Source organism: Macaca thibetana, chromosome 6, assembly GCF_024542745.1.
Source record: "Macaca thibetana thibetana isolate TM-01 chromosome 6, ASM2454274v1, whole genome shotgun sequence".
NCBI classification, from domain to species: Eukaryota; Metazoa; Chordata; class Mammalia; order Primates; family Cercopithecidae; genus Macaca; species Macaca thibetana.
The window spans coordinates 134781108-135244736 of NC_065583.1; the positions used below are offsets into that span (position 1 = coordinate 134781108).

Here is a 463629-nt window from a genome sequence, read left to right on the forward strand (position 1 = left end):
TTGTCTTGAGGGTTTTTTTTTTTTTTTTTTTTTTTTTTTTTTTTTTGGTGGGGGAAGAGAGAGTCGTTGGTCAGACTCTTCCTAAGTGTTTGTTTTTCAAAAGTTAGCCTTTCTTTTTTGTTTGAGATGGAGTCTTGCTCTGTTGCCCAGGCTGGAGTGCAATGGCTTGATCTCGGTTCACTGCAACCTCCGCCTCCTGGGTTCAAGTGATTCTCCTGTCTCAGCCTCCCGAGTAGCCAGGATTACAGGCATGAGCCGCCAGGCCCGGCTAATTTTGCATTTTTAGTAGAGATGGGGTTTCTCCGTGTTGATCAGGCTGATCGCTTGAACTCCTGATCTCAGGTGATCCACCCGCCTCAGCCTCCCAAAGTGCTGGGATTACAGGTATGAGCCACCGTGCCCAGTCAGGTTAGCCTTTCTAACACCATTTCTAACACCATTTCTAAATCATCTGGAAATCTCATTAAAATCCTAGGCTGATCTCTGACCTAAAAAAATCAATGGAGGAGAGGGAGTCTAGAACATATACATTTTAACAAGCTTCTTAAGTGATTTCTTCTACTCATTGGAGTTAGAGAGCTACTGTTTTATGTGAGAAATGCAGATAACTTGATGGAATATTAATTTTAAAAATTAAAGTTAATTATTTAATATATAAGGTGATGTTCACATTGGTATATTTAATCTCTGTTGATTTGGAATAATGTCTGCTACATACATTCTAGTCCACAAATTCTAAAGGGAAAGCATTTTACTTTTGTTAGCACATTTGAATTTCATATGCCGAACATTTCCTAGCACTTATTAGTGCTCATTTCTCTAAGCTGATGGCTACGATCAGGGCACAGCTTCTTACCTAAGCCACTAAATAATTATCTTTGCTAGAAGTGGAAATAGGGCTTATTTCCCCCCCTACTGGGCTTTAGCCTCTAATTGTCACTTATTTCTTGAAATTTAAGTCATTCTCTTTCCAAGAAAATACTCCACAGCTTTTCCTATTAGGTAATGTTTTGAAACCAGTGTTTCTCAAACTTCAGTGTGCGTCAGAGAAATCTATGCTTGTGGAATCTGCAGGTTTTCCGATTCAGTCAGCATGGGCTGGGATGGGTGACCTGCACTTTGAACATTTGCCCCAGTGGCTGACAAACTTAACAAGAAGGTTAAAGATACAGGGATGGAAATGTGTGACCCGCAGTGCAGGAGATTACTTCTTTGGCACACTTTACAGACCCCGACTATCTGCTTGATGGTTTTGAAAAGGCCTGGTCCAGTAAATAACGATTTGATCATCTGATGGGTGCTATCAATGCCTAAGTGAAAGGTTTGAAGTAATTTCCATTGGTGAGCTGAAGGCAAAAGTATTTTTCCTTCTTCGGTGGCTAGCCATCCTGAGGGGAGGAAACTATGTCCTCGTGAGGTTCCCTATTCTACTTCTTCTGAGTACTGGGGCTTGTGTTAGGGTCTTCTTTAGGGCCTAGAAAGCTGCTTCTGCTTCAGGTGTCCATCTTACTAAATGGGTATTGGCTTTCTGAGTTTCCTTAATTAGTGTATATAATGGTCTGGCTATTTCACCGTACCTGGGAATCCATATTGAGCAGAAACCTGTTATGCCAAGGAACCTTCTTAGTTGCTTTAGGGTTTGGGGATGTGGATAAGCCAGTAATAGGCTGGATACGTTCCTCACTGAGGGCCCTGGTGCCCTTGGATAATTTTAGCCCTAAGTATTTAATCTGCTGTGAGTAGAGCTGAGCCTTTGGTTTGGAAACCTTGTAGCCACAGGTAGAGAGGAAATTTAAGAGCACTTGGGGTGGCTTGATGGCACAAAGTTTCTGAACGGGTGGCTAAAAGTAAATCATCCACGTACCAAAGGACAAGAGTGTCCAGGTATGAGAATTGGCTCAAGTCTTGGGCTAATGCCTGGCCAAATAGATGGGGGCTATCCCTGAACCCTTGGGGTAAAATAGTCCAGGTGATTTGAGATGTTGGGTTTGAAGGATCTTCAAAGGCAAACAAGAATTGAGAGTCAGGATGTACAGGGATGCAGAAAAAGGCATCCTTAAGGTCCAGGACTGTAAACCACTCTGCTTCCTCTGGTATCTGGGAAAGCAGAGTATAAGGGCTAAGTACAGCTGGGTATAGAGGAACAACAGCCTCACTGATAATCCTGAGATCTTGCACTAACCTCCACTGTCCATTGGGTTTCTGTACTCCTAAAATTGCAGTATTGCAGGGGCTATGGCATGGTTTTTCTAGGCCTTGGGCTTTTAGGTCCTTAACAATCCTTTGGAGTCCTTGTTGGGCCTTGGGTCTGAGGGGGTACTGCCTTTGGTAGGCAAAGGAGGAGGAATCCTTTAGTTTAACTTGAACAGGATGGGCATTTTTTGCTCATCCGTATTGTCCTTCTGTTGCCCAGACTTCAGGATTAATTCCTTCCTCAAACAGGGGACAACAAACAGGTGTTCCTTCCCCTATGTTCAGGTGTCTAATGGCCCCTGCTTTTGCTAGAATGTCTCTCTCTAACAAGGGAATGGGACTTTCAGGCATAATTAGAAAAGCATGTGAAAAGAGTCAAGTTCCCCAGTCACAACTTAATGACTGGGAGAAGTATCTAGTGACTGGCTGTCCTAGCACCTCTCGGAGAGTGACAGATCTGCAGGACAGTTGTCCAGGACAGGAGAGTAGGACTCAGAAGGCTGTGCCAGTATCCAGGAGACAGTTAACCTCCTGGCCCTCCATGGTCAAGCATACCCGGGGCTCTGTGAGGGTGATGGCATGGGCTGGCGCTTGCCCTGGGTACCCTCAGTCCTGCTGCTGGATCATCTGGTCAGTGGCTTCTGACTCAGAGGACTTTGTCCCCTGGGGCAGTGGGCCTTCCAGTGATTCCCTTGACGCAAGGGGCATGGACGAGGGGGCGGCTTACTTCTACTTGGACAACCTTTTTTAAAGTGTCCTTGTAGACTGCATTGGAACCAAGCCCTATTAGGCATTCGATTTGCCCAGCCTTTTCCAGAGCCTCCAAAGTCCGCTTGTCTGAGGGCCATGACTAAAGCGGTGGCCTTTTCTTATCCCGTTTGTCCCATTCCGCCTGCTCCTCCTGATCTCTGTTATAAAAAACCGAGGTTGCCAAGTTCAATAGAGTTTCTGAGTTTGCTCTGGGCCTAAGGCACACTTTTGAAGTTTTTTCCTAATGTCTGCAGCTGACTGAGTGATAAACTTTTCCTTTAATATTAGTTGGCCTTGGCCGGGCACGGTGGCTCAAGCCTGTAATCCCAGCACTTTGGGAGGCCGAGTCGGGCGGATCACGAGGTCGGGAGATCAAGACCATCCTGGCTAACACGGTGAAACCCCGTCTCTACTAAAAAAAATAAAAAATAAAAGTAGCCGGGCGAGGTGGCTGGCGCCTGTAGTCCCAGCTACTCGGGAGGCTGAGGCAGGAGAATGGCCTGAACCCGGGAGGCGGAGCTTGCAGTGAGCTGAGATCCGGCCACTGCACTCCAGCCTGGGCAGAGCAAGACTCCGTCTCAAAAAAAAAAAAAAATATTAGTTGGCCTTCAGTAGAGTCAGGTGACAGAGAGGTATGCTTCCTCAATGCCTCCCTTAGTCTCTCCAGAAAGGCAGTAGGATTTTCTTCCTTTCCCTGTGTTATAGTGGACATCATTGAATAATTCATAGGCTTCTTCCTAGTTTTCCTTAGTCCTTCTAGCACGCAAGTTAGCAAATGTCTGCGGCACCAATCTCCATGTTCTGATTCTGTGTCCCATTGAGGGTCCACACTGGGAACTGCCTGCTGGCCTGTGGGGAATTGTTCTCTTTCCTCTGTAGTCATCCTGTCATTGACCTGACTGAGATACCACAGATTGCCAAACTCTCGGGCTGCAGTTATGGCGGCACTTCTCTCATTTGGGGTTAGTGTCTGATCTAGCAGTAACATTATATGTCTCCATGTCAGATCAAAGGATTGTCCTCACCCTTGTAAAACATCAGTATAGCCATCAGGGTTATCTGAGAATTTACCCAGGTCTATTGTAATTTGCTTTAAGTCAGAGAGAGAAAACGGTACATGCGCTCTGGCTGGGCCGAATTCTCCTCCTCCCACTGCTTGGAGGGGGCATAATAAGGGAATATTGGCATTCTTTGGTTCACTGTTTACCCCTTTGTCTATCTCCTTTTGGACTGTATGGGTTGAAGGGGGGTCTTTATTAGTTGGGGAAGGAGTCAGGAAGGTGCTGGGGTAGGGAGGTAGACTCTGAGGGCTTCCTGTAGGGCATAAATCACACTTTTTACATAATTGTTGAGTTGTCTCTTAATGAAAAGAAAGTTTGTACATATGGCAGTTCACTCCATTTGCCTCCTTTTCTACAAGTGTCTAGCTGTAAGATGGTGTTATAATTTATACTTCCCTCAGAAGGCTAGGTTTCTCCCCCTTGAAGAGGATATGGTGGCCTGGTGGTACTGCAGAAGAATATAAGTCATTTCTTTCTTAGCGTCTGAGGGTCAAATTGGTCCTAATTCTCCAGAATACATCTTAGGGGCGTTTTTGCCTTGGTGGGGAATGTTTCCCATCTGAAAAAAGAACATAGGGAAGCCAGCACGCCTAGTCATTTTCCTATGAGCGTTAGTCATGGAGCATCCTCTATGGTCCTAATGCTTATTCCTTTCCAGGGTGCATCACCACCCATGGACCTCTGCTTATCGGATGAGTTACGCTCACTGATGTATCAGTCCTGCGCCTGTTTTCCCGCCTTACTTGACCACAAAGAAAGGGGTCTGGGCTGCTGGATTCTAGTGGTCCTTTACCATCGTGCCCAATATTGCCTGTGTGCTCAGAGGTGAGTCCTAGGGCTGGACTGGGCTCCTGAGTATTTCATAACAACCCAGCTGCCCCATCAAGATGCATTCCTATAAACAACAATTCTTATGCAAATTCATTTCAGAGAGGGTGTAGCTAACCTTTTGAGTCAGGATTGAGATATTCTTTTGATTCTGTAAGTACTTTAAGGCGTGGCTGAGTGCAAACAGCTCTCACGTTTGAGGAGACCAATTATTAGGCAATTTTTCTAACTCTGCTTCCACAAGAGTCTCCGTATCAATTACTGAATACCCACTGGGTTTTTTCCTCAATCACCTGGGAGGAGCCATCTATCATTCTGTCCTGAAGGGAGTTCCTCCTAGGTCTGGTTGGACTTTTGTATGGTAATTAAGATTTAAATTCCCTGTTAGGAAATCTGCTGGGTTAAGGATTTTTGATAGGAAAGCTCCAGGTTGTCAGTGGCCTCAGTGTTCTCAGGCTACGCCCTTGTTTACACTGACAACAAGGTAGTATTGGAGTGTTATAGGGTCACAGAGAAGACCTTCAATAATTAATTACAGGTTTTAAATTTACCCTGGCTTTTAAAGGAATAGGGCACACTTTTTTTTACTATTTCTATCTTTTCCTTTCTTTTTCTCTTTGACTCCCTTTTTGTCTCTCTCTCCGTGTCTTTCTCTCAGCCATTACAAACTTGGGACCCTGGCAAGGGTGGTGGGGAATGGATCCTACATAACTGCCCACGTCGAGAGCTGTATACCTAAATCGGGAGGGACACCAGGGATAAGACTCCCTGGGTTTATAGCCTAGATGCCTAAGGACGCAGCCTAGAGCTTCCTTAGATCCCTTTGGAGATACAACTTGCCAGAGGAAATGAAAGTCTGTAGGTAGCAGGCAGGGATCGGAGGAAGTAGATTCAGAGGTAAGGAGAATTTGGGGGCTACACTTTCAAGAAAGTCATGGTAGGGACCCAGTAGGTATGGGTCAGAAGGACAGGTAGGGGCACACACATGGGCGACTGTTGAGTAGAGACTTCTGGCTGTGCCATGATCTCAACCGGCTAATGCTGGGAGTTCGGGACAACAGCTTTCTGCCTCTAGTCAGCCCTCAGCTTCTCCAAGAAAACTGAAAGTGGAAGCTGGTTCCAGGCAGACCAACATCCCCAGCCCAGAAGGGTTGGGGGTTGTTAGAAAGCCCTTTCCCAGATAGCCTCACACCTGGGTCTTAAGTTCGGTGGCCACGCTAATTGTTTTTAACTGGCTGACAGGTGCCTGGTATTTTCCTCCAATTTCTAAGGAAGGATAGGACAGAATAGCAAGCGAAAGTGGTCCAATATTACTCACCGCTTTGGAGGTTGGTTCGTGGTTGCCAAAATGTTACTGGGGGTCCTTGCTCCCAGAGCTCCCAAGATGGTGGCGGGCCACTTCCAAAATGGTGGCAGGCCACTTCCAAGATGGTGGCAAGCCTCATGTTCTCTGACCTGGGGTTCTCGGCCTCACGGATTCCAAGGAATGGAATCTTGGGCGATGCGGTGAGTGTTATAGCTCTATTAGAAGCCGTGGGTCACGGAAGAGAACCATGGAACCCAGTGACTAGTGTTCAGCTCAATTAGGAGGAACCCAGGCACTTAGCCATGCAGGAACAATGGCAAGCCTTTAGCCCGATCGGGAGTGGCAATGGGTGCCTCGCTGGATCAGGAGCACAGTGGACACCCTGCTGGATCCGGAGGGATGGAAGTCAGCAGAGGGTCTGCCATGGTGGTAAACAGCAGTGGTGGATGGCAAGCGAAAGCTCAGCTCCATCCCATAACAAAATACGGACCAGAAGAGTGCAGTTGCAAGATTTAATAGAGTGAAATAGAGTGAAAACAGAGCTCCCGCATAAGGGAAGGGGACCCAAAGGGGGTAGCTGTTGCTGGCTCAAATGCCTGGGTTTATATCCTGATCCTTGTCCCTCCCGCTGTGCTCTCAGGCAATAGATGATTGGCTATTTCTTTACCTCCTGTTTTTACCTAATTAGCATTTTAGTGAGCTCTCTGATTGGTCAGGTGTGGGCTAAGTTGCAAGCCCCGTGTTTAAAGGTGGAAGCAGTCACCTTCCTAGCTAGGCTTAGGGATTCTTAGTTGGCCTAGGAAATCCAGCTAGTCCTGTCTCTCACAAGGACCACGCTTCAAACTCCACTTGGGCAATCCTAGCTCCTCATGTTGTGGTTATTCTTCTGCCATAATCATGATGAAGATAATTCAATTGCCTAAGAAAGATGGTAACAAATTAGTATCAGACTCACGAAGAATGCAGATGCAGTGAGCTGTGGAGGAGGAGATGAAGTCCTTCCCACCGCCCAGTTGCTCACCATCATTTCTCATCTGTGGACTAGTCTTGCTGAGGGCAGTGAAATAGAACCAACTTTTACATAGGGCTTTAGAGTTTCGTACTTGTGATTATTCCCAACAACAACCCTGTGAGGATGGCATTATTATTATTATTACCCTATTTAAAGGATCTGAAGATCAAAGAGGTTGGCTTTCCCGAGATCACAGAGTGAAGAGGTTGCGCATTCCATCACATCATGGTCAGTCAGCCTCTCTCTTTGTGGAAGGATACCGAAGCCGGGGAGCCTTCACCCAATAGGCTGGGTAGCTCCCAGGATGTCCTGGGGCAGTTTCTGAGGGCAGAGACAGCCCCACCCCTAACACTTTTCAGTCTTCCCAAGAGGGCAGGCAAACCTCTCTGGGAGCTGTCCCGCCCGGGGCCTGCATTCTGTTGAAGATCCGTCTGAGGGCTGATAGAATCTCTGAGGTTCTGCACAGAGGGGACACTTACAGAGCTCCTCATAGGAACCTTGAAAATTAGCCAGTGTATTGGTCTATTTGCATTACTATAAAGCAATACTTGAGACTGGGAAATTTATGAAGAGAAGATATTTAATTGGCTCACGGTTCTGCAGGGTGTACAAGACGTCTGGGGCCAGCATCTGCTTCTGGTGAGGGCCTTAAGAGGTTTACAATCATGGTGAAAGGCAAGGAGGGAGCAGGGCATCACAAGGAGAAAGCAGGAGCAAGGGAGTACAGACATGGGGTGGTGGGGGTGAGCGGGGAGGTCCTAGACTTTTAACCAACCAGATCTCACATGAACTAACAGAGCAAGAACTCACTTATCACCAAGGGGACGGTGCCAAACCATTCATGAGGGATCCACCTCCATGATCCAATCACGTCCCACCAGGCCCCACCTCCAAAACACTGAGAATCCCATTTCAACATGAGATCTAGAGGGGAAAACCATCCAAACCATATCAGCCAGAGTGAACTCACTCCAAAGCTAAGGAGGATAATACTTCAGGGCTGTTCCTCCAGCAGCATCCCAGCAATATGTTCATGTGCTACTGCCTCATTTTATACTCGTGATTCTGTATATTTTTTTCCTGAAAGAGGTTTCCCCAAATTGTCTGACTTTGCCCGCAACTGACTCTCCCAAAGATGAAGTCGAAGTTTCCTTATCTACCTAAGATCCAGACCCACCAAAAGGAACAATTGTTTTTTTCTTTACCTCTTTGTAAGACAAAGAATATCATCACACCTGGTCAGACCCTTTTACAAGATAATGTACCAGTTCATCTCTGTTCCTGAATCAATTCATTCTCCCTAGTAATCCTTTATTGCTCCCCCCACCCCGCAGCAACATAGTTCCTCTTCTTTCCCCTCCCGTAACCTGTTTGGCCAGGATGGTCTCTAAGCTTCTGAACACTGCTGAGGGGTGAGTGATCACTCTGTGGTTCAACCTGTGTACATGTTAATAAAATTTGTGTCTTTTCTCCAGTTAAACAGACTGTTGTGAGTTGATTTTTCAGTAAACCTTAAGAGGGCAAATAGGAAGTTTCCCTTGGCCCCACAAAACCTTCCTCACAGAAACAGCAGTAACAGTATGAGGAAGGTATATATCCATTTTAAAGTGTGAAAACTGAGGCACAGAGGGCTTAAGCTTATATAGCAACAGAGCTAGAATTCCAAACAAGGTAGTCAGAGTTCAGCACCCAATTCTTAACTGGTAAGCTAGAGTCTTGCCTCACCTGTTCCCACTACTCCTCACCTCCTGCCCTATCCCCACCTACACAATCTCACCATTAGATAGTCAGGACCAGATCCCCATAACCTGAGGGCTAATGTCCAAAACTTCTAGACCAGAAGCAGCAAAAGTCTTTGATTGGACATTCTGCCAGTCCTTCGGAATGACAGCAGAACCATTTACTAACTAGGCTGAGGAAGAACTTGGTGTTACCCAAACAGGTGACAAGGGCGTCCATTGGAGCTCATGGCTTGGTGGAAGTCAGCACATCCCAGGCCTTCCAGATCCTTCTGGGGTTGAATCTTAGTCTGAAAGCTGCCAAGGGTCACCAGCATATCAGAGAGCAAACAAAAATGGACGAATGTTCTCTTGTCTTCAAGCTGTAACCAGTTAACCAGCGTGAATAGATGAGGCTCGTGCCTGGTTCTTAGGGAGCCTCTGAGCTCAGGTGCTGGCAACAGCTGGTCAGGGGAAGAGGGGGCAGGGAAGAGGAGAGGACGATGGGGCCTCTCCTCACCTGGGATGAAAATGTGGCATTGGATTGACACCTGATCCTCCCATAACCAGGCACTCACAGGCGCAAGAAGGCAACTTTGGGAATGGGTGCAAGAGGGCCTGCTGTTAGCATTGGAGGGGCCTCAGGGAATAATAGCCTTCCTCATCCTTTTTCCTCAGTGACAAGCCACAGGACCTGAAATCCCTCCAAGAAGCATTTTTCTTTTAGTTTAAATAAATATTTTCAGCCTCTAATTGTTAACCATGAGGTGCCATTTCAAGACCCTGCAAGTACCCCTTTCCTCTGGAGAAATGGGAACGCAGGAAGGCACCTGGTCCATAAACCACGGGGACACACTAAGAGCCCTCAGCCATGAGCTTGTTTGTGGTGGGCCTGACTTGTGCAGCAGCTGCTAGGGTTAGAGGTGCAGATGGTGGCTATGAAACAGCAAAACTGATGAGTGAGGGGAGGAAAAGAAGCCATTGCAAGGGTCCTTCTAGTGCTGGAACTTCAAGATAGGAGGCAATGAATTCTAGGTATCCTCTGGATGATTTAGTAAGACCATAAAAACCCATATATGAACATTTGGGTAAGGCTTTTTCTTCCGTCCTTTTTTCCCTCCTTTCCTTTCTTCCATCCTTCCTTTTTGTGGTAGGCACTATTAAAATAAGAACCTTCACCACATTAAATTTAATAGAGTTTAATTGAGTAAAAAATGACTTATGAATAGCTCAGCCTCCTGAGCCAGAATAGGTTCAGGGAGATTCCAATGCAGCCACAGGGTAGAAGATTTATAGACAGTAAAAGGAAAGTGGCATACAGAAAACAGAGGGACAGAAACATGGATCGATTACAGCTGGGTGTCTACCTTATTTGAACACGATTTGATCAGTTAGCCCCCTTAGATTGGCCAAAACTTTTTCCGATTGGCACAAGAGTAGGTTACAGTCTGTTTGCACTTCCATTTAGGTTATAGTTCATTATGTACAGAGAAACATTTAGGCTGAACTTAAAATGTGGAAGAAGACGACTTTAGGCTAAACAGCAGAATAGTTGCCCAGGCATGGTGGCTGATTTAACAGCAGAATGGTGGGCCAGGCGCGGTGGCTCACACTGGTAATTCTAGCACTTTGGGAGGCCCAGGAGTTTGAGATCAGCCTGGGCAACATGGTGAAACCCCATCTCTACCTGCAAACCGAAAAAAAAAAAAAAAGAAAAATTAGCTGAGCGTGGTGAGAATACTTAAGAGGCTGAGGTGGGGATTGCTTGAACCTGGGAGGCAGAGGTTGCAATGAGCCGAGATCTCACCACTGCACTCCAGCCTGGGTGACAGAGAGAGACAGTCACAAAAAACACACACAAAAACCAACAACAACAACAACAAACCCCAAAACACCAGCAGAATAGTGAGTCCCTAAAAATGTTCATATCCTAATTCCTGGAATTCATGCATACATTACTTTACATGGAAATAGGAACTTTGCAGATGTGATTAAGCTAAAAATCGTGAAATGGGGACATTACCTTGGATTACCTGTGGAAGAGGAAGGCACAAAAGGAGATCAGAGTGATGTGAGAAGGACTGGACCCATTATTGCTGGCTTTGAAAATGGAAGAAAGAGCTAAAAGCTAAGGAAAGCAGATCACCTCTAGAAGCCAGAAAAGGCAATAAAGTGGACCCTCTCTTAGAGCCTCCAGGAAGAAATCCGTCCTGACACCCTTCCCTCCCCTTCCACCCCTTCTCCTCCATCCCCACCCCTCCACTTCATGCCTCTTCTTCATCCCCTCCATCCCCTCCCCTCCTCTTCATCCCCTCTCCATCCCCTCCCCTTTATCCCCTCCCCTTCATTTCCTCCCCTCCTCTCCCCTTCACTCCCCTTCCCCTTCATCTCCTTCCTTTTCATCCCCTCCCCTTCACTCCCTCTCCCCTTCAGTCCCTCTCCCCTTCATTCCCTCTCCCCTTCAGTCCCCTTCCCCTTCATCCCCTCCCCTCCATCCCCTCCCCTCCATCACCTCCTCTCCATCCCCTCCTCTCCATCCCCTCCTCTCCATCCCCCTCTTCATTCCCCTTCCCCTTCATCCTCTCCCCTCCATCCCCTCCCCTCCATCACCTCCTCTCCATCCCCTCCTCTCCATCCCCTCCTCTCCATCCCCTCCTTTCCATCCCCCGCTTCATTCCCCTTCCCCTTCATCCTCTCCCCTCCATCCCCTCCCCTTTATTCTCCCTCCTCTTCATTACCCCTCCCCTTCATCCCCTCCTTTTCATCCCCTCCCCTGCATCCCCTCCCCTCCTCTTCATCCCCTTCCCTTCTCTTCCTTTCTTTCTAAATAACACAAGGTGAGATTGAGTAAAATAGGCATTTTACTCTCAAATATTTAGTTTAGGAAAAAAATAAGGTTTTTTCTACTATTCTTGAAAATTTTCCGTAGGTTTGAAGTTATTTCCAAAAAGTCTGTTATAATATTCACATGTTTCCTTAAAACTGCTTTTGGGATTTAATAAATTAATATATTTTTTCAAATGGAAGAATAATTAACATGCTGAGAATTCAGGCTTTTTGAACATATATATAGTTCAGTGAGGTTTTAGTTTGTTTGTTTGTTTTTGCCATTTTAATAGGTGTGTAAATAGGTGTGTAGTGATATCTTTTTTTTTTTTTTTGAGAAAGAATCTCACCCTGTTGCCCAGGTTGGAGTGCGGTGGCTTGGTGAGATCTTGGCTCACTGCAACCTCTGCCTCCCAGGTTCATGTGATTCTCATGCCTCAGCCTCCAGAGTAGCTGGGATTACAGGCACCTGCCACCACACCCAGGTAGTTTTTGTATTTTTAGTAGAGACAGGGTTTCACCATGTTGGCCAGGCTGGTCTCGAACTCCTGACCTCAGGTGATCTGCCCTCCTCGGCCTCCCAAAATGCTGGGATTACAGGCGTGAGCCACTGCCCCTGGCCTAGTTCAATGAGTTTTGAGGAACATATACAGTCATGTAACCACTACAAACAATGTAGGGAAACTTTACAAAAGCCTCTTACTTTTAAAACTGTTAAGGAATTAATTGGGTTTTTAGAAATGTTTTCTTTTATTTTACAGGTGTAAACATTAAAGCTGTTATTACATTTAGCTTTCAAATATACAGATATATAACATGTAATACTAAAATTTACTTAACTCATAAAAAAGGTTAAAAACCTTATAATAAATCAAGGAAACAAAAAGACGTAACACAAGATCTGTCCTCCGCAGAAGAAAATGCTCGCATTTCCTCTCCTTTCTCCATTAATGCTGCATTAGTGCAGTGTAGGCAGAGATGTGCTTCTGCCAGGAAAAGCCTCATTAGTCTCTCGAAGAATCACTGCCCACCTGTCTCATTGTCTCCCCAGCCGTTGCAGGCACAGTCCTTAAGGTGTTATGCTCCCTGGGGAATCTAAATCCACTTACATGCTCCCCTGTGGGCTGCGGCACTTAACTTCCCTTGTCCTCAAGTTTGGTTAATGGGCTGGGACACGTTGATTGACACTTTGCTCCAAGGCCAGCAGACATGAGGCACTGCAAACTCTGCTCTCACAGGGGCTTGGAGGGAAGGAGTTGGAAAAAATGAATCATGAAGCATGAGATTCACAGGTTCCTTAATTCATTCTCTAGTTTTCTCCCAATGTGACTGTAGTGACAGAAAAACTCAACTCATCTCACAACTCAGAGGTACAATGAAAAGGAGATTTTTCCTCTGTAACTGGAACTTTCTCTTGAGCCCTTTCCCTTAGGGGATACGAGGAGACAATTAACGACATCTCTAACACAACCGAAGTTTATTCCCTTTTAGTAGGGTTCAATTTCTGTTAGCCAAAAGTACAGCTTTTCTTTTGTTGTTTCTCTAAGAGTGTGTAGAATCCGGAAAGGATATAGCTTATTTGACCTTTTGTTTTGTGGGGAAGCTGGGGTCCCCAGTAGATCTCCTGGCTTCTGGATAATGTTTCTTTTCTGCTGGGTTGCTAGGTGCCTTGTTGGTCTCCAATGCCAACTTCTGGGTGGTTATTACTTAGGGTTGTGACTATTGCTTGGGCAATGCACCTGCAGGTGCTTTCTGGGCAATTCCATTTCATCTGGCTCTTGATGGCAACATCAACACCTTGGGGACACTCTGAAATATGTGTTTGGCTTCTGCTTTTTGGCTTTTGATTTTCTGCAGGGCCCCCTGTCTCAATAAAGAAAACTCCTTTTATCAGTTTGTCCGGGGTAGGCAGGCAGGTATTTCTAGTCCAGTGCAGTGTGCCTCAGTGGACCAGGATCATGGACACCGGACATGGGTAAGTTCTTCAACTCCTCTCTGCCTACGGTTCTTCATCTATCAAATGAAAGTAGTAATAGCAAGTATTCACTGAACACTTCTTATTTGGCTAGCACTTTTTAATGTGTTTCATATTACAATGTGCCAGGCAGAGCTCTGTAATAAGTCAGTGCTTCTCAAACTCTCTGGTAAGTGATTAACTTTTTTCTTGAATTTCCAGTTTGCCACAGATCAATATTTCTGCAAAGTACATTAAAAGTTACTTCCTATGAGCTTTTACAGTGACCAATGAACATTTTTTAAAAAAGCCTTAAAATTGAAATCACTGTATAAATTAGTGATTGGTTATAAATTACTACAAACACTTCAATAAATATTTAACAAATAAAAAAGTAAAAAAAACTTAATTCCTAGAAAACGACATAGAAAAAAAGAAAAACAACTACAAAACTTGTATATGTTGTACATTGAAAGTGGATGTAAAGTGTTTAATATAGAAAATTATTATACTAAAAACATCTGCATATTATTTAACAATCATAACTTCACAAAAAGTTATGAGTTAAATAATGATTCCCCATTTTAAGGGCCTTTATGTACACTTTGTTTTTTTGTTTTTGTGTTTTGTTTTGCGACAGAGTCTTGCTCTGTTGCCCTGGCTGCAGTACAGTTGCTCAATCTCAGCTCACTATAACCTCTACCTCCTAGGTTCAAGCGATTCTCTTGCCTCAGCCTCCTGAGTAGCTAGGACTACAGGCATGCACCACCATGCCCAGCTAATTATTTGTATTTTTAGTACAGACGGGGTTTCACCATGTTGGCCAGCCTGGTTTCGAACTCCTGACCTCAAGTAATCCTCGCACCTCGGCCTCTCAAAATGCTGAGATTACAGGTGTGAGCCACCATGCCCAGCCCTTTATATACACTTTGAATAAATGCTGTATATATCAACATTTAAAGCTTTTAATGCCCCCAATGAACTTTTTTTTTGATTTATAAATTTATCAATCCAATGAAGATTTGATTAGTTCATTTGTAAACATTCTATACTTTTATACCTATCTGGTTGCAGGCTAGTAGCAAGCAATTTTTGGATGGTATAGATTCAAAGAATATCCTTTGAATAGCACTATTTTACATGCTTTCCATGTATTAACTAATTTAACCCTCACAATAACTCTACGAGGACAGTATTATTATTATACTGTGAAGTAACTAATAAGTGTTAAAATTTTGCACACAGGTTTTGGGACGCCAAGGCCCCTGTTCATAGCATGTTGTAGAGGGAAAGAGGTAAGATCAGGTAGATTTCTTTCTTCTCCTTAGAGACCCAGGGTGGAATGAACAAATGAACAGGAAGCTGTGAAAACTAGTCTGGGGCAAAAGAGATGAAGTAGATTAGGGCATGGGATAGAATTGAGGTGGGCTGTAATGGTTTATGTCATTCAGGACTAATGGAAGGTACCAGCAAATTCAAAGAATCAGAAGGGAGGGTCCCAGCCCTAGCTCAGGGGTTGAGGGGAGACCTGAATTTACAACGGTCATTGTTGCTTAGAATTGATTATAGTCTTCAAACAGAACATAAGGAAAAGAATATGCAAAAGATTGCCATTTGTTCTGTGAAGACATTCTAACCAAATGGCTAGTATGGACAATTACTTGTAGCTAGCAGAACAAAGAAAGTAATTGATCAAATGCAGTTGAAAGAGATCCTTGACCCAGCTCTCCAGCCTCCTGCATATGTCATTTAGAAGGGCAACTTGACTCTTAATAAGTCTTTATTTCTAGAAAGTGTTTTCTTTTAAGTAATAGGTTTAATGGAAAGATAAAATATTTTCAAGACTATTTTATTCTTAGGACTTAAATAAAACCTTCAGGACTTTATTTATCCCCCTTATGATAAAGCAGACAAAGAGATAAATATACGATTTCCTGAATTGTCTCATCAAAAGCAGTCTGGGTTAAAAACAGGAGGTGTGGCTGGGCCCAGTGGCTCACTCCTGTAATTGCCAGCACTTTGGGAGGCCGAGGTGGGTGGATCACTTGAGGCCAAGAGTTTGAGACCAGCCTGGCCAACATGGCAACACTCTGTCTCTACTAAAAATGCCAAAAAAATTAGCTGGGCATGGTGGTGCATGCCTGTAATCCCAGCTACTCGGGTGGCTGAGACATGAGAATCGTTTGAACCTGGGAGATGGAGGTTGCAGTGAGCCAAGATCATGCCACTGCACTCCAGCCTGAGGACAGAACGAGACTGTCTAAAAACAAACAAACAAACAAAACAACAAAAATGAAAAAACAGGAGGTGTTATTCAAACTCTTCCTGCCAAAGGCAGAGAGGTAAAAGAAAACCAAGATGAGCGTGAGGGCTGTGTGTGTATGTGGGTGTGTGTGTGTGGGTGTGCTCTCTGATTTCCTTCCAGTAAAACTCTCCTAATCTAACTTGGCTCCATAGTGAGGCAGACATTACTGAGAGCAGTAAGTAATGTGACTATCTCAATTTACGGTAGACTCTCAACTTACTTATATGTACACTTTGAAGAGGGTGAGGTTTGGGAGTTGGATTACAGGTGCTCATTTAAAATACTGAACCTACAATTTCTCTACCTCTGTTCCCTGGAGAGGCATTTCTGCAGGACATAATATCAGGCCTGGTCTTGAAGTTCTATTAGAACTGTGCTCTGTCATCCAGGCTGGAGTGCAGTGGCACAATCATGGTGCATGGCAGCCTTGAACTCCTGGACTCAAGTCGTCCTCCTGCCTCAGCCTCCTGAGTAGCTGGGATAACAGGCATGAGAGCCACTGCACCCAGCAATACTTTATTTAATATTATTTTTCGTATTTATTTTGTACTCTGCAATTCTAATAAATGAATAACACTTTATTTTAAAATAGGCTTTGTGTTAGATTATTTTGCCTGACCATAGGCTAATATAAGTGTTTAGGGTAGGCTAGGGTAAGCTATGATGTTGAAAGGACTGTACATTAAATGCATTTTCGATTTAGGGTGGGTTTATTGGGACGCAGTCTCATCGTATGGTGAGAAGTGTCTGTATTTTCCCTATCAATTTCTATGCGCTCTGTGTGTGGGGGTGTATGTGTGTGTGTATGTCTTAGCCATTGGAGATTAAGTTGTAGACATTGTGAAGCTTCATGCTTAAATACTTCAACATGTATCATTCTAAAAGAAGGACCTTTGTGTATTTGACCATATGCCAGTTAAGAGTGAGGCAGTGGAAATGGTCTGCTCCTGGTGCAGGCAATAATTAGGTACATTTTCCATGAAGAATTTTAAAACCATAATAAAAACCAACCATACACCAGCAATTTGGAAAACGTTAGTGATAAAATACCTCTCCCTAAAAAAGATTTTGTTGTTGTTCAGGCTGTAAAAAATTGCTGCATACTCTTGAATGACATATAAGCTTTGTTGGGGCTCAGAAAGCAATACCTCAAAGACTGGCTCTCTGACTTGCTAAGAAGCCTTAGGAGCTGCCTTATAATCAAAGCCCCTCTAACCTTCCCTGGTCCCCCTCTCAAGTGCAGGTGGAGAGTCTCTCTGGAATTTCCTTATCTGACTCAGAAAGCCTCTTTCCCTCTTTCCAAATAACATGCAATTGTCTTAAGACCCCTCCCTAAAAATCTCATCAAATAACCAGGCAAGATCAACTACCCAGAGGAAAGAAGAGACTGGGAGTCCTCATTACTCCCAGACAGACTTTTCATCTATTCTTCTGAGTGAAGCTCCTAGAGATTGCCTGGGGTACCTTATCTGCATAATAAGACAATCTTTGTTTCTGTGCAGTTCCACCCTTCACATTCCCAAAGAGTCATTTACTAACCATTTTCTGAGCATTGTGCCTACTAAGTCCCCAGTTTTTCTCTTCACTGTGTCACACAGACTTCCTAACACACTGTCTAGGATAGAATGTCAAGTACACTCTTTCAGTTGGAAAGAAAATGTAAACAAGCTGTAAAGAAAACAAAACAGGCTGTACAGAAAACACATTGTAACTAATTAAATTGTTATAGTTTATAAGCCAGGCTTGTTTAGAAAATGTTATAATCCCAGTAAATTTCTTTGTGTTCTGCCTATATAAGCAAGATCATAACTTCAGAGCATTGACCCTGTTTCTCTGGAGTCCGTGTTTCCTGGATGGTAATTTCCAGCTTTTTACTCAAATAAACTCATTAAAACTGAATTCTGATCCTTTTGATTATTTCAGGTTGATGGAAATAAGAATGTTCTCTTACTCTGACTTCCTCAAGAATCTTTTAAGTTTTGAGAAAAATAAAAAAAAGTGATTTGGGCTCAGTGTGGTGGTTCATGCCTGTAATCCCAACACTGGGAAGCCAAGGCAGGTGAATTGCTTCAGCTCAGGAGTTTGAGACCAGCCTGGGCAACATGGAAAATCCCCATTTCTACCAAAAATACAAAAATTAGCTGGGTGTGGTTGCACATGTCTGTGGTATCATCTACTCAGGAGGCTGAGGTGGGAGGATTGCTTGAGCCCAGGAGGCAGAGTTTGCAGTGAGCCCAGATCAGGACATCGCACGTCAGCCTGGGCGACATAGCCAGACTCTGTATTAAAAAGAAAAAACAAAAAAAATCAAAAAAGATTCAAATTTTTTTTTTTTTTTTTGTATGCGGTAACTCTGGAAAACCTATCAAAGCTTTGTCCAACATTTCTTCCATTTTATCCGCCTACTTTTATTTTTAATAGATGGGGTCTCACTATATTGCTTAGGCTGGCCTCAAACTCTTGCACTCAAGATTCTCTCACCTCAGCCTCCTGAGTAGCTGGAATTACAGGTGCAAGCCACCATGCCTAGCTTCTATTTATCCATTAATTTCTCTCCACTCGGGAAGTGCAGGAGGGAAGACTGTAGATAAAAGCCTGTAATCTGGGTGAGTTTTAATCTTTACTTGGGTAAATTATTTACCCTCCTTATGCCTCAGGGCCTTCATTTGTAAACTGGGAAAAATAAAGATTCTTTTCCTGGGATCATTTATTGAATACTTAGTACATCCCAGGTCTGTTTTAAGCACTTTGTGTGTATGAAGTTTTAGAGCTCTCACAACAATCCTGAGGCCAGAACTGTTATTAATGCCCTTTTACTAGAGGAAAATACCATTAAATGACCTGCCCATGTTTGTCTTGTTAGCACTCCCTTACTCACTCTACTGTACTTACAAGTAGATATGGGGAAAGAATTAAATAAGATCGATGCAGGAATTTTCAGTGCTGCTTCGCCAGCCAGAGACCTCCACAGCCAGTGACACCCTTGCCTGGGCCTTGCTGGGCTCTGGGCTTGCTGCTGGAGGTACCCCGCCCACTCGACTCAGTGGGCTGCGCTTGGCTTGTTCTCCAGCCCTGATCCCTCACTCACCATGGGATCTGCTCTCAGCCTGCAGTTGGGCTGGACATGCCGGGACCTACTTCTACTTTGGGTGCCAGCGTCTGGATGAGGGGAACGTGGTGGTGCCCAAAACACTTGGAGATGTCAGCAACCCTGAAGCCCCAAAGTGGGTGTTACAGCATGCTACAATTTTGGCTTGGGGAGCCCCAAAGTCTAGGTCCCCAAAAGCGTTGTAGCTCTTCTTTCCTTCCTGCTGCTCACAGCACGGCGAATGGGGAACAGGGCAGTGTTTCAGCCTGTTTGTACTATAGCTCATTCAGTCCTGCTGCCCCACTCTGGCTGGCGGCTCTGGGGATGGCCTGGCCCTGCCACTGCTTCCCCTTGCGTGGGGCGGCTGCTGGACACCAGCAGAGGGTGGAGAGTTACAGTGTTACAGTAGCTCCTTCATCACTGCTGTTTGTCAGGTCCCAAGTTTTTGTCCTGCATCCAAGAAGAATGAGGTTATGCAGACAACCAGAGGGTGAGAAGGGTAGAGAAGAGTTTTATTGAGACATGGAACAGCTCTCAGTGGAGAGCCGACTCAAGGACCCCGGTAGTCCCCCACCCGAAGGCAGGTAGTTTCCCAGTGTGGCTCAGAATGGGAGAGTGCATGCTGATTGGGTTGTGAGTATGCAAAAAAGGATTAAAAAAAAAAAAAGGCACCACTCAAAGATAGGCATGGCAGTGCAAACAAAACAAAACAAAACAAAACAAAAAAACAGTTAGGGAAGGGTAGGTGTATGTAAAATAGGTGAAGGGTGGGGATCAATCAGAGGAAAGTGCCCCAAATGGGAAGACAGATTCTCAATCCAGTCCGTGGATTTATCTCTGACCCATAGCTTGGTTTTCAGACTTTAAACCGTCTTCAGCTTGAAGGTCAGGTTTCACCAGGGACCCACTCCCATCTGCCTAGGCATTTGACTGCCTTCTGCCACTACCAAGATCACCACTGAAAACTCTTAGATTGTCTGGGTGTGGTGGTCACACCTGTAATCCCAGCACTTTGGGAAGCCAAGGCGGGCAGATCACTGAGTCTAGGAGTTTGAGAGCAGCCTGGGTAACATGGTGAGGCCCCCATCTCTAAAAATAAAAGGTAATTAAAAATAAATAAATAAATAAAACTCTAAGGTAAGTGCTGACAATGTTGAATTTTACCTGGGGCCTGTGATCCTGGAAAACAGCCATGGTTAAAGATACCCCCCACTATCTGTGCTCCCAATATTGCTTTATTGCCAAGAACCATACTTTCCCATATGACTTAGATAGGATGCACAGTTGCCTCTCTTTTTCACCTTTGTAGGGCCAAGGGAAAACTGACCAAAGTCAGATTAAGAAAAAAGGCATACAAATTTATTAATGTGTACAGAGATGAGGGGGAGAGAATCACAGAGTGATTACCTGAACTCCCCAGTGGGGTACAGAAGCTTACATACCCTTATTTCAGAGGGGAGGGGGAACTGAGGAATATGGTAATTCTGGTAGAAGGAATAAATGATTATCAGGGAGATTGAATGGATGAGGGAACAGAGATTAACTTGTAAATGTTTCTCTTTGGGAATTCAATGAGCCTAAAAGAAGATACTATCTTGTGAAAGGGTGCATTCAGGGTGGTTACATTCATCAAGTCTTCAATCTTGCTTTCTCTCTCTCTTTCTTTTTTTTTTTTTTTCCTTTTTACTCTGCATCTTCATCATTTTTTTTTCCCCCAGTGGGTAATGAGGTAACAGGGAGAGAAAAGAAAAATAATTGTTCTCCTTAGCGGATCTGTGGGGTCTTTATGTACATAGGGGAAAAAGACTCGTCTAGATCTCTGTTGATATTTAAGGGCCTTTAATTTAAAATATTCATCATACCCAGGAGAAATATTTTCAGGTGAAATATTTGGTTTCCTTCACCTTTGACAAGGCCAGACAAAGATCCTCTAAATTCCTATTCTCTGCCTCGTAACTGACTAGCTGAACTGCTTGTGCCCATGGAATCTAAATCTGAACAAAGTGCTTGTTAATCAAACTTTGGTTAAAATTATCTCCTTCCCCTAAATCCCAGAATTTGATCCATCCTCAACCTGAGCTAGCATATAACTCCCTCTTAACAGCCCCTCCTGAAAATAGGCTGGCTCCAGGGTCAAGCAGTCTCTGACCTACTACTATCAGATTAGCCACCTCACTCTTTCATTTCTCTGTCCTACCCCAGATTCTTTCTAGCCAAGTCTCTGACTCTGTCACCCAGGCTTGAGTTCAGTGGTACAATCATACCTTACTGCACTTGATCTCCCAGGCTCAAGCAATCCTCCCCAACTCAGCCCCCGAGTTAGCTCAGTTAGCTGGGACTACAGCATGTACCACCACACCCAGGTAATTATTATTTTTTGTGTGTGTAGATAGGATCTCACTATATTGCTCAGGTTGGTCTTGAACTCCTCAAGCAATCCTCCCAGCTTGGCCTCCCAAAGTGCTGGGACTACAGGCATGAGCCACCATGCTTGGCCTACCATTTTGCCTAACTCTTGAATTTGCAGATCTTGTTGAAGACTTCTCCCTGTTGCAGTAGTCTCCCTCCTTCCATTGCAAAATTCCTTCTTTCCTCTCAGCTCTACTTCTTGAAATAATCTTTTAAAATAAAATTTCTCCTTATCTAAGTGCAGATTTGGTTTTTATTTGACAATGCCTGGTTAGTATCAGTAGATATCACTGTTAGTATTTCCTTAATCCTCTTCCTTCGTCCTGGCTAAAACTTATTCAGTATAGACAGGAAGCAATGGGAGAATTCATCTTGCTTTCTATGCAATCACCCAATGGGTTCTTCCTGCTCTCTGCATAGACAAAAATGATTCACTGAGACTGTGGTATTGAAGCAGAGAAAGAGCTTAATTAATTAATGCAGAGCTAGCCAAGCAGAAGTACTGGAATTATTACTCAAATTAGTCTCCCTGAGAACAAGAGATTTTATGGGTAATTTGGTGATCAAGGGTCTAGGGAATGGGTGCTGCTGATTGGTTGGAGATAAAATCGTAAGGGTGTGGAAAACAGTTCTTGTACAATGAGTCTGCCTCTAGGTAGGGGCCACAATTCTGATTGAGTCATAAGTCCTGGGTCTACGTAGAGTCAATCAGTTGACAGAATGCAAAAGTCTGAAAAACATCTCAAAAGACCAATCTTAAGTTCTACAATAGTGATATTATCTATAGGAGCAATTGGGGAATTCACAAATCTTGTGACCTCTGATCACATGACTGTTGAACAGTAAGGGATTATAGGAACTATGCTTATATTTTAGCAGAATTCAGGCCCCTTCCATTATCCTAATCTTGTGATCTTTCATTTGTTTAACAAAGGCAGCTTTGGTCCTTGAGCAAGGAGGGAGGTTAGTTTAAGGGAGGGACTATAATTATCCTTGCTTCAAAGTTAAACTATAAACTGAATTCTTCCTATGGTTAGTTTGGCCTATGCCCAGGAATGAGTGAGGACAGCTAGCCTGTGAAGCTGAAAGCAAGATAGAGTTGGCCATGCTAGACTTCTCTTACTGTCATAACCTTTACAAAGGTGGTTTCACTTGTACCTAATGAGTGTACATTAATTAGTTTTGGTCTCAAAAAGAAAGAGATGGCATAATTAGACCCTGAATGATTTGAGGGGGATTTATTTACAAGAAAGACTAGTTAAAAAGGTATGGCTGGTGCAAGAGAACCACAAATGATAGTAGCAACAGAGTTTCCACCATCTCTAGGTTTGAGGGGACAGAAGAAGAAAGATACTACCCCAGTATATGGAAGGATAGAGTCATGTTGAACAGGCCAGTTGGAGAGCAGCATTGACCTACAAACAATGAAATAACACATTCAACCTGGACCAGCGGAGCAACTATTGTGAAAGTTGACTAAATCCATCCTCATCAGATTAACAAGAATTCTGTACAGAGATATAGTTAAGATTAAGCATTAATTGGGCTGCACTTTGGCCCATTTCCTTGTAACCAAAAGTCACATAGCATTAGATGTTGACCATTTGCATGCCTGTTCTTCCTATAGATAGGATTTCTGATGTTAGAATCATAAGACTTTTGTGTAAGGATTATTTAAGATGTTTTTCAAATCCTGAATTCCAGCAAAATAGCTGACACCAACCAGAGAAATGAAATCCGGATGAGAATACAGTTTCTTCACCTCTCTGTCCTGTGACTCCATACTGCACTCTTCAACCAATCAGTGATCTCCATACTTTGTCCCACTCTAAAACCTTTAAAAACCTTAGCCCCAAGCCAGGCACGGTGGCTCACACCTGTAATCCCACTGTGGGAGGCTGAGGTGGGTGGATCATTTGGGATCAGGAGTTCAAGACAAGCCTGGCAAACGTGGTGAAACCCTGTCTCTACTAAAAATACAAAAAATTAGCTTGGCATGGTGGCACATGCCTGTAATTCCAGTTACTTGGGAGGCTGAGGCAGGAGAATCGCTTGAACCCAACAGACAGAGGTTGCAGTGAGCCAAGGTCGTGCCACTGCACTAGAGGCTGGGTGACAGAATGAGACTCCGTCTCAAAAACAAAAAACAAAAAACAAAAAAACCCTAGCCCCAAACTCCATAGGGAGAAGGATTTGAGATTTCCTCCTGTCTCCTCGTTGACCAGCCTTGTGATTGAATCTCTTTCTCTGATGCATCTCAGTGTCTGGCTATTGACCTGCCATGTGCATTGAAAAATGGACGTTTTATGGTTATATGATTATATGAATCGAGTCACTGTTGTAGTACCAAACTAAAACCGGGTGGAGAAGCTTGTGGGGAAAGCACTCAAGACACACAATATTACTCCAATAATGTAATTCTCTGCAAGTCCAGCTGCTGAAACTACCTATTGTAACCTGAAACCAGTTTTATCTATAGTTGCTGAGATAACATGTGCAACTTTAAGACTAATTTTGCACATTGGTGTTGCTCACAAATCAGTTTCCCAGCTCTCCAGAAACTTACTAGTGCCAATGAACTTTCTCAGTGGTCAATATGTAACATTTCTCCTTTTTATAAAACTTCTGACCTTCCCTGTTCTTCAGATATTCTGAAGAACACCTGGTCTGCATGTATGCTCTGAATTGCAATTCCTTCTTCCTGAAATAAATGTTGAATTTCAGAGATTTGTTTGCATATTTTTATTTTGACTTCAACACTACCCAGCCTTATTTTCCTCCCTCCCTTGAATCCTTTGTGGTGGCACTCTTTTGACTAAACCCAACAGAAAGTCAAATGTCACATACTAAACCCAACAGAAAGCCAACGGGGCACATAACTTCAGTTCCCGTTGGATTTCTGTTGGGTGTAGTCAAAAGAGTGCCACCACAAAGGATCCAAGGGAGGGAGGAACAGCAGTTCATGTAATTCACACAAGTCAGCCTCCGGAGGCAGAAAGTCAGGAGGGAGAGTGGAGGCCTGGAGGAACAAATGGAAAATACCTATCACATAGTGGTTCACAGGCTCGTGTCTTAGACTGTGTTCCCTGGAAACAGTCTCTGAGACTGGCAAAATATCTGTAGCTCAATCCAAGAGCTCCTTAATGGGAAATATCAAACTTCTTCATTTTAAAGTTAGGGACAAGACAAGAATATCCATGCTTACTGTAATTATTTGACATTTTTCTGGAGGTAGTAGCTAATACAACACAGAGAGAAATTATATAAAAGGCACAAAATAGGAAAGAAGGAGTTAATTTTTCATTAGAACTATAAAGATAAAATATGTTTTACCAGTCAGATTCACACAGATTAAAATGATTATCAAAGTGTTGGATCATACACTTTGTTGGTAATTGTGTAGAGAAACAGGAAATGGGACAGGAAATTACTACAGCCCTCTCCAGGGGACAATCTGGCAACAGCTATTAAAATTAGCCATTAAAATGAAATACATGCATACTCTCTCACTAGTGGAGGCAAAAACAAATATATGAAGATGTTAATGTTAGCTTGATTTATAATTGTAAAGGAAACAAACTAAACATTCACCAATGTGGAGTGATGAAATAAATAATAGTAAAATCATGGAATGAAATGTTATGCAACTTTAAAAATGAATGAAGCAAGTTTGTACTAATAAGAAATAATTGCCAAAATATATTGTTGAATAAAAGGAATCAAGATGCAGAAATATGTCTATGCTACGCTATTTTTGTTTGTTTAAAAAATCAACTTATATGCATGGAACATCTTAGGAAGATTACATGAGAAGTCTCGTAATGATGGCTACCTCTGGAGATCAGAACAGGGTACTTATTTGGGAGAATAGAATAAGAAAGAAAGTTTTATATTACATTGTTTTGTACCTTTTGAATTTTATGCCCATTTAAAAATCAGTATAAATAAATTGATAAAAGAGATGCATCCAAATCAAGCAAGTATTTAAGACAATGCAACTGACCAAAATTTTATAAGCAGCAACTACGAGAGCTACAAAATAATCAACTCCCATTCCCCAAAAAGGGAGATGGGGAGATTGACTAACGAAAGACGTGAATTAATAGCCATCTACAGGAGAATGTATTAGAGACTATGAAGATTTATCTGCCCCCAGTCAATAGCTATGGAGCAGAGGGTTGTTTTGTGTTTTGTGTTTAAAGACCAGTTAATGGGGCAAGGACAATGACTGTTAGAACATTCCCTGACATCTAATCCACTTTTGATTTTATAGACTAAATTCAGATGTGGGCCAGGCTTGTAAGGCCTTATCCCACAATGGGCTTGGGCTAGACCCAAGGATGCACCACTTTTGAGCAGGTTAACGGGTGTCTCTCAGTCTGTCCATACGGTCTTTCAGTTTCCAGAATTTGTAGAGAGTCTGGCTTGGGCTGGGATGTGCCTGGACACACTGGACTGTTTACCAGCAAAGGGACAATAACCTCTGTTGCTTTCTTGTTTTAAGCAGTAAGTGTAAGAATATCTTGTGTGGCTAAGGGACAAATGTGCCTTAACACTAAGCAATGTGAGCACAGGTGACAGTGGTCCAGAACTTGAAAATGTTGGGGATTACCAGTGTGAAATTGAGTTTGAGGGTAGTCCCTCCCACTGAAAAAAGGAAAAATGCCATTGCCCTGTGTTTTGGAAAAACTCTCCCAAATCATGTTTTTCCTCTGCTCCATCACAATCAACACAGAAGACTTCTGTGACCAAATGCGTAGGAGTTTTCCCCACACAGCAGGCAGCAGATACCAGTTGGTTGTCTTCTAATTCAATTTGGACCCGTCTACCTAGAGACAACATCAGATCCCACAGGTTGAGAGCTCCGTCCCACAAGACTGCCCCCTCTTTCCCACCAGTCACAAATCTGGGCCCCTGGAACTTCTGACCAACTATGTCAAGTTGGGGCTCCCATGATCCCCTCTTTGAGTTCGATTAATTTGCTGGAGCAGCACACAGAACTCAGGGAAACACTGAGGTTTACTGGTTTATTATAAAGGATACTACAGAAAATCCAAGTGAAGAGATGTGTAGGGTGAGGTGTAGGAGAAGGGCGCTGAGCTTCCCTGTCCTCCCTGGGTGCACCACTCTCCTTGTGTTCAGCCATTGGGAAGTTCCCCGGCCCAGTTCTCTTGGGTTTTATGGAAGCTTCTTGAGTCGGCATTTCTTCTCCCAGTTACAGGGTGGGACCCTCTCTGGGGCTGGTCTTGAGACCCACATTCAGAAAGGCTGGAGCAAGAGAAGGTCAGAGAGATTCTGTTTCCTGAGACCGAACATACCGAACATGATAACAAAAGACTGTGTACGAGGGTTGTGGGACTTATGAGCTGGGGACGAAAAACCAATATATATACACATGTGTATATGTATGTGTGTGTGTATATATATCTGTGTGTGTCTGTATACATAGGTATGTATTTATATGTATGCATGCGTCTATATCATACATATCATAACACTACACCCTGCTAACCAGGTAGAACCTGGTCACTCGTTGGACAATCCTTACTTTAACTTTTACAGGGCTTAGTAGAGACCCCTAAATCTTAAAGCCTTTCAATATCCTTTTTTTGATGCCCTTTCAAAATTCAAGGGAGCCAAGAAAATGTGGTGAGATCCAACATCAGTCTCTAGGGTTATAAAACGTAAATATATGTTTTATCTAACCTATTCTTTAACTTACGCTTCTTTAATGGGAGGCCACTTTTTGGTAACTGGAATCCAAACCTGTTTGCCAAAGTAAGTCACAAGTATGTCTTTATATGCTTATGATAGGGTTTTATTTATTTAATTTGTTTTATTTTTTTGAGATGGGGACCGCGAAATAGTGCCCAGGCTAGCCTTGAACTCCTGGGATCCAGCGATTCTCTCACCTCAGGTTCCCAAATAGCTGGGATTATAGGTGTGTGCCACCTCACCTGGCTATGATAAAGTTTAGTATGTATTAATGTCTCTATAAGCAAATGTTCCTACTATTTAGCTTCTGCCAGAAAGAATGGCTCAAATGTCAATTACTGCCCTCCCTAGGTATTTGTAGGTGAGAAAACATAATTTCTTTTCTTTCTCTTCTTAGGTTTTTAGTTGAAACGCTCTCCTGAAAACAAAATAAGGTTAGCAAGAGAAAAACAAGCACAAGTTTGTTAACCCGTGCTGTATTCAACATGGGGGAGAGGCCTCAGTTCAACAGTAGTTCTCTCTCAAGAAAGTGGCTTAGAGGCTTTGCTTAAATGGTATTTTAACAAAGAGCCATAAATCCCACATAGTGACAAAACAAAGGAGAGAGCATTCTAGCCTTTTTTTTTTTTTTTTTTTTTTGAGACAGAGTCTTGTTCTCTTGTCAAGCTGGAGTGCAGTGGTGCGATCTCGGCTCACTGCAACCTCTGCCTCCCGCATTCAAGTGATTCTTCTGCCTCAGCCTCCCAAGTAGCTGGGACTACAGGTGTACGCCACCTTGCCCAGCTAATTTTTGTAATTTTAGTAGAGATGGAGTTTCACCATGTTGGCTAGGATGGTATCGATCTCTCGACCTCATGATCCATCCACCTTGGCCTCCCAAAGTGCTGGGATTACAGGCGTGAGCCAGCATACCCAGCCTAGCCTTTTCTTTTTCTTTTTCTTTTTCTTTTTTTTTGTGTTTGTGTCAGAGAGAGGGCCTCATTATATTACCCAGGCGGTGGCAATCATGGCTCACTGACATTTCCATCACCCAGGCCCAAGCAATCCTTCCACCTCCGTCTCCCAAGTAACTAGGACTATGGGTGTGCACCACCACATCTGGTTACTTTTTAAATTTTTATAGACAGAGTCTTTCTGTGTTGCCCAGGTGGTTCTCCTACTCATGGCCTCAAGGGATCTCCCAGCCTCAGCCTCCTAAAGTGCTGGGATTACAGGTATGAGCCACTGTGCTTGGCTCAGTTCTAGTCTTTTAAAGGGTAGGGGCTGGGCGGCAGTGGCTCATGCCTGTAATCCCAGCACTTTAGGAGGCTGAACCGGCTGGACCACCTGAGCTCAGGAGTTTGAGACTGGCCTGGCCAACATAGTGAAACCCCATCTCTACTAAAAATACAAAAAATTAGCTGGGTGTGGTGGCACACACCTGTAGTCCTAGCTACTCAGGAGGCTGAGGCAGGAGAATTGCTTGAACCAGGTAGGCAGAGGTTGCAGTGAGCCGAGATTGTGCCGCTGCACTCCAGCCTGGGTGACAGAGTGAGACTCTGTCTCAAATAAATAAATAATAAATAAATAAATAAATAAAATAATAGTGGGGAAATGTGGGAAGATAGTAAAATCTGTTCCCAGATTCCTCTGGTACCTGCCGGTACCTGCTCTGGGCCGATGAGCCAGTGCTGTCTCCAGTCAGGAAGGGTTGATGTCCTGCCATTGGGCAAACAGAGGCTGGGGCAGAGCATTTCCCTAAGTTCATTCAGTGTGTTTAACTTAACAACCCTCAATATCTTGGGGGAAATAATTTGGCTTCCTTCACATTCACCAGAATTTAAATAGCTCCATGCAACAGATCATGGCGTGCAGGTGCCTGGCTGTGCAATAGGTAGCTAATTCATTCTGGCAGGTGCATCAGGAAATTACCCCGTTCAGAATCCACCACTCCGCAGGAACATTGCTGGACTTTTTCTACAGCTGAGTGACAAAATGGATGATAACTGCTCCAAAAATTTTCTAGTTGGAAAATAACCTTGAATTATCGATTATTTCACTACTTTCAACAGCTAAGCAGAGGAAAATGATGTTTAGTCCAGATTGTCTTAGGGAATATGTTATTCATTTACTTTGTGTTGAATTGTGAGATCTTTATATTACATTAATTACAATAAAGCTATATATTTATGTGACATTAACTTGGTCCTCTCCTACTCATTATTTAGTTTAATTTTTAGACAATGTGAGGATCAGATTTGCTGTAAAACCATTCAGGTTATTGATTAAAATGACCTACAGTGTGTCCTATATAAGGCACCACATGATGAGTTTATTTTAAACTCATTCTAAAAAATTGATTTCTTTACTTCCCATTCCAAGCGTTATGCAACACATTGTATCACTCTTTTCTAGGTTGGCACGGATAGAATTGACATCACTCTCATTTATGATATTAGCCTTTTGGGAAGTATATACTTCCTCCTCCTTTTTATAACTTTAGTATTCCATTTCTACCCCAATACAGGTATTATATATGTATCTCTTGTTGGTATTTATTATTTTGAGAGAATAAGTGTTGAAAATGAAACTACTGAGTCAAAGAGCATACACATTTTAAACATTCTTTGATATATAGGGCCCAATTGCTTTTCTGAAATATGGTATTAGCTGATAATTCTATTCTATTTGTGAATTCTTATTCTTTGGTATTTTGGCTATTCTAACACAATGTTCTCCTGTGTTAGAATTTTATAAACATTAGCTAATTTTGTCGATAAAACAGTGTATTGCTTTTAATTTGGATTTTTTTAATGTTTCTAGGCTAGTTTGAGGCCATAACTACTAGTTCCTATCCTTTTCTCATGTTAAGAAAAGCATATTTTTCTCATTACCTTATATAAGCTTTTTATATTATAAAATATTTATTTTTTGTTATGCAACAGAAATTACAGATAAAGCCCTAGCCCAAATTTCTAACCCTAGCCTGATTGCAGATTGCATTCTCAGATAACAATGCAATTTAGATAGAAAATCAAACAAACAAGCAACAAGCCGTATATTTGGAAGTTTGAAACACATTTTTAGGGGCCAGGCATGGTGGCTCACAGCAGTAATGCCAGCACTTTGGGAGGTCAACGTAAGGAGACCCCCTCTCTATAAAAATAAAATATTAGCTGCGCAAGTGCACACTTGTAGTCCCAGCTATTCTGGAGGCTGAAGCAGGAGGATCACTTGAGCCCTGGAGTTTGAGGTAACAGTGAGCTATGATTGCACCACTGCATTTCAGACTGGGCAACAGATATCCTGTCTCTAAACAACAACAACAACAAATTAACAAACCCAATTTTTTATTTTAAAAAAGTTTGATTTTTAATTGACAAATAATAATTGTGTGTATTTATGGTGTACAATCTGATGTACGTCATAAATATATACTCTCTGGAAGGAAGTATCCACAGTAGGTACCTAAGTAAGGCGAGACAGAGGTCGGGTCCAGGAAGGCCACTTCTGAGAGTGCAGAGCAGGCAGTCCGTGTAGAATGGAGGTTTTGTGAGTCAAGGCAGGAAGTCCACATCAGTGAGGTCAGATCCTGGCACCAGAAATCCAGGACGGTTGAAAGACAAAAAGCTGGGGCCCCAGGCTAACAGGGAACAAGAAACTGGAAACCAGTGCCAGAATGATCAAATCAAGGTAATTAGCACATCCATCACTTCAAGTATTTATCATTTCTTTGTCATGAGACCTTAAAATCCTCTTTTTCCTATTTGAAATACATAATACATTATTTACTAACCATTGCCCTTTCAGCTGCAGGCTTATTTTTATTCTTCACAGTCCCTTCTAAACCCCAGCAGTATTTCAGAATGCTATTCTGGATCCCACCCCAGATTATTTAAGTCAGGATCTTAAAGCATGGGACCCAGAAATCTGCACTTTCAAAAAGGCCTCAGATGATTCTGGTTTATTGGCAGGATTGAAAACCACTGGGTTACTCTAATTTCTGGAATCATTATTCTCTACCTACCTGTTTCCAATTTTCACTAATCGCTTTCTTATTAATTTCCTGTAAGCTGGATGCTGAGTCCTCTGCTTTTTTAAAACCAATAACTTTCTTTGGATCCAATTAAACATGATTCAGTCCTGAGAGTAGACGGTAGACCCAGAAGTTGACTCTTATTCCCCGGATATATTTTTTTGTGTTAATTTACAAGTTTCATATTTACTTGTTTCAAAGTTTCATGTTTTTAATGTATGCTACTTATTGCTCCATTACAAACTACCCCAAGACTTAGTGGTTGAAAACAACAAAACCCAGATCCTTGTTAGTGGGATGCTGCCACGTGGGCAGGACTGGGTAGGGCATGCTGATCTCTGTTCCACATGGTGTTGGCTGGGACGCCTTAACTGGGGCTAGACATGTCTGACTCACATAGCTGCTGCCTTAGTTGCCGCCTTTTCTCCAACAGCATACTGCATTTTTTTAATACAGTGGCTTATGGCCATGGAGAGCAAACTGGAAACTGCCAGGTTTCTTAAGCCCAGGCCGGGGATCAGCAGGGGGCCTCTTTTCCCACATTCTGTGGGTCAGAGCAACCATAGGCCAGCTCTGATTCAAAGAGAAAGGAAATAGACTCCACTGTCAATGGAGAGGCGTGACAGGTGTGAACAGGGATGGAAGCTTTAGTTGGGGAAATATCTCAGGTATGTGGAAGGTATGTAAGCTTGAATCATTAAGTGAATGGATGAATGAATAAAATAATAAAAAAAGGTATAAAATGTTTATTTTGCCTAAGATTTTATTTCTGATAGAAATAAGAAAAAATAGAAAATATTTAAAAAATATACAGACAGGAGACATAGACAATAACGATGTTTCAATCTTTTATATAAGGACATGTATGTGATGGTATTCAATTTTGCACCAGAAAAGAGGCTAAGGAAAGCAATGGACACGTCATATTAAGACAAGACTGTGTCAGGCCGGAATGTGCGAATCTAGGGCCAAGTCAGCCAGCCCAGGTGGAAGTAACCACAGCAGGTACCTAAATGAGGCAGGACAGGCCAGGAGCAGGTGCCGCCGCCAGTGAGAACCCGGGCCCTGAGCTGAGCGGGAGTTTGCTGGGGCTGAGTCTGGGGCGCGCAGGCCCCGACCTTCGCCCTCTGACCTCTCCCCTCGTAGGTGACCATGGGGAACATGTTGGTAGCCAGCTCGCTGCCTGCAGGGCAGCCGCCACCACCTCTGCCCGCCCTCGTGGGGCTGCGGCCACCTCCGTCCTAGCATCCGGGCTTCAGGTTGCAGCCGCTGGGAGGCGGCCTGGGCGCCAGGACCAGTGTGGGTGGAGGTTCGGAACGGACACCCGGGACTGCAACCGCCAGTGCCTCAGAGGGTGCCGAGGAAGGGGCCTGCGGCTGCCTGCCCAAGCCCTGCACATTGGAGGAGTGCCACCGGAAGTTCAAGGAGCTGTAGATGGAAGGTGTCAAGTTCACAGTGAACAAAGGGTTGAGTAAGCATTTTCAGGTGAACCACACAGTAACCCTCAGCACAATCAGGGAGTCCAACTACCACTTTGGTGTCATGTATATGGGAACAAAGCAGCTGAGTCCCACAGAGGCATTCCCTGTACTGGTGGGTGACATGGACAACAGTGGCGGCCTCAGTGCTCAGGTCATTCACCAGCTGGGCCCCAGCCTCAGGTCCAATATGGCCATCCAGACCTAGCAGTCGAAGTTTGTGAACTGGCAGGTGGATGGGGAGTACCAGGGCTCTGACTTCATAGTGGATGTCACCCTGGGGAACCCAGACGTCCTGATGGGTTCAGGAATCCTCATAACCCACTACCTACAGAGCATAACGCCTTGCCTGGCCCTGGGCAGAGAGCGGGTCTACCACCGACGGCCTGGGGAGGAGGGCATTGTCAAGTCTCTAACTGGGAAATACACATCGAACAACTGGTTGGCAACGGTAACGTTGGGTTGGACATAATACCACAAACCCAGTGACCAGCTATAGGTGGATGTGGAGTTTGAGGCCAGTACAAGGCTGCAGGACACCAATGTCTCCTTTGGGTAAAACCTGGACCTGCCGAAGATCAACCTCCTCTTGAAAGGGTCTGTGGAAAGCAACTGGATCCTGGGTGCCACGCTGGAGAAGCTCCCACCCCTGCCTCTGATACCGGCCCTCGGGGCCTTCCTGAATCACTGCAAGAACAAGTTATGGTGTGGCTTTGGCTTCACCATCGGCTAAGCCCTCCTGACCCTTCCATACCCTATCCTCCTTCAGATTCTACCTCCACCCTCTTCCTGCCACAGAGGGTAGACCTGGGCTCCCCTCCCCTCCTCTGGGGTCAGGTGGACAGCAGAAAGGAGGGACCCAACCACCCCAGCAGCTGAGAAGGGGATTCTGGAACCGACTGGCGCTTCTGGATTCTGAGTACCAGGGGCAGCATGTCCAGTGGGCCTGGGGTCGGTCCTGGAAGGGATTCCGGAATTGAGTGGCACACAGAATTCTGAGAACGAGGGGTAGAGGCAGCCGGACAACCTCAGGGAGGAATGTATTGGAGTCCCCATCCTCCAGAGGGCCTGGCCTTGCTTCAAGGGGGCAGTGAGAGGATTTCCCCATCCCTGGTCAGTCTGCCCTGCCGCTGTCCACTTTCCCATCTACCCCTCGGTATAAATCATGTTTATAAGTTCTGGAAGAACTGGGACATTTTACAGAAAAAAATATATGTATATGTATACGTGGAAAAAGAAAACCAAAAAAAAAAGAAAAAAAGAGGCAGGACAGAGGTCAGGTCAAGGAAGGCCAGCTAGTTCAGAGAGTGTGGAGCAGGGCTGGGAGTCAGCATGGAATGGAGGTTTTGTGGGTCAAGGCAGCGAGTCCACATCAGTGAGGTCAGACCCTGGCACCAGAATTCCAGGACAGTTGAAAGACAGAGCTGAAGGCCTAGGCCAACAGGAAACAAGAAACCGGACACCAGCACCAAGCATAGAGCTTGACCCTGGGCACATTGTCTTCGGAGCTCCTCTTCCACTCCCAGAATGGGGCAGGACTGATCATGCATGATGCTGGGACTCAGTTTATAAAAGGAGACATTGTGGCTAGAGTACAGGAATGAGAAGGTCAGAGGCAGACAATTCCTGTCAAGTTGGGCTCAGTGAAAACCAGTATCTTCTCTTTGATCAGTCACTCCAAAAAAATATCAGGATGTTCAGGCCATCTGTTTCAGTGTTTGATCATGCTCCCCCAAAGAGTCTTTTGTATGGATATGTAGTTTTTGCCTTACAAAGCCACAGAATACAAAGAATATGCTGATTTCTTCTTTTTCTTTTCTTTTTTTTTTTTTCATTTTTTGAGATGGAGTTTCTCTCTTGTCTCCAAGGCTGGAGTGCAATGGCACGATCTCAGTTCACTGCAACCTCTGCCTCCTGGGTTCAAGCGATTCTCCTGCCTCAGCCTCCTAAGTAGCTGGGATTGCAGGCACGTGCCATGACACCCAGCTAATTTTTGCCTTTTTAGTAAAGACGGGGTTTCACCATGTTGGCCAGGCTGGTCTTGAACTCCTGATCTCAAGTGATCCACCTGCCTTGGCCTCCCAAAATGCTAGGATTACAAGTGTGAGCCACTTTGCCTGGCCCTATGCTGAATTTTTCTAACTGCCTGACTCTATCGTCCGTACTGAAAACTATCAAACCTATTATGTAACAATAGGTTATTGTTTTATCTGTTATAATATTACAGATATTTTGTATTACCTGCCATGTATTACTTGCCAAATGTAACAGTTCAGTTTTGGAATGGAATCTAGGCAAAAGTATAAAGTGGGAAGAGTTTTAGTATGAGTTGGTGATAATAATTTTTTTGCCGGAGTTATTCAAAATGTGATGTGGTAGCCAGCCTCCACGAGGACTCCCTGCAATCCCCGCTCCCTGATATTCACACCCTTGTCTAGTCCCCTCCCACGTTGTATGAGGGCTGGTCTGTGTAACCAATAAAACACACACACATTGTCAGCATTCTGGTCCTTTTCTGGATTAGTGCTTCCCAAAGTGATGTTCTTCAAAATCAGATTGAGCAGAAATGACAATTGTTGTTATGACAAAGAAAACGAAAAAAAAATTGGAAAATAGTGTGCTAAGCAAAATGAAAAAAGTTTCCATATTTTTAGGACTTCCTAGAGCTTTTAATATGCTAAGTGCAGTGTGAAACTATAGGAAGAATATTGAGAATTCAGGGTATTCTAATCCTATGTGACCCTGGAAATCTTCTTTTTTGGGGGAAGGTTTGCAGCATTATGTTCACCAGTATTCACTTTGGTGAATGCTTCTCTAAAGTTTTCTTGGCTAGGCATGGTGTATACCTGGTTCATGCCTGTAATCTCAGCACTTTAGGAGGTTGAGGTGGGCGCATCACCTGAGGTCGGGAGTTCGAGACCAGCCTGGCCAACATGGTGAAACCCCATCTCTACTTAAATCACAAAAAATTAGCCATGTGTGGTGGAGCATGCCTGTAATCCCAGCTACTCTGGAGGCTGAGGCACGAAAATTGCTTGAATCCAGAAGGCGGAGGTTGCAGTAAGCTGAGATTGTGCCACTGCACTCCAGCCTGGGTGATAGAGTGAGACTCTGTCTCAAAAAAAAAAGTTTTCTTTGTTAATATTGTTTTGAAAATGTAGTATACTAAACAGAGCATGATACCTTTCATGTGACTGACCAGTAAAAAAGAAAAAAAATCTCGTTATAAGATGCAATTTCAACTTTATTAAAACAAAGTCTTCTTTCAACCCATTGATAGCTGAGACAATCCTTTCATTTTTTTCTTTCTTCTTAGTACCAGGAACCTCCTATAACAGCCAGCCTCTATTCTGATGTTGGGGGAAAAAGCACATATGGCATAAATAGGCTATAACATTTTTTAAGAACCAAATTATTTTAGAAAATACTTGAGAAAATATGTCTTTGTGGTTACATTTGACATGAATACTGAACCAAGATCCCTGAATGACAGACTACAACTCTCAGCTTTCTGAAGATTATTACTCCTTCACTTGTGTTATTTTAAAAATTCATTTATTGCCTTGGATTTGAATCTTAAAAGGTTAATCACAAAACATCAGCTTGATACATTTTTAAAATTAATGGCCCAAAATTGAATCTTAGAAGTTCAGAATTTTTTAGTATTTTTTTTTTTTGAAGGAAGAACAAAGACTTCCTTATTTCCAAATCTATCAAATTAGAGAAATTAGAGTAAACCTGTAATATACCTAGTGATAATGAGCTCATCTCACATAAAGCCAAGGACTCAATTCTTATCAAGGGAATGTTTCAGTACTTTGCATGTTTATATCTTGGTTCCTCCTTTCTCACCTGGAAAGTACGTTGAAATTACTTGTTGTATTAGTCCGTTTTCACACTGCTGATAAAGACATACACCCCAGAGACAGGGAAGGAGAAGAGGTTTAATGAACTTACAGTTCCATATGGCTGGGGAGGCATCACAATCAGGGCCAAAGGCAAGGAGGAGCAAGTCATGTCTTACATGGATGGTGGTGGGCAGAGACAGAGAGAGCTTGTGCAGGGAAACTCCCATTTTTAAAACCATCAGATCTCGTGAGACTTATTCACTATCATGAGAACAGCATGGGAAAAACCTGCCCCCATGATTCAATTACCTCCCACCAGATTTCTCCCAAGACATGTGGGAATTGTAGGAGTTACAATTCAAGATGAGATTTGAGTGGGGACACAGACAAACCATATCACTTGTCAACAATCTCACTTTTATTTGAAGCATAGAAAGGTGTCTTGTTATTTACATTAGGAGATATACCTAATGTGTTTACCTAATGTAAATAGCAAGACACTTTTCTATGCTTCAAATAAAAGTGAGATTTTGCAGTACACCAACATGGCACATGTATACATATGTAACAAACCTGTACTTTATGCACATGTACCCTAGAACTTAAAGTATAATAAAAAAAAAAAAAAGAAAAGTGTCTTGTTAAATATGAGAAATAAGAGAAAATGTGTAAAGTACCCAGTCATCTTTAGGAAAAAAGAACTGTCTCAGAGATTCATGGAAAGGACTATTTCAGGTACTCTGGGTCATAGGCTTCTAGGGCACAAGCTTCTGATGGCATTTCTTGTTTGTTTGGTTTTTTTTCAGACAGAGTCTCACAGTGTTGCCCAGGTTGGAGTGCACTGGTGCAATCACATCTCACACTGCAGCCTTGATATCCTGGGCTTAAGCAATCCTCCCACTTCAGCCTCCCAAGTAGCAGGGACCACAGGTGTGTGCTACCATGCTAGGCTAGTTATCTAACTTTTTGTACAGACTGGGTCTCACTATGTTGCCCAGGCTGGTCTTGAACTCCTGGGCTCAAGCAATCCTCCCTCCTTGGCCTCCCAAAGTATTGGGATTATAGGTATGAGCCATCAGGCCCAGGCTGACGGCATTTCTTAATTATTTTTGAGACCATACCACTGTACTGAGTCAAGATTTCTAGAACTCTAGTGGAGAAGCCAATGGGTTAATGATATTGCTAACCCAGGATTGAACAGAATAATAATTAATTATATATGACTGAATGGATTATAGTTCTTTGAATGAATTACACAGGACTCATAAAAATGATTTTGGATTTTGTTTGGAATCTTGTGGATGCTGTTCTATGTCTTGATTATAAGGAAACTCTTTCTCTCTTCCACATTCTTTGTAACGTGTAACAATTTAGTAGATTATACTTTTGCAAACAGAACTGGAACAATTATATTTTTCCTTGGCTTGATTCTTCCAGAATCTGCAAATTCTTATATTTTTATTTTCATGGCAACATAATTTTTCTGCATAGATTCGATGACTCTGACCCCTTTGTTAACAGGACATAATTAGAAACATTGGTTATATAAACCAAAGCTTTGACTGACTTGACTGACATGTCATATTTGAGAATGACGGTCATAGAAACATAGAATCAACTGTTAGGAGCTAAGGTTGATTTTATGTAGCTAATGCCTACAAAGCTCTCTTGGGAAAACCCACCCTGGTATCTGGCTTACAGAGTTTCCAGCCTTATAGGTGAGTAAGGAAGGTCACATCCTGGCAGGCCCGGAAACTTTACAATATTTTGGAAACCTTGAGAAGAGAGGAGTTCATCCAAATCTAAAGGTACTGAAGGTAAAGTCTGGTATTGAGTTATTGGCCTGGCTTCCTAGCCTTGACATGCTTTTAGAAGTCTAAACTCAGATTCCTTATGAAAAATTTCAGTAAAGCAAACTAAAAAAGGTCCATGGTATAAATTACCATTCTTGCTGTATTTATGTAAAAGATCAGGCCAAATCTAATGATATTGACCCTATTTTATAGTCAAGAAAAATTTTTCTTTGGGATTGTCTTTGACCATAAAAGGATAACTATTGAGAAAAATTTCGTTTTTCATAGAAAATTATAGCACACTATTGTGGTTTATCAGATTCTGATCATATCCATTGTCTTTGAGCTATATAGCATCTCTTTGTTAATTGTAGGTAACTAATGAATATGAAAAAAATCTCCAAAACATGTTAACATGTTACTTACCTAGAAATTGAACTGAATCCTGTCATCTTTCATTCATCGCCAACTCTTACCAAATTTTCAATTCTTCCATTTTTAAAAAAATCTAGCCACAACCCTCTACCTCCTGATGTGGCATCACTGAGAATTACATCCTAACTGCTCAGATTCTTATTGGAACTCTAGGTTGCTTTGTAGCTGGCCTTCCCCACACCCCACCCACAAGGATCTGAAGAAACATTGAGAGTTAAAGCCCAATAACTTGATATGTACTTCAAAAGTCTCATCACCACAGGAGTCCACGCATGCTCTGGATCTCTCCCTGGACCAGCCATTGTCTGGACCACTAAGGAAGTCTGGCAAAATACTCAGGTCATGCTCATGCATGCCCGTATTGATAGGTCACTCTGAGTATGAACAACATCACCAGAGTTTCGAAATCTTTGCTTGAAGGAACTCAACCAGCAGCCTCTGGTAACTACCATTCCACTCTATTTCTGTAAGTTTGAATGTTTTAGATTCCACATGCTGTGAAATCGTACCGTATCTGTGCCTGGCTTATTTCACTTAACATAATGTCCTTGATGTTTATCCATGTTGTCACAAATGACAGAATTTCTTGGGTTTTGTTTTTTGTTTATTTATTTATTTTTAAAGGCTGAATAGTACTGTATTCCATTGTATGTGTATATACCACATTTTAAAAATCTGTTCATTCATTGATGAATGCTTAGGTTGCTTCCACATCTCGGCTAGTGTGAATAATGTTGCAATAAATGTGGAAGTGCAGATATCTATTCCACATACTAATTTAGTTCCTTTGGGTATATACATAGTAGTGGGATTGCTGGATCATATAGTAATTCTATTTTTAGTTTTTTGAATAACCTCCACACTGTCTTCCAAAATGGCTGTAATAATTTATAATACCACCAACAGTGTATAAAGATTGCCTTTTCTCAAAAACCTCACCAACACTTGTTATCTTACATCTTTTCGACGATAGCCTATGTAACATGTGTAAGGTGATAGCTTATAGTGGCTTTAATTTGCACTTCTCTTATTGTTACAGATGTTGAGCATTTAAAATATGTATCTATTGGCCATCTGTATGTCTTCTTTTGATAAATGTCTATTCAAGTCATTTGCCCATTTTTAAATAAGGTTATTTGTTTTCTTGTTATTGGATAGTTTGATTTCCCTTGTGTATTTTGGATATTAGCCCCTTATGAATGATTTGCAAATATTTTCTCCTAGTCTGGGGCTTATCTCTTCACTCTGTTAATTGTTTCCTTTGTTGTACAGAAGCTTTTTAGTTTGACACAATCCCATTTGTCTATTTTTGCTTTTGTTGCCTGTGTTTTTGGGGTCATATCCATAAAATCACTGCCCAGGCCATGTCGTGGAGTTTTTTTTAATATGTTTTCTTCCAGTAATTTTATAGTTCTAGGTCTTATGTTTTACATCTTATTTCATTTTGAGTTGGTTCTTGTATGAGGCGTGAGATAAAGGTACACTTTTATCCTTTTATATGTGAATATCCAGTTTTCTCATTTATTGAAGGGACCGTCCTTCCCCCATTGTGTGTTCTTGGCATCTTTATCAAAAATCAGTTCACCATATGTTTATTTCATTGGTTAATGTGTCTTTTAAAAAATTTACTTTTATTTTTCTGGCTTATTTCTACAAGAAAGAAGCCCTAAGGGTTTAGGTTGGTCTGCGTGTTCCCTTCAGGACCGTTGCGCCTACACATCGTACCAGGGCTGACCACCTTAGGAAGGCTTCATGTTTAGACTTTGGCTGTTTACCTCAAATGCAATTAGGGGTATGTGTGTGTGTGTGTCTCCTATTTATATAAACATTTACATTTTGATAACTTTGATAATTCTTCATTTTTAAATATGCTGGAATCTTCTAAAAATAGAAATGGCCTAGAACTCTTCAAGACCTCTGCGAGACCCTGGGTCCATTTTGCTGACCAGGCCAAGCAATTGAGAGAATAGAGAACTGCTCTGTGACCCTTGGGCCATCTGTCTCTGCATCACCTGAAAATTCTGGGGCCTACACCAGACCTGCTAAATCCTCCTGAATCACTGGAATTGGGGCCAAAGAGCTTGCATTTAAAAAAAATTCTTCCATGTAACTTGTGTAAACTGAAGTTTTAGAACACAAGGCTGGGGAATTAGATGGGTCATTAGACATTGAATTTCTCAAAAAAAGAGTAGGACTGGCAATGGGAAGTGAGGATGAATATACAAATAGACAATGTCCAGACCATAGAACTTTGACCCACAACCTACAGCAACCTTCCCAGGAAGTCAACCTCTTTATCTACAATAGGCAACCCAAGAAGCCAGCCTGCTGTAAGTCAGTACTGCAGGAAGCCAGATTGCTGTTTTTATTTTATGAGACAGAGTCTCACTCTGTTGTCCAGGCTGGGGTGCAGTGGTGCAATCACTGTTCACTGCAACCTCCACTTCCCTGGCTTAAGTGATCCTCCCACCTCAGCCTTCTGAGTAGCTGGGGCCACAGGCACACGCCACCATGCCCAGTTAATTTATTTTTATTTTTGCTTTTTTGTAGAGATGGGGTTTTGCCATATTACCCAGACTGGACTCAAACTCCTGGACTCAAGTGATCCACTTGCCTCGGCCTCCCAAAGTCCTGGGATTACAGGTGTGAGCCACCATTTCCAGCCTAGATTGGTATATTTTAGTGACAATCCAAGAAGCTAAACAACTCTGGTAGCAATCAGCCCCAAATGACCAGGACTTGATTAATAACTGAAAGCTTCCCAAATTTTTGTCCCTATTTGTAAGTTAGGACCAAACAGAGAAAGTCAAATATGCACCCTTAATCAATGACATAGGATGACTGCTTCTCATTAGCCTCCTACAGCTTCCCAAGCCAACAGCTTCCCATCAGGGCACACCTGAAGCCTTCCCTTTTGTCCACTGTAAGGTTTCCCACTCCTCTATCTGTCCTTGAGTCTCTGCCAAAAGACACTGACTGGCTGACTCCCTTGCTATAGTAAGTTCAGAATAAATAGACTTTATTTTTCTCATTTGGTTGGTTTTTGTTTATTTCCAGAAGGAAGACTGAAGCAGGAGCCAAAGGCCTTGATAAATATGGAGGAGGGATGAAAGATGATAGAGACAAGGAGTGAAAGAGGGATATTAGGTGGATGGTGTGACTCTCAAGGATGCAGGTTCTCCTATGGGTGGCTGAGTGGCAGTGGATGTATCTTGGGCCCACCATCTTTGCCAGGCCCTTTCCTGTACTCTGTTTTAGCTCCCCAGCCACACTGAGAGGTTCTGAGGTAGGCCAAATATTGTTAACACCATCCTACTGATGTGCAAAGAGGTAACAGATATGCTGTCTCTTGGCACCTGGTCCTGAAATCCCTTCTGGGCATTCAATTCCCGATAATCCTTATATGGGAACAACAGAAGCAAAGTCCCAAATGGTCCTGCTGTTACTTCACCCTCCAGATGTATTCATCATGCTTGATAACTTAATAAGGAGTTACTGAGTTTGGCTTCCTAGAGTGAAATATGGGAACGTTTTGTAAAATCCCAATAGTTTATTAATGATTCAGAGTGATAATTAGATTCTTTGTCTGAGTGCAGAGAAAAGATAATTGTTACATTTGACCTTGATTTTTTTTTGAGATGGAGTCTTGCTGTGTTGCAAAGGCTGGAGTGCAGTGGCACGATCTCAGCTCACTGCAACCTCCGCCTCCTGGGTTCAAGCAATTCTCTTGCCTCAGCCTCCCGAGTGGCTGGGACTACAGGTGTGTGCAATCATGCCGGGCTAATTTTTATTTTTATTTTAGTAGAGACAAGATGGGTTTCGTAAGGTTGGCCAGGCTGGTCTCGAAATCCTGACCTCAAGTGATCCACCTACCTCAGCCTCCCAAGGTGCTGGGATTACAGGCATAAGCCACCATGCCCAGCCTGATAATTGGTGCATTTGAAATAGGCTTTGCCTATATAGCCCCTCTGCCTATGTCTTTTTCTTCTGGGTCCTTTGTGAATCACATTCCTTTCATTAGGCAGGAGTGGAGGCTGATGGGCTGGAAGTGGGTTGGAAGCACATCTCAGAGTTTGAGCTCAAGAAACATTGGTTCTAATTTGTTGATCCCATTCTGGCCAGTCAGTCATGACTTAACAGCTTGCCTTCCTGAGTAGCCCTCTGAAACCTGGGCTTCAGGGCTGGAGCATGCCAACAACTTTCCTAGTCATTCATCTATCCTATTGCCCAGGATAAGCCTGGACCCTACTTGGCCACAAGGTCCTTTTCCCACAAGCATCTTTGCTCATAATTGGAAATTCTCATGAACTACACTGGAGTGGGCAGTACTGCTTCTAGGGCTGGCAAGAGGAGCCCCTGCCCCAAGCCTGGCTTTCTAAGGGCCAGTATTCCAAAAGGCTTAAATGCAAATACTTTTGTCTTTGTGGCTTGGAAACAAAGTTTTTTGAGTTTTGTAACCGACTGAGTGAATAAGAATTATCAAAATACAATACACACATTGGGCTCGCCAGGCCAGAGAAGGGTATGGGCCTGACAGCCTATAAGTGCAGGCTGGGGATGCAAAAATCACAGTCTGGGCCCAAGGAAACCAGGGAAAGAGCTGAGCTTATAGTTCGCCACCCCATAGCACCCATGGTGAGTGTCTAGGGGCCTGGGTGGACCAGGTCTGCGGATAACTGGCTCTCTCCCCTTTCTCTGCCCATGTGATATTGTTGGAAGGTTTTTAGAATTGTTGCAGGTTATGAGGTGGAAAAGTGAGGCATGGGAGCAAGTAACCTACCTCTCCAGACTCCCTAGGGAGCTTGGCCAGGTCAGTCTCCATCAGGGATTTGGGTTTAGTCATCACCTTGGAGACCTGGGTGTGAGCCACCAAATTCTCAGGAGGCAGGGCTGGCCCAGTGCTAGCTAATTTAGCCTCTCCGTCACATGGCTGATCCTTGGGAGGATGGCTGTGAGATGTTGGATGAGAACAGAGGCCAGGCCTAGAATGTAGCTTGTTTCATGACTTTTAAACCTTTATACATTTGGTGTTTGTTCCTTCCATTGTACTCTTACCCCAGGCCTCAACTAAGGAGTAGGCCTGGAGCAAGCATCCCAGAATGGCAGGAGCACACCAACCACCTGCCTGACAGAGAAGCCATACACAACTTTGGGGAAGCATCCGGCACATGGCTTCCTCCACTCCCTGAGCTGCAAACAGGCTGGGATTAGCAGAGACAAGAGGAGGGTTCAGGTTAGTGCAAGCATAGGGAGGAAGTACCCTCCCCCCCAGTCCCTTCTGAGATGGCCCCATCTGTGCCCTCAGTCTCCTGCCATAGTGCATGGACAGGGAAGGACACTGTATCTGTGCACTTCAGCCTCTGATATTTACACCTCAACTCCTCTCCGTGACCTCAACACACAAACCCTACCACATTCTCCACCCCATCGTCTGCTCTCTTGTCCCTAAGCATGACCTGTGTGTTCTTACCTTTTCCTCTCTCCCCCACCCCAACTCTTTGTTTGCTACCCCCTCCTCCCTCAATACATCTTTTCTATGAATGGGCGAACAAATAAAGATGATTTCCACAAGTTATGAAATTCTTACTATATGCTGGGAGCTATGCTAGACATTGGAGTTCTCTGAACATCCCTACCACTCACTTGCTGAGTGAGACCAGGGAGAGTGGAGGTTGCAATGTCACAATAGGTGGTCAGATGGCTGCTCACACTGGGCCTCAAGAAGTGGCATTTTGGGGGGAATGTATCAACTATAGTTCAAGGTCTGACCTTTGTTTTGGCAGCTTTAGAAATAAAATTTTCTCTGATTTGGAAGAATTAACATACACTGACCAAGTTCACAAGAAACTGATATATAAACCAAAATATCAACTTATTCTATTTCTAGGGGTATGATTGAAACCAACTTTGCAAAGATTATGACAGTGAGAGAAGTCTAGCATGGCTTATTCCATCTTGCTTCTAGTCTCAGAGGCTGGCTGTTCTTGCTCATTCCTGGGCATAGGCCAAGCTAACCATGGGAAGAATTTAGTTTATAGTTTAACTTTGAAGCAAGGATGATAACAATCCCTCCTTAAAACTGATCCCTTCCTTGCTGCAACCGAAAACTGCCTTTGTAAAGCTAATGAAAGTCCAGGAGATTAGGATTATGGGAGGGGCCTGAATTCTGCTTATATGCAGGCATAGTTTCTATAATCCCCTACGCTCAGAACCTCTGGCCAGAGGTCACAAGATTTGTGACTTCCTCAATTGCTCCTATAGACAACATCACTATTGTAAAACCTAAGATTGGTCTTTCGAGATATTTTTTCCGATTTTTTTTTCATTCTGGCAACCAACTGACCCCACCCAGACCCTGGACCCATGACTCAGAATGAGGGGAGCAGAGATGATAAGTTGTAGGCCAGCTTCTCAGGATGTGAAAGAATGGAGGGCACCCAAAGCTGGGCTCACTGTCCCCAAATACTCTTTCACTGTGGGTTGACAATACTTCATTCCCTGAGTTCCAGCGCACTATTTTTCTTCCTCCTGTGAGTATTGATAGTCTGTGTTTATTAATATTTGGGGATAAGGGTGTAGTTTAAGGTTGCCTGGCATATAGGAAGGAGTTAGGGCAAAAGAGATCCCCACATACCTTAGATCTAGATCTATAAGGCATCAAATTAAGACAACTCAAGACAGGAAGGATTCAGAGTCAAAACCACACAACTCAATAGGATGGAGGCTACAGGTGTGCCCGAGATACTGAACTCCTTGGGGCTCAAGGTGGTCAGGCCTGGTCACATCTGGCTGCTAGTGGTTCACAGTAACTGCAGTGGGCTATGCAAATATGATCATCTTTCTGTGTTCGGTATGTAAAGAGCTTGGGAAGTGCAGTTTTTACCAACCTGTCTCTTCAATGACAAGGATAAGGCAAAGTGACATAAGCCCAAGAAAGCAGAATCCAATTCTGCAATGTGAGGCATTTAATGTGATTGAGAGACTCCCAAAGGGACTCAGAGGTCAGGCAGAGCATCTGCGAGAGTGAGAGGTCAGAACCCAGTGAGCGGCCTGAGAAATGGGCATGAGTGACCCGTAAGAAGAATGGATCCTGACCAAGTGTTCAAGGCTGCAGTGAACTATGATTGCATCACTGCACTTCAGCCTGGGCAACAGAGTGAGACCCTGCTCCCCACTCCCACCTCCCAAAAAAAGAAGAACGGAGCTTGATACTGACCCATCTGTACTCATCTCTGTGACACCACACTACCACCCTAGGCTGTGGCCTGACCAAGGCCAGACTGAAAGAGTGGGTAGATTCTGTTTTGCAGGAGAATCAGGTAGGCCCACTAGGTTCAAATGGGAAATGCCAGATTTGGTAGCAACGCAGCACATTCAGGGCCACTGTTCTCCATATTTCATCTTGTAGTTCCCATAATCCCCATGTGTCATGGGAGGGACTCAGTGGGAGGTAATTAAAACATGGGGGTGGGTTTTTCCCATGCTGTTATTGTAATAGTGAATAAGTCTCATGAAATCTGATGGTTTTATAAAGGGCAGTTCTCCTGCACAAGCTTTCTTGCCTGCTGCCTTGTAAGATGTGCCTTTGCTCCTCCTTCGCTTTCCACCATGACTGTGAGGCCTCCCCAGCCATGAAGAACTGTGAGTCCATTAAACCTCTTTTTGTTTATAAATTACTCAGTCTCAGGTATGTCTTTATTAGCAGCATGAGAACAGAATCATACACTTCCCTTGTACTCATATTCAGTGTACTTTCATTTCCCAACATCCACCCAGTTATCTTACTTCCCCAAAGCAAAACCTGAGACAAGGACTTGGATGCAAATAGTTTATTTAGGAGGTGATCTCAGGAAATAAAAGCAAGAGAGTAGGAAGGGTGAGATGGGAAGGAGAAAGGACAAACCTGGGGGTGTATTATAAAGCTTGCTGTTGTGGGCAATTGGGGCTTAACAATGCTGGGACCTCATACAAAGCATGCAGAATCCTCCCAGATTGGTGCATCTGAAGGATGAGAGGTCCAGTGGTCTTAACTCCTTCGCACTTCAGAGCTGTGCATATGTGAGGGTGCTCTGGAACAGAAGGCAGACAGATGCCTTTTTATTGCTGAGTAATATTCCACTTAATAAATATATCAGTTTGTTTATTCATTTGTCTGTTGATGGATGCCAGATATATTTCCAGTTTTTGATGATTCTGAATAAAGCTGTAATGAACATTCTTGTACAGGCTTTTTGGACAGGTACCATACTTCTTGCAGGCCAATAATAAAAGAACACATTATGACTGCTTCACCTCTAAACCCCATGGTTATATAACACCATATTCTGTGGAAATCACTCTAACCCAAGGGCTCTCAAACTTTAGTGTGCACATCACAGCCTTCTTGTGCTTCAAAACATCAGACAGCATTGTAGCCCTGCAGTTGAGGGCCATTTGAAATAGAAAAATCACCAAAACAAACATGCAAAAGACATGGCACTAAACAGGCCTTGAAAAGGAAGGCAAAAGGCTGGATGTGGTGGTTCATGCCTATAATCACAGCACTTTGGGAGGCCAAGGCAGGCAGATCACTTGAGGTCAAGAGTTCAAGGCCAGCCTGGCCAACACAGTGAAACCCCGTCTCTACTAAAAATACAAAAATTAGCTGGGCGTGGTCTTGTGCCTGTAACCCCAGTTACTCAGGAGGCTGAGGCAGGATAATTGCTTGAACCAGGGAGGTGGAGGTTGCAGTGAGCTGACATTGTGCCACAGCACACCAGCCTGGGCGACAGAGCGAGACTCTGTCACGAAAAAAAAAAAAAAGAAAAGAAAAAGCAAAAAAGGAATGCAAAGTATCTTATCATCGGAACCCAGCTATGAACATATGTATAAGGATGACTGGAATTTTTCACTACTCTGTGCATGTCCGCAGAAATGCTGCTACAAATACATTTTATCAAGTAGGTACATTTGCAAATATGGATCTGCAAATAATGAGGATCTATTGTATTTAGAACTTGAAATTTGATACTTCTTTCTTTTTTGAGACAGGATGTTGCTCTGTTGCCCAGGCTGAAGAGCAGTAGTTGCCTGATCATAGCTTACTATAGCCTCTAACAGGCTCAAGCAATCCTCCTGCCTCAGCCTCCCAAGTAGCTAGGACTACAGGGATGCAACACCACATCCAGCTAATTAAATATATATATATATTTATTGTAGAGACAAGGTCTTACTATGTTACCTATGATGGTTTCAAACTGGCTTCAAGGGATCCTCCCACCTTGGCCTCCCAAAGTGCTGGGATTATAGGCATGAGTCACTCTGTCTCCCAGCTAATTCATTTTTTTTTTTTTTTTTTTCCAGAGATGGGATCTCACCACGTTGCCAAGGCTGGTCCTGAACTCCTGGTCTGGAGTGATCCTCTCACCTCGGCCTTCAAGTGCTGGGATTATAGGCATGAGTCACTCTGTCCAGCCCATGTGATAGTTTTTAATCAATGTTTCCTCTACCTGATTTTTCCTTCATGCTAATCTTACCTCTTTCCCATAGGGGCATGAAACCTCCACTTCCAGAATGGATAGTACTGAGATATCCCTTTGGGGTCTTTATGATAACCCTTTTACATGCTTCTCCCAGGGTAGGAGAGGGTGCTGCCGTTGGTGAAAGTTTGATGGCCATGAGACTCCTAGTAACTGAGGTTAATAGGTTGAATGGTCCATTTCTCTCTGTTTCTTTCTACTCCATCCCCATCTCTCTTGAGCTTGAAGCCTGGAGCTCAGAGAACCACTGGAGGGAGGCCTGCAGATCTCCAGCTGCTTCCCATGCGGGCATGCAGATGTGAAGGGTAGGAAAACCTTTTTTCCATTTGCACCCAAGACATGCTCTCCAAGCCAGCTTCACCACCACTGAAGCTGATATTTTGATCTGGCTGATTATGTCTATTCTCAGTTTGATTAGAAATCTCAATTAGAGGAGGATGATTAATTCAAACTCCTAACATGCCAGTTTTCCAGTTTGCTTGCTTTTGATTTATTGCCATAGCTCTAGGATCGAAACATCTTTGTCCCTAGGGGCTGGTTTAAGACTCTTTTGAGCTGTGCTCATTATCATGTATCCCCTTCAACATCAAGATTCTTTAATCAAGCTGGTGTGCTTTGAACCCTGATGCATTTTTTAGTTCTTTTGAGGTTTTCTGACTTACCTCATCAGTCCTTTCGAGAAGTCTGAATTTTAGTGAAAGTTTGGTTTTACTCAACCAAGATCCCCTGCTACTCACTACAAGGTGATAATTGTTTTAGTGCAGGGTTTTTCAACTTTGGAACTGTTGACATTATGAGCCAGACAATTCTTTGTTGTTGAGGGAATGTCATCCCATAGAATGTTCAGCAACATTCTGGGCCTCTGTTTGCTAGATGCCAGTAGCACTCCCTCCCTCTCCCACTGCCCAATTGTGGAAAACAAAAATGTCTCCAGACATTGTCAAAGATCCTCTGGGGAACAAAAATCACCCCTGATTAAGAGCTACTTTTCCAGTGGAAAATATACCTAGTATAGTGGGAGCAGAGTATAGTGGAAAACAGACCCTGTCTTTCTGGCAGGGTCAGGGTAGGTGTCCCAGGGGAAGTAGCATTTGAGCTGGGCTTTGCAGTATTAGCAAGATCTCATAGTCACAGAATAATTTTTAAGGTATAATCAGGGAAGTATCCATGGCTCTCCGCGATGCCTTCTTGACCAAAACTACGTTTCCTGCTACTCCCATTCATGCCCTCAAACATCCTAGGGATCACCTGAAGAGGCCTGGCTCTTCACTACCTCTATGGTTTTGTTTATTCCTTGTGAATAGACTCGATCGCTATATGTACAAATTCTGCTTTTGCTAGTTGCATTTACTGAGCTGTGCACCCATCTTTGAATAAGGATTGAATTCCCAAAGCAAATTCCCCCTAGAGATGGGTCATTTTCTCTTACGCATTAAGCCTATGCTTTGGAGAGATGAAGGAGTAGGTTATGCTGTGAGCAGCATGAATATGTCGAATTCAGTGTTTTGGGGAATTTTAGGCATCACTTCAGATTATCATATGGCATTATCATATGACTGTGGCAGTTGTTGCACATTCATGAGAAGAGACCAGCTCACCTGGGATGTGACTCATCTGATGATGTATTGATCTAGGGGTAGGGTAGGAGAGAATCTGGAAAGAGTGTGGGAGGAAGAAATTGACAGCATCTTTCCCCAGGTTGCTAAAATCCGTGGTAACACTGGTGGGTGGTGGGAGTTTCACAGCAGGGGTAAAGGAATCACACAGAAACATCAATGAGTTTGGCCATTTATTGATGCCACACAAAGGGAGGCTATGATTACAATCTGGTTTTAAGTACTGAGATACCCACCAAGGTACCCCTTGAGGAGGCTGGGTAGAAGGGAAAACGGCAAAGCAGCACAGAGATGCAGGGAGGGCAACGGGGCTGGGCCGTGTATGTCATACAATTATTTTGGAGGACAATGACGGGTAGGATTGTGCTTTACCCACCATGTTTTTTTTAATAACATAACTTAGAATAATACTTGAATTAGCAGTACAGACAACAGGAGTAGCATCAAATATGTTAGCGAGGTTGTAACACCAGGCAGTTCATGTCATGTGGCCTCTCCTTCAAAAGTGAATCACTGCGGACTGAGCACCAGATACATTGTCCCAGAGATTCATCTTGAAGTCAGAAAGCAGAAGAGCTAAGACCTGCACTCACTGGAGTAGCAGTGTGCAGCTTTCAGAGTCTGAAAGATTTTAGTCAACTGAATGGGGTGTTATTATCGAAAACAGTATCATCCCTCACATTGTGTTTCAGATACTAGATGAAGGTTATCAGAAACATTCACTGACTATCTGAAAGCATCACAGTGGGATGTCAGCGGAGACGTGGCTGTCTCAGGAGACTGGACGGCGGTGTGCTCTTCTTTAAGAAAAGCCATCAAAAAACAAAGCATTCCTACAAAGGAGGCACTGAAACGATTTCCTGATTGAAGAAAGTAATCGCTATTAAGTCTCCTGGAATATTGTTCTCTCGTGGTGTGTTTAATTATACTTTTATGTTAAAGAATTATATTAACCCACAACTGTCCAGAGAAGAGCTAAATATACTACTGTGAAAGACAATGTAAACCAAACTGGGTTTTAGAACGTTAATGCAGTTAAGTACCAGGCCCTGCGATGGCCCTATTTCATAGAGATATGTATCCAGTGTCTCCTGATACACTTCTCAGTTGCTTGTTCCAGGTGAGAAGAAAGAAGGGCCTAGATAAAGTAAACCAATAACTCTGCTTCATGTTAGCACCCAAGTATCAAAGATGTGAAGACACCATTCAGGTTCCTGCCTTCAGAGTCTTCCTGTTGATCTGAGTCCTCTTTGCACAGCAAGCACTGGGACCTGTCAAAATACTGACGACTCATCACTGAGTGATCGCCAAGGCAACAGATGATACCATCAGGACAGAAAACAGCGAGCCCTGTCTTCATTCTGGAGTCAAGAATGATGGACATCACACAGCTGTCTTACAACATAGCTCCAGTACAGGAAGCAAATATCCATGGCAAAGAATTAGGAGCCAATTTTCTGCCTTTGAGAGACTGGAAAAAGACCTAGAATGGAGCACCTGGCCAAACTCTCTCCACATGTCTACCATCTTCTCCACCACGTGGGTTGTAAATAACTTGGTCCATTTTGTATACTGAGAAATTTGGCCTAGTTTAGTTTGTTGAGGTCAGTAGGAATCTGAGTTTGTTCCTGAGTTTTGTAAGCCTGGTCATATCCAGGTCTCTGATGACATGTATTTGACCCTATGCTAGTACAGTACCAGGTTAAATCAATCTAGCGTACTAAATGAATCCCCCTGAAAGCCTACACTACACTTCAGGGACAGTCTTTGCAAACTGCCTCATTAGTAAATATCAGATTCTTCTCCACTCATGTCACTAACAATTTGTCTCCTATCCTCGAAAACCATTATTCACCAGAGATTGCTATCGGCCAGCAATGTTTACGTTTAAAGGCAGAGAATACAATAACGTAATTATCATCTAGAAATAAATTCTCTGGCTTTAGGTAAACATTTCTACTTTCCTCCTGTTTCTGGTCTATCTTGAATTTCATCCCAATCCCACTGTTTTATTTTCCACAGGAATTCATGAGAGTAATACATGTTAATGGCTTGGAAAAAAATAAAAAGCACATACTATTAAATCTTAAATTCAAGGTACCCAAGCAATAAAATTGGCATTGGACAGCAACACCATTACATGTTTAACAGAATAGCTATATGGAGAGTTTCATATACACTTACCCATTTGTATGCCTATCTATGTTTACATTAGTTCTGCCACCATCTAGATATTAGCACCATTTTTAAATAGCACCATTCTGCTGAACGGATAGGTAAAGGGAGACAGAGGACACTGTGTTCCATGGGGAGTATTAAGTGTATCTGTGCGTGAGTCAGAAAATATGCTGCCCATCACATGAAGGCCACATCCTTGCCTTTCTCCCTGCCAAGAATTGGTTCCGAGATCTTCTTCCATTTGAGGCTTATGCCCCTCCACCCACCCACTTACCCTCTTTCTCTGGGTTCAGTTCATGTAAGTACCTTCCCTTAGAAATCACTTTGTCTAGAAATTTGCCCTGAATTTGAGACCAAGCCTACTTTGACTTCTGGTGGGAGGTAGGAACATCCAGAGCAAGGATTCTAACTTTTATTTCAGTTTCCTTGGACTCCGTGATTCACCTGTTCTCCCCAAGGTGAAAGACCTTTACGACTTTCATTTGTGAAATGGAAAAAATACTTGTCCAATAAGACATATTGGGTACACTGAGAAGTAGATCCTCTTTACCTTACTTTTTAGAATTTTTTTTTTCTCTAGATTAGAAGTTTGCACTATGTTCTTGTACTTAGTGCAATTTACCTGGCTCTTTGCAATATTTTAATATGGAACCTCCATTTTCCAACCTGAGGGGAGGTGAGGACAGGTGGCAGCCCTAGAGCTGGTCATAGTGGTCTTAGCTTATACACCCCCTGCAGCAAGACGATGGTGGCACCTGAGCTCAGGCTTCCTGTATGGACTGTACAGAAGAGAGGAAATCAGCCCGGAAGACTCATTTTCCTTCTGCGAAGGAGTGTGTATTTGCCAGGAAAGTGGGAAGAATAAAGGCCTACAGTTCCTTTTCTATAATAGTAAGAAATTGATTTCTGCTCATTTGCTTTTTAAGAGTTTTCATAGAATGCTCTTCAAGCCAGAAGTGTTTTCTCTGTAAGTGACCTAAATCCCTTAGGCTGTGTTTCTTATGCCTGTCTCCTCTTAGTCTAGTGTCTTGAGGTTGGCAGGAGACTCTAAGCAGCCCAGATGTGGAGCCCTACAGGGATGGAGGAAGAGACTGAGGGATGTAACAAGCACTTTCTCTTCCTGCCCTAGTGGAACATGGGGTGAAGAAAGCAGTCCTCTGCCTGCATCAATTAAAGGAATGTTCCTAAAGCTCCACTGTGACATTTCAAATAGCAGCTGCCCCAGGCAGGGAGGAAATAAAAAAAAAAAGAAACGTATTCATCAAGATAAATTAAGAAGATTATTTGTCCCCTGGGTAAGGGTGGCTCTGTTGCCTGATACTCTTGAGGTAGTCGGGGAGAAAACTAGTCTCTTTGTTTTTATCTTCAAGGGAGAACAAAAATACAACATTTCACAAATCTGTAACCTAGCACCTTTCCCAGGAGCCGATACCAGGAGCTGCCTGATTCTCCTAGCTATTTCACCTTCCTATCAGGGAGCAGCAAGTACGGCAGCCTAGGCCTCCTGTGAGGGACATTTTGTGGCTAGAGGAACACAATGGATTTTGTTTCACTATGACCCAAAGCTGAACCTGAAATATATGAAGCAAAACCTCAACGAAGCAGCTCCCAGAGCTAAAGCATGTCACGGTCAGCAGGCTGCTGCAGTCTGGTGGAAGGTGGCTTCCTTTTGGGCTTAGAGTGCTTTGGGTTTTTGGGGCAACCGTTGCCTTCTTTGCCTTTGGCTGTGGGTGATGTGTGTCTGGGGACACGAGAAGCAGCACTGAGCCCTCACGGTGGGCACAGAACATTTCTTCATGGCTTTCAGTGTCTGGCAGAAACTGGCTGACAGCTTGTCCTTGGTGCAAAGTAAATCTGTGGAAAGAGAAAAAGAATAAGAAAAAAAGGCCAAAGATTATCCTTTGTAGATACACAAGCACAACTTCTATTAATATAAGACTTTATATGTCTACCAAGAAAGGAGCCATAACAATTCATAATAGGTGGTATCTACTGAATGTTTATTATGTTTCAGACACTGTGCAAAGCGTTTATGCTAGACTGAACTATCAGTCACAATTCTTCACTCCCATGTAATTGTGTTATACAGAACATTCCCACCTTGCCATGGCTGCCTGGTGGGTGGAGAATCCTTCCCACCTACTTGCCTTTGGGTTCAGCTCTGTGACTTGCTTTAGACCATGGGATGCTGGTAGACACGATCTGTGTAGTGACTTGGAATGTGCAGGAGGACAAGCCTTCCCTGATGAGCTTCTGTTGTCACCATAAGAAGAACCTGGCTTGTGTAGCCACCGAGGGTGATAAGAGACACATGGGGCAGACCTAGACTCAACCTACAGTTAGTAGCCAAGGCCAACCAAAGCCCAGCTCAATCACCTGAACCTTGGCTGACCTATAGATGCTCAGCAAAAAATACATGACTGTGCATTATATGAAAAACACACACACACATGTTTCTAGCAGCATAATTCACAATTGCAAAGACATGGAACCAACCTAAGGGCCCATCAACCAATGAGTGGATACATGAAAATGTGGTATATATACCCCAGGGAATACTACTCAACCAAAAAAAAAAAAAAAAAAAAAAAAAAAAAAAAAAAGGAATGAAATAATGTCTTTTGCAGCAGCTTGGGTGAAGCTGGAGGCCATTATTCTAAGTGAAGTAACTTTAGGAATGAAAAACCAAATATATGTTCTCATTTATAAGTGGGAGCTAAGCTATGAGGACTCAAAGGCATAAGAATGATATAATGGCCCCAGGGGACCCAGGGAGGAAACTTGGGGGTGGTAAGGAATAAAAGACTACCTATTGGGTATAGTATACACTGCTTGGCTGATGGGTGCACTAAAATTTCAGAAATCACCACTAAGGAATGTGGGTTTTGGTTATCCCCCACAACTACTTTGGTACCCCCAAAACTATTGAAATTTAAAAAAAATACATGACTGTAGTTTTAAACCCCTGAGTGTCAGGGTGCTTTGCTATGCAATATTGCTATGGAAATAGTTGAACGCAGTGTTTTCCATGCTTCACTACATTTAATCTTTACAGTGCTACTAGCAGACAAGTATTTTTTCCATTTCACAAATGACTAAAGTAGGGCCTCAAGTAGTGAAGAACTTGTATAAGGCTGTCCAGCTGATAAATGGCAGGGCCAGATCTGAACACAGGTAGTCTTAACTCTAGAGCTCATGCTCTCATCAATCATACTATTCAGAGTGTCAAGCCAACAACCAGTCAGCAAAATAACTGATGCTTCCGGGATGGGCGCAGTGGTTCACGCCTGTAATCCCAGCACTTTGGGAGACCGAGGCAGGTGGATCACGAGGTCAAGAATTCGAGACTAGCCTGGCCAACATGGCGAAACCCTGTCTCTACCAAAAATACAAAAATTAGCTGGGCATGGTGGTGGGCTCCTGCAATCCCAGCTACTCGGGAGGCTGAGGCAGGAGAATCACTTGAAATCGGAAGGTGGAGGTTGCAGTGAGCTGAGATCGTGCCATTGCACCCAGCCTGGGCAAGAAGAGTGAAACTCCATCTCAAAAAAAAAAAAACAACAACAAACCAATGCTTCCAGAGTGAGTGAGGTATACAGACATATAAACTGTGATCTCTGCCCTGCAGAACTTTACCACGGAGATGAAGGCAGAAGACATGTACAAATAATTCCCAGAGTAAGTATACAATTAGTCACCTGAGTTCTAACCCTTGTTCTCCTCTAACTAGCTCTGGGTAAGTGTGTCCCTTAATTTTCTTGGCCTTGCTTTTCCCACACGAGTCAGGGAATGAGAATGGGTTGCTCAGGGACCACCCCACACACTCCTGGCAGGTGGTTCTCAGAGGGCACTGGCCCACAGCTTCTGGGTCTGTAAAGAATTCAATTAGATATTTTTTTTCTAGAAAGTGAAATTGTTTTAAGCTTGCCTTGAGTGCCTTTTGGAGCTCTCGTCTTTCTCCTTTACAGAGAAAAGATTTTCATAGTTCTGAAGAAAAGCACTTTCATAAACAGGCCGCTATCCTTTGTAAATGGAAGAGTCAGGAAAAGTAGAAATGGAAATAAGATCCTCTCCACCCCAAATGTGTGACAATATCTTTGCGTCTCTATGCTTTTTCCCCCTTCAGATCATAAAGGCAAAAAGTTCTTTTTATCTCCTCAGAACTCCTTATTCTCTTAACTGTGCCTTATTTTTGTGAACAAATGAAAGTCTTCTGTTAGCTTCTAGAGTCCCGTTTGGGGCTCAAGTTTTAAGTGCCCTTAGGAATCGGTAACATATAATGCTCCTAGAATCCAAAACCTGAGTCTTCATCTTTCCTTCTTCAGGGCTCTGCTTTTAGCCTCTTATAAAAACCTCATCTCTCTTAAAAGCCCACAGGAAATTGCCTGACACCCTTGGAAGTTTCAGAGAGAGTACATGTTTTTGTTTTTTGAGATGGCTCCCTCTGTTGCCCAGGCTGGAGTGCAGTGGTGCAATGTCGGCTCACTGCAACCTCTGCCTCCTGGGTTCAAGTGATTCTCCTGCCTCAATCTCCTGGGTAGCTGGGACTACAGGCATGTACCACCACATCCAGCTACTTTTTTTTTTTTTTTTTTTTTTTTTTGGTATATTTAGTAGAGACTGGGTTTCACCATTTTGGTCAGGCTGGTCTTGAACTCCTGACCTTGAATGATCTGCCCGCCTCGGCCTCCCGAGGCGCTAGGATTACAGGTGTGAGCCACTGCGCCTGGCCTTGTTTTTCTTTTTGTTTTAAATTTCTTCCTCAAAATTCAACTTCAGAGAGTACATGTTTTGACCAAGCATGTCTCTTGTGGAATATGCCTCGAGCTCTTCATCTCCCGTGTCCCAGCAGAGCAGAGGGTGTTGTTCATGGGAACTGGGCCGTGCATTGTGTGCGCTGCTGATCAGAATAAGGCAAGGCTTCCTTCCTGGGCTCTGGGAAGCCCCCTGGCAGGGTAGTCCAAGCATCACACAGTCGCTCCAGTTTCTTAGCCAGCCTCTCCTGAAGTCCCTGTGGATGGAGGCTGGAGAGAGCACAGGAGGGGCAGCTCTTTGCCCCACAGTCTTGTCGCTGTGAGTCTGTGAGTGCTCTGGGGCCGTTGCCCAGGAGGAGAAAGACAGGAAGGGTGGAGGCTCAGCTGACAGCCACCGTTCCACAAAGCTTCTTCTGGCAGCGCTGACCCACATGAGTCCCCTCTGTCTCCATGTCCAAACAGGCATTATTGTACTACACACTCGGGCACCGCGCCAAACCCTCTCTTGAACTGCTCTGTAAATGGAGTGTGCTAAGGGCTAAAGTGCGAGCTCTCAAAGGTATCTGCCATTATAAAAAGGACCTCTAGGAGGCCCCCAAAGTCTTTGCCCTGGTTGTGGGTTGAACTGTATCCTTTGAAATGTACCCCAGCGTTGAAGTCCTCACCCTTTGTATCTGTGAATGTGATCTGATTTGGAAATAAGATCTTGGTAGATAGAATTATGATGTCAGTTAAGATGAGGTCACTATGAACTAGGGTGGGCCCTTCAACCAACCTGAGTGGTGTCCTTATAAAAAGACGAGAAGAGACACAGAGACAGACACACAAACAGAGGAGGAAAAGCTGTGCTGAGACACAGACACAGAGAGGAAAGACAGCCATGTGGTAATGGAGGCAGAGACTGGAATTCAGTTTCTGTAAGCTGAGGAATGCCAGTGACGGCTGGCAACCGCCAGAAGCCAGGAGAATGACTGTGGCCCTACCAATACCTTGATTTTGGACTTCTAGCCTCCAGAACTGTGAGAGAATAGATTTCTGTTGTCTTTAGTCACCTAGTTCATTACAGTTTGTTATGGCAGCATGAATATTTGTACTTGTAGCCCAGGAAGCTAATACACCCCTTCCTCCATGAAAGTAGAAAAAACACAGACACAAACTATTAAGCATATACCACATACTAGGCAATGTTTGACATATACTATACCATTTGATTGTCACAGAAATCAATAGAGGTGGGTGCATCTATTCTTTTAATAACTGAGGGTTCCACAGAAGCTTAGCAATCGACCCAACATCACACAGCTGGCATATAGATGGTGCCACTGGAAACTGAATGTTGTCTCAATAGCTCCCAAGCTTTGTCTCTGAGAGAGTGAATCTTGTGTACTGGTGATGGGGCAGGAGAAGATCACATGAATAGGTCTTCTCTGCCCAGAACATCTTTTTTCCTCAACACAGGAGGCCCACTTGTCAGGTTAGGTCAACACCTAAATGACTGAAAGAGACTCAACCAAGCCTGGAATCCTCATATGCTCCTGGAAACCATGAGATCAAGAGCCTTGCTTTTCAATAGTCCTTGGAGTCTGGATACATGCTAGGTCCTGGGGCCCTCCTTTTTGAGAGTGGGGGACCAGAAGGAAGAGTGGAAGATGAGAGTGGCTTATATTGGCAGTCTGTGTTCCAGAGCTATGTTTAGCAACTCATTTAGATGATAACCATGAGCCCAACATGGTGACAGGGCTCAATTACATCAGTTCTCCCTATTGCTGTGAAACAATGAAAGCTTGTTGTGTTCATCAGTCAATTGGATTCCACTTCCAAAGTACATACAATGCTTATAATTATGGGCAACTTGGAGGGGAGATCCCAGTTTGCCTCTGCTGGTTCAACAGAAACCACATTTGGAAATTTAAAGGGACAGTTATACGCCTGTATCTTTGTTGTCATCTGTGTTATCAGGGGATAATATTTTGTTCACCAAAGAAGCCTGGAAAACAATTTCAATGTTGTTGACAAATACAGTTTCCATGACTTTGGGTTCCTTGAGGCTAAGAGCTGTCTTTTACTCATGTCTTTCTTCTCAGCTCTTAGCACTTCTCTGAGACATTTTGTGATCAATAATATTTTGTTGAATAAGTGAATGAATGAGATCCTATTCATCTGGCAGAATATTCTTCAGTAGAAAATTTACCAACACAAATGTTCATTTGTATCAACACATCAACACTGGATCTAAGTATTCTTTCTTTTTTTTCTTTTTTTTTGCCTTTTCTACCTAAAAGTAGCAGCAGCAGCAACAACAAAACAACCCCAGGAATGGTAGGCTTAAGGGTTTTGGTTTTGTTTTTTAATCAATATGAATGTAATGCTGAGAATAAAGGTTATACTTGGTAAATGAATTTTCTTGATTTTTTTTCCACATTGATACATGGAAAGGGTTTTGTAGGCACTAATGTGGAAATAGTAGTTCCAATTTAGATTTTAAGTCATTAAAACTTCAGATGGTTTCTAAAAGAAGTAAAATGACCTGGAGAAAACTAAATCTTATATGAATTCATACCTGATATTATAAAATATACTTAGGATTATGTTATGTTTATTATGAAAGCTGACTGACAAGAACCTGGGCATTGAATGAATATTTTCAAAGAATTTTAGAGAATTATAGGGGTCAGGGTGGGTGGCTGGCTTCTTAAATCAAGGAATTTCTTACAGCTCCTCTTTCATTTTCCTTCTATGTGAGTAGGCATGGCTCTGCCTTCAGAAGCTAGTAATTAACTTTTGTGGCCCTGATATTTGTCAGTGAATGGAATTCATTGTTAAGCACATCAATTGCCAGCCAACAATTGGTCGCCATTTATTTTGTGTGAGATTTCAAGATGAAAACTACAATCTATGCACTTAACCCTGTTTTGATTATTAAAGATTTTATTGTCCAGCCATAGGACAGTTGAAGACAACCTACATATAATTCAAAATAACAAGCCCTAACACTAGGCATGGTCAACCAAGAGTAAGTGGCTGCTTCAGTTATATAAAAAATAACACAACATAGAAGGGATTCTATAGCCTCAACTGTTTAAAGTATGGTACCATAGAAAGAGATGAAATGACTGGAAAAGAGTCTCAGATTGGGCCCTTGGTCTAGAACAAGGTGCTTCTCAAACTTTGATGTGCATGTGAATCACCAGGGATCTTGTTAAATGAAGATTCTAATTCAGTAGGTCTAGAGTGAGGCCCAAGAGCCTCAAATTCCCAGGAGATGCCAATTCAGCTTGTCCAGGGACCATATTTTGAGAAGCAAGAGTCTGGAAGACATGAATAACACCTCAGAAAATGAGCTCTAGGTGACTTCTGCTGGAATTTCAAGTAAGGCCAATGAAAGCCACCTTTAAGTGCAAGTCAGTAAGAAGCTACCTGTGATAATCATACCTAAAGCATTTCCTTGCTCAGTGCATTTTGATCAGGATTTCCTCCTGGCCTCCACACCTGTACAGCAAACGAATCACAGGACACCCCTACCTAGATGACTCACAGACTCCTTAACAAACACGTTCCAAACAGAACTCACTACCTTCTCTCTTTCCCAAAGCCCCTGTTAGGCTTCCTCTCTCAGTGCATGGTAGCTTCATCTACTCAGCTGCTCAAGCCAAAATTATGGGCATTAGCCTTTCTCTCCTTTCTCCTGGCACAAAGGGCTATCGAATTTTTCTTTTAATGAGCTACTGAATGTACTCACTTCTCTGTTTTTAATTTAATTTAGAAATTTTACATGTCAATGAAGCCCAGACAATCAGTGGAATGGACATTATAGATCATAGCTGAACCTACCCAGCCCGTAGGAGCTCCTTTGTCTCTCACACAGAGAGCCTCCTGCAAATTCACTTCTCCTGGGGTAGGCCCTGTCCAATGGCTGAAGAGCGTGGGAGTGTGAATGTACAGCTTGCTGGCTCAGAAGCAGACAACTCAGGGGTACAACCTATGCTCTGGAGCTGCCTGGAGGAGCAGTCTGAAGCTAGGACTCAGGTTCCTGAGAAGGCATCCTGGCTGTGTCTCCTCCCTTTTCCATGTGGCTTCCTCCACTCCCTTAATGATCTTCCCTGGAAATACTTAATGAACCCCTTGCACACACACTTTCACCCCAGAACCTGCTTCTGGGGAACCTGGCCTAACATAGTGGTACCAGATTTATAGAGAGGACCATTTCACACTTGACTGGGTTCCTGAGAAAGGCTGGGATATCTCTTAAGACATCTTTGAAAGCACAGAAGTAATTCTCATCCATGTTGGATGACATCAGTGTGAACAGGCTTAGAGAGACTATTTTATGACAGTCAATAAATAATAATAATTTAAAAAGAAAATAATTAAAAAAATAAAAAAGAAAAATGGATGAGATACTCTCTCAAGAAGTTAAGATTCAAACCTCACCAAATCAGATAGCTTGTTCCCAGGGTTACCGGCTGACCTCTTTAACATTAAGATTTTCTGTTGAGTAAAAGAAATGTAAAGCTATCTACAAGTTATATCATGCAGGATGACATTTGTGCAAAGATCTCTTTCTCCCCAAGCAAACCCATTCACCCACCGGCACTTTTCTTGCAGGCCTGCTGGTTGCATTTTTTGAATTCTGGAGGTCTGGGTTCGTGATCACACAGGCATTGGTCTTGGTCTTCAGTTTTATTGTTCTCTGAGGGCACACAATGGACAGTCCTCTTCTGAAAGCCACCTCCACAGGAAGTGGAACACTGAAAGAGAGGGTGAACAGAGAGTCGGAAGTCATCCCCACGACTCCCAAGGAAACACCAGTAGAACACCTCCAACCCCACTGTGGTCAAGAATGGAAATGTCTCAATAACCAGAAACCTTTTTGAAGGAGTCATAGAATAAAGGCACTAATAATTTGGAGATGTGAGTTTAGAAAGACTCTATACTATAGGCCGTGTGGATTGGATCTGACTGAGTTTACTATTAGGTTCTCTGCAGAACGTTCTCCTCTTTCACATATTTCAGAATGGTCTGATGCCTCTCATCACACGACTACAGCACTGGGCTCCAGGAACCTATGTTGGTGCCGTGGGACTCAGCCAGGCCACACAAGACTGGTCTAGGGAAGGTCCCTGCATCAAGCGGGGCCAATAAGTCACTTCCTTGGGAATTTGAATTGAGACGCAGCAAGAAATTCCATCTAAGGCTGAAATTTGAGAACTTGGGTGTTGTTGGTGGCCACATTTCCTGCCAAGTAAAATGAGTGAAAACCAAATGGAAGAAAAGGTGAATGGAATGAAGCATGTGCTTAGAGAGGAACAAGAAGGAGGGAGGCATTGCCCATGGGGTTCGCACCCTTGGTTCTAGCTGGAACTCCCAACCCAAACATTCATCTTTGCATCATGAGTATATGGAGTGAAACATATGGAGGGAGGCTGAACTGCAAGCAAAGCAGAATACAATTCCATATCTGGGTCGTGGTACCTTGGTCTGAACTAATTTTGATTTGGGGCTGGGGATTGGATGTGAGGGAAAGGGGTGGAGCTACTAGGAGAGATGAGCATTGGGTAAAAAGAGAAGTGGGAGGGAAAGACCCCAGTGGCATGGAGAGAATGTGGAATGGGGGTAGGGACAGGGCTGAGCATGGAAGCTGGGGAAGAAACAGAGCAATAGCAGACCCGGCTCTGTGACTAGCCGGACCAGGTCCTCTCAAGCCATTCTAACGATAAGGTTCCACTGCAATGTTATGATCACCCACCTGGCTGCAGGAGGGAGATTCGCTGGCCTGTAGAAGCAGTTTACATAAGATTCTTCAGGATGTAAAAAAATGTGCCTGAATTTACCACATATGCTCTTTTCTTAAATTATTATTTTTTGAGGTAAAATATATAAAACATAAAATATACCATTTAAACCATGTTTTTGAGACAAGGTCTGGCTCTATCACCCAGGCTGGAAGGCAGTGGCACAGTCTCGGCTCACTGCAACCTCCCTCTCCCTGGTTCAAGTGATTCTCCTATCTCAGACTCCCAAGTAACTGGGACTACAGGTGTGTGCCACCACACCTGGTTACTTTTTCCTCTGGCACACTCGCTAAGTCAACTGGAAGTTTAGTCATCTGTTTCCAGATTCCAATTTTTTTTTTTTTTTTTGGTGAGGGGGAGCTAAAGATAGATCAGGGTAATTTTACAGATTCCAAAATTGTATGGACCCATCTCTCTGCTCTTGTCTCCTGCCCCCATCTTTGTCCTTGTGGGCTTGTGCCAGTTGTAGTATTTTATCCCTTCTGCCTATTTAGTGGAGTTTTGGGAACAAAGGAAAATGTATATGTTCAATCCATAGCTTGTGTAGTTTCACCTAATAACAGATCATGAAGGTTATGAGTGATTCCAAAGGCTGGCCTGGTAGGTGTTAACCACTCTCTCATTATCCCCCCATTCTTTGCTATGCATAATTGGTGAATTCCTGACACACAGCATTTCTAAGGAACTTCAACCCATGTCCACTCCCAATAGACTCACCTGGAACTCCTTCAGGGAGTTGAAAGGGAGGTTTAAAAATGTTCTCTTACAATTTTTAATCTTCCATGAGATTGTTTCTCTAAATGGGCCCAAACTTACAGCATTTTTATGACTTCACATTACATCACATTTTCTCTTTTAGATGTCATGTTTGCTTTGATTAGAGGTATTTATTTTGCTATACAGAGTTCTGAGATATTTATGAAGAGCCTAGTCCTGAAATATATCTAGGCAGCTGGGGCAAGGCCTGCCAGGAGTAAGCATGGCCTTTGCTCAGGCCCATGTGGCTGGAGAAGGCCACTGCTGCCTTGATCCAATCTGCCATGATTCTAATGATGAATTTCGGCAAGTTCATGGCTAGACTAGGCACACAAATCTTGCTCATAGCAGTGAATATTAGTTTGGTAACTATTTATTGGGTGACAACAGATAAACATCCTAACAAAGGGGAAACTGTTAAGTATATATGATCAATCAACTTGATGGAATATTACTGTAAAGAAAGGATTAACATTGGTCCTGGTTCAGAGTACTTGGAGAGAAAAATGACCTTGAAGTATGGTTTTCTTGGACACTACAGAGTTAAGGTAAATGCAAAAGATGATGACTGTCGTGTCTACTAGGAAATTGCTGACTGTAGAACTGTTCCCTACTGGAGGCCTGTGAGTTGGCATGTGTGACCAAAATAGTTCAAAATATTGGCAGGAAACTGAGGCTGAGGCTTCTTTGTGTCAAGGTGACCTGTGTGCACCTTGGCTCTCATTTCTTGCTACCCATACACACCACGCTTGACAGACAAGGAAGCAAATGAAGTTGTACTCTTGGATAGTTGCTGAAATTGTATCCTTCGGTAGCAACCTCCTGCAGAGATGAGGCTGTTGTGCCTAATATAATTCCTGCTTGTATCCTTCTACACAGCTAAGTGAATTTGGTGTTAGAGTCAAGCCTATTGTGCCTCACATGTCTGACTGCCAATAGACCGCCAATTTGACACAGCATTAGAGTGGATCATGGCTGTGCTGGTGCAACTATGCAGCTATGAATAATGAGAATTACAAACTGTATAGCAACCTACAGATAGCTGGGGGCATTATGTTGGGCAAAATACTGCATTCCCGTGTGTGTAATAATTACAACCATCGAAACATACATGCATGGGAACAAGTCACTTTATAAAAATGTTAGTAGTTGTGATGTTAGTGTATCAGACCATCTTGGCTCCCCTGTCTCCCAGCTCGTGGTCCTAGGATCTGTCCCAGCTGAGGTGGCAACCAATTTTCTGAAAGCACAACCCAGTGGCCTTCACCTCATGCCATTTGTATTAGCCTGGTTTCACACTGCTATAAAGACATACCTGAGACTGGGTAATTTATAAAGAAAAGAGGTTTAATTGACTCAGAGTTCCACAGGGCTGGGGAGGCCTCAGGAAACTTACAATCATAGTGGAAGGGAAGAGGCACGTCTTACATGGCAGCAGGTGAGAGAGAGTGGTGAGTGAAGTGGGAAGAGCCCCTTATAAAACCATCAGATCTTGTGAGAAATCACTGACTATCACAAGAACAGCATAGGGGAACTGCCCCCATGATGCACTCACCTGCCTCTGGGTCTCTCCTTTAACACGTGAGAATTACAATCTGAGATGAGATTTGGGTGGGGACACAGAGCCAAACCATATCACCATGCCTCATGCCTCCCTGCTTCTGATTGGGCTTTCTTGTTGCCAATGAGAAATGAGACACAATGGGACTTGCTCAGTGCCCATATCTGGACAATTCAGAAGTATGGAGATATTAGCCCTCTAAAGGGAGACTCCACCAAAGGGAGACAGGAGTCAGTGGATAACTCTTCTCCTTTCCTACTCGTCCCTCCCTTCCTGGATAAACTGCCATAACACGCAGTAGTTCACACAGTTTTTAGAAGCCTTCCTGTGAGAATCAGCAATCAGTTGCTCCTGACACCAAGCGATGGTCAGTTAGGTAAGATAATCAGTCTAGTAACACACCAATTCGTTTTTGACTCCCCTTCCCTGCCTCCTTTCTCTTTTCTGTCACCCCTGCTTCCCTGGCATTGAATTTTCGAATAAAGTTAAATTTTTTCTCGAGACTTTATCTGATAGAAAATCCAGGATAAGACAAGTCAGAATGATGGCAGAATCTGTCCATGGGATAATTTTCTTTATTTTGTTTTTCTGAGATGGAGTCTTGCTCTGTCACCCAGGCTGGAGTGCAGTGGTGCAATCTCGGCTCACTGTGCCCTCCGCGTCTTAGGTTCAAGTGATCCTCCTGCCTCAGACTCCCAAGTAGCTGGGATTACAGGCATGTACCACCACATCCGGCTAATTTTTAAATTTTTAGTAGAGATGAGGTTTCACAATGTTGGCCAGGCTGGTCTCGAATCAAACTCCTGACCTCAGGTGATCCACCTGCCTCAGCCTCCCAAAGTGCTAGGAGTACAGGCATGAGTCACCATGCCCGGCCAGAATTTTATTTTCAGTATTGCTGATAGAGTGTTATTTATGCAATAAACAAACTTAGGGAGAATAATACCTCTTTCCTTCATTTACGGTTTATTTTGTTCCATCAAACAGGCTGGCCATCTGGCAAACTGATCTGTGGACTGACAAGAGGCCTGAAACTCACTAAGTCTGACTATGTCTAAAGCTTTAGGACAGATGCCAACTCCTCTTTGCTCTAGGAAAAGCCAGAGCATCCAAGGCGCTGGGTATAAAACAGCTGTTTCTTAGGCTGTATGTCTCTGGAATAGCTTTAATATTTGATCTTTTCTCTTTTGAAAGTATTTGATCTTTTCCCTTCTGAACTCAAGACCCACAGCAGCCATGGGTCAACTTTTAGCAGACTTAGAGGTATTCAGTGGCAGAAATATGAAAACCAGAGTATATAGAAACATACTATAAATCAATGAACACATTGAATATTTACAATGAATATAGATTATTTTTGTAATCAAAAGAAAATACATGTTATTTTATTTTTATTTTTTTGCTTAAGTATAGTGGCAAGAAACCATTTTTTTAAAAAGCTAAAGTAGATTGAGGTTCCAAGATGGTCGAACAGGAACACCTCCGGTCTGCAGTTCCCAGTGAGATCAACACAGAAGACAAGTGATTTCTGCATTTCCAACTGAGGTACCTGGTTCACCTCACTGGGACTCGTTGGACAGTGGGTGCAGCTGTCCTTGCACCACAGAGGGCGAGCCAAAGCAGGGCGGGGCATTGCCTCACCTGGGAAGTACAAGGGGTTCCCTATCCTAGCCAAGGGAAGCCATGACAGACTGTACCTGGAAAAATGGAATATTCCCACCCAAATACTGCACTTTTCGAAGGTCTCAGCAACTGGCAGACAAGTATAATCTCTCCCGTGCCTGGTTTGGCAGGTCCCACGCCCATGGAGCCTTGCTCACTGCTGGCGCAGCAGTCTGAGATTGAACGGCAAGGTGACGACCTGGCTGGGGGAGGGGTATCTGCCATTGCTGAGGCTTGAGTAGGTAAACAAAGTGGCTGGGAAGCTCGAACTGGGTAGAGCCCACCTCAGCTCAGCAAGGCCAACTGCCTCTGTAGACTCCACCTCTGTGGGCAGGGCATAGCTGAACAAAAGGCAGCAGACAACTTCTGCAGACTTAAACGTCCCTGTCTGACAGCTCTGAAGAGAGCAGTGGTTTTCCCAGCATGGCGTTTGAGCTCTGAGAACGGACAGACTGCCTCCTCAAGTGGGTCCCTGATCCCTGTATAGCCTAATTGGAAGACACCACCCAGTAGAGGCCGACAGACACCTCATATAGGCAGCTGACCCTCTGGGACGAAGCTTCCAGGGGAAGGATCAGGCAGCAACATTTGCTGTTCTGCAATATTTGCTGTTCTGCAGCCTCCGCTGGTGATACCCAGACAAACAAGGTCTGGAGTGGACCTCCAGCAAACTCCAACAGCCCTGCAGCTGAGGGACCTGACTGTTAGAAGGAAAACTAACAAACAGAAAGGAATAGCATCAACATCAACAAAAAAGACATCTACACCAAAACCCAATCTGTAGGTCACCAACATCAAAGACCAAAAGTAGATAAAACCACAAAGATGGGGAGAAACCAGAGCAGAAAAGCTGAAAAATTCTAAAAACCAGAGTGCCTCTTCTCCTCCAAAGGATGACAGCTCCTCACCAGCAACGGAACAGAGCTTGATGGAGAATGATTTTGACAAGTTGACAGAAGTAGGCTTCAGAAGGTCGGTAATAACAAACTTCTCTGAACTAAAGGAGCATGTTCTAACCCATCACAAGGAAGATAAAAACCTTGGAAAAAAGGTTATATGAATGGTTAACTAGAATAAACAGTGAAGAGAAGACCTTAAAAGACCTGATGGAGCTGAAAACTATGGCATGAGAACTTTGTGATGCATGCACAAGCTTCAGTAGCCGATTCAATCAAGTGGAAGAAACAGTATCAGTGTTTGAAGATCAAATTAATGAAATAAAGTGAGAAGACAAGTTTAGAAAAAACAGAGTAAAAAGGAACAAACAAAGCCTCCAAGAAATATGGGACTACGTGAAAAGACCAGATCTACGTTTGATTAGTGTACCTGAAAGTGATGGAGAGAATGGAACCAAGTTGGAAAACACTCCTCAAGATATTATTCAGGAGAACTTCCCTAACCTAGCAAGGCAGGCTAACATTCAAATTCAGGAAATACAGAGAACACCACAAAGGTACTCCTTGAGAAGAGCAACCCCAAGACACATAATTATCAGATTCACCAAGGCTGAAATGAAGGAAAAAATGTTAAGGGCAGACAGAGAGAAAGGCTGGGTTACCCACAAAGCGAAGCTCATCAGACTAATAGTGGATCTCTCGGCAGAAACCCTACAAGACAGAAGAGAGTGGGGGCCAATATTCAACATTCTTAAAGAAAAGAATTTTGAACCCAGAATTTCATATCCAGCCAAACTAAGCTTCATAAGTGAAGGAGAAATAAAATCCTTTACAGATAAGCAAATGCTGAGAGATTTTGTCACCACCAGGCCTGCCTTACAAGAGCTCCTGAAGGAAGCACTAAACATGGAAAGGAACAACTGGTACCAGCCACTGCAAAAACATGCCAAATTGTAAAGACCATCGATGCTATGAAGAAACTGCATCAATTAATGGGCAAAATAACCAGCTAACATCATAATGACAGGCTCAAATTCACATATAACAATACTAACCTTAAATGTAAATAGGCTAAATGCCCCAATTAAAAGACACAGACTGGCAAATTGGATAAAGAGTCAAGACCCATCAGTGTGCTGTATTCAGGAGACTCATCTCACATGCAGAAATACACATAGGCTCAAAGTGAAGGGATGGAGGAAGATCTACCAAGCAAATGGAAAGCAAAAAAAAGCAGGGTTTGCAATCCTAGTCTCTAATAAAACAGACTTTAAACCAACAAAGATCAAAAGAGACAAAGAAAGCCATGACATAATGGTAAAGGGATCAATTCAACAAGAAGAGCTAACTATCCTAAATATATATTCACCCAATACTGGAGCACCCAGATTCATAAAGCAAGTCTGTAAAGACCTACAAAGAGTCTTAGACTCCCACACAATAATAATGGGAGATTTAACTTCCCACTGTCAATATTAGACAGATCAACAAGACAGAAGGTTAACAAGGGTCTCCAGGACTTGTTCTCAGCTCTGCACCAAGCAGACCTATTTGACATCTACAGAACTCTCCACCCCAAATGAACAGAAGATACATTCTTCACAGCACCGCCTCACATTTATTCTAAAATTGACCACATAATTGGAAGGAAAGCACTCCTTAGCAAATGTAGAAGAACAGAAATCACAACAGACTGACTCTCAGACCACAGTGCAATCAAATTAGAACTCAGAATTAAGAAACTCACTCAAAACTGTACAACCACATGGAAACTGAACAACCTGCTCTTGAATGACTACTGGGTAAATAACAAAATGAAGGCAGAGATAAAGATGTTCTTTGAAACCAAAGAAAAGAAAGATACAACATACCAGAATCTCTGGGACACATTTAAAGCAGTGTGTAGAGGGAAATTTATAGCACTAAATGCCCACAAGAGAAAGCAGGAAAGATCTAAAATCGACATCCTAACATCACAATTAAAAGAACTAGAGAAGCAAGAGGAAACAAATTCAAAAGCTAGCAGCAGGCAAGAAAACAACTAAGGTCAGATCAGAACGGAAGGAGACAGAGACACAAAAAACCCTTCAAAAAATCAATGAATCCAGGAGCTGGTTTTTTGAAAAGATCAACAAAATTGATAGACTGCTAGCAAGACCAATAAAGAAGAAAAGAGAGAAGAATAAAATAGATGCAATAAAAAATGATACAGGGGATATCACCACCGATCCCACAGAAATACAAACTACCATCAGAGAATACTATAAATAACTCTATGCAAATAAACTAGAAAACCTAGAAGAAATGGATCAATTCCTGGACACATACACCCTACCAAGGCTAAACCAAGAAGAAGTTAAATCTCTCAATAGACCAATTACAGACTCTGAAATTGAGGCAATAATTAAGAGCATACCAACCAAAAAAAGTCCAGGACCAGACGGATTCACAGCCGAACTCTACCAGAGGTACAAAGAGGAGCTGGTACCATTTATTCTGAAACTATTCTAATCAATAGAAAAAGAGGGATTCCTCCCTAACTTATTTTATGAGGCCAGCATCATCCTGATACCAAAGCCTGGCACAGACACAACAAAAAAAGAAAATTTTAGACCAATATCCCTGATGAACATCGATGCAAAAATCCTCAGTAAAACACTGGCAAACCGAATCAAGGAGCACATCAAAAAGCTTATCCACCATGATCAAGTGGGCTTCATCCTTGGGATGCAAGACTGGTTCAACATATTCAAATCAATAAATGTAATCTATCACATAAACAGAACCAATGACAAAAACCACATGATTATCTCAATAGACGCAGAAAAGGCCTTCAACAAAATTCAACAGCTCTTCATGCTAAAAGCTCTCAATAAATTCAGTATTGATGGAATGTATCTGAAAATAATAAGAGCTATTTATGACAAACCCACAGCCAATATCATACTGAATGGGCAAAAACTGGAAGCATTCCCTTTGAAAACAGGCACAAGACAAGTATGCCCTCTCTCACCACTTCTATTCAACATAGTGTTGCAAATTCTGGCCAGGGCAATCAGGCAAGAGAAAGAAATCAAGGGTATTCAATTAGGAAAAGAGGAAGTCAAATTGTCCCTGTTTGCAGATGACGTGATTGTATAGTTAGAAAACCCTATTGTCTCAGCCCAAAATTTCCTTAAGCTGATAAGCAACTTCAGCAAAGTCTCAGGATACAAAATCAATGTGCAAAAATCACAAGCATTCCTGTACACCAATAACAGACAAACAGAGCCAAATCATGAGTGAACTCCCATTCACAATTGCTACAAAGAGAATAAAATACCTAGGAATCCAACTTATGAGGGATGTGAAGGACCTCTTCAAGGAGAACTACAAACCACTACTCAACGAAATAAAAGAGGACACAAACAAATGGAAGAACATTCCATGCTCATGGATAGGAAGAATCAATATCGTGAAAATGGCCATACTGCCCAAGGTAATTTATAGATTTAATGCCATCCCCATCAAGCTACTAATGACTTTCTTCACAGAATTGGAAAATACTACTTTAAAGTTCATATGGAACCAAAAAAGAGCCCGCATTGCCAAGACAATCATACGCAAAAAGAAGAAAGCTGGAGGCATCAGGCTACCTGACTTTAAATTATACTACAAGTCTACAGTAACCAAAACAGCATGGTACTGGTACCAAAATAGATATATAGACCAATAGAACAGAAAAGAGGCCTCAGATACAACACCACACATCTACAGTCATCTGATATTTGACAAACCCCACAAAAACAAGCAATGGGGAAAGGATTCCCTATGTAATAAATGGTGGTGGGAAAACTGGCTAGTCTTATGTAGAAAGCCGAAACTGGATCCCTTCCTTACACCTTATACAAAAATTAATTCAAGATGGATTAAAGACTTAAATGTTAGACCTAAAACCATAAAAACCCTAGAAGAAAACCTAGGCAATACCATTTAGGACATAGGCGTGGGCAAAGACTTCATGACTAAAACACCAAAAGCAATGGCAACAAAAGTCGAAATATACAAATGGGATCCAATTAAACTAAGGAGTTTCTGCACAGCAAAAGAAACTACCATCAGACTGAACAGGCAACCTCCAGAATAGGAGAAAATTTTGGCGATCTACGCATATGACAAAGGGCTAATATCTAGAATCTGCAAAAAACATAAACAAATTTACAAGAAAACAAATAAACAACTCCATCAAAAAGTGGGCAAAGGATATGAACAGACAGTTCTCAAGAGAAGATATTTATGTAAAACTGACACATGAAAAAATGCTCATCATCACTGGTCATCAGAGAAATGCAAATCAAAACCACAATGAGATACCATCTCATGCCAGTTAGAATGGCGATCATTAAAAAGTCAAGAAACAACAGATGCTGGAGAGGATGTGGAGAAATAGAAATGCTTTCACACTGTTGATGGGAGTGTAAATTAGTTCAACCATTGTGGAAGACAGCATGGTGATTCCTCAAGGTTCTAGAACTAGAAATACCATTTGACCCAGCAATCCCATTACTGGGTATATTCCTAAAGAATTATAAATCATGCTACTATAAGGACACATGCATATGTATGTTTATTGCAGCACTATTCACAATAGCAAAGACTTGGAACCAACCCAAATGTCCATCAATGATAGATTGGACTATGAAAATGTGACACATATACACCATGGAATACTATGTAGCCACATAAAAAGGATGAGTTCGTGTCCTTTGTGGGGACATGGATGCAGCTGGAAACTATCATTCTCAGCAAACTATTGCAAGGACAGAAAACCAAGCACTGCATGTTCTCACTCATAGGTGGGAATTGAACAATGAGAACACTTGGACACAGGGTGGGGAACATCACACACTGGGGCCTGTCAGGGGGTGGGGGGCTGGGGGAGGGATAGCATTAGGAGAAATACCTAACGTAAATGATGAGTTGATGGATGCAGCAAACCAACATGACACATGTAACCTATGTAACAAACCTGCATGTTGCGCACATGTACCCTAGAACTTAAAGTATTTAAAAAAAAAAAAAAAAAAGCTAAAGTAAAAAAAGTATGTATAAACGAGTCTTACCAGCTCCCAGTTCCCAGTGGCCCAGTGACAGCAAAGGTGCTCATTGCAAGACATGGTGGATGTGGGTCTTTTTGTCCAGTCACAGAGGCCTCCTGGACAGAACACTTCTCTCTCCTGAACTCCGCCTCCACAGGACCTGGAGCACTGATACACAGCAGTGACAAGATTAGGTAAAAGTCGGGTGGAGACACGTTTAATGATAAGTGAAGAACTTCGTATTGTCATTTTGTTGTGTACAGTGTTATTAGGAATATAGGTATCTGTATTGGAATTTATAGCATTCCTGCAAGTTCCTTACAATGACCACTCACTATTTTTCTTTTAAATGGGGAAACAAGAATTAGAGAGAGGCAGAAATATTGATGAAGCAAATCCTGAAGACATAAGGAGGAGAAAAGTCAGAAGATGCCAAATAGTCTAATGTTAAACAATATGTCAAAAGGAAGGAATTTTTTTAAAAAAACCTAAATGAGTGGTCATTCCAGAATGGACATTATTTTATCCACATTTTGTGTTCTGAAAGAAGTTTTTTAGTAACAAAAATGTAAAATTTAGGTTTTTTATAATGATTAGCTCCGACAGCCCAAAAGGGGGGCACATATTTGCAATACAATTTTGTTTGCCTCCTATTAAAATGAGATTTAGTCTTCCTTTTCCACTGCATAAAGTTTTAGAATTAAATTTGTCCATAGTAGGAGTAATAAAATGGATGGATTCACTCAGGACTTAGATGTATTGGCAGTAATACTCATAAAATAAATTCAAGATGACAAGTCAGATTTCCAAAGGGGTAGAATTCTGAAACATGTCAGGTTTTTGCTTACTAGAATAATTCTATAAGATACATTAAGTTTTTTTAGGAGGAAATAAAATAATTCGCCAAGAATATTTGAAAAGTTCTTTGAGTATTTTGAAAAGCACTTTGAAAAATCTTAGTTTTAGCATGGTTACAACAATAACAACAAGATAATTATGGCTGTCTTGCAAACATCATGTCCATCACATCAGGTAGTGTGTGTGTGGTAGTATCATAGAAAACAGGGAAATTATATGCAATTAATCTTTTCTGCTCAATAAAAGAACTAATGTAGCACCTTCACAATATTCCAGCTTTGAGAATCAACATCAACTTTTTCCCACTTATTCAATCTGTTTTTAACCCCATCTGAGGAGACAGGGAGAGGAATTCCACATCTGGGGTTCTTGTGCATACCTACCTATGTGCACATAGATTCAGCACCACCTGGCCAAGTTATTTCCAGGAAAAGGGGGTCAAAAAAGTGGTTCTCAAATGTTCCTCAGACCAGCAACTTCAGCATCTTCTGAGTGTTTGTTAGAAATGCAAAATTTCAGGCCCCACCTCAGATCCCCTGAATTGGCCATTCTGGGGGTAGGACCCATCCATCTGTGCATTGACAAGCCCTCCAGGTTGTCCTGAAGCATGATAAAGCTTGACTACCACTGGTGTAGAGATGGTCCCATAGCTAAAATGCATCTGCCCTGGAGGGTAGTCGGGGCGGGCCGATATGCTTGCCAGATGGGTTCATAACATTCCCAGGATGGCAATCAGCACCACAGGCAGGGAAAGTACCTAAAGATGCCCAATTCCTTAACAGCAGCTCCGGGTACTCAACTGACTTTTACATTTTCTATCTCTACTGCTGCTTAAGAGGGAACTCTACCACCTTTGTGGTTTGCTCAAAACAGGCAATTTAGAAAGAAGGGTGAGAGAAGGGCTTCAGGGAACAGGCTCCTGATGGGGATCCTGGAAGCTACTGAGGAAACATAAAGAATAGATCTTTTTCATAACCAGAAAGATTTGATTGCTCATCTTTGATCGCCTGCAAATGCCATTTCTCTGACAGGGCAACCTAAGTTCCTCTCTGAATTCCTGGATTCTGGAAGCTGCTGCCTGAACAGGTCCAGGCCAGGCTCAGTACCTATGGAGAGTTTGGAGGTCTGGGTTCAGGGCCTGGAAGTAGCAGGCACTTCATGTACTCCAGAAGTAGGCAGGGGAAGGAGGATGAAGAGGGGACAGTGGTGGCTGCTGCCCCAGAAAACTCTAGGTAGTGGCCCAGAGCCTCAGGAATCAGCGTGGATGCTTGGCCGGTGGGTGGTAAGTAAGTCGGGGCTCATTCCTCCACAGGCTTTGACACTAACTCTGTAGCCTCAGGTTGGGATTCTTTGCCTTCGCTTCACTGGCACATGGTAAGTGCCCCGCAAAGTAGTTATTGATTCATTCTTTCTCCTTAGTTCACTTTTTGTTCAATGCCCATTGGGCTAAGTTCCATAGCACAGCAGGATCAAAGATGGGCAATCAAAGATGAGCAATCAAATATTTCTCGTTGCAAATGCCTTATGTTTGAATTAAAACTCTATTTATTTTCTCATTGTGTGTCTCAGGTAGGTTTCTCAACCTAAGTCTCAATTTCTTCCCCTATAAAATAGGGTTGAAAATGCCTACCATCCAGGTCATGGAGAGAATTAAACCAAGTATCGTAGGCAAACTGCCTAGTTCCTGGACGCACTCAAAATATGGGGGCTTCCTTTTCTTTATTGTTATTTTTTGGTCTTCTTTCTATCATTTGTGGATGTAGTTGGGAGTATGTTTTAGCTGTTGAGATATTTAAACATTTGCCTGTTGAAAAATGAGATCATCACACTTCACCAAAGAACCTCACCAAAGTAACCTTGTTTCCATGTGTCAAAGTAAAACTAAGACCCAGCAGAGCCAGGGCCCTCATAAAGAGAGCACACACACACACACACTATTTGTACAATGATCTGAGAGATGGAAGAGATGAAACTCTAATATTATACTGTGTGGAAAAGATAGGGCTGTTTCTCCCAGCCCGACTGCAGAAGCCTCAGAGAGGCATGTTAGGCTCTGTCTGCAAATGGCTCTCATCAGACTCGTCCTTGTTCAAATAATCCCATTGTATTCATTTCCCCAGCAGGAACACCAATTCCCCGGTATATCCATTGGGAGACCAGATTGCAACATAACACTGAACTGTTGTGATTAAAACCATAACACATTGTCTTCTCCATGGAATTTTTTCACCTCCTGAAAGTGTTAGACCCATTCGGCTTCCCAGATACAGGGTGGGGTCACTGAACAGAGGCCAGTCATTGGCAGGACGCAGGTGTGGTCTTCCCTGATTTCTACATTTATGCAGTAACACTGAGATTCATGGCTTGCCAGGTTGTGTGAAGACATCGCTCCCTTTCTGGGCGCCATACCTGGCTCCAAGGCTCCACCTGCCACACCCCACAGGGCTCGGGGTTACAGCTCATGCTCAATGGGGGAGGAATGCCGGCCAGGAACTGGCAGTGAAATGGCCTCAGGTTCCGGTGGTCCCGGCTGTCCACGCACTGAATCTCGCGTATCTTGAAGCCCCCACTGCAGTTTCTGGAGCACTGTATGGAAAGCAAAAGCAAAGGCGATCTCTGAGTCATTGGCATCAGGCCTCCCTTCCTTCCCCTCAGCCGTGGAGGTGCCAGGCATCCAGTCATAAAGAGCGGTTAGGTCTAGTTCTGGTGAACCCTGCTTTCCCTCCTACACCACAGAGCAGGAGGCACCCCAGCAGCTCCTGATACCGGGAAACACATGCTTGGCCCAAACTCTGTTGAGGGCCAACAGAGGTGGGTGAGAATTCCAGTTCTGCCACTCACTAGTCACGAGTCCCTGGGCCTGTGACTGAAGTACGCTGAGCCTCAGGTGTCCCATCTCTAAACTGGGGTCATAACTGCTACCTCACAGCTGTGGGGAGATTATAGACCCTGGGGCTGGAGTGCCTGCTGGCACAGCATCTGCCCCAGTGGGTGGCCGTTCCCTCTGGAAGTCAGTATTTACTGGAGGGAGAGTGGCCTGCCTATCCCTTCCCAGGAGTAGGCATTGCTGCTAAGCCTTCGCCACCTTTCCTTCAGAATGCTGGTTTTCTCTATGATGCTGGATGCAGAATAGGATAGTATGTCTCTCTCATGAAGGGTCTTGAGTAGGGAAATAAACTGCATAACTACTCAGTGGTTTGACTCATGGGTGTGAGCAAAGGCTGTCCTTGCCCCCACCCTCACCATTCCTCCTGCAGCGCCATCACCTGCAGCCATCACTGAGAGTCTTCTCAGCACTTGCCCCCGATAGCCACTACACAGGCCCTACTCACTCCCCTCCTCTCTGACTCCACCCGCTGTCCAGCAGCCCAGGTTTCCCAGCAGGCTGCTGACTTCCCTTGGACGGTGATAAACACTGATGGGCCTGGGTCACCTACAACCAAGTTTACCCAGCCTGTTCCAGAGTGCTGCTTTGTTGACTCTCTGACCACTTGGATTTTGGCAGTTCCCCACTCCCCCACCTATAAAGATTTTATCTGATCATAACTTGAGTGTCTGGGACTTGCTCTCTGGTCTATTTAGAACTCTAGTGCTTGCTATAGCCCTTCTGCTTATCTTCCCTCTGCAGCCTGGTGTCTCATGGCCAGACCTGGCCTGATGGGTCTTGTCACTGCCCACACTGAGGTGGGGAACTGAGGTAGGTGGGATGGAGGCTAACATCTGTGCTCGTCAGCCCAGGTTCTTCCCCAGGTTCTCCTCGGGTTAATACAATGACCTTGGGGTTCCCATGTCCTGAATGTTCCTTCCTCTATTCTCTGCATTACCCACTACTGTTCTTTTTTTTAATGCCTCAGTTTCAATGGCACCTCTTCTGAGAGGTCCTCCTGGAATACCTGATCTAAAGGAGGTGATTTCTCTTGTAATTTGTCTCAGCTCCTCTTCTGTTTTAATCCCATAAAGCTAAACTGCAGAGCAACTTTTATTGATTTTGTCCATCCTTTCTACTATCCATCACTGCCATGAAAGCAGAGCCTGCCCTGCCCTGTTCTGCATCGCACCATGGGTCCCTAGCACAGGGACAGGCACAGTGTAGATGGCCATTATGAAGCTGTTGAATCAACATTGAATTATGAGAAAATGCCAGCTGGGAGGGCTCCCAATGGGCTAAAGAGATCTCGGTAATTACAGGATAAATAATGTGTTTCTTTATCCTCTGAATCCTTCCATCAATGATCTCATTGGCAGTCTTGGCCAAGGAAACAAGTCACCAAGAAAGGGCGTCCCTTGCTGTAAGGTATATTTTCATCTGGCTCTTCTCTCTGAAGGGTAAAAGACCACGCTGTCTTTCTGGCTATGGTGGAATAGCCATGATTCTAGGGCTGTGGTTGAGGAAAGAAAATTCCTCAAGACTTTTCAGTAGACATAGACCCCAAAACACTGCTCCCCCTTCTTCCTCTGATTGGCAGATTTCACCAATTCACCTGACTTCTAACATCGGTCTGTAGCTTGGAAACACATGGGCCCATGTGACAAGGGGGCAGATTGATGCTCTGATACTTCCATAAATCAAGTGTGTTTAGGTTATCAGAAATAAGCAATACTTGCTAACAGCTTCCCAGAAGTACAAATGGAAAACTTTATTTTCCTGCCACACAATAAACACACAAAGAAAAACAGTAACAGCAAACTTAAAATTCACCACAGAACAAATGAGAAAGCATGCTAATAGCTTCCACTCAAAGCAACTATTTGTCTGACAAAATAAATTTCCAGGAAATAGCACATAGTTAAAACAAGAGTACTTTTTATTAAGAAAAGGGGATTTAAAAGACATAAGCATAAAATGAGACTTTACTTTTTTATTTTCCATTTGTTGGTATAATCTGTTATTCCTAAACTTATTTTTCAAATTAGCATTACTCTTTTGTCAAGAGCATGTTCACATTCAGTGGGAAATAAAATTTATTAATATGCTGAAGTCAGTAATAAGGGAAGACACTCACTAAATCTATGATTATTCCATTCCATTTTCAAAAGAGCCTCTGATTCTGTTAGCAAGAGGGAAGTGACAACATATAAAGTCACTCCAGTCCTAATGCTCTTTTGCTTTTGTGTGCTGAATGACAATTGCGATACTCATTTTCTTATTGCCTGAGAGGAAGGCCGTTTGTATTCCTGTTTTCCTAATGTAAAGTCTGCGAACCAGACTGAGGACAAGAGGCAGGCTAATGAGAACAGAAAGACTGGCGAATGCCCTGTTGAAACCAAACAGGTCTGATAGAATCCAGTTACCACATCACTATATCAGTTTGTTTAACTCCTATGATTTGCAAAGCAAACTGAGTTAGAATGAAAAATACCCTTAGCTTACTGGGGCCACTGGCAGAGGTAAAATGAAATCAAAACCTTTTCTTTCTTGTGCTATTTTTGATTTATGAAGTCTTCCTAATACACTTCCCAGGTTGGACTCCTACAGAGTGTTCAGAGAAGTATAGCACAACTAGTAAACATAGGATTGGGGGACTAACAGACCAAATCCTTCTATGACCCTGGCATCAAGTGGCTATGTGACTACAGATTAATCACTGTACTTCTCTAGGTCTCCATTTCTCCATTGGTATTCAAAAGAGGATAAACTAGATGATTAAACTATCACAGCATTCTAGAGTGTCATAAATGTATGAGATCACTGAGTTTGTGCTCTGTTTTGATTTCAGAATACTTTCTTCCTCTCAAAGTTATACATCAAATACTAAATTGCGATATGGAAAGAATTCCTTTCTGACCTTTTCCTTATGCTAAACACATTCATAAGACCCTTAAAATAATTTGAAGATCAGATAGTTGTAGGTGTGCGGTCTTATTTCTGGGTTCTCTATTCTGATCCATTGGTCCATGTATCCGTTTTTTTACCAGTACCATGCTGTTTTGGTTACTGTAGCCCTGTAGTATATTTTGAAGTCTCTTAGCCTGATGCCTCCAGCTTTGTTCTTAAGCAATTACTATATAAGCAAAAATTGACAAATGGGATCTCTTAAACTAAAGAGCTTCTGTACAGCAAAAGAAATTATCAACAGAGTAAACACACAACCTACAGAATGGGAGAAAACTTTTGCAAACTATGCATCTGACAAAGCTCTAATATCCAACATCTCTAAGGCACTTAAATTTATACCCCAAAACAAAAAAACACAAAAAACAAGCAACCACATAAAAAAGTGGGCAAAGGACATGAACAGACACTTTTCAAAAAAAGATATACATGAGGTCAACAGTCATATGAAAAATAGCTCAACATCACTGATCATTAGAGAAATGCAAATCAAAACCACGATGAGATACCATTTCATACTTCTCAAAGTGGCTATTATTAAAAAGTAAAAAAATAACAGATGCTGACGAGGCTGTGGAGAAAAAGGAATGCTTATATACTGTTGGTAATAGAGTATATTAATTCAGCCATTGTGAAAGACGGTGTTGGTGATTCCTCAAGACCTAAAGACAGAAATACTATTTGAACCAGCAATTCCATTACTGGGAATATACATTATTCTGTTATAAAGACACATGTACACATATGTTCACTGTGGCACTATCCACAACAGCAAAGACATGGAATCAACCTAAATGCCCATCAATGATAAACTGGTTAAAGAAAATGTGGTAATATACACAATGGAATACTACAGAGCCATAAAAAAGAATGAGATCATGTCCTTTGCAGGGACATGGATAGAGCTAGAGGCCATTATCCTTAGCAAACTAACACAGGAACAGAAAACCAAATACCACGTGTTCTCACTTATAAGTGGGAGCTAAATGATAAGAACACATGGACACATGGAGGGGAACAACACACACTGGGGACTAAGGGAGGGTGGAATGTGGGAGGAGGGAGAGGATCAGGAAAAATAACTAATGGGCACTAGGCTTAATACCTGGGTGATGAAATAATCTGTACAAGAAATCCCCATGACACAAGTTTACCTATGTAGCAAACCTGCACTTGTACCCCAAACTTAAAATAAAAGTTAAAAAAATTTTATTCCAAAAATTCTAAGCAGAACAGCATCAAAATTCATGGGTCTGCCTGTCCCTCTCCCCATCCCACTTTCCCCTCATTGAGCACTTACTATGTTCCAAGCTCTGTACCTCTACCCTAAGTAGTTTGCAATCTAGCTGGGGCAGGGGAAGTCACATAAATGAATAGAAGAAATAAAGATTACAAGCCATAGTTATCTACAATCTAGTGAGGACACAAAGGAGGACACAGTCAACTTCACCTGAAGAAGTCAAGAAAAGCTTAAATAAATGAGTCAAAGCTTGAGCTGAATCTTAATGAGTAAATGCTCACGTGACTGGCAAAATAGTGTGGGGGACATTTGAAGTGGAGGCAATGGCACGCACAGAGGCTGTGAACCCACACGGCTTGACTAGGAACAGTAAGTTGGTCAGAATGCTAAGGGCATAGGGGTAGACAGAGAAGATGGGCAGAGGCCATCATGGAGAGCCTTGTGGTCTGGACATTGGTGGTCTTGGGGTCGTTTCTTATATGTTCCTAAAGGCTTCCATTTAATTGGCACTTCTCTAACCATTTCTTCTTGAGAATCTCTCAATCTGAAATGCTCAGGGATATCAAGACAGGTGATGGTTTAGACACAGAAAAAAATTGTATCAAGAGGAAAACTGTTGGGAACAAGCCCCCCAAAATCTGGCCATAAACTGGCCCCAAGACTGGCCATAAACAAAATCTCTGCAGCACTGCGACATGTTCATGATGGCCATGACGCCCATGCTGGAAGGTTGTGGGTTTACGGGAATGAGGGCAAGGAACACTTGGCCTGCCCAGGGCAGAAAACCGCTTAAAGGCTTCTTAAGCCACAAACAATACCATGAACGATCTGTGCCTTAAGGACATGCTCCTGCTGCAGTTAACTAGCCCAACCTATTCCTTTAATTCGGCCCATTCCTTTGTTTCTCATAAGGGATACTTTTAATTTATTTAATATGTATAGAAACAATGCTAATGACTAGCTTGCTGTTAATAAATATGTGGGTAAATTTCTGTTCGGGGTTCTCAGCTCTGAAGGCTGTGAGACCCCTGATTTCCCACTTCACACCTCTATATTTCTATGTGTGTGTCTTTAATTCCTCTAGCGTCACTGGATTGGGGTCTTCCCAACTGAGCTGGTCTCAGCAGAAAATAAATGCAGGGATACACAGTGTATGATCCACCTTTCTGCTACTCAATTTTTGCCTTCATAGGATAGAAGCTCTCCTGTAACATACAATCCTAGGTTCTGACTTTTGCACACTGGACTTTAGTAAATGTTTCTGGGAACATGCTGTGTATGAAAGTATGGTTTGTCTGTATTTAGCAAAACAAAGGCTATTCCCCCATTTTATTCATTTGTAAAAATTCAGGTCCATAAAATGCAGCACTGCCACAGACAATCTGTAAAATTCAATAAACTTGGAGACAAGAATTAGAATAAGACAGAAGGACTAGTTAGCAAATACATGAAATCCAAGGCCATAAGGAATGGCTGTCACTTCCTGTTACTTTCCAGCAAACAACTTAGATGATAAAGTTACCGCTAAAATAAAATGGCAACGTTGCCTCTGTGGGAAGACAGATTATTACAAATAAAAGGTAAAAATCTTTCTGATTCATTTCAGAAATAAATCAAGGTCTGCTAGACTCAACTATGAAAAGGGCAATGTTCATTCTAACAGAAGTAATAAAGGGGTTGTCAAATCAGCAGTTCCCAAAACTTCAGAAGAAGCAGACAAAATGTCAGTGAGGAAGTGTGTGGAGCTGCTGATGATGCATGGTTTTGCTGTCAACCCCAGCTGAGGATTTTTCAAGCTCATTTTTATCTCTTACTACATTTCTTCCATCAGAAGAATCACTTTTTCTCCCATATGAATTTTTTTTAAAAATGGGGTCTCACTCTGTTGCCCAGCCTGGAGTGCAGTGGCAGAATCTTGGCTCACTGCAACCTTTGCTTCTTGGGCTCAAGTGATCCACCCACCTCAGCCTTCTGAGTAGCTGGGACTACAGGCATGCGCTCTACCAAGCCAGGCTAATTTTTTGTATTTTCAGTGGAGATGGGGTTTTGCCATATTGCCCAGGCTGGTCTTGAACTGCTGAGGTCAAGTGATCACCTGCCTTGGCCTCCCAAAGTGCTGGGATTACAGGCATGAGCCACTGCGCCCAGCCTCTCCCATACAAATTTTAACATTCTGAAACTGGCATGTGTCCTACAACTGATGTACACATTAATTGTGTAGTGTTTCATTTTTTTCTGAAAAGCTGTAGTTAAAATGACATAATCCCCCAGGTGACAGTTTCTTAGAATTGAGACTATTTAATATTAGTTTTGTGATCAAGTATATATTGATGATTTAAATACTCCAAGCCCTAGTTTCTTTAGTGGGAATTATAAAGTCCTGTATTATGGTAAAAATAAAATTGTTTATCCAAAATTTCCATGCAATGTCAGGCACGTGGCAGCACTAGCACCCACGGTAGGTCAAATCCTCCAGAGTTCAGGAACATGTTGAGCACCCTCACTGTGTAGTACTAGGGAGTGAACACTTTCTCAGGTCACTTTCTCCATTGGCAGGGCTTACTTCACTAACCTGTCCACAGGCCTCCTGCCCCAAGTCCAGGAAGCAAGAGATTCGTAAATGTCCAATAGCCAGCCCTAACCTTTACCCAGAGCTCGACGTTTGTCCAGGGCCTTATTTGAATGGTCTTTTATCATGTACAGAGTTCATTGCATACAATTTCTCTTTTGATCCTTACAACAATTCTACAAAGTAAGTAGAGGCAATATCATCCACTTCATTTCAGGAGTGAGAAAACTAAAGCTCCTAAGCAGTTAGATGAATGGCCAGTGTCACGTGCTGATTAGTGACAGAGTAGGGTTATTATCCCAGATCCGTCTGATTCCAAGTCAAGCCCCTCTGCGATTCAATACTGCAGAACTGCATTTTTACAAGACTGCCTCTGGGACAAACCTGAGGATGACAACTTTGATTTTGTTTCAGACAGATTAATGCATGAAGAGGAAGCAAGCCACTGTGATAAACTACTTCCAGAAACTGGAAAGGTAGAGATCTGAATGTCTCGGTTCTCCGTCATGTTGTAAGGAACATGGCTGTGATTTGGTGAAGGATAGGCCGAGGTAGGCTGTTTACATCCTGTGTGACTCAGCAAGTTTAGAGTGCAGGTGTGTAACTCCACTTGTTATCACAGCCATGTAGCCCTAACATGGGAAGGCCATGCCATCACTTGGCTCTAAGCCACTGTTGTATGTAAAAGGTATAACTGCCCTGTTTGACACTGTGCGGTCACGCTGGCACCAAGAGAAAGAGAGAGAGCCAAAGCTGTCCATCTGCAAAGATGGACAGAGGGGAGCCAGGACACAGCTTGACTTGCTCATGCCCAGAGAAAAAGAAAGAGTTAAGCTGCTGACCCTGAAAGCAAGGGAGAGTCAGCCGTGCAGCTGCATGTGGGAGCCAGACTAAGCAGCCGAGACGGGGCGGGCAGTGTGAGAAAGCTGCTGATGAGAGTTGGTGCTGAATAAAATAATCTTTCACCAGCCTACGGCCCCCGAGTGTTCTTTCTGCTCATCCACCCACTCCCTTCGGACTGCAACATGACCTTTGGTATAGTCATAAACCTGACACATGTATATGAGAAAATGTTTACAGCAGTTCTATCAGGCTTCATCAAGAAGTATCGTATTAGAGAAATAAGCCAGTAAAACAACCGCAATCCAGACCGCAATCACAGTGGTAGAAGTTCCTGGTGAGTAACCTGGATGCCTCAGGTATGATACCTGTGGGTTCAGGTGAGGCTGCAGCATACCCTGTCATCCTACAAGAATTAAAGTGTTTCTGGATCTGGAGGAGAGATTGCTGGAATAATGCAGAAAATTCCAGGTAAAATTAGAATTTTTCTTTCTGAGAAAGTATCTGTGAAAAGGCAAATGATCAATTTGGCAGAATCTAAACTCTCTGGATATTTAAAGGCAAAACCAGGGATCCTCTTTCCTGCTCTAGATTTTGGAGGTCTGTCACAAAGAGAGCATAAAAGGCCTATCAGAATTAATGAAGCTGAGAGGGAAGGCCTTCAAATCTTTCCTAGCACATGATGTGGACTTCAGACATCCATATGAAAAAGGGGTCTCCAGCTACTTGAGGCTGAGGCAGGAGTATTGTTTAAGCACAGGAGGTTGAGACTGGAGTGAGATGTGACTGGGCCACTGCACTCCAGTTTGGGTGACAAAGTGAGACTTCACCTCAAAAAAAATATTAATCAGAAAAAGGGGTCACAATAATCAAGATTTGAGATAAAATTTAAGTTAATATCTCTAGGAAAGATAAGCCATGTATGCCAGGGGTCCCCAATCCCTAGTCTGTTATATCTCAGCCTGTTAGGAATCAGGCTGCACAGCAGGAGGTGAGCATCAGGTGAGCAAGCAAAGCTTTATCTGTATTTACAGCTGCTCCCCATCACTCACATTACTGCCTGAACTCGACCTCCTGTCAGATCAGCAGCAGTATTAGATTCTCATAGGAATGCAAACCCTATTGTGAAGTGTGCATGCAAGGGATCTAGGCTGCACACTCATTATGAAAATCTAATGCCTGATGATCTGTCACTGTCTCCCATCACCCCTAGATGGGACCGTCTAGTTGCAGGAAAACAAGCTCAGGGCTCCCACTGACTCTACATTATGGTGAGTTGTGTAATTATTTCATTATGTATTACAATGTAATAATAATAGAAATAAAGTACACAATAAATGTAACATGCTTGAACCATCCCAAAACCATTTCCCCAGTCCGTGGAAAAGAATTTTGTAGAGATCACAAAACTGGTCTCTAGTGCCAAAAAGGTTAGGGACTGCTGATGTATGCAATACCCATAATAGTAGTCAGAAAAAACAAAAATCAGGGCAACTGACAATCAGTGGTTAAATAGTGTCTTTGATATAAGGTTCATCTGTTATCTAATAAAAGAGACACTTTCTTTACTGGTAGGAATAGAGTAATTTTGAGGATTAGATTTTAGATATAGCAGTTACCTCATTCTAGCTGAATTTGATGATATGTTGGAAATAACTCCTACAAAACCACTCAGGGCACTACAGAGATTCACCAATATATCTGCAACCCTATAGGCCATGAGAGAGAGAGAGAGAGAGGCATGAGAGAGACCCTATAGGCCAGGCAATGAGTCAAGCCAGGCTTTCCTTAGGAGGCCGGACCCCAGAGATGAGCTTGCTGATCTCTCATCCAGGGTTTGCACTGGCTAGAGTCCCTCAGGCTGGAGCTGACCTTTTCAAAACGCAAGCTATTTCACACATCTGCCCTTTTCATGAGCCATGTAATTTCCAGCGAAATGACTATTCCCAGTGAGAGGAAAGTGGAACTTAAGACTTGGTCAACATTTGGCAAGCTCAGGTATATGAGATGTTTCCTAAGATTCCTCTGGATATGGAAGAGAAGTTGTAGCCAAACTTTCAGTCCTTGTTGGATTCTGAGTTTGTTATGAATTGGAAGAGAAATAAAAAAGACCAGTATTGATTCTTGAAAGAAAAATGATATAGAAGGAGAAAGAAGGTGGTAATTTTCTCAAGGAGTAGCCTCACAGCCCCTCTCTTCCAAAGACCAGAGCCTTGCTTTGGGAAAGGGTCCTAAAGACCAACCATCAGACAGGAGCATCCCATGTTCCTGTCTGATGCTAAGTCTGCCAGGAGAACCAGAGACAGAAATGCCCAGTGCAACACCTCTGGGTCCTGTTTGTCTGGGGACATGAGCTCTTCACTAGATGAAGAAACAAATGTCTAGAGGTGACATCATCTACCCTAAACCTCTTGGATAGCTCTTTCTTTTCCTTTCTCCTGTGTCTCAGCTATCAAGAGGAACCATCTTCCTGGAGAGAAGACAGGGGTGGACCAGGCTTCCTAGAGTTGAGCATGTATGGCCAACAGGTATATGCACAGCTCACACCTCTGTACTCCCTACCTGCCAACTGACCCTCAATCTCACCGCTGACCAGGGTCTTAGAGCCCTGAATTATCCCCCAAGGGCTGGCTAACCCCTAGTCCAGCCATGATAAGCAGATCAGGCCTAGTTAGTGTCTCAAAGCACCAAGGCTAACTAATCTGAAAACCAGATACATTCTTTTCACAAGGAACTATGCAGACAGCACAGCAAAATGAGTAATCACAGTAAGATTAGCAAAGATGGTGAAATTGCACTTCAAAAAGATCAGTATGGTTGGGTACGGTGGCTCATGCCTGCAATCTTAGCACTTTGGGAGGCCGAGGCAGGTGGATCGCTTGAGGTCAGGAGTTCGAGACCAGCCTGGCCAACATGGTGAAACCCCATCTCTACTAAAAATACAAAAATCAGCCTGGCGTGGTGGTGGATGCCTGTAATCCCAGCTATTGAGGAGGCTAAGGCATGAGAATCGCTTGAACCCGGGAGACGGAGGTTGCAGTGAGCCTAGATCACGCCATTGCATTTCAGCCTGGGTGACAGAGCGAGAATCTGTCTCAAAAAAATAAAAATAAAAATAAATAAGAAGATCAGTGCGGGGAGTACGCTTTTAAAGACCAATTATTCTTTATATCTCAGCTTTCTTTTCATTTTGGGTCTGGAAGATTAAACTGTATATTTGCTTTGTAAAGCACAGGTGATTCATGATTTAATTATATATGTGATAATATAGGATTATTCATTAAAATGCTAAATTGAAGTAATATAGAAATAGCATTGCATGCTGGAGAAGCAATTGATAATCCAAACTTAACTTTTCTGGTTTACCTTATAAGAGAAAGGACAGGTGGGTTACCACATGTGGGTTAATAAAAACTGTACTACTAAGACTTTTGTGTAACTTGAAGTAGGCCTATGGTAATGCCCATGATTTACTCATCCCTGATTTTATAAGACGCAAAAGGGAAACAGAAAGGTAGAAAAAAACTCGACTTTGGCAAGTGCTTCTATAAGATTCCCTCCCCAACCCATCCCCACCTTCTCTACCTCCAAGACTCTGCCAAGCCTGATAAGTTACCTTGCTCCAGTTTCCCACTTTCCAGCCAGCACAGGGACGGAGGTGGCATCGCTTTGCAGGGTCAGGTCTCTGGATGGCCGCGCAGTCGGAATCCATCTGGGTGCTGCACTCCACCCTTCTCCAGTAGGCCCCCAGACCACATGTGGTGGAGCACTGTGGCAGGGAAGGAGAGAGATGACAGAGGCTGAGTGTCACCTTCCCACACATGCCCCATCGCTAGGATCCTGGAGTCAGTTCTCAGTCCTGGCTGCTCACTAACACTGCCCATAGAGCTTTTTAAAAATTACCAACACTTGGGACACCCCACCCACAGAAATTAATCTGAATCTCTTGGGGTAGGACCCAGGGATGCTCAGTATTAAAAATAACTCCCCAGCTGATTTTAACAAACAACCACGGTTGAGAAACCCTGATTTGTATGTGGAAGAAAAATCCAATGCAAATGGAAATTTGCTTCCCTTTAAAACTTATCTTGGCAGGCCGGGTGCAGTGGCTCATGCCTCAGTCTTTGGGAGGCTGAGGCAGGAGGATCCTTTGAGCCCAGGAGTTTCAGATCACCTGGGCAACATAGGGAGAACCCATCTCTAAAGAAATTTAAAAATTAGCCAGGTGTGGTATTGTGTACTTGCATTCCTAGCTACTTAGGAGGCTGGGTGGTGAGGACTGCTTGAACCTGGGAATTTGAGGCTGCAGTGAGCTATGATTGCACCACTGCACTCCAGCCTGGGTGCCAGGGTGAGATCCTGTCTCAAAAGAAAAAAAAAAATTAATTATCCTGGCATGATTGCCCAGGGGGCTGCAGAGAAGCTGCCACATTTCCTACCAATGCTGTTCACAGTGGATGTCAGGTCTAGGTGTCTGCCCCTTGCCTTTCCTCTCTAACACTGAAGGATACTATCTCACCTATTTCCCTCCATGACAAACCTGCGTTGTAGACTGGTATCATTATGGTGTAGATGAAGAGACAGGCTTTCAGAACTGACCTGCCCAAAGGGTTTTCTGTCTCTAAAACTCAGAACAATATTTGTTACAGTAGTGCTCCTCAAACCTTAGGGACCATATGAATCACCTGGGGACCTTGCTAAATGCAGATTCTGATTCAGTAGATCTGGGAAGGGGAGGCGACTGTGCCTTTTAGCAAGCTCCCAGGTGCTGCCGATGCTGTTGGTCCTCAGATCACGCTTGGAGTTAGAAAGATGTTATAGCATGATGCTTTTCATCCCTCAATCCACTGGTGGTGAAGAATTCAGTCGCCTTTTGCCACACATACAGCTCAGCTCATTCCCCTCAAAGTGTTTCTGTTTGTTTATAATTCTTAAATATCTCAGGTTTAGCAGGGGGTCACTTTGAAAACGATGCAAATGTCCACCACGTAATTTGTTCCCTTTTATGTACCTGATTCTTTCCTGTAACTGATTTTTCTTGCATCCCCTCTCCGCTGCTCATCCTCATTAAAAGGGGCTGTTTCTGGACGAGCAAAACATTGTGCTGAACTAAAAAAAGACAGGGTGGAGGTTCCATCTATGACATGCTTAAGGTTTGATAGGCTGTAAATAAAGACCAGACTTATGTTTCTCTTGTTGTATCTTCACTCTCCATATATATATATATATATATATATTTTTTTTTTTTTTTTTTTTTTTTTTGAGATGTAGTCTCGCCCTGTCGCCCAGGCTGGAGTGTGGTGGCATGTTCTCGGCTCACTGCAACCTCTGCCTCCCAGGTTCAAGCAATTCTCCTGCCTCAGCCTCTCAAGTAGCTGGAATTACAGGTGAGTGCCACCACACCTAGGTAACTTTTGTATTTTTAGCAGAGGCAGGGTTTCACCAAATTGACCAGGCTGGTCTCAAATTCCTGACCTCAGGTGATCTGCCCTCCTTGGCCTCCCAAAGTGTTGGGATTACAGGCATGAGCCACCGCGCCCAGCCTTCACTCTCCATATAATTTTATGTTTCATTTTGTGCACATTCTTGTGTTATAACACATATATAACATAATAGAGTTCTTAGGTAGATAATCTGTAGATCACAGAAAGAGAAAAGTCAAAATTATTTTCTACTACATCATCATCTTTTCCAAGTGGGTCAGTTATAGAGGTAATACATTCTCCTTAAAATTCTTTAGGATTTGATTTCTTTTGTTAAGTTCCTGGCACTTTCTCCTTTGTATCATATTATGTATCTAGGTAATAGAGGTAACAGCTGAAGTGCTATAGATTGATTGCACTAATGGCCTGCGTCGTTCATACTTCCTTAAACCCATGCTCTTTGCAAGGGGACTTTGTAGCTTCTCTCATCCAGAGGTGGAATTTATTTCTCCGGCTCTTGAATCAGGGCTGTTCTTGTGACTTGCCTTGGCCAACAGAATGCAGTGGATGATGCTGTTCCAGTTCTCAAGAGTTGGTGCTTTCCATTCTTGCTCTTGGACCCCTGCCTCTGCTATGAAAGTAAACCTGGGCTGGCCTGCTGGAGGATGAGGGCTCATTACACCCAGTGACCCTGTGGTGACTGACTAACCAAGTCAAGGGTCAGTGTCCAGGTGTTCAGAATTGGAACTGATGCTCGGGGTCACATCAGCACCATATGAACACTGCTCTGAAATGCTGTGGAAAATTGTGCTGTCACTTCCATTCTATACGACCACAGTTTACAGTTAACTGACTGGCCCAAGGGATCTGACTGAATGATGAGGCAATTCAATGACAGGTGAGTCTCTATCAAAATAAGAGCCATACCCATGCACGCTGCATAGCACTGAAGTTCTCTGTTTTGTAAATATGGATCAGAGCAAACACTTACTGAGTACTTCCTATGTGCCCGACACTCTTCTGAGTACCTTACACAGAGTTATTCCTTTTATCTCCTAAGTCATATGAGTTGGGCATTATCATCATCCTCATTTCATAGACGAGGGAAATGAGGTAGAGTGAGGATGTACAGCTGGTAATTTACTGAGTCAGGACTAAACCCCAGAAAGTCTGGCTTCAAGGTTTATACCTACTTACAGTGTTAGCTCAGCTTTTATATCAATTACTTAATATTTGAAAACACAATTAAAGGAACGTGCTGTGTCCAGTGGGGCTGTGGACAGACTCCCACAGGCCAGAAGGCGGGAGGACATTGCAAGAGCGATTTCAGATCACACCGAAGGAACTTTACAAATCACTTCCTGTTTTAGGGATCAGGAGAAGCTTTGTGTAAGATCAGACTCAAAGCTTGATCCTGAACAGGTAGGATTTAAAAGGGCAGAGGAGAAGGGGAAGGAAATTCCAGGGAGAGGAACCAGCATGAACAGAGACCCCAGACTGGGAGAGGCAGGAGGTTTAAGGCAACTGAGCTGTTGAAGCTTAGCATGGATGAAGAAAAGTAGGAGGCAGTACGTTTTGAAAGCTTGATTATGTAAGCCTGGGAAGGCTGTTGGATATTGGGTTACAGCAGATTTTATCTGAACAAGTATGAAATGAGGAGATATCAAAGACTTAGAGCAGGAGTTTGGAATGATTAGAAAAGCTTTTTGGAGGATGAATTTGGCAGACTCATGTCTTGTGCAACGGTGTGTGGAAAAGATAGGAGAAGGCAGAGGCTGGAGATGTGTAGACCAGCAAGAAGGCAAGGGCAGGTGTTCTAAGCAGGAGTAGTAACTGAGGTCCTTCACTCTCATCTGTTGGGCACCACTGGCATCTGGGACTCAACAATTCTTCCTTATAAGGGACTTTGCTGAATGTCACGAGACTTTTATCATTCATGCCTCTCAGACATTGAATGCTAGTTGCAGCCTCTTCCCCACGTTGTTGTAACAAACAAAAGCATCTTCCCTCATCTGTAAATTCCTCCTACCATCAGATTAGAAACCACTGGGCCTTAGACTAACAACGGACATAAAGAGGAGAGGACAGGAATGATAAGGTGACACTGACTTGAAAAACGATTACAATTTCTTTTTCTGTAGGACAGAGGAAAATTGATATAAATGGTGATTCTACGGGCTCTAAGATGTGGTGAATGGGAGATAAGTGACTCATTATGGAGAGAGGCAACCCCAAAGAAATAGCTTCAGGAATAGGCAGAAATAAAAATCAAGGACAGTGAGGAACTCAAAACTCAGCGTTTTCATTCTGAACCATGACTCCTCTGACAGTTATTTATTATTATTATTATTATTATTATTATTATTATTTGAGACAGGGTGTCACTCTATCACCCAGCCTGGAGTGCAGTGGCTTGAATTTGGCTTACTGCAACCTCTGCCTCCCGGATTCAAGTGTTTCTCATGCCTCAGGCTCCTGAGTAGCTGGGACTACAGGCATGCGCCACCACGCCTGACTAATTTTTATATTTTTTGTAGAAACAGGGTTTCGCCATGCTGCCCAGGCTCGTCTCGAACTCCTGACCTCAAGTGATCCACCCACCTCAGCCTCCCAGAGTGCTGGGATTACAGGTGTGAGCCACTGCGCTGGCCTTCAGTTCTATTTATTAAACATTTTCTCTCACAACATGCACAAAGGGAGCAGGCACCAGGCCCTGTCACAAGGGGGGACTCCTGCCGAATGTGGAGCTCTATTCTAGTAATAGTCCTTACAGCTTTGAAAACTCTAGAATCTGAGCCAATATTCTTTTTCCAGCCAAACTGCCAGGAATTAATAGCTGTTAATGGTTCCACTGTTGTTGCCAGGTTTTTTTTTATTGTTTTGTTTTTTTTGTGAGCTATAATGTATTCAATAATAGTTTATTTCTGTCAAAGTCAGATACTGACGTTTGAGATAGAATTAATTCTTTGTATTTTGATTTACTATAATCAAAACGTGTTAATTAACCTTTGAGCTCAAACAGTAATCATAGTTGATGTGTACTTTATTTTGGCTTAGTTTGCGCGGATATAGTAATGTCTCATTAAATCAATTAACATTTATCAATTAATTAACATGTATTAAATATTCTCAAGACAAAATAATTAAAACACACTTAAATTCCATAATTCCACAACTGCTCTGGGTTTTGGTGATGAATGAAAAGATAAGAGGACGGGAAAAAAACTAATATCTGGGTCATCATACAACCATTTTGTTTTTAGAGACAATTTCAATTCATAGGAGCACCATCCAGCAAACAAAAATTCAAATTAAATATTTGATTCAAATTGAATAGCCAATGACAGTCAATTCAAATGGAATAGCCAAAAACCCAAATTGAATAGTGGTTCATGCCAATAATCTCAGCACTTTGGGAGGCTGAGGCAGAGTTTTGCTTGAGGCCAGGAGTTCCAGACTTGCCTGGTCAACATAACAAGACTCCCATCTCTGCAAAAAATAATAAAAAAATTATCTGGGTGCAGTGGTTGGCACCTGTTCCTATCTACTCGGAAGACTTAGGTGGGAAGATTGCTTGAGCCAAGGAGTTCAGGACTGCGATGAGCTATCATCAAACCACTGCACTCCAACCTGGGTGACAGAGTGAGATCCTGTCTCAAAAAAAAGTCAGTGAGTCAGTGACAGACTCCTTCTTTTCTCCTCTCTCTTCTTCCTTCCCCATATCCAATTATTTACAAACCCTGATTTTAAGTTCAAATATATATCAGATATATTTTCCCCTCTTCATCCTGAACATTCTTCTTATAGTTCTCATGCCTCATCTGGACTATTGCAATAACCTCCCAACAGGTCAAAATCCTCATTGCTTCGGAACAGGCTCCCTACAGTCAGCGGCAGAGAGTGCTAGGTATTTGCCATGATCCTTTTTCTTCTTCTGGGCACATAATTGGGTTGCATTTCCCAGCTTCCTTGAGTTCGGTTTCATCACGTGACCTAGTTCTAGACAATGGAATGTAGGCAGAAGTGATTTGTCGCACTTCAAGGCTTGGGGCATACAACCTCCTGCAGGAGTGCCTCTATGCTCTCTTCCCTTTCTGATTGACTGGGATGGTGACCCCAGGGCAAATTTGATGATGGGAAGATGGTAGAGCCATTGTCAGCCTGGGTTCCCCAATGACTGCACCATCCTCTACCATCAGCACTGCAGACTGGAATCACCTTGTATTGCCACATGACTGAGAAGTCAACATCTCTTCTGGTGAGCCATTACTCGTTGGGCTTTATTTGTTACAGAAGTCTAGCCTTCCTTTTTTTTTTTTTTTTTTTTTTTTTTTGAGACGGAGTCTCGCTCTGTCGCCCCGGCTGGAGTGCAGTGGCCGGATCTCAGCTCACTGCAAGCTCCGCCTCCGGGGTTTACGCCATTCTCCTGCCTCAGCCTCCCGAGTAGCTGGGACTACAGGCGCCCGCCATCTCGCCCGGCTAGTTTTTTGTATTTTTTAGTAGAGACGGGGTTTCACCGTGTTAGCCAGGATGGTCTCGATCTCCTGACCTCGTGATCCACCCGTCTCGGCCTCCCAAAGTGCTGGGATTACAGGCTTGAGCCACCGCGCCCGGCCGCCTAGCCCTCCTAATGTGTGTGAATGTAGGCAAGTGTGATTTCTAATTACATATGCATACGCACACATGTCATTTGTATTTGAATGGTTCTGATATCAATCCTACACGTATGCCTTTTATCGTCTACTCTTTCCTATTCTGTTTGACCTAGGCTGTTTTATTCTCATGGCCCACAGTGTCATTAATGGTAAGTGCTTTCAGACCTTATTGCCTTTAACTAAATATCAAAATACAAATTAATTAGTAGCCTCCACTTCTACAACTTGTTTTCTTTGTTTTTCAGTCCACAGAAGCCACACACTGTCTAAACCGTGTCGACTGAAGGAAGACAGTAGTCCTGCTTATCTGCCCTTTAGGGATACCATGATTTAGGAAGAAAATATATATCTTGAGAGTACTGTTTGACAGGTGTTGGCAGGTGCCTCTCCTCAGTGTTCCCTCCGCATTCTGCAGGGCATGCTGAAGCACAAGTAGCTGGACTGCCTTTGGGGGAATCCGAACGCTATCACTTCAAAAACACCTAAACAGATCCATTTTGTTTCAAAACATCTAGCCTGGACCCACTGTGGTAATAGAGGGACAATTTGCCCCTGTGAACTCAAGTAACCATGAGTGGCCTCCAAGTTATTTTAAAGAACCTCCTTGTGAACTATGTGATTTTCTCATTTGTCTACCCAAGGCCACCACATAACTGGCATTATTTTCATATGTAATATGACCAAAGAAGAAACAAATAAAATCAAAGACACAGAGGATGGTAATATTTTCTGATTTGCAGAGCCAGGGGTCATGGGTTCTGAAGCCCATCTGTCTGAGTTCAAATTCCCGTAGCTCACAGGTTTGTACAATTCTGGCTAGCCACTTAAATTCTCTCAGCTTCAGTTTCCTTGCCTCTGCAATAGGGAAAATACTACCAATCTCCTGGGACCGTGGTAAGGATTAAATGAGAGAATTTATGCTCATTAGCATAAAATCATGCTTATAAAGCCTGATGCATGCTTAGGAAAGAAACTGATTAGGAAAGAAACAGGACTGAAATGTCAGGAGTCATGAGACCCATTCATCTCCTTCCTTCAACAAATTGGCTTACTGTAAGCATGAAAATCTTCTCTATCTCTGAATCAGAATTCTTTACCTCTAAATGGAGATGATAAGATGACAGAAAATGTGATAACTAATTTTAGAAATCAAACATAAATCAAAGTGAAAACATAGCTCAAATGCAAACAATTATGTTATTTAATGCAAGAAATTTTGGGGATGGTTTGAATTTACCTATTTATTGCTTCTAGTCAATTCCATGACCAATGATGTTGATTAATTTATATAAAAGAATTTTGTATAGTTGTCAGTTGGTGCTAAAATCCACTAGAGAGACAGCAGATCAGAGCGGGAAGCGATAGAAGGTTCGTCATCCAATTGTGTCTTTGGAGAAATCAGTTAACTGTTACAAATCTCTTTTTCTATTTGTAAATTGGTATCAGTGAGACACTTACCTACTCATCAGGACCATCAAAAGGGAAAAATAAGAGACTACCTGTGAAAATGGTTTGTGAATTACATGTTTTATAAATTGTTATACTGAAAATTGCTATTTTTATATTAGCTGCTAATAGTTTACTTCCCTTTAGCTGGGGAGATGAGTCATGAAATGTCATAAAAATGCTGAATGATTTGAACATGTGATTACTTTGCTGCAAAGTCCTCTTTTGCATTGTTACATTATATTAACAAGTTTGTATACTGCATATTCAGATTTCAAATAGGTGAGAAATGATTTTGATGCTTCAAAGGATGTAATTAGTTCTAGAAATGGAAAGACAAATATCTAGCCAAATTTCTGGAGCATGAAAATAGGGGCTAGCATGATGTCATCATGCTTATTTTCTTCTTCCTCTATATTACAATTCTTTCAATAAGCCAAAATGAATTTTTTAAAAGCAAGCACTCAAACAAACCAAAAAGTAAAGGAAAAAAAATCACTGATATGGCGAGCTATACAATTATTTTAACAAGTTTTGTCTTAGGTTTCCATTCTATCTGTGATTACTTCACAATTTTAAACCATGTCTCAAAACTAGGTTTTTTATTGAAATGTGAACTCAGGCCTTTTCAGTCGTCCTTCATCATAGGATCATTGCAGTTTATAGCTGGAAGGAACATTAGAGATAATCTACACTTGCCTTATCATTCTGTAGGCAAAAAAAAAAAAAAAAAAAAAAAAAAAAAAGGCTCAGAAAGATAGATGAATTTGCCGTGATTACACAGCCGACTGCCCAGGCTTCCTGGCTTAGTTCAGGGTACGTTTCAGTATATCTCACTGCATTTGTTCTCCTTCCCTATATATAAATTTTTAGCTTCCCTTTGCAATGACATTTTAAGTCAACCACCAAACAGCTGGCACTTGAACATAGACCACCCAGGGGTCTTCACTGGTCAGTTTACGTTTCTCTGTCTTGTATCCCTGACCTCAAAACAGGTTTCTTAAAGATGGGGACTGCATAATGATTTCAAAGGGCTGCACAGACATTATTCTGTGTGATATACACAACATCCCTATGAAACGTACAAGGCAGGAACTCTCATTTGGTTGTGGCAGGTAGAACCAGATTAAAAGCTAGACAATATATCTATAAAACTTCACAAGTTATGTAATTTATATAATTTTATTTTTTCCATTTGGAGAGTTAGGGGGGTAAGGAGGGAGGTGAGGGCATGGTCTGACTGATTCCTTTTGTTTTCACAGTAATGCAAGTTCATTTTGAAATTTTCATATGAATTTAACACTCCTAGCTTTTTCCCATGTAACACCAGGCCTTGGGTAGGAAATGTCTTACCTCGCTCCAGTTTCCGACGATCCAGTGTGCAGAGCCGTGGTCGTTTGTGAGCTGCTTGTAATTGGAGGCATTCAGCAAAAAGCCCTCGGCAATCAGACTTGTTGCATCCTCCTCAGTCAGGACTGGTTCAGTACTTTCTGTTTGATTCATGTCGTTTGGAAGTTTCAGATGGCTATGGTTTGCTGTCTTTCCTGAGGGTTCTGGCTGGTGGTCTCTTCCCAGAGGGAGTAGAGTGTCAGCTGGCTTTTCAGTAACCATCCCCTCAACTCTGGGTGTGCCAGTTTTGGGAGTACTGGGCCTTTGGCTGGGGAGCAGTCCTTCTATCACTGTGCTGAAGGTTGGCCACGGGGACTCCCCACTGAGATCCGGTGTCAGTGGAGGTGCAAGTGGCATTTCTGTACTTTCCACTGGAGCGTCATTTCCAGGTACTCTGATCTTGGTCCATATTACAGGGTTGCTTTCATCTTTGCCCTCAGGCTGTTCCCTGTCTTCCCCTGAGCCACTGTGAATCTCCATTTCTGGACCTTTGGTCAAGGTATTGTAAAATGGAGTCACAGGCCAAGTCATAGGGTTGCGGGAAGATGACAAGTCAGAACCACTTGTTGTAGCTACAAGGCCTCCCTCCCAGGTAGGACCAGCATCTGAACTGGAAACATTTTCCTCACTTGGCTGAATGCTCACGGATCGGGAAGTGAGGATGGGCTGAGAAGTGCTTCCAGCGGGAATGAGATAGCGAGAGCTCAGCTCAGGTTGGGTTGAGCTATCTTGCCACTGTTTCCCACCCATGTCTCCTTCTTTGGAGGCTGTGGTAGGACGAGGGCTGCTGATTGCTACAGGGCTTGTGCTCATAGACTCAGGCCCTATGGGTGTGGTCAGCATTCTGGGCCTGGATGTAGGTAGAGGGACGGGCTTTACGGGGTCCTGCTCAGGTGTTGGTGGGTTTTTTCCATTGGAAATAGTGCCTTTGTTGGGTTTCAGACCTCTCCGGCTAGATGGGCATTGCTGGAGGCCACACAGAGCCCGGCTGTTGGGTTTCCTTGTCACATCGCAAGGTTCATCATGGTTCTTGGCACATGTGACACTGCGAATCCGCACTCCACCACCACAGGAAACAGAACACTAGAAGAGAGAAACAGCTGTTAGTCTGGTGAGAGAAGATGCTTTTGTTCTCATGGTCAGGTCTATAATAGACCAAAACAGGCCTGATGGAAACTGAACTACGCAGCTAAAATTGTCTGCTATCTCTACATTTGGTTTCTGTGCTCTTTCAGTTTTCCACGGAAATATGTATATCCTGGAGACCAGCTGGGACTCAGTCTCAATCATTTATTCTTCACAAACTGAAAATGTAAACCATGACGTAGTCAAACTACATTCCCTTTGGGCTGTGAACCATGGATGGTGGGATCCACAATGAGTGTAATGGTTTACACAAGTCACCGAACCTTTTAAAGAGCTAGTAAGTCACATTATCTCTTTTCTGGGATTGTGATCTTATTAAATTAATGTATAATGTGTGCATATTCTCTGGAATATGAAATTTGGTATAAGGAACATTTCCCTTTATATTTAGAAAGCAACCATCATAACTCACACATTTTCCCCAGGTACCTTAAGCTCCATTTTCACTTGCCTGTGGCAGGCAGAATCAGATTAAAATCTAGATAATCACCATACTCACACAGGTGCATAGATCCAAGACCTACTCTAAAATTTAAAGGTACATAGTTAATCAAAGGTAGGAAATAGCCCTTCCCAAGGAGTTAGGTGAATCCCTTAGCATGGCACTGAGGTACACATTGGGGAACTGGTAGGGGCCCCTCCCCAATGTTCCCTCCATATTCTGTATGCCACGCTGAAGCCCAAGCAGCTAGACTGCCTTTGGGGGAATCCTAATGGAACGGGCCTTCCTCAGGATACATGGTAAAGAATGTTCATCGCATCAATTTCAACACATGTGGATGGCAGATACAGAGTTGCTATAAAACACGAAATGTCTAAATATTTTGAAAAATCCATACTTTTACCAAACAGTTCCATTTTTAGCTTCTCTTTCCAATGGCATTTGAAGTCAACCACCAAACAGTTGGTACTTGAACACAGACCACCCAGGGGTCTTCTCTGGTCATTTTACATTTCTTTGTCATGTATCCCTGACCTCAAAGCAGGTTTCTTAAGGATGGGGACTGCATAATGATTTCAGAGGGCTGCACAGACATTATTCTGTGTGATATACACGACGTCCCTATGAGATGTACAAGGAAGGAACTGTTATTCTGCCTTCCACAAGTGAGGAACCTGAGACCCAGGAACTCACTTGAAAGGCAGCAAGTCAGTTGTAGAATAAGCATTAGCTTTATTTATTTATTTTTAATTTAATTTAATTTTATTTTTGAGATGGAGTCTCACTCTGTCACCCAGGCTGGAGTGCAGTGGCGCGATCTCAGCTCACTGCAAGCTCTGTCTTCCATGTTCACACCATTCTCCTGCCTCAGCCTCCCGAGTAGCTGGGACTACAGGCGCCTGCCACCACACCCGGCTAATTTTTTGTATTTTTAGTAGAGACGGGGTTTCACCGTGTTAGCCATGGTCTCAATCTCCTGAGCTCATGATCCTCCCGCCTCGGCCTCCCAAAGTGCTGGGATTACAGGCGTGAGTCATCGTGCGCAGCCAGCATTAGATTTATTTTTACCCCCATCCCCAAACCTAGCACAACACACTGTACAAGTAGCTGTCCATGGAGTTTACTCAGTGACTTTTGATTTGTGAAAAGCTACCCAAAGGCAGGAACTGTTTTTTATTCGTAATGGAATTCCAGGATAGTTCTGAGGACACAGTGATCACCTTGTACATATTAATTAAGTGACTCTTTTACCTGGAAAAAAAAATCAGGAATGGAAAAATTCTCACTCATGAGCTTCTGCATTTAGTTTAAGGTCCTTGCCTTCTCAAGTTCTATTTTCAATTTTCTCTAAGTAGGAACATAATATTGACATAGAAAACTTCTCCTTTATTTTGTTTCAATCAAACATAATCACTCACTGATGTATAACGGCTCTGTGAAATCAGCTCTTTTGAAAAGGAGGAGATGCTGTGAGCACAGGAGAATGTACAGCTGAAGGAGTGTCCAACTGTGGATTTGGACCCAACCAGTGAAGCTGTTGACTTAAGATGTCCACAAAATATTAAAACAAGTTGCTCCAAGGTGGAACTTCCAGGTTAGTTTTGAAATAATAATAAAAATAATTTGGGCAGAAATGATGCTTAATTTTTTGCACACTCATTTCCTACCAAAGTGGAGGCTACCAACTGCAAGTATCGGAGCCTGACAGGGAGGCAACAGTCTCTCCTGGCATGGTCCATGACTCACTTCTCCCTGGACCTGGAAAGGGAAGGCAGGAGGTATTTATCTTCCTGATGTGCTGCATTGTTTCTTCCCTTCTTCTGTAGGAGGATACTCTGTGCTCCATCTATTTTAGTCATGCGGAGTCCCTCTCCATTTGTTACATTCTAATCTGAACTTCTTGGATTTTCAAATCCCCACTTTGTAAAATTCATCAGTTTTGTATGTGTGAACACATTTCCATGCTGGCTGCCTCAGGCAGGCTCAGTCTTGAGAGCTGACTGATAACTGAGATCCCAGCTACTGCCAACTCTTCTCAGGCAGCAGGTGACCCTCTTTTGGCTTTCCTTTCCATGAAGTATTAGACTAGATAGTAACATAATAGGAAATGCTTCTATTTTTCTTTTCTTTCTCTTCTTTCTCTTTTTCTTTTTGTTTTGACTTGAAATGTTGCTGATATCTCTAAAAAAGTTAGCTTTACTTGTACACTTTTACAAAAATTTTTAAAATGCAAAATTATAGGGGCATATCCCCTCCACCTCCCCAGTGAACTATGAAGTAAAAAAAAAAAAAAAAAACAAAAAACTATAAAACCTCTGAGAAATAGCTTAAATTCCCTGATCTATCATATTAACTCCCTGCGCGATTCAGTGGCTAAGTCAGCTTCCTCACCTGGAAACAGAGACAGCAGCACCTACCTTTGCAGGCTATTGTGCGGATTACCTTCAACAATAGGCTTAACAGAGGTGGCATAATATATGAAGACAATTAGTGATTGAAAGCTATTATTATCACTGTTCTAATAATGATGCTGATAATAATAATAGTGATCACAACAAAAGGCTTGGGGTTCCCCAATTTCCACTGCCCTTGTGGGTGACACACAGAACTGTCTCATTAGGGAGGTGTGAAGTGAGCAGCTGTCTTGGCGAGGTGGGTGCAGGCACATGTCTACAAGATACTGTGGAGACCCACACACCCCCTAATGGTTTACTGCCGCATGTTTTTAGATTCAGATTTCCTAAAGCTAACAGATGGATATGTGGTTTTCAAATTTACAAATAACAAGAACTAAGTAATCTTACTGATGGTGTGAATTTGCTGAACCTAAAAGAGTAAGGCAGGAGTAAAGAATAGCTACTGTATTAGTTTGTTTTCATGCTGCTATAAAGAAATACCAAGATGGGGAAATTTATAAAGGAAAAAGGTTTAATTGACTCACAGTTCTGCATAGGTGGGGAGGCCTCAGGAAACTTACAATCATGGTGGAAGAGGAAGCAAACATGTCCTTCTTCACATGGTGACAGGAGAGAGAAGTGCAGAATGAAGAGGGGGAAAGCCTCTTATAAAACCATCAGATCTCAAGGGAACTCACTGTCACAAGAACAGAATGGGGGAACTGCTCCCATGATCCAATCATTCCCCATGAGGTCCCTCCCTCAACACATGGGGATTACAATTTGGATTACCAGTCAAAATGAGATTTGGGTGGGGACACAGAGACAGACCACTTCAGCTATCTAGCTGGTTGCTGAGTTAAAATACATTAGATTTTAATATTTTGAAACAGAAGATGGTTTTTGAAGAGGAGTTCCAAGTAGCAGCCTAACGGCTACATGTGGCCCACTGACATGTATCCTTTGGCTTGCTCAATCTTAAAACCCACCAATCTACCAACCAACCAACAAACAAAACACAAAAACCAAAATAGTAGCCAACATTTTAAAAATTAGAAATTTTATGTTAATAAAATTCCTGATTTTTAACTTCTCTTGGAAAAGCTGATGATCTCATCTATAGTTCTCATCCCCAAATAGCAACCCAAAACCTGATTAATGAAGACCTGGGATCTAGGAGTTTATACGTCCCTCAATGCACCAACCTTTCATCCACATCTACTTTTCTTAGCCAGCAGACGTTGAATCTTCCAAATAACCCACGATTGCCATTCCTTAGTCCTGGGACACAGTATGCCCAGCTGGACAGTATTAGCTGTCTACCAAGCTTATTGGGCCTGAATACAAACTTGCCTTTTCTCCTAGTCACTGCAGAACAGGCATTGCTGCTTTGTATTCAGCTCCACGCTTCTTCCAGTACATCTTCCAACTGTGTTAATCTGCTCAGGAACTGTCAAGCTCTACAGATGAGATAAATGCAGTACACGACACCACACTCCAAACCCATCTCAATTGGTAGTTTCAGAATTCTCCAAAACAACTTCAGCTATGATTATCGTACACCCTTACCTCGTAATTTTGAACCCTGGACTATGCAAGCAGCATGTCAATCTGTTACCCTGCTCTCTGGGAGTCATTTTGCCCTCACTTGTCACCATCCTGGATACAGGCTTCTTGTGGGGAAACCCACCGAGAAAGGGGTTTGCTGCCAAATTTATCAACTCCACCAACCTGTGGTCCACTGTTGGGGGTGAGGAGGCTCACAATTGGCACTGAGCTGTAGCGCTGAGAAAGAGTTTATTTGAAAACACAGTCAGAGTTTATCAGAGGGTTTGGGCTAAACGGCTGAGTAGAGAAACAGTGAATACTTTGGGCATTAAAACATTGAATGCACAATCTCAGAAATTTATACATGAATAATTAACTCTCATACAAACACCAGCTTTGAAAACAAGCTAAAACACATAGGTATCTGTTTTGGGTTGAATTGTGTCTCTCTCAAAAAAGATATGTCAAAATCCCAATGCCCCCAATCTCAGAATTTGATCTTATTTGGAGAAAGGATCTTTAAAAAGGTAATCAAGTTACAAGAAGGTCATTAGGTTGGGCCTAATGGTATCCATATCAAAAGGGGAATCTGGACACAGAGATCACAGGCAGGTAGAATGTCATGAAGATGAAGGCAGAGGTTGGAGTGATGCATTTACAAGCCAATGAGCACCAAAGATTGACATCAAACCACCAGAAGCTGGGAGAAAGGCATGGAACAAATCGCCCTCCCAGCTTTCAGAAGGAATTCACTTTGCCAACACCTTGACCTTGATTTTGTAGCTTCTGCAGATGTGAGACAATAAATTCCTGTTGTTTAATCTGCCCAGTTTGTGGTACTTCGTTAGGGCAGCCCTCGGGAACTGAGACAGTAGCCTAGATAATTAAAACAAATCAGACCTGATGAGGACAATCAACATAGCTCTCAGCTGGTTTTTTGTGAGTAGTTGTTGCAAACAGAGGTGCCCATATCTGTTCTCCAGACACCCTGGCCAAGCACAGGCTACTGATGCCTGGAAAGAACTGAGATGTTAACACTAATGACACTCCACACCAAAAGAGGGAGTGACGAGGTCAGAATATCAGGTGGCCAGCCCCACAGGAGTGCCTTGAACTGGGGAATCCAGAGGGTCAGCAACTCTCAAAAATGTCCTTATTCCTCCATGCTCTCTCTTCCCTCGGGTGGCAGGGACTTCACATGAGTCTAGCTTTGCTTCCCACTTAGCAATAGACATAGCATTGCCTTTTGAGCCACGCCTTCTGTCCCAAGAGCCAGAGAGAGCTCATCTGTGAACATCAGCATTTGGTCTATTTGGTTACTCTGCATTCCAACACCCCTGTGATGAGCTTTGTACTTTATCGATTCTCAGTACCTTGGTTAAGTGAATGTTTTGTTTGTGTGTTTTTGTCAGGCACAGGAAGGGTCCGTTAAAGATCTTCCTAGACTCTGGGTGTGTCTGCTTTTACAGCCTCCACCAATGTCCCATCAAATATATTCAAATGCATTTCTCGTCTCAAGTAAAATGTAACTTTTGCTATAAAAAAAATTTGAAATTATTTTTTTTCCATTTCACTTTTTAAAAATGTTTATGGGTACGTAGTAGGTATATATATTTATGGGGTACATGAGATGTTTTGATGCCGGCATGCAATGTGAAATAAGCACATCATAGAGAATGGGTATCCATCCCCTCAAGCTTTTATCCTTCCAGTTACAAACAATCTAATTATACCCTTTAAGTTATTTTAAAATGTGTAATTAAGTTATTATTAACTATAGTCATCTCCTTGTGCTATCAAATCATAGGTCTTATTCATTCTTTCTATTTTTTTTGTACCCCTTAATCATCCCCACCTTCCCTGCAAACTCTCACTACTGTTTCTAGCCTCTAGTAACCATCCTTTCACTCTCTATGTCCGTAAGTTCAATTGTTTTGATGTTTAGAGTCCTAAAATAAGTGAGAACATGCAATATTTCTCTTTCTGTGCCTGGCTTATTTCACTTCACATAATGATCTCCAGTTTATCCACATTGTTGCAAATGACTGAATCTCATTCATTACTGTGGCTGAATAGTACTCCATCATGTATATGTACCACCTTTTCTTTATCTGTTCATCTGTTGAGGGACACTTAGGTTGTTTCCAAATCTTAGCTATTGTGAACAGTACTGCAACAAACATAGGAGTGCAGATATCTCTTTGACAGACTGGTTTCCTTTCTTTTTGGTATATACTCAGCAGTGGGATTGCTGGATCACGTGGTAGCTTAACTTTTACCTTTTTGAGGAACCTCCAAACTGTTCTCCACAGTGGTTAAACTATTTACATTCCTACCAACAGTGTACGAGGGTTCCCCTTTCTCCATATCCTCACCAGCATTTGTTTTTGCTGTCTTTTGGATGTAAGCCATTTTAACTGGGGTAAAAATGGTATCTCATTATAGTTTTGATATGCATTTCTCTGATGATAATGATGTTGAGCACCTTTTCATATGCCTGTTTGCCACGAGTATGCCTTCTTTTGAGAAATGTCTATTCAAATCTTTTGCGAAAGGCTTTATTTTTTTCCTGCGCTTTTGAAGTTATTCAGTGAGGGTAACATTTAATTTTGGGGAGGCTCTGATTTCTCAGCAATCGTTATGCACAGTCTGAAATTCCAACAGAATGAGAAAAGCCAGCCTACAAATCATTTCCAAACGGAAAACATTTCTTATGAATACGAGAAACTGTCATATTGCTACATTTTGCAGATATCTGAGAAGCAGTATGGCAAAGTATACATTCAGAGTAGACACTGTGCTGCCTGCATTCAAATCCTGGCAACATGTGACTTTGGACAAATTTCTAAATGTTTCTATGCCTCAGTTTCTTCACTTGTATTAATAAAATGGGGCTCAATAAGTCATGGTGAAGATTAAATGTGCTAGTAACCATAAAAGTACTTAATAGATACATACATAATACATAGTAACAATGCATACAAAATGCTTGGTGTGTATTTGCTATTAATATATAATTAAATATTGATTTCTGATTTTGCAGGGTCCTTTTGTTTTTATAGAAGCAATGCATGAGGTTTTTTTTTTCAGGTCTCAAATAGTTGTATAGGCCCTTGAAAAATCTGTAGGCCAGAAGCACTGCACTTACAGTGTTTCATGCATAAAATGAATGAGCTCCTTGAGCTCAGGGAGGGGATAGGTGAAAACTTACGGGGCCACAGATCAGTTCCTTCAGCACCTTTGGGTACAACTGATTGAGCAAGGTTTGCAAAATCAGATTAGCATGGAAAATAGACTTTTGTCTTCTTGTCTGATAATAATTTAGTGAACACTTACTATTTACCAGGCACTATGCTAAGTGTTTGCATGAATTATCTTCTTCAATTCTTACAATAATCCTATGTTTCTCAATGACAACAGGCTAAGAGAGAATTAACACTGGCTCAAGGCCACACAATTAGAGATTGCCAAGGCTGGAAAATCTAGAAAAATTATCACCCATCATTACTATTAGTCTAATTACTAGGAGAAATAACATGTTGGTTTATAGTTGAGGAAACTGAGGTCCTATAAGGAAAAATCATTTTCCTAAGACTGTATAACATGCAATACAAGTTTATGCAATACAAGACCAGAACTAAGATGGTTCTCTGTGATCTCAGCCAGGACTCTTCCCACTTCCCTTTCTGCCAAGGATGTACTAATCAAACATTTATTAAGTACATGGTGGTTATCCATGCATCCATCCATCCATCCATCCATCCATCCATCCATCCATCCATCCAAGGAAAAAGATGGCACAGCTTTTTACAAAGAATCTGACTGAATCATTCTCTAGTTATATCCTTGGAGTCATTATTAAAAATCTCATGTAATTTTGGCAAGTTATTTTAAAGCTCTCATTGGGAGTACCAGGGGTGTCTCTTGAAGAAGAGGTACCCTTCCATCTATCAGATAGAAAGAATTATGGAACCCACTGGGCTGCCCTTGTTGCCCTGGTTGTCTGGATGCACTGGGTTAAACTGAAAGCTTCATCAAAATAACCCTATTATTCTCATGTTTAGCATGTTGCTCTCTGCTCCCAGGCATGGCTACAACTTCCAGTTCACCACTTCAATGTCCAGAGCCCTTTTACTGTAAACTGCCTGAAATGCCTTTGGAAAGGAAAACTATATAAACAAACACACACATCCTGGCTTCTGGAGTGTCCTGTTTGCCACACACACACATTTGAACCCAGGAAGCCATGCTCTAGGTACTGTGCCCTTCACTACTAGACTGGCTGCCTCTCACAAGGCATGCCCCTGAAATGGTGTATCTGAGAAGCAAGGGATCCACAATAACTTTGATACCTCGTCTCTATTTACAATAAATAGAGTTCCCTTCTTTACCCTCTAAGTCCACAAAGTAGGGTGGGCAAAACCAGGATAAGATTCTTGGTAAAACCTGAGATTGGAGGTGGGAGTCAGGTATCTAGAACATAAGCTTAGAGAAAAGGGGCTGGTCACAGGGGGCAGGAAAGCCTGCCTGGGGCAGCAGGGGAGAGAACTCCCCTTTGTGATTCCTGCTGGAACAGGGAGGAGTGTACCGACCTGGCACGGCTGGGCCCACTCTTCCCTTACTGCTTGAGTTGGTGGAGTGCTTTGATAGGGAAGGGAGCTCATGAATGTACTTTCTCTTTCTTCCCTCTTAGGTTAGCCCAGAGAAGGCCATTTTATAGCAGTCTAGAAGGCTGTCAGTTCTTGGGCCTTTTGGATCAGTAACCTTACAGTTTTAGACCATCCAGGGTGACCCAAATGACACAGTACAGACCAAATGATGGCTGGAGCACTATCCTGCTTCAAATAATGTTGGTCTCCAGACAAAATCTAGACAATAAGTACTGCCTGCCAAGAATCGCTATGTCATCTCTCCTTAAAAAAAGTATCTGTGCATAGTTAGAATGTCAAAGACATTTCATCATACTCCAGCAAAGTTCATTAGAAGGTTATTAGTAAGACAGCAGAGAGAAGAAAGGAAGACCCGTTTGATGAATATTTTGATACTGATTTAACCAAAAGCACTCCAATGACATCTTCTGAATGACGGCATTGGCCCAGCCTTTCTGCTCAGCTCTGTCAAGTGGAAGCTAGAAACTGTCCGTGTGTGGTCTGTTGACTGTGCAATGGCTGCATATGGAACCACACACTCGAGTGCTTCTTACATCATGCCAACTTTTTGGTCTCTTGTTCTCCAGTTAAGACAGGTTACTACGCTTCCCATAAACATGAACACAATAAGAACTCCTCAGCCAAATCTGTAATTGCAGTCCTCTGAAAAAGCATTAAGATGTTGGCAATTAGTAAATTCTACATGACAAGAATTATTAACAGTTTTGGATGCAGCCAACACATTTTTGGTAAACAGATTTAATAGGCCAGTCACAATACTCTATTCAGCCTTATTTTGACAACACTGTAATTTACAGAAACCTAGGTTGTGGTGGACTAATAAGGCAGGACAGCCAAATGCTGTGATTATACTCCCCCAGGAATAGCAAAAAGAATGTTTGGTTTATCACTGATGTGTGTACATACATTAGTGAGTGAATCAGTAATACACCCATATTTGTATGTAGGTATATTTCTTTACATGCATACCTTTGTCCTTCCTTTCCTTTCTTTCCTTTTTTCTTTTTCTTTTCTGGATCCTATCTCTCCCACTGGATGGAAGTTCTTACCATCTAGGGACCATATTTTCTGTTTCTTTTCTTTTCTTTTTTTTAATTTCACCTAGATGCTCAAGAGAACAGCCTGTACAGATTCAGAAGGTAAATACACCTAAACTGTGACATAAGCTAATAAAAGGGAGTCTTGGAAATAAGGTTTCATCAAAGCTGCTGTATTTAAATGAATGTTTTGCTTTCAAATAGGTATCTTCAGAGATGGTACCTTTGCTTACACACATTTTGGAATTCTTCTTTCAGAGCAGGTGCAAAGCAATCTGTCACATATTTATAATCAAATGTTTTTTAAACACAAAAATTTTGATCACATTATTCATTTATCCATCAGGCCCCATTCTAATCGACTTTCTGTGGCATTCTCCTGAATCAGATATTCTCCATTTTCTCCCGAGTCCTCATAGGAGTTCCTAAAATATCCTGAGCAATGGTGGCATTATTGTTATTATTATTTTGAGACAAAGTCTCACTTTCTCACCCAGGCTGGAGTACAGTGTCATGATATCAGCTCACTACAGTCTCAATTTCCCAGGCTCAAGTGGTCCTCCTGCCTCAGCCCCCCCAAGTATCTGGGACTACAGGCATGCCACCATGCCAGGCTAATTGTATTTTCAATAGAGATGGGGTTTCATCATGTTGCTTAGGCTGGTCTCAAACTCCTAAGCTCAAGTGATCCTCCTGCCTCGGCCTCTGAAAGTGCTGGGATTACAGGTGCCTGGCCAGTGGGAGCATTATTATGGAAGCATATGGCTATTCAAGGAAGCTCATAAGATAAAGTCAGCATCCATCTCTAAACACTGGCCTGTTAATTTTTAAAAAACATGTATTTTCTAGTTATTCCTTAGGTTATTCACTGAACTGCATATAGGGAAGCAGAGCTGAGGCCCTTGGAGGCTTTGGGGCCTTCCACTAATAACTGGGAACATGACAAGGCCTGACAAAACCAGATGCCAAAGTGACCCAAAGAAAATTAAAGCCTGGGAGAGCTTTTCATAACCTTCCAGCTTACTGATTTCCAATTATAGTCAGAAAATTAGATCAAATTAATTTGGGGAAAATGCAACATTCATCTGAACTTATGTGTCTTATAATAGATGTTATAAACCTTGGTCTGGTTTGGCCTTGACACATGGTGAACAGATGGATAATTTGAGGGGATTTTTCTTAGTGTCAAGTGACACTGTTTTGGTTTGGGTTAACTATAGTGATGTGCTGGTCAATGTTTTATAAATCACTTTTGGGGTGCATGGGAGGTCCCTGATCTGCTACCAATGGTTTAACAACAGGCCCGGCCAAGCTTCTGATTTATTAATTAGTCGTTGTGATCCTGTAGTGGGGGAGGGGGGCGGGGCGGAGTCTACCTCACCCCTGTCAGGTAGTAAGCTGACCATTGAGCAAGTGAGAGCAAGATCCCGTATGAATGGAAAATGAGCAGGCCAGGGATATTTTGCAATTTTACCTAGGGTCACTTTGGATTGGATAATGAGAAGGAAGGCAGAGGCTGATGAAGCTTGAATAATGCCAGTTTCCCCTCTGAGCCCTGAGCTCACCTCACTCCAGTTGCCCACTGTCCAGTCCGAGGGGCACAGGATGTCTCTGTTGCAGGAAAGGAAGGTCTTGGGCTTCAGCAGGTGCTGGCAGTCTGTGGGCGGGAGAGCCTGCTCGTCAGAGCCCATGGTCTGGATGCACAGCACGGTTCGCTTCTTCTCCCCGTGGGGCCCGCATGTCGCGGAGCATGCTTCCCACTCCCCTGCCCACCACCTGCAGGCAAACATGGACATGTGAGAGAAGATCGCCAACGTAAGCATACATTCCATTCAACCACTGAGAAAGCAGGGACAGAAATGCAGATCACAGGGCTGGGAGGGCCATGGAGACACTCCAACCCACTAGGGGGCGTGCTGCAGACAGGGCCACGGTGTCTTCAATCAAAACTCCAGAGCTCAGCAGAGTGCCTGGCATAAGCAGTTGCTAAATACGCATGTTTTTGAATGAGAAAAAAAATATATGCATGCCCTCTCTTTTCAGTAAGAAAACTGAGGTCCAGGGTTCTGCTGTGCAACTTGAAGCAAGTTTAAGTCTCACTTTCTCATCTATTCAATGGGTGTAAAAATATATGAGCGTTGCTGCGCATTAAATGAAAGACCAGTTCATGTAAAGTGTATAGTACAGAGCCTGACATATAACAAAACTCAAGCATTTGTTATGATTTGTTGTTATTTTGACCGTGCTATTGAGTAAAAGAGTCCAATTAGACTCTAGGTCTCCTGGCTCTTAATTGAATGGAAAGTAGGCACTTTAACATAAATTTTTAAATTATTTAGGAAGTGATCAATTAGGGACATTGCCTTTATTTTTCTCCCTATCTCCTGAAGTCTACTTGTTAATATTTTCACTGCTCCCTTTGATAAGAAATAAGTAGAAAAAGAATAAACTTAAATAAAATCATTTTTTACTCAAGAATCTAGGATGTGGGCCCACTGGTTACACAGAAGTAACTTTTGAAAATGGCAGGGAGCCATCTCTTGTCCCTCTTCTCCATTATTGTGCAAATCTTCCCCAGCACCGAAGATAGAACAGGTGTCTTCACTCAGTGTGGTTTGGGTCCATTGTTGTTCCTCTGCACAGCCCACTTTTCCATCCCTCCGTATAGTAACAAGTGGGACACTTTTATCTCTCATGGGAAAATAGTACACTGGGGGAAGTCCTTCATTCCTGACTTCAAGAAAGTCTCCTGACTTGAGACAGCATTGAATTTTGGTAATTTTAAAGATAAAACTTTTTACTTTTATTTACTAAATATTGAATTTATTTCTGTACAATTTCTTTTGATTGTGACACTTTTAGTCTCAAGTTAAAAATATCAGAAGAAAGCAATTCCTCAATTCAATCATATTCTTCATTTAATAAGTAATTGAGATTACTTATTTAATCTTTGGTGTTTAACCTTAGTGGGTAAAGAGCTAATAATATTGGAACAGTATGATGTGAAACCAATAAGTGCCCCACTGTATTAATCTAATTACTTTGTCCTACCTCAGGCTTTTCTAAAGGAGGTCAGGCCAAGAGAATCTATAAAATGCCATTCTGAAAAGGCCTTAATCTGAGTTGATTGAAAGTTTAATTTATCTAAGTACTTGCTATAGGGCTTTCAGCTGTATCACTACAAAGTGATAATGGACGTTCTTGTTTTCTCTTCTTGGAGTTTTCTCTACAGTCCCTTAGGGAACATATTGCCTGTGATTTTGCTGTGGTCTGAATGTGTTCCCTAAAACATATGTGTTAGACACTTAATCCTCAATATAACAGTGTTGGGAGGTGAGGTCTGATGGGAGGTGTCTAGGTCGTGAGGGCTTTACCATCATGAATGGATTAAGGCCACTTGAAAAAGGATTTGGGAGTGGTTTACTCCTTTCACTCTCTACACGAGGACACAAATATTTGTCCTCTGTTGCCCTTCCTCCTTCAGCCTTATAAGGATGCAGCAAGAAGGCCCTCGCCAGATCAAATGCTGGTACCATGATCTTGGCCATCCAATCTCCAGAACTGTGAGAAATGTTTCTTTTTAAAAGAAATTTATTTTTTATTTTTATTTTTATAGAGAAAGGGTCTTGCTTTGTTGCCCAGGCTAGTCTCGAACTCCTGCGCTCAAGTGATCCTTCTGCCTTGGCCTCTCAAAGCTCTGGGATTACAGAGTGAGTCACCGCACCTGGCCAAGAAATAAATTTGTTCTTTATCAATTACCCAGTCTGTGGTATTCTGGTACAGCAACACAAAACGGACTAAAACAGCTTAGTCTTACTCTCACAAGATTAAATTGAAAACCATCTTCTTTTTTTTTTTTTTGCTGTAAAGGTCTTCCAGGCCCGGGGCTCAGGAGCCATGGTCCAGCTGTTCTCTGCTGTCCATTCATTCTTTTGGGTGTTTGCCATAACCCCACCTCTTGTAGGAGATTTCTAATAGAATACTGTTTTTACATTTATGGAGATTTTATGTTTTATCTAAATGACTAAGAGTGTGTGTGTGTGTGTGTGTGTGTGTGTGTACATGTGTGTGCCTATGTTTGAGATCTTTGAAGAGCCTGTAGTTGTTCTGGAATTCTGTAAAAGTTTACTGTAGTTTGGATATGAGTCTTCTCTGAGATCAAGTAGAAGGGATGGGTTAGAGACCCTTTGAACCTTTCTTTTATTTTTAAAATAACCCCTCTTTTATCAGTAGCTTCTACTGATTCCCCTATCAGTATGTGCGTCAACAGCGCTGATCGCCAACAAACCAGGACACCTCACTCTTTCTAAATTTCATTACTCAGAAAAATGAAAGTCCAAAACTGAATTGGTTAAACCCTTGCTGAGAATAGTAATTTCCTTTAAGAAATCAACTTTTATAATTATAATCTTTCTTTGTACGAATCTTTTTCCTAATAGAATTTACATTCCAAAATCCAATTCAACTAAACATTTCACATTCTGACAAAACCATGACTACAGTGCAAGCACTCTTACCTCCTGGTCCTGTGTACACATTGTCTCCATATTCCCATTATATCCCATTCCTTCAGCCTCATTTTCCCTATCTTTCTTGTCCCCTACACACATCATGCTCAGTCCTTTTTCCCTCTTTCATGGGCTTTTCCCAGTCTCAATGATCTCATTGCTTTCATTTAGATCAGAAGGTCTCAATCAGCAGAGATTTCTGCAGCTTCCCTCCCCAGGGGACATGTGGGAATGTCCGAAGACATTTTTCATCATCACAAATCGGTGGTGACAGGGAATGGGGGGTGGGTTGCTATTGGAATCTAGTGGATACAGTCCAGGGATACTGCTACATCTCCTACATTGGCACGAGACAGCTACCCACAACAAAAAACTCTCCAGCTCAAAGCAGCAATAGTGTTGAGGTTGAGAAACCTCGATTTAAGTCATATGCCATTATTCTGTGGACTGAAACCTACATATAGCTGCCACAGTTTTAAAAAGTCACTGTCAGAGGTTTATTGAGTACTTCGGATATGCTAGGCACCGCCACAGCTGTGACCTAGCAGAGTTTTGCTTTTCTGAAAACCAAAGTTCAGAGAGAAGTCAGTAGGGAGAAGGGACTCAAATAACCTCTTTCTGGAATCAGATATATTAAATTTTCGAAGAATTTCTTTCTTGACAGTCTTCTCTCTCCTGGAACAAGCTCTATAAGGCTTTCATCCTGAAAGCCATTGGCTATGTAATACATTTTTTTATGTTTAATCAAAAGTTTTGATTAAATCTTAAAAAAATCTGTCTCAAATACTCCTTTGGGGAAGAACACAGAATGTTGAAATTGGCTGTAAAAACAAGATATTACTGAAGAAAAAATAAGATTTGTTCTTATTTACTGAAGAAATTTCTTATTTACTGAAGATTTACTGAAGAAATAAATAAGATTAAACCTTGCACAGGAAATTTTTTGGGAAAAGAAATGACAGGTCTCAGTGATGGGTATGAACTTTTCAGAGATCATGGAAATTAGGTGACAGGAGAAGATATTGCAGCTTGAAATTCATATACAAGGAAACTAGTGAACTAAGTTTGCAAAAACAAATAATATTAGTTTATTATTTATTCTTAAAAAGGCAAATCGCCAGGCACGTGGGCTCATGCCTGCAATCCCAGCACTTGCAGAGGCTAAGGCGGGTGGATCACTTGAGGTCAGGAGTTTGAGACCAGTGTGGCCAACATGGTGAAACCCAATCTCTACTAAAAATACAAAAATTAGCCAGATGTGGTGGCATGCGCCTGTAATCCCAGCTACTCAGAAGGCTGGGGCAGGAGAATCGCTTGGACCTGGAGGCATGACTTAGTTTTGGAGTCAGCCTTTTCTGCGCATTCATAACATTTTTATTGTGTTTTAATGTGAGAGAAATAGTTTAAATGTAGGGGATTCTGGTTCTAGCACTGAAACCTGCTTATCCTGAGATCCTAGGCAGCAGCATGGTGTAGCAGCACATACAGAGGCAGCAGAGCAGACAGATCTGGGTTCAAATCCTGACTCTAAAACTTGTAGCTAAGTGACCGAGGAAAATTTTTGTGAAGGCTTTAGAGTCTTCATTTGTATAATGAGCATAAACGTATCTACAAATTAGGGTTGCTTACAGGTTTAAATGATATGGTTATGTGGAAACAGCTTGAAAAACAGTGGGTTCTTAAAAAGTACTAGTTTTTAATACAGGAACAGAAAACCAAACACTTCATGTTCTCACTCATAAGTGAGAGTTGAACAATAACACATGGACACAGGGATGGGAACATCACACACTGGGGCCTGTAGGGGGTTGGGGGGCAAGGGGAGGGAGAGCATTAGGACAAATACCTAATGCATGTGGGGCTTAAAACCTAGATGCAGCAAACCACCATGGCACATGTACATCTATGGAACAAACCTGCACATTCTGCACATGTATCCCGGAACTTAAAGTAAAATGTAAAAAAAGAAGTGCTAGTTTTCTCTGCAGCCATTTCCCCTAGGGTATGGCATCAAATTTCTCTGAACCTTTATCTCCTCATATAGCACCTCAGAGTAATACCCATACCCTGTCTTATGACTATTTCATAAATATCTGTAGAAGCTAAAATGCAGTCGTAAATAAAAAGGACTTTTGTAAACTGGCCATTGATGTGGTTTGGCTGTGTCCCCACCCAAATCTCAGCTTGAATTGTAGCTCCCATAATTCCCACACGTTGTGGGAGGGACCCGGTGGGAGATAATTGAATCACAGGGGCACATTGCCCCATACTGTTCTCGTGCTACTGAATAAGTCTCACAAGATTTGTTGGCTTTATTAGGGCAAACCCCTTTCACTTGGCTCTCGTTCTGTCTTGTCTGTAGCCATGTAAGATATGCTTTTCGCCTTCTGCCATGATTATGAGGCCTCCCCAGCCACTTAGAACTGTGAGTCCTTGAAACCTCTTTTTCTTTGCAAATTATCCAGTCTCGGGTATGTCTTTATTAGGAGTGTGAGAAAGGACTAATACAACCATTATATCTGAATGTTTCATGGAATTCTACTTAGCTTATCATATCCTACTTGAGAGCACATTTTCAGAAATTGAACCTATAAGTATTATATTATGCTAATTAACATTCTCAGGAGTCAAAAATCTCACAATTCATGAATTCTGTGGAGTAGTAGGCGATGGACTAGCTCTAAGAAAGGCTCTCTCTCCTGGCTCATTCTTCCTTGAGAAAGTAACATAACTGCAATTTCATATAAAACCTAGTGCTAGCCTTATCTTCCCTGGTCATTTCTAGTTCTTCCTGGCAAAAAAGCCACAGGAAGGAGCTAGAGCAAGGCGAGGCGATGACACATTGCTTTCCTGCTTCAATAGTGGTGGGGTCCAGCTCCTACCTAGAAAAAGCCACAGAACAGAAGAGAAAATAAACCTCTCTCTGAGTTGAGAATACCCTGGCCTCTGGGTCCTGCCAGTTTGGACCGCTAAGAGACTGACATCAGTTTTTTCAAGACAAGAGTCTTGTCTTGACTCTTCTTTCTAACCTAGTTCTTGGATATTTGTCACATTCTAGCTCTTCTTTAGAATCCGCCCTGTCATCTGTTTGATTTATGATACCAATGAGTCTCCCCCTTGTTTAAATGCCTCATAGTGTGTCTGCGTAGAACTGGGATGAATGCTTGCTGGACTCTGCAACATAAATACATCCCTGTTTAAGGTCACCAGAGAATGAAGATACTTCCTGGAAATCAACCAATATTCCTTCCTTTCTCCCTCTTTCCTCTCCCTCTTTCCCTCCTTCTTTTCTTCTTCTCCTTCTTCCTCCTTTTTCTTTTTCCTTTCTTTTCTCTCTCTCTCTTTTTAAACATAAGCCTGGCATAATAACATCCCAACTACCTTCTAGGATCCCAATCTCTTGAACCAATGTGGTTAGCAATACCCTGAATATTGCTGAATATCTCTAAAACAGTGACTGTCAACTGAGGATGATTTTACCCTGTAGTAGATATCTGTCAATGTCTGCAGACATTTTTAGTTGTCATAGCCTGGATTGGGAGGGAGGGAGTTCTACCAGCATCTAAGGAAACACAGGCCAGTAATGCTGCTAAGCCTCCTGCAATTCACAAGGCAACCCCCCACACAAACAGTCAGCTATCCCCACATGTCAGTAATGTCGAGGCTGGGAAAACCTGCTCTCTGAGCCCCCTCTTCTGGGCAGCCTGAAGTACAAGTGGGCACTGTGATTAGAAGGTGCCAACCTTTCATCTGAAGGCTGGAGTTGCACTGGTAAAGCCCTTGGAAAAGACAACTCTATTAGCGAAACTACTTTTGTGTGATCCACTTAGCATTCTCTTCACCAATGCTTTGGCACCTAGTCTTGCCAAATAATTAAACACAGAACACATCACCTTGTGAAAATACTGCTCTTGGGAGAATATGTCCTCACAGCTTGCCACAGGCTCCAACAGCATAGCCACAGAAACTTCTAACAGCGTTCTTGTGTTTATCCAAATAACAAAGCCACACATTATTTCTTTATCAGCAAGCATTGGGTCACTCTTGAGTCAGACATCACTGTAGGCAGACACACAGAGCTCCAGCTGTTAGCGATGGTTACCTGGGTGGACAAGCCTTTTCATGGCACTTCTTCTGTCTCCCATTGGGCTGTGTTTCTGGGTCACAGAATGTAGCTTTCACCATCCCACGGCCCTTCTTTATGCAATGGGCAGTCTGGCGGCGGATACCTGGGGTCGGACAGAAAGATTCACATGTACTGAATCCTGAGCCCACATGCTCATGGTCAGGTGAGGTGCTTGACCATGTCAACGATCATGCTGACGGCTGATGGGAAAGTTGTTCAAAAGTTACTTGGTTTTTAAAGAAGGGATGAAGAATGGGGACCTCTTGTGATTCACCCTCATGCTGCAACTGGCAAGGGGAGGAGGAGAGCTTGCCTAGGAAAAACTGCAGGTCATAGAGGTAGGAGGTAAAGTCTGTTCCACAGATTACATTCCAGCCGTGGAGATGACACTAACACACACGCGCCAGATGGAAAACAAATGAGATTTAAATAATGAAAGTAGGCTGGGCGCAGTGGCTCACACCTGTAATCCCAGCACTTTGGGAGGCAGAGGCAGGTGGATCACTTGAGGTCAGGAGTTTGAGACTAGCCTGGCCAACATGGTGAAATCCTGTCTCAACTAAAAATACAAAAATTAGCCAAGCATGGTGGTGGGCTCCTGTCATCTCAGCTACTCGGTAGGCTGAGGCAGGACAATCGCTTGAACCCAGGAGGCGAAGGGTGCAGTGAGCTGAGATCGTGCCACTGCACTCCAGCCTGGGCGACAGAGCGAGACTCCATCTCCAAAATACTACTGCTACTAATAATGAAAGTAGATGTCATCAACAGGTGTTACGAGGCAATTGCTACATTATTAGCTTAATTAAAGGATAGAAGAGACAGGTATTTTTATATTAGTTGAGGTCGGTAAACTCTTAGAGAATGAAATACAATTTAAAATAATGTTGCAAAGTTTGAGATGTTATGTTTTTTAAAATACAGGGATTTGATAGCAAGGATTGATAATCCTGCTGCCTTTAGAGACCAGACAGTTAGTGCAAGTAAGGGACTCACACAGAGTCTATAGGCAAATGACGCCTTGTCCCAGGCACTGTTCTAAACTATGTGTATTTATATCATTAATATATTACCTGCTATCTATTATGATGTATAATAACTCAAACCTCTCAACAACCCAATGAGTTCAGCACCATCCTTATCATTATCTGACAGGTGAAGAAACTGAGGCACAGTGGAGTCACAAAGGTTGAGAAAGGGAAAGGACCACTGACTTTGATAACTAGGACATCATTAGCAAGGGAACGTAGAGGAATGGCCAGACTGTCATGGACTGAAGTGAAGGGGCAGTGAAGAAGTAACTCAGCATCTCCCTTGTACGGGCTAGTGCTTCAATGTAACCTGTGAAATATTGGGTGAGAATACTAAAGACTAAGACCCCTGAAAGGCAGAGCAATCTGTACAAAGGCTGGCACCCTGAGCTCTCAGGATGTCTAGACCTTGTGTGGGCTCATTGGTGTACAGAACTCCAGAACTGGAAAGGCCCTGAGCAATCCAGTGAGCTGATCACCTCCTCACTTTACCGCCGAGGACACTGAGGGGCTTTCCCACAGTCACACAGCTGGCAGGACTGACCTGGAACCTGCTGTCCTACCACCCACCACCTCGCTCTGCCTCAGCATGGACTCGCTTCAGCCAAATCCCCCTGATGCCAGATGGCATCTTGTCACTTAAAAAAGTGTCAGTAGGGGTTGCAAAACAGTAAGTAAATCCTTTAAAAAAGAACATTTTTTTTTGGAGAAAATTGTGTTTTCAAGAGAAAAGTAAACCTTCAACCACTCAGGCTTTCTCAACTAACAGATGTCAGTGGAATAGAGAGTTGGATCGTTGACATCAGAGAAGCTGACATGCATCTGCCATTGGAGAGTAGGGGAAAAAAAAGTTTAGCTGCTTAGAAGTTTCATTGAAGCTTGGGTGGTTTGGCAAATTCTTGATGTCAAAACATGAAAAAGACTGTCAGATGACTGTAATAGGTTGGAAACAGTCCCCAAAGGCTTGTGTCTGTGCATGAATAGCAAAGATAAGTGTGCTTAGTGTTCCTGTCTCCAGAATGGCACAAAACCTTACATAAAATCCCCTTCGGAAAGTTCATAACATTGCATGGGTCAATCCACTGCACCAGCTGGGAGATGAACGGATAGGCCAGGAAGATGTCATCAAGGGCAAAAGGAAAAGGGATAACTATGTGTCAGAGTTTCTCCACTGACATTAATGGTCCTGGTGACCATTACTCTTCTCTCGGCAACTGCATTCTTATATACGACAGCCCTTGTATGTGCCAGGTACCAAGCTAAGCCCAATCTTCCAATGAGGGCCCCAACCCAGTAGGTCGACTTCCCTGACGTTATAGGATAGCAATACCTGGCCAAGTGCTTCTTTCTCATCTGATGCTTGGGTGTTCATTTGGTAAAATTTAATTTATCGATTCATTTCTTATCTATTTCTAGTTAAATAATAAAAAAAAAGAAAGTAAATAGAATCCAAGGGTCCTGAGTTCTAGTCCCTACTTTCCCTTCTACACATCACTGGGTTTAGTCTGTGGGAAAATGAGAACAGTGATACTCACGCTGTTGGAGGGCAGGAAGCTCAGCTAGTTTATCCTGGAAGCATCTCTTACATTTAAAAGCAATGCTCCATAAAGGGAAGACAAAGTTTAATCATTGGAAACCTTGGATAATGAAAGGATCTGGTTAATATAATTTTATGGTTAACCTAGAAAATGGTTTGTTGCAACAATTGTCAGAATGTTTCAAAATGATACCAGTTCATATTGCCTTCGTGAGTGCGCACGTGGCAGCTCATATTTTCCAAAGGTGGCTGCAACAATATTCTCCTGTTCAGCGTGCTCTTCTACAACATGACCTTGTCATCCCTCACTGAGACACTGAGTCTAATTCTTCTGGCCTTGAACTAAATGCGGAAGTGATGCTGTGTGACTTCAGAGGCCAGATTAGAAAAGGCCAAGAAATTTCATCTGCTGCATCTGTGTCTCACTCTTAGGACACTCCAGCTACCACAGTGGGGAAACTCAGCACCCTTGGAATGACATGTAGGTCGACAGTCAGTCCCAGATGAACCTAGCCTTTGGATCAACCGGCTCAGCTGCCAGTCACATGAATAAAAGAGCATTCAGATGGTTCAAGCCCCCAGGCATTTGAGTCTTCCTAGCCAAGGTGCCAAACATAGTGGAACAGAGGCACAGCATACCCAGTGTGTCCTGTCTCAATTTCTGACCCACAGGATCTGTGGCATAATAAAGGGGTGGGTGTTTTACTACACTAATTTAAGGGTGGTTTGTTATATACCATGAGTAATGGAAAGAACACTCAATAAATGTGAGCTTTCTTCTTTCCTCCAGTCAGGACCCAGAGCTGCAATTGAGCTTGGCTTGCTATAGTCCAACCATGATGGATTGTATTGATTTTTCATGTTCTCTTCTCTTGTGCTACAGTTCTTCTGTTTTCCCTCCAGATCCACTGTGCCCACTTCTCTTCCCTGCTGTCAACCTCAAGAAGCTCATCCTGTGAATTGCTGTGGCTTCCCATGAGATTTGGGAAATGAAGGCACTATCTCTTTGTTTAACTGCTCCTTCCCCTTAGTTCTTTAGGCCTAGGGATGGTAGCCTGATTCCCCTGACCCTCCACTGTTAATGGGCAGGGGCAATAAATTACCTTTCCTAATTTCCCTAAACCCTACCCGTATCTTTGAAAGTAGGCAAGGTTGTCAGCTTGACTGTGCTAGCTGTTTCCTGCTGGGTCCCTAACTGGTGATATCTCCTTTGCAGTAAAAATCCCAAACTATTCCTCTTCAGTGACACACTCGTTAACTCTGAAAATCAATTACTGAAATAACAAAATCTTTCTTTGACATAGGATATTGTAATATCTCTTGTGGAGGGGGATCGAATCAGTCACCCATTTAAGAGCAGTTATCATTATTGACACTGCAAATGCAGGAAATACAACACGTTCAGCTAAGTCTATGTGACTTTGATCTTTCCCTGGAAATTAAAGAAAAATAATTGATATTGGCTTTTTATTTGGCTTGCTATTTTTCCCTTTCTCTTCTATACTAAATATAGTCCCAAAAGAAATTCCAGCTAATTAAGGATGCCAATCAATCAGTATGTTGCCACAGCACTAAGTTAACTGTTTATCTGGAAGCACTTACTTCAAAAGACACAAAGTAAAAATCAGTCGCATTCCAAAATATATGAGAACTAAATTCAAAATGTTATTTCCAGACCATTCTGAATGCCTTTCCCCATGTAGCAACCAGAACGTTGCCATGCAGCAGTAAATACTTACTAAATCTCATCGGATACTAGCAGTGAAAGGTCAACTAAGTGCCTTTGAAAGAACTGTCTTCCTATAGTTTAAACAGGAGTACTCATCTTGAATGAAAATTATGCCTCAATATAAGGAACAAGCAATGTTCCTTATGTCTAAAAGAAAATGACATAGCTAATCATTTTCTCAATTCAATATCGAGATTATAAAATCGATGGAATTTGTTATGGTTAATTTAATTTGATTCAAAAATTCAGTTTAGACAACTGAAAGACTTAGATAAAACAATTGAAGACATAGCTCATTGTAATGACTTATGGCAAAAATTATAGTATTTCCTATTATGTATAAACTTAAGATTAGATACTTAAGACAGTGAACATTTAATTACAGCATGTGAAAGTTTCAAGGCATTGTAGACGCAGTCTTTAAAATACTGGTAAGGTCCCCTTTTTAAAATAACCATTTAAGTGAGAATGATAACAATACAAGTTCAATTGCACATTAGCATATAAATTATAATCCTCCCCAAATTAGACATAACATTGATTTTAATAACAAAAAATGATAACAATCCTGTGACTCAATAGAGAGCTTGTCACTTACAGTTCTCCTAAACAAGTAGCAAACATTCACTTCACAGGAAGAAGAGAAGTGTAGGAATTGTATATCCATCTCTCTTGTCAATGAGTCCATTCTTAGCCAACTTTCTTTTTTTTTTTTTTAATTTATTTATTATTATTATACTTTAAGTTGTAGGGTACATGTGCATAACGTGCAGGTTTGTTACATATGTATACTTGTGCCATGTTGCTGTGCTTAGCCAACTTTCAATTTCGGTTCCCACTAAATATTTACCTTTTTTCTTTCTGGATCTCTTGGTTTCTTCACTTGTTTTCATGCTCTATGAATTCAAATCCATCCTTCATAATGAAGGCTTTGTCAAAGACAGCTTGCCTCTCATGACTATAGAAGCTCAAACACACTGAAGTGTGCGGGTGTGTGTGTGTGTGTGTATGTGTGTGTGATCAAAAACAATCACAACATCAACAGCACCATCAAAACTGGAACTGGTTTTGAATCCTGCTTTTAACGTTTACTTACTGAGTGATCATGGACAATCCTACTAACCTTCTCAAGCCTCAGTTTCCTTGTCCTCATCTTCATGATGGCAAAAGATTATAGTATAGGGTTGTAGTGAGGACAAAACGATGTATGTACGCATCCTCATATGCCCACTATGTACCCTAAGTCCTAGTACTATGCTGAATGCACACAGAGGCACCCTGAGAAAAGTTTTGGAACCTGAATCCAAAGCCTCTCTGTAACCCACTCATCCAATCATGAATATTAACTCCCTCTAAAATTCTGCTTCCTGCACCTCATAAGATCAGGGTTGGCTTCACATACTGAGACTAGGGAATAAAGCAAACTCAACTCAGCCAATTCACTAAAGCCCTAGTTTTCATACTCCTGTGATGTAAACTCCTTCCTACAAGCAACTAGACCCTTGTTACACAATTCATTTTTATTTGCTAGCTCAAAAGAACATTGACATTGACTTCAATAACTACAAATATTGAATGTATATTAGATAATAAGATTTTATTTTACTATCATCATTTGTTGAAACCCATACCTCTCACATCAGTAAAACTCCAAGCCACTACTTTTTCTCTCCCTGAAATGCCAATGAACTGTTACGTAAGTTCATAAGTTAACTGTCATGGTTATGGGTAACATAAGAATTTATATAAGAAATGCTTAAATAAGGTGCTTAAAGAATGTTTAACAGTCTTAGGCAGAAAAATTCTGCCCTATGAAGGAGATATTTTAAAAATTCACCACAACTGAGAAGTATTCCTGCCTGATTATGACTCCCCTTCTGTCTCCAAGTCAGGGACCTCATTCACTTAAAGAAAATCAAAGGCCTGCAATGTCTCACAGCTCCCGTGGGTTAACAAGAAAAGCAGGCAGTCAGCATTCCACAGAGCACACTGAGCAAGGCAAAGCTTCACAGAAACCAACTGAGAAATTCCAGGCAACCGCATTATTAGAGAACAAAACTAAGGGCTTGAAATAAGGGCAGGATGAATCTCTGCTGGCCGCACAGGGTAAAAATGGAACTAGGAAGACTAAATAACAGACCATTCGATTAGCCACTCTGATTAAGGATTCTCATTTCTTCATTAGTGAACTACAACAGAAAGGTTATCAGACCTCCACTGTATATTACTAGTAGTTTATTTTATATATTTATGCATTTAGTAAACTATATAATCCTCATTCCAGAGCATCCATGTCTCAATTCCAATAGTTTAATTCCATTAAAATCATCTGAATTCATCCTCCTATTATCTTATGAAGTCCTACATTATGACAGATCAATATCTGAACTCGGTTGATCCTACCTGACCATTATGGTGGACAAATCAGATGGATTAGCACCAAGATGAGTGCACTTTGAAAATGTTAAAGAAGTATCTGACTCTGAATTTCCAAAGAAGTGTATTCTGCTTTCTAAATATCAGTATATGGTCACAAATCAGGGCTATAGTGGAACAGGTGCTTCTATTTATGAATCTCGTGCTTTATCAAGGATACGTGGACAGTATCTCAAGCATGGTTATGCTGAGCTTTAGTAGGAATACTATTGGATAAATCCTGTAGGAACTAATTTCAGTAAACAGAAGTATCTGCTCCACACTAATTTATTTCCAATGAATGTGATCTAGTTTACAACTCAGTTTAGAACAGTCAAACAATCTCCAGCAACTTTGCAGGCATGATCTTTGCAGTTCTCAATATTTGCTTTTCCCTACCAGCACATGACCTTTTTTGAACAAAGGGACAATGACTAAACTCCAGAGAGAATTTACCCAGGAGATAAAGGAAAAGGAGAAGCCCAGGGTAGGGCAGGAGAAAGTGTTCCCTCTTTTGTATAGGCCACTGTTGTACCTACAGGCCGCAAAACGCAGAAACAAGATCACTGAGCACAGAAATGGCAAAGGTCACGTTCAGAAGTGAGGAGCTATTTTCCAGAAGTAGGGCCATTCCAGGACACAGGAAATTTTGGTTAGTCTCTATTATAACTGACAGAACTCTGCAGTACTAGGGCTGCAATGAGGGAAAAAGGTGGCTTTTGCATTTCTCTAAAAGTGATCCTGAACTTTGGCCAAATATTTTCTTATAAGGAGTCCTGAAGCTTCCTGTGGAGATGCATATCTGTGTCAAGCCATTTCTGCAGATGTTTCTTCACAGATAATCTATTGGCTGAACTTTCACTGGTGATTTTTTGATGGGTGACTCAGATAAATGACTTTCATTAAGCCTTCCGTAATGCATGGCAATTCTCTTCCAAGTTTCCTGAGGAGTAGTCAGTCCTAAATTCCCCTAAAGTCAGAGCGTCACTCCCCATGATAAGGCAGAAGTAAAAGCAAATGTGGTTGAGGGGAGAGAAGAACAGATACTGGCTTGGAGACAAGAATGTCACTGGTGTTCTCTGAGAGTGCCCTTTACCTCTGAGCAGTAAACTGTGGAAAACAGGCTGGCTCTCATACCAGTGAGCTCAGTTTAGACTATTGTCTTGCCAGTTTTTCACATAGATCTCTGATCAAGAAGAAAGGTAATAAAATATTTAAAAAATTCAAAATAAGAAAACAACATCTTAGTGAATTTATACTTAAATATTTCTTTGTTCCAAATGTGTAACAGTAATATATAACATGTAAACATGTAAACAAAATTAGATTATAAAATACAAAACATAAGGCACCACACTCAAAAGTAGTCAAACAGCCCTGCAAAATACTGAGCAGAACTTAAGTGAAGTGCTTAACTTAAACAGAGCTCTGTCAGGCTCCTGGCCTTGTTAGTGTCTTACTACCTTCCTAGGCCTGGAACTCATCAAGAGTGAATGCAGTTAATATAAGTATGAACTTATATCATATTAAGTAAACTCTATCCAAGGAATGCCAGTACAGCTCAGTAACAGAAAATCTATTCATGGAGTAACCAAATTAGCATATTAATAGATATAAAACATGATCATCTAAGTAGATACAGAAAAATATCAGATTGAACACTCATTTATAATGAAAGATGTCATAAACTAGGAATAGAAGAAAATTTATTTTCCCTGATAAAAATCTGAAGGAGCAGGAATGAAGTGGGCAGATCACCTGAGGTCAGGAGTATGAGCCAACATGGTGAAACCCCGTATCTACTAAAATTACAAAATTAACTGGGTGTTGTGGTGCATGCCTATAATCCCAGCTACTTGGCAGGCTGAGGCAGGAGAATCACTTGAACCTGGGAGGCGGAGTTTGCAGTGAGCAGAAATTATGCCACTGCACTCTAGCTTGGGCAAAAAGACCAAAACTCCATCTCAAAATAAGAAAAAAAAAAAGCAAAGGAAGAACAACCACCGCTGCACCCCCAACTACTTAGCACAATCACTCTTGCAGAGTTTTAGGCCTGGGAAGTTAGCAAGACAAGAATTCAATTTTTAATCAAGAGCTCAGCCGACCTACCTGCTGGCTCCATCACTTTATCCAGTATATTATCAATGTCACCATGAGACAGCAGTTCTAAACAATCATGACAAATCCTGGTCCTGAAATGAGGTCCTGCAGTGTGGTCAGGTAAAACTGCAAAAATGTTAGAAAGGGTGGGGTGCATACAGAGAGAAGATGGGAGAAAACAGGCAGGAGAGAGAAAAAAGAAAAAGGTACTAAAAGGAAATTACACTCTAATCAAGCCTGTAAATTATAATTCCAAAATACATTTAGAGAAATCTAATGCTAAGACAAGCTACAAAGTAATTAGAATAGGAATCCACTCTGGGTGAAATAAATTTGATAGGGCACTCTGATAAGCCTTAAAATAAGCATGTTACTGCCTCTGGGCATTTTAATTAGACATATATAAAAATAAACTCTTCTTCAGACCTGTTTCTTGTTATACGCTCTTTGTCGCAGTGAATGATACCACCATTTGGTTACTTACTCAACGGGGCACACAGGGTGTTACCTTTCAATCTTCCCTATGCTCAGATCACTCTCTACTAATAGGTAAATGGAATCAACCACTGAGCCCAGTCTAGCCTATTTCCTAAATAGCTCCACATTTGTACAATTTTTCCATCTATGTCACTTTAATTTCAGTTCTAGCCACTGTATTATTTCTCTTGACTGCTGCAAAAACTTTGGATCTCTTCTCCTTACCTCTTGTACTTTTCTCCAACACAGAAATAAAATGTTGAGGATGTTCAAATAAATTTTAAAAAGATATAATTTCTATTACTCGAGCATAATAAATTGCAAAAATGGAAGAAACAAGAATAAATATAAAAATGACAGCTAGAAAACTTGGGGAAAATATATAGTCATTGAAATAAAAAATGCTGTGTTGAGGGTAAATTCTAGACAGGACACAGTTGGAGAGTAAGTGAGTGATGTTGAATAAAGTTCTGAGGAACTCAGAATTCAGTTCGAAAGGAAAAAATATTTGGAACATATAAAAAGCATTTAAGATGTGTACAGGGTAGATTGAGAAGTTTCAGCCTTCATATAATAGGAGTCACAGAACAGAGAATAAAGAGGATAATCAATGAGTAATATTTAAATAGATAATTACTAAGAATTTTCTGGCACTTCTTTTTAACAATTACATTTTACATATATTAATTCATTTAATTCTCATACCAACCATACAAAATTTCTCACCTTTATAGATGAAGAAATTGAAGCACAAAGAAGTTACACAAGGTCATATAGTTGATAGCTGGTTAAGCTGGGATTTAAATCTGAACAGTCTGGTTCCAGAGGCCACAATCTTCTTTTTCTTTGAGACAGTCTCACTCAACATGTTGCCCAGCCTGGAGTGCAGAGGTGCAATCTTGACTCACTGCAACCTCTGCTTCCCTGGTTCAAGCGAATCTCCTGCCTCAGCCTCCCAAGTAGCTGGGACTACAGGCACGCGTCACCATGCCCGGCTAATTTTTGTATTTTTTGTAGAGATGGGGTTACATCATGTTGGCCAGGCTGGTCTCATCTCCTGACCTCAGGTGATCTGCCTGCCTTGTCCTCCCAAACTGCTGGGATTACAGGCGTGAGCCATGGCGCCCATCCCAGAGGCTATAATCTTAATGAACTACCATGATATACTAATAGGACTATTTATTACTTAAGAATGAGAAAGAGAGTCATGGGACCAGGGAAGATTTTATACAATTGCAGGAGACACTTGCCTGAATGCATCTCTATCTTAAAGGAAAATAGTAGTCAGTCAACAGGAAGAAAGAAAATATAAATGAATGAGAAAATGAGGAGTACCTATTGACCCATATGGTCAAGGAGAAGTGTGAAGAAACTATAAGGATGAGTTGCCTTCATGCACAGACCACTGCGTGCCCACTCTAGCCACTTGATCTGCAGACAACTTACCTTTGAATGCATTCCCGAGTCCTATGTGAGGACAGAAGCATGAAGAAAAATCTCCCCCACCTAACTAAAGTAGGACTGACTAGAACCAGTGGAGAAATTTCTTTGGGAGCAAGAACAGCAATGGACAAAAACCACTGTTATTCTTATTTTATATAAAGTTGCAGAGAAAAAAGAGGAAAAGTAACCCAACTCATTTATGAGCCTTCTATAACTTTGACACCCAACTGAACAAGGAGAGTGCTGGAAGGGAATATTAAAGATAGATCTCATTCATGAACGCAGATACAGAAGTCCTAAGTGAAATATTAGCAAACAGAACTCGACAGTGCATATAATACATGTATGAATTTATACCACATTAAGTAAGCTTTATCAAAGGAATGCCAGTACAGTTCAATAACAGAAAATCTATTCATGAAATAACCAATTCTTTTAGCATATTAACAGAGAAAAACTATATGATCATCTCAGTAGATGCAAAAAAAATTAAACAGATTCAACACTCGTTTATAATAAGGTAATAAGCCAGGAATAGAAGAAAATCTTTTTTGCTGATAAGGATCATCTGAAGCATTCTTATCAAAGTCAGGAGAAAGGCATACATGTCTCTTATTGTCTATTATGATCTATTCCATTCAGCACTCTGCTAGAGGTCCAATGCAATGCAATGCAATGACTTCAAAAAACAACGAGTAAAAAACATCTGGAAAGGAGATAAAAATTTTCGTATTACTGAAACAAAAATTCAAAAAGTTCTACAGACAAACTGAGAACTAATAATAGAGTTCAGAAAGGTTGCTGGATACAAAATTAAAACACAAAAATCAAGAGCATTCCTAAGTATCTCTAAGGAGAAAATAATTCTTAAAGAATCCCAAAGACCTAAATAGAGAGATCTATTGTATTCATACCTTGGCTAGTCAGGCTCTCTTTTGGTTCCATATGAACTTTAAAATAGTTTTTTCTAGTTCTGTGAAGAATCTAAATGGTAATTTAATAGGAATAGCATTGAATCTGTAAATTGCTTTGGGCAGTATGGCCATTTTAATGATATTGATGCTTCCTTTCCATGAGCATGGAATGTTTTTCCATTTTTTTTGTGTGTTATCTCTGATTTCTTTGAGCAGTGTTTTGTGGTTCTCCTTGAAGAGATCTTTCACCTCCCTAGTTAGCTGTATGTATTCAGACCCAGGAAAACTCAGTTTTAAAGGTATCAATCCTCACATAAGTAACATACAAATTGATTACAATTCCAATAAGGCTTTTCTTGGAGTTTTACAAATTGATCCTAAAATTTAATAAATAAGCAAAGGCCAGGAATAGACAAGAAGATTTTTAAAGAGAAAGAACTAGATAAGGAATTTTAATACTAACACATATATAAAGCTGCAAAAATTAGAGAACTAGATCATTGCAACAGAATAGGAGACGGGAAATAGACCCACACCTATAAGCAAATTGGATAAATGCCAGTGAAACAGCTTCCAGATGGCTGAACACATGGAAGTTCCGGGAGGGTGGAGCACCCAGAGGGTGCATGGAAACTCTGTGACCTTTCCACACGCCTTGCCCTGTACATCTCTTCATCTGTTTCCTTTGTAACATTCTTTATAAGAAACCAGTAAGTAGCACTGTGCCACACCTGGGAAGGAGGAAGGACACACAAAAAGAATCAAGCATGGAACCTGTCATCCAGGAGTTTACAGTCTGACAAAGGAGATAAGATGTGGACACAAATATTATAATTAAAATTACAAGTTGGCAAATAATCAGAGGCAGATGAAGATGTAGTTTGATCATTTTAACAATAGAATTCTGTTAAAAACCAGGCTAATGAGATTTTAATGACTACAATTCCTAAAAAGTTGGGTCTTTTTACAGCTATGCTTACAAAACTGGATGGAAAAAGGAAAACAAAAGAGAATCATCACTTATCACGCTTAGAGTTCTCACAGATAGGACACAGCGAGTTTGTTATTTGAGATGCAATTCCTTTGACTCTCTGACAGTGGCAAAGCACCACACAGCTGCCCCAGAGAAGCCACAATGAACTGCATCTTTTCACATGCAATTGCAGGAACAAGAGGAAAGAAAACCAGTTCCACCCAGAGGTACGGATAAAGAAAAGGACCCTCCCAAGGAGGCCACATGGTAAGTGACCATGGAGAGCATCACTCGGTCGGAAAGGCAGGCAAGTTATTAGCTTAGTCTTGGCCTTCCTATTTAACGCAGGACAGTGGTAATGTTTAACAAACCCTGGCTGTAGTGACAAGCCTGGGATCTGATGGAGGAAATCCAATTGAAAAGCAGCCAAGAGAAACAACAACCTAGAAACAGACGTTCCAGCTACTAGGATGCGTACACATTTAACCTGAATTACATGTAGGTGGGGTGGGATGAGAGCATTCATTCTAAGTGCTCTCTAGAGATTTCACCTCCTCCTCCATATAGATATTGTCAAGTGCAGTTATAGCCATCCATGTTAGTTTTGTCAAATTCTCAGCAATTTCTTTAAAATAAGATATTAAAATAATAACAGCTTTAAAAGTGCCAACAAGGAGGGGTTGTCATACTAAATAAATGTGGTTGGAATAATTGATTATTCCTAACGAAAATGGATTCCTACTTTATACCTCACACAAAAATAAATTTAGGTGGGTTAAACTCCCTATGTGAAATTCAAAATTCTAAAACTTTTAGAAGAAAATATAGGATCATATCTACATATAGGATAGAAAAGTATTTTTAGTTAAGACACCAAAAGCACAAACTTTAAAGGGAACACAGACAAATTCATTATATTAAAAATTTAACTTTTTTTTTTTTTTGAGACAGGTTCTTATTCTGTTGCCCAGGCTGGAGTGCAGTGGCAGGATCTCGGCTCACTGCAGCCTCAACCTCCTGGGCTCAAGTAATCCTTGTGCCTCAGCCCCCAGAGTAGCTGGGACTACAGCGACGTACCACCACCACACCTGGCTACATTTTGTAATTTTTGTAGAGACAGAGTTTCACCATGTTGTCCAGGCTGATCTCGAAATCCTGGGCACAAGTGATTTCCTGCTTCACAAAGTGTAATATTTCTGCTTAATATGAGTTCTACTCAATGTAAATAAGTCAATGCAAACAAAGTTTAAAAGACAAGGCAAAGACTAGAACAGAGACTTGCAACATTTTTGGTTCATATTGTCCTCCAGGTTTCAGTCATTTTTCATGTGGCCTCTATGCAAAATAAGACATTTAACAGTTACATTCATTAAATAATTCAGTCCTAACTTATTAAAGATTTATGGTCCAACAACTTAGTAGCCATCTGAAAAAATAATACATATAAACTGAGAAACAGGCAGGGCATGGTGGCTCACGCCTGTAATCCCAGCACTTTGGGAGGCTGAAGTGGGCGGATCACCTGAGGTAGGGAGTTCGAGACCTGCCTGACCAACATGGAGAAATCCTGTCTCTACTAAAAATACAAAATTAGCCAGGTGTGGTGGCGCATGCCTGTAATCCTGGCTACTTGGGAGGCTGAGGCAAGAGAGTATCACTTGAACCTGGGAGGTGGAGGTTGCGGTGAGCCAAGATCTAGCCATTGCACTCCAGCCTGGGCAACAAGAATGAAACTCTATCTCAAATAAACAAACAAACAAACAAACAAAAAACAAAAAAAGAAACAAAAAAAAAAGAAAAAGAAGAAGAAAAAAATACTATTTTTGTTTCATTTTAAACTAACTTACATTGATGAGATGTGTGAATCTATTGGATATTGTACAATTTTTCAAATCTTAGAATGAGACTAGATGCCATATTTCCGGTTTCACGTTGATTTTCAGGTGGTAATTCATTTTTTAATTAAAGCAACCACTGAAAAACCAGTTTCACAAACATAGAATGTCATTGAAAAGAATGTAGTATGACTTAACCTTGAACTACCTCGAGCTAATAGTAGACACATGATGTCCAAGAAATGTTAACTCTTACTGTGTTTCCCTTTAACATTTCATTGTTTCCCTGGAAAATTTAAAATATTCCATGGCACCCTATAAGTTCACAGATTTACCCCTATAATATGCACAGACTGTATGACCTAGGAATTTTACTTTTAGGTATACATATTAAAGAAGCCCAAATATTGAGGTAATAAGGGAATAATCATAAGGTATTCATTACAGAATTGCAGAAATATTTATAGCTGCAAAATAGTAGAATGTATAAACAAGTCATGATATATTCATGCAATAGAATAGTACACAACCCTTAAAATAAATGTATGAGAGATGGGCACAGTGGCTCATCCCTGTAATTCCAGCACTTTGGGAGGCCAAGGCAGGCGGATCACTTGAGGTCAGGAGTTTGAGACCAGCCTGGCCAACATGGTGAAACCCCGTCTCTACTAAAAACACAATAATTAGCTGGATGTGATGGTGCATGCCTGTAATCTCAGTTACTTGGGAGGCTGAGGCAAGAGATCGCTTGAACCCAGAGGTAGAAGTTTCAGTGAGCCAAGATCTTGCCATTCCACTCCAGCCTGGGCAACAGAACAAAAAGGTACTAGAGCTACTTTAATCAATGTGGATTTATCTCAAAAGCATAATGTTGAGGGAAAAAAAGACAAAGCATGGCATAGTGCATGTGATACTATTTGCAGAAAGCTTAAATGCCTGAGAAACAATCCTATATAATGTGTATGGCTACACATATGTATAGTAAAAGTATTTAACCATATACATAGAATAATAAACACTAGTTTCATGACCCTAGTGAACTTTGGGGAAAAAGTGAAGGAAGTGGAGGTGGAATGCGCTTCTTGATTGTAGTTGTGGGATTTTTTTTTTTTTTTTTGTCTATAATAGTAAAGATTGAAACAAACAACAAAATGGTAAGAGCAATAAAGCTGAGTACTTAGTACAAAGGAATTTGTTACTACATTCTCTATTTTGCTAGTATGCTTGAAATGTTTCTCAGTAAAACTAAAATAACACAATAATTTAAAAAATAAAATGATTGCTACCACCTATTTGTAACCCATTTAGTATGGAAATCAATTTGGCAATAAGTTAATATTATCTGGTAATTTGGTGTAAGTCAATTATCAGAATATTTATATTCTTTGAACCTAGAAATTTCACATAGAAATTAAAACTCAGGAGACCATTTTTTTACACAGGTCCCCAAATGCTCATCAGAAGAACAGCAATAAGGAATTGGTGAAGGAAATTTTGCTTTATCTTTTCAGCAAATTAAATGCATCTTTAAAATTGATAGCTATGAAGATTGTATAACACCTGAAAAAGTATCCTATTGTGATAAGCAAAAATACATGTGTGTCATGTACATAAATGCATCTGTATGCATACAACTTATACATCTATGATTAGAAAAAAATGCATTGAAAGGAAAGAAAAGTAGCAAAAGTGCATGTGTTAGGGTGGTGACAATTTTTCATGTTTCAGTAATGTGTTTAACTTACTTTTAAAGTTAAGCTTAAAGTTTTAGCTTAGATAAAATAAAAATCCACCACTGAATGATTCAGGCAACATTCCAATGTTATATTAGCAATGTGTGTCCTGTGTGAATAATAGCATTTCATCCTCTCTGTTTGGGAGTATTACAGTAGCTATGCTGTCTTTCTTCTTTGCCAGAGTTAAGATTCGCCCTCACTCAAACAAACAGTGAGGCTGAAGTTCAGGTGAGTATGTGAGCATTGTGATCTTTCCCATTAAGGCTTAGTAATCAGAGTGACATTTACCTAGGTAGGTGGAGGTGCTGCTGAAGGCTTAGGCTGTAACAAAACCAAATGTCTGATTTACATCTGGTAAGAGTGTCCAATTTTCTAGCTGACTTCAGATGTCTTTTTAAGATCACTGCACACGTCAGCCACTTATCTCTTGATTCCTGGTGTTCTGAAATATTGTCTGTGTGATGCAAAGGGTCCATTCTATCTTGAAATAGAAGAGGGCGGAGGATGTTCTCTTGCTTCTTTTGGGAGTCCCTGCCATCAGCACTGGCTGTTTCATTCCATGGTGTCCTGGGACAAATGACTTAGAGCTTAAACTTGTACTTCATAGACAGATGAGAACAAAGGGGATGACAAATCGACAAAGTATTTATATTTATAGTCACGATGACTTCATTTTTCCTCCCATTGCTCCTCAGGGGAAGATTTTTTTCACCTATTTATTTTCTACTTAAATTGCCTTTGCCTAACTCTATGCCCAGCCCCCAACCCTGGGCAGTGGTGGGCAGTACGTTTGGAAATGCTATAGGCAGCGGTAGGAATGGCAGGACTGACTCTCCTATCAACACCGCTCATGGCTGCTGCCACTGACTGCACCTTTGACCTTGATAGATTTCCAGAGGGTTAGTTAGCATTGTTAAAATATCACACAATTTAGAATGAATGTTTTATTCTCATGAATTCTAAAAGCTAACCTTGGCTTTCTGTGCTGAAATGGGGAAAGAAAGAAGCTGATAATATAAAAATTGTTTATAAGGTTGATGGTGCACAACTCTCAGGGGTGGGAAAGCCAGTGAGCAGGCGCTGCAGAGACCTGGCATGTGAGAGGGAAGCCTGTAGGGGAGTAGGCCATGGTCTTCTGGTCCATTCACTGCTTCACTTTTCTTCCCTTTTGCTACATTACCAATTCTGGCACATCACTCTATAGCTGCCCTAGTCTTGCAGGTTGCAGTTATACGCTAGAGGCAAGAAGTTTCAGAACAGACTTAGAAGTGACCCAAACGAGAAAGAGAGGCAGAGGCTTTTGCATATGGTGATATTACTAAAGCCCCCTAAATGAGTGATACAGCCCCATGTATTCAACAGGCCCTGACCCCTGCCTTCATAGGGTTTGGGAAAGTTCATCCAGCACTGCAGCAGAGAGATCCCATGCTCCTCAAATGTCCATGTACCCCTCCATAATTGCTAGCCTCCTTTTGCAGTTAGATGGTACCCATGTGACTACCGCCAACCAATGAGATGTGAGTGGAAGTGACTTGCAGCACTTCCAGGCCAAGGCTGTCAAAAGAGCCAGGGTGCCTCTCCCATCTTTCTTCCCTTACAGGGCAAGCTGGAAACCATGTGTTTTGTATGTCTTATGTAGGAAATGAAGCAGAGTCTTCTAACCTGCTTCAGGCATACAATGGGTTAAAAATCAACCTTCATTGTGTTGAATTACTAAGATTTCAATGTTTTTGTCTTGTGGCAGAACTTATCTCATCCTGACTAATACATGGTAGCAAGTGAACCTCTCCAGTGCTTGATTTTGTGAGAGTAAGCTGCTCCCCTGCTATACGTGTAAAAACGTATAAACAGGAGATGGAGAAAGAGCACTGGGTTAGGAATCAGAAGAGCTAGTTGTAGTTTGAATTTGGCCAAGATTTATGGTACATGTTTGAGGAGTTGTTCCACTTTTGTGGTCCTCAGGTTCTCAACCAGAGCAGTGGTTGTTAATGCTTTTTGTTCGACATGTAACGAAACCTTCAAACAAAGGTTTTATGGAAAACTTTTATCAAAGTTTTTATCAGCTCTATAAAAGGCCAGTATATAGAGCTGGTAAAAGAAAAACTGCCTCTCTTCAAACCATGACCCTGCAGGCTCACTGTCCACAGAGGCCCCTGGCCATCTCAGTGGAGCCCTGCAGATCCATGGGCAGACAGCACAAAGCAAATCACTGGTGTAATCACCTCTATGACCTGCTCTGAGGCTGGCATGGTTTCATAGTGACAGCGACTGTTTCTCACCTGTCCCGCAGGTCACACTGCACTCTGTCCAGCGGCCATACTGCCAGAAGTACATCTGCTGCTCAACATCATTGTCGAGGCCATCTTTCTGGATTGTGTACTCATACTTGATGCCAGGGTTAGTCACCTGGAATAGAAGCTAAAAGGCAAGAGAGGGGTCATGTCAAACTGTCATGACTTTATACTGTAAGCCAGTCATGTAAAAACACCACACAATGTCAGTCATCTAAAATTAGTAATGGGAGCATGCATTGGAACAAATGCCATTACATAGATCTATACCTATGTCTGTGTCTAAGTTCATAACTATATGTCCACCTCTACCTCTGTGGCTATATATTCTCCATCTAATTATTTCTTGGCTGGATTCCCATGGGAATTTCAGTTCACATAAAGGGGGAGATCAAATCATATGGGGAGTACTTTGTGGAAATGGCGAGGAGTGTCCTTTCCAACAACAGGCTGATAGGTTACTTTGTGTTCTTACGTACTTACCAGCTTTGTGAATATAGGTAAGTGCCATAGTTTGCCCATATACAAAGTGGGGATAATAAATAGTGTCTATTTGTAGGATTGTTCTAAGGGTTAAATGAGTAAACACATGTAAAGTGGTTAGAACAGTGCCTCAGTGAATGTCAACTTGTATGATGTTTGTTATTGTTGTCTTATGATGGCTTTCCCTACCTCTCAGGCTACTCAGTACCTTTAACAAATAGTAGTTCTGAGCTGACAATGGTCATGGGCTTTAGCTTAGCGATGCTGCTCTTGGGATCTTCCCCTTACTTCCGTCTCCTGCAGGCAGTCTACTCATCACATGTTTAAAATGGATTCACCTTAAACATAGAGGCAGTGGGTTGGTTGCTCCCTGGGACTGGGGAAGCAAAGTCTCCTGACACTCACGGATCACAGCTGCCATGCTTGACCTTCAGCTTCTGTGAGCGCTCTGATCTCTGGCTCGGAAAGGATGTCTCTCTAACTTTAGACTGTGGCTGGATCTAACTCCTTGGTCATCTGTCATCCTCAATCTGCTTTGCTGCTATTGGTATATCCATTCCACTCCTTGTCTGCAGTTCTGTGCCCAGTATGAAAGACAAATTTCTTGTACCTTTGAAGAGCACATATTGTATTCTAACTCCTCCTTCCAGCAAGAATTTCACAAAGCCAAATGCTTTGCTTCAGGACAACACAGAGTAACATGTCAGTTTATCCTCACTGCTGGAAAGCTACTTGGAAACCCGTGCCACAATGACAATAGACTTGAGGAACAATCACCCTCAAATAAGTCAGCCCAGAAGCTGAACTCAAACCTCCCAGTGGGTGGTTTTAGAGCACCTTGCATTTTGTTATGGGGGTTTCAGCAATATCTAGGCAATAAAGGATTAACAGCACAAACTAATATCTCATTCCCCTCCCTGCTCCTTGCTAAAAGAGGTTTTAAAGATTCTTACTTGATGTCACCTAGCAAATACCTAGGGGGAAAAATGAGAAGTATTCTATATTTTAACCAGTACACACGTCAGCAGTTTTCCTCCTTTCTGCATTACCTGGATCCACACAGACTCATTGGTGGGACCTGTGGCCATCAGCTTTTCCAGGTCTCCTTTCCTGTCATACTGAAAGACGGTCCCTGCCAGCTTATAGTTCCCGTTCCACTGGATAATAAACCCTCCATTCAGGTAATATTTTTCAGGGTCTTCACTCCTGATGGCCAGGAAGTTTCCAGCTCCCTCAATTTCCATTACTCTTATGTCCCTTGCTCCTTTCGGAATGAGCCCAATGTCAACATAACCTAAGGAGAGAAGACACAATCATGAAAGAGGCACGCCAGCTTCTCATCTGAATGCAAACTGTTTCTGACCCATTGTTCATCCTCTTTCCAGCCTCCCCATCATTTAGTGCCCTTGCTGGATAGCCACTGGGATTGGCAGAAGCACTAATTATGGGGGATTTTCGAGAACTTGGACAGGACCAGAATTCTCAGGAGTTTTGTGACTCAATATGTGCCTGGTTTTGTAAGGAGGGGTGAAATAAGTGCAGATTGGACTCTGAAGCTTTTGTGGTTGATCTAGCATTTATTTTTCTGTAATTTTATGTTGATAGTTCAAAACCCTAAAGCTCCTTGCTAGCTTCCTGCTAGTATTTCTACTTCCCCCTTTGTGGCTATTAAATTAGACTTCCTAAACATTGCGTTGGATACATACTTTACCTCACCCCCCCTTTGCCAGCAGGTTAAAGACAGACTCTTAGAAGTAATGTAATCCTAGCTTCCATTCATTAAGAAAATCCTAGAGGGAATCTCAGATTGTTTGTCACCGGGCTATCTTTAATACAGCCTATTATGAGGAACTCAACTCTGAGTACAGCCTTTTATACTGTTGGACAATTCTATTCATTAGAAAGTTTTCTTTCTCATTTTTTCTTTTATATATTGCTGAAATAGCAATTTATAATTTATCCTCATGTGTTCTAACTCAGCCTTCCGAAAAAGCGTCATATGTTGACATTTACTTAAAGACAACAATCAACTCTAGCCACAGTCTTATTCTTGTTTAATGGTCATTATGGTAAGAGGCATACTGGTGATAAAAGGAATGAACGCTTAGCGGTTGCCAGTGTTTGCCAGGTTCTATGCTAAACATTTTATGCATTCACCTTATTTATGCTTCTTGAGAACCAATAACTCATAAAATGGAAAGAACATGGACTTGGAGGTTGGCATGGTGAAAGGAGTTCTGGGGCAATGGGAGTTGAAAGACTTGGATTCTAGTCTCTGCATTTCTGCAAATCCGCTCTATGACTTTCATTGATTCATCTAACTTTTTGAATCTCATTGCACAGAAGGGGACTGAATGATGATGTCTGCGGTCCCTCTCAGCTCTAATAGTCAGTGATTTTCCTCTTTCGTAAGCTAACTATTCTTTGTTCTTTCAGCTTTTTAAAAAAAATATATAAAATACAGTTTTAAGACGCTGAAGATCTTGGTCATTTTTCCACTGGATATGCACTAGGTTATTTGGTCTGATGAGCAAGCCCTTCCTCTTTGTCACCTGAAAGTGCCTCAATTTCTTCATGTTCCTCTGGCATTAAAGAAGTATGGGATCCTGGGGGTCAAACCCTGGACTGTCCAGCAAGAATAATTTGCTCTGAAACTGGATACAGATCACAACCTCAGCCTCATTTTTCAAATTGACAGCTCTCATCCAGAGGAACCAAAATGTGGTTTGAGTAGTATTTAATTAAGTTCCATTTGGCTCTCAAAGACTTGTCTGGAACAGCTGATTAAAACCACTAATGTATAACCACCTTGGGGAAGATATTGATCACATGTAATCGAGGCTAATGTTTTTAAAAAATAAATGCCCTTCGAGTGTTGCTATCTGCAGTCATATTCTTACTTAGGATGTTGCATGCCTTTTCATAGCAGAGCTCATGCAGGTAAATCAACTGGTATGAAATACTGTGTCTACCATCTTGCTCCTTGCTTTTAAAAAATGAAAACCGAAATAGAAAAAAACAATAAACAACAGAGTTTGCTTTTTATTCTTCCACTTAAGAGAGAAAATCCAAAATTAGAAATATTTATTATGGGCAGATTGAAAGACGCATACTTAATTTACTGCTTCTGAATACCTTGTAGATAAAAGAAGGACCAGTAAGAATACCTCCAAAGTACAAGTGACCCATCAACAACATAGGGGTTAGGGCACCAAGTCCCTATGCAAGTAAAAAAATTTGTGTCTAAGTTTTCACTATCCCCAAACTTAACTACTTGACCAGAAGCTCTACCAATAGCATAAACAGTCCACTACTACATATTTTTTGTGTTATATGCATTATATATTGTATTCTTATGATAAAGTAAGCTAGAGAAAATAAAATGTTAAGAAATTCATAATGAAAATGTATTTGCTACTCATTAAGTGGAAGTGGATCATCATAAAGACCTTCATCCTTGTTGTCTTCATGTTGAGTAGGCTGAGGAGGAAAACGAAGAGGAGGGATTGATTTTTCTCTCAGGTAGAAAAGGTAGAGGAAGTGGAGATGGAGGAAGAGAGGCAGACACACTCAGTAAAACTTTGCAGAAATTCATTGTAATTTCTGTCTGACATTTTGCTTTTTCATTACTCTAAAAGTGTTCTATAAGGTACCAATCCTTCTTCTACCATTTGCTTTAGTTTCAGTGTCTGCATCATAGAAAAGTCTATGTCATAAAATAAATCAAAAGCAGTCTTGAGTAAACAGAACCCTTCTGCTAGACTGTCCAATGTCTGTCTGTTTTCTGGCACTGTTTCTTCTCCATCCTCTTTCTGGGACAGTCCTCTGGTCCTGGTTCGGAAGCACTCTCTTCATCAATTTGTCTTCTGTTAATTCCCCTGGTGTGGTGTCTAGCAACTCTTGAGTTTCTCCAAAATCCATATCTTGAAACCTTTCACCCCCACCTTTTTCACATATTCACAATCTCTTTCATGATTTCCTTGATTGTCTCTGTTATAAGTCCTGTGAAGTCATCCACAACATTGGGACACAGTTTTCTCCAGCAGAAATTTACTCTTGGGCTTCATGGCTTTCACGGCGTTTTCTCAGACAACAGCATCTTCAATGTTGCAATCCTTCCAGACTTTCATGACGTTTCTATCAGAGTTCTCTTCCACAATGTTAATACTCCTTTCCAGAGTATTGGGTGTAATGAGCCTAGAAGATCCTTATGACCCTCTGATCTAGAGGCTGAATTAGAGACACTGTGTTTCAGGGCAAGTAGGCCACTTTGATGCCTTTGGTGCTTAACTCATGGAGTTTTGGGTAGCCAAAACTACCCAAATATCAAAAGAACTTCAAAAGGCAATTCCTTACTGGCAAGGTACTTCCTGACTTCATGGACAAAGCATCAATGCATCAAATTCAGAAGAAGCATTCTCATTGTCCAGGCCTTCTCCTTGTACAACCAAAAGACTGGCAGCTTGTGTTTATCTTTTCCCTTCAAGGCTGTTAGGTTAGCTCCTTAATAAATCATAAACCTGACGGCATTTGCACAAAACAATAGAGGTGGCCTATTCCTTCCTGCCTTAAATCTGGTATTCGTTTATCTTCTTTACTAGTAAATGTCCTTTTTAGCATGTTTGCCCCACCATAGGGCCACTTTCATCCACATTAAAAATCTGTTTAGGCAGATTTTTTTCTCTTCAAGGACTTTCTTAATGGCAGCTGGAGACTCATCTGATGTCTCTTGCAGAAGCTGCTTCTTCTGTTATCTTGACATTTTTAAAACCTAACCTCTTTCAAAAATTATCAAATCATACTTTGCAGCTATTAAATTATCCAGCTTTACATCCCTCTCCTTCCTTTTGCTTTAAGTTGTCATATAATGACTTTGCTTTGTATTTATTTATTTATTTATTTATTGAGATGGAGTCTCACTCTGTCACCAGGTTGGAGTGCAGTGGTGAGATCTTGGCTCACTGCAACTTCCGCCTCCTGGGTTCAAGCGATTCTCCTGCCTCAGCCTCCCGAGTAGCTGGGACTACAGGTGCGTGCCACCACGCCCAGCTAATTTTTGTATTTTCAGTAGAGATGGGGTTTCACCATGTTGGCCAGGATTGTCTCAATCTCTTGACTTCATGATCTGTCCGCCTCGGCCTCCCAAAGTGTTGGGATTACAGGCATAAGCCACCACACCCAGACAATGACTTTGCTTTATGTTGAATCATATCAGAGTCTACAGGTGTGGTATGCCTTTCCTATAGCAGTCTTGCACTGATGTGAAAGTTGCATGAAAGATAAGAAGTTTCACAAAAAGTGCAAGGTTTTTGTACCTGCTGGCATAGCTGTAGTGATGGCTTTACAAATTTCCTTTTCTTTTTTTTATAATGGTCCTTACACTAGATTCATTTATCTTGAAGTAGCAGACAGCTATATCTGCAGACCTCAATCTATGGTACATATCAAGCAATTCAGCTTTCTCCTGTAATGTCATGACTTTTCTCTGCTTCTTGGGAACATTTCCAGCATCACTTAGTGGCACTTTGTATAAATCCCATGGTGTTATTCAAGGTTTATGGTATTGTGCTAAACACAATGAAAAATATTCAAGAATTGCAGGAGATCACTTTTTACTGTGATATGCAATTTACTGGACAGATGATCTCCTCACATGGAAATGATGAGCATCACACAGCATTTTAAGCAGATATTTGCAACACTTGAGCTCACCACAATAGCAACAGGAGGTGGCTATAAAATTATTATGGTAGTATAGTATTACTACAGTCACTTTTATGCAGTTATGATTTAATACTGCATCTTTGGTTTGATCACATTTCTCTCAATTGCAAATGGTGCCATGTATGGTCTATAAGTGTTTATGTTCATAAGTTTTAGTAGATTTTAACTTTTTCTAATAGATTTGTGTATATTTTATGGTAGTAAATGATAAAAGAGACTAATATCTACATATATCTTACACATTCATGATATACCTTTTTCTTAATTTTTCTGATATATCTAGGCTACACAGTTCATCTGTGAGTTTCCTCACACTGTCACAAATCTCCAAAACATTTTTCAATATAGTTATTGAAAAACATCCTTATACTAACTGGACTCATTCGGTTCGACGCCATGTTTTCAAGGGTCAGCTGTATTAAGAATGATGAGTATATTTGTTCAGCAAATCAATTTTCTTGCATCTTCCCCAGTGCAAGCATTAGCTACTTGTACCAGTATTAGGGGAAGAGGAGAAACATAATTCCGACCTCAAATAAGAAGTCTCTGGGTCCAAGGAGACCACCTGGAGAAACAATTCCATCACTATCCCAGTCTTGAGCATCTTGAGCTAAAAGAATACTCAGGATGCCTGTAATCCCAGTACTTTGGGAGGCTGATATGGTTGGATCATGAGGTCAGGAGTTTGAGACCAGCCTGGTCAACATGGTGAAACTCTATTTCTACTAAAAAAAATACAAAAATTAGCCAGGCGTGGTGTCATGCACCTGTAATCCCAGCTACCAGGGAGGCTGAGGCAGGAGAATGACGTGAACCCAGGAGGCAGAGATTGCAGTGAGCCTAGATCGTGCCACTGCACTCCAGCCTGGGCGACAGAGCAAGACTCAATCTCAAAACAAACAAACAAACAAACAAAACAAAAACAAAAACAAAAAACCAGGATGTTTGAGGATGGGGCAAAAGATAGGCCCTCATTTCTGAGATTGTGATAAGAGACATCATGCATTATTGACGCTAACACACATCTTATCCAACAGTTTTTGTGGTCCACAAAAACGGACTTTACTCACTGGCATATTTGGTCTCCAGTCTTTGACATTTCTAATAAAAATGTGCTCATAAAGAGGTTATACCATTAACCCTGGGCAGTTTATCTACAGTGGCCAACTTGTCTTTTTAAAGATTTATGCTGTCCATTGGAGACAATGCTCATTGCAGGCCAATGTCTCATGATGATTTATGCGTGGAGGCTCCCGGGAAAGGCTGGTCCGTGTCTGATCCCAGGCTTGAGAGCACTGACACGTAGGTGTCTGGTTCAGAAACAAACCAGTGTTTGACAGGCTCACAAACCACAGAGTGAGGAAGAAATATATAAAAAAAACAGTACCTGGTAGATGTTTTGAGAAGTTAAAACGCCTTGCCTTAGATTTAGACTCTTAGTCTCAGTTATCTCAAAAGAGGGTTGTGAGAGAATTGGAATCTTGTAACACACTGCAAGCAACCATAACCCTCTTGTTAGAAACTGGTGGAAAGGAATTGTAGAAAAGGGACATGGGAGAAAGAGAACTGAAAACACAAAGGCACAGGGAGATGTCAAATGCTCAGTGGTGGGCATGTGGCCAGAGGTATTGAGATCTTGCAGGCAGGCAGGGGTAGGGATGAGAGGGGAGCAGAAGACATTTATAATCCCTTTTTCTCATTCCCAAGAGACCAGGGTAGAGGAAAGAACCCAGAATTAGAGTCGGATTTCCTAAAGGATTAAAAGGTTAAGTGGCAGAGACCTGGGGACAACAACTCTGGTTTTCAATTGAGTTATCATAATATTAGAAGAATAGCACTTCAGAGGCCAAGATAGGAACTCATAAAGAAAATTAAATAAAACAAGTCAGCCGGTCGTGGTGGCTCACGCCTGTAATCCCAGCACTTTGGGAAGCCAAGGTGGGTGGATCACGAGGTCAAGAGATCAAGATCTTTCTGGCCAACATGGTGAAACCCCATCTCTACTGAAAATACAAAAATTATCTGGGTGCGGTGGCGCACGCCTGTAGTCCCAGCTACTCAGGAGGCTGAGGCAGGAGAATCACTTGAACCCGGCATGCAGAGGTTGCAGTGAGCTGCGATTGCAGCACTGCACTCCAGCCTGGCGACAGGGCGAGACTCTGTCTCAAAAAAACAAAAACAGAAACAAAAACAAACAAACAACAACAACAAAAAAAAAACAGGTTAAATGCAGACATACGATTTTAAGTGTAACTTTTTATAAGTAAGTAAAGTCACTATAAATAATGGAAAATATTTACAAAACACCTTTGTAAAGCTTGTAAAAACACTGGCTATCATAGAGTGCTTAATTATAGGCCTAAGACACACGGGTTATCATTCACATTCCAAATAAGTAATCCAGAGAATATTTTTCATCCATAATAAAGCTAACAATCAAAGCTTTACAATCTTCCAGTGGTAATTCTCATGGGCACAACAAGCATTAAGTCTCACAATTTAACCTTATTGTGAGATGTAATCCAATAGTCAAAGATGAAAAAGAGGGATGTAAATTAAATTTAGACTGTTGGCTGTTATGATTACTAGGGAACAATAGGTCATGTAATTAACTGAAGGACACACTTGATCCTCTCAGGATCCTACTCAATAACTTCATCCTGGGTAGGAAGAATGTTTAGAAGAGAGATGCTGTTTTTCTAGAATCCAGGAATTCAGGGCTTTACCATTTCTGATAGTGGCTATCACTTTCTGTGCTGAGCATCACCGCTGTGTAGCAGACGCTGCCCCCTCCCCTCAGGCCCTACTACAATAGTGCATGATGGATTCCCTGCTCCCAGCATCTCCACGTAATCCAGAGAATTAACAGTCTGATCTCCCTAGAGTAACCTCAACCCATGACTGGTGGAAAGTGGTGTATATTATCTCAATTCCTTCACCCCTCAGGTGGGGAAAACTCAGGGGAGCAAGATCTGCTGTGGCTCCCATATGATGGTTCACCCTTTCTTAGCTGCCTTCCTTGGGAACTGACTCTGCATTGGGGTCCGCCATTGAAGGTGGACTCTTCATGCCCTGAGGACTATCCATAGCCCAAAGCTGCACAGAGAAGAAACTCCACAAAAAGTGACTATGGGAAAAGAATAGTAAAGTATGGATCAGAAGGGGATGCTACGTGGAGGAGCTGTCTGGAAAGCCATAACGCACCAGTGGGTGGGACCCTCTCCCAGGGAGAAATTGGGAATAAAAGAGATTTGATACAACCTTGCCTTGCTTCTCTTTTGACTTTGAATTGAAGGTGCACCCCAATTCTTCTGCCTGTAAACCAATTGCTGGCTTCTGTCCTCACTACAGAATCTGTCCTTGTGTCTGCAGCCTTCCCAGCCAGCTTCTGATCGCTTCTCTCCCCTTGTTCTTGGTCTGTTCCAATGCCATTGGCTTTAATGCTGGATCCTCTTGTGATGCCCATTCCCAAAGAGGATCCTCTCCCAGGGATCACGCTCTTACACCTGTTCCTGTGCACAACCACAAGGCCATTTCAGATCTCTATCTCACTGTGATGTATCTTGTGTTTTGTCAGCAATCAACCTCTTTCCTAAAACTGCCAAGGAACCCTTACTCCTTTATGGTAAAGGCTACATTCCATTTTGAATGCTTTGAATGTCACAGACTGTTTAAAAAAAATAAAAACAAAAACTAGGAATCAATCAACCATTGATCTTGCCCCCCGACCTTTGGTCTCCTGCCACTTTATTTATTTGTTTATTACCAGATCCTTCCTTCTGCTTAAACATCTTTCTCACGGTCTGGCAGGAAGAGCCATCTCCCAGGCACACACCGCAGCGATCCTCTGTGGCATTGGAATCGATCTCATAGTCACAGCCAACCATCTGTGGGGAAGAGAGGTGGAGGATGAATACCCAGGCAGGGGATGCCACTCTTGCCTGGATCTGTGACTTCTCCTTTCCCCTTTGGTGCTTCATAAGACTGGACAGGAGGTACCAGGGTACAAGGACAAATGTTTGTTCCTGGTGGCAGCAAGAGGAATATCCAAGCATCCACCAATGGTAAAGGCACTACTTGCTCAGAGGTGAGGGAGGCACACATTGAGTGAGGTCTCTAATTTCCTGAGTCAGAGGCAGAACTGAACAAAATCTATGAAAATGTTCCAAAAGTCTAACTATAAAAACGTCTTGGAGTTGAAGCTAGTAGAGCAGCAAGTCTCTTTCAGATGTATTCTCATCCTGGAAAAAGAGAGCCACGAAGCTTGGGGTGTTCTGTGGAAGTGGATACCAAAGAATCATGACACTTAGATTGAAAGTCATGAACCATATCTGACCTTCACCTGGACGTTTCTGTGACTTGCTTTCTTCCATGATCACAAGGGAAAGCTATACCATATTCCTTTAGTCATAATTTTCTTTCTTGTTTGGGAACAATTGTGTCCAGATAGTTTCATTTCCTTTTTGATCTTTAAAGATCATTTTCTTTCTAACTTGAAAGCCACCTCAAATCTACTCAAAGGAAGAAGGGTTTGAATCTTTTTTAAGAGAGAGAGATGGAATCTTGCTATTTTGCTCAAGCCAGAGTGCAGTAGCTATTCACAGTCAACAGCCTTGAACTCCTGGCCTCCCACCTCAGCCTTCTGAGTAGCTAGGACTATAGGTACCACACCAGACTTATTTTGAGTCTTTAAATACACCCTCTACCATCTAAACAGAGAATGAATGCCCACTAACAGAAAATAGCTTCATTCTTTAGGTGAATTGTCTTTAATTTCCTTTAGGTCCAAAGACTGTGCTACTTCACCCAGTTGGGGGAAAAAAATAAAGTGCTAAGAGATTTAAAAAAATAATTATGCTAATAAAAATGGGAAAAAAAGCAATGTACGAAACAGGTGCCTTCAGTGACTATGAATAAAATGCCAACCCTTCACAAGCAATATGTTTGCATCAAGCTTGAGAACCCTCTAATAAGCTGACATTTACAACCATATTCCCAGTGGCCTTCATTCCTTCACTGATTTGGAATGATTGCTAGGGAGATTGACTCTGAGGAATATTAATTTTAAAGTATTTTCTTTAATCTCTATCAACAGGGAAATAGATATAAAAATGTGAAGAATAAAGGAAAGAAAGTCAGAAAAGCAAATATCTGAAGCTCAAGTCTTTCTTCTTGAATGGGTAGTTATATTTCTAAACTAATATTTGCCTGCATAACTGAGACAACAGGGTTGGGGGAAGGAGACACACCCATGTCCCCAACATTCTGTCCCACAGCATATTAAATGGGTTCTTGCAGAGACTCACCCAATTTAGTTTTCCTGTGAGCTGCATGCAGTACAGTAAAAATTCAATTAAGTATACAACAGAAGATCTAGGAAGACATGAACCAGTCTTCCTTGTTGCATATAAAACATAAGGGGCTGGGCCAGGTGCGGTGGCTCAAGGCTGTAATCCCAGCACTTTGGGAGGCCGAGACGGGCGGATCACGAGGTCAGGAGATCGAGACCATCCTGGCTAACACAATGAAACCCTGTCTCTACTAAAAAATACAAAAAGCTAGCTGGGCGAGGTGGCGGGCGCCTGTAGTCCCAGCTACTCGGGAGACTGAGGCAGGAGAGTGGCGTGAACTGGGGAGGCGGAGCTTGCAGTGAGCTGAGATCCGGCCACTGCACTCCAGCCCGGGCGACAGAGCGAGACTCCGTCTCAAAAAAAAAAAAAAAAAAAAACAAACCATAAGGGGCTCTCAGAGGAAAAGAAACAAACCTCAGTCTTCTTCATAACACGCTCTGGCAACACAGAAAGCCCACAACAGTATGGTCTTTCTGCCTTCAGCAGAATCAGAGGTGGCTCTGCTGCTGCTACCTAATGTGGGAAATGACTTCGGCATGGCCCTTTGCTGATGGGACTCTGAATGTGCCAGGCAGTCACCCCAACAGGTAGTGTGTTTGTGAAAAAAATCACTTTCGTTTCCCATCTTATCAGTTACAGTGGTGGCGCGAATAGTGATGGTGGTGGTGGTAATGATGTTGAAGGTGGTGAAAATAGTGATGATGTTGTAGTGGTGGTGGTGATGGATAATAATGGTGGGGGGCAGGATGGCGGTAGTGATGGTGGTGGTGGTGGTGGTGGTGGTGATAGTGATGGTGGTGCGGGGTAATGGTGGCAGTGGTGATAGTGGCGATGTGGTAGTAGTGGTGGTGATTTGATGGTGGTGGTGGTGATGGGGGTGATGGTAGTGGTGATGGTGGTGGGGGTGATGGTGATAGTGGTGATGTGGTAGTGGTGGTAGTGATTTGATGGTAATAATGGTGGTGGTGGTGATGTGGTAGTGGTGGTGGTCATTTGATGGTGGTGGTGGTGGTGATGAGGTAATGGTGGTGGTGATTTAATGGTAATGATGGTGGTGGTGGTGGTGGTGGTGATGTGGTAATGGTGGTGGTGATTTAATGGTAATGATGGTGGTGGTGGTGGTGGTGATGTGGTAATGGTGGTGGTGATTTAATGGTAATGATGGTGGTGGTGGTGGTGATGTGATGGTGGTAGTGATTTGATGATGGTGTTGGTGGTGATGTGGTAATGGTGGTGATTTGATGGTGGTAGTGGTAGTGGTGGTGATGTGACAGTGGAGGTAGTGATTTGATGGTAATAGTGGTGGTGGTGATGTGGTAGTGATGGTGATGATTTGATGGTGGTGGTGGTGATGTGGTAATGGTGGTGGTGATTTGATGGTGGCAGTGGTAGTGGTGGCGATGGTGATTTGATGGTGGTTATGTGGTAGTGGTAATGATGATTTGATGGTAGTGGTGGTGGTGATGCGGTAGGGTAGTGGTGATTTGATGATGGTGGTGGTGATTTGATGGTGGTAGTAGTAGTGGTGGTGATGTGGTATTGGTAATGATGATTTGATGATGGTGGTGGTGATTTGATAGTGGTAGTGGTAGTGGTAGTGGTGGTGATGGTGACTTGATGGTGGTGATAGTAGCGGCGGTGATGTAGTAGTGGTAATGATGATTTGATGATGGTGGTGGTGGTTATGTGGTAGTGGTAATGATGATTTGATGGTGCTGGTGGTGATGTGGTAGTGGTAACGATGATTTGATGATGGTGGTGGTGGTTATGTGGTAGTGGTAATGATGATTTGATGGTGCTGGTGGTGATGTGGTAGTGGTAACGATGATTTGATGGTAGTGGTGCTGGTTGAGATGATGGTGATGGTGGTGGTGATGGTGGCACATGATGTGGTAGTGGTGATGATTTGATGATGGTGATGGTGATGTGGTAATGGTGATGGTGGTTTGATTTGATGGTGGTGATCTGATGGTGGTGGTGGTGATGTGGTAATGGTGGTAGTGATGATGTGGTGGTGGTTATGGTGGGATGATGGTGGTAGTGATGGTGGTGATGATTGTGGTGGTGGTGGAGATAGTGTTAGTAGTGGGGATGTGGTAGTGGTAGTGGTAGTGGTAATTTGATGGTAGTGGTAGTGGTGGTGGTGATGACATGGTGGTGGTGATGGTTGGGTGATAGTGACTGATGGTGGCAGTGGTGGTGATGTGGTAGTGGTGTTGACTTGATGGTGGCAGTGATTTGATGATAGTAGTGGTGGTGATGTGGTAATGGTGCTGATTTGATGGTGGTGGTGATAGTAGTGGTGATGTGGTAGTGGTGGTGGTGATTTGATGATGGTGGTAGTGGTGGTGGGGATGATGTAGTGGTGGTGATGGTTGGGTGATAGTGGCTGGTGGTGGCAGTGGTGGTGATGTGGTAGTGGTGTTGATTTGATGGTGTTAGTGATTCGATGATAGTGGTGGTGGTGATTGGTAATGGTGCTGATTTGATGGTGGTGGTGATAGTAGTGGTGATGTGGTAGTGGTGGTGATTTGATGATGGTAGTTGTGGTGGTGGTGATGATGTGGTGGTGGTGATGGTTGGGTGATAGCGGCTGATGGTGGTGGTGGTGATGTAGTGGTGGTGGTGGTGATGTGATGATGGTGGTGATGTGGTAATGGTGCTGATTTGATGGTAGTGGTGATAGTAGTGGTGATGTGGTAGTAGTGGTGGTGGTGATTTGATGATGGTGGTTGTGGTGGTGATGTGGTGATTTGATGGTGGTGGTGATGATGGTTGTGGTGGTGGTGGTGATGTGGTAGTGGTGGTGGTGGTGGTGGTGGTGATGTGGTAATGGTGGCAGTGATGAAGTGGTGGTGATAGTGGGGTGATGGTGGTAGTGGTGGTGGTGATGGTGGACTGATGATGGTGGTGGTGGTGGTGGAGGTAGTGGTAGTGGTGGTTATGTGGTAGTGGTGGTGGTGGTGATGTGGTGATATGATGGTGGTGGTAGTGGTGGTGGTGGTGATGTAGTAGTGATGGCTGGGTGATAATGGTGGTGGCAATATGGTGGTGGTGATGGCAGCAGTGGTGGTGGTGGTGGTGGTGATAGTGGGGTGATGGTGATGATGGTGGTGGTGGTGTGGTAGTGGTGGTGGTATAGCGAGTAATTAACTATGAGAGGAGAGTTGAGAAGGACTCAAGAATGACTTACTGATTTCCGGCCTAGATATCAGTAAACATAGATGGTTTTAGTATCATTCAAAAAGAAGTACTATAGAAGAACAGGTTGGGGTAAGAATTAGGTATAATTTTAATTTAGAAATGTTAAGATTGAAGTAACTGTTGGGCTTTTAAGGGTCAGGAGATAGGACCTGGTATTCTGAATGTAGATCTGGCTCAGAGCAATTGATTTAGGGATGTTTAGTGTATCACTGAGATGGCCAAAATGGCCTTGGAGATGAAAGAAGGTTCAAATCAGTTTTTGAGAGAAATCAGTGAGGAAGCTAACTCAGAACAGTGGGAAGACTGTCAAATAAGGATAAAAGCTTAGGTGGATTGAAAACATTGACTTTGTAAGGACACACATGTATAATGTTGAATTTTTATTTTAGGGAGTGCATAGTAGGCTAACGGTAAGATCAAAAAAGGGGTGTGATGGGGTTGATCCAGAACCTTATCCAGAACTGGGGTAAGAGATTGGGGGAAGGCTAAGAGAAAGTTAGGGAGCAGCTGATGGATAGACCAGAACATCTGGTCTATTTTAGAAGGAAATTCAGCCAATGTTATGCTGACTGTGTGAAGAGGGAGGAGTCCAGGAGCTGAAGTCAAGCAACTGGTTACCAGGAGAAAGAGGGGAGAGAGCTGGAAGGTTAGCGAGCCGGCCTCAGATAGTGGGTATGAGAGTGAGAGCTCAGAGCTGGAAGTGGGTGGAGGTGAGTAGGGCATTTGCTCATTTTTAAAAGCTTATTCTGTCATCCTGGTAATTTAAAATGGAAGGTGTCCTGAAAAGTCAAAGTTTAAATCTGTATCTTTGATAAACAAGCTTACTAAAGAAAAACTAAGGGGAAGGGCACAGATAGTTACCTCCCAGAACAAATTCAGTTCTGATCAGGGCTTGATAATTTCCTTGACAATATAATCTGCAACTCTAACATACCAAAATATTGGCAAAGAGTGTAATTTCAAAATAGACATGAATATAAGCAACCAAATTTTCATATTCACAAAGAATGTAGATTAGACAAACACTGCATACATTGTTTTCCTGAAAGCGTATGTTTTTATGTCAATACATGCTCAATCCCCTTTGAAAAAACTAGTAAATGAATAAGGAGGGTAACAATAAAACTAGCAAATAAGGGGCCTGGAACTACCTACAACCTGGATCCTTGAAGATAAAGTATTTAGGCTATTAAGTATATTTGATTTGACACCATTTTTTTCAGCTTAAAAACTCAAATCAGTGTGGTATAGACAGAAAGCGGGCAAGTATAGCTTCTAAAAGGTCTTAACTGGCACCCAGAAAGAGGGAGGCAGGCTGATAAAATCTAGCTTATTCTATGGGGTTCATTTGATTGGCCTCAAGAAAGACATCCAACTTGTAATGGTTCTCAATCCTGGCTACTTATTAGAATCGCCTGGAGAGCTTTTAGAAATTACTGATGTCTGGGCTCTATTTCAAACCTGTTAATTCAGATCTCTGGGATGTGGGGTCTGGGCACTGATGTTTTAAAATCTCCCCAGGTGATTATTATACGCAGCTAGGGCTAAGGACTTTAGTCACTGAGGAGTAAATGTGATGCTGAAATTATCTTTTAGATCTAAATAACTTTGCATTTATAGAAATAGCATCTTTAGCCTGTGATGGAAAACAGGTGCCTTGAACAAAATAAATGAAAAAGGAACTGTATAGAGAAATATGAACCTTCTCAGAGTGCTGAATATTTAGGGGCAAGAGCTTGTCACAGGGAATAATTTTGTCCAGTGGAAAAAAATATTATAAATATTTTTAAAAAACAAATAAAATTTGTTGAGTTTACAGATCTATTTTCTAAGAGTTTATCTTACACCAGGGCCTCTGTTAAGAGCTCAACATATATTACCTGTGAAAGTTGTCAGAATCAAAATGGAGCAACTAATGTTAAGAAAAAACCCTGATAAATATGGCCAGGGAAGGCTAGGAAAAATTAGTTCTCACCCTTGTATGCCTGATGATGAAAAAGGCTCTGCAAAAACCAAAACCTTGCGCAAAGGCTCTTACAACCTTACACAAAAAATACTTTTGAAATGACATCTGCCCAGCAACTTCCTGAGCAACCTCGGATTGGTGTCACCCTTGTTATTGATCTCTGCAGGAAATTATAATTATTTAAAAACAATTTTGCAATTCTCTTCAACTTTTTTTCCTTTAAAAATTTTCATTTTCTTTTAAAAACCCCTCTCTTCCTTTACCTTCCTAAATATGCACATAGTTAACTGTGGCATACATATTCCCATTGCAATGCACTATTCCCAAATAAGCTTTATTTTGTTTTAGAGAGCCTCTCTCTGTCTGTTATTTAGGTTAACAGACCTTATTTAATCTTTTGACAACCCCAACTAGGCAGATACATAAAAAATTCCAGTTCTATGACAGAAAACTGAGTCTTAGAAAGATGTATAGGATCATACAACTAGTAAATGATGGTACTGAGTTCATATTCTAAAACCCCAGTGCTAAACCATTATGATTTACTAACTGATCAAAACATCTTCCTTTAACCGAATAAAAACACTTTCTCTCTAAACTGAGATTTATGCCTGGGGGTTGGATCACAAGTCCTGCTCCTCAGTTCCTTGCAAAATAAAATGCAAGCAACAAGAAGGAATTCTTTAATGGTTACACACTTAAAAGCACCAACACATCAGGTCTAAATAATTTATATCAACTTGATTAATGAAGTGAGTGTGGAAAAATTACATAGAAATCAGAAACCTGTTTTGTAACTACTGTCATGCCATCTCTCTGAGAAGCTCATGTTGATAGTCAATGGAGAGCTAAATGTGAAAATGCATTATGGAAAGTACCATAGAAGCTATTATTAATTTCAGTTTTTCTCAAATTTAATGCCACTGAAATAATCTGGGCTGGGCTTTCCTGACAATTCTTCTTTTTCATGCTCAATGTTTAAAATAATATCATAGTGCACATCAACCAATCAAGAAATGAAGATGATGGCAGAAGGAAAAAAACATTCAATCCAAAACTGTGACTTTGATCAACACTGAGAAGTCTTGTCTTTTCATTTCATGAACTATATATAAAAAACAGATGAGGTGTAAATGCCGTGAAAGCACAAACTTAGAACATCTGACTTCCCAAATTAGTAAAAGTCATGATTTTATAAAGTTGTAGATTAATGAAACATACCCAATACCTTACATATGCCATTAATACAGACATTTCTGCTGTTGCCGCCTTCAAAGCAAGGGGTACCATCAATGACAGCATCCAGCATTTTCTCAGAAAACTGGCCATCTATGGGTCGGCAGTAGAGCTCACAAGGATGTGCTGAAGGGAAAAAAGAAGGCAAATCCTTCAAAGTTAGCTTTTAGCTCAGCATCCTCCCCAGGATTCCTCTGTACTTATAACCCCCAAGTGTCATTTACTCTGACGATCCTATCTTTTTACCTGCTTGAGACACATCCTGAAATGTGCCTCAAGACACATTTCACACATCCAGGTGCTGAATCCAAGGATTATTTTTCCTTTTTGGAAACAAGTTTTATAATGAATTAAATTAAAAGATTGCTTTAAAACACTCTATTCTTTGCTGTAAACGATGACTCCTTTCTATTCAACATTGAATTGTGCTGATAAAATAAGGCACTGAGCATCTGGGGTTAGCTTAGAAAATAAGTTATTGCAACCAGCCATGAAGGACTCCAGGCAAGCAGGATGCCTGCTTGTTTCTTGCAGCAAAGTAAGTAGACCTCCAGGGGACAGGCATCCCCTCCCATAGGGCCAGCTCATTACTACCACAACCTCCATCACCACCAGCATAAACCTGCCCCAACAAATGTCCTCCTCCAGTCTAAGAGGTGCTTAGATTGACAACCATGTGGAAACATTTTTTTGTTGTTGTTCAAACTGAAGCCGACCTGCTTCTCATAGTGCTCCATCCCATCAGCTTGGGTCCTACACTGATTTCATTCTAAGGTTCAGTTTTCTACTCCATTGTGAATGAAGACAGGGTGATCTACAGCACAGGAATATTTACTTAATAAAATACATACCCACATGTATGTACACAGAATAACCAGAAAGACAGATCACATTTAAATCACAGATTGCCTTAAACATTTTAATAGTGAATACACGTATATGATAAGAAGAATTCAAATAATTTTCTTATGAATGTAATGAATGCTTTTCTTTAAGTGAAAAACACAACAATGTCTTCTTTGGCAGGGATTTTGGGGTCTCTTCTGGATGTGTTTATTATGGGCAGGGCTGTTAGTTGCTTCTTTGTGTGATCAGTGGAGGGCTCAATAGTACCAGCCATAAGGCTATTCGTCATGGGCCCACCTCACTGGGCTGGGCACCAAATGCCAAGACCAGGTGCACAGTGATAGCTGTGTCTGCTTGAGGGTGCAGTGATCCACGTGGCCAGGAAATGAAAGTGCAAAATTCACACACATGTAACCCTGAGCAAAAGCTCCAAATGCTGAAACACTGAACAAACTTGAGACTGAGGCCAAAAACATCTATTCAGAGCTTAAAAGAGATAAGTGAACTAGCTCAGAAGCAGAAAATTAGATATCACATGTTCTCACTTTTAAGTGAGAGCTAAACATCGGACATACATAGACATAAAGATGGAGATAGACTCTGGGGACTCCAAAAGCAAGGAGGGTGGAAGGAGGGTGAGGGTTTCAAAATTACATATTGTGTACAGTGTTCAATATTTGGGTGCTAGGTACACTAGAACCCCAACCCCTACCATTATGCATGTAATACCCAGGTAACAAACAAGCACATGTGCTCCCTGAATCCAAAAGCAAACAAACAAACAACAAAGCTTAAAAGAGAAAGATAGGGCACATGTATACATATGTAACAAACCTGCACGTTGTGCACATGTACCCTAGAACTTAAAGTATAATAATTTAAAAAAATTTAAAAAAAGAAAGATAAAAGCCAATATGTAAATAAAGAAAACCAATTGATTTCACATAAGGTGCAGTGGATAAGTTGTCTGACAAGATAAAGTCAAAATGAGTTGAAGAGATAATTGGATAAAGAGCCAGTGGAAAAGTGTCGAGACTCTGGGACAAAGCATGACTTGGGATTATTGTGCAGCTCCATTTCTGGCAGCATGGTTAGCTCTGTTACTGGGCAAACTGGAATAGAAGTACTAAAGGGAGCAACCTGGGAACAAGTCTATTCTCCTAACGATGAGAACATCAATCCAGGTGCTGAATCCAAGGATTACTTCATTAAGACTTTGGTTTAAACTTTAGAATTGGATTTGGGATTTTGTATTTGGAATACATAAAGCAAAAATATAAAACAGCCCTGAATAACTCTGGAGCTTTTCTAAGGAATCATCTGTTTCAAGGCTGCTGGGAAGAGTTGGGACCACAGCATGTTCATTGCCGCAATGGAATGTTTATTCAGAGAGAAATGGACAGATTCACTAAGTTGCATTTACATAATGGACTGCTATGCAGCCACTAAAAGGAATGAAGTAAACCAGTAAACCACGATGCCATGATCTACTCAGTGAATCAAGAGGCAGAATTGGCAAATTGTGGTTCTATCTGTGCGGAAATGAAAACCTGCTGTTAGCATGGTTATCTTGGAGGAATACATTCAATGCAGTGGGATAATAATAATTCATTTTTGTTTCATTCTATTATGTGCACTTGCATTTTTATAAGACACATCTATTCCTTTTAAAAATAATAAGTCTTGGCCCTCACACAGGAAAACTGGAAAAGTCTTCTTTCCCCAGTGATATTTATGACACATCTCCATAAAGAGAGGCCCTAATTTCAAAACTTCCCTCCACCCTGTTTCCACAACACAGGACTAGTACATGCTTTAAGGCTAGACAGGTTAACTGAAGTACACTGTCCACGAGAAACACACATGTGTGTTGACTATAAGTATAGTAGTTTATGGAGTCTTAGAAATTATCTAGGAAATAACATTTGTAATAACAACAATGACAGCACACAGATCCTCTGCTGTGACTCTCCCAGAGCTCCCACCACCATGACCTATAGGTGTGCTTGAGGCCAGGGAGAACGCTGTGTTTGAAAGCAATCATCCTAAATGGAAAGTTCAGTGCTACTGAAGACTTTTATAAGGCTGAGCCTGAGGTCCTCCTTCTCTGTCCCCTCCTTCTCTGGCCTTTGTCTTTCATGGTGCTCTGGAAGGGCTCTTGTTATATCATTAAGTTGTCCTGTGACACAGGGATCTACAGGAGGAGGCAAGGGTGTTAATGGATGGTCTTAATTCTTGGGAGTCATCACTGGTATCAGAGATTCTCTGTGCCAGACATCAACCTTGTTGAGTTCATCATCTCTATAGAGTTGAGTACTTTCCTTGTCTCACATTTATTCCCCTGCCCTGATGCAGCCTTTTGTAGGGTCATGTGATTTTTGCCCTCTAGCTTTCAAGAGCTTTCAAGTCCATTTATAATTCAGCTAAGTGAAAGCTCTAAAACTAATTTACTAGTGAACTCTCACCCTCACATTGTCTGATTAATCCTCTCAAAGGGAACTTAGGAAAAGAGATGAGCTTACCGAATCAAAGTTTGCATTTTCAATTTTGCAGAAACAGGGTGACTCAACATTTTTGGATAATGATCTTAATAAATGATAGAAATGAAAGCTCTAACTTGCTAAAAAGAATGAAAATATTTCTTAGGTAAGGAAAAGTTTTGATGCATTTCATGTTTTGTGAATAGACTGGAATGTGAGTTTCATCATTTTAAAGAATCCAGTTTCTAAAATCCATTCACAGGCAGGGCTTCATGGGCATAAGACCTGTGCTTTTACCCAGGACCTCACACTTGGTTGAATGCTGTTGTCTCTGTCTTGCAATTCTTAATCATTTTACCTTTGAACTTGTGCTGGGTAAGGGAAGGCCAAAATGGGAAGGCGGTGTGCACATGAAGGGAAGTGCTGTGCACCCCTGCCGCTCCTCAACAGAGCCCAAGAAATACTAAACCTCAAAGCAAAAGGCATAACTTAAAATGTTTTATTGATGCAAGAAGTTATGTTTAACTTAAAAAGGAAGCTTAAGGACTAAAATCAAATCGGCTTGGGGGAAAAAACAAAAATGAAAACTTGTGACTGTATCACAGCCCAAAATAAGTCAAGTAATTACCAAGTGTCTGAACTCTTTGGCTAGTCTAAAATGGCATTCTTGTACTTTCTAATATGGTAATCTTACTGTAATCCCCACAATACACGGAAATATGTATTAGTGAAATATAAGAAGGCATTAAAGTGAATATATTCTATAGTAACCATAGAAAGGTATAAAAACAAAAGCAGAAATAATTTTTTAAAATGAATTAAACCCTTGTCATTGATGTTTTATTTTAATTTTATTTTTTATTTTTAAAATTTTTCTGTAGAGGCAGGGTCTTACTTTGTCACCCAGGCTGGAGTGAGGTGGTGCAATCATAGGTCATTACAGCCTCAAACTTCTGTGCTGAAGTGATCCTCCCGCCTCACCCTCCTGACTAGTTAGGTTTACAGGCATGCACCACTATGCCTGGCTGTATTGATATATTAGATTAGGGTAAGTGCAGTACCCTAGAAATAGAAATAGAAAAAAGAGTTTTCTATTTACTGTGTAGTTTTAAGTTCTGTCTTTTGGTTAAGATGCTTAAGAAGTAAACTTAGAATCACAACTTAAATTATTTAAGCAATATAATAATTAGTCATCAATGTTTAAATGTTTAGAAAACACTGGTTTTCAAGGGCAAGATATATAGGTTTAATAAACTGAGCCTTAATCATAATAAAAAGGGTTGTTGGGTTTTCCACCAGAGCTCCTGGCTTATGAAATAATCGAAGGTTTTAAAGACATGAACATTGCCTTAGGGAAAATTCAAAATTCAGTGCATCGGTCCTAAGGAAATGAACTTAACCCAGTCCCTGTGTGTTTTTGTGCTTAATGACCAGGCTGCAGAGTCAGGCCTGGGCTAACTCTTGGTTCTATCTCATAGTCTGAGTTTGGGCAAGTTACATAGGTCCTCTGAACCTATTACCTCATCTGTAAAAATGGGTCAAAAATAGCTTTCCTTGAAGGGTTTTCTTGTGGAGATAAAATTAGGAAAAAATATATAAAGTGTTGTGGGAAGTATCACTGTTCACTGAGGGAGTAGAAAACTCTGCTGTATGTTTATTTTATCCTCTGGTGATTTCTAAAAGGATGCCTGGGAGGCTGTAAGGCACTCGATATCTGGCACAGAAAAAATGCTCCATACATCCTTGTTGACATGAATGAACTGCTGCCAGGGATGCCTGTCAACTAAGCAAAATAGCAACTCTGTAGACAGAGTATAATGGGGAAAGTCATCAGTGTGCTGTTCAAGGTAGTAGCTATTCAGGTTAGCAGATAAGTCATTATCTGCTAATGACCAAATAATAGCATAGGAATCTGTAAAGAAACTACTGGGATAGAGGATGAATGCTGATAGACTGAGTAGGAAGTAAGGTCGAGGGTGGCAAACTTTATCTGAGTTAGAGAAGCAAATCAATCACTCCAAAGTGAGTGGGATTGATGTCAACTTGTGTAACTCTCACTTCTTTAGTACCTATTGCTTTGCTAGTCAAAAAGTGGGCACATGATGAATGCTTGCAAACAAATGAAAAGCAAAGCTGAATCAAATATTTTTATTCCAAGTCCAGCTACTTGAGCCATAAGAGATAGGTACACACAAATTCAACTGTGTATCTGGGAGGGGGATCTCATACTAAGCACATGTGATGCCACTGGAGCAGCTATGCTATCTTAGCTTTGACAGGCTGCTCATTCAGAGTCTACAGGACCACTGACCCAAATAGTTTTAACAAATTGAGAATGTGCAGGATATACACATAGATAGCACGGACTGGATGTGCCTTTCATCACTTGGTAATTTTGGAGTACACCTGGGTATATGCATGAGTTTTCCTGTATTCAAATGCCTGACTCAAGAAACTAAATTGCACCAATAACCGAGTGGTTTTTCCCTCTAGAGCATAAATGACACCAAACAATTGGGGGCAAGGAGCAATCATTGCCCTTGACAACTGAGAGCCATCAGGGTATTTCGGATACCTGAGCTGAGCAAAGCACCGCAGAATCTTTCTTTCAAAAGCTATTGCATAAGTCTAACAGCCCAAATACACGATTCTCAAATCTGTGATTTTTCTTGTCTCCTATCACCCTGGATTTTTTGGAACTCAAAAATCATGAACAATTTGATTAGCTATTTTTCACTACCTTGCCTTAAATTTCTTTAATACAGGAAAATCTTTTCTGTTTCATTTCTTACTCAGATAACAACAACCAACACGAATATGTTTTTACATGTTGATCTCTGGCTAACAGTCATTGATTCTTCCTCATTTTAAGGAGAGAATGTGTCTGGAAGTTTTGCCAAGGCCGCTGTTCCATTCTCCAACTCCATTATGTCCCCATCCCTCTTGTGCAACATTCAGATGTTTGATTTTACTTTTTACCCTTCTCATACACCTGTACGTATAAAAATGTTGATTTCTGGCCCAGAGCTGGCTTTTGTTCTTTCCTTCCTATTTTCTTGCCTTTCTGCCTGTTATTCCACTCCCACTCGGAATGACTCTATTTTGAATGCCTTCCCTTTTCTTTCTTCTGGTGGAAAGACTGCTCATGAAAGCATGAGTAGTCTTCAGAATCATCAACTGCTTCACTGGAAGCCTTTTTGTTGCAATTACTTCAAACCCATAATGACCTTCTCTTTTGAATTTCTGACAAAATCACAGTCAGTTCCTCGTGTCCATCAACAAGCAATTAGTTACTGAATTCCTACATGCCCTATTAATGGCTCACTTGCACCTCTGCTGTTTTGAAGTGAGTCACCATGTTTTATAAACTTATTTTATCTCCCACAAAGCCCAGACAGAGTTGAATGTATTCAGCCTTCAACATTTACTGATCAACTTAACCAGGTCAGTGTTTCCATCTTCTAAATTACAAAATTCCTGGGGTACAATTTTCTTTGTTAAACTTGGTATGGATCACAGAAACCTTGACTGACAGACAAATGCTTTGAGAATGGCTGTTCCCTAGATCTGAGATACACCATTACAGCTCCTTACCTGGGTTAAAAATGGGAAACCAGTGGTAGAGTTCATTCTTGTAGGGAACAGTGTCAAATTCACTGCACTGCATCTGCCGAAATGTTGGTGCCTCTGAGCGACAGGGGTGGACGTTGCACAAGCGATAGCGTTTTCTTTCTCCAGTGCAATATTTTCCTCCAAACTTTGGCCTACAAATGAAACAGACAAGCTATTCTTTTAGTTTGCTTAAATGCCAACATTTTCCTTTAAAATTCCTGTGGTATCTGGTCTTGACAAACGATGTCTCTCTATGCCCTCAAAACTTACCTTTTAAATAAATGCTTCAAATTTTACACATTTTTTCCTTGCCTGCCAACATTTCAGTCCTAATGTATAGTAGCTTATTTTGAAATAGTTTATATATTACTTCCACCTATATATCCTCCAGCTGAAATCTATGCCAAAAAGGATACATTTTCCTTCCAAGTATGCTCCTTCTCTGATTCATATTTGATGAATTAAAAGTGGTCAGATTTCAGAATCATCCATCTGTGCCTTCCTTGGATCCCACAGTCAATCAGTTGCCTGGTCATCAGCTGTCTACTTACATTTGTTTCATACAATTCAACTTTACAATAATCAAACCAGTCCAATTCTTATCTTCATTCCTATCTCTACTTTTAAAATTCTTATCTCCATTTCTATCTCTACTTTTAAAATTAAACCCACAGTACAAGCAATTATCAGGTTAAATTTTCAGATGACCTTAATTATTTTAGCTTCTGTTTTAAAATCTCTAATGGCATCCAATGGTCACATCAGCCTCCTGAGCTTGGCATTCAAAGCCCTCACAATCCTGCCTTAACTCACCTTAACAATTTACTCCCCACACTCTGCTTCATGTTACACTGCTCCAGTGGTGCCACCTGCCTTATTTGCTATTTCTTTTCTGCGCCTTTGGATAGATTTTTTCCTCCCTTAAAGTCTCCACATATATACATACTGCTCATGCTTGAAGAACCAAATAAATGCTACCTCCCTCATGAATCCTTCCTGGATTTCCACCAGAAGTAATTTTTTTTCTCCTCTTCAGTGACACTGTGTGTGCCAGTTGCCTGCACGTCCTGAACCTATCATTCCCAAAGATAGTTCTTTGATGGCACAATCGAAGCTCTGTGTCCTCTGTGGTGCCTAATAGTACTTAGGGCGTAGAATGCTCTTAATAGATATTCAATGGGTGAATAAGTTAATCTTATTTTAGAAAAATCACTCTTCGATTTTTCTTTCCTTTGTGTTACACTTGAGGGCATAACAGCCTTACTGTCAGGATCAATGGATCACTCATAATGGGAGAGGGGTTTACAGCTCTCAGAGAGGTGAGGAAACTATCCTTTGAGAAGGTTCCTGGGCATGGCTTCTGGCCTCCATCTTGGGGCAGTATCTGAATTGGGGAGTGTGCCTCCTATTGTAGGAGTGCTAATAGTCTGGAGTTTTAATTTGGCATTATCTTTTTGTTAGGTGGATCTGAACAAGTTACCTTATTTCTCTGAGCCTCAGTTTTTTTTTTTTTTCATTTGTAAAATGAGCATAATAGTTTTTATCTCACAAGTTGTGAGTACTGCATGAGACAATGCACACACAGATTTAGTAGAGTAGCTAACACAGAATGAGAGCTCAATAACTGATAGCACTTTTTTGGTTATTGTGCATAATAATCAATCAGTATTTATATACTACCACATGCTCAACACTACGTTCAGGGAGAAGAGAGTGCAAACGAAGGTCAACCCATGTTCTATGCTTCCTAGAAGTTTACAATTTAGTTGAGGAGAAAAAAATAACCTATATAAGAAATGAGAGAAAATTTAAGACAGGAGTTATGTATCCCAGACTGAAAGTACAATGAAAGTTTTGCGAAGGGGGAAAGCCATGGAAATGAGGCTAGTTGGGAAGGATTTACGGAAGGGCTTGTCCTGGAGAATGGTCTTAAAGGATGGCTGGAAAGTGCTTCTCAGTGCAAAGGCAGAAGGCATGTCGAGTGAGCAGTCCAGATGAAATCATATCCCAGAGACACAGAAAGCCAGAACAACTCCATGAAGGATACAGGTGGTAGTGGCAGAGCCAAGATTTGAATCATCATCTTCCTTGGTGCAAAGCCTGAGCTCTTATCCACTGTGTTACACTGCCTGACCATGAAATCCTGAGAGACAGAGAACTCAGATCCTGGCAGTCTAGTCAAGTACTGGTTGCAGCTGTAATTCTTGTTGGTTCTGTAGTACTTTGTTCTCCTTGAATGCCCATGAGATTTTCTATACCTCCCCTGCCTCAATATGGCCTGAGTAAGCTTGTGTTCCTCGCTCATGAAAGAGCTTTGACCAAGGCAGCTCACATAGTAGGCTCCTCATTCGTTGACTCCCTGTAGGAGGTACCAAGAATTGTCCTTGCTATTTAAGGTTAGGCTGGTTTTCTGTTTGTGATGATGGAGTCACACTCTATGACCTGGTATCTCTCCAATTCATTTCCATCCAATCAATATCACTGACAGCCTCTTATGAGCCAAGCTCTGCTGGGTTCTCACTAGACAGTTGACCTACGGCAAAGATGCAGTCCCAAGATCAGCTGGCTCATGCAGTGGCCTGAATCTGTGACTTGAATCACAGATCCGAATCTATGATGTGGTGCCACTGGCAGTGTTAGCAATGAATTTAAGCAAACCGGCAATGAAGAACAGGCATGTCCACTCACCCAAAGAGACTCTATGACAAACTGTGGCCTTGGAGGTGAGAATTAGAACTACTTTCTCCTGACGCCAGGTTAGAGATTCATCCTTCACTTCCTCAACTAGGAGTTCCCTTCTCGGGTAGACACAGGTCACTGACCAGCCTCCCAAGAAGGTTAAACACTGGTGGTGTCTGAATATACAGCATTGACAATAAGTCTCAGAGCAAATTGCCTTTCTTTTCTGATCTCTCAAATGAAAATGGAAATCACATTTCTGGATCACATGGAAACAAACTGTTAAATGACAATTTTCTCTAAAAATAAAGTACTCTATGAGAAACTCTTGGTTTTGAATTTTGGAAGTCACAGAAATCCAATATTTAAATGAAAACAACTTTCATCAAAGGGTGAAATTTTGAAATAATTTTGTGAAGAATTCCAAATGCATGTTTATAAATGTGGTAAATGATAAAGTTATCATAATAACTACTGTTTATTGACACCTGATTTTGTAGTAGATACTGTGTTAAATTCCTTACACATACTAACTTATTAACCCTTAGAAAAAATATATAACATATATAGTGTATATATGTATATATGTAATGTATACATGCATATATATACATATATACATGTACTTATATATAAATACCATACATCTAGGTAATACAGTTATTAACAAAAAGGATAAATAATCTTTGGAACTGAGATACTGAGGGATAAAATCACTTTTATTGCTTGCCTTTTAAAAAATGTGACTCCTACTCTTCAAAGTAGATAAATGTAAATCTAGGTAAAAGAAACAATGTAATTTCCACTTAAAGGAGGTATCACATATACATTTTCAAGAAATTACTTGGGAGACAGTATATCAGAAAATAATGACATTAAGAATGTAATGTGTATTTGGAAAACAAGGAAGTTTAAATTTACCTCATATATAATATTATGATACAAATAGAATATATGAAAAATTAAGCAATTTGCTTAAACAATTGAAAGTCACTTGTAAAACGACATTTACAGAATCCTTAACAGGCTACTATGGAACTTTAGGGCTTATAAAAATCCTTATCTAAAAATATTAAAAATAATTGTCCTCAAAAATGTATCTATTTTACTAGTTGCTTAAGGAAATAAATATTCTCATAACATTGTATATTCATTATCATTGAAAACAAGCTATAATCTTATCAGCAAAATTGGGTTTCACTAATCTCTACTGATAAAATGGAGTTATTTAAAAAGATTTAATTGCATAATCTCCTAGAGGCTTTCACATCGATTGCACATTTAAAATAAATTTGCTTTATTTCCCCAAATGATAAAATCAGCTTACTTATCCAAGTTTTAATAAGAATCCAGTGCCAAGCCAAAAGGAAACAACACAAAACAGAACCACTTATTTTCCCACTCTCTGTGGATTTCTTGTTCCTTTTTGTCCCGGGGAACCCATTTAATTTCCCCGGAGGAGGCTTGGGGTCACTGAGGTCATGCCATTCAAGACTGCCCCCACCCCCAATCCCCAGCACATGTGGAGGGAAGGGAAATATATTTATCTGAACTCACTCAGGGTTGTTGCAGAGCCTCTCTGCACTCTGGACTCCAGCCCCACAGGTCCTGGAACAGTGGGACCAGGGTGACCAGCGGCCCCAGCCTCCAGGGATGCTCTCTGGTTTCTTCCCCACGGTGATGCACTTGCCTGCCATACACCACTGGAAAGGGAAGAGACAGAAGATGGCCGTGTCAGCAAGGTTACCATAGCAAGCTGAGCCAAGAGCCCTAGAAGTCTAAACCCAATTCCTGTAAGCAAGCCAGCTTTCTACAGTCAAACATCAGATGTCAAACAAGGAGGGACCCATATAAGTTTCTGCCAAGAGTCTTGGGTTTTAGAATCAGAGTTTCAGGAATGGAAGGAAACTTTACATTGCCTAATCACAGAGGTGCCACACAGTGTGGATGGCAGATTGCGCCGGAGATTGTAAATCAACATACTACTTCTTTCATTGAGAAAGTCTTGTTATGAAAAGCATGTCAGCTTAATATGCTTAGTAGCATAGTTGCTTAGTAACATAGTTGATTTACTTTCTGGTGCATGATCCTTATCTTGTTGCAAACCACAATAGTTCACAGACTGGCACAGTGAATAGCACTTCTTTATAGCTCTCTGGGTACTTAATGACTGCAACAGAGAACTCACCCTCTGCAAAAAGTCAATTTCACTGCCAAAACACACTAGTTGTTACGAAGTTCTTCATCATATCAAGAAAACAATTCTGCTTTCCTTTAACTCTACCCATTGTTTGCAGCTCTCCCCTTTCTTTTTTTTTTTTTTTTTCAGACGGAGTCTCGCTCTGCCGCCCAGGCTGGAGTGCAGTGGCCGGATCTCAGCTCACTGCAAGCTCCGCCTCCCGGGTTCCCGCCATTCTCCTGCCTCAGCCTCCCGAGTAGCTGGGACTACAGGCGCCCGCCACCTCGCCCGGCTAGTTTTTCTGTATTTTTTAGTAGAGACGGGGTTTCACCGTGTCAGCCAGGATGGTCTCGATCTCCTGACCTCGTGATCCGCCCGTCTCAGCCTCCCAAAGTGCTGGGATTACAGGCTTGAGCCACCGCGCCCGGCAGCTCTCCCCTTTCAAGCAACTAAGAAAACATCCACTCTCTTCCCTCTTCAAGGCAATCCTTCCACAACTATCGGTTTAGGAGAGTGAATATACAAAAATGAAAACAAAGAGAAATGCTATGTGGTTGTCATGAATAACCACATTTCCTGGAGGATTTGGACGTGTTTTATTGGCTGATATCCTTTTTGTCCCCTTGTTTTTTTTGGCCACTGTGCATTTTATCCGGGTTCAATAATCTCAGTGAGGGGTCCTGCCACACTCAAGCTGCATATAGATGCCCACTAAACACATAAGCTCTAGGTCCACAAGAAACCCAGTTGAGAGGATATCAAACCTCTCTGAGTTCTGTGGTGTCTGACTTGCCTGCTTAGTAAAGCAGCAGAACTTCAAGAAATGCAGTCATGTCAGATGATGAGAAAGAAGATGATAAGTGGCCTAAATTCTGCATTTTGGGGAAGAAGAAGCTGCTGGCTTACCCTTTTCAATCTTCAATATGTGAGAAAAAAAGTCAAAAGGAAGGCTGATAATAAGCTTAGGAAATGTTGACTATAAACTCCATAGAAGTTCATCAGGGAAAGATGAAACAGATGTTTTGCAAGTGAAGCATGAAACTGAACCTCAGCCCTCCCTCCTTAACTACCTGCTCCCAATGCAGGTTCACCAGGAGTGGTGGATGTAGAGTGCTCTCCTCTGGCTGGTCTGACTGTATGACCTCCATCTACTGCTCTTCCCTCAGAGAGAGCTGCCCTCTAGGGCCTTCTCCTCAGCTCCTCCGAAGAACTCTGCCCACCGCCCTCCCACCTCATTCCATGGCCTGACACATCACCTTCTTCTCACCACATTGAGTTCCATCTGCAGCAGCATCCAGCTTAGAACGACAAAAGCCCTTCACGGAGCACCACAGTGTCTGGCAGACGTTCTAGAAAACAAATTGCACTTTTTTTTTGTATTTTCAAAACTTGCCCCAAAGCATTTCTATCGCTATGGTAAAATATGCACACTCATCCACACACTCATAATAAATGCCACTGTTGCTAGTGACTAAGAGTGACAGAAAGTAATCATTAGAGTTTGCAGTTCAAGCTTAACTTGGACTTTGTCATCATTCATAAACAATGGTCTATAGATCATACTAGGTAATATGGAAATGAGGGATAAAACCTATTTTCTAAGGGTTGAGAGGGTCATTTCTATATGTTTGGCACAATATCTAGCACTCATTGCCCTTGGGAAGGGTAACTGGTGATCATCTATGAAAGGTAAATCTAAACCGTGACTGGAAGGCAACCTGATTACTAACAGTTGGGGGTTATAACTTGAGCCTGCTCAGTGAAGAAAACGGAAACTCTTCCATCTAGAAAGCCTCAGCTTGTTCACTTATTACCTAAAGTAGTCAGCTGGTTTCAGTTTCCAGGAAGACAGCTGCATATTCCTTCTTATTTCTGGACAAAAGAAGGTTGGCAGGATTCTCAGATGCCATCTGAAATGGCTTAGCTGCTTCCATCTATCTATTAGTATTTTTTTCTGTCTATTCATCTTCCATAGTTCTATCCACTTATTGTGTTCTACACTGCATGTGTTTTTTCATTATATGACTTCATATTTTAAGCCATTTTAGAAAATTATCAATCTTTCTCTCTCTAAACTTTGCCTCTCCTTTCTCTCCTTTTGGAACCCATAATTGTTGTTGATGGACCTTCTTATTCTGTGCTTTGTGTTTCAACCTCACTTTCATATTCCTCAGCTCTCAATCTTCTTGTATATGAAAACTGAACAAGCTTTCTCCTCCATCACACACCCCTAAGAAGCACCCAAATGGGATGGGAAGTAATTTTCTCAGTTCTAAATTCCAGTTGATTGATTTTCTTTTCAACTGTGTCAAGTCTGCTCTTTAATCCATCCTCTGAATTTTTAAGTCAATAACCACACTTTCCACTTTCAGAAGTTTTATTTATTCCTCATCATATCTGCCTTACATATATCTTATGGTATTTTTTTCTCATATACAATTCGTTCCTATATATTTATTTTATTATCCCTATATAAAAATTCAAATTTTGAAAGTTCTTAAGGGCTTATTGTCTCTTCTCACTTAGCTGAAGATAGACTACAGTAGATTTTGAATTAGAGGCTGAATTATGAACTCATCTGAAGGGTGGCTTTTTTTTTTTTTTTTTTTTTGAGATGGAGTCTCACTCTGTTGTCCAGGCTGGAGTGCAGTGGGGTGATCTCGGCTCACTGCAAGGCCCGCCTCCTGGGTTCACACCATTCTCCTGCCTCAGCCTCCTGAGTAGCTGGGACTACAGATGCCCGCCACCATGCCTGGCTAATTTTTTGTATTTGTAGTAGAGATGGGGTTTCACGGTGTTAGCCAGGATGCTCTTGATCTCCTGACCTCATGATCCGCCCACCTCGGCCTCCCAAAGTGCTGAGATTACAGGCATGAGCCACTGCACCCAGCCTAGGATGGCTTTATCTATTGGAGTTTCGTGCCACCTTGGTTGAGTGTTGGTTCCTCTGGGCCAGTTTCACCTTCATTTCCAGGCATCCATGGTATCTCCAGGCCAAATGTTTTATTTATTATTATGATGATTATTATTGCAGTGAAGGTACTCAAGCTATACAGCATACAAATTTAAACTCTAGATTAGCATTAGCATGGCCTGTAGTAAAGAATTTCCAAGTGAGAAAGTTATTCACCAATATTTCCACACCCGCCCCCCACATCCCCATTAGAAACCAGGCCGAGATGAAAGATGCTTCTCTCTCATCTCTCTTTCCTTTTGGTTGATTTCTTCTAGTTCATCCTTTCAGTGAAGCATAACTCTATGAGAATAGCAGTTCATGCAAAGGTCTCGGTTCTAATTCCTGGCCCTGTTCAAGGAGAATACATCATTGTCTCTTCCAACGTGGATGTGAAAACCCACATAACCCTTTTGTTATCTCCACTTCAGCCTCAATATCTATTCATGCTTATCACTCCTCCTTTTATTTTTTTTTCCTACTTTCTGTGGATTTCTTTTACTTTAAGTTCACTGAGCATTTAGAAAGGATGATGTGCTAGGTGAATGGTACACAGAAACTTTGTACTATTTTTTTTCAATTTATTTGGAGTTTAAACTATTTCAAAATAAAAAGTTATAACATGGATGATGCTACATTTTTGGTATTTTAGGGTGTTGTTAATATGGAAAATGACGAGGTTATCTTGGCTGCCATATAAAGGGATTTGAAGTCTTCATTCACTTATCTATTGAGTGCCTACTATGTGCTAGGCATTGCTGAGTGTCAAGGATAAAAATTTCCTCAGAGAGCTGACATGGTAGGAAAGGAGACAGTCCAGTAAACAAGAACCTAAAATATAGCCTAATAAAGCTTTGACATAGGAAATTCAGGATAGGATATAAAAGAATATTTAAGCTGAGACTCAAATGATGAGCAGAAGGGATGATTCCGAGGAATCAGAGTGTGCAGGGTTCTAGAGGTTGTGGAGAACCCAGCACTTTCAGAGAATGGAGGCTGTTCACGACAGATAAACACGGAGTGCAAAAGAGGAGCTGACCAGAGATAAGTAGGGTGTCCCGTTTCTAGTAAACAACAGGATACCCTGGAAAACCCTTACTTCTATAAATCTTCTAAAATTGTGCATAATATATTTTAAATGCTTTTTTAAGTGCATCCTTGAGTCACCAAGAAAGTAAGGAAACTCCCCAAAGGCTAAAAATGTAGCAGAAATGTTAATCTGGAGATGCAAACCTAATTACTTAGATCTTCGATTTGTTAGTCACTTAGATACTGGGGACAATGCCTAGGGCCTATGTAAGGTAGGAAGTTGCAGACCTTCATATAAGACTTTGAATAAAAGGGTGACCTGAAATCTAGGTACACAGAAAACTTATCTCTTTCGACTTTAACTCTGGAAGGAGTGGCCAGATATTAGTCCTGAGAGTCGGTATCCACACTCGCCACCACGCTGCTCACGAAGTCAACACAACATCAAATCAATAACCTTTTAAACTGACCCAGAGATAGAAGTGAAAATTTTCTCTGAAAGAATGTGCTAGCCATCTGAGCCCTAAGGGAAAACCTGACATAAAGTTTTATAACTAAAAGCTCACAATAAAAGCAAAAAATCACAAAAGGAAATAACACATAATATGTGAAGAAACCCCAAATAGGAGAAACAGATGCACATAGACTCTGAACACTGAAATGACTCAGTATAAATTGCAAAATAAATATGTCACATGTTATTAAAGAAATAAAAGATTACATCGAAAGTTTAAAATTAGGAACAAAATACCATGAAAGTGAGAGAAAATTCAGAAAAATAATCAAATAGACTTTTATAAATAAAAATATGATAAATGAGATTAAAAAGTCAATAGACAGGTTAAATATAATGTATAATTGGACAAATCTGAAGAGAGAACTAGTGAACTAGAGGATAAAGATAAATTATATAAAATTACAGAGATACAAAGAGATGAAAATATGAAGGAGAGGCTTCCCGGATAGGGAAGATTAGTGATAAAATTCAGTATACATATAATCAGTAGCAGATTAGAGAGTGAAGGGCTAAAACAACATTTTAAAACATAAGGCCAGAGAGCAAGAGGAGAGCAAATTCTGAAGCCTCTTCTTAAGCCATTTGAGGAAATTTGTACTTTATTGCAAGAAAATAGGAAGGCCATGAGATATTCTACTCACAGGGGAGTATTTATAAATCCATTTACAAATGGATTTCCACTTAGAAAGGTTACTTAGGCTGCATTTTGGAAAATGAATCAGAGTTAAGGGGAAGTGTTCAGACTCTACCAATCAGGAAACTGCTATAGTCATCTAGGAACAGGTGGATTTTAGAAATATTTAGGCTGGGCACAGTGGTTCATTCCTGTAATCCCAGCACTTTGGGAGGCCACGGCGGGTGGATCACCTGAGGTCAGGAGTTTGAGACCAGCCTGACCAACATGGAGAAACCCCGTCTCTACTGAAAATACAAAAATTAGCCGGGCCTGTTGGCGCGTCCCTGTAATCCCAGCTACTTGGGAGGCTGAGGCATGAGAATTGCTTGAACTGGGCAGGCGGAGGTTGCAGTGAACCAAGATCATGCCAGTGCACTCCAGCCTGGGCAACAGAGAAAGACTCTGTCTCAAAAAAAAAAAAAAAAAAAAAAAAAAAAGATTAGGAGGCAGAATTGGCATAACTTGGTAGCCAGTTAGAAGTGAGGGGTGAGGATTTTTGTATCAACTTTACCTTCTCTGTTAACTTTGCTTGTTCTGTCTAAGCACAGTTATTTACTTTCCCCTTTAAGTTTTTTCTGTGTTTTGGTTTGAATTTATCTAACTGTAGTAAAGTTTTTATGCCTGCCTCTTCTACCATGAGCTCCTTGAGGGCAGAGACTTTGTCTTATTAATTTTTGAGTGCTTATATTTTCTTCTTATTCAGTACATAACACAGAATCTGGCAGGGATTCAGCAAGACTTGCCTTGTCAATATGTATGTGTTAACACAGATACTTTTGCATTATAAGGGATGATTTCAGAGAACAGTTTCCAAATCACGAAGGACTGCCTCAAAAGGAGCTGGGACTTTATCCTGTGGTCAGCGGGGACCCTAACAGCAGAGTAGACCATGGTTAGATTGTGTTTTAAAAAAAATAACTTGAGCAACAATTTGAATAGGAGGGAGACTAGGTAGGAGATAATTACGATAGCAAGGAAAGATGATGGGAGACTGAATTGAGGCAGTGACAGTGGTAGTGAAGAAGACAGAACAGAGCTATAGATTCTTCGAGGGTACGGTGTCAAATCCTGATTATTATTTGGACATTGAAAATAAATGAGAACAATGAATTGGTGAATAAATCCTATTTCTACCTTGGGAGCTGCTGGTACACTTTAGCCAGATGTGAAATTCAAGAAAGGGAGCAATTTTAGGGATTAAGTTAGTTGCTATGGAGTCTGCAGGTGTGAATCACTGTGAATCCTGAAAATCACTGTGGAACAGCCTCAACCACCACCCATTTGCAACGGAATGTAGGCTTCGTAGAATACCAAGGTGGCGATGTCAAGGAATATGACTCCAGCTTAATTGTTTTGCCTTACAGACACCCCTTGACTTAAATATAAAGCTTCTATTTCTGTATCTAGATGCTCAAATTTCCAAATATTGCCCTGGCCCTTCCTTCAGCATGCTGGAGATCTGAAGCCCTGCATATACCCAAGAGGTACTAAGATAGCCAACACTTACTTCTACTTCCTGACAGAAGGTAGCATTGGGTCCATACTGTAGCTGGCATTGGTGGTGAACATCATAGATCACTCCGGGGGCAATGACCTTGGACTTCAAGCCCTTCTTTTTAGGTATGTCATCAAGGCAGAACCCCCAGCCTCGGCTGAAAACAAGTTGACAGAAATGAGAGGAGTTGTTTAGGATTCCCTTCACTTTCAGCCTTTCATTCAATCAGAAACTTCCCTCTGGTTTACTCTTTGTCTTAACTTTATTTTTTACAAGGCAGAGAACCCTCTAGGCCCAAGGAGGGAGTTACTAAAGAAAATGCAAATCATATCCCACAACATAAGCTTAGTTTATCTAGAAAATACAAGCCATGGTAAAATTAGAAAATCATTATCCTACTCTCGATGAGGTTTGAGTGACCACTCTGATCTCCGCTGAGTGTTCCTGCCAGTTCCCAAGGACTTAATTCATAATTGGCTCATAAAAAGTTATTCTAGGGCAACAGCAATCTGGGATGGGACAGGATGCTCACCTGCCTGTGGCCAGAGGGCAGAGCCCATCTAGACCTAAGAATCAGAATGCGGAAGTGAAATCCACCCCTTCTGATGCTACCCTGACACGGTGGCCTGTGGGATGGAACCCAGCCTTTTCCAGGCGTCAGCTTCTCTGTGTAAAACTCAACACAGCTTCTGATTTAAAGAGACCCAGGTGAGGGCATCACAAGACACTGTCACTTACTCCAAGAAGCGGGTGATGTACTCCTCGCTGCACTTGGACCATGTCAGTGGGGTGGGATCGTACTGGAGCTGGCGGGACATGATGTACGGGTGTCTGCCCACGGGTTCACAGTCATTTTCTTTCCCATCATGCTGGATGCCAAAGCTGGCAGGGAGGAACCAAGCATAAGAAGAGCCAGCAGGCAGGCATTAAAACAGGAAGAAAAACCATAGTTGCCCTAAGAGCATAATAACCCACAGAGAGCCACATTTGTACAGGAGGCAACTGTTTTCAAAGTGAGGCTTTGAAGTTGGAGGGGCATAGCTAATTTTCATATGAAAAAGTACAGGGAACATTGTAGGCATTCTTTACTTCAGATATGCATCCATGGGAGCCATGCAGCTAATTCAGAAACTTCTTCTTGGCAGACGGCTAAGAGCTCTGTCTGGCTTTCTTTTTATGAATCAGGAGTCAAGAAGGCAAATCCTGCCCCCAGCTATTTGCTTTCTCCTGCTGCAGTAACCACAGCGCACAGCACAAAAAAGCAAAACCTTCCTTCTCCCTTTTTGTCATAATTTAAGAGAGCATGAAAGGAGAAGCCTCTGGGAGACTTTGTCAAAGCCTACAAGCTTTGAGGGATCGATGTCTTTCTACTATTGCTACAGGAGTACAGGAGTCTTCCAATAGGGGACACGTTAGGGAGACCTCCTAATTCAGTGGTTAAGAGCAGCATTTTTAAGACAGATGATCTGTATTTGAACTCTAGCCTTGCCACTTAAATGACCTGTAAATTATTAAAACTTGCCTCATTTTTCCTCTCCTAGAAGATGGGGTGGTCATCCTAGTGCTACAATGAGATCTGAATAGAATAGTTTGAAAACCACTTAACAGGGTACCTGGCAGATAATAAGGGCTTCATAAGTGATAGAATTAAAAAAAAATTCTTGTTTTCTTTTTATCATGATCTAGCTTATTTTCCTTTTCCATATGAAAAAGTTTAGACTTTGAGATTTGTCAACAGTCATATAGCTTGTTAGTGGTAAAACTAGGTTTCAGACACAGATCTTTGTGCTCCTAACACAGTGCTGTTGTCCATGTGTCACTTGGTCTGTTCCCTGATGTTCCACTGCCAGGGCTGACCCAGTGAAGCAGCCTTTAAGGGCCTTGAAGAGCGTAACCATTCATCATGGCACGAGCGTGCCTAGGGAAGACAATTCAGAAGCCTTTGTTTATAAGCCATGTTCTCAAGATCACCCAAAGATGCTTTCTGAGATTTCCAGAACTCTCTCCCCTGGGGTGGACTTTGAGACACTAGACATTTAAACCTGGAGACATTGGCTCAAATTTCTTTTTTTTTTTTTTTTTTTTTTTTTTTGAGACGGAGTCTCGCTCTGTCACCCCGGCTGGAGTGCAGTGGCCGGATCTCAGCTCACTGCAAGCTCCGCCTCCCGGGTTCCCGCCATTCTCCTGCCTCAGCCTCCCGAGTAGCTGGGACTACAGGCGCCCGCCACCTCGCCCGGCTAGTTTTTTGTATTTTTTAGTAGAGACGGGGTTTCACCGTATTAGCCAGGATGACCTTTTACTCTTTGTAGTGAAATTCAACTCCTCTGACTGGGAAGCTCATATCCAACTTTAATGAAACCTTCTGATCAGTATTAGAAACTCTTGCTGAGAAGAGTCTTTGGGGGATTTGGAGATTTTCTTGTATTTTCATGCATTACGGTATTGTCAATGTACTTAACAAACTCTAATCACATTCCACATGAATATAAAACTCACAAAGGAGTCAGAACATTAATGTACAAAGCTCTTACCACTCACCCACAAAGAACACGATTCAATGAAAGCTTCCTTCTGAGCAGGCTTTCCCTAGCCTGTTACAAACCCAGCCCCACCCAGATCATGAAGTACTCTACACATTTGACTGTTCAGTAGTTAAAATCCTAAACTGCAAGCAAGATTCTAAAAACCTACATGAATAATGATCTTCTTAGCTGTGGATATGTCAATACACCAAGTCATATAATCTAGGGCCCTCACAAATGGATTTTTAAGTTTTCTCTCAAAATAAAAGTAAAATTATTCACTTGGGTGATAGCACAAGTTACCTTCTCTTTTGCATTATACACAATCAGTGATGAAACAAACAAGTGTGCAAAAAACAAAGGGATATCTTTGTTATTAAACTATGATGAGTATCTTCTTGGGATATTGATTTATTATATTTTTCTCCTTATGGTCTATCTCAGGCCATTTCATTGACCTCTCCAATGTTTCTCAGTTTGATCCACAGCTAATTAGAATTATACAACTAAAGAAAGAAATACCTGAGAGGCACCTTAACTTTTTTTTTTTTCTATTCTTTATTTTTATAGATTCAGGGGGTACATGTGCAGGATTTTACATAGACATATTGCATAATACTGAGGTTTGGGCTTCTAGTGTACCTATCATCCAAATGGTGAACGTTGTACCCAATAGGTTTTCAACTCATTCTCCTCCCACTCTCTCCAGCTTTTGGAGTCCCCAACATACCCATTGTTTAGCTCGCACTTGTAAGTGAGAATATGAAGTATTTGATTTTCTAAGTTATTTTGCTTAAGATAATGGTCTCCAACTCCATTTATGTTGCTGTACAAGAAATGATTTCATTCTTTTTTATGGCTGTATAGTATTCCATGGTGTAAACATACCACATTTTCATTATCCAGTCATCTGTTGGTTGATTCCTTGACTTTGCTGTTGTGAATAGTGCTGCAATAAACATATGAATGCAGGTATCTTTTTTACACAATAATTTCTCTTCCTTTGGGTACATAACCAGTAGAAGGATTGCTGGGTCAAATGATAGCTCTAGTTTTAGCTCTTGAGAAACCTCCATACTGTTTCCCATAGAGTTTGTGCTAATTTATATTTCCAACCACAATGGTGTATAAGCATTCTCTTTTCGCCACATCCTCGCTGATAGCTGTCATTTTCTGATTTCTTAATAACACTCATTCTGATTGGTGTGAGATAGTACCTCATTGTGGTTTTAATTTGCATTTCTCTGATAATTAGTGATGTTGAGGATTTTTTATATGTTTATTGGCCACTTTTGTGTCTTCTTTTGAAAAATGTCTGTTCTTATCCTACTCCTACTTTTTAATGGGTTATTTTTTTTTCTTGTTCAGTTGTTTGAATTCTCAATAGATTCTGGATATTAGTCCTTTGTCAGATGTATAGTTTACATCTATTTTCTCCACCCTGTAGGTTGTCTGTTTACTCCATTGATTATTTCTTTTGATGTGCAGAAGCTTTTTTGTTTAATTAAGTGCCATTTGGCTATTTTTTGTTTTGTTGCATTTGCTTTTGAGGTCTTAGTCATAAATTCTTTGCCTGGACAAAAACTCCAAAAGAGTTTCTCCTAGGTTTTCTTCTAGGATTTTTGTAGTTTCAGGACTTACATTTAAGTCTTCGATCAATCTTGAGTTAGTTTTTTATGTGGTGAGAGATAGGGGTCCAGTTTCATTCTTCTGAGTGTGGCTATCCAATGTTGCCAGCACCATTTATTAAATATGGTATCATTTCCCCATTGTATGTTTCTGTCAACTTTGTCAAAGATCAGTTCTCTCGTTGTATATGGGGTCCCCCACATATACAATGATGTTAGGGATAGTTTTGTTTCTTCCTTTCCCATATGTATGCTTTTTTATTTCCTTTCCTTGTCTTATTGCACTGGCTGAAACTGTTAGTACTATGTTGAACAAGAATTCGTGAGAATGGACATCCTTGTCTTGTTTTTGATCTTAGGGGAAACATATTCAGTGTTTCAGCATTAAGTATAATATTAGGTTTAATTTTTTTGTAGATGTTCTTTATCAAGTTGATGAAATTTCAATTTCTGAGTGTTTTTATGATGAATGGATATCAAATTTTGTCAAATGTCTTACCTACTAATATTAATATAATCATGTGGTTTCTCTTGTTTAGCCTGTTACAGTGGTAGATTATGCTGATTTTCAAATATTGAGCCAGTCTTGCATCCCTGAAATAAATCCCACTTGGTCATTGTGTCTAATTCTTTTTTTCTTATATTGCTGAATTCTACTTGCTAACATTTTGTTAACTTTTTTACATCTATATTCATAAAGGATATTGTTCTTTAGTTTTCTCTTTTGCATTGTCTTTGTCTGAAATTAGTGCAAGGGTAATACTAGCTTCATAAAATGAATTAGAAAGTGTTCCCTTCTCAACCACTTTATTTGGTTTATGATTCTGGGTTGTTGACAGGTCTTTTCTTTTAGCACTGAAAAATATGCACCACTTCTTTGGGTCGCCATTGTTTCTGATGAGAAATCCACTGTCACTCCAATAGTTTCCCTCATATAGATAAGGTATCATTTCTCTCTTGCTGTTTTCAAGATTTTCCTTTCTCTTTAGATTTCAGAAGTTTAATTATGATAGGCCTGGGCATGGATTTTCTTTGGGTTTAACCTTGTTGAGTTTCTCTCAGCTTCTTAAATATGTAGGTTTATGTCTCATCCAATTTGCAGAATTTTCAGCCATTTGTTCTTTGAGCACTTTTTCAATGCCATTGTCTTTTTCCTCTCTTTCCGAGGCTCCAATGACATGAACGTAAGATCTTTTGTTATATTCTCATGGGTCTCTGAAGCTGTGTTCAATTTTTTTTAGTCTCTTTCTCTTTGTTTATACAGATTACGTAATTTCTATTGTTCTCTTTTCTAGGTCATTAAATCTTTCCTCTGTCTCATCCATTCTACTGTTGAGCCCTAGTGTTCACCGAGCTTTTTATTTACATTATTGCATTTTTCAGTTCTACATGTTTGACTTTTCTTTATGTCTTTTATTTCTTAGCCGACACATTATTTTTTCATTTGTTTAAAGGTTGTTGGTAATTGCTCACTGAAGCTTTTTCACCATGGCCGCTTTGAAATATTTGTGAGCTAATTCTAAAATCTCTGTCATCTCTTGACATTCTTTTTTTTTTTTCATTCAGTTTGAGATATTCCTGGTTCTTGGTATAAAGAGTGATTTATATTGAAACGTGGAGGTTTTTATATTATGTTATGGATCTTATTTAAATCTTTAGTTTTAGCTTGCTTTTCTGACACTATTCTGGAGGGGAAGGGAGTGGGGCCACTGCTTCATTACTGCCAAGCCTCTGTAGATACCTGAGTTGTGAAAGGGATGGCGCCTTGTTACTATCTAGGGGTGGATGAAATTTCTGGCTCCCCATGTAATTTGTCCTGACACCACAGGGGTGGCGTTAGGGAAGCCCTCATTACTGGCCTATAGGGATCAAATTCTTAGTCCCTAATTGGTCTTTTTGACACTACCCAAGTAGTGGTGTTTGGTGCTTTGTTATAGCAAGTCTAGGCTTCCCACTCAGACTTTGCTAGCATAGAGCCACCATTTTACAGTTTTTTCTTTCCTTTGCTGTTCACCTGGAGTAGAAGAATTACTGTCTAAAATTTTCTGTCTTGTTAGACTGTCCCTTTCCTACTCCTTTGGATAGAGATAACAGACTTATGTGGGTGATTTTGTGTGTGTGTGTGTGTGTGTGTGTGTGTGTGTATTTCCAGGTTGTTGCCATCATCAGTTCCAAGTCTGGCATATACGAGAGAAAAGAAAAGCCAGGGAATTCACCACTATGTCACTCTTCAGGTTCTGTGGTTCTCAGTCTGTCTTCCTTCTCTCCATCTTTCAGTCTTCCTACATTTGTTTTTGATATAGTGTTCAGTGTTTTTCATCATACTAAGTAGAAGGCATATGGAAAAGTATGTATATTCTATCTTCCATGACTTAAAACTTTTTAAGGGGTGGTATTTAATGCCCCTGAGTAAGCTATTGTTAACAGATTCTACTGGTACCTGTTCATAGACTCATCACTAGCTGACTTCCAGCTGCTAGTATAAGCATCTCTTTACCTGAGATTTCTCCAGAGCCAAGTTAGACTGCTCTGCTGAAAGTATCAGGGAATTATTAATAACAACCTCTGGGAACAGCCTTTAACCAATGACTTAAGGGTGTTGGTATATAAAACAGCCCAGTTCTTCTCACCTTGGGTAGGGTAACTGAAACGTGTGTTGTATATCGTTCTCGGAGTTTGTCTGTGGGATTAAGGTTCAACTGCTCAGAGTGGAAGCTGCGATAATGAACTGCTTATTGTCTACCTTCTCTGTTCTGTTTTACACCCTACTTCCCTACTGCAATTTCCTTTACCTTCCAAATAAATTAATTGCTCTCAAATCCTTGTCTCAGGGTTGAAACTTTTTTTTTTTAAGTTTTATTTATTTATTTTTATTTTATTTTATTTTACTTTAAGTTCTGGGATACATGTGCAGAATGTGCAGGTTTGTTACATAGGTATACATGTGTCATGGTGGCATGCTGCACCCATCAACCCATCATCTCGGTTTTAAGCCCCGCATGCATTAGGTATGCCTCGAATGCTATCCCTCCCCTTTCCCCTGAACCCCGACAGGCCCCAGTGTGTGATGTTCCCCTCCCTGTGTTCATGTGTTCTCACTGTTCAACTCCCACTTAAGAGTAGGAACATGAGGTATTTGGTTTTCTGTTCCTGTGTTAGTTTGTGGAGAATAATGGCTTTCTGAATGAACTCAAAGACTGTTCTCTAGTTCTGCCTTCAGTGTTCTTTAATTCTTTTACTTAGAAACTTGATATTTAGTTATAGAGTTCTTTTAGGAGCTAGATCCTCACTTTTTTCATTCATAATTTGAAATAGAACAACAATACCAACAAAAGTATAGGATAAAGAAACCTTATAGTAGTTTTATTTCCACAATGCATCAGATAGTTCTGAACGAGTTTTCAGTTTAACCTTACTACAATATCAAAGTGATTCAGGTAGTGACTCAGTTCTAGTCTGTTAAATAATCCACCACTCCCAATAACTACTAAACATCTACCACTATTTGTTTTTAAGTGTTCAGGGAAATTGTGCCCAAGTAACGTTACCATGAGGTTCTTAACTTTATTAGAGAAAATTTGAAATCTGAAAGGAGGATCACACTTGCCACTGGTTTTGTTTACTTAGGTGGCCTTCCTTACAAAGGTGATGTGTCCATGCCCAGGAAGTTAAGTCAATGATTGCCTCAAAAATTAGGCAACATTGCTTTTGAAGGACATGCTTAACATATTCCTTGTTACAAGATCAGGTTGAACTTGAGGATAGAAAGAACCCATCCTTGGAACACAAAAAGTGAGGATTAGAGAATGTCTTTTATCAAGCAAAGTCTTTTCCACTTTTCTTTGGCTTGAGTATACCATTGTTGGGATGGCTTGAATGATAACTTCTCAGTTTGAGCCAGTTACAGTCACCTAGCATTGTCTGGTCAGCAGGTGCTGTTCACAACAATGTCTTGACTGAAGGCCACAGAAGCCATGTCCTTCTACATATCAGAACTGGGGACTCCTGTCTGTTTGTGCATAACAATAACTTAACATTTTTGCCAGGTTTTATTATCGACATGCCAACAACTATGGCCTAGCCTTATCAAGATGGCCAGCCCCCCTGCATCCCTATTATTTAATGAAAGCAAGACATTAGCTTCTCTATCTCTGGATTTTTGACAACTAAGGATACTGGAATATATCACATTTATCACCAAGGCTTTTTTGGTGAGAATCCAATAAATTGCCTTAAATATTGCCTAGTTCAACCTACTCATTTTATAGATGAGGAAATAGGTATAGAGTGGTGAAGGGAATTATCTAAGGTCATAATATTGGTCAACAGAAAAGTCAGAACAACAATTCCTTTCTCCAATTCTCAAGGCAATGCTCTGGCTTTATAATACAGGTAAAATTGTTTTAGAAGTGTTATATTAGAAAAATGGTGAGCAAGCCGAAATTAGAGAGGCCAGGCCTGGAATAATTCAGTATCCAGTGTTTTTTCCAATCCTGCCTCTTTTCTAGTTGTGCACTGAGAATATTCCCCAGCATTTTTCCTTCTTCAAAGGGAGGAGATCCAAGCTGGTGGATACATGACAGGCGGGGGATATAGTTCAGTGGTTCATGCACCTCCCCACCCAGTTTCATGTTAGTGTGAGGCTCTCTTATTTGTAGTTACCAAATATAATGGCAAATAAAGTTACAAATAAGCTAAGATCTTTCCTCCATGGAAACCTGTGATATCTGGTGGAATTCAGAATCTCATTATATCTTCACTCAAGCATTCTGCAACCTGCCTTCAAGGAATTCACCTAATCAAATTCACATATTTTTGTGAACAACTTGGACATCCAGTTAACTGGTGTTCACGTTATAGTCTTTCTAAGTTTACAGCAGTTTTCAATTTTTTATTTATTCCATGTCCTCCTTTAATAAACATAAGGAAAATGGGACTAACAGTACTATCTATTTCAAAAGGTTGTTGAGCAGATTCAGCGATGCAATAAAAAGTACAATGGCACAAAGTAAGGGTGCAAAAATGTTAGGTTTTGTGGCTTTTTGGTGATATTAACATTATCATTTCGTAAGAACTAACCAAGGGTTATTCCTCAATTAAACAACTGAGTTCAAGCTTATCTCTGTCCTTCCTCCATTCAAATCCAGAGAATTGGAGTGGCCTATTTGGTTCTGTGATATGTGTGGGTGTACGTGGTGTGGGCAGTGGGACATTGGAGCCTATGACGTGTGCTACTATCCCCACTTTACAGATGAAAGCAGAGGTTGAGGAGGGTGAGTTGCAAGCCACATTGTAATCTGAGTCTCCTGACCCCCAATTTGAGGTGCGTTCCATTCTCTCTGCTGATATTGACACATGAATATGGTGAGCAGTCCTCCTTATCATTGGTCCTTTACCTGTGTCCTAGCTCATGGGCAATTGTGAAAGCCAGGGGCAGTCCCGAATCTTCATTGATGTTACAACTGCGGTGAGGCTGACACATTCCTGAAAGGTGAGACAGGCCCAGGGTCTCACAGGGGCGATTGAAACCAGCACAGATGTCCTTTCTGAAAGCAGAGAATAGAGAAGCTCAGGCGACCAAAGGAACATCTGGAAAAACCTCCTGGAAAAAAATCTGGGTATAAACTCATTCAATATGGTCTATAAAGTATGCTTGGCATTTTTAAAACAGTCTACACGAATGTAGGCAGCAATTTTGAATTCACTAAGATGATTCTGATTTTGCCTTTTGATTATTGAATTTCAGCAACACAGAATGTGGGAAAATGTAGCAAATGTGTTATTTTGAGCTTATTTTGTTCTGGATCTCAGGACGTCAAATTACATGATTTGGCCAACAAAAGATTTTATTGAAAACTGAAGTTAATTTGAACTTTTAACTATGGAAGAAACAATCAGCAGTGACTGGAGTTTTTCAAATATGAAAATCCTTTTTAGTCTTTCTGAGGTCTGTGCTCGAAACTCATCTAAGAAGTTCTTTTTCCCATTCCTGAAAAAGACAGTTGGTCCCATCAACCTATCCAGAGATCTAATCATTGTCTATCCAGCCCCATTCCACTAACAATATTGCATATACGAGAGAATGCATGCCTGTGTGTGCATGTACACCTAAAATCTCAGAAAATACTAATGATGGCTTTTAAATAGAAAAAACATGCTCCCATAAACTGGTAGAGATTATTTCAATCACAGACAAGAGTTTTGAAAGAGTCATTAATTAGTCATTAGGTTTTCTTTAGCACAAAAGGAGCTCTTTGCCAAGAGTGACTAGCAGAAATGACCACAACGTTCTGAGCTCTAGTTAACTGAACACCAGCAGCTAACGGGGTTTGCGTGGGCACTATTTCTAGCAACAAATGGTCTCCTACTTTTTTCATCTACTGGGCCATGGAAAAGATCCAGACTTTGAGAACCCATGTGAATCTTATAGGACAGGAGAGAGCAGGCCCAGTCTCAGCACATGCACCACAAACTCAAATCCGCACTCTCACTAGCAGCAGCAGTTACTAGGGGTTCAGTACTGGAGAGCGAGATTATACAGCCCAATCATTTACATAACTTCCAGGTCTGTAAGAGAACCAATCAAACACTTTTCTACCTCTGCTGCAGAATGTACTTGTTGTTATTTCATTCAAAAAGCCCAGGTCTGCGTGAAGCTGCTGGAAACAGATGAGTGGTGCTCATTGCTGATCCCCTGACTTTCTCATTTTGATATGGCAGGAGGTCAGGCGCATTAAATACTGATTATGGAGTGCCTCTGAAGTGTCCAGCACTAAAGAAAAAAGCAGCTAACAAAAGAATTATAGGAGCATGGTTCTTACAGGCAAGCAGCTTAAGCTCTACTTCCACCATGCACTGGGCCATTATGTAACAGAAAATATGCCTTGGCTTGCAGCAGGCACTAGTTGCACATGTGGAACCCACATTGGGTGTGTTCCATGCCAAATCCTCCTTCTCCTGAATGCTGTTCTGTAGAGAACTCTGTTAATGTGGATCTCAGGATAGTCTCTCAGAGGCAAAGCTCAGTCTCATACCTCCCTTCCTTCGTGATCCTACCTATTTTTTCAGCAAGTGGTTTTCAATGAGGGTGGGTGATTTTGCTGTTCATCCCCTTCTAGGGGACATTTGGCAATGTCTGGAGACAGTTTCAGCTGTCAGAGCTTGGAGGAGAGTGCTACTGACATCTCATGGGTAGAGGCCAGATATGCTGCTAAATATCTTACAACGTACTAGACAGACCCAACAACAAAGAATCATCAGCCCCAAATGTCAATAGTGCTGAGGGTGGGAAATACTGCTATAGAACTTGAAATGCTCTCCACTGTCTAGGAGCTGTTGAGGTTCAACACACTTTTATGCAAAAAGACCCCTGTCCTAAGGAAGGAAAGTGACTATAAGAAAAAAGGAGAGCAGATCCTTTGTATTCATATTGGGTAATAGGTAAGGGTATGGCTGTTGGGATCAAACTACCTGGACTTAAGTCCCAATTGTACCCGTTAACAGCAAAGAGATTTTGGGCAAGAGATATAACCAAGGCTCAGTTTCCCTATATGTAAAATATGAATGACTAATAGTAGCCAACTACCGGTATTCTTGTGGGAAGTAAATGGAACAATGGCTGTTCTAATAGACATAGCACAGTGCCTGGCCCATAACAAACATTGCACACATGTAAGCTATCATTAACTCACCCATTTCTTCAGGTGAGAATGACAGGAGCATCTCATTCTGCTCTCAGGGGAAGGAATGACTTTCTGAGACACAACTTAGTGGCCAATGCCATTCCCTGACTTCGGGGTTCTTCCCTATAGAAGTTTCTGTCTGACTGAAGCCTTCACCTGGCCTCTTGACCAGGTCCTCAGTGTCCCCAGGCTGTCTGCTAGCTCCCCAGAGCCCCTGTGCTTACATTCCATACCACGTTATTTCTCAGAGGAGCTACTGATCAACCCAAGGTCTCTTAGAACCTAATGAACCTACTGTCACAGGCTTATGTCAAAAACTTCCCGTGGGATACATTTGCATTTAACCAGCGTTTTAATACTTTCACTCAAAAGAGTGATTCTGATGACTGGAGTTTTGGATCGCGGCAAGGTAGACATTTGGATAGGGTGGGGGCTGATTATCCTTCCTTGTAGGGATTCTATGCATTGAGATGATCTTATCACAGGGACAGATCACAGGGCCAAAATGTTTACGGGCAGCCTATCCTCCACAGGCACAGTGCACATCAAGGGCCTTTCAGTGCTTGAGGTTCTCTGTGGTAGAAGGGCAGGGCCAAGAGGCCTCCTTTACTATACATCCCTGGATTTCTGGACAAATAGGCATAGGGAGCCCAAGAAGATTTTACTTTACCCCATTCTAATATAAGCCCTTCTTTCATCTAGATTAAAATAAGTGCCTAGTATATATAGGTGCTCAATAAATATTTATTGAATCAATGAGCAAAGATAGGCTTCAAAGAGTAAGAGTTGATCAAGAAAGTTCACTGGATTTTTATAGCTATGAGTCCTGGAAGGTTTGATGATGATTCTTATTAGCACTATAGGCTCTATTTGTGATTACAACAAAATGATATTTTCATGGGAGTAGAAGGGAGAAAGGTGTAATCAAACCAGTCTGCCTACTCAGTGGGGACCTGCTCCCCATATCCTGTCCTCAACATCAAACAGTTAAAAAGTGGACTGTTTTCTGTAAAGATATTTCATGTTTCTACATTGTAGAAAAATAAAATAGCAAAGGATTGGAAATCCCACTGGCTAAAAGTAACAAGAGTCTTTAATGAGGCTCTGCAAACAAGCTTCCTGATTGTTTATAGAGCTACATGAAGAAACCAGTTTTAAAAAGGAAATCATCAGTGGGATAGGAAAGAGGTCTGCATTTTGCCAGCAGATGCAGTTTATTCACAAGGAGAGCTTTGTCGTATTAGCAAGTTTGTTAAGCTGTTTCTTCTACTGATAGGAAGTCAGGAGTTGACTAGATCAAAAACACTGTCTTTACGACAGCAGCAAAGAATAGTGAGAATGTCATGGGTTTGAATACCTGGTAAGCCTTTCACCTGCCAGCCCTCCCTGCTTTACTGCCCCTGGGTTCCATATAGTCTCTGGTGTACCTGGTGAGAAGGACAGCCACATCGTGATGAACAGGATTGAGGTCACTCTTGGGATTGATACTCTTCTGCCACTTGCAGAAGCTAGACAGTGTCTTCTCCGCATGATGAACTATTTTAAGTCCTTGCTAGAGAAAGAAGAGGAAGAGATTAGCATGAGTGAGCTCACTGTGTTCAGGGACCATTGCATTAGGCATTCGTCTCCAGAGGCGTCCAAGTTGGATGAATTCACGGTGGGTGCATCAGACATTTGGCAGTCATGTGTCAGAGGCCAACTGACTGCTCTTTACTAATCTTCTGCCTTGAACACTCCCACTCTAATGACCTCCACTAGAAGAACCTGAAGGAGAAAACTCCAAGACAGAAATTATCACTGGGACAAGCAACCCTTGAAGAAGATTTTAAAATATATTAGCAATAACCAAAAACTATTTGAAGGTCTGTTTCTGTGTCTCTCTGCATCCTAAGCCAATGCAATATCAAAGAGGCATTTTTATTTCTAATGCAAAATAAACAGATTTTCAACAAAAGTTTTTTCTTCTCATGAGACATCCTGCAAGGTTAGGATTGCACTGGATGTTTTCTGACCCTTGAATTTTATCTTGGTTTGACACTCATGGGTGAAGGACAGTGGATGACATAATCTCTCCTGGCTGCTGACCACTTAGGAGAATTGGTCATCTGACAACAAGTAGGATGCTGTAGCAGATGCCCCTAGCCTGCAGATCTAAGAGCTTCTGAGGCCCATGCCAGGCCTGTGGCATCTGCCTTGCTGGTAGCTACTACTGGGGCCAGGAGGGAAGGGATTATTCCAAATTATCTGAATGAACACTTGTTGAATGGGGAGAAGAAAGAGATAATCAGCTCTTTAGGGGCTCTGGTTTAATTTGAATTTCTAAAGGAGAAATTACTTTCACTTGCCTCATTTCTTCAGGGCCTCCACATAGAGCCATCCCTGGTACAGGCTGGATTCCACTAGGAGGATGATTAACCTCCACTGGCTCACTCTCATCTGAGCCTTGCTCTGGGCTCGGTCCAAGAACTTCAGGACAGTCTCTGCATCAAATTATGAGCTTGCTTCTCTACCATTCTGTAGTTTGCTGAGGCCCACACCCAAATCATAAATGGCCTGAGGGGCTTCAGTTATGTGTCAGAGGCATTTTCAGGTCTCTTCATCATAAGTAACTATTATAGACCAGTTTCCTTTTGTGAAAACACCAAAAAGTGGCTTATTATGTGTTAAAAGTCACTGAGCTGCTCAGCATAAAGAATTTAGATGGAAGAAATCGACTTCATTATTTTAATAATCTTCATTGTTACATCATCCAGTAGCATGATATATGGTAGAGGAATTCTGGGGGACGAGCTGGGAATGAGGGAGTCAGCCTCCAATTCAACCAGCCAAGCTGCTGCTAGATTAACAGTCCTCCCCAGATGGGAGCAAATGTGCCCACCGATCATAAAAAACTGGCCAGGTGGCATGAATCAGGAATAAAGGGAAGGGAAAAGAGAAAAGGAAAGAAAAAAAGGAGGGAGGAAGGAAAGGGAGGAGAGAAAGAAAGGAAACATTTCTTGATCATTTACTATGTGCCAGATACTTTTACATATGCTGTCTCTTTTAATTGCATCTACTCAGTATTATCTGTAAAGAAGGCATTGTCATTTTTATTTTATAACAAGGGAAATTAAACCTCAGAGAAGTGAAGAACTAGATTAAGGTCACTTAGCTCAGATATTGAGACAAAGAATATAAGAAAGGTTCCTAGATAAAACTTGGAGTTGCAGCTGGTCACCAACCTCACTGGGAGGGTGCCTCAGTTCCAGCTCCTTCAGACAGGAAGGCATATTATCACATAAAGCATCAACTATGATCAGATATTTTTCTGATCTGTTTTTAACCCTACATTTCTTTGTTATGTTTTGGGAGAGGTCTCTTAGAGAACACTCATTAACTTAACATTACCATTTACAGTTACCAATAGTATTACCACTTACAATTGTTACAAAAAGTGAAATACTTAGGTATAAATTAACAAAACATATACAGGATCTGTATCCTGAAAATTATAAAATGCTGCTTAAAGAAGTCAAAGGCCTAAGTCAAGAGAGAAACATACTGTGTTAATAGATTTGAAGATTCAACATAATGAAGACACCATCTATGCTCCCAAGCTATGAATGTATAGCTTTATTGCAATTCCAATCAAAATCTCAGCAAGTCTGTTGTAGACACACACACAAGCTCATTCTAAAATTCATATCAAGTTTATTTAAAAGGTTCCAGGCTTCAGATTAGCTAAAGAAATTCTGAAAAAAAAAAAAAAAAGTGGAATGAATCACTTTACCTCATATTAAGGCTTACTACATAGCTGTAATAGCCAAGACAGTGTGATACTGGTGCAGGGATAGTCACATCGATCAATGAGACAGACAGGGGACCCCAAAAGTGACCCACCTAGACATGCCTAACTGATTTTTGACAAAGGCAAAAAAGCAATTCACTGAAGGAAAGATAGCCTCTTCAATAAATTATGCTGGATAGCAAGAAAACAAATAATCCAATTGAAAAATGGGCAAAGGACCCAAATAGGTATTTCTCAAAAGAAGACATACAAATGGTCAACAGATTATATACATATATATATATAAATTCAACATCACTTATCATCAAGGAAATGCAAATTAAAACTACAATATGATATAGTCTCATACCTGTTAAAATGGCTATTATCAAAAAGATGAAAGATAAGATTTGGAGAGGTTGTGGAGGAAAGGGAACTATTGTACACTGTTGGTGGAAATGTAAATTAGTAGCCATTATGGAAAACAGCTTGGAGGTTTCCCAAAAAATTAAAAATAGAACCACCATATGATCCCACAGTCCCATGGGGTATATATCCTAAGGATATACAATCAGTATGTCAAAGAAAAAATCAGATAACAAAGAGATATCTGCTATGTTCACTGCAGTATTACTCACAATAGCAAGATACAGAATCAACCTAAGTGCACATGGACTGACGAATGGATAAAGAAACTATAAGATATACATATCATATATATTCCATTATATGTATATAATGGAATACTATTCCGCCTTAAAAGAGCAGGAAATACTGCCATTTGTGACAACATGGATGAACTTTGAAGACATAAGTGAAACAAACCAGGCACAGGAAGATAAATACCACATGATCTCACTTATGTGGGATCTAAAAAAATTAAACTCAGAAGCAGAGATCAGGGGCTGGGGGAAGAGCTGGGAGAGGTTTGTCAAAGGATTCAAAATTTCCATTTAGATAGGAGGAATAAGTTCAAGAGATCTATTGTACAACTTAGTGACTGTCGTTAATAACAATGTACTGTACTGTACACTTGAAAATTGCTAAGAGAGTAGATTTTTAAGTAGTCTCATCACAAAAAAGCAAGTATACATGGTAATATATGCGTTAATTAGCCTGATTTAGCCATTCCACAATGTACACATATTTCAAAACATGTTGTACACCAAAAATAAATACAATTTTTGTCAATTAAAAAATAAATTTAAAATGTACAAGAGAGAAAGAGAGAAATCAAGAAGAGGGGCCTAAACAGAAGCCAAAGCCATGGGCAACAGCCAAGAAATACACCAAATGTGAAAGAAAGACATCAGGTGGAAACCATGGATGTTGTGCCAAACCTCTATTAACCTCAATAGGGAAGACACCAGGTTCAAGAGGTGGAGGAAGAGACCCAAGGCCAGCAAATGAGATGCCATGTCTTATTAGGGGCTTACGTGACGGGGAGAGAGTCCAGTGGCGGGCTGGACAAAGTATCTGCCCTCCCACCATCTATCCCTCTGCCTCCCATAAAGATTTATGGGTATCACATCTCTCAGCGGGGAGATGAAGCAGGAACATAAGGCCTAGAGGCAGGGAAAACATAAGGCCCATTCACACTTCGGCTATCACAGGAAATATCCTCTCCCTGGGCATATCCCATAAATGACTTTGTAACTTTACGTCATCCTCTCCATTTACAAAGGGTGTACACCAAGTAACAAATGGAATCCTCTATGGGGTATTTAAACTGCCCAACATTCTGTAACGGGGCCTTTGGGTCTCTAAGCTCAGTCCTGCTCCCACATTGTGGAGTTGTACTTTCATTTTCAATACAACCCTTCATTCCTTCCTTGCTTTGTTTGTGTGTTTTGTCCAATTTTTTGTTTAAGACACCAAGAACCTGGACACCCTCTACCCTTAACATACACAGTCCAGTCGCGCAGGGCTGGCCAGAAAAACTATAACCACCTGCCGACATCATGTAGTCTATATAGTATTTTTTTTTTTTTTTTTTTTGAGACGGAGTCTCGCTCTGTCGCCCAGGCTGGAGTGCAGTGGCGCGATGTCGGCTCACTGCAAGCTCCGCCCCACCGGGTTCACGCCATTCTCCTGCCTCAGCCTCCCGTGTAGCTGGGACTACAGGTGCCCACCACCACAACTGGCTAATTTTTTTTTTTGTGTGTGTGTGTGTGTGTGTGTGTGTGTGTGTGTGTTTAGTAGAGACGGGGTTTCACCATGTTAGCCAGGATGGTCTGGATCTCCTGACCTTGTGATCCGCCCGTCTCGGCCTCCCAAAGTGCTGGGATTACAGGCGTGAGCCACCGTGCCCGGCCTATATAGTATTTTCACTTAATAACCTCCTGCTAATAACCTCCACCTGGCAACCTTCATTTGCTCCAAAGCTCAGGGCCTCAATCCCCTGTACAGCCTGTGTTCCACAGGATGGGGGAGAGGCTCCGGTGTTTATCATAGATAAGGAACAAATCTCTGGGGTGACTCCTCTGGATTCCCTAGCTTGTAACACACATTCACATGTATCTTCCATACAGGGTCTTTTTTATTTTTTTATTTTTATTTTTTTTTAATTTTTTTAATTGAGGCGGAGTCTTATTCTGTTACCAGGCTGGAGTGCAGTGGCGTGATCTCAGATCACTGCAACCTCCACCTCTCAGGTTCAAGGGATTCTCCTGCCTCAGCCTCCTGAGTAGCTGAGACTACAGGTGCATGCCACCATGCCCAGCTAATTTTTGTATATTTAGTAGACTCAGGGTTTCACCACGTTGGCCAGGATGGTCTTGATCTCTTGACCATGTGATCTGCCTGCCTTGGCCTCCCAAAGTGGTGGGAATACAGGCGTGAGCCACTGCGCCTGGCCACCATACAGGGTCTTTTTAAGGGTATGCTTAAATTATTGCTATTAGGTGTGTTTATAATAGATTAATCAGTTTTTTATATATGTGAGTCCCAATGAGGTTCTACATAATAATAAATCCACATTTCATGCTTAGCACGTTATGGCTTATCAATTACTTCCATACTTTATCTTATTTGATTTTGTGAACAACTGTGTGAAGTATTAATAGTTAGGAGAGTGATGATTAACCCTGTCTACTGATAAGAAGAAAGTTTACTTTAGTAATTAGAATTGATCACTAATGGTTTGCAAGTGGTAAAACCACAAATAGCACATAAAGCTTAAGAGTCATCACTTACTGAAACCCCATCTTTACTAAAAATACCCAAATTAGCTGGGTATGGTGGCATGCACCTGTAATCCCAGCTACTTGGGAGGCTGAGGCAGGATAACTGCTTGAACCCAAGAGGTGGAGGTTGCAGTGAGCCAAGATCATATCACTGCACTCCAGCCTGGGCAACAGAGTGAGACTCTGTCTCAAAAAAAAAAAAAAAAAAAAAAAAAAAAAAGATTTCTCACTTACCAAGACTCACACTTGAAAGAGTAAATATACAACTTCATTAATAAGAATAATTCTGTTTGGTTGCAATTGGTTACACCACTGGTTGTATCTGTAGCATTTTCGGCATATTTGCATTTTCCATAGCTCCTCCATTATTTTATATGCACCTCAAAGACTATATTTTCTCTATAACTCTCTACTTTGCTATGGTGGATGGGAGGATATTGAAGCCCTGCTGATGATTAAATGACCTGAAAACTTACCAAACTCTGTTTAGAGCTCCAATAATGCCTAGCATGGTTCTAAAACACCTTATGAATGACAGCACTCATTAAATCAAAGACTTCTAAAGATAGCTAGATAATTAAATATCTATGTATCTTCTATCTTCTAAAAATAATTAGATAACTAAGGATCTCCTCAGTTCTCAGCCACATTCTCCTGACAGCTGTCATTTAAACTGGAGTGGAACTTGGTACCAGTTAAAAAGTCATTCTCTATTACTTAGGCTGCCAGAGGCAAGACAGGGAAGCTCAAAGGCAACAGTTTTGGAAATCATTAAGATTCCCGAGCTCCTTTGAAAGACTTTTCTCGATGAACTTCACCGTACTACTGCACCTGCTTCCAATATCTTTCATCCTAGCATTTGTTTGAATGTGTGCAAGATGCTAGGAAGCAAACCTGACAAATGCTCACCCCAGGCAACAAGAAATAAATGACACAGATACTCCTTGAGTTACAACTGAGTTACGTCCTGATAAACCTGTCATCAATTGAAAATATCGTAAGTCAAAAACGCAATGAATACGCCTAACCTACCGAATATTGTAACTTAGCATAGCCTACATTAAATGTGCTCAGAACACTTATATTAGCCTACAATTGGAAAAAAATCATCTCATACAAAGCCTATTTTACAATAAAGTGTTGAATATCTCATGTAATTTACTGAATACTGTACTAAAAGTGAAAAGATTATATGGGCACTTGAACTATGATTTCTACTGAATGTATATAATTTTCTCAAGTCAAAAAATCATAAATGGAACCACTGTAAGGGGACACCCGTATTTGTGTTCTGATATTTACTGGTCCTGGCATCTGTTTTCGCCTAGGGATCTGTTCCTTGATGACTGATCTACTGATTTACATTACAGTTAAAACTGCCTTGGAGGATTTTTTTTTTTTCTTTTTTTTTTATGAGGCAGGGTCTCACTCTGTCACCCAGGCTGGAGTGCAGTAGCACAATCCTCTAGGGTTTAAGCGATTCTTGTGCCTCAGCTTCCTGAGTAGCTGGGACTATCGGCCTGCACCACCACACCCGGCTACTTTTTCTATTTTTTGATAGAGATGGGGTTTCACCATGTTGGCCAGGCTGATGTCAAACTCCTGATCTCAAGTGATCCGCCTGCCTTGGCCTCCCAAAGGGCTGGGATTACAGGCATGAGCCCCCACACCCAGCCTCTGGAGGATTCCAATCAGATACTTAGATGATTTGTTCCTCCCTCTTACCCTGCAAGTCAGTCACCATTTATCAGACCTGTAACTTTCCCACTGGTGATACAAATTTAGGGCAAATATCTTGATTCAATAGCAACTCAAGTTCTCAATTTCTTTGTTTTTTGGGGAGAAACTGCAGACAGCAAGCAGAGTCAACCCAAAATAAAAGGTGTTCAAACTAAAACAATAATGAAACATGCATTTTAATAAAGATATGTAAGGTAAACAAAAATGGGGCTTTGCATTCATTTGAAAATAGAAAAACAATGGTCTGAATGTAATCAATACAATTAGTTGGTGGACACAAACTTTCGAACAATTGTTAGAAATTTTATTCGAAACTTTAGAATAAAATTGAACATGTGTATGTTCAGCAAATCGTAATTCTTTACAGTCCTCCCTGGATTATTCTGGTTATTTCTAAAGCTCTTTTCCATAAAAAAAGAATACTCTTTCTCTAGTCTTTCTCCTGTTTTCTACCACAGTCTTTTGTTTGTTGCAGTGATATCATCCAAGTCCCTGAAACTTTTGACAACGTTTCATGTTGCCCATGAGGATGTTGCCCATGGGGATGGGGAAGCTCTTACCCAAGCCATACTCAATCTGTGAAACGTTCCACAGTGAATCCTGTACCAACAGGTAAAGTCCAGGCATCATGTAGGACATGTTATTAGTTCTACTGTGTGTGTTTATTGTGTGAATAGTATGACCTGGGAATAATTCCATTTGCTTTTGGAATACATCACTATATTTGCACTCTATAATGTAGTAGATCTGTTAAACTTTTACTTAAATTAATATTACGCTTATTCTGCACTTCTTGAATATAAGCGTTGAAGGCCAGAAGGTATAGTATTAAAAGAAAGGCAAAAGTCTTAGATTAAGAAATTCGTAGTGAAAAATTCAAATCCAGATTATAAAGCATTATTTGCACTTGGGAAAAATAAATATATAGTGCTGGAGCAACTAGACATCCACAGGCCAAAAACAAATAAAAAGAGAGAGAGAGAGAGAGAGAAGAATTTCAATCGAAACCTCACAGCTGGTACAAAAATATTGGTAAGATCATAGACTTAAATATAAAATGTGAAACTGTGAAACTTCTAGGAAAAAAAAAAACAGGAAATCTTAGGAACCTAGGGATAGGCAAAGAATTTATAGACTTGACACTAATAACACAATTAATAAAAGGAAAAACTGATAAATTGGATCACATCAAAATTAAACACTTTTGCTTTGAAAGAAACCTTATGAAGAGGATAAAAAGATGGGCTACAGTGTGGGAGAAAATACTTGTAAACCATATATTTGACAACGGAGTTATATTTAAAATATGTAAAGAGCTCTCAAAACTCAACAATAAAAAAAATAAGAAAATAGGCAAATGTTGTAAAGAGACACATTGCCAAAGAGGTTATACAAGTAGCAAATAAGCACATAAAAAGATATTCAACATTACTAGCTATCAGAGAATTGCAAGTTAAAACCACAGTGATATATTACTCATATTTACCAGAATGGGTAAAATAAAAAATCATGACAACACCCAAATGCTGGTGAGGATGTGGTAAAACTGAATCATTCATGGCTGGTGAGAGTGGAAAATGGTACAGTAGTTATGGAAAAACAGTTTGGTAGTTTCTTAAAAATACTACATAGGTGGCCGGGCACAGTGTCTTACGCCTATAATCCCAGCACTCTGGGAGGCTGAGGTCACTTGAGGACAGGAGTTTGAGACCAGCCTGGCCAACATGGTGAAACCCCTTCCCTACTAAAAGTACAAAAATTAGCCCGGTATGGTGGCGGTATCTGTAATCCCAGCTACTCAGGAGGCTGAGGCAGGAGAATTGCTTGCACCCAGGAGGCGGAGATTGCAGTGAGCCCAGATCGCGCCACTGTACTCCAGCCTGGTGACAAGAGTGAGACCCCCATCTCAAACAAAAAACAAACAAACAAAACCCTACATAGGCAATGACCATATAACTTAGCAATTGCATTCCTGTGCCTTTATTCCAGAGAAGTGAAGAGTTATGTTCACACAAAAACCTGTAGTTGAACGTCTATAGTAGTTTTATTCATAATAGTTAAAACCTGGAAACAACCCAAATGTCCCTCAGTGGGTGAATGGTTAAACAAATAGGCACATATCATAGAATACCGCTCAGCAAAAAGGGGACAAACTCTTGATACACACAATTTGAATGGATCTTAAGTGAATTATGCTGAATGAAAAAAATACAGTCTCAAAAGTCACATCTGGAATTATTCCATTTATATGACATTCTTGAAATGATAAAAATCATACAGATATATTATTACAGAGCAGATTAGTGCTTTTCAGGGATCAGGTAGGTAGGTGGAAGGGAAGTAAAAAAGGTATGAAAGGGTAGCACTAGGGATGCTTGTGAGGGAACTGTTCTAATGTTAATTGTGGTGATGGTCACACAAACTTATACGTGTGACAAAAATCGCATAGAACTAAATGTATACACACATGGTCATGCGCATGCACACGCCACTGTGTGCATCTGAAGGTAGGTGGCATTGTTGAAATATCACGCTCTAGGTTGTCTTATTGTACTAAGACTACACAAGATGTTACGATTAGGAGAAAATGAATGAAGGGTAAAAGGAATTTCTCTGTACTATTTCTTACAACTGCATGTGAATGTACAATGAACTCAAAACAAACAGAAAAATACAAAAACACCTTAAAAATAACTGGTCTGAACCAAGGCTGCAGGGTTGCAATAGGAGATCTTATAACACTTTCTGGTATGATCCTATGCAGATTATTCACTGATGATATGTGAGAACTTGTACCTTTGAATCGAAGGGAACCTGCAGTCTTTCAGATGAGTTACAGTGTGTAGGAAGAGCCCATGCACTCACACAACCATGCACCCACATACTCACATACCCATACACACCCACATACTCACAAACACACACATATCCACATACATACACACACACCCACATACATACACACACATCCACATACTCACATACCCACACACCCACATACTCACATACACACACACCCACATGCTCATATACACACACACCCACATACATACACACACCCACATACCCACGCACCCACATACTCACACACACACACACTCACATACACACACTCACACACACTCCCACATACATACACACATACATCCACATACATACACACATACACACAGATCCACATACTCACATACACACACCCACACATATACACACACCCACATACTCACATACACACCCCCCCACATACATACACACAGATCCACATACATACACACACATACATACACATGCATCCACACACATACACACACACATCCACACTATGCCACATGCACACACTCACACATGGATACACCCACACTAAAGTTAATTAAGATCCCTAATTAAATAGCCATGAATATAAAAGCTTATTAGAGTTGAAGCAGCTACACAGGCAGAAATAGAGCTCTTGTTCTCCGTTAGCGCACAGAGACCTTGGCAAGGGCACGCTGTTGAAAGGGGGATTTTATCAGATCTGAAAAGCTCTATCTTTCAATATTGTCCTTTTATACATTGGCTTGAATCACCGTTTTGAAAATCTTACATTCCAATCTCTGTGTGTCTGTTTGGAAAAAGTGAATGTTGACAAAGGTCCAGTCTCCCACATTCCTGAACCAAATTCAGCGTCAGCAAGGACCCACCTTCATCATTGTGGAGAAAGCAGAGTCATCTTCCAGATGTTGCATTCCAAATGCTGCCTCCAGTGTTTTCATCATAATGAAGAGCCCATTTCCCTGAAGGGCTCCAGGAATTATGCATTTAATAGTCTCATTTAAAGAGTGAGGGACAGTACCTTAGCCAAGTCACAAAGCAGGCATTGGCAGAGCAGGGCTTGGAACACACGTTTGCAGCTGTGAGTTTAGGACTAGTGGTTTCCAAACTATTGAGGACTTCTCTAAACTCTGCTTTGAATAATTGGAAAGACTTAGCAATTAACCAATGAATGATTATGGCTTATTTCTACTCCTCAACCTCACGATCCTACCCTCACTGAGGAGACAAACAGAAAAGCAGATAACCTCTTCTTTCGAGATCCTTACCTCTGTACTTTTCTTACTCTCTGTCCACTTCCTGGGCTCCTCTGTGAGCCCTTCTTCTTCTGCCTTTCCTTTGGTTCATTGCTTAGTTCACTCTCAATCAGTCATAGTTTTGGAAATCACTCCAAAATATGATTGTTGGCTCCCACATCTGTATATCATTCCAAACCTCTCCCAGAGTTCAAATTTATGAACCTAAATCTCCTGATGGTCACCTCCACAGGTACTTCCAACTCAGCATCCCCGAAATCCTTTCCTCCCACTTCAACCTGCGATTCCTTCTGTGCCTTCTGTGGTTGCAGGAACCACCATCAGCCCAGTTGCCCAATCTAGAAATGCCAGTGTCTTGTAAGCTCCCTCTCCTCCCATATCCTGCATCCCAATCTGTCATCATGTGCTGCTAATTTTACCTCCTCTATATCTTTGCTACTTACTGTCCTTAGCCCAAACCTTCATTTTATGCTTGGTTTACAATATCCTGGCCCTTTTCAAATTCATCCTCCTCACTGTTGCCAGGTGGATCAAAACAAAAGTCTGTCCATATCATGACCCATGGCTCAAGATCCTTCGAAGTCTAGCCTCCAGGAAGCTCTCCCTTCATTTGCAACCTCACAGTTTATGCTCCAGCAACAACTGCTTGTATTAGCACTCCCTCAGATCCCCGTCACATACTCCCACACACCTTCCTTTCTTCAATATGTTCCCTCTTCCTAGATTGCCTTTTTCTCTTACCCCCTTTAACCCATTCAACCTCTACTCATTCTTTAAGATTTAATTTGGGCATTTCCAGGAAGCTTTCCCTGCCCCCTAGTCTGGTTTAGGTTCCTGCCAATATACCTTCTTCATACTTGGTTCACAGCACTTCCTGTGCTAGGTCGTAACAATCAAATTGTATGCCTGTTTTCCTCTTAGTTCCTCCAGAACAATAATTGAGGTTTATTCTTCTCCTTGTCTCAAGCGTTGAATATATCCTGGTTTACAGCAGGTATACTGACTGACAAAACTGAGGATGCACACCACCCATGAAGGAAAGGAGAAAAGGGAGAGAATATATCCTTTAGGCCAGGAAAAGTAAAGACTAGGTGAATGGGAGGTTTTGTGATAAACTACCAAAGAGGCATGTTCTCCTATGGGTCAGGGAAGGGGCAGTAAAGAGGCCAGAAGTTTGAGAGTTCAGTAGAAAATCTGCAATAATAATTCCAGTGCCTGTAATAGGAACTGCTAGTAGAAGATTCTACATGGGTGTCTCATGTTTCTGCACATCATCTGAGCAAAGACATAGGTTTTGTTCTGGAGTATCCTTTGAAGGATGTTGTAAAGGAAACAGCCTTAGAAGATAACATTTTTCCAGGGAAAAGGAAAGATTTACTTTATGTCCATAATAACAAAGGTGATGGCTTCCTCTGGGGCGAAAGTTGAATAAGTTTGCTTACAATCTATTTTAAGGGATTGGGGCTTTCTTATTTTGGGGGTCTTAAGCTGGGATAAAACCCACTGTATGCATAGCATACACTTGGGCTGCCTGCAACACCCCAGTGCAACTTATGGGACAAGAGGGACAGGTGCAAACCGAAGCTCATGTCCCATTATGCTGTGAGCAATAAAGTCCTTGGTCTGTGACTCAGAATTTTCATGTCTTCTGCCAGCATTGCATTCATAAAAGCATGGCAGACTAACTTGTTAGCTTGCAAGCAGGGTAAAATCTTAGATTGCTATGGCTTGAATGTCCCCTCGAAAAATCATGTTGAAATTTGATTGCCAGTGTAAAGACATGGGGAGGTAGGACCTTTAAGAGGTGATTAAGAGCCCTTGTAAATGGATTAATGGTTATCATGGGATTGAGTTTGTTATTGAAGGGATGAAAAGGATGAGTTCAATCCTATTTTCTCTCTCTATCTTGGATGCTTGCTTGCCATGTAATGCCTTCCACCATGGAATGACACTCACCAGATGCTGGTGCCATGCTCTTGGACTTCCCAGTCTCCAGAACTATGGGCCAACTAAACTTCTGTTCTTTATAAATGGCCTAGTCTGTGCTATTTTGTTATACAGAATGGAGCAGCAGGTGATGGACTAAAACACAGACCCTGCCTAGTTCTTGACAGGAATAAGGAGGATAACAGAGAAAAGGTGATCAAGCAGTAGTGAGAACCACGTTAAGGTTGGACCACCTAAATATATGGACAGGTCTGCATGGTTGTTGAGATTTCTAGCAGCAGGGCTGTTGGGGAAAGAGTAAAAGAGAGGGAAAGAAGCTGAATAGTAAAATAAAATGTCAACATAGGATATTCTTCTTACATTCCAGTTTTGCTATAAGAGTAATTCTGAAATAACCTGAGAGATAGTCATTGATGAGGGGAAAAAATGCTAGGGCTTTAAGTCTACTCTCAAAACATTTCTTGCTTTCTTCCCATTCCTATTTAAAATTCCTCGTGCAGACAAAGCAAGTGCACAATTAATTGGGTTGATGATTACTTACAGCTTGATACTTTGCCCCTGTGTAGAACTTCCATCTGTAATATGTGACATTTAACACAAATTCAGGGACAGTGTCTTTTCTATTAAATGTCACAGAAAGCTGTAATTGAGCACATTTTTTTCAACCTCTTCAGCATCTTAATCTCTAAGTCTCAGAAGGGGTTAAGTCCAAGAAACACTCATTTAATTTACAGAATGCTCTCTATCGCAGGAGCCTTGAGAATAGTAATTAGTTATGGATTAAAATGAGGCAGCCCTAAGCACACAAAAAATGCAACAGGACTTCAGAGAGACTATGATGGCTCACAATAAATGTGAGGGAACTTGTGCTAAACATTTTCCATAAAGCATCCTGGAAACTATTTGAGCATGTCAAAACAAACCCCCATTCACACTATTTTTTCCTCATTTCCTTTGCAAACAAAAATAGATTCCTCTTTTTGTTTATTTTTTTTCCACTTCATCTTCTCAAGCTAATCCAATTCACTTTCCACTTCCCTTTTTCTATACATTTGTGTATGTGAATTAACGGGACAGGAAGCTGACCTAGGGGAAATCATAAAAAACTCATAAAATAGCTCCACATGGGAAATAATTTTGCACGAACATGCTTCTGTTATAAATTGTTCTCTCTCTTTGTAAGCTCTCTCTATAATGAAAAAATCTTGTATTGATTTCTCTTGGAATTTTTGATAGCAGTTTTTGACTCAATGCACAATCTGACTATGCTCTGCTAGTCAGACTTATGCTACTGAAAGAAAGAGGATGAGCACAGAAGAGACAAGCTGTAAAAGGTTTAGTCTGAAACTTCTCATGTGTCTAAGGGACAACTTATCTGATTACCAGAGGAAATGATACTTTTTTAAGGTTCAAGACCAGCTTGGGCAACATAGTGAGACCCCATCTTTTAAAAAAAATAGCTAGGCATGGTGGCCAGTGACTGTATTCCTAGCTACTTGGGAGGCTGAGGTGGCAAGATGGCTTGAGGCCAGTAATTCAAAGATACAGGGAACTATGTGCCACTGTACTCCAGCCTGCTTAACAGAGTAAGACTCTGTTCTGTCTTACACACACACACACACACACACACACACACACACAAAGAATAAGTCTAAAAATTCTTTGCCAGTATTTTTGATATTTACCCTGAAAGAACAATACAGACCCACACATCAGCTGTGGGGAGGGGTAAACCACCAGCCTGAATTTTTAAAATCAAGAGGCTTTTAACTCTAGAGTTTCCAAAAAAAAAAGTAGACTCAACACTAAACCACTTTCAGTACACCAAGAAGAATTTCTTTGTGAAAGTGGTTATCTCCTTCTTGCTGCTGTCAGCCCTACTGCTGTACCTTCAAGCCAGCCCAACACCATTAGACTCCTCTGCTGGATGGCATAGTCACCTAGGATGGGATTCATTTGGCTTCATCCAACTCCCTCTTATTCCAGTTTTGTCTCTATCTTGTTCTTAAAAGAAGTCTCCAACATTTTATGATCCTGATTTTGTCCTTTAGGTCTTTTATTTTCCTGCAAGGATTTTGAAGTCCTTGTGAAATGAGCATAGTATTAATAAGCTTACAGGGTTTTTGTGGGAGTTAATGACGATGATGATGATAAAAAGAATAAGACTGACATTAACAAGTAACACTTACTGAGCAGTTTCTACAAGCCAGATACTATGCTAAGTATTACATGAATAAAGTCTTTTGATTCTCATGACAATGCTATGAAATACATATAATTATCACTATTTTACAAAATGAGGAAATGGAGACACGGACAAGTTAAGTAACCTACCAAAATTATATGGCTAGCAAGCAGTGGAACTAATGATAAATCTGGTACTCTCCGTGGTGTCAAGCTGCTCACAAGAATTGGAGGGAAGAGTCTAATCCCATCCCTAACCCCCGGGCAAGAGGGAAGCGGGGAGGGAGCATCAAACAAATTGGTTTAAAATGGAAAGGGCTTAGAGGTCAAGTTTGTGTCCAAGTCCTAGGAGAAAATTAAAAGGATAGAATTTGGGCCATAAAATGAAAATCAGAGCTCAATTAAGGGATAGACAGGGACATGACAGGAGTGAGAGCAAACTGGCTCCTATCTGAACCCACTGTCTGTTTTCTTGGCCCATAGTTTCTTAATATGTTTGACACGTCTTTTCAGAACATGGTTTTGTGTACCCCAGTTACCTCAGTTTCCACTACTTTGAAATATGACTATCTAGCCTATGAGAAAGCCTCCAAATTGTTCCAAAGTGAGTTTTACACCCAGTACTCCAATTTATTCTCAAAATGTGATGAAATCCCGTAGTGGTCTTTAGATGGCAGTAACTGACAAACAAGCTGCATCTTTTGTGTATACCCTAACCTCAAAGTCTCTTGAAACTCACCGCAGAAAAATAAAGCCCCAAATTGTGTTACCCATGAGACGTATTTAGAATAAGAAAGATAAGAGTGATAGAAAGTCACTGATAAAAGGAATCTATCTCAGAGACTCAATCTCGGGATTCCCTACCTCACACACTTTCCACAGAGCCTGAGTGATCTCTCTAATTCCATTTGTTGGTTTGGAATAATCTAGAGTCTCCCACAGGATTAGATCCAAAGTCCTTATGTGGCCACAAGGCCCATGGCAACTTGGTTGCCATTGGCCCTGGTTCACTGACAGATTGCTGGCCTCATTTGCACACTTTCTCCTATGTAATATTTGAACAAATATTTATTGAGGGTCTATTATATACCAGTGAGCAACATTAAATTCAACTTCTGCTCTTAAGTCTTACATACTAATTGAGGAAACTGTATCAATCAAATAGATCTAAGATTACAACTGTGAAACATGCTGTGGAGGAGAAACGTACTTTTATGGGAGTCAATAACAGAATCTTACTAGGAAAGGGGGTCAGGAAAGGCTTCTCCATGGAAGTGACACTGGAGCTGTGATTTGAGAGATTAGGCTGTTAACTAAGTGAAGACAAGAAGACAGTCCAGGCAACAACAAGACCAGAGGGAGGCCTTGAAAAACCCTGATGAATAAGACTATTGCTAACTCTCAAGAGCAAAGGCAGGAATAGCAAGAGATGAGAAAGGAAATCAGAAAACCACTGGACTAAACTAAGCCAGGTGTGGGGGTTGCAGAAAGGGTGGCAGGAGAGTGGGTAGATCAGAATACTATTTTCAGATTATCCTGACTACATTGAGGAAACAAGAGGAAAAGAAATTCAACTGATTTTGAGTAGACCAGAAAGTATATACCACTATAGTCCAGAAAAGAGAACACTGTAGCTTTAATTGAAGTGATATAAATGGAGATGGTCAGATAAACGGTCAGTACCTGATAACAGACTTGACATGGGAGGGAGAGAAGGAGGTATCATCAGTGCATCCAGATTTCTGGCTTCTGCAACTGAAAGGATGATAATGTCATGTGCAGACATGAGCAACACGGGACAAACTCAAGTGTGAGTGGAGATGGGCAGGTTTTGATTGGCTGCTTTCTCTCCTGCCTCTAGCACAATCACTTTGTTTCCCTTGTATCACAACAAAACTTCTCAACCTCCCATTGTGTGGTCCAATATCAGTGATATGTCCACTGCCTCTCATATGCATAGTGCTGGCTTAAGAATAAAGCCACTGTCCATGCAGGTCCCTCCACCTGGAATTTCCTTCCTGTGTTAGTCCATTTTCACATTGCTATAAAAGAACTGCCCAAGACTGGGTAATTTATAAGGGAAAGAGGTTTAATTGGCTCACAGTTCAGCATGGCTCGGGAGGCCTCAGGAAACTTACAATCATGGTGGAAGGTGAAGGGGAAGCAAGGCATCTTCACAAGGTGGAAGGAGGGAGAAGTGCCGAGCAGAGGGTGAAGAGCCGCTTATTAAACCATCGGATCTCATGAGAACTCACTCACTGTCACAAGAACAGCAAGGGGGAAACCACTCACATAATTCAATTAGCCTTACCATATCACTTCCTCACTAGTGAATTCCTTTTCATTTTCTAAAATCTCATCTTAGACATCCAAGTACCCTTTCCTATTGTAGTACTTTTATACTCATGCCAATCTCAACTTGAATTTTCTATTTTTGCGCTTTTGTGCAGTAGACTCAAAGTTCCTCAGAATCAGGAAATGGGACTTGTGTTCATATTTGCATCCCTGGTGCTAGCACAGGATTTGACATATGCCTGATGATCCACAACTCTCTTCTCATTATGGATTAAGAAAAATGGGCATGGAGCAATGATGTAACTTCCTTAGAGTTGTTGAACTCAGGTCAACTTGCTCAAAGGAGTCACAGCACTGAACCTCACACTCTGCTTCCTGTGCCTGCCATGGTGACATTAGTTAAGGGCTGGAATCATTGCTGTCTGTTGTTGGGCTGCTTATTAGTCACACATGTGAAGAATGGCTTGAGCCGTTTCCTAGGAATTAGGAAAATGAGAATTGTGGACTGCAATTCTGCTGTTAACTTGTGAACCCCGTACCAATTAGAGACTCCATAAAAGCTTGAATGAGGATAATATTTGGCAACTGGGAGGTAGAGAGTCATGGCTTCCTGAAGCAAGCCATGTGTGTCTCTTTACACTTGCAAAACCAGGTTGGTAGAGAAGAGGAGAAACAATGTGATTGTGATGCAGTCAGGGGGCAGTGGCCAATCAAGCTCCTTCAAACAACTTCACTGGCATCAACATGCCATGGAGATGCCTTGGTGACATTATTTCTCGGGAATGAAGAGATGTGGAGTTTAAAGGGGCCTGATCCGTGGAAGCCACATTATGAAATCCTACCAGTGGTGCTGCTGGGACTACAGAGTCAAGATTTTTCCTTCTGTTTTATATGACAGCAATTCAAACCCAAGGATTTTTCCTTCTTACGTCCAGAAGTAGCTTTCTCTTTGTTTTTCTTTTTTTGGTCTGAAAATGCTAAATGTTTCTTCACATTTGTATCTAGGAATGCCTATGTGCTCAACCAGTATGAAAAAGAAATTTTTTTCTCCAAGGTATCAAAGCATGCTTTTCAAAAGTCAAAAACACAATTCTCATATAAATATATAATGAGCACATGTTCAAGATGTATTTAACTCATTAGTGAGGAGACAGGCAAGATAATTTGGTTCCTTAATGAGGGGATAGGCAAGATGGCAAAGCTGGTTCAAAGGCAGATGCAAAAAACTGATGCAGCTATAGCCAGTCGGGGAGAACTGCTGAATGAGATTGCTAAGTTAGATACAAAATTAGATACCAATTTTTATTGGTCTGGTTCCACCAACCAATAAAACCATCTTCAGAATTATCTTCTCTGCTGGACACAAATCATTTTTGCCTCTACTAGGCAAAAACCATTTGCACCCTAACATTTACTACATGTCAACATCTAACTTTACCACATCTGTGCCCCAATCAATGGTAAACAACCAGTTACATTTTCATAGAGGTGTCTTTAAACATTGAAAGGATATATAGTTTTCATCTTGCCTGTTTTCCAAGTTTTGGATACATTTTCTTAATAAAAGACGACAGGAAGGGAAATGACATACCCATTGGTATTCCAAGATACCCAAAGTATGTTTCAGGTGACAAAGGGAGATGGGGTTATAGGGGAAAGAAGAAAAAATGGATCCCCACTCCACAGATTGTTTTAAAAATAAACTTCTAACACACATGATCATGGAGACTTTTCCTGTCAAGAAAACAATAAGCCTTCCCTTGGCATTTTGACTGCAGGTCTCTTGCTGATGGGGAGATGAATGATGCTGTTCTTTACATATTCCAGCTGCTGGTTAAGCTCTATAGATTGCAAGGGCATTTCGTCAGTTGGCTGGTCCTACCATTCATTACATTTCACTTCATTCATTCATTTGTATCCCAGGCACTGTTTTAGGTGTTGGGGATCTAACAGAAAAAAGACACATGGCTTCTGTCCTCATGGAATTCACATTCTGGTAGAGGTGTGATAGGCAAAAAAAGAGTAAACGAATACAGAGAATCATGATGAATTGTGAGACTGCCATTATCCTGTGATGAAAAGCAGTAAGAGGGGTCTACTTTGAATAAATTGGTCACTGAGACCTCTCTGAAGAGGCAGCATTTACGGAGCATTTACAGAGCATGAGGCTTGAGGCATGAGAAGGTGCCAGTCATGTGTAGAACCAGGAGAGGGATGTTTCAGGCATTGGGAACCACAAGTGCATAGACAGTGAGTATGAGAGTAGGAAACAAGGAGAGAGTAACATAAGCAAAGACCAGAAAGGCAGATGGAGGCAAGATCATGAAAGTCTCCACAGGTCATAGCAAGAAATTTTGAATTTGTTCTATTAAAAAAACAGAAAGCCATTAAAGGGTTTTGCGCAGTGCAGGACCTCAGTTTGTATTTAAAATGATCAATTATGGCTGCATTTAAAATGAACATCCATGGAGAATGAATTCTGATGGCAAGGCTGAAAATAGGAAGCAACCATTTGGGAGTTCACTGCAGTAGCCTATGCAAGATATGATAAGGCCAAACCAATGTGATGACTGCGGAGATGATGAGCAGTAGGTGGTTTTGAGATGTATTTTGGAAGTAAGACCACAGTGGGCCTTGCTATTGGATGTGAAAGATATGATAAAAGGAATCAAGAATATCTCCTGGGCTTACGTAACCAATGCATAATAGTACTGTTGGGTAAGGTGGTCATTTGGGGAATGGAGGTGGCAGAATTGAAATGATTTAGGCAGGGAGTAATCAAGGTTCCTTTCTGGATTTATTAAGTTTTCAAGACTGAATGGACTTTGACACATTCGGGTGGAGATTTCAAGTAAGTAATTGGATACGAGCCTGAAGCTCAATGAAGACATCTTGGTTGGAGGTATCAATTGAGAGTCTCAGGACATAGAAGACATATACATCTCTTACATTTATATAAGACTTACATTTATATAAATGTAAGTCTCTAAGAACAGATGAAATCCCCAAAGGTAAATGTGCAGATAGACAAGTAGTCCCAAATCTGAGAGACTTGTGTTAAATATGCAAGAAGTAAATTAATAGTATCAAAGGTTCAACATTTCCATGTTTTTCTTACCTTTTACTGAAACCATCCAACCATGTCGTGATTTAGTCTATTTCTTTTGCAGAACATCTTTGGTGACTGCAGTGAGTCTATGTTTATGTTATTAGATGCAATGACTGTCAAGAGACTCCAACTATGAATATTTTGGAAATGTTATCCATATCTATATCCATATCCCTCTCAGTATCACTGAATTCCCAAGAGAATAACACAGAAATAATATTTTCCTTCTCAATGGACTTCCAAACACTTTCTGATACCCTCTTTCTTGTCTACCAAGAACTCCCCTGAAAAAAGGAGGTAGGAAGTGTGAGGATATATAGCAGAATAGTGAAGGGAAAATGTTACCTCTTCTTCTTCAAGTAGAATGAGCCGAACCACAACGATGTGAATTGCATTGCCAATGCTTGGGTTATGGAACAACCCGGTGACCTAGGGTCAGAAATAGAAAACCATTAGCTCCACATGAAGAGATAATAAACAAACACCAGAGGAGACAATAGCATTGTAATGCACATAAAATAAAGGTTTTCTTATAGGTCAGAAACGTTGGGTGGTGTGCTAAGAAGAGTGAAATGTGCCCATGGCTCATTCCACATTACAATATTTAAAGACAATCTTTCAGGGTGATTGCTTGGCTGTGTGTCTGAGGGATTAACATTTTTCTTTTCTTAACCCAGCCCACAGTATTCTCCTCTTTTATTATCAGTTACTCAGGCAAATACCTTTTCCCATCTCAATAGGACTAACATCCTCTTGAAGGCAGACAACATCAATAATGCAAATAGAAAGCTTTAAATTAGGAGTCATTAACTTTATTCCAATTATATTACTAACTACTTTGAGGAAATTATGTTCTAGTTCTTTGCCTCAGTTTACCCCTTTGGTTTACTAACATAAACCGATGAGACAAAGCTGCACGAAAAGGATTGAGTCACTTGGTAAATACCTACTAGAAATATGTAACTAATAAATGATAAAATGTTCCCAGGATATACAATTTTAAGGGAAAGACTAATTTATCCTGAATTTTCATCCATATTCATCCTTAGGCAGGTACTAGTTTCACATATATATTTACAAAAATAAGTTAAAAGGACCAAAGAAAGGCCTTTCTTATTTATGTAAGCATTTTTTTTTTTTTTAAGATGGAGTCTCACTCTTTTGCCCAGGCTGGAATGCAGTGGTGTGATCTCGGCTCACTGCAACCTCGGCCTCCCGGGTTCAAGCAATTCTCCTGCCTCAGTCTCCTGAGTAGCTGGGATTACAGGCGCCCGCCACCATGCCAAGCTAATTTTTGTATTTTTAGTAGAGATGGGGTTTCACCACGTTGGTCAGGCTGGTCTCGAACCCCTGACCTCGTGATCCACCCACCTTGGCCTCCCAAAGTGCTAGGATTACAGGCACGAGCCACCGTGCCCGGCCCTATGTAAGCATTTCTAATGACATCTCTTCACCAGCTGCCCCAGCCCCCATGTAGTATGGCATACCATGTTCATGATGGTGAGGATGTAGGACTCCACATTCTCACTCCCATGGTATTCAATCATCTTTGTGTCGGCCACCACCAGTGTCTCCACCCATCTCTCCTTGCTGATGGAACGCCGAGAGCGGCTTCTGCTTGGCAAGTTGTGCCTCTCCCACTTCTCCCGCCATAGCTCTTGCTTCTGGGAGATGTTAACGCTATCTAAACAGTAAACAGAGGACAATGGTCTAACACTGTATATGTCTCATATATTATCTACTTATGTTTGTAAAGATGCAAGGCCATAAGTTTAATCTACTTTCATAATATAAATGCAATGTCTTTACATACATGACTGAAATAGACCAATTTAAACGAATATGACCAAGAGAAATTTGAATCTTACAGAGAGGTTCAAAAAGTACTTTATAAAAATGTTTATTACCTACTACATTAAATGATGTCTTCCACTATTGAAAAGACATAACCAACAATGGGAACTTTCTCTTTCTTCTCCTCCTCTAAATTATTCAGTGCCTACTGTGTGCAAGGCAATATACCAGGCTTTTAAATGCCACATTGTTTATCCTCATGAATAACTAAGGTACATATTCTTCTCTCCATTTTGCAAATGTGGAAACTGATGCTCAAAGTGGCTGATTAAATAACTTTCCCAAAGCTGCGCAGCCCATCAGTCAGTAAAAGACTCAGTATTTTCTATGCCCTAAAATCATGCATTTTTAAAAATATACACCACACTGTTTCCTACAGAGTAAACACGTATAAAACTGTAGTATATATAAGCTGAAAACCTGCAGAAGGTTCCAGGCATTCCACTTGAAGATGGCACAAAAAGAGGTGGAAAAGATCCAAAGAAGGACAGCAAAATTATCAAGGTGACTGACAGATTTTAGTATGAAAATGATTTGATATATGAGGGTCATGGTTTGGAAGATGAAATCTTGGAGAGGCTATAGAATGATAAAGAAAGTCAGACAGTAGCTTCTCGGAATCATTCTTAAAATCCCAGAATACTGTAAGTAGGGAGCACGTTCCAACTTGAAAGAGGTCTGTTCAAAACCAAAATGAATAAAAGGCTACCTCACACATCAGGAAGCAAGTACTTAACCCAAGTGGAAGTCAAGTGTAAAAAGTTCCAGTGGGCTCAGAATGGCTTAGGGTGCCGAGGAAAGACAGGTTGACCGGAAGAGAGTAAAGAAAGAAGCCTGGGCTGATACAGGGGCAGCGCCTGGGTCTTTGAAGATTCCTATCAGGATCACAGCCACAAACACTTCCTGCCTCTCTCTCATCTGCACCCTGGGCCCCTGGCAGGGGCAGAACATCAAAGCAGAGTGGCAAACCTCATGTTCCCTTCCTAATCTTTGGTAATGGCCATCCAGTCTGAACTTGAATACTTCAGCAGGAGGAGGGGACACTCAACAACTCACAGGGCATCTTGTTCTATTGGGAAATTCTCGACTGCATTGAGCTGAAACTTGCCTCTCTGTCATTCCTCCTTGTTAGTTCTGGTCCTGTTCTCTGAAACATCTACAACTACACCCCCTCCTGGGGCCCGGCCTCAGAACCTGAGTTGGGACAACTAACACCATATCCTGCCCTCTCCCCTGGTGCTCTCTAGGCTGTGGGAGTTGCTTACATTGATTTGTGTGTAACCTTTCCTGGTTCCTCAGTTTCACTGCCCATATGAAGTTAGAACACGTTTGGTGATATTGACAAAATAAATGAAACATCATCATAGGTCTAAATAAATTCAAACTTAGCGTTGTGAGTTTCACTTCAAAATAATAATGCTGTACTTTGATATAACACTTCTGAGAAATAATCCGGGATTACGTAAACTTTGGAGGGAAGTCCTGTGAAGATTTAAAAACGGGGAGATGGTTAACCCCTCATCTGAATGGAACCATTTTCTAGTTTCCTTCTCCACTCACTTTGCATGGGGAAGCATGAATTCCGTAAGAAATATCAAGATTTTATCACTGGTTTCTAACTTTCTGAAACCCCCTCCCTCATTCTCCCATCAGCCTTTTGTCTCTTTTTTGAATCTCACGTGAATGTTTTCAAACCATTATCTGCTTTCAGATGTCTCTGGATAAGCCAAGCAGCCGGCCCCCTTTGAGCCCACATGGGCTGGTGTTTTCTGAAAGGGCTGTTACAGGTTGGGTTGAGTACAGGAATTGGGACAATGTGGATTCGGTCCCATCTTTCTCTCAGGCCCCTCCTATCTTGCTGGGTGGGGACAGGTCTACTGTAACCAGGAGGCTACTCCGTGCCGCCCTGAGCTTGTGTGTGAGGGTGACTGGCAGACAGTTTTCTCACCCAGTGCCCTCACAAAGCCCTTGGGGCCTTAGCCCTTCTTCTCCCTTGGCCCCTGCAGGCTCAGCCTCCCTCCCCTGGGTGCCGGTCCCCTCACAGAGGCTTCAGCTCACCTCAGCAGGCAAAGACTGTGCGGTGCACAGCCCCTCATTAAAGCAGAACCCGGTGCTCCTGGCTGCACCTCTGTCCTCACCCTCAGAGATCTACTGTTAGGTGCTAGCAGGAAGCTGTCATAGGTGAGAAATACGTAGAAAAAAGAAGTAGTTTCTCTGCTTCCCTTAGTCCTGTCTTTCTTTACTTACTTCTTCTTTACTCTCCCCTTTTTCTACCTTTTATCCCTCAGTGTTGACAAAGAGAGTTGCTAGGCACTCAATGTTTGCATCCTGCCCAGACGCAGATGTTGAAGCCCTAATCCCCAAGGTAATGGTATTTGGAGGTGGGGCCTTTAGATGGCAGTTAGGCTGAGATGAACTTGTGACAGTGGAGCCCCCATCATGGGATTAGTGTCCTTATAAGAAAAGGACGAGACATCAGAGCCCTCTCTTTCTCTCAGAGAGAGGAGAGAGATGAGGACACAGCAGGAAGATATATACATCTCTCTCTCTCTCTATATATATATATATAGGCACTGAAAATATATATACATATATTTATTTACTTTCTCTTTCTCTATATAGGCACTGTGTGTGTGTGTGTATGTATATATATGAGAGAGAGAGAGAGAGAGGTAGATCTTGGACTTGACCTTGGACTTCCAGTCTCTAGAGTTGTGAGAAATAAATTTCTGCTGTTTAGGACACCCAGTCTACCCAGTCTATAGCATTTTGTTATAGCAGCCTGAGCTAACTAAGACACGAGTTTTTTTTTTTTTTTAAGACATCTTTAAAGTCCAAGTTACTTTCATTTTTCCAGCAAATAGGTAGTTACTCAGTAGTAAACAGTCATATAGGAGGAAATGTGGAAATGAGAGACGGGGTCTGCTAAAGGCATGTTATCTATTTAAAATTTTTCAACAAAACCTACATTAAGCACTTATTAAAGTTCAGGTCCTATACTAAGCACATAGCACCATACCTCATTTAACCGTGCTGACAAATCTATGAGATAAGCCCTCTTATGATCACCATCTTATAGATGAAGAACTTGAGGATCAAAAAGATTAGGTAATTTTCCTAAAGTCACATAGTAAATGACAGATTCAGTCATCTGTGTGATTTCACTATAGCAACGACAAACATTTATACAATAGGTTTTCTGGGCAAGGCCCGAATTACTCTCCTGAGTAGAGACAAAGAAGTAGGTGATGTGATCCTTGACTTTACGCAACAACCAATCTACTTGTGGGTGATGAGACATGAACACAAGAAAAATTGTCATCATTGGGGTTCAAGTAATTCCCAAAGAGAAATATCAGTTATATTATAGATAGTGCCGGAAGCTTTGCGGAAGTGGTAGGATCTGAACCGGGTCTTAACAGGACTGAGCTGGGGGAGAGGACTGTATATATGTAGACTGACTCTGCAGAGTTCTAGTGAAATCTCAGATTTGATGGAAGAATTGTTTCTACTAAGCAATTTCAGAAAGTACGAGAAACCAGCCCTACACATTTATCTCCAAAGCTGATGACAAAGACAGCTAGTTCTTTGGGTCAGGTGAGGGGTTGATGATTCTGGGAAGCTCGCCTCACTGTTCCCCATCATACACACCACTGCGTTTAGAGACCCCTCTTCTCAGCCGGCATAGCTTCTGGCCACACTTCAATCCGAGTACTTTTTATATTGCCATAATTTCCTGTTATTTAAGGGGCTCTCTAATTAGGTTTTAAGCAACTAAAGGGCTAGAAAAACATCTTCTTTGGCCTTTGCCCCAATCCTAATACCATAACAGGCAAAAGTGGCACCCAGTAAATACCAAATGCACAAGCGAAGAACTGAAGATGAATCAGAACCAATGTATGAACCACACACGAAGAACTGCCAGGTTTGTCAATTTTTTCCATTTGATGACTTTTTTCATTTAAGGAATTATCCCCACTGAGACCATGACGTGCTTGTTTCAAGCAGAGAAATCCAGTCAAATGGGCAGCTTAAGTAAGGAAAATTTCCAGTGCTGAGAGAGGACAGAGAACTGACTTTCCCACATGGAAGCTAACAGAGTACAGATGTCTGTCTGGCATTGGCTGAAGTGTTCAGTATACCTGAGCACTAACAGAACAGAAGTCCTAGAAGATCCCTGGAAAATGCAATTTACTGAGTACTTTTTCCTTCCCCAAGCACTGCAGGCAGCTCTTCACAAAGCTCTCTCTCTTTAGGGATTTTGCAGGTAGCAGAGCCTTCACCTACTGCTGATCTCTGAGTCCGTGTCCACTGCAGCCAGGCAAGGATCATGCCTTGATGAAGCCACACGGAGGAACCTGGAGTAGTGTTAGGGAGCAAAGAAAGTGAACACAGATGGCGGAAGACTCCGGAAATTACAAAGTTTCCAGTACATTCAGGAGTGCTTTTTAACGTGCCAGTAGTTTCTAGTTTGAGCAAGGAGGCTGCCTATTCTACTTAGAAAATTGCTCAAGGCTCTGCCTCCAGCCCAACCCTTCCCTCATCTGGATTCTCTTCTACAGCCTTATATCAGATTTCCAACAGAGAAGGATTTCTGCCCAGTCAATGCAGGTTGACCACTAACTGGAAATTGGCCACTAATTACTACTGCCTTGTTTGAGGTCCAGCTTCTCCCAAGATGACCTTCTCAAGTTGATCTTCTCCAGCCCACACTGCAGCTTCCAGACAAGTGAGACCTAGTACCCTAACTGTCCCACCTTTCTGTCACCACCTCTGCAAGGTTTCTGAAACATGACACCTGGGCAGCAACACAGCAACACAGCCACTAACAGCCACCTGGGATCCAGTGCCTATCAAGAGCCCAACTGGTGCTAAACACTCTTGGATTTGATCATTTATCTTAATTCTCACAATAAAAACATGTAGTAAATATTATTGCCATTTTAAAATGAGAAAGCTGAGACCCAGAGAGATTACAGAGTTTATTCAAAGTCTCATAGCCAGTAAGCAGCAGGACCAGCATTTTAGCTGGGTTAGTGTGAATCTTATTTAACTTAGCAGCATGGAGATGGCGATGGGATTTCCGGGATCACCTGCCTAAAAATTTGAGCGTGAGGAATGGAAAGGATCAACTAAAAAAAAAATCATCTATAGAAGAAGTTGGACCCCAAACCAGCTGAGTTCTAGTCCTCCAGGTCCCCACCAGTCTTCAACAATGCATGAAGGACATTTGTCTAGGAGTGCAGTAGGAGGTAGGTGACCTTTTGATACTAGATTTCTGGAGACAATGTCCTGTTCTTTATATAACTCAGACAAGTTCTACTCAGGGAAGATGTTGTGGACCCAGTGTTGAGGGCTGGAGAGATGGTATCAGGAAAAAAGAAGGAAAGCATCTTAAGACTAATAGGTCCTATCCAGGCCCACTATTGATAGCTGCTCACTCCCCATGCCTACTGGCCTGGCCCAAACCACCTGTGACCTTGGACAAATATTACTATCTCTTCCCCTGTCTAATGAAGAAACTGAATTGAATTCCTATTTTTGTGAGTCATGGAACCTTTCCTTCATACAAAGATTATGCAAAAAGTAAAGAAAAGAATGAACCCCAAAGTTGCTGGGGTCATGGGGTGTGGTGGGTGGCCCCAAAGGGGATTCCATATGGCACATCTTTAAACCACCAGGTGACACCATCTCTGGGGTTCTTCTAGTTCTAGTGTTCTCTGAGTTGGGCAAACACACCTTTCCACTGCCAAGGCATAATTGTGAGCTATCTGCTGCATGCTAGCATTTACTTAGGGCTACCACACACTTGCACCCAGACCCTCTTCTTGGCAGGTCATTGTGGCCTTCCCCAGCAGAGTCGAACACCAGTGCAGGTGTGTGCATCCATTAGCAACAACGGCTGAGCAGCCCGAGGGGCCCAACTCCCCAGGCCAGCTTTGGGAAGATTTGAAGGGTCTCCGTAGGAAGTTCATTTTTACTCCACAAAAAGTTTACCTCGCTAACTGTGAACAAAGAATTTTTTTTACACTTAAGTAATAGACTATCCATTTCTCAAAACTGGCCACTGTTGAAGTATAAATAGCTGCCTTTAAAGAAAGAAAGCAAGCAACCTGAGTCTAAGTATTAGAAACGGCTAGATCCCCAAAACAAGTACATCGCAGCTTAAGGGTATGGATAAAAAGTATAAGCACCTGAAAAAAAAAAAAAAAGAAAGAAAGAAAGAGATGTATTCCCAAAGGCTGGATGGTCCTGCCTGACACTGCACTCACTTCATTCAGAATACGTCAAAAAGATGGAAATGGCAGATCATTTGGGACACATGACTCTTCCCAAAATACCAACATAATTACATCAAATGTAAGTAAAAAGGATGTTTGAAGATCTTTCCAGAGAGTCAATAATCTGAACGAGTCGAGAATTTATAATGAATTTATATTAAATCCATTGTTATTTATATGTTTATATTAGATATAATAATAGATTTATACTAAATCCATTACATTAATATTAAATCCATTATTATTTTGTTAATTATCTATTTAACATTTGTAATGCAAAGTAATTCCACTGATTTGAGGTCTGACCCCACACACTTTTCCGTTCCACACTCTCTCATAGAAATGTGCTGATGCATTTCTCACAATGAAGACCAGATGTGGAGGAGGCTTCTGGGGGCAGAAGTAAAATAAACAAAAAATGAAGTAATCAACCAAGTGGATAATGAGTCCCAGCATGCTTAGACATCGATAGAACTCTGCTGACACACCTCCCTTAGCTTCATGACTGAGGACTGGGGAATAACTCAGGGACTTTCACGCTTCACCCAAGCCTCCCAAAACATTTCTTACAGTTTCTATGTCCATGTCCTCAATGGTGAGCTGGCCATTGCTGTAAGGGTTCAAAAAGAGTTTACTCCTGCACAGTTACATTTCATGTAGGGTATAAAGTTTCTACCAGCCTGTAAAAGAAAGACTACTTATATTGTGACTCTCCTGCTGGGAAATTTAGTACGTGTTTACAAAGCTCTCTAGACAATGAGTCTCACTTTGTTTTTAGAGGTCCCATTAATACCTAGTGTTCTGAGGAATATCGCTGAAAAAAATACAACTTTTAGGGGATACTAGCTCAGGAAGGAAGTGAGATTCAATGAATACTAAAGTCTTTTCATATTATAAGCCTGTCATTCTATGATGATCTATGTGGAAATGAAGGGGAGCAAAGTCTTATCCAGGAACCATAGAGTGGGAACACAATGCTTTCTTCTTAGGGTTCTCCCTGGTCTTAAGGACAGTTTCCATCTTGCCGGACCAGAAATACTGTTAGTTAAATAGAGCCACTAGGGAAGCAGGTGAGACATGGAAGAGAGGTCTCTTGGGAAACGGAGTTATCTTCCATCTGTGGAAAGATAGGTGATGGACAAGCAGGGAGTCATGCTAGCATTTACTTAGGGCTGGTCCTGAGCTTCAGCAGGACCTTCCAAAGACAAGACCATGCTGGAACTCCACGTATACCTCCTTACACATCCTGGCAGCACTTTTAGAGTTTCTCACTAAGACCTACAAGTATAGTATGTGCTCAATAAATACAGTGCAAACTGCTTGAGAGGCTTTTCTTAACGTTCACACCAACCTAAGGCTAACTATTGACCTAAGAATAAAAGATGAATTAGTGCTGTCTAAATAGATCTGGACTATCCTAAGGTGAGCCCCCTCTCAGTGTCCCTACCCCACTGGCCCAGACCCTTCTCTGTTGTTTGTATCAAGTCCTTAAAACTTACTAGGTCAAACAGTGAACATGCCTGAGGCAATTTGTGCCTTCCTTTATGATGACTGTGTTAGACTGCCAGTTGTCCTCAATATTTGTTCTTCCTCTCTTCCTCTTTTTTTTCTGGGTGCATGGCTTCCTAGAATATAGACTAAATTTCCCTGCCCCCCTTGCAGTTAAATTCTGACCAATAAGACACAAGGGGAAGGGCTACATGTAACTTTCAGAATTTAAAGGGAAGGCAGAGCCCCTTCTCTTCCTTTGCCTCCTTCCTGGCCTGAATGTGGATGGTTTCAACAAAATGGATGCCAGATATTGAAGAAGATGGAATAATATAGAAGACAGACAATAAAAGGATCCTGGGTTCCTGATTGTGGAGATAAAACCTGGGATGTTTTATTTCCAAATTCCATTTATATGTGAGAAAAATAAAAGTATTTTTCAACTTGAATAGAAGAGGGCTGTCTTATCTGTTTTGTTCACTCCTTTTACCCCCAGCACTTAGAATAATTCCTTCTACTCAGTAACAATATTTTAAATAAATCAGTCTTATGTGGGATTTTCTGCCAGCCAAAACCCATATTATTCTAAGTAAGTGACATGATGACTTAACTCTCCCCTTCATGTTTGGAGGCACTATCTCTTCTCAGAGTCTGTAATCCTAGGAGTGAACTGCTTTCATCTCCAAGTGACAGCATTCGATCTGTCCCCTCAGATCAGCAAGTTGATTATGTATAAATAAACAGTGAGTTCTCTTTTACTACCTTCAGTCTGTTAACATAGGAATAAGACTGATTTCCCACAATGGCTTCCAAAAATAGTATTTTCAGAGAAGTCACATATTTACTCTTGTTCTGGAGAAAATAGTCCCATGAGTCCTATGTGTATCTTCTTAAGAGAACTGAAGGTACCAAGGTTTAGTTGAGAGGGAAAGTGGACACTATTTATGCTTGGAAACCTCATATGTACTTTTAAATGAAACAAGAAAATTCTGGGTGATTCCCACTGGACTGCTTATTTAGTAACACTCTCTCCACTGTCATCAAAGGGTCAGCAAGTCTGTTAGTCGGAAGCCTGCAATTCAAATATCTCTGTTACTGCTACACCCAGCTCACACATAACTGCTTGATATTTCATTTCACCAACTTGACTGCAGGGCATAAATAGATTTAAGTTCTTCCCATACTCCCAGATTGACAAATATTAACTTGGTGAGTCAACAATAATCAAGCTCAAAGTCAAGAGTGAAAATTCTGTATAATTAGAGAATATATCATAGAGACCTTGAGAAACCATCTGCTCTGTCTTTCAACAGACAGCAACAAAGTAATTCCATACTGATGAGACTTCAATTTTAAAGAACATGAAAGAGATCATATTTACATATGGCTATATTTACATATATACAGGTTTATTGCATACCTGCGTACACATGAGCATATTTACAGTTCATTCTAATTATCTAATTTCATAAAAATACAATGTCCTACATGCCAACTTATTATAAAAATAGTATTTATATTCATTCAGCTTTTAAAATGTTCTGTTTGAACTAAAACCAAAACACACAAGATCAACTCCATAGATACAGAGAAGGCTTTTGATAAAATGCAACATCCCTTCATGTTAAAAATCCTCAACAGACTAGGCATTGAAGGAACATACCATACAATATAAAGAGCCACCTATGATATATCCACAGCTAACATCATATCAAATGACCAAAAGCTAGAAGCATTCCCCTTAAGAACCAGAACAAGATAAGGATGCTCACTCCCACCAATCCTATTTAACATAGTACTGGGAGTCTTAGCCAAAGCAATCAGTCAAGAAAAAGAAATAAAAGGTATCCAAATAAGAAGAGAGGAAGTCAAACTCTATCTCTGTTTGCAGATGATATGATTCTATAGCTAGAAAACCCCACTGTCTCCTAGATCTGATCAATGACTTCAGCAAAATCTCAGGATACAAAATCAATGTACAAAATTCAGCATTTCTATATACCAACAACATCCAAGCTGAGAGTCAAATTAAGAATGCAATTCCATTCACAATATCCACAAAAAGGATACAACACCTAGGAATACAGCTGACCAGGGAGGTGAAAGATCTCTATCACAAGAATTATAAAATACTGCTCAAAGAAATCAAAGATGACACAAACAAATGAAAAAGCATTCCATGCTCATGGATAGGAAGAATCAATATTCTTAAAATGGTCATACTGCCCAAAGCAATTTAAAAATTCAAATTTCGTCTCCAATTCTTTTATTAATGTCTGACCTCATAACATACAAACTAAGGGCTATTCTCCCAACTATCTAAATTGCTCCTCTAGCAAGAGCAATCACACAGTAACCTATATAATTACTGAGAAAGATAAACCTATGCAATTTGAGTTTTCACTGATTTCTTGGTTGTTTAAAAGGCAGAAAAGTAGACCTAGGGAAACATGCAAAATCAAGGAGAGAAAAATTACCCTTTTGGTAATAAGGCTTCCTACCCTTTTGGTAATAAGCCAGCCATTCTTCTATGATGGTACCTGACAGGTAAAAAGGTTAGAAAATCAGAGCCAGCATTTCTATTAAGGAACTACTGACATATAAAGTATAAAGGGAAAGACTGAACACAGAGAGCCACATGAACACACTTTCTGGCGAAAGAAAGAACACTTTGGTCTAGGGAAGTCCAGACCAATATGGTGGCTGCCAGTTACATGCAGCCATGGAAGCTTGAAATGTGCTGTATAAAAAATGAGATGTGCTGGCTAGATTTCAAAGACTCGATATGATAAAAAAGAATGTGAACTATCACACTAATAAGGTATATTTATTACATGTTGAAATAATAATATTCTGGATTATCTTGAGCTAGGAAAAGTATTAACATTTATTTCACTTGTTTTTTCCTTTTCTTCATTTGGCTAGTAGAATGTTGAAAATTACTTATGTGACTTGCATTGTGACTCACATATTTGTATTGTAGAGCACTGGTTTAGAGCTCAAGACACTTGGATATCCATCTAGGGTCTCCTAGTTATTTAGTATTTTATCTAAAGTCAGACTCACATAATTGCTGTAAGAAAGGAGTCAAGCACCTTACTTGCCACATAGTAAAGTCACGGTATTATTATTCTGTTTTCTTCAGTCCTGTCTGCACTAAAGAGATGAAGTCCATAATAGATCAAAACTCTAATTCCTCTTGTTTTCAGTTCAAGTTTATTTAATTCTGATTAGGGACAGCCTTGTCTTTAACCAGCCTGGCTGTTTTATCCTCACCCTCACCTTGTGAAATGGCTGCCTAGTTCCTCACCCACTAGAACAAAGTGACAAGAAAGCAGAATTCAATTAAGAAATTTTTATCAATTATTTTTTCATTCTCTTTTTTAAAGAGAGAGGGGAAGAAATAGAAAGAGAGAGAGATCAGTAAATTGTGACATAGAGATTTAAAGAGTAACTTCCTGTCCATAAACAAATAAATAAAATGTCATATATACAATACAATGGAATATTGTTCAGCCTTATAAACAAAGGAAATTTGGACACATACTACAAAATGGATGAATCTTGAGGATGTTATACTAAGTGAAACCAAACAGTTGCAAAAGGACAAATACTGTATGATTCCATTTACATGAGGTACCTTGTGTAGTACAGTTCACAGGGGCAGAAAGTAGAGCTCTGGTTTCCAGAGGATGGGAGTGGGGGAGGAAAAGAGAAATGGGAAAAATTGTTTAATTTGTACACAGTTTGGGTTTGGGGAGATGGAAAAACTGGAGAGGGATGGATGGTGATGATAGTTGTCTAATAATAGAATATACTTAAAGCCACTGAACTGTACATTTAAAAATGGTTCAAAAGGTAAATTTTCCGTTATGTATATGTCACCAAAAACTTTTAAAACAACTTTCTAAAAAAGTAACTTCCATGGTAGATGGTGGATGTCGAATTGAATAGATTCATCCAATTTCCTGCACTTTAATCGCTGCATTGACAAGTCCCATAGTGTCCCTAAAGAAACTCAATCCTTAATCACTGATTCACAATCACTAACGTGATTATTAAGGTGTTAATGTTTCAGTACTTGTAATTGGAGTTATCGAAATCAGGGTTTTCCGACTGTCAATTAACAAATTATAATTAGCCAGAAATTCCATTGTCCAAAACCTTTCAGTTGTCCAAAGCATTCCAGTTAAATGAGGTTTGACAATAACACAAGTTGAAGATTCTTTTCCAGGACCCTAACTGGATCCTTGATGGCAGCGTGATTGGTTGTTCCCTCATCTAATTTGAGATGGAGGTCAGGGATAGTGTCACAGCTGGCAAGGGCAGCAAGAGTCTCCTGACATCATGCAGCTGGCTTTCCACGAAAACCAAAGGAAGGGAAGTCAGTCTGCACTGGGAGGCTGCTTTCAAGACTAGAAAAACTATGTAAAGGCTCAAGTTTGAGTTGACTTTTTCAATAGAGATATTTACTAAAGCTTCATAACCTCTGTGATGTTATCAATACTGACAAACCAGTCTTGGCTTCACCTATGGGCCTCCGCCCACTTCTGCCCCCTTGAAGCTATTAGAGTCTCCTAGGCAGTTCTTTTTGGCTTAATATGGTCAATGTGAAATGCTGTTCTTCACAGTTCAGCTTGCTTTTTTGGACTATACATTTTAAGCATCTAAATTTTGTTGTCTAATTCTTTCACTCCATTAATTCCTTGTTAGCCCAAGAAAAAAAGCTTTTTATTACATATCTCCCTCTCTAACTTCTCTCTAACATGTGGTTTAAAGCCTCCAGTCTTTAAAAATAGGAGTTCTGGAATGTCCTCTTCTCAAAAATGTGATAATGAATTCAATATACTTAAACTGTGATATTTAATTAGGCATAAAGTGTGTATGTATTCAGAAACTGCCGGGCTCTCTGGGGAAAGGTAAGGTACAAATAATGGCCTTTTAATCTCAAGATATTCTCTTGTTTATTGGAGAAGACAAAAGTCATACGTAAGAAACAGAATCACACAAATGATAAATGATTAAATGTCACTAAGAGCGAAGAGAGGCATTTAAAGGGAAAAAGAGATCAAGGTAAACTGAATTCAATGAGCACCTGTTTGTTTCCTGTTGCCATGCCAGGCTCAGAAATTACAGAGATGAGTAAAAGCAACTTTACTGACATTAAGGGACTCACTATCTAGAGAAGCAGATTGTGGGATATGATGAGGTTTCTCTTCAAATAACCCGATCAATCTTTTATTCTTTAATTCATAGTACCCCCTCCTTTTTCCTTTTTTCTCCTTTTTTTCCTTTTCGCCTTTGTTAGATGCCCAGGCCATGCCACAATACCAGGCTTTATCAGTACCGGCTAACATTCCTTTCCTTATATGGAAAGAGGACTTTCTAGCTTATCACAGACGCCCCTTCCCCTTTCCTCTCCGCTTTCTTTTATGTGCCCACCTTATCTAAAAAAACACAAATGTTTAGCCAACTGGGATTAGATTGTACAGCCTGACCCCGGCCAATGGGGAAAGGGTAAGGGACAGGACTTGCTTCAGGAATAAAGGCTCTCGTGCCCCTTTGTTCGGGTGTGCTCTCATGGCGACTGGGTAAGGAGGCACCCCTCTGCGCAGAAGTAAAATTGCTTTGCTAAGAATCCTTTGTTTGAGTGTTGAATTTCCTTAGGATTTTGAGCGTTATTCCTAACAAGATGGAATAGCTTTACTTCTCAGGGTGGTAAGCAGGTCTTTTGGGATGTGCAGAATGCAACTAGATGGAGGAGAAGGGAGAGCCAACTGAGTAAGCAGGATGAACAAATGTGTGGAGAGAAGAATGAACGTCTAGCTTTTTGAGAATTCAGAATAGCCTGGATAATTCCAAACTGCCCAATTCTAAGTTATTTCTATTTGCCAAGTGACCAGGGGATATCAGCTCTCCTTTATAATGATGTCACATTTTGCTTATTAAAGTCATCTTATCTTTCTTATTTATTTATTTATTTTTTAAATTATACTTTAAGCCCTAGGGTACATGTGCACAACATACAAGTTTGTCACATATGTACACATGTGCCATGTTGGTGTGCTGCACCTATTAACTCATCATTTACATTAGGTATATCTCCTAATGCTATCCCTCTCCCCTACTGCCACCCCACGACAGGCCCCAGTGTGTGATGTTCCCCTTCCTGTGTCCAAGTGTTCTCATTGCTCAATTCCCATCTATGAGTGAGAACATGCAGTGTTTGGTTTTCTGTCCTTGTGATAGTTTGCTGAGAATGACGGTTTCCAGCTGCATCCATGTCCCTACAAAGGACATGAATGCATCCTTTTTTTATGGCTGCATAGTATTCCATGGTGAATATGTGTCACATTTTCTTAAACCAGTCTATCATTGATGGACATTTGGGCTGGTTCCAAGTCTTTGCTATGGTGAATAGTGCCACAATAAACATACATGTGCATGTGTCTTTATAGCAGCATGATTTATAATCTTTTGGGTATATACCCAGTAATGGGATGGCTGGGTCAAATGGTATTTCTAGTTCTAGATCCTTGAGGAATCACCACACTGTCTTCCACAATGGTTGAACTAGTTTACAGTCCCACCAACAGTGTAAAAGTGTTCCTATTTCTCCACATCCTCTCCAGCACTTGTTGTTTCCTGACTTTTTAATTATTGCCATTCTAACTGGTATGAAATGGTATCTCACTGTGGTTTTGATTTGCATTTCTCTGATGGCCAGTGATGATGAGCATTTTTTCATGTGTCTGTTGGCTGCATAAATGTCTTCTTTTGAGAAGTGTCTGTTCATATCCTTTGCCACTTTTTGATGGGGTTGTTTTTTTCTTGTAAATTTGTTTGAGTCCTACAAAAATCATCTTATCTTTCTGAATCTACACAAGCTGGGATGATGAGAGGAATCCAGCAAGCCTGCAAAACGTCTGCAAATACAGGCTGGGCAGGAATCCTAACTTTGCTGCAAAGTTTCCATACAGTGGACCATTCTCATGTCCCTAATTGAGCAGTAACTCACTCATCATAGTTCCCAGAAAACAAATATAAAAATTGAAGAATGCCAACGAGATAAGCTGAAAAAACATAAAGGCGGAATGAGTGACATCTCTATATTCTTCTCAATAGTAATATATTACATTCAGATATTGCTTTACAGCTCACAGCGCCAATGCCTTTAACATAGTAGTTGCTTCTTCTAACAACCTAGGGGTAAGAGAGCAGATATTACTAGCTCCATTTTTCCCCAATAGGTCCATTACATTTTTAAAAGCTTAAATTAAGCCCAGGCACAGTGGCTCATGTCTTTAATCCCAGCACTTTGGGAGACCCAGGTGGGCAGATCACCTGAGGTCAGGAGTTTGAAACCAGCCTGGCCAACATGGTGAAACTCCGTCTCTACTAAAAATAAAAAATTAGCCAGGTATGGTGGTACATACTGCTAAATGTCTTTTGGAAATAAACTCACTTGCTTGTTTTAAGTAAGTTAAAAATATGTGGCTGGGGGTGGTGGCTCATGCCTATAATCCCAGCACTTTGGGAGGCCAAGGTGGGTGGATCACCTGAGGTCAGGAGTTCAAGACAAGCCTGGCCAACATGGTGAAACCCCGTCTCTACCATAACTACAAAAATTACCCTAGTGTGGTGGTAGGCACCAGTAATCCCAGCTACTTGGGAGGCTGAGGCAGGAGAATCACCTGAATCCGGGAGGCGGAGGTTGCAGTAAACTGAGATCACACCATTGTATTCCAGCCTGGGCAACAAAAGTGAAACTCCATCTCAAACAATAAAAAAATAAATAAATAAAAATAAAAAGCTTAAGTTAGGAGGCATAGACATATAGATTAATGGAACAGAACAGAGAACTCAGAAATTGACTCCCACAAAGATGCGTAACAGATTATTGACGAATGTGCAAAGCAATTCAAAGGAGAAAGGATGATCTTCTCAACTAAGATGTTATAGTAATTGGGAATTGACAGGCAAAAAACTTAAAAAAAAACCCTTGAACTAATATTTACTTCTTATATAAAAATTAACTCAAAATGGATTATGAACTTAACCATAAAATATAAAATTATAAAAAATTTTAGAATAAAATATAGGAGAAAATATTTGGGATGAAGGACTAGGCCACGAATTCTAAGACAGTCTATAAAAGAAAAAAATAATAAATTTGACCTCATCAAATTTACAGTTATTTTCTCTGCCCATGTGAAATCTGGAGTTTCATTTTGGATTGATAAAAAGCTCTAAAATTGATTTTGGTAGTGGTCGCACCACTCTGTGCACACGCTAAAAACCACCAGATTGTTGTACACATTAAAATAGTGAATTGTATGCAAATTATATCTCAAGAAAGCTTCTACTAAAAAGAAAAAGCCCATTTGAGGAGAATGAAAAGACAAGCTACCTACCGGGAGAAAATATTTTCAAACTATATATTTAACAAAGGACTAGTATCAATAATATAAAAAGACTTTCCAAACTTAAGAATAACAATACAAAAACAAGGAAAATACACAAAGAGAACTGAAGAGGATATCCAGATGTCAAAAAAGCACATGAAAAGTTAGTCAACATCATTAGTTATCAGGGGAATGCAAATTAAAGCCACAATGAGATATTGCTACGTATCTATCAGAATGGCTAAAATAAAAAAATAGTGACAACACCAAATGCTGTTGAGGATGTGGAGAAACTGGATCACTCATATACTACTGGTGGAAATATAAAATAGTCTAGGCACTCTGTTTTAACAAACAGCTTGGCAGTATCTTATAAAACTACACATTCAATTACCATTCAACTCAATAATTTTACTCTTGGGCATTTATCCCAGAGAAATGGAGACTTATGTCCACATAAAAATCTGTAGCAGCTTTATGCATAATAGCTAAAACCTAGAAACAACCCAAATCTGCCTCAACCAGTGAAGGATACATTCATACCGTGGAAGATTACTTGATCATATAAAGCAGAACAAACTCTTAATGGACACAGCAACTTGGATGACTCTCCAGGAAATTATTATGAGTGAAATGAGTCAATCCCAAAGGGCTACACATTTTATGATTCCATTTATATAACATTTTTAAGTGACAAAATTTTAGAAATTTTAGGACAGATTAGTGGTTGCCAAGGGTTAGGATGGAGGGATGAGGGCATGATAGGGAGGTGGGTATGGTTTTAAAAGATCAACATCAGGGATTCTTGTGGGGCTGGAGCTGTTCAGTATATTGACTGTCAGTGGATGCACAAAAATATACTTGCAATAAAACTAATTACACACACACACACACAAGTACAAGTAAAATTTGGGAAATCTGAATAAGACCAGGGGATTGTATCATTGTCAACATCCTGGTTGTGATATTGTACTACTGTTTTAAAAGATGTTATCATTCAGTGAGACTGGGTGAGGGGTACATGAGATCTCTTTGTATTATATCTTACGGCTATATGTGAATCTACAATTATCTCGATAAAAATCTTATTTAAAAGGTATATGTCTAGGCTCATACAATAATATCTTAAACAAAACCTACATGTAACTCCTCAAATTTCTAGTGCAGAGCCAGTGGTGAACTACAACTCTGGCCCAGACAGCCCTTCTGAGCTCCAGATCTGTATTTCCCTCTTGAGTGGACTTAGCACCAAGGATAGCAACTTCTGAGGAATGGAGATGAGGGAGGGAAAGAGAAAGTGTCCATGACAAAAACAGCATATGCAATATAATCCCAAGAAGGGGAAATTATAGATATGAGCATAAGTAAATGAAAACAAGATAAAGTTAATCAAATACAATCAGCCTATGAAAGGGCCTACCGGGGCTGTCATCTACTAAGGGATTTTTTTCCAGGTTCTACTCCCCAGCATCTGAGCACCCTTAGAACCTATGTCCACTTGTGGTTTCCCTGGTGCTGCAGAGCTACTGCTGTCTTCCAAAATCTGTTCTTTCCTCCTTCCTGGCTGCCTGGATATTCTTTTCGTTAAGTATGAGCCAATGAATTCCATCTGCACTAATTATAGACTGACCAGGCCAGTGTTCACTTCTTTCTCTTGAGCTTTCCCTGCAGCTCAAAGGGGACTGCCATTGACAACCACCCCACCCACCCCAGCATAGTTCCTGGGAGCAGATCTGAATCAATAAGAAGTTACTCAAATCCTAACATCTAGAATTACTGAGAAGTTCTCTTCAGATCTTAAATGGTCAAAATATAAAATAAAATTAAACAAAACAAGCAAGCTCATCCGGGCCACGGCAAAGGTGTCTTGAGACTGCCATATAAAGTCAGAAGAAACCTAACAGCCTTGGCCTTCTAAATAACTACTCTCAGAGTTGGCAATCCAGGCAGGGTGGACCCTCGTCTCCCAAGTGTTTTGCAAACTGGAGGCTTAACTTGTGGGATTCAGCTTGAAGATACAAAGCCCATATAACCTTCAGCACAAGATCTTTCCCATTGCCTACCTTTAGCCGTTTGAAATGAAGATGGAAAATTCCCCATGGTCACAAATCCTAAAACATCTTCATCATTTTCCTTTTTCAAGTTTCCTCTTAATGTGAACTTAAAGGAGAATGACAACTTCTGACAGTAATCCTTAAGGGACTCTGGTGGTGCACGCACTGGATCAACTGGATTTTCTGTTTCACAGATGGCTAAAAACTAGTCTCCCATAACCCGTCCCATAGAAGAAGAGTGTCACTAACACAGCACTAAATGACTGTGTTCACAGAACCTTAACGGGCGCAAAGCTCAATTTAATACACAACTAGAAAATCATTCCTCCCATTAGACACTTTTACAAAAGAGGGGAAATTGACTAAATGATAAGGTAATTGATGTTAATTTATATAAAGCAACTTCCAGCACTGGTTCTAGAATCAGCCTAGCATCTCTACCAGGGTATTATTTCTTCTGCTGCAGCAATACCTGGTATTGTTGGTGTTCGTGAGTCTTTGAAGACTTACACAGGTCTTCCCAATCATCAAAGGAATAATTGTGCCCATCTGAATTCTCTTACTGAATACTTTCCATCATCTCCTGTGTTTTTAAACAATGGGAATGTGTGGTGGTAGAGACAGGAGTGTGAGTCAAACAGAAGGTGTAACTTCCCTGATCTTTCATTAGCTAATATTTTTAGATAAATAAGAGTCTACTGTATGATAAGCTTCAAATGAACTGGCTCACTCAGTACAAAAGTGCCCATGAATGGCAAATGGCACTACATCTATTTTTTCAACTCAGTCACCACAAACTCTACTTAGATGAGAGTTGGCTTCTTTATGAATCAACTGTACATTTTTTTTTTCATTGACAAAACCTGACCTTTTATTAAACATTTATTTCGAAAGCAGGCCCAGGACAGTTCATACAACTGTGAGCTTGATGGATTCTACCTCTTGACTAGAAATTTCTCTTGAGGGATAAGTAATGCTATTTCAGATGTAGGACCCTCATGCCTTGGCATTAGGCAACCAGAAAGCATCCTAACGAGTGGCTGGAAACAAGACTGTCTGTAGATGGTACCTCAGTGCCATTCTACAGGCACAGCCATGGGTCTCACTGGATTCCTACAACCTGTTCATCCACAGGTGGGGAGCACCTTGATGATACCCCATTCCTCAAACTTGAATACCTTGAATCTTACCATTGAGAATCTATTTTGATATGCATCACGTGACTAGCAAGTCTCTCATTTCACCAATAAAACCATTTCTGACATTCTCTGTGCTAATTTTCTTTCTTTTTTTTTTTTCTTTTCTTTTTTGAGATAGAGTTTCACTCTTTTTTTTTTTTTTTTTTTTTTTTGAGACGGAGTCTCGCTCTGTCACCTGGGCTGGAGTGCAGTGGCCGGATCTCAGCTCACTGCAAGCTCCGCCTCCCGGGTTCACGCCATTCTCCTGCCTCAGCCTCCCGAGTAGCTGGGACTACAGGCGCCCGCCACCTCGCCCGGCTAGCTTTTTGTATTTTTTAGTAGAGACGGGGTTTCACCGTGTTAGCCAGGATGGTCTCGATCTCCTGACCTTGTGATCCGCCCGTCTCAGCCTCCCAAAGTGCTGGGATTACAGGCTTGAGCCACCGCGCCCGGCTCTCTGTGCTAATTTTCAAAGCCTCTGGTGATGATTAAGATCTGAAGAGTTATGGTCTTTCTAATATAATACCAGCTGACCACCCCTGGAGGATGAATTTTCTTTTCTTTTCAACTGTTTTATTCAAATAGGCTTGACACATGAAAAGCTGTACATATTTAATGTGTACAACTTTATGTGTTTAAAGATAAGTATATGCCCATGATACCATCAAACCATCATCACTGTAAGTGTCATAAACTCATCCATAACATCAAAAAGTTTCATTCCACCCCCATTTGTGGTAAAAGCACATAATATAGGATTTGCTTTTTTAGAAAATGTTTAAGTATATAATACAGTATTGTTATTCATAGGCCCTATGTTGTACAGATCTCCAGATCTTACTTATTTTGCATAATTGAAACTTTGCACTCTTTGACTAACACCTCCCCATTTCTTCCTCCTCTCATCCTCTGGTAACCACTGTACTACTCTCTGCTTCTACAAATTATTTCAGATTCCACACATAAACAAGATCATATGGCATTTATCTTCCTGTGTCTGGCTTATTTTACTTGACCTAATGTCCTTCAGGGCCAACCATAAGGTCACAAATGGCAGTGCTATCCTTTCCTCATTTTTAAGGGTGAAGGGTGTTAAATAAAATTTATAGGAGGCATTGGTTTAGGTTGAGCTTCTGCACTAGGCCCAAGAAACCAAACCAAAATGGAGTCACTTATGCTAAGTTCCATGCCATTGAGACAAAACTAAGTTGTTACCTGATCTTCCGTGAAATCAAGAAAGAGAGCAATAAAAGCCTAATCCCCAGACAGGCCAGTTTTACCTAGTATAATAAGAAGGCTCTTCTGCTTTAACCTTTACAAGGAAATTAACTTTCAAATGACCAATTAAGTTTTTTGTTCCCTGTGTTTTGCATTCTTCAGCACTTTTCTGCTTATAAAGTCAAACTTCTTTGCACAGCTTATGGGAACACCCATTCTATTCTATAGAATGAGTTGTTGTTTGATCCTAAAATCACAAATAAAAACCAACTAATATCTTTAAACCAAATCTGTTGTAATTGTGTCCTTTGACAACAGTATTCCATTGTATGTATATACCACATTTTCTTTATCCATTCATCTATTGATGGAAATTCAGATCACTTCCATATCTTGGTTATTGTGAATAACACTATAATGAACATGGGAAAGCAGATATCTCTTGAAGATCCAGGTTTCAATTCCTTTGAATCTACACCCAGAAGTAGGATTGCTGGAATAAATGGTAATTCTATTTTCATTTTTTAAGGAACATTTGTATTGATTTACGTAGTGTCTGCACCAATTTACATTTCCACCAAGAGTGTAAAAGGATCTCCTTTTATTCACATCTTCACTAACATTCATTTTCCTTTGTGTTTTTGATAATAGCCCTCCTAATAGGTGTAAAATAATGTCTTACTGTGGTTTTGCTTTGCATCTCTCTTATGATTAGGAATGTTGAGCACTTTTTCATATACCTGTTGGCCATTTATATGTCTTCTTTGAAGAAATTCCTATTTAGGTCCTCTGCCTATTTTTTAAATGGCTTCTATGTGCTATTGAGTTGTAGGGATATATTTTGGATTTTAACCGCTTATCAGATATGTGGTCTGCAAATATTTTCTCTCATTCCATCAAATGTCTTTCATTTTGTTAATTGTGTCTTTTGCTGTGCAAAAGATTTTTAGTTTGATATAGTCCCACTTGTCTATTTTTGGTTTTGTTACCTATACTTTTGGTTTTATAAGCAAGAAATCATTTCCCAGTCCAATGTTTAGAAATGTTTTTATCCTGCATTTTATTCTAAGAGTTTTATTGTTTCAATCTTGAGGGTTTTTTGTATATAGTGTGAGATAAGGGTTCAATTTTATTCTTTTGCATGTGGGTATTGCTTTTTATCCCTTCCTGTCTACCAGCCTTCCTCTGAGACTCCAAAGTCCATTGTATGATTCATATGCTTTTACATCCTCATAGCTTAACTCCCACTTATAAGTAGAACATATGGTGTTTGGTTTCCATTTCTGAGTTACTTCACTTAGAATAGTGGTCTCCAACTCCATCTAGGTTGCTGCAAATGCCATTATTTTTTTTCTTTTTATGGCCAAGCAGTATTCCATGGTGTGGGTGTGTGTGTGTATATGTATATACATACACATACATATATACATATATATACACACATACATACATATACATACACACACACACACCACATTTTCTTTATACATTCCTTGATTGATGGGCACTTGGGCTGGTTCCATACCTTTGCCTTTGCACAATTTTTATTTTTTATTTTTTTATTTTTTGAGGCGGAGTCTCGCTCTGTCGCCCAGGCCGGAGTGCAGTGGCCGGATCTCGGCTCACTGCAAGCTCCGCCTCCCGGATTTACGCCATTCTCCTGCCTCAGCCTCCTGAGTAGCTGGGACTACAGGCCCCCGCCACCTCGCCCGGCTAGCTTTTTGTATTTTTTAGTAGAGACGGGGTTTCACTGTGTTAGCCAGGATGGTCTTGATCTCCTGACCTCGTGATCCGCCCATCTCGGCCTCCCAAAGTGCTGGGATTACAGGCTTGAGCCACCGCGCCCGGCCTGCCTTTGCACAATTTTTAATTGGATGTTTTTTGCTGTTGAGTTGTTTGAGTACTTTGTATATTCTGGATGTTAGTGCTTTATCGGGTGAATAGTTTGCCCATATTATCTCCTATACAACAAGTTGCAAAGACATAAAAATCAGTCATTTTCTTACATGCTAAAAACGAACTAGCTGGGCTGGGCATGGTGGCTCAAGCCTGTAATCCCAGCACTTTGGGAGGCTGAGGTGAGTAGATCATGTGAGGTCAGGAGTTTGAGACCAGCCTGGCCAACATATGAAACTCTGTCTCTACTAAAAATACAAAAATTAGCTGGGCGTGGTGGCGGGCACCTCTAATCCCAGCTATTTGGGAGGCTGAGGCAGCAGAATTGCTTGAACCTGGGAGGCGGAGATTGCCGTGAGCCAAGATCACACCATTGCACTCCAGCCTGGGCAACAGAGTAAGACTCCATCTCAAAAAAAAAAAAATAATAATAATAATAATAAACTAGCTGAAAAAGAATTCAGGAAGGCAATCCTCCTTAAATGGCTACAAAAAATACAACATATCTGGAAATAAATTTAACCAATGTGAAAAATCTCTACAAGAAACTACAGAACACTTATGAAAGAAATTGAAGAGGACACAAACTGATCTTCCATGCTTATGAATTGAAATAATTAATATTGTTAAAATAATATGATTAACCAAAGCAATCTACAGATTCAGTGTAACTCCTATCAAAATACCAATGATATTTTTCACAAAAATAGAAAGACAATCTTCAAATTTTTATGGCAACATATAGAGTCTTTTTGCATGCTGTTGTCTGCCTGGAATACTGTTCCCTTCCCCTTTCATCTCATGAACTCTCATGAGATGTTTGGTCCAGAGCTGAGTTCAAGTCCTGAATATCCCTGTTAATTTTCTGTCTCATTGATCTAATATTGACAGTGGGGTGTTAAAGTCTCCCACTATTATTGTGTGGGAGTCTAAGTCTCTTTGTAGGTCTCTAAGAACTTATTTTATGACACTGGGTGCTCCTGTATGGGGTGCATATATATTTAGGATAGTTAGCCTTTCTTGTTGCATTGATCCCTTTACCATTACATAATGACCTTCTTCTTCTTTTTTGATCTTTGTTGGTTTAAAATCTGTATCATCAGAGACTAGGATTGCAACCCCTGCTTTTTTTTTTCTTTTTTTCTTTTTTTTTTTTTGGCTTCCTATTTAGTTGGCAAATATTCCTCCATCTCTTTATTTTGAGCCTATGTGTGTCTTTGCACATGAGATGGGTCTCTTGAATACAGCACACCGATGGGTCTTGACTCGTTATCCAATTTGCCAGTCTTCGTCTTTTAATTGGGGCATTTAGCCCATTTACATTTAAGGTTAATATTGTTATATGTGAATTTGATCCTGTCATTATGATGCCAGTTGGTTTATTTCAATAGATGCAGAAAACACCTTCAATAAAAGTCAACACCACTTAATGCTAAAAACTCTCAATAAACTAGGTATTGATGGAACATACCTCAAAATAATAAGAGCTATTTATGACAGACCCACAGCCAATATCATACTGAATGGGCAAAAGCCGGAAGCATTCCCTTTGAAAACTGGCACCAGACAAGTGTGCCCTTTCTCACAACTCCTATTCAACATAGTATTGGAAGTTCTGGCCAGCGCAATCAAGCAAGAGAAAGAAATAGGGCATATTCAAATAGGAAGACAGTAAGTCGAATTGTCTCTGCTTGTGGATGACTTGATTGTATATTTAGAAAACCCCATCATCTCAGCCCAAAAACACCTTAAGCTGATAAACAACTTCAGCAAGGTCTCAGGATACAAAATCAAGGTGCAAAAATTACAAGCATTCCTACACACCAATAATAGACAAACAGAGAACCAAATCATGAGGAAACTCCCATTCACAATTGCTACAAAGAAAATAAAATAAAATACCTAGGAATCCAACTTACAAGGGATTACAAGGACCTCTTCAAGGAGAACTACAAACCACTGCTCAGGAAACAAGAGAAGACACAAACAAATGAAAAAACATTCTATGCTCATGGATAGGAAGAATCAGTATTGTGAAAATGGCCCTACTGCCCAAAGTAATTTATAGATTTAATGCTATTCCCATCAAGCTACCACTGACTTTCTTCATAGAATTAGGAAAAACTACTTTAAATTTCATATGGAGCCAAAAAAGAACCCAGATAGCCAAGACAATCCTAAGCAAAAAGAACAAAGCTGGAGGCATCATGCTACTTGACTTCAAACTATATTACAAGGCTACAGTTACTGAAACAGCATGGCACTGGTACCAAAATAGATATATAGACCAATGGAACAGAACAGAGGTCTCAGAAATAACACCACACATCTACAATCATCTGATCTTTGACAAATCTGACAAAAATAAGTAATAGGGAAAGGATTCCCTATTTAATAAATGATGTTGGGAAAACTGGCTAGCCATATGCAGGAAACTGAAACTGGACCCCTTCCTTATACTTTATACAAAAATTAACGCAAGATGGATTAAAGACTTAAACATAAGACCTAAAACCATAAAAACCCGAGAAGAAAACCTTGGCAATACCATTCAGAACATAGGCATGGACAAAGTCTTCATGACTAAAACATCAAAAGCAATTGCAACAAAAGCCAAAATTGACAAATGGGATTTAATTAAGAGCTTCTACACAGCAAAAGAAACTATCATCAGAGTGAGCAGGTAACCTACAGAATGGGAGAAAATTTTTGCAATCTATCCATCTGACAAAGGGCTAATATCCAGAATCTACAAGGAACTTAAACAAATTTACAAAGAGAAAACAACCCCATCAAAAAGTGGGCAAAAGATATGAACAAACACTTCTCAAAAGAAGACATTTATGCAGTCAACATGATAAAAAGCTTATTATCACTGGTCATTAGAGAAATGCAAATCAAAACTAAAATGAGATACCATCTCATGCCAGTTAGAATGGCAATCATTAAAAAGTCAGAAAACAACAGATGCTGGAGAGAATGTGGAGAAACAGGAATGCTTTTACACTGTTGGTGGGAGAGTAAATTAGTTCAGCCACTGTGGAAGACAGTAGGGAGATTCCTCAAGGATCTAGAACCAGAAATACCATTTGACCCAGCAATCTCATTACTGGGCATATACCCAAAGGATTATAAATCATTCTGCTATAAAGACACATGCAACTGTATGTTTACTGTAGCACTATTCACAATAGCAAAGACTTGGAACCAACCCAAATGCCCATCAATGATAGACTGGAGAAAGAAAATGTAGCACATATACACCATGGAATATTATGCAGCCACAAAAAAGGATGCGTTCATGTCTTTTGCAGGGACATGGATGAAGCTAGAAACCATCATTCTCAGCAAACTAACACAGGAACAGAAAACCAAACACCACATGTTCTCACTTATAAGTGGGAGTTGAACAGTGAGAACATATGGGCACAGGAAGGGGAACATCACACACTGGGGCTTGTCAGGGGGTGGGGGGCAAGAGGAGGGATAGCATTAGGAGAAATATCTAATGTAGATGACAGGTTGATGTATGCAGCAAACCACCATAGCACATGTATACCTATGTAACAAACCTGCACATTCTGCACATGTATCCGAGACCTTAAAGTATTAAAAAACAAACAAACAAAAACAAAAAAAAACAAATGAAAAACAAAACAAAAACAAACAAAAAACAATACTATGGTTCACCATATTAAAAAGAAATTGAGCAAAGAACATGAAGACACTTCTCAAAAGAAGACATTTATGCAGCCAACAAACATGGAAAAAAGCTCAACATCACTGATCATTAGAGAAATGCACATCGAAACCACAATGAGATACTATCTCAGGCCAGTCATAATGGTGATTATTACAAAGTCAAGAAACAACAGATGCAGGTGAGGCTGTGGAGAAATAGGAATGCTTTTACACTGTTGGTGGGAATGTAACTTAGTTCAACCATTATGGAAGACAGTGTGGTGATTCCTCAAAGACCTAGAACCAGAAATACCATTTGACCCAGCAATCTCATTACTGGGTATACACTCAAAGGAATATAAATCATTCTATTATAAAGATACATGCACATATATGTTCACTGCAGCACTATTTACAATAGCAAAGATATGAAATCAACCCAAATGCCCATCAATGATAGACTGGATAAAGAAAATGTGGTACATGTACACCATGAAATACTATATAGCCATAAAAAGGAATGAGATAATGTCCCTTGCAGGGACATGGATGGAGCTAGAAGCCATTATCTTCAGCAAACTAAAGCAGGAACAGAAAACCAAACACTGCATGTTCTCACTTACAAGTGGGAGTTGAACAATGGGAATACATGGACACAGGGAGGGGAACAACACACATGGGGGGCTGTTGGGGGGATGTGGGGGTTGGGAGACCATCAAGATAAGTAGCTAATGCATGCTGGGCTTAATACCTAGGTGATGGGTTGATAGGTGCAGCAAACCACCATGGCACATGTTTACCTATGTAATAAACCTGCACATGTATTCCAGAAGTTAAAATAAAATAAAATAGAAAAAAACTGAAGTCAAAATCCAATCTACCATGAAAACAACATATAAAAATAAAACAAATATTGTCTGAAAAAATGTAGTAGAGTAAGCAATCCATGTAAACCAAGTGTACCAGATTCTAATTCCAGCTACTCATTAATAAAATCACTTCAACTCTTTGAAGCCAATTCCTTATCTTCAAAATAGGTTTAAAATTGTGTCTTTGTCCCTTCCCAGTACTGTTATCATAACCCAAAGATATGCTCGGTATGACCATTCCATAAAAAGTGTTGTGTATATGGGAGGAATTAGTAACTTATATTATTTCAGAACTATTTTTAGAGTTTTAAATTTGGAAAATAAAAATTCCTGAAGGCTCAAGCAGCTTGTTAGTGTTTTCCAAGGCACTAATCAGATAAAATTTCTGCTTCTACCCTTCAACCATTGCCATATAAGAGAGTCTGAGAATCTGCATGTAAAAATGATCCTGAATCCAGTTTCCGCCACTGGAGCATGTTGTCAAGGCGGCCAAGATTGTAGGCTGGAAGTCATCACAACACATTTTAGAGGTTCACCATATCTCCCTTTTCTGATCCGAAATCGTCGAGTCTTCTTGCCACTCTCTCCCTTTGAAACAAATATTTATTATGCATCTGCTATGACCTAGTCATTGTACTAGAAATTGAGAAGGTATCAGTGAGCAATAATGACATGGCTCCTGGCCTCATGGAGATTGGAATTTGATGGTAAAGACCTACAACAAACAAGTAAGACAGTCACACTTCTCAAAAGTTAGAGGTTGTGCTATGCACTATGGAAGACACAAACAGACTGCTTAAACAACTGCATAGGGAAGAATGCATTTTAGATAGCATGATCAGGAAGCATCACTTTGAGGGTGTGCCATTTAAGCTGAGACCTCGATGACAAAAAGCCTATGTGCAGACATACAGAAATAATATTTCAAACATAGAAAAGAGCAAGCGTGGAACTTCTATAGCAGGAAAAATCTTAATGAGTACTAAAAATTTTCAGAAAGAGGATTGGTTGAGACACAGTAAATGTGGGGCAAGTGGTCTAAGAGACTCCCCGGCACGGATAGGCAGGGCCAGATGATATACCGTCCTGAGGGATGGCAAAAATAAGAATGGAAATTATGTGGTCATTTCTTCCTCTTCTCTCTTGCAGTGGAAATTCCAACAACAACTTTCAGCACCACCATTTTCAAATACCATGTCCCACCCCTGGACCAGCTTTATCACCAGCTCGGGACCTAAACAATGTCTTTTACACAGAAATCACAACCCAGAGAGTGACTGACTAACCCCACTCAACTTACTCCCAGAACCCTGAATCTCCTCTCCTCTTCCAGCCACATCCCCACCTCCCCATCCAAATTAACGTGGTGCTTTCCAAGGCTCTGTTACTGATTTCTCTCAGGGGTGTCAACCTTTGGTGACCCAGCCCAGTTGCTAGATATCATACAATTTTTACAGCTGACTGGCTGTTTTTACTTCCTTTTCAATTATTATTTTGAAACACTTAAGAAATATTTTGGAATCACAAGTGGCTCAGGAAATTCTAAATTAAAGGCCTTGCAGGGCTGCAGCTGGCCCAGTCAGGTCTCACACCCCAGGGGATACACAGCACAAACAGATTTTGGTGTCCTTCCAAACTCACTGCATGATGCTCCAGGCACCACTCCCTACTGTTACTCTCTTAAAGGACAGAACTGTGCAAACAAACACACAAGCAACATCCTCCCAAAGAAGAAATATGTACAATCAATGTTAATAAATGAGCATGATCATCGCTTCCCTCATTGCTCTTCTAATATTCTCTCTGAAAATGTCTGGAGTTAGAACTGTCAAATTTATTGTCTTTCAAACTCAGAGATACAATTACTACTTAAACACAGGGAATATAATGGATCCTGGAGAGAAGGAGGGACCCTAAGGATATGTGCAGAAAGCAGATCACTAATCACTTAATATTAGTTGTATTTGGAATCTTCAAATATCTGCTCAGCCTCTTACACTTGAGCTTGTAATTTGAAGAATAGTATTTCCATATCTTCTGAGGATGCAGTAGGTTACCACTGAAGGCAGGATAGAATGATGTCTGGGCACAGTTTCAAAGTCAAATTAGTACTGCCTCTTAGTAACTCCTAAGTAACTTTGTATAACTTACTTGGCTTTGCTCTGCCTCAGCTTCCTCATCTGTCAAATGGAGACATATTGGAATGTATCTAATGAAATTCTGATGAGGATTAAATAAGTTGATGCATAAACCATGTATAACAGTAGCAGGCACTGTAAATACTTACTAAATGTTAAATATTACTATTAATAATTGATCTAACAAATAAAAACTGGCAGGAAAACACAAAAAACCTCATTGTTAATTAACAGCCAAGGCAGCATCAGGACTTTGAATGATGGCAGCAGGTCTCAATATATCCCCCAAAAGCACATACTACTCCCAAGAGGTAAAATGCTTTCAGTGCTCTTTGGAGGCAGGTTTCAAATATAGACAAATAATGAAGCTTGGGCAGGGAGAAGAACTGAATAGATAGGAAGAGCAGCAAGTTGTGAGAAGGAAGTCATCAAACCCTCATCTTTGCAGTAGATTTGTCTCTTGCAGGGGTGGATGTGTTTGCAACACTAAGCCACAGAGATTCAGCTGAAGGTGCTGAGTGAAGTAGTTACTATAGGTTTTAGGAATGACAGAGGTGGGGAAAAGAGTTGATGAGGTTTGACAAGTAAAGGATAGAGACAAGGCTAAGTGCAAGTTCACTGATGTAGTTGAGAAGCTGTGATGATCTACATAACAAACTGGCAGAGATGAACTAGTTTGGCCTCTCCATCCAAACCTCACACTTCTTCAGCCTCTTAAGTCCTTCTTGTACAAAGAGGTGAAGCTGGTTGAGATGAGTTAGTACAATGCTGTCCTCCTGAACACTGGAACTTTAGTTTCCTTGATTCAACATCTGGCTTTGGGGCTGCAAAGTTGCCTGTAAAAAAATCAGTGGAGTCATGGCCTAGATCCAATAGCAATTATTTAGTGGCAGAATATGGGATTTGGCTAGAGTCTGTGTACATTGGCCACATTTTAAAATAAATTTAGGACTTTTTAGGGATTTGTATCTTGATTTTAAACATATACTGGACAAATAAACCAAACTCCACACTGGAGATATAACTGTGGAAGGCCAGTAATCTGAGGCCTTAAGCCTCTGAATGGAGGTTTCTGAAAAGAAGATGTTTCCCAATCATTTCTTAGAGTTTGGTTCATAATGTGAAATGCAACAAAAGGAACAATCAGTGTTATTAAAAGGGCCAATCAGGGAGCTATACTTACACTCCTCAGCACACATTGTTTTATCAAGATTTTTTGTATGTAGATATGCCCAGTCAGCAATAGCAGGAGTGTTATTAGCTCACTGCTGAGGAAATCAAGTTCTAGGGAGCAAAAACAGAACCAAGTAAACAGAAACCACCAACATACAAAGTAATGTCCTCATCAGTTCTCAAAAGTTTTAACAAGGGCTTTTAAAAGTACATATTTAAAAACTAGAACAGGCCGGGCGCGGTGGCTCAAGCCTGAAATCCCAGCACTTTGGGAGGCCGAGACGGGCGGATCACGAGGTCAGGAGATCGAGACCATCCTGGCTAACACAGTGAAACCCCGTCTCTACTAAAAATACAAAAACTTAGCCGGGCGAGGTGGCAGGCGCCTGTAGTCCCAGCTACTCGGGAGGCTGAGGCAGGAGAATGGCGTGAACCCGGGAGGCGGAGCTTGCAGTGAGCTGAGATCCGGCCACTGCACTCCAGCCTGGGTGACAGAGCGAGACTCCGTCTCAAAAAAAAAAAAATAAATAAAAACTAGAACAACTTTTCATTGCTGGTTTTAAAGCATTTTTAATCCTCAAAACCACAAGATATCACAAACAGAAATTTGGAAATGGACCCAGTATGGGCGTTTGATTTATATATAGCCTGCTTTATTTCACAAAACAACTAATGTGGGTTCCAAATATAGACAGGATGGCCAGATGACTTAAATCAGGAGACAACAAGAAAAAAAGAGAAAATTGATGAGGAGAAGATAAAATAAACTCAAAATAATGAAACTAATGAAAAAAATGGGTCACCATATTCTGTTGATTCACTTGTTTGGTTAGTCCACAAAGTTGGCTCTAGTTCTTGCCACTACTGAGAAAAAGGCAAATGTGATTAATTCTCAAGTCAGGCTGATTATATGACAAGAATCTACTGTCAATAGAAATAAATCTATTTTGGGGACATGAAAAAACCCAGTAAGAACTAGTTATTCTGGTCATGATCATTCAGAGTAAGAGTCTTAAAGATCTCATTTCTGACACCAACCTTCTTTTACAGATGAGAGCACAGTAGTCTGGGTTGGACCCCTGCCCTCCAGGAAGAACCTGAAATCTTCATGTGGGCTTGTGATACTACTTGCTTTTATTTGAAAGTCTGGACAATTCAACTCAATTAGAGTCTTTCAGGAGTTGGTGTTTCTTTTAGAGAGTTTTACAAATTGGGGAACCATAGATAGGAGATAAAGTAACAGCCAACAGCTGCCTATATGTTACAGGTGAAGAAGGCGGAAAGCCCCTTTAAACAAATTTAGGATGAGTCAATGGGATATCATCTCACCCCAGTTAGGATGGCCATGGTCAAAAAGACAGAAAAAAAAATGCTGGCAAGGATGCGGAAGAAAAGGAACCCTCATACACTGTTGGTGGTAATGTAAATCAGCAAGCCACTATGGAAAACAGTATAAGATTTCTCAAAAAATGAAAAATAGAACTACCATATGATCCAGCAACCCCACTACTGTCTTTTTATCCAAAGGACAGGAAATCAGTATGTCAAAGGGATGCCTGCACCCCATGTCTATTTCAGCACTATTCATAAAAGCCAAGATTTGGAATCAACCTAAGTGTCCATCAACAGATGAATAGATAAAGAAAATGTGGGATATATACACACTGGAATACTATTCATCCATAAAAAATGAATGAAATACTGTCACTTACAGCAACATGGATGGAACTGGAGGTCATTATGTTAAGTGAAATAATCCAGGCACAGAAAGACAAAAATTACATGTTCTCACTCACATGGAAGCTAAAAAAGTTGATCTCACGGAGGTAAAGAGTAGAATGATAGTTATCAGAGGTTGAAAGGGGTAGAGCAAAGGCAGGGTATGAAGAGAAGCTGGTTAATGGGTACAGACATACAGTTACATAGAAGGATTAAGTTCTAGGGTATGATAGCATAGTAGGGTGACTACAGTTTAAAACAATTTGTTGTATACTTCAAAATAACTAAATGAAAAGTTTTGAAATGTTCCCAAAATAAAGAAATGATAAATCTTTGAGGTATTTGATATCCTGAATACCCTGATTTGATCACTGTACATTGTATGCATATGTCAAAATATCACATGTACCTCATAAATATGTACAATTATTATGTAACAATAAATAAATTTAGAATGAGTGATGATCCATTTTCAGGGCGTGCTGACTTGAAGAGGCTCTCTTTTTTTTTTTTTTTTTTTTTTTTTTTTTAATTCCAGGCAGGAATGTCATAATTGAGTTAAATTTCATTTCATCCCATAGGACAAACCCACAATTATGGAACAAGGGTTGAGCTTCATATGTGGAACTAATGTTTACAAAATCATACTTGGAAATCAGTATGTGTCTATTTTGTGACTTATAGGCAGTAGGGAGGAAGTTTGAAGACTTCCTAACAGTCTTCAGACTTTAGCAAGTTTGGGGGTACCCTAAGGAGAGAATTCATATGCAGTTGTGGGCATTGTTGGTGAATCCTGGATGGAAATATGTTTTTCTTAATTTTGTTTCTCTAGCATTAGAAAAAATAAGCATATATGAGTGATTAAAACAAAGAATTTAAAAAAAACTTTGGCTAGGGGAATCTCTAGAATGATAAAGGTTATTGAGATGCAATCCTGGATTCTTTACAAACTCTTCAGACCAAGCTAATTATTTGGCTTTTGTAGTTGCTCAGCTTCCTGTGGCTGTAGATTTACTGCATTCTACAACAGGAGGGTAGCATGTGTTCTATATGCTTCTCCTCTGTAAATGAATCCCAGAGAGAACACAAACTCAATGAAACCAGCCTTTTTTGTGATAAAGAATAATTGTAGGAGACTTTATAATCACACAAGGAACTATTTTTAAAAATTAACCAAAACATGGGAGAAAGGCAAAAAGATGACTGTGACACCTTTGTTGTCAGGCCAGGGAGTTGTCTAGCCAACCCCACCCAAGTTTCTTCTGACTCTCTCTAGGCTGGGGACTATAACTTTGTTTGACTCACAATTTACTGTTAATAAGGGCCCAGGCATTTTACAGCTCTGTAAAGATAGATGTTAACTTTTAGAAACATGATAAACTACAAATAATTTTTGTCCAGTAGATAAGATGTGATGATCTGAATTTTTGTGTCCTCACAAAACTCATTTGTTGAAACTGAATCCCCAGCGCAGAGGTATTGAAAGGTGACTAGATCAGGAATGTGGGGCCCTCATAAACGGGATTAGTGCCCTTATAAAAGAGGCCTGAGAGAGCTTATTTGTGCCTTCTACCATGTGGAGACACAGAGAAACGGTACCATCTTTTAAGCAGAGACCCAGCCCTCACCAGACATTGAATCTACCTTCACCATTATCTTGGACTTCCTGGTTTCCTGAACTGTTAGAAATAAATTTCTGTTATTTATAAATTAGCCAGTCTAAGATTGTTTTCTCATAGCAGCCCAAATGGACTAAAGACACAAAATAACTCCAAAGCTTATGGTTTTATTGTCTTGTAGAAAATCAACCAATTGTGTATCTATCTAACTCAGCAATCTTACTACAGTTTCTTTTTTATTGCAGTGCTTATTTTGGTTTTTCCCTCACTCAAATACACATTAGTTTCTCCTGTCCTCCTATTGAATCAGCCTTGTCATCCTGCTGGTTCTCTCATTATTGAGGTAATTAAAACCTGACACATATTCAGTATGATTTTTATCAGAATTGTGTTTTCTATTTATTGAAAATTAAATGTCAACATGACCAAAGGAACATAGTTCAGTCACCAAAAAAATACATTTTGAAAAAACTTGAGTAGTTTTCTTGCAATGATGGATCACTGGATAAAGATCATTTTCTTAAACTCACAAGATTCTTCCAAAATCCCCTGAAAAGCCTCTTTCCCCAGCCCAGGCCCAAAGGCTTCAGATTCTCCTCTGCTTTCACTTTTCTCCTAATTCTACAGTATAAAATAAAGTATGAGAGAACATGTCTAATAGGACTAAATCCTACTCAGAGGACAGCGGGAGGGGCATTGAACTTTCCAAAGCAGAAACCTTATTTCATTGGTTTGGGAAGGGGAAAAAGTAGGAACATGCATACAATAATAATTTTGATCCTACCCTATAGAGTTATGACTCTATCAGTTTGGAAGCTGGAAAATTGGTGTGAGTAGAGATTGACTGAGAAAGAAATTGCTTTTTTTTTTTTTTAAGCTCTTTTTGTGCTTGTCACAGGAGAGAGGTATGGGGCAGGGCAGGGAAGACTGTCTCATGTCCTGGCATCATGACGGATTTGCATGACTTATCTTTCCTCACTGACGTCTTCCCAGATGGGCCATAAGGAGGAAGAAAGAGGCCCTATTTTATGCTATTCACTGTGTCCATCAGATATGTGAAAGACTGAGGCTCATGTGGTTAATATTTTGAAATAGGTAAGACAAATTCTGCACCCATTGCTTGCCACTTTCTTTCAGCACCATATTGCCTATTTGCCAGGCAGAAAATCTCAGTCCTCACAAGTAAACCACCCCTCTCTGCATCCAAATTTCATCTGGTCTTCTAAGGGGAACTCAGAGTTGACTTTCCAGCCTCTTTTTCAATGGAATAGTTAAGTGAAAAGTATTCCAGAAGCAATAAACAAATAATGATGGCCCAGTGCCAGATCCTATCAGAAGTGCTTTGCATATATGAATTCATTTAATCCACATAATAACCCTGTAAGATAAGTACTACTATTACCCTCATTTTACAGATGAGGGAAGTGAGTTTCTGGATACCACACAGATAGTAAGTGGCAGAGCAGGGATTGAAGCAGCCAATTTGGCTCTTCACCATGGCACTATATGTCTCTTTTAAATACTCTCCTTCCCCACCAAACACCCTGCACCAAGTAAAAGGCCTTGATCACTGTGAATAATTTAGTGACTCTAATCTTGATATCTTTATTATTTCTACATGTATTCCTCAACTTACACAATTGTGTATTCCAGAAGTTATTATGAAATTAAAATTATGATAAGCCCAAACCCATAAATGATGAACAATAACTGATGAATATATTTTTCTATTTATTTTTGTCTACACTGGATTGAAATAAAACAAGTCAATGTGAATAATTTGCAATAGTAAGAAAAGAAAATGACATTGGAAGTGAAAGTCATTTTGCCATAGCTGTGACCCACGCTACTCCCTAGTTCCCCATACTTATCTCCACAACAAACTTCTGTGTATTCTGTGTGTTCCCATTTGTGAGGCAAAAGTTTTATACAATCCTCACATTTTAAATTGTGCTCCTTATGTAGCAGGTTGAATTTGCCTAGGCTGAATACTGTGCTATCTGAGTTTCAGCTGTAATAATGTTGGCAAATCATATTTAAAAGTATAATACAGTCTAACATGGACCACAGAATCACAGATTGTGATAACTAGGGCACTAAAGATCATCTATCTCCATATGTATGATTATATTAGATTTTGTATGAGGACATATTAAGCAAATGTCCTTTGTCCAGATAACATGGCTTCTGAGAAAGAATTTAGAAAATTGCTGTAAAGCAGGGGCCCCAACCTCCAGGCCATGAACCAGAATGGTCCATGGTGTGTTAAGAACCAGGCCACACAGCAGGAGGTGAAGTGGCAGGTGAGCAAACATTACCATCTCAGCTCTGCCTCCTATCAGATAAGCAGCAGCATTAGATTCTCATAGGAATGCGAACCCTATTCTGAACAGTATATGTGAGGGATCCAGGTTGTGTGCTCCTTATGAGAATCTAATGCCTGATGATCTGAGGTGGAACAGTTTCAACCCAAAACTATCCCATCCCTTCCCAGTCCGTGGAAAAATTGTCTTCCATGAAATCAGTCCTTGATGCCCAAAAGGTTGGGAACTGCTGCTGTAAAGAATAGATGGTACTTAATGCTAGAGCTAGAAGAATGCCCACATGCGATGACTGCTTTTCTGGTAAATGAGGCCACTTTCTGGAGGCCATCTCTATACTTGATTCACTATACTTGGTCACTATACTTGATGCAGGCTCCTTTACATGTCATAAAGTGATGAGGAAAGAGTCATTTAGTACAGTACAGCAGTAAACTTTCTAATGAAGGGCCCCTGAAAATATCACACGCACTTGCCTAGGTACTTGATTTATGATTGGCTTGAACACCGGAGATCAAGTCAGTCAGCAAAATGCTTATTCTACACTGTGTTGTATTAATGGAAGCATCAGGAGTGGCAAAAGTAAGAAAGTCTCTGTTCAGCTTTCTGTGCCTCTGTGTCTATTACAAGCCAGGCAACACGACGAGAATTTCACATGCCTTGCGGCATTTAATCTTCCTCACAGCCGTGTGAGATGGGTGTGATTGTGCTCATTTTGTCACTGAGGAAATTGAAGTTCTGACAGCTTAACGATCTACTTAGGATTTAATTCTTAGGTAGGAAGGTAGATGGGTTGTGTGAATGGAAGAGGAATAGATAAAGATATTTGCTGCAAAATATGCAAGATATATGCCACAGAGAAGAAAAAGATAGATGCTAAGAAAATACAGAGTGCAGTCATGAAGGAAGTGCTCTGCAGGGAAACCAAGAGGACGTTGTTTCTCACAAGAGGTTTTAGAAGAAGGAATAAGAGCAGGCACCCTCATACACTCTGGGTTGGGTGAAAAGTGATACAACTGTTTTTGGACCTCAATTTGTCAATATCTGTAAAATGTTCACACTTAATTACCCTTTGACCTAGCAATTCCATTTCTTTCTTTCTTTCTTTCTTTCTTTCTTTTTTTTTTTGAGACGGAGTCTCGCTCTGTCGCCCAGGCTGGAGTGCAGTGGCCAGATCTCAGCTCACTGCAAGCTCCGCCTCCCAGGTTCACGCCATTCTCCTGCCTCAGCCTCCCGAGTAGCTGGGACTACAAGCGCCTGCCACCTCGCCAGGCTAAGTTTTTGTATTTTTTTAGTAGAGACGGGGTTTCACCGTGTTAGCTAGGATGGTCTCAATCTCCTGACCTCGTGATCTGCCCGTCTCGGCCTCCCAAAGTGCTGGGATTTCAGGCTTGAGCCACTGTGCCCGGCCAATTCCATTTCTTAAATTTAGTTAAGAAATACTTCATGTCTAAAACACCAAAAGCAATGGCAGCAAAAGCCAAAATTGACAAATGGGATCTAATTAAACTAAAGAGCTTCTGCATAGCAAAAGAAACTACCATCAGAGTGAACAGGCAACCTACAGAATGGGAGAAAATTTTTGCAATCTACTCATCTGACAAAGGGCTAATATCCAGAACCTACAAAGAACTCAAACAAATTTACAAGAAAAAAGCAAACAACCCCATCAAAAAGTGGGCAAAGGATATGAACAGACATTTCTCAAAAGAAGACATTCATACAGCCAACAGACACATGAAAAAATGCTCATCATCACTGGCCATCAGAGAAATGCAAATCAAAACCACAATGAGATACCATCTCACACCAGTTAGAATGGCGATCATTAAAAAGTCAGGAAACAACAGGTGCTGGAGAGGATGTGGAGAAATAGGAACACTTTTACACTGTTGGTGGGATTGTAAACTAGTTCAACCATTATGGAAAATAGTATGGCGATTCCTCAAGGATCTAGAACTAGATGTACCATATGACCCAGCCATCCCATTACTGGGTATATACCCAAAGGATTATAAATCATGCTGCTATAAAGACACTTGCACACGTATGTTTATTGCGGCACTATTCGCAATAGCAAAGACTTGGAATCAACCCAAATGTCCATCAGTGATAGACTGGATTAAGAAAATGTGGCACATATACACCATGGAATACTATGCAGCCATAAAAAAGGATGAGTTTGTGTCCTTTGTAGGGACATGGATGCAGCTGGAAACCATCATTCTTAGCAAACTATCACAAGAACAGAAAACCAAACACTGCATGTTCTCACTCATAGGTGGGAACTGAACAATGAGATCACTTGGACTCGGGAAGGGGAACATCACACACCGGGGCCTATCATGGGGAGGGGGGAGGGGGGAGGGATTGCATTGGGAGTTATACCTGATGTAAATGACGAGTTGATGGGTGCTGACGAGTTGATGGTTGCAGCACACCAACATGGCACAAGTATACATATGTAACAAACCTGCACGTTATGCACATGTACCCTAGAACTCAAAGTATAATAATAATAAAAAAAAAAAGAAAAAAAAAAAAAGAAATACTTGCACACATGATTAATCAGATCTTCTGACCAGAGAGCAACAAGATGGTTGAGTGGCTCAGCTGTCTAATGATTGTCTACTGAGTAAAGTTATTTCACAGCATCATCACTATATAAGAATCTTAAGGGGGTTCATCCTGCCAAGTGCATTTAAACTCCCTAAGCCTAATGTTTTACCCATAGGACAACTCAACTCCTAGACACTGACTTTTGTCATTTTTACTTGCTGGAACTTAAGTCTATTTATGAGCTTTATGGGAACACGGAAAGCAGCAACCTTATTAGTTCTCTTAAAAGTGAAGTTACTATAACAGATGGATGCTATATACTTTTTAAAGGCCTTTCTGCCCATAGTCTAATCCAAAGAAAAAATTGTTTTAAAAATTATTGAAAAATGGAAACCAAAGGGAAATACTTGGTGGGGGTTGCTAGGGGAGGGATTCAAAGCACTCATGTGTATCTACTTTAAATACCTAAATATTATTTGTTGGCCTAATTGTATGGTGACCTTATGCATCTGTATCCACAATCTCAAACCCAATATCTTCATTACAGACATTTGCCAAACATTCCACAAAAAAATCATCCTCATAAAAACATCCAAATAGACATCCATGATCGAAGCTATCCAGAGACTCAAAATTGCGACCAATTCTCATTCCATTGGACAATGGGGTTAAGAGAAGTTTATTGGTAAGAATTAAAGGAATTTTTGGCATCCATGTATTATGTTTTTTGAATAAAATTTTAATAGTTTCCATTCACTCCTCACACACACACAGACACACATACACACATGATTGCCAATTTCAAAAAGTGGTGTTATTTTCCAATTCTATTAAGTATTCTTTTTCTGGATTCAAGAATAAGCATTCCAAGTTCATTTCAAGTTCAACCATAAATAGGTCATGGAAATTCAATTATTTGATGGTAACCATCAACAATAAACGCTGAGTAGAAAAACCAGAACCAAGAATTTCACCTGTGTTTATATCAATAAAGATTTGCTGGCTCAAGGAAGAAAGATGAGATAAATCTTGCCAGACGGAGAGCAGCTGAGGTGAGCAGCAACAGTATCGGTTCTGCTTTGAAAATAATGTTGTCACCTATTTAAGTGGGATTACATATCCCCTGTTATATGTGCTTATGCCATGTGCAATTTGTCATGCTGGTCCTAGGATCAAGGGAGGCAAAATTGAATGGAGACCAACTGAAACTCTTATATACTGCTGTTGGGAGGGTAAACTGGTACAACCATTTTGCAAAACTGACAGTTTCAACTAAAGCTTAACATATGCATACTATATGACGCTGCAATTCCACTCTTACAGATGTGTGTGTGTGTGTGTGTATGTGTGATGTGTGTGTATTCTCAAAAGCATGTACACATTTTTACCAAAAGACATGTACTAGAACATTGATAGCAACACTAGTCTTACAGCCCAAATGAAAAATACCCAATGCCCAACAATAGAATGGATACGCAACCACATCTAATAGTATGGATGCAGTTGCCAATGTAATGCGAGAGAAAAAAACAGACACGAGAGAGTGTGTATTATTTCACCCATATGAACCACCAAAAAGGCCAAACTAATCTATTCTGTTAGAAGTCAAGGTAGTGGTTAGCTCTGGGGAGAGGGATGACTAGAATGAAGAGGCCCCAGAGGGTCTTCTGGGAGCTGGTCATGTTCTGCTTCTCGGTGTCGGTGTCAGTTACATGGATGTGTTCTGTTTGTGAAAGTTTACAAGCTGTGCACTTATGATATAATAACTTTATCAGTTGAATAATGAAAAGTACATGAGTAAACCCCCTCCGAATCCAGTCAAACAATTGGAATAGGTGGTTGGATCAGGAGACAGAACCAATCATGAGAGGGATTATTGGTTTTTCCCCTCTCTATAGCTCCAACATGGCTGGAGAAACGGTCTCCACGGTCTCTCAGTGTGGGAGGGTCCTTTTTCCTCGATCTGAATTACCACTGCAGAATTATAAAAGTTGATATTTTAAAGGCTGCAAGCCTGCTAGTGCATACAAAATGGCCAGAAGATATTGCTGAGCTGGCATAGCAAATGCTTGCCCCGAGCCTTTCCTGCCAATGCCAGAGTAAATATTTTAATCCTGCATCCTGAGTTGGAGTTGGATTTATCTCAGCTTTCCTGGGTCTATTCCACAGCCTCTCCCTTCACCACCTGCTTCTTCCTTTATTTGTTTTCAAGGTTAAGTTTTTGCTGAGAGCGACACTCGGCAGCTCAGCCCGCCATCTCACATGGATTGGACTGGCCTTCTTTCAATAGTCCTCAGAGCCTCTGAAGGGCTAATACCAAATGCCATGGTCTTTGTTCACAGTGATCGGAGCCTGAGAGTTCTTTATATAAATAAGCAGCAGGATCAGTATGTGAGGACGTTTCCTTTCATTCTGATGGCAATTTGACAAGGCTTCTTCCTTATCCTGGCTTCAGTCAACTTTCCTTTATAACTTGACATAAAAGCACTCCTCTGGCCACAAGGTTTCTCTTGGTAAGAATATCAAACTGCAATGTGACTAACAATATGATCTGTCCAAATCAGATCATACATTTTTATATTTGGACCTAAAGAAATGCTATTATAACCAAAAGAGTAATATAGTCCACCAGTAATTGTTTGTTATCAGAATAAAGCAACACAGTGATATAGATCTTTCCAATGGACCAATAGTCAAACTTTTACTACTATTCACCCTGTATTGTGTTGTGTATTTAATATCAATAATGATGATGGTAAACAGTTATATTAGTGTTAGTACTGTTCTAAGTGTTTTTACATTATTCCTTTTAATGCTCAGAATCACCCTATAAGGTAGACATTATTATACGCCGATTTTACAGAAGAATGTTAGGCACAGAGACATTAGGTGATCTGTCTAAAATCTCAGAGTTGATTAGAGGTGAGGCTGAAATGTGAACCCAAGCAGCCCTAATGACTGTCCTAAGAAGAATGATCTTCTTAATATTTTCTTAGGCCAAATAACAAAATGAGTTTGTTTCCTTTAAGCACAGTTTGGCTATGCAGAAAAGAAGACCATCTTTAGCTGAAAGGGTAAAAAGACTACACAGGGAACATCTACTCTACCAACAAGCCAGGCAGTGACCACTGTAGTCTAACTAAATTGGAGCAGCAAACTGGCTTACAATGAGGCATGAGAGGGCTTTGAGCAGAGAGAAAGTGCCTGATATACAGCTGTAGAAACAAGGAGGGAAGGAGAACAGACCATGGAAGCCCAGGAAAAGCAGGGAGAGTGGGTATGAGGATGGGGAAGGTGACAGAGGCAGCTCAGGATCAGAGGTCAAGGCAGGACAGTGCTGTGGCCCTGATGGATGTCTTCGAAAGCTCAGCCTCTCCTGTCATGCATACCTGGACCCTCTAAATGCCTTGCTCTCCTCCTATGCCCTCAGCCTGGGCAGATACCTCCCCTCGCCATTTTACTGTCATTTGTTACTCTAACCTCAGGTCTCGTGTAAAGGTTTTGGGAAGGGAACTTCATTTTTCCTTATATTCACTGTCTATAAAATACTCTCTTATTCTCCCCTTTGTAGAAAAGGAAGAGAAATAATCCCATCTTTTTGTTAACATTTTAATCCTATTTATCTTTCTAAGACCTCAGTCATCCTTTCGAACCCAAACACCTCGATTTCTTCTTGTCCTTCTCTTCTTGCCCCTCTGTCTCCAATGTGCATAGATCTCTCCCATCTCATAATAACCGAGCTTGGCCTCATGGTTCCCCATATTGTTCTTTCTCTAACATGGTAGGGGAGAAACACAAGCACTAATCTTAAATCAAAAGAGCTGGGTACAAGCATTGGCCACATCAGTTACAACCTGGGTGGGATTGGCTAAGTCATTTATCCTCTCTGCTCTCGCATTTCCTCCTCCAGAAACTGAACAATAAAAGCAGTACAGCAGGGAGTGGTGTGTGAAACCCCAGCCCTGGGCAAGCAGAGGTACTTGGTACTCCCCAAGTGTTTCATGTACTCCCTTCCATTTCTTAGCACCCCCTGTTGTCAGATTGGGGCCAATGGCCTGTGCATGGATGTGCCATGTGTTTTTCAAGCTGAGGCAGTTCACAGCTGGTGTCTTCTTCCCTCCCACTCTATCGCCATAGTACTTTGGAGAACACATGTTTCAGATGGTAAGGATGAAAGATGTAGGAAGCTGCCTGGCCCCTTCAGATGCAATGCAAGGAAGACAGACATATTTACTGGGCAAAGCTCCTGAGATTTTCATGGTGGTTGTGGCTCTGTCTAGCATCATTGTCCTGAATATCCCAGAACAAGCACAAGCTAGATCCTGAGTGAGCCTGTACCAAACTCCCTGGTTCTCTCCTATGCTATTGACCAACAGGGTGATCCTAGGCACATCTCATCACCTCTCTGGATTTCAGTATTCTCTCTTCTATTATAAATAGAGATTTTTAAGCAGTTCTGGATTTTGAGCCCTTTTAAAAACATAAAGCCCTTACTTTAAGTAAAATCTGATGTAGACGCCCAACACAGAAAACAGAAAAGTGTGGAGAAAGCGGTTGATTGGGAGGTCAGGGAGGGGCAGAGACCCCACACAGTCAGCCCCGCTCCCACCACTTTCATCCCTGAAAATGAAAACCAACATAACTCCCTTTATTTATTTATGCTAAATAATACTGGAAACAGACATACTTTTCTGTCCATATCTTAAACAATTCTGAGACCAAGCGAGAATATATTAACCATGTGTTCTGAACATACTGTTACTGAAGAACAAGACTGAGGACCTTGGAAACAGCTTGGTCATCAAGGCTAACAGTTTCTTATCAAAATCCACTTACTTCAAGGCTCTCACCTCGTTGAGCCAACCAATCCAAAGCTATTTCCAAAAACTCTTTCCAATCCCAGCCATTTCCTCCCTTATCCCCTATAAGACCTGTCTTGAAATGACCCAGCTCAGGTCCGGAAACCCTATACCTTCCCCCTGACTTCCCCATTACATGATACTACTAAGGCTCTCTTGCTACCAAGTTCTCCCTCACTGCAGCAGGCTCATCAGCTTAGCTCTGCTTGATGAACAGGTGTTTCCGGTAGCCTTTGGAATTGATAATTGGCATCCCTGAAACAGCTCGTGACATGATTCTGTAGAAACATTGATTTCTTTCAAAACCACTGAGCTGGGTGATCTCTAAAGCCCCACCAGCTTTAGCATTCTACTTGAATTCCAATCACGATCTCCTTCCAGTTCATCCTCTGGGTTTCCTGGCTCCCTAGACAGTCTCTCTTTCTCTGTTAGGTTAAGGTCAAATATTAAGGGAATACATCGGTGCAAGAGCCAGCTGTTCCTCCCCTGCCTGATCGTCTCATTCAGCCCCAAAAGAGTGAGATTCTGCATTACCCAGAACTTTCCCCACTTATGATACTAAACTCTGTTGCCATCCCAGAGCATAGAAACTCTCTGAAGTCTTTAAAGTTCTGTGTGATAAGCTTGCCAAACTAGGGAAGGGAGGAAAGAGGGGCTGAGAGAAACCATGAGGAAGCACCCAAAGTAGATCACAATGGTCAAACAACAGAACCGGGACTTGGGCACAACCGAAAGCCTGCAAGGAAACAGGCACACAGCTGCAGCTGGGAATGGCCTTGCCAGACACATCGGCGAGGAAGCCCTCACGTTGTGAAGTTCGCAACCGTAGCCACACCTCAGCTTGAAGACTTCGTGAGAAGAGTTATCAAAGTAGGCTCCCAGGCAGCATCAGAATCCTCCGGGAATATGTTATAAATACAAATTCTTGGGTTCCACTCAAGGCCGATTAAACCAGGACTCAAGTGGGGACAACACTCAAAAGTCTACAACTTAATGAATTCCCCAGGGGATTCTGATGTACACTCTCGTGTGAGAACCAGAGTTATCTTAGAACATACATCCCTCACTCTTCTACTGTATAATCAAGGAAACAAAATAGAGGCCCAGAGAGGCTGAGTCATTTGCTCCAGACCACAGAGCTCATTAGTGCCAAGGCCAGGTCAAGAATCCAGGTCTCCCATGTCCTGTTCTGGGTCACATTCCACTATGTGGCTTAAGCAATGGCCAACAAAGATCTGGGTGTCCAGGATCACCAGAGATTACTCTTGCTTGTAAGGCTCTACAAGCAAGAGCCTTAAATGCAGCAATCTGGTAGGAAGGGAAAGTGTTCAGGGGACTAGTCATGCCACTTCCTTGCCTTGGTGAGTACACTGATGTCACTTACATTGTAGGTACAGTTGAGGAGGCCTGGGGCAGAGGGCTGCAGATATGAGCTCCTAAAAAAGCTCTGTGGCTGACCCTCAAGTCTCCAGCCAGTCAACTCATCACCAAAACTCATCAATTTGTCTTTATTATTGTTAAAAGAAAAAGCTTTAGACAAATTAAACTTAGCAGAGTTTAACTGAGGGGGAGAAAAAAAAAGATTTGCAAATGGGTCAGCACTCACCCAGAACAGATTCAGAGAGACTCTGGACCTGTTCACAGACCTGTCACATGGTCAGATGACATTTATGGACAGAAAAAGAAAAGCAAGTACAGAAACTGCTGGATTGGTTACAGCTGGCATTTGCCTCATGGGAGCACGGTTTGAACAGTTGGCCATCTGTGATTGGTTGAAGTGTGGCCGCTGTGATAGGCCGAGATTCAGCTATTGTTACTGAAGCTTACTCCTAAGTTAGGTTTTGAGTTGTGAACATATTAGATTGCAGTTCAGACTTAAGAATTCAAATATGCAAGTGCAGAGGCTTTCTTAGGTCAAATTCAGCTTGATGTAACAGTACTATCAGAATCCTCCTTAAATGTGTGTGGGCCCCGCAGTTTATAAAGTGCACTCACTCTGAAGCCATGTGAATCCATCCTTTTGGATGGCCAGGTCCAGGAAACTGCCTGTGCAGATGAGGCATCTCCTGGGCTTGGATCTATGCCGGCTGCAGTTTGTCTCCTTCCAGCTCCAGAAGAAACTCCTGGGTGAATCAAATCTCTAGTCAAGTCAGCTCACCGCCTCCAGCAGGCTCTCACAAAGCTTGCTCTCTCTCTCATTTCACCTCTCCTGGAGGGGCGAGGCATTGCCACCTGCCCTATGCTGCTGGACACTGCACAGACAGGATCACCAAGCACAAAAGCAAGGCAGGCTTGGCCCAAGCACGATGAATTGTGGCTGCCACTGGACCTCTGAATCCGGGTCAAGGTCAGGCCTCACCACCAAGATCTGGCCTGGGTGAGAGATGCGTGTATCTCCTTGCATGTCTGAGTGAATTCTCGGTTATTCAAGAGAAGGTCCGTTGGGCTCTTGCCTCTTTGTTTCCTCTCCTCTGTGGAGGCATTTCATCGCTTGGCAGCTGCCTCTCCACAGGAGGAAGTTAACATGGCTGTTTTCTGTGAGCAACTCTGCTTTGAAGTTAGAGCAAACCCAAAGCAAACGAAGCATTAGCTTTACAGACTGTCCTGAGGCCTCCCTTTCATAGGCATTTTCTGTTTTCCAGACTTTCCAAGGGCTTCAATTGTTGTCAACACATGAGTGTTAACTCCGTTTAATTCAAAGGTGCTCTTGGCTCTCTTTCCAAGCTTATTCCCTTTATTGTCACTCTGGCTTTCATTTAATTCCTCAAACAAGCCAAGTTGTTTATGCTTGAGGTCTGTATACATCCTGTTCCCTGGAAGACAGGGATTTTGAATGATTTTCCTAGATTTTGAATGATTAGCTCTGGTTCATTTGTCCATTTTCAGCCTAAAATTCCTAGGGACCATCCTATTGTCTCCTTTGCCCTCTGGTACTTCATCCCACTAATTCCGTTCCTGGTATTTATTGGTTTGCATGTGTTTATGTTTACTTATTTGTAATTATTTGTTTCTTTACCAGTGTTCCCATGAGGCAGTAAGCTCCCCGAGAGCATGGTACCTGTCATATTCACACTCTACCCTCAGCATCTTCAATGCAAGCCCTCGATAGATACACGCAGATTGAGCAAAAGCATCAAGATTGCAACTCCTCTTATTTTCTAAGGAAAGGAACAAATATATTAAACAAAAATTGGCTCAACACCCTGGGGTGTCCCTGAAATGCACAGGCGACAGTTAAATGACTCTTGAACATCCTCATCTCCCTTCCAGGGCAGCAACGAGAGCATCCTCCTCCCCCAGAAGGAGGCCCAGTTTTCTTCTGTGCTGCTGGATTCTCTGAGGCAGAAGGACATTATCCCACTCGGGATGTTCACTGAAATGAGACATTTCAGCTGAAAATGCACAGGCTATGAGAGAAGTGGAAAGGGGGAGGAGAAGAACAGTGTCAGAGCATTGGACAGGAAAGGGACGCTCTGAGCAAAACCTGGAGTAGTTGGCTTCCTTCCGGGACACTGTTGGCTGTGGGATGAGACCTTGGTGGCAGGTGTGACTCCCCTCCTGTCCGAGTCAGCCTCTCAACTCTGCCCCTTGCCTCCTTCAGACTCGCAAAGCCCTGTTTCTGGTGGCCCTCACCATCCTCTCAGTGTGGCCTCTAGTCATGGGCTGTCACTGGGATCAGCCTGGCCCTGGTCCTCTCTGCCAAGGCCATTTGCCCTTTAAGCCTTACCTCTTCTCAGGGAGGGAAAGACAGTGCTCCTTCAGACCTCAGGCTCAGGTGACCACCAGCCTCTTCCACAAAACCCCTTAGCACCCCAGCCTGAAGGCCAGCTACCCCTGTGGAGAGCTCTGACTGTGTGCAGGAAAGGGGAAGGCCATCAGAACAGTCATGGAGAGAAAAGATTTCTAGAATCAAACGACTAACCAGTAATGTCAGCTATGACTGAACTCATCATTTCACCTCTCAGTTGCATTAATCTCATTTATAAAGTACATTTCATTACAAAGTAGCATGTATCATATGTATATATGCTTATATAAATGCACATACATATATGTGTATATGTACATGATGTGTATACATGTTTGCACATATGTGTAGGAAAACTGATGAGCATCAAATATGAAATATTAACAATATTAGCTTGGTACCATGATGAGAGTATACTGATATTTTATATTCTTTATACTGGTATGAACCTTCCAAATGTTATATTATACAAACTATTAAAAAGGTAAACTGGGACACAATTACATTTTAGAGTTTACTTGAGCAAATAGTGATTCATGAATCAGGCAGCCCCAAACCAGAAGTGCTTCAGGGATTCCACTGGAGAAACATAAGGGATAAGCTTTTACAGAGTGAATGTGGAAGTCATGCAAAGAAAACATTTGATTGGTTACAGGTATAAAGTGGCCATATTTGATCTATCTCACTGGAAAGTTCCTAGTTGCGTAATTACAAGTTAGCTGGCTGCTTCTTATTGGTTGAACTTAAATTGTTTCGCTCTAATACAAGCATTCACAAGAAATAGCCCAAATTAAGTCTCCTTCCCATTTCCAATGTAAGCAAAGTTAAGGTTTGTACTGTTTAAAACAAAAACAAATACAATTATAGATCTTTATTCATCACTTTAAGATAATGAATCAACATTCTATAGGAAAAAATAAAAATAGGCATTTAAACTATATTTTAACCATGTAAAGGAACAAATACAAGAGGAGAAGACACAGGGAAGGAAACAGAAAAAGGACAGCTTTTGTGGCCCCTCCTGCCTCCAGTCTTCCCCTAACCCATCCTCTTCCAAAAAGGGATCAATCTGACCATACACACATACACACAGAAACACACACACAAAGACACAGACACACACACACACACACACACCCGCTAATGGACTCTGATCTCATAATAGCACCAGCACATTATACGATAGTGATACTTAACACAATGCCACACGTATGCTGTTTTTGCAACTATTGGCATAAACTGTGTCTAATCCCATGTCACATGGAAAGATTCAGATTTCATATTTGATCTGCAACCTGTACAAGGAGGGTCTCCTTTCTACCCGTGGGTGGATAGTAAAGGACTTCATCAAGAGCCTCAGGGTGGAAGAAAGAAGCCTTCTAACGTATAACTTTTGCCTTGGAGCTCCAGAGTGGACATCAGCATAGTCCCCAAAAGGATTTTTAGCAATGCTTAATTGTTTGCTCCTTTCTGCCTTTCCTGCTGTCCTAAGATTTGACCTCTCATATTGGTAGACACGACTGGCCCTTCCTGTGGAGCTGGAGTGCACATTCCAGCCTCTGCTGGCTGTCTTGCCTCATTATCATGCATACCTTTTCAAGGCATCTGATCAAAACCATTCCTGAGCACATCTGAATGAAGCTTAGGATTGCCATGATGAGGCAACAGGAGAGGCTTCTGTGCTGTGTATATGGCTGTGGTCTTCAACACTCACATTACTGTAGAGAAAAGAAAGGTAAGGTCGGGTACGGTGGCTCACGCCTGTAATCCCAGCTACTCGGGAGGCTGAGACATGGGAATCTCTTAAACCTGGGAGGCTGAAGTTGCAGTGAGCCGAGATCACACCACTGCACTTCAGCCCAGGGCAGAGAGTGAGACCTTGTCTCAAAAAAACAAAAAAAAAAAAAAAAAAAAAAAAAAAAAGGAAGAAAGATAAGCAGAGAAGAAACTGGAATTTATTAATTCATAATAGCAGTGATTAGAAATAAATTATTTATTATATGCATGACATTGAGCTAAATCCTCTACAAACATCCTTTATTTAATTCTCCCAATAACACACTGAGACTGTTTTTAATATCCCTATTTACAGATGGAGAAAGTAAGGCAAGTCAGAGATCTCCCAAATAGTTAAGTGTGGCTGGGATTTGTATCTGGGTCTGTCCGACTCCTGAGCTAGTACCCGTTATTCTCAACCCTTCTGCTGTCTCTGCCAAGGTAGAGATTTCTTCATTGCTGAAGAACTTCAGAACAATAATTGGGTTATTCTAAATGAGCAAAGTTAAAGGACCATGCAAAGTGTTGCCTGTCTTTTGTGGTCCAGCTGGGAATTTGTGAAAACATATCAACGGAGTTAATATTACACCAGTGTGGAAACAGTAGATAAAGTTGGGGGTTCCAATGAAGCAATCCTAATTAAGTGAAGGAGGACTCTTTCTGTCTTTTGACACTAGCTTCCTATAGGTCAATGGAGGGAAGCTGCCTTTGGAAGACCACTGACTCTTAATCATTACTATATTTGGAAAATGTTGGGTGGTTTAGTAAGTAATATTTGGAAAGCCACATGCTCTGTATCAGTGATTCATAAGCCACACACAAATTGATTTCCAACCCTTTTGCTCTGAAGCCTGAAATTGGGTGTTATCAATCTCAGCCACTGCCAGTGTCTCTTCCTTAATTTAGAGAGAAACTTTGGGACACTCTGCCACTTGCCAACCCATAGGGGCTGCCTGACCTGCCCGTCTCCAGCATCCCAAATGTTCACTCGGGTGATGCCTCTGATTTTTCAGAACCCTTCAGAGTACCATCCCACCAGGGCTCACGTCGACCTCTGAAGTCAGAGGTCTGGAAATTATTTTCTTACTAAACTCTTCTCCTAATTATGTAAGTTATGTCTTGTTAAAGCAAATTAAAATGGAGGCCACAAAAACTCCCTGAGCAGACAAAGCCAGTTAGGTCTTGAAAATAACCAGAGGCTGGGATGTGCACTCCAGCTCCACAGGAAGGGCCAGTCATGTCTACCAATATGAGAGGTCAAATCTTAGGACAGCAGGAAAGGCAGAAAGGAGCAAACAATTAAGCATTGCTAAAAATCCTTTTGGGGACTATGCTGATAGGATCTAGAATTAAGGCCAGTGTGAAAAGGCAGCACTCAGGAACACGATGCTCTGGCTGAGGCAGAAGCTGTCCACTAGAGAGATGCCAAAGGTCTGCTGATGGCTCATGACCGTGCCTAAGAAATGTTAACATTGCATCTTACTAGACTGCATGTGTTATTATGGACAAGACTATAAATTATTCCATATAGATAGAAGATTTATAGGGTGCTTAGGATTTTTAAACTGGACATCCTTATTGTCAATATCAGAGAAATTTCTTCTTTTGTAGAGATGGCAAAAAGGTGTAATCTCATGTTCTACCTCTGACCAGCTGGTGGTAGCGAGACCTGGAACTGCCTTGAGAAATATTCTAGGGCTGCACCCAGGCCAAGCAGAATAGGGTGCTGGCATAGATTAGTGATGTCTACCCAGCACCAGGGCTGCATCCAAGCTGAGCAGAATAGGGTGCCAGCATAGATTAGTGATGTCTGTCCAGCACCAGGAGCCAGAAGAGGCAATACATGTACCACATATTCACCATCTCCCTTCTCATTCAAAATCCAATTGTAAACCAAAGAGAAGTGCTAAAAAAGAAATGTAGGTGAATATTTATCTGACACTAGAATGGAAAAGGACTTTGTAAGCATAAGAGGAATGGAGGAAATCGGAAAGAAAACATCTAAATGAAAATCTTAAATAGGAAGAGATAAAAAAAAAATTAAAGATGAAAACAAAGTATTTTTCCACAAATATGACAAAGATGTTACATACTTAATCTCTTAAGTACCTTTATGAAAAATTAAGAAATTGCTAATAATCCTATTAAAAGTGATCAAAGAACATGGAGAGATGGTTCTTAAAGAGGAATTATCAGTGGTTCAAAATCTTACAACTGTGGATATTCATATTCACAGAAATAATTAGGGCACTCCTGAGATAGCATATTTTGTACAACAAATTAGAGAAGATTTAAAAAATACATTGTCCAATGCTGGCAAAAGTAGAGTAAATGGATACTTTTTATATGTTGCTTTGGAAATATAAATTAGTGTTACTTTTTGGGGGAATTCTTAGAAATATTTTCAGTAATTCATTTATAGGACTCTAAGATATTTTAAAATGTGGGCCAAATTGGTGGTACAAGAATAATAATCACACAGAGTTTTATAATCACAAAATTTGTGGAAAAAAACCTAAAAGTCCAATACCAGGGGAATGTATAAATAAATTTTGATTTTATTCAACAGTAGGGTTTTAAGTGATCCTTAAAAATGTTTTGAAATAGTCTTTTATAACTTGGGAAAATATTCACAATATAAACCGTGCAGAATGAATTTACACATCCCAATTGTGGATTTTATTATATATTATATTTGTATCCAATATAACACTAAATTATATTATTTCATATCATAGAAAATGTTACATAAAATAACATATTCACAAATAGTGGCTATTTTTGTCTGTGTGATTATGAGTGATTTTTATTTTCCTCATTATATTATTCTGCATTTTCTCAGTTAAAAAATATATTGTTATTATATTTGGTTATTATAATAACCAAGTTACATAATAATACACGGCTACTATTTTTTTAATTTAAAGAAATTTAAATCCAAATTAAAACTGTTACATAAAACTTTCTTCAAGAAAACCAGTTGTAGGAAAAAAGTCCTAGGGCGTGCTGGTCCAGAACACAGAATCTTTAGTGACACAAACCTTTGTTACTTCTAACAGTGTGAGCCTGAGCAAGTCAGTTGATCTATGCCTCAGTTTTCTCATCTGTGAAATTGGGACAATAACAGCCTCTAATCACAAGATAGCAAAGAATCTTAAGTAAGAGACATTGTTAAATTGCTAGTATCTTGCCTGGAATAAGTGGTCTTCAAATACTGATAACTAGCTAGTCTGAAGGGAGCTGGAAACCAGCTTTGAATGGATTGGTCTTGGCCAGTAAAAGTGGCTGCAGCCCCTTGGGTCCTTATACTCCAAAGAAACATGGCCATGCTTGGTGCAAATCCAGGTGGCTTTGCAGTTGGCTGAAGCACCCTTGTGATCTGGAGTTTCCTGAGAAGGATCGTAAGTGTCATTTTGTAAACCATCATTCCATGTGGCCATGGAGACTCATCAGCGAGACACGGGGGCTGCCAGCTCTGATAACAGAGATCAGTACTTAACATGCATGCGTCGTCTCCAATTCACACAGACACAGCCAAGCAAGTACTATGTGCATTTTACAGATGAAGACCATAAGGCTCAGAGAACTTCAGAAACACTCAAGGTCACAGAGTTGTTCAGTGCAAGAATTCACACCCACACCCATCTGATGTCAAAGCCTACACTTCCCCACTACACACACACACACACACACACACACACACACACACACACACAGAGAGAGAGTAAGCTCTTAGCCTCAGGATGTCTCTGGAAAAGCACTGAGCACACAAGGAGGGATGCAGCCCCCAAGTAGTGGCCAAGCCATCAGTAGGTAAAGAGACAACAATACCTCCTTTCCTCCATTCTAAAACCAGGAACGTGTTCCTTGCCTCTCCTGTTCCCAGCTAGAGACCAAACCCCACTCTGCCTCTCAAGAGACGTGGTCATACCCCGTCACTTCTGGTTCTTTGGAACAAAAGCTGTCCAGGTCAGAGGTGAGGACACAGCTCTGCAAAGCCTGCCTTCAGGAATAACAGCCTAGAAGGAAAAAACATGAAGTACCTGAGGAAGAGCAGTAACATTAGCAGAAACCATTGCTGTCCAAAAGAATTTGTGGCTTCTCTTGATGTTAACCAGTTGGAGACATAGTTATCACAGGTTTTTAAGTAACTATTGTGAATTTAAAAAATTATAACAAGGAAGGCAGCTAACATGTTTTCCACATTTAAGTTACTGTGCTAAACATAATGTAGCTTCTAAAATTCCTTACAAAGACTCAGTCCCCTGAGAATGACTTTTACTACCCTGATTTACCCAAATGATTCGTGGATAAAGTATGAGTACTTATGCTCCAGGTTAGCAAGGAAGTGAGAAGCTGCAGCAAAGGATGAAAACCCCAAGGGCCTGAGAGGAAGGGGCTATAGCCAAAACGGCAGGTGGGGGAGCAGGCTGAGTGTTCCATTGGAAGAAACATCAGCTGGGGTGTCTGCTCAGGGCTTGGGAAACGTGCCAGAGCCTGGATGAAGGAGGATCTTACGGGCCACCCTGACAGGGTCTGTAACTCTTTGGCACTCAAATTTCTAGACCAGCACTTCTGATTCCCACCTGGGCATACCTTGCTGCAACAGAGCTTGCATGTACCTTAATGATTCTTGCTAGAAGTTCAGGTGTCTGGTAAGGTCTTCCTTTTTTTTTTTTTTTTTTTTTTTTTTTTGAGACTGAGTCTTGCTCTGTCACCCAGGCTAGAGTGCAGTAGTGTGATCTCGGCTCACTGCAAGTTCCGCCTCTTGGGTTCACGCCATTCTCTTGCCTCAGCCTCCCGAGTAGCTGGGACTACAGGCTCCCTCCACAACGCCCGGCTAATTTTTTTTTTTTTTTTTTTTTTGTATTTTTAGTACAGATGGGGTTTCACTATGTTAGCCAGGGTGGTCTCGAACTCCTGACCTCGTGATCCACCTGCCTCGGCCTCCCAAAGTGCTGGGATTACAGGCGTGAGCCATCGCACCCAGTCTTTTGATATTTAACTAACCTGAGGCCTAATAAAATGCTCTTTTTAACACTAACACATTTGAGATAACAATAACTTACATTGGGCATTTACCTTAATATGTTTTAAATGTTTCAGCTGTTAAATTCTCCCAACCCTTACTGATGAAGAAAACCCAGCACAGAGAGGTTAATTTTCCCAGGTCTTCTTTTTTGAAGGAATAAAGAAATGGCTCTCAAAAGTTAAAATGCAGATACTGTGCCCCACCCTAGGGTTTTCAATTCAATAAAGTTAGGGTGGGTCCTGTAGATTTGCATTTCTTATAAGTTCCAGGGTGATGCTGATGCTGCTGGTCCAGGGACCACACTTTGAGAACCGATGGTCTAGACCAGGGATCAGCAAGTTTTTGTTATCATTAAAGGGCCAGATAGTAAATGTTTTTGCTATCTTGTATGATTTGCAGGATGAAAAGTAAAATCGAGGATATTATATGAGTACTTATACAACCATCTAAAATGTAATCACTTAAAAATGTAAAATCCATTCCAGCTATCAGGCCGTAAATAATGGGTGGCACGCTGAATTTGGTTTATGGGCTGTAGATAACTGGCCCCTCATCTAGACTCTAGACCAACTTCTGGTCTTGATCCCAACTGCCCCCTGACACCACAACTGTTTTCTTGTTTTTCCTGAGGTCCCAGCTACCTAATGGCCTAATCAGGGAAGTACACCTTAGCTTCAAGCTGCTGGAAAGGTCAATGAATGTCCAGCACGGACCATGAAATACTCGGGACAGTGGTAGAACTGCCACTAAGGAAAGGAAACCTCTTCTGTCGCTGGCTCCAAACCTCTGGTGCCCAGGAGCATCCTGGTCACTATGAAACTGAAATGTTCCATGTTGATTGATGATGTTGGAAGCTGATCATGTGTTTGATTTTTTCCGGGGCCAGATAACATTAAAAGTGTTAAACACTAAACAACATTTAGTGTTGTTTTCTTTGAGAATAAAGGATTCTTAGAGCTTTTAAAATGGTAATGATGATAATAAAGGCATCCAAACTACTGTAGTTTCTTTTTTTTTTTTTTTGGCTGGGTTTTTTTTGTTTGTTTTTTTTGACGCAGAGTCTCACTCTTGTCACCCAGGCTGGGGTGCAACAGTGCAATCTCGGCTCACAGCAACCTCCACCTCCTGAGTTCAAGTGATTCTCCTGCCTCAGCCTCCCAAGTAACTGGGAACACATGTGTGTACCACCATGCCTGGCTAATTTTTGTATTTTAGTAGAGACAGGGTTTCACCATGTTGGCCAGGCTGGTCTCGAACTCCTGACCTCAGTTGATCCACCCACCTCGGCCTCCCAAAATGCTGGGATTACAGGCATGAGCCACCACGCCCAGCCTGTAGTTTGTTTTTAAAACATAAAATTGTTGGCATATTTTCCATAACCCAAAAGTAGAAGTTCTGATACTAAGGTTATTTTATATTTATCAGGAGTGGTCCTTCAGAGGGTTTTGCATTCTGCAGAATTTTTGTGTTCATGGGCTTCCAATTCTGAAGGCATCCCGTTTCATTCTTGGTATTTACAAACAGGAAAAGAAAGCACAAGCCTCACGCAGAAAGTAACCTCAACATTTCCCCAGGATGTTTACGGAATGCACAGTGTGGAGAAGACATTCCAATAATGATGCCTGACCACTGTCGGGTTTTTCAATAACAAGTCTGTGTTGTCCTTTCACTCACACACATTATGAAACTCATCAGGAATTCCCTGTCTTATTCCAGTTATAGGGAACATGATTCAGAACCGGTCTCCGTACTGCGATCTGCTGGGGAACAGCAGGGTTAGCCTTACTGCTTTCCCGAAGATTCCTAGAGAGTTCTGCAAAACGGATAAATCTGGCCTTCAATGGCTTCCAGCAAGTTCTAAACAGACTGTCAGCATCTTCCCCACGAGTTCAGTCTGCATAAAGGTTTTCATGTCTTTTCACTGTAAAAGCATCCTACATCATGGTCCCTGGAATGGAAATAAAAAGTAGATGCCAGAACCAGCTGCCCACATGTGCTCTTCTGCTTACTGAGAAAACCTGAGATCAAGGGAATAACAGAAAAGAAGGTGAAGGTATCCAACATCCCGTGCAAGTACCTGCATTCTGTTTGCTCTGGTAAGAATCCAGTGGCCCTTGTTCTTGGTACTCTGCCATCTTTGACAAAAGGGCACCGATGTTGGGAAGCAGTGTGCTGTGGTCGACAGGCCCCTGTAAGATTGGGAGAACTCCTTCTTCCAGGATCATCTCGACAGGCGGCGACTCTATCAAATGTTAGCCATTCCCTTCCCTAATTAAGGTTCCTAGTCCTTTATCTGAAATGCTTGTCAGGCCAGATGTGTTTTGGAATTTGGAATTTTTGCAATTATAAAAGAAATTTGGAAAGTGAAATAGTGGTTGCCAGGGGCTGGGGAAAGGGGGAAATGGGGAGTTGTTTGATAGGTACAGAGTTTCAGGTTAACAAGTAAAAAGAATTCTGGAGATTGGTTGCACAACAATGTGAATATACAATCAGTATTGAACGGCACCCTTAAAAGTGGTCAAGATAGTAAATTTTGTGTTATATGTATTTTACCACAACTTTTTAAAAAAGTCATTTAATTCCTATATTCTATGCTTCAAATACCTGGGTATTTTCAGGGTAGTGCCCTGAAATCAAACACGTGGATATTTTTTGCAGCAAAATGTGCAACTAGTGTCACTAGCTGAGATTTACAAAATATCATAAATTGCCTCGTATTAATTCAAGTCAGTTTTGCCACCAAGGGAGTTTGCTGAACATTCACTGAAAGACTTTTGGTTTTCAGGGGGCTCTGGAATTTGGAATTGCAGTTTTCAGGAACTGTGAGCCTGCAGCTGTCACTCACCCACCCTACCTTTGTGCAACATTTTCATTACCCACAGTTTACAGAGGAGAAAATAGAAAGAAGAAGTAATAGCAGTAGGAAAGTAGTCACTTGCCCAAGGACAGCCAGCTCGTCGGAATCCAAACTTCCTGGTACCACTGTTAAGCCCTCACCTTAACCGCAGGCTACCGTGAGCACAGACAGGCTCACCCAACTACAGAATCTTAAAGAGGTCTCTTGAAGTTTTAAGAGAGATGCCAGAGGATTCATCCCAATATGGGCGCTAGTAGAAAGTGTGTGGGATGGGGCTACCTGGGGGCTTTGATAATGGCCTCCCCATCTTAGAAGGCCATAACGCTGCCCTCTCACCAGTCCCTGATAAGTGCCATTCTCCGAACCAGGAGCAGGAGTGGATAAACTACTTCTCTGTAGCTGTTGGCACTGCCCTTTGACTTTTTTTTTTTTTTTTTTTTTTTTTGGTTACTCAGGCATAAAGTACAGAATCTCACCAATCAGGTGAACTTTTCCAATGCTAATAGCTGCTTTAGGCTGGAACTGTTCTCAAGAGATGAAGGTATGTAAATTAAGTGTCTTTGATGCCTCCTGTATATTCCAGGGGAAATGAGACCAAAAGAGTTCTAAAGTCCCACAAAGAGCTAATTAGAAAAGGCTTTCAGCTTTCACCTCTCATGTCACGGGTCACCTGCCCTGTCCTTTGGTTAGGAATGGTTCCCAGTTGCAGATATTGTATCAAAAATTGATCTTTCCACCAGACCTGCATTTGTAATGCCTGTCTTCTGCACATCAACATCAGTGCCATGGGAAACCTACTAAGTTGGTCAGTTTCCGCATCATGGCACTGCCCTGGCTCAGGAAGGATGGAGCCAGTCCTCAAGCCATCAGCACTGCTGATCCTATTGGAAAGGAGCTGAAGAGCCAAGGCCAGTGTTCTGGAGGAGCTGGCACAAAGGCTGGTTCCCCGTGCAATGTCTTTGAGAGGATGGAGTGGGGAGAAGATGTTTCATGAGCCTTCTGCCCTTTCTGGTGTCAATTTAGCAGCAGTAATTCTCTAAGACATGTGGCCAGTGTGCTGGTCAGCTGCTGGTGGGGCTGACATTGGCTCTATTCTTAGCACAACTTCTCCAGCAAGGGAAAGCCTTTTGTTCGGAGGTGTTAGGACTCCCTTGCTAGTTGGGTTAAACAAAGAGCGCCTCTGTTGACTGAGAGAATACCTCAGGCTTTCAACATGCTGCCTTTAAAGAGAACAGATAGAACTTCCATAAATCCCTGAGTCATCACAGTTGAGCAAGCCATCTTTACCTCCTGGAGCTGACAGTGTGTGGCATGACGAATGTTTAAACACACACGTACACCCCACACATCAACACACACTCTTTCACACACACATAAACACACACACATATAGGCAAACACATATACCTTCTCCATACACACACACACACACACACACACACACTACACACACATCCCCACTGGGCTGAGTTTAGCTGAAACGCTAGGTCCTGAACTTAGAATAACAGCCCTGTTGTATTTGACACTACTCAAATGCATGTGGAGTCTTTTTAACCAAATACCACATTTCAGAAGAAATCGTGTATATGTGCATGTGCATGCATGTGTGCGTACGTGTGTGGTCTTACACATCTGATGCCAGGATAAGGAGCCATGCCCTGGATAAGTAGGCACTCAAATCTGTCATATTCTCACCTCTCTCCCTGACAGATATTAGGGATCTTGCATCCAGACTCAGTTTCTAGGACTGCCACTTCCTCCCTTCAATGTTCTGATGTGTGATGATGAGCTAGACACATCCACTCACCCATAACCCTGAAGTTCTGCCGCCTCTTTTGGTCCTGGCTGTCCCTTCTGGGTCAGAGGCAGAGTGCCAGGAGCAGTGGGCCTGTGCTTCTAAGTTTATGGCTATTAGGGATGGGGCAAGGGTGGAAAGAAGGCAGAAGGCCTGGTAGGAGAAAGCACCTGAGAGACAGATGTCGGGGTTACCAGAAAGATGGGTCAAGATCTTCCCTTTTAGATGTGAGATGCCAGTGTGTACAAGCCCACTTGATGGGCTTTAAACCACATTAGTGTGAATAAAGAATGCCGAGATTGCTTTGTTTCTAGATATTGCAGAATCGAACCAGAAAGACACATAACTTACGAAAGTTAAGAGAATTCCAACCCCTTCATGTAACTGATGAGGAAAAATAAGGGTGGGATTTATGTAACTTGCCCAAGTCAGAGAATGACAGAGGTGGTACCAGAACATAATTCTCCCAGTTTCCAGTTCATTTATCTCTCAACTCTAACGTGAAGAAGAGAGAAATATGTAAAACTCATTTGACTGTAAATAAGCAAGACTAAAAAGAATAATAAATAATCATTGCTTTTCATCTATGGCAAATCATACAGCAATCTCAGGTATATCATTAATGTGTGTCAGATTCACCTCCATTTTTTGCAAGTAAAGCAACCCTAATCCCGGGCACAGCTACATAACTTGTAGAACACAGTGCAAAATAAAAATGTAGGGCTCTGGCCTGGGGTAGGGAGGTCAGTCTTCCCCTCGCCGAGGGGCCCACCACTCCAGTCCACCACAGATGGGCGGCTCCCAAAGGATTGAAAGCTCTGCACAGGGATGTGTGTGGTACCTGGATGATGGGGCTGTGGGGGTGAGAGGTCCCCTGAGTCATCTGCCAAATGCCATCTTGGGATGGGGAGGATGACTGCCATGTCCCACTCTAAGACACTGTGGGGCACACACCCAATCCTGACCCTCCCCATGTTTGCACTCAGGCTCCTTCCAGAGGCATAGAGGGATAATGAAGCATAGGCCTCCCTGCTTCCATGTGACCTGGTCACTGCCCAAGACAGGGGGTCCCAGTGGTAGTGGGTTTGGAGCAGAAAGGGAGAGGCCAGGTGGGGCTAGGGAACCAAGGGGCCAGGGAGAAAGTGACAGAGAACCCAACTCCAGAAGGCAGGAGGTGGGCCGACAGTGAAGCCATGTCCCAGGCTGCAGCCCATGCTCCACTATCTCCTCAGACTTCACCTACAAAGCGGACATTCAAATATTAAAAACACTAAAAATTTCAAGACGCTACCTCAAAGCACTACACCCCAAGCATGGAACTCTTTCTAGTGTAAGGCCTTGTGTGGCCTCTAACCACAGTCCCATGCAGCCAGCCCTGACAAAACCTCACTGATGTCTGTGTGTGTAGTTTCCTGCTGCACACACAGCGTAGCTAAGCGCTCCTGGGTTGGCAGAAGTAAAGGAGCTCTGTGCCGGCAGTATGGCCAGTGGATGCTGTGTTCATCTGCTAGGGCTGCCATGACAGAGTGCCGCAGACTGGCGGCCTAAACCACAGGAACAGATTTTCCCACAGTTCTGAAGGCTGGAAGGCCTAGATGAGGTATCTGAAGGTTGGGTTTCTCCTGAGGCCTCTCTCCTCGGCTTGCAGATGAGGCTTTCTCTGTGTGTCCTCATGGGGTCTTTCCTCTGGACATGCTTGTGTCCAAATTTCTTCCTCTTATGAGGGAACAGTCAAAGCCCACTATAATGACCTTATTTTAATTTAATTAAGTCTTTAAGACCCTATCTCCAAACACAGTCGCATTCTGAGGTCCTGGGGGTTAAGATTTCAACATATGAATTTTGGGGAAGACACCATTTAGCTCCTAACAGACACCACTTCTCAAGTGCTGGATACCAGTAGAAGCAATCTTGGAAAATGGCTCCCTAAGAATCCAAACCTACTTTTTTTTTGGAGACAGAGTCTCACTCTGTCACCAGGCTGGAGTGCAGTGGCACCATTTCGGCTCACAGTAACCTCCGCCTCCCAGGTTCAAGTGTTTCTCCTGCCTCAACCTCCCAAGTAGCTGGTATTACAGGCATGTGCCACCACACCCAGCTAATTTTTGTATTTTTAGTAGAGACGGGGTGTTTCACCATGTTGGCCAGGATGGTCTCAATCTCTTGACCTCATGATCTGCCCGCCTCAGCCTCCCAAAGTGCTGGGATTACACCAAAACCACTTTTGTGGCTTATTTTGAGGAAACATTTCTAACCCTCCTAATTACATTAATTCCTCTGCTAGATACTCTTATAGCATTTGTCACCATGTTCATGCATATGATTTTGTGATTTTTTGTTTAAGTTATTTTTCCACTAGACTGTAAGTCTCTGAGGGCAGGGCCTAATCTGACAGGTTCAGAGCTGTGTCCCTTAGTACCTGACAAATTAAAATTTCTTGAAAAAAAGGAGGTCAATCAATGACACACAAAGCAATGTAATTAAAGGTATTGAACTTTCTCATTTTTGGCTTACTGGCCCAAAAAGTGCCCTAGGGGATTCATTAATCTGCCTTTGAAGGGAAGGATTAGAGCATAAAGTACATTGATAATTTCCTCAAACATCCGATGTCAAATCTAACAAGTAAACTTCCTTCCCCATTAAAGGATATCACCACATTTAAAAAAAAAATGTGGTGATGTATGAGACTTCCAGCCGCTGCACAGAAATGGGACACTGTGGGGGTGGGAATGCTTGTTTTCCCAAACATTGGCATTAATCAAGCTGTGGGACACATTCATAGTTAACATTAATTGCTGCCAAAGAACACATTTGCCTTGCCTCAGTGGTTCCCAGTGCTTTTGGAATGCTGAGACCCTTGCCCCAGGTAAGACTGATATCTACGCACACCCGCAGTGCCACACTGCAAACACACATCATTTGCTCATGCAATTAATTAACAGACATTTGTTAAATAATTAGTATGCATCAGATACTAGGCTTGATACTTACAATACAAAGATATGTCTACTGGTGGAAATAAGATCCAAGTTCAATAGGATAATCACTAATGAAGCTGTAATTCACTCATGTATTTACTCATTCATTCATTCATTCATTCATTCATTCATTCAGCATTTACCAGATGCTCACGACTATGGCCAGCTCTATCTTAGGCAACTGAAGGATACTGCAGAGAACAAAAGCGAGAAAGTATTTGCCTGGATGGAGCATATTTCTGGTTCATGGAAGACAGATAATAAACCAATAAACAAATAAGCAGCTAAAATAACGTCGGGTGATGACAAGTGCTGTGAAAGAATAAAGTAGGATAAAGGGCTTGCAAAGTGATGGAGGGAAGCCATCTCAAACAGTGGTCAGGGAAGGCTTCTCTGGGTATTTTGAGCTGATTAGCATGAAAGGGTGAGCCATAAAGAAATTTGGGAGAGGAGTGTTCCAGGCAGAGAGAACAGCCAGATCTTGCAGTGAGCCCACTTCAGGGAACACTGAGGAGGCAGAAAAGGAAAAGGAGAGCGGTGAGAGACGAGGTAGATGATAACAAGGGGCCACATCAGAATGCAGATTGAGCTCAAGAAACGGTGGGGGCTAGCAGGCCTTGGAGGCAGTCTAGGGTTGGGGAAGGCGGCACTATTTGAAATGAGACTGGAAGAATGCCAGAAATCTACTTAGTGGACTGGACAGAAATCTACTTGTCCTCCCACTGCTTACAGGAAACTAAAAACTATGCATGCTCTAGGCTCAGGGAGAAGCACCCAGTTTGCTAAGATTGCTCTGGCCAACTGGCCGGGTCTCAGGGCCTCATCTTCGGTATCATCCTCCAAGGCTCCTGCCTCTTTTGTATCTGCCTAGAGAACACACCTGCTCCTCTCTACCCAAGAGCTCTCGTAGGTCTCCATCTCTACATTCCTGCCTGCTTCAATATTTTGTTCACCCTTGTATCCTAAGTACCTGGTGTCTGGCACAGTGTGAGTGTGGGAGCTCATTAAGTAAATGAAATAACTTTCTTTCTTTTCCTATCTGCGTCTACCCATCCATCTATTCATCCATCCAACCATCCATCCATCCATCCACCCACCCTTCTTTCCTTCTATCCATACATAAATATATACACAATCTGCTTTTCTCCAAAATAAAGATTTTAAGGAGTCCTTTTATTTTTAACTACACCCTCAGGCCACAAGTCACAACCTTTGCCACATCTTTGTCTCTGGTGCACATTCCTCTTTAGGAGTGAGGTAAGTTGCAGCTACTGCTGGTTTGCAGGCCATTCAGAGCACACACTAAATTCCTCCAGGAAAGGGTGGCTATCCTCAGGGTTTAAACTGGCTCCATATAGGTAAAATAGAAGTATCTAATAAGCTATAAAATGCATCACAGACAGTAAGTTCAATACTTTAGTTGCACATATTTAAGTTCCTGCTGTATCCAGGAACTCTGACAGATCTTGGGAACACCCCTGGGCATAAGCAGACATGACTCCTGTCCCCACTGAGCTTCTTGTCTAGGGAAAGACTCAGGCAGATACTCATATGATAGAGCCTGTGGTAGGGTATGAAATAGGTAGTGTTCTAACGGAAGCCATGTGCGGGTCCTACAGAATAAGTAGAAGTCACTCAGACCGGCATTTGCAGAGAATACGTTTCAGGGAGAAGAAATCTAGGGGCAAGGGGTAGCGGTGATGAAAAGCAAAGCTTCTTTAAATAATACAAATGAGGTCAGGATGGCACCAGGCTATATTTGGAGTGACAAGAGAATGCGCTCCCAAAAGGTACTAAAAGAGCTGGGTCTTTATCCTGAGGGTAATGGGTTCACTGACAGGCTTTAGTCATGGGAAAAATATGATCTGATTTGTGTTTTAGAAATATTTCTCTGACTTCTAATGGGAGACATCAAGGGCAGGTATACTAGTCAGGAGGCTGCTGCAATCATCCAAGTGAGAGGCGACAAATGCTGGGGCACAGTAATGACACTGGGGAAAGGCAGACAATTTAGAAAACTATTTAGGGAGGCAGAAATGACAGGACTTGGTAATAATGTGAGTTGGTTGAGGACATGGATAAAGAAGGCCAACCTCACCAGGGGTTTACTTGCCACACAGAGCTTTGAAGCTAGAAATTTGGTAATTTGTTTTGGGTTTTGTTTCATTTTTTTTAAAAAATGAAAGACAGGGTTTCACTGCCACCCAGGCTGGAGTGCAGCAGCATGATTATAGCTCACTGCAGCCTCAATCTCCTGGCTCAAGCAATCCTTCTGCCTCAGCCTTCTGGGCAGCTGGGACTACAGGTGTGCACCACCACTTCTGGCCAATTAAAAAAAATTTTTTTCTTTGGTAAAGATGATGTCTTGCTATGTAGCCCAGGCTAGTCTTGAACTCCTGTGGTCAGTCAATCCTCCCACATAGGCCTCCCGTAGCAGTGGCGTTGCAGGCATGAGCTGCTGTACCCGGCTCCTTGTTGGTTTTCGTTAGAGTGAATCTCACTTTTTCATCAGAACTTCTGATGACTCTACGGCTGAGGGGTAGAAAGCTCAGAGGCCCTCTCAGGCCTTTGCAGGATGAAGCCAGAAGGTGGGTCAGAACAGAACAAGCCTCCTCCTGCCTCCACCCAAGGCAGATGGCAGCACAGGAATGATGAAGGGCAAAGCTCGAAGCTACTTATTCATTGCCCTACAGAGTTGTGGGAAATGCCAGAGAGCTTAGATAATGAACACATCAAGTAACATTTCTTTAGCATTAGGACATTCTGTCCTACAAAAGAACCATCTGTCAGGTGAAACTGATCCTTTGCTCATATTGATCCAAAGGCCCCTCCCACCCCAGAATGCCTCCCACGGCGCTCTTGGCAGTTCTGAGTTCAGTTCCGCACTTCAGTGCAGCCTCCGCCACTGTGACAGCACCGGCTCAGCACGGAGTATCCTGGAGAAGATAAGACAAGCAGATGTTGTGTTTCCAGGGAGCCGTTTCCTTTTCGGGGCATGGAAACCCAGGCACCTGAAGGGATGAAGGAACATACGAAAAGAATATCCAGTGCTGAGGAAATGCAAAGAAGATTATCTGCATGAAGGCTGGTTAATGAAAAAAGGCTTAAAAAAAAAAAAAAAAAACAGATTATCTCAGAGCTACACAGAAACTCTGCTGAGGCCTCTGGCATTCTGAGTAACTAAAGTAACTAAAGTCTAAACTCGAATTTTATCAAGCAAACAAAACTAATAAGGTTATTATTTTATCTCCCTATACATTCATGCATTAAGCATTTCCCCAAATTTTCACCAACAGTCTTTTCATCCCTCTCATTAGTAAAAACTTGAAGTGCTTTATCAATCCTTCCACCAGTCCTTATAGCAGATAATAATAATATATATACACATGCCACCCCTCCAAAAATAGAAGAAACAATAAAAAACAAACGTAGAGCAACAATTAAAATGTTCACTACCTCATAGCAAAGCAAAGCACAAACTACTGTGGAACCACCTCTATTCACAAGGCAATCAAGCAATCAAGAAATTCAAGACAAGACTCAGGCAGGTTGTGTCAAGAAATGTTTGCGTTAGCCAAGGAAAACAAATAGTACCATCCATTGAGTAAATGTCAAACTCAGTGTGGAGTATGGTGGTCACTTAGAATCTTCAACTCACTAGATTTCCATGAAATCGGAACAAAATTATAAACATCCCCCAAGTTTATAACTTTGTTCTGATTTATCAGATTGGTGCTCTCACAAGCTAATAAATTCCAAGGAGCTAGTGTTAATGGTATTGTACCATTGACATTTATTTATATTTGAGCATGTAATTTTCAAAAGCAACTCACAATTTCCGAATGTCTTAGATAAGAAGTTCACTTGAGGCTTTGATTTCTTGCAATAGACCAGATATTCTTAAACATGCTCCAGTACTAAGCCCCTAACAATAGTAAAACATGAAAGAAAGAAGAAATCCTCAGAGGCCAAAAGTAGAAAAAAAAATTAAGCAAAACAATTCAGACGAAAAAGTAAAAGATGCAGCATGATGATCTTTACGTGTCAACGTGGTTAGGCTGCAGTCCCCGTTATTCAATCAAACACTAATCTGGGTGTTGCTAGGAAGGCATTTTGTAGATGTGATTAAAGCCTATAATCAGTTGGCTGTTAGCAAGGAAAATGACTCCTCATAATGTAGCAGGCCTGATTTAATCAGTCAAAAAGCAGAACTGGGTCTAGAGCAGAGCCGAGATTTTCCAGAAGAAGAAATGTTGTCTTTTTTGGGCACAGCGGTTTCAGCCTGTGCCCGAGAGTTCTAGCCTGACCTTTTGGCTGGCCTGCCCATGAATTTGGGACTTGCCGAGTCAGCCCCCACTATTGCATGAGCCAATTTCTTACAATGAATTTCTTAATATATTTTCCTACTGGTTGTTCTTATCTGATTGAACCCTGACTGGTACATGGCACTGGTAGCTCATCTGGGATATCTGTTGCTCCCTATTTTTGCTCTGGGGAAAAAAGACATTAGAACTCATAGGGTGAAAAGTCAGTCTAGGGACTAAGTGAAAAAGGAAACCAGAAAACAAGCAAACAAAGTAAGTAAACTAAGCAAACAAAGTGGGCCTTGACTCTAGGTCCAGGGGAGACAACTATTAATTAAGAATCTATAGCCACAAGCCTTAGATTTAGGGCCCATAGATTAGGGCCCAAATTCACAAGAGGATATGTGTGATTTTAACATTAAACATATTGAGATACCACTTCATATTCACCAGACTAACTACATGTAAAAGTGAGAATGCCAAGTACTAGACAGAATATGGGAAAATGGAAACTCTTGTTCACTGCTCTTGAACAATTTTGCATTATCTGTTAAAGTCATAGACATATTTATCTTATTGGTTACTAATTTCATTCCACTACTGGGTGGAATGAACCCAGTACTGGAATATCTATGAACCTGTGTACTAGGAAATATGGACAAGAAGGTTCTTTTCAACATAATGTATAATAGCCCAAGCCTGCAAGCAGTTCAGATCTACTCAAAGGAGACTGGATCGAGTGTGAAAGAACCATGAGATGGAAATTCTACAGAAGAGAAGATGAATGAATTATAGCTACATGTCCTAGCAACCCAATATTGTGTAGCAAAAAGTACAAAACTGTCCTTAAGATTCCAAATCTCTTGTTGGTCTTACTATATATTATAAAGATAAAGCCAGGACTAGATCTCTACTTACTCATGTCCTATACCCAAGCTGTCAGTGCTTCAGACAAAGAGCTATATTCTATTTACAATTCTACCCAAACACCCTAGGAAAAACCTGGTGCAAAGAAGATACCTCATGGATATTTGTTGAATGAATGAATATATTTTGAACACAAGCATGTATGCCAGGAGCCAGACCCTGTTTTTCTAGCCTAGAGTCCTAATGCATGAAATCCCAGACTCCAACCTTACCTGCCAGGACCCTTTTCTGCCATAGATGACCCAGTATCTGTTCTCATCTGATTGATCTGACCAGTGTTCATTCTTCTTCCCCAGATTTCTGGAACAAAAGTTCCCACAGAGACTTCCATCTAACACCACTCAAATCCCAGTGTGATCATGTTCTCACCAAAAAGCCTTAGAGAAAGGAGCTTGTCTCCACTGATAAAACGAGGTTTTGAAATTTCCCCTGGATTTAATTCAGGCAAGCTATATTTTCCCACTGTTTACCGTAGATTCTAGAAAGTCAATCTTAGAGGAAACAAGAATTTCAGCAGGGCTTACCAAACATAAGGCTTAGAAAAGCAAACAAAGCTAGCATAACAACTTAAGAAAATGTAGCTAAAATTGAGCAAATCAAAAACAAAATAGCATCACATTAAAGGCCTGAAAAATAGAAATTAAGTCACATTGATAAGGGACATATTGTGACACTTGGGCACCTTTGTATGTGGGAAATAAAAATGAGTGAAAGGACAGATTTTAGGAGAAATGAATTGATGTTTTTTCTCTCTTGAAGCACTGGGGTACTTTTAAATTACATCTTTCTTCAATATCTAGAGTGTTCCTCTTTGAACATTACAAAAGAAAAATGCTTTATATATGGTAAAGGTGATCTTTTCTTCGTATAATCACAGTGATTCAGTCTGGCAACATCAACTGACCTGCATGAAACGTACTTTAATGTTGGTTAATGATACCACTACTGTCAGTTAATTCTGTCCTCTCTGCAGGGCAATATAGTATAAGAACACTGCAATGACCTGGTTTAGCAAGGCCAAGAACATTTCATTATACCAAGATTTAAACATTTTAAACGTCATGTGTGGTTTAAGAATAGTCACAAGCACATTAGCAATTCTTGAATCTCTACCTACTGTTTAAACAGTAGCTATACATTACACGTATTGTCTGAGGAAGAGAAATGATCACACACAGTTGATACTTCCTCAATATTTGGAAAAGGCATGTTTCTTTTTTCTTTCCATGAGTGACATATATATTAGACACTAATACACTCTAGCTTCATCTTCTTGGCTATGAAATATCCTTTGTCAGTTCCTTTTTGATGACTTACTGAATTCCTACTTTGCACTGAACCCTCTGTTACACACTGACTGGGGAGGGAATACCTATTCTAATAGGGCTTGTGAGAATTATTGATGAAACAAGGTTTATATTCAAGGAAGACTTAAAAAGTAAACCGGAGACCGTATAAAGCTTCAGGTAGAATAGAACTGTGACTCGTGAGCTTGGCTATATTCTGGCACCAATTACTCTGATGCTTTTGACAATTCTCTCCCTTCTCTGAGACACAACTATCTCTTTGGTGAAAGAAGGAAGGAAGCTACATAAGGCACCCTCAAAGGTTCTTCTAGTAGAGCTCTTCAATTCTGACACTCTGGGGTACTAAGCAGATGTAAGAGAGTGTCTTTTTTGTGAATTTCTATACCAGATACTCTCTCATACTTGCTTAGTACCTCAAGATACAAAGGTGGAGAAATTACAACTGGTGGAAATTCTATCTGGTGGAGAAATCCCATCTGGTGGAGAAATTAGCAAGGCAAAGATTGTATGGCATTAATCAGAGAAGGTTCTTTAGAAGTGGAAAGTCTTGAGACTGGCCTAGAAGCACAACATGAAATGGGATGACAAACGTTGTAATTGTGGAGTTGCCCATGCCTTAATAGGGGGCCTTGATATTTGTAAACCCCACTCTTTTCCAATCCATCCCTTCTGTTTTCATGACTAAATATTTGCTATTCTCAATTCATTTGTAATTAACTCTGCCTCAATAGGGGAGTTGTGAGAGAGCGGTGTTCAAGGTGGGTAGATGAGGAATAGCCTCACTCATTTCACAGAGCAAGGATGCCTACAGGAGCGAGTGTCCAGCCAAGTTCACTCACTATGCTAGTAACTTTCTCCACCGTATTGACATTCTAGGGATTTAAAAGGTACCAGATCACAAAGTGTTCCCCATCACCCAGAGTGTAATAGAACTGGGCAATTATCCAGGTGATGGATCAACGACAAACAAGAGGACGCTAGATATTCACATTGAGACTAACTTATCTGTATTGATACCTTCATCACTCAAATCAGCCACATGATCTATTTCATCCCTTTTCTTGATACTTGTTAGAGGATTTAGCCAGTAAGTTATCTAATTTAAAACAAAGCTGCAGTAGCTTACTCAAGTTAACAATTTAAAGCAGTTGTCTGTTTTTGTGTACAGAAAACATTTTAGACTCAAAAGTTTCTTATTGCTTACATGCTCGGCTAAGATGATAGAAGAAACTCCCAAGGAAGTTGCTATCTGGCATAGGGTCTGGGTGAAGTCTGTAGGGAAGTCGCTTGTCCCCTTGTCCTTTCATTCTCCTATTTGCAAAGCTCCAGTTCTGAGTCCCTCCTGCCCTTTTCAGAATCTACCTTTCCTCACTCCCTCATCATCTGTTTTCCCTTTGAGGTCTACAGTTTCCAAATCCTCAAGACACATAAATAATGTTAGGGATTCCTTTTGTTAACGGGCCCTCTGGCATTGTTTTCTTCTCTGAAGAAAGGAGATATTATATAATATTTAAGAAACTGTCCCGATTCCCAATCGTGATAAACGAATGCATAGTTTATTATCTCCTACACACTAAGAAGAATGTGGGAGTTGCAAGGAAGTGACTTGCATCAGTTTACTTCTGAAAACTACCTGAAATTATTTGGGACAAGGCCAAGAGGACCAATTCAGATCATTCTTGGGGCTTAAGGACAGGGAACGCAGCTCAGCAAACTGCAGACATGACACTGTGTAGCCGAAAGAGGCTTTACTGAATTCATCATCTGACAATGTGTTGATGATTTTTTCAGTTTTTCTTCACACATTATTATCAGCATCATCAAACATTTAAATCTGCCTTCCATATGCAGATGTGACAAGCTGTCTGGTAATATTCTATACTAATGTATTATAACACTGCTAATACTGAAAATCATTACATCTTTATTTTAACTATTTTCCTCTACACTATTCAGAAGAGTTTTTTTTTTTAATTCATTATAAATGTCTTATAAGTATCATCAATTAATGTGGCAAAGATGCTTTCATTTCCTTCTCATTAAGAATATGCAGAGACTCAAGTATTGACAATTGAAAGGGTTTATACAACCAACAAGAATGTACACTTTCTGGCAACAGAATACGGAAGAGATTTGAATGTCATGAAGATATTTAAAAAAAAGAATACAGAGGAGATAAGAGACTTGAATAAGAATAGGTCGTGTTTTAATAAAACAACCAAAAGAACAAAACAGATTCCTCAATCCAGGAGGACATGTGAGTCACAATACCGTTTAATCCACAGGTTGGCTCCTTGGTTTCTGGAACTTTCTGCCTCCTGTAAACGATGTGCGGGTGGTACCCTCCCTCAACCAATAGGTGCTTCTTCACGGGTTCAATGAAAAAGTCTCCATGTGGTAGTTGGAAAAATCCAGTCTGTAAATACATTCAACAAGAAAGTTTATTTTAACCAATTCTATACACATACAAAAAGCAAAGTGAAAAATTCTACAGCTTATGAGTATCTCTGAAACTCCTAAGACCAGTGCTTTCAGAGTCTGCTGTTTGATCTCATAGAAGAGTTACATGCAAATAATTTAGTAAAATACCTTTATAGTCATCATTACTAAATATTTGGGAGTCACAGATCCCTTTGTGACCTTATTGAAAAAAGTACACATGTACACATGAATCCGAAATGCAGCCTACAATTCTTTAGGTTCACAGATTCCTCTAAAACCCATTGCTGGGTATCTATGGATCCCAAATGAAGATCCAGTGTTTCCCAGTTGTTCTATTATGGAGTTGGGACCTATGTCCCACACTCCATTGACAACTTTTAGAACATTTGCCTGCATGGGTGTAGCCCAGCCACATATTCACACAACTGAGTGTTTAATGGCACTCTTCACTCAAGAAAACGAAGAAACATAATACAAAGTCCTTGATCTGAGACTGAGTTTCAGGGGCCTACGGCAGAAAGCCCTCTGTCAGTTTCTAGGGAAAGGGGGACGTTCTCATTTCACAGATATGAAAATCAGTGACATGCTACAGAACACTGGCCAAAGAGTAACTCCTTTTAGAGGTCAGGTCTAGATGTGCTCTAACCTACAACTCTCTTGTCCTTTCAGGAAAATGTTTAGTGCTCATTTGAGGTGCTTAGAAAACTGCTTTGTCAATGATCTCCTAAGAATTCGGGTTTAACTCTCAGGATCTCAACGCTAAGTCTATGTAACAAAGGAACTGACCTAGACGGACTGCTTGGGGCATCACATTAAAGTGATCAGGAGCTCAGACTAGGGAATTAAACTGGGTTCAAACTAAATAACTCCTCCATGCAATAGGGAGCAAGTGACTGGCTGAGTTTTTAATTTCTCAGCTGAAAAATAGGATAAATCAAGGGTTGCTATGAAGAGTAAATGAGTTAATATAGGCAAAGGTCTTAGAAGAGGGCCTGGCTCATAGTCTCACCTACCATTAGGCTCTTTCTGGATCTCTGATTCTATGTCAGTTTATTGCAATAGGGTCTCCAGAGTCAATATAGCAGTTCAGTAAATGTTAAGGTTGCAAAACTGAACTTGGAAACATGGGGGCTTAAGGAAACTGCACAAGGCTTTCAAGGTTCAAGCTCCTTTCACTATTCCTCAGTAACTCAAGGCTTCCTGCTCTGCAGATGAGTCTGAAGACAAGCTGAGGAGCCCCCACAGTCAGGAGGCAAGAGGGGCACCAACAAAGAGGAACGCTGGTCTCCACCGGACAGCTCTAGACTTGGGAGTCTTTCCAAAATGTGTGCTTCACTGTAGACAGTAATGTAACCAGATCTTAACACAAACCTCACAATCGGCTTCCTATTTTGATTGCTGACCTTGGAATTTATTTAATAATAAGCACCATAGAAAAAAATAGAGCACTTTACTGGGAGTAATAAGAACAGCTGTGTGACCTCAAATGGGTCATGCAAACTTTTTGAGGCACAAAGCCCTCTTCTGTAAAAGGGGGCAACACCTACTACCTCATAGGGCTGTTAGGGGAATCAAACGAGGTGAAGCTTGTAAAAGTGCCATGCAAACTGCTTTATAAATGCAGAGGGGTAATACTTTAACTACCAGCTCCAATAGCAGTTACATCTGACACAATTTGCTTTTATGCTGACATTGCTGAGAAAACAAGACATTTTTTTCAGTATCTGTCTCTGAGGAAAATCTCTGGAACAGGAAGGAAGAATAAACAAGACGCAAAGACAGTTGTGAAATAACTGCCATAAAATAGCGGGAAACAGACTCTGTGCAGTACTGAGCTTTGGTTCCATTTCTCTTCTGAGTCAGAGACCAGGCACAAGAGGAGAATGTGAACCTGTTGTCAGAAAGCTCATTTATTCCATGGAAACAAAGCAGAAGTCCAGGAGTCCTCAAGGATGATTGGACCTCGCGGCCCTTAGTGCACCTGCTATCAGCCCAATACTGATGTCCTTGAAGGAGAAAAACTACAAAAGATACCACCAAGATGAAGGAGTTATTGGTGTTTCTTCAGTCTCAAATTTTGGACCCGACTGGCACAGAAGAAACAGATGGGACTCCACTTGAGGACATAATAACCATTTTACACGCAACATGAATGAGAATGCCTGAGAACCAAACCAGCATCTTCCTAAAGGCTTACTCCATTTGCATTCCTCCACTAGGTGGTCTTGCCAGGGTGCACGTGGAAATCACCTATTCAACCTCAATGTTTCTCAGAAGCTACCTGGAAACCTGTGAGAGCTGCTGACTCATCCGCTAGAAGAGAAGCCGGAGATCTGCTGACATGCAAGTAGGCTGCTGGTCCCATGATCCTGTGTGTTTGTTATGGAGAAGGGAACAGGTAGGAGAGGGGATGAAGCAGCTGTGGGGAGAGAGAGGTGGGGAATTCCTCAGCTAAACTCTGTACCTCTTCTCTCTCCCAACATATAAACGCAGAGCTTTGTACATCTAGTACCCAGGTGAGCCCAGTTTATTGGTCTCCTCTCATCTAACTGGAGCTAGCGTCATGCTAGAAGAAAATCACCCATGGTTTGCTTTCCAAAGAAAGGGCTGGCTCCTACTTTCCCTGAAGCAAATTGCCCAAGAGAACCACCTTCTTCGGTTACCAGGTCTGTACCTGAACCAAAGAAAATAGTTTCCATTTCGGTCTTCTTTGCAACCTGCTCACTTCTCTTACATCTTTAAAGGAGAATGGAAATGGAATTGAGGAAAAAGTATCCAATTTAGTGTGGACTTACACTGGGCATTCAGAAGAACCTGGGCAGGATGAATCATAGGCTAAAGCTCCAAGATAAACATGCCCCTTCACCCCCCATGTCATCTGCTCTTCTCCCACCTGGTATCCAGGAGTCTCTGCATACTGCTAACTCTCTTCTGGAAATAAACTCACCTACCTGTTTTAATTAAGTTAAAAATATCTGGCTGGGCACGGTGGCTCATGCCTGTAATCCCAGCGCTTTGGGAGGCCAATGTAGGTGGATCACCCAAGGTCAGGAGTTTGAGTCCAGCCTGGCCAACATGGTGAAACAGCATGGTGAAACCCTATCTCTACTAAAACTACAAAAATTAGCCAGGTGTGGTGGCACACACCTGTAATCCCAGCTATCTGGGAGGCTGAGGCAGGAGAATTGCTTGAGCCTGGGAGGTGGAGGTTGCAGTGAGCCGAGATTGCGCCATTGTACTCCAGCCTGGGAGACAAGAGCGAACGAAACTCCGTCTCAAAAAATAAAATAAATAAATAAATAAATAAATAAATAAATAAATAAAATAAAATAAAAATCTGTGAATGCTTCCCAAGTCCACTAAAAACTGTTTAAAATAAACTTTATTTTGAAGCATTATAAACATATGGAGAGATGTACAAAATCCTAATTGTAAATCCCCATAAATCTTTTATAAAAGGAACACCTAGATGCAGAGATAGAACATTACCAGCAGCTCAGAGACTCCCTGTTCCTTCTCCAGATCAATGACATCCCCCATGGGTAACAATGATCCTGATTTCCAATGTCAGTTTTGAGCCTATTTTGAATTGTTTGGAGGAAAAATTATGTGATATACACACAAACACAAAAAGGCTACTGGTTCATTTCAAGAGTTAGGGGCTGACCAATAAAAAATATTTTGTTACAGGGGGTGAATTTCCCCTGGCCTATTAAATCAGACTTTTCATATTGCGTTAGGAGAAATACAGCAAGCCCAGATGGTAGGGATAAGACCAAAGGCTGAGATGCATTGGTGTGAGCCAGCTGGTATTTGACCTCCACTGCTCTTTAATGAGGAAGGATAGGGAAGGATTGTCTCACTCTTCAGAATAGTCCCAGAGTGAGAAGAGTTGCCCGTAATCTTTCCTCCTTCCCTTCAACTTGCATCAACATATTAGTCATCTTGATGTATGTGATATTTACTTCAATTAGTGACAGTGATCTGGGGTTTAGTGGGAAGCTGGCAGCATCTTATATGGAATTTGTGAATAGAATGTTCTAGAGTCACAGAGACTAGAGACCTTGAAGAGTCACCTACCCCATGCTATTGTGCCTTCTGGAGTACCACAGGTAAAGCCCGAAGGGTAAGAGCCAATGATAGTGTAAAAGACACATGAAGGCACCCCCTGGACTTGTGTGATGGAACTGTGCTTCTGAAACCCATCACCCTGCCTTGAAAATTCCTTTTACTCATTTGAAAATCACAGATGTTACCAGATGAATTTGTTTATTCCTGTAGCGATAAAGACAACACAACACATTCTGAAATCAAGAACAGAAAAAATAATTGGGGATAAAGAGGTACCCAAGGTACCCAATTATAGTATATGAAGCACTGGAAAAGACATCACCTGTTCCCCATCATATAGACAAGAAAAAGGATAAAATAGCACCCCAAATATTTCTCTTACAAAGTATCAATCTATATCTATCATAGGATCAGCCCTGCGCTGAGAGGGCTAAGAAAGGTACTGACCCTGCCCTCAAGGTTTATATACAATCCAGCCAGGAAGACAAGGCTGATATACATTAACAAGTAGGGAAGGGAACAGCAAAGCCCGGGGTAATTTTATGCTGAAAAGGACTTAGTGTTCACACAATTCAAGAGGCAAACCCATGGCCTCTGGTGGCACTGAGCCTAGAGCCCAGACCTGAAGTCCTGTGTCACAGAGCCCTTCCCCACAGAACACAGCCCTCACGGGAGCGGTTCTTCCATGGGTGCTATGGATTCTAGCACTGTGTTTCAGAGGCCAGTGAGAGTGGCTGCTTTTAGACAGTGAAGCCAAGATTGAACTTCTACAGACTCCGGAACACTTGGCACAGTCCTAAAGCCATGAGAGGCTCTCTGAATTACTATTTCTTGTTGCTGGTTTGCAAGAGACAGTTTTTTTCTCATGTAATACACAGCCAAAATCATAAGCCAGCAGAAAGGATAAGTCAAGAGATTACAGAAGCCTCAGAATAAAGAGAGGTGGGAGTAGGATCACTGGGAAGACTTCCCCCAGCACACCCTACCCTCTGCTGTGATGCCTAAGTGGCCTCCATGAAGCCAGTGAAGACAGTGACCAACGATGTCATCAATTCATGAAGATTTTGCATATGAGTCTGGGCAGCCCTAGTAACTCATGTGGTTTCAGGAAATATGGACTGAAGCCAGGAAGACATTGGTGTATCTGCCTGATAGTTACCACGTGCCAAGCAGGTATTAGGGATAAAGCAACACAACAGAGCTGGTCCCTCTGCCCTAAAACAGCTCTGTCCAACAGAACTTCCTGTGGTGATGAAGACGTTCTCTATCTGCAATGTCCAATTTGGAAGCCACGAACCCCATGTGACTGTTGAGCACTTGAGATATAGCCAATGCAATAGAGAAGCTGAATTTTTAATTTTATTTAAATTTAATTAGCTTAAATTTAAGCAGCCACAGGCAGTTAGTGGCTCCAATATTGGACAGCTTATTTGTAAAGATTGGCCAAGTAAGGAAAGAGAGAGATTCATAATCATAAGCATATTCATCTATAGTGATGAGAGCTGTCATCAGGGCCGGCCAGTTTAAGCACTTGCCTTAAAAGAAAATGAACCGCAAAAATGTGACCTACTTCACTATAATGGTTTGGTTTCATGAGCAAATACATCAGGGGCCAGACTGGGAACAGCCGTGTACTGCACACAGACTTGAGAGAATCAATAGAAACACCTGGATATAAAAAAATGCAACATTCACAAAAATTCAAATGAATCATTGGGAATAAATGTAACATGATAAGGGCTATGGGAGGGGGCTGCCACTGTCCCGAGGACAGAATGGAATGGCAACAGATGTTCTAGTAGGAACCTGGGACTGGGGCTGTGATCATGCAGAAGTGGAAGCTGGGTTCCACTTCTAGAGGGAGTTGTACCCTGAGAGCCCTGAAACATCAACATGCCTCTCAGTTGCTTTTTGAAGGAGCCTAATACAACCCTAACATACACAAGACCACATCCACTGGCTGGCAGCTCAGAATCCAAGTGGTGGGCAAAAATATCCCTTTGTTGGAAAATGGACAAAATGGATTCCAAAAGAACAAAGGATCAAAAACGTATGATAGGGTTTAACAGAAAGAGTATGAGGTGTGTGATCTTGGACCCACTGCATAACACATTGAGCCCCAGCTGTCTCATCTGTAAGATGGGGCAAAATCTATTTTAACTTGCAGCGTTATGACTATCAGAGACACTATATGTAAAATGCCTAGCAGAGGTCTTGGCATATGGTAGGTGCTCAATAAATGCAGTTTCTCATTTCATCATAGCATCATCTACGGCAAACACAGTATAAAGTGGTGCTTTGAAAACAGGTACTCCAGAGTCCATTTGCTTGACTCATCTCTTAGCTGCAAGTAACTGAAGCCTAGGCCTCAGTTTCCTCATCTGATAAATAGGAATACTGATAGTAACTTATTAACTCATTAAAGGATTTCATGTGTATTAAACGAGTCAGTGTAAAGTGCTTGGACGAGTATCCATACATAGTAAGTACCCGATAAGTGTACTGCGCTATTAGCTCTTATGCTAATATGCTACCATGATATTAACTACTGTGATAGTCTAAGGGATGCCTGGGCCACAAGTTAAGGGTTTCTGTAGAAATGGACAAAGACATTTTTTAAAAAGCTATCCCCTGCCACACTGGAGAAACTCAAATAGGCAGAAAGGTGCTGCCTACACAGTCAGATGGGAGGACTGCCAGGCTGATCCAGAGCCATCGCTAGGCTGCAAGAAGGGGCCACACTCTGACATTCAGCCTCTGGGCATAATGAACAAAAGCAAGACTCCTTCAGCAGAAGTAGGAAGTGAAGTTGATGGCAGGCAGGCAATGGAGTAACAACTGTTCTCAGAAAAACAATGGCAGTGGGCTTGCCTGAGGGCTGAAGAGAGAGGATGTGGATTTGTGCAAGGGGGTAAAGGGTTCCCACAAAAGTAAAACTAAAATTTCCAGATGTCAGTGTCACCAAAATTCTGAGCAGAAGGAGGAAGGTGTGAACCGATGGACAGGGTAGGCAGGATCTGATGGCAGAAGGGTAGAGAAAAGGAAGCAAGATGGAAAAGATTGTTAGTAGTTGTCATGGGAATTTGTCAGACTCTGAGTTGACAGAGCCAGGAGGTTGGACATACTCCAACATGCCCAACTCATAGTCCAGATTCAGATACTGGTGGGATAAGAAGGCACTATACATGTTAACTCCAACTCTCTCTCTTCTCACAACTACAAAGCTTGTGGGTCTCACCAACAAGCAGGGAGGGGAGGAGAATTGTTCTCCTCTAGGAAGAGGCCTGCCCTTAGTTAACACAAAACAGATCAGATGATACCCCACTAACTTAGGTAGAACCAGTGATGATGGAATCTGGAAAAATCTGAGCAGGGACAGAATTAATCAATTTCTCTTTCTTCGTCTTTGATAGAGTCTTAGAGCTGGAAACCATGGCCGAGGCTTCTAATCAAGCCTCCAGCACATCCCAGGTACCTTCTCAGCCTGAGAAATTGGTTCTTAGGGCATCTCACAGGCAGAATCAAGCAAATTCCCAAATGGAGATTTCTTCAAAAGAATTAGAGCTGAAACCTTCAAAAGACTTCCTTTCCAAGTCTCTAAATCAACCATGGATGCCAAGTCCTGGCCTGCTGTATTTCCTGCTGGAAGCAGATTCTATAGCATGGTTTGTTTTTCTCTAGTAAAAGATGCCAGACTTTGGAGACAGGCTAAGTTCAGTACTCAATTCCAGCATTAACAAGCAGTGTAGCTTTGCACAAGTAATTTTGTTCCTCTGAGCCTCAGTTTTCTCATCTGTAAAATGACCATGACAAAATGGTTTTTGCTGACAAGAACTAAATAAGGTAATTCATGAAAAGGACCCCAAACAGTGCCAGCCTTCAGTCAATCTGCTGTCTCTGTGGATGTCCTCATGTTGATGGACAGCATCTCGACTCTTCCATGACTAAATCAGTCATTTCCTTATCCTGAAGTATGGTTAAAACAGTTGTTTATTTCTGGAAATACTCAGTTTGTGGTTTTAGAAGAAAACCCTCTGCTCACATAAGACTAGAAAAGTTGCCTTTTAGTTAATTATCTTTGTTTCTCACTTAATAGCACTTGGAACTGAGTACATTTATTTCATTTTAATTCCCAACAGCTGCTCCCACAAATTCACAAACGATTGTTCCTACAGAAAGAAGAGTAAGTCATTGATAGACAGCCATTCAGTCCAATAAAGTGGATCTTTAGAAATAAAAAATGCAACCACCAAAGAGAATAAGGCATTAATTAGGTGACCCGCTAGTCCAGGGGTTCCCTAGTTTTAATGTGCAAAAGAATCATATGAAGAGCTTGTTAAAAATGCATATGCCCAGGAGCCCTGCACAGAGATTCAGTAAATCCAGTGTGAGGCCCAGGAATCTGCACTGTAGCAAGCATCCTGAGGTTTCTGCTATAGATAATCCATGTACCACCCTTTTGAAGGCACTGCATTCTTCCATCATGTGGTGCTTAATTGTTTTCACCTCCCACCTCCCACCTCCAACTGGCATAGCATTAAGGATATAGAGAAGTACTAGTAATGGCCCCAGTTAACACTTAGTTAACCTTCCTCATCAAAAGAAGTTCCAACTGTGACAATTGTTGATTGCAGTTTGTGAAGACAATTCCCCTGAATTCAAGGTTCACAATGTCTATAAGATTTTGGCAGACTAGGACGATAAAAAGATGCCAAAAAAAAAAAAAAAAAGATTTGAAAAACATTCCAGTAGGCAGGTACCCTGGCTGAATAAATGTTTTGCATTTGAAATGTAAAATAAATGCGAATTTATTTCATGTCAAGAAGAAAATGGGCATTCTGAAAGAAGCTGGACTGATACACACGCTGAAGAACTTGACAGGGCTTCTTGAAAATTAGGAAAGGAATTTTCATGACATCTCAAACCATGAATTTCTGGACAGCCAATGAAATCAAGGAGCAGCAACTAAGAGACACTGTAGCATCCAAAAAGCTCATCAGAACTTCTCTCTAACACTGTTCTCAGGGACATGGGTAGGAGCCCCATAAATGACATCACTGAAAACATGGTTCTTTGAAGCCCTGAGCAATGCCAGAGTCTTCTGGTCATTTCTTACTACTTATCTTGCACCCAATAATCTTCTATCAGAAAAGTTTTCTGCTTCTCATCATTTCTGTCTTTGCTTTGTGTGTGTGTGTGTGTGTGTGTGTGTGCGTGTGTGCTTCTAAGCAGCAATCCACAAACCCAAATTTGCCATGTCTCACCAGAAAATAGTGTCCGACTAAAAGGAAGAGGAAAACTTGCTAGCACATGGGGAGCCCAGGAAACATGTTATTAGGGAGAACAATGGGAGAGAACCGGCTTCCAGGAGTGAAAGCACTTTCCCCGGGGAAGGCAAAAAGCCATTATGGTAGATTTAGCCTTGACACAGCACTACTTTCTCATAATACCCCAGTAGCTCACCATTTTCAAACCAGAAACCATTCTTCAATGGAAGGACACAAAGCCCTTCCGAGGCTGAGGAGAACATGTCCCTGGGCCGCCTTCTCCCACCCTGATGGGCAAGGATCCCTGATGAGGGAGTGCTCCCACCTTGGAAGGAGGAGCAGCCAGGCCAGGCTGTTGCCGTGGCCATGTAGTGACCATCCTCCTTACTGTGAAGGCCTCACACACAGCATTCCAGGTATGTTTCACAATGATCTGGGGTAGAGGGGAATATCATCTCTGATGGCTTAGTGATGGACATAGGCTAACCAGGAGGAATTTGGTAGTGTTGGTCTCACCAAGAGTCACAGCAGAGAAAGGGTAGCAAAATGAAGAGGAGATTGAATGAGATGTTAGAGACATAAATGAGGACATTAATAAATATTTATATCTGCATCATGTCTCTAAAACAAAAAGGCAAAGAAAGATTTGACTTACCACAGGGTCTTTCTTTACAGAATGTGCCCACACCCACTGTCTCCATTTTCTATGGCCCACTAATATCATAATTATAGCAGAATAAATTCATTTTAGTTATATGTAATCCCCCACTACCCTGCAAGGAGAATAGGTCTGAGTAACTGTAGTATTTTTTGGCTGGGGGCAAGAAAAATCTTCCCACTTAGTCTAATAGGCTTTCACATCCTTGAAGACAACATTAAAGGGGTGGTGGAGAGGAGCTGAGAAAGTCTGAAATAATCATGTTTAAGAAAGAACGGGGCCAGGCACAGTGGCTCACACCTATAATCCCAGCACTTTGGGAGGGAGAGGCAGGTGGATCACCTGAGGTCAGGAGTTTGAGACCAACTGGACCAATATGATGAAACCCCATTTCTACTAAAAATGCAAGATTAGTCAGGTGTGGTGGCATGTGCCTGTAGTCCCAGCTACTCAGGAGGCTGAGACAGGAAAGTCGCTTGAACCCAAGAAACGGAGGTTGCAATGTGCCAAGATCGTGCCACTGCACTCCAGCCTGGATGACAGAGTGAGTGAGACTCCGTCTCAAAATAATAAATAAATAAATAAATAAATAAATAAAAGAAGAAAAAAGTTAGGAGGCCTGGAAATAACCCACATACAAAGAAAGGGGTGAGCTGGAGATGACGAGGCTAGAAGGGAAAAGATCCATGGAGGGAGATGCAGCAGCTGGCAGCCAAAGTGAAAGGTTCACAGGAATCTTTCCTATCATAGAGCATGATAGGAAATGTACAACATAATCTCCTTTACAAATGTACAACAAAATGTACAAATGACATCTTCAGTTAACTATTCGTTGTTCTCTAGTACTTCAGAGTGACTAGCAGTGCTGTGTCCTCCTTCCAGGATGGCACAGGGAGAAAAGACAGGACGGGAGCTGAAGCAATACACACTAGGAACCTCTTTTTCTCTTTAAGTATGAGGTAAGATCATCTGCTTAAGGCAAGTAGACGGGCATTTGGGAAGCTGCTCTGACGGATGGGAGAAGGAACTGAGCTTTTATGCAGCCAGGTTAAAGGCTTAGCTGAGATTGTGAAAAGCAAGTCAAGGGAAATGACAAAGAAGGCAAATGCAGAGGAAGTGGTGGTCAGAAAGGGGACTGTTTAAGTTTGAGCATTCAGAATTTGTAAAGCAAGCCTGGTGTGGTAGGCTGAATATAGTCCCCCAAAGCTGTACACGTCCTAATCCCTGGAACCTGCCAATATCTTACTTTACTCAGCAAAAGGGAGTTTGCGGATGTTAAAAGTGAGACAGGGCAACTGTCCTGCACCATCAGGGTTGATCTATGTAATCAGAAGGGCCCTTATAAGAGGAAGGCAAGAGGATCCGCACAAGTAGGAGATGAAGTGACAGGGGCAAGAGGTTGGAGTGATGTGATGAAGGAGCCAGGAGCCAAAGTGACTCTAGAAAATGAAAAAGGCAAGAAAACAGATTTTCCCCTGGACCCTCCAAAAGGAAGGCAGCCCTGGCAACACTTGATTTTTGACTTCTGGCTCCCAGGATTAGAAGAGAATAAGTGTGTGTTGTTTTATGTCACTTTGTGGTGATTTGTGAAAGCAGCCCTAGGAAACTAATACACCCTAGGGAGTGGTCATGGAAATGGATCAACAAAGTAGACCCATTCAGGGAAGTCCAGGAGGCCAAAGGACCATGACATTAGGGCATTGGCTGTGACCCACAGTATAAAATCCATTTCATATCACAACCAGTTCACGTGCAAACAAATGTTGCAGGAAACAATGCTTCCACCTTTTCCTATGTGGGAGAGATTCTGATATATTCCATTCTGTGTCACTCTATTTCATTTCTTTTAAATTCTGGTTCCAGATTCAAAACTATTGATATGGAATGGAGAGCTTGGGCTTTAGAGCTAATGTGGATCTGAGTTCTTATACTGATTCTGTGTGACCTTGGTCAAATGGGTTGATGGCTGAGTCTCAGACTTTTCATAGGAGAAACAGGGAATGCATACTTGATACAGCTGTTAAGAACAAAGGAAATATTATGAGGAAGCACCTACAGGGCTATAGTGCCTGGCACATAGCATTCATTAAGAAACAATACTGGCTTCTTCTATAAAACCAGATAATCTTAGCACTGTAAGACACTGCAAGGGCTCTGTTTTCAGCTGATACTGGAGCTGCCTCCTCAAATATGCTCGTCTACACATACAAATGCATTTCCAGCAAGGAGCGACTATTTCTCAAGTCATCTAAGATTGTTAAACTACTTTAATTAGAAATCTCTTCCCTTTATGGCATGATGAAAAATCTGTTTCCTTATAATTTCTGTTCATCATCTTAGTTCTGCCTTCTGGAACTATACCTGAATATGTCTAATATCTTTTATACACAATATATCTTTAAATAGATTGGATGACATTTATCATGTGCCACTAAGATTTCTCTTTTCACGTTAAATGCTTCCATTCCTTTTGACCATTTGACATTTCCCACTGTGCTAATTCTTCAGCAGTCTGGTCATTCTCCCTGAAACATACTGTAGCTTGTTAATATTCCTCTTGAAATAACACCAGACTGAATATTGAGAGTCCAGCACTCCAATGCCATCAGCTTTGGAAAAATAAAATAGTGGAAAAAGAATAATTTTTTTCCTTCACAAGAATTAAACTCTTCAGGGAAGAGATTGGTAAGGCAAAACTTCAGTCTAATAAGGACTTACTTCTTCTGGTAGGACTTAATCAAAAGATCTACTTTCTCCATGGTAGATGGGGTGGGGTCCAGGAAATGAGCTTTAAAATGGGAAAAATATATAGTGACAACATTGAAGATAGAATGGCTAAGTGCCTCCTAAAGTTTGATGATTTTTTTTCTGAAACAAGGCCCTAAATTGACGAGGCAACTTCATTAGAGTTCAACTCCCACCCCTACCTGCACCTCCGATTCTTACCATTCTCTCAGCATCCAAGTTGCCTACAAACAGTTTAAAGCAGTGCTATTCTGCATGTGAACATAACACACCAAAACCAACCCACTGCAAACAGTCCCAGTCTCTCTGCAAGCTAGGCAGGGAGGCCTGGGTGTTAAATTACAGGGGAAAGGTTGATTTAAAGAATAATGTGAATGATCTTTTTTCTTTTCCCAGTGTTTTATTTTGCAAAATTTTAGCATTTAAAAATAGACGCACATATGTCCGCCCTTAGATTCAACAAGTATTTTGCCAACTTTGATTTCTAACATATATTCTCAACCGTTTGAAGGTAACTTGCAGACATCATGGCAAGTTAGCCCTAAATACTTCATCAGGCAAGTCTTAAGGAGCAGACATTTTCCTGTATAACCATAGTTCTGTTACTTCCCCTGAGAGAATTAGTAAATATGCCACCATTAAAATAACCTTATTTTCATTCCATGTTCGAATTTCTCAAATTGTCCCCAAAACATCTTAGTTTTGCATTGGTTCTGCCTTTGTTTGTAATCCAAAATCTAATCAAGTTTAACATATTGCATCTGGATACAATTTTTTAAAATAATTTCATACTTACTTCAAGCACATTAAAAAGCAGAATATTTCTTAAAAGTAAAATGTACCCTCCATTTTTCAGTAACCTTAACCCTGATCAAGGCAATGTTGTTGGAGATGAACTTGCTGGAAGCAAATGACAGCCTGTCTGACACTTAAGTCATGACCCCCAGATCGCTAATGAAGAGCATTCTTAAGCAGAGCACAAAAGTATAACCAATAAACTCTGACCACAGAAAAAAACATAAACATAATGGTTCTTGCCTCTTTTATGCTTTTTCTATAATTTCTATATTTTTTATAAACAAAACAGTTATTTAAAAAATATTTGCCAGTGGTTATCTCTATGTGACACACTTAATTTCATAAGATTAAAGTACAGATGATGTGATTAGTGCGGTTTCATGTAATTTACAATTTCCTACTTTATAGATTTGAAAGACATGTTTGTTCTTCATTTCTTCCCTTTATTTTCCTTTCTCTTGTCCATCTTTTCGATGATTAAATTTCAGATGATGTGATTAAATGCTCACTGTCTTTCAGATGATGTGATTAACTGCTCACTGTCTTGAGTATCTTTGATTTAAATTTAGATATAACAGGAAACACCACTTTTTTTTTAGCCATAGGTTATTACAATCCGGTAAATCTTCAGTTGTCATCTATACTTCCTAAGTCTGTAAGTCCTAAGTCTACATCTGAAGATATCTAAAACATCTTCCTGTACAGAAGAATTCCAAGTAGTTTAATATTTCCCCCAGGAGGTGGAACTTAATTGTCCCCTGTGTTTAGTGACTTGGTTTCAAAGAGTAGAGTATTAAAAGAGAAGGAAAAAAGTTACTTTACAATGAAGAAACATGGCAGGCACTACTTCAACCACGTGATCAAGGTTAGCATCAAGTCTTACTGATACATGTGTCCTTGATATGACATGATGAGAGTGGCATTTTATTTCTGCTGTGTTCTTCTCCAAAACCCATAACCCCAGTCTAACCATGAGAAAAACACTAGACGAATCAAATTTAGGAATATTCTACAAAAAATCTGACCAATACATCAGGCTAAGGAGAGATGACAATTAATTGTAATGTGGTGGCCTGGATATTCCTAGAACAGAAAAAATGACATTAGGGGAAAACTAGTGAACCCTAAATAAAGTGTATAATTGAGTTACTAGTAACATACCAATGTTGGTTCCTTAGTTTTGACAAATATAATTTGATATCATAAGATGTTAACAGTAGGGGAAACTGGATATCAGGTACACAAAGGCTCTCTCCATACTATCTTTTCAGCTTTTCTGTAATTTTAAAAACAGTCTAAAATTTTTTAAGTGTAGTTTAAAAAAAAGGTACAAAGAACTCATTCTTTTTTTATTAGTATTAAAATTGACAGAAGGTTGATCCCAGTCAAAGTTGGAAATGAAAATTTAAAATTATCCCCTAGTAAAACTGTGCAATTACTCTATCAATCTGGCAATGTCATCATATCGTGGTCAAACAGACACTGTGGGAAAGTGAGGACTGCATCTGCCTTTCAGAACAGTATGCATTGAGAGCCTCAGAAATACATACTTTTGATCTCAACACTCCATCTGTAAAATTCTCTCTGAAAGAACTGATCCAAAATAAGGAAGTCAGCTTGTGCACGAAGATACATATCCACCACTGCATTATTGATAATGATGAATGCTAGGAAACAAACTAATGACCAATAATAATTGCCTGGCAAACAAATTGCACATCTACACAATGGGATGTCATGCAGCAAATAAAAAATGTGTTACATTTTTAACGACATGGAAAAATGTTCATTACATAAACTTAAATGAAAGAAAATTGTGTGTTCAACATGATTCCAACTTTGTAGAAATATATAGGAAATACAGGAAAGAAATACATATGTTTTAATATTAATCATAGTCGTTCCTGAATGGTTGGATAATGGTCCTTTTCTCTTTTATACTTTCAGTAAAAATTCTGAACTTGTCACATTAGATATATATTTCTTTTATACTAAAAATAAAGTTATTTTTGAAGCATTTGCTAGTGCGTTTCTTTGCATAATTAGATTACAATTAATTTTTATTTTCCTCTTTGTGCCTTTCTGTATTTATCCAATCTTTATATTAGCTGTGTTATTTTTTGTAGCCAGATAGAATGTATTACAATATTTTATTATACTTTTCTAAATGCAATGATTTGAATGGTAACATGTTTTAACAAAAAAGAATTTTTTTTTAGGACACTAAGTGATATATACAAATAGCTTGGATGTTTTAGGGATATTTGTTCATGTGGGAAGCATGATTTTAATTGAAGTTTTAAAAAGTACATTCTGTTCCTAACAGTCAGTCATCAGTTTGTGCAATTATGTTGCTAATTAGAGGTCCCCAGGTAAAGTGGCTAAAGGCAGGGAAGAGGAGGGAGAGAAGATGATAGGGAGGAAGAGAGAAGGAAACTATACCAGAAAAAGAAAAGACTGGGAAAAAAATAACAGGAGAAACGGGAAAGGTGAGACAGGAAAAGATGGCACAAGAGCAAGGAAAATAAAGGGAAGAAATGAAGAACAAACATGTCTTTCAAATCTATAAAGTAGGAAATTGGAAATTACATGAAATAAACTCACTAATACGCAACAGCACAGGGTGAGAGATGATCATAATCAGTAGATAAACCAACAGAGTTAGAACTGGCACCTATTTTTTCTAAAAAGTTTTAAAGCTGTTAAAAAAATGCCCTGGGGAGGCAACCATTCATGCCGAGGCTAGTTGATAAAGAACAGCCAACAGGAGTGCTGTGCCGGACAAGAGGTCATCCAGGAGGTCTTCACACTATGGAAGTGGGCTGTGCAGTTCACTGATGTTGCTCCGGGCCTCTGGTTCCAACCGTACTGCCTCTATTCAGTCAGTCACATGTTTACTTCATTCACGGCAAAAGAGGAACACCAGAAGAGGAAATAATTTTTGAAACGCATATCTCTAAAGCCAAGGGGGTGATTTTTAATGTCTCTGCTAGCTACAGAGAAATAATAACATCATTAAGCTTTTAGAGGCATAGGGGTTATCAAAATCACTGTTTCGAAAGCCCTTTTAATTCATAAGGAAAATTCTTATTATTTTATAGATGTTTGATTTGCCAGGATATTAGTTTTCAATCATATTTAGATGATGCAACAGAATTGCATTTTGCATGTTTTTAAATTTTAGGTATATGGAAATATGTAGTGATTGTACAGAACATGGCTGTTTTATAGGACTTATAGCTTCATTTTATTATTCCAAATAACTTACAAGGTTTTTAATGTCCATGTCTTTTATAGTATTTGTGGGTTTTAGCTATAATTTATTTGGCTCAAATATTCTTTATGGAAAAATAGATTCCCACTTATTACCACGTTCAGGAACATGTAGTGGCATGATAGGAAACTACTCAAATTGTTACATACCAAAATGCATATTGTTAAATAAAAGAAAATAAGAGAAGGTATGTTTGGTAGGCAAAATAATAGCCCCCTCAAAGAGGTCCATGCCCTAATTCCCAGAACCTGTGAATATGTTAGATTACATGGTAAAGGAGAATTAAGGTTGCAGACGAAATTGAAGTTGCTAATCAGCTGACTTTCAGATAAGGAAACTAGCCAGGATTATCAAGGTAGGCCTGACTTAATTGAAAAGATAACTAGAAGATAGAGGCACAACAGAAAGAATCAGAGAGATGGCAGTATGAGTAAGACTTGGGCCAATGTTGCTGGCTTGGAAGATGGAGAAATGGGGCAAGTGACCTTTAGAAGCTGGAAAAGCTGGGAAAGTGACTCCCAAGAGGGTCTCCTTGGAAACTCCCAAGAGTCTGCACAAGAAAAACAGCCCTACTAACACTGATTTTGACTCACTGAGACCCATTTCAAGCAACTGATTTCCAGAACTGTAAGATAATAAGTTTGCGTTGTTTGAAACCCCACAGCTAAAGCAGCATGGTTACATACATCGAGTGCAAAAGGAGGGACCGTGCCAACCAGAATTGGGTGCCAGCTCTTAATAGAAATGACCTAATCTAGACAAAAGCTAGTGTCCAGCTCTGGGAGGAATAAAAAGGACTAACCTTGCTTCCTGGAAATTTTAGCCACTTAATCCAAACTAAAGCCTCTGCAAGACTTAAAATGAGTCCATTTTATTCACTTACATCAATTACAGGCAGTGATGTGAGTCCATCTCAGTCCCAAGAGTTGCCAAAATCAGCCCAAGAACTACTTGGAAGAAAATGCCAAGTTTGGCAAGGTTGAAATACAGTTATTTTTTCTACTGGGAAGAAAAGTCAGAACCAGAAAGTCTTAAGATATTTTGTTGATTTGGGACACTTGGGTCAAATGCAAGGCATGACCAAAAGGAATTTGGTCAAGCAATCAGGAGATGCAGAATTGTACCCTGATGTGAGACCTTACACAAGTCACCAAATTTTGGAGGTCTCAGGTTTTGCAGTTGAAAAATGGAAATTATAACACCTGTCCTGCCTTCCTCCCATGGGTATTGTGAAAGGCAAATAAAACTATATGCATGACTCTACAAGTAAAGTATGTATATATCCTTCTATCATTTTCAGCTTCATAATCACAATAAACTGTTTCATTGCAAATCACAATGATGGTGTACGAATGATTTTCTTTTGAAAAATCTCTTGTCTGGGGATGGTGAGTAGTGGCTTTTTAATAATATAATGGTCCCACTAACAAAGTCTCACCATCCATGGACAGCATGAGCTCCTGGTTTTAAACATGTCTTCATTCCACAGGTTCCAAAGAGTCCTTCCCAGAACAGTCTGATCTCAAGGGCTTTGAAGAGGAAATGGCCTTATGTGCTGGATCCTGCTTGCTTCCAATTTTGAATTGAGTACAGAAAAACTTGAAATCTGTAGGGAGTAAGAGACCCCATTTGGATAAAATTTCAACCTTTCTGGGGTCTACTGGGAAAGAATGGGGAAAACTCCATTTTTTCTATTTATTAATTTGTAATTGGCACACAGTTTGGGGATCCGGGAAGAATATTTAAGAATAAGCTGTGATTCAGCTCCTCCAAGGACAGAGCAGGAGCTTTAAGTAAGTCTGTCTTTCATCAGCTATACACCCACAGCTTTATCTGGAGGTTTTGTGGCAATATAGGAATGTTTTTAAAAATGTTTTTCAAATTCATCTGAAATATAAATTCAGAAAAATTCAGGGGTCTAAGCAGAGAGTTAGTGTTGCTTTAGGCCCAGGAGAGGATGATTGAAATGTTATTTCAAGGTCCCTATCCTCAAATTCTGCCCTCATCCCTCACCCTCAGGTACATGTACACTTTTGACGTCACCTTCTAGAAGGTCCTTCCCTGATCACACAATCAAAAATGTTCAGAGCTCCCAACCAGCACTCCTTGTCCTCCTTGCTTTCCTCCTCCTCCTCTTCCTCCTCTTCTTTTTCTTCTTCTTCTTCCTCTTCTCCTTCTCCTTCTTCTCCTCCTCCTCCTTCTTTTTTTCGTTTTAAATCTTTTTGTAGAGATTCTGATCTTGAACTTCTGACCTCAAACAGTCCTCCTTTCTCAGCCTCCTAAAGTGTTGGGATTCGAGATGTGAGCCAGTGTTCCTGGTCCTCATTACTTTTTTAAAATTTTTCTTTAAAGGACTTAATATTATAGATAGGCATATATTTACAGGTTAGTAAATGTCATTAATGTCACTCTCTGTATGAGAATTTCCGTTCCCTGATGGGTAGGGCTTTCATCTATTTTGTTCAACACTATATCTATTAAATATATTGCACAGAATGCTACCCAACACATGATAGACACTCAACAAATGTTTGTTTAGTGATGACTGCTGAATAAATGATGCTGAATATCCATAACTAGATCTTTGTTCCTTTAGTTTAAAGTAAAAAAAGGAATCTGTCTCCTGAAAAATAATTACAGTGGCTTTGGAAGGAGTATCATAGTAAGGTTTTTAACCTGTATGAATGAGTGGGTACCAGTTATTGCCTGGGAGCAGATCTCAAAAAGTCAAAGAAAAATGAGGTCGCAGCCTTGATGATCAAGAGAGATGTTCATCAACACATTAATGGTTCCACTCTGAATGAGGTTTTCCTTCTTTTTTATATTCTTGGATATTCTAAATTTCCTATAATTATTAATTTCTTTTATTAAAAAGAAATATCCATCAGCAAAAATAGAATTTGTTTAACAGACAGTTTTAGTTTTGCAATATGAAAAGAGCTCTGTGGATGGATGGGTATGGTAGCACAACAATGTGAATACACTCATGTCACTGAATTATATACATAGAAATGGTTAACATTGTACATTCTATATATTTATTGTAAACAATATTAAATATTCACTATCCTTAAAATGCTAACACTGTGTAGTAAAGTTATGCTGCATACTTGATGTCCTTGTGGACTCCTCATCTTTCTTTTCTTTCTTTTCTTTCTTTCTTTCTTTCTTGACAAGGTCTTGCTGTCACCCAGGCTGGAGTACAGTGGCACAATCTCAGCTCACTGCAGCCTCAAACAATCCCCTGGGATTAAGCCTCAAGCAGTTACTTCTGGGCTCAAGCAATTCTCCCACCTCAGCCTACCAAACAGCTGGGGCTACTAGTATCTGCCACCATGCCTAGCTAACTTTTTTACTTTTTGTAGATATGGGGCCTCACTATGTGACCAGGCTGTTCTTGAACTTTTGGCCTCAGGTGGTATTCTCTATGCGGCCTCCCAAGGTGCTAGGATTACAGGCATGAGTCACCATGCCCTGCCATGTGGGCCTTTTCAATAAGTATATTCTGTGAAGTTTTGATTCTAGACTCTCAACAGCAGTTTCCTTGCACAAGAGCTACCATAAGTAATTCATCCAGACCAGAGACAGCAAGAATAGGACACTGTCATCTGCCTCACCTATCTGGTCCCATCCTGTGCTCACAGCAGACACTGCCATTCATCCTTGGTGCTCTCACCTCACACCTTCAACCATCTCACAGTCCTGAACAAGCAGTCCAGGCATCTTCTACCAGTGGGTCCAACTTAGCAATGTGAGATGAAACTAATTTACCGTGTGATTAAGACGCAGCACTCCCAAGCTGCTGTATTACTTACTTGGAAAACATCCAGGAGGTCAGGAGATCGAGCAAAAATAATGCCAGGATTAAGAAAAGAGAAGAAGACAGTTTCCCCATGTGCCTGTATGCATACATAATAAAGCATATGCCAGAATGAAAACTGAGATACTTCTTTTCCACGTTTCTTGAAAAAGAGCAATTTGGCTATGCTTCATATACCCTTAGCATAGTCAGAGTTTCTGGGTTAAAGACAGATCTGCACCACTCTTAAAAACTGAGCTAATCCTGGATGAGTTTTCACTGGATTTAATTTATTTTAAGCACCTCTATTTGAAGTTCATTGAGATAAGCACACCACATGTGATGTGAATAAGGCTTGGACCCTGCCTTCTAGACACAGGAATGAATAACTCTAATATGAAGTGGGCAGTGAGAAGGAACAGATCCCACACTGTGGATGCACAAAAGAAAAAGAAATCAATTCCATTTGGGAAGGCTTCAGAAAGAAGTTGTTTGTGATCTGGGCCTTGGATAATGAGTATTACTTTAGAGTTTGGAAAGGTAATCTTTTAGACAGCTGCAAAAACTTTGCAAATAACCTGCATATGGAAGGTGCAAGGCAAAAATAACCAGGATTCTTGAACACATGAGCTGTTCTTGATGGAATCTTTTGTTTTTATTCTTCCTTCTTCTAAGAAGTGCATCTGCTGCTTATCTTTTTTTGTTAAATGACTTGTTTCTTTCTGAATTCAGGCTCAGACAGTAAGTCTCTGGACACTCCTCAGTATCAGTCTACTCGACACTTAGGCCATGTTCTTGATATTTTGATTAGAGCTTCATATAACAGATAGTAGGCAGAGAAGTTTTCATAGCCTTAAGAACCACATTCCCTTCCATTTTCATTCTTCTCACATAGGGTATTCACAATGAGAACTGGCTGCTGATGACTGCACTACGTTCTTTATAAAATGAAACCCTGCTGCCAGTCTGTGGCCTGACATGTGCTCTAAGCATGGGCATGTGTCATCTACGGAGCCTCCTTCATGGCTGGTCACAGCTCCAACATTATGGCAGTCAGGATGATAAACAAGGGTCTGTTTTTCTCTGTGAATTCTTAGTTATTGGACTCAAAATTACCCTGACTCCCAGAAGTAGCATGAACCTAAGTATGTGAATAAACTGAGAAGAAGAATGATCATATAGATCAGCTTTCTTGCCTAATCCCAAGTAGTGTTGATAATGTTGAATGTCTTCTCTCCAGGAGCCTAGCCCAGCACCACCACATACCCTGAGCTACTGGAATAGTTGCTTTTTGAGGTTGATTATGATTGATTTGTTTTGCATACATACATATGACTTTCAATTCTTCATGTTGAAGGTAAAAAAAAAAAAAAACTGAGTTGGCCCTTCATTGAAAGAAATATGGCCAAGAAGCCACTGAATGTCAGAGGCTGCCCAAAGAAAGCAGCTGGCTGAGTTTGCTCGGAATCTACTGTTAGGTTGGTGCAAAAGCATGTACACACACTGCCATCCGCCTCACCTACAAAAGGTGGCACCTCCACTATTGGGAGTGTGGCTTTTCAGGAGGTTACTTCCATTTAAAGTAATGGAGAGGTTACTTCCACTTAAAGTAATGGCAAAAACCACAATTACTTTTGTACCAACCAGTATATTCGACTTTTGTTCCACTTGACCCTAACCTGGTCTGAGATAACCACTTTCATCCATCGAAACAAGAAGCATTTATTAGGTGAGGTGCTTCCTGTGTGCCAGCTTCTCTATCAGAACCCTAAGAATACAGCCCGTAAACAAACCAGGCATTCCTGCCCTCATGGGGTTTACAGTCTGGTGGTAAACACGGACAATTAGAATTCCTGACAAAGAAAATTTAAGAGGGGAACCTGGGGGTCCCAGGAAAGGATCTCTAGAGGAATTGAAATCTAAGCTAATCTGGCACCAAATGTTTTGGGTTTGCTTATATACACGTGAACTATACTAGTTTTTTCTAAGCATGATTGTACATGGTGTCATGGGAAAAAAAATCCAAAACTTTGAAATAATGCAAAAGGATGAAAGCATGCCCTTTTGGCTTCATACAGAACATTGTGTAACAGGCCCACCCACTGAAAGGCTAATTCTCTGGAGGACTGTACTCTTATTCCAATTACCCTTGACCTTTGATGACAGTCCAGAGTTTGTGAAGTTAGAATTAACTTGTAGAAGATTGAAAAATTGAAAATTATTTTTGTCCAGTAGAAGTGCAAATGACTATTATCCAATGGAAAAGATAACCCTGAAAGTTAATATTTATTGCTTTGTACAACATTAACCCATTTTGTATCTGTCTTGGCATTCTTATCCCAGTAGCCTGTCTTTCATTAGCTGTTACTCATATCCTGCTTTGCCCGGCTTTATTCTCCTGCTGGAGAGTAGAATAATTAACTCTTTAATGAGTTAATTAAACTTTCCCAAGTTTCCACTATGTTTATATGAGAATCACATTTTTCACTTTTTGAAAATGGTATTGTGATGGTGAAAATCATCTAGGTAGAGGGAAGGGATGAATGTGGTAAAAATACAGATTCTTAGTCTCCAGTTCAAACCTACTGAATCAGCATCTCTGGGTGTTAAGGCCTATGCACCCTGATGTTTTTAAAGCTCCCCAGGTCATTCTGATGCAGAAAGTCAATGTGACAGTGTCTGGGAACCACTGGAAGAGAAACACCAAGAATGTCCAACTATGCGGAGAAGACCTGCTTGGCACAAGCAGACATCCCATCAACAGAGACATGCACCCCTTATCTTAGGGCTTTGAGCCCTATAAAAATACAATTCTCTTTTGAAGAGTAATAATTAAAGCTATTATGTCACTTATACTTTGGGTTGTGGAAGGACAGGGCAACAAACGGAAGAATATAAGAGAATAGGATTTCTGAGGTGGGTAAAGGACCATGGAAAAGGCGGGGAAAGCTCAAAACAGAGGAAAGGAAGTTCTTGAACTTCACTATTTTGCTCATAGCCCTTACAGACAGAGCATGACTACTTTTAGGAATAAATCATGCTTAATTTACATACTATCAGAGTCCAAAAATATTCAAAGTTTCTTCCAATCAAAGATGTCTGGAGAATGATATGAACAAGGTGGTGGAACAGGACTTTTCAGTATGCATTTCCTCAGAGAAACATCACTTTGGAAAACTAGCCACTAAAGAAAATACTTTTATAAGAACTAAAGAATCCATGCGAGAAATTATAACACCTGGGTGGAGTGCAGAAACATGAAAAGATGCATTGAAGAGGGTAGGAGGACAGCTCCACACGATCCACATCAGCCTTCCCTAAGCCTGCAGCCTGGCGCAGAGAGAGACCCTCCATGTAGGGTGCTGGGGTCTTGAATGTTTGTGTCTCCCCAGATTCATCTATTGGAGCCTAATCACCAATTTGCTGGAATAAGGAGGTGCACCCTTTGGCGAGGTGATTAGGTTATGAGGACAGAGCCCTCGTGAATAGGATTAGGCCAAAGAGAGCTCACTATCCCTTCTGCCATATGAGGACACCTTTGACTTTAAGTCAAAAACTGTCACAAGAGAGGAAGAAGGTAATTATACAACAATAAAGGAGTTAATTCATGAAGAAGACATAACAATTGTAAATAAATATGCCCCTAACATCAGAGTATCCCAGTATATGAAACAAATATTAACAGAACTGAAGGAAGAAATAGACAACAATACAATAACAGTAGGAGATTTTAATGCTCTTCCTTTAATATGGATAAATCATTGAGACAGAAAATAAATAAGGAAATGTTGAAACTGAACAACATTGTAGACAAAATGGACCTAATTGATACATACAGAACATTCCATCTAACAGCAGCAAAATATACATTCTTTCAAGTGCAAATGAGACATTCTCCAGGATAGATCATATGTTAGTACACACAGCAAGTCTTAACAAATTTAAGATGACTGAAATTACAGCAGTTATCTTTTCTGACCACAATGCTATGAAACTGGAAATTAACAACAGAAGGAAAATTAGAAAATTCACCAATATGTGGAATCTAAACAATGCATTCCTGAATTCCTGAACCCATGAATCAAGATGAAATTAAAAGGAAAATTGAAAAATACCTCAAGACAAATGAAAATAGAAACAGCATACCAAAACTTATGGAATGCAGCAAAAGCAATTCTAAGAAAGAAGTTTATAGCAATAAATGCCTCCATTAAGGAAAAGAAAAATCTCAAACAACCAACTTAGGTGTATACCTTAAGATATCAGAAAAAAAGGAACAAATTAAGTTCAAAGTTAACAGAAGGCAAGAAATAATAAATTTCAGAGCAGGGATAAATGAAATAGAAACTAGAAAAATAATAGAAGATAAACAAAATTGGCAAACCTTTGGCTAGACTAAGAAAAAAAGAGAAGACTTAAATAATAAAATCAGAAATGAAAGAGGAGCCATTTCAGTTGATACCACATAAAACAAAGGGTCATAACAGACTACTATAAACAATTACACTCCAACAAATTAGAAAACCTAAAAGAAATGGATAAATTCCTAGAAACCTACAACCTGCCAAGTCTGAAACATGAAGAAACAGAAAATCTGAACAGACCAATAGTGAATAAGGGATTGAATCAGAAATCAAAAACCTCCCAACAAAGAAAAACCTAGGACCTCTTGGCTTCAGTGCTGAATTCTTCCAAACATTTAAAGAGAAATTAACACCAATCCTTCCCAAACTCTTCCAAAAAATTGAAGAGGTGGAACAACTTCCAAACTCACTGTATGTAGCCAGTATTACCCCGATACCAAAGCCAGACAAGGACACTATTAGAAAAGAAAATGACAGGCCAATATCCTTGATGAACCAAGATGCAAAAAATCCTTAAAATATTAGCAAGCCAAATTCATTGGCACATTAAAAAAAATCATACAACATAATCAAGTAGAATTTATCCCTGGGATGCAAGAATAATTCTACATACAAAAATTTTTTAAAATATGATACATCACATTAACAAAATGAAGGACAAAACTCATATGATCAGCTCAATAAATGCAGAAAGAGCATCTGAAAATATTCAACATCCTTTCATGTCAAAAACTCTCAATAAATTGGGTATAGAAAGAATGTATCTCAACATAATAAAGGTCATATATGACAGGCCCTCAGCTAACAGACTCAATGGTAAAAAGCTGAAAGCTTTTAAGATCAGGAACAAGACAAAGATACCTAGTGTCACCATTTCTATTAAATAATGGTGCTGGAAGTCATGGAGCAGTTAGGCAAGAAAAAGAAATATGAGGCATCCAAATTGTAAAGGAAGCAGTAAAATTTTCTGTTGCAGATGACATGGTCTTATATATAGAAAACCCTAAAGACTCCACCAAAAAAAAAAAAAAGAGTTACAACTATTAAATTAATTCCATAAAGTTGCAAATAAAAAATTAACAGTCAAAAATTAGCAAGATTTTATATAGTAACAAAGAGCTATCCCAAAAAGAAGTTAAAAAATCACATTTATAATAGGAGAAACAAAAATAAAATAATTAGAAATAAATGTAATCAAAGAGGTAAAAAAATATATGTACATTGAAAACTGTAAATCACTGGTAAAAGAAATTGAAAAAGACATAAATAAATGGAAAGATATCTCATGTTCATCAGTCAGAATAAATGATATACAAAAAATGTTGGTACTACCCAAAGCAATCTACAGATTCAATGTAATCCCTGTGAAAATTCCAATGCCATTTTTCACATAAATGGAAAAAATTCTGAAATTCATATAGAACCTCAAAAGACCCCTAATAGTCAAAGCTACTTTGAACAAAAAGATGAAGCTGGAAACTAAACATTACCTGATCTCAAAATATACTACAAAGCTATAATAATCAAAACAGCAGAGTACTGGCATTAAAAAAAGACACAAAGACTAATGAAACAAATAGAGAGCTCAGAAGTAAACCCACACATTTATGGTCCATTGATCTTCAATAAAGATGCCAAGAACACATGCAATAGGGTAAAGGCAGTCTCTTCAATAAATGGTGTTGGGAAGACTGGATATGCACATTCAGATGAATAAAATTGAACCCTTATCTCACACCATATACAAAAATTAACTCAAAATGGATTAAAGACTTGAAACCTGAAAATAAAACTACTAGAAGAAAACTTAGGGAGAAAACTTTCTGACATTGTTCTTGGCAAGAATTTTTTCTTTTTTTTTTAAATATGAACTCAAAAGCACAAGCAATAAAGGTGAAAAAAGAGAAATTGGATTGCATCAAACCGAAAAGCTTCTGCACAGCAAAGAAAAAAAAAATCAACAGAGTAAAGAGATAATGTAGGAAATGGGAGAAAATATTTGCAAAGCAGATATCTGATAAGGGGTAAATATCCAAAATACATAAGAAAGTTAAACTCAATAACAAGAAAATGAATAACTCAATTAAAAATGGGCAAAGAACCTAAATACATATTACTCAAAAAAACATACAAGCAGCCAAGAGCTATAACACCACTAACCATCAGGAAAATGCAAATCAAAACCACAATGAGATACCATCTCATACCTGTTAGAATGGCTATAATCAAAAAGACAAAAGATAACAGATTTGAGAAGGTAGGGTGTAGAGAAAATTAAACCCTTGTACACTGTTAGTGGGGATGTAAATTAGTACAGCCATTATAGAAAACATTATGAAGGTTCCTTAACAAATTAAAAATAGAACTACCATATAATCCAGCAATCTCACTTCTGGGTATATATCCAAAGGAACTGAAATTAGTATGAGACAAAGTCTTGCTTTGTTGCCCAGGCTGGAGTGCAGTGGTGCAATCTTGGCTCACTGCAACCTCCACCTCCCAGGTTCAAGTGATTCTCCTGCCTCAGCCTCCCGAGTAGCTGGGATTACAGGTGCCCACCACCACGCCCAGCTAATTTTTATATTTTTAGTACAGATGGGGTTTCACCATGTTGGTCAGGCTGGTCTCAAACTCCTGACCTCAAGTGATCCACCCGCCTTGGCCTCCCAAAGTGCTGGGATTACAGACATGAGTCACCACGTTTGGCCTGAAATTACTATCTTGAAGAGACGTCTGAACTCCTATGTTCACTGCAGCATTATTCCCAGTAGCCATGATAGGGAATCAACCTAAGTGCCCATCAACAGATAAATGGATAAAGAAAATGTAGTGTATATGTACAGTGGAATATTATTTGGCCTTTAAAAGGAAGGAAATCCTGTCATTTGCAACAACATGGATGAACCTGAAGGACATTAAACTAAGTGAAATAAGCCTGGCACAGAAAGATAAATACGACATGATCTCACTTATATGTGGAATCTAAAACAGTTGAACTTATAGGAGAGAGCAGGATGGTTGTCACCAAAGACTGGAGGATGGGGGCCATGAAGAGATGTTGGTCAAAGGGTATGAAGTTTCAGTTAAACAAGATAGGTAAGTTCTGGAAAGTTAATGTGACTATAGTTAATAATAACTATAATAACTATAACAGTGACTACAGTTAATAATATTATATTGTACATTTGAAATTTGCTACGAGGGTAGATCTTACATGTTTTTACCACAAAAACTGACAACTGTGAGATGATGGATATGTGAATTAGCTTAAATATGGTAATCATCTCACAATGGATACAAAAACATGTTGCATACTGTAAATACATACAATATTTATTTGTCAAAAAACCTCAATAAAGCTGTAGGAGGGGAAACCAACCAAGAAGTCTGTTAAGATAAGGATAGAAAATTAATCCATAAAGAGGACTAAAAATTTACCTTAACAATTAAGCGTTATTTCTATTCAGAATAAAGTTTGCCTTGAGATTTCTGTCAGTCAAGGTTAAAAAGGAGATCAGGTGAGTTATATAATTCTTATTCTCTGAAAAAAACAAATGCACTAAATTTTCAGTCATGAAAGACTTTTTTTGACACTAAAATTCTGATCTCATCATACAAGGTATGAGATACTTTACAGATAAGGGATTCAATGATATTTTTATAAACAAAAGTGTGCATGATCTTCATATGGCTGTTTTCTTTCTGCCACCTCTCAATAAAAACCAGTGGTGCCTCCTTAAGGTGAGGCGGTTACAGAGATTGGAAGCATTGAATGGAAATAAGCTAAGGTGGTTCAGGTAGATTGACGCGAAAAGAAACAGAGTTGGGCATTCCCTGTGTAAAAGAGCTTTTACAAAAGAGTCAACTTTTGTTTATGCCGCCAAGTAGTGATTCTTGTCCCTTATCAGGCTAGTATTATATTCAAATTGTTTTCTAATCGTATTGCTTCAAGAGAAGAGCAGCCAAGTTCATCCTACTGGGTCAAGCACCCCTTGCTTCCTAGCCGACTCCTTTCCTTTTATAGCTCTCTCCTAAGAAGAGTCTAATAAATGTGAGATTGGTCTTTCCCCTTCTCACTACTGGCAACATTTCAGAAGCTCCTGATGGTCATGCAGCAGGAGTGGTCTCATCAGGGAATCTCAGCGGTGGGATGGCATAAGTTTCCAGGCAAAAACTGACAAATACATTCTCTTTTCTTTTTCTTTCTTTACTTTCATGAAGAATACTATCATAATAGATATGCAAAATGGGTTGAAACAATGTATTAGGAATAATAAGTGTTTTCTGGGATTAAGCGAATAGCACAGCTATTATAGCTGAGTTCTTGGTGGACATTTATTCTTTTAGACTTCATGCTGTAAGGTAAGAAAATAGACAGCTTCAATTCATACATACATAGATATAGATAGATATAGATACAGATATACACACACATGCAAATGTCTGTGCATGTGTATAATACAGATATGTGTGTGTTTATATCTATACATATCTCAATGGGTCTTAAAATTATTGAACTAAGAGAAATACCAAGAAGTCATCTAACTTAGTCCTTCTCACACATTAAAGTACATGAAAATCATGTAGGGATCTTACTAAATGCCTGTTCTGATTCAGAATATGTGGATGGGGGTTGGAAGTCTGCATTTCTCACAAGCTCCGTGAGGATGGCCATGTGACCAGACCAGGGACCACGCTGAGTGACATAACTCACACTGACCAGGCCAATCTGTCAGTGCAAACAAAGAAGCAAACAAAACAGCTGCAGCAGCTGCATATCAGAGAATAGAATCTGCTGAGACACTGGGAGTCACCGACTATAATTGAAATGTCAGCCAGTAAGTTTATCCTGCCTGCCCTTGCATTCTTTCTTATCAACCTGTAAACTCTTATTTATCCATTAAAGCTCAGCTGAATTATGGCTTCCTGTATCTATACCATAACCTCATCTTGAATTGTCTCTGCTTGAGTACACAGCAATAAATAAAGATCTGAAATGATAAATATAACATTTTTCTACTTTCTTCTCTTATTTTTTTAAAAAGCCATAAGTATATGGAAAGCAACAATGCCAACAGTGTATTAATGGATTTAGAATTTATATAGATATAATATATAGAAAATAATAGCACACAGGTGAGGGAGTAAATGGACTGACACTGAAGCAAAGTTATTATATATTACTGAACCACCAAAAAGAAAATAATTTAAAAATATGGTTAAAAGTCAACAGAAGAAATTACATGGCACATTAAAAAATATTTGGTTAGCACAAAGCAAGGCAGTAAAAGAGAAACAGAAGAAGAAAAAGACCTGAGACATGAAGAAATAAATAGATGTAAATCCAACCAACATCAATAATGACATTAAATGTGAATAGAATAAACATTCAATTCAAAAAACAGAGATTGTCATATAAAATAAAAAAGTAAGACCCAACCAAAATCTGTCTATAAGAAACACACATTAGATTCACAGACATGGAATGGTCGAAAGCAAAAGAACTGAATAAATGATAAATCATGTGAACAATAATCATAAAAGAGCTAGGTTGGCTACTTTAATAACAAAAAATATTCTAAGGCAAGAAATATTAGAGAAAAAATGAGACATTTCATAAAAATAAAGAGATCAATATATCGAGAAGATATAGTAATTATAAATGTATATGTACTTAACAGAACCATAAAATACATAAAGCAAAAATCTGGCAAAATTGAGGGTAAAAATTATTCAAAATTATAGTTTCATATCTCAATATCTCTCTTTTAGTACTCCATGGAAAAACTTGACAGAAAATCAAGAAAGAGTTAAAAGACTTCAACAATGCTATCAACTTGACGTTACTGACACTTATAGAACATTTCACCTCATAAAAGCAGAATACACATTATCTTAAGTGCATGCCAACTATTCTCCAGGGTAGACCATATGCTAGGCTATAAAATAATTCTCAAGAAATGTGAAAGAGTTAAAATCACGCCAAGTAAGTTCTCTGAAAACCAGAATATTAAATTAGAAATCACCAACAGGAATAAATTTGAGAAATTAAACAATAAACTTCTAAATAACCAATGAGTTAAGAAAGAAACCAAAAGAGCAACTATAAAAAATACTGAATTAAACAAAGGTGGAAACAAAGCATATGAATTTATGGGTTACAATGAAAATGGTATTTAAAGGGAAGGTTTCTAGCATTAAATATTTAAATTAGAAAAGAAGAAAGCTGGGGGGACCTGGTTCCAAGATGGCAGACTAGGAACAGCTCCAGTCTACAGCTCCCAGCATGAGCAATGCAGAAGACGGGTGATTTCTGCATTTCCAACTGAGGTACCGGGTTCATCTCACCAGGATTTGTTGGAAACTGGGTGCAGCCCACAGAGTGTGAGCCAAAGCAGGGCAGGGCATCACTTCACCCAGGAAGCACAATGGTTCATGAAATTCCATTATATAGCCAAGGGAAGCTGTGACAAACAGTACCTGGAAAATTGGGACACTCCCACCCTAATACTGTGCTTTTCTAAGGGTCTTAGCAAACAGCACACCAGGACATTGTATCCTGTGCCTGGCTCAGAGGGTCCCACGCCCACAGAGCCTTGCTCATTGCTAGCACAGCAGTCCAAGATCGAACTGCAAGGTGGCAGTGAGGCTGGGGGAGGGGCATCTGCCATTTCTGATGCTTGAGTAGGTAAACAAAGCGGTCTGGAAGGTCAAACTGGGTGGAGCCCACCGCAGCTCAATGAGGCGTGCCTGCCTCTGTAGACTCCACCTCTGGGGGCAGGGTATAGCTGAACAAAAGGCAGCAGAAACTTCTGCAGACTTAAACGTCCCTGTCTGACAGCTTTGAAGAGAGCAGTGGTTCTCCCAGCATGGAGTCTGAGATCTCAGAAGGGAATGACTGCCTCAAGTGGGTCCCGGACCCCCGAGTACCCTAACTGGGAGACATCTCCCAGTAGGGGCCGACTGACACCTCATACAGCTGGGTGCCCCTCTGAGATGCAACCTCCAGAGGAAAGAGCAGGCTACAACATTTGCTGTTCTGCAATATCTGCTGTTCTGCAGACTCCGCTGGTGATACACAGGAAAGAAGGGTCTGGAGAGGACCTCCAGCAAACTCCAACAGACCTGCAGCTAAGGGTCCTGACTGTTAGAAGGAAAACTAACAAACAGAAAGGAATAGCATCAACATCAACAAAAAGGACATGCAAACCAAAACCCCACCTGTAGGTCACCATCATCAAAGACCAAAGGTAGATAAAGCTACAAAGATGGGCAGAAACCAGAGTAGAAAAGCTGAAAATTCTAAAAATGAGAGCACCTCTTCTCCTCCAAAGGAACACAGCTCCTCGTCAGCAACAGAACAAAGCTGGATGGAGAATTACTTTGACAAGTTGACAGACTTAGGCTTCAAAAGATTGGTAATAAAAACTTTTCCGAGCTAAAGGAGAATATTCTAACCCATTACAAAGAAGCTAAAAACCTTGAAAAAAGATTAGATGAACAGCTAACTAGAATACACAGCATAGAGATGACCTTAAATGACGTGATGGAGCTGAAAACCATGACACGAGAACTATGTGACGCATGCACAAGCTTCAGTAGCCGATTCGATCAAGTGGAAGAAAGGGTATCAGTGATTGAAGATCAAATGAATGAAATGAAGCAGGAAGATAAGCTTAGAGAAAAAAGAGAAAAAAGACACAAACAAAGCCTCCAAGAAATATGGGACTATGTGAAAAGACCAAATCTAGGTCTGATTGGTGTACCTGAAAGTGAAGGGGAGAATGGAACCATATTGGAAAACACTCTTCAGGATATTATCCAGAAGAACTTCCCCCAACCTAGAAAGGCAGGCCAACTTTCAAATTCAGGAAATACGGAAAACACCACAAAGACACTCCTTGAGAAGAGCAACCCCAAGACACATAATTGTCAGATTCACCAAGGCTGAAATGAAGGAAAAAATGTTAAGGACAGACAGAGAGAAAGGTTGGGTTACTCACAAAGGGAAGCTCATTAGACTAACAGCGGATCTCTCAGCAGAAACCCTACAAGACAGAGAGAGTGGGGGCCAATATTTAACAATCTTAAAGAAAAGAATTTTCAACCCAGAATTTCATATTCAGCCAAACTAAGCTTTATAAGTGAAGGAGAAATAAAATCCTTTACAGACAAGCAAATGCTGAGAGATTTTGTCACCACCAGGCCTGCCTTACAAGAGCTCCTGAAGGAAGCACTAAACATGGAAAGGAACAACCAGCACCAGACACTGCAAAAACATGCCAAATTGTAAAGACCATCAATGGTAGGAAGAAACTGCATCAACGAATGAGCAAACTAACCAGCTAACATCATAATGACAGGACCAAATTCACACATAACAATATTAACCTTAAATGTAAATGAGCTAAATGCGTCAATTAAAAGACACAGACTGGCAAATTGGATAAAGAGTCAAGACCCATCAGTGTGCTGTATTCAGGAGACCCATCTCATGTGCAGAAACACACATAGGCTCAAAACGAAGGGATGGAGGAAGATCTACCAAGCAAATAGAAAGCAAAAAAAAAGCAGAGGTTGAAATCCTAGTCTCTGATAAAACAGACTTCAAACCAACAAAGATCAAAATAGACAAAGAAGGCCATTACATAATGGTAAAGGGATCGATTCAACAAGAAGAGCTAACTATCCTAAATATATATGCACCCAACACAGGAGCACCCAGATTCATAAAGCAAGTCCTTAGAGACCTACAAAGAGATTTAGACTCCCGCACAGTAATAATGGGGGACTTTAACACCCCACTGTCAACACCAGACAGATCAATGAGGCAGAAAGTTAACAAGGATATCCAGGAATGGAACTCAACTCTGCACCAAGCAGACCTAATAGACATCTACAGAACTCTCCACCCCAAATCAACAGAATATACATTCTTCTCAGCACCACCTCACACTTATTCCAAAATTGGCCACATAGTTGGAAGTAAAGCACTCCTCAGCAAATGTAAAAGAACAGAAATTATAACAAACTGTCTCTCAGACCACAGTGCAATCAATTTAGAACTCAAGATTAAGAAACTCACTCAAACCATACAACTACATGAAAACTCAACAACGTGCTCCTGAGTGACTACTGGGTAAATAAAGAAATTAAGGCAGAAATAAAGATGTTCTTTGAAACCAATGAGAACAAAGACAGAACATACCAGAATCTCTGGGATATATTTAAAGCAGTGTGTAGAGGGAAATTTATAGCACTAAATGCCCATAAGAGAAAGCAGGAAGGATCTAAAATCGACACCCTGAAATCACCCTAAAAGAACTAGAGAAGCAAGAGCAAACAAATTTAAAAGCTAGCAGAAGGCAACATATAACTAAGATCAGAGCAGAACTCAAGGAGATAGAGATACAAAAAACCCTTTGAAAAATCCATGAATCCAGGAGCTGGTTTTTTGAAAAGATCAACAAAATTGATAGACTGCTAGCAAGACTAATAAAGAAGAAAAGAAAGAAGAATCAAACAAACACAATAAAAAATGATAAAGGGGATATCACAATTGATCCCAAAGAAATACAAACTACCATCAGAGAACACTATAAACACCTCTACACAAATAAACCAGATAATCTAGAAGAAATGGATAAATTCCTGGCCACATACACTCTCCCAAGACTAAACCAGGAAGAAGTTGAATCCCTGAATAGACCGGTAACAGGTTCTGAAATTGAGGAAATAAATAATAGCTTACCAACCAAAAAAAGTCCAGGACCAGATGATTCACAGCCAAATTCTATGTGACACATGTACACCATAGAATACTATGCAGCCATAAAAACGGATGAGTTCATGTCCTTTGTAGGGACATGGATGAAGCTGGAAACCATCATTCTCAGCAAACTATTGCAAGGACAGAAAACCAAACACCGCAGAGGTACAAAAAGGAGCTGGTACCATTCCTTCTGAAACTATTCCAATCAATAGAAAAAGAGGGAATCCTCCCTAACTCACTTTATGAGGCCAGCATCATCCTGATACCAAAGCCTGACAGAGACACAACAAAAAAAGAGAATTTTAGACCAATATTCCTGATGAACATCGATGCAAAAATCCTCAATAAAATACTGGCAAACCGAATCCAGCAGCACACCAAAAAGCTTATCCACCATGATCAAGTTGGCTTCATCCCTGGGATGTAAGGCTGGTACAACATAGGCAAATCAATAAACATAATCCATCATATAAACAGAACCAAAGACAAAAACCACATGATTATCTCAACAGATAAACTTTGAGAAACTTCAACAGCCCTTCATGCTAAAAACTCTCAGTAAACTAGGTATTGATGGGATGTATCTCAAAATAGTAAGAGCTATTTATGACAAACCCACAGCCAATATCATACTGAATGGGCAAAAACTGGAAGCATTCCCTTTGTAAACTGGCACAAGACAGGGATGCCCTATCTCACCACTCCTATTCAACATAGTGTTGGAAGTTCTGGCTAGCGCAATCAGGCAAGAGAAAGAAATCAAGGGTATTCAGGTAGGAAAAGAAGAAGTCAAATTGTCCTTGTTTGCAGATTACATGATTGTATATTTAGAAAATACCACTGTCTCAGCCCAAAATTTCCTTAAGCTGATAAGCAACTTCAGCAAAGTCTCAGGATACAAAATTAATGTACAAAAATCACAAGCATTCTCATACACCAGTAACAGACAAACAGAGAGCCAAATCAGGAATGAACTTCCATTCACAATTGCTTCAAAGAGAATAAAATACCTAGGAATCCAACTTACAAGGGATGTAAAGGACCTCTTCAAGGAGAACTACAAACCACTGCTCAATGAAATAAAAGAGGACACAAACAAATGGAAGAACATTCCATGCTCATGGATAGGAAGAATCAGTATCGTGAAAATGGCCATAGTGCCCAAGGTAATTTATAGATTCAATGCCATCCCCATCAAGCTACCAATGACTTTCTTCACAGAATTGGAAAAAACTAAAGTTCAAATGGAACCAAAAAACAGCCTGCATTGCCAAGACAATCCTAAGTCCAAAGAACAAAGCTGGAGGCATCATGCTACCTGACTTCAAACTATACTATAAGCCTACAGTAACCAAAACAGCATGGTACTGGTAACAAAACAGAGATATAGACCAATGGAACAGAACAGAGACCTCAGAAATAATACCACACATCTACAACCACCTGATCTTTGACAAGCCTGACAAAAACAAGAAATGGGGAAAGGATTCCCTATTTAATAAATGGTGCTGGGAAAACTGGCTAGCCACATATAGAAAGCTGAAACTGGATCCCTTCCTTACACCTTATACAAAAATTAATTCAAGATGGATTACAGACTTAAATGTTAGACCTAAAACCATAAAAACCCTAGAAGAAAACCTAGGCAATACCATTCAGGACATAGGCATGGGCAAGGACTTCATGACTAAAACACCTAAAGCAATGGCAACAAAAGCCAAAACAGACAAATGGGATCTAATTAAACTAAAGAGCTTCTGCACAGCAAAAGAAACTACCATCAGAGTGAACCAGCAACCTAGAGAATGGGAGAAAATTTTTGCAATCTACCCATCTGACAAAATGTTAATATCGAGAATCTACAAAGAACTTAAACAAATTTACAAGAAAAAATCAAACAACTGCATCAAAAAGTAGGCAAAGGATATGAACAGACACTTCTCAAAAGAAGACATTTATGCAGCCAACAGACACATGAAAAAATGCTCATCATCACTGGCCATCAGAGAAATGCAAATCAAAACCACAATGAGATACCAACTCACATCAGTTAGAATGGCGATCATTAAAAAGTCAGGAAACAACAGGTGCTGGAGAGGATGTGGAAAAATAGGAATGCTTTTACATTGTTGGTGGGAGTGTAAACCAGCTTAACCGTTGTGGAAGACAGTGTGGCAATTCCTCAAGGATCTAGAACTAGAAATACCATTTGACCCAGCCATCCCATTACTGGATATATACCCAAAGGATTATAAATCATGCTGCTATAAAGACACATGCACACATATGTTTATTGCAGTGCTATTCACAATAGCAAAGACTTGGAACCAACCCAAATGTCCATCAATGATAGACTGGATTAAGAAAATGTGGCACATATACACCATGGAATACTATGCAGCCATAAAAAAGGATGAGTTCATGCCCTTTGTAGGGACATGGATGAAGCTGGAAACCATCATTCTGAGCAAACTATTGCAAAGACAGAAAATCAAACACTGCATGTTCTCACTCATAGGTGGGAATTGAACAATGAGAACACCTGGACATAGGGTGGGGAACATCACACATCAGGGCCTGTCATGAGGTAGGGGGAGAGGAGAGGAGTAGTATTAGGAGAAATACCTAATGCAAATGACGAGTTAATGGGTGCAGCACACCAACATGGCACATGTATACATATGTAACAAACCTGCACACTGTGCACATGTACCCTAAAATTTAAAGTATAATAAAAAAGAAAAGAGGAAAACTATAAATGCATTTATATAAAAATATTAAAAAGGGACCAAATAAACTCTAAAGTAAGGAAAAAATAAAGATCAAATTAAAAATTAATAAAATACAAAAAAGAAAATCAATAGAAAAAAAGTCAACAAAAAACCAAAGGCGGGTTTTTTGACAAAATCAGCAAAATCAATTAGCTAGAATAACTGAGCTACAAGAAAAATAAAATCCGATTACTAAAAACAAGAATAAAAGAGAAAACATCACTATCTGCCTGGCAGAAATTAAAAGAATTACAAGGGGATATTAGCTATAATAATGTGCCAACAAATCAGACAAATTATATGAAATAGAAAACTCCTAGCAAGACACAAATTACTAAAATGACTCAAGAAGACAAACTATAACAGGCTAAAAAACCAAATCAGCAATTTAAAAATCTTACCATGAAGAAAAACCCAGGTTTAATAGCTTCACTGATAAATTCTATCAAATATTTAAGGAAAAAATAACATCAGTCCTACACAAACTCTTCCAGGAAACAAATTTTCAGATAAAACTTTCCAACATTTTCTGGAGGCAGTATTTCCCAGACATCAAAGCTAACAAAGACATTAAGAAGACACCACAAGAAAACCTTCAGACCAATTTTTATATGAATAAGGATATAAAAATTTTCAACAAAATAATAAAAACCAAATTTAGCAATATATGAAAAACAATATATATGATGATCAAGTGCGATTTACCCATGAATGCAAAGTTCATTTAAAATTTTAAAACTCCAAATTAATAAAATAAAGAACAAAAACCATATGACCCTCTCGATAGATGTAGAAAAGTCCTTGACAAAAATCAACTACCTATATATAATGAAAACTCTCAGGCAACTAGAAATATGAGGCAGAATTTTCAACCTTATAAAATATATGTTTAAAAAATGTCTACAGCTAACCTCATAGTTAATGATAAAAGACAGAATGCTTTCCCCTAGGATTAAGAACGAGGCAAATAAGTCCCCTCTCACCACTTGCATTCAACATTGTATTGATGGTTAGCCAATGTGGTAAGACAAGGAGAAGAAATTAAAGGCATGCAAATTGGAAACAAAGTAAAACTATTCTTTTATAGACAATACATTCTTTATTTAGAAAATCCTAAATAAGCTTCAAAAAACTTACTAGATGTAACAAGCAAATTTAGCAAGGTTACAGGATACCAGATCAGTATTAAAAAATTGATTGTATTCTATACCAGAAATAAACAACCCAAAAATGAAACTAAGAAAGTAGTTTCATTTCCAAGATAACCAGAAAGAACAAAATAATTACAAATTAATTTTTAAGTCAATGTGCAATATCTATACCCTGAAATGTACAAAACATTCCCAAGATCAACTAAAGAATTTCTTAATAGTTACAGAGCCATACCACATTCAAGGATTAAAGACTCAAGTTTGGGAAATTCTCAAATTGATCTATATATTCTACATACCAAAATTCCAAGTGGCTATTTTGGTAGAAATTAACAAGCTGATTCTAACATTTATATTGAAATGAAAGACTTAGGATATTCAAAATAAATGTTATTTGAAGAACAAAGTTGCAGGACTTTCACTACCTAATTTCAAAACTTATTGTAAAGTTGCAGTAATTAAAAGTGTGGTATTAGCATAAGAAAAGACATGCAGATCAATGGAAGAAAATAGTGAGCAGTTAACCCTTGCTCATAGGTTAATTTTCAACAAAGTTGGCCCAGGCAATTTAATGATGGAAGGGAGAGGAAAAGTGAGAAAGGATATGACACTTTTCACTGGATACCCACATGAAAAATAAAGATGATGGACACCCATCTCATACCACTCCCAAAAACGCACTCAAAATCGATCATAGACACAAATGTAAGGTCTGAAACTATTAGAACTATGAGGAGAAACTATACGACAAAATCACCATACCTTGGATAAGGCCAAAATTTCTTAGATATGATACCAAAAGCACAACTTGGAAAAAAAAAAATTGAACTTCAACAAAAGCACAAACTTTGCTCTTCAAAAGATGTCTTAATTGAAATGAAAAGATACAATGCAGACAGGGAAAAATATTTGCAAACCATATATCTGATAAAAGACTTGTATTCAGAGTGTGTGTACGTATGTGTTTGTGTGTGTGTATGCTCAAACTCAAGACAAACCAATTACAAAATGGGCAAAAGATTTGAATAGGCACTTCAACAAAGAAATACTGAAAAGATATGCAACATCATTAATTATTAGGGAAATGCAAATTAAAATCATAATTATATACCACTACAAACCCATTTAAATAGCTATAATCTAAAAGATTAGCAATGCCAAATGTTGGCTAACATATGGAAAAACTGAAACCCTTGTACATTGCTGTTGAAAATGTAAAATGGTACAATTATTTTGGAAAACAGCTGGGCAGCTTCTCAAAAGACTAACATAAACACTTCATATAAGCAAGCAATGCCAATCCTAAGTATTTACTTAAGAGAAATGAAGCATATATCCACACAAAGATCTGTGTGCAAATATTCATAGCAGCATTGTTTATAATAGCCCCACGCTAGAAACAATCCAAATGTCCCTCAGCTCATGAATGGATAACAAAATGTGATACATCAATACAATGGAATACTATTCATCAATGAAAAGGAACAAACTGTTGATAAATGCAACATAAATGAACCTCAAAATATTATGCAAAGTGAAAGAAACCAGATACAAAAGACTACATCTTGTATGATTCCGCTATATGACATTTCTTTAAAATGCATCTAATGAAGGACAAACAAGATAACAATATTTGCGTGGGGCTGGGATAGGAATGCAAAGTGATTGCTAATAGGCATGAGTGAACTTTTGGGGGTCATGGAAATATTTTAAAAGTGTATTGTGATGATTCTACAACTACCTAAATTTACTAAAAATCATTGAACTGTGTACTTAGAGTGAATGAATTTTACGGTGTGCAAATGATACCTCAATAAAGCTGTTAAAAACATTTTCTAAGAAAATAAAAATAATTTCCTTTCTTTGGGGTTAATGGTTTTCCAACAAGGGTAAAGGGCAGAGATGGGGAGGGAAAGGGAAGAGGACAGAAGGCAGCATATTAAAATCATCTAAGAAGATTTTTTTTTTTTTAACACACACAGACTTCCTCCTCCCTAGAATAAATATTGAAAGTTGAAGAATACAATTTATTATCAGGAGGCTGTACATACTTTGAAAATGTTTCCCAGATGATTCTGATATGCATTGCCTCCCAAGCATATTACCCCTGAGAATCTCGCTTGATAGATTGGGTCCTAGTAGTCTGTTTTCAATAAGCAAAGCAGTGATTCTTGTGACCAGATAAGTTTAAGAAGCACAGCCCATGTGTGCAACAGTAGGAACTTTCAGCGCTGTGGCAGTGCAACGTGGGATAAATATTACTCTAGGAAAAACTATTTTCTGACCGTTTATTCACATCTCACAGTCCCCTGTCAGTGCCAGACACCAGGGATAGCAAGTACATTCCCAATTCTTATAAATTAAACCAACAACTAAGATTCCCAACTCCCCTGTCTTTGGTGTGGATTCTGGTCCATCAAAAGGGATCCCCCTCTTATATCAATAGCAAAGAGCTACTCATTTTATTACAGTTAGGACCAAATCATACTCATTCTACAGATGAGTCATGAAATAATCTGCTAAGTGGATGCCCAGATGTAGTCCTGTGGCTGAAAAGTGCTTTAGTTCTTTCCAATTCAGTGATTATAAGACTATACCTACCACCCTTTAAAAAGTAATGTCTTTTTCTTTGAAACACATTGTCATTCTTTACTCAGTGGGAGTTTTTCATTCTTGGAAGAAGGTAGGAAACACGAAATAAAAGCATTTGTAGTCACCTCCTATTGATTTATTTTACTGATTGTCAGGTTTACCCCTGAAAAAGATCAGATTGCTGATGTAAAGGCTAAAGCTTCCTACGGTTGTTAGAAGAACGACAGCTTCGTAGATGGGAGAACATGGAGCTTCATGAAAATTAAGGCAACTATCCATTGCAGGGTCATTGTCCACTTTTCGAATGTCAACAGTATTCCTAAACCTGCCTAGCAAATTGCTTGAAATTCCTCATATTTTCCAGCATTTGTGGACAAAACCCTCAGCATTTCTATAAAGACATGTTCATCACGAGAACGTGTTTCTTGAGAGAAGAAGGCGACTACAGGCACTTTAGTTGCCACATATATGAGGTTGGTTTGGCAGTGACACTAGTGATTGAAGCCACGCTCCTGGTGGGAGCCACGTGCCGGCACAGGGGCTGCAGGAATTGAGTGCTTGAAGTCTACGGGCTACCTGTCCACAGCGGTCCATTCTTAAAAAGGCCTACCCCGGTTTCCACATCAGCTTCCCACATACCCACTGCCCCCACCTCTTTGATGTTCCATCCTTGGGGGCCTCTGAGGTATGACTGGTTACAGAACAGTCTCCCATACAGAAAAGAGTGCTATTTCTTCAATACTTTACAGAGGCAAAGTAAAGCAGGATAGGAAACGGAGCTGTTTTTTCGTGACTCTTCCACACAAACATTTACTGAGCACCTACCATGTGTGAGGCAATGTTCTGGGTGCCAGATAATTGAAGACAAACATACCACAGACCCTGCCACCAGGAAGGACACAGCCTTGCTCAAATGGCAGGGAAATGGCAACACTGAGCCACCTACCATAATGACCGTCTAAGGATGCCAGTGAGTTCCAGCACAGATGGGCTCCCTTGCCCTGCCTGGGTCACCAGTGAATGTGAAGCATGCCCAGCCCCTCGAGCTACAGTCTTGCTCTGGAATATGGATGTCTGTGCACAGATGGCTCCTTCTGAACAGCCAGTAGGGGTTCCTGTCACTTTTCAAACCTTGGAATAATGTATCTCTTCTAACTGAAACAAGCAACTTCAACTAAAGGAGGTACATTAGTACATTAACCATCTTTTCTTTTCCTCTTTTTTTTTTTTTGCCTGTCCAATAAATATGCATAAGTTCAAGGTGAGAAATTTAATTAAATTTCATAATAACTCACTGGAATCATAAGCAAAGGTACCAAGAGGGAATGAAAGAGGGGAGGGATGGGAAGGGAAAGAAGGTAAGGGGAGGAGATGGGAAGAGAGAGAAAAGAAGGGGAAAGAGAAAAAGTAGGACTGCTAAAATATGCCAGGTTCAGGTGCACCAAAAAAGCAAATGTTGTCTTTCTCTTCTTGATAGTTCCACGGAATCTCATTTTCTCAGGAATTCAAGTGAGTTGGCGAGGAAAGGAATAGGGCATGATGAGGAGAAACACAGGGAGCAGGTGCACCAGGAAGCTATTTTGAATTTCTGTGGTCATGAAAGGATCCTTGGATTATAGCCTTGAGAAAGAGAGGGGCTATTCAAAAGGAGGAAGTGGTTTTCACCATAAGCAAACCTATTATCAAAAACCCTACCTACCACCTGTAGACCACTTGGCAGTTACTAAAGCGCATGCGTACACAGTCACCTTTGTTCTCCCCATAACTGTAAAAGAGGCCGGGCAGGTATCCCATCCTCTTTTGTTCAGATGCAGAAACTGAGTTTCCTCCACATCGTCTGGCTGCTCCCACAGCAGTTTTTCCACAGTGCTCAGCAGAGGTTCTTCCCTTCCCAGGGGTCTAAGAAACTCCCTCTTTAACAGTGAAATCCCAGCTGGCCAAAAATGTGAGTCAGGGTATAGAAATCTGAACCACATCCACACACTCAAGATCACCCGAATTCTGTACATCAAAGCATGATTTTCCTCTCTGAGTCATGATTAGGATCTATGAGAACACGGGAGGTTTCATAGGCTGTGGACGTTGTGTGAATTCCCTAGGGGACAGAAAGGTCTCACACACTCAGCAAGGGGACAGCCTGACGGCTGCTGTGTCCCAGGCCCAGGGCCTCAAAGCCCCAGAGAACCAGCTGCTGTCCCACCGTGGGTGTCTATGAAATAGGGACACAGATACAGCTGCCAATGCAACTCCAGCAGCAGACGCTGCCCACACATGGCCTCCTCCAGGGCTGAGCCATCACCAAGGAGAGGTTGGAGATGGAACAGCAGCCATTGCCCATGCCTCATTGCTTAATACACAGCCTGCTTTCGGGGCCTCTAGACCGCTCTCGGGGGCTCTTCTTTATTCTGTCAGAGAAAAGCCAAGGGAGGTTTCTGTAGCTTCCCTCATTGGTCTCCCCAGAGGAAAGCAGAAGCTAATAACCCTGTCCAACGAGGAGGAAAATGGCTAGAGGCTGTGGAGAGTACATCAACAGCAGTCCCAGGAGGTTTAAAAATAAACGATGAATGTGTTAGCAGCATCGGTGCTTTGATAGAAACACAGACAGGGTTCTTGACAGCCATTGGCACTTCAGAGCTGTGGCTTGCTTTTCTTTAATTTTGAAAGTACTTACTGTCCCTGACAAATGAACCAACACAGGGGAAAGTCCATTTCCCCATAGTGCTCTCAAGTCTGTTCCTGGCATGGAAGCACCATGTGGTCTGCAGCCTCTTCTTTCTAAATGGACAGCCCAGGCCTGCCTCTCATGGATTTACTTTGCCTGAGAATACAGCAGTGTTGATTGCCAAAGTATTTTAAAGCAAATCCACTATCTCATGTCATTTCACCCCAAGACTACACTATGAATCCTTAAAATTACGGACCTTTACAAACATAACCATAATATTATTATCACACCTAATAAGGTTATAGAACAATTCCTGGGTGTTATCTAATAGATTATCAAATTTTGTAGTGTTCTTAAAAAAAAAAAAACACTCTTTACAGTTCATCCATTTGAATCAGGTGCGGCCAGAGTCTGCACATAGTATTTGGTTGTTTTTTCTCTTTAAGTCTGTTTTCTTTTAGAGCAGTTCCATCTCCCTCTTTTTCCTGCTATTGGCTAATTGCAGAAACCAGTTGCTTGTCCTTTAGAATGTCCCACATCTGGCCAGGTGTGGTGGCTCACACCTGTAATCCCAGCACTTTGGGAGGCCAAGGAGGGTGGATCCCGAGGTCAGGAGATCGAGACCATCCTGGCTAACACAGTGAAACCCCGTGTCCTACAAAAAAATGAGTCGGGCACGGTGGCAGGTGCCTGTAGTCCCGGCTACTCAGCAGGCTGAGGCAGGAGAATGGCGTGAACCCGGCAGGCAGAGCTTGCAGTGAGCTGAGATCACACCACTGCACTCCAGCCTGGGTGACAGAGCGAGACTCCATCTCAAAAAAACAAAAAAAAACAAAAAAAAACAAAAATTAGCTGGGCATGGTGGCATGCGCCTATAGTCCCAGCTATTTGGAAAGCTGAGGCAGGGGCATTGCTTGAACCCAGGAGGCAGAGGTTGCAGTGAGCCAAGATCATGCCACTGCACTCCAGCCTGGCAACAGAGCAAGACTCCGTCTCAAAACAGAAAAAAAAGAAAAAAGAATGTCCCACATCTGGATTTATCTGTTGCTTTCTCCTTTAACCTTTTTCTCCTGTAAGCTGGTCAACAGAGCTAAAGGCTTTATTAAAGTGTGTGTGTGTGTATGTGTGTACGCACACACACATGTGTGCACATAGAGATTCAGGTATACACACACAAACACACATATACCTGACTCTAATCAAACTTGCATGTTGATATATATATGGCTAAGGTGCAGACATCAGCTACATGTATATGTGTATATGTAAGAATACTGAATAGGTGGTGCTGTGTTCTTCCTGTTGCATCCCACAGGAGAAACCCCTAATGTCTGCTTCTTGCACATTTAATGATGTTAACATTGATCAGAGGCTTGCGTGGTGATTGCCAGTCCCTCCACTGTAGAGCACGGGGTCACACTGTCATGATGAAAGCAATCTAGCCAGATCTGAAACCACTCCAGGAGATGGAGGACAAGGCCTCTGCGCTAAGCTCCACTCCTGATTTCTTACCCCACCCAGGTCACAGCTACTCACATGCACAGCGGCATGGCTGGCCTGTACCTCTTGACTCCCAGCAAGAATTAGCTTTCCGGTAGTTATTGGGTTGGATGTTCAGGCTTAAAATATAAAACTCTCCAATGAAAACATCCTGGGCAATATGAGGTACTGGGAATTTTGAGATTCTCAACCTGACCCTGATATTAATATGCTCTGTAATATTAGACAAGTCACCTACACTTTTCTGAATCTCCAACTGTAAAACAAGGGAGTTGGTCTCAATCTCTCCCAGTTCTAAATTCCTGAAAGATTTATTTTATTAATCCCTTATACATATATCTTTGTTGTGCCTAGAGGCCTTAAAAATTTTTTTAAACAAAACACACGGACTACTAAATAAAAAAAGAACTAGGAAAAGTGTTTATCCAAGCCAATCAGATTTTTATCGCCTGGGAATTAGAAATTTGCACTTCTAGGCAGTGACCTATATAATAGGCAGCTAAGTCACTTTAACAGAAATTCTCTAGAGAAAATGTCCATGAATGCTTGTTTCTTTAGTCCCTGAAATTTCTGAGTCTTAGTTGTTAAGTCTGTCTGTGGTTCCTTGAGATACCCCAGATATCCTTCCAAACCACCCAATCAATTCCTCTCTCTCTCTCTTTTTTTTTTTTTTTCCTTTTCTTTTTTTGGCCTTAGGATAGCGAGGTTGGTATCTGTCATTTGATACCAAAGGAACCTTTGCTAATACCCATCCTCCAAGCCCAGCTCAGATCCCTACACTCCTTGAAGACTGTTAGGCAGCACTGACCACAGCGATGTTTCTTTGCCCATAGGTCCTGGTGCTAATTATTCTTAGCTTAAAATGTGCATTCACACATTTTTTTTTTTTTTTGAGACGGAGTCTCACTTTTTCATCCAGGCTGGAGTGCAGTGGCACGATCTTGGCTCACTGCAACCTCTGCCTCCCAGGCTCAAGCGATTCTCCTGCCCCAGGCTCCCGAGTAGCTGGGATTACAGGCGCCCACCACCACACCCAGCTAATTTGTTTGTTTAGTAGAGACGGGGCTTCACCACATTAGCCAGGCTGGTCTCGAACTCCTGACTTCAAGTGATCTGCCTGCCTCAGCATCCCAAAGTACCGGGATTACAGGCGTGAACCACTGTGCCCAGCCTGCTTTTACACCTTTAAGTCCAGTAGATTGGTAGCAAAGGGACCCTGTACTACAGAGTCAATTGCTTGATACCATGAATGTGCATGTCATGTAACTGGCTCCCCTACTTCATCCAGGGCCCATCTGAGAAAATTAGATAGGACTAAAATTCTTACTGTCTGAAAAGTACTGGTTTTCCTTGACCTTGTGATAATATCCCTACAGTTTTACATAACTGACATCCAATTATTGAATTTGGTGGGTTTATTATACTCTTTATCCCTCAAAGAGCCTGGCACAAGTGTCAGGCACAGGTGATGTTCAACAGATATGTGTTGATTCAGCACCTGCCACTGCAGCTATCTGACCCTGTGTGGAGCAGTGATTGGCAGAACAGACTGACACTTGGTTATCAGGCTGTTTCCATAGGGATACACCAAAACCAAGAAAATAGCACCCTTGAAAAGCCAGCCATAGCCTCTTCTCTATACTTGCAGTCCTGCACATGAGGGACAACTTGGTGAGCAGAGTGTGAGTCGAACTCCAACTCCACTCAAACTTTGGCTGGTGTTTTTGTTCAGTGCACAACCTGGACAACTGAACACGGTTCACTTGTGGTTCCCCTGGACTGGCACAGAAGTCAATCTCCCAAAGTAGCCTTCTGAAAGGAGCCTGTGTCCTCTGTTGTCTCTCCCGTAGCACTCCCTATACATCAAGCACAATAGCAGGCACTGAGTTCTGGGAACCAGGCTTAGTGTCCGTGAATTTGCCTTCATTTGGGATGTGTGCCACAGCAGACCACTGGGGCTTCACCTGCCTCAGGACTTTGGCCTCTTGGCCACCTCGGTTCTTCCTCAATTACAGCTATCCAGTTTATCTCCAGTGTGTCTCAAATAAAGCACTAATCTTATTTTATTCCTTGCTAAAAATTTCTGTTCACAAATACAAACAAGAAACATGAGCTCTCTTTGGGACTAAGGACAGATAAGCTTTGTGTGTAACGAGGCTGAACACTTAAAATCATGGGTGAAGGTCAGCCCCTCCCAACAAAATGAGAATCGGTTCAAAATGTTAAAGCAAAATATCAAATGTTCGCACAGGATAAACTTTGTTTTTCTCATTACTTAAGAATAATATTCTGAATCGTTTAAAATCCTGAATTTTATTAAGCATCCAGGTACAGATGCTTTAGAGAGTTAAGTTTCTTAAAATCTGGATGGACTACAAATATTGCCATAAATGGAAAGTTATCTAATCACATTTTTTAAATTGAATTTAAGATTTTTTGAAATGAGAGACTGTATTGGATTATTTTACCCAAACTTTTTTTTTCTTATTTTTTAATGCATTTCCACATGAAGCTCGATATCCACATATTCAATTTAATATCCACAGCAACTCAGGGAAGTAGGAGAAAGCCGGCAGTCACAGGCCTCACTCAGCTCCCATGCAAACTGAAGGGCCAATCTCACTCCCACCGTGCCCCCACCAACAACCCCGAGTCTGTTCCCAGGCGAAGGGCGAGATGGGCTTGAAAATTTGCCCGAGGCTATCTTCCTCCCAGCTGTGAGAGAAAAGGGCTTTAGTTGTTCCCTCAGTCTGTGAAGTCTGCATGCCCGATTTGCACTTTCCTGCAAGTTCTGGTCAGGAGGCTTCTCGCCGCCTTCAAGTTGTTACAAAGTTTAGCTAGAGAATTCCTCCTGCCTGTGGAGTTTTACCCCTGCTCCTCTGGCCACCCTCCCGATGAATCCCTGTGGTGCGGGGCAGGAATGGGCTGTTTGGGGACCCAGCGAGCTCCCAGTGCCTTCCTGCGGCTTCCTCTACCTCTGTATTTCGCTTGGCTTTCTAACTGGACTCAGTTCCAGGTAAAGTCGGAAACTTCTCCGCATACAGACCTTCGGCTTCTCCAGTGGGAGTGTGTGTTTGGGAGAGGAGGGTCCCCCTTTCCCACTTCCACAGTTGGGGGACTCACAGTATTTGGGGTCCTGCAGGAGCAGTCCGCTTTCTTCAGAGGGTCTGTGGGGCCTCTTGGGATTGCTGGTTTGTTCTTGCAGTCGATCTGGAGCTAAAATTCCGGTCCTCATTATTGCAAGAGTGGAGAGTGGAGGTTGCGCGCGCAAGCAAGCAAGATGGTGCCGACCTGGTGAGCGGAAAGCCAGCTGCATGCCTGGGGAGATCCTGGTTTTCTGCACCCAGTCTGCTGCAGGAGCTCCTTCGCATCCTGCTCCACTGACTTCTCTCTGTATAGCTCTGCCACTCAAGTAAATCAAATATGCACTGTCTGCTGGCAGTGGGGACGGAGGCGCAGGTGGGCAGTGCCTGCATTCTAGTTACGGCCCTTCCTACTCTCCATTGTCCTTGGAAACCGGCACTGTGGATGGTACATCAGTAGCAGAACCAGCACAGCTGCCTGTTAAAATGTGAATGTATCTCAGCAGCCCCTGATACGGCGGGCATCTGAGTATACACACCTGAGTATCTTTCTCCATCTTCAAGGGGCCAGCGGGGGAGATCGCTGACTCCAGAACTTGGAAAGAGCACCAAAGCGGGATGATCTCCAGCACTATGAATCACATCCTGAGCTGTCATCTGTGAAAAATAACTCCATTGGCAGCTGGAAATACTCCTCAAAGGACAGCTCCCTCGTGATGTTCTTTTTCTCCCAGGGACACCATTATTTACATCTTTTAAAAATTAATTTTAAAAGACCAAGTTTTTTTAAAAAAGACACGTGAAAAGTTCGTTCATTTCAAGCAACTGGTCACAAGAACAGACTCATGTGTACAGCAAAGTCTGGATTTTATTTGGAAACTCTAAATGCATAGCAGAGGAAAGCTGGAAAGAATTTCTCTATAGTTCTGGCTGTAAAAGCATCATAGGACCCATGGGCTGAAAGATTCCAGTAAATCTAACCTGCAAGGATCTGCCCTGGCACCCAGTGTGCTTACAAATGGCACTGCCCTCCCAGTAAAGAGACGGGAATCATTAGGCTGGCGAATTCAGTGATTGGAAATGTCTCAATATATTATAATACACCAACCCAGATAGAAATCCCTGTAGGAACAACACCACCAAGAAGTGTTGCTCTCACCAAATGCCCCATGATGTAGTGCACTAAAAAACATGAGAGACACGGAAAAGGTGGCAGGAATATTAAAAAGTACCAAACTCCAGAATCCCTAAATCAAATGAAAAAAAATTGAAAACAGGAAAAATAAATCTATTCATGTAGCACTGAAACTAGGAAACAGTCTCATTTCATACCAACAACCTTAAGAAATGTCATTCAGAAACACAGTTTGGAATAAAATCCAAAGGGACTCCAGCAACTATGTTCCTCAGAGGAGTGGTGGTGAATAAACAGAGTCCTCAAACTCCTGGCTATACTCCCACCGTGGAGGAATGGGGGAGCTGGGATGTGGGAGCCCCTCTTCCTCTCTGTCAGTAAGAACCACCTCAGTCCAAATGTGGAGGGTTCTATACTCCCCATTGGTAGAAGTAAAGGCTGAAGAGAATGGAGGAATAAAGTGTCTGAGGCCAATTACTTCACACACATTTAAATGCTGGCCTAAGCTAAGAACAAAATCCAGGGAAAAAAATACTTAGAAATTCCATTTGGAGAGCCCCACTCAGAAGAGTCCATTCTCTCTTCCATTGTGATAAACAGAATCTTTCTAGGCACATGAAGAAATGCTAGAATTTGCAACTTTTATTTTCTGCTGTGGGTACAAGAGAAAAAAACTCAGGTAAGTGCCCAAAGATGTGTGTGCAACAATGTTGCCCATGGCATTGTTTGTAACATCTAAGTCTCATCTACAGGAACACCAATAGGACAATAGATGATGGCACATACATACAGTGGATATGCTGCAGAATGTGCCATGCAGGACTGCCATGGCCATCTTCTTCACTCTGGCACCCCGCATAGAACCTGGCATACTCTACCCACCAACAGTCACAGAGTTCATCACCAGTAGCTGCTGGGTGATACATCAGTAAAGGAGAGGGACACACAACTGTACAAACTTTAAAACAAATGCAACTTACATACTGACATGGAAGGATGTCAAGGTATACCGTTGCATGAAAAATACCAAATTATAGAACACAGTATGACACCGTTTTTATTGTTAGTGATTTTCTACACATTTATTTCTTCATACATTTCATTTTAAAATTATGTATATTAATATAGGTATGTAGCATTTATATACACCCACAGTGCCTAAAAAAGTGCTGCTCACTGACATCCAGAACTTCTCTTCTTATAGGTAGATGGAGAGCTGAATTCCCTGGCCCCTTGTGGTTGGATGGGGCCTCATGTCTAGTTTTGGCCAATGAGTTGTGAGAGTAAATGACACGTGTCACTTCCAGGCCAGACCATTTACATACCAGCATGGGCCTCAAGGTTTCTTCCCTTTCCTAAGTTTATCTCGAAAGTATGTATGTGCTGAGATCAAGTCTCTGGCAACCTGGATCCTGGAGGGTCTATGAAGAACAGGAAAAGAAATGGTGCAAGGAGCAACTTCAAAAGCCTCCCCCAAAGCCAAACTTCGCCCTCATCATCATTTGATTAAAAAACATGAAATTATGTACTTTCAAATCAGAGCTGTGGACTCCCTAAGTCCAGCCTTTGGGAATGGAAGACTGGATGAAGAACTCGGTGATTGTTGATAGACAGAGACTCCTTCAAGGAAGCTTGACTTCTCTTCAACTACTGATCAAAGAATGTTCAAATTGAAAGGCAAAAAACTAACAGAAGGCAGGACTGAGAGGACTCTGAGAAACCTTCTTCTATAAAGGCATCTCTAAATCCAGGCATGAAAAAATAATATCCTGATAACAAGAATGTGAACAAGCAACTCTTTACATCACATCAACACATCTAGATCCCTAGCCTCCCACGGCCCCATGCCAGTTGCTAGCAAGAATAATTTAGACTTCACTTTTATACGCTAAGAGTGGTCAAGGGTCTGTAATCTTCCTGGCCAAGCCTGTTGAAGAGGACTCCTGCCCTGTAAAACGGGAGGAAATGCCACTGACATTGGAGTCTATTTAAATGCTATCTCCCGGAGTTACAAGAAATAGAGGAAGTTAGTAAACACTGGGATTAAAGAAGTTGTGAACAGAGTGTGTAACTGCTAGCACTTTGATAACTCTTTTCTCTAAAATAAAACTCTCATACAACCAATCTGAAACACAGGAGAAAGATTCCAGGATCCAGAGGGACACAGCAAGATTGACCCTGAGATGACCATAGCTGAGCGCAGAAGCCAAAGTAAGCTGGCTTATAATGTCAGAACTTAGTGATGAAGGCTCCCCACAGAGAAATTCAGTACCTTCCCAACCACTTAAGACTATGTTTGCATTCCTTATAAAATATGATAATAATACCTTACTTACTTGGGTTGTTGTAAGGATTAATGGAATTTCATTTGTAATTATTTCTAGCACAATAAATACTTATGTATTTTCTTCTTCTTAAAAAATGTTACTATGAATATTTCTCAAGCTATTATGGAACCTGAATGAATATTAAATAGGGAGCATAGCCCAACTCCACAAATATGCTACACAAACATATACTAGCTACACAAATATATATATATTATTTAAATTGCAATTTTCTAATGTCTGTAGCAAAGTACTAACATAAAAAGTGAACATAAAGGCTTATAGCAAATGTAGACTTGGAGAGGTTATTTCATCCATCCTACTGCCCCTTGGTAGTTAAGACATCTAAAAATCTCTTTCCTCAGGATCCTTAGTGATGAATTCAAAGAACTGACTATCCTGCTCGTCCCTAAATATGAAGAAAATTTCTGAATAAAACTACATCGTAAGTTATATTTTGAATATAACTTAAGTATATTCAAAGAGTATCTACTAGATGCCTACTTATACTCTCATGATTTTTTTTTTTAAATTTCCAAAGGTGGTATATTAGTCTTTTAGGACTGCCATAACAAAATACCACAAACTGGGTGGCTTAAACAACAGAAATTTATTTTTCACATTTCTGGATTCTGGAAGTACAAGATCAAGGTGTCAGCAGGCTTGATTACCCCCAAAAGCCCTCTCCTTGGCTAGCAGACAAGCCTTGTCTCTGTGTCCTCATGTGGTCTTTTCTCGTGTCCCTAATGTCTCTCCTTCCTTCCTTCCTTCCTTTTTCTTTCCTTCCTTCCTTCCTTTTTCCTTCTTCCTTCCTTCCTTCCTTCCTTCCTTTCCTTCCTTCCTTCCTTCCTCCTTCCTTCCTTCCTTCCTTCCTTCCTTCCTTCCTTCTCTTTCTCTCTGTCTCTCTCTCTCTCTCTCTCTTTCTTACTTTCTTTCTTTCTTTCTTTCTTTGATGGAGTCTCACTGTGTCCCCCAGGCTGCAGTGCAATGGCACGATCTCAGCTCACTGCAATCTCTGCCTCCCAGGTTCAAGTGATTGTCCCACTTCAGCCTCCCAAGTAGCTGGGACTACAGGCACCCACCATTATGCCCAGCTAATTTTTGTATTTTTGTAGAGACAGGGTTTCACCATGTTGGCCAGGGTGATCTTGAACTCCTGACTTCAGGTGATCTGCCTGCTTCAACCTCCCAAAGTGCTGGGATTACAGGTGTGAGCCACCACGCTTAGTTGCTTCTTATAAGAACTGTTGTTCTATTGGATTAGGATCTCACTGTTATGATCTCTTTAATTTTAATTACCTCTTTAAAGAGGTATATTTATATATTTGGAGGCTCTATCTCCAAATATAGTCACATTGGGGGTTAGGATTTCAACCTATGAATTCTGGGGGACAGTTCAGTTTGTAACACATAGCATCACCTTAGAAGGGCCCTGTGGCATCTGCACAATCCCCTGCTCTCTTCCTGTGTGAGCCTCAGTGGGAGACATGAAGAAAGACAAGACACAGCTTTGTCTACCTGGAGCTCACCATCTGTTTGTGGAGGAGACACTTTCCCCATGAACACGGGGCTCACAGGGCAAATATACAAGCCGTGGCTCAAGGCAGCACATGAGGGATCACGCAGCCAGTGCCATGCACTTAAAGATGAGAAGGACCAGTGTGGGCATGTGTGCTCCAGAAGCAGCACTGGACCCCATGGGAAGTCAATGGCCTGTTCATTAACCATGTCCCTCAATGTTGCTATATTGATTGATTTTCTAATTAAGCGCAAACACAAAACGTCTACCACTTTAGCAAATAAAATCCCACCTTGTTTCTATTCTCCCACAGGGCCTACATATACATACCACCAGGCCTCACTGAGACTCATTCTACCTCACCCTTTCCCAAGGGCTGCTCATACTTCTAGTCCCACCACACTCTCCCTCCTGTGTGTGCAGGAGTTGCTGGGCAGAGTCTTCCCCACTTCAGGCTCTGCAACTGCCTGGAGTGCAAGTTCTTTCCATCCATTCATCAGGCAATCTTCATCCCCAAACCATTTATTGACATGCTAACTGAACCCCTTATGTGGCTTTGAATCTCATCATCTATAAAATGGGAATTATACCCATTGGCTGGGTTGTCAAGGGAACTAAGTAGAAAACTATGTTGTAAACCCTGTAGTCCAATGCTGACACATTGTACTGTACATCCTTAATTAATGTATTTCCCATCTCTTTCTTTCTTTGCTGGTCAAAACAGTTGAGTGAACATCTGAAAGCGGGATGGCAGAAGCAGGGCCAATAGCACTGAATCCAATCAGAGGCACAGGAAGGGGCCTCAGAGTGCCACATCAGGCTCACAGAGAGTGGCCCTCTTACATGAGACATACACCGTCTTCTCCTCAATCCAGATAAGGGCAACTGAGACAAGGTTATTAAATGAAGGAGCAAAGGAGACCAGAAGGTCAGAGTATTTTCTGGGTTAGTGGAGAAGGGTGACCAACATTCTTGGAAATGTTCATAGGTCTGGGACTGTGGCCTCCTCTAAGGGCTCAGGTAACACAGGTTGTGCTAATCAGGCACTTAAGCCAAAGGGAATGCCAATATATACTGACTTTGATGACTTCAGCAAAATACAAAGGCAGTTCTAATTTTCACTCATTCAGTAGACTTATTCACCACTAAAATCTGGTGAATAGCTCAGTCTATCTATAAATACCAAAATAATTGTGGAGATGTTAAGTTCAAGGCACCATACCAGTGTTGCAGGATGGGAGAAGGGAAAAGGTTGGAGTTGTAAGGGCATATAACACATGTCCCTGCCCAAAGACCTTAGTCTAGTGAAGCAGATGAAACAAAGAACATGACAAATAAAAATCAGGACTGGAAGACTTGAGCTGAGGGGAACACTCAGAAAGTGAGTCACTGCGGATGTGTGGGCTTTCCAAAGAGCTCAATCTATGCAAACTTGGTCACGATCCACAAGATTTTCTCACAGAACTGAGTTTTGACCATTTCCCATAGCCTTTTACTATTTGTTTCTACCACAGTTCTCACAATTTGAAGGTTTTTCCTAGAAATAAACAATCTGAGTGGTTTTGCATTAATCAATTTTGGAGTTGTCAGATTTCTTAATCAATTCGAAAGTATTTTTTTGAGCTCTAGTTTATACAAGCTTCACCAGACTAAGGATTGTAGAGGATACAATTAATTGGTAGCCTCAGTCTTCTCCTACAAGAAGTTTACATTCAATGGTGTACTGGAGCCCCCATGTACTTGCTTGTAAGGACCATTTGCTAAATATCCAGAAATTTTGTGAGCTGGTATTAAACAGAGATGTGGTTGCTTGAATAATGGTATATATGTCCTAATCCCTGGATCCTGTGCATGTTAACTTATATAACAACAACAAAAAAAAAAAAAAAAAAAAAAAAAGGATTTTGCCGTTGTAATTAAGTTAAGCATCTTGAGGTGGAAAGATTATCTAGGTGGGTCCTAAATGTAATCACATGTATGCTTATGAGAGGAATGCAGAAGATTTGACACACACAGAAGAGGAGAAGCTGCTGGAACCATGGAGTCAGAAATTAAAGTGATGTAGCCACAAGCCAAGCAATGCCATGAACCACTAGAAGCTGGAAGAGGCAAGGAGCATAACCCCCCAGAGTCTCCAGAGGGCATGTAGTCTTGCTAACATCTTGATTTCAGTCCATGAAACTGATTTTGGACTTCAGACTTCAAGAACTAAGAGAATATATTTTTGTTGTTTTAAGGCATCAAGTTGGTGGTAATTTGTTACACAGCTGTAGGGAACTGATACAGGTGGGTAGCCTGAAATCAGCCATGGTGGGAGTATCTACACCACAGAAATTGGCAAATGCTACAAATCAGGGCTTTTAGTTTTAGAGACCTGGTTTGCTCACATCATAACTGAGTAAATCAGCCTTAAACAACTAGCAAATGTCACTTCATGGCATGACATGACAGGATGTGCTGTGGTATGACATGATATAATGTGATGTGACATGATACACTAGGAAACACACTCAACTTATAACCAGGTTCCTCGTTCTGAATCTTCCCCAAACAGGTTCTGTCTGTTATTAGGCAGGTCTCTTTTCTTCTCATTGTGGTTTGGTCTCCTTCCAGAAAAAACAAGAGCCTCAAAACAAACTCATTCATTCTAGAAACATTTACTAAGCACTTACAATGTAGCAGAAATGGTGCTGAAGGTACAAAGGTGAGCGAGTCCCAATGCCAGTCACTGAAGAATGAATACTCATTGTGACATCAGACGGCCAACCAACAAGAAAATGCTGGTGTGAGGTTGAAGATTAACGGTAACTACTGGGGTGTTTCCCATCTTTGTGATTTCCACTCTTTGTGATCCCAGTGCCAAATCATTGACATATTAAAGTTGAGCTTTCAGTGGAAGATTGCTATTGTCTGAAAGTTTGTGTCCCTCCAAAATGTATGTTAAAAACCTAATCACCAGTGTAATGCTATTAGGAGGTAAAGTTTTGAGAAGGTGATCAGGCCATGAGAATGGAGCCCTCATGAATGAGATCAGAGCCTTATAAGAAAGGCCCCAAAGAACTGCCTCCTCTTTTGACCATGTACGGTTACAGTGAGAAGGCACTATTGATGAATTGGGAAGTGGGCCTTCACCACCAGTCACTGAATCTGCCAGCATCTTGATCTTGGACTTCCCAGCCTTCAGTACTGTGAGAAATTAATTTCTGTTATTGATAAGACACTCACATATAGTAGTTTGTTATAGCAGCCCAAAAGGACTAAGAGAAGTTCTCCCACACTAATCAAACAGCTTTCTTTGAAAGGGGCTGCATTGGAAAGATGTTTCTCTGTTGAACTCAAGCTCAAACAACTAAGCAAAGCTAAGCTGGGCCAAGTACAACATTGGATCCTAATCATAGGCAGGTAGCATTTGTCAAACAAGATGACACCACCCACGATGTCACAGAAGTGGAGTTGGTGCTCATCATCAAAGATGCCACTGCTCCACGGGATGCACCACCCACTGGTGCTGTGGTAACAGCAACATGCAAACCACTGCTAGGATGGCCACCTCATCCCTGTTCTCTGCATCTTCCCCATGACTCCTGTTAAATGCCCTCACTGAGTGCTCTGCTTAAAGTTTTAAGATTGCAGGCAACTTCCTCTTCCCAGGTGGCATCTAAAGTTAACATCCAGGGATAGCCAACAGAAAACCACCTAGCCTTCCCTTTTTAAGACACCACATCTCAGGGGCCCTACTCTGATTCCCAAGTAAATTCTTGGATGTCCTTTCAAGCTACAGATGTTAGCAATAGCAGTCCTCTATAGGAGACGTAATACAGTTGCTATTATTAGGCAATTTGCACAGGGTAACAAGTTTACTGTTCCAGATGTGGGAACTATTTGGGGCAAAATTCTGTTTATTCCTTCATGTAATAAATGCTTATTGAGGAGCTCTACATGCCAGACAATTAACTAGGTACTGGAGATCCAAACACAAGTGAAAACCAACCCCTGCCCTCAGAAGGAGACTTACCCATAATCAGCAAGTGTCACTGGTATTATAAGGTAAGGATATCCAGGGAACAGCGAGACACAAAGGAGGCAGTAGACAGTCTCTCTAGAGGGCCAGGAAAAGACTCATACATGATAAGGTACATGGATCCAGGGAAGATGAAGGCAGTGTGGGATTGCTTTTGAAGTTCTCCAAATTCCCCCATAAAAGCAGACAGACAAACTAAGAAGACTAAACAACAACAAAAAAAAACCACAGACAAAACTATTACAAACCCCAAAAGAAGTGTGGTGGGAACAAACATCTGACAGAACCAGACACATTACTGGTGACTGGACATAAGCCCTGTTAATGAGAAGCTTACATTTAGAGAGTCAGTTAAGCACATGCTATACGCAACCTAAAGTGGTAAATGCTACCTTGGTCATTCGAGTTCACTGTTACATGCCTTGAAGTGTGGGGTGCACTGGCCTGAACCATTCTGGTTGGGTTTGATTCCTTAGGATGCTACCAGCAAATAACATTGAGAAATACCCAGCCACTTTCATGTTCTCCAATGGCAGCCCAAAGTGCAATGATCTCTATGATTCATGGGAGGTCAGATGAAGAGTGAGAAAATTGTATTAGTCTGTTCTCGCACTGCTAATAAAAGCATATGCAAGACTGGGTAATTTATAGAGGAAAGGGGTTTAATTCTCCCAGTTCCACATGGCTGGGGAGGCCTCACAATCATGGCAAAAGGAAAAGGGGAAGTAAGATGCATCTTACACGGCAGCAGGCAAGAGGGTGTGTGCAGGGGAACTGCCCTTTTATAAAAGCATCAAATCTCATGAGACTTATTTATTATCACAAGAACAGCATGGGAAAAACCTGCTCCCATGATTCAATTACCACCTACTGGATCCCTCCCACAACACGTGGGGATTATTACAATTCAAGGTGAGCTTCGGGTGCAGACACAGAGCCAAAGCATATCAACAAGGTAGGGGAAGAAGACAAGAGCCTAGCTGTGCTGCCTATTGGCTGGACATCCTTTATCAAATGTCTTTAACTTCCCTAGGCCTTAATTCTCTCATTAAAACTGGAGAAAGATATAACACACACCTCACGGGCTATTATAAGAACCAAATGGGATAATGCATGTGGGTGAGTAGAAGTCTTTGCAAACTAAGAACTGCTCCAAAATACATTATCTTCATTCATAGGCCACAGTAGATTAGGTTATTCATATATATTCCCTTCCTGTTCCCCCAGCTCCATGTGCAGAGTAGAGTTCCCTGCCCCTTGACTTTGGGCTCATCCATGTGACTTCTTTTGTTGGAAGGGATGTTAGCAAACCCACTGCAAACAAGCTATGAATGCACTGTGGTGCTCACCTTCTGCAACCCCATCACTGCCATGGGAAGAGCCTCCTGCCAACCTGGCCTTAGAAGGAACACATAGGGAGCAGACCTGAGCCCAACCCTGCATGAGGGGTCAAGCCCAGCTCTCTCACAGCTGGAAGGAGAGCCAGCCAGTCAACTCCTGACTCACATGCAGGTGTGTGAGCAAGAATAAATGATGGCTGTTTTAAGCCACTGAGTTTTAGGGTGGCATTCCCCAACACGTGCTGAAAGGTACATAGCCCATCACTTCCCTCCTCAGCCTAAGAGGTCCTGGGAAATTGACAGCATTGTAGAAACCATTTTGATAAAATATTTGCAAGCAATTCACAAATGAAAAGAATGATATAGCCAAAAGGAAGAACTAGCCTAAGGCAGTGAGGTGGGTGAACGGTGGCATCAGAATCATTCAGATATTTCAAATTACATATACCTGACCTGCTCACCATCCCCATTCCGTTCATTCCTGTAGATATTTACCAACCTAAGAGTAAGGAGGTGAAGAGATAGAACATTGTACTCCACTAAATCATAGTAAGAAAACCCTGCACTACAGAATAAAAAAATACGTGAAAGCCAATAGGGATCAGCACAGCAAAGATGAAGTTCCCATTCATTCCCACTTTGCACCCCCACCACACAAACAATGCCTGACTAGTGCCAATGTACTCATGAAAGCAGGCGTCATGAAGTCTGTAGTATACTGGAAAATATTCCAGTCTACTCAGTGTGATATTATGTAAGCATCAGTTAATTTTAATTTAAATTCTAAGATTGGTCAAGCTAACAATACGCTTTATACACAGCCCTGGGGTGGTCAGCTAGCATTACAACAAAAAGAGCCACCCTCCAGGAGGGGTTCCCCAAATACTTCTACTACCTGGGTCAACATCAACAATCCACAGCTTGCTAATTATTACATAACAAATTTAAAAAATTATTGGTGAAATTAGGGTCTTGTTAATTAGCATATTAGCATAATGAATACTAGACATTTAGTCTCACTAAAGAAATTAAAGATGTTGGAGATGCATAAACTGCCATGGTAGTTGAGCAATATTCTCCATTTCGTGAGCAAGGTATGAGACCCCAGCAAGGCTCAAGGTCTGTATAGGGCACTTGAGGCTTAATTCTCAATCAGATCCATATCCAACAATTGATCACATTAGGAGGATCACTGACTGCACAGCCTTGTAATGTGGCTATGGCTGTGCTGAATCTGCAGACCATCCTAACGGAGTGAGGTCTCCTATGGGGAGAGAATGGAGGCTTTCATCAAGCTCACAGAATAGACCTGTGCACTATTTTTGTTTCTACCTTGATAATGAATATTTGTCTAATAAATGTATGTGTGACAGGAGAAAAGAGGTTATGATACGTATGCTGTGAAGGAAAAAAGGGCTGGGTGCAGTGGCTTATGCCTGTAATCCCAGCACTTTGGGAGGCTGAGGTGGGAGGATAGCTTGAGCCCAGGAGTTCGAGGTTACAGTGAGCTGTGATTGTGCCATTGCACTCCAGGCCGGGTAACAGAGAAAAATTTTGTCTCTGAAAAGAAAAGGGGAAAAAAAGCTGCCTCTCATTTGGAAAAAAAAAAAAAAAAAAAAAAAAAAAAGACTTATAAAGAACATAAATTGCAGAACACTTAAAAGTAAAAAAGTAAAATTAAACTTTATTATGTTTAGAGTCTGCTGCTAAGTGGTAAATAAGTGTAAATATCTAAAATTAGATACTTTTTTACAATTTCAAATAAGATGAATAATTATTTAAAAATTCATGATTTATTCTTCCATCTACTAGCTACAAATCTGTTGTGAATTTCAGCTTACTCATTAGTTATAGAAGTGATATGTACCTTGAAGGAATGTTGTAAGTATTTAATGAAATGAAATTAATTTAACGGGGCTTTTCAATACCAGTCTGTGGAATGGAACGGTGTTGGGCAGTTATAGCAGAAAGAAGTAACTTCTATCATCCTTAGATGGAAAAGCAGAAACATCAGAACCTAATTTTAAACGATTCAATGAAATCCAAGTCAAGGAGTCTCAGCTTTGGTCCAGTGATGGAGCTGATGCCAACAATCCCTTTCTCCATGATTCCTGCCGACAGTACATTACAGGCTCTGTCTGAGCTTCTTGATGTGCAAAAACATGTTACCGAGGCCAAAACCTAGAAACTTTCATCTAGATTCTAGATCTTCTAAATGTGTTGGTTACTCTAGAATTTAGTGGGGGGGGGGGGGGGGGGAAGGTTACATTTCTTTTAAGAAAATGAATACTGTCATGTTTCAGATTTCCAACGCATCCTATTTATCCTGTTCACTTTGTCTTTGAAGTTTTCTCCTGATGATGGCTGTCATCCATCCGGTTGCCATCATCCCCATGCAGCCACCACACAGTAACTGCTGATGCCAGATGGCTCCTGCCCACACTCTAACTCCTGCAATCCACTTACCATTTGACTGCCTCTATGATAGGTTAAAAATGCATATCTACTCGTGTCATTCCCCTGTTAAACCCATTAATGGTTTTCCATGCTCTTAGAATAAATTCTGAATTCCCACATAAAGCGTACAAGGCCCCTTCTCCTCTGGCCTCTCTGTGTGTCTCTAATCATTCTTCTCCTTTCTCTGTCTGTTTCAGCAATATTAGACTTTTATCTCCTCCAGGGTTCCACATTCCCTTCAGCCTTTGGACTTCTGTACTCACTGCTTTTCATTTCTCTCTGCCTGATATAGTCATTTTACAGATAAGAAAACTAAAGTTCAGAGAAAGGAAGTGACTCAGCCACAGACATTTCATCTGTTTCTTCATTAAGGAAACATCCAGATTTCTAAATACAGGAGAGGAAGACAGTAGCATGGCTCCAGAATCAGAGAGACTCAGCTTCAACTTTTAGCTTCATCATTTACTAGCTGTGAAATCTTAGTCAAATGACCCAACTCTTCTGTAATCTTTGTTTTCCTCATCTATAAAATAATGGTGGAGCCTATATCATTGGGTACCAGTGAGGATAAACTGAGATGATAGATGTAAAGTTCCTATTTCAGAGCCTGGCACACAATAAGCTTTAAATAAAAATCTAGTAGTGTTGATTTAATTATTGTTTTCATAATCATTGGTTGGCTTGATTCTTGACTTTTCAGATTTAAATTTAATGCAGTCATAAAAATGAAGGCATAATTAATTCACCCAGAAATATGGGACCACTTCAAGAAGAGAGAGTAAATTACTTGCATCAGATAAAAGATCATTACATACATACCTGGGCAAGTGCAAATGAAACTTGTGTGGAATTCAAAGAGAGCCAAAATGAATAATGGTTATTCAAAGTTAGTGGGCAAAAAGAAGCAGATGTAGAAGGCAGAGAGCAGTTAGTTGATGAGGAGTTGGAGCTGGGATGCAGCTAGTACGTGTGGGCCTCTCAGGAAGTTTCACTACAGAAGAGGAAAGAGCTTTTTGTTGTTTCTCTCAAGTGATTAGAGCATGTTGGAATGTGTGCAGGATGGAGTTAGCAGTAGAGGACACAGTGAAAATGAAGGACAGAAAGGTGGTAAGTGATTCTTCAAAGTTCTCAAGGAAGGAGAAACAACAGGATCAAAGGCTCAAGGGAAGGGTAAGCATGAGCCGTGTACAGAAAGAAGGACTTCGGTGTAGTCAGAAGGAATTAGAGAAGTATGTGTCTTTACATACACTAGTGCAGTTTTCTGCAATGGCTGTGGGGAGCAGGACCTGGGAAAAGCTATTTCCAGTTGCAGAGATGCCTTTGGTATATGGAGTCTCTGTCAACAGTGGTTCTCAAAGTTGGCTCAGCCTTGGACTCCCTGGGAAGCTTTGAAAAACTCTGATCTCCGTTATGCCCCACGCCAATTAAATCAGTATCTCTGTGGTGGGACACAGGCATCATTAATTAAAGCAAAACAAAACAACAGCAGGAGATTCTAATGTGCAGTCAAGTCTGAGAACCAGTTATCTAGCGGTATTACATGAATGAATTATATATAGTTAGAATAAAATTGTGTATGGTTAGAACCAAAAATAACTTCAGCAAACGTTTGGTTTTGTCTCTTTAAAATCAACACTACACCAGCAAATGTATAAAGGAAATAGAATAGAAAATATGAGACTGCATTGCATATAAAAGGGGAAAGCATAATTTTGATAAGCATGTCTATTTACACACATTCATATGAAAGAACTGGGTACAGATATAAAATGTTTTTCTTATTAGGTCAGGGTCAAAAAAGCTTGAAAACCACTGATCTAGATAAACTCCTTTCACGGATGAAGAAACTGAGGCCCAAGGAGATTAAAAGCCTTCCTTAAAGTTACACAAACAAAAAGCCAATTCTGGACTAGAATGTAGTTTCCCTGACTACTTTCAGGGTGCCCCTTGACCCTCTGTTTCCTGTGTGTTTTGGTTTCCTCTTCTCAGCACTATGATAAACTTTCCGAAGGCAAGGATTATGTCTTCAATTCTTTAGGGTTACCCACATTTACCCATTTCTTTGCTTTCCACATCCCACTTCTCTCCTATGGATTCCATTTTTTTTTCTTATTGAAGTAATTTTTCCGCAAAGCTCTCTTTTGTTCTTTGCTTGAAATTGTTTTGTTTTGGTCTCACTTTGAATGATAGTTCACCTCATCAGGGATTCTCAAGCTGTAATGAGCATTTAAAACACCAGGGAGCCTGTTAAACTGCAGACCATGATGCAGTAGGCCTGGGGTAGATTCTGCATTTCTTACTCACTTCTAGGTGATTCTGGTGCTGCTGGTCCTTGGACCACAGTTTGAGTAGCAAGAGTTTAGCAGATTCACAATTCTATCTTGACAGTTACATTCCACTCTTCCCACCCTGCCCCCAAATGCTTTGAAGATATTTTCTTGTCTTGTGGCTTCTGTGATTGCTAATGAGAAATTTTATAACAGTCTAATATTTGTTTTTAAGAAACTTCTCAATCCCTTTGATTACTTTCAAAATTTTTATCTATCTTTGGTGTGTCCTAATTGTGTTGTGATGCACCTAGATTTATGTTTATTTATCCAACTTGGGATGACTTCTTCAATCTGGGCATTGAACCTCTCGTCATTTCTGAAAATTATCAGTCATTACTCCCTGCAATATGGCCTTATGGATCTTGCATTCCAGCAGGAAGAGACACACAATAAGCAAAAGACATAAATAAGTAAAGTGATCACTTAAGAGGTAAGGGGTGCTAGGGCCAAAAGAAAAGGATGCTGTGGGTGGGGATGGAGGTGCAATTTCAAATATGATGGTCAGGGTTGGGCTCACTGAGAACGTGGCATTTTAGTAAAGACGTGGAACATGCTGGAGAGAGAGTGTTCCAGGCAGATGGGAGGCAGTACCAATCCTTTAGTAGAGACTGGGGGTGGGGGTGAAAGAGGAGAGAGGGAGAATCATATAGGAGTACCAAAGTCCTAATTGTGTTGTGAGTACCTAAAGTTTATTTATCCAAGATAAAAGGTATTTTAATCCTTAAGAAGTTTAACTGGGGGGAAAAAAAAACAGATTAGAAGCACTGAAGATATGATCCACTGGAAAATATTGAATGACAGAGTCCTCAGAGTGCTCAGGGGAGAGGCAGGAGTGGAAGCACAAAAGTGGTCCTGCAATGCAAATACTCCTCCCTGAAAACCCCCGGCCCAAACATAATGCATTTTACTGTCTAGAGAATGCTACTGCGTAAACAGAACACTCATCTGGTAGCAGAAAAAAAATGCTTGAAAATAGGCCTGTAAAAATAAAAATCCACTCATGAATTTAACGCCCTTTCAATAGGATTTTTGTGACAGGTTCCTCTTGGATTGTATCCCTCTAAAAATCTCATGTTTACATAACCAAAAGTGGGGCAAGTTTTAATCAGGCATAACAACTACTTTTCATTTTCTCTTCCATTTGCAGGATGATCAGAAGTAAATATTCCAATTGCAGTAAATCCACGCAAAAAGCTTTTTTGGCTTACTACACCCCACGCCCCCACATATGCGATTTATCTTTTTTTTTTTACACTATTGGTCCTATTCAATATGTGTCTTTTATTGTAAGCAATTTCAAACCTGACTGGAAGGGAAGTTGTGGAAAAGAGTACAAAAAAAGTGAAGTAATCTCTAGAAATCTAGACTTGATTCTTACATGAATCCTTGGGATAGTTGAGAGCCCTAAGAGTTCTGTGGGTATCAGCAAAACAAGGGATAAGACAGCATCATCCAGCAATTTTGCCCTGAAATTGAGAGGAAAGGTTTTTCTTCTGCCCCACTTCTAGTCTCAGGACTCAGAATAAAGCCAAGACTGTCTTTACTTGACTCAACAATGGCCCCTGGAGACAGTGGGCTAGTTATCCCTTAGCCAGGCTCTGTCACGTACATGTCCATACACTCCTCAGCTATCTTGCTTCATATCTAAATTAAGTCCCGGTCACTCCCTGTGCTCCTTGTCCCACCTCTTTGCTGGGTTCTCTCCAATGTATCATCTGCCTTTTAGTTATAGTCGTTTGATGTGGGGGATGATGTGTCATGGCAGGAAAAGCACTGGCCTTGGAGCCAACTCCTTGAAGACCAAACTACAAGTCTTGGCCCTGCTCATGACCTTGGACTCTAAGCCCTAGTTTCCTCATCTGATAAGCAACAACTACAAAAACGTGGGGGCTAACAGTACATACTATGCCAACTCAGAGAGTAAAATCAAACTCAATAACGATACATAAGAGCACTTTGTCAGCAGGATGATCAAAACTAGAGCTTCCCAAACTTCAAATTACTTCAAAATTCCCCAGGGAGTTTGTATAAAGGGGAAAAACTGATAATAAACATATTAAATAAGGAAAATATAGATAGTTTGTTAGAAGGTAGTCAGTGCAAAGGTGAAATTCAAAGCATGGCAGGGCAATGCAGGGGAAGGGTGACTTCAGTTAGGGTGGTCACAGCAAGTCTCATTGAGAAGGTGACATCTGAAGCCTTATTGAGAAGGTGATGTCTGAAAAGACTTAAAAGGGGTGATCATTATGCCGATATCTGGGAGAAGAGTGGTCAGGAAGAGGAACTAGAACAAGAAGGGCAAAGGTCCTTTGGGGAAAGGGTGCTTACTGTGTTCAAGGAACAAGAGGACCAGAATGGCTGGAGGAGAAAAGATTCAAGGAGACTAGAGAGAAAATGGGCCCATATCCTCCAGGGCCCCATAAGTTGCAGTAAGGGCTTTTGACTTTTACTCTGAGTGAGATGGACACCACTGGAGGAGGCCATAAAATGCCTTGTGTTTTGAGCAGACATCTGGCTGTGGCACCAAGAACAGCCTGTAGGGGAATAAAGCAGAAGCTGAGAGTTAGAAGATGACAGCATTAACCCAGGTGAGACAAAAAGGTGTCCTGAACCAGGACAGTTCTGGCGGAGGAAGAGAGAGTGGCTAGAATCTAGACCCGTGCTGAAGGCAGAGCCAGCCAGATCTACAGATGAACTTGGGAGGTGAGAGGAAGAGAGGGTGAAGTCAGGGATGATACAAAGGATAGGGAAACCACCAACTCAAAGATTTGTCAGTAGCCAGGTGTGGTGTCTCAAGCCTATAATCCCAGCACTTTGGGAGGCCAAGGCGGGTGGATTGTTTGAGCCCAGTAGTTTGAGACCAGGCTGGGCAACAAAGAAATATCTCATTTCTATAAATTAAAAAAAAAAAAAAAATAGCCAGTCTTGGTGATATGTGCTTTTGCTCCCAGCTACTTGGGAGGGTGAGATGGGAAAATCACTTGAGCCCAGGTGGTCAAGGCTGGAGTGAGCCACGGTGCAACTGCACTCCAGCCTGGCGACAGAGCAAGACTCCGTCTCAAAAATAAAGATCTGTGAGTAGTGATTGTGAGTAGGACAGATGTTGATAGGAGAATTAGAAGTTCAGTTTTAGGCAAGTTGGTTTCTTAAGCTTAAATGAATATATGGAAAAACGAACACATTTTAAGTGGGCGGCTCAATGAATCTGTACGCAGAGAACATACCAAGTTACTCATCCCAAGATCAAAAAGAGAACTTCCTCTCCCACAGAGAAGCTTACCTCAAACACATCTTGGTCATCACCCATCCCAAATATAACTGTTATTCTGACATTCATAAACATAGATTAGTTTTGCCTAGTTTTCAACTTCATGTAAATAAATGGAATTACACAATATCAACTCTTGTGTTTGACTTTTTTCATTCAGTATTAACTTTGTGAGAATCATTCACATTGTTAAATATAACAATGGTTCATATATTTTCTGTTGTTGTGCATTATTCTATTGTTTGAATACATCACAACTTATTTATCCATTCAATTGTTGATGGATATTAGGCTTGTTTTCAATTTGGGGCTATTACTGATACTGCTGCCATGAGCACTCTTGTACATACTTTTGTCACACATATATGTGCATCTGTCCTGGGTATATATCCATATATACATATGTCTGATGCATCTTTTCATTTAGAACCTAGCCAAGATGCCATAAGGAAGCCCAGGCAGCCATGAAGAAAGACTCATGTGAAGGAGAATCGAAAGTCAAACACAAAAGAGTTTATTTTGTCTAATTCTATTTACATGAAGTTCAAAAACAGAAAAAATCAATTCATGTTGAATTCCCAAGTGATAGCCAGTATCAACTTGCAGTCATATGGGTGACTTGCTGGATCATGCAAAACAGGTTCCCAGCATTGTACACCAACTTGAAGTCCTACCAGCAACATTTAAAGAGTCTATATTGCTTTGCATCCTCCCCAGTAGTTGTGCTGCCAGGTTGGTTTGTCTGCTTTTTTCATTTTAGCCATCTTGATTGGTATGTGATGTTATGTTGTAATTTCCTGATAACAGCTTGTATTTCTCTGATAACACATGGCGAGCACATTTTTATACCTGTTGGTAATTTGAATATCCTTTCTTTGCAAAGTACTTGTTCAAGTTGTCTGTGAATCTTTTAATTAATTGCTGTGGTCGATTAAAGGTGGCTACAAGTTCTTTGCAGCAATTCCCATACACTCTGAGTGGTGGAATAGATTTCTCTACCCCCTTGAATCTGGGCTGAGTCATTGACTACTTTGATCAGTAGAATACAGTGGAAATGATGCACTGCCAGTTCTAAGCCTAGGAGGGCTGACAGCTGCTGTGTCCTCTTACTTGGAACCTAGCTACCATGCTACAAGGAAACTCAATAAATAATATGGGAATGCCCATATGGAAAATAATTAAAGTCTCAGTCTAACAGCTCCAGCTGGATTCCCAAGTGACAGCCAGCACCAATTTGTGGGCAATGTGAATGGTCAGTCTTGGAAGTGGATTCTCTAATCCCCATCAAGCCACCTCATCTGATACCATGCGGAGCAGAGACATGCTGTCCCCTCTGAGCTCCGCCCAAATTGCAAAACTAACAAATTGCTCAAATTACAAAAATAACATGGTTACTTTTTTAAAAACCACTAAGTTTTGGGGTGGTTTGCTATTGGGTATATATCCATATATACATATGGATAAGTATGGTAATAGGTAAGTAAAAATAGCTTTCTGTCTTTTCTTACTGATTTTCAGGAAATTGTTGCATATACCGAATATGAATCCTTTGTTGCAAGTATGTTCTTCAAATACTTTCTCCCAATCTGTGGCTTGCTATTTTCCTCCCTTAATAATGTCTTTAATTATAATGAAATCCAATGTATCAATCTTTTCCTTTATCTTAGTGTTTTAATGAAGGAACTGCTCCTTGTTCCAATGTTATAAATATTTTCCCCTGTATTATATTCTAGAAATTGAATGATTTTCTTCTTTATACTAAAACCTGAAATTAATCTGGAACTGATTTTGCTTATGATATGAGATATGGGTTGAGATTCACTTTTTTTTCCATATAGATATCTAATTCACCATCGCAATTATTGAAAAGGCCATCCTTTTCCTGCATTGTAATATTACTCTGCTCCTAAATTAAGTGATTGCATGTGAGATCTGTTTCTGGACTTACTGTTCTGTTCCATTTGGATAAGTTAAATTTAAATTTCCTGTTAGCTCAATTAAGTGGAGTGGTCAATTAAGCAGTTAGATACATGGCTTTGAAATCCAAAGCCGATATTTAGGATGAAGATATAAATTTGGGAATCATATGTTTATAGGTTTTCTGAAAAAGCCAATCTCAATGAAACTGGATGAAATCACCCAGGGAATATAAGTGTAGATGAGTAGAGGGGAAAACCAGGCATTGAATCCTAGGATCCTTCAACATTAAGAGGCTGGGAAAAAGAAAGAACTAGAAAAATGGAGAGGCAAGTGTACAATATGCACACTAGAAAAAGTTCTTCATGGAAGCCAGGCATGGTGGCTCATGTCTGTAATCCCAGCACTTTGGGAGGCTGAGGCAGGTGAATCACCTGAGGTCAGGAGTTCAAAACCAGCCCGGCCAACATGGTGAAACCCTGTCTCTACTAAAAATACAAAAAAAAAAAAAAAAAGAAAAAAAAATAGCCGAGTGTGGTGGTGGGCGCCTGTAATCCCAGCTACTCGGGAGGCTGAGGCAGGAGAATTGCTTGAACCCGGGAGGCAGAGGTTGCAGTGAGCTGAGATAGCACCACTGCACTCCCGCCTGGGTGACAGAGTGAGACTCTATCTCAAAAAAAAAAAAAAAAAAAGTTATTCACGGAAGACAAAATGATAAACTGCGTCAGTGATTATGACAAGTCAAGTAAACTCAGGACTGATAATTGCTGTCGACTTTATCAATGTGGGGACTATTGTGACCTGGACCAGAGGAACTGACAAGACACTCTTGAAAAGAGGAGTGATGGAGACAAATTCTCGATTTGTAGAGTTTAGGAAAGAATAGGAAAAGGAGTAATGAGAGACAACGAGTTTTGTTGCAAATACTGTCAGTAGTTCTGTTACAGATGTGGAGCAGAGATTGCCAGCTCAGGTGCTGGGCTTGCCAAGAGAGAGCTGCTGTTGTTATTGTTGTTAAATATGGAAGAAATAACAGCAAGATGGTGCAATGAAGAGGAAATTAACAATTAGGAGAAATAATTTGCTATTACACCTCTGCACTGATTACTTTTGCAGGCTAGCATCTCTTCCCTTGCACCCTCTGGGTCTTGGAGACTGGCGCACGGGTCAGGGAAGTTGTTACAAACTGAATGTTTCCGTTCCCATTAAAGTCATAGATTAAAGCCCCACTGTGATAGTATTTGGAGGCAAGCCTTTGGGAGGTAATTATTAATAGGTTTAGATGAGGCGCTGAGAATAGAGCCCCTATACTGAATTAGTGCCATTATAAGATGAAGACACACCAGAGTTTCCTCCCTCTGCTGTGTGAAGATGCAGCAAGAAGTCAGCCAGTGCCTGCAAGCCAGAAAGAGGGCCCTTGCCCTGAACCTGACCATCCTGGCACCCTGATCTCAGACTTCCAGCCTCCAGAACTTTGAGAAAGGAATATCTGTTTTTTAAGTCACCTACTCCACAGTGTTCTATTATAGAAGCCTCAACTAAAAAAGATTTTAGAGAATTATGGGGAACAAACTTAGCTAGGACATCAAAGTTAAAGATGTTGCACAATGAGCAGGGCAGATATCCTGGGGTCCTGGCAAATGATGGAGAGAGGAGGGGATGGTCCTGAAAGCAGGAAAGGCAAGTTTTACCCAGATCACAAAGGTATCCAGGACCAGTCCTAATTCCATCTCCTCTAACTATCCAGGAAGGATTCCTCTAAAGTTCTGATGATATGAATGGAGACCTTCTTTCTTCTCCTTCCTTTCACAGCTGCTGTGGACCAGCATCCATCAGTTCCCATACCAAGAAAATGTCCAGATGGATGTCCTGTGCTCTCTCATGGGTATTCCCGGTCTCCGTCTGCAAATTCATTGCCAATTTGCCATCCTTCAAACAAAGAGTAGTGTGATTCTATGGAAAGATGATGAGCACCCAGGTCTGGTCCTGCCATAGTGACTAGGAGCAAGTCAGTGGGCCTCCCTCGGTTTCAGTATCCTTAGGTGAAAAATGGGCACTGCCTCTCAGATCTTTTCCTGTCTTCTGATTCTATTTTCCTCACCTTCAGGATTTTTTTTGTATTATAAATGAATAGTTTATAATTGTGTAAATTTATGGGTATAAAATAATGTTATGATTTATGAATACAATGTGGAATAATTAAATCAAGCGAGTTAACACATCCATCATCTCAAATACAGTACTTAACATTTTTGTGATAATATTTGAAATATACTGTCTTAGAAATTTTGAAATGTACAATACTCTATTATTAACTATATTTACCATGCTATGCAATATAATTCAAAACAAGAAAAAATATATATTCCTCCTGTCTGAGATTTTGTACCTTTTGACCATCATCTTTCCTTTACCTTCCCTTCACCCCCTAGCCTCTGTATCCCCAGTCTTCCCTTCACCCCCATTCTACTCTCTGAGGATTATAACCTTTATTTGTTTCCATTGACATTTATCTAACATATCTAATCAAGAATTACTATTTAACACTTACGCACTTAGTGCTGTGCTAAGTGTTGAGGTTACAATAAACAAAATATAGGCTAGTGGGAGGAGGCCAATGAGAATGAAAGGAATCACAAACCAATGGAAATGACAGGTGAGGAAAGCACAGGGTTGTTTTGTAGTACATCAACTGAGGATGAGAAGCTGAAGAACAATTTTGTTCTAAGAGTGAGTAGGATTGTTCTGAATCAGATTTCAACTTTGTTGCCTATTTTTTCATCTTTGCCTCAGATACCTACAACTCTAGCTCTTTATATACTGGGTCTCTGTTGATACTGAAACTTTTCCAAACAAGTTTCCAAGCAACATAAACTATTGTTTCCCTCAGTAAACGTGTAGTTTACGGTGCTTCCTCTCCAGGGTGCAGGGGTCAAAAATGAGAAACAAACAGCTTCTCAGTCTATGAGCTGATCACTCAAGCTGTATCCTTAAAAAATATTAATCAGACTTCTACAGAAAACAGCTGCTTGGAGGACAAAAGGAAGGTTCAATTCTGCTGTTTTGGAAAGACAAGTCACACAGCAAGGTCAAAGCATGTGGTACAACGTTGAATAAACAAGTAAGAAACCCCAATCTTGAAACCTACAGGTAGTAAGTAGTCTATGTTTTACAAGAGGCATTAACTTGAACTTTGGTGGAAACTGCCTTGCACTAGAATTAGAAGAATCAGGTTTGGCTATCAATTTATTCATACCTACAATTTATCATTTAGTCAGTCAAGAAATATAATTTATGATACCACAGAATGGAATTCTCCTCACCCTCTTCATTCTTCCCTCTCTAAACCCTGAATACTCAAGGGTCTTAAGTTCCTGCCTTTTCCATTAAACATCCTAATAGGAGTTCTTTAGATTGTTGTTATGGAAAATGCCAAACATTACAAAAACAGAATGGTATAATGAACCTCCAAGTACTCCTCACCCACTTTCAGCAATGATCAATTCTTGGACAATCTCATTTAATGTATACCCACCCACATCCCCCAAACCACATCCGGGATTATTTTGTGGCAAATTCCAGACAGCAGATAATGTCACCAGAAAATATTTGAGTATATATCTCCAAAACCACAGATTCTTTTTTTAAAAAAATACAACTACAATGCTATTTTCATGCCTAAAGAAATTAGCCACAATTCTTTACTTGTATCAAATAGTCATTCAGTATTCAGATATCCCTGATCATCTCATTATTTTTTAAAATGTGACTTTTCCCCCACTTTTCTCTTTTCTATTTAACATTATATCATGTAAATCTTTCCACAGTAGAATATAGAGATACTTAAAAGATCCTTATCATACAAATAGGGCAGTGAGGTTTTCTCATGTGAAAAGAGAGCAAGGTATGCATTTACTTGTCTTTTTAAAAATAAACGTTATTGTGTATATTTGAGGTTTACAACATAGGATATATGTAGCTAGTAAAATAAATCTATAGTGAAGCAGTTTAACATATCTATCATTTCACAGTTACTTTGTTGTGACAAAAGCAGGTAAAATCTACTTATTTTCTACAACAAAAATCCCTAATATTATATAATTTTATTAATTTTAGTCCTGTTATTTTAGATCTCTAAACTATTTCATATATATGTGCATATATGATAGATATACACATATAAGATATATGCATAAGTATATATATTTTTTTTAAAAATGTGACTTTTTCTCCACCTTTCTCTTTTCTATTTAACATTATATCATGTAAATCTTTCCACAGTAGAATATAGAGATACTTAAAAGATCCTTATCATATAAATAGGGCAGTGAGGTTTTATATATATATATAAAATGTATATTCACATATATACATGTATATACATATACATGTGTGTATATACATGTGTATATATGTGTATATGATATATACATGTGTATATATGTGTATCTATATGATATATACATGTGTATATATGTGTATCTATATGATTTATGTATATATGTGTATATATAAGATATATAATATAGGTGTGTGTATATATACATATATACATGTATATATAAGATATATATACACACATATAAGATATATATGTATATATGATATATATGTGTATATATATCTTATATATCTGCTGCTTTGCATCCTTTGACCTACAGCTCCATATTTCCTCTCCCCCATCCCCATGATGACCACTGTTTCATTCTCTGGGTATATAAGCTCTTTCTTTAAAATACTCCACACATAAGTGACATCATGCAATTATTTTTCTTTCTGTGTCTGGCTTAACTTAGTATAATGTCCTCTAGGTCCAGCTATGCCATGGCAAATGGCAGGATCTCCTTTTTTAAGACTGAATTGTATTCCATATACACACATTTCCTTTATCCATTTTTCCGTTGATGGATACTTAAGTTTTTTCCTTATCGGCTATTGTAAGTAATGCTGTAATTCACATGCGTGTAGAGCTCTGTAAGAGGTGGTGATTTCCTCTCTTTGGGATACACTCAGAGGAGGGATTGCTGGGTCACATAGTAGTTCTATTTTTAATTTCTTTAGGAATCTCCATATTGTTTTCCATAACGGCTGTACCAATCTACATTTCCACCAATAATGTATTAGGGTACCCTTTGCCCCACACTCTCACCAACTGGTTATCTCTTTTCTTTTTGGTAACAGCCAAACTTAACAGTGTGAGGTGATATCTCATAGTGATTTTAATTTGCATTTCCTTGATGATTAGTGATGTTCAGTACTTTTTCATATAACTGCTAGTTATTTGTATGTCTTCTATTAAGAAATATCTATTCAGGTCCTTTTCTTATTTTTTAATCAAATTATTTTGTTTTCTGCTATTGAGTTGTAAGAATTTTAAAACAAATTTTAGATATTAACCTCTTATCAGTTATGTAGTTTACAAAAAATTTTTTCCCAGTACATAGGTTGCCTTTTCATTTTGTTGATTGTTTCCTTTGCTGTGTAAAGCTTTGTAGTTTGATGTGGTCCTATTAATTTATTTTTGCTTTTGTAGCCTGAGCTTTTGGTGTGATATCCAAAAAAAAATCATTGCCAAGGCCAATGTTCAGGAGTTTTTTCCTTATGTTATCTTCCATGAGTTTTACAGTTTTAAGTTTTACATTTAGATCTTTTATCCATTTGGATATTTTGTATGATGTAAGACCAAATTTCATTATTTTGCCAGTGGAAATCTAGTTTTCTCAGCATCATTTATTTAAGAGACTATCCTTTTTCATTGTGTCCTCTTGATGCCCTTGTTAAAAATTAGTTGGTTAGGATTTATTTCTAGGCACTCTGATTTGTTCCATTAGTCTATGTTTCTGTTTTTATGCCAGTATCGTACTGTTTTAATTACTGTAGCTTTGTACTATAATTTTAAATTTGGACATGTGATGCCTCAACTTTGTTTATCTTTCTCAGTATTGCTTTAGCTATTTGCAGGGTTTGTTTGTTTGTTTGTTTGTTTGTTTGCAAGGTTCTATACAAATTCTAGGATTCTTTTTCTAGTTCTGTGAAGATCATTGAAATTTTGATAGAATTGTGTTAAGTCTGTATATTACTTTGGGAAGCACGGACATTATAAATGATCCACTCAGAAGAATCTGAGATACCCCAGCACTTCCTGTAGTAATGACGAAGGAGCCATCTCATCCAGAGGCCATCAGTGATGGACTTCCTACCCTTAACCTAGATGAGAAAGACAGAGGGGCAGTAAAAGGAAAGAGGCAGGAGACCAGGGAAAGAAGCAGCTCACAGTACCCATAGGGAGCTAAAAGTTGGCCATCTCAGAAGGGAAAAGGAATATTTGCCATCCTCTTGCTGCCATTTTGTATTTGTGATTATCTGGTAACAATTGGTTTCTTTTCTGCTGCTGGAGGACACATGCAAGCCCTTCTAGGTATTGTTGGGCATGGTGGGTGGCTGACATTTATTTAGGCATCTCTGGAACTGGCTAACTGTGGACTTGGAAAAATCACTTTATATTTTTAGGTCTCAAATATGCCACCTGTAAATGGAGACTGGGTTATATAATCTCAAATGTTCCTTCAAATTCTAGCACTGTTTAGATGTTTTGATGTTTTCAATCAAAAATTGAAATCACAGAATTATTTGGGAGCAATCAAAGTAAAATATTAGAATTTTGCTCTTTGCAGGGGGAATTTCATCTTTGAAATGAAGAGCAGTAGATTTAAACTAAACATAAAGCAAACTGCCAACAATAATCAAGTTGTTATCATGTTGGAATATGTTAAAAGCATCACCTGCATTATCTTGCTTCTAAGTATGCTTTTGTGTTGCCTATCCTGGACATGTTAGAAGAACTATATAGAGATCTTTTGACATGTTTATTAGACCATGAGTGGTATTTGCAAAAGATCTAAAGACAACTGCTAAATAGTTCATCGGTAGAGGAGATAATAAACTCCTCTACCAGTAGCCAGTAGAACTGAAGCCAGTTTTGATGGAGAGAAGAAATGTCTGTTTGATTATGGAGTTGGGTTTTTTAATTACTAAACTATACATTGCTATAGCTTAATATATAAGGAAAATTTGGAAAATATAGATCAGGAGAATAATCTCATGCAATCCTATTCACAATAGCAAAGACATAGACTCAACCTAAACGCCCATCAATGATAGACTGAATAAGAAAATGTGGTGCATATACACCATGGAATACTATGCAGCCATGAAAAAGAACAAGGTCATGTCCTTTGTAAGGACATGGATGGAGCTGGAGGCTGTTATCCTTAGCAAAGTAATGCATGAACAGAAAACCGAATACAGCATGTTCTCACCTGTGAGTGGGAGCTAAATGATGAAAACACATGGACACATAGAGGAAGACAACACACACTGGGGCCTTTCAGAGGGTGAAGTGTGGGAGAAGGGAGAGGATCAGGAAAAATAACTAATGGGTACTAGGCTTAATACCTGGGTCATGACATAATTTGTACAACAAACCTGCATGACACAAGTTTACCTAGTAACACACCTGCACTTGTACCCCAGAAGCTAAAATAAAACTTAAAATAATTATAATAATCATCATCATCTCACATGATCATAACACCAGTAATGACCATTGATGACATTCTTATAGTTTTACTACATTTATATCTATAATCATTAAAATTTAAAATTTTGAATCATATCATGTATTGCTCTTCATATTTAGCAATCTTATGAATTTCTTTCTTTACTTTCAAATAATCTTCCCAGATACTGGGAGTGACTACATAATTTTCCACTGCATGAAGATACGCCAATTGTTGGGCATTTCTCTATTGTTTGGCATTTAGTTTGTTTCCAATTTATGTATTTCATTATTATAGTCAATGCTGTGTTAATCATCCCAGTCACTGATATATAGTGGATATACTGGAAATAAAATCCTAGAAATGAAATTATAATATTTTAGGTCATACAAATTTTTGTTATTTTGATCTGCATTAAGAAATTGCCCTCTGAACACTCATGTCACGATTTTTTCCAACCAGCAGTACGTGATTGAGGCATCTCTCCACTCTCTCAGTACTCATTGTCAACTTAAACATAATAGAAATACATAAGGCAACACATTTTACTTAAAATATTAAATTTAAAAAAATCATTCCCGTTGCTTAGCGACTCCAAGTCACATTTTTATCAAATACACAAAGCCTACTTCCCTTCTCTAGCTGTGAACTTGCTACACAGATGTTAATTACCCAGCTTCACCCTTTCAATCCTCTTAATGAAGGGTTTTCAGTATAATAATGTTTCTCTGCCAACCAAGTCACTGATTACTACATTCCAGCTCTTCATTTAGAACTGCTGAATTTTAGATTTGCTGAAACTGTCTACCTTCTGTCTAGACTAAAATAGTAAAACGTACTCTTCCAAATGTGTTTAATCAAGATTTAGGCATCTTCAAGTCACATTCTGTTTTGTTTTTACAAGTGTCCTCTATAATATTATTTATGAAAAATAACTACTGTATTTTTCCCTCACTCCTGGTCTCCTCTCTATCCTTGGAATCTACAACTTATTACCATGGAATATTCCATGTTCCACAATTGAGAGCTCCTATTTCTGTCTTCCATGCTGGGGAAATGCCTTAAATCCTGATTTCTTTCATTTTAATGCCTTGGAAATGAAAAGCCACATGATGCTCCATTTGGTCTCTAACCCTGCATAGAAAATTCACTTACGAAAGCTCTCTAAGTGGCCAACATCGCCCTGGGGACGTATAATTGCCCACTTGGACACAGAGCATGCAAGCACAGCCCTGGGAGGAAGATTTAAGTTCTGGCTTTAGTTCTGGCTTTGAGTTCTGGCTTTAGTTCTGCAAATGAGGAAATTGGTTTATATTTTCTATAAGGCCTCTTTAATTCTTTAATCTTCACAGTGTTCTCAAAAAGTTCCTTAATTACCAATAAAAAGTGAACTTACAGACATCAAGTGTTTTTCAACTTATCAGCTGCAAATGGCTAGAGGGTTGCAGCAAAATTTAAAAGAATCCTTTAATCTTTGTGCACATATATATTTTCTTGGTACACAAATCTAAAGATACTATGATTATTACTATTATCATTCAGGAGATCTCCAAAATTAATTGGTATTTAAAAGGAGTACTCTTCTTATTAAAAAATTTAAATAAATAAAATAAAATCATGGCACTAAAGAAAAAAAAATGTCACTGCACAGCTCAAGAAAAATACAGGCCAGGAATGATGGCTCACGCCTCTAATCCTATAGCACTTTGCGGAGCCAAGTTGGGAGGATTGCTTGAGGTCACTAGTTCGAGATCAGCCTGGCAACTTGGCAAGATTCCAAGTCTACAAATAAAAGAATTAAAGAATTAAAAAATCAGCCAGACGTGATGGTGCACACCATAGTCCTAGCGACTTGGAAGGCTGCAGTGGGAGGATCCTTTGAGCCAGGAGTTTGAGACTGAAGTGAGCTATGATCACACCACTTCACTCCAACCTGGGTGACAGAGGAAGACCCCATTTCTAAAAAAAAAAAAAAAAAAAAAAAAAAAAAAAAAAAAAAGAAAAAGAAAAATACAAAGCCCTCCTTGAGACTGCCCATAATATTGACTACATTATCTATTCTTGCACTTAATTATATTCAACTGAGAGCTTTTCTCCCTAGGTAGCAAGCTCAACTGCCTTCAGGGCCAAACTGGTAACATGAATGAGTGAAGCACGCTGGCTGTTATTCTTCCAAAATTGGCATATGCTTTATACTTAGAAGCAGCAACGATCTTCACTTTCACAACGAATTATGCCTTCTCCCATCTTTGTGATACATTTAACATCCTATCTTTTGTTATTCTCTCTTTTTTACATAGTTATCCACAAGAGAAACAATATCCTTCAACCATTAGCAAACAAGGTACAAATATAATGATCAATGGTGACTGCTCCATGTTGGTCTTAGTGTCAGAAAAAAAGAGAGGCAGTGATGGGAGCTACAGTGAGTAGACAGGGCTCACCCTGTAGGGAGGGGAGACTCAGGCCCCAGTGACTCTGGCCCAGCTGGCATAAAAGCCTATTGCTATAACATTTTCTGTCTTTTTCCTTTTTCTTTCTTTCTTTTTTTCTTTTTTAAAGAAAAAGGAACTTCACATGTTTAGGCGGAAACTCCTGATATTTACCTGTCAGTTTTGGCTTATTTTCAATATTATGTGAATCAGTTTCAGAATGACCCTTGAGATTCCTTCAATGAGAAAAAATAATCTGATTGAGACAAGGGTCTCATTTTAGAATCAAAAACTGAGGGTGAATTGGGGCAGAGGAGGGACAGCATGAAGAAAAATAATTGATGAATATGTTGGTTAACTGGACTGTGGTGATCATTACACAATGCATATATGTATCAAATCATGTTACACACCTTGAATATATACAATTTTTACTTGTCAGTTATATACCTCAATAAAGCTGGGTGAAAAAGAAAAAAGTTTTAAATTGTTAAAGAGTCCCAAGCATATCATGGTCATGAGCCAATTCACTCACTGAGGAGAATCCTTTTCTTCTCAATAATAATAGATCATAACAAGCACTAAGATATGCTAAGAACTAAATCCCAGATACTGGGCTAGGGCTTTATATGGTTAATTTTACTTCACCTCAAGGTCATACAGCTTGAGCCTGCCCCAGGACTCGAACCCTAGACCTCTATGCTACCTTCCTGTGAAGCCACCTGCCAGAAGAAGGGAACAGAAAGGGGTGACTTACGGGTTTGTAGCAGCCCCAATGAAGAACTGTGGGCCTCAAATGCCCTTGAAGGTAGGTTCCCTTCTCTATTAAAAGACCATTTGCTCAGTTCATTTTTAGAGGAGGACATTGCCCCCAAGTTTACATTTCTGTAGCCTTCAATGGAGTGAGTTAGTCAATACAAAAATAAAAAACAAATGAGCAATCATAACATACTCATGGCTAAAGAACAGATTCCTCCACTCTAAGTCACTGTCTTCATCCAGACCAGGAGGGTAAAGCAAGAAAGAGAGGGCTGTGCTGGTTGCCTGAGAAGAGGAGCCCGTCAGCTGTGCTAATGAGTGGCTGTCTAGGGGCGGGCCATCAGTTCAGGAGCACAAGTGAGGAAGAAAGGCTCATGACAGTGTTTGCAGCTGAGACTGCCTCGGTGTTCACCTTCCCATTTCCTCTTTCTGGGCACACAAGACAACTTCCCAGCATCCCTTGTTCTGTAAAGTTACACAATTAAGGCTGGGATGATACTTCCCAATCTGGCCCCTAAAATCTCCTAGAAGACTCTCAGCTCATACCTTGATAGCTTTTCAGCAGAATGGGAAGTGAGGGACTCCAACATTGCAAAAGCTACATGATGAAGGAGTTTTGATTCCTGAGCTACCACTGGAACAACAGTTACTTCTTGGAGGGGAGCCATCCACTAGAGATGCTGACCCAGACTGTGCTATCATGTGAATGAGAAACAAAATTTGATATTAGCCACTAAAATTTGGCAGCTCTATGTTAAAAGTAGCTAGCAAGCACATCCTAATAGATTTCCCAAGAAAACTACAGTGGTTTCATCTATGCTCATGCAAAGATCCAGTTTGCAAAATCATTTCTGCTCTGCAAAGAGCTTACTATTAAGAAGGTCCCAGAGGTGGCTCCACAAAGCATGCTGAAAATCCCTTATATGTATGAAGAGTCAAGTCATCTACTGAAATTCCAGACAAATCTTCCTGATTATGTGCAAGAACACAGAGTACTTGCAAGTTTCCAGGATTCTCGTGATATCAGTGACTGTGCTGTGAGCTCCAACTTTTTAGACAGGAAAACTGGGCTGGATATAACATTTTATTAGATGAGAGATTTAGCCAGTGGTCAAACCTGGATGACTGTAAGTAAGAGCTGCATGAATGTTGCAGAAACTCTGGCAAAGAGGAAAATTTGTACGTTCAGGATTTGTGTTGTAGATGCTACACAAACCCAAAAGGAACTAAAGGGCAAAAAGCACATGAGGCTCTTAACTAATTACCCAAAACTATTTCATCACGGTAGTGCTTTACAATTTTTATGTCATCAGAATTGTTTTTGTTTTTGCGAAGAAAGATCAGGTAATTTCCAGTGATTAATTCTAAAATAAATGTATGGTTTTTATTTAGCAAATCGATAGTGGAAAAAGCAATAATCAACTATACATACGAAAACTCTCTGGAAGTGGGAGAGAAAGTAAGACCAAATGGCAAGCAATTCTTTCCAAATTAGTTTTCTAGCTCAACTCCTCTGTGGAGATCTTGCTAGCAGTATTTTTGTCATGTGGTTCCTCAATTATGTAACCAGAAGGGAGTGTCTCCAAACTAGAATCAAGCTTGATCTAGACTCTATGGCTGCACAAGTTCACCTCTGCAAATTGGATTTAGAAAACTCCACACTGGAACAGATCTCTACCTTGCCATAGTTAAACAGGCTGTACACATCATTTGATTTCATTATGTGAACTGCATTTAGGAGGTGTTAAAAAAAGAAGTCCTTTTAAAAACAAGGAAGATGAAACTACATCACCTCTATATTCCTAGATGATTTGTTGGTGAGAAGAGTTAGGGACATTTCTAAGGGAAGTCAAGAAATTGTTTTCTCTACTTCTCTTTGAAAATGTTATATTCAATTTATGCATCTTGATGAGGTCTACAATAGTGTGCTTAGCAAAGAACTTTTCTTCCTGAGCCACGGAACTTAAACGTTTAAAAATGATAGTCTGCTCAGTGAGGGCAAAAGATTCACAGCCCACCTAACTCACCCATTACAAAAAATGTTAATTAAAAAAATAATAATATTAATACTAGTAAATTTGGAAAAGAGTATATGCAAAGGTTTAAGTATTGGTAATTCAATTTGCATATACATATGTGTGTATACATATATGTATGAATGTATATATGCATGAATTCATGTATGTGCATGAATATACATATGCTTTTAAGTATATTTGTTTGGAAACATAGAAATATTCTTGATGAAAATGTGTACCACTACCCATTATTGGCTAATTATTTAACAAATAACTGAAATTAATAATGAAGCTAAACTAATAGCAATTTATAATTAAAAACGAGTACCAAATAAATAATAAACAGTAAAACAAGTATCAAATAAAAATAAACAGCTAAGTTCCACCTTGATGATAAACTTCTGTCCCCAACTGCAGAACTGCAGCCATCCATATGTTTAGATGGTAGTGGGACCTCAGCTAGAATTGCCAGGCATTATGGGGAGACTGGGCTTCTTAGTAAAATACCAAATTAGAGTCTATAATAAGCTCTAGTCATGTGCTGACTTTATGAATACTAAAATTTAATGACCCTTAATAAGTCATGTAATTGTCTGCTATTAAATAGCTCTCAGTTCATCCACAAAAATTAATGTCTATGGAATTACGTGTCTCATTCACCGCATAAAGACCTAGTCCCTTTCTCAGCCCATTAAGATGCTGCTCAAGGCGAACAGGTGGGCCTGGGGCAGCACTTTCAGAACTGACCTTGCTGAGACCACAGCCTTGACCACCATCAACCAAGATCAAGTCTTTTAGGAAGTTAAGAATGGAGGAGCGTCAGTCTTATTTACATTGAAGAAACAGATTAGAAGTTACAGCAGGAACATTATACTTGTAGCTCAGGAAGACTGTGTTTTCTTTTCATCCACAATATTAAAATATAAGATCCCAAATATTTTTCCACTGCATATTTTTCTTTAGCAGTAATTAGAAAAACATACAGCTCAAGGAATAATAGCTGAGTTCAGGAGTTATACTGAAAAAGCCCATCTTCGCTTTTCTAGACTTTAGTTTCTTCATCTGTAAAATGGCTATAATAATAATAGTTTCTACCTACAGGGCTCTTATAAAGATTAAATGGTGGAATCCAAGGTGAGTAAACTATGGTCCATGGGCCAAACCTGGCCCATCTGTAAACAAAGTTTTATGAGAACACAGTCATGGCCATTTGTTTATGCATTGTCTATGCTGCTTCACCCTGTAACAGGAGAGTTGGGTAATTGTGAGAGAGACCACATGGCCCATAAAGCCTGAAATATTTACTATCTGGCTTTTTATAAAATATCTCTCCCACCTCCAATACAATCCACATATATCATTTTGTACAAGTCCTAGTATGTAAACACTTAGCTATTGTTTTCTATTTAGAGTTTTGTATTTTGTGACTTGCAAAAATAAACTTGTGAACTGTAAGGTGATAGAAAGCGGAACAATTGACAATGAAAACTAGATTCTGGCATCAGAATATTTGATTTCAAGGAAAAATTACCCAGACATATAAAATCATTAAGAACAGAGCTACTCTGACTAGAGCCATGGTAGGGGACCTGGAAAAATACTATATCAAACATACATAATTATGTAGGTGCTCCTTAAAACCTAAAGAAATTAATTGAAAACATAAAATCTAAAGCCTAAATGCCAGAGGGCTTTTTCTTTGTTTCTCATGTGACTTTATACTCTCACCTATAAGCCACAAGAGCAAATAATGGCAATAGTGTAAGGTAACTAATTACTAATATCATACCTTTATACACCTACTACGTACCCACAAACAATTTTTTAAATAATAATGATACCATTCCTTGAATAAAGGAAGTAAACAGATGGATTCTCAAGTAACTCTGTTTTCATGAAGCTTTCCCCTTACCTGATATTTTATACTCCATGTATTTCCAAAAGGAATATTTTGCAGAAAAGAGATATAGCACTTGTTTGACACCTCTTGAGAATCGACTCGGAAGGAAACCTTGACATCTCAGGCAAGATCTTTCTTCTTTACAGTAAGATGACTGCATTTGTGATCCCAAGCCAAGGACAGTGCTAGCAGGAGACGATGCAGGAAAAGGCTGGGCATACACAGGGGCAGGAAAACAGCCCCAGGCTAGGAGGACCTGGAAAATGTAACTGAAAAACTATTCTTCAAAGCCAGTTGTCAACAACGTCAACCCCATCCAGGGAGAATACATGGTTACACTTGGCAGGCTGTGGGGAACAGATGAGGCAGTGTGACAAAGTCAAGTCACCCACAAGAACGTGGCATTTTTGTGGTATTTGAAACACTTCAGCCGGATAAGCCTAAATTGGCTTCCTTTATAGCAAAACTACCTGCCACTCATGGTATTCATGCCAATATCAGGTTTCTCATGGTGCATACTATGACATATTTACTCCCAGACCAACTCAGGATTTAAAAGGAAGATGAGATCTTTATAGGCTAGGAATTCTCTAGTGGACACACTAATGAACAAATAAATGTGAAACCATCTCCTAGAGATCAAGGATACCAGGAAAATAAATAAATAAATAAAACTGATCCCTAGGTCAGTCTGACATACCGACTTCCAAGATGGCTCCCAAGATTCCAAGCTCCTGGAGTAGGCACGTCTCCCAGTCATTCAAAGGAACACTAATCTACATGCTGTGTGAAGGGACTGCGCTGAAGTAAGGTTCCAAAACAGTTGACCTTAAAATATGGAGATTATCAGGGTCACCGTGGCCTAATCACTTGAGCTCTTTGAAAGCAGAGTTTTCTCCAGCTGGTCACAGGGATGCAAGTCGGTGATGGGAAACAGGAGAGGATCTGATGTGTCACTGCTGGGTTGAAGATGAAGGAGGGTCACATAGCAAGAAATGTAGTTAGTCTCTAGAAGTCAATGGTGTCCCTGGTTTATCACTCAAAGAAACAGGGGCTTTCTTTGAAAGCTGCAAAGAACTGAGCTTAGAAACAGACTTCTCCCTACAGTCTCTAGAGAATTGAGCCCGTTAATACCTTCATTTCAGTCTGTGCTACCCTAAGCCAAGAACCCAGTCATGCTGTGCCAGATTTCTGGCCTACAGAACAGTGAGCTAATAAATAGGTATTGTTCCAAAGTTTCTAAGTTTGTGGTAGCTTATTATGCAGCAATAGAAACCTATTACCTCGACAAATTTCCTTTTATCCCCACTCCCCTGTCTTACTCCATTGTACCCATAGGCAAACCACTCTGTTGTGCTTTGACATGTATCCTTGCATTTGGATATGTCCTTGGAGAAAAAAATAATAGATAGATAGACGGATGGATAGATAGAATGTTTTTGTTTGCTAATGTAGTTTATTTTATATCAATAGTATTGTGTCATAAATACTATGCTATTTATTGTCTTATAAAAAAACCTCAAATATATCTTGTTAACATCTATCCATTTGCTGTGGGTATATCTAGTAAGTTCCTTCTAACTGCTACAAAATATTCCGTAGTGTGTATTTGCTGTGTTTTTCTTTATACATTTTACTAAGTTGACCTTCAGTTCCTTTACCAAAATCAGCACTGTGATCATTTCCTCATAATCCTATCTAAGAATTCCTCCAGGGTATACACCTAAGAATAGGATGGTTGGGTCACAGGATATATGACCACTTAATTTGAAATGCACTCTCAGACTTCTCTCTCAAATAGTCACACCAGGCTACTCCCCTGGCAGTGCAAGGGGTCCTGTTTTCTGTATCTGCCAAGATTGGACATTACCAACTTCTGAGACTTTGTCAATCTCCCACGTATAAAGTAACATCAAGTACTTTCAATTTGTGTTTTTCTGAATCATTGCGTTTTGTATCACTTCATATATTTATTAAGTACTTCAGTTTCCCCTTTTGTGAAATGCCTTCTCATGTGCTTTTGTCAATGTTTCTACTAGATCTCCCATCTTTATCTTATTTATTTCCAGAATGTCCTCTACCTTTTAGACACCTAACTCTTCAGGTATCTCTTGCTGTTACATCTTTCTATGAACTCATAAATGCTTAATTTTATATAATCATATTTCTCAATGTTTTGCTATATAATCTGTGTTTTATTGGCATCTTCATTAAGAAATATGTTCCTACCACTAAGTCACTAAAATATTATCCTACATTTTCTTCTGTTGACTTCATACTTTTACCTTTCACGTTTCAGTCTTTAATCCACCTAGGGCCCATATTTGTATGAGACCCTCTAGTTTTATTTTTCTCCATATTACAAGGCAGTTTTCCTAACACCATCTACTCAACAATCCACCCTGGGCAGAGGTAAGATGAGAAATACGGATGTGGTTGGGAAACCAACATAATCCCACTGTCCTGTGGCAGAGGGTATGATGCAGTGACTCAAGATCTTGTTGGGGGAGAAGAGGTAAAGGGAGGGATCTGTCTCAGTAGATACTGCCTTGAACATCCTCTTTGGCCCCTGTGTTGCAGTTACTAATTCTTTATTTATCTTTTCCTATTGGAAACTAGAATCCCTTTCCACTTGGGATGGGGGGTGGGAGGGAAAGGGTCAGGCTGCTGTTTGCCTTCTCAGCCCTGGTGACACTAACAACGGGCATACACCACACTGCTCTGAATGAGTTCCAGTCCAGCACATGGCCATCTTAAAACCTCTTTCATCACATAATTGATACAGTTCAATGAGATAAACAGATGGCACCTTTCGTCAGGCTACTTGCATGCCAATGATGGGAAAACAACCCATTCAGACGCTCATATTCATGAGCTGTGCTCCTCCCCAAGCTGGCATCCCTGAATGTAACATGAGGGAAGACACTCAGGCTGCTGCAGGGCTTGGCCTTAGAGATGGGGCATCCTGGACCTGCCTTACTAGCAAAGCTTCATCCAGATATGACCTTTCACTGCATACTCTATTTTTTCCCTGTTCGCTTTGGTTTCATTCTTAATAGTGCTTTGAGTGCTGTTTTATTACTGCATACTTTAAACTCACTACTCTTCTTTCCATCCTTCTTCTCTTCTCACCAGCCAGGACCTTCCCTCCCCATCTTTCCAAAGCAGCACAGGGCTGCTTTGACTTCAACTTCAAATTCAGCCTGGAAGTTAAGAAATGATTTCCCAGGAACTGCATAGAAGGAGGATCCGACCATTGGCCTCTGTGCTGCCCATTGCCTTCTTCAACCCCCTTGGGTCTTAATAATTAATTCCTCCTGAGGCATATTGTTGCATGGGCCTCTCTGTTCCCTTGAACTCATTCCCTGGAAACAATTCCTCTACACATCTGAGAGCAGATTTCACTTAACTAAGCAGCTGTGGTCGGAAAGTACAAATTCTCCTTTAAAAATGGCCCTTTCCAGTCCCACTCTAAAGTTGGCCAGCTTTCCTCAGTTCCCAAAGAATTCACCCTCTTTGTACTGAGAAATCCATCTGGTCCCAGTCCTTTTCCATATGAGGCAACCAGCCTCAGTGACATTCAGAGAGTCCTTTCCATAACTCTCTTGGTCTAGCCCATACCTACCTCTAACTCGATAAAATGTTAGAACCCTGAGCCCTAACACAGGAAGACAGGGAGGCCAGTCAGCCCAAACTGGAAGACAGGTCAGGGATATCAGATATAAATCAAATTTAGGATCTTAAATTGGAAATGAGGCAGACATTTCTAGCTATGCTGTGGGCATGAGGCTGTGATGGATTAAAGAAGAAACGATGGGACAACTTTGGAGAAATGAAGGATCCATGAAGTAGGAAGACCTCAGTTAAATGGTCCAAAAAGGGCCCTGGAGAGCCATTGTACAGCCCAGATCCCTTCGGAAGATAGAGGGAAGAGGTGATATGAGGAGATAAATGGCAAAAAGGAGTTAAGACAATTGGAATATAAACTTGAGCAATGTCACAATTTTATGTAAGGCCAGCTCAATTACATGATTAGAAGTATATTCACAAGAGAAAATAGTCAGAAAATGGTCAGCCTACCAAGAAAGCAGCCAATTGACATAAAACATAGAAATGTCTGGGGACAAGAGGTCCTAACAACTTTAAAGCCACTTGCTAAAGAATTATGTCTTAGCTGGGCATAGTGGCTCATGACTGTAATCCCAGCACTTTGGGAGTGCAAGGCTGGAGAATCACTTGAGCTCAGGAGTTCAAGAGCAGCCTGGGCAACTTATTGAGACATTGTCTCTACTAAAAATTGGAAAAAAAAAATAGCCAAGAGTTGTGGTGCACACCTGTAGTCTCAGCTACTTGGGAGGCTAAGATGGGAGTGCTGTTTGAGCCCAGGAGGTCAAGGCTGCAGTGAACCATGATTACACCACTGCTCTCCAGCCTAGGCAACAGAGCAAGACTCTCTCTCTATATATAGCTTCCATTTATATTGCTTCCACTTATATTAGTATATGTATATAGTGATATAGACAGTGTCTTACTGTATATGTACATAAATAAATATATATATTAATTTTAAAAAGAATTCTTTCCTGTTTTCAGTTTCTGCAAAAGAAGCCCATACTAAAACAGTTGCATGATTTGGTGCTTCTGGTTCCTGATTTAATTCCGTTTTCAAAATGATCTCCTTCATGGCTATGCTACAAACAGACTCTTAATTTATGGAGAACACACACAGAAACACACACACATAGCTCCATATGATACACCAGAAGAATGGTTAAAACAATTGCAATAATAATAGGCGAAAACAATAGAGAATATTTACTATGTAGGACATATTTACTATGACATTCTTTTAAGCATGTTATATATATTAACTCATTGAAGCCACATCCTATGAACTGCTACCATTTGCTACAATTTATATCCCTTATTAAAGATGAGGTGAGGGGTATAGAGATTGAATATCTTGTCCAAGATGATACAATGAAAAGATGACAGACCTAGAATTCCAATCCATGCACTCTGCTTCCAGAATCCATCACTAAAACCACTCTACTATACTGCCTCTTAAAGGATGGTGAGTTATCTGCCTAGCAAAAATAAATAGTGATCTTAAGTGTTGCTATCCTGTGAAAGTTTAGGCACAAATTAGCTGAAATAGTAGTCTAGCTTCTAAAGGCAAAGATTTTGCTTGACTTACTGCATTTCAAGAACTAATAGCAGGTGCATTGTTGGTTCCAGTTGAAGAGTCCTGCTTCCATCTTCCAGTTGGTCCTCCTTCTGGATGATTCATCACTCCCCAAACCACATGATTGTAACAAGCTTAATCCACATTTACTGTGCTGCTTAATTACCAATAGAATAATAGCTGAAATTAAGCTGACTCCTTCATTACCTTCTTTTTATTCTGGCTGCTTTTTATGATTATTATCCCTCCTGCCTTCGCAGGGAACCAAATATATTGCCATGGTAAATGACCAGCTCTCCAAGATGAGAACTCCAGGTGGCAGAGACAGTCGTGAAAGCCCTGCTCTATGGCCAAGGCCACTGCAGAAGCTAGAAATGGGGAGGTCCTCTCAAGGACCCCTGACACCCAGAAAGCATTCTGCCAGGAATGACCAAACAGTTACCATTAGGAGACACGATTCACAGGGTCCCTGCAAGGTAAATGGTACCAAGCACAGTCCCTTCTCTTCTGAAGAACGCCGTGATTTCTGCAGCTTTCAGGTTCACACTTCAAGTGATCACCAAGACTGTCTTTAATGAACTATTGCTGAAACTATCCGATAGATTCACATGAACAGGTGGGAACAGTATCTGCAGTTTGATTTCCAAAGAAAAACCTGGGACTGTGTAGGGGGATGTATAGGTTGGTGACTGGAATAATTAGATAGGAAAGGGGTCTTTTATTCATTTCCAAGTTGTGCCCCTGACTCCTTGTGTGAGATTCATCGAAGTCCACAAGCTTACTATGCTTCAGTTTCCTCATTTGCACTACAAGAACAGATCTACCTATTTGCTTTGCAAGGAGGACAACCCAATAAATAACTGAACATTTTGTGAGGAGAACAAAAACCCTTTGGATACGGGCACAGTACATCTATTTAAAGTCACTATGTGAAAACTGAAAATAATCATTGTAGTTGGAATATTCTTAAGCACAAAATAGAATCCCCTCTTCTTGTACTCAGATTTAAATCGAGTTCCATTCAACAAATGTGCAAGCAAATGTGTTAGACATTAAAGACTCAGCAACACACATCATGTGTACAATTTCTACCATCTGGCAATGCGCATGCTCAGGGAGAGTGTTCCCACCAGGCACTGGTGGGGTGGTGGGGTTTTCACTTGATATGGCTTGGTTTGGGGACAATAACGCAACTTCAGTTTATTTGAAAGGATAGTTACAAAGAGCTGGATTTCCCCTTCTTTAATTGTAACCCATATTTTGCTTCCATTTATATCAGTATAAATATAAGGTCCATTCCCTCTGACTCTCACATATGCACTAAAGACAGCCGTGGGAGACAGAAACCAGACTGAACAATTGGCCTGAAATCAATTGGCCTGAAATCAAAAAGTGAAGGGGAAAAAAGCAACTTGCTTATTTCTCTATCTTTAAATTTCACTTTTTAAATTCAGTCAATATCATCTCTCTTATTCACATAGATTCTAGGGAGGCTTTTGTTTCTCTCTAGTCATTGATCTTCCAGAAGTACAATAGCTATAAATAAGTCACCATGAAATAAAAGCAGAACTTGTGAGTCACTGCTGCCATTGTTTCCTAAGAACACATGGGAATTACTGTGAGATGATGAACATGAATAAATATGGTGATGATGTGAAGGCAGAGGGAAGAAATAAAATTTCTGTTCAAAGAAACAATGTTCCAGCAAGTTCCAAGTACACCTCAAACTGTGTAACAGTGTTTGCTTTTTTAGTTTACTTGTACCCATTGGCCTCATCAGATTTAAGCTCAAAGGACCAAGCTCTGACAAGCATTTCTGTATCTGTGACTGGGAAGTCACACAGCAAGGACACAGGAGGTCATAATCATTGCAACATGAATTCTCACAGCTGCCTCTTCAAGGGAGCTCAGGGACTTTGTCATTTGTATCAGCTCTTTTTTCTTTTCAGAGACAAAGAGTGATTCATTTTCACCTTTCAAGGACCAGTCCTAAGTTTTTACATCTCTTCAAAAACCTCCCTAGAACACGTTAGCTAAAATATCTCAAATTGTATAATTAACATATAGAAGGTGCATTTGACTGTATCTGTTAGGAAACTAAGTGCGTTACAATGGAGAGTAGATTCAACCAAGGAAGAAAAAAAGTTTTATCTACAATGCTCTCCACCTGCAAACTCTCTCTCAAAAAACATCCAAGCCTTTGTGAATGGTTAAACAGATGGTGGCACAGCCATTCAATGAAATCTTCTGTAGCTGGAAAAATTAATTCACAAAAAAATCATGACTTTGGAAATGATTACAATAAAATATTAAATAAAAAACAGAATTCAAAGCTAAATATATAAAATGATGTAAAGTATTAACCACATGCATAGGAAAAAAATGGGGCCATATTAGTTTGCTAGCACTGCCATAGCAAGGTACCACAAAGTGGCTTAATCAACAAAAATTTGTTTTCTCACAATTTCGGAGGCTGGAAATCCAACACCAAAGTGTAGGCAAGGTTAGTTCCTTCAGAGGGCTTGTGAGAGAAGAATCTGTTCCAGCCCAGCTTGGTGGCTTTAGATGGCCGTCTTGTCCCTCTGTCTCAAATCATCATCCCTCTCTATGCTTCTATGTCCAAATTTTCTCTTGTTTTAAGGACAACAGTCATATTGGAGTAAGGTCTGATTTTAAGTTAGTTACCCCTTTAAAGACCCTATCTTCATATCTGGTTCTATTCTGAGGTACTGGAGGTTAAGACTTCAACATGAATTTTTGGGGGGGACCACAATACAGTCCATAACAGGGGACCAATATACAAGATGGTTTTAGTGGTGGGATGAGGGGCAATTTTCATTTATGTCTTTGGTAGTTTCATGAGTGTTTCAAATATTCTACATTTCTACAATAATTCTAATTATTTTCATATTTAGAGAAAACAATGAAATTTATCTTTGAAACATGTTTTTAGCATTCTTGAGGGTTTCCATCAGAGCCACATTCTTAGCAAGGAGTTAACCGCCAGGCACGTGTTAGGGAAAAACCCACTCCTCACTCAGGAACCCATGACCCTCTGTGAACTCTTGGCTTGCATTCCGAAAGGCCAGGGGCCCTGCCCTTCTCTATGAACCCCCACTGGAGGAGTCAGAAGGACAAAGCCATCCTCCAACGTCAGGTCAATCCCCCTTAACCACCATCCCATACACATACCTTTCACCCAAGTTCCCTGGGCAGGTATGAATTTAGGACAGATGTCCCCAGTTTCCTGGAGGATCAGGGCACTGTGTTCTATGTCTACACATATGCTGCTGTTGGCGAAAAATTATTCTTTCAAATGCCTGCTTAAAATACATATTTAGGTCACGAGTAAAAGGTCTGAGGCCTTGCTGATAGTGCTTTTTGGACTGATTTTGATCCACCTAATATCCTTGAGAATGGTGAAGCCCCATTGGCCCTTGCAGGGAGAGGCAGCAGGAAAGAAGTAGGAAACTCACCCGACCCTGTGGCAACACCTGCCAAGTAATACCAACAGAATATAAACAACCGCACTTTCCATAACCCAGGAATGTGGCTAACCATTTTTCAAATACTATCTCTTTAATCCTCAGGACAACCCATGAAACTGAATCTATTTTTAAGAAATAAGGAAACAGAGAAGTTACTTGTCCAAGATGCACAGCTAATAAGTGGTCCAGCCAGGATTGGTACCCAGAACCCCAGTTCATAAGCTCCCAGGACCGTAAGTCCACAAAGGCTGGAGGGCCATGTCTGTTTTACTGTATCCCCAGTGAGGTCCATAGTGAGGATTTGTTGAATAATGAAAGAACAAGACCAAATGAGCTTTTTACTGAGAGCCCATAGCACCAGGTAAAGACCTGTTAAGCATTATCCCTAATCCTTGCACTAACTTTGTAAAATTAAGAGTATTCTCTTACTCCATTCAGGCTGCTATAGGAAAATGCTATCAACTTGGTAGCTTATAAAAAGCAGAAATTTGTTTTTCACAGTTCTGGAGGCTGTGAAGTCCGATATCAAAGTGCCTGTAGATTCAGTATCTGGGGAGGGCCTGTCTCCTAGTTCACAGGTGGTGCATTCTTGCTCACGCGGAGGAAGAACTAAATTAGATCGCTGCGGCCTCTTTTATAAAGGCACTAATCCCATCAGGAGAGCTCCCCTTCATGACCTAATCACCTCCCAATGGTCCTACCTCCTAATACCATTACCTTGGGTGTAAGGATTTTAACGTATCAATTTTGGAGAGACACAAACATACAGACCATAGCAATTATTGTCCCCATATTAGAGTTGAGATAACTGAAGTTTAAAGAAATGAAATATATGCAAGGTTCTCAGGACTGGAAAATACAGAGCAGTATAAGATTTTCTGCCCTCATAGAATTCATGATCAAACTGAGGATAATATCCATCTGTCTCTCTCTCTGTCTGTCTATCCGGGCAGTTTATGCTAAGACCCAAGTGAGGGAAATAGGCAACATGTGCTCCAGAAGTTCAGCACATGTATGGATGTCACTGGGTTTGTTTTTGTTTTCGTGAACCCCACATCCTCAGCACGTTAAGTTATCACAAAGTATTCCCTCAAGTGAGAAAGCCCAGTGTGTGAGCACAAAATCTGAAAATCACACGGCCATGCCCACTGCGGTTGGCTGGGTGGAGGGAGAAGCGAGGATGCAGGGGGTTCACCAGCCACAAAAGACTTCCTCAGCCTGAAGGAGGGGGCTGGGCCAATCTGGACTGACTTGAAAGGCCCCAGGCAGTCCTTGACCCTAGACAACGTCCCTGGCATAAACTCTAACATTCTCTGGCTCATCACATTGGACCAGCCTTCTCCAAACACCCTCCTTTGACGTGCAAATACCCAGGTAGACAGGGGTGGCACATTACATTTCTGGGAGAGGGTAAAGATCAGCTGCAAAACCTGGAAGGCTGGGAATGAATTCATTCAACAAATGTTTATTTATTTAACTAAATATTAAGGACATAACAGAAGAACAAGGGTGGACAGGACAAGAACTCTGCTCTGGGGGCACTTCCATTACAGCAGGGGAGGCAGACAAGGGGGCTGAGGCAACAAAAAAAGCACAAAGTCCATTCTGCAGAAAGTGCTGGGGAGGAAGGAAATAGGAAAAATGAAACAAAAAGAAAGTGAGGTGGAGAATGACCCAGAGAGCCCAGCAGCTCTCAGAGGAGGTGGCAGGGAAATTGAGAACTGAGGGAGAAGAACCTGGGTGGAGGTAACAAATGTCCAGGCCACAGATAGCAGCAGGTACACAGATCGGGGCTAGGAAAGAGCACGGAGCATCTAGGCCAAGGTGGCCAGAGCCTAGAGAGCTGGTGGCAGAATGGGAAGGTCAGAGGCTGCAGAGAGAGGTTATCTGGCCTCCAGGAGAGTCTGGCTTTAAAAAAATTTTTTTTTTCTTTAGAGGCAGGGTCTCACTATGGTGCCCAGGCTGGTCCCGAACTCCTAGGCTTAAGCAATCTTCCTGCCTGGGCCTTCCAAATTGCTGGGATTACAGGCTTGGAACACCATGCCCAGCTCTGACTTTTAACCAGAGAACAATGGGAAAACCCTGGGGGACTTAGCACTCCAGAGAAGCCCCCCACTGTATGCTTTAACATGGCCCATGTATACACATGTAACAAATTTAAAGTATAATAAAAATTTAAAAAAAAAAAAAAGTCCCTCTGGCTGTGCTGTGTAGACAAACTCTTAGGGAAGAATGAGACCAGGTTGGAGATGGGGGCTGGGCTCGAGTAGGGGAGTGGACAGACAGGACTTGAAATGTATTACTTTTGTCATTACTTTTAATGGCAAAAACTGCAATTACTTATGCACCAACATAATACTTTTGAGACAGAATTGACCAGGTAATGGAAGGACTGAGTGGCAATGGTGGAAAGTGGAGATGGGTCAGTTAGTAGGCCAGCCTCAGTTGAGTTGCTGCTTTTAATTACCTCTTCCAAAGATGTACTGGAGGAAGTCCTCGTAAGCACTTTGCTTGCCACACCCACACAAATAAACACATTCCTTTGACAATGTACCACTTGGTTCCACCAAGAAATTCTTGAAAATTCTTCATTTCTTGAAGGAATTTGACCGCACAGGGCAGGGCATGTCTTTGTTTGCAGCTGAATGGATTTCTGGGCTTAAGAGCACTTCCCACTCCCTTTCTAGCATCTGCGTGGTTCTTTTGGTTGGTCCTTTTTGAAATGTATAATGATTTTGTAAAAGAAAGCTTAAGAGGATATGTGGAATATGACAGTAACAAAACCAAGGAGACGGGTCAATGACAGTGAATATCTGGATCCAATCACTGAGTTACTTAGTAAACACTTCTTACACCAGAACGCTGGGGAGAATTAGTTTTGAAAGAAGCCTCATTTGTAACTTTTAACCAGAAAACAGATTTCCTGTTGAGCAAAGCCTGCCTTTCTGAAAACATACTGTCAAGAAATTAGAAGTAGATAATAGAGGGTACAATATAGAAATTATAATTTACTAAGCCCAGTAAAGCATCACAATTAAATCTGTATTTGTGGTTCCACTTAACAGCTCTCATATTTTTTTTTTTTTTTTTGTGAGAACTGTCATGAAGAATAGGACTGTGTTTTAATTACTCCCCACAACATCCCCACAGAAAGGATTACAGAGGAACTCCCCTGTGCCTCACGTGGACTCACACAGGTCCGTGGTGTCTAGCTTCCAGGCTGAGCAATGACTATGTACATTTAAAGACTATGAAGCAATGGTTAACACTTAAGAGCTGAAAAGACTAAAGACATTCAATAATAAGAACCACATCAGCTACATAGTTTGTTAGATTTCTAATGGCAGATTCAATGGTGTCAAAGGACTAAAAAAGGAAAATGAAAACATTGGAAATAATAGTGTTAGACAAAGAGAGGAATAAATGCAGACAAAAAGAATCGTAGGCCACAAAGGTATTCAAGAAGCAGAACTAGGCCAGGCATGGTGGCTCATGCCTGTAATCCCAGCACTTTGGGAGGCTGAGTCAGGCAGATCACTTGAGGTCAGGAGTTCGAGACCAGCCTGGCCAACATGGTTTAACCCCATCTCTACTAAAAATACAAAAACTAGCTGGGTGTGGTGGTACATGCCTGTAGTCCCAGCTATGTGGAGGCTGAGGCAGGAGAATCGCTTGAAACCGAAAAGCAGAGGTTGCAGTGAGCTGCGATCGTGCCACTGCACTCCAACCTGGGTTACAAAGCAAGACTCTGTCACAGAAAAAAAAAAAAGCAGCAGCAGCAGCAGAAGTAACAGGGAAGTGGAGAAAGGGAGAAGGAAGGAAAAGAGGAAAGATGGAGCAGAGAAGAGGACCTGGGGAGGGGTGAAGGAACTGAAGTGAGTAGGAAGAAAAAAGTGAAGAGGAAGAGCTTACCACAGAATAAGGAAGGTCATTTCCAAACAGAAAATGTACCTGTAGGGCAGATAATGGACTAAAACTCTTAGAAACAATAACATGGTGTTATAGTCACTACCCCTTCTGCTGGATAAAAAACGACTGGATTCAAACTCCCAATTCTGACATTAACCTGAGTTGCTATGTCAACCGTATGTCCAACCTCCTTTGATTGCAGTTCCCTCCTCTAAAATGTGAAGATCCTAAAACAGGTCTTTTCAAACTTGATCTTTCTGTGATTTAAAAATGAGGCAGAACAGCGTTGAGATGCAGATCACAGGAGCTAAGGGTAGTCTCCTTTAATCTCCACTCCATACGTGCCTTTTAGAAAGGCACTTAACATGTTTGTGCCTCAGTATCCTTGTCTACAAATAGGAGTTGATAAGAATATCTATGTCATAAGATTCTAGTAAGGACTGGCAATATAAGCTGTGTGTGCTATTATAAGCAGAGATCTTTTGTCCCACATTCCAAGTGTCTTTTATAGGCTAATCAATATGAGGGACTGTAGGTTTAACCATGTTTTAGACCTGAATTTTGGTGTATGCTATTGTCAGTCATTTTATTGCCACACTAATTGGTGTGTGTCCTTTCCACATCTATGCGTTACTGAGTCACACTGAGGCATGTGCTTTTCCTTCTTTATAGGATCCCAGGTCAACTTTCCTTCCTAGTTGAATATGTGGTGGCTCCAACTCTGGAAGGGAAGCAGAGAATGAGGTCCGCGCTCCATGCTGAGGGGAGCTGACTGAAGACTGAGGGTCCTTTCTTGGTTTCCACCAACATCAAGCTTCTTGCCTCCTAGGTTTGACTGTCCACTTTAAAACTCCTTCCACAACACAGTGTTCTCTCCACCCTTATCCCCGCCACCATGCCATGCTCATTCAAAAACGTTGTATCGCGTTCTTCACTGAAACTCAAGCAATACAAACATTAGCTCTGCTTCTCTGCATTTGTCTGTGCTATCATTTTTGTTCACTATAAACAAATACAGTATTTTGCTTGGTAACTTCGTGAAATGGGAAGGAGAAAGTTCTTCTGTGTTTTAGTAGGGTTGAATCAAGTGACTAGCTAGGGAGAAAAAGACACTACAAAAAGAAGATGGTTTGGGCATTAAATAACTCAAATTTATTCCTCTAAATGTATTTTGATGAAAAGATAAATTTTTCTAAGCAAACTCACTAATTTCCCATTCACTGACTTTCCTTGGCAAAGCCTAAGGGATCCCCATTTGCAGAAAGACACCAGCCCTCCATGAAGGAGGAAGTGCCTCAGAGGCAAGTTTACTCACACGCATTTTCTCCAAAGCTTTACAAAAGCAGGGTGATCTCGGGCCAGGATTGAAATATCAGCACAGCCTACTTTATTCTTTTATATCTTCGTCTTCCTTTTTGTAAGATCTTAGGTAAAGATATACAATGCTTGAGCTCTAGGGTCTCACTGTATGCATTCAAATTCTCTCCTTACTGTTTGGGTGAGGGAGAAAGGACAAGACGGAAGAAGGTAACGAAGGTAAACAAGATGGGTTCCGGGTTCTTCATCAGCAACTTTCCTGTGCCCGGGAAAAACACCGATTGTCTGCGCCTGCACATTGTGACGTCAAAACAAAGAAATCGAAACTTACCCAGCCACGCCTATGAAGACGCCCTTACCCCCCGCCCCTGTCCTGCCCACCTCAAGCCCCATCCATAAAAGGCCCCTCCCGGAAGACATCGGCGCGAACTTCCTGGGCCCCTCCTCATATGCGGACCTAGGAACCTCCCCCGAGAACGCCAGAGCGACTTCCTCGGCCTCCACCCCCGGAGACCGGTGAACCTCGCCTTTTCCTCCTTCACATTGGCTAGCTAATAAAGTTTTTTTACCTTGCCTACTTGCCTCATCTCTGGCACCTGCTCCGGTGGTCGCATAAAACAAATCACTTACTACTTCTGTTTAGAAAGGGTTTCCTAACTCTTATCTCCTTGCCTCAGTTTCTCCATCCCACCCTTTAATTAACCATGGCATGTTGGTGAAGACCTCAGGATGAAGAATCTGGCAGCCTGGTTAACTCACAGCTTGGCCACAGATGTGCCACCTTGAGCAACTCACAGTTCCCTGTGGCCTGTTTCCTCTTCTCCACAGTGGAGATGATAATAGTATCACCTCATAGATTGGTTGTGAAGGTTATGTGAAATGAAGAAGTAAGCACCTCTGACAGTGCCTGGCACACACAGTCAGGTGTTGAAACTGGTTATAGCCATGGGAAGCTGTACTAACAGTATTCGGCTCTATGCCCAAGGCCCCAGGAATGCAGCAGTCTTACTGCAGCCCTAGCCTTCTGGCATGTGAGACCCTGGATCCCCAGGGCCACCCAGCAGGGATAGGAGGAATCCTCGGCCTGCAGGTGCAGTCCTTGTTTAGTCACTGATCCAGCCATGAATCAGCCTCTGACACCCTTGATTTAGTGCAGTGCTAATCCAAAGGCAGCCTCAGATGCAGTACTAAGCCAAATCAGCCTCAGTTTAGTGCAGTGCTAAACCAAATCAGCCTCAGATGCTTTAGGTTTAGTGCAGTGCTCAAATCAACTGAGACTAAGTCTTTCAGTTCTGCTGAACTGAGCTGCTCCCACCCTTAGCTCTGCCATATCCCCCCAGTCTGTGTGGCACACATGACCAACTGAGCTGCTCCCACCCTTTGCTCTGTCATATCCCCCCAGTCTGTGTGGCACACATGACCACACAGTCTGCTGGCTGGATTCTCTCCCTGAACCCCAGACTGTTCAGTCAGGCTTCGACAGCCACAGCCCTTACCAGTACTGCTAGGGTTTGGTGGCTCCAGGCCCTGCTGCAGCTCCCTCCACCCTCTGCCCCACAACCTCACAGTTCTCTGCCGCTACTCCCTCCTTCCTTTTCATCCTTGTTGTAGCATAAAAGGCCTGTACTTCCATCTAAGGCAAAGTCTTCTCACTGTGCTCTCAGCTTTGGACCTCTTACTTCCTCTGGGACTTCATTTCACACCATCCTGTCTCTGGTAAACCTCTGGTTCCCCTGTGGCTTTGCTTGTCTCTCTTTCAACTTCCAAAAGAAAAAGTCAACTCACACTTTTTGTTCTCCTCATGCACTGACCTGCATTTTTCCTTCTTTCAAATAGGGTGGCCTACATTTGGAGCATAACCCATTTTTGCCTAATGTTCTATTATTGGAATGCTAAACTTGTAGGAGTTATTTATATCCTACTGCTCAAGGTCATCACCAAGGTCTGATTTTTCACACACAAAAAAATTGCAACCTCTGGCATAAATGGGTTAATTTCCTACTATTCAGTCTTGCTTGTAAGTGCATTATGGTTTCTGCTCTGTCCACATCAGTGAGACTGCTATGCTAGGATTCCTGACAATGCAACGCAAGAAGGAGCATTTGTGCTGAGTCCTAGATGCTACCAAGTGGTCCACGGTAGGGGAGGGTATTCTGAGAGAGAAGTAATTTTACGTACAGACTCATGCTTCTCTCCTCATCAAAATCTTTCAGCCAGGACCGCATGGGTCAATAGGTTCTACATCTCACTCTTACACAACCATGATTTTCCACCCCCTGACACGTCTTCATTTTCCCCTTACATTATCCCCTTTTTGACTTCATGATCTCCCTGAACACCTGGGACACGCAGGTAAATGCCATTAACACCACTCATGCAATCGGGTGAAGCCTCAGTTTTGTCTCCTGAACCATCTCTTAGCAATGCCTTCTCAATCTCCAGAACAAAAGGATTATGGCTTTACTTTGTTAGGACATCTAGGTAGACAGGCCCAACGAGTCATTGGAAATGTTCACCTGTAACTCATAAGAGAAGGAAAATAATTGGTAATCCTATGCAAAAAAGTGAAATGTGCTTTCTTCATGCCTTTTCTCCCCTCACTCTTTCATCTTTGTCGTGGTCCTCATTCTTCCTTTCTAACTTTTACATAAACTTAAAAGGTGCTTTACTTAGGGATCTATTACAAGTTATTCTGCTGAATCATGGTAAAATAGAATTTGCTTTGGGGATGGCTCCAGTATAAGTAAATCCTCAAGGTTGCAGCTTTCCACAAACAGAGAGTTCACAGAAGTCTAAGTCCCCATAGCATAAAAGCTTTTAGAGCAAAAGTAATTTAAAACAGGAGTTGTGCACACTGCAATTTTAAAACAGAGCTTTTCATGCTGAAATTAGCACAAAGCTTACTTAATATCCAGAGTGCTGCATAAAGAACTATTGAGGAAACACGAGGGGCAGCTGGAAAAACAGAGGAAAGTGGGAGGCAGGCACGGTGCCAGGCGCTGGGGCAGCCTCTCTATCTAAGCCCTCTAACAGTGCAGGGACCCTGTAGGAGACCCATAAAATGATAGAAGACTCCAGGACACCAGGACGGTGGGCATCATACCAAGAGCCAGGATAACAGTGGGGTGCAAACACACATTCAGGAAGCTAAGGCTAGAACAACTACAAAAGACGCAGCCAGACTTGGTGAGCTCCAAGAAACACTAAGGTAGAGCTGGGAATTTGTAGCTAAGCCAGCATAGGGTCCACTTCATGGATTTGTTGTGAAGGTTACAGGAAGTGAAAAAGTAAGCAATGCTGAGAGTGGCTGGCACTCACAGTCTAAATTCCCATAGCATGAGTTGGAAGGGCCCTTGGTGATCACCCAGACAAACATGGTGCCCTTCTCTCCCCTGCCTTTCCCTTCCTGAACGGTTCAGTTCTGAAGCCCTTAAGCAGGGCAGATAAAAGTAAGCATCTGTATGGGGCTGGAATGAGAGGAGAGCTGAGGTGGACTACAGCAGAAGACCATAGGCTGAGGAGAGTGAAGACATCGGCATAGGCATGATACACAGTGCAGAGTAACAGAGGCCAGGACTGAGCAAGGTGAGAAAAATATCCATGTTAATGAGAAAGAGGTACAATGCTGGGTTTCTGAGCCTGAGCAAGCTAAGGTGGACAGCTCCAGAGGGAGGCAGTCTGGCTGGAGAATCAATGCCCCGTGGTTTGGCGTGGAGGTCAGAGCCCAAGCAGGGTGAGGAGGGCATCCATATCAGGCAAGGGGGTAGTAAGTAGCCAGCACAGAATGTGGGAGCTGAATTTTGGTGAGAAGAGAGCAAGGAGTAGTAGCAATAATGGAGATGGGATATTAATCATAAACAGGGAGACTGATCAAACACTAAGGAGAATGGGAATCAGTCACACCATTGTCAGAGAAGATATTTTCACAAATATAAAAAGGAAGAAAACCAGAATGAATACTATGATGTTGGCCTGGAAGTGAAGGTACAGTAGTTACCTCTTATCCACAAAGGAAATGTTCCAAGACCTCCAGTGGATGCCTGAGGCCATGGATAATACCAAATCCTGTATGTGCTAAGGTTTTGGATCTGATAACCAACAAGTGATTAACAGGCAAATGGCCTAGGCAGTGTGGATACTGGACAAAGATAGGAGCAGGATGGTGCAAGATCTCATACTACACAGAATGGCACACAATTTAAAACTTATGAATTATGTATTTCTGAAATTTTTACTTAAAATTTTCAGACCATAGTCGGCCATTGAAAACAGAAAGTGAAGCCATAGATAAGGGAGGACTACAACATTAGTGTACACCCGTAATTTTCCATACATGTATATCAGTATATAGACACACTCATAACTATAGCTGCAAATGGGTGTCATGGCTTACATGCACACATGCACGTATACACACATATTCTCTACCTCTGTCCATGGAGAGGGGCTGGAACAACAGCACCCAATAGCAATGAGCACATTTTGTGCCCAGATCTTTGCTTGGAAATATCACTCCTCAGAGGAGGGAGAAAAAGTTTCCCTGAAGTAATAATTATAGGGCTGGGAAAGTACAAAATGACCCTAGAACATCTTGTCGTCCCAGAAAGCAAGAGCATACTCAAAGAACGATGGGACAAGGCAAAAGACACAGAAACCAGAGTGAAGGGGCTCCCACTGGCCAAACTGAGATAATTGAGTATCATAATAAATACTGCTGTTCTGTATTAAAAATAACATACATAACAATAACATATATTAAATAATGATGTTACCTCAGTATAGACATAAGCACAAGACTGTACCAATATAAATAAATGAATAAATAAACTGCAAGTCTGGTGAGGAACAGAGTGCTCACATAGTTTCAAAGTATTTTCCCTCAAATACTTATTAACTAGAAAGAGAAAAAAGACTAACTTTACAGTAGAGAAGCCTAGTAGACATCACCTTAATCAAGTAACCAAAATGAGTAGCAGAAATGAGACAAATCAAAAGTATGTGGCACTTGATAGGACGCAATGAGAAAATACAGGGTCACCTCTGGCTATTTCTGCCAAAGGTGCCGTCTCTCCACTCATGGTGGAAGCGAAGTGGGGCTGGTATCACACGGTGAGAGAGGAAGCAGGAGAGAGAACGAAAGCAAAAGAGGGAGCAGGGGAGGTGCCAGGCTCTTGTCAACAACCAGGTCTCGCAGTGGGAACTCACTCCCACAAAATGGCAGCTCCCCATACATTAAGGATCCACTCCAGTGACCCAAACACCTCCCACTAGGGCCCACCTCCAACACTGGGGATCAAACTTCAGCATGAAATTTTGAGGGGACAAATATTCAAACTATATCATGTGCATAATCTGAATCAAATCATGAGCCAACATCAGGCAAACCCAAATCGAGGGACATTCTACAAAATAACTGGTCTATAATCTTCAAAAGTGTCAAGGTCATAAGAGCTAAAGATAGGCTGAGGAATTATTCTAGACTGAAGAAACTGGAGACTTAATAACTAAATGCAACATATGAATCTGGATCACTTTTGCTACAAATAACATTATTAAAACAGCAAAATTTGAACGGAGTCTGAGAGTTAGATGGTAGTAGGATTGGATGAACGAATAATAATGTTCTGATTTTGATGGTGGCCTGTTGTTTTGCAGATTGTCCTTGCTTGCATGAAATACACGCTCAGTTATTCAGAGAAGATGGGGGATTGGGTAGGCAACTTACTCCCAAATGGTTTTATAAACAAAAATTAAGTTATTGGTCTTTATTTGCAAACTTTTCAGTAAGTGTGAAATTGTCTCAAAACAAAACAAAAACCATTTTAAGACCACGTATAAGACAGTACTACTTGTTTCTTTCAGTGAAAATTTTGAAATAATTTTAAATATTATTTAAGTACATTAAACACCCTTCCATCCCATACATGCAATCACAGACTAAAGTTAAGCAGGAAAAAAAAATCCAGATACAAAACAATACATACTCTATGATTACACTTAAATAAAATTTAAAAATAGGTAAATCCAATCTTTGGCGTTAGAAAGTCAAAAAGTGTTCATACTTGAGGAGGGATGGTGCTGGGAAGAATTTATAACACCATTACGTAATCACTGCCATTTTACATTTTATATATATTGAATTATTCAATATGAGCTCTTATGTCTGGCTTCCTTTGCTTAACATTATGTTAGTGAGATTCATCCATGTTTTCGCATGTAGATGTAACTCACTCATTTTCAGTGCCGTAGAGTATTCCATTGTGTGAATATATGAAAATGTATGTGTCATCTTAGTGATGATGCTTGATTTTTCCAGCTGTGGTCATTATTAATAAACCTGCTATCAACATTGCTTTACATGTATTTTGATGCACATATATGCAGAATTCTGCATCATAGGGTATGTTCAAACGTAGCTGATAATGCCAAACCCTTTCCCAAGTTGTTGACCCAATTTGAATTCCCATAAGCAGTGCATAAAAGTTTCCAATTCATTTTTATTCTCAATGTCATGTACTATTTCCATTACTTACTAGATATTCCATATGTTTGATAAACTGAATTCCTCTGTCTCTAAAATAAACAGCCACCTAAACATCACGCTTTCACAGTGATGCACTCCTTCCCTCTGTTCTCCATCCTCAAAATAAAACCAAACACTTGAAATGCTGTAATAGCCCCCAAAGCCAGTAATAGAATTGAGTTTCTAAAGTTCCATTTACTCATTTTTCTAGGTCAAGCTCAAATGTCCATCTTCTAGGAAGACAGCCCTGATTACTCCTCCAGAGCTCATGTTTTCCTCCATCCTCTGAGAAGAGCAATGATAGGCAACACAAGACTCAACAGTTCAGGAGTGTATCATGTGAAGGATTCCAAGGCAAAGCTAGAGATCTTGATGGGGGTGGGGGTGGCTACATCTTATATTTCTTTGTGTCCTCAATAGTAGTAAACACGGTGCAGAACATGTGATGGGTACTCAATAAATACTTGTTAATAAATTCCTGAAACTTTGTTCTGATTAAGGAAATGTTTGTCCCCTGAGGTTTGAAGGCTTTTCAACACAACCATAAAGCAATGAGTCCTAAAAAGATAAAATACAATTGCATACCAGTGAGCTCATTTGATGATCAAAGACCATATTCTTGGGCTTCCCTAAGATGTAGCAATATTGCTTCTTTCTTCTGATGTACTAGATTAACAAGGAGCTTCTCTTGGCCACCAATACCTCCTTTCTGTCTTCTCTCCCTCTTTGCTACTTATCCGGGCAAGACACCAGCTGCCTCTGATCAAGTTCCAGAAAGGGAAGACAAACAACTTCGTGGGGACTCTGTCCTACAGTAGAACTCCCAAGTTGGCTTGTGAGAAGAACTGAGAGTGTAGCCCTAATCCAGCGCAAAGGCCCTGAGAGAAGGAAAATGTTAAAGGTGCTATGTTATAGATGTGTAGATCTATCTCAGAGATATGTGGATCTTCACATATCCACAAGCATTTTCTACCTATGTCCAGACTCAAGGGTAGCACCTTCATGCAAGCCTGGCCAGACCACATGTTCACCGCCCATGGGCCACTATTAAAAAATAGGAAGTTTCGGTCAGGTGCGGTGGCTCGTGCCTGTAATCCCAGTACTTTGGGAGGCCAAGGTGGGTGAATCACCTGAGGCCAGGAGTTTGAGACCAGCCTGACCAACATGGAGAGACCTCATCTCTACTAAAAACACAAAAATTAGCTGGGCAAGGTGGCACATGCCTGTAATCCCAGCTACTCGGGAGGCTAAAGCAGGAGAATAGCCTGAACCCAGAAGGTGGAGGTTGCTGTGAGCCGAGATCACACCATTGCAATCCAGCCTGGGTAACAAGAGCAAATCTCTGTCTCAAAAAAAAAAACAAACAAAAAAAAACAAAAGGAAGTTTCAAGGACTGGATCAAACCCAAAATGATTATACCCAAATTATCAAGTATAGGATTACTTAATTGCCAAGGAAGACAAAAGTAGCAGTAAGTTAGGCAGAGGCGGTCTTAGAGAAGCTCAGGTGAGGCTGTTACCAGAAAACAGGCCACCTTTTCTGGTACAGGTGGGGCATAACACCTGTAAGATGAATGAGGTAGAAGACTGTATTCACCAAAGATCTGTCACAGGAAGAAATTAATTGTGTTTCCAAGGATATCCTCTCCCTTCCATAAAGAGTGACGCAATGGCCAGGTGCAGTGGCTCATGCCTGTAATCCCAGCACTTAGGGAGGCTGAGGCGGGCAGATCACTTGAGGTCAGGAGTTCAAGACCAGCCTGGCCAACATGGTGAAACCCCATCTCTACTAAAACTACAAAAAGTAGCAGGGCATTGTGGCAGGTGCCTGTAATCCCAACCACTTGGGAGGCTGAGGCAGGAGAATCGCTTGAATCCAGGAGGCAGAGGCTGCAATGAGCCAAGATCACACCACTGCACTCCAGCCTGGGTGATAGAGTGAGACTCTGTCTGAAAAAAAAAAAAAAAAAAAAAGTGAGGCAAGGAAATGCCTGAGTACCTGGAGTTGCCCAGACCACCACCAGCCACCTTGGAGTGTCTCAGCTCAGCCAGAATCCAGAACCTGAAGTGCCAGTTGTCACCCAACAGGAAGTCAACATGAGGGCAGAGGACAGACAAATAAGCGACATAGTGAGGTGAGAGATGGAGGGATTTCAGAAGCTTCTGTGAATGTGAATGTGAAATGCTGAAGACAAGAACAAGGTCTATACAAGATTTTAAGAAAACTACAGGACGTTTCCTATGATACACGTGTCTATATCATGAGAAATCTTATTCTCCAATCCTGAGAAGTCAAATTTGTGTTTCCCTCATTGGTATTAGGTGCAAAACTGGACTTCAGAGAGTCCCATCTTTTATACAGGTTACATGAGGTTGTTGGAATTGTTGACATGTATTCTGAATCAGTTGCCCCAGTGACATCCTGGGGAAAATGCAAGCAGGCTTCTATTCTCAGCAGAAGTATTTTCAGTGTCTATCACCTAGGGTGATTGCAAGTATTAACAATGAAAAACAGAACTGGGAGGGCAGGCCTTGGAGAAGTAGAAGAGAAAATGTGAATCTAGAATGTAGATGATTAGCTTACAAACCTGACGGCACCAGAATCACCTAAGTAGCTTTAATGTGTATATATTATACACACACATGCCAGATAGATAGATAGACAGAGATATAGATATATTTATTGCATGGCATATAATATATGTATTATATACACTATACTAGTAGCAGAGGCAGGTGGGAGATGTATTTTACAGTGTAAACCCTTTTTCTCTTTTAAGTTTTGTAGCATGTGAATGTATTACCTGCTAAACATATAAAATGAAGGGGGAAAAGCCTAGATTCCTCTCATGGAGATTTACACTCTCAATAGATGATCTGTTCTTACCATATCGTCTATACCGAGCAGATCTCACCACCAGACTGTGATCCACCCTTACCGTGAGCTTCTAAATGGTCCGTCACCTGCACGTCAGTTAGAGCAGGTGAAAGGGGACTTCCTGATCCAGGATGCAGCATGGTCTCAAATGCCTCTGGGTTTCAGAGATCACCACTCAGCAGAAAGTTTCACGAGGATAGAGGATTAGTCAGACCTCAGGGGAAGCTGGTCACAGTGACTTCTGTGAGGCCTTCTTGTTCCCTTTCACAAGAGAGTTCTTGGTGCGGCACTGTGCTAAGTGCTACACACCCATCCTCCCAACCAAAACAGGTACTGTCAGCCCTTTTTACAATCTCAGAGAGAACGTGCCCAAAGTTACAGAGCTAATGACTGAAATCTGCCTACCTGGAAAACCCAATAGGCTCTCGACACCATAGGCCTCTCTCATCACAGCAGCCTTTTCCTCACAGGTCTGATACCAGCATCATGCTGTCACCATCCACGTCCACAGCACAGAAAATGTTACAGCGTAAATATCTACTCTGGATGACCTGGGCTAGGACATTGTTTCTCACTTTCACATTTTTTGACTGTTTAGTTTTTCAGATTCAAAGGTCAAAGAGAGGTTTTTCCCATCCTGCTGATCCCTGGGCTACAAGGATCCAGTTCACCCAAAGTAACAGATCTAAAGAGGCAAAGTCTTGTCTAAGGTCACCTGCCAATAAAACAAACAACAATATACCTAATTTTGCACACATCACGCCGTGAGGTGATATGCTGTGGTCAGAGTTCCTGAGTTCTATAAGATCTTAGAAATTAATCAGCCTTCATTTCCCAGAAAAAGAAGTTGGAATCTTCAATGTTAAAAAACTTCTCTTAGAGCTTCTGGCTAGATGGGAGCATTCAGACGTAAATTTCAGGTCTCCCAACTCCAAGTCCAGTGCTTTCGAATGACAAAATACTCTTCTGAAGTCTTAAGCCTAAATCACAGTGGACTAAGCTAGAAATAAAAATAAAAGGAAAGACAAGCCTATTTGTCCAATTTGAATCTCTTTATTGAAACAGTTGAATTAACTATTTGAATTAAAAGGATTTACTAGTAAAAGAGAGAATCCTTTCCAGAGGAGGGATATAAAGCACTCACCGATACATCTCAAATCCTTCTCTGGTCATTGCCAAAGCAACTGTTACCACAACCTTCCAGATAGAAAAGAGTATCTGCTCAGAAGGGAAACTGGATTGCTGCCCAGTCCCCCACATATCCAACCTCCAAGTTCAGATGTGCCCTCTGCTGCAACACGATTTCACATAAATGATGAAAAAAGATGCAGAGATGCTTTTACATCTTATTCAGTAACCCTAGCTGATTTCATTCATTTATTCTGCACCACACGTTCAGGTAAAACCCCTTTCTGCAGACTTACTCTGCATTAGCTACTCGTGATACAGGCACACACATGCTCATGTGCACACATGCAAGTGCAAGCACACATAAACACCATAGCCTGCTTACTAATCAACTCTAATTTGTCTGGAAGCTCTGCCATGAGTGGCACATTCCCCATATTCTTTCCTTATCAAGCTCTGTAGAGGTTGGAATAGATAAGACACCACTGACTATTCCTAAGCCTTATATTAGCTAACAGCTTAACCTCCTGTGTTTCTTCTGCAAATGTGCTAACAACAACAACAACAAAACCAAATTGTAAAAACAACCAAAACAAAGTAAGACCAAGGAAGAGAAAGAAAAGCCAAAGAAAATTTCCAGAAAGCTCATAAACAGAGAGAAAAAAAAGAGTCATTAGAGATCAGCTGAGAATATTGAAGGATTAGAAAGAATCAGTTGTAAACTTTTAAAAAGTTTTTAAAAAGGTTTTCTAGAAGAAATAAAGGCTGCTTGGAAGAAAGATAGTAATATCTGATGACCCACTAAGATACTGAAAGTTGTGCATTTTAAAATTAAGTGACTCATTTCTTATGGCCAATGCAGAAATCAAACAGGAAAAAAACAGTCTAAAGAAAAATCTGCCATAAACAGGGTACAGGGGGTGAGTGGATGGAGGATGGATAAAGGGAAGAGTAAGAATCAGTGACACCAAATGGGGCTGTTTAGCATGAAATTTCATAATGTGATAAATCTGTTTCAGAAAATAGTTTATTGTCCTCCCAGCCAATTTAATTGCAGAACTATGAAAGAATGTCTACATGGAAATGTACAGTCTGCAAGTTACAGAAACGGTCTGGTAGGAAGCATTAGTGTATGAAATTCACTCTGTTTACATAAATCTCTGAAATCCCTCAAGGAGGGAAAGAAGCAAATCCAACAACATACACCATTGGGAAAAAAGCTAAGAAGGTCATTTGTATGTGTTTGTTGAGAGGAAGATTTTCAGTATTTGATTGTTTGAAAGGCCTTAAAAGCAATTAACAGGTATCATCAATAAAAAGGCAAACACACAGGATGGCTGCAGTTTATGGAGACACACAAAAAGAAACACATGCATACCTTCTCTAAATCCCCATTCATTTAGTCAGGGATCTAGAACTTATAGAGGCAAGGTGGCCACAGCCCGTCAGGAGCAGGGACCATGCCTCCTGCCCATACCCCTGCCGTCCCTAGGGTGCACTGCTCTCAGCCCTGTCTGCATGAGTACTGTCCTCCCGGAGCCGAGCAGGGAGCCTAATTCTTGTTTTGCCACTGCCCTGTTATACACAGATTTTAATCACCACCTTGGAAAACTCCACATTGACAGTCTCTTAAGAGAATATTTATAACTTCAAGGGCTCTTCATTCTTGACGTAAACTTAGAATCAACAAGGTCCATCCCCTTAAGACAGGAATAAAACCATCAACAATGCTAGCTGTCGTTGTCTGTCCCAGTCCTTCTGTGGCCCAGAAAGCCTGTCTCTTCTCAACAGCTTAGATGAAAACACCAAAACAAGAGATTACTGCTTGGCACACTCATCAAGCAGACAAGAATTAAAGAGCATGAGAAGAACCAGCAAGTTTTTTGGTAAGAGCTATCCATGCCAAAGACACAGATTTGAACATAACGCAACACAGCAGAGAACAGGGGAGCAGAAAAGGATGACAATGAATGGGTGCATTTGGCCAAATGACCCATCTTTTTTGGCTTCCAAGTTCCCATGTATCTTCTCAGTCTTTTCCTGAATCACATTATCTAAGATTCCTCTTCCACTCCTTCACCCATCAACATTGATTAGAGCAGCATCATTCCCTGCTACTGTTTTAAGCATCATTAGGCTTTCAGACAAACAATTTGCCACAAGGATGCAAGACATAAAAGGGTGAACTCAAATAGAATTAGTGTCTGTGTTTAATGGGTCAATGCTTCTCAAATTTTAATGCACATACAAATCACCTGGGGATCTTGTTAAAATTTAGGTCTAATTCAGCAGATCGGGATAGGATCTGAGAACGTGCATTTCTAACAAGCTGTCAGGTGATGCCCTCCTGGTCCCTGGACTGCAAGGATCCAGTTCACCCAAAGTAACAGTTCTAAAGAGGCAAAGTCTTGTCTAAAGTAACACAGTGCATAGTCGAGCTAAGACTTGAGCTCAGCTCCTCTGACTCCCAAATTCAGTAGAATTGCCCTGTATGAAAAATACGTCAAGCCTCCACATGGGTTGTCTGGCTAAAAATAAATCAGTCATGTCATACTGAAAGATCACCTCCAATGACCAAGTAAAACAATTTTTCAGTTACAGAACATAAAAACTAGGCCTCTTGTTTTCCCATTTTTCAAAGTCCTTATTAATATCTGTAAATTAATGGGGACATTTTCAAAAGGAATTAGATTTCTTTAATATTTAAGCTCCCTACCTGTGATTCATGTTTGGTCAAAAAGAACAGAAATATTAATCCATGAATATCTGGAGGGAGGCTCTGGACACCTAGTCTTCAGTTTAGGTAATGAAAACAGAGATGAGATTCAAAGTAAAGTCTCCAGAAGAGATATACACCAGAAGGGAGTAACATCTGTGGGCTGCATTTGTGTAGACCCTTAAGCCAAGTCACTAACCCTATAATAGAGAATCTGGCCTCTTTCCCCAGTAAAAGCAAAGATCATTCTCCATTCCTTCTCCTGTACCATCCCTAGATCATAACAAGGTCTGCTGATTCAAGACCCAGCAGAAAGTAGAAAACAATGCTGCTTCTTAAAATACAGGTTCGTCAATTCTCTCCCTCCCATCTCCAATTCATCACGATGGGAACTCACAAAATAAACCTGATGAACTGAAAAGTAAGCAGAAAGACAAAAAGGGAGGGAGGGGGAAAAAACCACTCCTATTTATGAGACTGCAGCACAAAGCACTGATAGTGACAGGAGGAATTTCCGCCAGCCGGAGGCCCCATTCCAAAGTCTCATGTCTGAGTAAGCATGGGTCTTACCAGGCAACCTCCAAAGGTCAGAGGTGAGAGAGGATTCCTCATTCTGGGGGGCAGAGTCAGGGGATAAGCAGGGCATTTATTTCCCTCCCCCTGGTGAGGGACAACAAACCCTGACACACAGGCATCCCGCAACTCAAATCAGTGATTTCTGCCAATGAGCCCCAAAGTTCAGGATCAGGAAACAAGGCAAGAAGCCTCACTGGGCAAGTTTTCCCACACAGCTCTGCCAGTAGATTTCATTCCTCAGCTACATCACCCCAGGCTTCAGCCAGCATTCAAGAACAAGAGGGCAGAAACGGTCACATTCTTTGATTGTATGGAAAAGAAACCAGCAGAATTTTCCATCTGGGCCAAGAACTGAACTGCACTTGAAAGAGTAACGTGGTAAGAAGCATGTCCCCTCTCCCAATAGAGGCACCATCAGATGGCACAGATTTTTCAATGTCACTAATCCTCGTTCAAAGCATTCACACAGCTAAACAGAGAGAATGTTTAATCCTTGCATTTCTGGAAATTAGAATCTAAGGAAGCTTAACAAGTTCAAATTATTGTAACAGCATATCCTAGGACAAATTGATTCCTTGCTGGTTACAAGCTGGAAAGCTATTCCAAAGCTCCATGGTGTCCTACATGTTAAAAGAAGGAAGATTAAATTTCTTTTTGGAGCAGACATTCTATTTGTTCTGGTGATGAAAATAAAAATTGTCTTCATCTTGATGTAAAGGTGGTTAAACAGGGAAACAAGAGTCATGTTTGCCTTTAAACATGACTACTGGGTTTATGTTTCAGCAGAAATGCGTCACTGCAGTTTTGCACATTGGTATGAGAGAAATGGGTTTTTTTCTCTGCATATTTATAGAATGTGAGTCTTTATATAATTGTATCTTTTTTGTTGTTGTTGTTTTTGAGACAGGGTCTTGCTCTATTGCCCGGGCTAGAGTGCAGTGGCATGATCACAGCTCATTAGAGCCTTGCACCAATCACTCAGGCTCAAGCAATTCTCCCACCTCAAGTTCCCAAGTAGTTGGGACTATAGGCAAGTGCCACCACACCCAGCTATTTTATTTATTTATTTATTTATTTATTTATTTATTTATTTATTTATTTATTTATTTATAGTGATGGTGTCTCACTACGTTGCCTAGGCTTGTCTCCAACTCCTGGGTTCAAACAATCCTCCTGCCTCAGCCTCCCAAAGTGCTGGGATTACCGGCATGAGCCACTGTACCCGGCATAATTGTGTCTTCTTGAGGCCTCCCCACTTGTATTCCAGCTCAAACAGTTCTTCACTGGAGATAGAAGCAAAACCCGAATGATTTCAAGAAATAGACACGGACTTGTTCTTCACCTTGAATCAAAGGAGAGATTGGATAAGAAATGGGTCAGGACCTGCTGTGGCTCAGTGGAAAGGGATCTGTTGATTAATATACACACATTCCCCCACCCAAAACCTTCCTGCTCTGCTGTTTGAGACTGAATAACTCAAGCTTTGGGAAACATGCTGGTGATGGACTATTGTGTCCCGGGTGATTGTCATCTGGGAACATAAAGTTGGGCCAAATCCTATGGGTAAAGGGCTACGTGACTCCTATAGTCATATATATTTGTGCAAATTGCAAGAAGGCATGCAGGGAAGGCAGGTGAAATTGTAAAAGGTAGCCCCTCCAGAAAAAGCAGCAGCTGATGGGATGATTTGCACCTCTAATCCCAGCCATTTGGGAGACCCTATCTCTAAATTTTAAAGGACTTCTCAAAAAAAAAAAAAAAGAGGCCAATAGGTATGTGAAAAGGTGGGAAACTTCACTGAATATCAGGGAAATGGATATCAAAACCACTAGATACAGCCCTGCACCTGTCAGAATGGCTGTTATAAAAAAGACCAGGGATAACAAGTTTGGCCATGATGTGAAGAAAAGAAAACCCTTGTATCTTGCTGGTGGGAATGTAGATTGGTACAGCCATTACAGAAAACAGTATGAAAGTTCCTCAAAAACTAAAAGTAAATTACCATATGATTCAGCAATTCCACTTTTGGGTATATATCCAAAGGAACTGAAATCACTATCCTCAAGAGATAGCTGCAATCCCATGTTCATGGCAGCACTATCCATAATAGCCAAGACATGGAAACAGCCTAAATGTCCACTGACAGACAAATGGATAAAGAAACTTGATACATGTACACATGTGTGTATGTGTGATAAAATATTACACAGCCTTTAAAACGAAGGAAAACCTGTCTTGTGTGACAACATGGCTGAACCTGGAGAATGCCATGTTAAGTGAAGTAAGGCAGATGCAGAAAGACAAATACTGCATGATATCATTTATATGTCATTTATATGTGGAACCAATAGTCATACTCACAGAGGCAGAGAGTAGAATGGTGGTTGCCAGAGCCTGGGGAAAGCGGGAAATGGGGAGATGTTGCACAAAGGGTACACAGTTTCTGTTATGTAAGATGATTAATTTCTAGAGATCTAATGTAAAATAATGTGACTGTGTTAACAATATTCAGATATATACTTGAAATTCGCTGAGAGGGTAGATTTTAAGTGCTCTGATCACAAAAAAAAAAAGAAAAAGAAAGAAAATGATAATTATACGAGGTGATGAATATGCTGATTCACTTGACTGTGGTTATTATTACATATACATGTATATCAAATCACCAAGTTGTACATCTTAAATATATACAATTTTTGTTTGTCAGTTATACCTCAATAAGGCTGGAAAAGAAAAAAATTGAAGCTTCGAAGCAAAGGGAATTTGATAAGTTCAGTTATGAATTGAAATCTCTCTTATGTTCCCTGAGAAACACACAGAAAAATTGGAATTATATTTACTTCTGCCTCTTAATGACTAAGTTAGACGTTACAGCAAAGGAAATTGCCAGAGGCAGAGATAAACATTATACAATGATAACCATGTCACTTCACCTAGAAGACCTAAATGTATAGCAATCCCAAATGTATATGCACCAAACAACGGAGGTGCAAAATATGTGAAGAAAATCTGATAGAACTGAAAGGATAAATAGACAAATTCACAATCATAGTTGGAGACTTCAATAGTTCTGTCTCTCAAAAAATGACAGAACAACTAGACAGAAAATCCGCTAGGGTAGAGTAAAAGAATTCAACAAAACCATCAGCCAACAGTATCTAATAAAACATTTATTAAACACTCCAACAACAGCAAGACACACATTCTTTTCAAGATAGCACTATAAAATGTATTTCAAGAAATCTAAAAGAATTGAAATCATATAAACTGCGTCCTCTGACTACAAGGAAATTAAAATGGAATTCAATAACAGAAAGATAACAGGAAAACCTCCAAGCACTTGCAAACTAGATATTTCTAAATAGTCCATGGGTCAACGAAAAAGTCTCAAAAAAATTAAAAACTTCAGTGAACTAGATGAAAATCAAAATGTAACATATCAAAACTGTAGGACACAGAAAAAGCAATGCTGAGAGGAAAAGCTAAAGTGCAAAATGCTTACATTAGAAAAGACCAAGTCCAGGTGTGGTGGTTCATGCCTATAATCCCAGCACTTTGAAAGGACATGGTAGGAAGACTGTTTGAGCCCAAGAACTCAAGACCAACCAAGACAACATAGTGAGACCCAATCTTTACAAAAGATTTTAAAAATTAGCCAGGTGTGGTGGTGCACACCGGTAGTTTCAGCTACTTGAGAGGCTGAGGTGGGAGGATTGCTTGATCCCAAGAGGATTAGGCTGCAGTGAGCCAAGATTACACCACTACACTCCAGCATGGGTCACAGAGCAACTGACACCATCTCAAAAAAAAAAAAAAAAAAAAAAAAAAAAAATGCCAACAACAAAAAAAAGTTGGGACCTGGGTAGTAAGATGGCCAAATAGTAACAGCTCTAGTCTGCAGCTCCCAGTGAGATCAATGCAGAAGGCAGGTGATTTCTGCATTTCCGACTGAGTTCCCAGCTAATCTCACTGGGACTGATTAGACAGTGAGTGCAGCCCACAGAGGGTGAGCAGAAGCAGGGTGTGGTGTCGCCTCACACAGGAAGTGCAAGGGGTCAAGGAACTCCCTCCCTTAGTCAAGGGAAACGGTGAGGGACTGTGCCATGTGGAATAGTACATTCTAGCCCAGACACTACGCTTTTCCCATGGTCTTCGCAATTTGCAAACCAGAAGATTCCCTCAGGTGCCTATGCCACCAGGGCCCTGGGTTTTAAGCACAAAACTGAGCAGCCATTTGGGCAGACACAGAGCTAGCTGCAGGAGTTTTTTTCATACCCCAGTGGCACCTGGAACGCCAGCAAGACAGAACCATTCACTCCCCTGCAAAGGGGCTGAATCCAGGGAGCCAAGTGGCCTAGCTCAGTGGATCCCATCCCGATGGAGTCCAGCAAACTAAGATTCACTGGCTTGAAATTCTCATTGCCAGCACAGCAGTCTGAAGTCAACCTGGGATGTACTAGCTTGGTGCAGGGAGGGACATACGCCATTACTGAGGCTTGTTTAGGGGGTTTTCCCCTCAGAGTGTAAACACAGCTGCTGGGAAGAACGAACTGGGCAGAGCCCACCACAGCTCAGCAAAGCCACTGTAGCTAGACTGCCTCGCTAGATTCCTCCTCTGGGCAGGGCATCTCTGAAAGAAAGGCAGCAGCCCCAGTCAGGGACTTATAGATAAAACTCCCATCTCCCTGAGGCAGAGCATTTGGAGGAAAGTGTGGCTGTGGGCACAGCTTCAGCAGACTTAAACATTCCTGCCTGCCAGCTCTGAAGAGAGGAGCAGATCTCCCAGCACAGCACTCAAGCTCTGCTAAGGGACAGACTGCCTCCTCAAGTGGGTCCCTGACCCCTATGCCTACTGACTGGGAGACACTTCCCAGCAGGGGTCAACAGACACCTCATACAGGAGAGCTCCGGCTGGCATCTGGTGAGTGCCCCTCTGGGACGAATCTTCCAGAGGAAGAAACAGGCAGCAATCTGTGCTGTTCTGCAGCCTTCTCTGGTAATACCCATACAAACAGGGTCTGGAGTGAACCTCCAGCAAACTCCAGCAGACCTGCAGAAGAGGGGCCTGTTAGAAGGAAAACTAACAAACAAAGGAATAGCATCAACATCAACAAAAAGGACATCCAAACAAAAAACCCCACCTGAAGGTCACCAACATCAAAGACCAAAGGTAGATAAATCCATGAAGATGAGGAAAAACCAGTGCAAAAAGGCTGAAAATTCCAAAAACCAGAACGCCTCTTCTCCTTCAAAGGATCACAACTCCTTGCCAACAAGGGAACAAAACTGGACAGAGAATGAGTTTGACAAACTGACAAAAGTAGGCTTCAGAAGGTGGGTAATAACAAACTCCTCCAAGCTAAAGGAGAGTGTTCTAGCCCAATGCAAGGAAGCTAAAAACCTTGAAAAAAGGGTAGAGAAATTGCTACTAGAATAACCAGTTTAGAGAAGAACATAAATGACCTGATGGAGCTAAAAAACACAGCACAAGAACTTCGGGAAGCATACACAGGTATCAACAGCTAAATCAATCAAGTGGAAGAAAGGATATCAGAGACTGAAGATCAACTTACTGAAATAAAGTGTGAAGACAAGATTAGAGATAAAAGAATGTAAAGGAATGAACAAAGCCTCCAAGAAATATGTGACTATGTGAAAAGACTACGTTTGATTAGTGTATCTGAAAGTGTAGGGAAGATTGGAACCAAGTTAGAAAACACGCTTCAGGATATTATCCAGGAGAACTTCCCAACCTAGCAAGGCAGGCCAACATTCAAATTCAGGAAATGGAGAGAACACCACAAAGATACTCCTCGAGAAGAGCAACCCCAAGACACACTGGTTAGATTCACCAAGGTTGAAATGAAGGAGAAAATGTTAAGGGCAGCCAGAGAGAAAGGTTGGGTAACCCACAAAGGTAAGCCCATCAGACTAACAGTGGAACTCTTGGCAGAAACCCTACAAGCCAGAAGAGAGTGGGGGCCAATATTCAACATTCTTAAAGAATTTTCAACCCAGAATTTCATATCCAGCCAAACCAAGCTTCACAAGTGAAGAAGAAATAAAATCCTTTACAGATAAGCAAATGCTGAGAGATTTTGTCACCACAAGGCCTGGCTTACAAGAGCTCCTGAAGGAAACACTAAATATGGAAAGGAAAAACCAGTACCAGCCACTGCAAAAACATACCAAATTGTAAAGACCATTGATGCTATGAAGAAACTGCATCAACTAATGGGCAAAATAACCAGCTAGCATCATAATGACAGGATCAAATTCACACATAACAATATTAATGTTAAATGTAAATAAGCTAAATGCCACAATTAATAGACACAGATTGGCAAATTGGATAGAGTCAAGACCCAACGGTGTGCCGTATTCAGAAGCTCACTTTCACTTGCAAGGACACAGAGGCTCAAATTATAGGGATGGAGGAATATTTAACCAAGCAAATGGAAAGGAAAAAAAAAAAAGCAGGGGTTATAATCCTAGTCTCTGATCAAACAGAATCTAAGCCAAGAAAGATCAAAAAAGACAAAGAAATGCATTACGTAATGGTAAAGGGTTCAATGCAACAAGAACAGCTAACTATCTTAAATATATACCTGTAGGGAGACCCCTGAAACTATTGCTACGGAATAAAAGATGAAATGCTCCTGATTATTGTAAATACAAAATTGCATGCAGGATTGTGTAAAGACAATGCCAGGTTGGGCTGTCAGAATGAGCCAATAGTGCGTGATGTGACTCCCCCTGCAGAGAACCTATGAATGGATGTGCAGTCAGGGAGGTTTCAAATCACCAAGATACCTATCCCAGAAAAGAAGATGTTCACAACTCTGGGAATGGAATGCAACCCTTGTGGAGAGCCTACAAATGGACGCATGGGGGGGCGCCTGTTCATATGGATAAGATAGGGCTATAAACGCCCTCATCTTGCCATGGCTCTTCTAGGTTCTTCTACGCCTATTTAGGGTTAAGACATACTCCCTTCTGAGAATTTCTGGTCTAACTGGTTGTCTAGCTTCACATCCTGTTTCTATGAATTGTTTGTAACCAGATTTTGCTGCACCTGCTTCTGCTGATTAGTATCTTGCTAATCAAAGGTTACATAAGATTGTGTTTCTGTTTTAAGGCTCTGTTAGAAATTACTGATACACACACTGCATTGTAAATTCTTATCTCTATATACTGTACTTCTGCATACAGATGTTATGTTAAAGAATTACTTCATCCCCATGTGACCATCTCACCTCATAATCAAACAACCCTAAATCCCTCACTAACCTACCCCCGCCCTCAATAAATTTAATAATAAATGCTGGTATATCCAGTACATTGGCAGCATCACAGGACCAGAAGGCAGTGACCACCCTGGACCCAGCTTTCACTATCTTGTGTGTGTCTATTATTTCTCAACCTGCCGATCCACCTGGGAATGAAGAAAGAGCCCCGTTGTATTGCGGGCTGCTGGCCAGATCCCGCAATATATACCCACCCAATACAGGAGCACCCAGATTCATAAAGCAAGTTCTTAGAGACCCGCAAAGAGACTTAGACCCCCATACAATAATAGTGGGAGACTTTAACACCCACTGTCAATATGAGACAGATCAACAAGACAGAGAATAAACAAGGATATTCAGGACCTGAACTCAGCTCTGGACCAAGCGGACCTAACAGACATCTACAGAACTCTCTACCCCAAATCAACAGAATATACATTCTTCTCAGCACCACATCACACTTATTTTAAAATTGACCACATAATTGTATATAAAACACTCCTCAGCAAATGTAAAAGAATAGAAATCATAACTGACAGTCTCTCAGACCACATTGCAATCAAATTAGAAGTCAGGATTAAGACACTCACTCAAAACCTCACAACTACATGGAAACTGAACAACTTGCTCATGAATGATTACTGGGTAAATAACAGAATTAAGGCAAAATAAAGAACTCTTTGAAACCAATGAGAACAAAGATACAACATACCAGAATCTCTGGGACACAGCTAAAGCAGTGTTTAGAGGGAAATATATAGCACTAAATGTTCACAGAAGAAAGCAGGAAAGATCTAAAATCGACACCTGAACATCACAATTAAAAGAACGAGACAAGCAAGAACAAACAAATTCAAAAGCTAGCAAAAGATAAGAAATAACTAAGATCAGAGCAGAACTGAAGGAGATACAGACACAAAAAACCCTTCAAAAAGTCAATGAATCCAGGAGCTGGTTTTTTTTTTAAAGATTAACAAAATAGATAGACTGCCAGCCAGACTAATAAAGAAGAAAAGAGAGAAGAATCAAATAGACACAATAAAAAATAATAAAAGGATTATCACCACTGATCCCACAGAAATACAAACTACCATCAGAAAATACTATAAACACCTCTATGCAAATAAACTAGAAAATCTAAAGAAATTAATAAATTCCTGGACACATACACCCTCCCAAGACTAAATCAGGAAGAAGTCAAATCCCTGAAAAGACCAATCACAAGTTCTGAAATTGAGGCAGTAGTTAATACCCTACCAACAAAAAAAAGCCCAGGACCAGATGTACTCACAGCTGAATTCTACCAGAGGTACAAAGAGGAGTTGCTACCACATTTTCTGAAACTATTACAAACAACAGAAAAAGAGGGAATCCTCCCTAACTCCTTTTATGAGGCTATCATCATCCCGATCCCCAAACCTGGCAGAGACACAACAAAGAAAATTTCAGGCCAATATCCCCGATGAACATCGAGGCAAAAATCCTCAATAAAATACTGGCAAACCAAATCCAGAAGCACATCAAAATGCTCATCCACCACAGATTATCTTAATAGATACAGAAAAGGCCTTCAATAAAATTCAACACCCTTTCATGCTAAAAACACTCAATAAACTAGATATTGATGGAACGTATCTCAAAATAATCAGAGCTATTTATGACAAATCCACAGCCATATAATACTGAATGGGCAAAAGCTGGAAGCATTCCCTTTGAAAACCGGCACAAGACAAGGATGCCCTCTCTCACCACTCCTATTCAACATAGTATTGGAAGTTCTGGCCAGGGCAATCAGGCAAGAGAAAGAAATAAAGGTATTCAAATAGGAAGAGAAAAAGTCAAATTGTCTCCATTTGCAGATGACATGATTATATATTAAGAAAACCCCATTGTCTCAGCTCAAAATCTCCTTAAGCTGATAAGCAACTTCAGCAAAGTCTGAGGATACACAATCAATGTGCAAAAATCACAAGCATTCCTATATACCAATGAGAGACAAACAGAGAGCCACATCATGAGTAAACTCCCATTCACAATTGCCACAAAGAGAATAAAATACATAGGAATACAACTTACAAGGGATGTAAAGGACCTCTTCAAGGAGAACTACAAACCACCTCTTAAAGAAATAACAGAGGAAATAACAAATGGAAAAACATTCCATGCTCATAAACAGGAAGAATCAATGTCATGAAAATGGCCATACTGCCCAAGGTGATTTATAGATTCAAAGCTATCCCCAGCAAGTTACCATTGACTTTCTTCACAGAATTAGAAAAAACTACTTTAAATTTCATATAGAATCAAAAAAGAGGCCATAGAGCCAAGACAACCCTAAGCAAAAAGAACAAAGCTGGAGTTATCATACTATCTGACTTCAAACTATACTACAAGGTTACAGTAACTAAAACAGCATGGTACTGGTACCAAAACAGATATATAGACCAATAGCACAGAACAGAGGCCTCAGAAATAATTCCACATATCTACAACCATCTGATCTTTGATGAATCTGACAAAAACAAGCAATGGGAAAATCATCCCCTATTTAACAAATGGTGTTGGGAAAACTGGCTAGCCATATGCAGAAAACTGAAACTGGACCCCTTCCTTACACCTTATACAAAAATTAACTTAAGATGGATTAAAGACTTAAACATAAAACCTAAAACCATAAAAACCCTAGAAGAAAACCTAGGCAATACCATTCAGGATGGTCTTTGCATGGGCAAAGACTTCATGACTAAATCACCAAAAGCAATGGCAACAAAAGCCAAAACTGACAAATGGGATCTAATTAAACTAAAGAGCTTCTGCACAGCAAAAGAAACTATCATCAGAGCGAACAGGCAACCTGCAGAAGAGGAGAACATTTTTGCAATCTATCCATCTGACAACGGGCTAATATTCAGAATCTACAAAGAACTTAAACAAATTCACAAGAAAAAAACAAACAACCCCATCAAAAACTGGATGAAGGACATGAGCAGACACTTCTCAAAAGAAGACATTTACGCAGCCAACGAACATCTGAAAGAAAAGCTCATCATCACTGGTCATTAGAGAAATGCAAATGAAAACAACAAGGAGATACCATCTCATGCCAATTAGAATGGCAATCATTAAAAAGTCAGGAAACAACAGATGCTAGAGAGAATGTAGAGAAATAGGAATGCTTTTACACCATTGGTTAGAGTGTAAATTAGTTCAACCACTGTGGAAGACAGTGTGATGATTCCTCAAGGACCTACAACCAGAAATACCATTTGACCCAACGATCTCATTACTGGGTATATACCCAAAGGATTATAAATAATTCTACTATAAAAACACATGCACATGTACGTTTATTGCAGCACTATTCACAATAGCAAAGACTTGGAACCAACCCAAATGCCCATTAATGACAGACTGGATGGAGAAAACGTGGCACATATACACCATGGAATACTCTGCAGTCATAAAAAGAGATTAGTTCATGTTCTTTGCAGGGACATGGATGAAGGTGGAAACCATCATTCTCAGCAAACTAACACAGGAACAGAAAAACAAACACCACATGTTCTCACTCATAAGCAGGAGTTGAACAACGAGAACACATGGACACAGGGAGAGGGACATCACATACTGGGGCCTGTCGGGAGTTGGGGGGCTAAGGGAGGGATAGCATTAGGAGAAATACCTAATGTAGATGATGGGTTGATGGTTACAGCAAACAACCATGGCATGTGTATACCTATGTAAAAAACCTGCATGTTCTGCACATGTATCCCAGAACTTAAAGTATTACAAAAGAAAAAAAAAAGTTCATGGCCAGATGAATTCACAACTTAATTCTATAAGACATTCAAAGAAAAATCAATACTAATCCAACTGAAACTATTCCAAAGATTAAGATAAAGGAAATTTTCTTTAAATCCTTCTATGAAACCAGTATCACCCTGATACCAAAACCAGGAAAGTTCATAACAACAACAAAAACTACAAACCAATATCCCTGATGAACACAGATGCAAAAATCCTCAATAAAATACTAGCAAACCAAACCCAACAGCACATCAGAAAGATAATACAGCATGAACAAGTGGGTTTCATCCCAGGGATGCAGGGATGGCTTAAAGTATGCAAGTCAATATACATGATATATCACATAAACAGAAATAAGAACAAAAGCCATATGATCACGTTGATAGATACAGAGGAAGCATTTGATAAAGTCCAGCATTCGTTTATGATAAAAACCCTCAATAAACTAGGCATATAATGGACATACCTCAAAATAATAAAAGCCATATATTACAAACCCACAGTCAATATCATACTGAATGGGGGAAGTTGAAAGCACTCCCTCTGAGAAATGGAACAAGACAAGGATGCTCACTTTCACCACTTCCATTCAACATAGTACTGGAAGTCCTAGACAGAGCAATGAGGCAGGAGAAAGAAATTAAGGACATCCAAATTGGAAAACAGAAAGTCAAACTATTGCTGTTCATTGATGATATGATTTTATAACTAGAAAACCCTAAAGACTCCTTCAAAAGACTCCTAGATTTGATAAACAAATTCAATAAAGTATCAGGTTATAAAATCAATGTACAAATATCAGTAGCATTGCTATACACCAATAACAACCATGCTAAGAATCAAATCAAGAACTCAATCCCTTCAACAACCACTACAAAAACAAAATACCTAGAAATATACATAACCAAGGAGATAAAAGATCTCTACAAGGAGAACTATAAAACACTGCTGAAAGAAATGACACAACCAGAAACACATCCCATGCTCATGGATTAGAAAAAATCAATAGCATGAAAGTGACCATACTACAAAAGTAATCTATAGATTCAATGCAATTTGTATCAAAATACCAACATCATTTTTCACAGAATTAGAAAACAATCTGAAAATTCATATGGAACCAAAGAAAGACCCTGAATATCCAAAGCAATCCTACGTAAAAAGAACAAATCCAGAGGCATCACATTACCTCACTTCAAGTTACACTACAAGGCTATACATACCAAAAGAGCATGGTATTGGTATAAAAGTAGATACACAGACCAAGGGAACAGAATAGAAAACCCAGAAATAAAGCCAAATACTTGTAGCCAACTTATCTTTGACAAAGCATACAAAAATATAAATTGGGGAAAGGATATCCTATTTAATCAATGGTGCTGGGAAAACTACATCCACATGTAGAAGAATTAAACTGGATCCTTATCTCTCACCTTATACAAGAATCAACTCATGATGAATCAAAGACTTAAATTTAAGACCTGAAACCATAAAAGTTGTAGAAGAAAATCTAGGAAAAACTCTTCTGGACATCGGCCTATGCAAAAAAATTGTGACTAGGACTCCAAAAGCAAATGCAACAAAACAAAAAACAAATCAATAGGATCTAATTAAACTTAATGGCTTCTGCACAGCAAAATAAATAATCACTGGAGTGAATAGACAATCCACAGAATGAGAGACAATATTTGCTAACTATGCATCCAAAGAAGAACCAATGTCCAGAATCTACAAGGAACTCAAACAAATCAGCAAGAAAAAAAAGATAGTCCCATCCAAAAGTGGGCAAATGAAATGAATAGACATTTCTCAAAAGAAGATAAACAAATGGCCAAAAACCATATGAAAAAATGCTCAACATCATTAATTATCAAAGAAATGAAAATTCAAACTACAATGAGATACTACTTTACCCCTGCAAAAGTGGCCATTATTAAAAGTCAAAAAAATAAATAAATGTTGGCATAGGTGTGGTAAAAGTTGTGGTGAAAAGCAATGCTTATACACTGCTGGCGGAAATGTAAATTTGCAAAACCTCTATGGAAAACAGTATGGAGATTTCCTAAAGAATTAAAAGTAGATCTACCATTTGATCCAGAAATCCCACTACTGGGTATCTGCTCAAAGGAAAAGAAGTCATTATATAAAAGAGACAACTGAATACATGTGTTTATTGCAACAAAATCCACAATTGCAAAGACACAGAACCAACCTAAGTGTCCATTGACCAACAAATGGATAAAGAAAATGTGGTATATATACACCATGAAATATTACCCAGCCATAAAAAAATAAGAAAATAATGTCTTTTGCAAGAACTTGGATGGAGCTAAAGGCCATTATTCTAAGTGAAGTAACTCAGGAATGGAAAACCAAATACTGTATGTTCCCACTTATAAGTTGAAGCTAAGCTATGGATAATCAAAAGTATATGGGGTGGTATAATGGACTTTGGAGACTCAGAAGTGGGAGGTTGGGAGGGAGATGAGTGATAAAAAAAAAAAAACCCACATATTGGATGGTGTACACTAGTTGGCTGATGTGTGCACTAAAATCTCAGACTTCAACACTATACAATTCATCCATGTAACTAAAAACTACTTATACCCCAAAAGCTATTGAAATAAATACATATATATGTATATGTATTGAAATGAATACATATATATGTATATATATATACACAAATAGTTTTTAAACAAAAATTATGCAATGTTGGATGTACTGTTATATATATGTCCACAAGTTAAAAAGAATCTTCTAGATTCTTACAGAATTTTTTATCTGCTTGTTTTATCAATTATACTAATTCAAATGTAATATGAAGTTTGATATGGTTTGGATTTGTGTCCCCGCCCAAATCTCAGGTAGAATTGTAATCCCCAGTGTTGGAGGAGGGGCCTGATGGGAGGCGATTGGATCACTGGGAAAAATTTGCTCCTTGCTGGTCTCATGATAGGCAGTGAGTTCTCATGAGATTTGGTTATTTAAAAGTGTGTAGCATCTCCCCCTCCATTCTCTTTTCCTCCTTCTCTGACTGTGTAATATGTTCTTCCTTCCACCATGACTGTAAATTTCTTGAGGCCTCCCCAGCCACGCTTTCTGTACAGCCTATGAAACTATGAGTCAATTAAACCTCTTTTCTTTATTAATTACTCAGTCACAGGTAGTTCTCTTTTTTGTTTGTTTGTTTTTTGTTTTTTGTTTGTTTGTTTTGACAGAGTCTCACTCTGTCACAAGGCTGGAGTACAGTGGCACAATATTGGCTCACTGCAGTCTCCATCTCCCGGATTCAAGCAACTCTCCTGCCTCAGACTTCTGAGTAGCTGGGACTACAGTCATGTGCTGCCACGCCTGGCTAATTTTTTGTGTGTTTTTAGTAGAGACAGGGTTTCACCATGTTGGCCAGGATGGTCTTGATCTCCTGACCTCATGATCTGCCCAAGAAGTGTGGCATTGCTATAAAGATACCTGAAAATGTGGAAGTGACATTGGGACTGGATAATAGGCAGAAGTTGGAATAGTTTGGAGGGCTCCAAAGAAGACAAGAAGATGAGGAAAAGTTTAGAACTTAAAGGAGACTTGTTAAATTGCTGTGACCAAAATGCTGATAGTGATATGGACAATCCAGGCTGATAGTGATATGGAAGTCCAGGCTGAGGTGGTTGCAGATGGAGATGAGGAACTTGTTGGGAACTGGAGCAAAGGTCATTTTTGTTATATGTTAGCAAACAGGATGGAGGCATTGTGCCCCTTCCCTAGAGATCTGTGGGACTTTGAACTTGAGAGTAATGATTTACAGTATCTGGTGGAAGAAATTTCTGAGGAGCAAAATGTTTAAGATGTGGCCTGGTTGCTTCTAGAAACCTATGCTTATATTTGTGAGCAAAGAAATGACCTGGAACTGGAACTTATATTTAAAAGCAAGCTTGTCCAACCCATTGGCCACATGCAGCCCAGGATGGTTATGAATGTGGCCCAACACAAATTTGTAAACTTTCTTAAACATGTTGACATTTGTTTGCAAATTTTTTTAGCTCATCAGCTATTATTAGTGTCAGTGTATTTTATGTGTAGCCCAAGACAATTATTCTTCTTCCAATGTGGCCCAGAGAAGCCAAAATATAGGACACTCCTTTCTAAAAGGAAAGCAGACTGTAAAAGTTTGGAAAATTTGCAACCTGGCCATGTGGCAGAAAATAAAAACCCACTTTCTGAGGAGGAATTCAAGCTAGCTGTAGAAATTTGTATAAGCAAAGAGGAGCTGAATGTTAATAGTCAAGACAATGAGGAAAATGCCTCAAAAGCATTCTAGAGACCTTTGCAGCAGCTGCTCCCATCACAGACCCAGAGGTCTAGGAGAAAATAATGGGCCAGGCCCAGGGCTCTACTGCCCTGTGCAACCTTGGGACATTGCTCCCTGTGTTCCAGCCACTCCAGCTCCAGCCATGGCTAAAAGGGTCCCAGACATATATCAGGCCACTGCTCCAGAGGGTGCAAGCTGTAAGCCTTGGTGGATTCCACATAGTGTTATGCCTGCAGGTGCGCACAGGTCAAGAGTTGAGGACTGGGGCCTCCACCTAGACTTCAGAGGATGTATGAAAACGCCTAGATGTCCAGGAAGAAGTCTGCTGCCGGGGTGGAGCCCTCATGGAGACCCTCTCCTAGGGCACTGCAGAGGAGAAATGTGTGGTTGGAACCCCTACACAGGGTCCCCACCAGGGCACTGACTAGAGGAGCTCTGAGAAAAGGAATACCATCTTCCAAATCCCAGAATGTTAGAGCCACTGCCAGCTTGAATCATGCACCAAAAGCGCTATGGGCACTCAAATGAGCTTGTGAAAGTGCCCTAGGGGGCTGTACCCTGCAGTGCCACAAAGGCAGAGATTCTCAAGGCCTTGGGAGCCCACCCCTTGCATCAGTGTGGCCTGGATGTAAGATATAAAGTCAAAGAAGATTATTTCAGAGCTTTAAGATTTAATGACTACCCTAAGGGATTTTGAACTTGCATGGGGCCTATAGCCCATTTGTTCTGGCTGATTTCGTACTTCTGGAACATATGTATTTACCCAATTTCTGTACCTCTGTATCTTGGAAGTAACTGACTTGTTTTTGATTTCACAGGCTCATAGGCAGAAGGGACATGCTTTGTCTCAGATGAGACTTTGGACTGTGGACTTTGAGTTAATGCTGAAATGAGTTAAGACTTGCGAAATTGTTGAGAAAGGGTGACAGTATTTTGCAATGTGGGAATAATGTGATATTTAGGAGAGGCCAGGGTGAAATTAAATGGTTTGGATTTGTGTCCCTGTCCAAATCCCATGGCAAATTGTAATCCCCAGTTTTGGTGGAGGAGACTGATGGGAGGTGATTGGCTCATGGGGACAGATTTTCCCCTTGCTGTTCTTGTGATAGTGAGTGAGTTCTCATGACACCTGATTGTTTAAAAGTGTGTAGTGCCTACCCCTTCATTCTCTCTTCCTCCTTCTCTGGCTATGTAAGATGTGCCTCCTTCCCCTTTGCCTTCTTCCATGACTGTAAGTTTTCTGAGGTCTCCAAGTCATGTTTCTTGTACAGCCTATGGAACTATAAGCCAGTTAAATCTATTTTCTTTATAAATCACCCAGTCTGAGGTAGTACTTTATAGCCATGTGACAATGAACTAACAAGAAGGTTAAAGTAAAATTTATCCCCCACAAAGGATATGAGAACAATGAAGAAATCAATAATAAATTTAACAACTTAGATAAAGTAAACTAATTCCTCAGTAAACACAAACTACCACAACTCACCCAAAATGAAATGGAAAATTTGAATAGCCCTATTAAGAATTATATTAAGAATATAAAATTCATAACTTTTAAAAACTCCCAAAAAGGAAATTTCTAGGCCCAGATAGTTTCAATACAAATTCTACCAAACATTTAAAGATAACTAACATAAATTCTAGGCAATCTCTTCCAGAAAACCAAAGATAAGCAAACACTACCCAAATCATTTTATAAAGCTAATATTACCCTGATACTAAAATCAGATACAAATAATACTGAAAAGAAAGGAAAACCACAAAAGAATATCCTTCATAAACACAGATGCAAAAATCATTTTAAAAATACTAGCAAATAGAATTTAGTGATATACAAAAAGAATTGTACATCACATCCAAGTTGGATTACTTCCAAAGATGCAAGGCTATTTCAGTATTTGAAAAATGAGCCAATGTGACCTCAGGTAACTAGAGAAAAAAAAGAGCAAATTAGATTCAATGAGAAAAAAATAAATAGTAAAAATTAGAGCAGAAATCAATGAAATTAAAGGTAGAAAAAACAATAACACCAAAAGCTAATTATCTTAAAAGATCAATAAAATAAGTAAGCCGTGAGTTAGGCTAAGAAAAAAAGAGAAAGAAAACAAATTACCAATATCAGAAATGAAAGATGGGGTATCACTACAGATTCCATGGACATTAAATATTGCCCACTCTCAGGTAGTTCTCTATAGTAATGTGAGAACGAACATTTCTCACATGTTCATTATGTGAGAAATATTATAGAATATTATATTATATTACAGAATAAAGAATAAAGGAATATTATGAACAACCATATGCTCCAATATTTGGTAATCTAGATGAAATGAAACAATTCCTTGAATGACACAATCTTTCAAAACTCAGACAAGAAAAAATAGGCAATGTAAATAAGTCTGTATCTATTTTAAAAATTGAATCAATAATTAACAACCCTCCAAAAGTAAAATCATCAGGCCCAGATAGGTTCACTGGTGAACTCTACCAAACATTTAAAGAAGAAATTACGTCAATTTTCTGAAATATCTCTCAGAAGACAGAAGCAGAGCGAATTCTTCCTAACTTATTCCATGAGGCCATCAACACCAAAACCAAAGTCATTACAAGAAAAGAAAACTACAGACCAATTTCTCTGATAAACATAGCCGCAAAACCCCTCAAGCAAATTGAATGCAACAATGTATAAGAAGACATTTGTTCTGCTCCCTGTGTCCCCACCACTCCAGCTCCTGCCATGGCTAAAAGGGACCCAGACATATTTCAGGCAGAACACACTATACAACACAATCAAGCAGGATTTATCCCAGGTATTCAAGGCTAGTCCAACATTCAAAAATTGATTAATGTAATGCATGACACTGACAGGCTAAATAAAAAACATTACATGATCATACCAATAGATGGAGAAAAAATAGTTAACAAAATCCAACACCCATTTATGATAAAATATCTCAGTAAAATAGGAAAAGAGACAAACTTCTTCAATTTAAAAAAGAATATCTCTTCATACTTATGAGAAACTAGAAACTTTCCCACTAAGATAAAGAGTAAGGCAAAGATATCCTCTCTCACCACTCCTTTTTTATATCATATCAAAAGTCCTAGGTAATACAATAAAGCAAGAAAAGGAAATATGAGATACACTAATTGCAAAGGAGTAAATAATACTTTGTTCACAGATGACATGAATGCTGTGTAGATTTAAAAAAAAAAAAACTCCCATGGGTGCAGCACACCAACAGGGCACAAGTATACATATGTAACAAACCTGCACGTTATGCACATGTACCCTACAACTTAAAGTATAATAATAATAAATAAATTTAAAATAATAATAATAATAATATAACTAAAACATTTATATGCAAAAGAAAAAAAAAAACTCCCAAAACTAACAGGCCATTATAGCACATGATTGTATCCAGCCTTCAAGGACACAAGATTGATAAAGTGAGTTGTTTTACTATATACCAGCAATGAACAAGAAGTATTTAAAATTAAAAACAAAATACCATTTACATTACCATTCTCCAAAAATTAAATACTTAGGTATACATCTAACAAAATATGTACAAGGTCTATATGAGGGAAAATACCAAATTCTGATGAAGGAAATAAAAGAAGAAATAACTAAATGAAGAGATATTCCATAGTCATGAATAGGAAGACTCAATATTATCAACATGTTAGTTCTTTCCACCTTAATCTATAGACTCAATGCAATCCCAACCAAAATCTCGGCAATTTACTTTGTGGATATTCACAAAATGATTCTAAAATTTATATGGAGAGGCAAAACACACAGAATAGCCAATACAATATGGAAGGAGAAGTGGAGAACTGACACTATCGGACTTCAAGATTTACATTAAAGGTATAATAATCAAGACCACATGGTATTAGTGAAAGAATAGACAAATAGATAATGAAACAGAATAAAGAGCCCATAAATAGACCAACATAAATATAATCAACTTATCTTTGACAAAGGGGCAAAGGCAATGTAATGAAGAAAAGACAGGCTTTTCAACAAATGGTGCTGAACAAATGAACATTCACATGCAAAAATAATCTAGACACCCTTTGGGAAAACTAACTCAATAAATCTTATATTCTTCAGGAAAATTAATGCAAAATGGATGACAGAGTTAAATGTAGAACACAAAACTATAAAACTCTTAGCGATAATATAGGAGAAAAATCTAGATAACCTTGTTTCCATCAATGACTCCTTAGATACAACACCAAAGGAATTTCCCATAAAAGAAATAATTGATAAGCTGAACTTTATTAAATTTGAAAATGTCTGCTCTGTGAAACACACTATCTAGGGAATGAAAAGACAAGTCATATACCGGGAGAAAATATTTGCAAAATACATCTGATAAATCATCTGCTGTCAAAATATATAAAGAACTCTTAATACTCAACAATAAGGAAATTAACAAACTGATTAAAAACTAGAACAAAGGCCTTAACAGGAACCTCACTGAAGAAGATATGCAGATGACAGGCATATAAAATGATATTCCACATCATATGCATTTCCATGGTGAAGAAAATGCAAATTAAAAATTAGATACTACATCTATTGGAATGGTCAAAATCCAGAACACTGACAATATCAAATGCTAGCAAAGATATGGCGCAATAGGAACTCTCCTTCATTGCTGGTGAGAATGCAAAATAGTTCAGCCACTTTGGAAGACAATTTGGCTGCTTCTTACATGACTAAACATACTCTTACCACACAATCCAGCAGTAACACTTCTTGGTATTTACCTAAATGAGTTGAAAACTCTTGTCCACACAGAAATCTGCACAAGGATGTTAATAGCAGCATTATCAATAACTGCCAAAACTTAAAAGCAACGAAGATGTCTTTCAGTAGGTGAATGAATACATAAACTGTACATCCAGATAATAAAATATTATTCAGCACTAAAAAGAATGAGCTTTCAAGCCATAAAAAAACATGAGGGAGCCAGGCATGGTGGCTCACGCCTGTAATCCCAGCACTTTGGGAGGCCGAAGTGGGCGAATCATGCGGTCAGGAGATTGAGACCATCCTGGCAAACATGGTGAAACCTTGTCTCTACTAAAAATACAAAAATTAGCTGGGTGTTGTGGCGCATGCCTGTAATCCTGGCTACTCGGGAGGCTGAGGCAGGAGAATTGCTTGAACCAGGGAGTCAGAGGTTGCAGTGAGCCGAGATCACGCCACTGCACTCCAGTCTAGTGACAGAGTGAGATATATTACTAAGTGAAAAAGGCCAATCCCAAAAGGCTACATACTGTATGCTTACAACTATATGACATTCTAGAAAATGCAAAAATAAAAAGATCAGTGGTTTCCAGGGGTAGGAGAGTGGAGAAATGAACAGGTGGAGCACAGAAAATTTTCAGGGCAGTGAAAATATTCTATATGAGAATATAATGGTAGATATATGTCATTTTAAATTGGTCCAAACCTATAGAATGTACAACACCAAGAGTGAACTCTAATGTAAACAATAAAGCTTAGGTGATAATGATGTGTCGACATATATTCATCAATTGTAACAAATGTACTACTCTGGTGGGGGATGCTGATAATGGGAGAAAGCTATGTATATGTAGGAGCAGGGAGATTATGAGATATCTCTTTACCTTCCTCTCAATTTTGGTATAAACCTAATACTGCTATTAAAAAATAAAGACTTTTAAAAAAAAATGAATCAATGCAGTCCATCATATTAATAGGCTAAAGAAGAAAAGTCACATGAGCGTATCAACCAATGCAGAAAAAGCATTTGACCAAAAAAGGTCTCAGAAAACTTCCTTGACTTAATAGAAAGCATCTATAAAAACAAAACAAAACAGATACTTAACATAAACAAAATACTTAACAAAAGTCTGAATGCCTTCTCCCTAAGACTGGAGAAAAGGCAAGAGATGTTGCTCTCCCCATTCTTATTCAATATAGTGCTCAAAATTCTAGCCAATGTAATAAAGCAAGAAAAGAAAATTGAAAGCGATATGAAGAGAAAAGAAGAAATAAAACTGCCCCATTGGCAAATGACATTACTGCACACATAGAAAATCCCAAAGAATCTTCTAAAAAAAAAACCATCTTAGAGCTAATAAGAGAGTTTAACAAATTCACAGTATACAAAGTAAACTTACAAAAATTAATTATGTGTTTACATACTAGCAATAAGCACATGAATACTAAAATTAAAAATATAAGGACTTAGAAAATGAGACATTTAGGTGTAAATCTAACAAAACACATAAAGAGCTAGGATATTGAAAGCTACACAACACTGCTGGAAAAAAATCAAAGAAGATCTAAATAAATCAAGACACATACCATGTTCATGGATCGCAAGACTTGACATAGCAAAGACGTCGATTCTTCCCAACCTAATATATAGATTTAATACAATTCCTATTAAAATCCTAGCAAGATTTTGTAGACAAGATTATTACAAAATTTATATGGAAGGAGAGAGAAACTAGAATTACTAATATAATTTTGAAAAAGTGGACTAAAATGGGAAGAATCAGTCTACCTGATTTCAAGACTAATTATATAGCTACAGTTATGAAGACTGTGTGCTATTGATGGAACAGAATCTAAAACTCAGAAATAGACTCACAAAAATACATCCAGCTAATTTTTTTACAAAAGTGCAAAAGCAACTTAATGAAAGAAAAACAGACTTTCAACAAATGGTGCTGGAACAATCAGACATCCATAGGCAAACAACAAAGCAAGAAAGGAAGGAAGAGAGAAAAGAAGGGAGGAGGGGAGGGGGGAGAACCTCTAAGTCTCATACCTCACATAAAAATTAACTCAAAATATATTACAGACTTAAATGTAAAATACAAATATGAGGTGATGGCAGCAGGAGAGGAATGGGTATAGCTATAAAATGATAACATGAGGGATTCTTGTGATGGAAAAGTGTGTCATCTTGACATCAATGTTAAAATCCTGGCTGTGATACTGTACAGTAATGTTGCAAGATGTTGCCATTAGAGGAAACTGGGTAGAGGATATATACCAATACCTCTTTGAATTAGTTCTTACAACTGTTAGGAATCTACATCTATTTCAAAACAAAAAGTCTAGCATAAAAATACTAAGAAATACCTCTCAAAAGTTTAACCCATATATGAGTTTAAAACAAGAAAGGAAATCTCAATGTACCCAAAGAGAAAGGCAAACTTAAGGACAGAGAGTACATGGAAGTTAAAGCTGGATGGCCCTTGAGAGATCCATGACCAGCTATTCAGAGTAAGAATTAGAATTTAATTTCCCAGCAGGGGCTGGAATGAGAGTTTTTGATAGAGCCAAGAACTGTATTTGCTTTAATAAAGCCTGAGCTAAGAAATGTTATGAACAGGAATTAAATAACATGCTGTAAACAGAAATTAAAATTATTAGTTTAACGATCCAGGTACACAGTCCAGAGGGTAAGTGCTTGGCAGAATTAGAATGCCCCATGAAAAATCAGAACCCCAATCCTGCCTTATGCACAAGGTAGATATTTTGCACTATCCTTCCAGTGCAGACATCTGAACTGAAACACTAACAACAAATTCACTTGGAACCAATCCTGTAGTGCCCCTGGCAACAGCAAAACCAAAATGACCCCCACTGTGATACTCACTCCTGAGGATAAATTCAGAGTCTAGCTGATTAAAGAACACAGTTCCTCCATCAAAAAGCTAAGAATGGAACAAATCAACTAAACTGTCAAAACAAACAAATTCCACAATGTCAACGTTGTGAAAATGTTGATGGGGGAAGGGTAGTGAAAATGGTGGAGATGACAGAGGAGAGCTGCTGAGCTGAGACATGGGCTGACTCAGTCTGGGAGCAGCCTCAAAGAGGACAAGGGCTGGAGACATGCTAGAGTACATTAAATGGAGGAAGGAGGTTGTCCCACAACTTCCCACAGGTAGCTTTTCTAGGGTCCTCAGAATGAAATCATCTTGAGTCTGCTCCAGAGGAGACTAAATGAGCCTCAAATCGTAGACAACTCCAAGAGAACACAGCCTCCAACATCTCATTCAGATGACCACATCTGAAACAAAGAAAGCCAGGTTTGCACCTCAGGAATGACAAGCAGATGCCCTGGTCCACATGAAAGTGTTTCCTTCCTAAGAAGGACTTCCCAAATGCTACTTCTGCCCCTAGAAGTGGAGAAGGGCTTATAGCCAGCAGATCCTAGGCCTGCCATCCTGTGAATTTGAATGTAGGGCCATACTTGGGTGAGAGAACAACTACACTGGATGTCACACCCTAGACACATGATCAGAAGTCAGACACAAGTCCAACCACTATTCTTTTGACTAGGACCACTCTAGGTAGATACTGGCAAATTTGGCACACAAGCAAATGAACTTGAATCCAGTGAAGTAGTGCACACACCGAAAGGAAAGAAACTCATTTGGCTTTGGGTTTTGTAACCATCCTTTTTTTTTTTTTTTTTGTAACCATCCATTAAACATCCAATTATGTGTAAAAGGTTCCAAAATAATCCTCCGAGTAGAATGTTTCTTCTGGGAAAATCGTTCACTGATCTGGATGTGAAAGTTTCCCATCATCTTAACTAACACTTTGTGCTTTTGAACTTCATATGAATCTGAAATCTGAATCTGAAAATGCCTACATGGTAGTACTCCTGCTCCTTGGGGACGTGAAATTGAAAGGGTCCTAGTATTCCATTCCCAAGTCTGGGATAATGCTAAACAATATGCAATTTCCTTTAGAAAGCACAAGATGAAAGTGGGGAGCAATTTACAGCAGTGGTTTCACCCCTGGTTGCTCATTGGAATCACCTGGGGAGATCTGGTACTTCAGAGTAATATTGGCCAATACCACCCGTTAACACCCACTTACGCTAATCCAGTGGTTGGCAATATTGACTGCACTTTAGAATCTCCTGAGGAGCTTTAAAAAATGCTGATGCCTGGACTCTTCCCTCAGACCAAATAAATCAAAACATCTGGGCTGTAGGGTTGGGGCATGGGTCCATTTTTAAAGCTAGACAGCTAGTCTTAATGTTGAGCCAGGGTTAAGAATGATTACTCTAGTCCAGGGCTTCTCAAACTTCAGTGGGCATCAGAATCTCCTGGAGAGCTAATTAAAACAAAGGTTTCAGACAGGCAAATCTATAGAGACCAAACATAGATTAGCCGTTCCCTAGGACTGGAGGAATGTGGGAATGGAGAAGTGACTGCTGAGGGATATAGGTTTCTTTGTGGGCTAACGAAAATATGCTAAAATTTATGGTGATGGTTGCACAACTCTGAATACATTTAAAGCCACTGAGCTGTAAACTTTAAGTGGGTTAACTGTATGTATGTGAATTATATCTCAGTAAAGCAGCTAAACACACACAGAGAGATTTTTGTCCATTCCCCAGAGATTCTAAAGCACTAGGTCTGAAGTGAAGCCCATGGGTTCATCTTTGTAATGAGCTCCCATTCAATGTGATGTTGATTCTGCAGGTCCACAGACCATACTGCTCCATCCCACAGAAACATGCTCATGTTTAAGGAGCATGATAACGTTTCATCATCAGGGGCTCTTTCTTCAGTTCTGGCCATAGAGGATCGGGTGCCATGATGCTTCCAGGGTTGTCTCACAGGAATGAGAGCCAGGATTGCAAAGAGGAGATGTGATGTGAGTCCAGAGCAAGCCTAGAGGATGACAGCCATGGAACTGGGAAATGTTCTGCAGCTCAACGAAGCCCCTGATGAGGCCCAGAGAGAAGAGGAAAAGAAAAATAGAAAACCATTAACCATTCTTGATTTTGTGCTATGATCTAATTAGGGGGAAATGATAAATACCTAATATGAAAATCCAAATTTACAGAAAGAGGCAAAGCAAGACTTTCCATTTATTGTACAAAGCAATTCATCCCCAGAGGTCCTCTGGAAAACTTAAACCACTGGATAATGTTTTACTGAATTTTCTCACAGTATTCTGGCAAAGTCAAACACTAGAAACACAAGATAAATGCAGCCCTAAATTACAAGTACAGAAATTCTTAGCAAAATGGTAGTAACAATGGGAGGATTTGGAACAAGTGCCTTTTGCAGGAATGCCAATGCCACTAGAAGTTTTGCTTAGCAAACCAACCCTGGCACAGGAGCCAAAGCCGAAAACATGGACTCCTCCAAAACCACCTTCAGGACTCTGGGATTCCTTCCCCTGCAATCACTCACTCCCTAAACACATACCTCAAAAAATCTCAACAGAATTCCTGAGCGTTATTTGCCCTGCAGTTGCTGGTGGGGCTGTCACTATTGGTTGCATTTTGAGATACAGCGTGTAACGGTAGAAAGACTGAACCCAAGGTAACTTGCACAGTGAATTTATTCAATATCTCCAAGCTGCCTCATCTGCTAAAACGAGGCAAAGAGGACAATGAACATAAATCACATAGTAAACCACACACTCCAGTGCTTGGCATATTCAAATAATATAACAGCAGCAGCTAATATTCATTGAGTGTTTATTATTTATTAAACACTCCACAATACTCTATTAAAAGTGTCGGCAAACTTTTTCTGAAAGACCAGACAGCAAATATTGTGCAGTTCCTCAGCCTTACAGTAAATACCCCAACTACTCAGCTCTGTTGTTGCAGTTCAAAAACAGCCATAAACAATCTGTAAACACACAGCATATCTGCCTTTCAATAAAACTTTATTTATAGAAACAAGAGGCAGGCCAGATTTGGCCTATGCTTCATAGCTTGCCAAACCTTACTCCATGAGGCAGATACTACTATTATCTCTATTTTACAGATGAGAAAACAGAGGCACAAAGGGATCAATTGACTGCCTGAGGTTCCCTCATGAAGTCTGATTATGAAGCACACAGAGTCAACTATTACATCACAGCAGCTGCTATCACCATCATTATTCATAACATTCTCACTCAGTCCAAATTTAAGTTCTGTTTATTCAAAATATGCTGTCCAGCCAGTCAGTCAACAATACCTTCAGAGCTGCCTCAGAGGCTGAAGACCAAACTCAAATCCTCTCTCTTCTTCCCCCTCCAACCCCGCCCTGATGTTCCTGGTTAGAGTTCTGTCTGCCTCCTCTGAACCCTCAGTGCCCTTACTTTTTGTACCTCTCAATTCAATCTCTTTTATTTATTAAACACTTTCTCGCCAACCCCTCTGGAGGCCAGGATCATCACATGACAGGGGCTCAACTCCCATATGTCAGTGCATCTGTGAACCTGTTGGTAGTAGGTCTACTGGCTGGGACTCTAGGGGCCGGAGCAGAGGAAGGAGATGCCAGAGCTTGCACTCACCAGTCCATGGCAGGCACTGAGGGCTGCCGTCCCAACTCTGGTGCCCTGCTGCAGAACCGTGCCACTGAGATGGCAGAGCGGGGCAGAGGAAGCCATCATCTTAACTCGGGAGAGGTTCCCATATCTCTTCTCCATGATGTAGCTATTGGAAAGAAATCCTCGATTGACCGTCAAGTTAAAAAACAGGTCCTTCTCCTCGTGAGAAATTCTGTAGTACACCCAGTCCTCTGAGCCATCCAAATCTCTCCTCCTCCTGCTGCTCGTGATGGGATAGTGCAAGCCATATGACAAAAAATGCCCACTGGCGTCTACTCGGACTGGACCCACCACGTGGTATTCTGGCAGACCCTTGACAAAATGCTCTGAAAGAAAAAGAGAAATGGAAGAACAGTGAGAGACACTGGTAGTAAAGCAAAGCCACTTTTGTTTGGAACTTGGATGCTAGCTTTCTTCTTTTTTCTTTTTTTTTTTTTTTTTTTTTTTGAAATGAAGTTTCACTCTTGTTGCCTAGGCTGGAGTGCAATGGCATGATCCGGGCTCACCTCAACCTCCTCCTCATGGGTTCAAGTGATTCTCCTGCCTCAGCCTCCCGAGTAGTTGGGATTACAGGCATGCGCCACAATGCCTGGCTAATTTTGTATCTTTTTTAGTAGAGACGGGGTTTCTCCATGTTGGTCAGGCTGGTCTCGAACTCCCGACCTCGGGTGATCCACCTGCCTCGCCCTTCCAAAGTGCTGGGATTACAGGTGTGAGCCACCATGCCCTGCCACTAGCTTTTAAATGGCAAAATTCCACTGTTGAATTGAAGTTTAGAGATCCTTTCCATCATACAAATACTGTTAACATTAAATTCCCAGAACAACTTAAATTTACCTGGTGCCTCCTCTTCAGTGCCATGATATCAGGTGTTTTACCAGAGACAAATTAAGATGGGAATTAATCCGTGATGGGCACTGTTAGAAAAGGGGCAAGGTCTGCATGAGGAACAGGAATCTTTCAAGTCTAGAGTTCAGTAAGACAAATCACACAGCTTCACTGTGGATTATAAGGTGCTTCAATACATCAAGAACTTCCTGTTAAAGTCAGATTAGAGGGAAAAAAACAAAATCATGGCGAACTCATCATATGCATGCTGATCAACCTCACACCAATTACAGCATAAGAGTATTCCATAATGTAGCAAAGAGTGCATAAAAGAAGCTGGGTTTAAAAAAAAATGTTTACCAAATGCATATGATAAGGGGATATATCAGGATCCAAGGCATTGGCTCAAAACATAAAAACTGCCACTTTAAAAATGCAAGACTGGAACACTTGATCCTTCCCCATACAAGAACACATACACATTTTTGACCTACTCTAATTTGCCTCCCTACCACTACCTCCTTATTTTGATGTTTGAGAATAACAAAGGATCTACCTAGCAGAGAATTTATCATCACTCTGGATTACAGACTTCTTTTTTTGTTTGTTTGGTTTTGTTTTGCTTTGCATTGTTTTCTGAGATGGAGTTTTGCACTTGTTGCCCAGGCTGGAGTGCAATGGCATGATCTCGGCTCCCCACAACCTCCGCCTCCCAGGTTCAGACAATTCTCCTACCTCAGCCTCCTAAGTAGCTGGGATTACAGGCATGCGCCACCACACCCGGCTAATTTTGTATTTTTCATAGAGACGGGGCCATGTTGACCAGGCTGGTCTTGAACTCCTGACCTCAGGTGATCCACTCACCTTGGCCTCCCAAAACCATTAACCATTTAGTAAGATAAACTAATATGTTGCTAAAAAAAAAAAAAAAATTCTACTTGTCACTTCTCAGTTGTAGTTTTGCACTTTGTAACTTGCTTTACTTTGCTCATGTAACTTCTCCAACCAGAATGTCTTTTGCATTCTATCAAAATCCTGTTTAAGCATTCAAGTCTCAACTTAAATCCTTCCTCTTTTTTCTCCTAGTGTCCCTGGCTAAACTTCTCTCGCCTTTCCCTGAACCCTCATGCCCTTACTCTCTGTACCTCCCAGAATGACTTTATTTTATATTGCCTTTTATTATACAATTTATCCCCAAATCTGCCAGAATCTTACACATCACAGGTGCTCAGTTCTTATGTGTTGATGTATCAGTAAACACTATCGTAGCTAGTTAATTAAAATAACTGGACTTGATGGGTTACAATTATAAAAGAGCTGGTTTTTTTGTTTGTTTGTTTTCCCAGGCAACTACCTCTAAACCCTTTGTGGAATCATTCTTCTCTGCCTTGGATTAAATATGGGGGAGAACACAGAGTTTTCACTCTCAGACACTAACAAATGGTCTCCATTTTTAGGCATAAAAAGCCCGGACCCATTATTTCCGACTGCAGCAGCTAGGCACAACAGACCACAGGGCAACATGGGCAGATCTTCACAGCAATGCTCCATGAAAAACAAGAAATAGAACAAGCTAATGCAGAGCTATTTACATTCATGGAAAATACACACACACGAAAACAATAATACAAAGTTTTCCAGAACACACTGGAACAAGAAATACATATGGAACCCATTAAAATGGTTTTCCATGGGGAAGAATTGGAGTAGGGAGTGGGAACAGAAATGCATAAATATACATAACAAAAAAAGCTTTTTCGCAAAATTCATACTAGTGTGCCATGAACTGAAATGTGTAACTGACTCAGTCCTCTCTCCTGCCCATTCACTCCCTAAGAAACGTCTGCTCCAATCTAGTATTGGAGGACCTTCCAAAGAGAAGCTGTGGGTGGGTGAGGCGGATGCAGTCAGCTCCTGTAGTATTTCCCTCTGGCTGATCTTCTCCTCTGCTACTCACAGGGATGCTTCTGGCTCCTCCAGGGCTCCAACAGGGAAGGGAGTTAGGGGCAGAAAATATCTTATTCAGTTGGGTATATAGCAATGGTATCATCTAGCAATGGTGCCCTGTATGTAGCCAGTGTCCACATGCTGACTGGCACCTTCTATTAAGAGAAGCTCTGTGGCCACTGGGAAACCTCTGCTCCCTTCAAGTCCCTCAATGTGGATAATTCCTCCTCCGACTGGCCACCCACTGCCTCCCTATCTTCTACCCCTTTACTGAAACCACATCACCCCTACAGGGCATCCTCTTTGGCATCTTTTCAAGATGATCCACATCTTGTTGCCTTTCATGAGGTCCAAATCTGGCTCACAAGAAGCAACCACGATCCCTGACATCCCCTTCACCCCCACCCCACGTCATGAAAATCAGGCCATTCCTGGCTGTGCTCTTGGTCAGCTGTGTCACCAAATGTCATTCCAGGCAGTCTTTTGCCTATCCATATTTTAAGGCTAAAATGCTAGTGGCCATGCTCCCCAAGCCCATAGCAAACCCTCAAGATCACTAGCTGTCCCTTCCCTTGCCTTGAGTTGGGGCACAGTAGGGGGAATGAATGCCCTAGCATTCTCATCTCTCCTGAAGGAATTGTCTCTCTGAAATCTCTCCACTGGCCTTTAAGCCTCTCCTCACGCTCATACTAGGAGAGTGAAGAAATTAGAATCACACCATCCCCCTGCAAGGCCCACACACATGGTCTGAAATTTCTCTTTAAGTATGTGTAGAAAATTAATCTTTTTTTTTCTTCTCAGACTTAAGGTCTTGGCAGAAACTGAGACAAAAGAAAGAGTCCCATTTGAGTACCCTGTTACACACGCAAGTCTCTGCATCTCTATCAAAACAGAAAATAAGCATCTTTTCTAGCAGATCATTTTTTCAAAAAGCCAGATTGACTGATTTAAGGGGAGCACGAATGAAAAGCAACCACATTTTAAAAAATGAATTCTGAATAAAATGTTATACTCTTCCAAGTCAAATGAGCTATAACCTATTGAAAAACTCTGAAAAGAATTGAAAATATCTTATTTGCTATACTTAGAAAACAACTATAATAAAATTTAGGTTGTCATGAAACAAACCAACAAGTGTGATTCTAAATCAATCTTACATTATTAAAAATTACTCTAAATTTTTATGTAAGTTGATATATCAAAATAATTGTGGCAATTTTACAGAAATATGGAAACAATAGGATATAATAAAGGGGCAATAAATGTATAATTGCATCTCTACTATAATTGCAACTGTGAGACATATTAATATATATGCATATGAATAAAGCGTTTGAAATAATGGGTAAGAGTGAACATTTTTATGATGATGAGATTTGGGGTGTGGTTTTTCCTTTTAAAATTTGTAGTTCCTGTGTTGCTTTTCCCAGTTAAAAATAAATAGGTGAGAAGGATTGAATGGGGCAATGCTATGCTGGCTTATGAGAGAACCATATAGAATATCCAGTAGACAAGATAAGTGAGGCATGCCTGTGCCCCATGACACAAGGCTGTCTGACACTGGTCACTCCCGATGCCTTGCTGATGGTACCCACTACAGCTGGCTGCATCCTGAGGGAAGAATTCACCTTGGAAGAGGCATCCCTTGACTGAGACTGCTGGAGATGGGGACGGGGCAGCTAGAGTAGAGCTCGAGGTCTTCTCAGGCAATAGGAAAGCAAAATGAGTTTGGAGCGACAGATCCACAGGAGTGTTAGCAGGAGACAAGGGTGTGAGAAAAAGCAGGCCAGCGTAGAGGCAGGCTTAAATGGCAGGCTTGGTATTCTGCCATCAAGGCCATCCAGCAGAGAGAAGCAATAATCCCAGATCTGAGTTAGAAGAATTGCAATGGGAAGAGTGTAGGGGAAGCAAACTTAATCTAGGAGTTATCTCAATTTATCCAGAAAACAACATTTTTTCTCATAGATTTTCTGACTTAAAATATTCTTTATAGAAACTGCCTCTGAAGATACATCTCACAGATTTAAATATGATTTTTGAAAGTGTAAAATGAAAGATGAAAGTTTGCCTATGCCCTAGCACCTATTGCCCAATAAATAAAAGAGCAAACACATTTATAAATTTTGACCCAGTTGCTTTTGATCGAACAAGTTTTTAAGAGAGCCAATCTAAGTTGGCTATAGAATAATATGATAATAATAACAGTGTTTCATAAGCGCTTGCTGTGAGCCAGGTACCATAAGTCTTTCCTCATTCAATACTCACAACAACCCTGTGATAGAGATTCAGTTGTTATCCCCATTTCATAAATAAGGAAAGTGAGTGTAGGAAGTCACTGTGCCACATTATGTAACATTCCTTGGATTGAAATGCTGTGCCTTCTATTTCAAAACCATGCTCTAGCCACCACACTTCATTAGTAAGTAAAGAAAAGCAGCTGCTCTTGGCAGAGAGCGTAGCAGGGTTAGAGGTAATAACACTGCTCCTAGGGACGGTGGTCTGACTAGACAAGAAGCGCTTCACTTCTTTACGCCTCAATTTTCTTAGCAATCAATGGACATAGTAATTGCCTCTTTGTCGGGCAAAACGATGGGGGATAATATCGGTTTTCCCTCCTGATCTGATTGCATAGGAGGCAGCTAAACCATGGCAGCCCATAGGTGTGGATGGAAATCGGGGGTCACTTACAAAGTGTGGTTTGTGTTGGTGACCCAAGCTCAGCTACCTCAACTATATAATGGGCATAATAATAATAGCATCTACTTCCTAGGTTGGGAGTAGGCTCCAATGCATTAATATATTTAAAACATTTAATATTGTGCTTGACAAATAACATTCATTAAATACTAGCACTGTTGGTTTTAAAGGTAGAAACTTGGCTACTAGGGATCACTGTGGACACAGACATGTGTAACCTCCAAGCAGAGATAGGAGAGAAGCCCACACTCACCTTAGCCTCCTCTCCATAAGCTAAGATTAGTTTTGCAGATTTGTTAGCTATAATCTTGGCCAATGAAAGCAGAACTCAGAGGAGATATGATAGCGATGGAGAAATAGGTGTCAAGAAATAATAATTGCTCCTAATTTTTATCATTTCTATGGTCAAGTACTACATTAAGAGTATGCCAGCTTGGTCTTATCTAATCCTCACAATTCTGTGGGTAAGCATTAATTGTATCCCTCATCTGGGGCTCTACTTCCATCTCTGTAAAGTGACAACAATGAGGGATGAGGATTTGTTCCTGGGCAATCTGATCCCAGAGCACACACTCCTAAGCTCTGCCCTTACTGCGTGCATCACCAGGGTCTGTTACCCAGCACAGATGTCAAGGCGGGTTATCAATAAGGTGTGGGGTTGGGAGGGCCAGAGGCTGAGATACATGAAAATTACATCACAATCTATACAAGGGTGTGTAGAAATACATTAAGCCCCTAATACTTTGATTTGCCTTGTTTAAAATTATATTGGAAGCCTCAGTCCACAAGTTTCAATGGTACTTCAAGAGAAGCTCTTGAGTAAAGGCTGTTGCCACAAGCGCTTTTTAAAATACAAAACAAGGCATCTTTTACCCTCAGCTTAGAAAGGACAGAGGTAAGAATATTTACTAGCTTTGTACAGTTTAGGCTAAATCTATAGTTTTTTTTTTTTTTTTTTTTCAGACAGAGTCCTGCTCTGTTGCCCAGGCTGGCATGATCTCGGCAGCCCACTATATCCTCTGCCTCCAGGGTTAAAGAGATTTTCCTGCCTCAGCCTCCCAAGTAGTTGGGACTACAGGCGTACACCACCACACCTGGCTGATTTTTGTATTTTTAGTAGAGACAGGGTTTTGTTGTGTTGACCAGGCTGGTCTCGAACTTCCGACCTCAGGTGATGCACCCGCCTTGGCCTCCCAAAGTGCTGGGATTACAGGCATGAGCCACCGTGTCCTATTCTTTTTTCTTTTTAATGGAACGCTTCACAGATTTGCATGTCATCCTTGAGCGGCAGCTACACTAATCTCTGTATCAGTCCAATGTTAGTATATGTGCTTCCAAAGCGAGCATTATCTGTACTTATTCTTTATATTTATTTCTGTCTTAGAAAGAATTGAATAGCTAAGACCCCTTTCTAAAAAAAGATTATGAAATTCCTATAGTAGAGGTTTTATTCATAATTATCTTCCATATAAGATAACTGTAACCTTGCAACGCGATTTTTATTATAGAAATTTACACATGTTGGAATGTTGTGAAGAACTGTGTTGGTCTCCTCAAAATTGTAAAGTATGCCACAGAACGTTGGATTTGCTCATCAACTCTATGATAACTAATGTGCTAACTATATAGATTATTATAATCAACACAATATATCAAATCTGTGAACTCTCTTCTTACATTAAGAAAACAGCTGAAATCCTTTCCTCCTTGCAGAATTTTTAAAAAATAGAATACATAAATAATTAAAACTCCTATCTGAAAACACTGCAACATTCCCTCTGTTTCTTGCACAAGCCTAAAGCTCATCTCTAATATGGAATAAAGTGCCTGTCCTGTTGATTTCACAGAGATGTCAGGAGCAAAAGAGGTCATGGAACAGACTGGCGTTTTGTAAACAGCATAGGGATAAACAACCCAAAGGGGATATGATTGGCTGTAGAAGAGAGGCAGTATGTTGTGTGCGAGATTAATATTTCCTGTTGTTCTGATACTTGGTTGTGAACCAAGAAATCCTGTGTAAGTCACAGCACATTCCTATATCATAACTGAGCAATGTGGAAAGAATACTGGGCAGTTAGTCAAATAGCCTGTTTCTATGTTTCTAGTCCCAGAAAGGACTGGATTTATCTCCATACTCCTTCCAACGACTAAAATCTTGATTTAGCCCAACTCTGAGAACGAGAAGGAACCTAAAAGGTTATGTAGTGTCTGAATCTGGAGACTCAGTCTCCAACCATGGAACCCTGTGCAATTCCCTTTACCCTCCTCGTGAAGGGGCATTTATTAGGTGCTCAATCATATAGGCTGACTAACTGATGCCCTAGACCTCCCATTCCTTATCCGTAAAAGTAAAAAGGGGGCCAGGCATGGTGGCTCATTCCTGTAATTGCAGCATTTGGGGACGCTAAAGTGGGAGGATTGCTTAAGGCCAGGAGTTCAAGATCAGTCTGGACAACATAGCTAGACCTCATCTCCATAACAAAATAAATTAAATAGTTCAAAAATAAGAATGGGTGAGATGATCTCTGAAGTAATTTGTAAGTTTAAATGTTCAGGATTTGAGCGCATTCAAAAATGCTATCAAAGTGGAAATGGAAGTCTAAGGAAATTGGTTATTTGTGAGACTGTAGGTAGGTCATTTGGAGGGAAAACCCAGGCCATCCTAATCCCAGATAGCCTTAGAATTTCATTCTCTACTGCTTTGCCCTCATCCATCCCTTCCTCCCTCTTTCTGACTCTCCTTCTTAATTCTAAGTATAAGTCTGCTTAGAAATTTCTCCTCTGAGATATGAACAGAAAATTCTCAAAAGAAGACATTTATGCAGCCAACAGACACATGAAAAAATACTCATCATCACTAGCCATCAGAGAAATGCAAATCAAAACCATAATGAGATACCATCTCACACCAGTTAGAATGGTGATCATTAAAAAGTCAGGAAACAACAGGTCCTGGAGATGATGTGGAGAAATAGGAACACTTTTACACTGTTGGTGGGACTGTAAACTAGTTCAACCATTGTGGAAGAAAGTGTGGCGATTCCTCAAGGATCTAGAACTAGAAATACCATTTGACCCAGCCATCCCATTACTGGGTATATACCCAAAGGATTATAAATCATGCTGCTATAAAGAAACATGCACACATATGTTTACTGCAGCACTATCCACAATAGCAAAGACTTGGAACCAACCCAAATGTCCATCAATGACAGACTGGATTAAGAAAATGTGGCACATATACACCATGGAATACTATGCAGCCATAAAAAGGATGAGTTCATGTCCTTTATAGGGACATGGATGCAGCTGGAAACCACCATTCTCAGCAAACTATTAAAAGAACAGAAAACCAAACACCACATGTTCTCACTCATAGGTGGGAATTGAACAATGAGAATACTTGGACACAGGAAGAGGAACATCACACACCGGGGCCTGTTGTGGGGTGGGGGGAGTGGGGAGGGATAGCATTAGGAGATATATCTAATGTAAATGACGAGTTAATGGGTACAGCACACCAACATGGCACATGTATACATATGTAACAAACCTGCACGTTGTGCACATGTACCCTAGAACTTAAAAGTATAATAAAAAAGTAAAAAAAAAAAAAAAGAAAATTCTCCTTTGCATCAAATGTGGATTATTTGTAAATCCACTAGGGAATTGACAGTGGTTGGTGAAATGCTTTTAAAAACTGAAATTATTGGCAGGGTGCAGTAGCTCACACCTGTAACCCCAGCACTTTAAGCGGCCAAGGTGGGCAGATCACCTGAGGTCAGGAGTTGGAGACAGCCTAGCCAACATGGTGAAACCTCATCTGTACTAAAAATACAAAAATTAGCCGGGCATGGTGACACACATCCATAATCCCAGCTACTCAGGAGGCTGAGACAGAAGAATCACTTGAACCCGGGAGGCAGAGGCTGCAGTGAGCTGAGATCACACTACCACACTCCAGCCTGAGAGACAAAGTGAGACTCAGTCTCAAAAAAAAAAAAAAAACTGAAATTATTTTTAAACCTAAATAAATATGTATCACCAATAAGCTTGGAGCACGTTATAGGTTTTTTTGAACAGTGGATACTCTCAGCACATAGCTGTAGGTAGAGGTGACTAGGGAAAATAATCATATCTCACTTTTCAGAGAGGAAAAACCATGGTCCATGGCCCAGTGGTGTCTGCTTCACACCAAGCTGAATTCCCTTACAATGAACATGTGGAGCAAGCAAAGCTGAAAACCAACCCAGGAGAATGTGTGTCTTTGAACGAAATCATCTCCAAATGCCCTGGGAAGTGCTTGCAGGCTTTGTTTGTGCTGCCCCAGAAGGGAGACCTTTCACAAAGGAACTGTTTTTCAAAGAACAACAAGGCCTGCTATTTTAAACTTGGGGGTGGGAGATTGTATCTGGACCGTTTACACAAGTGAGTGCTGGCTGACTGACATCTAACCCCAGTGTTTGCTGGCTCCAGCTTTCCAAGTAAAGCAAAGAGAGGGACTTGCTTCTCATACGTCTTGAAGCCACAGGAGATGAGTTGTCCAGCAATATTTGAATTTTACCACATGGGCAGAAAACCCTGCTTAGAAATCCTAAACAAGGACAGGCTGGTGATGTTTATCAACCAAGTGACCTTGGGAATTAAAGGGATGTCAGAAAACTATGCAGGACACTTCCCGAAGCTTCAGCATAGTCAGCAAACACAGGACTTAGTGCATGCTAACCCAGTGCTCTGTGTGCATGTGCATGCGTGTGTGTGCATATGCGTGTGTGTGTGTGTGTATCCCTATTATTGCTACAGGACAGTGTTGCATGATTCTAAGAGTCAGACTACCTGGGCTCAAAACCCTGCTCTGCATTAGCTGGCCTCATAAGCTCTCCAAGCTGCAGCATCCTCATCTGTACAGCAGGGACAGCAACACTGGTACCTGCACACTGGTACCATCCCTGGTGGGATGGGCTGACACAGAGTGCCACGTGGGCCATCGCTGCTGCTAGGACTGTCTACCCCCAGAGGTACAATGAACCCCCCACCAAACACGAAGGTGCCTCTGACCCTTCCAACTCCAATAAACTGCTGAGTGTTAGGCTTAAAAGACTAAAAACAACAACAAATTGTCCCTCAGAACGCTTCCAGTGCTTTCTACAATAACATGAGTTCAGAAATTCAGAAAGAGAAGCTGCCAGCTGCGGTCAGTGAGACAGGACAGGAAAAAGTGAGCCCTTACGGAGGGATAGTTCCCCCAAAAGGACTATTCTTTTAAAAACACAACCCTAAATCTTTCCAGGAAACCAAAACACAGCCAAGCCTGCTCAGTAGGGGGGAAGAATCACATTTCCCCTTTCCTGACCAGAAGTTTAAAACTAACTAGAAACACTGCAATGACTGCCAGTAGCCAGTTGGCACTTAAAAAAAATGATAATTTTCCATGTTTAGAGTCTGAAAAATAGGGGATCGAAACAGTACAGCATTTAAAGAGGAGACAAAAGAGAAAGTTACCAGCTCCCTCTTGGGTCTTTCAAAGACCGCAGTGTCATCCCTGTAAAAGAGAGAGCAAGGTACTCACCTTTCTGTAAGAATGAACGACTCATCACCTTAAGCACTGAATTCTGAGAAAGCCTAGGTTCCTGAGCTCCCAGCCCAGGTTTCCTTACCATGCAGCCAAATGGCTTCGCAGAGTTCAGTTCTGCTGGGTGGGGGAAGGGAAAAAGGAGCAACAAAGTTCCTGCATGTCTTACCACCACTGTTTTAAAAAGAAATAAAGAAGAGTCACTAACCTTGCCTCCTGTCCGGGAAGCGAACCGGGCCTGGCTGAGGCTGTCTCCCATAGCAAAGCGCCCCAAAGTTAAGGAGCTGGGCCACCACGGAAAGGTTTGCAAGCCAGCTCCTCTGGGCACATGGCATGATTCAGTTGTTGGGGAGAAGAAAAGTCAGAAAAGTTTTAGCCCTCAGCTCCAGAAATCAAGTGCTCGCCTGTGGCCCAGCAGGAAGATGCAGGCGTGCATGGTCCGGGCGCGAGAAGGCAGCGACTGCAAAGCTGCCCGCGATCTCCCTGTGCTTTTTTAACCAGAAAGGGGCTAGACACCTTTTTCCCCTCCCTCCTCCTGAAAGGGGAGTGATTCAGCTGACAGTGTCCGCTTTCGGTGGAGTGTGGAATGGTCCGGAGCGGGAGGGCGCAGTCCACCCGGGTCCCCACCCCTCCGCCTCCAGCATGCCCCTCGGCCTCGCAGCCCGCTTGGTGCATCTTCCTCCGGGACTCCCACCCCCGCGCTCCTCCGGCCCCGCCCCGAGCGCCGGGCCCAGCTGGCCGAGCCGGCCAAATAGGGGAGACCCGGGAGAACCGCCCTGGGCCGCAGTCTAGGAAGCTGCGAGCGAGAGGCCCCCAAGCCACCCCCACCAGCGTGCTTAAATATACGCTCAAAATGATGAGAACAGAGTTGGGGCAGAGCGGGGCCCCACTCCCTCCAATCTTCCGCGCTCAGCGCTGCCCCCTCCCATACTGTTCTCCTCCAAGTTCCTGAACTTTTCCCAACATCTCTCTATCAAGACTCCTCACCCACTCGGACCGCTCTGGGATTCTCTTCCACTGGAAAACCAATAGGCGATTTTTCTCTTTGCCAAGTCACACAAAGGGAAATGGGCTGCGCTAATCTGCTAATGTGACCTCAGGCAAGACCCTCATCTGTTCCATGAGGTGACTGCAGCAAATGCCTGTGGGCCCCTCTGAGTCTGCCGGTCTCTATGTGGCTTTTCGGCTTTCAGAACCCCATCTTTCCTAGCCCACCTCCATTCACCAAAATGAAACCAGGAGAGTGGAGGAAGTAAGTCAGCCCAGGAAGGTGTTAAGGTATCTCCCCAGTTCCCCTGAACTGGCTACCCTGGAGGGGGGCGTCCATTCATTCAGAGGCTCAAGCTTTTACATCGGTGAGAGAATGCCACAATCCAGGACGCTTGCCAGGCATCTTGAGAATTTACTGGGCTAATCCAGCCAAGATTTTTCACCTCTGAGCTGAAACAGCCTTCCTTACTCCATTCAGGAAGAATTCGGCCCCAATATTGAGTTTTCCCTGACTGCCAGCCAACCACATGTGTTAATGAAGAGGTCTGGGATACCAACCTACTCAACCTTACACAGGGACAGAGCCGCCAAAGCAAACTCAGTGGCCCGAAAGCAAAGTGGTCCTCTCAGATCTGGAACACATGGGCACCAAGACTTTTAGAGGTATATGCTAGTTTCCTATTAATGCTGTTACAAGTTACCATACATTCAGTGGCTTGAAACAACTCAAATTTCTTATGTGACAGTTCTGGAAATCAGATATCTGAAACTGGTCTTACTGGGCTAAAAAAAAAAAAAAAAAAAATCAAGGAGTTAGCACAGCTGCATTCATTTCTGAAGACTCTAGGGGAGAATCTGTTGTCTTGCCTTTTCCAACTTCTAGAGGCTGCCTGAATTCCTCAGCTTATGGCCCTCTTCCCCCATCAAAGCTAGCAATGGCCCTTTGAGTCTTTCTCACATCACATCACTCTTCTTCCTCCCTTTTCCACTTATAAGGACCCTTGCTATTACATTAGACATATCCTGGTTATCCAGGATACTCTCCTAATCAGCTGATTAGCAACCTTAATTCCATCTGCAACCTTAAATCCCCTTTGCATGTAACAGAACATGTTTTGTCGTCACAAGCAAGTCAAAGAACTACTCTGAGCCTTTTTTCTGTTACATAAGCATTAGGCAGCAGGATCACAACTGGAATTAAAAGATATTCAGATAACACAGGCATGATGATCTGCATTTGCAAGGGCATTGAAGAACCACTTTGGGCTAGAATTCTTTTTGTTTCTTTTCCTTTCTTCCTCTTCCCCTTCTTTGCTTCCCTTCACCCTTTCCTTGTTTCTCTCTCCTCCTTGTACTCCTGTTTCTCTTCTTTTTCCACCTTTTTTTCTCCTGCTGTCCCTTTTAATAGCAAGCAAGATCCTGTCCAAAGGGCAAGATCACTCCTAGCTCCCAGGTCCTAGAGAAGAGATTTGTCTCTCAGGCAGAAACCTGAAGAACTCTGGAGAACTGCTGAGTTCCACCAATATCAGGGATGATACATTGAACACTCTAGCTTCACAGGTTAGCCTCTTCAACTCTAATGGCATTTCCCTTATTCTTTCTCCCATCTAGTCTCAAGACCATAACCAGGAATATCCATTATCCATAAGTCAACCAAGACTGAAATATTAAAATTATAAAATCCCACTAATGCTATGTATTCTGCCAGTCCTTCCAAACCTTTGTACCCAGTACTTTGGATCTTCAGCCTAGTAGGAACTTCTAGTCCCTTGATCTCCCATCTTTGGTTTTCTAATAATCAGCATCTCTCTGGGCTGACCACCTTTTCTGCCCAGTCATACCCTTTGATCCACCTCCTTAAACCAGTACATTCAACATCTCATATCTTCTTCATCAAAATCTAACTTTGTTTTACCCAACCTGCTGATTTTCTCTACTTTGTTTCCAAGTGCTATTGAAAAAACTTACATAATTGCATCTAATTGTGCAACTCACATAATTGCATCTAATTGTGCATTAAGTCTCTCATAGAGAGACTTAATCCTCCTCAACTTTGCTTCTACTTAATGAGAAAAGGTAACAAATTCCTTGATGACCAAAGTTGGTAGCAATAAAAAAAGCCAACTACCTTTCCTGCCCACTGTAGATAGCAGAACTCTGAATCACTGCATAGTATCCAAACTACCCCTGAGCTTATACAAACATACTGCCCTTGAGGAAACACTGCAAAACCATGGAAGATTGCAGAGTTGAATGATAGCTAAGAATAGCAAGCATTTATTACATGCTGACTATATGCTTGGATCTGTGCTAAAGACTATATGGGCATTGCTTTACTTAAACTTCATAAAAAACTTATTATGTGGGTACCATTAGTATCTTCATTTTATAGATGATGAAGCAGACACTGAAAGGTTAAGTAACTTGCCTAGGATTAAGTGGCTATGTAAGTAAAATCAGGATGAAGCAGTAAAGTTCAGAGAAGTTAAGAGATGTAGCAAAACCACTAAGTCAATTTAAATACAGGTCTGTTTTACTTCAGGCCCCTAGTAATGTCCTCATCCACAGAGTGAAGAGGATTAGAATACTGACATATGGACATCATCAGAATGCCTTGGGTGGTAGTTTAGTTCATTGTAGTATTTTCCAAGTAAAAATGCAATTGTGACCCCAGATCTAAGATACCTCACAAAGAGCTCCCTCTGTTTCATTAGCAAATAAGGCAGAAAAAATGTTCATACTTTCCTAAGAAACCCTTAGGGTCACAAGGGATGGCTGAAGTTCAAGGAAAATTAGCTCAATGCATCTTTCAGAGCTTTCACTAGCATTGGAAAGACAAAAAATAAATTGACAGTGGCCCAAAAAAACCTGACTTGGCCCTAAGAACCACAAATGAATATGCCACAAAAAGAGACTTTACATCTGTTAATTCTGCCTAAATACCACAACCACCATCTCATAATAATAATCATTGTGTTGAACATTACAGTTTTTAAGGTGTTTCTCCTAAGCAGGTCAAAGGGTAGAAGGGAGAAAAATCTTCATCTGACGTTATCAAGAGTAGTTAGACCTTAACTCCACCTGAAACTCAAAAAGTAGTGACTTCGAACACCATATTTAAATATTGTTGCCACATGTATTATTTTCTTTTAAATCTTTCTGCAACCAGATCTCACAAGAATTCACTCAAGTTACTGAGACCACAAAAGTCTCTTTTTTTTTAACTCCACTTCCAACTTTGCTTTAAGTTTGAGATTATTTCCAAATTTTGTTAAACTATCAAATGTCATAGTCTGTTCTCATTCTTTATAATAATTGAAAGCTTGGTAGAGATGCTGTAGAAATTTTTGGAAATTAGGGAGGCCTATAATGACACGTTTATCTATTATATTCTAGAACTTAGCCAACTAAATGCCTATGTATGGTAGTTTTTGGTGCGACTGGGTAAAAGTGTCCATGCTGACAGCTGTGGATCTTACCATTATCATACTGGTCTCATGCTGGTCCTGAACCACATGGGCACTATCCCCTTTCTTTCATTCAACCTTAAAGATTAAATCTGAGTTAAAGAACAGTGTGCCCATTTTTTCCCATGGAAATGAAGAAATGAAGGATGAAATGTATCAGGGACACTTTCAGCACTACCCATTTAGGAAAAAGAAAATACTCCATTTATTTATTCAACAAATATTATTGACTGTCTACTATGTCTAGGTACTGAGAATGGAGCAATGAATAAAATAAGAGTCTCTTTTCTCATACATGCATGCGTACACTCTAGTGTGGGCTTGTGGGAGTTAGATAGAAAATAAACAAGTAAATATAGAATATGTGCTATAGTGATAAATGCAATGGATAACAATAAGCAGGCTAAGGAGAACAGGGAGTGATTGAGAGGGATAGGTTACAATTTTATATGAGGGGGTCAAGAATGGTCTCTCTAATAAGATGCTATTAGTAGCAACCTGAAGCAAGTAAGAACCTGAGCAAAATAGATATCTAGGAGAAGAATATTCTAGGCTGGGAAAACAGTAATAGCAAAGACCTTCAATTGGGAATAAGTAGAAACATGCTTGGAGAGCCCAAGAAAAGCAAGGAGTTTGGTGTGGCTGGAGTGTGTGGGCAAGGGTAGAATGATGGTAGAAGTGGGGAGGTTGTGTATGTTCTTAGAGACCATAGTGAAAACTCTGAATTTTACCCTGAGCAAGTTAAGAAGCACTGAGGATTTTGCATAGAGGAGTGACAAGAACTGACTTAGGAGTTAAAAGGATCTCTTTGGGTGCTGGGTTGAGAATGACTGCAGAGAGGTAAAGGCAGATGCACAGAGAGCAGTTAGGAGGTTGTTGGATTAACCTGAGCAAGAGATAATGGTGGATTAGATCAGGTGGTAGCAAAAGACAGGGAGAATTAATCAGATTCTGGATTTATTCTGAAGGTAGAACCAACAGGACTTTCTGATTATTTGGATGTGTGGCACAAGAGAAAGCAAGAAGTCACAGATGACTAAAAGGTTTAGCATTGCCAGTAATTAAGATGGGGAAGATGGTAAGTAGAAAATATTTGGTGGGAAAAATCAGAAATTCAGTTTGAGACATGTTTAGATGTCTCTTAGATATCCAAATGGAAATGTCAAGTAGATTGTTGGATATACAAGACTGAGCTTCAGATAGAAGTCCAGGTTGGAGGTATCCTTTTGGAAGTCATAGTAGTTACGTGGATGAGAGTACCTATGAGTGAATTCAGCAGACAAGAAAGTAGACATGGGGACTAAACTCTGAGGTACTACAATATTTAGAGTTATAGGAAATAAAGAGAAATCAGTAAAGACCAAGGAGTGAAAAATGACATAAGAAGAGACCCAAGACAGCATGTTATCTTTGAAATCAAGTGAGAAAGGAGTCGTTATTCAATAGTTGAAACTGGAGTAAGAGCTGGAAAGGAGTCCTGGCTCTTCCTACTAAGCTGCATGGAAGACAAAAATGGAAGAGTGACACCAAAGACTGAGTCTGATCAGTTAAGAAACAATAACTCCACATACCAATAAATGCAGTGCAATCAATGTCCTTGAAATCTGTCCAGATTAGAAATTCCCTCATGGCGAGTGTTGTCAGGAAGAGATGAGAGTACTAAGGAATGTCCACAGTCCCAGTTTACCCCATTCTTTATGTTCTCTTAACTCACTGAGTTCAACCAGAAGCCTAAGAGAGCCTGGAGTGTGCCTCTCCTCCTCAGAGCAGGAGACCAGCTGAGGGTCAGGGAGTTCTGCTGTGATCTGAGAGAGCCACTGCCTCTATTTTCCACTGTTCTTTGGTATCCTCCTGGGACCACTGAGAGGAAGACATCAGCTGCGCCCTCAAGAAAGTTAGAAGTGAGTAAATTAGATTAGTTCAGGTAGCAGTAACAAGATACAGTCATGCGTCACTTGATGGAGATGCATCATGTAAAATGTGTCTGTAAGTTATTTTCATCATTGACAATGATCAAGTCACCTAACAACTTACAGAAACCTAGATGGCATAGTCTATATGACCTATGACTCAGTCTACAAGCCTATTTAGCACGTTACTGTACTGAATACTGTAAGCAATTATAACACAATGGGAAGTATTTGTGTATCCAAACATATCTAAATATAGAAAAAGTACAGTTAAAATACAGTATAAAAGATAGAATGTGGCACATCTTTGTAGAGCAGCTCCATTATAATCTAATGAGACCACTGTCATATATGCAGTCCATTGTTGACCAAGTTGTTGTTATGCAGTGAATGACTGTATCATACTAGTACCCACTCTTTTTTTTTCAGCTTCATTGAGGTATAATTTAACACAGAATAAGCTGAACATATTTAAAGTGCACACTTTTATAAATACGGAGATGAATACACCTGTTAAATAATCATCACAATACATTTTGACATATATATATACCAGAAATTTTCTCCTGCCCCTTTGTAATCCCATTCTCCCATCTCTACTTGCGTCACCACCAACCACAGTCAGCCACTGTTCTGTTGTCTGTTACTGTAGATGGGTTTGCGTTTTCTACAATTTTATGTAAATAGAGTCTACAGTATGCACTTACTTTTGTCTGCCTGCTTTAACTTGGCATACTCACTTGAGATCTGTGGATATTGTGTGCCAATACATTGGTCCTTTTTATTTCTGAGTTGTATTCTATTTTATAGATATACCACAATGGGTCTATTCATTCACCTCCTCATTAAATATCTATTGACCATTAGAAAAATTATGGAGGGAAAACATGGTCAAGGATGCCTAGCCTAGAAGAGAGCAGATGCATGCATACCACTATTCATGTTAAAGATCTTTCCCTGGAGTCAAGGAGGCAAGGACCCCAAGTGCTCCAACAACTGCATGTCAATGGACAGTACATGTTTATCCTCAGGATAAAATGATGTTGGGCCAGATGCAGTGACTCACATCTGTCATTCCAGCACTTTGGGAGGCTGAAGCAGAAGGATCACTTGAGCCCAGAAGTTCAAGACCAGGCTGGGCAACATACGGAGATCCCTTCTCTACCAAATAAATAAATAAATAAATAAATAAATAAATAAATAAATAGCTGGGCATGGTGGTGCATGCCTGTAGTCCCAACTACTCAGGAGGCTGAGGTGGGAGAATTTCTTGAGCACGGGAGTTAGAGGCCGAAATGAGTCATGATCGCGCCACCATACTCTAGCCTGAGCAATAGAGCGAGAACTTGTCTCAAAAAAAAAAAAAAAAAAAAGGTGACTTTAAAAGATACGTATTAATAAAAAATCAGCTTTGAAGTTAACCCTAGATTAAGATTAAAGATTTCCTATGGCTTTGTTGAGTCTCAACACAGCTTGACCACACTGCTAGAGAGAAGTGTAGGTTATCTCCACAACCACAAGATGAGCATTTGCAGCACTTTGATTCTTTGGAGCACAGAAATGCAGACTCTGTGGTCTCAGGCATTCCTGCCTCTGCTAACACCTTTATCCATCTCTGCCATGCTCTACAAATGGTGCCCACCTTGCCAGGGGTGGGGCAGGGAGGCCTCCTTTGTTACTTTATAGCCCCTCTGTGTGTTACAGATAACACTTGACATACTGAGTTACTTGTTTTGCTCTCACCTGAAATCTGCACCAAGTCTCTTGGGAGGCCTCCAAGATCAAAGGGTTGTACTGATTTAGCCACTGCTTCCTAGAGTAAAGCAGTAGCCAGAATCAGATTAAAGTGTTGTGATTCAGCTTTTGAAGGCAAGAGTGGCGATATATCTCTGAATAGCCTGATGGAGTCTTTGAAAGCCAGTGTGAGAAAATCAGGTACACTGGTTATGTTGATTGAATACACAGGTTATTATGTAAGGCAGAGGGAAGTCTGTGAAGAACTCACAAAAAGGAGTGATGCCACCAAGTAGGGAATTAGAAAGCAGGCAACTGAGCTGCCTTTCGTACAGTGAGATTCGAGTTCATTAGATGCTGATGATTGATTTTCTACTGATTATAAACTGTAGGTACAGAGAATATGTTTTATTCATTTCTGCATTTCCCTCAAAGATGAGCCTGGTGAATAAATACTTGATTAGAGGATGGGTGTGTGGGAGGATGACCTAGTGGGGAACATTCTGGGGAAGGATCTGGGCTTTGAGGCCCCCTATTAAAAAGAGTTGGTTTCCTCGCCAAACTCCCACCTGACTTTGGGAAACAGATTCTGGAGTTAGTGTTAGACTATTTTCTCCTCTCTCTGCCTTCAGGAATAAACTACTTTGCAGACTTTCTCAAAGCAAAAGTACCTATTTAAATCATCAGTCACTTAAGCAAGAAGAGGTTTGTGAATATTGACCTAAGGGCCACTTGTTATAACAGACACCTCCACAGAAGGTGAGGCATGGCTGCTGCTCAGGAGCTTTTGCACTGTTCTGGACACACCCTCTGTCATTTCTACCTGTGGGTCTGGCTCCAGTATCTAAGACTATAGATGAGAAAAAGTAGCCAGTGGCCGGGGCTCTGCTGGTAAGGATGTGGCCACTGAGACCCAATATCTCATGTACTAAGAGTTGTTTTGGGGAAAAGGGTACAATATCTATAATTTACCTCAAAATATTTTATTGTCAGTTATTCTTGCGTGTTACTTTTACACCCTAGAAAAAAGAGCCCAGGTGTAATGGGTCGCACCTGTAATCCCAGCACTTTGAGAGGTCGAAGTGGGCAGATCACTGGAGCCCAGGAGTTTGAAACCAGCCTGGGAAACATAGCAAAACCCCATCTCCACAAAAAATACAAAAATTAGCCGGGTGTGGTGGGTCACTCCTGTAGTCCCAGCTACTCAGGAGGCTGAGATGAGAGGATCACTTGAGCCTGGGGAGGTTGAAGCTACAGTGAGCCATGATCACACCGCTACACTTCAGCCTGGGTAACAGAGTGAGATCCTGTCTCAAAAAATATATAAATATACAAGTACATATTTTTTAAAAGAATATGGGCTAGGTGTTGTGACTCATCCCTGTAATCCCAACACTTTGGGAGGCCAAGGCAGGAGGATCACTTGCACTCAGGACTTTGAGACCAGCCTGGGCAACATAGTAAGACCTTGTCTCTACTAAAAAAAAAATAAAAATTAAAAAAAAGAATATTAACCCAGAGAATGGTGAAGTAATATGTAATCAAAAGTTTATGCTACAAGTCAGCAACTGAAAAATCCTTCAACTATCTTTATCTCTGATAAGTACCAGATGTTTCTTAACTAGAATGTTTAAGACATCTGGCTTGACTGAGATATTATAGAGACAATCCCCAAACTTATAAACAGGATATAAAAAAAGGGATTTCTGCTTTTAATCTTAATGGAGTAATAGGGATGCAATTTGCCCTCTCAACTCAAACAAGTAAAAACCAATGGGCAAAATACATAAAACAACGTGTTTCAGACATTGGGCAACTAGCAGCATGGGGCAATAATTCCTGAGAAAAGGCAAACAAGTGATATGAGACCAACAATTAACCAGCTTACTTTCTAGAGAGACTTTCCAGGTTGTATTGCTGGCAGGGAAGGGTAGAATCCCAAACAGCTCAATGGTATCTCTGAGTTGGAGTCAGCTAAGAACCGGAGGAGGCCAAAGTGGCTAGGAGTTTGCACAGGAGACTGCAGAAAAGGAAGGACTTGCCCAGAGAGGAGAGAGCTACATATACAAAGAGTTCCAGAAATGTCTAGAGGTTTCCCTTCAAACCTTTAACTGAGCATTGCTCACCCTCTGCATGTGTGGAAACTACCTGAGACAGGAGGGAAAAAGGAAACGCTAGAAAGCTTCAGGTGGAATAATGCCAGTGATTATATAGGGCTAGAAACAATTTGTTGCCCCCCCCTCCAGCCAAACTGGAAAAAACCTTCTAATATACAGGCATCAGAATATTGCTTCAGTAATGAGGCAAAATTAGACCTGGAATAAAAGTTGCTCTGGTCTCACAGTTTACAAAAGCAAATCTTCAAAGGACCAAACTTCATAAGTAATCGAAATGTGACCCAAAGTTCAAGAACCAAGTGCAAGAATATTTAAAGAAATGTTTTAAATATCCAGCATCCAACAAGGTAAAATTTACTGTGTGTCATTCAATAAAAATAATTGCCTGGCATAAAAAGCAGAAAATACAGTTCAAAATAAGGAAAAAAGCCAATCAACAGAAACGGACCCAGAAATGACACTGATAAGCATTAGTAGCTAAAGATATTTTTAGAGTTGTAACAATTTTATTCTATAAGTTTAAGAAAGTAGAAGAGCATGTTGAGGAAAGACATGAGAGATATGAAAAAGACCCAATTCCAAACTTCTAGGGATGAAGAAAACAAAATCTGAGATGAAAACTGCTCTGCTTAATATTACACTGGTATTAACAGTTGATTAGACACTGCAGAAGAAAATATTAGTAAATTTGAAGACATAGAAACTATCCAAAGTGAAATACACAAGGAAAGAGACTGACAAAAAAAACTGCATCAAGGAGCTATGGAACAACTCCAAGAAGCCTAATTTGTATGTAATTGAAGTCCACAAAAGGGTTAAGGGGGAACAAAGACTATTCGGAGAAATAATGGTCAAAATTTTTCACAAATTGAAGGCTATAAACCCACATATCCAAGAAGTTTAATGAATCTCATGCACAAGAAACAAAGAAAACTACCCCAAAGAGCATCACAATCCAATTGCTCAAAACCAGTGATAAATGGAAAATCTTAAAAGCAGCCAGAAAAATAAGACATATTACATGTAGAGCAAAAAGGAAAAATGAAAGACATTTTCACTTAAAACATTACAAGCCAGAAAACAGTGGAGCAACAGCTCTGAGGTATTAAAAGCAAAAAAAAAAAAAAAAAAAAAAAAAAGTTAAAATTCTATAATCAGTAAAAAAAAATACTTTCAGACTCTAAGATGAAATACGTTTTCTCGGACACACAAAAGTCAAAGTAATTCAAACAAAAACAGACTTACACATACATTGTTGTCTGCACAGAGTACTGCGTCGTGAACCATCTGTGGGTCTCTCAGCCATGAATACCAGCACCTGTTCCGGTGGAGGTGGCAGGGGAGTGAAATGGACTCTGTGAGGGTCCTTAGTTTTGGTTGTTTAATCCACTATTTTTGTGCTGCTTGCCTCCTGCCAGGAGGTGGTGCTTTCCGGAAAGCATCGCTGTAGTAGTGTGGAGAGGGACCGGTGTTGGGCAGGACCCTAGAACTCCCAAGAGTATATGCCCTTTGTTTTCAGTTACCAGGGTGGGTAGGGAAGGGCCATTGGGTGGGGGCAGGGCTAGGCATGTCTGAGCTCAGACTCTCCTTAGGCTGGTCTTGCTGCAGCTGCTGTAGGGGATGGGGTGAGGTTTCCAGGTCAATGGAGTTATGTTCCTGGGAGGATTATGGCTGCCTCTACTATGTCATGCAGGTTTCCAGAGAAGTGGAGGAAAGCCGGCAGTCACAGGTATCACCCAGCTCCCATGCAAACCGAAGGGCCTGTCTCACTCCCACCATGCCCCACCTTCCTGCGACAGCACCGTGTCTGTTTCCAGGCAGTGGGTGAGCAGGGCTGAGAATTTGCCCCAGGCTACCCACCTCTCAGCTGCAAAAGCAAGCATGGCTCTCCTTCTTCCTCAGCCTGTGGAGTCTGCACACTTGATTCATGCCCTCCCCTGAGTTCTGGCCAGAGGCTTCTCAATCAGTTCAAATTTTTACAAAGTTCAGCTGGAGATTTCCTTTTCCCTGTGGACTTTTTCCAGTGTCTCCGGCCACCCTCCCAAAGGACCCCTGTGAGGTCAGGCAGAAATGGCTTGCTAGAGGACCCACCAAATTCACAGGGCTTTCCCTGCTGCTTCCTCTACCCCTGTATTTCACTCTGCTTTCTCAATTGACTCAGCTCCAGGTGAGGTCAGAATCTTCTCCGGTTATCTAGACCTTCAGTTTCAGGTGTGTGTTTAGGGGCAGATGAGCTCCCTTTCCCACTTCCAGTTTGGGCACTCACAGTATGTGGGGTGTCTCCCAGGTCCTGCAGAATCAATCTGCTTCCTTCAGAGGGTCTGGGGATCCTCTCAGGTTTTCTGATTTATTCCTGCAGTTGTTCTGGAGGAAAAAATCACATTGGGAGCCTCCACATGCTACTCTGTCTGTCCGAGTCCAGGCTGCAATATAGTCCTGCCTCTCATCTGCCATGATCCAGATTTACACATACATTGTTAATTGACTTTAATAAATAGTACCAAGTCAATTCAATGGATGAAATAATCACTTCAATAAATGATGCTGGAACAACTGGGTAATTATATACAAAAATTTACCTTGATCTTCAATTCACGCCTAATTCAAATATGAATTTAAAAGGGATTATAAGGCTGGCCACGGTGGCTCACACCTGTAATCCCAGCACTTTGGGAGGCCGAGGTGGGCAGATCACCTGAGGTCAGGAGTTCAAGACCAGCATGGTCAACAAGGTGAAACCTCATCTCTACTAAAAATACAAAAATTATCTGGGCATGGTGGAAGGTGCCTATAATACCAGCTACTTGGGAGGCTGAGGCAGGAGAATCACTTGAACCCAGGAAGCAGAGGTTGCAGTGAGCCAAGATTAAGCCATTGCACTCCAGCCTGGGCAAAAGAGTAAAATTCCATCTCAAATAAATAAATAAATAAATAAATAAATAATAAAAATGGAAGAGAGGGGGGATTATATTTATTTTTCAAGATAAATTTAAGAGTTAAATATATGCAACATTAGAATAAACTTTAGCAGAAATTCTGAGTGAACCTGGGTTTGGAAAATATTTTAAAAATATAACCCAAAAACTTTCATAGTTTCTAAAGATAAGAAAGAAAAATATATATATGCTAAAAGCACAAACTCTAAAAAAAAATAAATAAATTACTTGGACTTCATCAAAATTAAAAACTTTTGCTCTTGAAAAGACACTGCTATGAAAATGAAAAGTTGATGCCCGGGCATGGTGGTTCACATCTGTAATTCCAGCACTTTGGGAGGCCGAGGTGGGTGAATCATGAGGTCGAGTTTGAGACCGGCCTGATCAACATGGTGAAACCCTGTCTCTACTAAAACTACAAAAATTAGCCAGGCATGGTGGTGCATGCCTGTAATCTCAGCTACTCAGGAGACTGAGGCAAGAGAATCACCTGAATCCAGAAGGCGGAGGTTGCAGTGAGTTGAGATGTCGAGATTGTGCCACTGCACTCCTGCCTGGGCAATGGAGCAAGACTCCATCTCAAGGAAAAAAAAAAAAAAGAAAAGAAAAGGGGGGGAGTGGAGGTGAGGAGGGGAGGGAAAAGGTGAATCAAGGACTAGAAAAAACTATTTGCAAAACATGTATCTTAAAAATTATATAAATTGTTAACATGTAAAGATCTCTCACTACTAAATGAATAAAACACAACCAATAAAAATGGACAAAATATTTAAATGGACACTTCAGCACAAAAGATTTATAGATGCCAAATAAACACATGAAAAGACTGTTAACATCATTAGTCATTAGGGAAATGCAAATTAAAACCACAATGAGATATTGTTATGCAGTGGAAAGGCTAAAATTTAAAAGGCTGACCATACCAAGTATGGATATCTTGATATGTAGGAACTGAACTCTCATACACTGCTTGTAGGAATGTAAATGGTATAACTACTTTTGAAAATAGTTTGGCAGTTTCTTGAAAAGTTGCATATACACCTACCATGTGACCTAACCATTCTACTCTTTGGTATTTACTGAAGAGAAATGACTGCGTATATCCACACAAAGATTTATATACAAATGTTTATAACAGTTTCATTTGTAGTAACCCAAAGCCGGCAATAATTCAAACCTATCAACAGTTGAAAGAATAAAAACTGTGATATATCCTTATTGTGGAATAACACTCAACAATAAAAAGGAGTAAACTATGTTGCAGGAAGTCAGGGACCCCAAACGGAGGGACAAGCTGGAGCCATGGCAACGGAACATAAATTGTGAAGATTTCATGGACATTTATCACTTCCCTAATAATACTCTTATAATTTCTTATGCCTGTCTTACTTTAATCTCTTAATCCTGTTATCTTCATAAACTGAGGATGTATGTCACCTCAGAACCCTGTTTTGATTGCATTAACTGTACTAATTGATTGTAAAACATGTGTGTTTGAACAATATGAAATCAATGCACCTTGAAAATGAACAGAATAACAGTGATTTTAGGGAACAAGGGAAGACAACCATAAGGTCTGACTGCCTGCAAGGTTGGGCAAAAAAGCCGTATTTTCTTCTTGCAGAGAGCCTATAAACAGATGTGCAAGTAGGAGAGATATCACTAAATTCTTTTCCTAGCAAGGAATATTGATATTTAATACTCTGGGAAAAGAATTGCTTTCCTTGGGGGAGGTCTATAGACAGCTGCTCTGGGAGTGTCTGTCTTATGCGGTTGAGATGAGGACTGAAATATGCCCTGGTCTTCTGCAGTACCCTCAGGCTTATTAGGGTGGGGAAAAAAACACTCCCTGGTAAATTTGATATCAGACCAGTTCTCTGCTCTTGAACCCTGTTTTCTGTTGTTTAAGATGTGTATCAAGACAATACGTGCACAGCTGAACACAGACCCTCATCAGTAACTCTAATTTTGCCTTTTGCCCTTTTATCTTTGCTTTTGTCCTTGCCCTATTTCCTCAGAAGCATGTGATCTTTGTGACCTACTCCCTGTTCGTACACCCCCTCCCCTTTTGAAATCCCTAAGAAAAACTTGCTGGTTTTGTGGCTAAGGTGGGCATCATGGACCTACCAATATGTGATGTCACCTCTGGCAGCCCAGCTGTAAAATTCCTCTCTTTGTACTCTTTCTCTTTATTTCTCAGATCAGTCAACACTTAGGGAAAATAGAAAGAACCTATGTTGAAATATTGGGGGCAGGTCACCCCAGTAAAACTACACTCAGTAGCATGGATAAAGTGCAAAATAATTATGCTCAGTGAAAAAAAAAAGCTAAATTTTTTCTAAAGCACAAAACAAGGATATATATGATTCCATTTATATGAAATTCTAGGTTAAGCAAACTATAGTGACAGAGGCAAATCAGAATGAGTGAGTCTGAAAGAGAGACAGATTACAAAGCGGCAAGAAAAAACTTCAGGCATGTTAAAATCAAGTGTTTAAAAGCATATGCACTTTATTATGTGTGAATTATATTGCAGTTTTAAACATGTTTTTAGAATCTAGAAAGTAGTTCATCTTTGTAACTGGCACCATTGACCTGAATGATAAATAGATTTATGTCAAGTCTGTGGTTTTAGAATGTTTTTACTATTTGACTGAAGCTATATCACTAGCCGTATCTTGCTGATAACACATTGTCGCATTTTCCTGAGGTAAATCCTTGATGCTAGATGCTAGCTAGATTCATCAAGCCTGCAGAAGAATGGTTTTGGTTTGCATTTCCCTAATGATTCATGATATTGAGCATTTTTTCACACACCTGTTGGCCATTTGTATGTCTTCTTTTGAGAAATGTTTATTCAGGTCTCAATTACCATATGATCCAGCAATCTTATTACTGGATATATATCCAAAGGAAATGGAATCAGTATGTCGAAGAGATATCCGCACTCCTATGTTTGTTGGAGCACTATTCACAATAGCCAAAATATGGAATCAACCTAAGTGTCTAACAGCAGATAAATGGATAAAGAAAATGTGGTAGATAAACACAATGGAATACTATTTGGCCATAAAAAAAAAAAATGAAATTCTGCCACTTGGTACAACATGGGTGAACCTGGAGGATATTGTGTTAAATGAAATAAGCCAGGCCAAAAAGACAAATATCATATGATCTCATTCATATGTGGAATCTAAAAAAGTTGATCTCATAATAGTAGAGAGTACAATGATGGTTACTAGAGACTAGGGTGGTTAGGGGGAAGAGGGGATGGGAAATGTTGGTCAAAGGATGCATAACTACAGTTAGATAGAAGGAATAAATTTCAAGAGATCTACTGTATGGCAAGGTTTTTATACTTGATGATATACTATATTCTTAAAAGAGAGTAGATGTTATATGCTTTTTCCACAAAAATGATAAAATGAGGTAATACATTTGTTAATTATCTAGATTTAACCATTCCACAATGGATAAATACTTCAAAACATCATATTGTATACAATAAAAGCATAAAATGGTGCCAATTTTTTAAACTTCTTAAAAAATACATAATAAAAAGAACTTAGAAGCTATACATAAAAAGTCAGTCTAAGTTAGTTTGCAATGATGGAGGTGGGAAGAGTGTAGGGGCTGATATTCAAAAGCACTCCTCAATGACTTTGTAGTGGTTAGATCTATGTGCAAATGCTACAGTCGTTCCTCTGATCATTGTAAACAAACAAGAAAAAGAATGGGAATGTGAGCTCTTGGACTGAATATGAGGCCACTGGAAGCATCTAGGATTGGAGTTCCCAGTCCATCTCTGATTGAGTCACACACGGGCCTAGGAGGTAACAGGGAGTTAAAATTCCTTGTGTCATTCTTAAAAGACAGCAGAGGATCTGGGGCAATGCTTTTTAACCTCAGCTGCATATTAGAATAACCTGCAAAACTTTGCAAAAATAACATCTGGATCTTAATCCAGACCTACAAAATCCAAATTCCTAGGGGGAGGAACCCAGAGTTTGGAATGTTTTTAAGCTCCTCAAGAGATTCTAAGACAGCTAAGAAAACAACGCATCAACAGTTTATTCTGTGGCAGAATAACCAATTGGAAAAATTTTATTGCATTTTGGTTTTTTCTTTCATGGATATTCATAACCTTAGGAAAAGCAGCCAAGGTCCACACCTGCTCCCCTCCCCCTAATCCCTCACATCCTTACATCCTTATTGTCTTTTGCCTGAACTTTATTTAAGGGGAATAGTAATAACTAATTCCTTCCTTCCTTCCTTCCTTCCTATATTCCTTCCTTCTTTCTCGATGTGTTTCAGAGTGGGAGTTGGGGAAAGGCTACTTCTTTGTTTTAGAACAGTGATTCTCAAACTTCAATGTATCAAAATCACCTGGTAGTCTTGTGAAAACCTAGATTGTTGGGTCCCAGGCCTAGAGTTTCTGATACAGTAGATATCAGGTATGGGCAGAGTGTGCATGTCTACAAACTCCCAGGTGATTTGGAACACATTTTGACAACCACTATATTAGATGGTTTGCCATGATTAGGTGGAATTATTTCTCAACGGTCAAATGGACAAGTTCAATAATTTAAAAAAGAAGTGCTAAAATCCAAGAGGTCATGAACTGTAGGGACTGGGATAGGAGAGTGGTTGGAGACTTAGAAGAGTTCAAAGCTTGCCTCCGTGCTTTCCTGAGTGAGGAGGCCTACACGGGTGTCAATAGTAAGTGGGCATATGGGATCATCCCACTGAGACACTCAACAGAGGTGACCAGGGCTGACCTCAACATAAAAAGAAGCTGCCAATGGAGCTGCACAATTTGTTAGGCCATTCAGACGTGACATGCAACAACATCGGCAGGGTGCCTGCGTGGCACCAGAGCCAGGGTCCTCTCTCTCTTTCCGACTGCATGAGCCCTGGGGTACAGCTGAAGAGGAACAGGCTACCAGAGATGATTGGTCTTGATGTCTCTCCAACTTAGTTAGAGGAGCCTTAACCCAGCCTGAATTTAATTTAGAAAAATAATGAAATGTGATCAATGTTGTCCTCTGAACACTATGGAGTAGTCAAGACCTGTTTTAATATCTTCTGCTGAAACAAGGCCCCATTAACTCTTTGACTAGGAAGCATGGTTGTTACCCTGATTCCAGAGGCCCCCTCAGTTGGGGCAAAGTTCAGGTGGGATACTGCTTCCCACACACGGAGAATGAAAATTGCCAGGTTGTGAGCGTGCGGAATGTGGAGAGGACCAGAGAAGCATTTGAAACGGAGCTCACAGGTTACTGCAGGGTATTCTAACTGTAAATGCATTCTCTGTATTAAGTGGGTGTTAGTGGTTAGGAAAGAAATGGAATTAATGTCTCATTCATAGGTTCAAGCTGCATATGATTTTCTAGGCATATGTCAGGAGCTGGGGATACAAAGGTGGATGAGATATGACTATAGTACTCAAGAGGTATTCGGTTTAGAGAAGGGGTGATCATTTATTATTGTGTATGTCTAAGGCAGTAATAGGTACTATAATAAATATTCATGCAAAGTTCAATGGCAGCACAGAAAGAGTAATTCATTCTGTCTAGGGAATATTGGGAATAAGAGAATCCTTCAAAGAAAAAACAATATGTGAGTTGAATCTTGGAGAATAATTAGTAGTTTACCAGACAACAGGGACAGAAGAAAAATGTCTATCTGAGCAAAAAGAGTGATGGAGCAGGCAAAGAAGAGAGGGAGATTGCTTCAAAATGTAGGGAATGACCAGTGGGCTAGTGTCAGCACAATTCAGTGTTTTGGTATTGCAGCTGGTGGGAAAAGGTTGACAAGAGGATATAATAGAGGGTGGGACCATATTGAGAAGGCCCCATATTCATATTCCACTGGTATGAGGGAATTTAACAGTATTAGTTTTAAAAAATGTTTATATGTCTTCATACTTACAGGTTAACCACTGTCCCGAGAGCACTAAGTAACACCTGCCCCAGGCTGCTCTCATCCTCTCCTGAGATCCCCTTCAAGCATCTATCATCTGGCAACTAGAAGGTTAATACTTGACATTGCAGAAACTCTCCATGTATTACTCTGCTCCTATCTTCAAAATTTTCATACTTCTTTTTTTTTTCCTATGTAAGTAGTTTGTCTTCCTCCAGTATTTTTTGATTTGGAAGATTAGATGTTTAACCTCTCATCTTTTTAAAAATATGCACATACAACTCTACACTTCCCTCCAAGCACTGCTTTAGCTGCAACCTACCAATATTGATGTTTCACATTTCTATTATGATTTAGTTTAAAATATTTTTTAATTTCTCTTGTTAATTTTTCTTTCACTTATAGGTTGCTTAAATGTGTGGCTTAATTTCAAAACATTTGAGGGATGTCTATTTATCCTTCTTTCATTGATTACTAGTTTAATTCTACTGTGCACAAAATACATATTCTGTCTGATATCAATCCTTTGAAATTTTTTGAAACTTGATTTTGGCCCAGCATGTGGTCTCTTTTGATGAATGTGCTATGTATCCTTGAAAAAAGTGTATATTTTCTGTTTGTTGAGAGTAGGGTGTAGAACTTACCCTTAGGATGTGTTCCTTCTGGAGTTTCAACCAAAAGCTTAGACAAATTACTTGTGCCCTTCCACTTTAACAGATTGGAACTTCAATCTCTGTTGCCCCAGCGCTGCGTAGTTGTTGAAATATCTGCTTAGATATTTCCCTCCAACTCCTGTTTTCCACAGGTTATCATGATATCCTGCCCTGCTGTGCTACGCAGCGTTTAAGATGTCGCCCGTGACCCATGCACTCTTGTGTGGCCCTCTTCTCTTTGAGTGTGGACTGGACTTATTTGAGTGTGGCCCCCTCCTCTTTGAGTGTGGACTCTCCTTTAAAGAAGACGACATGGCAGAAGTATTGGGAGTGTCTGTGCTGATAGGAGGTTATAAGAAGACTATAGCTTCTTTGCTAAGCACTGTCTCCCTATCACATCACACACTCTGGTGGAAGCCAGTTGCCACGCTGTGAGGCAGCCCGAGGAGAATCCCACGGGGTGAAAGATGGAGACCTGCCATGTGAGTGAGCTTAGAATTAGTTTCCTCTGCCTATCAGTCAAGGCTTCACATAAAACCATAACCCTAACTGATAGCTCAACTGCAACCTCATGAGACAGAGACTTTGAGCTAACGGCATTATGCTGCACCTGGATTCTTGACTCATAGAAATTGTACAATAATAAATGTTCATCATTTTAAGCCATAAAGTTTTCATGTAATTTGTTATTATGCAAACAGTAACTAATACAAAGTATTACAGTGGAAATTGAGAGAAGTAAATAGATTCAAGAAAAAATAATTTTTTGAGATCATGCTAGCAGAACCTACTAGGTCGGGTTAGATTTGGTATAAAGGAAAATGAGAAATAAAGAATTATTCTTGGGATTTTAGCTTACACAGATAAGGGAATAGTAATGCCACTAAGCAAGATTGAGAAATCTGAAGGAAAATCAGCAACCATGTGGGAATATCAAGTAGCAATTGAATAGACAACTCTGGAGTTCTGCAGGTAAAGGACTGCAAGTATAGATTTGGGATAATAATGGTATCAGCCTCACTGGTTGTGATCATTAGGTGAGCTGATGAAGATGAAACCCTTTGCACAGTGTACACAGTTGTTACCTGTGGTAGGTAGAATTGTGCTCCCCAAAAAGATATGTTCAATTCCTAACCCCTGGTATCTATAAATGTGACCTTATTTGAAAATAAGGTCTTTGTAGATGTAATTAGTTGAAATAAGGTCATATTGGATTATCGTGAGCCCTAGTTCAGCTGATGGCCTCATATAAAGAGAAAACAGAGACACAGAGATACACACAGAAATGCTGTGTCATCTGAAGTCAGAGACAGAGATTGGAGTGATGGGACGGTATGATAGTCTGTTTTGTGTTTCCATAAACGAATACCTGAAGCTGGGTAATATATAAAGAAAAGAGATTTATTTGGCTCACAGTTCTGCAGGTCGTACAAGCATGGCACTAGGATCTGCTTGGCTTCTGCAGTGAAGCCTCAGGAAGCTTGTACCCATGGCAAAAGAAAGGGGGAACAGGCGTGTCACATGGCAAGAGAGGGAGCAACAGAGATAGGAGGAGGTGCCAGGCTCCTTTAAACAACCAGCTCCCTCATGCATTAACTGATCAAGAGCTCACTTATTACCATGGCATGGGCACCAAGCCATTCGTGAAGGATCCATCCCTATGACCCAAACACCTCTCACCAGGCCCCACTTTAACATTGGAAGTCACATTTCAGCTTCAGATTTGGAGAGGACAAACATCCAAACCATATCAGATGGGTTCTCCCTGAGGGCCTCCAGAAGAAATCAACCCTGCCAATGCCTTGCTTTCTGACTGTAGTTTCCAGAACTGTGAGAATAAATTTCCATTGTTTTAAGCCACCCAGTGTGTAGTAACTTGTTACAACAAGGCTATAAAACTAATAAAGTGTCCCAATAAATGTGAATGGTCATCATGGTTTCTATTATTATCTATATTGTATCGTTGTTGTCATTGTTATATGTCCAAACACCTAAGGCATTACTTTGTATATGTAAGAACTCAATTCACAATTATAGTAGGATAAAAGATTTGTCATATGTGTAGATTAAAAAGAAGTAATGCAGTGTGAGGGGCAGCCACACATACTCCAAAGGGGGCTTGAAAGAATAGATTCTTTTCCCTCCTATCTGAAAACCCACTTTGCCTGTAAAATTTCAGGATCTAGAAGTTCTGATTATATATCTCCTCTTTAACTTGACTCCAGGAGTGATTTTCTGTCCTCTAATCCAGATCCACATAAATTATTCCTCCGTACTACAGTCTTCCAAAACAAACTATCCATGTGACTACAGGCTCCTCTAAACCTACATCCTAGCCTTTACTTACACATTACTTACATATTACATTTTTTGGATTGTAACCTTATATATTTACTCAACTTTTCATGTTACTTTATTTTCTCTCTAATTATAAGTACCTAAAGGTCAGAAGAACAGTCTTTACCTTTAAAAATGCCACAGAGTGCTTTTCTTAGACATAATGGTTATTCCTACATTTTTAACAGACATATCTCCTGATCACATCTTGAAACTATAAGATGAGGACTTTTTGGTATTTTTTAAAATTTCAGTCGGTTTTGGGGGAACAGGTGGTATTTGGTTACATGTATAAGTTCTTTAGTGGTGATTTCTCAGATTTCAGTGCAACCATCACCTTAGCAGTGTGCACTGCACCCAATGTGTAATCTTTTATCCCTCACTCACCTCCCATCCTTTCCCTTGAGTCCTCAAAGTCCACTGCATCATTCTTATGCCTTTATGTCCTTATAGCTTAGCTCCCTCTTATGAGTGAGAACATACACTGTTTGGTTTCCCATTCCTGAGTTACTTCACTTAGAAAAATGGTCTCCAACTTCATCCAGTTTGCTGCAAATGCTATTATTTCATTCCTTTGTATGGCTGCATAGTATTCCATAGTATAAATGTACCACATTTTCTTTATTCACTAGTTAATTGATGGGCATTTGGGCTGGTTCCATATTTTTGCAATTATGAATTGTGCTGCTACAAACATGCATGTGCAAGTATCTTTTTTGGTAATGACTTCTTTTCCTCTGGGTAGAAACCCAGAAATGGTATTTCTTGATCAAACGGTAGATCTACTTTTAGTTCTTTAAGGAATCTCCACACTGTTTTCCATAGCAGTTGTACTAGTTTATAGTCTCACCAGCAAAAATTACCAACAAAAAAAGTCCCTGACCAGATAGAATTCAGCTGTGAATCTATCTGGTCGTGGACTTTTTTTGTCGACAATTTGTTTTACTATCATTTCCATCTCACTGCTTGTTATTGGCCTGTTCAGTTTCTATTTCTTTCTGGTTTAATCTAGGAGGGTTGTGTATTTCCAGGAATTTATCCATCTCCTCTAGGTTTTCTTTATTTTAAGTTTTTTGAGATTAGTGTTGTTGTTGTTGTTTTTATTATACTTTAAGTTCTAGGGTACATGTGCAAAACGTGCAGGTTTGTTACATAGGTATACATGTGCCACATCGACCAGTCATTTATATTAGGTGTTTCTCCTAACGCTATCCCTCCCCCAGGCTCCCACCCCCCCAACAGGCCCCAGTGTGTGATGTTCCCCTCCCTGCGTCCATGTGTTCTCATTGTTCAACTCTCACTTATGAGTGAGAACATCTAGTGTTTGCTTTCTGTCCTTGTGATAGTTTGCTGAGAATTATGATTTCCAGCTTCATCTATGTCCCTGCAAAGGACATGAACTCATCCTTTTTATGGCTGCATAGTATTCCATGGTGTATATGTGCCACATTTTCTTTATCCAGTCTATTATTGACAGACATTTGGGTTGATTTCAAGTCTTTGCTATTGTGAATAGTGCCACAATATACATACGTGTGCACGTGTCTTTATAGTAGCATGATTTATAATCCTTTGGGTATATACCCAGTAATGGGATTGCTGGGTCAAGTGGTATTTCTAGTTCTAGATCCTTGAGGAATCATCACACTGTCTTCCATAATAGCTGAACTAATTTACACTCCCATGAACGGTGTAAAAGCATTCGTATTTCTCCATATCCTCTCCAGCATCTGTTGTTTCCTGACTTTTTAATGATTGCCATTCTAACGGGCGTGCATCTCCTCTAGGTTTTCTAGTTTGTGCACATAAATCTGTTCATAGTAGCCTTGAATGATCTTTCATATTTCTGTGGTATTGGTTGTAATATCTCTGATTTCATGTCTAATTTAGCTTATTTGGATCTTTTCTCTTCTTTTTATGGTTAGTCTTGCTAATGGTCTATTGATTTTGTTTATCTTTGCAAAGAACCAGCTTTTTACTTTATTTATCTTTCGTATTGCATTTGTTTTACTTTTATTTAGTTCTTCTCTGATCTTTGTTATTTTTTTTCTTCTGCTGGGTTTGGGTTTGGTTTGTTCTTGTTTCTCTAGTTCCTTGAGATGTGACCTTAGATTGCCTACTTGTGCTCTTTCAGACTTTTTGATGTAGACATCTAAGGCTATGAACTTTTCTCTTAGCACCACCTGATATGGTTTGGCTGTGTCCCCACTCAAATCTCATCTTGAATTATTGGCTCCCATAATCCCCACATATCATAGGAAAGACCTGGTGGGAAGTAATTGAATAATCGGGGTGGGTTTTCCCATGCTGTTCTTGTGAAAATGAATAAGTCTCACAAGATCTGAAGGTTTTACAAAGGACAGTTTCCATGCACAAACTCTCTTGCCTGCCACCATATAACATGTGACTGCTTCTCCTTCACCTTCCACCATGATTGTGAGGCCTCCTCAGTCATGTGGAACTGTGAGTCCATTAAATCTCTTTCTCTTCATAACTTATGCAATCTTGGATATTTTTTCATAGCAGTATGAAAATAGACAAATACAGTAAATTGGTACTGCAGAGAGTGGGGTGCTGCTGTAAAGATACCTAAAAATGTAGAAGCAACTTTGGAACTGAGTAACAGGCAGAGGTTGGAACAGTTTGGAGGGCTCAGAAGAAGATAGGAAAATGTGGGAAAGTTTGGAATTTCCTAGAGATTTGTTGAATGGCTTTGACCAAAATTCTGATACTGATATAGATGATAAAGTCCAGGCTGAGGTGGTCTCAGATGGAGATGAGTAACTTGTTGAGAACTGGAGGAAGGGTGATTCTTGCTATGCTTTAGCAAAGAGACTGGTGGCATTTTGCCCCTGCCCTAGAGATCTATGGAACTTTGAACTTGAGAAAGATGATGTAGGGCATCTGGCAGAATAATTCCAAGCAGCAAAGTGTTCGAGGGGTGACTTGGGTGCTTCTAAAAATATTGAGTTTTATTCATTCACAAAGATATGGTTTGAAATAGGAACTTGTGTTTAAAAGGGAAACAAAGCATAAAAGTTCAGAAAATTTGCAGCCTGACAATGCAATAGAAAAGAAAAACTCATTTTCTGAGGAGAAATTCAAGGTGGCTGCAGGAATTTGCATGAGTAAGGAGGAGCCAAATGTTAATAGCCAAGACAATGGGGGAAATGTCTCCAGGGCATGCTAGAGGTCGTCATGGCAGCTCTTCTAATCACAAGCCCAGAGGCCTAGGAGGAAAAAATGGTTTCTTGGGCTGGATCCAGGATCCCACTGCTGTGTGCAGCCAAAGGAACTTGGTGCCCTGTGTCCCAGTTGCTCCAGTTCCAGCTGTGGCTAAAAGGGGTCAAGGTACAGCTCAGGCCATAGGTTCAGAGGATACAAGCCCCAAGCCTTGGCAACTCCCACATGGTGTCAAGCCTGCAGGTACACAGAAGTCAAGAATTGAGGTTTGGGAACCTCTACCTGGATTTCAGAAGATGTATGGAATCCAGGCAGCTGTATGTCCAGGCAGAAGTTTGCTGCAGGGGTGGGTCCCTCATGGAGAACCTTTGCTAGGGCAGTGCGGAAGAGAAATGTGGGGTAGGAGTCCCCACTGGGACACTGCCTAGTGAAGCTGTGAGAAGGGGGCCATTGTCCTCCAGGATGGCACCTGGAAAAGCCACGACACTCAATGCCAGCCTGTGAAAGCAGCCAGGAGGGGGACTATACCCTGCAAAGCCACAGGGTCAGAGCTGCCCAAGGCCATGGGAGCCTGCCTTTTGTATCACCATGACCTGGATGTGAGACATGGAGTCAAAGGAGATAATTTTGGGACTTTAAGGCTTACTGACTGCTGTATTGGATTTCAGACTTGTATGGTGCCTGTAGTCCCTAGGTTTTGGCCAATTTCTCCCATTTGGAATGAGTGTATTTATCTAATGCCTGCACCCCCATTGTATCTAGGAAGTAACTAACTTGCTTTTGATTTTACAGGCTCGTAGGCAGAAGGGACTTGCCCTGTCTCAGATAAGCCTTTGGACTGAGGACTTTTGAGTTAATGCTGGAATGAGTTAAGGCTTTGGGGGACTGTTGGGAAGAGATCATTTTGAAATGTGAGGACATGAGATTTGGGAGGTGTCACGGGTGGAATGATATGGTTTGTCTGTGTCCCCACCCAAATCTCATCTTGAATTGTAGTTCCCATAATTCCCACGTGTTGTGGGAGGGACCCAGTGGGAGGTAATTGAATTATGGTGGCAAGTTTTTCCCATGCTGTTTCCATGATAGTGAATAAGTCTCACAAGATCTGATGGTTTTATAAAGGGCAGTTCCCCTGCATATGTTCTCTTGCCTGCCTCCATGCAAGATGTGCCTTTGCTCCTCCTTTGCCTCCACCATGATTATGAGGCTTCCCTAGCTATGTGGAACTATGAGTCCATTAAATCTCTTTTTCTTTATAAATTACCCAGTCTTGGGTATTTCTTCATATTTGTATAAAAAAGAACTAATACATTGCCTTTGCAGTATCCCACAGGTTTTGACAGTATATGTCGCTATTATTGTTCAGTTCAAAGAACTTTTTAATATTCATCTTGATTTCATTGTTGACCCAATGATCATTCAAGAGCAAGTTATTTAATTTCCATCTATTTGCACCACCATGAGGGTTCTGTTTGGAGTCTATTTTCAATTTTATTCCACTGTCATCTGAGAGAGTATTTGATGTAATTTCAATTTTCTTAAATTTATTGAGACTTGTTTTGTGACCTTTTATATGTTCTATCTTAGAGAATATTCTATGTGTGGATGAATAGACTGTCTATTCTGCAGTTATTGGGTGGAATGTTCTGTAAATACTTGTTAAGTCCATTTGTTCTAGGGTATAGTTTAAGTCTATTGTTTCTTTATTGACTTTATCTCTATGACTTCTTTAGTGCTGTCAGTGGAGTATTAAGGTCCCCCACTATTATTGTGTTACTGTCTATCTCATTTCTTAGGTCTAGTAGTAAAGTTTTATAAATTTGGGAGCTCCAGTGTTAGGTGTGTATGTCTTTAGGATTGTGATATTTTCCTGTTGGACAAGTCCTTTTATCATTATATAATGTCTCTCTGTGTCTTTTTTAACTGCTGTTGCTTTAAAGTTTGTTTTGTCTGATATAAGAATAGCTACTCCTGCTTGCTTTTCATGTCCATTTGCATGAAATATCTTTTTGCACACCTTTACCTTAAATTTATGTGAGTCCTTATGTGTTCGGTGAGTCTCTTGAAGACAGCAGATACTTGGTTGATGAATTCTTATCCATTCTGCCATTCTGTATCTTTTAAGTGGAGCATTTAGGCCATTTACATTCAATATTAGTATTGAGATGTGAGGTACTATTTGATTCACTGTGCTAGCTGTTGACTGAATACCTCTCTCTCTGTGTGTGTGTGTGTGTGTCTGTGTGTGTGTGTGTGTGTGTGTGTGTTATTGTTTCATGGGTCCTATGAGATTTATGCTTTAAGGGGGTTCTATTTTGGAGTACTTCAAGGGTTTAATATTTAAAGCTCCTTTTAGCATTTCTTGTAGTGCTGGCTTGGTAGTGGTACATTCTCTCAGCATTTGTTTATCTGAAAAAGACTGTATATTTCCTTCATTCATGAAGTTTAATTTTTCCTAGATACAAAATTCTTGCCTGATAAAGATAGGACCCCAATTCCTTCCAGCTTGTAGGGCTTCTGCTAATAAATTTGCTGTTAATCTCATAGGTTTTCCTTTACAGGTTACCTAATGCTTTTGCCTCACAACTCCTCATTTTTCTAGGTTCCCAGCCCACACCATGGTTGCCTTACAATCTTTCACCATACAGCAATTAGTAAGATCTTTATACAGTTTAAATTGGATTCCACAATGTTCCTGCTATCTTAATTTTGACTCTCACCAAATCAGATCCAGAACCAAAAATTCAAGTGAAAGTAGTTTATTTGGAAGATGACCTCAGATAACACTACAAGTGGAGTGGAGAAGTGAGATAGAGAAGAAATCTAATAAAGGGTATATTGTCAAGCAAGTTTCCACTCCACCAACTAAAGGTTTATCTCTAAACTCTGGGAAACAGAGTAAGCACACATCAGAGTTGCTCTGCCAAAGAAGCAAGGTAACCAGGATATTTATACATCAATTCCCATCAGTGATTGGTTATAAGCTCCCCTGAGAGTTGAGAGTGGAGGGTTAAATTTCCACCACCTCTAGGCTGCCCCGCAACATGCAAGGAAGGTTCTGACTGCCACAGAAAGGCCTTGGGGAAAACAGTCTCCAGAGCTGGCACTTGAAATTCAAACTAGCAAACAGGGAAATTGCATGTGCTGAGGTGAGATGTGCAGGGTACAAACAGCATCTACTGCACCTATATATATCCCTCTGGTGGCTTCCTGTTGTGTTGTAAGTGCAATCCAAATTCTCAAGCATGGCCTCCTAGGCTGTTTCCACAGTCTTTTCATATGTCTCTCCCTTGAGCATAGTCTCCTATGCACAGCTGACTTTGGTTCTTTGCTCTTTGCCTGCTAGAAGGATCTGCCTAAATCTATCAGCCAAATGTTCTTTGGAGTTGGAGTAAAAGAACCTTTAATCATTTTCAGGCATATTCACTTGCCCTGTCTTCTTCTTCTTTAAAAAACTGTTCTTCTGCTGGAACCTATGAAGACAAACTTGAATTTAGTAAAATCCCTCTCACTACCTCCAGAACTGACAATGCAGATGACCTACAGAAGAAGCTGGTACCTTTTGCTACAGAGCTGCACAGGTGCCTGGCCCAGGACTCAAAAAAAGCTGAAGAAAAAGATATGGTAGAAAGTGGAAGAGCTGAAATCTCAGCTGCTGCCCAATGCCAATAAAGTAGCATGGAGGTTACTTAAAATGTGAGCAAGATACAACAATGCCTCTTGCCATTCACAGAAATGGTTGCGTTTCATTTCCACCTCTACACCCCTTAAGTCCTTGATGATGCCACTAACTTCTGCAGGATTTCTCCAAGTATGTGGTATGACTTTTGGTTTACTATTTTGGTGGGGAGAAGCCATTCTACTAGCTTCTACTTGGTCTTTCCTACCACAGTAGCCCTTACTCCATGGACCAGGGAACCAATAAAGGAATTCTACCCATTGTTAAGTAATTCAATTATTCATTCTGTAACTGAGTAAATAACTACAGTGTGGTTTAGGGGACACACTAAGCCCACCATGTGACAGAGCTTAGCCAAAACTTCATTAATCACCTGATGTCCATAAGCTTCTACTCTGATTAGTGGCCCACAGTGCAATGTTGGGTCTTTAGGAATTAGTGTCAATTCACAGCCAAAGTCTAGCTATTTATTCTCCTCTATTCCAAGTCACACTGGCAAATGAATACAAGTTATTTTGGTGAAAGCTAAAGAGAATGATTACAATACAGATTTGTGGCCATTTTTCACAGTTCTTCCTTGAAGGTACCTGGCCTCCCCTTCATCCAAGGGACTCCACATCTATAAACTGGTTCAAGTCTGGTAATTATTTGAGGGATAACATCTCTGTTACCATGATTCAAGTTAGGCCTCTGTTCACAAAGTTTAGTGATGTTTTGCTTGTACATATCAAGTAAGACCTTACAAGGTTGTCTCCCTATTTCAGTCCTAGAAACAATGGTCAATTAGCACTGAAGTCATAGGTCAAACCATTCTGATCATTGTTTCCACTTTGCTACATACTGTCATGCCTTTCCTACTTCATCTTTACTAATTCAGGGCCTCCACTGGGCCCCTGCCACCCTGGAATACCAATATCTCCATTGAATTCGAGGAGTCTAGTTCAATGACAGCAGTTCCCATTTGCATTCCTGGCCTACTGATAACAACTCCACAGAGGTCTTCAAAGATGCCCAGGGTCCCCTCATGAATGTATTTCTTGCTGCCTTGTTGAAAGAGTACACACAGTTAGGGATGAGTAAGCAGATGTTACATGGTAAATCTACTTTACCATGCCTATCTTCCTAAGCCTCTGGGTAGTGTCCCTTGTAGTGTACTGAGATATTTCTAAAATTTCTGGCATTTCAGTTTTATTTTGTCTAGGATACTTCTAGAGTCATGTTTCAGCCAACAAACAAGTATACTGTTAGAGCCACTTCCTATAGCTTGAACTAACATACTAAACCTAGAATCTCTGCATGCTGTACTCATATCAACAAATGTGACCAGACCAACATTATATTTCTTCCACCATAATCCAGCACTCTTAGGATCCATTTCCATAAATGTTCTCAGTTTCCATCAATAACATTGATAAACTTGCAATTATTTTGGTGTATACTATACTTTCTTCATGTGTCACACTAAAGTATTCCCAAACTCCCTGGGGCCTGCCAGGACTTGGTCTGATTAGACAGTAGAGGTAGTCCTTAGGATGACCAAAAGCCCTTTGCAAGGCCCTAACCTCAGGGCAGAACGTCATGGTTCCTTCAGGCAAGGAGAGGCTAATATCCTCAGATAGGGAAGAACCTAATGTTTTTTAAGATATGGAGAAAAGATTTTTCACAGTTCAAAGACAGTTTGAGGATACTTTAGTGATCATTACATTGAACAAACCAGGATAATTGCTAATTTCAATGGAGACAAAACATTGTGCAAGAAAAAAAAAAAACAAAAAAAATTACTATATACTGTATGGCTCAATCATTAGTAAAGTCATTACAGTATAAAGGCTGGATATTGATCTTTCAAAAGTACAACAGAACCAAATGGGGAGGTGTTAGAATGTTATTAGAAGTGAAAGAGCAATGTGTGAGAAAAAGGGCTACTCACCTTCTACAGCAGGAAGTGAAAAACAATGCCTAAAATGAAAACATAGAGTAGCAATATAAGCATATCAACTAGAGTTATTGAGCTATATAGCAAAAGAATTGGTCAAAATATCTGAATGTGCCTATGGGCAGAAGAAATATAGAGGACTCAGCCATTGGGGAACTGCAAATTTTCATATTTTACCCTTCCACAAGTGCTTCTGATTTAATTGTTTTAAGATTGGCACTGGGCATCAGTATTTTAAATGGTTTCAATTCACCCTTGCTTTAATACATAGGTGGCTTTAAGCTAGATGCAGGTATAGGTTAGGCAAAAATAAAATATTTTAAAATGTCAATTCCCCTAGCGTTACACTTGGATATTCTACATGAGCGGATAGTTAGGGGAAACTTGTAAGTTACCTTTTACGGATTTTTGGATTGCCTTCCGAAGAGTATACCACCTGAATGTAAACTCCAGTCAACAAGCCTGTTCTGTGCTCACACATGTGAAAGATTTGGGCACAGCACTAAGAGCAAGCAACCACGATGATGATACATGGCTTGTCCACAAGAGGATGACACCCTTTGAAATGAGATGAGAAATATACCGAAAGAGCCACAGCACTCCTCACATAGGGACATCTGCCTTAAGAGACATGCTATTAGAGAGTTCTAAGATTGAGAGGGGGAAAAAAATCATGCCTGTTTCTTTTTCTTTTTTTTTTTTTTTTTTTTTTGAGATGGGGTCTCTCTCTGTTGCCCAGGCTGGAGTGCAATGGCGTGATCTTGGCTCACTGCAACCTCCACCTCCTGGGTTCAGGCAATTCTTCCTGCCTCTAGCCCACGATAGTCTGGATTTTTAAATCAGCCCACACTTGCAGCTAGTTTTGTATTTCCTCAGAGATTTTCACCATTTGCCAACTGGTCTTTATCTGACTGACTTGTGATGCACACATGGTCCCAAAATGCTGTTTTCCCAGCTTGGTGCCTACCTTTGCTTTAGAAATTAAAAAGGTTTCCAAAGAAAGTAGAATTTTTCTACAGGTTTTCCCTCACTTTCAGGGAAAAGAGAAAACATTCACAGGAACATTTTTAGCAAAGGCACCAAGCTGGGAAAACAGATTGACATGTGTGCATCCACAATGATAAAACTTGACAATCAGATTAATGAGTGAGGATGGGGAAGCAAGTGGTGGCTGATTTAAAACCAGACTATCGTGGGCTAGGCGCAGTGGCTCACGCCTGTAATCCCAGCATTTTGGGAGGCCAAGGCGGGTGGATCACTTGAAGTCAGTCACGAGTTAGAGACCAGTCTGGCCAAATGGTGAAACCCCATCTCTACTAAAAATACAAAAATTAGCTGGGTGTGGTGGCAGGGCACCTGTAATCCCAGCTACTTGGGAGGCTCAGGCAGGAGAATCGCTTGAACCCGGGAGCAGAGGTTGCAGTGAGCTGAGATCACGCCACTGCACTCCAGCCTGGGCGACAGAGTAAGACTCTGTCTCAAAAATAACATAAAACAAAACAAAACAAAACAAAACAAAACCAGACTATGGAGAAAGAAATCTTCTTTTTATTTTTCCACAAAGTAGATCCTCCTGAACAATACCATCAAATTATCCACCAGCCTAATTTTTCAGTAGAAATTTATACAGTAAGATTTTGGTAATATTTTAACAGTACACTGATATGGTATTTGACCATGACTGTGATGCCTCACTCCTTGAAATTTTTAGATCCTGTTTGAGTAAACTATGGACCATACTTTTAAGATAAGTGATCTAAAATATCTTTAAGTGTTTTTGGAAAAGAAGTCACTTGAAAAGGGATTTTTTAGGCTGGGCACGTGGGCACAGTGGCTCATGCCTATAATCCCAGCAGTTTGGGAGGGCGAGGTGGGCGGATCATGAGATCAGGAGATTAAGGCCATCCTGGCTAACAGGTTGAAACCCTGTCTCTACTAAAAATACAAAAAGTTAGCCAGGCGTGGTGGCACACACCTGTAGTCCCAGCTACTCGGGAGGCTGAGGCAGGAGAATCGCTTGAACCCAGGAGGCTGAGGTTATAGTGAGCCAAGATCACGCCACTGCACTTCAGTCTGAGTGACAGAGCAAGACTCCATCTCAAAACAGGAAGAAGGATTTTTTGGTTCCATAACACAGGCTTAGTTAAGCAATAGTATAAATTCTTGCACATGATCTGTGGTTCATTGTCAAGAACAGATTCAAAAAATCAAGTACATTCAATGTGTGTTAGTATTCCAGCAGCAGTCTCCAAGGGTCACATTTGGGAACAGGTTCTCCTGGGGTCCTGTAACCACCCAAAGTGTTCACCTTGCCTACCGCCTAGACAGAGCCAATTTATCAAGAAGGGAAAATTGCAATGCAGAAAGAGTCATTCATGCAGAGCCAGCTCTGCAGCAGACCCAGAGTTTTGTTATTATTCTAATCAGTCTCCCTGAGCATTCAGGGATCAGAGTTTTAAAAAATAATTTGGTGGGTAGGGGCTCAGGAAGTGGGGTGTGCTGATTGGTTAGGTTAGAGATAGAATCATAGTGGGGGTCAAAGTGAGATTTGCTTCCTGTCTTCTGTTCCTGGGTGGGATTGCAGAACTGGTTGAGACAGATTAAGTCTAGGTGGTGTCAGCTGATCCATCAAGTACAGGGTCTGCAAAATATTTCAAGCAGTGATCCTAAGTTTTACAATAGTGATGTTATCCCCATCAGCAATTTGAGGAGATTCAGACTCTTGCAACCAGAAGCTGCATAACCCTTAAACCATAATTTCTACTCTTGTAGCTAATTTGTTAGTCCTATGAAGGCAGACTGGTCCCAAGGCAAGGAGGGTTTTTTTCTTTTCGGGAAAGGGCTGTTTTCAATTTTGTTTCAGAGTCAAATCATAAACTGAATGCCTTCCAGAAGCTAGTTCAGCCTATGCCCAGGAATGAGCAAGGACAGCTTAAAAGTTAGAAGCAAGATGGGGTCAGCTAGGTCTGATCTCTTTCACTGTCGTAATTTCCTCACTTATAATTTTTCAAAGACAGTATCAGTTTTAGCTTGGGTCTCATGTTGGTTCGTATTCATGGCCTGATGTACCTCCGGAGCACGTGACCCTCATATTCCAACAATGAAGAGATATCACCTGTTGGGCTTCAGTATCCCCTTCTCTGTATCTCTTTTACTTCCAATTGCAGTGTATGATAAACCATCATTGCAGATTAATTCTTTGAGATTTAAAATTTGTTTACATAGTGTGTTAGAACTAGAATAAAAGTTAGTCCAGAGATTCTCAAACTTGAAAAAAATAGTATCACCTGGAAGAATGTTTGAAATGTAGATTCCTGGGCTCCTTTCCAATCCACTGGAATCAGAATCCGGGGTCTGAAGAGCAATGCAACCCATATTTTTTAGCAAGTTCTGGTTGATTCTGATGTCACCGACTCTGTGTCTATCCCAGAATATTCAAGAACCTCAATTCCTTCGTTATACAAATGAGGAACCTGAGACCCAGAAGCATTGTTCCAGGACCAAACTGAGGGTCGGGCTTCTATTTCTCATGGCATAATAATGAGACGCAGATGAACTAGGGGAGAAGAGAGTTTTTATTTCTGTAACCGGTTAACAGGGAGAAGGCCTGGAAATTATCACCAGACCAATTCAAAATTACAAAGTTTTCCAGAGCTTATATACCTTCTAAGCTATTTGTCTACTTGTAAGTGTGCATTCATCTAAAGACATAAGTAATTAACTTCTTTTAATCTATAACTAAAGTCTAAGTCTTGAAGACCTTTCTCTGGAGCCTCAGTAATCTTACTTAATCTAAATGGAACCAGGTGCTGGGGTGATTACCCTTATCTTGTCTCCTGCTAAATTATGGAGGCTTGAGGAGTTTCTTCAGATCCCCAAACAAACTTATTTGAGGCCTAGGGAGTGTCTTCAGCCCCACGATAAAACTTGTTTAATCCTAAATGGGTCCTGTTAAGAATCCCTTCATTATTCTGTCATGCTTTAAGGCCCAGGAAAGGCCTAGGCAAAACTCTTAATGGGCTTTTGTTACATACCAGCCTTTGTATAAGGGCACTAGCTTTTCATTTGAACTTAACCACTCAGTCAGTACTGAAAGAGTTGCTACGGAGGCCTGTGTTTGGTGAGACTTGGCCTTCTACACCGTCATTTGACTGGGGTATCGTTATCTGGTTACTTGGTGTCAGACCCCAGATTTCTTACTTCCAAATAAGAATGCCCTATCCCTGGGCTTCTCTTTTCAATATTCAAAGTCCCTATTAAATTAGAATGCCTGTTGGATAAGTCTAATCTGCATCTTAGTTGGGAGACATCTTAGTTGGGAGAACCTTTGAAAACAAAGTTCCAAAGGTACAACGCATGTCTGTTTGTATTTTTCTTGACTTGCAGAATGGGCTCGGGAGGACCAGCAGCACAATGTTCTCAGGCTGTGGAGCAGACCCCTGAGTGCGCCAGAGCCTTCCTTAGCACAGCGGTGATGGAGGCGGCATCCAGCAGCCACAGGACTAAACCGTTCCACTGAGGGTGGAAATCAGAACCTCCAATGTGCCAAGGTCCGGTTTTCCTGAACTTCTCTTCCATCCAGGCAATGTCAGGGAAGTCTTGGCCATACTGTATGAGCCAGAGCCTCTGAAGTTTCCCAAGGGAGGTTTGCTCATCTATTTAAAAGAAATTAGCAAGCTCTGCTTTAGCTTAACTGAAGAGCATCTAGAGAAAGGATGGGGATTTCTAGTTAAAAGGATGCATTGCACCAATGCTCAGAGGGGTGTGTATGTAGCATAAAAAATATAACATGCTGTTCTATGTACACATTTCCAACTCCCACCTAAAGGGGAAGTCCCTTGAATTGTTTTCCTAGAAGTGAGAATGGGTTAACGAAAGATTCTTTCACAGTCTCCTGCCATTTCCGTTTCTAACAAATGACCCATGTTTAGCCCAGTGGTTCGCAACCTTGGGGAAGGAAGAGATATTTGCCTCCAGGGTATGTTCGGTAATGTTTGGAGACAGTTTTGGTTGTCTGACAAGACAAAATCTGGGATTGCTACTGGTATCTAACAAGTAGAGGCCAGAAATGCATACAATAGAGCCCCTCCCACATAACAATGAATTATATGGCCTAAAATGTCAATAGTTTCAAGGCTGAGAAATTTTAATTTAGACTAAAGTGACTGCTTAGGTTAGCTGTGGTGCCTGAGGACCCCGAAGGCTCAAACTGTTTGATTTGTTAGGCAGTTAATGGACTCAGTTAAAGAGTCAATTGACTCAATTAAAGAGTCAGTTAATAAACCAAAGGGTGAAATGTTAGTCAATATCTCTGAATCCCTTTCTAATTCTGTCACTGACTTGCCAGTTGAACTGAGACAAACTTTTGTCTCTCCTGTTGACTCAGTTTCTTTGGCTGCTAGAAATCAATGAGAATAGCTTTTTAGTTTCATTGGCATCTCCTCTCCCAGTGTCTGCCTCCTGAAATAGTGCCCCAAGGTTTTCAATGGTCTCCATGTCCATAAATCCTATGAACATTTCTCCTTTCTTGCCTTCCTTGGCCTCACATTAGACACAGCATTAGA

At 40.8% G+C, this 463629-nt stretch overlaps 2 protein-coding genes across 4 annotated transcripts; one reads left to right on the top strand and one right to left on the bottom strand.

Annotated features, from left to right (window-relative positions):
- The first annotated feature begins 32332 nt into the window (after window positions 1-32332).
- TOMM40 (translocase of outer mitochondrial membrane 40) lies at window positions 32333-33506 on the top strand. The gene is given in 1 exon segment (XM_050793859.1): window positions 32333-33506. A coding segment is annotated over 1 exon segment (1059 nt). The 3' UTR covers window positions 33392-33506.
- A 16522-nt stretch (window positions 33507-50028) lies between these two features.
- On the bottom strand, window positions 50029-427886 carry ADAMTS12 (ADAM metallopeptidase with thrombospondin type 1 motif 12). 3 transcript variants are annotated; one of them, XM_050793804.1, is made up of 24 exons: window positions 427410-427886; window positions 416122-416483; window positions 278012-278156; window positions 207192-207388; window positions 206050-206133; window positions 184839-184963; window positions 181126-181275; window positions 172318-172461; window positions 171592-171736; window positions 166166-166258; window positions 164288-164433; window positions 160034-160203; window positions 153106-153239; window positions 145123-145243; window positions 136682-136926; window positions 135138-135276; window positions 116648-116774; window positions 109603-109813; window positions 96763-97881; window positions 87502-87654; window positions 75813-75989; window positions 72570-72713; window positions 61389-61548; window positions 50029-53900 (listed from the first exon to the last, which is right to left on the bottom strand). In XM_050793804.1, exons 1-24 carry the CDS (start codon window positions 427534-427536, stop codon window positions 53722-53724), a joined length of 4797 nt encoding a protein of 1598 aa, XP_050649761.1. In that variant the 5' UTR covers window positions 427537-427886; the 3' UTR covers window positions 50029-53721. The 3 variants fall into 3 exon arrangements, with proteins under 3 accessions (XP_050649761.1, XP_050649762.1, XP_050649763.1); XM_050793805.1 differs by lacking the exons at window positions 416122-416483; window positions 427410-427886 and adding exons at window positions 362375-362630; window positions 375572-375902; XM_050793806.1 differs by lacking the exons at window positions 416122-416483; window positions 427410-427886 and adding exons at window positions 362375-362633; window positions 375572-375902.
- Window positions 427887-463629: the final 35743 nt, after the last annotated feature.

Coding starts and splice junctions, on each gene's coding strand:
- ADAMTS12 (XM_050793804.1), bottom strand. CDS start 427,536: ATGCCATGTGCCCAGAGGAGCTGGCTTGCAAACCTTTCCGTGGTGGCC. Junction 172,462..181,125: donor GCCCATGAGCTAGGACACAG/GTAAAGGACCAA, acceptor CCTCCCTGCCAG/CTTTGGCATCCAGCATGATG. Junction 61,549..72,569: donor CCACTGGGAACTGGGAGCTG/GTAAGACTCGTT, acceptor CCTCTCTTTCAG/TGTTCCACTTCCTGTGGAGG.